This window comes from Apis cerana, linkage group LG9 (genome assembly GCF_029169275.1).
Source record: "Apis cerana isolate GH-2021 linkage group LG9, AcerK_1.0, whole genome shotgun sequence".
In the NCBI taxonomy this organism is placed as follows: domain Eukaryota; kingdom Metazoa; phylum Arthropoda; class Insecta; order Hymenoptera; family Apidae; genus Apis; species Apis cerana.
In genome coordinates, this window is record NC_083860.1 from 4,379,358 (window position 1) to 4,906,402 (window position 527,045).

At 34.3% G+C, this 527,045-nt stretch overlaps 1 protein-coding gene and 5 long non-coding RNA genes across 17 annotated transcripts in view; 3 read left to right on the plus strand and 3 right to left on the minus strand.

Annotated features, from left to right (window-relative positions):
• The window catches only part of LOC133666648 (uncharacterized), a 19,422-nt gene extending 300 nt beyond the window's left edge, over positions 1-19,122 (minus strand). The window contains exons 1-3 of the long non-coding RNA XR_009831060.1: positions 18,941-19,122; positions 18,791-18,880; positions 1-844 (exon numbers count right to left, since the gene is read on the minus strand). The exon at positions 1-844 is cut by the window's left edge and continues 300 nt beyond it. This is a non-coding gene — a long non-coding RNA (uncharacterized LOC133666648). The remainder of the gene's footprint in view (positions 845-18,790; positions 18,881-18,940) is intronic.
• A 95,695-nt stretch (positions 19,123-114,817) lies between these two features.
• On the plus strand, positions 114,818-134,621 carry LOC114577931 (uncharacterized). The gene is made up of 3 exons (XR_009831064.1): positions 114,818-115,102; positions 131,567-133,745; positions 133,802-134,621. It is a non-coding gene; the product is annotated as an uncharacterized LOC114577931 (long non-coding RNA).
• A 6,686-nt stretch (positions 134,622-141,307) lies between these two features.
• On the plus strand, positions 141,308-152,990 carry LOC133666653 (uncharacterized). 2 transcript variants are annotated; one of them, XR_009831066.1, is made up of 3 exons: positions 141,468-141,774; positions 141,860-145,540; positions 150,973-152,990. It is a non-coding gene; the product is annotated as an uncharacterized LOC133666653 (long non-coding RNA). The 2 variants fall into 2 exon arrangements; XR_009831065.1 differs by having other exon boundaries at positions 141,308-145,540.
• A 16,973-nt stretch (positions 152,991-169,963) lies between these two features.
• Positions 169,964-463,265, plus strand: LOC108000915 (neurotrimin-like). 10 transcript variants are annotated; one of them, XM_062079082.1, is made up of 11 exons: positions 169,964-170,128; positions 350,447-350,539; positions 370,025-370,128; positions 375,084-375,291; positions 376,680-376,835; positions 390,925-391,053; positions 393,866-394,003; positions 394,914-395,084; positions 395,925-395,996; positions 396,451-396,519; positions 461,897-463,265. In XM_062079082.1, exons 1-11 carry the CDS (start codon positions 170,050-170,052, stop codon positions 462,007-462,009), a joined length of 1,332 nt encoding a protein of 443 aa, XP_061935066.1. In that variant the 5' UTR covers positions 169,964-170,049; the 3' UTR covers positions 462,010-463,265. The 10 variants fall into 10 exon arrangements, with proteins under 10 accessions (XP_061935066.1, XP_061935068.1, XP_028524018.2 ...); XM_062079084.1 differs by having other exon boundaries at positions 169,965-170,128; positions 394,935-395,084; XM_028668217.2 differs by lacking the exon at positions 461,897-463,265 and adding an exon at positions 404,773-409,387 and having other exon boundaries at positions 169,965-170,128.
• Positions 463,266-481,163: 17,898 nt separating this feature from the next.
• LOC108000910 (uncharacterized) lies at positions 481,164-485,006 on the minus strand. 2 transcript variants are annotated; one of them, XR_001766615.3, is made up of 3 exons: positions 483,160-485,006; positions 482,876-483,064; positions 481,164-482,792 (listed from the first exon to the last, which is right to left on the minus strand). It is a non-coding gene; the product is annotated as an uncharacterized LOC108000910 (long non-coding RNA). The 2 variants fall into 2 exon arrangements; XR_003698416.2 differs by having other exon boundaries at positions 483,144-485,006.
• Positions 485,007-512,889: 27,883 nt separating this feature from the next.
• LOC133666651 (uncharacterized) lies at positions 512,890-517,925 on the minus strand. The gene is made up of 2 exons (XR_009831062.1): positions 517,184-517,925; positions 512,890-516,927 (listed from the first exon to the last, which is right to left on the minus strand). It is a non-coding gene; the product is annotated as an uncharacterized LOC133666651 (long non-coding RNA).
• Between the last annotated feature and the right edge of the window lie 9,120 nt (positions 517,926-527,045).

A 527,045-nucleotide genomic window follows, 5' to 3' on the forward strand; every position in this document is an offset into this window, starting at 1 on the left:
TTTTTTTTTTTTTGGTCTGTACTACGTTAATTGATTTTCATAGAAATTTGTTTCCGTTATTCTTCTATTTTTCGTTTAATTCTTTGATGCGCAATTCTCTTGCAATCTCCGCAAAATATAGAGTACTCGAACGTACACTGTGTAAAAGAATATTTATAAAATAAAAAAATGATGTTGTTTCAATCAAAGCTAAATAATACATCGAAACTCCATTCGGATTAATCTTTCTCGTATATATAATATACATAATCTCGATTACTTACATTATTATCAAACCCATAATAATCTTCCTTATCACAAATGATGCGTATCGAATAAAATAAAATTTTATTTTTTACCTATTCCTTTGGACCAAGTATTTTAACCAGATCACAAATTCCTCTCATTCTTCATCCCAGCACGTCTCAACATCGACACATTTTCCTTTTCACCACGGTCCACATAACAACCAACGAAATAACGTTATTAAGAGCCGTTTTTCCACAGGATCGGACACGCCGTTTCAGATGGTCGGCAGCCCAGCCTCCACTCCATTCATCGGAGAATTATGATATTGGTTTGGTCGCTCGATTCCGGGACCAAAGCGTTTTCCATTACATTTACCTGCGCCAGAAACTTGGTCGGTTGCGCGCCTCCCGTTAGCGCATTACCTATCTCCTGGTGCGAGAGTAAACGGCCATGGTCGAGCGAGAAATCAAGAAAGCATTAAACTATTAGCTGGCAATTGGTGTGGGCGCTTTCGCTTGTGAACCGTTCCAAACCATTTCGAGGATCGACCTTTCGAATGCGATGTTTAATATCCAAAGCTCGAAACGAAGATTTCCAGTTGTCTACGAAAATAGATCTGCAAAACAGAGAAATCAAAAGTTAGTAAAAATCGGTTGGAGGGAGGTAGTGATGGATGTGAGTAGATTCGAACGTTCGCTTGTACGTATGTCTTGAAAAAAGAAGCGATACTTTTCGAGTAAATTTGAATCTTCTATGAGTACTTCCTGAAACGAAGGAGATATTTTAAAAGTAGAATGAAACATTGGATAGATTTGAAAATTTGATAAGTATCTTATCTCTCTTCAGTTCTCTTCAGTTCTCCAGAAACATTGCATCTTCTCTTCTAGTTCTGAACGAAATTGTGAATTAAATATTAATTTTAGAAATTAAAAAATTCTTCTTATTGTCTATGATATTGTGAAAACATATTTATTTTTCCACAATTCTCCACATGATCATTATAAGAGGTTTGATTTATTCTGGTATATCTCGCTATTAATATTCGAACCTTGCTATTCTTTCCTCTCTTTCACTTATTAAATTTAATAAGAGATTGATCTTGGCAAATTTTCTTTTCTTCAAAGGGAAATCCCTTTGGAAATCCCTTTCCTCGCGATTGCGAGCAACCTCGATTCTGTTCTACGCTTGTTATGGATCCAGTCACGAACTACTCTCGCCCTGTTTGCTGGGGAATGCGCGGCCCTTCGTGCACGCGTCGCGATAAAGACGCCAGGAATCTCATGAATTACGAGTATCGTGGTGACAACTGTATCGGTATTATTGTCCATCGAATGACGCGATGCTTAAATCTTCGCGCGTGAATAAGCGTTGGGTGCAGGTGTTTGGTATTCGAGTTGAGTCACGTGGAGAAACCAATCGATAGAATTTCTTCTTCGGATCGAGGAATGCCGGAGGAATAATGTCCTCGTGCTCTTCAAGGGGTGATCTCTGTTTTTCATATCGATCTGTGCATTTGTGAAATATATGTAAATGCGCGAGAAAAATATATTTGAGAATTGGATTGTTTGATTTATTGTTCGTTGTGCGAAATAAATACATTTGTTTTTATTTTTCCATCGATGATCTGGTTATTGTTTGATTGAATAAATATTAAAATTAATTGAATAAATATTAAATATTAAATATTAATATTGGTGTTTAGGATAAGTTTGATACTTTTTTTTTTTTTTTTTAGAATATCTTTCTATCTTTATGCAGAACACATTATTTCTGAGGAGAATACATTTCAATTTGGAAAATTAAAATAATGGAAAGTCTGTTTTGTGACAAAAAGATATTCTTTCAAATGATATAGCTATAAAATATAATTTCATATTCTTATATTTTTATAAGTATAATAATATTGAACATTTGAATTTATATCTTTTAGGTAATAATAATGTGCTGGAATTTTATTGTATTTGCAATAAAATTTTTTATCACTTATATTCTTTTATGATAATACGTATATTATAAACGTAGAAATGATTACATAAAAAATATTTGCTGTATAAAAATAAGAAAAGTAGTTAGACAGTGCAATAGACATAAAATTGCATTATAACAAGTTACGTACTACATCATAAAGATTTCGTTAAAAATCTTCAAACGTTTTTTTTTCCAAAGATTTTCCTCTGATGTAAAAATGAATTCTAACTTATATATCTCTTGAAATGATCATTTTCTGTGCCTGCTCGAAATATAATGCCAGATACCTTCCTCTTTTTAAATTAAAATGAATTGAAATATATTATAACATCTCTCGTGTTTCGTTATATAAAATGTTTCATATTCATTAACGTACAATTTATGTTTTTCACCTGATATATTTTTAATACTGTCATTTTAAATGATAAATCGTTGTCAAAAATTCGAGTATCGTATTCGATAAATTATTACATCCTGATACTTATTTATATGTACAAATAACCAATGTAAAATGGTAATATTATTATGGACAATTTATTTCACCTCATTCTCTGTATTGTATTTTCTATTCTGATCTTCTGTGCGGTAACGCAGATGTTTTTGGCATAATAATTTTACAATATCTTTTTCATAAATTTTCGCTTAAATTTCCCGTGAATTGTATTCCGGTTATTTATACGAGCATTGTGATATTTTATATACATTCTTCCATCATCTCTCAATTTCTTTTTTTTTTTTTTAAATTTCTATATTTTAATTTCAGCGCGAAATGATAAATTTGCCAATAAAAATATAATTTTGGTATAAAAATAACGTATCGATTATCTTCACTGAAAATTTTTAGAATTTTACGATGACTTTATGAAATTAAGGTAAATTGAGGTACGTAATATGTGTGGAAAATATACTGGGATAATAAGATTTAGAAACGAGATTATGCATTAAAATTAACTTTAAAATTGTTCAAATACCGTCGTGAAATGAGATTGATTCAAAGTGTTAGAATTAAAAGTCGGAAAAGTGTTTCGAATAATTGTTTTATAATGTCAAATAATTTAAAATATATCTCCAACTTGATATTACGAATTATTTTTATATAATTTTGGTAATTATGTAAATCCTAGATGATTTGATAAACTCGATCGAAATAATATTTATGAGATATTTACGTGATCTCACGTTTAATATAAACATTTTTCCACGGAAAATTATTCCGTGAAATTCGCAAAATCACCAAGCTTCGGAATTTTTTGAAAAATCACTGTTTATCATAATCGTCCATCGATACACGGTTAGTGTTCTTGCTTTATCTCGACTGGGGGTGAAGTACATACATCAAAAATGTATACACGCGTTTGATGTAATGCACATAGCGGCTGTTTGAATATTCATGTTGCACGGTATGGAAATTGATGATCGTAAAATAGATAATATGCTTCTAGGCTTCGTTCCAATCCGATAGTTTAAATTGCATTCACGTCGGTGTGCACATTTTAAATTTGATAATTTTATCGCTCGTTCAATAATCCGTGATATTTATCCGGGACGCAAATATATTTCGCGTCACGTGTGAATTTTAACGTGTTAAAAATCTATAAAAAAAATTTGGCCACGTCCAGTTGGAAAAGTATTCGTTCCATCGAGATTTCATTGTCAATCAAATATTTGAAATCAATTGGTGTTTAAAGCCCGATGATAAACGTTAAATAAAATGTAAACACATATCGGACGATGTTATAGATAATAATGTATTTGCTTTATATGTTTCAAGATTTATGCAAATATGTGGTTTTTAACGTGTACGATCTTTGATCAAATATGATTTAAAATATTTATGTTCATTTGTCGGATATTGTAAAAAATCGTATGTTTAAAGTGAAATTCACGTATTCCATATTAATGTTGTATATAAAAATTATTATTATCAGCTTTTAGCATTAATTTTATTAGGTTGATAAATTTTATTATTTTTTTTTTCGCAAACAATATATTTTTTTTCACGAAATGAAATATTTCTCTATGAGATTTATCTGAATTGTCAAAAATAAAGTAATTAAAAAATATTAAATCAATATTCGTGTGTATTGTTTCCAATAATTTTCAATTACCCGTTAAAAATATTTGGACCGTTAAAAATATTTTTCTCGTAATTTTTAATTGTTGAAAAATAATAAATAAGTATCGTTTCATCAAAAGTAAGGATTTTATAAATTAATATTATCTCGCGCTTCTCGTCAAAATCGGTGCAACATTAATTTCTGAAGAGTTTTTAATTTTTCATGAAAGTAAAGTAACGAGCGAGGGAAACATCGAAAGTAAAACCTGAACTTTTAAACTTTTGTTATATATAGCTTAATCACCCTTTGTTTACGTTAGTCCTTCTCTCCGGAAACCCTCGAAACAAAGTCTTAAAAGATGAAGTTGGGAGCTCAACAAATTTGGTGATACCTTCGCGAAGAAGTTCGTCGGGGCTCTAATTATTTGAACTCGTTTCCTGAGATACTCGAGATACGTAGATAAATTAGATAACCATAGATGAGAATCACGTGACTCGTGAAATCTTCCTTTCTTTTTTTTTTTTCTAATTTTTTTAAATTACACAAATATATATCATGAGAAAAATATATAACCTGTAATGTAACGATCTCGTTTAAATACGTTTCACCTGGTTCACCTGCGTTAGAAAAAACTCATTAAAATCGAAGGGATATATGCTAACGTGATTCTTTTTTCTTCTTTCTTTTTCCTTTCCTTCTGTCTGATAATAATCCTACAATCAACATGCAGCCGTAGGTGAATTGAAACGTGAAGCTGCTTTGATTTCAAAGACCTCGTTTCATTTTTAACTTTTATCAAATCGTTCGATCTCTAATCAAATATATCCGGAAAAAAAGAAATCAAGAAACGATATTTCAAATAGTGGTTATAGCGAGGAAATTTATTCCGTTCTATTTCTTTTCTCTTCGGGAAATTATTTTCGAATAAATGATTAAAGGGACGTTTTAAGAATATCCCATCCATTGATATTTATTTATAAGAAATATCGAAAATATTAAGAAGATTAAATAAACAGGCTGAATAGAAAACATCTTTGTTCAATTTCGAATATTTAACAACTTTGTCTTCCTTCTAAGAAATCCTTAAGGATCTTTATCATTAAAATTATTAATTTCTATTCATCGTCTATGTTGAAAATTGCTACGTATAAAATAAATCGAAACGCTGCACAAAGTTTTACAAAAAAAAGAAAATGGGAATAAATCTTGGAATGATAGAACGAAAAAAGGAACATCCTGTATCCGCACTTGATACTTCTCTACGTAGTTTTGTCGTCGTTAGGTGTTCGTCGCAGGCTTTATCCCGGAGGAAAGAAAAGGACGAAGTAGTACGTGGGCGGGGAGGCGATACGAGATACTCAAGATCTCGGCGGAGGTGCTGATGTCGGTGCGCTCAGATTTATCGTTTTCCTGAATCATGGCGACGTGGCTGTCGGAGGCAGTCTAATTGATTTTTCTGTCCTCTGCTCCCGCGCCGTTCAGAATTTTATAGCCTGGCGTGAAGCTTTTCGTTCGGCACGCCTCCCAGGAATACTCTGTAACCCTTCTGGGACCATCCTCCTCGTTGCCAAAGAAATTCAACCAACCGGGTGCCGATTTCTACCGGATGAAATATCGAACGTTACAGAAATGGATCGTTACTTGTGAAACGCCTTTTATCTCTACCAGACGAAGAACCTTTGTTGCCGATAAAAAGTAAAAATTAAGCATACTTTCGTGGGAAGAAAGATAAAAATGATTCTTGGATAGATCATTGATGTTGCAAATACGTTTTCGAAATGATACGTATGTTTTTTTTTTTTATTTGGAAGTGTGTATATTTTATGTGAAATCCTATATCCTAGTAATGAAGTGTATTCTTTTTATTATAGAAAAAATTTTTTGAGATTTGTTCAGCAGAGTTTTATATATATATATAATATAAGATTTAATGAATATTTGAGTATTAAAATCTGATTTACGATATTAAAGTTGAATCATAATTTTATTATGGGATAATTTGTGAAAATATTGCACTATTTTATTTTGGCTTTTCTGATATTCAAGAGGATACCATATGGACTCGTCATCACTGATCTGTTCTTTATCAGTGTTAGCCATGTGATCCTTGTTGGTAATAACGTGACAGTTCCATGAATCATGGCTTTCGTCTCATGAATCGTTTCAAGAGGATTGTAGTAAGTACCTCTTTATTTAGACGTGTAATGATTGATCACAGATGATCGTAAGTTACGTTCTATGTTATTTCTGAATAATCATTTATCCTTTTTTAGAAAATATATTTCCACGATTTTCAAGTTTCCACTATTAAAGCAAACTAAATTAAATTATATAATCAAATACAAATTACAACTTGATTCCAACGGAGAAGGATATGAAACGTAAAAATTTAAAATTTTAAATATCAAATCAGCCAAAATTCTTTGACTTATCAATCGTATAATTTTCGATCAAGTTGCACATTTAGTCCGTTCTTATATTAAACCTGGCATCGGTAATTGGATAGTCAGAAATCCAGCGGAACGTCATTCGTTTCAAAATCGAATCCTTTTGAAAACACCTCACGCGTAATAAACAGCACGAGCCAGTAATTCTTTTATGCATATGTCGCCACACCGGTTATCCCCGACACACGCGCCTCGGCACACACACGTAAATTCGCTTGCGCGGCTGCGCGTTGGCTCCCCGACACCAATCCCAGGAATCGTCGGTGTACGATACACCACAACTCGCATGCAAATTGAACGCGGCCTTCTGCAAATGTCGTGGTACTCTTGGACCGTTCGTTACACACGAGCGGAACGGCGTCGATTCGACGCGCTCTTTTTAGAAAACGCCATTGAAAATAATGGGGTAGGCAGACCGAACGAGCCGAAATGACGCAGCGTCAACGTTGTGCCCGATGCCGGGGGCCGGTAACCGGAAACGGCAGCGTCGAAAACAACACAGACCGGTTCCGTTCGAATACGGTGAATGGCTCGGTGCACGTCACAGTCCTTTCGACAAAGGAGAAACTTGTCTTCGATTGTTGCTACCGAGGCGACAAATTGATATTTCAATCGGGGAATTTATTCTGGAGGAATTTCTGATTGCTGTTTTCGAAAGGAGCGAGAGGAATGGAAAATTTACCTTTGGATTTATTCTTTTTATATTCACGTTTGAACTTCTTTATTTGTGGCAATTTTTTGAAGAAATTTTGACAGTTTAATATTGGTGTAATGAATAAATAAATATTCTCGCTTTCTTTTTTTTATTTTGTCTTGGTTTTTTTTTAATTACAATAGAATTAAAAATTGATCAACTGATCGGATGATAGTCGATTCATTTGTATCGAATTTCATTATATTTAATTCCTTTCAGTTATATGTAATATTCCTTTGTATTATATAATAATTTAATTTAATTGAAACATCTACAATTCATTATTGATCAATGATTTATGTTTGTTTTTGGAAATAGCTTGATATTGATCATGATAAAATGTTGCTCAGGCCGCAAAGCGTTAACCTCGGTTTGATGAAGTGGAAAATGAATACCGCACATCAACGATGACTGGAAATATTCCCATCAATTTCGATCGAACATTTGATACGAGGTAGTACCGTAATTGAGCTATAATTCAGTATAATTCATCATAATTTAGTATATAATTGCTTTAAAGAAGAGACGTATTATTTTGTATGATTGCTTTAATCTGCATCAATCTTTGAATTGTATGAATAACAAAATCTAATCTATTGTGGCCAAATTATGTTTCTTTTCGTTAAATATTTCCCTTTACATTTTATCAAAATTCGAATTTTAATTTTTTTTTCTTTCTAATTAAAATTTCGTTGATAATAAATACTTATATAATAACAAAGTATTTTTAGCATCGATAAAGTTTAGTCCTTTCATCTTCTCGATTAAAATCAATTTCCACGAATTCTGTATTACGTAGTTGTAGCATTCTGAAACCTAATAATTTGGACTTAAACTTCAAACTAATACCGCAGACGAAGGATTAACAAGTTCCTGTTTCAAATGCTGCTACAAGATGTTAAGTAGTTACAGAATTAAAATCGTTTTATCCCTATTCAAAGTAATACACTGAATGATACGAGGAAATAAAAAATAATCTCTAAACAATATCTCAAAATCTCTAAATAATATTATATCTAACTAGTCTTTCAATCTTACGATCACGTAAACTTTCGACTCGAATCTCTGCAATCTACAGATTTATCGCCCTCGTTTTTCCCAAGGAATTTTCAGTAAATAGAAAATTCGTGTACACGAAAGAGAAATCGGTATACATACATACGTAAAAAAGTACAGTATCAAAATCTTTTTGGAGTACAAATTTAATTCTCAATTGTAATTGTAGATCAGTATTACGACATATTTCTCTTCATATTTTTTCCTGCAAGATCGTTCCATTTCCAACAGCTTCGAGATGTGACGCTAATTGTCATTTTTTTCCCCTTCACTATCGCGAAATTTACACTCCACCATAAAAAAAAGGGATGAAAATTCGATCCGCGTCACGCCACTTATGCGACACAAATCCATCAGTCAAGCGTTAAATTCAAATTTACCGCTCCTTAAAAATTCATCAATTTACACTCACACACGCTCATCAACCTTAGAAAAAATTTAATTTCACTTAATACAATTTACAAAATGCTTACTCGGCCAGACAATCCCTTCCATTAACCTAAAATTTTCCTTGAAATTCAATCTACGCTCGGAATAAAGGGTTGCCTACATTTTTCATGCGTCATGCACCGTTCGATTAATTAGTACCATGAAAGAGCACCTTTTTTCCCCCTTCCTCTCTCTCTCTCTCTCTCTCTTTTTCTCTCCACTCAATGACTGGCCGTTCGACTTATTTTTCGTTAAGCTAATGTGACTCATGAAATCCCTGGAATTAGCGTATATAAGCTGGGACACGTATAGCCATCGTGCGCCTCCGCCCGATGAGGCCAGGAGATATACATACGTGCATCAGCTTTTGACGCGCATCGGTGTAAGCAGCAACCCTGATGGGTAATCGATTTTCATTAATGGACGTCGCTCGCGTAACACAGAATTTCAGCGGACACAGTCTCGACCTCGGCCTCGGTCCAAGGGAAAGAGACAGGGAAGTTCTGTCGCAGCGCGTGTCCTCGTTCAAGTCGATGGTGCATCATCGTATATAGGGTGGTCGCTTAACCTCATTTTTATTTTTTTCTTCTTTTTTTTTTTTTTTTAATCCTTGGAACATCGACGGAAAAAATATTATTCTTGGTTAATATATACTGTTCGGAATATTTGTTCGTTTCTCCAGATATATTGGAATTTTTGAAAGCTATATTTTTTTTTTACTTTTCGAAGGAAATTGGAAAGTGTGTAGAGATCTAGAAGTTTATTTGTATGGAGAAGGGGGTTGGATTATTTTGATTGAAGAGTAAGTAAGTTTGTATGATGATCGTGTGATTCTAGAGAAATAATTATTGGGTGCTAGAGATTAAGAGCTAAAAGTGGTATGTGCTGAGAAATACTTGTTGGTTTGAGATTACTTCCACTACATTAAATATTTTCGAAGGAGCAGGGTGAAAATAGGGACGGTAGAATTCAGCAGGAGATTGTCCTCCGTGGAAAAATAGTTTGAAAGTGCAGAATAAATATTTTCTTTGGTAACTTTACCTTCAAGGAAATCAAGTTTGAAAATTTGCCAGGTACACATACTCTTAATGAAGATACGGCTCGTGGAAAGATGTTGTAAAATGCTACTGCATTTACGTAATGTGTATTTCAAAATAGAAAGGAACTTAAGTGTAATTCAATAATTAAGAGGGAAGATATAATGCAAAATACAGTGAACATTGCACTAAATATGAAAATGCCTTCTTTTTATAATTTCCTTCCGTGTTCGTTTTTTCCATTCATCATTGATAATTCTTTGTATTCAATAATCATTATATGATTTTTTCGTAACCAATTACAAGAAAATTAGAAATTTAATAATTGAATACCTTGAATCAACCCTTTGCAGCCATGTTATGAAGAACTTAAGAGGATCCTCTTAGTTTACATCCTCTAACGAAAATTTAATTAAAACGAAAGCTTTTGAAAAACTGGAAAAAGTATACTAAACACTAAATATACAACTAAACGTTCTTGCAATTTTTACAACGATTTCCACAATTTAGACATCAAATTCGACACGTGAATTTTTAGAGAGAAGTAACTGCACCCTGTTGGCACGTTACCATTGGTACCGTTGATATCGAGCACGTCAAAACTTCGTTTAACACTGCGGTAATTGAAAAACATTGTAAAAATGCATTGATAACTGGAGTTTGCCGTGAAACACCAACGACTTTTCGACTTTATCGATTTTTTGCCACGTCCATTTAATTTGTTATGGCCATAACTGCGGTGAACCCGTTAACATCGTGTATAACGAATTCAGTTGCAATATCGATTGTCCGACAAGCTATCTGAAATCATTCCTATCCAAATAGTTATTTTATATTTATGAAAGGTTTTACAATACCAAATTATTACTCGATCGTGTTTTTCTTGTCGTTGAAGCGTTATACGGATTTAGTTCTTTTATAAGAAAGAAACTTCTGTAATTACGTATTATTATTTTTTTTGTTAATGTATTATTATATCCCTAGAGAATTATTTGCCATTAAAATTTCCAAAAAGATTGCAATAAGTATGAAATCTTCTCTGAATCTATTTGACTTTACAAAATTAAATTTAACTCCTAACTACTGTAATGAATTTGAGATAAAGGCACATTATTCTTTGGTGGAAGTTTTACGATAAAGAGTACAAAAATGTGGAATTATATAAGTTATAATAGTTATAAATTTCAATCTTGTCAAAGAATATTTATTTACTAATGTGATATAATATTCCATATTAATAAAAAGTTTACCAATCAATTTTTAAACCTTAAATCTCAAATTTTTCATATTAACATTTACAATTTACATTACATTTGAATTCCCCGTATATAAATATAACATCAACTGAACATATTCCTCGTTTTGTACTCTTTCGTTAATCATCGGATCCGATTGTTAAAACGAAAAAAAAAAACTCGGATAAAAATGGACTTATCCTGTTTTCCACGAGGTATCCAAGTTACAGACACGTTTCCACGTCTGTCGTCCCATTGAGTCTCGGCGCGGAATCGATTCCCGAACGTTTTCGCCGCGATAAGCAAAATTATTCCAGCTCATGAAATTTTTCCTCGTTCGGATCCTGTCGCGATAATCCTTAAAGCGGAACTCGCGTTTGTCAGCCGGCAGATTTTGTTTGGCGGAGCGTGGGGGAGGCACGATGAAATTGCGGTTCCCGCCTAATCAGATTTTCGGAAAGGCGCGGATCCCCGCAGTCCAACCAATTATTCTCGACGTTTATAAAGTCGGGCAAGATCCAATTACGCGGCTTACGATGCCCACGCCTTCAAGAAATCTTAAAGCAGATGTACCTGGCCAACGAATAGTACGTTAAATTTACTTCGGCAATTTTTCGATGTTCCCGCGAATTCGACGCGAATTAAAATTTTGCGAATCTTGCAAATAATGCAGGAAAATGGGATGTAAAGGTGATGGCGATTGGTTTCAATTTCGAAAAGAAATGGAAGTGACGAGCGCGTAAATTAAAATGTATAGATAAATTATAGGTTTCGTATATAATTTTTATTCGTTGATTTTTTTTCTTTAATTAAAAAGGTGCTACGTCGAGGAATTTTGAAATAAATTTTAACATATTTTCTTTTTTCTATATATATGACTTTACTACAAAATAAAAATATGATGAGTTTATGAATAATTCGCAGGAGAGTTTCAAATAATTTATCGCGCGATTCGAGCAACGATGGATTATTAAACAAACATTATTAATAGAGAGCATATGTAGAGTAACAGGAAGATGTTGAACGAAGAGGTCTGTTGTTTTTCCGCATTGAAAAATCGAATATGTAAATCAGATAAACAGAACGAGCAGCAAATATAACGTAAATATAATATAGCGGTCCGATATTCGAAGCGATAGATATCAAGTTTGGACGAAAAATCAAAATAAAAGGAAAAAGTTGAAGGGAATCTAGGACTATCTTTTTCGCGAAATAGGTTAATCTTCTATATCAGCACTTTCTACCCTATTAATTTTTTTCCATAAATAAAACATTCGTTCTAAAAAAAAAATCTTACCAACGTTGAATTGCCTCATTGTCCAGAAACGTGTGTCCAATTTTTAATTTAGAATGCAATCGCATCGTAGAAACGTCGCTCTATCTCCCTGTGTGTCTATGCACGTTCCTCTCTTTCCCCGGTCTTTTTGCAACTCTCCTCTTTTTTTCTATCCTGGCCGTGTGCATGTAGCGAAAAGTGAAATGCCGCCATTTCAGAGAACGATACCTCTTTACGGTAGCCAGAACATTTGGGTCGCTTGGTTGGCTAGGCTTGATTTTCCTTCTTTTCCTTTTTTCCCTTCCTCCTCCCCTCCCCCCCCTTTTTTGGCTCAGCTTTTATGATCCATCGAAAAAAAACAGCACGCATATCTACGATGTCAACGAGGAATGCGCGTGTCGAGATTTCCAATTTCCCTTGATTCGTTAAATACGGATAATCCGGATACACGAATCGCTTTGAATTGAGGTCTAATTTATGTACGAAGAAATTTCTTCCGTGTTGCGCAAAATTTTATAGAATCTTTTCCACGATTCGAGAGATTGATATTTTAAAGAATTAATAAATTTTATTTGTGTACTTAATTCTAATTATTTTGCGCACAATGATATATGTGTGTATTTATTTTAAATTAAAGTAATTCAATAAAAAATATGATTTTTATTTACGCTTCAAATTCTTCGAATTTGTTAGATTCTTAAATAGATGTCCTTCCGATCGTGTCTTGTGCAATCACGATAATGAGAGATCGAGTCTGAATGAAAATTTCATCCACTTGATTGACTATCCAATTTAGATTTAACCGATCAAATGCATCAAGCAACCTATATACGAAGCTTAATTAATCTAACACAGTAATTATTTAAACTGGAGCTTAAACTAAAACCATCGCATTTCCGAGACTGAACTGAGATCTAATAGAGATTAAACGAGATTTAGATCTCTCTTATTCTTTATCCACGCTGATAGTATTTAATGATACGATTTCTTTCAAATTGAAATATTTTCGAAGGAAAATTCTGTTCGATCCTTAGCCTAATTTTATTTACTATTTACTATTAAAGCAAAATAATAATTCTACATACACGGAAAAAACTTACTGCAAAATATTCAATTGTTCGAGAATCTAAATTTCTGCGTTATACAAAATAAAAAAATGTATTCTTACGTATTATACCTTTGTAATAGCATACTTTATCTATCCCGAATGAAACAGATTAAAATACTCCAATAGTCAATATCTTAATAAAAACGGGATCTCGATAACTTCTTCCATATTCCACAAATCGATGAATTTTATTCCCATAAAATACTTTTTAAATACTGCCACGAAACTTCAATTTTTCGAAATTGCAAAGATATTTCAACGATCGTAACCGGACTCCTTTCGTGTATACAACACGAGCCATCAAGGATTGTTTTCCATTCTGACGCCGATTAGTTTGCAAGTTGGCGAATAACCAGTGCGTGTGCCAACAGGGATGCGCGGAAATATTTCGACGAGAAGTAATTTTTGAACGGTGGAAAAAGTTCGATTCGAGGGGGAAGAATTTCCGTTTGTTGCAGAATAGGAAGTTTGACCGATGGCTCACCGAATGGAAAATCGCGAGTCGATATTATGCCCGGGGAAGTCGTGATGCTTGGTGAACTATTTATGCAGCCGAATGTTCGAATATCGGCCGAGCAACGGTATTAGTGGACGCATAATACGTCCATGGATTCTCATTTCCCCCGTAGATGAGAGTTACACAAGTTCGAGACTGCCTTTCATTGTTACTGGCAAAATGCCGAGCGCAAATAATGACTGAACATCAGCGGGGTTGCGTTTCACTCGACACTTCGTTCCTTTAATATCATCATCGTTATTATTATTACGAGGGGAAACGACATCCTCCCGAGATACTTCCGTAATGTACGTTTCATCGTTCTTTTAAGAAACTCTCTCTTTCTCTCGTTGTAAAAATTGTTTAGATTTAATTCTAGAAATTCCTGTTTGTTTGAAAATCTTGGAAGAATCTTTCTTTCGTACATCATAAAACTCTCTTAATCTATTTCTTGCTGTAATAATCTAAATCTTTGCTGTAATTGTACTTAATTCAGGCTCAATGTATAGAGAGCCTAAAAAAGTGACGCCGACACCGTTTGACCCGACTTATCGAAAGGTCTAACAAAATTAGATCTATCTCCGTTCAATTAACGACATGTAACTCCACAATTTATCGATTCCAACAAATTTCCATTGGCAAATTAGCGAGAGTATTTCGTGATGTCTAGTCGAATTCTACGCATAATATCTTCCATATCTTCCTGGAAGATATCTCGGACGTGCAAGCAGAATAATTATCCTCGTGAAATTCTCAAAGCCCGGTGGTTTCGCTACGTCGAGTTCACTAATTATCCATATAACTGTTTTCGCATTAAGGTCGTAGATGTAGCGATTATAAAATTTTCACGGCGAACGCGATGACCGTGATCCTTTGAAAAATTATCGGACAAAGTAATTGTCGTGGCAGCATAGTCGAAAATAAGAGAGAGAGAGAGAGGGGAGGAGGAGGATAATAGGTTGGCGTGGAATGGGCCACGATGTCGCCTTATATTATAAACGATTCACAATTATTCCCTTTCTCGTCGTTGTCGGGAGAAACATCCGAACAATTTCTCGTTTGGACCTTTGCACGGCAAGCAGGGTCGACACTGCGAGTAACCAAGTCGGTTGGTATTTCTGCTCGAGATGATGCTGTCGGGGAAGGTCGTTAGACATTAACCCGGAACAATTATTTTATCGTGTTGGCTGGGTGCTTCATGCACTTTGATAAGTTGCTTAACGAGACGACGAATTAAAGTTCGTCTTTGTCCTTTGGCGCTTTTCGCTTCGGAAGCCACGGAGATGAGGAGAGCAATAAACGTGGCTTAAATGCGATGGAGTAACCTTTTGGAAGGAATGCTGTCGAAGAAGTGATAGCGAGACTGTTGTATTTTAAAGTGTACGTTTAATGATATTGAAAAAAGTATAACTGGATTTGGATCGCGTCGTATTTCTTAGCTACGATGAAATAATTTCACTTCTGATGATTGAATATCGATTGACTGCTGATCATTGAATGATTATTGACTGATTATTATACCGACAAGTGACTGAATCACTCGGATTGATCACACGTTAACCATTCATTGACCAATAACTAATCGCTCACTGACCATTGAAGCTTGTAAACATCGAGCAATCACTTGTACAGAAAGCAATACTGAAATAAAAATCATAGATATTAATACAAATATCGTCTATATAAAAAATTATTTGAATTGAATTAAAATACATCAATATTTTAATATTTATAATACACAAATAGATTATTTCAATTCGCTGTTAATAAAATATTGCATTCATAATCTTACAAATCTATTGCAAAATAATACACACGTATATAATCTACGATATTTTCTTTTTGTATTATATTCAGCTTGTTCTCGATGTCATTTCGAAGAAATAAACAGAGAAGTACATAACATAACAGAAGCTGTCATTCGACGGTTTCGTATCCGTGGTAAACGAGTACTCGCGAGTAGAAGTTTCGCGGACAAGAAGTGTACGCCGACTTCCTGCGCGAATCGGAAGTTACCACAACCGACTGCATTCCGTAGTTCTTTTTCTTAACGTAGACGCCGAGTTTCGACCGGCAGTGAATCGCCTGAGTATGTTTTGCGCGGCTTTGCGTTTTCGAACTACTTTAGATTTGGCAGACTCGACTATAGCGAGCAACTTTGAAGACCGCGAAACTTAGGAACAAAAGGTATTGCAAAATTTTTCGGTCCCGGAGCTTTTATACGGAAGAACCGTTACACTTCCTTTGTACAATCTCCAAGTATCCTTCGTTTCCAACTATTATGTGTTCTCGTATACTTTTTACTCGTGTGTTTGTTTATTTTATTCGTCAAAACAAAGTGATTCGCCAAATAACTTTGGTAGTGATTTTATTGAATTTTTGCAACCCATCTGAAAAATATTTTCCTCGGTCTATATATGTAGCTGATGAAAAAAAAAAGTTTATATTGTAATTGAAGTTAAGAGTTAACGATGGGTTTATTTTTGTCGATTTTGTGAAAAATTGTGAAAATCATTTATCGAACAATTTAATGAAATATAATTGTTAATAATATATATATTTTTTTATTTTAATTGTTTATGAAGATTTTGCTTGAATCGCGGAAAATACGGAAATTAACAATCAATTAAAAATTATCTCTTTATGGATCATTAATCTATCATTAAAAAATACGAAAGTAAAATTTTGATAAATATTTAACTCGAAATAGCTAATAAATTAGATACTGGTTAAATAAAATAATCCATCATTAGATATCACAATATAACAAAAACAATTTTACATCCTTTAACATAAAAGATGCTGCATCTGACGTTTATTTGCAAAAATAAACTTTGTCTTGAAAATCATATCTATGAGTTATATTCAACGATACTTGATAAAAATTCATGGTTAAATACTTGCATACAAAGTAATTTGAAAAATGAAAATTACACACACCTTCTGTTACAATCAAAGGAAAATTAATTCATTTAATTAAGCAATAATGAAACATCAAGAGCAGAAAGACAAGCGCTTTTAGAATCCATTGTACGCATTTGAAAACGATTTAGCATTACTTGACCAGTCAAAGTCACTTGTCGATAACGAAACATTGAAAGTAACCTCCTTTTATAATCTCGTTACATATTTCAACTGTATTCAGTTACATTTGAGACAAAGAGAGTGCCGCCCGCAGGTTTGCGCTTTCTGCCTTTAAAACAAACAATAGAGTAGATCAAACGTGCTGTGTAAACACAAGAGATAGAGTGACAGCGTTATAGCGGGAATTTATCCTTCAATGGCCTTGAGCTATCAGTTGATTTTACAGAAACTAAAGTTACTTGATAGTATATCAGCTCTGTCAGTTTGTTTTGCATTACAATGATCACGCATGAAATGAAAGTTTAGAAAATAGGAGATAAAAATTTTTATTTTTGATGGCTGATTTTAGACAAGGGTATTTGCACTTTATCTATGAAAATGAATTCTCTAATATTTTTAAATCAATATGAATATGGAATTCTATTCTTGAATACTTTGATTGATAACGTTGAAATCTTTTTTAAATTTTAGAAAGTTGAGAAAAATGAATAAAGAAGTTAACATATTCAAGTTAAATAATTATTAATTATCTACTGCAATATTACAATAAATATTTTATTTCTTCGTTAAAATTCGATTAATGAAAAATTTATTATTCTCTTAAATAATAAATACGAATTTTAAAGCTAATTTGTAAATTTTTATTAACTCGAATTATTCTTTCCTATTATTCCAGAAATTCTAAAACATCTATGTACAATTTTTCTTCGTTCAATTTCCAATTTGTCTTTCTTCGCGTTGAGTTGTAATAAATAAGCAAAAGAGTAAATGATACGTATCAGATATTAACGATGACTGTTCAAGAAAGAAATGATTAAGGAGTAATCCTCGCGTGAAACGTCGTATACTAAGAATTAATGATAGAAACTCGGTCAAATCGACCACGATTGGGAGATTCGGAAATTACGAGTCGGATAGCAATCGTTAACAATAGCGTGGATAATTGGATTAAGCGAAATATAATCACGGGAAACAAATATTCGAACACGAACGGGAAATGGTAGATGGAAGGACGTTACAATACCATTTCAGCAACGTGTAAAGGATTGTTACTGCAGAAAGGGGACAAGTAGCTGGATAGAACGCACGCTAAGCAAGATAGAAGGGAAGTTTGAAGTTCTCCATCCTCTCAGAGCTTGAGGAGAAACGACATGACTGGAACTGTACGGTATGTTCCGCAAACCCTATGGTGAATTTGTCTACTCAAGTCAGTTGAATTGAATGCAATCCGTTGTTTCTGTTATTCTTGTTCATGAGATAGAGTGCTAGAATTAATGATTATTCATAAGTAACTTGTGATTCCTTTCCATAGATCGATTCGATTTTATGAGTAACTTTAGCTCCGATTATAATTAATTATATATGAAAAACACACTAATTAAACAAGTTTGATGGTAATATATAAAAAGTAACAAAACAATGACGAAAATACTATTGAATTGAAGTGATGCATTACCTGATACAGTAATTTTTCGCATTAAAATACTCCGAAAAAGCTAGGCATCTCCGATTGGTTAAAATATCGCAAACTCGATAAAGAATCAACATGGCGTTCGTGCTATGACGTAGCAATGAAATATATTTTCCAACGAATTTTCGCAAATTTTCGCAAATTTTCACGACTAACTAATATTCTATATAAAAAATATTTAAGATTCAATAGAAATATACAAACCTACGTTCAATTATTACGATGCAGACAATCAAACTCCAAATTTCGATACGCGAACAGTCGCTATGTCGAAACTATGGAATCGAGGAACCACTGAAAAGAAAAGATCGAGAAACCACTGAATTTTGATGAAATATATAATTAATTACGTACGAAGAACACACTAATTAAAGAAGTTTGACTCCAATATATAATATCTAGCGTAATAATGTTAAAAATGCTACTGAATTGAAGAGACGCACTACCACCTGTCACAGAAATTTTTCACACTAAAATGGCGGCTACCTACTAGAAAAATACTAGAAAACTAGGCATCTCGGATTGGTTAAAATATCGCGAATTCGATAAATAATCAACATGGCGTTCGTGCTATGACGTAGCATTCAAATGTACCTTCGAACGAATTTTCGCAAATTTTCATGACTAACCAGTATTCTACATAAAAAATATTTAAGATTCGATAGAAATATACAAACCGGAATTGAATTATTACGATACAAATAAACTCCAAATTTCGAAATACGAAACACGCAGTCGCGATGTCGAAAGTATGGAATCAAGGAAAAGAAAGGAAAAGATCGAGAAACCATTGAATTTTGATGAAACATATAATTAATTACGTACGAAGAACACACTAATTAAAGAAATTTGACTCCAATATATAATATCTAGCGTAATAATGTTAAAAATGCTACTGAATTGAAGAGACGCACTACCACCTGTCACAGAAATTTTTCGCACTAAAATGGCGACTACCTACTAGAAACATACTAGAAAACTAGGCATCTCCGATTGGTTAAAATATCGCGAATTCGATAAATAATCAACATGGCGTTCGTGCTATGACGTAGCATTCAAATGTACCTTCGAACGAATTTTCGCGAATTTTCATGACTAACCAGTATTCTACATAAAAAATATTTAAGATTCGATAGAAATATACAAATCTACGTTCAATTATTACGATGCCGACAATCAAACTCCAAATTTCGAAACACGAGCAGTCGCGATGTCGAAAGTATGGAATCAAGGAAATGAAAGGAAAAAATCGAGAAACCACTGAATTTTGATGAAATATATAATTAATTACGTACGGAGAACACATTAATTAAAGAAGTTTGACTCCAATATATAATATTTAGCGTAATAATGTCAAAAATGCTACTGAATTGAAGAGACGCACTACCACCTGTCACAGAAATTTTTCGCACTAAAATGGCGGCTACCTACTAGAAAAATACCAGGAAACTAGGCATCTCTGATTGGTTAAAATATCGCGAATTCGATAAATAATCAACATGGCGTTCGTGCTATGACGTAGCATTCAAATGTACCTTCGAACGAATTTTCGCGAATTTTCATGACTAACCAGTATTCTACATAAAAAATATTTAAGATTCGATAGAAATATACAAATCTACGTTCAATTATTACGATGCCGACAATCAAACTCCAAATTTCGAAACACGAGCAGTCGCGATGTCGAAAGTATGGAATCAAGGAAAAGAAAGGAAAAGATCGAGAAACCACTGAATTTTGATGAAATATATAATTAATTACGTACGAAGAACACACTAATTAAAGAAATTTGACTCCAATATATAATATTTAGCGTAATAATGTCAAAAATGCTACTGAATTGAAGAGACGCACTACCACCTGTCACAGAAATTTTTCGCACTAAAATGGCGGCTACCTACTAGAAAAATATTAGAAAACTAGGCATCTCCGATTGGTTGAAATATTGCAAACTCGATAAATAATCAACATGGCGTTCGTGCTATGACGTAGCATTCAAATGTACCTTCGAACGAATTTTCGCGAATTTTCATGACTAACCAGTATTCTACATAAAAAATATTTAAGATTCGATAGAAATATACAAATCTACGTTCAATTATTACGATGCCGACAATCAAACTCCAAATTTCGAAACACGAGCAGTCGCGATGTCGAAAGTATGGAATCAAGGAAATGAAAGGAAAAAATCGAGAAACCACTGAATTTTGATGAAATATATAATTAATTACGTACGGAGAACACATTAATTAAAGATGTTTGACTCCAATATATAATATTTAGCGTAATAATGTCAAAAATGCTACTGAATTGAAGAGACGCACTAGCACCTGTCACAGAAATTTTTCGCACTAAAATGGCGGCTACCTACTAGAAAAATACCAGGAAACTAGGCATCTCTGATTGGTTAAAATATCGCGAATTCGATAAATAATCAACATGGCGTTCGTGCTATGACGTAGCATTCAAATGTACCTTCGAGCGAATTTTCGCGAATTTTCATGACTAACCAGTATTCTACATAAAAAATATTTAAGATTCGATAGAAATATACAAATCTACGTTCAATTATTACGATGCCGACAATCAAACTCCAAATTTCGAAACACGAGCAGTCGCGATGTCGAAAGTATGGAATCAAGGAAATGAAAGGAAAAAATCGAGAAACCACTGAATTTTGATGAAATATATAATTAATTACGTACGGAGAACACATTAATTAAAGATGTTTGACTCCAATATATAATATTTAGCGTAATAATGTCGAAAATGCTACTGAATTGAAGAGACGCACTAGCACCTGTCACAGAAATTTTTCGCACTAAAATGGCGGCTACCTACTAGAAAAATACCAGGAAACTAGGCATCTCTGATTGGTTAAAATATCGCGAATTCGATAAATAATCAACATGACGTCATGCTATGACGTAGCAGTGAAATATACTTTCGAATAAATTTTCGCAAAATTTTTACAACTGATCAGTATTCTACATGAAAATACGTTTAAGATTCGATGGGATTATACAAATCTAATTTAAATTATTTTGATGTAAGCCCCGAAACTGAAATTTTCGAAATATACAATACGAGCATTCGTGATGTGGAAAGTATGGAATCAAGAAAAAAGTAAAAAAAAAAGTCGAGGAATTCTGATGTAATATATAATTATAACTCTAACTTTCTACTTGTTGTTAAATATATATTCATTTATTTTACATAATCATGGATAAGTTAGATATAATTCGAAATCAATCCAATTCTATTTTAAAAATTGGCATTTTGCATATATGTACCATAAAATTATTAATTATTTACTGAAAATAATTGCAGAAAATTATAATTGCAGAAAATTATAATAAACAATATTTTTAGTATTTTAAAAGATTAATTCTTATTATTTATTCTTATATTTCGTTACTTTTTACAACTTTTTTATAACATTCTGACTTGAAATACAAAGTAAATTTACTAAAAAAAAACATAAAAAAATTTTTTTCCTATCATTATTATATTATGATATTTCCTTAAGTTTTTAATACATAATGAGAAGAAAATTATGATAATAAAATTATAAATTTCTTAATACTATGATAATAAAGTATGCTTAATTATATTAAAACAGTTTAATGCATAAATAAATGAAAACGTTTAAAATTTCAATTTTTCGCGCGATTATTGAAACTGCGATATTTTGATCAATCGAAGACGTTAGCTTTCTATACGTAACGTCATGCGAAATCTACTATAAGAGGTGGTAGTGCATAACCTCAATTCAGCAATATTTTTTTCATTATTTTGCTGTATATTATATATTACAATCAAACTTTTTTAATTAGTGTGTTTTCTATATAATTAATTATATATTTCATTAGGATTCAGTGATTTCTCGATCTTTTTTCTTCTTGATTCTATATTTTCGGCGATTGCTCGTATTTCGTATTTCGAAAATTTGAGTTTCGTGGCGTGCATCATAATAACTCAACTTAGATTTATGTATTTCGAATCTTAAATGTATTTTTATGTAGAATACTGAAAGTGTGAAAATTTTGTGAAAATTCGTTTGAAAGTATATTTTACTGTTACATCATAGCACGAAATATTAAATATAACGCTATGTTGATTATTTGTCTTTAGTGTAATATTTCAACCAATCAAAAACTCTCATCTCTCATCACATAGTCTTTATTATTATATAGTAACGAAAAGTTACTGTGACACGTTGTATATTGTGTAACCTCAATTCAGTAGCATTTTTATCATATTTCGTATTATATATTACAGTTAAACTTCTTTAATTAGTGTTTTTCGTAATTAATTATATATTTCATCAAAATTCAGTTGTTTCTCGATCTTTTCCTTCTTTTCTCTGATTCTATATTTTCGGCATCACGAGTGCTCGTATTTTGTGTTTCAAAAATTTCAGTTTCGTGTTTTACATCGTAATATTTCAATTTAGATTTGTATATTTCTATCGAATCATAAATGCATTTTCGTGTAGAATACAGGTTATTCATGAAAATTTCTCGAAAATTCGTTCGAAGGTATATTTCATTGCTATATTAGCATGAACGCTATGTTGACTATTTGTAGTGTAATAACTCAACCAATCAGACTCTTACGTTTGGATACGTAGCCTTCATTATTATACTATAGTACGAAAAGTTACTGTAACACGTAGTATTGCGTAACCTCAATTCAGTAATATTTTTATCATTATTATAATACATATTATATATTACAGTTAAACTTTTTTAATTAGTTTTTTTTGTACGTGATAAATTATATACTTTATCAAAATTCAGTGGTTTCTCAATCTTTTCCTTTTATTTCCTTGATTCCAAACTTTCGACATCGCGACTGCTCGTGTTTCGAAATTTTGAGTTTGATTGTTTGCATCATAATAATTCAACGTAGGATATTTCCATCGATTCTTAAATGTATTTTCATATAGATTACAGATTATTCATAAAAATTTTGCGAAAATTCGTTGGAAAATATATTTCATTGCTACGTCATAGCACGAACGCCATGTTGATTATTTATCGAGTTTGCAATATTTTAACCAATCGGAGATGTCTAGTTTCCTGGTATTTTTCTAGTAGGTAGCCGCCATTTTAGTGCGAAAAATTTCTGTGACAGGTGGTAGTGCGTCTCTTCAATTCAGTAGCATTTTTGACATTATTACGCTAAATATTATATATTGGAGTCAAACTTCTTTAATTAGTGTGTTCTTCGTACGTAATTAATTATATGTTTCATCAAAATTCAATGGTTTCTCGATCTTTTCCTTTCTTTTCCTTGATTCCATACTTTCGACATCGCGACTGCGTATTTCGTGTTTCGAAATTTGGAGTTTATCTGTATCGTAATAATTCAATTCCGGTTTGTATATTTCTATCGAATCTTAAATATTTTTTATGTAGAATACTGGTTAGTCATGAAAATTCGCGAAAATTCGTTCGAAGGTACATTTGAATGCTACGTCATAGCACGAACGCCATGTTGATTATTTATCGAATTCGCGATATTTTAACCAATCGGAGATGCCTAGTTTTCTAGTATGTTTCTAGTAGGTAGCCGCCATTTTAGTGCGAAAAATTTCTGTGACAGGTGGTAGTGCGTCTCTTCAATTCAGTAGCATTTTTGACATTATTACGATAAATATTATATATTGGAGTCAAATTCCTTTAATTAGTGTGTTCTTCGTACGTAATTAATTATATATTTCATCAAAATTCAGTGGTTTCTCGATCTTTTCCTTTCTTTTCCTTGATTCCATACTTTCGACATCGCGACTGCGTATTTCGTGTTTCGTAATTTGGAGTTTATCTGTATCGTAATAATTCAATTCAGGTTTGTATATTTCTATCGAATCTTAAATATTTTTTATGTAGAATACTGGTTAGTCATGAAAATTCGCGAAAATTCGTTCGAAGGTACATTTGAATGCTACGTCATAGCACGAACGCCATGTTGATTATTTATCGAATTCGCGATATTTTAACCAATCAGAGATGCCTAGTTTTCTAGTATTTTTCTAGTAGGTAGCCGCCATTTTAGTGTGAAAAATTTCTGTGACAGGTGGTAGTGCGTCTCTTCAATTCAGTAGCATTTTTGACATTATTACGCTAAATATTATATATTGGAGTCAAATTTCTTTAATTAGTGTGTTCTTCGTACGTAATTAATTATATATTTCATCAAAATTCAGTGGTTTCTCGATCTTTTCCTTTCTTTTCCTTGATTCCATACTTTCGACATCGCGACTGCTCGTGTTTCGAAATTTGGAGTTTGATTGTCGGCATCGTAATAATTGAACGTAGATTTGTATATTTCTATCGAATCTTAAATATTTTTTATGTAGAATACTGGTTAGTCATGAAAATTCGCGAAAATTCGTTCGAAGGTACATTTGAATGCTACGTCATAGCACGAACGCCATGTTGATTATTTATCGAATTCGCGATATTTTAACCAATCGGAGATGCTTAGTTTTCTAGTATGTTTCTAGTAGGTAGTCGCCATTTTAGTGCGAAAAATTTCTGTGACAGGTGGTAGTGCGTCTCTTCAATTCAGTAGCATTTTTAATATTATTACGCTAGATATTATATATTGGAGTCAAACTTCTTTAATTAGTGTGTTCTTCGTACGTAATTAATTATATATTTCATCAAAATTCAGTGGTTTCTCGATCTTTTCCTTTCTTTTCCTTGATTCCATACTTTCGACATCGCGACTGCTCGTGTTTCGAAATTTGGAGTTTGATTGTCGGCATCGTAATAATTGAACGTAGATTTGTATATTTCTATCGAATCTTAAATATTTTTTATGTAGAATACTGGTTAGTCATGAAAATTCGCGAAAATTCGTTCGAAGGTACATTTGAATGCTACGTCATAGCACGAACGCCATGTTGATTATTTATCGAATTCGCGATATTTTAACCAATCGGAGATGCCTAGTTTTCTAGTATGTTTCTAGTAGGTAGTCGCCATTTTAGTGCGAAAAATTTCTGTGACAGGTGGTAGTGCGTCTCTTCAATTCAGTAGCATTTTTCACATTATTACGCTAGATATTATATATTGGAGTCAAACTTCTTTAATTAGTGTGTTCTTCGTACGTAATTAATTATATATTTCATCAAAATTCAGTGATTTCTCGATCTTTTCCTTTCTTTTCCTTGATTCCATACTTTCGACATCGCGACTGCGTATTTCGTGTTTCGTAATTTGGAGTTTACTGTATCGTAATAATTCAATTCAGGTTTGTATATTTCTATCGAATCTTAAATATTTTTTATGTAGAATACTGGTTAGTCATGAAAATTCGCGAAAATTCGTTCGAAGGTACATTTGAATGCTACGTCATAGCACGAACGCCATGTTGATTATTTATCGAATTCGCGATATTTTAACCAATCGGAGATGCCTAGTTTTCTAGTATGTTTCTAGTAGGTAGTCGCCATTTTAGTGCGAAAAATTTCTGTGACAGGTGGTAGTGCATCTCTTCAAGTCAGTAGCATTTTTAACATTATTACGCTAGATATTATATATTGGAGTCAAACTTCTTTAATTAGTGTGTTCTTCGTACGTATATTTCATCAAAATTCAGTGGTTTCTCGATCTTTTCCTTTCTTTTCCTTGATTCCATACTTTCGACATCGCGACTGCGTATTTCGTGTTTCGCAATTTGGAGTTTATCTGTATCGTAATAATTCAATTCAGGTTTGTATATTTCTATCGAATCTTAAATATTTTTTATGTAGAATACTGGTTAGTCATGAAAATTCGCGAAAATTCGTTCGAAGGTACATTTGAATGCTACGTCATAGCACGAACGCCATGTTGATTATTTATCGAATTCGCGATATTTTAACCAATCGGAGATGCCTAGTTTTCTAGTATGTTTCTAGTAGGTAGTCGCCATTTTAGTGCGAAAAATTTCTGTGACAGGTGGTAGTGCATCTCTTCAAGTCAGTAGCATTTTTAACATTATTACGCTAGATATTATATATTGGAGTCAAACTTCTTTAATTAGTGTGTTCTTCGTACGTATATTTCATCAAAATTCAGTGGTTTCTCGATCTTTTCCTTTCTTTTCCTTGATTCCATACTTTCGACATCGCGACTGCGTATTTCGTGTTTCGCAATTTGGAGTTTATCTGTATCGTAATAATTCAATTCAGGTTTGTATATTTCTATCGAATCTTAAATATTTTTTATATAGAATACTGGTTAGTCATGAAAATTTGCGAAAATTCGTTGGAAGATACATTTGAATCTACAATTTGATACTTTTTTTTAGTACTTTAATATTTATATTTATTATAATATAATGTATATATATATTATTATATAAATTTAATTAAAAAATATAATTTTGATGGAAATAAAAATGTAATTTACATTTATATTGTTTAATTAAAATAAATTAAAATTAATATAAATTTAGAACATTATTTTTAAATCAAAATTTATATTTTAGTTAAATTTATAATATAAATTTTATTTTAGAAATAATATGATAAAGATAAATTATAATTTAATTGAAATTACGATCTGTCTCTTACGAAAGTTCAATACGAAATGATTTCTCGCCGCGATTTGTGTTTGTATATATATATATGGATAAGGTCGCAGTCGTCGCGTCGTGTCGTATCGTATCGTGTCGCGTCGCATCGTGTCGTGTCGTGTCGCGTCGCGTCGCGTCGCGTCGCGTCGCGTCGTATGTTTTTATGTTACGTCATTTTTTAAAAAAAAAACTTCACTAAAAATTCACTAAAAAAAAAAATATTCTTTGGTAATGTAGAAAGTATATTAATAAATAATGAAAAAATATTATAGAGGAAATTTTTATACAGTAAACTAATTAATCTTAAATATTTATTAATATTTAATTCTGAAATATTTTTCTATTCATTATTAAACATATGCTATATTTCTTTTCATATCATTGAGAATCAATTCATTCAAAATTAATATTATATATATATAAGTATTGAAAATTGTTACGGATTCTTAGAAATTGATCTCAAGGGAATTATTTGTGCGAAATACTGTTATTTTGCACTGATATAAATTCAAACACATATAGATCAACAAAATTTACAAAACGATCGATTCTATCGCGAGCAAATTCGAACAAACAAATAAAATAAGCTTTGCAGGCTAGTTGTTGGACAACTAACAAAATTAATCGGATCAAATTCGATTCTGAAAATTATTACGGTAATATTTATAACTAACATTTGATATATGAGTACATAATCAGGCAATCATATGTAATTTAAAGTGTTAAGTTTGGTCGCAGCTTATATATCGTCGTCTTGTATTGTGGCTTTCTAGATTGTAACACGTCGTCTGTAATATGGCATATACATAAATTCGACCGTACTTGAACCCTTCGGCTGCAAGTGTTACGAGTAGCCCGTGCTATTTGCCCATGAACACACGTGTCGTAAGTTCTCCCGTGTCTTAAGTGGACCAAGTCGACCCATTATCTCAGTTTATGTCGCCGTCTTTTATGGTTCAATATAGAAACTCCCTGTAGGATATAATCGAAACCATAGTGGACTTGCTAATTGTACGCATGGAACTCAATAATCTCAAGCAACGATTATATATATATTTCTTCGAGATCATTTAATTTACAAGTCCTCTTCCTTATGATAAGATTATTGATTATTACGAAGCTAAAAAACAAGAAAATAGTTAAGAGATGATCAATTTTTTCATTTAATCATTCAGTATTCTGGCAGTCGATTTTTGATCTAAGATTTCATTCATTTTATTATGATAAAATGAATATCTTTAAGATTCTTCTTGAAATCTAAAAGAAATTGGAAATTAGGATGAAAAATTAGAGGGATGTGATAAATAGAGTTGAATTTCAACTTGCGAGCATTAAAAATTAATAAAAATTTATTGATAACGAGTAAATTGAAAAAAAAATAAATCTAATAATTTTAGTGCATGAATATAGATTTTCTCGTTTTTAAATTATATGTGAATATATATTTTCATCAATCATTTATTAGATATCGCGTTATAGGATGAAGTTTATGAATTAGATTTTTGATATTAGATTTCTAAAATTAAATTTATTTTAGATTTAATTAATTTCCAATTATAAGAAAATTAATTTACAATATCTCTTCCATTATTATGTGTTCATTTATTACGAAATAAATATATAGATATTAATTAATTTGAGTTACATATTCTTGTAACAGAATATTAAAGTATAAAGTTCTATTTGTCCATTATTTCATGGTTTTTCTTGAAAAATCTGCATTTCAATCTAATTGTAAGTGCATAGATACGATATAATCTTGTATTATTGGGTCGAGTAAAATTTGGAGTGACGTTGGAACATGTATCTGTTAAACAAATTATTTTATTCCACTTATACTGAAACTGTGCCACGACTAATTGAGAAGTTGGCGATGCGGACAATCGAATTTTTCAGCTAACGATTGCTTTGTTGGTCGTTTTCGACTGAATATGACGGAACATTTTGTTATGACGTGGAGATTTTATAATTTTACGAAGAGCTTTCGAACCATAATTGAGGATATTAAAAAGTATCAGCATAAAAATATTTATTTAAAATATCGTTATAACAAACAGACTATTTAAGGAAACATCGAATAATTTTACAATCAAAGAGTTTCTCCTGATTATTAAAATTAATTTTCATTTGTTATTGAATTTTTTCTCACATATTTTTAAATATAAAAATTAAAAACTTTTTGCCCGGAAAAAATTTAGTATTAATTAGTATTAATAAATTAGATATATATTGAAAAAAATATTTAAATAACAAAAATAAGTAAGTCTTATTAAATATTATTATATGATTTAAATTGAAAACATCGTAAATTGATATCGAAGACTAATTAATACAAATTTCAATTAATTTCTTTCCTTTTAAAGAGAGAAAGAAAAAGGAAAGAATAAAATTCTGAATATTACGTTTATAAAAGAACTCATCAACGAAATATGAAAGAGTTAATTTTTTACCTTTGAACGCTCGTTCCCCCTTCCAAGTATCCTTAATTCCACCGTTTTTGCAAAACATTTTCAAATTAGAATTTTGCACTCATCGTTAAAATTCATAACATGTACGGCCCAAGGGTAGAGAAACTGTTCGTACTACAAGTGCAACAACTTGTTAATTTTCATTTATCTTTCGACTGCGTTCCCCGTTGCTAATGAATGTTCCATGTCTGAACGGTAAGAATAAATTGGAACCATATGAAATTGGCACGGTCATACATTCCACAAAGGCAAAAGCTCGCGCCTCGGCTATAAACAAATCAATGGCTGACGGTTATGTTGCATTACACGATGCCGGAATTGCCACCTCGAACGTTTCTGTGTTTACCGGTTACACGCGTCCTAATTATTTACACACCTGTGATTCACCGCGATATATTTTGTAATAAAACGCCAACACACCCTCCAATATATTTTCAGAAATAATGCGAGCATGGAATCTGCTTTGGGGGACCCATTGTATCGTTCGAGAAATCGATATCGATATTCCCCACGTTTCCTTTTTTCTCTCTCTCTTTTGCTTCATCCTTCTCTTGTACTTCATTTCGTACGTTACCCGAGGACATGTGCACGGTAAATTTTTTTATGAATTACTCGATTTGCGCTCAAGTGGCTATTGGTATCCGATACGAGCTGCAGAACCCATTAAGACTTGAATCGAGCGTTAAGCACAGTTCATCGATTACGGTTGCTCGAATTGGATCGTAATGGGTTTGTCTTTTCACTTTCGATAAAGTTTTACAGATTTACGACGGAAGATAAATTGTATTCCGCGATTAAAGATTGCTTTATGATAATATTAGTTAATTTAATTTATAGTATCTTAGATTTTCATTATATTTGATCGGTATATTATACGAAGGAAATTTAGTATCGAGGAAAAATTTATTAATTTTTTTTTATTTAGTCATTTCTTTTTACATTTGTTAAGTACACATGTTTGTTGTATATGAATTTAAATTTATGGGACCGATATTAATTTTGTTTAATCAACACAAATTCGTAGAAATTATTTTATGGCCAATCGTTATGTAATTTGGGAATGAATATGGCTGTTGGCTCCAAGAAATTAGCTACGCTTAATTAATTCGAGTACTTCTGGACAAGCTCCAATTTCTTATAAGACAAAAACATCTAGATTTATAATTTGACTTTACAACCGTCTCCTAATTTTCTTTTGTTATCGAGGACAAATCTAAGAGACTTCCAATTTACAACTATGTAACACGTTTGTCACGATGAAATATTTGTACTGTTATCGAGCAATTTCGTGTCTTATCATTAGTCAACGAGTCGTGGAAGAAAAATTCTCGTATTAATTTCTAAATTTTCAATTCAACACAACGTCTTATTATTATTATTTTTTTATCTCTACTCTCCACTATAACAACAAGAAATTATCTGATTGAACTTGAACGATATCTTGGTTAATGGAGTATGGACAGGACAGTGACAGGACTTGTTTTGATGATCGCCTCTCGTCACGCTGGCTGCACTTGAAGCTGCAAACGATGCATCAGCAATGGCCATAATTCATTGGCTCCAGCAGGTGCATCCTCGTTTCCTGGCCTCTTCTCACCACGCATACACAGATCTCGCGACGTGGATCAACGCCGATATTCGCGGCGAGCTGAAAACTAATCGCGATCGAAGGTAACGGATGAGGATCCCTCGATATGCTGAATCATCCGGGATGACGTAGAAAGCTATCGGGCATATTATACATAGACCTCTTTCAACATCGAAGCTCGGATGACCGATGATATTCCTCTGAATTTTGATAACGCTTTGAAGATTTATTTTTCTGCATTCAGTTAAATAGGGGAGAGGGGGGCAGTGAGGGGGGATCCATTTTGATTAGGATGGAAATTATAATGAACGAGGATTACATTTGTGTAATTGTAATCGATTTTTCAACGAGTTTGAGGAATTCATAGGAATTCTATTTGGAATGAAAGTGTAGATTAATTAAAGAAATATATATTTTATTACAACGATATTCGCAGGAATGATATATAAGAGGATTTTTTATGAATTGACGCGTTATCGATACAATTAAATTGAAATTAATAATAAAAGAAATAATTATTCCATTCAAATAATATGATCGGTGATATATAAATCTTTATATTTCATTCGCAAATTGAATCCATTGAAATAACGTGAAAATACATTTTACAAAGTTTAAAATGACATTTTAAATCAGTTGAAATTTACTCGTATAATTATATATTTCATTGGAAAGGTTTCAATATGATATAAATCAATATTAATTTGTGAATTACTATAAAATTTACTATAAAATTTACAGATATTAAATCAATACTAAAAATTTCACGATTGATTTTTGAAATTATATGAATATAAAAAATCAATTATAAATTCATATTCTATTAGAATTTCTATTTTCAAATTTCTATTTCTATTTCTCAAACATTTTCCACTCGCTATAACGATTTAACGCCAAGAGGCAAATTAAATTGAGAAGACGAGGGGAGGATTAATGTAAATCGAAAATCGAATATTCCTATGTTAGCCGCATTACAGGTAAGAGGATGTGGGTTACAGTATTCAGTTCGTTACATTCGACCTCTTCCCATCGGCTAGAAGAACTATCGAACACGAAGGACTATGTATACGAATTCCTCGCTTCTTAGAGATTTACTTTGTCTCTTCCTCTGCTAGTTCCAAGGCCGTTCATCTTGTTCAGTGGTCGTTCTTTCAGCGGAACCACCCCTCGAACCCGCCCTTCCCGTCGAGAGCGTTCTTTAAACTTTCCTCTGCCTCTGCTAGCATTCACTTCGCATCGATTTCGACGTTCACGCCTCGATGCGTCTTCCTCGCCCAGGGATGTTACCTATCGTTCTGCCCTCGTATCCAACGTCTACGCGGTCGCGCCTCCAAAATGCCACCGTTCCAGGCCGTATCCCCCTTTCCACGGGAAAACTTGAAAAATGGCTCTGCTTACCGCGAAACTTTTCGACTACCATCGAATATGTTCTCGTATAAAGGTTACGTTCTTCGTGACAGCCAATAAGTGTATATTCCGGAGTGATATGTGACTTGGATTTTGAGGCAATTAATTGTGCAGTTGATGAATTCAAAATCCAAATATTTATATCGTTTTCAAAAAATTGTAGAATTGATATAATTGTGGTAAAGTTTGCTCTGTAAATGGTCTATCATAGATTGAATTTAGAATATAAATATTGAAATTTATCTTGGAAAAAATTGTACTAATTCGAAGAATTAGTTAGAATTTTATTCATATATTTTATTTATCAAAACCGCAAATTAATATATGTAGTTATTTTAATAATTTAATTCGATTCTGTTCTAATTTCTGTTTTCTCTTTCACGTAACCAGATTATAACGATTATATTTCGAACGGAATTGTTTCCAAGATTTAACAATTTCGCGGAGAATTGCGAAATTATGAGCACGGTTAAAAGTAAAGCTCGTGCAGTTTCTTCCTCCAACACGCAAGGGAGCCATATTGAAGAAATGTAGGATTCCGGTGAACGGAATAGCACGTCGTATCCTCTATCGCCAATACTTATAACTCCCTATACTTATAACTGTTAAATCTGTTCCTTCCTAATCTTTTTTCATTCTTTCAAAAATTACTTGAAATAGCGAACAACACAAATCCGTGTAAATTCTTCCTCAAACTTTCCATTTTCTTCTTCATCGCACAATTCCACGAATACGAATGTACCTGAGGTTTGCTTACTTTTTATCGCAGAAACATTCCATCCAACACTTATTCACGGAGCTTATAACAATTCTTACGAGTAGCCATTATCACGGTATTCGCTATTGTAAATCGCACGACGCGCGATTTATCGTCCGCAGAACAATCGGTTTTTAACCCAGGGCAACCTAGCAGATATTTCAACGAGATAATTGAAACAATTTATAAGTAGTAGCGGGCTCTCGATTAATTCTCTCGTTTGTCAGAAACGCGGTAATCGTTGTGGAGGGGAAGCGTTTCGTTAAATCGGCAGAACGATCATTTCTCGAGCTGGGTTGGGACGATAATAAGCCCTCCATTGTGCCGATCAATCGGTGGAGTCGCGGCCTCGTAAATCTCGTGCTCGCGTTATCACAGTTTCACGATGTGGAGGAACGCGTGGGCGTTTACGGCAGGGACGTCGTCATTTTTTTGCTCCACTGGATTTCTTTATGTGGCAGCATCGTAGCTCGGCTTCCAGGGGAATTACCGTGAACGGGAATAAAACGTAGGAAACTCGAGGCTTCATTTTTTCCCCTCCCCCTTCGTCTTTTTCAGTCTTCTTCCTTTATCCTTTAACAACGTTCCACGTAGGTTTTCTACTTGTAAAGATAAAGTGTTTACGATTGTTTCTTACTGGTCTTTCTCTTCGAGAAAGAAACTTGGTTGGTGTAGAGATTTTGATGGCATGAGGGTGATGAATGATCGCGTTGATCTTTGATTGATATTAATATTAATGGTTCGTTGTTTTGGAAGATATTTTATACGGGGAAGAATATTAATTTTGTACGAATACGTGTAAGATAGATCTTTGTGGCAGAATAGAATTTTAAATAAATTTAGAACGTATATGAAAATGTTAAAGATTTGCATTCACAATTTACTTCATTCAACGATTTAGCAATAATAAATTTTTATTATCTTCTATCTCGTGCACTTACGTTACAATGTATCGTATATGTGTTTGAAGTTTGATGATAATGCAAATTGATTGCACAAGTTTTACCGTTATACATTCGGTGTACAAACTATCGTGTACGAAGATTATGTACCTACGCATTCGAGCGCGTTCTATGCTCTCAAAGTTTTATCGAAATCAAGATTCTCTGAACTAGCTCGAAAGATACTTTTACCTGACTTCCTGCTTTGGAACAGTATCACTTTGAAACGATATTACGTTATGCATTTTCACGCGGAATTTGTACCGATCTATTAAATTTATTTTTTAATATTCTCGAAAATTTGCCACACGTTTCTATTTTTTCTTCTCAAATTTTGCGAACGATATGTAAAGTTCACAAACTTCTTTAAATTCTTTCAATTTCAGAGTAAAGAATTGCAATAACTTTTTAGGTTGGTGCATGTGTATAAAATGTTCGATGTCATCATATGTAGCTTTCACAATTTCTTTAAGAACTCTATGAATTAAAAATTATTATATATAGAATTGAGTAGAAGTTGATTTTTTTCCAATATTTCCTACAATATTTTAAATATATAATAATATTAATAAATCTCATCAAATACAAAAGCAGTATGCACCAATCTAAACGCAATTATTCAAATTAAAATTCGATCCAAATACCTTCACTTCGTTATATCTTCTCGTTTATTTGTTACATTGTCACGAATTTAACTATTTACAAGCTCTCGTTACGATCCATATCCAATGCTTAATGGCGATTCGTTTCATTTGCGATCCATCGCCTTCGCAATCTCCGCATAAGCGATGGGGGACATTTCCGCGCGATACGTTTTATACGCACTGACTTTCCATCTGGCTTAACCGCTCGCAAACGCTTCATCGTAGAGCGTGCAATAAAGAACGGTTATAGTACTGGCACGTAACGCTTCTCTGTAACGATTCCAGCGGTTTGCTTGTCATCCGGCGTCTGCTTCGGCGGAAGCGGAACTGCGTTGAATGATGAGCGCGCGTTACAGGGCGATCGTTGCGCCGCAACGGAAGATCCATAAAGCTGGCGGATATCGTTGTTCATCCCTGGAAATTGGAATCATTGTTTCGAGCAATGCGGTTTATTTATGGGATATAAATGATTCTAATTTTATGGAGGGTTGTTGGATGGTAGATGATGTTTCTTAAGTTTGTAGTTGGGTAATTTATACGTTTAATTTTTCTGGGTTAGAAAATACATTATTCGAAGTTTATGCATTTAAATTTAAATTATTAATGTATGTAGGATGATAATTATTTTTATTATTTATATCCTTTGTCATCAAGGGATATGCACGTTTCGCCAAAGATTCTTTTTAATAAATGTTTAATGAAACATCTTAAAAAACATTTACAAACTTTATATAATATTCATTCCTTATTTCCGTTTATGAATTATGCTGTCGCAGTTTGTCCGGAAAAAAACCAGAAACATTCCGTTCTTAACAAGTTTTAGAGAAGGGGAGAACGTTATGTTGCATTATTTTTATTCCATTAAAAATTTAAATAAAAATATTTTCAAAAATTGAAAAATTATATTTTTATATTTATATATTTATAAGTCGAATAATGGAAATTCCACGTTTTCAAAAAAACAAAATTAATATAGTTTTTATTCAAACGTATATCTAATTATTTCCACCATGTTTAGATCCATAGTCAACAATTTTATTCAATCAACCCATCGGTTTAACTTTTACAGTTTATAACTTTTCTTTAACACCGATCGGTTTAAAATTCAACATTCTCCAAAGTGTTATAAACGAACTACTTTCACCTACGGAGCGTTCTAAATTAATTTCCACCTTCCCCCTCGTTTAAAATTCCTCAGGCTGTTTAAGAAAAAATTCTCTACCTCGTTCTCTTCCTTGTTCATCGAATTACGATTAAAATCAACGGCCTTAATCGTTTTTTTTTCCGGCTTACTTGGCCATCCTCTCGGATCGAGAGGTTTCTTCTCCACCCTTTCTTGCATAAATCCTACCCTGGGAAGGATCTAAATTACCCCGCGTGCACGGTAATTACCGCAGGATTCGGAACCGACGCTGTGCTCACGTTGGTACACGGGTATAGTATAGGGGCTAATAACCGATCCTGTCCTTTTCCCCCCACTGAAATTCCCGCTTGTTGGATCGTCTCCGATTTCTCACCCCCTTGCGGTCGCCTCTCTTTCTCTCTCTCTCTTCTCCCACTCGCCCAAATCCCTCTTTCTCCCTTCCTCCGGCTGACTGAACGTGGTCAGGATCGTGATGACCCGCGGTTTCGAAGCTAACCGATGGCGATAACTCTAGGAAAAGGCCACGATAGATTTTCTCCCCGGTCCTCACCCGTGTCGTCATTATTCCCGCACCTCGTCGTGGTCAATATGCTCGCGTTACGGGCCAACTTCGACCCCCTCCCCTTTCTCCCCCTCGACCTCCGCCTCCCTCCGGATAATCCTCGAAACTTTTATCGGATTCCCCGACATCGAGACACACGGACAACGAGAAAGTGTTTTTCGGTGTAAGGGGACGACTTGGAAGAACGATTGGAGATGTAGGATCGGTCTATCGTGGATAGTAGTCGTGGAATCAATTGGGGAAATTCAATACGTACGATTGGCTTGGATGTGGAATGTGAAAAATTAACGTAAAGTTTTATTTTGTAATTTATTATTGATTGGTGTAGCATTGTAAATTTGAAGTGAAAGAAATTTTGAAAAAGTTAGAAAATTAGAAAGTTGAATTAAAAAGTGAGACACATTGAATTTTTTTTGCAACAAATATAGGGAAATTATGTAGAATTATATATAAATAAAATTCTTATAATTTTTGTTTCAATATTTTACTTTTTGTTTAAAATTAATGTTTGGTTTATTTATATTATATATTATATAAAATTTTAATAAAAATATATAATGTTTCTAAATAAATTATGAATAAAATTAATAATATCAGATATCTATTAATAAACAATTAACTTAGGAGAATTAAAATGTAATAAAATTTCTTTTAAGAATTAGTTTCAAATCAATAATAAATTCTCAATTTATTCGATTCTATTTATATAAAATAATTTCCCCAATTCTATCAATACTCGTACTAAAAATTCATAAGATTCGAATCTGGCTTAAAATTCGTTTGCCTGAATATCTTCTTCTTTTCTTTTTTTCGAAATACAAAAGGATTCGAATCCAATCTTTTAATGTTTGAATCTATTTGGTTGCATCACCAATTCCACCAATCCTTTCAGTCTCACCCATAAAAGTCATCTATTTTCCTGTTTACGAAAATCTCTCCGCCGTTATCCTTTTATTAATCCCCGTGACTGAAAGATCGGTCACGATCCAACTTCGATCCGGCCATTGAAATTCGATCACGCGATGTATTCTTCACCACGGCGGGATTGGAAACACGACGCGATTGTTTGAGTTAAGGTCGATCCCTTGAGGATGGATTATAAGCGCACGGGGAACAATGTTCATAGTTGTAGCACACCTTTGTCAACTAATTTATGCGCCAAGCTATATGGCGCGACTTTCTTTCCGTGTTACTCCCGGTTCTCATTTGCTTTTTGAACTTGTTCCTTCCTTAATATCGTGGATAAGTATTCGTCGCGTTGTTAGACTTGTTGCGTGTTTTCCTAGAAATTTATCACTATGGTAGTGAGATGGAATATGCTTGTTGTCTTTGTGTGGAAAATTATTTGAATGAATGAACTTTTGCAAGCTGAAATGTTCAGAATGTAATAATATTGATTCATGATAAAAGTTGTCGATTGTAATTAAGCGATAGTTTAATTTTAATCGAGTGGAAGAAAAATTATATTGACGTTTTTCGTATATCATTATTATTTCTTTTCAAATATGTAAATATTTATGTTTTAATAAAAATGTGTATCGATGGTTCGTTACAGAGTGATAAAAATTAATAATTGCAAGTAGATTTTGTCTGTATATATCACGATAAAGCGTTAACAAAGAATACAGGTTCCATTAAGGAAGAACCTAAAACGAGCATGAACTTTCAAAGAAAAAGAGACTTTGAGTAAATTTTTTTCCTGCCGCAGCACTTACTCCTTTAACAATATTTCCACGGCTTTGAAAGAGAACAGAGATATCTAAGTGCATCCTTTTAACCTGCACATTTTATCCTGCGCGTCATGTAAAAAGATACGTCGCCATTGTTGACGAGAACTCATTCCAAACTTTTAATACCGATCAATCGAAATTTTATTAGAAAGAAAGAAAAAAAAATTCGTAAGTTTATATGATTTTTCAAATCGACAAATATCAGCATAATTTCCATTTCGTGATGCCGATCGATCAATGATTTAAAATTATAAAAATATCATTGTTAAATAAGATTTCTTTTCTCTATCTTCGAAAATTAGAAATTCACGAATCTACGCTGGGCTTTTAAAGTTTAAAAATTCGAAAAATTATTAATCTCAGAACGCAGAATCAGATATTTTTCCTTCGTTCGACATCGAGATAACATTTTAATTTTCCGATTTCTCGCATCCAGCATCACCGTGACTAATCCGATATTAATGGATGCGAGGATTCTGAACGTCAAAGGGCAAATGAACGCAGGAAAGAGATATGTCAGAGGATCTATGTAGGCATCAGGGCGAAAGGCGAATATAGAACTTGGCTTTCTGATTGCAGACAGCCCTGTGTATTAGACTCTTTCCACTTCTGTCTCAGATTCACTGGCAAAGCGTTATTCCGAGAGGAAATAGCTTCGTCTGTTCCCTTTCTTGCACTCAATTCATTCGACTCTCTTCTCCCTTCTTTGTCCTTCCTCCTTTGTTTGTTCCTTCCTCTTCTTCCATCGTCTTAGCTGTCCTTCTTTGAATATCCTCCAAGATACAATAGGCCGTTATAATTAATACGAACAATGAGCCGTGAGAGATTCGCCTGTAAATAATTTAGCTACGTTCGAGTCTTCTTCCAATATCGACCGTATCGAGAGAGAATGTAAGCTGTTAATAAGATAAAGTATTTACGTAGCTACCGTAGAACGAAACGAGGAACTGTTCATTTTTCGGTTTAACACTTCGAGCAGGCTGTTTTCGATGTTGACGAGCTAACAATGATTTTGGATAATATTCCTTTTACACGAAGTACTTACACGATCGTGTATTAAAAGTTAATTCCACGAAATCTCCCTTTGAGAGCGCTCTCTAATGCTAATGAATGCATTAATGTAATATGCTCAATAAGCTTTACACAGTTACGTGCAATTGTCTAAATATTAGATCAGTTATAGATCAAGTAACCATGAATTTTTAATATATGAATTTTGATATTTATCATTTTATAATAATCTGACAGTAAGTGTATACGAGCATTCATGTTCATATTTTTTTTATAAATATTCGATAGTTTGTAAAATGAATTTATAGTCACTTTTTTCATTACTTTAACCCTCAAGAAAATCGAAAGTGTTAGAAATATACGTACAATATTACTTGTCTCATCTTTTCATTCCTTATTATATCCTTATATATGTTGTTCAAACTTTGTTTAAAATTTTTTATACAATAATAATTCCAATATCTTTTCAGATGAAAGAAAAATAGCAAATTGTGGAACGATTAAAAAGTCAAACATCGAAATATCTGTCAACAATAATATCAAACTTATCAAAAGTTTGATTCAGCAAAAGTCATAACATTCGCGATTCGCAAAAAGGGTGCAGAATTCTGGAATAGAATTATATTAAATCCGGTTTATCGCGCGCGTTTTCAGACCTCTTCCCCCCTTTCCTCTCAATTTAAAATTGATCAGACTTTCTCTCTCTTTCTCTCCTTTGAAACTCCCCCCTCGTTGTCTCGTTTTCGTTTCATCCGCCGCAAGAATAGCGGTGATGGAAACCTGCCGAGAAGGCAGCGCGATTACTTATTCCGTCGCATTTCTGTTGATTCTCCGCAGAATCGTGCCGGTATTCGGCAAAAGCAAGGGCAAAACAAATTGTATGGAAAGATGTAACAGTCCTTAATGGACTCTAAGGAAGAAGGGGGAGGGTGAAATTGCGCGAGGGACGGTGGTGACTTTAAAGTGAAACGTTTCTTTGGAAATGTTTCGGTTGGGTAACGTTCCTGCTTTTCTGGATCGGCTGTTTTGCAAAATATTATTTAAGACGATGGCAGGTGGATGAAATAAAGCTTGCTGTGGATGATGGGGAGAGGGGGTGGGATTGCAGGTGGCAAATACACACCGTGAATCGGCTATAGAATCTTTGCTACAACCTCCAACCGCGCCACCCCTTTCAATCCCTCGATTTCCTTTCCGCCAGGCAGGGATTCTCTATCCAACCGCTAACTTCATTTAAGTTTTGATCCTTTTACAGGCTGCTCCACGCTAACTTTCCATATCGAGCATTGGGGAGAATACTTGGAGATCTTGAAAGGATCCTTCTTCTAGGAAGGGCGTGGCTGATGCTTTCTAGTATGATGGGATATTATAGGGATAGGGGGTTGCAGGGGGTTGAGAGGCGTGGAGTGACAAGGTCGATAAATTATTAGGGGTAGTGTAGTTTGATATATAGATTGAAAGTTGTATATTTTCTGAATTTGAAATTTGTTTGAAGTTTGGGATAATTGTGTACGTTGAAATGGTAGATTTTTGAGAAAATTAACTTGAAAAGTTGATATAATGTATAATTTATCAGTGGTACGTAAATCGGATATGCGTAATAACTGGCGTAGAGATGTTGAACAATAGAAATTTCATTTCGAACTTCTTTCATTTTTTTTAATTGAAAAGAATATACACCATGGATTTGATTAATATTTTTATTTTAAATTAAAATATATTATTAGATTAAAAGTTATTAAATTTTGAAAAGAGAAATTGTACAATGTAGATTACAGATTACGTATAAGTTATTTTTATTAACGTAATAGGTAATCTATCTAATTATCTTAAAAATTCATATATATTGAGAGAGAATGGCCCAATGAGATTCGTAATAAAAATATTAAAACTTCATTGCAGATGTCACGAATAATCAGAATATTCATGTGATTACTTTACGTGGAATTTAAACTTGGAAAACGTGTCGCAAAGTTGCCGAAATTATAACTCTAGTACTCGGAGAAGGTTATGTAAATGGTAGGATGGTTCATAGTTGGTTCTCTGGAATTCAAGCATGATAACTTTTCATTAGAAACTGAACCAAAAGAAAGACAATGTCGACAATGAAATGTTTTTAAGAAATATTTCTTTCGATGCAAATTTAATTACTGGGATCATTATTGAAAATAAAATTCATGATTTTGAAATGTGAATTTTATAAACGAATTTATAAACATTATTATTAATTATTCCTTTAAGACTAATTTAATTTCACATTAGATAATCAATATATATGATTTCGAAATCAAATTTGATCAAGTATATCTCCTTTCATTCTTCTCTCCTTGTCAGTAAATAAATAATAAACAAATGTGTCAACCTCCTGGAATCATTTGTTAAGCAGCCATTCGAATAAGTTACTTCTCACTTCTCACGAGCACAGGTTTTCAATACGATCGTTTCTAAAGTTGAACGATATTCGTGAAAGCGACTGCACACGGCGGGTACTGTGGAAATGCAAACAGCTTGAATACCGTTTTCCTTAGAAGTTTTCATTGCAAATATTTCCTACGTTCGATATCTAGATTGACGTACTTCAATTGTGTTTGCTTCGGATTCTGGCTACTTATTTATATTTTTACATAAGAAGCGGATAATCGAGAAGAAAATAAGAAGAGTAATGTGTCTTGAATTTTTTTCTATATCATAAATCAATGCTAAATTATTTAAATCTTAAATTTCATTTCTTGCTTCTTCCTTTCTTCTTTTTAATGTCCACTTATCATTTTCTACAATTAATTTATATTAAGCTTCGATATAAATATCCTATTTCTTTAGGAATAATAGTTCATATCATCTTTGTATCTTTTTTTTAATACTCTATTTCTTTGAATTGTCACTTTAAAAAGTCTTGTAAAATACTTTTCTGTTTCCTTCAAATTTAAGAAATAATTTAATTACGAGAAAAATTCATTTTCATTGAAACCGATTCAAAAACGTATATTACGTCTATTAAAGCACACGTATTTCGTATTTCGTAAATGATAAAAAGCACAAAATCGAGCAAGAAGAAAGTGTAAAGAGGAGGGAAGAAAAAGAAAGAAAACGCTGCATCTCGTCTCGACTAACCGGAATAAGCTATATTTGGAACAATTGGTTGTTCGATAGCCTGTTACCTCCTTTTCTTTTTTTCTTTTTCTTCTTTTCTCCCCAGAAGAAACGTCGCGTCGTTCGTTCGCATCTATCGTCTGGGGTATACAAATTTCCCTAGCACTCACTTCTGAAATTCGCCAGCAGCGGTGCCCAAGTAACGTAATACAGAATCGCGGAAGTATCGGATTCTCTTTTCCCCAGGAGAGTTTAAGTTACAAATATTCTCTGTGTTCCGGTTTCCTCACTGTCTTTTTACCGTTTCGCGTTTGAATCGAAGTAAATCGTCTCTGGTGCGCGAACAAAAGCGAAAACCGGCGCCTCCTGGATGGAAACGACGTTGTTTCGCCGGATGGATCGATAGGATTGAAACGCCTGTCGAAAGTCGACAAATTTTGTCCAAAAACGAAAAAAGACGAAAAAGGTGGAGAAAAAAATGAGGAAGAAAAAGAAAGCCGTGTAACACGATTGTCTATATTCGCCGATTATACTTTTGCTCCATATTTGGCTCGCGTGCATAAAGCATTTTGTAAACAAGGCGGCCAATACGGCGGGCCACTGTAGCCACTGTACATGAAAAAACAAGTTGCGTTTCATTGTTGGCGAAATAGTCGAAGGCTTTGAAATATGCGATGCACGTAGCGTCGTTCGTTTATCCAACGTGTGCCGAGTGTCCCTCTCTCCCCATCCCTTCCTCCCCCTCTTGTATCGATTTTCTTCGACGAATAGTCCTGTTTGCGGAAAATACCGATGGGATCAACCCCGACGCCCACGAGTATCAACCTGTAGGGTGCGCGTACGTGAAGAATTGACGCCGGAGTTTTGCACGCTTTCGATTTGCTTTGATAGCCACGGCGCGTGATGATTTGCAAAGTGATTCAAAATTTGAGAAAGAGAAGAGACATTTTTTTAAATCGGTAAATATAAGATCTTTTGTCGGTACTATTTTCGAATGAGGAGCATCGTTTCTTTAGTGAAATAATATGATGAAAAAATAGTCAGGTATATATTAGTTTTTGAAATTTATTTATTTATTTTTTTTTGGAAACGAAGCTAAAAGAAAATATTACTTTACATCTCGATAGAATTAAATCAGTTTGGGGCTATTTAAAATCTCTCGTATCATGCTTGTATTACGAAGTGCAACTCATCTTGTTGTGTGTCGAGGATATTGATAGATATAATAATTGAAAATGCAAAAGCAGAATTGAACGGATATACGATTATGAATTGTGAATTGTGTGATAAACGATATTTACATGTACATATTAGTGGTGATAGATAAATAAAATTTTACGTACACGTCGACGTAGTTATTCGCAAGAGTTATTTCGTGCATTATTTCGATATAAAATTGATATTTTCAGAGAATTTGAAGTATGAAAAATTTTTTGTCCATTCGTTGAATTGTTTTAAAGTTCTTCCTGCAAATTCCGTGAAAAATTAATTTAGAAGAAAAGAAAAAAAGAGTAAAAGAGTACTGTTTAGGAAAAATAGATTTTCGTTGTCTCTGGATTTCTTTTCGGACTTTGTCCGAATGTTCTATTTATTTTCTGAGAGAACGTTCTCAAAGTTCTCGGTTTCCTTTTTAAACTTCGTTCTAGCTCAGTTTCCATAAATTGAGAAAAAAACTTGTTACGAATGAGAGCTGGTTGTTTGAAGAATAAGTCGAAAATGTAAGATACGCATCTTTCTTGACGTGAAGTCTTTTTTTAGGAAATAGAGTATAAAAATCTTGAAAATTTCAAAAACAAGCGTGAAGTTTGCACAAAACATTGCTTCGTTGTAATTCCTCTTTTAAAAAGAAACTGTGCAAGTTTTGCATATTTCTATATTTTTTTCATGTTTTATATAAAACATGTAAATATATTCGAAAGTAATGAAAATAATTCACACCTATAAAAATAAATAAAAATATTTAATTTATTAATTTACATACAACGAATAAATACGAATTTATATTAAAAATTGGTTATTTGCGAAGTTGAAATTTGTTTTCGACAATTATTTGATTTAGAGAAATGGGGAGAAGTTAAAATATAGTTGCAGCAAACTAATAGACATTCATAATAAATATACATATAATTTTCACAGAAGCACAATATTTTCTAGCAAAAGAACATAGAATGATTCCTTTGATTTCATCGTTTTAATAACTGTATAAGCAATTGAATTTTAATTACAGAATCTTTATATCGTTATTTATCGTATGAAACTATAATCATTATCACAAAAAAGTTGAAAGAAATGAACAAGTATTTTAAAACTTTGCTTTATTGGACGAAACGAGGAAAGTTTCGCGACAATAACAGTAGAAAAATACTTTCATCAAGTTTAAAACCATCTGTGTAAAACACATTGATGTTCCTCAGCGATAAAAATGATAATATTCGAGCATAGTTTTCATTTCAAGTTTAAGTACTAGTAACGAAATATCTGTCTAATTAAAATTTTTATTTTTAAATATTATTAAGTATTTTTGATACTTTAAACTTGAATAGAAAAAGCTCAAATTTAAAATTTTGATATATAATTTTTATTACAAAACAATTGGTTATGTATTTTTATAATTTCAATTCCATCTACATTGAGAAGAAGATAGACAAAAACTACAGAAATCCGTGTCGCAGGGATAGTTCAAAGTGTTTTCATAGTTGGAATAGTTCAATTACTGAATGCTTCAACGAAATATATTTAAACTTGCTGCATTAATTCCCTGTCTCTCATATTCAATGATTTCTAAAGCGAATGAATATTTATATAAATTTAGTGTTCCATTTTGATTTTTCTTTGCAATAAGTAGGAAACTTAGAAAAAGAAATATATCATACGATATATTTAATAAAACAAAAGATTTCTTTTTAATTTTCTAATTTTTCGCAAATGAATTTTAATCGATTAATAAATCTAGAGTATTGATTTTCTTTTGTACGGTATCAAAAAGTAACATTGTATAAAAATAAGAAAAAAAATAGATTCGGGTAGGATGCGATCGATTCTTCTCTCTTCCTACAAAATTTCCATAATTAAATTTGTAGGCAAATGCTGTGTCAACAATAATTTATACAGCAGGTTCAAAATGCAGAATCCTTCTTCTGATAACTACCATGAATTAATGATACGAACACTCTGCAGGGACTAGCTAATGAAATCAAAAGATAGAACATGATCCCATGATCCTGCTCAATCTAAAATTTACAGAAATATATTTAATAATATTATAGGTAGTGTTTATTAAATTATTATACGTGAAATTAATCGTTATCCTTATTTTATACGAATATAAAATTAATTGAAATTAATTTAACGCGATTTATTTTAAAATGGTAGACGATAAAATTAAAATGAACAAATAAATAAATAAAAATTCGAGAACTCTTCTTGAATTGATTTAAAAATTAAATTAAAATGAAAATTCCTTGTTTTTTACGTTATATTCGAACGGAAATTTCATTTGGAAAATTTATATCGATTGTAAATCTAATTTCGTCGTTCGAAAATATTATTCTCTATTATTATTCTCTATTTCAAAGATAAACAAAAATTACTTCTTCAAAGAATAAAAACACATATTAAAACCAACAACATTTACAATCATCTCGCCAGATTTATATCGATAAAAGCGTATTTATTTTTATAAAATAAATTTTATTCTACACGTCATGGTCTAATACCTCAACGTTAAATTCAAATAAAAGACATGCCTCCACCAGAATAACAATTTTTCCTTCAAAAATGCAGCTTCGAATTCTCGTTCGAAACGTGAAATTCGATTCATATCTCGTACTTCTTTCAAAATTCTATGTTCGTTTCCTTTCATCAACCGCCGATCTTTTCGGCCGATTCGAAGGGATCGCACGAGATGCGTGACTTCCTTTCGCCCTCACGAAACGCACACCTGCCATTAATCAACGATATATCAGATTGCGGTTTCAAAGATGATAACAATTTGAGAAAGAAAAGAAAAAAAAAAATATAACCCTTGAGCGAGAAACACAAATATCGAATCGATACATCCCCGATTGCGCGCGCATACGATATAGCCTTTCTCATTTACGCGTACGCACACGCACTTCCGCCTTTATTGCGCTTAAATATCGATAAATACTCGAATATATCACGTTCCTCTGTTTACGCTTCGAAAGGACAACGAGAGTTACATCCATCCTTCGAAGTCGATGAGGATCACCCGGACTACTGTATCCATGATACGTTTCTTGTTGTTAACAACAAACTCGGTCGCGATCGATATATGTGTCCATTATGCTCGCCCATTACGTCGAAGAATGTCAAACTGTCGATTATCCGAATTAATTGGGATTCGTTCGAATGCATGATTGTTTCGGGATAATTGGTCAGGAGGAATTGAATTTGCGAATTTGTGTTATAAGAATAAATAAATAAAGGTTAATTTTTTAGAAAATATTTTTTGATTAAATGAATCATCGATTGTATATCTTTAAATATTTGTATACAGTATAGTAGATAATAGGAACGTATTTTCGAACATGCAACATTGTTTCGAACAGTTTATGAAAATAAGATTGGCGTTAATACATTATGAAAACGAAGAAAAAATATATCCATTCGAGAAATTTCAAAACGTAACTCTCCATCGTCGAAAACAAACTAGATATATTACAAACATCGTATATTAATATTGTACAATCCCATAAAATATTTTGTTATTTCCATCATTGTTATTCCTCCTTTCACCCAATTAACGAGCTGATATTTCATCCTTCTAGACAACTAACACGAGGGATTAAATCACCTCTCCCGTCAAACCCTCTCCACACGACCCCAACCTTTTTAACGAAGAAATACATACCGTGGCTAAATTCTAAAGTCACCGGCCGCCGCAACTTTCAACATGGATTACCATTAACACCCCCATTGTTCCACTTTATAAAACTCGTAGACGACTCTTTCAAACCGGTACAAAACAAGTATTCCATTTCCCATTCCCGCAATTTACCTCGATTCAATTTACCCCGCAATTTTTCATACAATAAACAGTAGGAGTGGGGGGTTTAACGGGACGCACAATGACGTTGCGCCGCGGTCCGATTGTGAGACGTTCTCCATCTTCGTGACCGTTCGCCCTGTTAATTTCGCGCCGCGATTAACAGGGCTCGCGTGTTTTTCGCGCCTCAAATAAATAAACTAATACGTAATTCACCGGTGTAGCGGCGAGTGAATTATATTCTGAAAATAACACCGTGCTAACGATACCAACGAAAACCGCGCGGAATGGCCACAAAGGATTGTAATTTTAATTACAACCGTGGGCTCTTTTCGCGTTGGATGTATGTAACGTGGAGGGACGTGACACAAAGCGGGCTCGCGCTGTCATCAGGCCGTCTATCGAATGTGCAGCGACGCGCGAGAGCCCTGTCGGCTCTGGCTTTTTGAAATGCAAATTTTACGCCTATGCCCGGATATTTGCCCGTGTTTCGCGATAAACGCGCGTTGCCCGGCGCGTGCGCATCCTTTTAATGGATATGACTGGGCGCGGGAAACCACCTCGTACCCATTTTCTGCACGCTATCGGTTTCAACGTAAATCTTTGATTTTTTTCCTTTTTTTTTTTTTTTGGAAAATATTTAGAGGGCTGCGCCGCGAAAAGCTAGCGATGGAATCATAGTGCTCGACGTGGATTTGCGTGGTTCGAGTCAAATTTGACGATGAGTTACTTTACGGGAATTTATTTTATAGGGTTTGAATATTATATATAACAATTTCAAATTGAAAGACAATTACTTTAATATTTTTTTTCACTTCTGAACTCGCAAATATCTCAAATTTAGATTCTACTTAAAATATTATTTTCTTTTCGTGTTTAAAATATTTATTATTCAATAAAACCTTTTTTGATTATATTTTATACGTATTTTTATAATATGAAATGTAATAATATCTGCATTTAAATATATAAATACGTTTCGAATATTAAGGATTCGAATCTGATTCGTCAATATATATATTTGTTTGTACTCGCGATGCATTTGATCCCATCACTATCGAAAACCAATATCTATTTATTATATTACCGATTTAGTTTGACTGATCAAATATATGAGGCTTGTTGACTTACCGTGTTTTCAAGAAGCGATTCGTTAAACTCTCGGAATCACCATTAGGGAAAGAATGTCGAAGATAATTCGACGTTCGACGATTAATCGAACGACTTGTCACTGAGAAACAAAGATGAATGATTAATGAAGTATGTAAGCGAAAAAGTTGTAAAGAAAAGTTTTAAGGATCGCCTAAAAATTTAGATACGTGGTGTTAAGTAGAGCGTGATGGTGGTGCGGACGAAATTATAGAGTATTAAAAAAGAGTATTAAAAAGGTTCGTTCGAGGTGAATATATAAAAATAAAAATATCGTTTTCATTGTTGATTGCGTGATTAGTACCTTTTTAATGAAATGCTTTCACGTGAAATTGCTTTTTGTGGAATTTTGTGCGCTTCTATTTGTAATTTGAGAGGATATATATATTTTATTACTTTTTTTATTTTTCAGGAATCATCAAACGTGAATCAAATTGAATAAAATATTTACAGACGTCAAATATTTAATTAATACATAAATAATATTTACAATTATACGTATAACGTGTCAAAAACGTGTAATTTTGTAAAAAAAAAAATTGCTTACGATATCATTGATCGTTTCAATATATATAATGTCGATAACGAATTGTTGTTAAAACTGTAGGAACTATATTTGATTCAAACATTTTTCGTTTCCATTTTGCTTTATTTGTTCTTTATTTTACTTAAAACTTTTTTGCCAATCGGATTTTCCGTTCTTAAATTTCTAAATAGAATTATCTCTTCGTATCTCTTTGTCGATTCTTTCTCGGAAGAGATCTACAAGTTCAAATATTAACTTTTTTCTTCGTTATTAAGAAGAAGTGGATATGGATGATTTAAATTTGAACCGCACCTGCGAGTAAGAAATCTTTTTATCAATTACAGAGTATTCGTAAGATTTAAACCGATCAATGAGAATATTTCCAAATGTTACCACAAGTAGGGGAACTTTCGAGAAGTTTGATTTACTCGATTACAAAGCAAGAGGGATCTTTCTTTCCGATTTAAAATCTTGGGGATTTTCAATAAAGTAAACTTGTATTTTATAGATTTGATTTAACTTCTGTTGAAAAAAATGAAAATGAATATTTCTTTTCGAGAGATAATCTTCTTTTCTTCATCTCTTCTTTTTATTTGCTTTTGGTATTAAATAGTTAATAGTTGTAGAACTTCATATTACGTCTTAGAACTTCGTATCATACTTAACTACTTATCACACTTTATACTACGTCACAAAACTTCATATTATCGTACTTATTTTATTTATATTCAATATTATTCAAATTTTCTTACGTTAAAGTTTAAAATTCTTAAATAAAATTTGTTCTTCCTTCTAAATCTCAATTACATTAAATTTTTTCACGTATTTGATACACGATCGTTCCCTAATTTAATTTAATTATCATTTAATTGATTGTTAGAAATTCATTCTCTAGTTAGAAACTAGTCTAATAGAAATTTACTGGAGTGAATTTCAAACGATTTAGAACCCAAATTTCAGGCGATATCAGCTTACGAAAAGCTTTGAATCCCCTTAAATATACTTTAGTTGATTCGTGATTAGAAATTGAGTGAGTTTAATAGGTAACTATTGATAGAAGATGGGTAACTGATTAAAAACTAGCTGAAAACTTCTTTTGAAGCGAACGGGCATCAAAAGAGGGGATGAGTGGTTATTGATTAGAGACCGATTTTCTAAAAGTTATGAGTACTTTAGGGATGTATTCATTCGACGAAGACTAACGACCGTTTGAAATCTTTCGAAAAATTTTATTATTCGTTCGATAAGAAAAGCGAATAAGCTGATATGGCCATTGAAAATTAATTTTTAATTGTGGAATTCTTGCTTGAAACTAGACTGTGATAACTAATTGATAGAAACATCGTGAAAATTGAGTATTTCGAATATTGAAAATTGTTGGTTTCGAGCAGAAAATTGAACTATTGGATTTTAGAAAGGAATCAATTTTCGAATAAATTTTTGTATAATAATTTTTATTCCAAAAAATGGAATAGTGATCTAGATACAATTGAATCGATGTTATAAATATTTCATAACTATTGAATAAAACAAACGATATTATACAGATAAATTGTATCAATTACGAGCCATTATTCTATTTAAAATTGTAACATTTCTAAATTGCCGATTTTTAAGTTATTATGCAAAAGCTCCGATCAAAAAATCTGACGAAGCAAAATAGCTCTATCAATTTCAAAAAAAAAAAAGAAAGAATTAACTTCAAAAACGTCGAAATTGCGTATCACAAATATAATATAATTAACTTCAATATTATTACTATCAGACGTAACATCACGATACATAAACGTATACAAATAAACATTTGTTGTCATCCAACCATTCCCGTTAAACCGATCGAATAAATAAATTATATACTCTCGTTTAACCATTGATTGGGACACGTGAAAATCAATACAACAAAAATATCAAAGTGCGCACAATGTGTATCTTCCTTCGTTTCAAACGTGTCCAAAACATCGTCGATGTCAAAGAGAAACTAAAACCGGACGTGAAAGTTCGAAGGTTTTATATATATATATATCGGGCAAATCCGTTTGTCACGCGTCACAATATATATATATCCCACGTTATCGTTAATTCGTTCAAAGGTGTATAGTGTATTCAATTATAAAGAACGTCGATTCGCAATCGGCGCAAAACCGTTAAGAGTCGGCGGGAGAAGTCGCACAGATTGTTTGGACGTATCGTATATCTCTGAATATAAATCCCTGATTTCCACCGGGGAAAGAAAAACAAGGCAAAAGGGGGCGGAGGGCGGGGGGGGGGAGGAGGGAGAGAGGAGTACAGAGCCAGGACAGCTGGAAAGTTTTCCAATTAAAGTACTCGCTATCCGGTAGGACGATCGGCAGGCTCTCTACAAGGACCGTGTGCTCGGTCTCATTAACGCTTTTCCAAAGTGGATACAGTGGACCGAGCGAAAATGGCGAAAAAAGGAAACGGGAGAGAGGGAGGGAGAGAACAGGGGCGACAAAGAGGAAGGAATCGAATCGGGTTTCACCATTTTTCTTGGCCGCAGCTATAAACTCTCAGCTGGGATGACAACAAGTCCGAACGTTCCCCCTTCCGCCTTCGAGATGGTTGGTAAACGTTTCGATTCCTATCGACGATCGGTTTGTATCGCGAGATCATTGGTGGCTGGGGGAGGAGGAGGGAGGAGGAGAAGAAGGGAGGAGGTGGATAGGATCGGCCAACGGCCTACGGGCAATTTTATTCGAAATCGTCCGAGTGTTAAACTATGCCCGATTGAAAATCGATATTTCATTCTGGCCGGGCTCTCTACCGTTCTACGGGCCGGGAAGATCGACAGATTTTTCTATGGAGTGGGTCAGGCCAGCGAAAAAATTTCTACCAACGTGTACAGTTTCGTCTATCATTTCGGGGAGGGATTATGTTCGATCCGCGCGGGTCGAGAGGTCGGCGCGTCTCGCGGACACGTGAACGGTTTGGTTAGTTTTTCCGGCCAAGGAAAATGGCCCGTGTCGTTCGGGGTAATCGATGGTGATGCATGGAATGCGATTCGACACGCTCCATAATCGTGTGCCTCGTCAAACTTGGAGCGTCGTTTATTAAAAGCGACGCGGAAAATGGGAGGAGAGGGGGAGGGTGGTGGTGGTGGCTCGTTCGGGCCAACTGGCGAGTAAACGAAACTTTCATCGAGGTTGAATGGGCGAACGGGGTGAAAAGAGAAACGAGTTTAAGTGATTTCAGTGATTTTACAAGTCGATGAGTTTGATCACCGATTGATCTTTCATTAAGGAAAGTGGATGGTGTTTCTGCGATATTTGATATTTATTTGAAATCGATGGAAGTGGAGTAGTTTTTTTTTCTCTTGCATTATTACTGATTACTTTTGAGATTTTACTTTTTATTATTTATTTTTTAGATCGAATTATTGTTTTTTTTTCATTATACGAAGCAAATTGTTCAAATACGATACGGAAAAAATGTAAAGGGTTATACGTGAAATAGGTAGTGTCAGTTGATAAATTTTTATAAGGGAGTGGGGGGGGGGATATATAAGTTTCTAAGATAATTTACATAGATATTTTGAGAGGCGAATTCTTTTCGATGCATAGGAAATGGGGCATATTTCTTCTTATGCTCTTCGATATATATGTACGTCTCTTGAAAACATAAGGAGATTTATTGTATCATATATCGGCTATTCTTTGCCGATTTTATAATATGTGTTTGCTTGAAAATATTTAAAAAAAGTACAAAGGTATATTAATTATTTGGAATTTATTTCATCTAGATAGTTTTTCCAATTGATAAATTATTTTAAATTGTAAGATTCCTAATTCTTGTAGATAAATCTTATAGAATGATTAAACTAGTCAGATATTAAAAAATTTGCATAGATTTGTCTAAGGAATTCTTTGGTTAAACTAAACTGGTTAATTATCATTTAGATCTAATTCAATTTTAAACAGCTTTGGATATTTTCTAGATAGTTGAAAGGTTAAAAGTTGAGGTAAAAAATTTTTTCTGCACAAACATATGCTTTCTTCGAAATCAATTATTCTTATCCATATTAACAGCTTACGTATAATACAATATAATGTTCGAGGAAACGACATTTCGCGCACATCTATCCAATTCTTACAAAGTCGTGTTCATTATAAACGTATTCATTACAAACAATATAATTGTATCTCGCATTAGCTTTACTACTCGAAAACGTTGTGTATAGGGCGCGTGTTTCGAGTAAACTTGAAACAATTGTGCACAACATATCAAATGAAACGTAACATTACATATGGAAACGTATTCAGCTAATATTTACAGTCCATGTGGAATCAAGCGTAACAGGTATTCGAATTTTCCATGCTTTGTTTGATGACAAAACTACCCCGTTCGGTTGTCGACGTTACATTTTAACTTCGTAATGATCCTGCTTCCGTGTAAGAGTGTGCATTAAAAAGGCTTTCACGATGAGCAATAAAACATGATAGTAAATGATCTAATAGCAGGTTATCCGATTCGGTATTATACACTTGGTTGTTGATAGATTTACAACTCGTTTCTTCGAATTTCTTTGCATTTTGAATCTGCAACGTTTGCTCACAGCGATCGATTTTATCTCAAAAGAAGAAAAAAAAGAAATTTATCTTGAATCACGGTCAGCGATTTCTGGAACAAATTTTTATCAGAAGAAATCGTCACGTATTTACGAAATTTAAATAAAATTTCATTAAAGAATTTCGCAATTTTGTCGACAATTTTTTTTACAATAAATACAAGACGCGAGAATTAAATAAAGATGACGAAAGAAAATTTTCGCGAAAATTTATTCATAGACTTTAATATACATATATCTACGTCGTGTGTTATCACTTCCCTCGCAAGTATTATGAAACAATCGACTAGCAACTACGTCAGCGGAATCTCGACATTATCCGAAATAAAATCACGATTACATCTTCATACGGTTTCCTCACGGTTACCGTGCATTTACAACTTCTCGCAGTTTCAATTCGCCAGGAATATCGTGGAAAAAGCACGGATCTTTCACAGCGAATTCCGCCGTTTTTCCATCCCCGTATCGGGCAAAAGAAACGGTTGGCCGTACGCCAGACTCGGCGTTTTTGAAGAACTCCAACCGTATATGTTAATTTAATAGGTGAGATGCGATTACGCTTGATACGTATTTTGCGTGGCCGCGGAACAGAGACGAGCGTTTGAAAGTAAAATATTTCGTTCCACGGGAGAAAGATAGCGGATTTCCATTTACCTGGCCAGAATCGTTCAAAAAGAATCCGATTTCAAAATCTTGGGGAAAAAATTCACTTTTTCGATACGCCTGGAAGAAAAATCGAATACGAATAAATATAATACCGACGATAGAATATTATTTGTTGATTGAAAAATTAAACCCTGTTGTCGTTGTGTATCAATCTCGAACAAAAAAAAAAAAGAAATTGAAATTTTTCCAACATTTTCTGGACCACTGTGGGTCCAATTTTTCCATCATGAATATCGCGGCGCCATAAATCGAGCAGAATTTCAACTGTAATTACGAATCTTCTACTCGTGCACTCCATCGTAAGATATTAACAACGCTGCCAGTCGTAATTTTTATTCGGACGTATTTCCCGCCGGATGTATTATTGTCTGGCGCTCCTGTGCCAGGAAAATAGTAGCGGGCCAGGAGAGGAATTTACGTGGTTTAGCCGGTTTGTCCAGGCTGGCCGGTAATTTTCTTAATTTCGAGGTTAATGCAGCCACCTTATAACGTGTCATCCCTCTACGAATAATATTTCAACCTGGTTTTTCGAGCCTTGTCCCTCGACATTGCCTCGTGCAATCAATTACCTTCGTTACAGGCCCCCATTCTCGTTGAGGAGTCAAGATTCTGTGAACAACACAGTAAATTGTTGTATCTAATGTACGAGAAAGTGTTCGAAAGGTGTTATTTTGAGATATTTTGTTATTTTCATTTGATTTTTCTCTTTCGTTTTATGATTAATTCTTGGTGGTTTCTTTTGTTCGTTTTAGTCGAATGAATCGTTGGCAAATTTAAATTAATCATGAAAATTCGTCGAGTATTCAAAAAATTTTCTCATGTGTGTATTTGGATTTGAAAATTATTTTAAATGGAACTTAAGTTCGGAATTAATCTGGTTAGACAATATTCATATAAAATCATCACTATATAAATTAAGAACGAGGAATGGGATTATAATTATTATCGTGTCGATATTACAGATATATCTATTAAAATATTTGCGCCAATATCGCATTTATTTATTTAAAAACGATATATCAATGTTAAACGACGCAGAACTTGGAAGACTTAATTAATGTCAAATTATTCAACGCGAAACAGGACCGGTGTCTTGAAACTCGTTGTGGTCATATGATCGATAGGCCTTTCTACCTACGGGCACGTCAGTACGAGGTTGGTTGATGAGATTCCAGCAGCCATCGCGGCCGTATCAGTGTCGAACCGCAACGTGACACGATGACTGGCAAAGAGGTGCGAGTAATTAGCTCCCTGCAAGCTATCTAATCCACTGCATGACTAATTAATTGTCAGAAGCTCTGTAATTTTCCCCAGTTTGCCATCCGTGTTTTTAAGCAGTTTCCTCTTAATCGTGTTCATCTTGCTACTTGCGTGCAACTTCTCTCGTTTATCTTGCTATCAATATCATGCTTCGATATACCTCTAAGAAGTTAATTCTCGGCTTAATGTTTCGGCGGTTAGCAAACTTTGGTGTAATTTTTTGGTGTAATAATAAAGTAATCGCGGAACAGAATAGTTCTTTGATTATATAATTGTTGGAAATAGTGGAATTTTTTGTACGTAATCACAGTTCTTCGTTTGCATGGAAAGAAATGCGGATCAGATATTAATTTTTTAACAACGTATAGAGAAGAAAATAGGAAATTTTAAATAAGCTATAGTTTATAATATATATATATATATCAAAGATATTTCATCGAGTATTTTAATAATCTATTCGATCTTTTGTATCGTGCACGTTCTGGCAAGGCCAGCAAATCAGATAATGCAAATCAAGCGAATCAGATGAACGAAATGAATCATGTTACGTGGATTGAGCATTTCAAGCCTAGGTTGGACACATCTGATATGTCAAGTGCATTAGATGCATCACGTGATCGGGTACAAGAGATACATAAGGTACAACAGGTACGTGAAGGATATTAGGCTACAATAGATGCATCTGCCTCTGAAATTCATCGGATATGTTGACTTAAAATCAACTCTTAAGTGATATAAATTGGCCAAGCGTATTCCTTCAATTTCTTTCCCCTTTTTTTTCAATATCGTGTCATTTTGTTTCGTATAACATTTTGTAATTTCTCTACTATATAAATATTTCTTTGTTAGTCATCGATTTACTCTTTACTAATTTTCTTTTTAATTTTCGAATAGAATAACAAATATTCTTACAGAAAATAGTTGTAAAAATATTTAACATATTCCGTATCCCATTAAATTTTATAAATTGACGTAACGTAATTTATAACTTCAAACAATCAACAACAAACAAGTAACATAACTTGTACTCGTAATTTACGTGAACAAGTTTCGAGAAGATAATTCAAAAACTTTTGAATATGTCTGCCCTATATATGGAGAAGAGACTTCTAAACTGCATATATGTTCTGAAAGATGCATTAAAATCTCTACAACTGCAATTCCTCCCTCCGTTTTATAATATATATATTTGTATATATTAACGCGTTCCATTTATTTATAACAAGTTGATAAAATATAGCGAAACAAATGATTCATAAATTTATCCACGAAATATATACAACGTTACACTACCACTACGGCACGCGTGTAATATTTGTTCAGCAGATAGTTTCAATAGAATTATTCTTCTCTGCGCTGGGTCAGAGTAATCCCCAAAGGGACTGCGATGCAGCAGATTACGTCGATGGAAAAGAATTCTATTCAGCACGAGTAAAACAATTCATCAAAATACTGGGGAACAATAGATTGCGAATCGGAAAAAAAAAGGAGGAGGGAGGGATCGCAAAATAAAGGCGACACGCTGGTGGCAGGTGAAAAAAGGGATTTTATTAACGCGCTGGGAAACAATTAGAATGGCTTCTCTTTTCCATTCTATTTAAAATTGGAAATAATGGTTTTTAACGTTTAGCTAAGATTCGGTATCGTTGTGTCGATAATTATGATTCGTTGAACGTTTCAACAATGGAAACACTCGACGATATTTCGTTTATTATGCACGGTTTTCGATGTTTTTTCGTTTTTACGGAAAGATTTCGAAAAGCTTGCTCAATTAACGAAACGAAAATAAAATGTGAGACGTGTCATTCAATTGTTACTTTAACAATGATTAAATTTCAAATGAATTCTGTTCATTGAGATTTATTTTCTCTTTCGTGGAATTTTCTTAATTACTCGTAATGAAAGTAACACGAAAAAATTCTTGAATCGGGTCATTAAAATAGATTAACAATAGAAATAAAAGGGAGAATTGAAAATATGAATTTCTAAGTTCAGTTTAATTGATTTGACTTTTGTTTCCTTTAAGCAAAACAATTAAATATATGCATAATAAAATAGAAAATCTTTATTAAAAGATTAGGAGGAATTGCATTAAAATATGCAAGTTAATAATATCTCGCTAATAAATATAAATAAATACTATAAATTCAATTTATATCTGGATATAACTTGATGATAAGTGAAAAATTTGCATAAATAAATCATATTTTATATTCTCAACGAAGAATACATATTATATATCTTATATATGAATCTTTAAACGAGTGTCTGAATATCTTAAAAACTATTGACAATTATGCAAATTCACAAGCGTTTCATTAAAATAATTTTCTTAAAATCCTCAAAATCACTCGCGTATCGATACCTATAATCATCCTTAGAACTCCCTAGTGATAAAAATTTACATTCAACGTAGACTGTACTTAAAAAAAAAAAAAAACAAGAATCTCGCGCCTTTGTTTGCCGCGTTCGAAATAGAAAATTTAATTTATCATAAAACGATAGACAGTGTCCGCGAGCCGTGTCCTCACGAACACCCATAAAAAAAAAAGGGAAGTCTTATCAATGGAATCGAACGGATGGCCGAAAACGAGAATCACAACGCGGCGAGCGTGTATCGAATCTATACACCATCCGGTACGATCGAGGGGGGAGGGAGGGAGAAATACCAGAGTTAGGGAGAGCCGTGCGCGCGTTCTACATCGGCTACGTGCTTGGAACGTCTCATGAGCCCGATCGGTCGGCTCGATTACCGTTGCATCCGAAGGAGGAGCGCCAAGGTGGTCCTTAAATTGCGCCGATGAAAACGGCAAATCGTCGGTATGATCGGTCGGGAGACAAACGAGCCACCCCATTTTCGTGTCCCCGATCCTGGCCACTGTGTCCTCCCTCTGGGGACGCGTCACACAAAAAAGCACGGACACGTAATCGACGGCCGGAATGTTGACGGATCAAGCGCAGAAGAAATCCTTAATATCCCATTCATAGAGAGGCAAGCGAAGTTGACCCAGGGATGGTGGCGGTGGATCGACACGGATCATCTCAATGCGTCCCCAGACAAACGTGGACGAGGCGGGCAGGGGAGGGTATCGGGTTCATCGGTGGAATTCAACGTCGACAGGCCGTACATCCGATGTAGGCGGAAAGCAGTCGACGTGCTCGAACGGGGGCAGAGGCACGCCGTCGCACTCCTATTCATGTTTATGGAAACTGGTCCATTTGCCGAGATCGCTGCTGGAAACTATCTGGCATAAGGCTTGAAACGTCCAGCCTCCGTGGTTCTACCACGGCTGTCGCGACTCGAGAACCAGCGTGACATCTCGTTTGGGGGAGGGAAAGAAGCTTACGAAGGTTGAATGGTGCTTGGCCGGATCTGTGCATTTGTTAGCTCATCCCTGGGGGATAATATCGTTCCTTTTTTTACTTGGGGAATATCTCGTTCGAGCGTGGCTTGATTTCCGCGTGGATCACTCGTTCAATGCGTCTTTTATCCGATGTTGCTGTTTGTCCGCGTGGTTGGAAGATGGTTGTCGATGGTTCGAGGGATGATAGGGAACACCTATTACGAGCGTTCTACTTCGAAATGACGCGATGGAAAAATATATGTTGTTCTGTTTAAATTTGAAAAAAAATTATAGATAGAAAGCAAGTGCTTTGATTTATTGTTAATTTGAAGTATTTAAATATATTGTAAATATGGACAGATGATTGGAACCAAGATAATATGAGGGATGTATAATTACAATAATAAGAGTAGATGTATTGTTCACAATTTTTCTATAAATTCATATATTTTTAACATTATTAATTTTGTTTTATAAATCAATACAATTTTTCACCATTTAAACCGAACTATTTAATTCGCAAATTACATTTGTCGAGTTGTTGAATGCGATACATAAGAGAATCAAGGTTAAATGAGCTCGAAGGTAGCAGCTACATCGAGATCATCGACGTAAATTATCCAAATGTTAGTTCGGTCTAAGAATCGATCGGTAGTAGGTATCGGAACCGCGATTACAAAGCTATGTAGCCTCTTCCGAGTGGAAGTTGGGGCAGTGTGAGGCAACATTGCGGTCATAGGTTGTCTACTGGCTCTCTCGACGGTCTAATTAACACGACTAATTGACAAAGTCCCCTTAGATCTATCGTCTTCTCGACCATGTGGCCATAATTAGAAGAACATTTCGACATTAAATCGATATCGTGCCATCGAGTTTTATGCACTCTTGAACGCATGCTTTGCCATTGTGCTTTAATTAAGGGCTGAAAGAAGGATATGCAACGTGGAATTTCGATGAAAAATATTTCACTACGATGTGATTCTTCTGGTAAAAATATTTAGGTCATTCGTTTTATTATATCTTACTGCTTTTTAAATTATCTTCTATATCGAATATACTTATTTCAGAGATAATGAATAGAAAGAAAAATTAATGTTAGATATTTTGTTTCAATATGTGAATGAAAAACTTTTATCAAAATGAATTACGAATGGACGTATTATTCTCTAGTTGGACTTCGAAGTGAGATTAATTATACTTGTAAATTCAAATTTCCAAAATGAATTTATATGAGTATATCATCAAACAATTTCTTCGATGATATCGGTTTTTATGTTGATTGTTTCCTCATAAATTTTAATCTTAATTTGATATTATTACGTACGATCGTACAAAGAAATTGGCAGTATTGAGAGAAAATTTGTTTGTATTTCGTTACATATTTCTTATTTCGCAAAGTTAATTATCTACGTTGCAAAGTTAATTATCTTTTCTATCTTTTATAAGATACTTTTACTACCATCTATATTACTCGAAATAACTTTATTTGATTCTGAGTACTTTTTCTACAGCAATCGTAGTAATTGCTTTTGAACAAAAAAATTCGAAATTATATTAAATTACAAAGAAGAAGAATTTTTAAAGATTTATAAATGATAATCATTCAACTTAAAAATCAGGTAGAGCAGAATCATAGTTTATGTAATTTTTATTAGTCACGATAGATTAAATTTATACGCAACTTATAAAGTATTCCGAACTTCGAAGTTGCAAAGATTCCGAATAATTCCATTGTAATATTTGGATTTACATATTAATGAAAATTTCTAATTATATAGAATTCTATTATATAGAATTCGAATATTCTTCGATTAATTAAATGCAAATCGAAATTTTAAAAATTTTATGTCATGAAACTTTAAATAAAAAAATTTAGAATTAATCTTTTTTTTAGATATTTACGTAGAATTTAATGAAATTTTATTTAATGGAATTTTTTAAAGACAAATTTTATTTATAAATTTTATATCTCGTGTAGAAATTTTGCATAGAATATAGTACTTCTAGATTCGTTTTAATTTACAAAGTATTCGACATATTCTATTAATATTCTCGTGTCTTTAAATCAGTAGTTCTCAACTTTCGCTGCTTCAAAATCCAAAATCTATAATCCACTTCTCAATATCCTAAAATTTTCTACAAATTTTAATGAGAATCTCATTATTTTTGTTATTACAATTTTAGCTATTTTTGAATGTTCTGAAAATTTATTTTATGATAAAAAAAAGTTTTTTTGATGAGAAGGTTAAGAACCATTATTCCATCTTCAGTTTTTGTGCAGGTTGCGTATGCGAACTGCGGTCAACATTTCTGGTGTAATTTCAGTACAAGAGGAGAAGAGAAGAGTTCTGTTTTTCATAACTTCGTGCGTTGTTGGCGACGCTTCTATTATCGCGCCCCCTAACAAAGCTGTAGGAAAAGAAATTTAATCACGCTGGTTTAGGCGGATTCACTCAAAAAGAATAAGCTCATGTATTTGTCTTATCTGCTTATTATATAATTGTATAAAAGGAAAATGAAAAATGATATTCGTAAAAATTGTACTAAATTTACTTAATACGGTTTTTAATACACTAAGAAAGTATAGTGAAAAGTAGTTTTGAAAAAATACGTTTAATCTTTAATTATTTTAATACGTGTTATCCTTCTACGTGTAATGTTTAATTATATTAATGAATTTGATAAAAGATCGTTTCGTATAATTAAAAGATATCACAATCTTTTAAATACGTGCGTGACAGATATTTTGAAATATACGTATTTAAATAGAGTTTTTTAAACGAAAAATAAACCATTTATTTTTATTCAGATACAATTCTTTGCAAAATTAATTACTAATGATTGAACTTATTTTTAGAAATAGTAGAATTTAATAGTTTTTATATTCTCGAGGCCATAGAATTATTACATCTTATATTTTTTATCTACGTTTCACACCTCCTCCCTCTTCCTTACGACCCTTATTGCATTTTTACTTACACGTCAATCAATCGCTAATCATTACGACTTACTCGCACGCTCCTTCATTTCCGCTCATAGTTTATGCAGAATTACGCTATATTTTCACGATTTTTATCGCGTACATCATAATAATTCTCACCTTTCACGCGAACTTCATTTTACGCGACTGTATAGTGAAAATTGCGCGTAATAACGTCTTAATCAATGATTCTTGACATTAACGTATATGCTTCTCATAATCTGCAGCAAAAATTTCACATATATAAAACACGTCCCATATTCCACCATCAAATTATTACTAAAAATTTCTCATTTCTTTATCTCGATGTATTTTCACATTTTTCTTACGTTTATTTAAAACGCTCGCTGCTTATCCGCGACGCGATTCAATTGTATTCAATTGTTCTTCTGACAACGAAGATTTTTTTAATAATCCGTATCATACGAATCGTCGTAAAAGGGAGAAAGAAATAAGAATCGTCGCATATTTGTGGTGGTTCAAGGGGAATTTGGATTCGCGCCACGCCAGCCTGAAAGAATAAAGCTGTTCGCCTCTGATACGTACACGAGAATCCATTGTAGGAGTGAACGCTATTGACAAAATGAATGATGGTTATATGGCGCCAAACATCCCGTCGCCCCTTACTAACGCTATAAATCGTCTCACGCTGAACTACCGACTATTTTCAACCCCTTGCCACGCGAATATGTTCCGCACTCCCTCCTCCCTTTCCCTTATCGCGTTATCTTCCACTCCGTTTAGATACCGATCCCACTGATCTTGCGATTTTCGAGTCTTCAACCGATTTTCGAGACGAGGAAGGGGTTGATACTTGGAGGAATAATTCTTTTCGTACCTGTTACCCTTTGTTTCCTTCTTTGACGGCCATTGCATTTTATAGGGCAATTTATAGGATTCGATTATCGGCATTGATCTCTTTTCAATTCGGTTTTTCAAAAAGGTAGTACGTGTAGAAAAATTTTAGTCGAACTTTCATTCGTTTTTTACGTTCAATTTGATAGATGTATACGTGAATGATTGATGAAAGTTTTTTTTGAGGGAATAATGAATTTTATTTAATTTAATTGAATACAAAAATCAATCATTTTGACTGGTTTGATAGTTTTTAGTGTTAAATTGATTTTTATACGTGAAATTTGATGTTTAAAAATTTTCCTGGCAATGCATATCGTATTTAGAATGAGTAAATATGTAAAAGAAATTGAAAGAAATATATAAATAAGAGAAGAATATGAAGGAAGATATGAAAAACTGTAAAAGAGTCTTATTAAAAAAAAAATCTACAAATAAAAATTTATTAATATTTTTAAAACTATTGAATATATTTATATTTATATTATATATCGTGTCGTAGAAAATTTTTCACATCTCGCATCGTTGTTAATTTATTATTCGAAATTCCTGCAGGGAGGAATGCATTTAATAAATGCTTTAATAAATCCTACTTTTCCACAGAATTAAAATCTTAAATCTCTCTTCTATAATTCTTGAATTTAAATAATTTTGTGATAATTTATAATAACTTGGCCTAAGGATGTTATAAATAAATCTGAACATAAACAATACACGGAATAACGAAACAAGCATACGTTCATTCATTTTATCGCTCTTATTCATTTATTACGATTAAATAGCTCGAAATAACTACAACAATAATAACATTTCGCTCGCTAGTAAGACTTTCTCACGCCACGTCGCTCCAAGTTTATATCAAAGTCGAGACTTTGTTTGAAAACAAAGTCGCGGCAACAGATTTCCCCTTAGTTCCGCGTTATATTAACAGTTGTACAGACGGCAAAAGTACATGCTCGTGGACGCCTCGAACGCGTTTCACTCTTGAATTAATCATTACCGCGGTATCGTGCGCGAAATGTGCATCCATCTTGCACGCAAATTACCTTAATTGAATGTAAACAATACTCTCCATCCCGCGCGGCTCGCGGAGAAAAAGCAACGTGGCCGAAACTTGGCTATTTCGAGATTGGAAGCGTCGAGCTCGCCGATTTCCGCCCGCCGCGCAAGACATCCGGGGGAAATTGATCGAAAACGTTCCAAGTGGTATGTACTCGGCCAACCATACACTCGATAAAACGGTAAACTCCGCCGATTGTTTAATTTGCACACCCTGTCGGCTCGAAACGAGATTATTGAAATTATCGAAACGACCGTGCAACACTTGGTGTTAACTTTCGTGTGTGTGTGGGGAGGGAAACGGATCGATACACAGCGAAGAGGCATAGCAAATACTAATCCCTAAGGAATTGCCAAGCGTATCTATCGTCTGTTGCCGATGTTTGCCTCGTGGTAATCCTATACGTACGTAATATTTATTTATATCCCGTGCATATGTTGGAAAGTAACCACACCTCTATATATACGTCGCGTTAACGTATTTTTACCAGGAAACACTCCTCCATTAATATTTCTTTCTCTTGGTGTTTCTCCACGATTCTCTTCCTCCCCCTCTAATTTTTCTCGCCGATGATCCAAACATCTCTGCTCTCGGCCAAAGCGGTGTTTTAATACCGAAAGAAATCTGCCGCGTCCCTATCCATCTGCGCGCCAGATTTTTCTTTTTTTATTCCCTCGTGGATGCGACGAGTACAGCGATAAAGCTACATTTTCTGGCGTATAATGCGCTTTCGAGTCGCGCAGGTGTGAAACGCGCATAATGACTCGACAACGACGGTGTACTTATAGGTGGACGACGAATGGGGGGTGAAAGAGGATATATATATATTTATGTTTTTGGAACGCGCGGTGTGTATCATTTCTTTCCTCTTCTTTTTCTGCAATAATATCGGTTTTTTGTTACTCGCAAGATATATGGTGAATACGGCCGCGTGAAAGGTGGGTCGCGAAAAAGTTTGAGCGAAGGTTTTTCTTCCTCTTTTTCTCCTTACTCTTTATTTCGTTTTCTTTTCGAATTGTTGTTCAAGTTTGAGTAAAAAATTTTTGTTCCTTTTTGGTTTATCGCTTCCTTCTCGATTTATTTTATTTGTTTTCTTTTTTTTTTCTTTTTCTTTTCAAGCAATTGCATATTTGGAGTCTCGATATTCAATGTGATCATCGCGACGAATTGAGAAATAATATGTAATTATCGAGTATTAATATTTGTACAACTCTATGTGGGAATCTCGTTTTTCCAAACCGTGGTAAAATTCTAACAATAAAACTGAAAACAAAAGCTGAAGTAGAAATTTTATGAATAAATTTTTTAAACGAATATGTTACACAAATAGCGCGTTTTATTCAATCGTTGTATATGCAATGCCGCTGCATTAAATGTTTTCGTTTATTCTATATCGTTTCGTGTACCGCGATATAAAATATTGTTAACGCTTGTTTTATTATTTCGCTAGATTATTGTATTCCGTTTTTTAATGGAACGTTGTTGTGTTATAACTTCGATCGGAGATACATTGGAAAATACGTTGAAAAGCAATTATTTTTTCAATTATTCCTGCAATTTTTAAATAATTATTATGAAATATAGCTAAAAATTTTATTTATCGTTTGAAAGCAGTATCGGCGTATAATATGGTAAGGTATACCCTTAAATTATACGATACTTGATGCGGAAGACGATTCGTAGAACTATCGATGTTTCCGGTTCGAGCGATCGAAACTGGGACAAAGAGTTTCAAAGTTCAGAAATTCTCACTGTACAGGAACCAATAGAAAAGCAAGCGAGTAATCAGAAGTTTATATAAGTTTTGTCGAATATTTGAGAATGGAAAACAAATTAATATTTGAAATTCTCTGAGAAATTCTCTTTAAACTGAAATTGAAATTTCAAAATTTCTCTTATATATTTCTCCCGATTCTTTAAGAAACGGAATATAATCGAAGTAGATTTCATATTTTCTGTCCTCTTCTTTCTTCTTTTCAAATCATATCAATACTTTCATTCGAACACAAAAATTGTTAACGAAGATTTCATAATTTTACCATTTCTAAATTTACTTTTCGTACTTTTTGGTTAATTTTATTTCCTTCCATAGCGATCTTAAAACGAGATTAATACACACAGTGTGCAATAAGTCTGCAAATATTTATAACACGTAAATTATTTCATTTTTCCGTTAAAGCGAGGAAAAAAGTATAATGCATATATGTAATGGCACTCTCATCACTCTGTATCTTCCCATCGAAGGATGAAATACATTCGGATATTGGATAGGGGGGAAAAAAACGATCAGAGTTATCGAATATCGTGTACCATCGAAGGATGAAACGAATTGAAAAAGCTTTGCTGAATACGCGCTGACGCGTCTTAAAAGTATCACGATATATCAACATCAAGGATGCCAAAAACTTTGAATACACCAGCCACTCCGCAAGACGCGGGTAGAGCAGAAGTTTTCCTCACTTTCCGCCACCTATCCGCGCAAGAATTATTCTCTCCATTTTTCCTCAGAGAACCGCGACGATAACGAAATAAATAAGCTAATTTTATCGTAACAACGGGGCCATTACTTTGGAAATATTGCGGCAGGAAGCGGAGAGAAATGGCATTTAACGAAAACACTTTATTCTTTTTTTCGAAATGTTCAAACTCTTTAACATTGATCAACCGGCGCGAAAGCGATAAATCTTTATGTTAAGTACTCGTTGAAGTACGAATAAAAGTTTGATTATTATTAATTTAAGAAAAATTGTTGGGTTGGATCGAGAATAATTCGATGGCTGGTCGTAATACGACTCGTTGGATCTTGTTTTATTTGTCGATTATTATTGACCGTGAATGAAGAGAGAAAAAATTTTTACACGAATATTAAGATCTGATGATTTTTTTATCTTATCGAAGAAGTTAGCGAAAATTGTGAATCTGACAAAACTAATCAGTCATTTATTCAAAATTGCATCGAATCATATTTATCTTGATTAAACAACAAGTTCCAAAGAATAATTTTATCTAAAAGAGCAAAATTTAATAACGCGTCGACCATTAAATTTCCATTTCTTCGCTTATGTTAATTACACGACGCTATCAGACTATGCTTAAAAATAACCTTCATTCAAGCCTTTCGCGGTAATCGACGATGCATATCTCCCCTCCACGTTGCATTGTGTCAAAAGCTTATCTATCCGACTCTTCTCTCGCGCCTGCATCGCGGCAAAAATTAAAAAAAGAGACAGGCTTTTCGCCTCTGAAAATTGTAAAGGAAGAAAGAAAGAGGAAAGAAATGGAAGAAAAGAATGAAACAAGAAAGAAAAATGTACTGCATCCATCTAGAACGCGTAGAAATAAATTTGATTGCCCGATTCGGCCGGTTGAACCGGAATTCTATCTTCGAAATCCCGATCAAACGGCCTCGTGCCAACTCGACCGTGCCCCTCCTTTAAAAAAAGATCAGAGTCTAAGTGTTTACCTCGTAGCGCGTACGATAATATGCGAAAGATTCGTCGGGGGAAAAAAGGGTTAAAAGAAAAGCGTTGAAAGATTTTGACGTGGGCCCCTGTCAAAGCGCCAAGCTTTCTCGTGCACTGGTTCGAGGAACAACTTTCCACCTTCTTCGAGCCGTCCTCGAATCGAAAGTCCTCCCTGTATTCGATTCTTTCGAGACAATGGTTCGGTAATCTCGGAGAGGTCTCTTTCGCCGCTTGCGAAACACGACCGTTCTCGAGAGTTTCTTCGTCAAAGGAGTCCAAGGTCCGCCTTGCTCGCGCGTATTAATCGCGCCTTTGGTGCTTTTATGCTCGTTAAGTTAGCGGAGCAGTCGTCACGGAGCTGTTAAACCAACGACATCCACATCCACGAAACACCGGTTTCTCCCTTGTGCCCGGGTAAGACGATCGAGGCGAAACCAGATTCCGCGCCCGAGTTTCCTCCATCCTCGAGCCTACACATCGTTGGGCAAAGTTTATGCAGAGTGTAAAGCTTCAACCGAGACGCGGTTCTCCGTTGAATTACATTTCGCTGAGAGAGAACAACTCGATGCCGAGAGTGGAGAGTTGCGCAGTCGAGGGTGTGCAACGAGGGAAAAAGGGAACTATCGTTGTTTTCTCGATGCTCGTTTGGGGAAGCGTATTCCTCGTTTGGGAATGATAACTAATTTAACGCCGGTATTGGCGTTCGTTTGCCCGCGCAAACCGTGAATACGTTTGAGGGTAAACTCTCTCCAGAGTTGCGTTCGAAGAGTAGTAAAATTTTTGGGGGTTCCTCTGGAGAGGGATATTATCGAAAGTTAACTTCTCTGGAGAGGGTGAAGGAACTATCGTTGTTTTCGATGTTCATTCGGGGGATGTCTCGTTTGGGAAATGATAACTAATTTAATTAGCATCGGTGTTTATTCGAGGAACGAATGCATTTAGAGAGAGTGAAATTATCGAGTGTAGAAAAAATTTTTTTCAAAGTTTTACCCAAAGGGGTGTAAAACTCTCGGAGTCAGCTTTAGAGGGGTAAAATTTTGGGGAGGGATTTCTCATGAGGGGAGTGAAACTATCGAGGGCTCTTGCTCTGGGGACTAAAATTTTTGAAGGTTTCTCCAGGGAATGAAACTCTATCGAGAGTTACTCCTCTCCCGTTTTAAACGCGCTGATTATTATTTCTGTACCCATTGAAAATACGAAGAAAAATAATACGATCGAAATAATATATATGTAAAATAGAAATATACGAAAGTTTGATTTCGTGGATGAAACACAATGGAATATTTGAATATATTACGTACGTGAACAGTGTGTTTGAATAATAATTCATTGAAATGCAGCTTAAAGTTTAAAACATTCGTTTCATCGACTTCTGATCGATTACGAATTTGTTTCCAATGTGCTCGTAAATCATGGAGTAATTTTTCGTACATATTTTCCCATAGAAAGTAATTCCTAGGAAGAGTGAAAATATAAAAAGGTATTTTATAAAATTACAAAAAAGGGGAAAAGAGGATCTCAGATTTCAATATTAAAATTTTTATGAAAAATAATATTTAAAAAATTTATATTTTACTAAGAGCTTTCTTCTCCTCAACTTACACAATTTTTACAGTAAAAAGAAAACTCTTCAAAAAATATACAGGAATAATAATAATAATATTTTCTATACACTTAATCTAAACACACTCTATTTCGGCACATATCGCGTTTAAAAATATCATTTACATACAAATAGCTTCAAATTGAATACCGCATCGCTTTGAGTTGTTCTTTCGTGTTGAATGCGCATGGATTATCATTAAAAATAGAAAAATCTCCGTAATAAAATAAACCTGCATTCCATATAATTAGAGGAGAATAAAGTAAAATCATTGAGAATGCAATGCAATCAAACTTTCCACCCCGATGCCGGCGATTCAGCTAAGCCTCTGACGAATAGAGGCAGATCTCTGTTTCTGTATTACTCTCTTGAAGTACTGTTCGCCAGTCAGCCTCGTTCGAGCGTGAAACACGTCGCATCTGTAATTTCCGTGCAGGAACTCTGAACCTTCTCCTCACAATGTCCCCTTCTCGCGTTCGTTCCTTCCATCTGCTCGTCCTATTCTCCTGTTAACTCTCTCACGATTCCACGTTTCGCTTGAAACATACGTTTCCCAAAATCGATAACGAATAGCCAGAAACATCTTTTCTTTCGATTTTTCTTTTATTCGAGTCAATGCCTTGATCGTGATAAATCCGAGTTTTGTACAGTAAATAGAATTATTAGAAATATCACGTTCAACTCGATGAATGGAAATATTTTCTGAAAAATTAATCGAAATTAATTCTTGTCGATTCATTTGTAAAATAATATCCTGTGATAGTAAATTCGTTATTTTCTTTTTATAATTAAATTATACATAATTATACGGACGTAATTAAAAAAAGATTTAAAAAAAAAAAACAAGATATGCAAGGAACGAATTCTAAAAATTTTTATTTGGATATAATATTCTTGGTATATACGTGTGTGAATCTTTTTTTTTTCAAGTTACTCTGAAAAACAGAGTCAGCATACCTTTGTAAAAGGGTATGTAACAACGATTTTCTTTTTTTTTTTATTTGGTGGCAGACATAGTTAACTGGAAATTTATTATGCAATTTTAAAACAATTTGGCCCGGGTGCGTGAATAGCGACTCGTTTACTATAATTGCGTGCTCTCAAACGAACAATAAATTCAAAGTGACGGGAGGTGGGTGGGCGGCCGATGTTTTTTAAACCTGCACCCGTTTAAAATGTAATTTGAAAGGGATTTGCGCGGAACGATCGTTCGAAACGCAGCTAATAATTCTTCGGATTTGTTGTTCTCGTGGATAGCTACAAAATTTTAGGATTTCAACTACTACATGCCAAATGTACGGGGTATTCAAATATTTGCCCCGATTATTTGGAAATAGTATTTTAATCGGTATTTAGTAGTGTGAACCTCGTACGTATCACCATTCTCTCACGATATTCCACATTTGTGCTGGTCTCAACGTATAAAGCGTTATGTAAGTACCTGAAGAGTAAATTTTTGAATTGAAGAAAAGGAAAGGAAAAGTATTATCCTTCGCTTAAAGAAAAATAACAAAATAGTAAAATGTTCCTTTTTATTTTCGATTGATCTTTCAACGGTATAATATTATTATTAAAAGGAAATGATGTTAAAATTTATAGTTAGGAAAGTTAGGAAGGGGATGAAAGTATAGTTCTTTTGGTTTCGAATTTGTTTGAACGATATTAGTAGCAGGATTAAATTTTCGACAACTTTTATCTATTCAATATCGAATGAAAACCAAGTTAAAAATGGAATTGAATAAAAGTTCCAGTGAGTTTTGATTTGCTCTGAGATTTACTGATTATTTAAAATCGCGCACAAAATTGAATCTACCATAGAGAGGAAAGTCACGTTTGTAACGCACGTAAACTCGCTCCATTATTACTGTTCGTAACAATAAAAAATGTTGGTATCTTAGATAAAGGGTAACAGACCTCGTGCTCTTTTCTACGTGGATTTTCCACGTATTTAATACTTAAGACTGTCTTAAGACCAATTTATGACATCGTACACGTGCAGCATTGCGCCACTTTCATTTCAATTTATATGATATTTCCACGCCTCACCCGCGAATATTTTAACGCGCGATTTTAAAGTAATCGGATCGGGACGGATTGTAATTCACGATTCTCGTGAAACAATGAAGGATGAAAATTTACAAATTCGTTGAAATATTACGGGGATAAAAATTTGCGAACGGAATGCGAAATGAACGATATTCGTAAACAGGCGAACGAATCGAAAGAGGGAAAATTTTGTAAATTTAGTGAGATGAAAGTAAACGTATTAAAGGGGAAACATTTGCAAATTTGATAAAACGAAAGTAAACAACGGAATTTTCGTCAAATTTAACTCGTGGTCGGACAAATGTTCCATTCGATTTCCTCAAATTAATGCGCCCTAGATCAAGTGTACGTATTGTACACGAAAACCACGCATCCGTAACTTTGTTTCCGATCTACGTGTACCGTTTGGACTTCCTCGAAGCTACGATGAAGACGTCAAACGAAACGATGTGGTTTCACTACAATTGGAATTCCTAGGATCGTCTACCGCCCCATCTAACGCACCATCCACGCAAAAGAATCGTTGAATCGATGTACAGGAAAGGATACAACTCTTTTTCTTCTTTCCAAACTTTTATTCGAGTAAATTTTCTAATCTGTGATGCATCGTGATTTTATTATTTAATTATTTGAACATCTCGTAAATATATATATATTGCGAAAATAATTTATCGAAAGTTTTGAGAGAAAAGGATTACATAAGATCTATGACTATATATTATAATCGATGTTGAAAATGTCACGGATATCTTTGTTGGGCTGGATTGATTTTCTCTAGCAGATTTTTCCATATAAAAGTATCCGCAGAGGTAAAATCCTTTAGCAATTTTTAACACTGCACGAGATGTTTCAAATTCCTTAATAGAGCATATCGATCAATGTCTGTAAGGAATATATTAATGGAATATTTGAACACCTTCGATAAAATGTATACTTTATTAAAAAATTCGTATTATATTCTAAAATATTCCCGTGTATCTTTTTTTCATATAATAAAATATATTTTCGTAATAAAACAAGAACGAAAAAAAATAGTATTTCAACTTCAATAATGAAATACAATTTTTTAAAATTGTCAAAATTGGGAAAAATTATCAAATATTTAAAAATAATAAAAATTATATCAATTTTTCTGTCTACTTTGCTTCACTGATCAAACAAAATTTTTTAAAAAAATATATAAAATAATCATTAAATCGAATACATTCCTCGCTACTAATCGTTCATAATAAATGATGAATTATATTAATATATATTTAATTCGTCCTTATTCTTTTCATCTTTTTCGTTCTCTTTCGCTTCAATTAGCGCAACTTCGAATTCGTAATCTTCTTTAAAGATTCATGAAACGGTGGTTTAATCGATATCGATAACACCACAATCCTCCATATGTGATGTATCCGATAACTTGCTCCTCACAACTTTGCTTCCAACTATTGTAAAGTCCTAAAGCTTGACCAACATATCGATGTGGATACACTCTCTCTTTTACCTTACTGTTACCTCTATATGAGCTGTTTTATGGTATTAAATCGTCTTATGATAAGGATTCTTCCGAGGAAAAATTTAAAAAATTCCATCGAATCTTTGTGGATGAAAGAAAAAAAAATAGTTTTCGTTGAAATGTATATTGAATGAATATTAAAAATTTAATAAATACGTGGGATATCGATAGATTAAAATTATAATTACGATTACAGGATTAATTAAATTAATTAAAAAAATTGCGAGTGATCGATCGATGAAATTAATAAATCGATTAAAAAAAAAAAGAAAACGTAATTGATTTAATTAGTTGAATATATGGAAATGTGGCTACTTTAATCGTCAATCGCGATCAACGATTAAATCCTACTTCGCAAATCACGATTAAATAAATCCTATTCTAAATCTGCTTTAATGCAATTAACGATAAAATATCTACCTCAATAGTTAATTGCAATTGAAAATTCAATTGTAATCGTTAATTATACATTGTTTAATTAATAGGTGTATTTAATGCAAAAAGGAATATATGGGTACAAATCTTTGATTTAGACGAGCGATTTCGTGCAAAATGAATTATTTTACAACTTTTGAGCGTAGAAATTTGCACATTTGAATAATACATTGAATTAAGAAAGCTCACAATTAATAAAAGAGGGAAGTATAATAAATATATAGTAGAAATATAAATTAAAAACTATGTGCGACATAATTGAATGTGTTAGAGATATAAATTAAAATTTGAGAGGGTATGTTTATACGTGTATAAAGTATGAGTCGTACGTGAGAGCGCACGAGTGTTTTAGTTAGCCCACTTGCCATGCGTCCAGTGTTTGTAGAATTAAAAATAGAGAGTTCGTGAAGAATAAAGAGAAGGAGCGTGTAATGTGTAACATAATCTGAGTCATTAGCGAAATGTAGAAAAACTTATTAATTTATAATTTGGTACATTAAATATTTGGTACATTAAACATAATTTGGTACAAAAATTTCAATTGTATTAAATCAAGCAATAGAAACATTTGTTTTCTCAATTTTTTTTATACAAATCGTCTCTCAATTATATTGTATAATTTCAATATTAATATCTAATTATAATCAATTATTAAGTTAACATTTCTCTTCGTCATTCTGTATGTCAGATTTCTTTGTACACTGAGTCAATAAAAGTTGAAGTCGATGAAGTTTGAAATCAACTGATTCGAATTTATTAACGTTCAAGCAAAAAATTAGTTTTTAGAGATTTATTTGAGTAAACAGTAGCTTCATAGATCGCAAAAATCTGTAAATCATGTTTAACAATGTATAATCGTTAACTTATATGAGATATATCTGTTGGAAGAAAGAAACTGACAAAGAAAAAATGTGGATTAGCAGAATATTCATATACTTTGCGAAGAAACTAATAATAGAAAATGATCTAGGAAATCAGTGCATTCAAAAAGTAGGAATTTATTTTTATAGAATAAATGCTAGTAAAAAAATAAGAAAAATACAAAAAGATCCTTCTAAAAATAAAGTTTACTTTCAAAAATCTTCAAAAGACTAATTATAAATGTAAAAATTAATAACAAATAATTTGAACGCTCGATAAAATATTTATATAAAACGATTATATAAAAAAATAAAATATTTTTAAAAATTCTTCGTGACGTCCATGCGGTTGATAAATGAATGTTTACAACAAAAGAAAAAAGAATCTTCAACGATCTAAGTTCATACACTTCATCAAAGTGTGTGGCTTATTTTCTAGCTTTTTTATTTTATTAATTGAAGAAGCGCTGAAAATACTTGAGTTAAGAACCCACGAACTTTTTCCAAGATACCTCGAGCATTGAAACCTTCAAACTCTTGAACAATTCTTTCCCTAGTCTTCGAGGGGGTCTTTAATATTTTCTCAAATAAATGATATCTCTCGTTGTTATTCACGTACAACTTTCATATAACCTATTATTATCTTAATATCGAATATTTCTTTCGAACTTTGTACGAATTGAATTTTTATTTCGAAAAGGATAAATTATGAAATTTATTTCCTTCGATCTTAAACAAATTTACTCACTCAAAAGAGATCACAAGATCTCAGCTCTGATAAAAAATTTTCTACGCGCAACTAATAGTTTCTTCGTCATTTAATATCTCCACGCAGTTACATGATCGTGTCTCTCTATTTAAAGAATCGATTCAATACAAGAAATCTCTGTTTAAATCTAATTTCTCGATGTTCACATCGATAATTTACCGTAATGAAATCATATTACGTAGATCGTATATTATATGATGTATTACCATGGAAGATTGCCATCAGGATGCAGCGAGATGTAAAACAGTAATTTACGCCGATCAAATCAGAATGATCGATCGATGTTCCATCGTGTCATATTGGGGCATATAATTAACAGGGAGAACATAAGAGCAACGAGAATCCATTGACATTCCACTTGTTCAAATTCTGGCCTACGTAATTCGCGTATCTTGATTTCGATGTGAAATTGTCGTTATTATTGTCATGAAATTATACATATATATATATGTATATATCCATACGTATAAATACGCATATGGACAAATATGAATTATAAACGTGATGGTTTAACGATAGATGAAATTCGTTTCATTTTTATTTCGATGATAAGTAATTATTTACTTTTTATGAGAAGAAGAATTGTAATAATAATCGAATGATATAGATGCATAATTTAATTTTAATAATGCAAGTAAAAATTGTTAATACCAGAATATATATACACTAGTTTCTTATCCAATTAAGTATCAGAAATAAATCTAAAGTGTACATAAAAATTAAATTCGAAATTGTTAAAAATCAACTCGTTCCATTCTTAGCTACGCGTAAGAAAGAACAACAAATCCTCTTCGCCTCACTAAACATCTAACAGAGGGGGATGGAAGAAAGTACCAATCCATCCATTTTACCAAGCATGGCTTACACACACGAGTTTCCGCATCGTTGAACGGGGGTATTAAAAGTCAGGCGACCGCGAACAGGGTGCTGCATCTGTCTGCCGTGCACCGCAAACAGGTAATCGACGTTGAATCCATGGCGGTCGATTGAAACACCCCCCCTCTCTCTCTCTTTTTCCTTCTCTCTTCGCCCTCTCTTTTTCACTTTCGCCTATTGACCTCGTATTAAGCGAATTGCCGTATTTAGAGAATAGAGCGCGAAAGAAGCGAGGATTGAAAAGGAGAATATTTTGTCCGGTTGAACATCAGCCTCGATAAGCGCGCTTCCGCGTGGAAACTCGGCGGAACGAGAAGGGGCGAAGGTTGTTCTCATTGAGAATGACCACAAAACCAACGATACACGTCGTTCCAGCTCCGTGGCTGTTTCCACGGTGTGCAAGTTTGCAGCTTTGTTTCGTTTCGATTTTCGCTCCGTCGTTGCTGATTGCCCGATGCGTTTGAAAGTGAAGTCTTGAAGTCACTTCTCTCTCCCCTCGATCGATATAGTAATTCTGATTTTCGTGAGTATAGGATGAATATTGTACAAGTGTTTTTATTGTGTGTGTGTGTGTGTGTGATAGGTGATTCGAATAGGTATTGGAAAGTATTGTTGAATGATGGGGGGATGGAAACGACTCGATGATTTATTTTAGATTAAAGGGAGAGTATTGATTTGAAGCGAATGAAATTATTTAATAGGTTCAATCAGGGAGATTTTTTTCAAAGTAAATGGTTTAAATTGATCGTAAATATCGAATCGTGCGATCCTTTAAAACTTTTCATTTGGAAATATTTCAATGTGTAGCTTTCGTATACAGCATACCTAGAATATTTTAATATATAAAATAGTTTCGTGCACACTATTGTTCAAAATATTCTAGGAATTTTTACTATTTACTACTAATATTTGCTACTCTTCGTATACGTGTAGCATTTCAAACTTGGTGAAATAAAGAATTTTTTTTCTCTTAATTTTGAACTTCTCTTTCCTATTGTCAGATATTCGTACAGGTATTCACAGGTGTACATATTTAATTACCATATGAAAAATTCGACGATTTATGATGGTAATATCATAAATTTTCACCAATTTACATTTAATTTTTGAGCGCAATCTTTATTCCACATTATTTTTCCACATTACATCCACGATATTTATTTAAAAAAGTATCGAGTCAGCAAAAATCGAATATTTTTACAAGATTCACGAGAATCTCGTTCAAATAAATACATTTCGTTCGAATTCGAGAATCGAATCCAATCGCGAGGGCACAATGCTCATAACGAAAACAATATTCCCGAATAATCTTTCAATCAGAAGATGAAAGAATCGGCGCAAGCGTAAACCAGTTATACCAATTTGATTAAAAAAAAAAAAAAAAAGAGAAAACTTCGATTGGTGAGCGAACGCGTGATGCATGAAATAAAACGTTGCTGACCTCGAAAGTGGGGGAAAATAGGAAAAATGTCATGACCTCGACTATGAAACTAACGACACACGTTCCTCGAATCGAGGCTTTGATACGAATGGATTAATTCGTCCTCTACCGTTTCTCTACGTTCGACAGGATTGATTTTAAATCTGATATGGAATCGAGAATCAATAGAATCTAATTTAAAGTAACGTGAATCGAGTTATTCGATGGGTTTGTATTATACTTATGTCGTGCTGGGGATACGTCATGGGCATTGTGCACGATTACCGGACCGGATTAAAAAAGATTCGATATTTGGATCGGTGGTCATTGGTGGAATATGGTCGTTGATGTACCGATACGATACCCACCCCCGTGTCTTCTCCTCCGATGAGAAAGTGCGAGCCACGGCTTCTTGACCGCCCAGTTTTCTTGGCAAGCGTGTGCATCGTCCTCGATCGTTGGTCTGGAGTATTCTTGTGACTTATTCGGAATATCGCCAAGTGGATTGCGAACGATGTAGATTTATTCCGGGAAATGAGAAGAGAATCTTCTTTCCAAGCTTTTATAGCGGTTTATCCATCCTTTTCTTTTTCTTTTCTTTTTTTCTTTCGACGTTGATAACGTTGCGTCTTATCTATTGGTACTTTAAAAATATTCTGTTAAATTATTTTATATAAATATCGTAATATTAATCCTCTTAGAGGAGGAGATACTTTCGTATGCGAGCCGCTTGTGCAAATTGATTAATTCTGATAAACTTCTTCGATTCTTTAAATATAAAATAAATATTATAATACAAGGTGCATTAGATTTAATTAAATATTTGAAATTTTTCGTCTGTTTGGTTTAATTATCTTCTAGGATGTAGAGAAAAATAGACGAGTTCAATTTAACTTGTTAAACACAATCAACTTATCTAACGCGATACATCTCTATATTTTCTCGCGAATCCTCAACGAAATCTTTCCTTCCCCTAACAATCCCCTAACGTTATTAAGAAAACAAGATCTCAAGAACAAGATTCTTAAAAAAAAAAAAAACTTATAACCTGTAAAAAAATTCCATTCGAACGTTCTTTTCAAAATCAAGGAACAAAAGCGTTTCACAGGCGTGGATGGCACACCGGTTGATAAAAAAGAAAGAAAGAAAGAAAAAAAAGGGGGAGGAGAGTGCATCCGCACTGGCTATGAATATTTTCCAATGGCGTAAAAACGAACGTATCCGTGCGCTGAATCATCGATGCGAATAAACGGGTCATCATCATCGGCGTTTCCCCTCCTCCCGATCGATAGGATTAACCCCTTACGAGTCGAACTTTATTCCGCGTGTAATCAAGCTTGATTAACGATTACCGGCGATTAGTTCACATTAGTTGATTAACTCTTGTAGAGCATGGACGACTAAACGTGTACCCAGAACGTATCAGATGTATACAATTGTAAGCATCGCCGATTATCCGCACGCGTTTAGCAATTTCTCCCTGGATACATCTAAATCTTCGTGAGAATCGGCTATGAAACTATGCGTATATCTGTTAAATCATCGCGATGATGTATCGGTGATCACTTTCATCGGATCGCAATGGGGTCGTGTGATCATGATGATTTATTCGACGAAAGGATCAACTATTTGTTGAAAATCTTCGTCGTTTCTTTTGGTTTGATTTCTTGCATCATATTTTTGGCTTTTTTCTTTTTTAAATTGTATTTAATACGTATTTCTTATTTTTAAAATTGAAGTGTTTTTATATTTTGCTTAATTTTAAAATGAGATTAAAAAGGAAAGAAATTTTCTTTTTCTACTTCTGTATGAAAATTTTGATCAGATCGTGTGATGATCAATATTTCAACTACTAAGTTTGTCGATATCGTGGAAAATTAGTTTTGTAAATTTGATCTTAATATGGATGAGTTTTAATGTTGAATCGACTAATCGATGTTTTGAATATTTGAGTCAATTAAAGTAACGAATTAAAGTAAAGAAAAATGAAAATTTAAAAATTAGTTTTTATAATGGGTGGAAAAATTTTAATTAAATTAAATGGAATATGTATTTAAATACGTATATAGCAAAAATGTAATAATTGTAAGAATGAATGTTTGGATTAAAAAGAGAGATTTTAATTCATTTACACAAGTTATGAATAAGAAAAAAAGAAAATTGATTAATCGCTCTTTACCACCCTTAACATCCTTCACCCATTATTACGTTCAAAATTTTTCAATTATTCTTTTATTACTCACTGCAATATCATCAAAGAATCATAAAACTTCCACAAAACTCGTCTTTCTTTGAATACAATTTGAATACAAAACTCAAGATATTCCTCAGAAAATCTAATCCTTATAAACTTCGTAAACAAAGATTCAACCAGTGGGAATGCAAAAAAAAAAAATAAACTACCTCGCACGTGCGAATCGTGCAAGAGCTCGCGCGATGCGAGGAACGATTGAATTTTCTTCTGGTGATAGCTCATTGACCAGAAACTGTTAAGCTAATTCCAGAATACCGGAAGCGGGGTGTGATGATGGTGGAGCGAGAGGGATACAGGGCGAGAAAGCAGGAGGGCGAAGATATGAACGAGCCTCGGGCGTGAACTCGCAGGGAAAGCTTAGTGCCCGTGCAACGAAGTTAGAATCTGATACGAGGCGATCTAATTTCGCGATAGGATGGAAGTTCCGGCAATCATTATCGTGTTATACCGCGAATGTTGGATTGTGTATGGTCGGATCCTCTTCAGCCGCCTTCGCACCCGATCATCCCCTCTTTTGTGCGCGTGCGCGCGTACACGCGGGCGAGAATCGAAGGATCCGAGCGACAACTCAATTTGCACGCGTGCACAACGATAATAGTTTTAGTTGGCAACGGCTCGCGACGTTGTTAATGGGTTAAATGGGGAAAGCGTATCGATTGAAAGTTGAAAGTTGACGTGACGTTGGGCGGGAAAGGAGGACGAAGAGTTGGAGGTTGAAGGCCGTTTAGGTGTTGTGTATCGGTTGCCGATGGAACCGATTACAACAGGCGATCGAAGTTGGACTCGATGGGAGCAAGTTGCGTTTCGAGAGTGTAGAGGACAATGCTGTCGAAGAGATAACGAGCATTTGGGAAATGAAGGCTGGTGTAAGCGTGATTGATCTAGATGAAAGAAATGAAAAGGAAGGATATTTTTTTGGAAGAAGAAGCTGCTTCGAAGACCGAGGATATATTTAAATTTTTTTATTTAATGCAAGGAACGAATAATTATGATTAATTTTAGAGATTTTATACGGTAATAAAATATTGTTATCAAGTAAGGAGGATGCGAGGTGACTTATTGAATAACTTGAACTCTAAAATTTTCTTATTTTTGACAATTTGCATGTATGCCTTTTAATCATGATGGATTATCTGGTTTCTGTAACGTTCTAACAATTTAGTGTATTTACCTAAATGTAGATAAACGTAAATTGTGCTGACATCACGTAAAGTGATATTAACAATAAGTCGCTGCCTGCGGGGGGTGATCATTGGATACAATGCAATTGTTTGTGGTACTCAAAGGATGGAACGTAAAAGCAGCTTTGTCTCGTGAATTCGTAGTTTAAAGCAAACAGATCAGAACAACTGGTTTAGCGCAAAACACAAATATACATTATAAGCCTAACACAGTGCGGGAATCATAGAAATCGTATAATTAGATTCGACAATTAAATTCGATCAATAATTTTGCTATTTTTGCTATCTTTTACGAAGAGAAGCGAGGAAAATATGGAAAGATTACGAATGCCATTCTGTAAGAAAAATACTTGTATGAAATTATATATTGAGTAGAAATTGAAAAGAATTCAGATATGAAATATTTAATTGAACGTAAAATCATTTTTTGCTTTTTGATTGAAATTTTATTCAACATCTTCTTATTACTTCACTTTAGAGTCCCTTTCAAAGAAAATCATCATTGCTGACCGCATTTAAGAACTTTTAAATGAATAAAAGAGAAAAAGAATACGATTTGCTTTCTGCATTGTGCAGTGTTTGTCAGAACTTTGATCAGATGGAGTGAAAAGACAAATAATAATCACAAATATACATACATTCCGATTTTAAAAATACAATACAAAATTATTTAAAAATAAAAATTCTTATACAATTTCTTTTGCACAATAGTTTTTAACCATCGATAATTGATGATCATCAATTTTATACTTCAACAACGAAAAAATCCTTATCATATCGAACAAATCAAATCTCGAGAAGAAAAACTGATTGTTTAGAGTCCAAATGGAGGTAAGATCGTAGATAAAAGCGAGGGAGGAGGGTTAATTTTCACAAGGAACGAGAAAGTTTCGCGACCGTTTCAGAGTCTCCTCTCGTTTCCATATCCGAGAGTGAAATTCGAGAGAGGATAGTGTAACTCAATTTATCTTGCTTCGTTTCTGACGACGAACAAAAATTCTTCAATAATAGAGGCCAAATATCGAAATATTCGATCGATCATGGAAAAGCAATAACTAATTTCTCTCCTTCCTTCTCTTTTCTTTTTTTTCACTCTTCCTTTCTCTCTCTCTCTCTTCCCCTCGATATTCCTACATCCCCAGGAAGTCCATTAGTCCCTCGAATCGTCGTCGCATGTAATTCAATTTCATCTTTTCGTCTTTTCGTGGCGAGGCACGAAAAATATCGGCCAAGGATCCATCCATGGAAAGGAAAAACGGAAAGTTTTGGGGAAGAGGAACGAAATCACGCGAGAGAGCGACCCATCTTCCTCGCCCTTGATACGTTTCACGCTCCTTTCTATTCAATCTTCCCAATTAATTCACTTGAAGGGGGGGGGGGCAGTTAGAAGAATGCCTGCCTGTCGTTGGAAAATGGAGAACTCAATTATTCGACCAAAATTCTTGCACCCGCGAAACTCTTCTTCCTTCTGACTTTTCTCGTCACGAATGTACGCTGGTACCGCACGTGGTGGTGGCATAGTAAACCGCGAGTTTCCCTTCGTTAGTCAAACGTTAATAGCCGCAAAAACCATTACTTGCTCTTCTTGGCCGGCCATTGAATGGGGCCGTAATGCACAGTCGTATCTAATGCGAAAGCCTTCGTGGATGGTGGTGGAGTTTGAACAAGGAGAAGGAGGAAGTGGAAGGAAAGGGAAGGAGGAGAGACGTTTGGAGAAGGGACGGAGCTTTCCTCGGTTCATTGATTCGAGCCTCTCCGGACCAACTTTGTCCCCTTTCTCTAATGGTTAAACGGATAAATACGTGGGCGAAAATTGGAAATCGTCGAACTTCGAAACGGGGGGAACAGGGCGAGGGGGCCGAGCGGAGCGGCGACGAGCCGTTGATTTACGTGGAACTCGGAAGAAAGAGGAATTACGTGGCGATTCAAAAGAGGGGAGGGAGGGGGTGGAAGAAGGTATATTACAAGCTCAAGAAGCGAATCAACCGTGTGTGTGTGCGCGCGCGCTGTGAAAGGGGGGGAGGAGGGAGAGGTTGATGCTCGAGCTCACGTAGAGGCAATCGGTGTACCGTGCTGAAACAGCTATTTTCACGTGGGTACGCTTGATTGGATGAACCATAGTGACATCGAAACGTTTGGACGTCGTCCACTTGGCAACAATGAAGGATCATAACAATTTTACTTCGCGATTAAAAAGGGTATCTCTTTCTCTCCCTCTCGCCCATCTCTCTGCCTCCTTCTTCATCAGGAGGGGGAGAGGATGAGGGAGGAAAGAATGGTGTCATCGATCTTTGCTCTAGCGGAGGCGGAGGCCGATGGGTGGGCAAAGGTGAGGTACATCGCCGATCAAAAGTTTTCGTACAGCGATACTCCGTTTCCTTGGGAGAAATGGAGCATGGAACATTTGTTCGTTCTAAATAAGGGGATGGAAAGAGGATCGTGCATACTTTGGGAAGATCATTATGATTCAGTTATATTTGAATGGGGATATTGAAATAGCGTTATCAAGTTTATTTGACAGGAAATATTATTATATACTGATTTCTTTTTTTTTTTTTTTTTAGGAATATACGATATTTAATTTTGCAAATCAACTTATCGATTAAAATATTCTCAGAAGAAATATGTACGTTAAAATTTTCTGGACGTTACGGGATGTATCATCGTTATTGATAAATAATTTTAATTTTTAATCACCGAATAAATACACGGTTAATTAAGTGAAATCTGGCAGATTATTCGTTCGTCAATTAATCCATTGATAAGTTCACGTTTCCATTACCGAATTAATAATCGAATGATTACAGCTGATTATCCACATAATCGATAATCTATAGGTCAAAGTCAAAGTTAATACGCGTAAATGCTATTATCCCGTTACACGCGAGTTATAATTTCACAGAAAGAAGAAGAAATTATAAATACCACTAATTACCAAACTTTCGTCAATTGTCGATCTAACTGATCGTTTCCCCAATTCTCCAAATTATGTTGAACAATCGCGCAGCATGAAACCACGAAACAAAACTTAAAAACAAGACGTAAAATTTAATTACGCGTTCCAATCCATCAAAGGCGAGGCAACGATATTTCACGCATAAAATTCCCGACATTTTTCATTTCGCCTCGCCATTTCGTATCTCCATCCCCGTCCAGCAGGTAGCCAATAAAAAGAAAACGAAAAAAAAAAGAAAGAGAAAGAGAGAGATCGCAAGACGACCAGTTAATTCGACCGCGCGCAGCTGGCAGCCAACGTTCCACATAAATATCCGTTCGCGCGAAATTTCATATAACCGCTGAGATATTGTTTTAAAGATGGACACGGGGGTGTCCCGTGATCCATCATTTCTTGGAAAAATGCCTGGCCGCAATGGATACGATATCGCGCATCGGTTATCTCTCAGACAATTTGCCAATTCGACGCGTCGTCGCCGCGAAGCGTTAGTCTTCGCTCGCTCGCAAATCTTCACGGCCCGTTCCGTCTTCTCCTTCTCTTTTCCTTCTCTTTTCTCCCTATCCCTACTCCCCCTCCTCCTCGACTCCCCCGCTGCTGCTGACCCGTGCGGTTTCTCGCCTTAAAGATTTATTCCCTTTATAAATGAAATCCGATGTCCCATGCTCCGCGGCCTCTCCTCGGTGATTCATGTCGTATCGCCTCGTGCGAGTGGCCGTGCGCACTCTCATGGTGTGTGTACTGTTTTCGAGTGCTGTGGAATATAATAGCCGCGAGGAGTTGAATAGCCGCTTCGAGCCAAGGCCGCTCGAAGTTGGACGGAAATCGTGGAGGAACTATATCGACACTCGTATCGGCCCTCCCCGTTAACGAATAGAGAAATTTAATGTTCTGTGTAGGAGAGGAAGCAGAGGCTCGGTGATCTACGACCTGCGGCCGTCGTGGTTACGATATGCTACTGTATTAATAGAACCGTGGGGTTTGATATACGCGCTGTAAGTTTGGCTTTATAAGGGTAAGTTTTTCATTTAAGAAAAAAATGTGTGATAATTTTTAATGTTGATTATTCTTTTTGTCGAAAAATGTTTGCCAAGATTTGTTATAACTTTTTTTTTCAAGGTTTAATTATATAGCTAAGGGATTATATAGCTAATTGGAAATAGATATGCAAATTGGAAAGAGGCTAATCTGTAATTATCAACTTTCGGTATAGTTAAAGTTTCTTATAATTTTAATAAAAAGGATGATCTGTGATATGTATAGTTATATCTTGGAATTAAGTTCTTTTTACATTTGTATAATAATAATAAAATAAAAATCGGTGTCCATTCGACACGATAATATTACTATGACATTATTATAACATAGGCAGGACACGAGTCAGTCACTTGTCGATGAATATGTTAATCACCAGCTGCGAAATGCATAAATTTATTATCCACGGCCTGTACCGTCAGCGTGTCGCCATGGCAATTCCGGACATATTGCGTTGTTACAAAGTGTGACACCTTGTACCAGTGAGTGAGCTCATCAAGGGTGTGAACAACATGTTAGTTTGGTAAGCGATAGGCGTCACTCATTGATGTTGTAGTATCGTACAGTTAACGCCAAATGTCGATATCTGTCAATCGTTCATCGGTTACGCACACCTATCCACTGTAAACCACTTCGTATGACATGTAATTTCTTCCGTCGATCCGAATGATACCACCATTTTCCTTTACATAGTTACGAGTGTACGTAGTGGTTTCCATATATCAACGTGAATCACTAATTTCATCAAATAATAACTGCTTGATCTTCTTACAATGATTTTTTTATTGATGTTCAAAAATATTATGAATTATTAGATTGTTAGATATATATATATATTATTTTTTAATTTATTTTTCCTTCTTTTCTATATTTTTCTTTTTTTCTTATAAATAATTTAATTGGTTATAGTGAGATTTATTTCATAGTGATGAGAACTAATGGCGAGAATACATTTTTAAAAAAAGTTTTACTCTCATTTGCATCCCTAATGTACGAGTTTATTTGAGAGTGAAAGTTATACCATACCCTCGAGAGTTGCATTGAAGAGTGTTTTTTATTTTTTTTTGTAAGTTTTTCGGTTAAAATTACCGTTGAATAGTCATTTTCAACGTGGTGAATCTGTGAAAAAAAGAGCAAGCAACTCTCCAAACTTTTATTCTCAAATGTATTCGCAGTATTATTTGAATGAATTATTATATAACATTATTGAAAATTTGCATTTTTAACGCGGTCTTCGTTCACTTCCGTTAGCGAATTAATCACAATTTAATTTATCATGGGCTCGTTATTGCAATTACAATTCAATATTTTCTTTTATTTCCTATACTTCGTAAAATCTGTTATACAGTTTTATTGTTTGAATTCATTTTAATAAGATCGAATTTGTATCTCTCTGAGCAAAATGGAAATTGAGTAAGTGTTAGTTAGATTAAGTTTAAGATATATAAATGGCATGATAAAATGTGGATTCAACTTGGTCAAGTAGTTTACATCGGGGTTAGATCTGGATCAACTCTGCTACCTTAGTCTAAAGGGTTACATCTTTGGTTAAGACTAGATTAAACTTGGATTACGTTAAGTTCATTTTCTCTTTAAATAAATTAAATTGTACTCGGATTAAAATTTAAATTAATAAATATTAATTGCTACTATTTGTTGCTAAGGATATTCAATAATTATTGCAATTGTATGTTAATTATTACATGTAAAGAATTGTTTAAGATTTATAGATTCAAATTTATCGCAAACGTTAAATAATTTCTTTGCAAATTATTTTGAAAGAAAAACTAATCGAGATAATACATACAGTATATTTTCATTTTATGTGCAATTTAACTTCACTATTTCATGTAGAAATATCCAATGACATTTCATCACAAAAACAGAGGAAACTGAAAGCTGAAATAGAAGATTTCAAAGCTTTTTTCATAAATTGTCTCTTTGCAAGCTTTCAAACTTTCTTTTTAAGCTTTTTTCCCCTCTTTCTATCAAGCTTCGAGATTAATTCTAAAAGTTTATAAAAGTGCGTATGTTGTAAAAATCCCTGTACAAATTCCTTTTTGAATATTTAATTCCACTCTATATTTTGCGTTTTTCGAATATTTTCGAAACATATATTTTTTAACTATATTTTTGAGTTGAAATGGTTAAAATATAGACAATCACGTTTTAAAAAAATATCCTAGTGTAGATTTGTTACGTTTATTTTACGTTTAAATTTATTACGTTTTTATTATAAATCATATTTACCGTTACAATAAACGTCGTCCTTATAAATCACTATTTAAATATCCATTAATCTTCAATATAAACAAATAATTTTCTTATAGGATAGATTTGAAACAACAAAATGTCAGAATAAAAAAAATTGTTTTAAATAAGCCAAAACATTTATATCATAAAGTTATCAAACAAGAGGAATATATTACAAAATGATAAATTCATATTGTTCTACAAATTTTATAGTTAAAATATTTTATAAAAGGAATGTGAAATATGAACGTGATAGAAAATGACTGAATATTAGTAGATTTATATGTTACATTAAAAATTCCAAAAAGTTTAAATTCCTACTGTACAAACAAGTCAATTCGTTGTTAATTAAATTCTCGCTACATAGAAATAATTTCTTATTTTAAAACAAAATAAAATATAATATATATGTATAATTATTGTGCATATTACAACAACTATATTCGAAAGCAATCTTTCTTCCACTTTTTCGATAATTTCCATCCAGAACTTGGCAACGACGAAATTAACGTTGTTTAAACGGCGATAATCCAGCTGGACATCTGACACGCGATCCAAATATATTCCATTTCCCCCTTCGACTCGGCGAAAAAAGTTTTATGACTAATATGCGATAATGTGCCATCCAATACATATATATTTCCCCCCCAAGTCTGATAGAATTGGAGACCCGTCAATACCAGCCGCCGCAGATGCCGAGTCGCCTTCATCCACCCTTCCATCCTCCCAACCTCCCTCGCAGCCAACTTTCTTCCCTCTTCCCCAGAGCCGACCAAAACTTTCCTCCTTAGTTAAAGTATCAATATTTTTCGATGACGCGACTCACCCCTTATACCTGAGATGTTATTTTACCGAACGTTATCGATTTTCTTCATTTGTTGTGTGCCGCAATCCCCCTTGTCGCGCGCCCAATAAATCTGCGTGAAAATGGATACGGTTGTCGCGGTTTCGAAAATAAAAATATCGAGGCGAGAAGTAAACAAAAATATCTGTAACTGGGTCTGGTGGGAAGGCTAACTTTCTATCACGTGCTCGGTATAATCGGTCCATTTTTCGCTCGAGAAACGTCCCCCCGGTGGCGCGACACTTACACAATCGTCAATTTGAGCAAGGGGGATAAAAAGTGCGTATCGTATAGCGGTAATAGGTGGACGTATTTTTGAGTAACGCGCTTCCAGATTTATTTATTTCTTCTTTTTTTTGTCGCGATGAAGTTTCGAGTCGAGTTTCTCCTCGTTGAATATTCGTGGAAATGGAATATTTTTGGGTGTAGGGATGATTATAATGGCTTAAGGAAATAAACTGGAGTGGAGTGGTGTTACGGATGAGTAATGTTGGAGTGGAATAAAGTAGAAAAATTTTCTAGCTAGAAATTGGAAAATTGAATTCAACAGTTTTCATTTAAGCATTTCTTTTCTTTTTCCTTTTTTTTTATAATTTCGGTTTTGAATCATTATCTTATAATTTTTTTAAAGATAGAATAATATTTTTCTTGAAAAGTTAACGAGCTTTTAGAGGATAAAACGAAGAGAAACGATTTTTAAACGGTTTCTGAATTTAACATACATATGCATAGATATAAATGCAGTTATGCAACTTGTGAAAGTGTATTATGCGAACTAGTTGCAATGTGTCTCCAATGTTGGAAATCGTGGGAAATACTGTTTTGAAGTTAGAATATTCATGTGAATTTGTAACGCTAGTTAATAATAATAAAAAAAAGAAGATATATTAAATTACTCAAATTGATTAGAGAAATGAAATAAAAGGATTTTAATTTTTATCATAAAGAAGATATAAAAAAAAAAAATAACAAAAGATTCTCGATTTTGAAAAATAGCAAATCTCACACATCATAATTCAAACATACTGTTCTTAATGTTTCAGGATAACGTTGATTTCAAAAACTTTAAAAAAAAAATCACCTATCTCTTGTGAAACATATCTTTATAAAAAAAAAAAATAAATAAATAATCTTGGAGAAGTAATCAATTCATTTCAAATAAAGATTTTATTATAAGATGATTTTCAAGGATTTGAGTAAAAAATTTTGAAGATGATAAATAATCAATTGATGATGATCAATTGAAAAATTATTACAACAGAAAACCTTGAACATTTTTTCGTTATATCTTCCATTCATCTTCGAAAACAAACTCCAAACAAAATACCAGAACAATTTTATTCAAAATCGTCTCTCAAAACATTTTCGCCTCTTCAAAAATCCATCACGTTTTCGTTTTCCTTGAACGAGCTTATGGGTCAAGAGTTTTGTACCAGAAATTCTCGGGACGGATTCGACGAATTTACAGCTCGATACGACAAAACAAGAGCAGGAAGGAGTTCGTTGGCCGCGCGGATGTACGTTGGAAGTAAACCAATTAATCGGCGGGAACTTCCGTGGAAAATCAGGAAACTTAACTCTCTCCTGCGTTTGTTCCGCCGAATCGCGAAGAGAGACCCTCCCTCGACGGTGGAAACAAAAATACCTTTGGCCTGAGTGAGGGGGAGGGAGAGAAATAAAGAAGAAGAAGAAGAAGGGTGGGCGGTGTGGATGGATCGAAGACAAGGGGTGGAGGAAGGACGACGATTGCCGTCGACATCCGGGCGTCGTTTGGGGGGCGACGACGTCGGAAGACGGCGGGAGTCGTAGCAGTGGACGACGATTCGAGTGGTGCAAACGAATTACGGCCGGGCAAAAACAACAAATCCGGTAATCTTGTTTCAGAGTCACCGGTGGAACTGTCGTAAGGAGAGCAAACGTTCCTACTACTTCTAATTAATTTCTGTTTGCCTGGTCTGGAAAGGATAGAGAGGCGTCAGAGGGCGCGGGCCGCGTCGGACCCTTTCACGTTTGGGGGGGGATCGTTGAATTGACGCGACCTTTGTTCTACGTTTTTACGGACCTTCCTCTTAATGCTCTGATGCGAATTATACGGATAGCCTCATAAGATTCGTGGCACGCTGCCGTATGCATTTACGATTTTCTTTGGGAGACGGTCAGCTCTTTTTTTTTGGATGAGGGGATTCGACGAGTAAGGGGGTAGGTGAGAAATTTTTGGAAAGTTGATATTTGTGTTGATTTAGATGCGTTATTGATCAAATTTTTTTGGAAAACTGTTGATTAGAGAAGAGATTAGTCCATGGATCATATTTTTAAATAATGATATTAATTTTATTTTATCGTATTAAAATTATATGTGAGTTATATGAATCTCAGAATCGAAAAAAAAATTAGTATAAAGGGGTTGAAGAAATATAAATTTAGAAGCATTAGAATTTAATCGATAATTAATTAAGAGTATCGAATTTAGAATTTAACAAATTTTTAAAATTTATCGAATCGATGATTAACGCGCTATATTAAAAGACACATTGAAAGGATTAAACGTGTGACCGGTATTAAAATATATAATTTATTTCACCCATTTTATATTAACTAGAAACGGGGTGCTGTGCTTTATTGATAATTTGATATCAAATTTTCCGATGTCAGCGGAGAAATTTTATTGCGAAATAGAGGAGCAGGAAGAAAGAAAATAACATCGCGTTTTTTTCCCCTCCCCGAAATATTTTACCGTATAATCGATGAAAAATTACGGAATCCAGTCATTGAATCAGTTAACCTTATTCAAAGCGTTGAAAATGTCACATCAATGGAGACTGTTTCACGCGAATACGCTTTTATGAATATGACATTTGATTTTTTCACATCCGATCATGCACCATCATCGATGCAAAATGTGTCGCGACCAATTATTATTGATATTTTTATTCGCCGTTTAAAATATCGCTCTATCACATTTATACAATTATGTACATATATATATATGGTATGAACTTCGGCTTGTGTTTTAAACAGGAGAAAATTTTAACCGAAGTTTTAATGTTGTTCAATGAATATTGCTTTGATATATTCTGAAACATATTGATAAATTAGATAAACGCATAATTTTGTATTCCTTTACTCTTCGATGGCTTCTAAATGGGAATTTCATTTGAAAATAATCAATATATTATAAAATGATGTTTCATATTCGAGCATTATTCATTTTAATTGACGTCAGAAACATTTTATATAATAATATAAAATTTTCACTTACATAAGAGTTATTTCTCTTTTTTTCTATAATTTATTTTTACATTTTTATATAATTATTATATTAAAGTTTACGATAATTTGTACTAATTTTTGTTTTAAATTACATTATATTCGATATATGATTATTCGATTATAAAAGTAGAAAACAATTGTCAAAAGAAACATCAATTCAAAGGTGCTCCTTTTTTTTTTTTTTTGCGAGTTATTCTACATTTGCAATGTGTACTTGCACAAACCTGGCAATTTCGGTCTGTTCTTTATGGAACAACTATCGATCAATCCAACAGAGCTCTTCATGTGTCGTTTGTGTTTGATAAAACGATTTAGAATTGTTCGATTCAAGCGTTTTACGTTGCAAATTTGAAAAACTGTCTATGAAAAAGAATGCATCGAATAATAACCGTGTGTTCTCTCTAATATATTTAGATTTTTTGAAAAATAAATTGTAGGTAAGAATGATCACTATATCGTTATTCATAATTGAAATAAATTATTCAATAAGATTGTTAAATTTCATTTATCATGTTAAATATATAATCAATCCTTTTCTATACTTTGAATAATAAATAATTTTAACTGAATTTTTCTTCCATTAAATTTCCATTTAATTTTTTTTTCCCATAAAAAAAATTTAAATCTTCACGGAAAAGATTATTTTGTAGAATATCTTAATTATATTTTAATCATATTATTATCTGTATCTAGCAAACTGATATAATTTTCAATTATTTTAAGGAGAAACAAAAAAAGCTTTTACTGAGAATAGAAAAAATGTGTGCTCCACAATTTTCGTTTTTCCTTTAGTTTTTAAAACACGTGAAATTTGTAGCTTTCTATAGTGATATAGTATGTCATTTTTGTCATAGTTTTAAAATTTTAATTTTATGCTTACGTCCCGTCCATTGAAATACGAAACTTGAACATGTGATACTTTTCAATGTTAGAAGAAATAAATGAAATAAAAATTAAATCTTAAAATATTTCAACAATGTATTAAAATGTATAATAAAATATAAAATAACATAATATTATAAACAAGAAATATTTTGAAAATTTCTTTTTATCAAAAGTAATACTATTTTTTTAAAATTTTCCAAATTCATATCATTTATTATAGAACTCTATCGAAAATATTCCAAAATCGATCTCGCAAAATATAGTTCACAGGGAATTGCATTTCGATATTTAATATTTTACAAAGAGAAAGATTATTAATTATACAAAGAAGAATGATATAAAGGATATATATTTCGAATATATCTATAAATTAGTGCGCGTTAATACATTCTACGAATTTTAATTTTTTCACTTTCGCATAAAATTTATTTCATTTACGAATTCTTGTCAAGAGAATATATTTCTTTCGAGAGAAATAAATATATTTATTAAATATAGCTGTCATTGATGATAAAATATAATTTGAAATAATTGTCAAATAACCAATGCCGTGTAAAATGAGCTCTCTTATTACATATTTCTATAATATGTAGAATAAAAAAATGATAATTTAAAATTTTTTTGAAAACATATATTCAAAAATTATTATGCTTTATTCGACCCAGTTAGTAATCAAATTCATCAACTTTTTTCGAAAATTCCTAATTTAAACAGTTTACTTTCTCAACAATGAAACGGTTGAATTTGATCAAATCGATTTTCTTCTTTCGAGATCATTTTTAAATATCATTTCAAAACAAAATTGATCAATTTCGAAGCGCGTACATCCTTTGGCTGTCAAAATTCTTCTTGTTCGTCTTCAAATCCTCTTTTCTCTCTCTTTTTTTTTTTTCTTTTTGAACCGTGTCAATTTGTCGTATTACTTGCGACGTGCTTGATCCCATCGCTACAAGTCGCAGTCAGGATTTATCGGATGTCCCGCGTAACATATGAATGGCAAACTGCTCGTTGTATCATAGGGCTTCCCCGATAGAACGCTGTCAACAAAATGGAGGATGCAATTCGCGGTTGGGTATCTTTAATTTGTCGAGCACAACGTGACGCAACAACACGTGTACACGCTCGCAATCCCTACGTTATTGTACAAACGAAAACGGCCGATCCACCAGCTTGAATATTTACAGCAATGCAAAAACATTTTCGGCTTTTCACCGAGCTTTCCCTGCATGAACCGCCCCGTGTACATGGAAAACCATCCATCCAATCCTTCAATTTTTTCCCCATTTCTGATTCATCCGTTGGTAGAATGGAAATTCATTCTTACCAATTTTTCAGTCTCCATCCAGTTGCGCGATGTTAATTTTGAGAAAGATGAAAAAGAAAGTGTGCTACTCTTTTCACAGAATTTCATATCGCCACGTATCGCAACGTTAATCGATTAATTAAATCTAAATTCGGCCGAGTAACAAGTTTTTGATTTTTGATCGAAGAATCAAGACGGAGAGCGTTTCAAAAGCATTTTTTCTATTCTCAAAATGTTTATAGAAGAAATCCTGAGAATAAAAGTTAGTTTTAATTCCAATAATTATTTTTCACTCTCAAAATTAATTAAGAACTTTTAAAAAGATTGTTTGATAATTGTAGATTGGACAGGTGAATGGAAAAAATAAGAAATCAAGCCACTTCGTTACGCGTGTTGTTTGCATTATTTCTAATTACACATGCGGAATTAACCCCCCTCCTCCCCCGACAAAGATGTAAGCGAAGTAGTACGTGTTCGCAATTAAGCACAACTGTTGATCGTTTGATTTCCCGCTCGTAGGAAGTCAACACTCCTGTTCCGCGCTCGCAGATTGTCGTCGTTGAATTTTCAAAGGCAATTTACACAGCCGCTGGAAATCTCCAGGATTCACGAGCAAATTTGTGGAAGGATATTACGCGCCACCCGATAAGAAAGTTCAATAGGAACGATGAAACCTCGTGGAACGTTGTTAACCTTCGTTGTTTTTTCACCGCGTCGCCGCCGGAGAGTAGTTGGAAGATACTTTATGGAATTTTAAACGAACTCGATAGAAGTTGGATTCGAAAATGGAATGCTACACTGCCATTACAATGCGAGACATTGAAAACGTTGATCAATTCTGAGTTGAATTTTAAATTTCTCGCGTCGATTAGCAAAAATTGCCTCTGTTTCTACAAAATGAATATTTTTCTCAAGTTTCAATTTTGCTAAATTTCACACAGTTGAATTTTTTTTCGTCAAAATTAAGTAATTTCCATTCTTTAAATCTGATATTCAAGATATTTCCAATCCCCTAAACGTTGTTTTCAATCAAAATCGACGATTTAAAAATTAATCAAATGAACATTAAAAAAAAAAAAATTTCTCGGTAAAAAGATGTTGCTCGAAATTTGCTCTTCGATAAAATTAAATTATAATAATTCTCGCAATATCATCTAATAAATCACAACACAGCAGTATCTATTATTATTATTATCCATGAAAATTCCCATTCCAAACAATTAATAATTTCAAAGTTACAAGTTGTTTCGTAATAAATCCCGGTTGTAATAATTTAATATTCATCCCCGTAAAATCACGGAAACCAAGATGATGCATTAAATATTTTCGACATGTTTCGTTCGAGGAGAACAAAAGAAAGAAGAAAAAAGGTGGAGATGAGACCGTCGTTCCGTATTATAATCAATGGAATTGTCTGCTCTTTTTTTATCACTCCCCATCTTTATGGAGCACTCGCGTTTAGCCGCGTCCCGAATATCATATTTACAAGCATAATGAGACTGTGGTAGGAATGAGATACAACCTCTCGTTTAACTGCCTCTCCACGGATAAGGTTGGAAATACCGTTCGTTCCCATTTTCGATACGCGGCGCATCGGCAACGACGTCAAAAACTTGTAACTTGTCCTGGTAATGAGTTTCGATCCTGACAGGAGGAGGAGGAGGAGGAAGAGGAGGGGATAATATCCTATTTATAATCGTTTGCCGAAAACAAATTAGCATGCCGTGATCGGTTAATCATGCCTTAGACAATTAATAATCGATATTCACAAAGTGACAAAGCGGTGTCGCGTCAGCCGGTGCAGGGTGCACTGATGCGTTGACCAGAAATCATGTTGCACGACGATGTACTAGACGTTTGATGAATAATTAGCAATGGATGCGAGTAAATAAAGTGGAGAGGCAATTAGTGGTTTTATAACAGATCGTGCACTGCGATATTTAACGAATTATTTCGTTGTTTCGTTTTATTTTACTTTTCTTTGATTGGATTAATTTTTAGTAAGGATTTTAGTAAGCATTGAGAAGGTTGATGATACATTTTAATCGAGATTTTACTTTTAATCCACGAGTAATGAACAACAAGCCATTGGCAAGTCGCGAGCCACGTGTTATTGATGAGATGAATGTCATTTCTAGAGCACAGGCTCATCATCGAAGCTGCTTATCGTATAATATTCTTGTAATTAATTATTTACTTAAAAATTTTCTATCTCAAAGGAATGATTTCATATTTTCCAAAGAAGATGTATATTCTAATTTTTGGAAATATGTAAATATCTTTATTAACTTTACTCATTGTTCTCTTAAATTGTAAACGTATAACGCGCTCGAAACGTTGTCTTTAATTTAAATATGAATAAATATACAGGGGTACAATTATTAGAATCTCACTCGATGGAAATATCACGCGAAATAACGAAAATTAATTTAAAACGAAAGAAATGAAAAAGAAGAAGAAGAAAAAAAATGGGGAATATCATTCATGTTATCGTAATATTCATCTCGGTTATCTTTCCCTTTTAACACAGTTATAAAGAAAATTAACAGAGTAATATTCTTCATAATACATGGGAGAGAAATGGCGTTAATGAGTTACTTGCTCTTCTTCCGTTGTCATGGGCAAGCGACTTCGTTTCCTTGGTGGCCCGTGGAGCCATTTTTTTTAAACGCATAAGCACATTAAACGGTGTACTCTCTCTGAACGATTAAAATCTTCCTTCGCTTTGAAACTTGAAACTGAGCTACGGGGACGGAGAGATGAAAGTACGTGTTTCTTTTTTCACTCCGCTTCCGTTTTAATTGAAGATGTGAAATCGTTTTTAAAGAGCTGTCACGTACACGCGCGATCCGAGTCCTGCGTGTGCTTAATTAAACACAACGTAAAATGTAATCCGGTCAAAAGTAATTTACGAAAAAAAGGAATTAACAATATTTTATTATGTGATCAGACGTTAAAAAGGAGAGAGGACAAAATTTCCGGAAAATTTTAATACAATTGTTAAAAATCTTCCTGTTGTCCGGCAATTCTTCGACTCAAAGATTTGATATTCATCTCAAGTCAAAATTCCCAAGTATTTTGGACATTCTTGAACAACTTTTAGTTAACTAATTGCAGAAAAAATATCGACAATATTGAAATGCCATACGCATTCCATTTCAATCGAGTCTCAAAACTTTATTTGAAATATTTATAAATAAACAACACCGGGCCAAAGCATCGAAACTGCAATATCCTCGACACCCCAAACTGTTTTTCATTTTCTTCCTGTGTGCTTTGGACGGAGCCGGGTGAGCGAGCGCAAATTGCGATTTCCGTTTCTTGCGACGAGGGGACCGCCTCCCTCCTTCCCTCCCTCCGGGAAGCGGGGGCGTGGATTTTTTACCGATGGAACCGATACACGTGGATCGATAACGAAATCACGGGCGTCATAAGGGGGAGCAAGAGAGGGCGAGTTACGAAGGTTTATTGCCGTTTAATAGCCGGGCAATTAATTTACACTCGATGGTCGTTAGCCACGTCCTAGGAGGAATATTAACTTCAGACACTCTTGATACATGCACGTCCCGCCAGACATGATGAAAGACGCGCAATCTGCCGCCACATTAATGCTACTGTCAGATGGCCAGGTGCTGCTTGACCCGTGTAAATCGATCTCGGACTAAATTGCATCGTTAGCCACTCCATCGCGCAACTGCGTTTCGCAGAACGGATCATTTCGCTCGATTTATCCCCGTGATATTATAGTTTACCCGTTGTCATGTTGCTACGCGCGGTTATAACGATGCAGGGAATGGAACTCGGTGGGCGTTGCCCCCTCCTTTCTTTCCCCCCCTTTTTTTCGCGAAATACAGCGGTAAACGGTTAACCGCCACGCGGACAATAGAGGTTTATCGATTTAACGGTGAAATTTATCGTGTTGATGATTGCGTTGATAGTGCGAATGTTTTTCGTTTTTTTTAATCGGGTTGGTAACGCGACAAGGTTTGTTTCTATTGCGCATTCGAATGGAATTATTGGAGGAAGATTGAAATTGTCTTCTTGCGCCAGTAGATGAGATCGCACGTGTTAATAAATTCTGTTGTACGATGGTCGTTAAGGAAATATATCTGTATAAATGTTTCGAAGGATTAACAATTCGCTGTACATTTGTTTTCAGAATGAAAGAGCAAAAGATCTCGAACGGTAATCGTGTCGTACAACTTTTGCAAGGTTGAAACGTTTTAAAGTAAAACGAGACGAGATTGTTCGGCCGATAGTTTGGTCGAATAGTTTGCATGTTTTGAATCGAGGATTGCGCGTCAAAGAAAAAAGGAAAAGTAAAGAAAATAGATCGGGCAGCGGGAAATTAGTAGCCATTCAAGCCGAGTTGGCACGTCATCCTCTTCGAGCCAATTGAAACGAATTATCGCGTGAACTTCCAATTGGAAATTCAAACCGGTGCTCAAGCAGGTTTTAACTTCCGTGTACTGTTCGTAGATTTCCTATCACGTAAGCCGGGACGTAATTGAAAGGTTAAATGTCTGCAAAAAAAAAAAAAAAGAAAGAAAGAAAAATGGAGATCTCTATCTCTTTGTGCTTTGTCTTGTCGATTATAAAGTTGTGCAGATGCTCTCGAGATTCTTGAAGCTCCTCGAGATCGGATTATGGATGATTTCTTTTTTTTTTTTTTGCTTTGATTCTTTCTTCTCCTGCGATTTCTCTTTGTATTTCAAATTCTTTTTATCAATCTTCCGAATTTATCTTACATCTCGATTCATCATATAAAGATTGATTTTGTTAAGATTTGTGACAAGATTCGCGAAAAGATAAAGACAAAAATATCATTAATATAAAAATTATTAATTGTCATTTATGTTTCCAACATTTCTCATCTTTTCAACATTTCTTCAATAATCATTAAAAAGCAAGTGAATAATTCAATTCAAATTCAATTTCGAGTTCGTTCGATTCACTCTTCTTTGCGAGAAAAAAAAAAAAATAACGAAAATACGAATCGAAATTGCAATGAATGTAAAATAACAATGTATCCTTTCTGGAAAATTTTTATATATGATTATGTTCTTGACCTGCAGATCGTTCAAAATTGTTCATACATAGGAAAAAGAATTTCTCCAACTCGAGACTGTCATTGCTCTCTCACAATACACTTCTCCACGTTATTTTGTTGTAAAATATTCTCGATATCGGGGGGAGGGGTGGGGATGGCTCACCTCTTCACGGTTACTCGCAACTCGCTCAAATATTATTTCGAAACATCTACGTTGAATGTGAGTAGATTGAATCACGGTGACTTTCTTCCTGCATTTTTCTGCGTTTTACTACGACGTTTTGCTTCTCGAATATCCGAGCTTCTTTTTGAATGGCACTGACGAGAGTTTCCGATTGCTGTTTCCTCAATTAAATCGATCCTGTTCTTGGTCTTATTCAGAATTTTTCTTTTTATTTTTTCTTTTCTTTCGAGAAGTTATTTCGAGAATAGATCAAATATAGAATTCGAAAGTTTTGGTAGATTTGGCACAATATATATAGATGATACCATGATTAAATATAATTTTTCTTATAACTTTTGTTTAAAGAATCGATTCAGTTGATTTCTGTAAACTGAAGATTAATTTCCAATTATTATTTTGATGAATATGACTAGAGAAATGAATTAAAATTTCTTTTAAATATTGCGATGGATAATTTATCCTCTCTCTTTTTGTACATTCTGTGCGTTCTGTATATTTAATCTTCTTGAATGTATTTCGCAGTCTATGATGCGGTTGGATATTGGATAAATGTAAAGATTATGAATTTTGTTTGATATTTCAAGCGCATGTGCATGTTGTGTACAGATTAAAAAAAATAATGTATCTATACGTGTAATATTGTGACAAATTAAAATACGTTGAACAAAAATAATAAATTCAAATAAATACATTTGGCTCTCTCTTGGTGCAATAGATGCATACTATGGAAAAAGAAACGTGGAAAAATGGACCATGTAAAATAGAAAGCAAACACAGTTACTGTACGGTACATTGAGGAAAAAAAAATAGATTTAAAATGCTCGTACAGGATACGCGTGATTTTCGCGACACTTCCTGCGAATTAATTAATATGTAAAATGTTTGTGCAACCGTATTAAAGTAAGTAAAGCGTATAAAAAAATAAATAAATAAATAAAACGCGTTTGAATAAAAATTCCATTTTTTCATAGAAATTTCTTTCTCTAACGTGTAATTTATATTTATTGTCCGGATTTTTCTTTTTTATCTCACGAAACATGGTAACAAAAATAAGGAAATCTGTTGGAGAGCATATATATTCAGATTACGAATTACATCCAGTTTCCAAGAAATTTCTTTTACAAGTGCTTCTAGGAAAAGAATTATGAAAACAATTGAATTTAAATGCATAACTATACTTAAAAAAACTTTCCTTTTTTTCACTTTTTCTCCATCCTTCTGCGAGGTCCAATAAAAAGTTAAAATCATATTTCAATGACCTACATGCAAAGAGGTTTAGAGCGAGTGTAAAAGACTTCTAGAAAGTATTTGGAACGTTATTCCAAGCAGAAAATGTCACATGAACATAGATCTTGTCCTCACTACTTAGATAGTTGCTTAAAGTTTTAATGCCCTTATTTAAAGATCAGGAATTTCTTTCGTTACCTGTATTCGAGCTTAAATGAAAGCTTAAACTCGTTGCACACGATGGAATTTCACTACTTTTTTCTACTTCTTCCACTTAAATATTATATTGTCGCAAAAAATTATAATTATAATTATTCGATATTTATCACAAACCCAAGATAAAAATCCTTTGTTAAATGTTAATACGATGTTCAAATTCGATCACTCTCGAACACTTATGGTATAAGAGTTACACTTTTGATGATTCTCTCCAATGAATAAAAATTTCCACTTAACGCCCAACTCTTAAATCTTCTTTCATGTCTTATTTACCTCTTCTTCTTTTCACACATACACACACGTATTAAAACTCAAAATTTTGCAATTGTTTCCTCCACGATCACTCGCGACTATCGGCCAATCTTCCGGGTAAAATATACCTTCCAACGGATACGGTGGTGGCCGGTTATTTATTTTTCGAGTAACAGTAATTTTTCAAACGCGTAGCAAGCCCGTCGGATAAACGCGCCAGCCTGTTTTTGACGCGGAAAGAAAAATACGACGTCGGCCTCGGACGTTTCTCGAGATCCACTCCAAGGAAACGGCGATAAGGATCTCGCAATTGATTTTTCTTCATCGGCGGAGAGGAGAGGATCCCGCTGTTTCGCCGTTTGCACCCCCATCGAGGATGATGGGCTCGGTTTCGAGGGTGGCGGATATCGGCCAATTCGGTGGCGGAGCCATCTCCCGTTAGAATCTTGTTAGCAAATCGGCTTGAGTGTCGTTAGTCGGCCAGATATCTGAATCTATAATGATTAGATACGAAGCGAGCTCGAGCAAGTGGGTTCGCGAGTTTCTCCTCCGCCGTGCATTGATTCGGTGAATCCGATGTTCGAGTTTTATTACAATGCTCCCCTTGGATCGTGGAAGTTAGTCGGTAATTGGATGATAGATAACAATGTGTTTGTTCTTTTCGAGGAAGATTGTGAAGAGGTTTGGCGAGAGTTAATGAGGGTTTGATAATTGAGAGCGAATTTACCGTGGAATTTATATTCCGGTAACTAGGTTATTATCATGCTTATATTTATATTTGTGCGTACATTATATATATATATATATTTCAGTACTCAATGAGAATGCATAAGAGCATCGCATTAAAATATTAAATTGGAAACTTAATATTTAAAAGTTCATTTATCTCGTTATTATATATATTTTGAATAATTTTTTAATGATGTACTTATGCTGTGTTTCTCAATCATTGAGAATCGTTCATATTTCTCAAGCAAGAAGGAGTATTTCACGTAAGTTACAATCGATTAAATAATATAGGCACATTATTGTCAGATATATAATAATAGAATGATTGTGGAGACAATCACGCTTTCATTTATTTAATATTTTAATCTCAATCCATCTTAATCGATAATGCAATAGTTATCCACGCTGATCCTCACTCTGTCACGAAGAATGCGATTCGTCTTCGTCGGATCAGAAGCGTAATCCGCGTGACGAGGCTCGATATTATATTATGAGCCAAAGGAAACTAGATGAACAGAGATATATATATATCTTCACGAGCGGATCGAGAAAGATCGATAAATCGGCCGGTCGCGCTTGAAACTTCCAAATTGGGCGAACTTGAATTTTACGATTTTATAGGAAACGCGTATGTCGAGATATCGAGCGTAACGTTTCCTCGATTTTCCTTTGTACTTCGTTTGAGAAATAGATTCGCCTGGCGAACGACGCAATTATCGGGATTGTTTAAAAGGGGCGCCATTTCACTCAGTGCCAAATTGCTGGCGTTATAAAACATGGAAATTCGAAGATCGCATAAGTTTTCCGCTCCAACTTGTACTGTAATCGGTTCGAAAGTATTGAGAGGGTTCGTGGAAATTTCAAATTTATTCACTGGCCCGGAAATTGTAGGAATTTTAGATTGTAATACTTAATTTATTTACATTTAAGTAATATCGATTATTAAGTAAGATCGGTGGATGTATTGTTGTGTAATAATTTTATTTCAAGATTGAAAAATCGATCGTTTCTTTCTTAATTTAATCGATTAGTATGAGAAAATGACTCGAGAATTAATTTAGCTCCACTTAAAAATCATCGAATAAATAAACTCTTTGCAATAAACTCTTTCAATAAATGAATTTAATTTCAACCATGTACGCAACGCGATATTCTAAATTAATCAAAAATCGGAGGTTGCGAAACAAATGGAGGAAAAAATTCGAAAGACGATACGATCTCTCTCAAAAAAAAGGAAACCTATATAGAAGAAGAATAAAAAGACAGGCAGAGCAATCGTAAAGAGATATTAATTAAACTGGAAAAAAGAAGAAAGAGAGAAATTGCCTCAATTAAAACCATGTTTAAACAAAAATCTTTGAAATCGAAAGGAATAAACTCGCGGAAGAGAAGTTGTAAGTCCGATATTGGTTAAAAGAGAGAAGGAATAATATGGAACGCAGTGGGGAAAAATCCATTTCGATGGAAGATATCGGTTGAAGGAATTATTAAAATGGACAGGCTATAGGATATAGGAAAAGGTTCGACTTGTATATCTTAAGGAAAGGATGAGCGCAGATACGTGGCGATATATCTTGAAGATTACGTGAATACATTGGCGGCGACATGGACGACAAGTAGACATATTGAAATATGTCAAACCTGCTGGATCGAAACGCACATTGTACAAAGTAAATTTTCAATAATGTCGGTTTAAGGAAGCTTCACTTAGCTTTCGCCACTTTCGATGAAAGGTAGGGTCAGTCTGGCAGACATTTAGTTAGATTATAGGGATGGAGTTCGTCTCGATAACTTATATATTTTTTTAGATAAATTGTTTTGTTATATTGATCGTGCAAAGATCATGCAAAATTGATTAAATGTTCAAAGGAAGTAGAAGATTTATATTAGCGATTATTTTGCAAAATACTTACGACGAAGAATCTTGCTGGCGGCCATCAGAGATCTCGGTGTGCTATTCTAAAGTTAATGAGAAAGTTTTTAAATGTTATGGATGTTTTTACGAAAACGATTCATGGAGAGAAATGGAACTTAAATAGAAATTATTTCTTCGTTTCTCTTTAAGAGCAATTTAAATCTCTATAAAGATTTACTAAGACTACTTTATGGTAAAAGTACAATTCCAAGAAAAATTGCAAATTATAAATATATTATATTCTTAATTCTCCACAAGCAATCATCGAGGGAAGAAAAGTTCCATTGTTAAATTTCTTCCAAAGAAACTTTCATTTTTATTCCAGAAAGTTTTAAACGTTTCATTTAATGATCATTTATTTACTAGTTTATTTAATATTTTATGTTACAACAATTGTTTTTAATGTATACTTTCTTCTTCGTATGCATACTAATTTTAACTAATTTAAATTTTTCTACAAACAACGAATAATATTAATATATCGAATTTTCCCTGCTCTATCGTTAATTCGATGCCTATTATCCATTGTTGAATTGTTAATACGATTTTGAGAGACTTCTCTAGCGCTGTGTACGGTTTCAAGATAAATACCGTTTGAAATAACACGTAAGCTATCGATTTCATAAAATAACATTAGTCGGAAAGCTTTGTATATTTTTCTCCTAGAATATAATGAAAAGAAGTTTAAAGAGAAGAATCTTTCTTCGAAATATTTTTGCGGCCAATATTTTCATTGTAAATTCATCATGTAGGAAAATTCAGTGCAAGAAAAAACATTTTATTTAGAAACGCCTTATAAATAAATTTATGTTGTTTATTCCTTCAAGTTGATTTTTGAAAAAAGATATTAATCGCAGAATATAGCTTTAACAGGAAAATAGATATATTTATTTATTAAAATTTAGAATGAAAATATTTCGTTCATAAATGGCAAAGGATTAAAATATAAATATACAATTTTATATTTACAAGTAAAAAAAAAATCAACCGTTTAAACGTTCTCAGATAACGTTTCACCACACATCCTCTTTAATTTCTAATTCTCTCGTAATCGCCAACTACCAAAATAATTAATCATATCAAAGTTCGTTCGATTATCATACGAAACAGCTATTAAATTCATTGCTCTTTTAGCAACTTCCTCTTCTCTTCTCGTTAGATTAATAGCGTTATTACTTTCGAATTAATCCCGCGCGAATAATGCCCGGCAACGATTAAAACTTTAAAAGCAATTGTGCATCCTTTTTCTTTATTTGGAAAATTGAATTTATCAAATTCTGACACGCAATTTAACCCGGTTAAATTGATTTATCATCGAGCACTGTGAAATACCGATACCCACCCGATTTTATGATGCTTTAGCCGGTGATTTTGCTTACATCGAGCTCAGATTGACGGTTGAAAAATAATGGAAAAGTTTTTACCTATCTTCGTTTAAAAAAATAAACGTTTCGTAAATGGTCGAGATTATTTTTCGCGAAATTGCCATGGATACGGAAGGAAATATTTACCAGGGAGAGAGAACGATGCGCATCGATGGACTCGAAAAGGGGATGAAAGAAAAGAGGGGGGAAAAAAGTTTCATTTACACGAAAAAAAAAAAAAGAAGAAAAAAAAGAAAAATACGATGAATGGCAAGTTGGAAAAATTACTTTCGATTCGAATTATAACGTTTGGTACGTTTATGGTGATAACAGATGGACCCTTCTCTCCCCTCCTTTATATTTTTTCAACCTTTACATTTAAAGTTCTTCCAGTAAAGCGAAATTTGCATAAAAAAGAGATCGTGTCTCCGGTTTTAAAGGGGGCTCTGTGTTATTTTACACTTTACGCGGCACTGTTTTACTCATTTCAAAATTTGCATTCGCCGACTTTATTCTCACCTCGGCTATGAACGATAAATATAAACGTTAATGCGGCAAGATGAAAGTGGATATTGTCTTTCGTTGACCGAGTTTCTCTCGTTCCCCTGTTTTAAATGTAAAATCGTTCTAGTTTTCTGAAACGGTGCAACGGTTAATCGAGAGAATTTTGAAAAATAAAATGTTTTCGTTTCATTATATCAAATAATCGTTCTTCTCTATCTATATTAAACTTAACATCACTTCAACCATCCCCACTTTTCATTGGAATAATGTCAATTAAAATTCCTGAACGATGTCCTCGAAATCAAAAAAATTCTAGCAAAATATGTTTGCAAAAAAATTTTCCAAAAGCATGGAGAGCAAATATTATCGAACGCCAATTTAAATAAACACCACTATAACCCGCCATTTCTCGAATTGAAAATCGAGACCCACGAAATTAAACATTTTCTCCACTCCACAATTATCATTCCAAGCATATCCGATTCGTTCCTCTTCCCGAAAATCGGTTCCCCTGGTATAATTGGCCCAAGTTTGCCGGGCAACATCGGACAATCCGAATTTAAGCTTGCCTGATCCCTGTAATAAACTTACGCTCGCATTCGTCACCGTGGCGCTGGAGCCGTGGCGAAGGGTTAGAGTATTACCATAAGGGCGGCGCGAGGTATTTGTCTACGATGTGTAAACTGTGGATCGCGGTATGTGCTCGATGATCAACCACCCTTCTGAAAGTCTAATAGGTCTTTGTCGTTGCAGGTAGCTGGTTGCCAATGGCGACCGGATAGACACGAAGTTCCTTCATCCTCTGCCTACTCGAATTCAGTCTAGCTGTAGCGCATAGGAATGTTAGCGTGTCTCTGGTTTACCCTAGAATTCCCTTCCTCTCCACTGACAATGGGATGCGCTCGTATTATTCACCGGCCATCATCGAATCGAGGATCTTCTTTCTTCTCGTTGTTGAGTCAAAAAGTTTCCAAATAGTTTGTTCGATAGATTTTCGATCAAGCAGTTTAGGTATATCGCTATGATAGATATTTGAATTTTTCTCGTGTCTTTGATTTTAATGAGTATCGAGTTTTATTTTTATTTAGTGTAAAATTTTGTACGAATTCTTTTTACCAGGACAGTAATTAAAATCGTGTAAATTTAAAGTATTCGTTGAGCAATTGAAAAAAAAATGCAATTTTTCGAATAAGAATTATATATTTTTCATTTATGGCTTGATAATATTCCACTATATGGAGAGTGGAATCATTATATATCTTTTATAATTACGTACTTGGAAATTAAAATACATTCAATGTAAAAAAAGTAAACACGCTGATGCTTCTGAGGGATACGATATCGAAATTGATAATCAAGGGAAAAGAATTCTTTATTCTTCTTCTTCTTTTGCAGATATTCGTGATATTCGCATCTATATTAAATTTTTTTTAATTTTTATAAATTGAAATTGCTCTGATCTCGTTCCTGGAATTACGTATGTTACTTAAAGGCAAAAGTCTGTTTATCACAACCATTAATAACATTCTGTGCTGTTCTCCTCAATTCCGAGAAGTTCCATTGTGTTCAAGAATTAATGTTTGATAGTAGGTCACTGATTGTTCGGATGAAAAGTGATTGCGAATTCAAAAAGAGACTTCCAAGAAATTGAGATGCTTCCTTCTTCCAAGATTGAGATGCTTTTAGAGATCGTGCCTTTTTGGTAAGACATGTCAGTTTAATCTCTTTCCTTTATGAAAAGAATTTGTAAGAAAGTTTTCTTGTATGAAACTTTAATATCTACTAATTATTATTAGAATATAAAATATATACTTCTTTTTATGCAGTTAAATCCATAAAATTATTTCTAAATTCTTTCTAGGGAAAGATATACATGTGTAAGGCTCTTCTTCATATAAATATTTGAAGGAAAATTATCATGTTATCATATCGGAAAGAATATAAAATTTTAATTATTAAACATGTGTTGTAATTTAATAAGTTACGATTGTAATAAGAAAATGAGTTACACGTTTCTATACAGAGTAGATTAATGTTCGCAATATGTTTTCAACGTTTTACTTACGAATTGCAATAAATGCTCACAATTACGTTTGTTCAAACGGCAAATTGCCAAAATTTTCATTTTGCACTGGCAAATATCGAAACATATCGGCCACACGTGTTATCCCGTGTAAGCATTGCATTATTTCTTTTTCGTGTGGCGTATAATTAACCTACTCAGTCGCTGCATTCATTGATAAATGAAAGCCATTTCTGTTTGCAAAACTAGCATTATTCAAAGTGCGCATTGTACCAGACGCTTGCCAAACTTCGAAGCAAATTCACATTTTACATATTATGCGTTCTATTTAAAATACGTTGTGCGTGTATCTTTTTTTTTTTTCCTTTTCTTTTCGAAAACGCAACGCATAAATTAAGCTCAACGAGTGTACGCATATTAACCGTGCTTTAGACTCGTCGAATTGCTTTACGATAAAAATGAAAATTCGTGTATATTTATATGTTATTTATATTTCGTTGGAATATTCAGGAATATTCGATGTTTTAAAAATTTTTATTCAGAATCGATCGTTGTTGAAGAGGCGAAGATAATGAATTTTATATTTCGATTGCGTAAAAACGAATGATGTAAAATATATAAAGTTATTTAGGTAAAAAATCGAGCAATATATTGTATTTTTTATTCTTCAGTTTTAATATATCCACAAAATCATTGCAATAATGATAAAAACAAGATAGATCCGATTATGATATTAATTTGAGCTTATTCGAGTAATATTATATTATAGAAATTGCATATTGTAATATAATATCGAAATATTTCTATATTTTTCTCGTGATTAATAATTTATTTGCATGTTTGATTAACAATTGGCAAAAGTAATCGTATCAAGTTTACATGTTATATTTAAACAGGCAAAAATTAATACATTCAAAAGTATACAAAATACGACTTGCTACTTTCTTCCATTCAGAAACAATTCAACCTCGTGAAGCAAACAAATTATCTCAAACGATCTCAAATCACGCAGGAAAGAAAAGCTATAATTAATTTACAATCACAGAGAAACAAAAATCCAAAAATAATCCTTTAGAAATCTTCAGAGAATAATTCAAAGCGAAAACTAACAATCACATTCTCTCTATATCCGCAACCGTTCCACCTTTTTATCTAAAGAACCGATTGATTATCAAAGCTCTCCAGGAATTGGAGAATTGAAACAAGCAGAGACAGAGAGAGAAAGAGAAAGAGAGACACAAAGATCGGTTCTTGGATGAATGACAAAAAAGATCATTCATCCGACGAAAGAAAGCAACGCGAGTGGAAATCTCCGATTGCTAATGAGAAGATTCCACAGTTTTTCCACGGTTAACACGAGCATTTAGGATCGGTTAACCTTAGACACTTTAGGGCAGGATCTTGTCGTTGGATCTTCTTTAGAAAACGAAGATGGAAGAATTTTGCATTGAAATTCAAATAAAGTGCCGGCACAACGATATTCAAGCTCGTTGCACTGCCTTCACCAACGATTTACCGCGAATCTGTCCTGTACTCGTGTATTAACTGCGCGAAACATAAAGAGAGGGAAGAGGGTTGAATAGGGAACAAATGGGTAGACGGTGGTTGCTCGTTGAATACGGTTGAATCGTCGAATATCCTTAGCCCCTTGACTGATCACGCGACCAAAGAAATAAAGACTTTCGTTAAAACATTTCAATGGCAATTACATCCTTGTGATTATTAAGCCGAAGCATTCAGTGCGATGAATCTGGCTGAACGAATCAAATTAAATGTGGAATCGTAAATCTATGTTGAGATTGAGCGCGAAAGATTGATTTTATCAGAAAATCAGAATGTTATTAATAAGGTGCATGAGCGGTTCATTATGTTTTAGTGTATTGAAATATTTTATTAGAAATTTAAGGAGTTTCTATAATTTTATTTTTTTATTTATTTATTTTCAATCGCTCGATTTGTAACGTGATTACTTTCAAGAAAATTAAACGAAGAATTTCTATGAAAGCATTTACTGTGTTTCAAATTTATTCGACCAATTGATTTCACTTTGAAGTACGTTTTTCACTGCAAGAAGTATTCATGAAGAAACTTTCGCGTTTAGATTCGAGTCTGGTTAAAATTTAAAAGAACCGTTTCGTTTCTTCGAGTTGTTAGATTAGCCAAAAGTATTCCCTTTTCGATTTTTAATCTAATTTACTACGAATTTCTTAATCATTTGCTTTAAAGATAATCTTTATATGTATTCAAGTACAATAATTATTATTTACCACGAATCATTTTCAGATTGAGTCCTTATCTATTACACTTGACAGAATTTAATACACAATATTACAAAACGAACAACAATAATAAAATTTATCCTCCATCTCTCGATGATAAATCAATACAAATAAATAAACGAATGCAAGAAACTTGAAAAAAATATCTAATTTATCACTATTGTATCACTTTCAAAAAGCGATTTATCGAATCCAACTAAATACTCTCAAATCTGAAAATATTCTGAAAATGTTGGAGGCCTTCTTTTCCCGTCCCTAGTGTTCCCTAGTACAAACGGGACGAGTTGCCGGATATAATGCTAACAACCGATGAAACGGACCATTACCAGACCGCGATCGACTTTTTTTCTCCCTTTGCCGAAAGAAAAGCGCATCCTGTGCACAGGTATTCCGCCACAACTTCGATCATACTCCACCGGAACGGTTGTGTGTCGACTCTCGAAAGGGAGGTGGTCCGGGGGTAGTAGTGGTAAAGTGGGACGTGACGTGCAACCAATAACTCGTCATGCGACCGTTCATAAAATGTAAATTGCACTCCGTTTCTACGCCCGGTCGAGTGATATTTACAATGGCGACAGAGACGCTTTTAAAGCTGGCCGTTGTTCGTGTTCGCTGGATTCTATATCCCCCATTTCTGTATCTCCCCGTGTTTGCTACGCCCCTTTCACGTGTATTGTTTACTGTTGCTCCAGCCACATTTCCTTGTGTAAATGAGTAACGATACCGCGTAACTGTCTCGTAATTGATCCTTTTTCAAAGAATTTTCTTTTTTTCAAACAGCGTTGAAGTTGGGATTAGAATTTTATATGGGCATTTTATAGGTATTCGGTCAAGTAGATGGATATGTAAATTTGAATTAATTATAAGGAAATAACTTTACGTTTTGAATGAAAAGAGATATATTATTTGTTTGAGAAATTTTTTTCAAGTTTAAATCGTTATAATATATATATATATCTTCGAACGTAACTACGAAAGATTAAAATTCGGGGGATTAAAAGTTTTTAGGTCACTCTTATGGAGACATTAATGACGTAAGGTACTTAAAAACTTTGAGAAGCGAATCGAAGATCTTCTTCGCTGTGAAAGCTCGAATTCTCGGGGAAAGAAATGTAGGAATTTCGATTTTTATATAAACGTGGTTATGTATTTAAAATTTTATCTGATAAATTAAGTTATGAAAATAAAGAAGTTCGAATTGCGTATAATTTTATGCATTAATTAGATTCGAGATGAATTACAGATATCCGTATTTTGAAGATATCGAAACATGCCCATAAATTTGAAAACTTTTTTTAACACCGTGATGTACTCCGACTCCACATCTTTTAAAATTTTTCCACAGGCCATTTGTCTAGTTTACAGGCACCATTAATCAATATTTTCAAAGCCTTCAAACTGAATGCATCATTTTTAAGTCAGTTTATAATCGTAAATTTGATCTTATGGTACGATCAAAAGAGCTAAGATAATAAAATGAACCAAAAATTCGTATCTATCAAACAGATATTTAATCTCAAAGTATTTCCATGTATTATTACTTTGAAAAATAATTTTCAAAACGCGAATAATAGGTCAATTCAATAGGTTTTAATCAAGAAGGGAATGACGAAGAAATAAAATTATATTAGAACGGAATACATATAAATATCTCGAAATATCGAAATTAAATATTTCAATAATTAATATTTTTTCCCAATTCTTTTAGCAATTCACGAACGACGAATTTTTCCAGAAAGAACTTGCGTACGGTCGAAAATTTTTCGCCAGATTTGACTGGCTGAAACTTTACCATTTATCCAATAATCTCTAATTTGGGTCTATTCTACAGAAGAATAAACCCAATATTTTTCCCTCGACAACGGGGGAACGTTTCCACATCCACAATTGGCAATTTGCAATTAGCAATTTCCTTTGCGACGGATGAAACTTTCGAGTGAAATTTTTATTTCGTACTCGGTTTGTTTATTACAAACGCTTATCGAGCAGACACGCGTTTGACCCTGTTGCAGTCTCCTCGAGCATGAAGAGAGGCAGAAAGAATCATGGCGCTCTCGCGATATACCTATCTGTACGTAACATTGCTCCCTGCTCTCTTTTTACGACCGCTTTTAACGTCGTCTGCCGCTGATTGTACCAGAAAATGACGAGAACGTTTAGACTACAATTATACCCCTTTATTTCTCAAGCTTGTATCTTGCACACGTGCAAGATACTTCCCGTCCAAAGAGTTATTCTCGATTTTTACCCGCGGATATTTTACACAGCAAGTGATTCGAGAGCGAAATTGTTTTTCAAAATGTTTGCCTCAATGTCCCCGCCCCCGTGGCGCACAAAGGCCTTTAGAAATATTGGCCGCGATATTTTATCGCGATCTCTCGTGCTTAAACGGAAAGTTCTTCTCCCGAAGAGTTATTCAAATGGCATGGCGAAGTTTGGAAGTTGTAGGTATTTCTTGTAAAGCGCTTGTAAATTACTGCGCTGCCGAGTATTTTACAGGAAATGCAAGAAATTGAAGAACGAGAATCTTCTTTTTAGAAAAGGGGGGAGGGGGATGCAAATGTTCCTATTTGAATAATCGTTTATCAGGCTTCGAAGCTTTTACGTCAATTTTTCTCAATTCAACGTTTAGTAATTTTTACTTGTTTTAATAATTCTCAGGTAATTGGACGATGGAAATTTCATTGATGAGATTTTTTTTTCAACGACGAGTAATAACAGCCTCGATCTCTGTGTTCCGCGTTTCATTATAGTTATACGTTTTATATAACCTACCCTTTTTTCATTTTTTTCGAATTCATCTCAAAGACAACGTTTTTAAAGACAACGTTCCGAATGAAGAAATTCCCCCTTAATGCGCCAAGCATTGATAAAAGAATTATCGTATCTGGACACGATTCAATTATGAAATCCATGGATTCGTTATGGATTTTTGTTATGTGATTAAAAAATGAAAAATTATTGCAACAAAAAGAAGTCTACACAACGATTAAAAGTATCGCAATATTTTTCTTTATATATATATATACATTTCTCAACTCTTGAAGAAATTAAACTAATTACTCATCGATAAAAATATTTCTCTCTATTCTGTTTTCAACGAATCGAATAATAAACAATTGTTCGCGTGGAGTGGATGCATTAAACATTGCAAATATTGACTACACGATCAGTTTTGCTCCATCGGGTTTCTCAACGCTTCCTCCCTGCTCAAATAATAGGGGTCGTTTTTGAAACGGATAGATATGAAATAACACGGGCATCGATCACTGTCAAAATAAAAGAAGAGGTTCTTATATAGCCGGTAAGAATGGCGGAACAACGTTTAATATAACTTCGACTTTCTTATCGAATTCCTTTCCCTGGAATGTGTGTACTGGAAACGGTGTAAATTTATTTTGAATAGTTTTATCGTCGTTCGATATGGCCGCGTAATAGATTAGACTGTGGCCCGAAATTGACTTTCAAATCGGCTTCTTCCCATCGAGAGGCGCATAATTCAATCAAAACATGAATTTTGATCGATACGAATTCATTAAAATCCCTCCTTTCTTCCCGGTACTTTGCGTACATCGTGTAGAATCACGCGATGGAGATCTATGCGATATTTATTTAAAGGTGCGTTTTATTGCTGTTCAGCTTTGGTATATATATATATAAATATTAGTGGAGAGAGGGAGGGAGAATATTTAAATTCGAAAGGAAACTTTTAAATAAATAATTTGCAAACTCATACGTTCATGAATAAATGATGGAAATTTTCATATTTGGCAAGTACAAGCTATTTTTTACTCGTATCGAAATATATTGAGCTTCTGTCTGTGCGTTAGAGGGAAAATTTTGAAATTGTGGGAAACCAGAGTCGCGAGAAAGAAGAAAGTAGAGAAATATCGTATAAAGTTGCAAACTCTTAAAAGCTATCATCGAACGAAGTTATATGAAAATGGCAAATTTTCTTTCGGATGAAATTCGAAATTCACGATAATCCTTTAAACTAATAAAATAAAAAAATATTAAGTTCTTAATATCTTTTAGAAGCGGATAATAATATTTATTTTCTTTATTTTAATCCGAACAACTTTTCGAAGAAACAAAACGGGATAGATTTAGAATTCTCTAAACACAACTTCTCGAAATTTCCCACATTTTTCTTGTCAATTAATGTTCAAATTTAATTACCACGCTTTCGTCAAAAATTATTCAGCCTCCACAATTTAACTTAACATTACGTTACACGATCGCGTTTTCTGCTTTGCTCGTCGTCTCATTTCCCCGCAAATATCCCAATACTTCTCACTCATCGGTTTAAATTTAACCGCGATAACCTATCAAAAATTGTTTCGCGTCTGCAACTTCTCACATTCAATAATTAACAGGCATTTGACCACGGACCCGTGTAAAATTATCGTGGAAATCACGATGTAGAGTTCATTGGCCCCTCGACACACACACATATACACACACACACAGAGAAGTTTGAACATGAAATCGTGAAATTCGTCTGGCTCCCGCGAGACCCACGGGGATATTCGTCCGTTTCTTCGACGCATCGCCAAGCGATACTCCCGTATAATATCTCCCCGATAGCCGATGATTCCGCTTCAGACGAAAATTAATGCAATGTATCACGGTGAAACCGAGTGGAACGTTGAAAAGTGCAAAAAGGAAGATGGGACGAGAGGAATCATCCGATCGTTCGCCGATTAAACTGAAAAACTCGTTGAATAAGTTTCGCGTTATATACGGGAGGAAATGGTAGCGGGGATATATGATGGATATGCAGATTGTGTCGAGCAGAATATATAGAAAGAAGATGCGTACAAATACGCAGAAAACGTGTCAGAATAGACAGACTTCAAATTTTTATTAATTTTCTCGTATTTCTTATTTCGAGAAGAAGGATAAGTCGAGGATAATTCTACAGAAACTTGTGTAAATTTTATTCGTTTAAAATTCAATAGTGTATATCTTGAAAATCTTGACGAATAATTATTTTGTTTCGTTGGAATTTATGTTTGGAATATTTATTTAATTGGAGATATTCGTTTCTATTGTTTAATTTCAGTCGTTCAAATATGTATTTAATAATCTAGAGATGAGACTATGACAATGAAATATCATTATTATAATATCGAAAACATCCTATTATTCTTCCTGATAATTAATCGCAAGTTCAATAGGATATTATAACATCGCGTTTAATTGCTTTTAATCGGAACGTTTCCTGGACAACGTTTGAATTTTATTTTAATACGTACGATTTAATAACGAGTGGAAAAATATTATAAATATTGAAAGTGTTTCGATCAGAATTTTAACATATTTAGCATTAGGTAAAGTGTTTTAATCATCAATGTATTTATAACATTTGTTCAAGAACAAGATACATCTACAGGATATGATTTATCGTGCAAAAAGTAAATTAAAAATTATAGAATTACAATTACATTGTTCGTATCCTGCAATCTTTATTTTTCAACTCTTCACTTTAGATCTCTTCACTTTTGCATTTAATTTATCGATGGAAAGGATTCGATACATAACATATTTACATATAAGAATTTAGACACGGAATAATTACGCAATTAAATTTTTCTCAATATCGGATAAAAAAGTTTTTGTTAATTATAAAATATAACGTACAAATTACATACAAAACTCGATACTGTTCCACTTTACCACGTTGAAAATCGAAGAAATCTATAATATAAATCCTCGATAAATTTCACAGATTCACAATTCTTCTCATTCTCGGAAAATTAACAACTCGCTCTTGTCGTCACGATTTTTCTCACGAAGAGAATGCAGAAGAACGTGACCGTCGAATCGAAGGGAGACAAATACTCTGATCCCGTTGACGACCAATTTCATCCCTCTTCTTTATCCACCGATCTCATCCGCCGATTTCTGCGCCAATAATAACTTCTCTCCAACTTTTAATAAACCTATTCCACACAGCCCAGTGTAAATACAAACTCGACTCGAGCGATTAGCGATCATTTTCCAGCTCGGCCCGATCGATACAAACTCGTGGAACGATATCCAATTTAATAACTCGCGGCGTCGTGATGTGTATATGTGTGTACGCGTGTGTGTATGTGTGTGTACGACGGCTTTTATACCGCTCTGCAAAGTAATCGTTCGACAGTTTGCCGTGAGAAAGGTATTGTTCCAATTACGCGTATATCGATTATACACCAAGACAATTTCCACGACGGGGGAGGGGAGCGCGTAGCTTTGCGCGCGATAATTACGAGTGTTCGTTCGCTGTGAAATATGTTTAACTGGCCTGGTGGTGGGTGAGATACAAGGGGTGAAATAATTCCTCTCTCGAACACGCGGGATCGCCGTCATTCCAAATCTCTTGTTCCCGTGCCTCGTCACGACGACGACGATATGATTTCTCAGTCAAATGACCCACATTTGCGCAAAGAGGGAGAACGCGTATATACAGGGTGTTCGAAGAAAACTGGTGAGTGTTCAAGATTCAAAGAGGTACGATTGGAGGAGCAAGTTAGCAGATCGAATATCGTGTAATCATTTCTACGTGTTCGTATTTCGTTCCCAAGCATGATCGAAAAATCTTGCCCCCATAAAAACGTTACATTTTCTTTTTTTTTTTTACGTGTAGTATAAATTTCTTCAAATCCATTCTCGCAACTTTTTCTTTGTGATCAATATACATATCTATATAGAATATAGAAATTTCGAAGCTTTTGCAACCAATCCCCCCAAAAAATAAATAATATAAACGGTCCAAGTGTACGAGTCCTTCCTCTTTCCTCTTCTCTTCCGAACATCCCGTACACTTACGGCAGAGATATGGTGGCAAATGGTCGTCGTGATTGCCGGCGTCGATAGGATATCCTTGAGCACGGGAATGAAATTAATGGCGCGCGAATGATACGGACACGCGAGGCACCCGGCGAAATTTCACGATAGTGTTATGCGACGAGAACCCTTCGGAGCACGTCCTCCACGCTTCCGGTATATTCCTGGCATCACATACCGACCGTTTCGTCGCACCTCGATGTCAGCTACGCAGCTACGGATACCGTGTATCTGGTTACGTTGTATCGCGTGCATATATTCGTCGTGGAGAATTATTCGAACGATATAGGGGGTACCATGCCAGATTTCCCGCGCAATTGCGCTCGCCCATTTTTCTTCTCTGTTTATGGGCGGCGGATGATGGAGTTTTGGTGAAATTGTTTGGTTAATTGTATCGGTTTTAGATGGAATAATTACATCGCGTGGTTGGGATGGAAATTATGGAGAGAAATTGTATAGCAATAATTGTTGTGTTAATAAAGATGTGTTGTTTGAGTTGTTGGACACATTCGCGCGTCATCATTGGAGACTGATAAAAGTTAATTAGAGGAGATCGAGGTGTCTCTGTATTTTCAAGTTGAACGATTTCATCGGACTTGATCAATAAATAATCCTTCAATTGGGAGTGTAAATATAAACTCGTATAAACTTTCTTATCGTCACAATAATCTTTCGAAAATCGTCAGAGTTTTCTTGGCTCTTTTGTTAGTTTATGGAGAGGGGATGAGCCTCGACACAAGAAGGGTCCATATTCATGAAGGAAACACGGCCAAATAAGCATCCAACGGATGGAAATTTTCGAGTAATTTCTGCATCAACGATGTTATTTTATCGCCTCTTTTCCGTTAAATTAAAGTCGTAGTTAACGACAAAATACTCGAAATTATTGTGTAATGGAATTAATTATTGTTCTACAGAGGATATTAATTAAAAATTGTTACTCTAAATTGTGCTCTGAATTGTTTTGCCAACGGTTATTAAGAATTCATTAATTACTCGAAATTGCTCGATGAATGCAGTCGTGGTTATGCTTTTCTAATTTAAATATAAACTCGAGCCTTGGGCGGAACAGTTTCTTTGAATTAGATTTCATTCGAAGAAAATTAATATAGTACGTCGATTGATGAAATAAAAGAGAAATTTAATAGAAAATTAAAATCGAATTTTTATTTGGAATTCGTGAATTTTTCCAATTTTTTTTTCCAACCAACTTTAAAATTCTCCCTCTCTGAGAGAAATAACGTTTGCTCGAGGACACGAAGATTTATCAATCAAATCAAGGTAAATTTATTTTCTTTCATTTTATTGTTCGTCATTGCGACAAAGTGAAAGTTGCATTCTTTATTGGATTCTTTCACGTTCGATCGATTAAATACGAGATACAACTATTACAGTACTCTGTGTAATCTGATTGCTTTTAAATATTCCTCGTATACCGCACGATTGATCGTCTTCGTAGCAATTTTATAATGCAATTTCTTATCATTGAAAATAACAATTTCACGAGAAAAACGAGTTTTTACATTGAATTATACAGTAAAGGGATTATAAGTCGTTTTTTCTTTCTTTCAGTTATACTCACGTGCAATATTCTTTTTTAAACAATTATAACATCAATCCTTATTTCTTATTTAATGTATATACCTTTTATAATTTAATACTTTTAAGATAAAATTTCATATTGTTCTTGTCCACGAGACATACCCTCTTATAAATTATTTAGAAAATGTATTTTTGTTAAACAATCTTGATAACTTGATTGTACAATTTTTCTATTAAAATCTATTTTCTTTCAAAATTAGATTACTTTTAATTATGAATACTATATATTTCATAATATCCTCGTTTATAAATTTATCGTTCAATCATGATCTTTCTTTAACCATTACCTCATGACTCAGTTTTTTCTTTTTTTTTTTCCTTTTTTGGTTAAAGAATTGGATAACGTTTAATTGAAATGTCAAAATCCTCTTTCCTCGAAAGATGAATCCCCCGTAACGAGTGTCTTTTTTGTCCTCGAGCAACTAATCGGGCTAACAGGCTCGTTCTGCGTTTGATAGATGTAATTACGGAACTTCCGAGTGTCGCGAACATTGTTTCCATCTTACTTCTGACATTTATCGCGTGGCTGTCGTGATGACTTTATCGAAGATTAAAAACTATTCGTCGTGTTTCGATTACAGGATTAATTTCGATTTACAAATATCACGTGAAGCGATTGAATAATCAACAGAAACTGTCACGAGTATACGATACTTGTTTAATTTATATTAAACTAAAGATTGAATTTCTCTTTTCATTTTCATTGAAAAAAGAAATTAATACAAAATTAAAACAATCCTTTCTTTAATTCCACCCAGATTGGTTGCAAAATACTACGAAACGATTGTCCAACAATATCAATTTTGTGGCGATAAAACCAAACACGGTACATTCATTAGAACACCAAAATATCCCATCCAATCAAACGATGATCCAATTTTTCTCCACCATCCCCGTGCAATTGCCGTACACGCTCTCTAAAGAGAAGCTGACAAAGAGGAACGCCTCTCACGTGGCCAAGGAAAAAAAAAAAAAAAGAAAGAAACTAGAGAATCGCCACAGTTTCTTACCTGATTGCATTCGCTCGACTATGAGTTCTTGTCGCTGGTGGGACGCAATCGTAGGCGAATATATATATATATATATATGCTTCACCCTCACAATCCCCATTTCCAAGGTTGAAACACGATATTCCGTATCAACGACGGGACCATTCACAAGATTGGCAAGTACGTTGTCGCATCGGCCGACACGAGGAGAAAGCTGAATGGTCGGGTGTGGGCTAGTGTAGTGGTGGTGGAGCATGCTCGAGGGGTTATTGCGCAAAAATGGTCCGCCCCTGTCTTCGAACGACGCGTATCCGTCTAGTATTTTACGAGGAAATCGTGAGCACCTTTTATATCGGTTTACTTAGAGCCACGCTTGTTTTCGTTCCCACTTGCTCTTCCTCTCTCTCTTTCTCTCTCTCCCTTTTATGATTCGAACGCGATAGCTTTGATAATAAGTCGGATTTTCAAGCATGGGGATTTTGTTTTAGTTTAGAAATGGTTGGAGAGGTTGTTTCGTAGTTATTGGATAAGATTCGAGTGATATGTACAGATGTTTCGATTATTTTGTTTGGTATTATGAGAATTTTAAATTTGTGCGTTTTAATTTTAAAACATACATGGGTGAGGATGAGAGTAATTTTATTCAATTATCGTTTAATGTCGTTGTTTTAGATTTGAATGAAATATCGAATGATTGCTTGAATTTTATAGAATTTTTTAAAGGGAGAAGATTCGTCAGTTTTAGAATTTCAAGTGTTTATCTTATTCTCTTTGAATTTTAAATATTTAATTGCTCATTAATTTTTACTTTTCAAAGCAAATCGTTCTGGTTACTTTTCAACTTGTTATTTCTACTTCGTTATAAGAATTTCTTTCGTTTCAATTTCCTTCTCATTTCAACTCTTTTTTATAAACTATTATTGCGTAATCTTATTATTCCGTATACGCATAATGAGATTTCATTTATAAAACAACGAAGCTGAATCCAAGTGCAAATAGGTATTTCAAACAACTTGTTACATGTTTTAACCCCTTCCCAATATATACGAAACAACGTGTATCTACTTTACTTTCTGGGAAACGAGCAACAGGGCGGAGAAAACATAAAGGAAGAAACCGGGAACAAACCAGCCAAGTAGCTGTAATCGTGCACGAAAATTCTAAAATTCTCTTCTTTGTTGAAATCATCCAATTCAACGAGGAATACACACGCAAAATTAACTTGTCCCTTAACGAGTGAATTATATCAAGAATTGGATACCTTTAAAGTCGGGGGATTCTTGTAGATTGTACAGAAGAAAAGTGGAATGGAATTACCAAAAATTTCGGATGGATATCACTGAAAGACTGTTTATTTCATAATTCAATAATCGATTTCTATTAAATACACTGATTTATCTCAATGTTTTCCTCAGCTTCTAATTTTCTTCGCAAAGGATAGCTGCATACGTAGACGCAATTAGATTAGAGACACAATAGGAGATTCCTATAATGCAAGCTTTGCATTACCAGGTGGGAATGTGTTAATTAATTTTCGGATGGCCAATCCTGTAACTCATTTGTGAACTATGCCACAATGTATTTCGATGGTCTTCCTGGCAAATTCTAACAGTTAACAAAATGTACGATAAAAGAATTAAAATATTTGAAAGAAGAAAGGAAATTAAAAAATACACTTAATTAATCTACAATGAATCCAATCATTTGAAGATCAATTTTTGTCGAAATAATTAACGTTTGGCAATAATTGATTATCGATCTACATTCATTATCTTTTTCAAATTATTAAAAAGTGATATTAATCAAGATGTTCAATATTTTATCTTAAAAAATTAATAACAAGTGCAGAACGATTCACGGAATGAGAATCATTTTACCTAATTCTAAGGTAATTTAACTTAGAAATTCCTCGACTAGATTTCACACTCCCGTACAAACACCACCTATCATTACACCCTGCTCCATCTCTAGATTCTCATCCACCCTTTCCTATTCCTCGTCCTTTGTCGCCGCCCTCCACTTCATCTCGATTCCTCCTCTCGACTCGAAAAGCCAAAAGTCTCTCTCCTGCCTTCATCCGTTTCCTTACACCGGCCGACATTTTATTACCAGCCCCATTACTTCACGAACGAAGCTTATCCACCTTTGGACGATTCGCACGATTTCATCCCCGGATCCGCCCACGCCATTGTGTTTTACTGCTTGTTTACGGCCGAGTATGTAATTATTACGCGTGTTCCTGCGATGTCTTACTTCGCCACGATGGTCATTGCGGCATTTGTTCAATCAAGATTGCGGTCTACTAACCCTTGCATATGGATTGAATATGAACGGGTGAGTGTACGAACGTGGGTGCACGTGTTTGTGTGTGACAGGTGGGACCAGGTTGTCTGGAATAATGTCATTGCTCTCAGGAGACATATGTGGGTGTTCTATGACGCGTATAGTGGTTTACATAGTGTGTAAAGGGTGTGTAGAAGTAGATTATGGTATTTTGGTTTGGTAAATACGAGGATTCACGAGTGATAGTGTTGATATGATAAATTCTCTGATGAGTACGTATTTTTGCTATTTTTTAATTTCTCGTCCACTTTATTTCTCCCCATTTTAAATTGTAGTTATTTTTCTTTTTAATCTCCGAGTATTAGGATTCAATGAATTTTTCTTTGGATTAAGATAATAAGAAGTTAAATCCTTTTGTAAATTTCCCTATTGTAAATCTCAATTTTTCTAAAGATTTGAAAAAAATAAGAGAAAATAAGAGAAATGATGTAAGCGTGTTGGATAATTTACTGTGCATGTATGATTTTATTATAATAAGGATGTGGTGATAACCTTTGAAAGATCAAGACGAGCTTCATGCATTTCGAATGGAAGGATAACAATAGCAGTTCCGGTAAAGGGAACCCTTGAATAAGACGGTACTTGTATTACATGAAAGATTCACATAACAAGGACAAAAATTGTGGCGATCCTCGTATAACACGTTGGGTCAATTGTGCGATTTCTATACATACAGTTTCCTCCTTTCACAATTCTTGAGGATATTATCATTGGCAAGTTGCACATGATGTAAGAAGTAAAATGTGGAAGTTATAATAAAAGGATAAATAAATAAATAAATAAAAATGGGAAAGGAAATAGGCAAAGCTTTTAATACGATCTAACATTTATCAGAAGAAAATTTTATGTTACGTGACAGTTATAATATGAATCCTTATTGTTTCGAGGAAAAATATTGTAAATTCATATAAATGAAAATTGATTTATTAATCTTTTAAATATTATCACACGTGTACGTTTGACTTTGCTACGATTTAATTTGTAATTAAAAAAAAAGAGAACGTGAAAATGATTCTCTCTTGAAATATGAAGAAATAATAATTTCTACTCTTTCCTACCTTTAACAAATTCAAAGTCTACAAAGAAGAATAAAAAGAATACGTAATTACCTGGCAACTGCTTTTCAAATAACCTCTTTTCAACTTTATACTTTAAACTTCATTTCTTCTTGAATACGCTTCTCAAAAGCAGATGTTTTAATCTAATCGTAACCGAGGTAAAATTAAAATATTTATTCCATACACACAATTACAACAATATAAAATTTAAGTTAATTAACCTAACCTAAATTCTTCTTAAACGAATATAAAAAAAAAGATATAAATACAAAAATTAACTCGTGATCCGTTCTCTCCAAAAAAAAAAAAAAAGATAGTTTCCAACGATACAAAAGAATCAAAACCCAACCTATCCCAAACTAACCATCGATCATTCAAAATTTCCTCATCAATACCGTCAATCCTAAAGCCAATAAAATTCGATCAATCTGACATCGACAACTCCGGAGACATCCCCGCGTGTAGTAGAAACAAATCAATGTAAAATTACACCACCAACACCCCCAACAATTTATAGCTGGAAATCGGCCGCCGATCCAATGTTTATGATACGAATAAATCTCGGCTTACGATCATTTCGTTTCCCCGAAAATTCTTCCCCGCCAATTCCCCGAGTTATTTCACGCCGATTCGCGTCGAAAGTGAAATAGGGACAGATTTGGTGGAGGAGGGGGGGGATTGGTGAGTGACGCGTTTCGAAGGGCGGTGATAAGGATGGTGAGTCGAAATCGAGCGAGGAAAAAGCTCTTCCGAGGTGCAAATTCCGACTAACTCCTGCTTTCCAGAGAGAGGGAGGGGAAAGCTCTCTTTGATGCGATGGTGGCATTGCGATTCGTGGCTATTTACGATAAAATATCGGGGGATGCGAAGCCGCGGATGCGAAGCGGCAAATGAGTGGCGGGCATTCGATTGAAAGCTTCGCATGGAGGGGGAGGAGGAGGGTTTCGAACTCGGTCGTGCTTTAAGACGGGATCTGTGAAGCGTGGATTCGACCGATTCGACCATCTCCAATTACTAGGTATAGAGGAAGCCACGGTGGTGGGTAACACGGTGCTTCATTGATGCGAGGCTTTTATTTGCACGTAAATTGTGAAGTTTCTTTGATCGGGGTAACTGGTTGGAGAGTATGAAACGTTCCGGTGATTTCGAATTTAGGAATGTGAAAGCTGGAACGAAAGTTGGAGGTTAGATTTCAGGTTTGATGATGCGTGACGTGAAATAATGGTACATATATATATCACGGATTAATCATTAATCGTTCTAAATTAAAATTCGTAATGCAAATCGTGGCGATGGCGATGAATTTTAATATCACAATATATAACTCACATTTGTATGCTCCGTTTAGCAATAATATTTATTAACTTCCAATAAAGTGATATCTTTTTTACAAATCATATAACAAAAGTAAACGAATACGCGTAGAGAAATTTCTTCGTCTCCGACATTAGGGGCGAATATCGAACAGATGTAAAAACGCGTGTGCACGTTAGTTTCTCAAAATGGACGGAAAAATGAAATTTCATATGAAACTTGGTTACATATTCCGAGTATATGTATCTCGGGGGTGGGGAAAAAAGGCCAACAAAAATTTCATTTGCATATTACAACCACCTAACCATACAGCGAATAATTTAATAGTAATTCGAGGCCGTCTAGTTTAGTGACCCTGGCTTGTACGCGAATTGTCGGAGTCGAGGGCGAAATAGCCGGCGATATGGTGGAGAAGGCAGGAATAATTCGGCGATTTGGGTGATCGCGCAAAAAGCGTCGGAACCGGCGAATACGAATAATGCGGGGGCGTCGACATTACAGTCGATATGAGATTGTTGAGCGTGAGCCAAGAATGGTAATTCTACGGAGGGGTTGGGCTAAGGAAAAGATTATTTCACCCCGCGAACGATTAGGATAATAATACATCGTGGCGAGCCCCTCTCGTCCAATTTCTCCAATTGTCCTCGACAAATAAATTTTAATCGGCCGATATCGTAATTTTCTTCGTTCGATTATCGAGGAGAAGCGCGTGTGAAGATTTCTTTTTCTTCGTTTCCATTGCATTCCTTCGATTTAACTTGTCGTTGGAAAGTTTTCTTATATCTTTCTCTTCTCGACTCTCAGATTCTTTTATCCTCGAGCAATCGAGTAATCTTGTAATAATTTTATAACTTTGGTATAATTAAAATTTAACTTAACCTTTCTAATTTTTTTGTGTATCTTATTAACGTCATCGATTGAAATTAAATAGCTTGTAATTTCTATGGTTAATAAGTGATAATTTATGTTAATCATGAATAAATAAAGCGAGTAATTCTTCGTTCAAATGATACAATTTGACGGTATAAATTTTGGAATGGAAAAATTTCGTTCTTTGTAAATTGATCTTGTACGATATATATTTACTTAGAAATATCAAGCAATGCTCGCACGTGTTAAATTGAACGTGACTTCTTGCACATGGTGGCGTGCAATCTTGCCGCCCGTTTCTCTGTCCATCCTTCATCCGAAATCCTGGAAAAGTGAGAAGCACGTTTTCCCACGTTAGATCTTGACAGGCTCAGTTTTTTAAGCTCTACGAGTCGTTCGGCTATTCCTCCTCGGAAGGCAGCTCTGCATAAAGCATCGAGAAACAGTTGGAAGGTGAAGGAGGGAAGACAAGCGAAAGTCTTAAAGCCTCGCACTATATACGGTTGGCCTTTTCAAATGACACGGCTTAAGCTACTCTTTTCCCCTGACAAAAAGAAATATTGCGATTATGCCTTTTCTTTTCTGTCTCTATCGTTCTTTCTTCTGAAAAGAAAATTATTAAATATTTTTCTCCGTTATTGTAGATTTATTTTACTCGGTACGGATTACGCAGAAATTAATAAATTTCAAAATCGAATAGAATCTAAAAAAAAAAAACGTCTATCTTGGAACAATCGAAGAATTAAGTAAAGATCGTACGAAGAAGAGGAGGAAGAAAAAAATGCATTGATGAAAAAAAGATTGAATTTTTCTTCTTTCTCAATTTGATTCATGTTTGTTTCTATATTGATCCACATCGGTTGGATGTGTTCCACCTACGAGAGAATCGTAAAAGAAAGTGAGGATCGGTGGTGAAGAAAGAATGTATCGAGCATGAAATGCCTGGAAGAATTCGTTGAAAGGCACAAATGGAAACCTCAACCTGATACGGTGAAAGGTAACGACATTCTGGCGAGATGTACCTCGACAATGTGCCTCGATACAATCTATAACGTGTATATACGTTCGATAACAGCGATAAAAGTCGAGCAACGGCTCAGGAAGACGGTATATGGCAGGTATTCTAACCTCAAATCGTTTGAGTGTAGCTAAACGTGTCACGGCGATAACGTAAAAAACAAGATTGATATTCTCGTTTAAAGAGAAGCTTATAAATGTACTCATTGCACTTATTTTACAAATTGTATTCTCTTGCGTTTTATTTCTGGAATGGAATAACTTGGAAGGGTTTCAAGAGAATATTCTTCCAAGAATTTTAGATTCATTACATTTATTGTATTATACGAAAAGAAAATATTAACTCTTTCGCGCTCAATTCGAGTATTCTCGTAAAAATATCGCAGGAAAGTAGAAAATAGAATAATCTTCTATTTTTTCTCCGTTGTTTCTACCGACAATAAATACAAGAGATTTAATTTTACCTAAGTTCTTCGTTGTGAAATTTCTCAAATTTTGAGAAATATATGAAAGAATAAATCGTTTCTAATGCGAACAAAATATTTCTCGAAATAGTGAATTTCTTTTTTTTTAACTTAAAATAAAAATACTTCGTCGAATTGCAAAAATTCCGATTTAAATTGGAATCGTACGTAACTCTAATACTTTTATTCTAATCTGCGTAAAAAAATATTTGCAAGGACGTGGAATATGGGGCGCGACTAGAAAGATTAGGTGTGATCAGTGAAATTAAAAAAAAAAAATCATTGTTCCATGTTCTTGTATCCGTGCGCAAACGTGGCTTCAAATAAACCACGTTTACAAGAACAATTCAACGACGTTTTGAAAAATATTTTTCAATACCGGCAGAAATTCCAATTTTCCCAAAAAAAAGTTCTCCACGCGCTATCCATCTTTTGTTACGAATATTTTCCAATTTCTAAAGCCTGCTTTTTTTTTTTTTAATCAAAACGGGACAGAGATAGTTAAACGAGAATACCTCTACGCTTTTTCCTCATAAATTCGAAATTAACGTCGAACGATGTTCGATACGACACGACACGCCGTCCAGAAAATCGAGGAAAATTAACGGGTAGTTACCAATTAGTCTCTTTAGAAGAGAGGCTCCATTAATATCAGCGTGTAAGGTTAAGCCGCAAAACCACGATCAGCGACCCACGATTATATCCGTCGTGGATGGTGCTCAAACAGATCTGGACAAAAGTTTCCACATTACAGAGTTTCGAGCACGTTTCACGATGTATAATTACAACATAATTATCCTTTTTATCGAGTTAAAAGAAACGAGCACAATGAAGATTCGAAACAAGAAGAACGTTTCGTTATTCCATCATATACAGCCAGCTTAGAAATTTTTCTTTACTCGTCGAATATCTGTATGATTTTCGACGATTAAAATAATACTTTCGAAAGTTTAATGAAAATAAGCAAGATGTTTCTTTATTTCGAATAATTTTTTTTAAAAATATTTTTCGAATTTATTTCGCGACTACGATCTCTCGTAATTTTGCATGACTTTTTCGCCGCTGCTCGATTCCGATAACTGGTTACCAGTATATCTTGCTACAGCGCAGAATATAGTGCACGGCCGTAAAAATCTGAAAACTGTCCTGGTAAAATGTTTGCGCAAGCATTATACCTCGTATCCATAGATACCTTTCCGTTCTATAGCATTGAACATTTAAATCTGTCTGGGTATAATAAAGTCTCTATTCTTCAGGAGGAATCGTGAATCCTCGGTTATGGAACAGGAAATCGCAAGTGCTAATTATAATTAATACATCGTTGGATAAATCATTGGATAAGAATGGTCGACAAAGAAGGAAAATATGGCCGATTGAACGAGGTTGGACGGAAAAGGAATAAGAACAAAAAATAAAATGTAAATTTTCTATTCTTTAGATATTTAAATTAGATGGTTGACCGATCAGAGCACCTTGTTGAATGCAAATCTAATGATCTGTGACATTCACCTGATTTTGGATTCAAGAATTCATAGGAATAATTATTTTTCAAAAAAATATTTTGTAGACATCGATATAAGGTTATTTCGCCTTTGTTGTGCATCAAGTTTCGAAATTTAAAACGATTTCTACAAGGCGGCTCAATCGAATTAGTCGCAGATTGAAATTGACGTGTTCATTAACAAGGGATACAAAAGAGAAGGCAAATCGTTTCTTTCAAAACGTTTGGAAGCATTGAAAGAATTAAGTTGTCGACGACAAGTGTTTCTGTTTTATTCTCATCGACAGAAAGTATCAACGATATTACAATTAACAATCTCCCTCAAAAACTCAGATTAATCTCGCGTAAGATTCTAAATATAATAAAATCTCTATACTTGCTTATCATATAACTGTTATAAATTTGATTAATTTTCCAATGGAAGATTATTCTTTATTACAAAATTCCATAAATTGACGAAACAAAATTAAAAATCTACTTTCAAACTTCAAATTCAACAGGTACATCCGGTCGTTAATTTTCACACGCAACAATCCAATAATTCCTTTCGAAAAATATAAAAAATACGGGAAAAGTGGCAGTATAATGGTGCATTAAAATCAATTCCCGTGTTTTTATTCAACACCGACAACCTTTCCCTCAAAGGGGTTTAAGGTATACGAAATCGATTTCTCGACGGCACTCGTCGGGGAACCGCGTTGAATATACATGTTCGACGGCACCCGATCGACCTCATCCGCATTCTAATCAGCTCTTACTTCACACGGCCAGAAACAGCTTGCTGAACTTTAACTCGTTATCCTGGTCGACCGCGCAAATGCCGTGGCTGGTTTGGCAGCGTCGACCATTTCATCCGAACTCGATCGAGAATGCTTTTGTGATGCTGCCGAGAGAGAGAGAGAGAGAAGAAAAGAAAGAAAAGAAAGGAAAGATATAAAGGGAGAAATATCTATATACCGATATCCATTTTAATTCTGAGGCATTTGCATAAACAAAGAGAGAGAGGCTCTTAGAAGAGAAGGAATTTCGAGAATAAAGAAGCGACGTTTGTCGATTCGTTCATCGTTATTGCTCCAAGTGCGCCGTTTCGAATCGATGGATCGTGATATTTAGAGAGATCGAGATTGTTGGAGAGACGTTATTGGAATTGTTCTTTGTGGAGAGAAGGAGAAAGATTAAAAAAAAAGATAGTTTACTTTTCGATCGATAATTGTTGCATTCCCATTTCATAAATATATCCTTTTAATCTTATAGATATTGATTGCAATTAGAGAATTGGATTTCATAATAGATGATCATAAAAGAGGAGAAAAAGAAAAACTAACCCGTCCAACTGTAAAATCGAATTCTAAACGATCGATCCTCGCGTTTTCTTACCAACAAAACGTCCCAATCACGCAAGACACACCCGGCTACCATCTGAATACACGCGTTCATCGTGATCATCGATAATATCGTCAAACTTTGTCAGTTCGACTGACAGTTAGAGTAACTACGTTACGCGACGTAATAGACTCCGGTCGCTAATTCGACGGACTTTGATGAGTCTCTATGAAATTAGGAGGGGCTTTGAAAGCTAAGAGTAATTCCGCCCGGTTGCCCACCTCCCTCCCTCTCCCCTCTCACGCTGCTGATGGAGGACTCGGCCGTTTCTCCCTTGGATTTCTGAAACTATCCAAAATCAACTGCTGCGACTGCGATCGCAAGAGGGTTGCTGGCGCGCGCCCTCCTCCTCCCCTTCTCCTCCTCCTCCCCTCTCCCTCCCCCCATAGTGGCGAAAGGACAACGCGTCGTTAACGCGGCCACGGTTTGTTCAGTTGAAACGCGTGGTTAAAACGCGCTGGCTATCCAAACACCGTAAATGGCCAAGCAAGTAAATGGGGAAGCAGGCTACTGGTGTCGCGATATCACCGTTATGACACCGTTGTTATAATCGTCACACCGGATGATAACCGGCGTCCGGTGGTTTAATTCAAATTGGGTTCAATTTTTCATGTCATCGAGATGGATGGTGTTATCGTGGAAATTGTTGGCCACGTTTGTTACGAGAATAATCCCCAGTTCATATTTCTGCCCGCTAATCATTGTCATTGTGAGTTTAATTTGCTCGTGCATCTTCGAATCGGGGTTGTATAAGTTGTTCGAGTTTGAGGTTTTTTGAAGTTTCGAATCGTTTGTCGTTATTATTGTTTCATAATTTTTACTCTTTTTTTACAAGTTTTCATAGTTTTCGGATCGTTGGGTTATTTATTTATTTTTTTTTTGGTTTTGTAGCTCGGATTTTCAATCTGTGGTCGCAGTTAGTTTTTTAAAAATAAAATTTTTGGGATTGTTAGATTTATTTATTTCGATATAGGATATTGGAATATTCTAGAATTCTTGATTTGTATTCGAAAAGGCTGCTCGATTAATTTTCTGAAATTAGAATAATTTGTTGCGGATCAATCGCGATTCTCGAGTAGTATTGATTTTTTTTTTTAGCTTTCCAACATCGTTGATTATGTGATTTTTAATTGCTACGTGTCCGCGTACATTCCTGTGAATCTGTACATGGTGTATTGTAAAGTAAACCGGTGAACTTCATCAGATACAAACAAACGTGTGTTACAAGCAAACACGAAATAGTGTCGGTGAAACGATGAAACGCGTAACAGGTATAAATCTACGTTTCTGTTTTCCAACAATTTAAAACAAGATGGATGGAAATAAATAAACAATGCCTCTCGTATTAATTTTTGCAATGTATTATTACGGTTCATTAAACTTGTGTAGTTTCTCTTGCTCCTTTTTCCACAGAATCTAAAATTTCATATTCGTTTTCATATTAATTTTTCCTTGCAATTTTTTCTTTTTTAAACAAGTTTCTCCCCTTCTTGCTCTTTGCTCATTTAGATTAAAACATATTACGTCGTCTATAACAAATCCAAAATTTAAATATATTTCAATGATGACAAGGCAGTTGAAATATAAATAAAATTCTATCGTTCACAATCGTTGATAACTATTCCGTTCAAAATTTTTTAACATACTTTCCTGTTATTTTGCTTGATCGAATTAAATTTAAATCGTAATTTCTGCAATCAAATTTAACGAACAATCGAATTGAACGATGACATTTCGCATGCACACCTAACATTTCCATATAAATAATCGGTGACAGCCGTTCGATCCCCCACTCAGAATCCTCATGCAGATCCCATAATTATTATTCCTCGCTGGTTTCTTTGGCCACTTACCAAGGAACAACTGCTAATTAATGCAACAACTTTGTAACACCTTGTCATCGTCACCGACAAACTTGTTCACGAGGTTTAATCTCGCCTCTTGAATATCTTTCCAGCTTCTCCTCATCGCGCCGATTATAAATCGAACCGAATTTCTCGCCGTGAAAATAGATCTCTCTCTCTTTCTCTCTGGCAAAGACCTCGCATGCAGTTGATCCCTTTGAGGAAGAATGATCATCGTGGAGAGTGGCTGGTCTCGAGTCGCCTTATATCGCGGCAATTACGCGTCTCATAAAAGTCCATTTCTGTTCTCGCCCCGGCGAGGAAACAGCGAGGAAAGTCACGCGCGCAATCGAGGTGGAAATGGGGCAAAGGAGATGTCACTGATTGCGAAACGGCACGGGAAGGGGATAATAAGAACAAGAAAAGATCGTGTGACCTGATTTAAAGCGAAATTTGCGTCTTAAACTTGCGCTTATTACGTTCTTCAAGTGTACACTTTTATTCGTAAATATTGGATCATCCCCCGGGTTTCTGAGGATTTTATTAAAATGATACGATTTTCGTTTCTTTTCTTAATTCAGTTAATTTAGTTTTTGTTAAGTTGAATGATACACAGTTAATATTTTGGAGGAATTTCGTTTCGTCCAATTTCTCGATTCGTTGTGATTTAAGTGATCGAAATTGTAATAATCTTTAATGCTTGGAAAGTAGAGGGGAAGAAATGAAGAATTCCTATTTTTATAATAATAATTTTTGGTATATTTTTTTAAATTTTAATTTTTTGCTCACATATTTCACGCCAATTAATTTGTCGATTTATTTTCTTATAATTTAACGGCTAAGTTTTGGGAAATGAAGGAAGACTGATTGCGAAACTTCACGTTCATCCCTGAAAGACAGAAAGATACGAATAAAAATGATATTAACAAATCGAAAAGTTAAAATTAAAACGCAAATCTAATTAATATTTTTCGAACGAACATTACCTTTCACGTGTACAATCATTTCTAATTCTTCCTAAAATATAATAACATAAATAAGTTTCCTAAATCCTGCTATTTTTCCGAAAAATCTTTCGTTATCGAGGCTATTGTTGCACTTTGTACGCACCCACACCTTCGAAACTGGAATACTACGATTCCACAAATCCATGTTTATGTATTTTCATTCGATTCCAAAAAAAAAAAAAAAAAGAAATCCAATTAAAGAAAGAGAGAGAGATTGTTCCATGGCGAGGACACGTACTAATACATATATACACGAGTTTAATGGAACTTTAAACGAAAGAATCGAATTGCATAAATAACGAAACATCGCGTTTCGAAGCAATTAGAAACGTAATTCGCATTTTTGGATATATTTTTGAAAATGTTAGTTTGCCAAATCACTAAGCCTTTGTTCACTAAGCATGACCAACGTATACAGAGCGTTTCCCAAGTAGAATAATCTCTAAAGGGTTAATAATTATATTCAAAAGTTTCAAACGAAATTTAAATGATTCGAAAAGCAGTATAATTTGAAACGAATACGCGCGAAGTCAAATTAATTTGATTCATTATTTTTTACAGTAAAAATCTGTCTTTCATCAAGAAACGAATTATATCAAATACGTAGTTCTTCGAAACTATTTAAAGTGAATTAAATAGTCCCAAATCTTTTTCTCATAGTTGAATTTCATTTCGTTATTTTAAATAAAATATCTTGTACAATTTGTTCGCAGGAGATGTAATAATGTATTCAAGAGAGATGTAAGGTATCGGTGTCTTCCTCTTCCTCCTTCGACTTCCGTCTACCCTTTTCTGGCCGAAAAATAACTGTGTCGTTGGCTTCGGATCGGGGCAGAGAGAAAGGGTGGCCATTTGGGAGCATGGAGGGAAGGAGAAATGAAACTACGTGGCAGGGAATTCGTACTTTTGGGAAGCCGCAAGCAAAAGGACTGGTGGGAATATCGGGAGAAAGGAATAGAAATGGGAATTTAGTTCAATCGAAAGGATTCTTATTAATAGTGGGTCCTCCACCCAGAGAAGGGTGAATTGCCACCAAAATGGAAAATTGCTGGCAAGTGGAACGCCGAGCACGCGTTTAATTCCACGCGTTCAATCGGTAAAACATAAATATATTTATTATATATTTTGAATTTCCCGCCCCTAATGGGATACGTGATAGAAATTTTTGAACATTTATAAAATTTGGATCTTTTATATACTTACTCCTATTACTGTTGGAAATTTTCGAACACATTTTAATCACAGTATTTCAGTTATTCCGTACGAAATTACCTCTTCTTTGTAAAATATTAAATTGTAGCCTCTGTTAATTTTAAGGAAACAGATTTCAGATTTATTTCTATAAATTTTTCTAATATCTATTGCAATGATTTTGAATATTATCAATTTTACATGACGAAATTTCCTAAGAGATGTGTCTGTTCCACGTATGGTGATAATGTTTATATTTCCCTATATAGTTTATTCAGAGTACGCAATACGTTCGACCTGATAATTTCATTTCATTTTGCCAGTACGCCAGAATCATGTTCGCCCAGTGTCACACGATTGAACGAAAAGCTCGCCAACTGCTAATATAAGTTGGGTGTAATTATTCTCTCTGTGGATGGAGATTGAAAGGACCGTCAAAATGAAATTTCACATCTATCATACCTATGTAAACAACGTGTGTATAGTGAATTCCGCTTTCGCGACATATTTGCGCGCAATATAATTATACCGCTACATTGCCCGACTGTTAGTGATTAATTACTAGTTACCAACTCGTTATATTTAATTGTTCGTTTATTATTCACTGTTCTTAAACCGTTTAAATTTTCGTATATACATATACATATATATATAAAATATATATATATATATTATATACGGTATAACTTTCGTTTATTAATTTAAATCCATTTGCATCGCGGCCCTCCGCTATTAAACAACCCGTGGCTCGATAAAATTCTCATCGTACCGTCGAGACCTTCTGTCCATACACGAGCCTTCATGAAAATTTGCCCTTCTCTCTGGAGAAACCATCTCTCTTTCTCGAAAAAAAAAAATCTGCAAAATATGATAACAATATTCAAAAATAATGCAGCCACACAGACAGGCGCGTACACATACACGCGTCCGTGCAACATATATCATAAAAAGTAGAAAAAAAAAAAAAAGAGTCCATCGTGAGCGCGGAAATAAATGCTGGCCAGTTTGTTTTTTCCCATGGAACGTGCCAATATGAAAAAAAGAGGGGGGCAGAGAGATGGCCGGTGGCAGGAATACTTAACTGCATCCGTTGAATATTCGCAGACACACACGGAGGGTTACCCGAATGCTCGCATACCCGTCGCATTCGATATAGAATGCCGTGTAATATATGTGCCCGTGCACACACACACACACGTGCATACATATCCGGAGCTGTTCGGAAAAGGGACAGCGCACGGCTGTTTAAATTACTAAACTTTAAACTTTCACTCACGTATGCAAACTAATGCAAACTGGAGGCTTGTGGAAGGAACTGCAAACAGCTCACTCGGGAGTCCCTACTACCATCCACGCTCCCAGTCTCTCGACACCCTCTCCCCAGCCTCCCCAACCGGTGTGGTCCACCTTCTCTCCACCTTCACCCCCTTGCTTCGCCGCCCAGCCCTCCTAAAAAGCCTCTCCAACCCTCTCCTGTGCGTCTCTCCCCCCTCCCCCTTCCGGCTGAGCCTCCGTTATCTATATATCGGGTGTCCTAATTTTCCTCCGTGTCGGGATCGAGCTTTCAACCCTTTCCTTGCGCTCCGCTCCCAACAGAGTTCTCGCGAGCGTTCTCGCTTAAGCCAAATGAAGAGCCGGGTAAAGCACGTCATTAAGAACGCGGAGTGGTATTCATTTCTACGGCAGGCTTTAAGGCGGCAGGTGAGACATATTCCTCGTTCCTTTGTCGTGCGTAAACAATCTGCTTGACTTTCCAGCTGGCGGTCGTTACGAACGTCATTAAACGGGGGGAGGAGGAGGGGGCAACGGAGGAAAGGTCAACGATTCGCCCCGTGTCCTCGGCGTTCAACGTTAGAACGAGAATTCCGCGATGGAGATGGAAACGGCGTGCGCTCGGGGGACGATGATGGTGGAAGGATGCGAGCCACGATTTCGGCCACGATGCGAGCGGAATTTGGTGTGTTAACGAAGGTTGTTCGCGGTGTAGTTTGATTAAAACGTGTGTGTGTGTGTGTGTTTTTTTTTTCGGTTGAAACGCGTTACGAATTCAGTACGTGGAGGTTGTCGGGTAATTCGTATAGAGATGTTCCCTGAGAATTTTATGATGTTTGTCATGAGGTATATTGGATGGCGCGTCTTTTGATTATAGATTGATTTTTGCGTTAATTCTTCATGATTCGAGTAGCTTTCGTGGTAGATTGCTCGTGGATCGATGATAGAATTTGGTGGAATCTTTTTGTAGAAAAGGAATTTGAAGCAATTCCACCGAGTTTGGGTTTAAAATTTTATTACATATATATTTTGATACATATATATATATAGGTATTATTTGTATTTATTTGATAGAATTTTTTCTACTGATACTATAATTCTTATATACTCTGTTCCCAAAAGAAATCTTCGCATTAATTCTTTTTAAATATCGATTAGTGTTTCTAACGTATCCTACCATTTTGAATATATTGAAAACGATATCGTGATTGAAGCGATAAAAATACAAAACTATATCCCAAACCCTTATTGTAATGCTGCTTACGGACGTGAAAACGTAATAAAGACTTTTTACGTACATATAAATATAGATACAAATATTCACAAACATATGATAAAAGGCACAGATAGGTATCTTTACTTTTTCAGGCATCTTAAATACGAAATACTTCTACGCCGATCTTTACGAACTTGGAATAAAAAGAAAAGAAGAAGAAGAAAAATAGAAGGAAAGAAAAAAATACCCCTCTTTCTTAAATCCAAAACAACTCGACAACAGTTCAATCCGAGTTCAAAGATTCAAAGGATTCGCACAATCACCGGGAAAATCTTTCGAGCGATAAAACAGGAAACGAGAAAGCGCTTGACGAGACTTCATTGCTTAAAACACAATCGAGCATCTTCTCGCGAATTCCACGCCGACTTAACGAACGTGAACGTCGAGGTCTCAATGCGCCGTGTCACCTTTCAACCTCGTTCCTCTCCCTGCATTAAGAAAACTTGGCTCTCCAAGGCAATTTGCTTCTTTCCCGTTCTGTTTCCACTTTCACCCGTGTCTTCTAATCGTCTCGACAACCATCACTGATCATTGCCGCGTTTCTCGATCCATCCAACCCCAATTCACTCCCCTCACTTCCATTCTTTCACCAGATGAACCAGAGATCAACGAGGGCCAAAAATTCACCGCCCTGGCTCGATCGAGACGAGATGCGATCCTCGATCTCTCTGCCGATTCTTATCCTCCTCAACGAATAATAACCGTGTCCATGATCCGAGTTTATGATGGTGATCTTCTTGTACAATCGATCAACAGCGTGGAGAGAGAGGGTATGCAAAATAGATATGCAACGCGGTGTACACGCGGTTGGCAATCTGCGGTGGCGACGATAAGTCAGCGAAATTATCGAGATTGTCTTTCGAAGTTGCTGCGCGGCTGGTTGCTTTGCCGGATAATTTACTGGAGACCGTAAGTAATAATCGATGCCAACCCTACTACTAGACGCTAATAAGGACGTACATACGTATATATGTACATATATATATATATATGCGTACACATCTATGCATAATACACAATACAGGCCCTGTTGCGTAATAGATGCCAGTTGTAATTCATTCTCGAAAGCATAAACGTCCTTATCTGCTATTACCGGCGAGATTTATCCGGGGCTGTTTTGAAAATTAAACGAAACTGCGGGCCTTCGTTTAGCCGGAGCTTAGCAGTTTCTCTCGATATCTGAGCGCTCGTGGTAATCGAGAAACAGGGATCGCGAGTTTTGGTATTTCGAAGGATTTTAATAATGTCGAGTCGAATAATTTATTCGAAAAATTTGTTTGTTGGTAGTGCGGTAAATCTTTGGCTTCCAAGTGGAGAGGGGAGAGTGATTCCGAGCGGAGTTGCTCGGTTAGGGTAAAGTAATTGGTTTTATTAAGTGGTGTTTCAGATTGGTATTTTGTTAATTAATAACACTGGAGGATTGAAAGGTATTCTTGTGTTAATTTGGAATGATGAAATACTACTTGAAATACATCTAAAATTTTGTTTAATTTGTTATTTGGGTTTTTAATGTTATAGAAAGGAATTTTAATGGATTGGAAATTTTGTTATTCATATTGATTATCCAAAGATAATATATTAATTTATATTAAACTGTATTAACAATGATATATTTAATTTCTTGTTTTAGAAAATAATTCGTTTAATCATTATTTGTTTTCAGTAAAAAAATTATTGAAATCAAAAGTTGAATATCAACTCAAAATTTTAAAGATTGATACAAGAATTAACGATAGATTTTCAGCCATTAATTTAATTGTACTTATCGTTAGCACATAACGAATCATAAAAGGGAGGGAGAGAGAGAGTGGCTCTGGTACAACGCGAAATGAAAAGTTTTTTCGGTCGATGGAACACAGTTTGTCAGATAAAAAGTACGAATGCGGAAACGTGTAGTCCAAAAGCACGAGCAGAACTTTTTTGAACGGAAAACAACAGCCGTTTCGTAACAGGACCCAATATCGACATCATAGACGCGCATTGTAGAAACAGAGAGGGAGAGAGGCCGTATTTTTCTGAAACTACGCGTTGCTGCTATAAAGTGATCTTTATTGTCAGCTAAAAAAAAAAGAAGAAAAAAAGAAGGAAACGACAGAGAACTTTTAATTTAATACAAAACCGTTCCATTGGTCTTACATCTGTTTCTAATGTTGTCTCCTTTGTTTTAATTAATTGAATTTATGTGGTTTGTATAGTTATATGGGAGTGTCCTTTGTTTATTTTTTTCTCAATTTTCCTAGAAATTTCTTATATACAAAAATAAAATTGGATGAAGCAATATTTTGAAATGGAAGGAGGAAACAACAGAAACGATAATTGGAGTAGCTAGAAAAGAAATCGTTTTTATTAGAAAAATTCAGGGAAAATGTAGGAAAAATAATGATATTGTAAAATTTGAAATTTTAAAATTAAATACGTAATTGATTTTATAAATCCTTAATTCCATTTTTTAAGAATTATTCGTTTTTTTAACAATTTAATAGTAGTAAAATTTTAATATTATTTATATGCAAGAAAATTACATTTGACATAAGTCAAAAGACAGAAGATATTAATCATCATTAATACAAATTAAAAATGGGATACAATAAATATTGCTTTATTCCAACTTATTCAACTTCATCAGACTTACCTTAATTAAACTTAAACTCAATTTTAAAAGAAAGATTGATAAATCTATGCATAAAATTATTAGCTTGCAAATTCGTAATTATTTAAAATATATAGATATATTTGTTTCCAAGCTGTCTAAATATTGGAAAGGCTGTTATTAAACAAACGTTCAAACACCCAACGTCGTTTCTCACAAACGAACAGAAGGACACGATGATACAAATTTGATATTCCAGAATTAATCATTTACCTTAGACGTTAGCTGCCATTCGAGAGAAGGAACGAAAATAGCGTAGAAATTAATTTCAGGCCAAGGTATGCGAGTTGATCCTCGTTTCGAATAGAAGCCACGTACCTCGCGATTCCCGTGGCACGCGACATGGATAGATTAATGGCATCAACATTAATAATAAGGCCGTAAACTATTCATATGCATTACCGCCTCCGTTTCATTTCGTTCGCCATCATTTTAATTATGTTAATGAATCTTGCACCCTCCGAATACCCAGTTTGGCTTACCCATTGCCACCGATGTAAGATTTTTTAATATTCTGTCAGACGATTTACAGTGAATTTTCACTTAAAATTGGAGGGAGGAATTCATTCTGTTTCTAATTCAATGCTGAAATATTTATTCAAAATGTTTAGTGAAAAGCAATTTTATTTAAACATCTGCAAAGGAGGAGATAAATGAGGTATTAAAAAAGATTATTGACCATTACAAATATTATCATTTGTAATCAATTCTAATATCAATTGTGGAATGTGTTAATTATGTAGTTCAATAATAGTATCTTTAGATTTATACTTTTGATTGTATACTTTAATTATGACAATTTTGAAGGGAAAAGTATTAAAATTTTATACTTAATAAGATTTTTTGTATGAAATATGTTTGATATATTTTTATTGATTCATTAATGTTCTCTGTTTCTTTTGATTATCATATCTCGTATCGTTGTTGAATAAATATCTAATATTAAAATAATTAATAATATACGTTTATAATAGTAATGTAATACGTTTATAATTTATACATCCATTGGTATGGAAGTGCAGCAATTTTCAAAAGTTAAGAACGTTATTAAGATAGATTTTATAGTGAAGAAGTTCATAAACAGGAATTCCCTGAACGATCCTACGTTTTGTTTTCCTACATACGTGTATTCCAGTGAGAATTATGACTAATAACCAGAACTAATTCCTGATAAGTACAGATTTTCGAGATGATTCACATTTCGATCGCTATATAATATAATATAAAAATTCAAGCATGCTCTTCGCAAAATAATTCAACATAAAACAAATTCATTTTTGTATTTAAATCTAAGTAAATGCACAATAATTATAGACAATCTATTAATATGATCATATTAATTTAAAAGTGGTATAGAAATTTCAACATATACACTTTTCAAAAAAGAATTATATACCGAATAAATTGATAATTTATCGATCAAAATACGAAAATTAAATTGGAAAATTGTTTTAAAAATTGCAATACCACTCGATATTAAGAAGTGAAACGAAGATTCGAAGAAAAAGTGTAATGTTTCGAGTTGAAAATTTTCCATCCCCTTCACGACAACGGTGCATAATTTTACATTTCACTTTTACCAGATCCTATTCAGAATTTTAAACTACACGCTATGCATCTTCGGTCAGGTGCTCCCTAAATCTCGGTTTTTGCCAAGGATGAGGTAAGTGAAAAATACCAGGCTAAACGGGCCACCCTGTTTCCAAAGAGTGAAGGGAACGTGCACACGGTGCAGGTTTAAAGTACCGGCCAAAATCTCGTTGGATAACACCTTCATAAATCACTTGACTAAGGTAAATCAAGTGATCCTTATAGATCGGCATCTTACATGCGAACTAGGTTAATCGATGGAAACGAATCATGGACAGTCTGCATGTCTTTTCCTTTTTTTTCTCACTCTTTCTCTCTCTTTCAATGAATCAACTTGCTGATTCATTTCCTGTAATTATCATATCACTATTCCTTTTAAAGTGGATTGAACTAGTATTAGTATAGTTAATAATGTAATATTCACTTATTAACAGGTATTTTAAATAAACATTAAGATTACATTGGATATTATAGATGCACGTGTAATCTTCTATTTAGAATTTAGAGGTAAAATTAAATTGTGATACAAATATATGTATATTTGTTACACAGAATGTTAACGTTAAATTGTTATTTGAAATAATAACAAAATAATTACTATTATAAAAATGTATGCAGAATGTTTTCTTATATGGTGATTTAAATTTAAAATTTGTTTTAATATATTTAAAGTTAAAGTTACTCCATGTTATTCAATAATATTTTCGAGTGAAATGCTTAGTAAAGGGAAAAAATAAATTCAATAGAAATCTAACTTCTCACGAGTTATTAAAATTATCGTATCCCAATCTTTCTTTACATTGAAATTAAAAATCTTTGTTTAAAAAATACGTGTTCACTAACTAATTTTGAGAGAAAAAAACTTTGTTCTTCTAAATTATCGTATTCTGCGCGAAAAACACGTTATAAAAAAGACAAATTATGTAAAAATTATCTGAAACGACTATTGTAAATGGTGTTTTCCTTCTAATTGACAATCTATGAGTGCAAAAACTCGGTATTAAGAACTAAGAAATGAGAACTGTCTTTCTTCAACTGCCCCTTTCATTACAAATCAATTTTACTCATACAAAATTATTATTATTTTTTAATTATTTCATCTCTTATTTTCCCTTGCACAATATTAGAGTAAATTCGTTACAAATTCACTTAATTCTTCTCATTTAAAATAACATACACGACCGATATTTAACGAATATCAATATTACAAGAATCTCTCTTATTTTAAGAACAAACCGAATATCTCTTTTATTCTTTCACTTAAATTTAAAAATAAAAGATTATTATTTATTATCGTCGATTAATAAATAAATTAATATATATTAATGTATCAATGTGTATTTCGTCATTCTCGAGGAAAACCACATAAGAAAACTTTCCACTATCATTGTTTCCCTCTTTAGCTTCATCCTTCCCCCCCATTCCACCTACCTCTCGCCAATATTTTGTGCAACTTTTCCTTTTCTAACCTGCCGGAACAAGTTGCCGATTATTTCCTCACGAGGGAGTAAAGTCACGTAACGTAACCGATGAACCGAACTATTATCAATTTGAAGTTAAACGGAAACGAGGTGCAACGGCGGGGAATGCTCACGGCTGGCAATGAAAGTGGTTGAATTAAATGGCGGGCGTGAGGGGGTTGAATGGCACGAATTAAGATCGGTTACCGTGGAATATTTTCGAGGATGGCTCTCTCTCTCTCTCTCTCTTTCTATCTCTTTTCCGAATGAATTATTCATGACCTCAATGGCTGATTAATTGCACCCTTAAGCTCGAGGATTATCAAGATAAATGACGTCTGTAAAAAACACTTGTGGTATTAACGAATTCGACGAGATATCCCCCTTGCGAGGAGTGTGACAGTTTTCATTTTGTTTCAGGGGAAATTATTTACTCGATTATTGAGATTGAAAGGGTAAGTGGGAAGGGGAGGTGGTGATCGTATGGTCGATAACGGGATATAATATATAGCGTATGTATATTCGTGGAGTGATAGGGCTCTTGACGAGGCGAAATTTAATTAAATTGATTGAAATTGAATAAGAATTTGGAAAACGGGATTTTCGGTGTGTGATTAAATTGACACCCGCTCGTTCCGTTGTCTTTATTATAATTTAATTCCCTGCCTCTTTGTATCGAAATGTGCGAGACAAAAATAAGGAAAGATTTTAAAAATACGTTTTAAAATACTATTTAATTTAATTTATTCTTGATTGTTAATTTTAGTTTTTTTTTTACGCGTATTATATGGAAAGTTTCAGGCATGTTACGTCAATATTCAAAAAATATTCAGATTATATGTCAGATATTTAACAAATGATTCTAAAATATTCCATGTCTTCAGGTCTTGTAAAAGTAAGAAGGAATTCAATGTATTTCTTAATGATGAACGATCCTACAGAAGATTCCAGAAAAAAGTATAGAAAAAAATATATACATACATATTATATTATTCCTGGACAAACTGATAAACTCAACACCAAATTATCGTACTCAGAAAACAAAACATATTAACGTCACAAAATAACGTCATAAAATATTAATTTTCTTAGATAACTCTATAACCTTTTTTCCTTACAATGTAATATTTATTAATTATATTCGATTAGAAAAAATTATCTATACGCGTATATATACGTAGTCTTCCGATGATTCGTGTTCCGTGGTATTCAATTAGCAAGCAGTTTTTGCAGACAGTAATCAAATCGCAATTAAAACAGCGCTCCGAGCGAGAACTGCAACGCCAGAATTCAGGACGATTAAATGCTTACGAGCAGTATCTCACGGTGATTAACTTTTGATCCGCATCGAGTGTTGATTACAGCGCAGTGAGCATTGGTACAAAACGTTCATAAACGGGATAGAGCTCAATTATCGACAGCTTACCATCGGATTTCTACGTAGAATCGATATTTGTTTACGTTTGATACTTACATCATACGGTAACAAATGTTATTTCAGAGAAAGGGAAAATTGGCCAACTTGTCGAAACAATATTCTGGATTTTCCAAATGTGAATGGTTTCAGATAACAGAGCGGGAATATCTCGTGATGAAATAATCGAGTAACGCAATATCGTAGTAATGCAAAATAAATTCGGATCATTTCGATTGATATTCTTCAGCGCATGTACAATGACTCACATGTTTATTCTGAATTAGAAAAAGTAATAGAAGAGTCATCCAATGTAACGATTAAATTAGATAATATTCGTATTTGTAAATATGAGATAGATATATAAGAGATATATTGGTATTTGAACTGATATTTGTGAATTTATTGATTTATTTTCCTTCTTCATTCTTAAAAATTATTATTAATTTTATGTATATTTTACACATAAAAAATACTTGTTTCATTTTTATAAGTTTTTTTCAAACCTGAAAAAAATTCAAGGCTAATATTAAATTACCTGGCAAATTATACGAAACCAAAGATAGATCGATTCTGCTATTATTAAATATAAAATACAATGATCATTATCAATGAGTAATACAAGGCTAAATATGATACAAGAAAATTATTGTGGCAAAAAAAAAACTTATTCGAATTGCCAATATTATCCGATTACAATTCACATTTTTATCACGAAAAAGATAAATAAGTAATTAGTAATGTTGTATAATTCCAATATATTTCAGAATTCACTATCATTTTAAACAAGCTTTCTTTCATCGAGATTTAATCATTTATATATTTTCCCCCTGATTTCCTATTTTCGTCGTCTTAATTGGTTTTCATAAAAGCATTTCATAATTGCATTTTGTTCATGTGTAATATATATTTCATAGCATGGTCCACGGTTATGAGAATATATTCAGAAAAAGATTGTGCCGTTATTTCAGAATAATCCGATTGTTTTTCCCTTAATTTCAGGTGGCACGGTACGAGCCGATTAAATAGAACGATTTGATACATGTCAAATACGATAAAAAAAATATACATATACATATATATATATATTATTCCAGATCCGTTTAATTTTCTGGACCAAGCTAGTCGTCAACGTCCACCCCTATTTCTATTTAACTTTTATAGCCACTTAACCGCGAAAACCTATAAGCGACGGAGTAATTTTCCATTTGTTTCGGACAACCAATTGATGAGTCCCAGATTCTTCTTTGTGGTCCATTCTTTTATCTCGTACACTGGCCAGAAATTCATCGTATCGCATTGATTGCGGAAAAAAACTTTGTGACGAGACCATGATCTGTTTAAAGAGACGAATCGTTTTCCTCTCGTCTCACATTTGAAATCAGTTATATAGTGACTGTTTATATAATTAAATTAAATTATCTTTATTGCAATTGTTCAATAAAATCTATTCAGAATAAAATCTATTCCACTTTAGATAATTAAAAATAAATAATTGAAGATAAAAATGAATATCGTAAAATGGATATAAGCAATTTCGAAATTTAAAATTGATTAAATGTTAACATATTCAAAACATATCAAAAATCTTTCGAAATATTATTTACATCGATGCAGAAATTATATTGCATAATTTATTGAGTGAATACATTAAACTTGTTTGAATATATAATTATTTTCGTGCGTATTTTTAAGATTTTTTTAGAATCGAATATTTTATGCAACATTATCTACGTCATCTCATCAAGGTTACAGGACAACGAACCATAGTCAGTATATTTGTATAGTGATGCAATAAATCTTTCATTGAACGATGTTAAACGATATTTAAAATCATTCAATAATTTTATTTCGTACAATGGGCATCGATTTCACTCGATTCGATTGCGAAAAGTCAATTTATCATAATATCACACGTGTGTGATACACATAGCAGATTTACAATTCCGTGAAAAATTATTTGGTTCACGTTTGACATGACATTGATCACTTGTTGTTACATCATCAATTTTAGTTTCACCTATACAATACCCTACACGTGAACGTATTGTTCATTATACCTAATGATTTCTCGAAATCGCGAGCTGCGTTCTGATTCAGTGAATCGATCAGAATTTCACGATGCAATTATGGCATTGATTGCAATTTTGCAGAAAAGATAGGAAATATATTTTCTCTGTGTAACGTGAGACACAGTCCTTGGAAATCCCCAACAGCCAACACGTATTCTTGACGTCAGAGTCTGTCACGTCTTGACACGTCATCTCGAGATTTTCAAGGGGAATATAATTATATAGAGATCAAACTGGTTATCAAGATGTTTAAGAAACTTTTTATTAACTTCAAATTCGTGGCCGATTATAACTTTAACGTGGCTTTTAAAAATTCGTAAACAATTGTTGAAATAATATTTCTTTTTTTTTTTTTTTTTGATAAGCATATTTTTCGGTCACGTTAACGTGTTTTATACTAATTTTTCGATAATACATTTTTTGCATATTATCACTTGGTAACAAACGTAAATATTGAACGATGTAATAAAATTTATGATAAGCGTATCTATTTATGAGGAAATTATTTAAATTTCCTTTTATAATTTCCAAATAGATTATTATAAGAATTTAATAAGTGACGCTAAAAATAGATAATTTAATAAAAACTTTCCTTTAATGCTTCTAATTGAATTAATACGAAATTGATTGATCAACTGCGGATCAAAAAAGCTAATCTTATTTCTATTTTTAGAAACCATATATAAATTGGCTTCGATAGAATCGACCAGTATGTGCTTATCATCCCTTTATAAATACAATAACGTTTAATCGAACCATTCGATCCATTTCATCCCTCCAATTCTTTCAAACTTCCTATCAACCTTCTATCTTTATCCATCCTTCACCTTAAATCGCCAACACGCTAATGATCCGAAACTTTTCCCCATCGCCAAGATATCTGGCATTAAAGTTCGAAAGTTGATAATCACTTCCTATCTATCGGCTGAGAAACCAAACCGAACTAACCAAAGAAATACACACACACGCGAGAATATCGACACACCCATAGCGAAAATCCAAGGAAGATCCAAGAAAAAAATATTAACATCGACCAGATCTCTCCATACACTAAAATCCCCACTAAAATCTAAAATCAAAACCCCGTCCAGATATCCCTTTCGACTTCTCAACTCTCCCATTCCCCTTAATCGCATAAATTCTCAACAACAGGGTTGTCAGAGATTCTATTTATCGACGAGAGAGCCACCCTGGCATAAATACGTTCTTTTATTTCCCCGAGGAGAAGGTTGGGGGAGGAATATCCCGGAAACCTCCATTCGGAAACGTAGTCCTCTCACGATCGGACCCGGCTTGGTGATCACCGTCTGCCTCGGATTAATCCCTTCCCCCCTGTCACTCCCCCTCGTCCAACGGAAGCTGATGACATGCCTACGGCCAGACGATGCCTCTCCATCCTCTCCATAACGCTCCTCCTCCTCTTCCTCCTCCTCCTCCTTCTCCTCCTTTGCCTGCCACGATCCTTAAACGTTGGCCGCCGTAGATTAACTTTTGATACGCGACCCGCGAGCGCCTAGTCTCCGTCTAGCTGAGCCTCGATTCGCACGAAGCTGGGGGGGCCACGTTCCTTCCTCGCCGTCGATCTCCTTGCGCCCCGTCGATTATCAAATTTCTATTAGCGAAGGGGAGAATTATTCGTTGGGGGGCTGTGCAACTTGGCAACTTGGCAAAAGGCAATTCTGACAGCTGCAGGTAGCTGGATAGAACAAAAGATTGGGCACCGGTGCGCGAGCAGAGGAGGAGGGAGAATAAACGAGGAGACGTGAGTGCCGAGTAATCGTTAATCTTGTTGCCGTGGAGCAAAGGGAGAGAGTGAGAGAGCTGGGTGTAGATTTAATTTGAATTATGTAAAAAGTGTATCTTTCGAAATGGGAAATGGGTCTGGCTGTGAAGGCTGGATTTTACGATTGATTATTTGATGGTGTAAATCGATATTGAATAATTGAATGATGGAGGGGTTATTCGTTGGGAGTCTTGGGTTTGAAGGGGGTGTGAATTTTGAATGCAGGATTTTTGTAATGAATGTAGGTTTGTAGGTTTCTTTGATTCTTGCATACGAAATGAGCTTATCTTCTCTGTAAATGTCGAACTCGAGATGATTATATTTCCCGGGAAAATTGTTGTTTGCTGAATAATTAAAAGATGAATGAGAATGTAAATGATGGGGAAAGTATAATATACAGAATCACGTGATCAAAACTAACGCGACCAATCGTGATCAAAAATCAAATAAAACATTCATTGAACAATCCATAAATTGTGCGACACAGTATAACATTTGTAATTTTCATTATTGTATAATACATGTTCAAATAACTTCACGGAAAATCAGAATTCTTGGTCATACATATTATTAGAAGCGAAATTAACAAAAACTTTTAAATTATTTCAACGAGAGAACGTATTATTTCTTTCATTACTTACTTTTTAAAAGTTAAACGTTTATTTTTTCAATAGAGAAGAATTTTTTATGTAAGACGATGCATAAACAATCGGAATTACAAATCATTTAATTCGTTATTCATTATTCATCAATGTTGAATTCTTTTTTTTTTTTTTTTGTAAATAACCTAGGAAGAATCCAAGAAAAATTTCCACCAACTAAATCTTAATCAAAATTGAGATGACTCGTTCGCTTTGATTAATCGGTGTCATTAATTGAAATTCGAATGACGATTTTCTTCGACGTCTCACGTTGATCGATGAAACGTTGCGGAACCGGTTCAGATTACATTCGACGGAGAATACACGGATTGATGTGGTAACAAGTGCGATAAATTATTCGTGGTTTGCGTGAATTTTAGATCGGATTACTTTCTGTTGTAACCCCATCGAGTTTTAATTTCTTGATTTCTCCGGCTAATTTATGAGTATCCTGGTGGCCATTGGAAATTTATGCGATCTCGCGTGGCGATACAATGAGAGGCGAGTGACACGTGAAAGAAGATAATTAATGCTCGTGTTTCTTTCTCGTATTCGTCGTTATTTTCCCATTTTCGAACGAAATGGATCGAGATCCTTTAACAAACAATTACGTCGAACAGAATTTAATTAACAGAATTTGATTCTGTTTAAATACCAATCGTTATTTTGTGATAGTTTTTTCTTATCTTTGAAGAAGAGTTTGGAAATATCTATAAAATTTTCCTCTTTGAAATATTGATAATCTTTTGGTAAATATTAACTTGAAGCGTAGATATGTAAAGTAATTATAATCGAAATTGGATTTTAAACAAAAAAGGCTTCTCTTCAATATTGACGAATTATAATGATACAAAACTCGTTAAAAAAGAGATCGTTAAACATATATATATTAATGCGAAAATGTCTCTAATTTCAAACAATTTACAAAACCAAATTATTAAATTTCAAACAATGAATAATATTTTTACCTTTTGCAAAAGGACCGCCAAAACCATCTGCTCGCTTTTGACAAAATTAACATTGAAATAGGAAGATTATTTTTAAATTACAAATAACTTGTTTATTTTCGTAACAATTGAATTATAATTAATTAACCATGTATACGATACCTACAAAATTACAATTAAACATTAAAACATTAATTTTACCACAATAATACACCTAATTCAAGCATATATAGTATTCTTCAAATAATTTCATTTTAAACCTCTCATTTCCCCTTTTGTTTTTTTTTTTTTTTAATACCAGTTCTAACCCGTACGATTTAAAATTTAACGAAATTTAATCAAAGTTATTTCATCGAGCTCACAAAAGTCCGCGAGTTTCAAAAATTACGATAGGCGTATATTTAAACAACGAGAAATTCGCGAGGGGGGGGATGAATTGTTACGGGTTTTGCGCGCTGTTTTGTGGAGGAGATTTTTCGTCGCGGTGAGAAAGGGCGCGGAGAATGATCGTCCTCCCGTGCGAATTCCCGCCTTCGTGCAGCCTTCGTTACAATTAATTGCTATCTACACGCGATAAATCGCTGGGGTAGAGGGAAAACCGGCGCAATGATAATGTGAAAGCACGGGAGGATTCTAGTTTCTTCTTTGGGGAGGGGAGGCGTCGGTCATTGTATCGTCCAGGAAAGTTGAAAACTCTTTAAAATTATTGCCACCTGCCCTAACACCTGAGCGAGGATACACCAGATACACGCCTCCGTCTCTCGAATTTCAGATTTTTAAGGGAGATATCCGTGTCCTATCCTTTGTTGAAAGTTTTGCGAAGTGGTAGTTTGTGCTCGTACTTCGTTTCGATAACGTCACGTAATGCAGCGAAGTTATTTTTTTTTTTTTTTGTTTTCTTGTTGCAGTTTTGGAAAAGATCGTGTTGGAGATACAAGGAGATTTTGAAAAAGTAGTTGGACATTAGTTAAATGAGATAATTTAAAAAATTGGAAACATAGGATTAATAATAGCTATTAGAGCAAATTTTTTCAAAAAGAATTCATATTAATTGATGTTCGAGGGTTTTATTATAAAATTTAATTGGATATTTTCTCAAAAGGATTACTCATCTCGAAAGAAAAATTTCAAATTATATACGCTTATTTTATTCACTTTATCATTCTATAAAAATTAAGATAAATAATGAAATATCAATATTTAAAAATCCAAAACTCTATTACACTATTTTCAGATTAATTCATACACATAAAGTACCCATTAAATCACATACATACATACACAAAAAAAGAATTTAGCACGAGATCGTGTAAATGTTTCTTAACTCTTGAATGTTTCTTCATGTAAACGAACAAACTTCTCCTACGCGTTAAATTTGCGCAAAGAGAGAGACAGAGAGTGAAAGAGAGAGAGAGAGAGAGAGTGAAAGAGAGAGAGAGAGAGAGAGAGAGAGAGGGAGAGAGAGAGGCGGTGAAAAGACGGGCTGAGATTACACAGTTTTGGAAAAGCGTGGGTGAATAAGGAGATCGTATTTGTTTCTTTGTTATCACGATTCGCGAAATTTTCTTCTTGGCCGGTGGCTGGATTATTCGTCCCGCGGAAAGTTTGAATTTAATTTCCCATCTGGAACAATGGCCCTGCGCCGCGTAATGGCGTTCGAGATTCGTGTGCTCGATTCTGTCGCGCCACACGATTCGAGGCTTTGTATTCTCCCCTGACTCGTATCCGCGATAAAAATGATATTGTCCTCGTGCTTTCGTCGGTGACCAGAGTTTCGGAAAAAAAAAAAAAAAAGAAAAAAAAGGGAAAAGAAAAAAAAATTCACCATAGAATTCGAATTCAACGAGAAACTGCACCTTCGTAAATTTTTATAGCGAATCGTAAAAGCAAGAACTTTGAGGCGACCTTTATTGCAACACTATAACGGAGATTAAATCTTTCGTTGCACGACTGTACGCATACAGTTTGTGCTGCGAAAGTTGAACAGAACTCGAAAATATCCTTGAATCATAATATTCGTTCGTTTAATGCGGTAATGAGAATTTGCTTGTAAAGCCGTAATGCGTATAGTGGATTCGAATATGGCGGATCTAGGGAGATGCATCGTACCAACTGTGAGGTCATAAATAACTCGTTTAAAAATTATGCGAAGACAGGAAAAGACAATTTCGTGTCGTTTTCGATCAAAATATATTGTCAAAAAGAGTATTAAACGTTGGAAAAGATGAATTTCAATCTGGCGAGCTAGTAATTTGATAAATGTAAATTCGAATTAATCCTAGAAAATCGTTTCGTAAATGGATACGTTTCGCGTGGATTTTGCGCGCAATTGCTTCCCGTTTAAAAAATAATTAAAAATTGATCCGCAATGCGTTATGAATCTATTTTAATTATGGTGAACGTATCGTTGCGTATCGTGGCCGTGTTTTCGGCTTCTAAATAGTAGTACGCAGCCATTGTTGGCGCAATTTATGATCATGGTTTTCATTTTAGTCGGAATTAAATTTTCAATCGACTTCCCCGGTTTCGACTGATAAATTATTGAATTATAAAGTAAGCGTTTTATCAGGCTTGCAGTGTTACCGTATAAACGATATACATACGTATATTTAATATCCTTTCTCGTTGATGTTGAGTAAAATAAATTGCATGGAATATTCATGTTTGGATAATACTCAGATGAAGTTAATGCTTATGATTAAATTTCCATGATAAATTTCCAAGAATAATGCTTTTTCTTGAATGATTTTTATGATTTCGAAATTTGTATTTCATAATTAAAGGATTCAGTAAAAAAGTAATTCCAATTTTTCATTTTCTTTAATAAAGTGATCAACTCGTGAAGTTATGTTATATTTTACGGTTGAAATTGGATCTGCGAGCGTTTCAATCTCTCATTTTTACAAAATTAATGTTACTTTAACGATTGCGAGAAAAACGTATCATTAGCTCAACATTCATTGTATTTCTGTGTTTAACATTTATTAATTTCTGAATCATCGTGAAAATTGCATAAATTATCATAACATGAATACGAAATCATATGATGCAAAACACTCGCTTAAACAAATGTAAATGTGATGTATCAGCAATATTATATTTTTTTTTTATTTTTCATTGTCTAATGGTTATCGATCATGGTTAACAGGTGATGTTACTGTGTCATCGATATTTCAAACTCAAAAAAACAATTGCCCAATTGATCGCATTTGATTTCAATGGATTGGATGAAAGAGGTTAAACAAGAAATAATTTAAAGCTATAAACGATATTTTGATTTCTTGAAAAAGTTATATAAAATATATAAAATAATATAAATTAAATAAATATAAAATAATTATATCCTTTTGAAACAACTTGTTACAACAAGATAGAAATGCAATAACATTTTCGATTGTTCGTTTTGCGAGATACACTGGCCCTATAATCCTTTGAATTTTCAATCATACTTTGCTCATCAGTGATGTTTGAGAGAAATTCTATACAAAGGATAAAAATCTTTTAAATAGAAATTTAAAATATACAGAAATTAAATAAACGTTTCAAAGAAAGCTTTTTAAATTTCAATTTGAAATCTATTGTAGACTTTAAAAATTAAACCATTTGTTTCTTACATGATAATTTCATTAACGTATTAGTTATAATTGATCCACCAAACATGCTCTCTCTTTCATTTTTCGCATAATGATAGAACCATAAATCGTCCCAATCTAAAATATTATTTTATATCCAATTTCAATCCTACTGATCCAATAATGAAAAATGTTGATAAATATTAATGTAATGACAAGAGAAATCCAATCATTAATTTTATTTCTTTCAGAATCCACGGAATAGTGAACAATTTACTAAGCAAGAATGCGACTTGTGCTACTTATGATCGCAAGCTTTAATTTTCTTTGGATTTTGTCCGTCCATACCTATCCAACAAATGGTATGAACGTGATCTTGAATAAAGATTTCTTATACTTTCCCGACCAAGCAGAATATGTAAAGCTCGCCACCAAATGTCCTGAGAATATGATCCTATGGCCAGGAACTCGTCGATGTTACAGAGAGGGTGAACAAGGTCCCTGCAATATCGATAAAGTTTTAACCTTTGATCGGAAACTATGGAGACCTGTTTGTTCATATGAAGCAATACCGGAATAAGTAGCAAGATTGATCGTAAAATAAACTATTACAGATAACTGTTGTTACCAACTGGACAGAATTCTTCAAAAGATGGCAGCAGATAGCCGGAAGTCTTCCATGAGATATTTTGAAAGATATCTTAATTTAAGGATATAAACTCTTTATTATAATTTTATATTATAAAATGCAAATAATTTTTAAGGATTGTTAGTTTTTATTTTATTATTAGAAAATTGTTCTGTGATATGCCGAATTAAATCAATATATCATTAAGTGTACGTAAAATGTTTCTTGAATTTAAGAAATTTAATAATTTTTTACTGTATGATAATTAAATTAAATTAGATCATTTAGAAAATTAGATATTTATTTATGAAATTCTGGCTTTACTTAATTTCAATTTGTTAAAGCCAGAACGTATCAGCTCAAACCTAAGCTTTGATTATCGAGTTACGAGTGCTGGAAGAACTACTCAAATCTTAAAATTTGGGAAAATATGAATCTTCTGATTGAGACTGACTAAGAGAATAGATCTTAAAATGAATGAAATTTGAATTTTAAATGAAATGATCATTTTAAACTAGAGATATTGTTTAACTTTAAATTTACATAATGATATTATAATTATCGTTAATTTCCAAATATTTATATAACACTATGCCATATACTTTAAATAGTTTTTATAATGCATATAACATTCATGTTGGAATATTATTAATTGTTAATCAGTTTGATTAGTTTTTATGATATAATTGAATTAAATTAAATTAAATTTTTGACTAGAACGATAAAAAAAGAAAATATACTATAGTTTAATATATTTTACATTATAATTTTAAATTATAATAAATAAAATTGCAAATATCACATATGTAAATTATGATTAGTATTAATTGCAATTGCATAATTTATATATCTGATACAATTAATGAAACATTAGTATACTTAGATTATATAATTAATTATAAAGTAAAAGAGCATATTATTTTTACAAATTTTTTGCTATTTATTTTTTCTAAAACTATATTCTGAAGAAGAGGAAAAAAAAAATTAAAAAAAAACTAACAAAACTAAACAACCAGATAAAATTACAATCGATTATTTTTCAGGCAAAAGAATTAAATGATATAGAGAGATATATTGGATAACAAACAATAGTAATTTTTTTTTTATTTTTTTTCTAATCAATTTTTATTTAATCCATCAAAGTACATCAAAAGCACGTTTCGGATAGGTACAAAAGTGACGAATCGATCAAACTTTTAATGAGAAAATTTTAGAATTGATATTCTTCCTTTTTTTTCAGTTTTCTATAAAATTGTGTTTAAATTGAGAGTTATTAAAAGTTAATTCTTTTATATAATTGACATAAATAGTTAATGGAATCCATATGAACAAATTTGAAATCCTTATATCTTGGCAATGATCGAAATATTAATAATTATTTCCTCTATTTTCTAAATATTTTAATGACATATAACATATTTCTTTATATATTAATTAAATATGTGAATACATTTTTGCTGTATAAAAATCCATGGTCTAATCATGATGATATCATTTTATTAAATATTTTTTTAAAAATACACCACTACTGTATAATATAAATTTAGTTATTATTTTTATAATTAAGTACATTTTTGTAATTATAATTATGGAAAAATTTTACACGTGTGAATAATTTTTCGAATAAAAAGATATTCATTATTTCAATTGTTTTTTCTAGATGTTCCTCTAGATGTTCTAGATGTTTAAAACGTGCCACTTGCGATTAACATTAAAAGGAGAAAATTATCACAACATCGATGTACTCGTAAATGTGAATATCTTATTAATGTCAATCCTTTTCGATGAATTTATATTAAAACGTTTCACGGTGGTCTCGTTATTTTATATCGAAATATTTTATATCAAATATATGTCGAAAATGTAATTTTCATTTTTTCACTTTATTTTTTATCATTGAAAAAATAAATGCAATCAAGCATAAAATATATAATTGATCGATAGACAGTTATCAAAATTATACCAAATTATAATTATCTTCAATATTTTTTTTCAGATATTTTAAAAATTTTATTTTTAACGATCATACCTGTCCCCCATCCCTCAAATCAAGTATTATCTTATTGGAATTTGATGCTTTACAATTTCTTTCCCTCTTGTTTCATTATCGGACTACGCGTCCCGAATAACGAGATGTCTACGATTAACCTTATTTTAAGAATGATTGCTACCGGATAATAGGCTCGATAATCTCATCGGGCTTTCGATCTTGAGTGTGGTGCGCGTACAAACAAGATACAATCGAGTTTACTCTGCACGATCCCCTGGCGCATTTCTATCTAGAGACACCAATACCCCTGGTGTGATATAGTCTGATCGAAATGTACTTTCTTCCCTGCTACGATTAATTGTTTGCTTATTTTGTCCTTCGATCGAAAAATTAAGGGTAATAAATCAACGAATCGTTGTATGGAATCGCATTAATGGTATATATCGCATAACAGTTAATACCAAATGTTTCTTTATTTTTTTATTTCGTGTATTCATTTTATTCAATTCGATATAGATAGTATATTTTTTTTTCTGTGTAACGAATTGAATTTTGAAACAGTGCGTTTGTTTAAATTTTCACTGTTTAATGAAATATTTTGTACGTAAATAATTTACGAAAATAAATTGTTTGGGATTACTTACAAATATAATTTAAAAAATTGAAGGAAAATTTCTATTTTTACCGAAAAATTAATTGTTGATTCGTTTTTAAGAAGGAAGGATAGGAAATTTAATATTATTTTTAGTAATTCAATTTAATTGCAATCTTTCTCTTCTAATTATTTTCCCATCGTTATGGTTTTAGAAAGTAAATGTGACGCATACGAGCTGTCAGTCAACGTGTGCACCTCATATTAAACCACCAGAATTCATGTAAAGGGTTAAGCTGCCACAATATCAGGTTTTATGAAAGAAAATCTTGAAACGAAAGTGTTTTATATTGAATTATTTTAAACTATTTATTAATTAAATTATTGTATTTTTTTCGTACTAAATTATAGATGTATCCATTTAAATTTTTATCGTTTGAATGAAAGTATCTTCTTATTTACATCGTTTTATTAGACCATATATTCATGCGTTTCATATTTTCACATATCAAAGGATATATTCGCCTCCACAAAATTATTAATTCGAGAGGCTACTATATTAAGGTATTAAAGCCAGAATTCTCTGTTATTTGAGCAACTACGGTTGGTACTCTATTTTATTGAAATTGACGTATTTACCGTTATTAAAATGAAGTAAATACTGCTTATTCAAATTATCGCATCACTTGTCATCAAATTTTCTCATTTTATAATTTACATTTTAAATATATATTTTCAATTATTTTACAAATTGCATTTAAACTATTTAAATATAAATTTATCCATTACTTAATTACACGAAGTTGTTGTTGAACTTTACCGCTTTAGATTAGAATACTTTTAAATATTACTGAAACTGAACTGAAATTTTTTTTTCACTCAAACGTATTATTTCTCACTTTTATTATCATCCTGTACTAAGAAAGATTTTTGAGACAAATTCTAGATAGAAGAAGCTTCCCCTCGAGATCCGTATAATTCACGTATCGTGTGCACTCTTTAAATCACGCACTCCTCTCCACGTCATTCGGCCTGGTGAATTCTCGACCAAGAGCTTACAATCGGACTTTTCGCTTCGGGGACGTGGCGCTTTTTTCCGCCGCGGCGAGATTTAAATCTTTGGATTAAAAGGGAACGGCAAGAAATGTATGGAGATGTTCCTTCTGGCACGAGCTACGATCTCTATACCTGCTTATCCATTTGACTCGGTTTGCAGGCGGTCCATGATGGAATTTGTTTTCCGGAGGGAGCTAAATCGTGTGCAGATTCCGCCGGCCTGTGTTACGACCTGAAACAAATGTAAGCCATTGGATTACCGAAAAGCGGCGGTCGGACGAGCCACGAGGTGTTGGCTCGTGTTGAACCAGCCACTCCTTACCCGTTAACTCCTTCTCCTACACGGATGTACACTTGTCTGAATGATTCCAGAAGAATTTCGCCACCACGTTTTCAAAGTAATAACGTTGGCAAGCAGAATTAGTTTTTTCAATAAATTATTTTCGAAACTTACTTCTGTATTTTTTTGTAAACAGCTTAGATACGACGACTCAATTCGATGAAATCGTGTGTTTTTTACAGCTTGTGTAATAATTACACCGATTTATATATTATATTATCGACGTGAAAGATGAAAAATACATTTCGTATCCGAGGAACTGATTGAACGAAATTAATATAATTTCAAACCTAGACAATTAGCACGTATAATCACGCATTCGAATCGTTTATTAAGCCGTAAAAGTCGGGGCGAATCTCCGCTCCGTACAAGGATTTATGCGGGGGAGGAAAGAAGTAGGGCGCTCACAATGCGATCGTTTGTCACGGAGTGCTGTCGTCGGGGCGGTTTTTATATCCTCGCATTGGCGACGACAACACGCGGCTCAACTCGTGGGAGGGGAGACAGAGTTAACGACGGAAACTTAGTCGATTCCTTGCGCGAAACCTGTGCAGTCTACGAGACATCCCCCGTTTGACTAATACGATACAGGGATTCTAAGATTTATGGGATGTCTGGTCGACGGATCATCCGATCGAGCGACCATCTGGATTGGAAAATGGATTTCGCAGAGGGTAACATCTCTTCTCTTCTTATTTTTTTTATATTTTCAGTATTAAATTCAATAAATACTTGACGTTATATCATGCTATTTTCGATACTTTATTTTTATGTCGCAAATATTTTATCCTAACATTTCTTCTAATTCCTTCCAACCAAATCAAACGATATCCCAAATTCCTCAAACGTTTGAACATGTCACTTTTTTTACTTGGAATTCGTAGAAGGAAGGCGCGAGAGGTATCATACCCGTTACATTTTCATCTTCTTTCAATCCGTATCGGCCGTCACACGTTTCTCAACATTATAAGCACCGGTGGCAGAGACAGTTGGGCACACGGGCGAGTTAGGGCAGGCTGGCGCGCGAGGAGAGCGCCTACAAAACGGTTGTCCGTGTCAAGTACTTATGCGCTTCTTTTTTGCTAAATACATTTCAATATCCGACGAGGGTGCGAGCAGTCCTTTCGAACGCTTTGTACCACCTTCAACAGCGACAAAGACACACGTACATATATATATACATACATATATATGTATATATATATATACACGCGAGACGCGGGGGTGGATGAAGGAAAAGTGGGCGGAAAGGGGTAAAAAGGGCGACAGGAGCTGCAATATTCTTGGCTCGCATTGTACGTGTCCCATAAGTTGGCAGCCGAGCTCCCTCTCAGCGACAGCTTGACAGAACATACGCTCCTTCCCGCTCGAGAACGTTCCGTCCTCCTTCCTTTCTAACCCCAACTTTCACCTCTTCCTCCTCTCCTCTCCCTCCACGCGAGCTTCCTTTCGTCGAGCCTTCCTTTCGTGCTCGAAAATAAAAGTTTATAAGGTGCCGCCTGCACGTGTGTATGCGTCTGTGCGTGTATATGAGAACCGTATACAAGCTCACACATATACATATATGGAAAACGCGCGGAAAACTCGATATATATATATATATATGTCTTCGAAAACGGGAAAACTCGGTTGGGTTGACAAGGAATGATCGTGGAGGGGAGAAGGCGGGGGTGCAGGGAATTGGGTGGATCAGGTTTGCGCAGAATGTGTGAGAGGGCTAGCTGAGAGGGGAACGAGAAGAGGAGGAGACCACGTGCAGAAATAACGTTCGTGTTTTTGATTTGAGGCACGTAACCGAACCACATTGAAATCAGATAGGGGCGCGAGAGAGGACGCTAAACTGGCTCCGGGGGTGGCTACGGCGAGCTTGCTACGAAGGGAATACCTAAACCGGTGGAAGGGGAGAGGCGTTAGACGGCCAGACACCGAGCTGTGCGCGGAGGTGTGGGTGGAAAAGAAGGTGAACGGAAGACAGGCATGGAAGAGGGTGGGGGTGGGTTAGACGGTTCTCACAACGGGTGAAACGTGCCACTTTCCACGGATTTTTCGAATAAATCGGCGGCGTGTGGAGTGCGCGCAGAGTCCTCCGCTATAACCGGGACTCTCACCGCTTTGGCTCTCCCCCTCTCTCCTCCTCCCTCTCCTTTGGATTCGTGTTCCGTAATCCGGATGGGCCTGGTTCTCGGGCGGCGCGGAAAGCGTGGTGGAATAGAGTTTGGAGCGGTGAGAATCGCGTATCCCGTGAATCAAACTGTTCCTTCCACAGATTATTTTGTATTCGTTGTATTCGAGTCTTTTTTCTCTTCCTCTTCTTCTTTTTCTTGGTTGGGAGGGGAAGGAAGGTTTCGAGGGATTGGTACTTCGACGATAACGTTTCAGTTCCGCTTAACCCGACGAGGAAAGATTCTTCCCTTCTCCTCGCTGAATATCCACTCACTCAGGAAGAAATTGCTTCTCGCAATTTTCGCGCGTTTACGGGATCTTTTTAAATGGTAATAAAAATTGTTCGCGAATTCCTCGAAGCTCTGCTCGGAATTGGTGGATTCTGTGTTCGATGCTCGACCGAGCGAGTTATCCTATACGTATTTTTCTCCTTTTTTTTTCTAATACCAGTAATTTTTAAAAATCGTCCGTAAATTTCGTAATAATTTTTTACAGAGGATGATTTTAAAAATTGATCTTTATATATGCCTTAAACATTTTTTAATATCTTCAAAAAGTCACAATTCCGCGTTCAACAACAAAGTTATAAAGACTGTACTATAAAAGCCGCAAAGATAGATAAAGAATCTCCAGCTAGCGAAATTCGCGCAGGGAACAATACCTTGCCTTTTTTCCGTTTCTCTCTTCAACACCTTCTCCCCCATGTTCAATTCCGCCTCTTTTCTTCCACCGAGTACACCGCCCCCCCTCTCGCACCTTCGAACGCGCTTTGCGCCATATTTCAAACGTCATATTAGCAAGGACCATGCGTCTTCCACGGGTAAAATGTCTATGCTAGCGGCAGGCTTGCCGCCACTACATCACATGGCTGGCCTCCCCCTCGGCGTATCGTGTCACCTTGCCAGCTCGCCACCAATTACACATTAATGCGACGTCGCGTTATCCGGAGACGATGTGCGAAACGGAAAGGGGTAGGAGATAGGAGGGAGATCTCCAGAGACGATCTCCTCCCTCCTACGATCTATATTAGTCAATTAACCTACTTTCGCCGGCGTCGAAACGATTCGATCAGGGTGCAAAGATAACACAACGTTTCCTATGATTCCACCCTCATCTCCGATCCGTGCAACCATCGGACGCCACGAGTTTCATTAGAAACGATATCTTGGCCCGTGGAAAATCTGTACGTGTCGCGTCGGTGAACCGTTGGATCGGTAAATTCTTTCCAATGTATTTTGCACGAGGGGAGGATATATATCAACCCTTTCTGGATTGGATGCGAGAGATAGGCGTTTGCTATTTTTTTTTCTTTTTAAGAAAAATGTATTTTTGTTTATTTAGGAAATGTACGTTTTTGTGGTGTTTTTGAAACGAAGAATGACTGGTATCGTGATATATATCGTGATATTGGAAACTTGAATAATCTCTGGATCTTAATAGCATCGATTTTAGATAGTTAATATAGAATGAAGCTTAAATCGTGATTCGTAATTCATAAGGGAAAGGGATTGCTCTTCTTTTCCCTCCTCGATACACGAAGCAAATGCTGCGATTTACGTTTTACAATTTTTCTTGCAAAAGTAAAGCAATAGGAAGATAAAGGAATGAAGATGAAGACGGATAAACAGCAAAGCGACAAGAAACTTCCTTTCTTACGTAGTGAATTTGCAGTTGGTTGAACGGTTTGAAAAATATCGCTTTGTCCCGGAATAGAAATATCGTTCTTCGCGGAATGATATAACAAAACGTCGCCAGAATCAAAATTAACTATGAAAGTTTTGTTTCATTTACTAAATCTTGCTTTGTGACAAATTCAAGATAAGTCGATATAATTCTTTCCTGTCGACTCGGCATAATACAGAAGGAATAAAAGTCTTTTGCAGACATTTTTGAAAACAGGATTTTAAAAATCGATCGGTAAATTATTTCGTTCCAACGATAATACATTTTTGATTCTAACAAATTATACGACAAATGAACAACATATCTATTTACTAATCTACCGACAATACGTTTTTATCATCAATTTATAAACTTTTTTAAAGTCATCTTTTAGAAAAACAGAAACCGATGACGTGGAAAAATCTGATATCCTGCAATGAAAGGAGAGAGAAGAACAGGAGGGCCATTTTATGCTGCGCCCATTCTACTGAACTCAGTAGAAATAGGCTTTAGACGACGGATGGAGGTTAAACGTATTACGTGTATTTGTAGAAAAGTTAGGTCACTGCTTCCAAGAATTATTTCCCAATATGAATTCTCCCTTCTGACGGCTATAGAAACTACCCTTCTTCCTCATACTTGTCACACAAAATATCATCATAATCACTACTCTAGCCATTGTAAGTAAAAAAAAAAATCTTCGAAAAATCACGACATAATTTTCTTTCCCCGATTGTTCCACTTCTCAAATCAATCGCGGCTGAAACTTTCAATAAACTCTTCATACATCAACGTGCTCGAGTCGTTGCGGTCTATTCAGTGTCCATGATCGAGGAGGTAATTAACGTCAATCCACGTAACACCTCTTCCCTTCCCCCAAATGGGTTAATCGAAACGATCCCTTCGAGGCAAGGGCTTCTCGCTTTCCAACCTCACACCCCCTGCGAAAACCCACTTTATCCGCGTTCACCTTTGATCGCGGGGAAGAGAAAGAATATCGCCTCCACGCTCATGTCCCTCCCTCTCCCCAGGCCTCTTGTCGGCCCTGTCATTACGGGGCATTAATATTATCGCGCGTGTAAACGTGGTACATATGTGTACTCGGCCGTGTACGTGTCAGTTACGTGTGTACCACGCACGTCACGAGCATCCAGGTGGAAACGGGAGGACGGGTGGGTGTCCGCGGGTGCAAGGGGAGGAGGAGGGTGTATAGGGGAAAACTCTTCTCGCAGTAAATATTGTAACATCTGGCGCGACTCATACGAGTTCCGAGTCACGCCTCCAGCCTCCTTCTACATTTCACACGTTTCACTTCTTAGATACTTCGTTGAAATACTGTCGAGGATCCACTGGGCTGCTGCCGCTTCTTGGTGTGCACGGTCGATGGGCTCCGGAAAAGAAAAGGGAGGGGGTGGGGGTGCTTGTGTTTGTTCCGGTAGCTTCTTGGATTTGCACGAACGACCCTTTCCTCTCCACTCCTCTCCTCTCCTCCCTTTCCTCCGCCCCCTCCTCCTTCGCTAATCTCTACACGTGTGTCTGTGATCTTGGGATCACGTACGTGTGCGGACGATGCACGTTCCTTGCACCCGAGTTGCACAGCCGGAGGGATGTTTGGGGTTTCAGAAAGACGGATCGTTATGTTAGTTTCGGATTACGGTATAAGATAAAATGGGCTTTCTCATTCTCCTCACGAGGAGGAGGAGGAGGGAGAGAAAGAAAGAAAGAGCGAGGAGGCACGATCTGTCTTCTGGTGTAATTTTTAATGCCCTCGATCAATTTATCGGGGATAGTGGGATACGATCTTTTTTTTTTATTTTTCTTTCTCTCTTCCTTTCTTTTTTGGGGGGAGGAGGTGAAACAATTTATTCCACGCGCGCTGAGTTATCGATTCGATCGCGAGGCGCTCGAACGCACGTGAACGCCTATTTTCATCGGCGCCAATTATTGGTTTGCCCAAAAATTCTTAACGGTTTCCGCCGGTGTAACCTCGATTGGCGGATTGTACGCGTTTTTTTTTCTTCTTTTTTTTTTTCTTTGGTCACGATTTGTGCGAAACGTGCTTTATGAGGGAATTGCGATTGATTCGACGATAAAGGAAAACTATTATCGGTGGACAGAAATGTGTGTCGGGTGCAGCAAGTATTTTCAATATTTTTCACATATGTTATTAATTTGCACAATTTTTATGCAAAATAAGAATGAGTAAAGGAAACGAATTTTCTTTCAGGAGGACGTATTCCTTTTACGTGGATCAAGTGTTCGAATCTTTTCATCAATTTAATAAATAAGAATCGCACATTGTTATAATCAAGCTCGTATGATAATTTTGTGTTATTTTGGGACGAGGCGAGCAACAAATTTCGAACGAGAAAATACATCTCGATACGTGGAATATTTTTCTATTTGACACCCGGCAGAGGTGAGATGCTGATAGCATGACCAAAGGCAAAGGGTAATTTACGTTTGCGTATTATTTCGGCATCGACGCTTCGAACGAATGAAATCTAGCCTCTCACCTCTCGGCGTCACGTCCAACCGTATCGAATGTTTGAATTTAATCTATCAATGAACGTATCCTTAAAACCAAGTTAAATAGAGACAATTGGATACACGAAATGGTATGTATGAGCAAAACTAGCTAAGCAAATTAAGAGATGCACAGTTTTACCGTAATAATCGTTGATTCTATGATCGAATTTAACAGAATGTAATTTTTATTCGTGTAATTTGTACTAAATGAAAAATTTCGAAATCGATAAATTATTGTAAACTTACTTGTATGAATAAATCAGAAGTTTTAAAAAATTGATTGGAAAACAAATTTCAATAATAATTTTCGTAAAATTTCTTCTTCCAATTTTTGCAAGAAATGTTTGTTCAAATTGTTATGCAGGAAACTATATAAATAACTGTATTAGTAGAAATTTTTCCAGATACAACAATTAAATATACAAAGTGGTCTGCATGCATATGTAAGTCTCTACATATTCATCTCAACAGCTTCGTCAAACGCTACATAGTGCGCCAAACAGCCGTTACCGCCACAGAAACTCCAACTTTCTGTCCAAAGGATCGACGTTTTTTCAGTTGTGGATTACGCGTTGAAAAAAAAAAAAAGAAAAAAAAATTACAGAGATTTAGCGAGAAAAAATTCGTCGACGAGTTGGATCGTCAAATTGATAGAATCAGCCGTCCACGAGTGATTTTTTCATGCTGATGGATCGATTCTTTTTCATCCCTGCAAAATATGAACGATTAAAAAAGTGGAATGTTCTGTACACATCTGTCCTGTCTCTATTTATGAATCCTGTCGTCTGCTCCTTTTGGTCAATAGGCAGAAAGCTCGAGACCGATATCGACGCGTCATTCATTGCAGACATTTTTTTTTCTTCGATGCATAAAATGACAATACTTGATTCTATCAATATCAAAATCGAAGAAAAACTATCCAGAATATGAGCATATTCAATAGAAATTTTACATCACAAGTTTTACAATCAATCGATCCTTTATTTCTCTATTGACAATTGTTCAAATATAAATCCTAGTAGACGTAGTCATGATGATATGTTAATTCTATACTTCCAAGAATAAACCTTCATTTATTGGAATAACACATATCACGATTTCAGGGTGAACGAGTCTCTATTTCCCAATCCTTAATAATAATATCACATTAAAAATTGAAATTAGAAGCTCGTCGCTCGAAAATTTATTTTATTTTGAGTTGCTATCTGCACAATTCCAGGAAATGAACAAACTACCAAGTATTAGCCCACCAACCATCGAATGGCGACAATTCTGAATCGTTCATCCGTTCGTTTTCAGGTTCCTGTTTACAATGAGTAGTGGCGGGATCGCGTGAAAGTTCGTGACAACGCTTTTTTTCCCTCGCTCACGTTCCGTTGACAAAGCTTCACGCGTGAAATTTATATTTACCCCGTGTTGACCGAATACCCGATGTTTCGCGCGAAGGGGCACGCGCTGTTTGCGTAAACGCAATTGAAATCTGCAGATGCGAACCACCTGCTCGAGAAACGAGAAAGATGATTATAAATCTGCCTCCTTGTTTGTTTTCGAACGTGTAAACAGAGGCGATGAAACGCTCGATAGACACGCGTGCCTTTACACTCGTTTATTATTATTCCAGATCCAACGCGAGTTTGCCTGTTAGATAGAAATTTTCCGAGCTGGATAATATCGTATCGGGGATAAATAATCGCGGGAAACTAATGCATTCCTTCGAAATTTTATTAACCGATGATGTATTCGTTGGTTATCTTTCAAGATTCAAGATTCGATTCGATTTTAAATTCCTACGGAGCTCGAGTTTTGAGGATATATTGACTCAGCCTTTACGCGCATTAAGACACGTTTATCTTGGATAGTTTCGATTTAATTAATTTGTACGACGTGTAAAGTTGTTGAATTAGTTATTGAAATAAGAAAATCATAATTAAAATTGATTGAGCCAATGGATAAGGTAAGGAGCAAGCGGAGAAAAGTAGATTAAGACGGTCGTGGTCAGTGAAATATGACAGCCGAGGTCAGACAGAATAGTGCGAGCGTAGTTTAAGTGGAATGAGATAGTTGTTGGGCAAATAGAATAGTAATGGATAATAGGATAGTGGCATATATATTCCGGAAGTTAGACAAATAGATTAAAACAGCAATGATCGGTTAAATAGATTAAAACAGTCGTGGTGAGAAAAGTTACGGATACGTTAGTTATAATTGATAGAGGTAGTTGTAAGTGGACAAGAAATATAAAACAACTGCAGATATATCATTGAAATACATTATTAGATCATAATATATCGATAGAATTTTAATAAAGAGAATTTACTTTTGCTAAAAGAATGTTCTTTCTTCTGTTGGGTATTATAAAGGCGTATGAAAATTGAATTTTAATTAATTTTTCTGATTGCATTGGCGTTTAAATACTTTTGTAATAGTCGGAAATGCACATCGTAACGAAAACATTGTATTTAATTTGGTGGAGGTATAATGTTCAAATTGCAACGCATACACATTTTCAATTGTTAACTTTTGTCCTGTAATATTTGATTTTCATTCAATCTATATCTCTCGATATTAAATCATCCCACACGCCTGATTCGCTCACGTATCACAATTACTCGTCCCATTTGAATAAAACGCTTTTAACAGCTGTTTTAATCGTGCTCAGGCCAACTTGCAAAACGTTCGAACTCCATCGATTGTAATCTTTCCGTGTAATTAGCCGACTATATCTCGCTCTCTACGAATGAAATATTTCGATTTCGGCCGAGAAATTCGGAATTTCCCCGCTAATACTAATTTTAAGTACGTCCCATCTACCGAGAACTCTTAATGGACACGCATAAATCAGGGAAGACGTTCCCATTCCTCTGAAGAATATGCAGGATCGGGATTTCTCTCTTTAATTTCAATCGTTCCACGGAATTATGCGATCTGCCAACGTCCACGAAATTTCAGCGAGGAAGATTAAACGCCTCGGATAAAGATTCTAATTTCGATAATTCATTAACCACTTGTTTCGTTATCCTCTCGATCTTCTCTTGTTTTCAAGAACCTTATTTCGATAATTTTAATAATCTATTCTTCCAAGATACTTCATTTCAACGCACGTAGAATCATAATATTCCATGATTTAATAATCAAACAAGAAGACTCTTCGTCCATTCCAATGATCTTAAATTATATCATCATGCTAAAAATATAAATTTTTCTTTAAAAAGAAAATTTTATCACGTTTGAACGAATCGTTGATTTATTAATTCCAAAATATAATTCGAAATTTCTTTAATCCACGGATTATTCGCGTATAATATATTTGCTCGCATAAGTATAAGTTCGTCCAAATACAAATACGTTACCCTTCGTTCGATTCGAATCGATTGATATCGGCTAAATATTGCCACAGCAAACACACAGCGTGCCTTTCCGTTAATTATACAGACTCGTATAATATACAATATATATATATATATATAGGAAACCACCTTTTAGAATCCTGTAACCGTTTCCGGAACGGTTCACCCCGCGACTAAATGGCTCGATGCCTTCCAAAGAAGAAGAGAGGGGCCACTACACGGCCACGAGTGCACTCGAGTGAGGGTTCGGTTGTTGAGGGGGGAGGACAGGACACCCGACGGGGGATGGAAACATGGGTGGCGGTAAATTGAAGAAAGATGGAACTCCTAACGAACGAGGCACGAGGCAAGGCGCATGAAGTGCGGCTTGGCTGCTCACTTGTACGCGCAATCAAGGGAGAAGTTTGAGGTGAACTGCATTCGGGATATGTGCGTACAAATGAAGGCCAGAAATTCGAGGGATAATTTCAGGTGTCTAGGTAGCTCTGCAACAGGATCGTAGTAGGTCCAACTGACGACGTTTATCGTTTGCCAGTCGAATAAACGGTCAGTGAATATATTAGTTTGGAATATATTAGTCGATGGAATATATATATCAGGTGAGAAGATGATCGCTTTGTTTCGAGGTAATCGATTAAAAGTATTATTGATCAGAAGAAAGTTAGTTTATTAAAGGATTTTTTGAAATGGTTAATTTTAATTGGATATTCGAGCTCTTGTTATATCCTACGATTAGAAACTTTGAAACGAAAGGATTATCTTCTTGCTCCTCGTTTCCTTTATCAACTTCGATTGTTGTTGGAAATTGTGTAATTCCTAGCCTAAATCTAAATCAGAGGAATTCGAGACGTAAGATCTAAGTTGTACCTCTTCCGGGATTATGTCCACGTGCCGGTTGTTCATTAAAGAATTATAAAGACCATTTCCTAGTTGCTCCATGGCCGCGATCCAACCGGGCACGCCCCATATGGGATTTATTAGAATTAGAAATCTGATTCTCCACGTGTGACTGCACCTTGTATATTAACATTAACGGGGCAGAAGCTACGAGGGCCATTTGTACGCGGGCCAGTGAATTACGTAGAACGTGAGAGGCTTCCCCACGCGAATTATTAGTCTCATTATTACCTAGTTTCGCCGGGACAACATCTTCAATCGGCCGATTCTTTTACAAAAAAAAAAAAAAAAAAGAACGAAATTACACGGTTGGTGTCACTTAACGATAAAACGTATTGAAAAAAAGGATTATGAGAGAGGATTGGTATTTTATTGTTAAATACGAGGTGGCAGGATAATATTGGATGAAGTTGGAAAAATATATTGGAAAGATTTATTTAAAAAATCATGTATTTGTTAGTTAATTGGTCCTGTGATAACTGTTTCAATATTTGCACGATATATATAATTATGCTCATTAAATAATCGATATATACACGATAATGGATCAAGATTCGAACTCGTGTATCGATGTTCAGTGTAATTTATTCCTTTCTTCGTTTTTTTTTTTGAAGAAAAGAAATATTTATTCGAAATGACACGACCTGTTTTCAGAAAATATTCAACCGTGAATATCGTACGTGTACTCGATAATTAAGATCGATGGTTGCTGCATAGAACATAAATGATGTTTGCAATGCATCTGTAAATATAATCTAAATCTCAAAACGTGTATTTTCACATTTCTATCGGAACGCGTGCTTGTAAATTATCATCGTATTATCATGTTTACAGATTTACGTTACATTATGCAACTCATTTTGCGTAAAATTGGATGAAACAACCGGATTTCGGAGGAAAAGTGCTTTTATCATTATAATGCAATATGACTGTGCGCGAAACAACGAATTTGAACATGTTGAATTTTTTTTCGCATATTTTTTTTTTTTAACGTTAACGGAATAATTTGAAACGAAATATTAAAATTAAAAATGATTAAATTTTCTGGCCAAATCGATATGAAATTTTAAATTCTTTTTTCTTGTTGATTTCCATCACTTTAAAATAACAAGTTTTAGTTTCACTATATTTTTAAATCCGTGATATATTATTTCCGATGATTTCCTATTTATATATATATATTTTTTTTTATAAATGTACAAAAATTCAATAGATTCGATGCTTCATTCGTATATCATAAAATATCGATTTCTTGCTTATATAATACCCATTTTTCAATATACCCTTATATGTGCCGGCCGAATATACATTTTACATTATTCCGATATAATAATAATTTTGAGGAGCATAAATATTAAATAAATATCAGACAAATTGCAATATTTTTAAAAAATTTTAAAATCAACAATATTTGAATATATTTTAATATTGTATATTCTTTCAGCAATATTCTTCCCTTGTTAAATCATTATCCAAATATGAGAGCTCGTAAATTAAACATACATGGATTTAATACCGTACATATACAACTTAATAAATCCAATTCAGGATAGTCAGAAAAATTCTTTTTGGGCGAAGAAAGAAAAAATAAAAAATAAAACGAAACAGCATAATTAGTTAAAACTAGTTTATTTATTGTTTCATTTAGCCACGATATTAGTCATGATCTCGCTAATTCACTGTATTCCCATTCTTTCCACACAGTGAATTTTACTTCACCAATTACACAACTTTCTCCCATTCTTCCCGCGCAAAGAATTATTCTGACAACAAGCCTGGCCCAACTTTAAATCTACTCCCATGTATAAACGTGGCCACGTATGTAGAAACGTGACTCGTGAAATTTTTCCTCCGAGAATTTCACATGAAATCTTACGAAATCTCATCCACCAATTACGAGTTAACGACTGAATTTGCCAATTTTCTCGCACCCCGACAATCCTGATCCAGTCAAGCAAACCTCTTCACTCAAATCCACTTCGTCAAGAAAATGAAACACCAATCTACAAGATTGATAATTGAAATAAAGGTTACGAGATCGACGAGAAGACGAAGTTCACGATTAATTTGATAGATAATACTGTCTTTGCAGATTTCGATAAGGGAGAGGACTTGTGTCGTGGTTGAACAGGCTCGAACACCAAGTCGAACAATTCTGTCATTCCCTTTCGTGATGGGACCCACGAAAGTCCTTGCCATCGACCATTGTGGAGAGAGAGAGAGAGAGAGAGAGAGAGAGAGAGAGAGAGAGGGGATACGAAATTCACAAGGGAATTATCGGTACTTGATTGCGCTTAATCCACAAAGTTTTCTCGTTTGACTCGCCTCGATCTAAGACCCACGTCACCGGTTTTCACCGGTGCACGATTTTCCTTGTCGGGATCTTCCTAAACGAAAAATAAGGCCGAAAAAGGAGAAAAATCCATATGAAAAAGCGAAAGGCTGGCGAACCTCTTGCTAACGATGCTCGTTTGGTGGAATGTGTTTGCACACTTGTTACACCGAGTCTTCTCCCTCGTTTCCTCCACGTCCCCTTCGCGTCCCGCCCCTTATTTTCCTCCACCTCCCGATTTATTTTTATGATTTCTCGAATGATTTTCTTAACTGTGTTTTCTTAACGCGAGAAATATACTTCAACGATGAATTTTGATAGGGTATTTTAACAGGGGATGTGTAGTAATATCGAGAAAAGGGTGTTTCTTTGTGTAATTAAGAGAATTGAAAATATAATTTTTGGATATCAAATTAAAAAGTATATAATATTTCATTCGAAAATTTTGAACATATTTCGAGGTGGATTTTTTTGAAAAAGATGTCAGAGAGCAAGATTAATTATAATTTTATATTGTCCGATATATCTCGAGTGAAATATTGTTCCCTAATTATGTTATTTTCATTTGTCATCATGTTACAAAATATTTATATTTAGTCTCGAATATCAGCTTGTTAGCGCTATTTCGAAATATCAAGATTCTCTGTGTACAGGTATTATAATAATCCCAATTGTCTGAACAGCCTACCAAATTAATTCCATTCTGTTTCACGATTTTAGTGCATTTCGTGACGTCTATTTCTGGGGTTTGCCTCCCTCTCTCTGTTTCCACCCTCCTCCTTCTATCCTCTCAATTCATAACGCACGTATACGGCTCAAACTAATTTCAGAGAAGCAATGCTTCTTGCGACATAATTCCTACAGTTTAAATCCTTCGAGCGATATTTATAGGATAGAATGCACGTCGTACAAAATTTAAAGCAATCTTCGTTATTATTATTGTTATTATAGTTTCAGGAATTTCTCAATCGTTCAAAAGAATAGACACATATATATATATTTATTTTCGAATTAATTGAATTTGAAAGAAAGAAATTTATTCTCTAATATCTTATAAAAATATAATATAATAATTTTCTTACTTGTGTTATTAATTTATTAATAACGATATTACCATTCTATACTTAAACAAAATATAATTTTCATTCTGATTGATTAATTAACATCAAATTTGAACTCGTATCGCGTAGCTCAATTATCACGAGAAATTTCTTAAAAATTTAACAAACTAATATCAAAAATTTCATCGAATCTTTTCAACTCTCATATACTATATTATCCAAGAAAAAAAAACCTTACGAATTACCATACTATACGTTTCCATTTTAAAGAAACTACCTCCTTCTCGATAATCTACGTAAAAGGAAAATCTTAAAAGGGAAAGAATTACGAGGATTAACCGCACTGCTAACACCCAGACCCCATACATCGATTATAAAAATCCTCGAGATTCCTTCTGCATAAAATTCCCTTGAATCGCTCTTAAAGCCGATCTTACTACTCTTTCTTTTTTCTTCTTCTTTTTTTTTTTTACAATCCGTTCTACAAATATCCGAAATCTTCTTTACACGATGGCAAAGAAAGGAGGCGGCCTTAACACAGCCAAGAGTGTCCCTCGTAAGTAGTAAAGACACGAAAGAGACAGGCACGTGGAAGCCAGGACGCATGCGTGTCGTGTTGCTCCTGCAGGACTTCGCACGACAAGTCAGTCTGCATCTGGACTCCGGCTCGCGTACATTTTCCGGCTGTGCATGTGAGTGACTGTAAACCAACGAAATCCTGGTGGACGACTATGAGGGTAATCACGCTGAATCAGCTGATCTTGTGGAGCTCGTTGATCGTCATCGTTGGAGCCGTTCATCGATCAGAAGGTGAGCGATCGAGGCGTTCGAAGAAGCCTCGAAAAATAAATTTCGAATAAGAATATTCGTCCAACCTCGTGTTTTGGATATAATAAGAAGATACATCGTTTGCATCCTTAGAGATATGGTGAATGAGGTGAAACGAACGTGGCAATCTTCCGATGTTTCTTTCTGGTATTTCGAGACGGTTGAAGACGTTACATAATTCTGTGACGACGCGTGCTATTCGTTATGATTCGTGAATCACTTGTTCGGATGTGTAACGGGAAAAACGGATGCAAGAATTGTGGAGAAGCGGATTAAGGAACGAAGGATACTTTTGTTGTGCGCCATTCATTATGATTATGTAAATCCCCGGCTCGGCGTGCCGCTTTGAAAATCTTGGCGTGGAAAAGGATATTACAATTAATTTTCTTCCCGCGTTGATGGCCTCCTCCACACTCGGCTATCTTGATTCATTTTGTTGGAGAGATGTAACAATGCGTGAACAATGACGGTTTATTCCCCTTTGAATTTTGGTCGGAATTTGAACTTGGCACGATTGGACGCAAATATGAATCGTAGAAATATTATTTTATCTTAACGTAATATTTAATATCGATTTTATTTTATTTTTCTTTTTTATAAAATTGAAGGAAGGAAAAAATGTTTTCGAAATTTTGTTTCTTCCAATCGAAATAGAATTTGTGATTCCATTTTTTTTTCTTTTCGATAGATAACGATAAAGTGATTTTTTTTTAATTCCGTAATAATTTATTCCATTTTATAAATTATGAGATTCTTTTATGAAAATTTTCTTTCATCAAAATTATACTTTAAAGTGAAGAATTATTTAATGCATATTGAAAAGCGGAAAAGTTCTTTCTGAATCTTTCACGTGGCCATTTGAAACTCCGAGTCAAAGTAAACTTTGACGTTCTGAGGAACTTTTTGCAAAGAACTTTCCACGAGGATAGAACGAGGAGTCGTTCTAAATAACAACAAATATACTAGGCTGCTTGTACATATGGGAAATTATCTATGATGTTTGAAGAAACACTTAATTTCATTTAATATATAGAAATTTTATTTACATTGGAAGATATTTAAAGTATATATGAAAATGATGTAAACATTCAATGTGATATAAATTCAGAGAATGAAATATAAATATGAAGTTATTAAATGAAGATAGGAGAGTAAGTTTATTATGATTATATAAGAAGTATCTGAAGGTTAGATCAATTGATTTATAGCCAAGACTATATTTTTTGATATACAAAATTCTTTCCTTCTCTACTGTATTATACTGTATACAATTAAGACTCAATAATCATTCGACTCAATAATTAATCCGACAGTTTGATTTAATGGATTATCTTCATTTATTCTAGCAATGATACATAAATAGTCGAATAAACATTACTGAAAATAATATCCAAAATCATTTTAGTATTAAAATTATATTATAATATCTATAAATTTATACTCCTAAAATTATACTACTATATGAACAATAATACAATCGAAATTAATTATAATAGATGCCATTAATTAAAATTGGGAACATATATCTAACATGATTAGCTAACATTGGAATATATTTGCATAAAATTTTTAACGGATACAAAATTATGATAATAAAGTGTATTTGTATTGCCATTACGAATATATTCAATCAAATAAAAAATCCTTGATATTTTATATATTTTATTCAAACAACTAGAACAATGAGTTTAATAGCAACTTTTGGAACAGTTATATCGAAGAGGAATAAAGATGTGAAATTTTGTAGCAAGATGGGAATGTAAAGAGGGGAAAACACTCACGAGAAGTCAGTCTATAACTTTGTGCCACAGTGGAAGTAGAACTTTCTGCGCCGTTGAACGGAATGGATTTCCTAAAATTGCTATGAATGACGAATAGAATAATACCAAGAATTACAAGCTTGCAAACATTCGTATTAAAAATTTCTCATTCTGATATCGAAATTAAGAATTCATTAATTTATGATAAAATTAGAGATATTGGTTTATTAATATCTACTTAATATTCCTAAGATATGTATTTATTGAATCAATATTGAAAGCTAATGATTTTGTCAACGTAACTTAAAATTTTTACAAATTTAATTTAAACAATAAATATATATATATATCAATTATGTGATTATTGATCTGAGAAAAGAAATAAGGGATGTTGCCATTTCTAACAAATACAGAAAAATTACATCCATAATAGATATGGATGGTTAATGCTACATTGTTCTTCGAAATTGGTCGTGATTTCTCTCCGGAGTAGCAACCCTCTGGAGAGTCAATGATTTGTGGTACACAAAGCATTGATTGACCGTAGTAACAGTGTTGTCAAAATGATCGAGAATTCGAAACATAATTCTTTATATATGCAGCAATGCGTGTTATATATTATTTGCACAAGCATATTGACAAATAAAAGGTAAAATTTAATTACTTGTACATTTGATGTTTCGATCAATTTATTCTGGACTGGAAGTTTCTTAATTAAAAAAAATATCTATTGAACGAGTAATAGCTATTCAAACAATTTGTAATTAAAATTTCTTTATACATGTAAGAATAATGTGAAAAGTTTGAAATATTCTGTTCACGTAATGTACAATGTATTGGCTTTTGAATCTTAGATATAAAAATTTAAATGGAATGCGTGGCATTGTGATATAATTAACATAAAAAATAGATACGAATAAAATTTATCTAATTAAACAATATTGTTTCGAATAATGAATATTAAAATATGAAGGCAAAGATGACATACCACAACATTTTAAAATATTTAAAGCTTTAGAGAAATGGAGATAAAATGGTGTGAATCTCTAAAAAGAGCGTGATAAAATGTACGAAAGAATGTAAAAAAAAAAAAATGCATAATTTAGTGGCTAAAATATTCATAATTCATAAATCTTTAATTAAAATTCATGTAAATGTATCATCCATTTTTATTGGGATTCATTTTCATTCCTTTTTTCGTAATATTAAAATTACATTCAATTTTTTTATAAAATATTGATTCACATAACGTTGTCAATAATCAATCCAATTACAAATATATATTTTTAAAAGATTCTCTCGTTAAAACTATTGCACGTGTAATTAATTCTTTCTTTAAAAAAGTAATATTAATATTACTTTCTACTCTTCCCTCTTACTTAACTGAGTTTAGAACAAATTCATCTTTTCAACTGAATAATCCTTTTTCAACATCTCAAACAAAAACTCGAACGAATGATTCGATGATTATCGATCCCTTTCGAAAGATGATCAACTCTATCGAAAATTGAATCAAGATCCAAAAAAAGAGAGAAAAAATCCCGACGCAACGATTTCGAAAACTATATATTTCCAACGGCGCGTTCACAGCCATAACAGTTTGCATCGAAACGATGAACAATTATACGAACGCCCGCACTTTTTGGAAAACATCATTGTCCAGGATCGTGGATTATTATTTAGGTCACGTTTCGTTCGTTCGTTCGTTCGTTCGTAATGTTTTCAACAAACCCCCTCTTCCATCCCAACCCCTTTATCGGGGACGGGTTACAGGTTTCAAAGGAGCGTGAAAAAACAAAGTGCAATTTGTACGAGGATCGTTGGTCCCGTACATTGAAATTCATCGGTCCGAATTCCCCCCCAAACTTTTAAATTAAAAGCCCCCCTCTCCCGCTTAAAAATTTCTCCTAATCCCTGTTTAAATACAACGTAGCCAAGAGATTTGCATAAATTAACGTCCGCGTCCTCTGCACCATCCTTTTCCCAACTTTTCGATCAACGTTTGCCGTTAATCGATCGCGAAAAAGTTTCGAGAGTGAATCGTTGATGTTCTTCCACGTTGTCCTCGCGCTATTGAGGGGGGGAGAAGGCTGTATCGCTGCTCCTTTTGAAATATGTGGTTCATAGGGACAGCAGACTCGAAAAATACGCTTTTTTGAGTTATCACCGGGAGAAAATTGAGACATGGGAGTAGCAATGCGGTATTTTTTTCATGCGGTGCAATATGAATTATTGATATGACTTTTCTGTGTTCAATTGCGGGGTATAATGACGTTTAGAAAAGCGTGAGAATTTGCGTATGAATAATATATGAATAAGTACAAAAAAAAATAAGAATTATGGTAGAAAATATAAAATATAAGGATGTAAATGGAGGGAAGATTAAAAAAAGAAATTTGAAATGAAAGTAAATGGTAGGAGTTATATTGTTTTGTGGCTTTCGAATATATTTTTAAATGATAAAATATCGAAGGGAAAAAAATATTACTTTGAAAATATCAGTTGAAGAATTTCTGCTATTTTGGAACTTATATAATTTTCTTGGGAGAATAGCAAGTCTATGTAAAATTCTATTTTATCGATCTTTATCTTTTCCAATTGATAAATTTAATTATCCAAGTGATGGGCTATAAATAGTAGCTTTTTGAAAATTTAAAAAACAACAATTTGTGAAATATGGAACAGCGTATAAAATATTTAAAATTCTCTCAATTGCAGTTATTATTTAAAACTTGTGACTATCAAATTCATCAAACGATTCTCTCAATTAACAAAAAATAATGATTGAAACGAGGAGAATGAAAAATAAATATATTTTACGTGTCATTGAATTTATATGCATCTTTTGAAAAGCTAATTTTTTTTTCAAAACAAAAGTGCAATGAATACAGGCAATTCGATCCGGATAAATAAAGATGCAAATTTCCGGAAAGAAAGTAAAAGATACGCGATTAAGATAATTTCATCGTTGAACGCATGTCCCATGATTAATTAATATTCCGCTTTTATCAATGATCGAATGAAACTGAAAGGGAAGAAAGAATGACTTAAATGAACGTCGCGAGCATAAAGCAGCGGAAGGATGTAATTAAAATTGGAACTCATAGTGACATAACGTGCGGAATTCTTTTCTTCGAAGGAAAAATTCGTTTCTTCGCGATCAATTAAACATCCTTTATAAATATACGTTGATTCATTCATTTGTCACTTTCATGACGTATAAAATAATTGATATTCTTATTCTAGATTGTACAGAGGATGATATATTTATCTATGATATATTGTTCACGTATCAAATTGTATTTTATATAATAATAGCGTAAATGTTTAATTGATATCGTTTGCAATTAATTTAAATTAAAAAGAGAAATTTGTTAAGTAAAATTTTCAGGATATATTGCATTTATAATAAAAAATAAACGATGATATTTTAATAATTGAAAAATAATAAATTTGAATTAGAAGAATGTAAAATAACAATTCATATCTATTAATTGTCTTCTAGTTTTTATTAATTTTTAGAATAGACATAGTGGATATTCTAGTTTATTAAATGAACAAATGATCTTAAAAATATCTTATACAAAAAATTGCATCATTATTTCGCGAATTATTTTGAAAATTCGATAGCATTACATTCGTAATTAAGCTGCCAAATATTCAGAAATAGGTCATATCAAAATAAACCATCCAATGCAGTGCAATATCGATAATGCTACACTATAAATAGAAAGTTATAGAACTTCGAAAAAATACGGATGATCTAAAACTCTTACAAATAATCTAAAATTTCTTTCCTTCCCCACGAGTATTAAAGTATATATACATCAATAAACAGGAAAAACATTTAGATAAAACAAATTTCTAAATAAATAAATTTCACGTCTTATCCTTGTATAAAACGTTTCGTGTATCCAGAGATTTATGAACAGTAGTATAACCGTACGATTGGGCCGTACGATTGGAAAATATGTTCCTTCAAAACGAAAAATAAATTATCTTTACTGTCTTAACGTTAGAATTGTCAATAAAACTTCATATGAACGTTACACAAGAAAACTACTAAAAGTGCTATTACGAAATAATTAAATATATGTAATTCAGAATAAAAATTAATGTTAAACTTTAGGCAAAGTTCAAACAGGCCAAAATCCATAGATAGATAGTTAATATAACTATAAGTTTGGTAATTCTAATGTTAAGTTAATTATAATTACTTCATTTCGCGAGAAGTCCTCCGATCTTCTAATTTATCACTCTGCGAACATATTATCCAACGTTTTCGTCTCCATGGCGCACTTAAACCCTTCGTAAAATCAACTAAAATAAATCAAAACAATCGTGGCAATAATTTCTTACTTTACACAGGGAAACTCGAATCCCTTAATTCTGCAAATATCTTCTTCAATTTCTCATTCCCGCCAAGTTTTCATCCCCAGCATCTTTCTCTCTTGGCCAAAGGTTTCGTGAAATCGGGATTAAAAGAAAGCCAACCTAATTTCACAACCTAATTCCCGGGGACACGACAATGCGAAAAGACTTTGAAACGGGGGAGAAACAATAAAACACGAGGGCGGCGAGAGAAGGCCAGTCAACGCCAGTTTGAAACTTCATGTCACGGCCAGACCCGCTAATTATTCGCGAGCACGCGAATGAGAGAAATTCCTTTCTCTTTCACCATGGATTCTAGATGTATACAAACGAGGATCCAGGTATGCGGGGGGTGTTATACAACGTACAGGCCAATTTCCATTGTAACACGCCCTTCTGTTATGCAAATAGAGACGCGTGTCGAGAAGCTTGGGGCTTCTTGCACGATGTTCGGTATCCGAGTTTTTCTGAACTGAATCGAAAAAGATGGGCAATGTTGGACGTTGACAGACCTCGTCTTGATCCACGTTTCCAATGTAGTCCATTTCAACCCTTTCTTCTGTGATTTGATCCGTCGTTGATAATCGTTGTTGCTTGGATCTGTCTTTTGGATATTTTTTTATTCGAAAGGATAAAGGATAGATTCATTAAAAATTTATTTTTTTCAGATTTTGAAAATTGTGATTGAAATCTGAGCGGAAAAGTTTCAGTGTTATGCTCGTGTTTTAAGAGTTATTATAAAATATTTATTCATATTCGTTTCGTTATTTTTTATCTCAAATGTGGATCCTATACGTGATAAAAGTTACGTTTTTTTTAAAAGATACTCGAAAATCTATCAAATATACAGGACCACTTTCCACTTTACGCACAGAGTTTAAAAATTGATACTTAAATGTTACGAAAATAGTCGTGGAGAAAAAAAAACGCTATTTATTGGTAGACGTCGTGCAATTTAATCGAAGACAACGTCAACATTTCGACTGTTGAGTTAATGGACAAAGAGAGAAAGAGAGAGGAAAATGGAATGGAATGCATACGAAAATATTGGTCCATTTCGTTCGATTGATGGACCGACTGTGTAGAGAACGGTACAAATAGAATTGGTATAAAAATTTCCTTGGTGAAATTTGGTTAGCAAGGTGGTTGGTCATCCTTGTGTGTATCGAAACGAGTAAAATTCAATTATCCTTAGAATTTGCCCTGCAAATTTCTATCTATCGAGCTTCATGATTCATAGTGTTCGCAAATATTTGCCCGATATAACTGTTACATTCCCCGGTGTGACTGCATTTTTGTCGAAATTCTGCTTTAATTGTTTGCATGCGGCCAATACGCCGTCGAATTCCAGATCCTAGAGCATCCGAACAAATAAATCTTGAAGAGAACATTAAATGGACAGCGCTATTCAAACATATACGTGTGCGATATTTTTGATTCAAATATAAATAAGTATCTTCTATAAAGAGAAAAATATAATGCTTGCTAATAATAAAAGTGAAAAAAATAATGAAACGAAGATAGAATAATTTCGAGAAATTAATTTCTCCGTATCTTCGTTTATTAATTATAAATTAATGGAATTTTATAAAATCGATTTACAAATCGATCGGCATATAATATTCGTCAATTTACGGATTTATTAATTTTTATCTATAAACATTTTAATTCGAAGTGAATTCTTATAAAAAAAAAAAATTGAACATTCAATATACGTATATATATTCGTGCAGTATTTAAATAATATTATACAAAAGCATTCGATCGATTACGATTGCACGGAATTCGAGCTTATCCCAATTGAAAAACAATTTACTGCAACTATTCCGGGGCTTTGATGTCGTGTCAGATACAAGACTCGATGGTTCGATAAAAATTTCATCGATTCGTTGATCCGTTTAAATGCGATGAACGCGACCGCATCGGTGCGCTGCTATTTTCGAAGCCGCTTAGAGATATAAAATACGGATCGAGCGAAATTCCCTAGAATTTGATTCATTCTCGTTAAGATATCGGATGATATCCCCATCGCTTTCGTGTTTGATTTATAATAAAAAGATATAGATTCGTTAGCTTTAATTTTATGTTATTATTGGAATCGCGGTATGAATAACAATTTAAAAATTTCTTCGAAAATAGAGAAGAATTGGAAAGATTTGCTCGTGAATCGTCAATCCCTGGGGAGGTATTTTCTACGATTTATTATTTATTTAATATATCGTTCTTCTCTTTTCTTTCCTTTTTTTCTGTGAAGTCAAATATCGATAATAACGTGCAACAATGATAAAGTTTAAGTTTAATCGTGGAATGTAGCATACAGAAATGAGATTTTTTTCATAGTAAAAACTTCAATTCGTTATAAAATATAAAACTAATAAATAATTTTTTCGTATTTTATGTTCAATATTTTACTCTTTGAATATTTTTTAATTTTTTAATATAAAATTCTTGCGTAACAAATTTTTAATGATTAAAATTAATCCAATGATAAAGAATTAAAAGAATTTCTGATTCTAGATATATCGAATTGGTAAATTTCCTTCGAAAAACCTTCCCACGATCCTACGTGCAAGGATATACTATTCGTTCGTCCAAACCTTTTTCCAAATCGTTGCAACTATCTTCGAAACCATGTCGAGATGTGCAACATATGCGCAAGAAATATATTTTTATTTTCTCGAAAAAAAAAAGATATCCATAACTTTCCAGAGACGGAAACTTTCGAAGGAAGAAACCGCATTGGATTTTTCTTTTTCATTCGTCGTCAAGATCAACAGGCGACGAAAAGAAAAACGAACACAACGATGCCAACTTTCTTAATAGACACGTAACCACGGTACCTTCAACGAAAATCATTATCAAGGTATACATCGAGGCTGAAGGTCTGACGCAATCGAACGATCGTTAAAGTTAAATTGGTTCGCTAATTAATTTCCACGTGGACGCTCCCCCTCGTTTCTTCTCGCGGCTACAGACTATCTCGCCTTGTTTTTAACATCAGCTGTTAATCGCTGTTTTATAACTGCAATGAAGTGTTTATTGCGCGGGACATCGATCTCGGCCGGAAGTCGATTCGAATGTCACGAGGGGCTGTACGAGTCGTTGTTCCGTTCCTTTTTTTATCACCTTGTAGAGTTTAAGGCCAGACGTTTTCACGTGGAAATTAATTTCTGTTTTCATTGCGATGCTTGATAACGTGGCAATAGCGATTAAACGAGGAAAATTTCCCGTTTTATGTTATCGTCGACGATGTTTCTTCGAGGGTGGTTCCTTTGTGGATAAAAGTCATTGATGGGTCTTTATATTTTTTTTCGTTCTTTAATCTGTCTCGTTTTATAATATCGTGTAATGGAGCAATTCTTTATGACGATTCATCAATTTGTTTTTGGTGGAAAAAGAAAAAAAATTCAATGTTCAATGACCGCATCAACGCGATCAGAATACAAAAAGGGGAAATTGCATCAAAGAATCTATTCAACACACCACAATCAGCTACCGAAAAGTGTAAAAAACGTCAGTTGCAAGCATTGTTTTACGCGTTCCAGAATATCGACATAGTTACACGTACGTGTTTCACGTCGAGTCCATTGAAACTTCACCAGAGGAGAGGTATTATTAGAATTTTTGTTGGTATTAAATAAACCGAGAATGAGATATTAACAAATTAATTCACATCTCAAAACACTTTTGAATGCCGTCGATGCAATCTATTATACGAATAAAAATTAATATAGAAATTGTACAAAGATATTTTAGGCTATATTTGTTATTATTATTATTAATTTTTGCAAAATCGACAGCATTAACAGAATCCAGAATGATCAATGGCCATGTTTTATTTTTTTAAGCGTTAAACGTGCTGTAGAAATCATAAATACAGGAGCAATGCATGATAATCTAAGAAAATTATGTATGCACATAATTATCGAGATATTAATTTCATTATAATGGACATCGACTCTATGTCAGACATATATATATGTATATATATTAAATATAAAGTGCAGAATAATCAAATGGGAATATTTACACCATCGCTCAATTTAATTACCCAATTTAACTAAATTTAATTGACATAAATAAATTGATATCAGTTAACAAAATTTATTGCAATGTAGCAAAGGTTACGATATTTAAATACATTCAATATTTGGGAATTTCGATTATTGAATTACGATTACGTGGAACGAATAATGTATTATTATTGTAATTATGCATGGAGTAACCTTATTCCGATTTGCTTTTTATAAATAAATAATTCACTTATATCGCTACTCAATATTTATTCACTTCGATTTAATTACCCAGAAATAATTCAGAATGATAATTTTATTTTGATCGTTTACATGAATAACAGATTTTCTTTTTCTTTTTAATTCGTAAAACTGAATCTAAATTTCGTAAACGTAAACATGCGTTTCTCTTTATTTTACCAGAGTTTATTTAAATTTTCTTCGCGATTCTTATTCAGAGAGGAGATCTTAAGAATTCTAATTAAGAAGAGAGTTTCGTGGTCCAACTAACTCTGACTTTTTTTTACTTAGTTGCTCTGATTCCTTGAAAAATTTCAAAACGACTTTATTAGTTATTCCTGGATCACAGGAATGTTACTTTTATTTGATGATAAAGTCGAAAAAAAAAAAAGAAAGAACTTGTATTAGATGATTAACGTAATTACATTTTATATTTGAATCAACAAATTTGTAGAAGGGTGTGATTTTAAGACAAACTAAATGTAATTATTAGTTTCTTTTGTATATAAGACAACATTATTTCCAATCTATATTCTTTACATTGATCACAGCATGTTAAATCAAATGACTCCTAAAGAAACAAATGAAAGCAGAAAGTATACTTACTTTCATATTTATTTTTCATTTTCAAGCAAATAATTTCCTAAGTAATATCTCGTATCTAAATCAAAAAATTTTTTACAATATTAATTCATTTGTAGAAATAAGATTCTGAACAAAGAAACACTTAATAACTTTAATTAACTATTAAATATACCTATTATTATCATAAATTAAAGTCAACAGTATCATTTATAATATTGGCTCGTAATGAAATTGTAAAAAATTAAGTAACTATTAGATATTTTATATGATATCTTATTAACACTAAATAATGTTTGCAATTAAAATTCATCAAATAGTGTCACGTATCATAGTGATAACAATTCCAAACTTGAATATAATTAAAAATAATAAAAATTACAATGGCACGATAAATTATCACACTTCAGCTTATCCAAGATTTCCCCTTCCATAAAAGGCAAACAGAATATCCCTCGAAAAGACAAGACAGATTATCTGTTCGTAGCAATTGAGGAATCACGCATAATAACTCACACACGACGGGACGTAGACACGAAGATCTGAAAGGGCGGGCCATCCGTTGCACCGGAACCGGATGCTCTTTGGTTAGTTTCTCGCTTTTGCCATCTATAGTACCGGCCTATTGTTCTCTGAACGAAAGGCGACACGCAAACAGTACAAATCCTGGGTGAGCTCCAACAGTGGAAGAATGTCTTAAACTTCGACAATCAACGGAAAGAACAGTCGAGTAAAAATATCGTTCTCACTTGGGAATAAAGAAGTGGTAGCAAGTGGAAAAGTATAGATTTTAAATATAGAACGAACCTTTCATTTTTAATCGTATTCAGATCGTGGAAAACTTGTGGAAAATTAAATTTTTATGAATATGATTGATGAAAAAAGAAATGAAATTTAAATGGAACAATAATTTATTTAATAATTTCGAATATTAATCATATTTTAAATATTTTGTATTTTTAATTATTATAATTCTTATTGATATAAATTGAGGGAAAAATTAAAATTGAAATTTCACTAAAATTTAATCGGTTCAATCTAGATTCAACATTCGTCAACTTGATCCCGATTAAGGTATCTATCTAATGTTTTACTCCTCCGATTTAGGCATTTAAGTCGAACGTGATACAATGGGCCATTTCTAACCTAATGATCTAATCCTGCAGACAATTCGTAATTTAGATTTAATGACTGTACCGTGGCTCAATCCTCTTGACAACCTAATGTGCCTAATACGAATTTAGCGCTATATCATGTCCAACTAAATCTGGTACAGACTCAGCACCTTAGCATAAACTCAACAGGAGTTTAACACCTTAACCTCGACATGATTCTGGTATAATGTGCATCCTGCGTCTATCCTTACCTGTCTGTCATAGGTTTAACACCTCAACTAGTATAATGTATTCCAACACCTCAAACTCAAACATGACGTGGCTCAACACTCTCACTTCTAACTTACAACTTTGAATATTAGTATTAGTGACCATATCTGTTCAACACAAATTAACATTGTTATTCGACGAAAGACAAATGCACAAATGAAGCAAAAATTCATTATTGTGATAACGAAATCACTGTTCAAGAATCTTCAATATTATTTAAACACCATTTTTATCTATTTTATGAATATAAATTTTATTTTCCCAAGTATCAAGTTTCTTTTATCTAATTGTTAAATTCCATTTTCATTGCTACATTTTAACTACGTACAATCAATATTCAAAATTTAGATAAGAGTACAACACTATATAAAAGAAATTCCTTTCATTTCAATTTAATTAATCGCTTATAAACATACCTCTCGAACAATTATCTCAAAATCAAATGATAAATCCATCAAAACTATCCATCCTTTGCAATCGCAGGCAAACGAGTCAACAACAATCTCGAATAATTCCAAACTAATAATAGTCCCTCTTCCTTGTATCCGCCAATAGACAGATCAATCAATCACTCACGATTCAATCGATCCGGGCCAGACCTCGCCTCAATTAAATACAACTCCGGTACCGTTCTCTCCATTTATCAACAAAACTAAATATCCAACCGCGAGAACGAGAGAGGCCGCAAAAACCACTGTTAACTCTCTTTCTCCCCTCACCGGTTGCTTCCTCTTTCAATAAAACCATCGTGCCCAGGGTGTCTTCATTCCCGCCTCCGTTTAATCTCCAAGCAGCTCCAACCACGGGTACAAAATCTGATAACACACAGCTCAACCGAATCCTGGAAAGGGATCTTTATATAAAGCTCGTTACGCGGATGTGTGTATGCGTGTCTCGAGGACGAATATACGTACGCGTATAAGCGTGTGGATGCGTTGGTGGTGGTAAAAAAAGAAAGAAAGAGACGTCACGTCCCTTTCGGCGACGGGTAAGAAGGCGGCAGTGAAATTTAAAGTGCGCAACCTTCTTCTTCCAGTGGTGGAAACTCGGGAAAAGCGCCTCCCTCCAAGTCTCTTCTCGACGTGGTTTCTCGAGGGTTCTTCGTTCCACCGCCTTCCTTCGTTCCTCCACGCCACGTTCCTCTTCCTCGTCTTCGTTATAGTCGTCGTCGTTATGGTGGCGAAGGCATAAGGCTGTAGTAACGTGACGTGTGTGACTGCTGTTTCACGATGAGAAGCGTTCAAAGTTTCCCCTCCCTCCTACGTGACACGTGACGTAGCTATGCAACCGCAACGCGCGTATTCATTATGACTTTGGGGAGGCAGGAGCCGCAACACCCACCCAGAGTGGGTGGAAATTATGCCCGCGTGTGTCTCTCCTTATGCCCCAATACCTTCGCTTGCTTGCTCTCTGCTCGCATAGTTACGTGACACGTTGAAGACGAATAACTGTTACGACGATAATCAGCCACCAGTGAATTATCGGGGAATTAACGGGGAGGGAGAGGGATCTTCAACGTTGGATTTTCCTTCGAATTCGAAAGGGGGGATTTGTTCGAGTTTACAAGTTTTTCGGAGGAGTAATTTTGACCTTTGCGGTTGTGGGATAGGGGGGTGGCGGGGGTGGGTGGGTTTGATCGATGACTGGCGGTGGGTTCGAGTTTCTGGGGAACTCTGTTTGAGGAGAGTGATGAATAGTGATGGAATTGGATTACCTTTGTTTCGGACCGTGTTGTTGTGGATTGTTTGTTGTAATGTTTTTTTGAGAGTTTTTTTTTAAAGGAAGTGACAAACAGCGGTAGATTTGGATTGTTTTCGTTGCTGGAAATTGTCCGTTGTTATACTTTTCGAGGGATTTTTTTTAATAAAGAACTTCCTTCTTCGAATTCCTCGTGAAATGTATCGGAGGATCGATTGATCGGAGGAAATTGAAATACTTTTTAAGAAGAAACGAATTTCCATTTCAGTTTTATATATCTCAAAATAACCATTTATTCATTATATGTGTGATGGTCAAGGTAATCTCTGATTATTTTAAAAATAGAAATTCCTTTATTTAAAAAAAGATACAGAATTTTTCAGAGATTAAGGAAATCTTCGAAGCGAAGATGCGAAACGTGTTTGAGAATATACGAGAAAATGGATGAAAAAATTCAAAATTTCCCCAGTATTTGCTTAGTTATCGTCGTATCAGGAAATAGCATACTCTCGGTTCGCCACGTTCGCCATACCTTCCCTCTAACTATCGCTTTTCGAGTTTGCCACAATACCTTTCGGAATTCACCAGTTATCCACGTTGTAGGATCTCATAACGTACATGTTCCTGCTCGCTCTACCATACGCGTAACATTCCCCTCTGCCAATGTAAATTCAGTTTTGCCACGGTTGGAGCAGCTTGTCATAGCTTACTACAACCTTGTACAACCATAACAAATAACACCGCTGTATTAAATCTTGACAACGGTGTTGTCAGTATACGAGCCATATGTGCGTTGTTTTAACAACGTTTCCCTTTCCAATCTACCGATCGCTTTGTCCCGACTCGTTTCGCTTCTATTTCTCTACGTGTGAATCTATCGACGATGTATCTGTGAAAATGAAACACGACGAGTAAATAAAATTTCCCTCTGAAATTGATCTCTGTGATAATCGAATGTTATAAAGAAGTTTGATCACTCTTCGAATAAAATATCTAATTACTGGTATTATATCGAGAAGTGAAAGAATTCTGAATGATTTATTCTATCTTCATCAATCTGAATTATTCAGACAAGCAATAAATAATTATTAACGAGAAACTATATTTACATAATTTCTTTATATAAACTATAAGCATTAAGGTTAAATACAAAAGTACCTTCCAAACCTTTCGATCGCTCCATCCCAACTCGATTCACTCGATCGTTGCTCTTTTCATTAACCAAATCTACAAATCTATCCGTCCGGGTTCAGAGAACTCGGCTGTTTCATGCATTTCCCCTCTTTCCCCCCTCTATTTTTACGCCCAATTGTCTTTTTCACTCTTGAATCGTTTTCTCTTCATCTTCACGGACGTAGCCCCCTCCCTCCTCTTCCCTCTGACGGTGCTGAACGTTAATCACCCAGCAAGAAGATCGATCAGCGATTAATGAGAAACGTCGACGGGTTGGAGGTGGAAATTTACACGGTTCGCGGTGGTGAAAAACCGGTTCTTCCCCTCCTCTCACCTGCTTCCGCTATCTTCTTATTCTTCCTCCTCTTCTTCTCCCTCTCCCCCTCCACGTCTACTTCAATTGATCGATCCAGAATCCTTGCCACCTTTTGAATCTATCACCGGTTGGTAATGGGGCGTTAGAAGTCGGTGTATAGAGGAGGATTAGCGCGAAACCCGACTGGTTTCTCTGTAATTCACATTAATCTTTGGGGCTGTTGCCGATCGAGTCGTTTAATAATGCAGCCGGCAGGATTATCGTGTCATCGAAATTGCATTCTGAGAAGAGATGTGTTCGAATCGACGACCGAGCTTGAACGAGAATTCGGATAAATGTAGTTCGTTTATTTTAAAGTAATGATGCGTTGGTTAAATTTTACGATAATTCTTCTTTGAGTTGAACGAATTAAGTGAATTATTGGTAAATTTTTAACAGAATGTTTCATTTGTCCGAACACTTGTTAAAATTATTATTTGGATGTTATATTCAAAATAATTTCACCGATTCCTGGATTGTTCTTAAGGTAATCTTATTTTTTTAACGAATAGGTCAAAAATATTTTTTATAGATTATAGATTGCAAAAAAAATCCTTAGAAAATTGAATTGGAATCTTTGGACTCGTGAAATTTCCCAATGAATGAGAAAGATAATTAAGTTAAGGAGTAAAGCTTAAATTTTCTAGAAATTTATGGGAGGAAGGCTAATAATCGTGTAATAATCGCATCGTCGAAGTTATGAAACGCATTGTCATTCCAAACTCACTATTAACTGTATCACTGAAATTGTCCGATGAACTGTTATTTGTACACGATCAAATGAGCAGCCTGTATCAACTTTGCTGGAAAACATATGCCATTGATCGTTATCGTTTGCATCAAAAGCCAGTAAACCAATCGATTTGTAGGAACTAAGTTCCAATAATAAAATTTATCGCAATTAGGATATGATTTAACGCCAATAAACGAAGTTATATTCGATTGTGAGATAATCCTATATATCTGTCAATTCATATAGCTTTCCAACCCATCATAAACTAACTAATATAGCCATACGTTTGAGTTAGTTTCGAAACTGATCGTGTTTAAAAAAAAATTTTTTTATCGGCAAGAAATACTCAAAAATTAAAGATCAATTGCTATTAATTTACATTTTGATATTTGTTTATAAAGAAAGGTAATAAATCCGATGAAATATTCATTAAACTTTTTAATTAAAAACTATTCCGATGTACTTTAATAAATTTTCTTTCAAACTTCTTTCCTGCTTGATAAGTGTCGTACACAAGTTTTTACACAAGCGATCTTATACAAGTTTACAAAATTTTAATTTAAACATACTTCTTCCGCAACCACGAATAATTTTCCACGGTTGTTTCTTCGATTACGAATTGTGATTATTTCCTTTTTTTTCTTTATCAAACAGTTCATTTCCAAAGTTTGCTAGAAATTTATTCATTATTAACTGGGATTCTTTCGTTCCTTCGATGAAATTTTCGCATAAATCAAATCAAAATCAAGTGGTATCGTAACAAATTGTTTTGTATACAAAATTCAGAATAAAGTATAATGTTAAAGAATTAATACAAATAAAAACGCACATTATATTCAATTGACAGATTATTTGGATTAAAAATTTGAAAAAGAAGAACATATTTTATCATCCATTTGAATGGTCAATTGCTCGTTCAATCGATTTTGGGATCATCTACAAAACGACATTATATTTGAGAAATTTCAAGCATTTTAATCTTGCTCGTTTTATCCGACGAGGCGATTCGTGATCCACGATTAAAGGCGAACGATCTTGAAGAGAAACTTAGCAAAGGTATCTCCCTTCTTCAGCAAAACCGGGAATTCTCTCCAATCGGATCGATCCGGAATTCGCGCCGCTATCGAGATGATTTCGCCGCACGATTCTCTTGTCTTAAATGGCTTCCTGAATGGGAGACAAAAGCATGCATTTCCTAAGATTCGTGCTGAATGACGTGCCAAAGACGTTCATAGACATCTGACGCGTTTATTATAATCCTTAATAGATGATTAAGATTAACGATTCCGAAACAACTTGTAACTCCTTTGAATCACTCCTTTGATCGATTAATGCAGAATTATTCGATGATTCTGAAATTGAACAAATTTCTTTAACAAAATAGATAGATTTCTTCGATATCTATATCGATAAAACTTGCCAATTTAAGAAATTTTCTTTCGAAATCTGTACATTGTCATTAAAAAGAGGAGGAAAGTAAAACAATACGCATCTCGCATCACACCCAAACTCGAAAAGGAATCGATCCACCATCCTGGAAGCAACGACAAACTTGGCAAACAACTCCTTCTCCCTTCGTCCATCGTTACAAATATTTCACTGATCCGAGAGTTTGATATCCGCTGTCCAGGAATCTAAGACACGCGTATTCACATTCTCCACCTGTCTCGATGTACATATACCCCTTCTCTCTCTCGAGCACAAGCGTATAAATCTATTACCGCACGACGACATTCGAGGGGGTGGGGTGATCACAGGAGGAACAAGGAGAGGGATGGTGGTGGATGCAAGAGAAACCGATTTGGAACGGGGCAAAGCGGGACCGAAAGAGATAGGAAGGGAGGGAATTCATAGGGGGAAGGAGCGGAAGGAGCACACGGTACACACAGAGAGTCGGGTCTCGGTTTTCCATGTTGGCTGTTGTTCAAATGGTCTATCCGACGATAAAAAGCGATGCACGTCTTCCCCTGGAAATCCTCTACTTCCGCGAGATTCAAACGCGCACAAGCCCGAACGTGTGGGCGGGGAGGGGTGGCGGAGTGAATAGAAAGCTCGACGACCCATCGTCGAAGCTTTTCGCTCTCTCTCTCTCTGTTTGTCTGTCCCGCACACACGCGCACCTCTTCCGTATCCATTCGACGAACGAATGCCGCGTCCTCGCCCGCGTTTCTCTTTCTTTTCCTCGAGCTCGAATCCTCGAGCGCGGCTATCTCTCGATCCGTCTCACCCTCCCCCAAAAACCGCCCTCCTTATCTTCGCGTCCGATGCACCTAGAAGAAATGTGTTTGTATTTGGATTCCGGCCAGATAATCTGCGGCAATAAATTTCTGTGTGTACAGTGCTATGTGATTGGTTTTATCTCTCTTCCAACCAGTATATATGTATATGTATATATATATCTGTGTGGTATATACAGTATCGTATACCATGGCATGGCGCTGTAACCCTTTATTTCCACCCGATCCCGGTGCCGATAGATAGAGGCGACACAGAGTGGACACGGTGGCACGTGGCCGTGTTCTGTGCGGTTCTGCCCAGGAACGAGAACGACTCGAGCCACCTAGCCGAGAAATCAACCCCTTAATTCGTTTACCGCGTGAGAATCCACCGGATCTCCTCTTCCATCCGTGCCACGGGGGTATGTCTGGAATCGTAAACGTGCAATCTCTCTCGCGCTTTCTCCACGGTTGAACTCTCAACGATTTGTCCCGCGCTTTGGATAGAATGGAACGATATCCTGGCCCTGTTTCTTCTTTTCTTTTTGGAGACGGATATTTGTCGAGCGATTTATATATTGACTTATATATAATAACTTCATCTTGAAGATACAGTGATAAAATTTACAAGTATCTTTGAAAAAAGGAAAGAATCTAATTAAGCATTTTATTTTAATATTTTACTTTTATAGAAATAATATTTTTCTACGTAGGTTACATCATCACGTTGCAAATCAAAGTCAGAAAGCCACACTTCTTAAGAATTTATTCATCCTCGCTCGAAAGCAATCTGTCGTTCCATCATCTCACTCCAATCACGCCACCACCTCTCTTTACTCGAATCTCTCGCGAAGAAGCTGAAAAGCGACCGGAAGACAGACTGATAGTTCCGTTTAATAAATATGTAAATGAGCGGTAAGAATAAAAAAGGCGATACTGTATTTTGTCAATAATAAATTAGAAGAGGTTCTACCTTTCATTTCATTAACTCGAAATTGCACTAGTCTCTGGGCCTCTTTAGAAATGACTGGCGCGTACACAGAATAATTGAACAGGGAACAGCTTTTCGGATCAATCTATAGTCTTTTTAAAATATCCTTTAATACATTTGTGGATTGCATATAAACAGTGATTGTGAAATATCTGCTCGATTTTGTAAAAAAAATAAATCGATAGAATAGCAAAAAAATCCACGAAAATCGAGTCAAAAATAGCAACTTTCAACAGGAATTCGCAAAATCGTGAAAAATTGTTTGGAAAAAAAAAATTCCAAATTCTTTCCGATAAAGGACATCGGAACGGCGACTGTTATTATACCATAGGGGGTTATCGATTCCGTGCCAGCGACGGGACAACCGGAAACCGGTACAATGATCTCTCGGTGAGGCGGGCATAGTTCGAGTTCTTCCTGTTTGCAGATGGGTTGCGGGGAAATCGCATTATTTAAGAGCTGCACAATATATATATATAAACACGCAACACTGTTCACTTGGATTATTCGCATTCTCGCGGCGTGGTCCAGGCTGCTTATCGTCTAGCACGGCCCGGCCTAGCCAAGGGACCACATTGAGGTAAACGCGAAGGCGGATTTACCGAGGCATGCTGTGATCGTTAAGCCCTTTTCGGCGGAAGCTGCTTATGCAGCTTCTCTAAAGGTACCGAGCTAATATTTCTTTAGACTCCCTCCCTCCAAAGACGTTCATTTTTAACGTACACTCGAGCTCGATAGAGGGGAGGCTTAACGAGAGTTTACATGTTGGCACGCGTATAAACGCGAGACGAAACAGGAGGGGTGGTTTCAGTGTTAGGGGTTTAATGGGTTTTATTTGAAGTTATAGAGATGAAGGGATAAATGATGTAACGAATTTGAATGGAATCTAAATGTATTATTTTTATTCTTTTTGTTTCTTATTTTCTTCCTTTTTTTTCTTTGATTGATTTTTAAAATTATAAAGTGGATAAGAAGAGTAAGAAGAGTTGGAATTTTTTTTATAAAAATTATTAATTTAGCAGAGTGTATTAATTGGAAGGCAGAGATTCGCATTCGTGGAATATTTTTAATTTGTGTAAAGAAAAAAAATGTAAAACGTCCCCTTGATAATTTAACGTGTGGTACGATTCGAAGGTTTAATATTTCCACGTGAATTTCAAGTAATACAAAAGATATAACTGTAGCAAAATTGTAGTAAAACATGTCTGATACTGTCCAACTGGAAACCGAGAAAAGAAACAGGTAGAAACAAGTGAGACGAGACCGTACCTATTCAGACACGTATATAACAATGCAGTGGGAATTATTTCTTCTGAATTTTTAATAAGAAAATTTTACGAAATATATATTTATATGTGTCATGAAAAATTTTTCGTATTAAAAAATACATTTCATTTATATTTTTTATAGATATTATAAATTAAAGTTCATTCATTTCAATCAGTAGACCTTCATTTAAATTGAAAATACGCAACAACGTATAAAAATCGGAAAGAATCAGAATCTCTCCTACGATGCAAAAATAATTTTTAACCAATTTGCACGACTTTCGTTCATTCTGAACTAAAAATAAAAAAAAAGGAAACATTCGTCATTCACCTAGCATAAAATCTAGCAAAAAAAAAAAAGAACTGACAAATTACCAACAATAAACGAACCAAGGATAAAACCTTTCTCTAACCTAATCAAACAACTTCTTCCATCAGCGTAAAAGCAACAAACGCGATGAAGCCGAGCGACAATCGGACGGATCGTCGAGACACTCGGTAAATTTTCCAACTTTCCGAGTACTTTTTTTTTCTTTTTTCGAATTTCCACGTTAAGCAGGCTCCCTCCCATCAAACAACCCCTCCCTCCTCAAGAACGTCCCTTCCTCCCTTGGACATTCCTCCCTCCCTTTCCCTCGAAGAAGCGCAAGCGTCTGCAGAATGCAATGGCCTTTACATACTATGGGAAACGCGTAAGCAACAACACTTACCGTGGATATATCTGGATGAAACTCGAAGCGTTTTAGGCAAAGTGTATTCAAAGTGGCCCGGGTGAAGAAGTTCCTCCCAATTCCTATCTTGTTCGTTCTTACGCCGCGATCTGTAGGCGCCGGCGGATGTTGGTATAACCGGAAACGTTCGCTCGTCGAACCGGGGGGTTACACGATGGAGCCGGGGAAAATTGATGCCTCGAATCGACCCGATGTCAGGATCCAAAGGAAATCGTCTCTCCCTCTCTTTCTCTCCTGCTTTCTTCCGCTCGAGTTGCAACGTCTCGATGCATACAGCGATTTCTTGCGCGATTATTCTTGTTTCCCTCTTGACTTATTTTTATCTTGTTCTTAATACCAAGATAAATCGCGATTATGTACAACGTGGATATACATCAGAGATATCGGATTATTTGGAAATTGATCGTTTTCTTTGGTGCTTTCGTTTAATTTTTGTTTTGAAAAAATTATAATTATGATTTACGTTAGTCTTCCTAGAGGAAGGAAATTGATACGTGAAATCAATTGGCATCGCAGATACGATCGAGTTTCGATGTTATCTAATGAAAGATGATGCTTCGCATATGTTATATACGTAAAAGAATATTTCCTTGGGAAGACAATTATGAATGAAATGACTAGAATTATAGAGGTAATTCCGTTTTATGGCCCACTCCTCGCGTAAATATACAAAATGACGGTGTCGCGATAGCAGACACTTTGAGTTGTTGGCCACCATCCAGTCTCGAGTCGAAATTACATCTTGGATCTGAAAAAACGGAAAATAGACGGAACAGACACGCGCCACCAACTTCTCTATTAAATGGATTTCTAACGTGGAGCATGGTAACATAATGCCAACTTTACTCCCCTCGATTTTACATTCTCTTGGAAGATGTTTAACGTACATTCATCATAATTATTACGAGACGCGATATCACAAACGAAGCGAAATTGCGTCCTCCTTGGATTTACTCTTGCTTCTCTTTGTATGAACAATGATTTAACCGTTGGCTGCGCGTTATTAAATGTATTATCCACGCGTAATATCCATAATTTATTTCGTTTCGAAAATATCATGGTGGTATATCGTAAATATTCCTTTATCATTGTACATAAGCTGGGAAGAAAGTCAAGTGGATTAATATCACTACTCTATTCAGATTGTAAATACTATTATTTAAAACTGATTTATATAGAATATTAATCGATTGTTGAGTAACATTTATTATCGCAAGAATGCGTGATCTAATTTCATTGAAAACATATGATGAAATATGAATACACTATAAATAAAGTATTAAACCCCGAACGTATCACTGATCCTCGTATTCAATTAAAAAAAAAGAAATAAATATTAAAAATTTACGGAACAGAAAGATTAAACAAAGATATCGTTATGACACGGATGGCCATAAAACACGAGTGGTGGAAACACACGAACGAGCCGTGTTTCTTAAATCCTTGGGTCGAAAAGGAAAAATGCTCGAGATCTATGAATCCCCTCCTCTTCCATTATTATTTTACCGTTCGACAGCCACCATCGACGTACACACGTACGCGGTACGTGAGGGAGCAAACCCTTTTACGTTCCCTACTCCGCGCTTTTACTCGATTCAAGCTTTCCCCATCTCGCGCTTGGACAACCGCGCCAATAATGGCCAAGGACAAATCATTTTCGCCCCACAGCCATTATCGCCCACGTCTGGATGGAGCGTCGACATTCCCGATATCATCGTCTTCGACGGGGACTTCCGGTCGTCGGCAAAGAGGCTTTACCTCCTGATTGAACAAGCTCTAAATCGAGCCTGGCCCTCTCCCCACGTCGGTCGAAACGAATTTCTGCAATGGGTTCGAGAGCGTGGCGGCTTCAATTTCGTACCGTATTATACATATATATATATATATATATATATTCGCTTGTGTTGCCAGATTACTCGTTTCCAGAGCAAGATATAAGTCAAGGGGAATTACGTGTACACGTTGCTCGCGGGGCAATCGAGACAAATATAAGGAACGTCGAGATTAGAGGAAACGTATGGGCCGGTGGTCTCGCGAGCTAGTTTCGCCCTCCCCCCGATAGCGAAATAAATTTTTCTGGCCGCGAGTTAACGCGGTATGGGTAATAAGCTTCTTTTCATCCTTCTCGCGGTGTCCACGTGTAATATTTCGTGCGAGTCGGTAGTTAGTCGCTTTCGATTCCAGATTACGTTTCCGTGATGCGATATCGATGCTGAAAATGGAGTGGAAGTGTTTATCTTTCCTTTGCGAATTTTTATCCGTCGATTATTTTGCTGCGTTTGAAGTTGCTCGAAGCGTTTTACACGTGTAAAATTTATTTCGCGCGTATATACGACGCATTTTTCTGCGTCTTATAGCGTTTGAAATTGTTTGAAACAGTTTATTACGTAAATGTATGATTCATGCATATTTTGCGAATTTTTAATATCCTACGTTCGAAAATATACGATCGTTTCTATTTATGCGTGTACGTACGTATGTGTATGAATTATGATGTTTGAAGCGAATTATTGCGTGTGCGATTCTTTTGTATTTCGTGAATTATTATTGGAATTGTTTAATGATATCGTTTAACGTTAAGACGAGAAGGAAAGGAGAATTTTTATTATTAGACAATTTAGGGAATAATAATTTAAATAACAAACTAATGTTTCCAAGATGCATTGTGCACGAAAGCGAATAGTAATCTTGCTGTACCTTTTACCGCAGAACGTACGATGTACATTTCTTAAAGTAGAAATCGCAGCAAACATATTAAATTTCGCTCTCGGAAGGGAGTACAATTTCATTGCGACTTTTGCATTCTCTCCTCTGTACATTCTTTATCAAAATCCGAGAATAAAATTTAAACCACCGCCAACCTCGTTCCCCATTGAAGTCACATGTAACGCAATAATACCCTTATTGCAATTTTCGCGTCGATATTAGATCGAAACAGTCGATAGCGTGGCTCAGATTTATATGGACGATAAATCCTCGTTTATGGCACGAATAAACGTCGTATCACGATTGAATAAGATACCGAAATGCAAAAATAAAAATCGATATTGTTACGTGCGATTTATCGCTATTCAAAAATGAAGCGGATCGTATAATTTTCTTTTATTCAAAAACATTAGAAATAATAAACGTAAAGCATAAATACACGACCCGTAAAGATGAATAACAAGGGTAACAAATTTTCGACTGTAATTTGATGATGAAATAACCTTATAAAATGTAACGCGGTTTACATTTCACCGAATGCACCAGTGTTTCATATTCACCGATGTTTTCCTCTCAATTTGACGCATTCAAATTTCACGTGTTCAAGTATTCAAGTGTTGATATTCAGATATTTACATGTCTTTCGAAAATATATATTAAATATTAAATTTCGAAAATATTCTTCCCCAATTAAAATAAAATATACATTTCGTGGTTAGTTTGTCAGTCGTTGCAAGATAATTTATTACGAGATTGTTAGCAATTGATCACTCGAGGCAGTCGTTTTCTTTGCTTCGAAAATTATGCAGATCCTCCAGATCGTTCTCTTGGTGGTTCAAGGAGGACAAATCCTTAATCGATTACCACCCTTACTTAGGATGGTTGGCCAAGAACGCGGATTGAAATAGATATCCAATCAGCATTAAGTAGACTACCAACTAGCTTTATTTAGAATACGTATAAAACTTCGAACGAATCAATTTTACATTAAAACGTACAACCATTACAAACGTATTCTTCTTTTTCTTCTATTTCGCTGCTTACTTTGACCTTATTCACACCGGTTCTAAATCCCAGTAAAAACTGCAAACACCAACAATTCAATAACCAAAAATATCAAGAGACCCTCTGCCTCGATATATTCTTCATACTGAAAAATTTCTTCAACCACCTCGTCAATAGGATCTCAGGATGAAATTACACGGTCGACTTAGGAGACTCCTCGGGAAAGGTCACGGGATGCACGAGGTGTTAAGGGGGAAGTGGGGATGGAGAGGAGGTGGTAAGGAAAAGGTGAAGTGGCTGACGGCGGGGGATGGACGAGCAAAGGGGTACGCGCGCTCGATTAATCTCGCAATCTGGATGGAGTGGCTATGATAGACTCCCATGAATAACTCATGAGCAGCGGGGTACCTGCTTCCCATAGGGACATTCGCGTATAATTCAGCCACTTCATTTGTCCTCATTACTATGCCCGATCGTTACATAGAGCACGATTTACGGGGCCTCGCCCCCCCCAATCTTCTTCTATCTTCTCGAGAGATGCACAAGATGCTTGCATACATGTACACAGGCGCGTGTACACCCTTGAAAAGACAACTGGTACTGCCAGACTGCCGGGAGAGCAGCAGTTGTGTGCGGCAACTAATGAGGTAGCGATCATCGGGAAGGGTTTTGTAAGAACGGATTAGAAGTAGTAATCGGATCAGGCGGAAATCAGCTTAAAGCTCTTGGCGATGTATACGCCGTGATCGGGTAATGATAGCAGATTAGCGGAAGTGCTAGCTAGAGGCTGGTTTGGAACGAAGATTTTTGTCAAATTTGCGGAAATAACTCAGTGCTTCACATTGAAATAGAGAGCTACGTATTTACGTTCCTTTTACATTGAAGAATAAAAAGAATATATATATATCTTTGCAGATTCTTTTTTTCTTTAATTTTAATACATCTTTACGAATACATCTTGGAAACATCGATATATGTTCACGATCGACGATATTATTCCGATTTGCTGGCGAACGGTTAAAAAAAAAAAAAAAGGGAGAAACGGATGACAGATGAAGAGGTTTGGCGAGTGGCAAATGAGAACGTATCGGCCTCCAGGGTGGTATAAAGAAATTTTGCAGGGCTATCCCTGCATGGAAAAACGAGGGGAGGGGGAGGGGGAGAGGAAGAGAATCGATGGGTTGCCGATAAATGGGTATCAAGCCGGGGAAATACGCATGGGAGATAATCCTGAAAATGAATTTTCTCGGCCGGCCGGATAACATCGGCGAAGACATTGTACGGTTTGTCGCTGGGAATGGGAACGCGGGAGCTCTCGTTTCCAACCAGAAAGGGGGGAGGGGGGTAAAGGGGGAAGGGGAGAGGGTGAACAACTTCAGGAAATTACCACTTCGTAGCTACTTTCTCATTAAACGCAATGAGATTTTAAACTTCATAATTTCTTTACAGCGGTATGAACTTTTTTACCTTGTTTGCGATCTACCGTTGCTTCTCGATATACAGAGAGAGAGAGAGAGAGAGAGAGTGGCGCCGCAATAAATGGCATAAACGAAGGGAAAATGATTTTTCCAGGGGAAATAAATCGGAAAACCGTTCCCCCGACATTCCGTTTGATTAAACGTAAAATGTATTTTTATCTTAACTTGTAACGCTCGGTTCTCTTCGGTTTTTAATTCGATACCGATTCAACACCATGTGGAAGTGACGAGTTTCGAATTTTTTTAATTCGATAATTATTAAAAGATAATAATAATAAGCGATAAATCATAAGTGTTGTTAAAGAATATTAGAAGAAATTATACGTTTTACGTCCAAAAATTCCCTAATCTCCTCGGGGATACAATCTTCTCCTATATTCAATTGTCACAATTTTCGAAAATCGTCGTTTCCATTTAATCAGTTTTCTTACACCTACCGCTGGACGTGGTTTTTGCACGCGCAAAAGCGCAATATTACCGCCAATGCGGTTCTCGCTCGACAAAGTATTGAATATGTAGCAGCGAGCAACATGGTTGCGGTTCGACGTAATTTGCGCGTCGTGTCCGCAAACGTAGCTTCAAAGAGTTCAGATATTACGGGGTAAATTACCATGTAAAACCTGTCCGGGCCAAGGAGCTGCGTAACTGTAGCAATTACACCAAGACGGTATAGATAAACGGGATAGAAATTCCCTTGTTAATCGGTGAAGATACAGAGATGAAAGTTTTTCTCCCCTCTGTTATAATTTTTTGGAACGAACTCGATGAGATCGGAGAGAGAAATTCTATGGAACCGTAACGTTGACTTTTATCCACGGCTTGGTTCACGGTTTATCGAACGGACGTGTTCGATTCAATCGACTGTTTCTATCGATTAACCGTTTCATTTGGAAGCGCGCACACTGTACAACAGATGCAAGAGATATTACTTTGAGTTTTTTTTTTTTTTTTTTTTTTAAAAAAAAAATTGAAACGAAATCGCAGCAGCGCATTTTCTTTTTCTCTCTTTTTCCCCATTTTTCCCCCCTTTTTTTCGATTCTTTTTTTTGTCTTCTTTTTTTTTTCGATTCTACCAGTTTCTCTCTTTACTTTTTGCCGTTATCGAAGGCATCACAGATCTATTTGCGGTGCTTGCAGCGAAATACAATGTACAGCTTCGCTCTTCAGAGACAAAATGGATTTCGCCTATAGTGGAAACGATAGGAATCAATATTGTTCTTCTTCTTTTTTTTTTTTTTTTTTAGAATGATGATGCATCGATATCCAAATATTTCCAGATAGTTTAGTTCGATGTTGATATTCCCCGCGTTTTGGGTACAGATCTATGCCGGGCTGTTAATACCATCGGCTGCTGGCGGCTGACAGGGATAAATTACTATAGAACTGTAGAAAAATATGAATCCATCGATGCCCCTCCCTATAACTATTTTTCTATCGACGTTTAAACGGACGCGACGTAAAAATCTTCAACTAAATCGAAATTAATTGGATCGAGTTATTTATAAATTTGCGGTGATAAATTCATACAACATTTTTATAATTTGGTACGAAGCACGATAGCGTGTAATTTTAGTTATGAATTAACGTAACGTTCAAATAAAGAAGGAATGATGGTCTCTCGATCTGAAAGAAACCGCGATCATTTATAGAAAGTTGTAGTGGAAAATGTATAATAAAAGTAAACGCAAAAAATTTATAAAAACTATTAAATTTTAGTCTCTCATTAAAATATCAAAATAACAAACTGTATAATTATGCACGAGTGAAATCTTGACTTTTCATGTAATGAATACCAAAATAAATTAAAAATTTTATCATCAAAATCCATTCAGGAACTAGAGGAAGTTATGCCATTGAAGTCACTTTTTGATTTATCCCGATATCTCAATCCGTTGCCGAGATATAAGGATTCAAAATATCCATAGCGATTGACGTAGAGCAGAAATAGTGAATGGTGGCGCCATCTAGTGACCGATATATTTTTTCTCAGCGTAGTACGCATTTCCAGGAATCGCGTCTGTCGCTTGTCTGGAATTTGGTGTAGGTCAGTTAGGCGAGGTGCGAGCGAGAGATCCGAATAAGCGACAAGGATGGAGATAGTAAGCGATTAAAAATTACCCTTTTCTTTACACGACGATATCTCGGGAACGGGAAGTCGTATCGAAAAAAATCAAAAAGCATTTCAAAGGGCAAGGTTCTGCGCTTCTAACGATCTCTGATTCATTAACCGGAAGTCGTTGCTTTCGGAGTTATAGCGGTTCAAAGTTTTCCTAATTTTAATAGGGTTTAAACCCGTTTAAAATGAATGGTTAGAAATCACCTCTTTCTTTACACGATGATATCTTGGGAACCGGAAGTCGTATCGGGATAAATGAAAGGGCATTTTAAAGAGTAAGATTCCACGATTCTAACGATCTTTCGTTCATTGATTGAAAATGACTATTTTCGGAGATATAACAGTTTAAAATCTTCCTACTTTTTAATCGAATAATAAGTCAGGAAGACCGATTTTTAAGTTTGGATAATTCATTTTTTAAACTTTTAAACCTTGTATATCGTAACATGTATAATCAATTAATAAAATTACAATAATTTTCTACGTTAGAAAGGCAAGATCAATTACATTTTTGATGCTGAAGGTGTTAGATTCGAAGGTGTACAGAACGAATATAATTACGACACAAGATATACAAGATATACAAAATATACAAAAACGATTCAGCAGATAAAACTCAATGTATAATGCCAAATATTACAATTTACCTTACATTTACATAAACTCAATCGAATCATTACCTAACAATCGACGTATAAATATATTTATACATGTTACAGCAATTTTATTTCGAGATATATATATTCGTGTAATGTCATTGAACTTATATACTATAATAATACGTCGAAGAATGACTAATACGAATAACATCCAAGGAACTTTCGTCGCTGATTTTTGGGCATTTATTATTAGAGCTTAAAGCGTCGACAATGCCACCAGGTATTACGGAAAATTCCTTCTGAGCATCGATGATCGATTACTTTGCGAACATGCAAACGAAGCGGAGAAATTGTCCTGAAAAGAGGAGAAGAAAAGGAAGAAGAAGGAAGAAGGAAGAAAAGAGTATGCGTGTATGAGATGGGATATGCAAATGGTGTCACCTATGTGGCTGTAATACCGTAAGTTTTTGCTAAAATAAATTGAAATGATCAATTATTTGAACTTGAATAAATGGATAGAACTGGAAAAGATTTCCTTTTTATATCATACTTCCTTTTTTCATTTATACTTTAAGAAACGCATTGCTGTCGAAACATGACAATGACAATAATAATTGAATTCCTGCATGAAAAAGAATTTCGTTCGATCTTCATTGATTTTAATTTGACGAATTAATATCAGACAAACATTCAGAGGAAAGAAATTTTGTTTTCTTTTATTATTATTGTTATCATTTTTCTCTCCTTATGTGTTATCAACGTTTATTTATTTCCTCGATTAAATTTCTAATAATATTATCAAAAATGTTAATTTATAGAAAAGGATGACTTTAAATTTTTAAGTACAATAATATATATATATGGAAATATATTTTCACACTTGAATAATTATCCTATTAAATTGATTAAAAGCAAGTGTTTACAGTTTGCTCGTTTCAAGTTTACTTGCTTTCAATGGTTAATTCCATTAACGATTTTACTTTTAAATTAATCAACTCAATAATTTCAACGTTTTAAAAGTTACAACCGGTGGTTATTTTAAATTTTCAGCGAAGCACTTCAAACAAACAGATGCGCGCGAAATGTTTCCTATTGAAATATATTTGAATATTTTTACGAATTACTTGTAGAACACAAGTTTGTTGCAATTTGCTTGTAAAACACTAATGGCGAAGCGCTCGAGCGTATTTTTCGTAAAAATGTACTTATAGTTTTTCGATACGTTTTAATGTTTTTTTTTTTTTGAGCATCATTAGCATTAAACTCGTTCTACAATTATCTACAATCGCTAGTGAACAATTATTATTAAAATTCTTTTGGAACTCGTAATAAAATTCCTATTACAAGGAATAATGTTGAAATATTCGGTAAATAGAAAAATAAATCTTTAAATGAAATTCATTGGACGTTTCAAAGTAAAACGAGTCGCAAACAATTGCATAAATAACATTCAACTCAATTTTTCATAATCTGTAATCCCTGTGAGACGAGAGATGGACGATTCGAATCGAGATAAACTTCCTGTGCTTCGAGCAAATAGAAAGATGGAACGAAATTTGAGGGGAAAAGTGCAAATATGTTCGAAGAACATGCTTCAAATTGTAATTAAATTAATTAATCAATCATCCTTATTATTAGTTGATTAGTGGCCGATAAATATTTAATTAGCTGTCGATCATCCTGTCGTGGCCGCCTCGATTTAAACTTCGAAACTAACATCGAGGATTGGTCGAGTGTACTAATGAATAATGTATATTTAATCCATGGAAAATTAAATTTTGTATGCCGATGCACGCGTTTAGCCGTGAATCATTTCGAATTCATATTCTCTAATATACAAAAGATTTCAAATTTGAAAGGAAATTTTTAATTAATTACATATATAATTTTACAAATTATCATAACAAATAGGAATATCTTTCTATTTGTATTTTAAGAAAGCTAATAATTATTTCTTCCCTCATCTATTTATCCTAGATACGTATAAATGAAAAATAAATATTGATCGATCGAAAAATTTCGAACGAAACGGGAAAAACTTTAATCCATCGAGTAAAAATTAAAAATATATATCGGAATATCCTTCTTCTCTTTTGAAAAGAAAGAGACAGAAAAAAATTAATAACATAAAATATGGACGAGAATTTAAAATTTTCACAACTCGTGAATATATCACGATCAACTGCACACACTTTTAAAGTATTTCCAGCGTGGAAATAACTTACACGTTCGAATAATACGGGGCACACGGGGTATAAACGATAGGATAACGGCGGGCTAACGCCATTAGCGATCACTCCACACCGCAACAGCTTGCAACAGATGATCCTGGCCGCTCTTCTAGATTAGCAAACAAGGGGGTTGCAGCGCTGCCACTTATCTCTGTGTAAGTGCACCATCTATTCGTCCGTCAGTCCACCGTGACTCGGTCGATTTTCGCTCCCCTGGAGCTAAATTAAACGGTGGGCCGAGCGAGGAGGGGAACGAGGGAAGAGAGGAAACCGTTCGTTTCTTCCGTGGCTAGTTAAAAAAGGAACGTTTTCTTTCCGTCGCCTTTCCCTCTCTTCTTCGCCCTTTTACGGCCACCCCCAGATTTCAAGCCTCGAGGTCCTTCGAGGGAACAACAGCAGGCATCGCGAAACGATGTTTTTACCCGTGGAAGTGTCACAGTCGAGGCTCATGCCCTTTGATAAAACGCCACTTTTAACTGGCTGCTTTTATTTCCCTTGGTTTTCCGACTCTTTGCTCTCACTCTCCTTTCGTGGAATTTTGATGGAACCCGAGAAGATTTACGAGAAGCTTTTTTTCACCTCGGCATCGGATTCTGCGGAAGTTTCTGCAGAAGTTTTTAAGAAATCTCGAAAATGTTTTTTCTTTTTCTTTTCGTTTTTTCCTTTTTGAAAACGCGTCCTACAACACGCGCGGCTTTATTACCACGTTTTTACAGTTTATACAAGGCTCTGAAAGCCTTGGATCGGGTTTGATGCATTGGTTTCATTTTGGGATTGGATTGACGTGAATGATAAACGAGAGAGAATGGAGAATGGTTCTACCGGGGACAAAGAGAAAGATGGATGTAAGGATGTTATATTGTGGAAATATTTTCAACGAGAGAAAAATTTCATCGGGTAAAAATGAAATTTTTAATCGAAGATACGATATATTCGGATCTTACAATTTTCATTGTAAGAATTAATTAATAATAATAAACACGCGCAAGTTTAAATTCGTTCATCGGAATAATTGTCCAGAAATTCGTTCCCTCGATGCTTTCTATTTAACATTTCGTTCAAAAAAATTCCTTCCCCGATAATTTCCTTCCCGTATCAAATTACCATTAAGAGTTTCCCCATTTTATTTATTATTATACCCACGCGACATCAAAACAAATCGAATGGATTAAATTCAATGACGGTGTCTCCCGTGGCTCGAATGCTCGAGCAATCGTTCCCACAACACCTCCTGGAACGATCCACGATTTAATAATAATAATAACAATAAAAATAGAAGAAAGAATTCAGCGCGGCATCCCGATAATTGGATTCTATGTACGCGACGATATAATGAGGTTACATTGATAAAGCTGCCGCGAGCTAGCAAAAGGCGGAGAAGTGAGGAAGGAGAAGGAGACTCGTCATAGCAGAGAGATGCGAGAGGGAGCGAGAAAAGAGAGACGAGACCGCACACAAGGCGGAAGGGGTTATCGAGAGTGGCGCGGTGATCCAATCATCCCAAGACGCTGTCATGAAATTGCCTCTGAGCTCTATTCTATCCGCGTGGCACGGCCAATTGCCCGCCCCTCCAGAACTCTCGAAGAAACTTTGCTGCATTTCGGATTAAGTCGGCCGGGCTTAAACCTCCCTCTCTCTCTCTCTCTCTGGATCTAGGTATCTCTCTTTCTCTCTTAAGAATCGTAGAACGTAACAGTCCTCGAGGAGAGCGAGTCCGCGATTGAACTGAAAAGAATCGTCCGCCTCGATCGAATCGGCGGCCATTAAACAGCGAAACTTGTATCGTCGCCCACCAAGAAAAAACCTTAACCCCGCATAAGAATTCTTGCGGAGCCTTGGATATTCGAAACTTGTCGTCGAAATGCTCCTCGATAAATTACCCTTCGAACGAATGTCTGCTTCCGTTTAACGCGCGATGAATCTTGAGATTTATTATCACGGGAGGAGGGAATCCGTTCTCTATTCCTCTGACAAGTTGGCGAAAATCAAAAAAAAAAAATACACGTCCTATAAATCTTTCAATTTTTATACACGCGTGATTGCAAACAGGAAAGATAAACACGAATATTGATCAAATCAATTTTACAACTTTTATATCGATCCGTCCCATCAACTATAACACGCGTCCATTCTTCCCCCGTTCGAATAAAATCGATCGCTGTACGAGTAAGCTGAAAATAAACCGCTAATAGATCATCCGAGTTATTAATTTTCAACCAACCACGCTTCGTCCGTCGCACCCTCGCCTTCCCGACGTGATTTTCCGCGCGGAAAGGGCGCGGGATATTTCCTCCGGTCGTCATTTTTTCCGGCTGATCGAATTTCTCGTTGGCCCGCAGCTCGTTGCGGAATAACGAAAACGTTATCAATTACGGGGGAGAATCGAGGAGCTGTTCTCATAGAAAATGCTTCGCGATCGAAAAAAAAGAGAGGGAAAAAACGAAGGAAAAGAGATGGATCGACTCTGATCAGAGACCAAAAAAAAATGGGGGTTGTTCGGACAATGGACGATCGAAATTAACTGCGAGAGTGCAGATCGAGTGATAATTCAGTTTCGAGGAGTTCGCACCTGGCGACCAGCCTTTTCCACCTTCGATTCGCGAGCGATGACAATGATTATGCTGTCATGCTGTCTCGAAATTTGTGGCTGCACGCGTTATGGAATGACTGTGGCTGGTTTTCATGATGCGAGTGTGGGGACGATTGCGTGTTATAACGTTACTCTCTGATGGATTTGTTGCTGATTAGATTTTTATTATTTACGAATATATAGTGAGTGATTAAAGTTATGAATTAAAGTATGGAATAATAATTCGTAAATAGAATTTTCATTTTTTAATTAAAATTATACGATATGAGCAATAATCCGTTCATTGAAATTTGAAACAATAACAAGATTATTAATAATTTCTTTCTTTCTTCGTGTTTTCCAATGATGCTTGTAATAATTATTCGATTCTGTTGACAAGTTTATACTTCACCTCCGCGATGATTCGGAGGTGAAAGTGACGAGAGCAAAGTGTTATACTTAGAAGAATGGAATGGGGGAAAAATACGCGTGCAGGGGTTAAAATGGTTGAACACTTACACGAGAATGTGTTTATGCATCGAGGAGAGAGGTATACTTGAGTAGTACTTAAGGTGAATAGAGCGCGTTGAGAGTGGAATTTTAGAGAGAGTAACGTGTACAGATAAAACGAACATTCTGGAAATATGTATAGAGAGATGATGAAGTATGTTTGAGAGTCGTTTAATTGAATGTGCAAAGAAAGAAAATGAAGTTAAAAATGAATACCAAGTTTCTATTGAAATTACAATTATAATATTTCACAGACACAGGATAGTATTACTACTTGAAAGTAGTTTAAGAAATATTCCTTTATCAACGATTAAAGAACATTTAAAGTTCAAATTATTTTAATTTTACAATTTATGGGAAAGATATTACAACTCTGTTAAAAGAGTATCAATCTATCATCTCTATTTTAAAATATTGTATTAAAATTGTATAACAATATATATTTAATACACCTACTGTATCGTTTCATAATTCTTTATATTTTTATATTTTCCTTTCAAAAGTCACAAAAATTATAGCCCTATATTTCTTATCATCAACGTTTACAAGCCCTAGATCTTAACGTCGATTACCAAGAAAAAAAATACTTCCAACACTCGTCCAGCAAGCTGACCGATTCAGTTATCACACGAACGTAAACACCGAGACAAATTATAAATAAGGCGAATACGATGAACGGCGAAAGAAATCAAGTCGGTGAATATTATTTACACGATATTCCGTTTTCGTGACTGATTGCAGACACCTTTCTACTCGGTTCGCATCGCGTGTATCTTTATGGCAGCTGTGAAAAACGATCGTAAACGGTGAAACATACGATTGCACGGAATAAACGCAATGAACAGTTAATGGCCGATACGACGATCTCTTTTCCATCGAATTTATTTCGAGTTTTCCTTTTTTTTTTTTAATCTTTGGTCGTTCTGCTTGGTTACGTTTCCGTGTAAACATTTCGATATTAAGTTCACGATACGAGATACACGGGACTTTTATAGTTAGCATAAAACGTGGAAACAATTTATTGGTCATTGTAGAGTGACACGTTCTCTGTGGTAATTCTGGAAACATTAATTGCCAGATATCGATAACGAGCATTGGATTTATCGTATTTACTCCGTTTTTCTGATATGGTTAAATATATATGATTAATGTTACATATTAAAGGATTTTTAATAGTGATTTTTAAAAAAATGATACGTAAAATAATTTTTTTTCAAGCGTGATTGAATTAAATGAACGAAATAATTAGTAACGTAGCAGTAAAATTATACTTTTTCAAGTTGGACATTTTTTTGTTTAATATTTTGATGTTTAGTTCTTTATGCGAGTTTGTGTAAGAATTTAAAGTTGCTATTATTTATTTTAAATTATTTTTTATTCGAGTAAAAATATCATTTACAAGAGAAAGGTTTTATGTAACAAAAAATTATGTAGTTCGCAGAAACAATGAACAATAGAAATTGAATATTTTTGCAAAATTATAATGTTTCATTCGTTCTTCAAAACTTTCATATAAAAAAAAATTTAAAAAAAAAAAATTTGACCAACTGCAAAAATATAATGTATTTCCTATTCGTCATTCTTATTCGTTCACAATTTTCAATTCAAAATTTGTTCTAAATGAATCCTTTATCATAAATTAAATATTTCGTATTCTAATAGAAAATTCACGAAATATCTCATTCATAGCATTAAATATGACATTGTAAAACCGAAATATCTTATTTTCAGCAACGAAATGGTTAAATTTAAAAATTTTTAGAATTATTGAAACGAAATAGGAAAAATTCTCTGCTAGAAAATATTACGCTTTTGAAATACAGTGGAAAGGAATTTCCAAATCTCTTTTGTCACGTTCATGCCCAAGAGAAAACTCTTCCCGATGTAAAACGTTCCAAAGATATTCACACCATTTCCGAATATTAGATTCACACTTTATTCGATGTTTTTCTCAATTTTCCATCACATTACATTACATTTTCGAATTCTACAGCTTGTTGATTTACCCACCAGACATTTAATATATCTATATAAATATTAGATAATAATCTGCCTGAAAAAATATATATATATATGTTCAAAAATTAGTAATCTATAAATTTATTGTTACGTTTAAATTTTTTACAAAGCTTTTTCACGTATAATTGCAAATTTTATTAAAAATTATATTAATCGTAACAATTACGTTACGTTATATTAATACAATTGATAGAAGTTTGCGTTGAACATTATAACGAGAATTGAACTAATTCGTTATTCAATTTACCAAGTTGGTAAAATTCATAAATTATTCTTCTTCTATTTAAATATTTCAACTTGCAATTGTTACGATATCAAGAGACCTATTTGAGACATAATTGTGGTCTTCTAGGGATGTAAAACTTGTACTTGCCACTTCATATTCCCGAGGGTATCGTGTTACACAGCATTTAAGCATAACTCAAGCACCTCGTTGAATTCTTTCTACCGTGTATAGCATTTTGGAATTGCTGGAATTAAATGTTATTCGTGCGAGTGAATGTTGTGTTGACAATCCACGCATGACACATTGAGTTAATTTTGTATGATTAATGTACGAAATTCGCACGCGATAAATGAACAACCCACCCCTCGTCAAATTTGTTATTAACCAACCCATTTGTAAAATCCTTTGGATATCAAAATTCTATTAAATTTTAAACAATAAGAAGCGAGAATAAAATTATAATAAAACGCTTTGTACGCTATCCTTTCTTTCCTTTTAATTTGTAAATCGTTCAATAACAAATTTTAAACATATCTAAAGAGAAATGAGAAGAACGCAGGATTGTGGAGTGATGTAAAAATTGAATTGTCATTGAAAATTGATATTCTCAAAAATAATGCATGGAGTCATGGAAAGCAGTGCCAACTTTATCAAGGTCCAACTAAATTTCGGCTATAAATTATCAACTTGAACGTAATAGAAGATCTTTACAAGCTCTGTGAGAATTCGCTTGAAACTTTTTCAATTTCTTTACTTGTGCATTAAGTGCAACTGGTTGTTGTAAACGTTATCATCGGGTTTATAAGCCTTAGTTGTGTAGGCTTATCAATTCGTGACGGTTCGTGACAAAACTATTTCACGGAAGTTCTGTCTGTCTCGTTAAGAAACAATTCTTAACAATTCAATAGTTGATTGTTCGAATATAATTATTTAAGAATGTGCCTTATAAAATGATTCATAGTGAATATATATTTCTCTTTTTTAAAATCGTAACATTTTATAAAAATAAAATTCAATACAAAATTGTGCAATGTGTTATTCATAAAAATGGGGAATATTTTGAAATTGAATTTTAACATCTATATTTTATCAAATGCCATTTCATTTTTATTGTTATTACATTTATAGTGAAAGTATTTTTATTGAAAAACAAAAAAAACATATATATCTTTTAAATCAAGAAAAATGCCCCACGTGTAAAATCATGAATAATATAAAATCGTATAAAAATAGATGAACTTCAGAATGAAATTTATATTTTTGTTTTATCAAACCCAGGCATCCAGCTTACATTTTTAACGAAAGAATTTCATTACAAACTTACTTAATTTCATGCAAAAAAAATTTACACCGATCGATTTCTAAATCGATGCGACTCAAAACTACGATAAACTACGATTAAAAAATAATCGAAATATTCACGAAATATAGAAATATTCACGAAACAAAATATTCATATTTTTCAGGTAACGCACAGATGTTCATTTGGGATGATACAAGTTGGTTTGTTGCCTCTCGCCAAACAGGGTAAGAGAGCACAAAGTGCCGATCCTCGATCAACCCGCACGCCCATTTACCATCGATAATATAACCGAAGAAACCGAATGGAAACCGATTAAACGATTACCGATATATCACGCCTCTCATCGCACACGGTACGATATATCAGCCGTTCAAACAAGCGCTTGGAACACGGTTGGGAAAAAAGGCGGAAATAGATTTTCATTGCTCGCCACGGTGGACGTGCCGTGCATCGTTGAATCCTCCAGCGAAATAATTAACTTAACTAAACGCCATTATCCAAGTACAATGCTAAATAGTATAATTGACTTAAGTGAGAGGAGGGTGGAGGAGGGTAGCCAGACGATGGAGGGACGTGGACGATGGTATATATATACGGAGGGGGGGAGAACGAGCCAAAAGCTTGGGGGAGGGGAGGATGGGTACTGAGTGTTACTTTTTCACTTTACTTTCATAACTGAAACCGTTGAATATTAATGCCCACGGCCACGACGGTACTTGGGAGCTTCTTAGCGCGAGAAGCGGCCGCCTCTGTGAAATGGAAATGAGAAAATTATAAAAGTAACTAGATAAATTGTGAATAAAGACCATTATTGATACGCGATAGCTAGCCCCGGGCCTTGAGGTGGTTGGCCGGTGATATTAAACGGTTGATTTATAGCAAGGGTGGATCCCACCCTCGAAAAATATCGACGCACGCGTGAATCGTTCGGTTGCGCGGATAGGTTTAGATTCAATTTTAGATTGCTCTATGAAAATCATAATCTGGCTGTTCCATTTCTCGCCTCGTGAAAGATAAGCGAGAAACGAAGGAACTTTGGGATCGGTGACAACGATTCGATTAACGGGATGCTAATTTTAATTTGCACGATGGTTGATTGATATCCGGTTGATTAACGAGTTCGCGGCAGAGGATAATTGGTGTTAAACGCCTTTCGTTATGAACGGTGGGGAGATGCTGGAGGAGGAATTTCACGTTTTTTTTTGTCTCGTTATCGGAAGGGAGGAAATGAAGGTAATGTTAAAAATATGTAATCGTAATTGTAAAGGTATAAAGTAAGTTAAAACGCGGAAGAATAATTTATTTATAAGAAATAAGTAGTTGCAGTTTAAGAATTCAATTTTGTTCAAAAGTAGGTCCCTTTATTTTACTATCGATATTTTTTTTATTTGGGATTAGTTTTCTTATTACGATAAAGGTGGTATGAAATTGGTGTGTTGTATGTGTTTTACAGTTTGTGTTTTTTAATCGTAGAAGAATTTCATTATTTCAGTTCCATGAAAAATAATATTTTTTTGCTGGAAAGTATTACCGGTTACGTATTATTAACGTGAAATCCAATTCGAGTCACTTGTACGTATAATTATTTTGCAAACCATTTTTCTTTAATTAACGTTCCGTGGGAGAAGTGGTATTTATCACAAAATTTTAATTCACTTTTTTTTCGAGACCAATTTCAAAATCCTATTTTGTGGTAGAAACATTAATTTAGGATAAATACCGTATATTGTTTAAACGAAATGTTCATTTAAATTCGATCGTTTATGTGTTTGTAAAATCTTGTTAAAGAATTAATCAAAATAAAATTGCGAAATTAAAAAAACTAGAAACGATATATTTTCTAAAATATCGCACATTATTCATATTAACTTAATAAAATTATTACAACATATATTTATAATACGTTCAATTGCTGATCTCGAAAAGTTTTTTTCAAATATTGTCAAGTAATTACATCGTTTAAATCAAAGTTACTCCAACTACTTCAACAATTAAGCTCTCCCCTAAAATATTCCGAACCAGTCTTCAAGACTAATATATTCAGGAAAAATAACAGTGGTAGGTTAAATCAGGATCTTGAACAACGTTAATCCTCAAACAAACGTGCTACTGTTTGCTTTGTCCAGAAAAGAACAATCACTACCCATTTTCCTCTTACAGAATCCAACACTTGAGCAAATACATTCGATCTTGATGCATCGATCCTAAGCTGAAAACTTAACCCAACTTTCCTCCCTTCCTTTATCACATCCAAGGTATATCAAGTTTCACGAAACAACTTACTTAACTTATACCGCAAGGCTCGATAACTTTCAACGTCGTCCATTCTCTTCCCAGAAATAATCACTTTCATAGAGAATCCTTTATCCTTTTTCATTTATTGATCAACAACATCTCGTATCTTACTTACATCACGTTGAACAACTTTCAACATCCACCAACCAACTTTATTAAAACAATGCATCCAACTCGTGCATCCTCAACATTTATCATTTTGCTTCCAAGATCACTTTTATCTCCACGAGGAAAATTCTTTTTTCAAAATCTTCGACTTGCTTCAAAATCTTCATCTGCAGAAACAATTTTTCCTAATCTCTTCTCGAAGTCATCGGACTCGATAGATGGAAGAAGGATGATGCGAAAGAGATTACGAAATGCTAGGTCGAAACTGAAAGAAGGGGCGCGAAGCCGTGGACGTCGGTCGTCTCGTTTGCACGCCAAGTTTTCAAAAAAGCGGACTAAGAAAGCGTCGTTTCATTGGTCGAATAAAGACCGTGGCACAAGCCGTCGCTATTACCAGGTCGAGGAACGATGCGGTTCCGCCTTAATGTGCGGCCTGGATTTATCTGGTAGTAATCAATCGTGCGGCTGGGAAACGAGCGGATTACAAGGGCGCAATATTTATCACGTCAAACGGTTCATTTGCATGATTTATGCCTCGTCGAACGGCGGAAATGTCGGATTATTTATGCGGAATTCGTGGCCGCATACCTCTTTCCGCGCCGCATAATGATCCTGAATACCGCGACGATGGAATTCCCTCGTTAGATCCACTTCGAGACGTTCGAGAACTTTTTCGAGGGATTTTTTATGAATTGGATTAAAATTTCATCGAGGAAAATTGTCTCGCGGGGTGCATTGTTGATGTATTGGATTTGATAATAATAGTTATGTACTTTTACGTTGAAATTTCAAATTTCCTTATTCATAATTCAATATTTTTAATGTTGCGTCAAATTAGTATTTTTTGAAGGCGAAAATTTGATAAATTTAAAGTTTGTTTCTCAAGAATGTCGAATTATTAATTGGATCATTCTTTACCGATCAAGTTTTACAGTTTTTTTAATTATAAATTATTATTGGAAAATTTAGAAATTGAAACGTTTGATTCAAAGTTTCGTTTCTTTTTTGACAAAATTGATCTTGCACCGTGTTGAAAATTCTTTTTTTTGAATTGTTCTTAAACTTGTTCAAACAGCATATAGAAGCTTCTTCTTCTAACATTAAGTTTTCTGAATGTTACATGCGTTTATACAAACATGGCACGTAGATGTACGATGCAAAGATGTAGCAAGATGCTGCAGCATAAAAAGTCAACTTAGAATCTGGTACTTCTTATCAGAAATTTAACACATCGTCACATCGTTAGAAAAAAATAAAAAAGAAATTCAAATCTTCTATCTTTGGATAAAATATTTAATTTTTTTGTTTATGGTGGATGAATAGAAAAAGTTAATAAAATATTAATAATAACAATCTTTTTTTAAATAAATTTTTTTTAATAAAGAAAAAGTTGATACGTAAATATATCATAAATAAAATTAATTTCTCGTAATAAAACTCGTAATAAATATTCATCTGTAACAAAAAATATTCATACAAAACATAAAATATTTTTCTAATCCTGCAAAATTTTAAAGAAAAATATTCGTTTCTACATTGCTCTTGAAAACCATGATATTTCACTTTGTAACACGGTCCATAAAAAGAAACAAAATTGACTAAAAATAGAGTTAAAATATTGATTATACCGAATAAAGGTACTTTTTTCCCATTCGCCGGTATTTTAATTCGGGTCACATTCCTCTCTGGGAATTCCAAATTTGAATCAAAACTCTTTCAATCCGAATCGAATTTAAAGGAGTCGAAGAATGATTAAAGCCGTATATCCCATCTTTTGATACATTTATATTCGTCCAATGGTTGAAACCTCGTACTGATTCCGTAACGCTAATTACATCAAAGATAATTCAACAGGGGAGATTAAAATAGAGCACCGTGGATATATGATAATGATCCGATGAACGATTACGCTAATAATTACACTCGCATAAATCGAAAAGTAAATTGGAAACGCGTACTGATTTTGCGTGGGGGAGTTAATTCCGCCAGAATAATCGGAGATTAATTATGATGTCACGTATGTGTATCATTTGCAACAGATTTCGCGCGCATTAAGTTCGTAATTTACCGATATATTAACCGGTATTCCCAATCTGTTAATTTAACCGGGACGAGGGCGTAATTAAATCGAGTATTCTTCATTTTTTCGAAGATCGAAGATGAGTGAAAAATAGAGATAACCAAGGACCGAAGTAATTGCACAGAGGACATCTAAGTTAGGAGATTGAGTTTAGGCAATGCCGCTTCATAGACAAAGATGTTCGACTTGAACGACTTCAGAATTTGATAACGACCGTACAGAACTTCATGGAGATCTCTAATGTATGCATTTATTGAATATTCCTATCGAAATTGAATCACCTAGGGTAAAAGAGAAATACGAAATTAGTTATAAAAATGATTTTGTAATTCATATGTTCAATAAACTAATATTATTGATACAATTTTGTATTTCATACAATTCATATTTAAAAAATTTGCGAAAATTGTTTTGACAGTAATAAATAACTCGTAATGCAAGAAATGCCATGAAAAATTATTTCAATAGGCTCGTGAAAAAAGCGTGAAAATTTTATCATCAAAATCCATTCAGGAACTAGAGGAAGTTATGCCATTGAAGTCACTTTTTGATTTATCCCGATATCTCAATCCGTTGCCGAGATATAAGGATTCAAAGTATTCATAGCGATTGACGTAGAGCAGAAATAGTGAATGGTGGCGCCATCTAGTGACCGATATATTTTTTCTCAGCGTAGTACGCATTTCCAGGAATCGCGTCTGTCGCTTGTCTGGAATTTGGTGTAGGTCAGTTAGGCGAGGTGCGAGCGAGAGATCCGAATAAGCGACAAGGATGGAGATAGTAAGCGATTAAAAATTACCCTTTTCTTTACACGACGATATCTCGGGAACGGGAAGTCGTATCGGAAAAAATCAAAAAGCATTTCAAAGGGCAAGGTTCTGCGCTTCTAACGATCTCTGATTCATTAACCGGAAGTCGTTGCTTTCGGAGTTATAGCGGTTCAAAGTTTTCCTAATTTTAATAGGGTTTAAACCCGTTTAAAATGAATGGTTAGAAATCACCTCTTTCTTTACATGACGATATCTCGGGAACCGGAAGTCGTATCGGGATAAATGAAAGGGCGTTTTAAAGGATAAGATTCCAAGATTCTAACGGTCTCTCGTTCATTGATCGGAAGTGATTATTTCCGAAGATATAGAGGTTTAAATTTTGTCTAAATTTTGATCGAGTTTTATTCTTTATTTTATTATGTGATCTTTTAAACTAATGATACGTGAACATGAGATCTCATGTAAAGTATAGTTCCGCATAACGAAGCGGAACGTATTTTATCGCTTCAAATGTCCAACTTATTTGACGTCGCCACTCGAGATTGTGAAACAGCTATAGCATTAATCTGTAATACAATGTGGTTGAAATCCGAATCTAGTTACGACCACTGTGTAGTGCGTGCTGCATATAACACTGTCTAGAAATTAGTAATAGAACCACGCAGATACTATGTTTCAGGTGTGACGCGTAAAATTAGCCGAGTAGCCCGCTAGCTTTAGGAGATTTTTCATTCTTACCTCGAATATAAATCCCCTTTCAACTAAACCCCTTGCCTCGGAGGTTCCTCCATATTCTTTTTTTTTTTTTTTTTGCTATTTTTTTGGACAATTTATACCATTGAATTTATGACATACATACGTCTACCTGCCTCCCACGCAACATTAAATCTTAACTGCTATTTTTGAAAATTTATTTGAGAAACTTTACTCTAAATTGAAACATCAAGATCCATTGAATTGTCCGAAAAAGATATATTTCTGCATTTTTATGGATAAAAATATATCTTTCGATTGATAATTTGATTGGGAAGTAATATTGATAGTCAGTTAAATAATATATTGAGAAAGCAGAAGAATAGAAGAGCATAAAAGATGAAATGTTTTTATAATAAAAATATTTAACGAATATACATAAATATTTTAATCAATCCGTTATAAAATAATATTTAAAAAAATCTACAAATATCTCAATTTTATGATGCATATTTTATCCAATATTTCCTCATACATTTACGGATTAAATATGCGACGAGAATAAATATCGCGTTTAATGTAAAAAATAAAATATATCAATAAAACAATCTATAAAATATCCCGGATTTAAAACCTGTAATCAATCTTCATACCTCAAAATCTCTCAGAAACGTACAATTCTTCGATAAAAAAAAAATTACATCTCCCTTACTTCCTTCCACAAGATTCACGTTCATTCACGTCCATGTATATCTTCCTTCTATATATAATAAAATTGAAGGAACGCCTCTGTTTTTTTTACGAAACAGAGAAGAAATCGAAGCCTGCACCAGCATGATCGATGCAACTCGACAGCGATCGTCCATCAACGAACCCTCATTAACCACCTCCCCGATAATAAGCTACGAAGCCACGATCGCTTATCTCAGATTTAGTGTGTCCTTTGGCCCCGGTACAGAGGCTTATCGAGGAACCATCGAGCCTTTTTCTCCGTCGAATTCCCTCTTTGAACAGTCTTTTCTCCATCCTCCTCCCCTATCGTGAAATCGTGGAATCTCGATCGTCTTCTCCCGCCCTCCTTTTTCTACGACCGCCCCCGAAACGGGGGCTGCAACCATTCGCCCAGAGACAGAGATAACAAGGAGCTGAGAGGGCCAAAACATCCTCCTCCGCGGCCTTCTTGGCGCTTCGTTATAACGTCGTAACGACACGTTTCGTGAAGATTCCTCGTAGACCGCGGCACCGTTTCCTTCCTTCCTTCTCTCACCCTTCTCTCCCCTTATCGCACCCCCGTGTTCTGAATTCCGCGCGACAATTCCGCTCCTCCGTGCCGTTAAGTAATTTGCTTTGGTGATTGATGCATCCATCGGTGGAACATTGGGCTGCTTCCTTTCTCGTATATTGGGAGAGGCGATAGAGTTTGCAGAACATATGGAAATATTCTTTTCACAAATTTATTAATTTTAGAAAAAATCATTGCGATCGTCAAGGATAAATTTGAGAAATAAATTGTAGATTTAATTATTGCTTGATGAACTACGACGATTACTATATGAATTTTTTCATCGTATTAGTATTTAAAAGAGGTAATTATAAATATTCTTTCTATCAGAATATATTATATTAACATACGTCAAAATTAATTAAAGAAAAAATACCTTAGAAACTCTCTTCCATCGTCATTTCCACCGAAATTTCTCCTAGTATCCATCTCCCGCGTAGCATGCATCTCTCATATTGTTAAGCACTCCACGCAGTCATCCTTGGGAATAATTCACGGAGATTGGGTTAATCTGTGTGCCTAAGTGATGAGGCGGGTACACGTCGGTGTCGAAACCTGATTTCAGAAAGAGAGATGATAACCGCCGCTGGTGGGTGTACACACTCGAGTTGGAACACACTGGATTCGTTAAGCAAGGGATACGTGACCACCCGTGCACCACCTTTTGGCGAAAAAAGGGGAGAGAGGAAGAGCAGAGCGTGGAAAGCAGGATGCCACAAAATGCCACAAAAGCGCGTAAAATATTATACGGCCCGGGTGGCACTGATTGGACAGGTCCGATGGCGCGGGCAGAGAGGCACTGTAACGCGAAATACGTGCGTGGATCAAAGAATGCGAGTACTTCGTATACGTACAAGCGGACGCAGTGTGCTTAAACGCGGTTATGTCTCTCGTTATAAACATGTACGTGTGTGTACATATTCGGGGTGGGCGAGGAGGAAAGGATATATCGACGTCCAATTATAATCCACTCTCGTGACACGGGATTCGGTTACTCTGACGAGCAGACATCCGTGACGCGGCCGGCTTTGCTCGCCCACTCGTTTCCCCGCGCAATGACATAACGATGAATAATACATATTATACGGACGCGCGATAACGCACGTCGTATTTGGGATTTCGAGGAAGGTGGGGAAATGGACGCGTTTGCTACGTTTCGTTTCTTTGGATTTTGTGGATTTTTTTTTTGAGGAGGAGGAGGATTTGTAAGATGGATTGATAGATATTTGTTTGTCTTCTTTGGATTTTGTTTATTTTTTTTTTGATAATGGGTACGATTTGGATATTTGAAGGAGATGTTCAATTTTCTTTTTCGTTTCTTGCGAGAAATTTTTATTATTATTATTGTTGTTGTTGTCATTGAAGCTTCTTGATTGATTACGGGTAGGCCAAGTGATCGGTTTCTGTCGCATGCGTGCACAAGAGACGCGATAGATAATATTGTATTAAAGTAGCCCCATCATGTTTGTCAATTTAATACTGCTGTGCCGTGTATGATGACTTGATCGATGAGCGCACGATACGTTGAGTTGTATTACTTTACGTAATAACATTGCAAGATATGTATAAGGGATCCATTCTTCGATGGAAATAATATCCAATTGAGATAAAAAAAATCGTATATAATTATTGTTAAAATTCATACATATTCTAATACTTGAAAAAAAAGAAAGGAATGGAAAAAATGAAAAAAGTATATGAAAAAAATTCTGCGAAAAGTCGACAGAAATTGAAAACATCGGTCAATTTTTAAACAAAAGAAACGCGTTACCCGACGATGGATTTCACTCCATTTTATTTTCATTTCAGATGTAATTTTAAAAAAAGTTTCCGCCATCCGAAGTCGCACGAAAATTGCGAAATAGCAACAAGCGGAGGGGGGCAACGTTGTTCGATAAAATAATATAAAACGCGGCCATGTTGAGTGCAACGGGCACAGTTGGCGCGTTTTTAATGCATCCAACCCCTCCCTTGTTGCATCGCGATGTACCGTTCAATTCGTATTAATGGGCAAGATAATGCGTTTAAAGATGGCCAAAACGTTCCACGTAGGGCGATAAATTTCAACTGCAATCGCGCACGATGTAAATGGACCCGATGCCGGTGGGCGGAAGTCGATGGAACTGTTCCTTAATCGCTCCTGAGGAAGTTGCGATTTAAAAGATCGAAGTAAGTTGCAATCGTGAAGATGAGACGCGAATACGTAAACAGTGAAGCTCATTGTTATAAAGAGAGAGTGAGTGAGATAGAAAGGGAGAGAGAGGGAGGGAGGGAGAGAGATAGAGAAAGGGTAGTTCCTTCAAATTCTGCTCGAAGACCGTTTATTTCGGTTACGTCCGTTGCATTATTCAGAAAATAAAAAAGGAGGAAGTGGTGAATCGAAGTCCGCCATTTGCGAGGCGGATTAAAAAAATGAGGGAAATGTTCTTGGGTTAATATTGATTAATTGGACGAAGGAAAGGAGGGATTTTTAAATGTTCTATTTACTCAATGATGAATATGGGGAATAATTGCGGAGGTAGTGCATTCCTTCGTGAGTTCTATTTTACTGCAATTGGATTTTTTATCATCTATTTTTATGACTTCTTGCAAACGAATATTGATTTTATACGCATGGATATAAAATTAATGTTTCTGCTTTATATAATATTATTTAATCTTCTGGTTCTTTCTTTCGAGCAATGAATTCGGTAAATAAAAAATTCAAAGTTCAGATAATATCATTAAAAATTAAAACACGGGAACAGCATTTTCTTGAATGCTTTTAACCTTTTTGGATATCGTTTTGGAATGACAAAGTCTCTACTTTCTTTGCAAAAATAAATATTTTTCTTTCTAAATCGACGTGATCTTTGCAGTCAGAGTTCAAAAGACAAACAAGTAAGAATAGAACGAACAAGAATAACGCATCCGCGATCCTGTTTCTACAAAAAAGAAAAAAAAAAGAAGAAGAAAAAACCACTCTTTACTCCCTTCTCTGGTAAAGGAAAATTCTATTAGGCGAAGGGCACAGAATTCCGTGCTTTTAATTTTTCATACCGTAACTGGTACTTTAGATTGAAGTATCTTATCGCTTTTTAGCGTGCTAATGGTGTTAATATTTATATTTTAAAATGTTCCATCGTTTATTTTTCATTAAAGTTTCACTCTTTCTTTGAATTAATTTTTCATTTTAAAGAAAAGAGACCGTAAGAGAAGATTTACAGAAAGATTTGGCTGTACTGGATTTGTTATATAATTCAGACGAAACTATTGTATTTGATACATAACCCAGAAAACAATCGCGAATACAATGGCAGTCGATAAAACACACAATACATACATATTCAACATTGCGTTTTTTTTCATGTTTTATCTGAATAAAAACTCCTCCACTTTTTTTTTTTAATGCATATTGAATATTGAAAATAAAGGTATCGTTGACTTTGAAAGGCAGTCATGTATCAATTTCAAAAATTCATATCCGTATAACAATAAGTATTAGTTCTTTTGTATATTTTTTCAACACACTTTAATCGTTAAAAATAAAGACTTTCAAAGATCCAAGGATATCGATCCTTATTTAAAATACACTAAAAAATTTAAATCTCCAATCAAAATTTTAAAATACTTTTCTACACAATAAACTAACGAATGATAATAAAATAATAAATTCTTATCATATCAAACATCGAAAGATTTCTATATTTATTACTCATGCCCTATTACCCATACACTTCTTCACCCCTTTTATCGAATTCAGCATCTGCCAATCGTGGTTAACGGTATTTACAGTAAATCTGCACCAAGATAAAGGAAGGGGTGACTTCGTTTTATCCGCATCTCTTCGTTCTTTTCGTTTCGTTCCTAGTGGTAACATCCGATTGTTGTATTATTCCTGTGTCGCTTACCGACGTGCTCACCCTTCTCGTTCCCTACCCTTTGCGAGGTAAGAAGCGGAGGGTTGCGTGGATTAGCGACAGTGTGTATGCGGGCCCAATCTCGGTGGAAATTCAAGACGAGAGATTCCGGGTCGGCTTTGCCATAGTTGGAAATTACATTGGTGTAATCAGGCTTACCCTTCGATACGATCTTGAAATGTATGCTGTGTTCCTTTGATTAATGCGATACACAAATATAATAAAAATATCCTGCGTATTAATATTCGGGATAATGATAAATCAAATATATACATTCTAGAATAAAGTTAATACAATTTTTCCGAATAAAAATAACATTCAATCATTTCAATTCCATTGAAAATCTGTACCAAATACTTAATTCAAAGCAATCGAATGAAACATTAAACAAAAAATAATAACAAACTAAAGAACCCGTACAAAATAAAGAATCCTCTCTCTTCTTCCTCCCCTTATTGTCAGCCATGTTTACAGCCAAGTTGGCGTTTCAAGAGCGCGAACAGGCCGGCACCGGTGTTGGCTCGACGTAAAATGCGAAATAGGCTGGCCCCAGGCGGTACGGTGACGTGAATCGCGTGACTCCGCTCGGTTCGCTGCGCTCGCTCGCGAGAAAACCAGGCGGACGGATCCCTCCGCGCGCGCAGGGAGGACGAGCGCTCACTCGAGGACTTTCTTCGAGTTTACTTTTTTTTTCCTTCCTTCCTTTCTTTCTTTTCCATGAAAAACTATCCCTCGCTGCCCCTTGTAGTCTCTGGATATTTATACCGTCAGCGCCTACCGGCGAGCGTTATTGAGACAACGCACGCAATTCCGCTGGGACGAACAGGTTGGGAACGCTAACAAGGTACCCGCCAGTTGTATCGATACGGAGGGATGCTCATTTGTCGCGGTGCCTACACGAACTGTGTCGCTAATTCCACGTGAATCTCCGAAGACAGGCTTTTCTTCAATTCGAAGATGAAGGGAGTCGATAGGGAGCGTCGAATCGCTCAAACCGAGCTTTTCTCTTGTCGATTTAGATGGTATTGTTGTTTTTATATATTGTTATATATTTTGTCATAATTTAGAGAAGATAGAATGTGTCGCAATATCTTCTTGTGAAATTGGAGAAGTAATTGTGTTTCTTTATGCTTTATGAAACTATGTGAATATATTTTTGGATTTTAAGGATGGATTTTGGATAACACGAAATGACTTATATTATATATAACTTAAATTGATATATTTTATTGGAAAAAGAATTATTTCACAAATAGAAATTCAAATTGAAATAATAAGTAACTTGAATTAATTATTTGGATTAATAAATAAGATAATTTGAATTCTTATTCGTATTACATGAATAATTGAATACAGCATAACATAATGTTATTTTTTTGAAATAGATGGAAATAAGATAAAAATTAACCCGTTAAACTTAGGAATATTCGTATAATTTCCTCAATATGTTCGTATTCGTTATTCATATCTATGAATATATAAGAGTTTAAGATTCGGAGGCTTTGAGAGTTGAAAGTCTATTCCGCTTCTCAATAGCGATTGACGTATCATAAACTTACAAGGGAACGTCAAACTGAAACTTAAGACAATGTTCCTTCATGGTATACTTACTCGTGCCCTGTAGCGAGCTTGTAAAGGGTATATGTAAAATTCAGACGATGTCTCAGAGTTTCTCGTTAACGTTTTCATCCTTTCGATATATCCAATGGAGAAGACTATTGTAGACACGAAAATTTGAATGTTTCTCTTATCAATTAATTTACAGATAAAATTATTTTTATGTCCTTTATAATGCTATTAACCGTTTGCAAAATTTTTATTGATATCTATCTTTGAAAAGATATTAAACATTCTTGAATTTACTTTTTATGGTCTACAAGTGAAGAAACTATATTTTATTCTCCATCTATATATTTCTATCTAATTACATCAAATAAAATATAATACAATTAAAATCTTGAATTCAACAGAACCATTTGAAGCATAAAATCCAACAAGAAAGATCACGATAAACAAAATGATTATCAAAAATTAAGCTACAATTTTACACTATCCACATTTGAAATCTTAGAAAAAGTCCATTTTTCCTTAACAATTTTTGAAAAAAAGAAAATTGAAAAAGTCATTCTACAACGAAACAATAAATCCTCGCGCAAAGTTTATTTTAACGAAAGCCTCTTCTCTTTTCAACAAACTGCCTCCTTTTGATCGCAGATCCCTCTGTTTCGAAATTTTTCTCAGTACAAGCGAGGTGATTAATGGACTCGCGCCGATGAGGAACATTTTTAAAAATGTAAGGTCGAATTAGCGACGTCTTGGCAATAGCCAAGGAAATTCCTTTTTGCAGGAAGTCGACGTTCCGTGCGCGACGAAAAGCAAGGCGTGGTACCGATTGCGTTTCCTTTTTTCTGCAATTAAACTCCCCTTGTTTCCATTCCCTGCTGGGGCCCATTAAGGTGTGGTACGACTTAAGCACACACTTACATTCCATTCTCCTCTCCTCCCTCTCTCTCTTTCTCTCCGTTCCGCCTTGCTTCCTCCATCCATCCACCATTCTTTTCCATCCCTCTTTTTGGTATTCTTTTCTCGTCGAAGGAAACATCGATCTGCATTTATTAAGATGTGATTTGCATTGAAAGCATAGATCCTTATGGAGCTGTCGGAACATCGAACTCTTTCTCCTTTTCTCCTCCTCTTCTTTCTCGCTTCTATCCATCTCCCCCGCTTTTATAATTCTTGAATGTTGTTGGATGTAAGTTGCGTTTCCGGCAAACGAGTTGAAATAGTTTTGTGTAACGCGGATGAATTGTACGGTTTTCAAATTGAAACGGGGAAACTTGGCGAGAAGAGAATTGATGCGATGTATCTAGGTCGGCCTGATATCTTTCTCCCTTTTCCATTTTTTTCTTTATTATTTTTTTTTATTTTTTTGTTTTTTTATTTTTGTAATTCGATTCAAACCGAGAGACTTTGCATTGTTGATTATGCATTGTGGGATATTGAAATGAAATTGACGATGTTCCAAGAATTATTATATCGTTAAAATGTAAATTTAAATCGTAAGATACATTAAATAAGAAGTTCGATAATATTTTAAACGTTTAGTGATTAGAAATTCGATGTGGCTCGAATATGTTAGAGCTGAATAATTAAAATATAAAAATACATAAATATATATCATAAAATAATAAAACGAAATTATATATCTATTATTTTTAATACATCAATACATTAAGAAAATACTTTATTTAAATAAATTTATAAAATATATATATACAGAGAATCTTCGTTTACATTTTGTGAAAATTTTAACTTGCTAATTAACAATTACAATTTTATTTAATTTCGACACTCTTTGAAATTGCGTTTTTCAAATTTTTTTTCTAATGTCCCGTCAAAAAATGATCGAACATTACAAAGCACGACGAATTGAAACGAGGGGAAATCGAAACACAAGAGAGCTGACACTTGGGGGCATCGTAAACGGCATTTTAATATTCTACAAACTGAGTGAATATCGATGAGATTCTCGACAGGGTCTTACAATATTCAGGTTAAGGGGATTCGATCTTGTAGGCAAGATCTTAAAGTCGTTCCAAAGAAATACAATCGTTTAAGCGTAAGATGAATCCTTGTCCAGGAAAATCGAAAAGATCCTTGGATCAGGATAACTCGTCAAGGCATTCTAGTCTTTTTTGACAATTCCGGATGATTGAATACGATGATTCGATCATGTGCACGGTATCATTGATTATAATAATATAATCCATGCTATTTCCATTGAAAATAACGAATATTAAATAAAAACTGGCTTTGATCCAGTTCTTATTATTACTGTATTTATAAAGAGAAAAGAGTTCTTTATAATTCAAAAAATTGTAAGGAAAAAAAAGAACATTTACTCTGTTCACAAGCGATTTCAGAATAGCATTAAGGCGAGTAATTAACTGCACAAAAGTTGGAATTCTTCTTGTCACAGACTTCACGGCATATAAAGTGAAACGTACGAACAAAAATGTAATTTAATGTTTGTCAAAGTTCATTCCTATCGCGACAATTTTCTAAAAAAGAAAATTTAATAATTATTAAGTTAGAAATATAATTGAAAATTAAATTTTTAATAATTAAGTTATTAAACTGGAGATTACAAGTTTATTTTTTGACAATTTTTCTTTAATTAAATAGATCTCTTGAAATGTATATCACAAAAAAAAAACTTCTACTCTTTTCTATTTTTTCATACACACAAAAATAGTATTATTAAAAAGTTTCGATAACGTTTAAACAATAATATTATGGACTCGTTTCCTTCCTAATTTCTCAGTCGACTTTCACGCGTCTTGTAGAATAATTCTAAACTGCTTTCCATATCTCGAATACAAACACGATCAACTTCAAAGTACAGACGAGACGCAGACAAGGCGTTTAATTTACTTAATCTCCGTTCCATTTGATCTCCGCCTATGTTTTATTTACGATTCTACTTAAGAAGCAGTTCTGTTCATTCGTACATCAACTATACTGACATTTTCATTGCGGTTTTCCTGTCATCAAATGAGAATACCGGAGAAAAATTATTATTACCCAAACTTGAATCTGAATTATTCTACCATCCAAATTTAAATTTGAATAAATCTGATTGAATTCAGACTGAAACTTAAAATTGAACTCATTAACTCTAAATTATTCTAACTATCCGTATACTGGAATTGGAATTTAAAAAATAGCTCTAAAAGGACGAAGAAGAAAAGAACAAGAAGGAGAATTAACAAAAAGAAGAAAATCGAGAGATTAATTCCACGAAGAAACTTGACACCGAACCGAGACCGCAAATAACACTGGAAGCCAATAAAGCATCAACCTATATATATATATATATATCTCCCTCCATCCGAAAACATTTCACGAAGTCCGTCTAATAATTTTTGGTCTCCTGTCTTCCCGAACGTGTTTTCCCGACGAGATGACTCTGTCTCACGACGAACCGACCACGCGATAATGACGTGCTCCTTAACAAAGGAGGATGGTTCTCTTTTCTCGCGCCTCTGGCCGCCCGAAAAGGAGGAGAGAAAGAGGAAGAGGGAAAGAGAGAGATAGGGAGGATCCAACAGATCGATTGTCAGACCGCAGGCTGTTAGAAGTTTAACTAGGGCGTGTATAAACTCTGCTCACGCAGTCGTCAAGCCGCGCACCGAGACCCGCCACAATGAATAAAAGATGCCACTGTTAAAGGCAATCCAACAGCTCTTCCCGAAGCTGGCCATCTATCCTCGACCTCCCCCCCCTCCCTCGATACCCTCGAGGGACGGCCCTTCATACTCGAGAAATACCGGACCCCCCCCTTCGATTCCTTCGATCCTACCTCCCTGCCTGGTCCACTGAAAATCGCATGCCACGAGGAGCAATTCTCGGCAACAATTCCAACTTTTCTAAACGAGTTACATCCTCCTTTAATGAGGAAACGAACTTTTTTAATGAGAACCGCCTTTTTCGCCGTCTTCCACTTCCTCTTGTCCGGCCCCTTTCCACTTTTATCGAGAACCAAGGGGGAAGGGGCATTCTTTTGAGGGGGCGAGGAACAAAGGAGAAAGGAATTTCGTTCGATGATTCCAATTAGCGTTAAACCACCCTGACAGCTATCTTTTATCGATTTCGTTGCCATTCGACGACCGCGCGATCGGTTGAACGTAAGGGTTCTGTCTGTTCTTGGAAGATGACGATGATCTGCCGGGGGGATAAATGAATCGATCGAAGTGAACGTGCGAAAGGTTTATTTAGAATTGAAAAGGAAATGTGCAGAGAGTTTGATATGTTGAATATTAGTTAAATTAATTTTGAAATCTTTTTAGATATTAGAATATAATATAAATTTGAAATTGGTAATTTTCTGAAATTATTTCAATACAGTATTATTATTTCATAGTTTAAATACACGTGTATATGATCAGTATACGATCAATTACCATATATATATTATTGCATATTTGTACGAGAAGTTCACTTCAAATTGGTAATTGACTTTAACGGAAATTCAATCGCGTTTTCGATAAGGATATATATTTGGAATTAAACTCTCCTCTCAACGATACTTGTGATTATACATAAACATTTATTTATTCGTATCGTATCGGCTAACACAAAGAAGGAAAAAATGATTTAAAAATAAAATTACGTACGCACGTACGTAAGTGATACGTGTTGAAATTCTCTCTGCGAATTTTGAAGAGTAATTTGAACAGAATCATCGCCAGTGCGCTATTTGTTCCGTTGGATTTACACTATCGACGTAATCAAAATTTCCTGAAAACGGTGCGATCCGTTCAAATTATCGAGTCGTAACAAATTTCACGAGTAAACATTTTACCGATGCGTTAAAACAATGCGTCCACTGTAATACTCCGATTGCTATTATCAAGAGCGGAATAGATGTATATCGAAACTTTTTTACTCGTATCACGTTTTCTCGTGCCGCAATTTGTTTACCGCCCGATAAAAAAAACTTTTGTTCACGCGCGTTCCACTCCGCAAGAAAATGAATATTGAATATTGAATTGTTTGGAAAACTCGATATCGAAATCCAGGAAAAATTGGAAAGTAATACTAATCTTTGGAATGGAATTAGAATTCGATCGTATCTTTCTCCAGATATTCTCTCTCATTGATTTTTCAAACAATGAATATCCTCGAGTAATTTGAATTTAAAAATTTGGGATCGTTTGGAAAATTCGATATCGAAGTTTAGAAAAAAAAGAAAATAAGAGGAAAGAATTAAATATTTATTTTTTTGAATAATAAATTTCTGTCAAGTAATTTTCAAATACTTGCTTTTGTCGTACAGAAGATTTCGATTTTTCGACTAGTGTGACATTTTCTCGATCGAGTGCAGCTGAAAATTCGGCAACGATCGTAAAGATTTCCGTGTTTCAGGTGACTCTTGCGATTCGCGGAGTGAATTATAGGCTCGTTAATCTTAATAAATTGCTCGTAGCAATTGGGGAAACGAGAATTGAGTAATTGGGCCACAGGCATCGATCATTTTCAGTCAATTTCATCGAAAAACGAAGAAAACGTTTCTATTCATGAGCGGGGATATAGCAACTAGGTCATGCGCTGAAATTTTCTAAGCTAGAATCTCCGCCATGTAAAATCTGCTTAACCTTTAATCCCATTTTCTCGTAATGTCTGAAGGAATGATTAAATAATTGCTCGTCCTTTATCGTAATATACATTTATTAATCCACCGCTCGTTCTAATAATTCTCCCAATAAAGAAAAAAAAGAAGACGAAACAAGAGAATCGAAGAATAAATATTCGAAAAGTGAAAATAAATTTCTCTTCCCAAGATCGAAAAAAAAAAAAAATTCCCACGAAACCTCGCCTAATTTAAATAGCAAAAAAAAAAAAGAAACATTACCTCGAACGATAAAGTCGAGGCAGCTGCATCCAAGACAAATCGGCGATCGATCGAAGGATACGCATTCCGCCGCATTACAACGAGGAGGGAATCGAAGAGTTAATAGCGTCGGTAAATTATTCCAATCACTCGATAGATCCCATAGTAGTCGGTTGAACGATCGCGCGGCAATCGGGCCGGCATTAATAACCCGATTGATTTGTCTATCGGGAAGAAAAGCCCTGAATCAACGTCTCCGCGCTTTTTATCTTCCTCGTGCCGGTATCCTCCCCTCTCGTGAAAAACGTGAAGGAACGACGGAGGGGGGGACGGTGGAGCGGAGAACGACGCGCGGAAGGTGGAAAATGGCGATGGTATAGATCGATTTGGTCAGGGGAAGGGTCAAACCAATAAAATCAAACGCGGCTAATTCGTTTAATGGCCGTGACCCAAAGCTGGCTATTTATTTAGAGGGATGTATATATATATATATATATCGAACGATCCTCGAGATACCCAAGAGCTTGGCCTCGGGCTGGCTAACTGATGATCCGCAGTCACGTTCACGCAAACACGATTGCCGCGCCGATTTAATCTACTCAGATCCTCGAAGGAATCTTTTATGCTTGCTCCGCTCGGTTCCCCTCCGACGAGCGATGACCGAATTGCCTCGAATTCTTGCCACGGGACGAGAAAAGAGAGGAAGGAAAGAGAAGATTCGATTTGCGAATCACGGTGAGCAATCCCTCTCCTCCCTCCCTCACCCTTAAAAAAAGTATCTCGGGAATTATGCGGAATCGAATGTGGAAAGCGTAACCGCCCGATTCCGAGCAATCGAGTCTGGGTTGACACGGCAAGTAATAGCACACGATTGTGCGTGTCTCCGTTTGATCGTGCTTCATAAATCTTGGTGACGTGTCGCGAGGAGGGGGAGTAGTATGGTCAAGTTAAACGGGGACACCCCGTGCCATCCTTGCCTCGGGATTGATGACCGGGGCGGAGGAGTGAGATGTTTGTTTCGGGGGGAGTAAATATTATGATTAGAGGAGAAATCTTTTCCAGGGATCGTATTTCTTCCCGACGTTTCGAGCACGTCGAAATGTTTTCTCTCTTTTAATGGGGGGAAGGGAGGGAAGGATACATATTTTTGGCACTGTTCGAACGAATATGATGTTCCTTTGGTGGAATTCGATAAGGTTGATCTTTGTAATTATTTTTTATAGTAATATCGATATGTTATTTAATTATAAATCATTTTTTCTTCACTTATAATTTTTGTAGTTAGTGCAATATGAATTGTAGAATTTAGTTTCTCGGAAAAAGTAAATAATAATTTATGCAAATCTGAGTTAAGTTCATCATTTCGAAACAAGGTGCATAACATTTGAAATTTAAAATAATACATCCCTCCCCTACGGATATTTCTTTCTCGTTTCTCAACGATGAAAAATACGATGCACGAAACGCGAAAACGAAAAAGTTTGGAAAATTAAGCATTTGCACGTGCACGAGTATAGTTCAGCTTTCCAGATTATTTGCATCAACCGAGTTTAAAAAACGGCGCAGCCCGAACACTTCGTATATGCCCTCGTCATATAATGGTTGCACGCTTGAATTTTGTTTCGCATTTCGTCATTCTATTTAAATGCTCGAAAGAATGTGTATATATATAAAGAAGAAAAGAAAGAAACGGAAAGTGTTCGCTCGAAGAATTATTTTTATATTTGTTCCTCGATTTTCATTCAATCTATCTTATTCTCCTTTGTCGATACTTCCAGAAGTGTCTTTAAATATATAATAACAATTCTAAAAATACTCCAAATAACTTCCCTCAAATTCAGAATTTTATTTCCTCCATATCTTATCATTTCTATTAATCCAAGAGCGATTGAATTTAAATTCTTCCTTCCCAAGTATTATGAACTACTTCACGAACTCGTATATTTCCTACGCTTTGCTCCATCAATTCCAAAGTTGCCTGGCAATAATGGGTGCAAGTTAAGAAAAAATTTCTCAGCCTGTCCGCTCGACGAGGCCCCCCTTCCAACCTTGTGGAAGCGCATTATCGTCAAGGGTTCAACCAGTGTAAACTCCTGGGGTTGCACGTGCAAATTGAGCACGACTTGTTTAACATGGTCATAGGACCTGGTCGGGGTCGTGCTCGGATAAGTCGTGCCCCTTGTTGCACCCTGCGTGTATATACGTACGTACACATCTCCTCCAACAAGTCCCGTACAAGTCACGTCTGCGGAAATACAATCGTTGATTTAATCTTGTGGATTTGGCTAGGTGTCTTGTGTATCCAAGGCACCAAAGATCGCGCCTCTTGCTCTTCCACGGATCATTTGTCGACTTGTATATCTACCTGCGCAAAATATATTAATTTTATCTCCGACGAATCGATAAATTATTTTCGATATTAGATATATCATTGCGTTGATTAATTCAATATGTTAAATATATGTTAAATACGTCAATTACATTGTATAAATTTTGTTCCTCAACTGATTTTTGACGATTGTCTATGTAATTATAGAATAATTTCGAGAAAAATAAAGCTGTTAACTTTATCAAGATTCTGAAACCGAGAACAATCGTGGGAAACGAAGAACAGAGACAAGTCTGTTAATCAACTTGATACAACGTTGATCACGTTCACATTTAACGGTTGAAACGCCAAAATTGTTTCCGCTCAAGTATCAAAAGACAATACGGTATCGCCGCGTACAGCCCGGCATAAACGATGATCGTGTTTAGAAATAAAGCAGTTGCTCTGTTCCGCTTCTCTCCGCTTCATTTTGTGGTCGAGCGATTCAATCGTTCAGAACAGAAAGGATATTCGATTCTTCCAGATCGTCTGGCATCACAGCAATTGTCATTAAATTATTCTGCGCCTTTACTTTGGTGAAATATCCGGTATCGATGTTGTCGTGCTTCGTTTTCCGAACCACGGCAAAAAGAGATATTATTCTCAATGCTTTCTCTCTCTCTCACTTTCTCTCTCTTTCTCTCTTCTCGTTGTTTGCGGGAACAACCGCTACGAGCGCTCGTGATCATCGAGAGTTGACTAGGCGTAAACTAACGGGGGTTGTTCGTGCAAATTGAGCACGTTTAACCTGCTGAGAACGCAATACCCACTACAGAAACGTTCTTTCTTCCATTTATTACTGCTACTTTGGTTTTGAATAAATCTCGAGCAGTTCTCAGTATTTTCACGATCATAAGTTTCCCTCTTGAAATATTTCAAGAGAGGGGGTTTTTTTCTTTAATGGTGGTTTCGCGATGAAAGTTTCTTTCGCGCGAGAAAGAGTGATTTCGGTAAGCAGCCGTCGAGTTGGACAAAAATTCGCGCCGTTGTGTTTGCAAAGTAATTATATTGGAAGTTGGGAATGTATTCGGTGAAAGGTATTTTAAATATTGCAAATGTAATGGAAATCCTTCATGTTTGAAACTTCGCGAGCCGAGAATTGACCTTTCTCAAGAGGAATGTTTAAGATAGCTTCTCAATTCGAGAGATTAAAGCTCGAGCTTTATGAATTATGGATATCGAATGAATGTTTTATTTGCCATCGTCTTGCTCGACCTGGTCACGTTTGTATAGGAAATATAATATTTCAATCATTGAAGATTAATTGTGAAATATAGACGTAGCAGGCGTAAAAAGATTAAACATCATAGAATGTAAATTTGAATAAAAGTATCAATCGATCAAATATAATCCATAATCGAATATTCAAAAAGTATCCAAAAATCTGAATTACACTTTCTTTCGAAATTTTAGTTTAACAACAACACCTGTATCGAAGATCCTCTTTTCGTCCTCCCGTGGATAGCTCAGATTTCCTTGGTGAAACTGTACAAAGTAACTTGGAACATTCCGCGGCCAACCGATGCCTGATGAGTTTCCAATTTATCTCGTGATCCATTCGACAGGTTTTTGGCGACACGGATCACCGTGAACAGAAACTCCATTAAGAGACGCTCGTCTGTCCCAGAATCTAATGTATTTTAATGGAATTCTTGGTCCGGTCGTTTCTCTTACGCCACGCTTGCCCCCCTCCGTTTGCTGAGGGGATGAGCATTAGCGGAAAAGTTAGCCAAAGTACCGCGACCCGGGGTGCAGCTGTGGCCGGTTCGCACGCGGTTTTTCCTTCGAACCAGCGGGTTAACGCTTTTACTTAGCTTAACGTTCGTTAAGGGAACAGCTGCCGCTCGCCACCGCTGGAAAACGTCGTCGATGTTTTCTTTTTCGCGTACCCGCTTCTCTCATTTGGAGGGGATCTTCCTCTTTCTTCCCTTCCATAAATATAACTCCGTTGCTGCGATCCGTCGCTTTAATCCGGCACGAATAAGAGCGTGATGGAAATGTTACGGACATTTGCCGAGATTTTGCAAAATGTGGCAAAAAACTGTTAATGATAATTATTGTCCTTTTATCGTCTGTTGAATTTTGGAAAATTTGAAGCTTGAAAACTTTAAAAGCTTTTTAAAGGGAAGGATTTAAGGAGACGTAAAGCGTGATAATGTTTTGATTTTAGTTTTTAAATAACGATAAAAGATAACGACAATCCTCGTAAAATGGAGATTTAGTGAAAGAAGTATTCGGATTCATTCCTTTTTTTTTTTAAAAGCTTTTTAATTTTGCTGATAGAGGTATATACAAGGAAAAAGAATTTTAATATTATAAAACAGTCGAATTTCTCTGAAACTTGTTGAATATTAATTATTTATTTCAACACGTATTTTTCCCTTTAAACCTGATAAAATATTAACACCGATCGTTTCTATCCGCAATATCTCTACCAGTTAATAAATTCGATGAATTAGCAAGTTAAAATTTTTACGTTATAGACTGACTAATGTACAAATTAAAATTAAAATTAAGATATATCATTGCATAGTTCTTTAATTCTCTGAAAACACGACATAATTTATAAATAAATCAATTTGCAAAAATGAATTCTCAAATAAAAAAAAATTGCGAACGAAATTTAAAACAATTCCTCGATGGAATAAGCCCTCCGCTTAAATCCATGTCGGTTCGTTTCGTAACAGTTGAAAACCTTTTCCAGATTAACCCTATACGTTACACCGCCGAGCCGACGGTTGTCCGGATTTCCACGTCCGACCTGTCTCTCGGGCCTGCATTATTTAACCGACTCCCTCTCTAATTAACGAATCCGCGGTTGTTTAATTTCACCGACGCGTCATAAACGCGCGCCATGTTTAGCGCGTGCACGCGCCACTAACCGCCGAGCATTCCGATAAATTTTGACCGCGATTAACTTCCATGTTATCAACTATTGTTCCGCGCAAATTGATTTTGATATTTAGCCTGGATATCGTCTTTACACGGGAGTATCGAGTCATCGAACCGAGGCCTGTCATTGCTCGTTCATCATTCGACGAAGAGAAGATATTTCGTCAATTTTTTTTTAAATAACGGAGAAAGTAGTAGAAGTTTTTATGAATTTTAGGAAAATATGATGTTTGTTATGTATAAATGGATGGTGATTTTGCTAATTTTAAATATTTTAGTAGAAAGGTAATACGAAGGTAACGTGATTTTGAAGATAGGATGTTATAAAGTTGGATGTTTTGGAAAATTTTGTTAATATTCACTCTGTTCAATTAGTTTCGAAAATATGTATAATGTTTATTATACATAAGGTACGATATAATTTTACTTTTATAAAAAAAAATGAGACGAATTCATGTGAATTTTGGAGAGCACACATTTAGCTGGTTTTGGAATTTAAAATCCTTGAAGGAAAAATGTAATTGCAGTTACTTCTTTCGCGCTTGCGACCTAACCCCGGATTTAACTCAGGCGTGAAGCCCTAATTGGGATCTGAATTTAAACAGATTGGAAAGAAATTGGTGAGATAAATTTTGCAAGTTTGTATAGTAGCTTTGAGAAAGGATTTTAAGCAAATTTGGAAAGCGAATATTTTCAAGTTATAATTTTTAAGTATATATTTTACATTGTATCTTCGAAAGAATTGATATCTTTTATTTTATTAATATCGAACCTGAGTATTCTTTCTCTTTTTTTTATATATGTTAAAATTTAATCAATTTAACAAATATTTCTTTTTTTATAATAAATATTCCTATAATAATAACAACATAAAAAAATATTAAAAAATAAAAGGAAGATATAATACAATTTAAATAATTATAAAATACTGAAAATTTTGTAAAACAGTTATTAATTAAGACATTTATCTAATAAATAAATACTAGTACATAAGTAGATAATCATTAAGCAAGTAAGTTTGAGACAGATAGCTGTCATTAATTACCTGACGATGGTCCATGATATTGACCTGGAGGTTAATTACTCTTAAGGTTGATTAACTGCTCTTCTATTGACTAATGCTGAAAGCCTAATTGCGCCTCAAGTGTTTGACATTTAGATGATTATTGACAGGTGATAACTAATCTTGAAGTCGACTGATTACTAAATTTGAGAATTGATCGATTCACTCACAATGCAACTTTATTTTCTTAAATAAAATAAAAAGAAATAAAAATGATTTTCATCAATACGACGAAACAAATAAAACTTTGCTATCTGCAATATTTACATGGAACATTCTTCAAACATTTAATTAATTTCTATTTTGATTAAGAAACTTTCGAATTTCTGACACAGTTATTTGTATTGAAGAGAAAAGAGAATATTCTAAATGTTCAAGTCCTTATAAGTTATGATCTACTAAAATAATATCAATTATAGGAAAGGTATTTTCATTTGTCAATTAAAAAATAATTATGTTCTATTTATTTTCTAATAAATATTTTAAATTATTTCATAAAAAAGTTTTGGAAATTTTTTGGAAATTGATAATAAAATACCAAATAATTGCAAGAAATAAGAAATATTGATAATGAACAATAGTAATTTATCATTTTCATTTAATATATTTAAATTTTTAAAATTTTTAAATAATTAGAAATAAATACAATGTTCTTGAATTATTCTAAAATCAGAAATTATGTACAATTTGTAAAACATATATTTTATGAGAGAAGAGTCAATATTAATATCATTAATAGTAATGGAGACTTGTACTTATTCGTGGAATAAATAACAATAGCTATTGTTCATTTGTTATATTATTCGTACATTTAAAGGTTATATTATTATTAAAACAAATATGACTAAATTTACATTAAAAAGACGAATTAATACTCATTACAAACTCAAAAATAGATACATTATACATAAAACTATATATATATAAATTTTTAAAATTAAATATTTATAATTTATAATTTACATACTAGTAATTAAAAATAATAACAGAAATAAAAATAAGAATTTAAATTTTAATTAAAATATCTTAAATTAATTTAATACAACACAAAATATAAATGTATAATAATTATTTACTTTTCGATATAAATTTCTTTTTTCTTCATTTGTATTCTTTTTAAAAAATGCGCCATTACAATCGAAACTGCTCGCGATAGACAACTCGAGTATATCGATAATCAGCGCCACCACTCATGGCGTCACGTCGATGAGAACTTCGCAAATTTAGTGCGCAATTTGAAACTGTGACCTGTAGACGAAATTGGTGTTTATAACAATAGTGAAACGTAGTGAAACGAGGAGCATTAACGGTTATAAGCGATTCAAATTACACCAGATATATAGATGGGCACCTACTACAATCAGTGTGCATCATGTACAATTACATGTGACTCCGGCGTGTGCAACCACCGATTAATTTATCGTTCCATTATGAAATATTAACCTTCCAATCGGTTACTTTATTGGAGTTTATCGCGTCGACAGGGCTTCGTAACTTTACACCTCGAGAGTAATAATAGTGCATTATAATTTGGTGAAAGAGAGAGAAGGATTGTAAACAGGACATTTCAAAGATATTTCGAGCAAGTATGCATGAATAAATGAATTGAATGCATGGGTGAGTGGATTGAAATATTAATTCTTTTATTTCTATAATGGCTGATCTCATATTGGCTGTCAGATTATGAGGTTATGTTCAAATTGTCATTACATTTATTGTACATCTATTGTACTTACCTATTGTTTCTATCTTGTAAGATAGAAATGGTATGAAAATAACATTTTTGTTTTAAACAATATATTTAAAAAGTTAGAAGTCTATTTCTTTTAATCGATAACATTGGAAAATTATCAATTATGTATAGCTTATAAATGTACATGGTACTATTAACCTTCTATATTTATGTATCTTTTTTACTTATTTTTCTTTCATAAATAGATTGTATTAAATGAAACATCAATATTTATGAATGGGTTAGTGTAATAAAAGAGAATAACATGATAAATTTAATTATTATTTCTTCAGATGTTCGGAATCATAATAAAGTTTTGAAAGAGATATCATTAATTTGACGAATACATTGAAAACTAAATTAACAATTATAATATTAAATAAAAGATACAAATAGTTTATTACTATTCCTTGAATAAGTATTTGTTCAAATATATATAATATATCTTAAAATATTTTGTGAAATACTGGTATTATTCTAATTTCTTTCTTACTTATTATCAGAAATTTCACTTTTGATTTATGAAAATATTAAGTTACGTTGTATCATGCTTAATATGAAAATGATTTGAAATGGATATAAATGTACTAAAATGTTATTACAAAATAATACATCATAGATAGATTTTGTATCTTCAGGAAATTTATAATGTCTCTTTCAATTTCTTTCCTTTAGGAATTTTATAATATCTCCTTTAATTCCTTTTCATGCTATCTGTTCTCTCCAATTTTAATTCCATTTAATATTTAAATCACATATTGATGCACATTTTCTCTACACATTGTTTACACTCCTACATCTTTATTATTATATATTTCTTTTTAATTTCTTTGGATATTAATTCGTTAATTCTTATTTCGTCATTCTTCCAATCATATCTATCCAACCTACTCATCGATCCTAAAATTCAAGACACGTGAAAATCTGATACATAAGCAAAAGGATACACCGTACATACGCAAACAAAATGATATTTTTTTCACAGATCGATATCTCGGCCGGCAGCTATCCCGACTAAGCGAATATTTAAGAATTCATTATTCCTTCTTGCCAGAGGTTTACGTGAAAGCTAAGGCTCGTCGGGGATCGAAAATCTCGAATAAGACGAGCCATGCATTATAGATACCCATTCAGAGCACCGGTAGGTAGTTCGTAACCACGTTGGCACCGGAAGAGCCTAGTTTGGTGTACCCTTAGACAGACGGTCGAAAAAGGAGAGAAAGAGATCAAATCTATCTTCCACAAATAGAAGTGATACGGAAAATCGGTAAAATGGGAGAAAAAAAGAGAAATTAGACTTTCATGAGTAAAAGTGACGAATCGAGAAAAGAAGAAACAAAGGGTAGAATGAAACAGTAGAAAGAGATAAGAATGTGACAGAGAATCAGTTAGAGGAAAGGTGAGATTAGATCACTACTTTCTACAAATGAAAGTAGATACTGAGAATCGAGAAAATTGAAAGAATGGGGAATGAAGAGTCGGAAAACAGGTGAAAAAGACGCACAAGTAATTGAATGATCGAAAAATGAAAAAGGAAAAGAAGAGAATGGGAACAGGATGGAAAAAGGGCAGAAAAGGACGAAAAGGGAAACAAAGAGGAGAAATACCTACGGTGGTATGGACGGTGAGAAAAGATGGTGTGGCATGGCAAAAAGAGAGCGGAAACGTTGGGTGGGGATAGGGTAGAGGTTCAAATGATTTAGCCCCGCCGTGGGGTTAGATCCGCAATTTCGTTTGAAACATTCATGAGAAATATCCCTCGTCTAGTACCGCAGCTGCAGCGTTTAAAGAATTGCGCCACGCGGTCGCGACCGTTTACTTATCTGGATGGCTTCCTCCTCGGGGCTTCCACTCACTCTTGAAGAAACCAGGGAAGAATGTTTCGCCCGCATAACCGGATCTTTCTCCGCGGCCAGGCCTTACGAACTGAAAAAAGAAAAAAAAAGAAAGAAACTGAAAAAAGAAAGAGAAAAAACGCTCCCGGCACTCTGTGGATGCTGGCGATCTCGCGGAAGGAAACAAAAATAAAACAAGCCTTGCCGGATTTCACGGTCTTCTCACGGCCCAGAGAAATTCCACGCGCGACTTCTCCTTTCAGCAATTCCTCTCTCTGTGTATTTCCTTCTCTACTTTCTATTCCATCTTCATTCGCCTTCGTTCTTAGTCTCTCGACGAGCTTTAACGAGATTATGGGTCAACGTCAATTTCTTAATCGAGTGACACGATCTTTGATCGTTTAATATTATTTACCTTTTTTTTTTTTGTAGTGCGCAAGTAGATTATCATTGATACACTTTGTGCATAAATTTATAAGGCGATATATCTTTATTGGTTAGATTAATAAAAGTTTTAATGAAAGATGATTTTTGTTTCAAAGACTTTCGTTTATCTCTTCATTATTTTCTATGTTTTTCTAGAACTTCATATATGAATAAAATTGACGTTCTCGACAAAATATTTATATAAATTGGGGTAAAATATATATCTTTTTTGATAGATTAAAAATCAAATTGACATTCTTTTTTCCAGCTGCAAAATAAGATATCATCCTGCGACTCTGCGTCAGCCATCGCTGACAATTCACGAGCCATATCGTTTATCGGATTTGAATAATCGGCGAACTGTTCGTTGCCAGTCCTCTGTTAGCATGCAGACGGTCAAACTGATTATTCCATTCCGTATGCCGGTCGAATAATGCTAATACCTCCGGTGTACCTGTATGTAATTGTTACCAAATATTTGCCCCGGAATATTGGAACTTCCTGCCGGTTTAATGGGGGAACGATCGTTACAGTTTCCTTGACGAAACTTTAAGGTTGCGCACCAGGACGGAAATTGCGTCTCGCTCGTTCTTCTCGATCGAAAATGGGCTTATTAGCGTGAAGTGTTCCCCAAGTATTTTCGTCCTTAGGATTGGTAATTGGTTTCATAAATATAGAGGAAACTTTTCCACCCTCCTCGTTTCTTCCTCAGCCTATTTTGAGGATATTCGTAGGATAGTAGAGTAGTTAGTAACATAAATATCGAATAGTAGAGGAGTTTGTCTTGATTCTCCTTTTTTTAATTTTATTTTTAAATGTTTTTTTGTGAAAAATCATTGAATTGGAAGAATGTATAAAAAGTATCATGCAATAGTTTTCAATCTTCTAAGAACTTCTTTTATTCTTCGCTGAGAAAACTTGATAAAGGCAAAATTGAATTTTTAAATATAAATATATATTGTTCCAAAGTAATAAGTTTTCGTTATTGGAACTTTGAAAAAGTTTGATATTATTCCAATATTTAACGTAAATTCACTGAAAATAATTAATTTTTTTAACATTTTGAAAAATTTTATTGAAATAACACGTTTTAATTTTATGATTCGAATATTTTTTACGTATTTTAAATGATTGTGCGAGGTAAACGAATGTATTTGGCTCTTCTCTTAATGAACCTCAGGAGAAAAGATTGCTTCGATCCGGCTTAGGTGATTGAGATGACCAAGACCGGAAGACTCCAAGGTTCCAGCCATTTTTCTTATCAAATTACCTTTAAACCCTTCCTTTATCCCGAGAAATTATTCTTTTTTCGATGAGTTTACTTGTTGCCTATATATATATATATATTCTAACGAAAGGAACCGATTTATCGCAGGCAAGACTTCTATTTAAAACGGAGGAGGTACATAATAGCATTTAAGGGGAAATGAATTCTTAAGGGGAAAGAAAAGTCTCGTAATGTCGTTCGATCTTCCACTGTAAACTTTCTTCAAATTTAAGTAAGAAGATAAACTTATTCGATCTAAAATCTATTTGCATTTCCCTCGTGTTATTACACTATTCGCGACATACAAAATTATAAATTAAAATATTTCTCTTCGTTTCTTAAATTCATAGTAATTTTTATTCGTGTCTCTTCTCTTCTTTTACAAATTATAATAATGATTTCATTATTCGCAAAATCTATCCAACCACATCTACCTATTGCAATCTCATTCGAATTGTTTCTCGTCTCGATCCTTCCGAAAATCGACGATACTATCGACAATACTATCCATTTCGAAAATCTCGATTCCCTGATAAACAACGAGCGGAGGGATTTCGATCTTGGAAATCGGTTGGTGTCGATTTCACGGTCGGCACGTGGTTGAACCCGGCCGAAATTGGGCGAGGCGGAACTTCCGGAATTTTCGATGACTTGGAATGAGGTGGGCGGCCGAGCGGAAACGAAAGATATTCGTCTATTCGGTGGCGGAAGAAGGAGACCGTTGTCGACATCGGCGACGACAGGATCCATCGAATTCCGCTGAATAACGATAGCGCGCGTGTAACGGGAAAAGGACCTTAACATCGCCAGTCGTTGGCGTGCTGGCCTCGTCCATACCGTCCTCTATTCAATTATCGGTCGTTCAGCACTCTTCGCTCGTGCGCGCTCGTACAACCCTCGTGCTACTTGGAAAACGCTCGAATCCTCTCGTCTCGCCTCGAACGAAAACGACGTCGTTATTTTTTCCAAGCTCTGCGAACCGTAAACAGTAAGCTCGTTTTTCTATTCCAGATTTCGATTGGTTTTCCTAATAATTTGTTTTGCCACCTTGAATTGCTCGAGATTGATAGAGTGATAATATCAGATGAAATATCGTTCTGTTTGATTTATCTATTATTATATGAGAAGTTAAGGCAATCTAAGTTTCATTTTTTGCTTTACAAACTTTTCCTCTCCATTTCAACGAAAACACTTCAATTTTATGATATAGATTTATATATATAAAAAAAAAGAGATTCGTAATTGAAGAATCTATTTTATGCTCAATCAAATATTAATTCAAAATACAAAGGGTGTTTGCCGTAGTTATCTCGCGCACGTCACAAATTAACCCAAAGTCCCATCAGAGTAATGAATAAATTATTCAAACATGCATTCGATCCTTTCCATGGCAAGTATTTCGCCGTTTCCTTCTCTCGTGAAACGTTATTCCTCAAGAAATTCTCCTTTGCACAAAGATCCCTCCCCCTCTCCCCCTCATCGTGCGACAATTGAATTTCTTCGAGCTCGAATTACATGACGCTCGTCACATCGAAGAACAATCCTTTCGGAACAGGTTTCCATTCCACAAATTCTGTCGCGCCAATACGAAAAAATCCTACGATGTTTTCCGCGACGAGACCATTCTCGAGAATCCTTCCCTGTCTACGTGGCTCCTCCAGTGGCCAGGATCGCCTCCATATACAACAGCGAGCCGACGAGCGCAATAAAACGAGGGAGGAAGGGTGTTAAACTTTATTGCGGAAGGGGGGTTGGCTCGTTGTTCGCATCTCTCTCGAAAAAGACTGTTATAACTTTATCGTAACGGGATGCGATCGAATTCTTTTTCGAGCCGAGACGCGATTTATTCGCGAGACGCGCGTAGAAAGAAAAATTGTCGCCTCTACGATAAACGTAAGAATCTTGTGGGAGGATCGTCTAATTTGGGCAACGTTGATTGAATATAGCGAGGTGCTGCAGCTAATAATCGAGAAGCTGTGCATTAGTGTGTCGGATGCGAATAATTGAATCGGTAAGTGCTTTCAGTTAGTCATTGTTACACCGGAAAAATTGGAAAAGCTTTGGAAACTTGTGTAATCGTTGTCGTTCGAAACTGATGGGCTTTTTTCCTCTCTCTCTTGTGCGTAGCTTTTTTTTTTTTTATTGGGAATAATAGGTAGTATCGATCGATGTGTTGAGAGATACGTGATTTCGCTGCAAAAAATGGGATTTAAAATCTCGTGAAAAATTATTTTAACAATGAAAATTATTGTGCATGTATATCGTTATAGATATACCGACAATTTAATCTAGCTGAGGATTTTTTTTTATAAACTTGTCAAGTTTATAAAAACTTGAATTTTCCTTCTGAATTTTAGTGCAAAAATGTATAATTTTTAGTATATTTAATTTTTGTTAGAAATTTTTTGGATTTGATGATGAAATCAAGTTAATCAGGTCACGTATTTAAATCTTAAACAGCGTATATTTTATATTGGATATCAATTGTTTTGTAGAGTAATAATTGGTCAAAGATATGTGTTATAGAAATTTACAATATGTAATTTAAATGTTCTCATTTTCATGTTCTCTTCCAGTTCCATTCCACTTATTTTATCGTAATGATGAGTATTTTTGATTTTTGCAAATAATTAAAATAAAAAGAAAAAGAAAGTACGCTCTTCCTATTGAATTCGATCTCATTGAATTAAAAATTATACAATAGGATGTTATTTTCTCTGCTTTAGCTTTTGTCTCATCTGATAAAACGTATGTTTGTAATTTTTTTTTTCCTTTTTACGTCCGAATGAAGCAGTATTATTGCAGTAACGTTGTTACATGAATAGAGATTGGAAATGGAACGCGAATAAAGGAGAGAAATATTGTGAGAAAAGTAATTCTGATATAAAAACGTTTCTTGTAATATTGTATCCTTTGAAAGTTTTATAACACCAAAAGCCAATGATATTCGTTCCAGGGAATATGTTAAAAAACAATTCTGTCCGATCGATATTACAAATTGTAAAATTGTAAATTATAAAATTGTTGCATAATAATGAAACAAATCGACTTTTGTTTTTCATAATCGGGATACACATTGTTTTCCAAGTGTGAATAACAATAAAATTTTTAAATTATATGTAAATTATTTTACACAATTTTTAAAAATTGAATTGTATCGTAATATAATTTTAACCTCATTTGCATGATAAGATACAATTCCACAAATGCGGAAATCTAATCAAAATATATTATTACACAATTTGCCTTATGTCGAGAGCTCTAATTGAATCTAAAATAATTTCATTTAAGAGAAACAGCATTTCCTTTTTATATGTCCGTCATCTATTATCATATCCTCTTATCTCTTTGTTGAAACTTTTAAAACTTCCTAAGCATTTTCTTATTTTTTTCAAAATATTTAAAGTTTGTGCAAACTTGAAAAAATCTTATACAAATTTTACAGAAATTCACAGACACTTTATTTTAATTTATTTATTATTTACAAGGGAAAAAGAAAATGACGAAACTTCAGTTTTCACGAGAAAGAGACCACTGTGAGAATAGCAAAAGGAGTTCAATCACGTCATTTGAAAGCATTGAAACAATTTTTATTTGTTTTATCATTTTCATAAAAAAAATCCTCGTGAGCATAAAACTTAATTACAAGATCCAAAACTATCGACTTGCTTCATGACCATTAACTAATTGCATTTTGCTAATTACTCGCAAATCCTTCCGTTTCCGCCTTCGCAACTCTGTATACGCCGAATACACGATCGTAAATACCTCCACTTTCGAAGTGCCTTCGGCTCTCCTCGTCTTTTCCATCCTCTTCGCCATCCCTTCCTTTGGCTATTTCTGTCTTCACTTGTCAGGAACACAAATAAAGACTTTGGAATGGTTAACTGGCGAGGAAACGAGATAGTAAGAACGAGTACGCAAGAACGATCATCGCCATTTCTCCGCGGATCTTCCACTGAAGCTTTAATGATTTGTAACTTTTATTAGGGAAACTCTTCTTATCGGGTTTTCTCGTAAAAACAGAGACGAGATTTTATTTTGAAAAGGTTTGAAATTTGATAGACAGTCGCGAGGCCTTTCGACATCTTGAAAATGAAACGATTCTTTGAATTGAGTTTAAACTATGTAACAAGTAGTACAATTTGTTAAAAAGGAAAATTTTATGCAAGCTTGTATATTTTATCTAAATACAGTGAAATATCTTTTGAGGAAATTTTATGAAATTCTATATATTTGTAAAGGATATATTATGTGATATTAATAATTTTTTTGTGATTGACAAATTTGGATACTGGTTAGAATACAAAGAAAAAATTTCACGTTAATGTATCTTAATATTTATGAACTATAATTATGGAAGAAGTTAATTAGATAAAAACATCTGTGATTAATGTTATTAATATTTGATATACAATAATGCTTGCTAGGATTACGAATAAATTAATATCGTAAAATCATTTTCAACCAAACAATTTTAAAAATGATATATGGATTATATGGGATAAAATTAATATTTTAATCGAATAATTATATTCGTTTATAAATAGGGAATATCGGAATAAACGAAGATAAATGATCGTATTAGCAAAAAGTTTATAATTGCTTTGTCGATTAATATCGTCCATTTATGTAATGTACGATATGACTACATTGTAATTTTATAATGCTGCCTTCATTAACGTCCATTAAACAACGGATGCAAAATGGTGAATGCTGCAAAATTATTAAATAACGTATAAAGTCGGAAATTAGATTTCCTTTTGAATATATATCGCGTTATCTCTTTAAAAAAACAATCTTTTAAACATTCATTCATACTTCACGTATTATTTCTGAACGTGAAAAAATATGAACACATTCAATTTCATAGCTCCTCTTTGATATTCTTCCAACAAGTATCAACAAATTTTTACTTTCCAATCAAGATTTCCAATCAAAATCCTCGTATTTCAATTACGCACCATCACACGATAAAAGATCAGCAAATCATCCTTAAAAAAAAAAAAAAAAAAAAAAAAAACGAATAAAGAAAAAAACCCATAATTGTTATTACCCCATTCTTCCCTCTGTTTCTTCCGAAACAAATCCGAAACGAATCTCTTCCTCCCCTTTCTTCATCCCCATCATCGAGCAACTTGATGGACGTGGGAACGTGACCTTTCGCGGTGTGGTTTTAGCTCGATTCGAAATAAAATGCATTGGGAATTACGTATATCCCCGTGTGTTCGTCCAAGTGAAATATTTCCTATCGTTCCACGAGATTCGCTGCGTTCTCGCGCGCGTGTTACCTCGTGGGAGCGAAAGTTTCGCTAAAACGTTCCCTCTGATAAATCTTGTTTACAGATGGGCAGGCTCAGGTGATGCGTGCACTTGGACTCGTCAAAACTTAAAGTACGAGCCGGGATAGAACTTTCGAAATACACGGGAGACCGTTGCGGTACGTGGTTGCCTCCGAGGCCCTCCCCCCTTCCTCAATAATTGTCAAAAACTGGCGCGAGGGATGCGTTGGGAATAGTAACACCTGTATATCGGTAGGCTGTCGCCGAATTTCTCTGTGGAAATTGTTCCCAACATTATTCGAATATAAGGTTTCGTTGGATCGTTAACGAGATGCGGGAGGGTTAATTCATCGTTTGATTGATGTGTTACGCCGGTTGGTTGGAAGGGTTAACTTTATTATTGATGCCTCGATGTCTCCGGCTGTGGGGGGCGACGTCCTCGACTTGATTTCCTCTTCGCCGGGTCAAACTGTTGGGCTCGAGTTTTGACAAGTGCGATGCGTCGTGAAAGCGGCGAGGAAAGAAAGGATATTCGTTGAAATTTCTTGAAGGAGGGGATGAATCAGAGATGGAAGAAATTTATTTTTGTGTATAAGTTTATATCCGTTGATATATATTAATAAATTAAAATTCGTTGGAAAATCAGAATCATTTTTATAAGTTTAATTTTTTATTTATAGATTAATAGGTAATCAAGACAGAATCCGCTCGTCAATTAGGGATTATTATTTGTCCAAACGAGTAATTAGATTTAACGTTTGCATATTATTATCGAAGCTCTCAAGAAATTTCAAGAAACGAGGGTTGAAATTACTTTCCGTAGAACGCGAATGTAATTTCATCATGTAATAGCCGTGAAAAGACACAGTGAATAATTTTAGTAGTCACCAGGGTATTCTGCTCTTCTGAGCATTTCCACGACGAGAGGAACGAACGAGTGGCCACTCATAACTTGAACGTAAACGACCTCGTTGTTGAAAATATCGATTCTACTTACGACCTGTACCCGTCTATTCCCACGATGACATTTTTTTCCTGAAAAAAAAAAAAAAAAAAGAAAGAAAAGGAAAGGAAAAATAGTTGAAAAGATTCATCGCTACGCGTATCATCCATTTTCGTTTCAATTCGTGTTACGATTAACTTCGTTTTTCGCAAAATGGTCTGCTTCAGACAAATTATAGCTCTTTTGATTTTCGAAAAAAAATGTCTCTATATAAATTTTAGAGAATTTTATTCACTTCGTGTGAAATGTTTGCTCTAAAGATAAAAATAATATTCGTGTAATTAAATTACTAATTAAAATATCGTTCATTAAATCAAAGTTAAAACAAAAGAAAAGACGAATTAAGATATAACTTTTATAAAAAAATATATATAACGATAAATCATTTGACAATTATCTTCACGAAGGAGAGGTTAAGAAATAAATTTTTAATTATAGAAACGATTTATCAATAATAATTTGCATAAGGGAAGATTGGAACTTGCTAATAACACGAAATGCATTTGCAATATTGAGGAAACATATCGTCAAAGATATTATTGATGAATGCAGATCGTAGAAATTTCAAATTGAAACACTTGATTTCTGGAAAGCTTATAACAAAGTAAAACAAATTAGAGGAATGATATGTATTGAAAATCGATCCTCCTAGATTTGCTCAAGTTAAAAAAGAAGCAATCAAGTTAAAAAAGAAGAAGTTTTATTAATTTCTTTTTATCCCCGAATAGCGAACGGAAATAGCTTTGATCATCGAATTTGTTTCGTGTTAAACATTTTCCTCTCTTCTTTAAAAGTAGATACGTGTTATACGCGAATACTTTAAATTTCATGATCGTGAAAAGAAACATAGGAAAGCGATAAGATACTGGCAAAAATTGAAATATTTTGGAATAAATATCGTAAAGAAGTTTGTAAGCTGAGAAAAAATTATGAAAGATATGAGATAGAACTTATTTCCGTCTCTTTTAAAGGACTCTAAAAATTTTCATTTTCCTTATTTGAATTCGAAAAAGAAATTTTAATTCGTTAGAATTAACAATGATAAACAATTAGCAGAAGTTAGGAAAAATTAGAATCAAATGAATTGGTTATTTCGTGGTTCCTAAAAATGACGAGCAGATTCATTACTGCGAATACATGGATTCTCTCTTTGAAATAATTGCTTGATATACAAATTGCTATTTTTTGTTTCGCGTTTCTCTTTCTACGTAAAAAAAAAAAAAAAGAAAAAAAAATCAGATTCATGTTTGTACTTCGGTAAATATTTTATATTCTTTTTCGCTTCCCGGATAATAACGGTGCATTATTGCGAAATTTCCGCCATGCCAACGATGATTTATGTGCTTTTAGAAGTAATTCTCTTCTGAAGTTATATCAATAACATAATTCGGCGCGATATTGCAACCAATTTTTTATATTTCGTGACAGGTGACCGCGTGTCACAGAGATTTATTTTTCTTTTTCTTCTAACATCACAATAAGTATCATTCTTACGAATTCTCTAAATATTTGAATAAACCCACGAACATCCATCAACCATAATAATTTCCGCGTTATTTAACACCAATCCGATAAAAAACACGTTTGCTTTCGAACAATATATTTTCAACATCGTTCCCAAGCTTTCCAAAGTTCAGCGCAATATTTATAATATATATGTCCATAAATCAATTTCCACGCATTTCACTCTCACTCGACCTTCCATACATCATATTCGATATATTTTCATCCGTATTCAAAAATACGTGTATTCCTTCGAGACTTAAGATCCCCTTAAAATTGCACGCACGCGCCCTTTATTCTCACAATAAGCCGGAAACTTATATCTAACACAGTGAAAATCTTGTCCCTTAAGCCTTGTATTCCAAACCCAACAAACTTCGCGACAATATCGCCCCACCCCCATACAACTTCGCCTTGAAAACTGTCTTCGCCTTCGCCTATCCATTAAGATGTTTCTTTTTGTCTTTTGTGAAATTTCGTTAGGGGACGTTTCGTGTCACGAACTTTGTGTAATGAACGGTCGAGAAGTGGAGAATCGAGAAAAATAAGGGGTGGAAAAGTTGGAGGGTGGAAGGAGGAGAGGAGAGGAGAACGATGGGCCGCATCGAGAATGTCCATCTCTCAATTTGCATTTTCAGCGTTTCGCCTGGCAAATAACGAGTTCATTACGCCCCTCATCAGATATAAATGACATATTTGATTTTCGTCGTCGCCGTCGGCATCGTTTATAAGGCGAGCGTCGCCTTCCACCGTTCCATCCCCTTAATGAGAGGCTCGAGAAGAGAAGGATCGAGGATCCTTTTGTGATCCGTGATCTATCCGTAAATCGAGAGACATCTTGTGCATTAACCACCTGCGAACGTTAATCCTATCCACGACTCAGCCGGATCTCAACCGTTCGAGAGATAATTTTCATCAGTTCCACCCCAAGATTTCGACCCGTTTGACGACTTAGACGTCACGTGAATTGGAACGTATCGCGGTGACGGGGCGTATGATTGTAATTCACTTGTGGAGCGATGGATTATATTCGATTATTTCTTGGCAAGTTCTTGATTGTTTTTGGATAAATAGATTGTGACGGACTTTTTTATTTTTTTTCATGGAATTCATATGGATAATTATTTATTTGAAATTTTGTCGTTGGTTGTGTGGAAGGAAATGGATTTGATTTTTCTTCTTTTTTTTTTTTAATTGAAATTTTAGAGCTTAAATTGGATATAGATTTCTCTATTTTTTATTTATCGTAGTATACGAAGAAACTGTGATTCATCGTAGCGAAAGATTTAATTTTCTTTTTTTGGAAGTGTTTTGAATATTTGTGTGTTTATTGATTAATTTTGTAATTTTATTAAATAATCTGGGTCTGTTTTCACGATATATTCTTCCATTTTTTATTAATTTATTATTGCAAATATTTTGAATATATGCATTAAGAAATTTGCGATTCACTTCAGTGGAAAATTATATATTTAATTATTTCGTAAATTTTTGAATATTTCAATGTTTGTTAATTTAAAATATGACTGGTAATTCTGCTAATAACGATGAATTTAACGAAGATTGGCATAAGATGTGATTATTTTAAATTATTAGAAAATTTCAATTTTTCATTTATATCAAACGCAATATTCTATTTCTAATATCTAAAACGATGAAATTAGTACAAAGATATTAAAAATGTACGAACGGATGCGTTTTAATACGAACATTTTCACCCTCTAGAGTATTTTAGAGGAAAAAAAGAATACTTTTTTCCCAGTAGCCTACATATTACGCGCTTATCGTATAAAGGCGATGCACGCTGCAAGCGTTAGCCCCCTTTTCAACTAAGTTCGTACTCGAGTTGGTGAAAAAAACCGTAGAGAGAGAGAGAGAGAAAGGTTCATCGACCTGTGAACGTTTGAATAACTTCGATACGTACATACCGTGGCAGACAATAAAAACCGAATACGTCGAAAACTGAACGGGCAAACAAGGAAATAAATATTCAACTGCATTTTGCATGAAATTACAAAGGGGCCGTTTCGTGTATCGCGCAGCAAACCGCCGTACAACAGGAAATATGACGCGATAAATATTTACGGGGTTGTCTTTAAAAAATTTACGAGTCATTTTCACCTCTAACGAAATATTCTTTTTATCGTTTTCAACCCCTTTTCCTTCTTCTTCTTCTTCTTTCTTTCTTTCTTTCCTCTTTTTATTTCTCAAATTCACAGAGTAAATTGATCGATGTGGATTTATGCGCGTAATTTTTTAAGAATACACGTTCAGCCGATTCCGTTCTCCGGAATATATCCTATTCGTGCTCCTTTGGATCGAGTGTTCTCATCGGGGGCCTCTCTTGATTTTTACTTTATTTCTCTCTCTCTCTCTCTCTTTCTCTCTGTCTCTTTCCACACCCTCGCCCTTTTTCTTTCCGAGCTGCTCATTTTCGTTCTCACCCAGTTGGTCGACAGGACGTGCTTTCATCGTTCTACCACTGTTGAAAGAAGAGTAATGACTCAGCGAGATTCTCAACGATCTAAAAGATTTTCGTTCGGATTGGCATCATGAAAATTCGTTCCATCGCTAATGACGAGCACTTCACCGATTGCTATTATCTTCCATCCGTGTATGCGTACGTACGTGACGCATTATTACTAGCCTCTTTCTCTTCTTCTATTTTTTCAAATAATATGTTTCAACTAGTGAGAATTATGAGGTCGGGGGGAGGGAAGGAATTCCCTTGGCGAGAATTGAATTTTCGAAACGAGATATAAATGTAATGAATCCTGGAGATGCTATATTTCACTTATAAGCGTATTCTTTGAAAGTTTTGGAACACTTTTTCATAAAATAGGTCTAGAGAGAGAGAGAGAAAGAAAAAGAGAATTCAAATTGAAAAGAATGAATATTGAGAGGATTAAGGGAAAATTTTGCGTATAAAATTGATGAAATTTTATCTTAAATTCTTATAAATTAATTATATCAATGTAGTATATCAATGTACTATATAATAATTTAATGTAAAAATGACAGAAAATTCGAGCCAGTGAATAGTAATGGAAAATAACTTTTAAGGATTAAGGATTTTTTAATCATATAACTAGATATTTGAAAGTATCTATGATGATGAATTTTTTCAAAATTTTTCTCATAAATGTATAGAAGGTGTATTTGATGAAAGGAAATTATGATTATTAACAAATATTTATTAATTATCACGTTAATATTCTTCCTGTTTCAAACATGTAAATATTTTTATAACTAGACTTTGGATATTTCATATCTTTTTGCATTCTCTTTATACAACGTCTTTTAAATGTTACATAATCTATTTAATCCACAAATTTCCACGAACTTTCTCTCTCAATCATCAGAAGAGATATCAAGCTCGATATTAACGAGCAAAATTCAATTCACCTTGTACAAAAAATATTCCCATTTACCATCATTCAAAAAACCCACCCGTCGACAATAAGAATCGTAAAACACTCCCCCAAAAAAAGGGGGGTGAGAAAGGGGAAAATTGTTAACTGGAACGTAATGGAGTGAACAAAGAAGGTCGGAATAAGGAGTAATTCCACTACTTTCTCCCCGTTACGCGTGGCAAAGCGCAACGTTAGCATCGGCGAAACAATGGAGTGGCTTTTCGAAATAACCGTTCCGCCGTGGAAAATGGGATAGAGTGAAATTCTCCCGGCGATTTTTCACCGCTTAACGTCACACTCATGCGAGCTCGTGCATTAATCCGGGCCCATCCCCCTTCAGGAGATGGTGATAGTTAACCGGAAGTGACCACGAGTGACATCGTGGATCCTGTTATGATCCTTTCTCTCTCTCTCTCTATCTATCTATCTTTCTGTCTCTCTGTCTCTCTTTACCTGTTTTCAACTCGGAGGTCAGCCTTGATCCGAGCTGACGAAATGGAATACGTGATGAGCGTTCCGTTCGCTTGCGTCGTCTCTCTCTCGCTCTCTCCGAGCTGACCAAACCGGTCGATTATTGGAAATCGATGGTATTGCGAGAATGACGGGCAAAGTGAGTGTACAATGTAGAAAAAAGTCGAAATCGTTCGAAAGAGTTGGAGAAGGGGAAGGGAGAAATCGGTTGACGGAGAAGTCGAGGGGGAGGGAAGTGTATCAAAAGTCTTGGAGATGGAAAGTTGAAGAAGGTTAGTCGATTCGTTGGAAGAAGAGACTTCTGTGAGCGCGCGTGTGTATGTGTATGTGTGTGGAAATACGAGGAATTGTACGGACGGGTTTGACAGAAGTCATAAAATCGAGTAAATGAATTTTAAGATGGGATATGCTAGTGAAACGAAAGGTTACATGTATTCTACTTCGAGAAATTATTCGATTTTCAGAATTTTAAAGAATCACAATTATTTTCGTATCTATAGATATTTGAATCTTTCTTAAAAAATTATAATTTCACGTGCCTCGTTTCTCAACTTAATTGTAAAATTACAAATAATTTTTATCTACATATCAGTATAATTCTATATTTAATCATATAATTGCTCGTAATTAATCTAGGATTTTGCAATTGTTTTACAAAAAAAGCGAGAAAAATATACGTAATTTCGTTTCATTAAAAGATCTAAGATAGATTAATCAAGATATCTAAAATAATAGAAAATTCATCAGAATTATCAAGGAAAAACGATTGATTTTCCAAATTTCTACGTGGCCAACAATTCTGAGACACCCAATAGAGAGGGTTCCCACTTTGGTTAAACCTCGATTGAGGATAAAGCGAAAAAGGGGTGGGAGGAGAGAGGAAGAGGGAGGTTTGAACGTGGATGGTTGCCGGGCTCGACGTCAGCCGATATACATCTTCGAGATCCGATAAGACAGGATAGATATGTTTCACGGCATCTTACCTCTTTACCCGCATTAAATCGAATGCCAGGGTATTCTCATGCATGCCAATTCCAACCCTTGGCCTGCCACGTAACCCCGCCACCTCCGCTTTTCTATCTCGACTCCGGCCGTGATTTATGCGTTAACGTAAATATTGTTGCCGGCGAGATTCGAGTGGCCGTGTGAAACTGCTGTACACGATCAGCGCAGACGCTGTTCCCACCTGTTTGCCAATGCTACCGAACGTTTATCTCGGCCAAAGAACATTTCTCTGGAAGGGAGTGGCTCTTCACGCTTCCGATCGAATCGATTTGTATCGGGAATTAGGTATTTTTTTTTTTTTTTATGGATTTGGCGAGGGAGTAATATTCGAGAAAATTATCATATTCGCGTATGATATGTAAATTAAGGCAACAAACAATGGGTAACGAATTTTGAATGCCTGGTATAAATTATTTAGGTAGATAGATATTATATTATATATATCACTTATTCGATATTTTTAATGTGTTATCCTAGTTCACAATTTTTAAATATTTGAATGAATTCCGAATGAATTTTTAAGTATTCGTATTTTAAACTATTGTGGTTGCTAGCTACATTGGCTGGAATAGGGTTTACGTAGCATTGGTATGTGGATAATTTGTGCTATGCATTCTATGAAATTTCTTCGTTTCAAACTTGTTTCTCTCAATTCTGAATTAGTACGAGATAGTTCAAATGAAATGTGGACACAAATTACTTTTTGAGAAACGAATATATAACTATTTTCTTTAATTTTTATATGTAGGAAGATTAGTCTTCTAATAATAAATCTTTTATTATTAGGAATGAAGAATTGATCTAATTTGTTAATTTTGATCGAAGATTGAAAATTATTGTGTTAGAATGCATGACACAGAATTTAATCGAGATTTATTCGCGAAGAATGTATCCATTTCGAATATTTTGGAAATAAATTGTACGACCTTGATATAAATTTCCTGCTATTGAAACGAGCTTTCTGTTATACCTGTGAATAGTCATCTTCTATAAAGCTATTCAGTCAGTAGAGAATTCTCATTGAATGAACTTATGCATTGTGCATTGATAGTGACTGAGCAAGTAGATCAGCAAATCTGCATCAGCTTTTGTCTTAAATTGCGAATTTTGGCAAAGTGTTACGTCATTCGTATTCTTCTCTATAAAATTCAAATGTAACTCTTTTGAAATTTGCCTAAAGTTGTCACTGAAAAAAAAAACGAACTGATTTGAACATTAATTCCAAAATTAAGAATAATTAGTAAAAATTTTATTAAAATTCCTTCTAATTTACATATCATTATTGGATGCTACATGGAACTTTTGTTGATAGTTTTAAATTAAGATTGACTGATTTAATTTATTTAATTCGTTCGTATATATGTATAGCTAAATATATGTTCAGACATTTAATATTTTTTAACATGGTATATTCCTTGTATATTCCTGAAATTGTATACTGCTAGAAGTGTGACACTTGTGGTTGTTACATTGGCTGCTTCTTGTGGAAATTCAGTGTCCACTCTCTTTCATTAATAGGAACATTTCGAATTTTTAGCTAGTTTTGGCTTGGTTATCTCGTCTCCATAATTCAAATTATATATACACATGCATATTACGTAGAAATACTGAAAGTCTTTATACGTAATCCTCGAATTATATAATCCATGAATTTAATCTTCTGCAAACATTTAAATGTTTTAAATAAAAGTTCCAACTTGTAAACAAAATTTATAATTTATATGAAGAATTGTTTTTTTTTAATAATATTTATATTATTTCACTTTAATTTCTAATGATAGATACACATTTACTTTTCTTCTTTGTAATTAGAATCTTTCCTTTTTGTTAAAATACGATAAGAAATAATATTTATGCAAATATGTAATTTTATAGGAGATGTACAATTTCTTATTTCCTTTTATTAATTATACATTCTTTTTAATGATCTTAATTTTCAAAGTTATTATTTATTAATTTAAACGTTAATTAATTATTTTTACAGGAATAATTTTATCTCATTAATGCTTTCCTCGAATGAAGTTGTAGCTAGAGCTAATTTCCTTAGTCGTTCAATTTGTTGCTGCTAATCTATTATTTTCTTAAATCGTTTAATTACAAAAACTCTTCGTCCAATCGATTATTATTTCATAGGATTGACATTTCGATCAAACATAGCTTTTTATATTAAACATTTTATATAACAAAATTGAAATTTCAATGAAGAATGTTTAATAAATTGACGAAAACATAGAATTTTTTAAAAATAATATAATACTATATCAACTCATTTGTTTCCTACGTGATCATTTTATACGAATATTCTCATGAATAATATTATTAAACTATTTTCTAATTTTACACAATCGATATCCATTATTTAAATAAACATTTAAAATTTAAAAACGTGCATACATACTTCCAACTTTCTGTCTTTCAATTTCTGACGATATCCACTATCAGAGAAATTCTTTTCCAAGACACCTCTTCCTCCTCCTCCTCCTCCTCCTCCTCCTCCTCCAAAGGTATTCGAAGCGACTGTAACAATCGTTGGCGAAGAGCGCAGAGAGTGCAGAAAGGGGTGGAAGAGGAATCAATCGAGTCTCGAGCTCTGCAGGCACAGGCAGAGGCGTCCGGGTAATGGTTTTCTCATTCGAGGAATTTAAGTCACGTAGAAAAAGTATTTGAACGGTGTGAATTAGCATTCCGTAGGGTGTCCGGCCTGGGCGGGCGTTTCGACAGCCGGAGACAATAGAAAAATCAGTCGGTGCAAATCGATTGGCAAATAATGTCCGTGGTGCTTTTACATCAGGAATTAACCGAGGAGGTGGACGCTAGAGGCCGCCAGTCCTCTCGAGAATTCCCTTCCACGTGTTAAAACTCATCCCTTTATTATTATTCTCACTTTCCTTCTTTTCCACTCTTTCCTTTCCTCTCTTTCTCACTCTCTCTCTCTCTCTTCCTCTTTCTTTCAAACGTATGCACGAAGTCGATTTCGAGGCAATCGTAATCTGCTCCTCCTCGGCTATTCGAGAGCAGCCATCAGTCGTTCACCGGATCTTCAAATCGGCGATAAACTCGAAGAAATTAACCGGGCCATCAAATTGTACTTTGTAGAGAAGTTCTCATTGGCTTCGGGACTTTAAATGTCCAACCTCGCGAATTACGAGCCTCACGGGTCTTTAACTTCCAAGTAATTCGTAAATTTCTATCGCTTCACCCTCTATCCAAACGGCGAACTTCATTGCGCATGGGCCCATCGTCGGCCTCGTTTTTCTTCCTTTTCCTCTTTTTCTTCTTCTTCTTCTTCCTTTTTTTTGGGGGGTGTTAGCTTAATTTATATTATGGCACGCAGTTTTAATCTATAACGAATGCCGGCTATAAGCGGCGTCGACTTAGATGTGGTAATGGATTTCAAGCGACGATTTATGGTACGATCGGTGGTTAATTGCTACCATTTGCACAGGATTAATCGTTCCACCGGTAAACATTTATAGTTTCGATTTAAATTTACAGATTCCATGGCGCGAATTGCTTTCTTCTTTTCTTTTTTTTTCGTGCATGGCGAGAGATCGAAAATCCTTCTATGCTAATGGAATATTGCTTCGAGGGGATGAAATTAATTCTCTTCTTTCAACTCTTAAAGTAATATTCTTGTTAAAAAATAAACTAACACGTATAACGTTAATACAATCAATTAAAATCACAATTATTAAGATTATCCATTTTTAAGATATTTACGAATATTTTTGTTTCTCATTGTACAAGAAAATTTGATGTTAAAGATTATCGGATTAAAAATTCGAAGAGATTTATGAGACGATTAATTTTTATGGAATCGATCATATTTGTTCACAACACCATAAAATTTACACGTTCAACATTTCAAAGACTTTTAAAAGATGGATGGGGATGAAGAGTGCAAAAGTATCGATAAATTTAAACGTAGCGAAGTTTATAGTTTGTAAATCCTTGCATAGCTGAAGGCTGTTTAAAAATTTACCATAATGAGGCTTAATCACGCAGCATGTCGTAAACTTGTTGAGAGTCGTATACCAGGGAATAATGCATCAAGGGGGGTCCCACTGCATGCTAACAGCCTTCTTACTTAACAACCAGTTTACCAAGCACGTTCTGAAAACATCTTCCTGATGTTGCGAAATTGTTTAGCTTGTTTTTCTACATACGTAGATATTAAAGAAGATATGTGTAATAATCCTTTTGCCTTATATACCAACGTGACGATAAATAGAAATATTGTGTAACGATTAAATTTTATTGTGCAATTAAATATTACTGAAACGAAGGAACGAGTTGTGAATTAATTGTAAAAATTTTGGAAATGTGAAATATGATTTCATTACGATGTTATATTCAATAATCGTTACAATTGTTAATCGAGATGGAAACTAAGCAATTGCAATTTGAAAATCTCAATGACAAGCCCTGTTATTATTACGTTACATAAGTGCACATACACGTGCTGTAATCAATCTATGCGCAGATTAGAATGATAGATAATAGCTTTGAACATCTATGATCCATTATTGTTCATATTCGCCCGTCCTATCCAAATTCATTCGCATTGTCAACATTTACATATGCCGGTATTGTATTTATCTTTTGTTCTGCAAATAATGTCGTAAATCTTTGTGCCTGATTCAATGGCGTCACGAGGAAATTAGGTTATCACCCATTCAAGAATAATAATACACACCGATAATATAAGTAATAATTTTTGTATTCGTAACTTTGATTTATTATTTCTAATTTATCAATTTTGTGATTTTATGAATGAAGAAAATTAATTTTAGAAATATAGATTACTGGATCAGAAATACTTCATACCGATATAAATTTTCGATATCTAATAATTAATTTTATTATCGACTGTAAAAATTGATCCAGATTAGTAAGAGTTAAAATAAATTCAGTGTTTTTAGATCTCTATTCTTCTTTATTTTAGATTTTCAAATATTCTGAAATTGAATGATAGATAAATCATTGTAGAATTTTTATCCGCATATTATATAATTCATAAAAGTTGAATTTTCTTTAAGATATAATTGAATTAATATATTTTTGCACGAAGAAATGTCGGAATATACAGTTTCTGGATATATTCTTAGCAATCGTGTAAAATCGAACCTTGGCTCGTGCATTTACTGCATAGTATTTGATGTTTCAAATCGATTCGTTGATTACTATACCGCTTTGTATATCTCTGTGTGTTTGAAACTACAATTGGCTTTAAGCCAACCAAGAATCCCGATGTGTGTGTTGTACAGACATGTATCCGGCGATTGTTTGTGTTTCTTTTAAATTTCGGATGAAAGTAGCCCTGTTTGACGACCACACGAATACTTTATGCTTAACAAGATGAATGAAAAAAGTTACAAAAGTAGATATTCATCCTGTAAAAAAAAAAAAAAACTACGATGAACCTCTTTTTATACGTATAAAATGCAATGTTCGTATGAAGAGCCATTGAAACTTCTTGTATAAATTGTATGCTCACTTGACGAGTCTCAAAGTTTCTACTTTTCCATAGAAAATGAAAAGTTGGGGCAACGAAGTTTTTTTTTTCTACACGATGAATTTAGTTTTAAATTAAGTAGCTTAAACTTTTAGTTTCATTATAAATTAAATTTTCATTTTGTATGTAAAGAAAGATGATAAATGTAATATAAATTAACTTATGGGATAGATTGTTAAGATATTGCTATACCATATTGATATTTTACGTTGAAAATCTTTGAAGGAAAATATTATTTTCAAAGTATAACGTGAGAAATATAACTGTAATACGATAACTGTGCGACAGTTGAGAAAAGATACACCACAGTTGGATAATTGATGGAGAATGGAACAATGTACCGTAGTAAGTCGAATGGGTAAGCTCGATTTACTCGAAATAGAAGTTCGCATTTACGCTTAATATAAATATCCGACATAACATTCTTTACATTGTAAAAGATAAATTCCTCGCGCTCGAGAAATTCCGAGAGTAAAGCTTTTTCTGTTTGCATTTAATTTCTTGAGCAATTCATTTGACTGCATAACTTCCAATTCGATAACTTGTGCCGGTTTATTTAAAAAATCATCGTGGTATTCATGAAATAGAGAATATTGAATGACGAAAATGTGCTTTCAAAAGAAATATAAGGAATTCATTTCTTGATATAAAAATAATCTTAAAATCGATGGAAAAATATATTTTTTTTTGTACGTGTATAAAATATTTTAAGAGATGTTAACGATAAGATTCGTGCATTAAAACTTCAGATAATGATAATAAAGGGTACATCACATATTGCACAAAATTAAAAATAATTTCACGTTATCTAAAAATTTAAACACGATCTTTCTAGTATTTACACATACGTCAAAGTATTTCCATCCAGTGTAAGATTCAAGAAAAGCAAGTTAAAAATTTCAATCTTCTATACAGGATTACAGGAACTTAGGTTTCATCTGAAAAAAATTCGATTTTTAATAGCAACGAAAAGTCCAGGTGAATTAGCGCCGAAATTTTATTTTTCGTTCATTGATGGGGCGTCTTTAACACGGGCCATCAATTATCGCCACCAGCCTTGCGCCCTATCCACGAGGTGTAACCATACAATTATCGAGGGATTTGTCGAACGTTTAACGCGCGGACATCCCGTAATCCGCGCCCCAACGGCGTAAAAAATTAACCGGCGGTAATTCGCATTTATTTTACACGCTGCCGAACGAAATCGAAGCCCCGAAATCGTGCATCGTCAAGTCTCACTGTGCATTCGAAAATAAAACAGTGGAACGGATGGGGCGCGATCGGGCGAATTTTCGATACCGCTTTTATCTCTTCAATCGCCGCCATTGTCGGCCGTTTGTTTCACAGGTTTTTTCCTCCCTCTCTGTTTACGTCCTCTCTTTGTTTCCTCGTCGTTTACAATTTGTATTTATACCATTATCACATTTATTGTTTAATTTATATTTATATTAATTCATTATTAAGAAGGCGCAAACTGGCTTTTGCTCCTTTGTAATCTAACAGATATTAATCTGGTATTAATTATCGTGGGATAGGTAAAGGTGATGATGATTTGATTTTGAAATGGATTGGAATGGAATGGTTTTGTGTAACGCTGGGACGCTTTATTGAGTGGCATTGGTATGCGGTCTATGTTTGCGCGGGATTGATATGAATATAAAATTTACTCGCTGATGAATATCCTACGTATATGGATCCAGCAATATGCTATCTGTTTTTGAGGTTATGTATAGCTTGCGTATGTGAAATTCCTGTAAACGATTCTCTGGATTTATTATTCGCTTCTTTAAACGTGTATATTTTGTTAACGTTAACGAACTTTGCGTATTGATCAGTGGATTTTAAAATCAACTTCCACGATAATTTTAAGGTTATGTTTACATACTTCGTTCCGTGACCAATATAATATTTCTATCGCAACGACATCTAGGAATGAAAAATTCTTGAAGATTTCTTACGATCGAAATTTTCAAATCTTTAAGAATTAAAAATAAAGAAAGAAACATTCGCATTAAAACCCGCTTCACATTTCCAAACGTAAAAAATTCCACCCTCCACGGAGACTTCACGACCGTAATCTTATTCACGCACAACGTCATCAAAAATTCAAGCATCGGGAGAGAGCCACGGGCAAATAACGAGCAATGAAAATTGAAGGAGATTAAAAGAAAGCCTCTGACAGGGGTGGGAGCAGGAAGAACGTGAAAATTCGTCTGCTGATTTCCGCAACGTCCCGGGGGATTATCGCCATTGCCGTGGCTAGGATGGTGCCTGCGGTGATTACGTCGAATGGATATGGGAAGGAACGAGTCCAATCTCAGCATCGCGCTTCGATGGGCAATATCAGTGGCTTATCATCCATCCCCCCTCATGTGCGCGCGCGCGCGTGAACGTTCCATAATATAAATTCGCATACTCGTTTGACGAGACGACGGATAAAACAAGCCGAGACACGGTTCTCTTGTGAAAGGGAGGAATTAATTATTCGCGATTTGGGTTGAAATATTTCTCTTGGTGAATTTCTTCTCTTTGGTTATAGTATTAGGATATTTTTTTTTTTTATCAAAGATTGGAATGGAAAAATGCGAAGAATCTTTTCACTCGATCGTTTTAAGTTCTCTGATTTCGATGATATTTGCAAGATGAGAGAGAGGATTTTTAGATTTTGACTCGATAAATGTATTTTATAAAATTTTTCTTTTTGGAAGTAATTTTTGCATTTTAAATTATAATCTTTCAAATAAATTACAAATTCTTCTCTTTCGTTTCGTCATTTTGGCGATGAAAGAATATCGAAGAATACCTCAAGTATTCATCTATCTCGAAAAATAGATACCGAAATTCTATTTCAGATAGAGATATTCTTGGAAAAATAACAGCTCTGTAATCTTTTCGACACCATGTAACAAATGAATGGTGGATAACAAGGAAATAACGTTTTTTTCGTTAAAATTTTAATTACAACCTTGCCTCTCAAAGGATCGTAATAACTCGTCTTTTTCGCGAAATTTTATTTTCCATTCCCAAGCCGCCATATTTTTTTTCTTCTCTCCTTCTTTCTCTCCCCCTCGCTCGTTTCTTTTATTCATCGCGATGGAAACCGATGAAACGTCGTTTCTCTTTCTGATTTCGTCCCAGCGAACAAACAAGCTCGTTTTTTTGTCTTTGGTCACGATAAGCTCTGACGAACGTGCTGAAACATTTTAAACGATTTCATGGGAACCGTACGAACGTCGCTTTACTACTCTCATTCCGTTTTCTCTCCGAGTGAAATAGACCTTCCACGGATTTTTTCTTCTTTTTTCTTCTTCTCTCTCTCTCTCTCTTTCTTCCTTTTTTTTCAGTTTTAAGGATCAAACATTTTCTTCGACAAGTACGCGTATTCCGATTGTAAGTCGATGCGAATTTATAAGTTGATCCTCCCAGACAAATGGTCGTAAATAAGAGCGCCAGATCTTCAGCTACCGCCTCGTTTTCCCCTCCGCGTCTATTCCTCCTTTATATCGAAACTTTGCCAACTTTCAATCGTGCAGCTTAGTCAAAGGCGATAGTCGTCGCTACCTTTTCGGTTTTTATTCAGAACTTGTTAGTTATTACATCAGAAACTGTTCAAAGAACAAGAGACTGTGATACTTGGAATCTGTTATCTGATATCTCAAAATTTATTCGGATCTCTTCTGTTGTATCTTTTATTTTTGACTCAATCTTATTTTTCTATAGTTTAGAAAAGATTTATTGAGAGAGAAGTATTTATTTTTTTAAGTTCTTTTTTTTTGTTTCTTTCGTTTTAATTAAACATTTTTTTTTATATAGAAGAAAAATGCTTCTTTGTTGTATCGATGTATCTTCATGCGAAGCATGTAATTAAATTATTTATAGAAAAATTCTTATTTTCTTGCTCCTCTATTTCTAAAGTTTCTTATTCGTGAGATTATAATCTTTGGATGTTATAGCAACGTCTCTCTTTTACATTTAACTTGAAAAATTGAACTTTGTGCTTTTGACTTGTTCGAAGAAATTTTTCTTTCATAATGGTCTTCCAGCTTCGCTCAATGGATTTGTTATTCAGTTTGTCTTAAAGTATTTTCTTGCAGCTTCTTCTGAATAATGCACTGACATTCTCGTTGGGATACGATCAATAAGTTTTGAATAAGGCATGCATTCTTCAATAAAGTATTTATATTTTAAATTATGTGAAAGACAAATTATAAATTGAATATGATTCAAACTAAATGCAATATTATATTGTACTGCACTAGTGTTTCTTTATTCTTTGTTGTTTATTAAAGTAAGAATCGTAGTTGATTCTACGTTTGATCTGTCATATTATTTATCATACGAATCATACAGTATAACGTAGTAATAGTACTATTACTTCTATCCAAATAAACAGTGTACTTTCTATAATACATTTATCAATTATTTATGAATAAATTTTTATTAAATTACGAATTAAATCACGAATATTCTTTTTTTTCTCGAATTAAATATGTAAATTTATACATTCATGGATAAATACAAGATTATTCTAAAATGTATTAAAATTATTATTCATTCTTCTTTATTTTGAGTGATGGTTCGTTAATAATTGAGTTATACTACTGCACCTCTCGCGCACGTTTCGTTTTTCTTGGAATCACTTAGAGTCATTTTAACTCTCGCTGAATGTTGGTGAATGTTAAGTGTTTGGTAATGTGCTTCTTGAGACGTTTCATAGAATTACATGACATCACACACGAATGTGAACGTGAAACGTGTAGTAGTCGAATACTCGAGGAGGAATTCCAAATTGCTTAATTTAACGACCTAAGTTTGTATCACCCTATATAACGTTGAATCGTTATTGAGTTAAGGCTTTCATTCCATTTTAGAATCAGCATTAAAGACAAGCGTAACTGTGCTCTTAGTCTTTTCTATTTGCATGATTTTCCTCTTCCGGATACATTCAAATTCGATTAAGAATATTCGATTGTTAAATAATGTTTATTTTATTTGACGAAATTTCCATATTTTTAATTTTATGATGATGATGATCGGATTTTATTTTTTTTATGAATTCATATTATTTTTTCGTGTAAATATAGATATTTTATAAATTTTTATACGTACGAGTCGTAAATTTTTATAATTTTAAATTCCAATAGATAAATATCCACTATTCGTAACATTAATCTTCAAAATATATGCATGTTTTAACTTTGATTTAGTTACAATTTTTCTATAACATATTTATTACAAATTTAAATTTTATTGAACCGTAAATTTATAGTTAATTAACGATAAAAAATATGAGAGAAATACGTTCATCGAATTTTATTTTTTTCTTTCAAATTTCAAAATAATTGAAAATCTTTAATCAAGTATTTTATTTATCGCAAATTATATTTACTGTAAGAATTTCATAACGATCAACGATTCATTTTCTTTCTGTCCATCAATTATATTCTATCTAAAATTAAAATTTGAACAGACTCCGTTCAGAATTAATTTCTTTGTATTCTTCACATGTATTTTATTCATCGTTTCGAAATTAAATAAATTTCGTTTAAAAATTTTAAGTATTCCACACTTTTCCTAATTATATTAAAAAAAAATTTGTCGCTTCAATTTAATTAAACGAGAACTGTGTCTTTGAAATAATGATTCCGATTCGTATCATATTTTAATTCCGATCGTTTCGATTTACATTTCATTTTATAAATTCCAGAAATGTTTCTTCTTTAATTCTATGAAGCGAAATCACTTCGCATACGTTAATCACGACGGAAGATAATGACGAGCGGAAAGTAAATCGCTTAAAATGGTGTCTAGATGTTATGAACGAACGATACATCGATGGATTTCGCATCGACTTGTCGAGATGCCCGCCACGTACAGTTCTTTCCTATCCTATGCCGATACGAAAAGCTCATGGATTCCGAGAGTTCGCTTCATAAGGTTCAACGAAGACATTTGCGTTCCGCTTCGTTGCCCTCTTCCCGCTTCAATCGACGAGCAGAAAGAGTCGAAGAAGATCTGGATGCTTATAACCTCGAACCTCGGGGATGCGCGCATCAAAAAGCGGCTCTATCTCTCTATCCGTTGTCTGCATAAAGAGAAAACACAGATGATCGCGTTGAATTCGTTTTGTCAAGTAGTTGTTGTCTGGGATATCGATGCTTTTGAGAAAATACAGCGAGACGATCTCGAATGTTTGCAGATTCTGTGTACAAAAAATGAGTCGAGAAAGAGAGAGGAAGGAATAAAATATTTTTTTTTAGGATCTCTTTTTTTGGCTAAATTAAATTTTTCGAATATATTTTTAATTGGATAATTGGATGGTTTCGTTTCTTAATTAATAATTATAAAAATTATTGAATCTTACGCTGGTAAATTTTTAAAATCTAGGAGATATTAGAGATTGGGAATTAAATTTCTTGAAGACTTCGATACGTTAAATGAGGTTATGTTTAATATTCAATGATCTCGTTATCACTGCTCCAAATTTTTCCATGAAGATCATTTTTAAAAATAATAAATAGTATGATCAAGTTTCTTAAGTCTCGTTCATTAGGAAATTCTCCTGCAAAAAATTTGTTTATTTTTATCATGTCGTCTTTTAATTAGAACCGTCAGTAATTTTATCTTCCGTCTTTCGTTACCTTAATAAATATTTCAATCTGGTGACAAAATCTGTGTATTCTTTATTCCAATTTGTCTTTTTATGCGTGTATAAACTTTTAACATTGTTATTTAAATCTAAATCAGTATACAATTTCAATTCTACTCATACGCTACGCGATGAATATTGAAATAATATGAAAACAATAAATTAAAGTAATTTTAAGACAAAGTACACGCAACAATTAAAATATACATTGAGGCAATTGTATTCTTTTTCATTCAAATTTAAAATTTATGTAGAATAAAATGAAACATAATGCGACATACTGTACATTTTTCACGTTAATGAATACTATATGCATTAAATTCTTAAGTTTTATCTTCGTGTACACGGAGAAACTCGGTTTGCGGAAGGATAAAGCTCATTAAACTGCACAAAGCTTTGCTCTCTCATTTCTTTTGCATCCATGTAAATAAGATACAATTTGTCCTCATCCCGTGCAGTTCGATATTTTCAACAATGCTCAAATCCACGTTTTGAATTTACTCGGTCGAATAATTCCTTTTGTAAGAAGAAGGGGCGAATCCTTTACTCAATAACTCCTATAAGTAATATCAATTTCTAAAATTGTAAAATTATTATTATTGAACGTATTTATCTTTAGGATATCGAAGAATCTTATTATTTGTTTCACGTTGTTCGAGTTTATATTTATTTTTCTTCCAGATAGGAATATTGATTTCTTTTATAGCAAAACTTAAATATTTAATCAATTATTTTAATAGAAATCTTCCAAATGGATCTCATTTTCTATAATTATACTATTCCCATCATTGATTAATAGAACGGACCAAAATTAATTACTTATTATAATTAGTAATTACACATTAGTAATTACACATTATGGTCAGCATCTAAATTAAATTAATTATATGTCTTCTTATATACTCCATAATTGAAACATGAGTTATAACAGAATCAAATGGAATCATTCGTTATATTTTTCAACTCTCAATTCCATTTAACAGAAAAAATACTAATTTAAAAGTGTACTAATTGAAGCATAATTATATGAACCACTAATTACTCCTACTATATCCAACAATTCAAACCAATTGGAATTATTTCAACTTTCTTATATTCTGAATTTTCTTTTATTAAATTCTACAAAATTCTGAAATATTTTACATTTCTTTAAGAACATTTATCATAGATAATTTTCATTCGGTTAAGACAATTGAAAAACCTTAGAAGGACTCTTCTCTCTTTCGAAAATCATTCCATCAGAAATCCCTTCTCCATTCCGCTCATTTATTACCTTCAATCATCGATCCTCTTCGAATCCTCGAACGACCCTAAATCTCCATTTTTTTAAATACGCGCGTGGTTCTCTTGCTCGTTTTCCTCGTTGATCGAGGATTGTTCGTTGTTAACCAGTGAGTTCTCGCCATTTTCTGCAATCTTGTCCCCGCTCAGAAAGTTCTCTCGTCCTCTATCCTATCCTCCGTTGACGGAGGGGGAGGGAAAGGTTTTAAAGGATTCGAAATAGGATTACGCTCATCGATCATCACGCGCACCTGTATCTGCCTTAAGCGGCAATATTGGAAGCGGATTTTAACGTCGGTTTTAACGGTACGTATCGCGTAATATTATCCCGGTATTAATAATACCGATAAATCAACCGTCGTGAGAATAACGTTCGACTTCGGGCAACGATATTCCGTTGGTAATTCGACAGGATCGAATGCGCGCAGTGGCACTCTTGGGATACGGCGTATACGGTGTATAGGTGCATCCACACTGTTGTAAATGCTATATTTATATAGAACAATAACGTACACGTGGAAGCCCGTTGTGTAATTAAGCTTGTTACGAATGCATATATTTCTGGAATTGCGAGGATAGAGTATTTAGAATATCGTATATTTCTAACGTGGTTGACCTGTGCGTTGCTTCGATTTGCATACGTTGAGTGTCACACGAGAGTATTGGTTTGCGATTGTTTCTGGAAAAAATAAAAATGGTCTTTAATTTGGGAAATTTGGACGATTTTAAAGTTTAATGGGAAAAATTTGTTTGATGCGTGCGTCATTTAAATTTCATAAGGGAGGGCTTGAACTTTTATCATTTTCTTCGCAACGTGGTGGTTAGAAGAAGGTAAGCGTAAATTAGCCCACGTAAATCTTGGCGATGTTTCAGCTTTGTAAATTTGAAAGAGAAAATATATCTGAAAGTTGAAATATTCCAATATATCTTATAAAAATGAAGAAATAGGATAGATGGGAGAATTTTGTGAGAAAAGAGACACAAGATAAAAAGTGAATTACGTTGAAAATTTTTTATATAATTGTATCCTTGATCTTAGATCTTGAAAATTCTCTCTCAACTAATTCGAAAACTAAAACTCATTTACTCCAGACAACTTTTTATAATATAATTTCCACGATACGTTAATCTTTGTTATCTCTTTTCGCGTTATTACCCGCAAATCATCACACCTTCGTTATTATTATATCTCTTTTTACATCATTACACGGAAAATCGTCTTTCAACCGAATAATGAACGTCCCCTTCCCCCTCTGTCTAAAAGCAGCCTGTATTGGCATTTACCAGTGTCTGATGCGAAATGCTCTTCGAGAATATGACATCGGGATGAAAAGAGACGAAATTACGAGAGGGAAGGTGCGCTATAATGATGTACTTGCAGGATACGCTCGACAAGGAGATTTAGAGCTGTGGTAACACTTGCACGATGGTCGTCGCTTCTGCAAGAACGCAATCTGTCCCCACGATAGTTTCTCCACAGATTACAGGACGAATATCTGGAGGAGTTGTCATAGTTAGGGTGCACATAGAGGGGTATCGACAGTTGGGAAAACCAGTTAATTACTACTTAAATGTACTTAAACTTGCCCAGGAGTTCGGTTTCAACCACCACCTACGAGAAACTGTTTTCCTCGTTGAATTGTAACTCGATAGACGTGTTACGACCATGTTATTTCCATCGTCGCGCGAAGTTCATGAATTGATTAATTTGGAACGTGGCTAATTGTTTAGTCGTTTGTCGAATTATCGGGTTATTTATTTCTCGAAGGTATCGATTTTTGTTCTGATTTTTCATCAACAATCTTCAGAGGCATCTGTTGAACATCCATTATCTATAAATATCTTAATATATGAACATTCTATTGTATTTCTACTTGCACAGAATAAAGGAAGCTTTCACTTCATGAACAAAACCCTTCCACAGGCGTAGAAGAATCTGTTGTGATATCGTATAAAGTAGATTTCGCATATAGATGTGGAAAGCGTAACGATAGCGCTGGGACGTCGTAGAGTGATTTCAATTCGAGAAAAACTGAAACAAAGAGGATATTGTTAACAATATTTTAACATAGTGTTAGGAATAGTTCATCTAAGAAAAAAATATCTGTATGATAAATATAGCATCAAGGGAAATCTTTGATTCGACGAATAAATATTTTGTTTATTTCGCCAGAATTATAATTTTTAACACGAATTTTTCTTCCATTTCAATTCTCTTTTCCATTTATAACGAGAAAATACGTTTCACGTTGCGCTAATATATGTACGTACATTGCATTAATCTAGAGTTAATAGCTCGAAACAGCGAAAGAACATAATAAAAGCAATGAAAAAGTACATTGATCGAAGCGTTTAATTGCAATCAGAGCCGGTCACGTTACGACTACAACTGCACACCGAGGCACGAAATTATTCACCATGGAATTCGAATAAACGGTTGACGAATACGCATGACTATTTTCCATTGTGATTCCGGTAATTGTTCGGCAGTTCCATTGAACACATTTAACTTTTCAAGACATTATTATGGCCAAAATGGTCATACCGATAAAGCACGTGGAGCCGTCACAATTTTTCTCTAACTTCTCGTTCGAATATTTTTTACCATATTTCTCTTTTTCTTTCATTTCAACAGCTTAATTCCGCGCATAGTTTGACAATAGTTCTAAGGGAGTAATTGTTATAAATTAAAAACGGCATAGTCTTTAATAGTATTTTGAAAATAGATTGGAGGAAATGTCGAAGAAAAATATTCGATGAGAAAATTTTACGTTCTTTCTGCATAGAAACGTTACGTTTGATGTATCTTTTCCTTATTCGAATGCAACATTCATCGGAAATTATAAATTGGCGAGTACTTTAAAATATCCCTTAAAATGTTCCAGATTATTTGATATTCTCCCCTCACATTTCCCTAATTTATACTCTACGTTCATCGTGAATAAGTTAATTAATTAATATTCGCATTTTCAATGAAGCTACATATACACAAGTGGAAAAACGAAAACGAAGTTATCAATTCCTTTATCGATAAATAAAAATTCAACAAAATATACAAGAACTTTAAAACTTTATACATTTCTTCAATTCTATAGAGCAACGGTTCTATTCGAAAAATTCGAACAGAATAATTATAACACAAACCCCTCCTCCCCCGTTCAATTCGATCCCTCTATCACGCTTTCATCTTTTACCTTTCCTCTTCCGAAAGATATCCCACCGAGATCCATTCTCAGACAACTCCTAGGAATCTACTTACCAGACTTCCGACGTCTGTTTAGATCGAGCCACCCCTCGCAGGGGGTGTACGATTTACATATTCCCAGTCGAATCCCCCCTCACCACCACGTTTTCTTCCCTTATATTCGAATAGATACACCATTAGCTCCCTGTTCTCACCACGTACGAGATCCGTAACTACCCGTACAAACCCGTTTCCGGCTCGCTTTGTGTCAACCGAGCCGAAGCGTCGATATCGCGGGCCTCGTCGTCAAGTTTCTGGGCAAATTGCAGTCTCTTACCTAAATCATGGGCCGAAACAATGGCTAATTCCACGCTTTCAACCCCGCTTCCGAATCTATCGGCCCACTTAGCCGCATTGCGGATCTTCCATTTAGGGTTAGGCTGGTTACGTGTTCGCGGGAGCTTCATTCACGCGCCATATATATATATATATACACACACTGCAAAATCCTTGATTTATCTTTCTACGCAACTGTAATCCTGGGAGGCGCAGCAAACCGCCCAACGCAACGAGGCTTCCTTATCTTTCGCCCACTGTTCCTGGCTTATTTCCCTGGCTTTAAATCAAAAGTATTGGCCCTGCCTGGACACCCTTCCCCCCATTGATCGGGACACCTCTTTGGGTATTATGGACCCTTTAATGGCCGTAATGGCACGAGGGAGCACGAGGGTTATTTTTTATTTGAGTGAAGGGGGAGGGTGTGACGTTGGATTGTTAGATTGAAATTTTTTATTAAATTGGAAAAATTGTCGAGGTCTTATTAATTTGGTTGTTTTAGATTCTCGGTTGAAATTTTGATGGAAAATGGATCGTTTGGGTCTTGTACATATTTTATTTCGCGTATGTAATATTCGATACGATAATCTTTTCATTTACATGAATCATTTATCTCTGAGATTCGTAGTTAGAATATGTAAAATATGTAATCTAATTGACGGATGTCAAGGAAGAATTTAGATTACATTTTAAGGGATGTAAATTAAAGAGATTGAAATAGATTGTAAATATCGTAATGTTTAAATATAGAAAATAATGTTTGGAAAGTGAACGGAGCATGGAGTTTAACTGACAAGACAAAGATGATGAACGTAACTTTTCCTTGGGAGCTCATTTTTCTTCGGAATTATCAGAGGCTAAGAATTCAAAGAGGCATAAAGTAACTTCGCCGTTTTCATATTCAACGTTTAATACCCTGTTCTCCAAGCAGCGAGTTATTTAAAATATAAAGGATCGCAATTTCCTCGAAACGATTTCCACGTTAACTGTTGTCCGATCCTTAATTATTCCCGTTCTTTCATATTTTGCGGAATCTGTAGCTAGTTGTTTGTGATAAACGAGTTTCATGATTGACTTTTAGCTTTCTGGATGGAAGGAAAATATAATGAAGGGAGATTTGATTGGGGTTAATTCAATAAATTTAGAAATCGATAATATTAAAAATGAAATAAGATCCAATAATAATTTGATAATTATAAGAGAAGAAAAATAAATAACGATGTTCATTTATTTTGTCAAAACCTCATATTTCTAATCATTTTTGTTCTTTTCTCTGATGAGCAAAATTTTCACAATAGAAGCATTTAATTTATCAATATATAAAAATAAACGAATATACAAATCAAAGTATCATCCTGTAAAATGCGATTACATGTGATCGATACAATTCTTGGAAATGTATTTGATCTCTATACAGAGCTTGGATAATTTTTCTTTCCTTTTCCTTTATTTTTAATACGTAGAACAGTGATTAGCAATGCAAACAACTTTGAGCAAAATATTTTCCCTCGAAACTGTTTTAATAAGAAATATAAATAAGGAGGTTTAGGTTTTTTAGAATGGTTATGAGCGGCGTATAAAATTACAATTTACTTACTCGATTGATTGATTGAATCCATTGTGGCACGATGACGTAAGAAGTATCTATGTACTAGAATTTCTCGATACTGCTATATTATCATCCATTGTGCGAGCTCTTAGCATTTTTATTATAAAGATATTGTATAGAATTCATTCATCTTTCTGATACATTCAAGTCATACAATTTCTATAATGCAGTTTTCTTACTTAAAAATTGTATCCATCATTCGTTTTTTGAAAGTAATTTAATCAAAATAAAATTTAAAAATAGGAAGAATGCTCGTTGAAATTCAAGATTTTGTTTAAAAATTTTTCGATGATTGTATTTATACATTAATTATAATAAATAATATACACATTTTTTCATTGATCAAAAAACTGTTTTCAAAAAAACAAAGATGGTTTTCCAAAATAATAACTCATTAGACCTTATATTACACAGACCACATCACAACCACAAAATAGTGTTTGCCTCATGAATTAATATGGAATCCCATAACAGTACTTACACGGACCACTAACTGAAATCAATTTCGACGATCATCGTGATGTCAGCCGCAAAATTATCATTGCTCGATGATACACTATTTAAAGTCCACTATTTAAAGATGGCTCGTCCAACTCAAAAATTTCTATTCTTATGTCATTTTTATTTTCCTCGATATAATAATAAACAGCAATCTTTCCTCCTAGAAAATTTTGTTATCAAAATTAATACAGTTTTCACGTAAATCCATTAAAAAATAGTGTTAACATACCAAAATATGTTAAATTTCAACACTGCTCGACTATTCTCGACAGTTGATAAAAAGCTAGTCGAATAACAGCGGGTTGTGCGTTGCACGATCTGGGAGAAAGATGAAAAAAACATAAAAAAAGGGAAAAAAGTAAGAAAGAAAGAAAGAAAAGAAAGAAACGTCCAAAACCGCGGTGCGGAACGTAATTTGCTTTGGTTACGTAAATTTCAGGCCGCCGTTTAAATCGTTCCCACGACGGACAGAAGTTTTTCTCTAATATATTCAGTCAAATCGGTTGAAATCCGCCTAACATTAAGTGTGGAGTGGAGAAAGGGTGGAAAAAGAGTACAGATTTTCTACGTATCGCCGACTCTATCCTCTTTTCTTCCAATGGAAACTCCATTAGTCACGATATGAAACAATTTCTGAAATTTCGACAGACTGGTGGCATAGGAAATTGATAACGAATGTATTGAAATTTCGAAAGAATTTAGCGATGTGTGAATCAGGGGGAGATTAAAATTTTTGTGTTATAATCGTTGTGTTAATGTAACTGATGGAGATCGTCAAGAATAATAGATTTTAAATTGGAATGCAATTCATTAATTGTTGGCTTAGGAATTGTACACAGCGTTATATCTTTCTCGATCTTCTTCTTTCACAGATTTTGTTAAATGTTTCATTTGATAAAACATCATCATCCTTAAACCTCTGAATCAAAATTTTCCCTCATAACGATCAATAAAATAACTTAGCAATAAATTTAACAGATGTTTCGTTTCAAGAATTTTACGAAACCCCGTTTCGTTTGAACCACCAAGACCAACTTCGATTTTCCATTACGATTGTGAAAAATAACAAATTTTAAAAGCGACGGTGTACAAATTCCAGTTAAAATTTGAGGGAGACACAGACGAATCAACAATTTAACAGAGAGAGAGAGAAAGAAAAAAAGAACGAAAAGAAATTCCAATTTCACAGTTAGTTATCATTCACGCGCGCCTCGTTTCAATTTCCAACCCTCCTCCCTTTGCGGGAATCATTCGCGGGAATAACCGATCCGACTATTTGGCAACGATGGTTAGATTTAATGTCGCGAATATATAGAAACGAAATTATGGAGTGGAGCGCGGACCTCTCCTCCTCCTCCTCCTCCTCCCTTCTCGGATAACGAACAACGGCGGCATCGTGGGTGGAATTGAAAATCGCGATAGACACCGTACCGTCTATATATCCATACGCACGTGCATACGTACGCCCGATCCAACTCGTCACCGCGAATTTTTTGCACCCGTGTGTGCAAGTGGGCCATTACGGTGTCGCGTAAATGAAGCTGCACGGGCGGCGGATTAACTTTTATTTTGCGTGAAATAAACGGGGGCGGAAGAGGGGTGGGCCGAGGGCGGAAACACGGGTAAAAGTTTCGAAGTTCGCTCTCTCTATCTATCTATCTCCATGTGCACGCGATCGATGAATTTTTCAACTGGCAACAGTCGTACGAGTTTAGTATATGGCCGTGCGCGCTCATGGGGCATTAACTTCAAAAGGGTCATTTGCGCGAGCTAAACAAGCACTAAAAAAACTCGAGGCTCGTTCAACACCGCGTTCAACCGGTCGTCCCGGAAAACGCGTGGAATTTTCACGGTGAAACTTTTCCCGCGTGGGCCTCTACCGTCTTTCTCCACCCGCGTCATTGCTCTTTCTCTCTCTGTTGTATACGTATATATAGGCATACGTACGTGTATATAAATATATATATATGCGTAGGCACATTGGTCGTGGGTACGGATGCAGATGTGCGTTCCGCATTTTGTCGTCCAGCCGCGAAATCGTTTCGCTTTAATACCCCATTCAAAATTCGAGGCTGTCGGTTCCCTGGAAAGTACGTCGCTTTAGATGGGACGCGGAACATAATATATGCGGACAAATGCGACGAGATCTAATGTTTCCCCCCTCCCTTCTTATTTGAACCCGAAACAAATGGTAATGCGAAACTGGAATGATGGAAACTTTTAATGGGAATACCGTGGTCGATCGATGCTTCCTCTTGATTCATATATTACGCGTATTACGGATTTCTTTTTCTTATCCTCGTTGGAAACGGTTATGGAAATTTCGTTGCTGTTACTTCTTATATCATGCGGATGATATTTTGTGCTATTCCTTCAATATGAAGATACGAATATGAATATTTCTTTTTTTCCAAGCATCTAGAGTCAATATTCCTCTTAACGTAATCAATAATAATTCATCAATGATACAGGAGAGAATTTAAGATGAAAATCAATATCTAACACAATCGATAACCCTTTCCAATAAAAACCGAAACCAGGAGCCATCAGCGGGAGGGGGAAAGAACGAAAAGAAGTGCGGCCAAACGAGACAACAGTGGCCGCGTGAGATGACGGCACAATGAGAACGTTGGGTCTTCGAGTGGCATAGTTAATAAGGAAAAATCATGTGCATAGTGAACGGGCCAGGTGTCGACGACGTCGCGGCATTACTCGAGAACTAATTGCCCTCGTATTATCTCCATCCCCTACCGGTTCAGCCTCGTAATCAACCAGCCGCAAGACCTGTCTATCACAGTCCTCCAGGTGGCAGTGTTGTAATTTGCAAGCCGATATCGCAACAACACCGTGTTTACCGTTACATCTGTCAGGCTAATGGACCCAGATTAAGGCTTAGCCCCCGTTATCGTTACCCCCGAAGCGTATCAATGTCTTTCTAACCACCGTTGTCGCGGTTACCCTCCCCTTGTCCACCTGAAATCCTGACTGACCTGTTAATTGTAAGCCCGCGAGCCAACACCGATAATAGTGCTGTTTCTACCGACGTTCCTGTTAATACGTTCCTTGCTACTGTATCAGCCACCTAACACTCTCTCTCTCTCTGCTGATTTTCAGTTTGGCAAGGAACTGCACTGGCTTTCTGAATAATGGGGGTGGGACGAGTGGCGACAGGACGGATCGAACGAGGGTATTTTGATATTTGGAAACGTGATCGCACTATGTGTATTCGCGTCCGTTTTTAATTAAGCGTGGAAATGTCTTTATTATTTTCTTTTCTTTTTTCTTTTGGAAGGTTAAATAGGAAAGATTGGATATATATTTAAGAATTGGGAGACGGAATTCTGTTGTGCGTCTTTTTATTAGTCATATTTTATTAGTCATTGGAAGCTTTTTAATATGTATCAATTATTGACGGATGTTGGTTATTACAATTAATGTTATCTTTGCTCGAGTCAAATTCTTAACTCATAAAATATCCACACGTCAATTGCCCGAAGCGAAATCAAAGTTTGCTACGTGAAGGTAATATACAGGTATGTGGTGTACTTCTTCGGATCCAAAGAATCCAACAACAATATTTTATTTGTCGAGAAAAAAGAAGGACAAAACAATTCCGACAATTTAAGCGTCACAAAGTTATTGGTTTACTGGATATTCTCCGGGGATAGAAATGTATACAGGCTAGTTCTACGAAGTATAAAGTAAATTTATCGAGCTGTTTTTTTTTTGTATTGCCTCATTTATTACACTAATTTAAATATACGAAAAAATATTAAACATTTTTATTATTTCTTCGAAAGAAAATTCTAATTAATCTTTCATTTTTCGATTACATTCTTGAGAAAAATAATACGGCATTACATGCACATATCTCTGCATTGTTTAAAATAATTGTAAATGATATATATTAATGATATGTTAATGGTATATTTCAATTATTCCCTCGTTAATTTAAATTTATCATAATTTCGCGAATCAACAAAGCTCGAGGAATATTCGTATATATTATTTGAAATTCGACAAAAACAATACACTCCCGTATTCGATATTTCTTCAAAGAAGTTCAAAACAAGTACTTACAACAAAATCGATACAACCATTATTCGATCCTTGATCAAAATATTTGCTCTGTCGAAATAAAAAAAATATTTGGAAAGTATCAAGGACCCGACTATACCCGATAAAATTAATTCTGTGACGTAAACCCCCATAACGAACCATTTTCGTCGCGAACGAAAACGTTTTACTCGTCTGGCAAAGATGGAAAATATCGGGTTATCATCGACGCACCATCGATCCATACAGGCGTCGTAAAAGTGATATCACCTTCAGCCTTATTACGTCTGTTATCCTTGGAAGGGATGAGAGGCAAGGGATGGTGGTCGCCTCGATTCCTCGATCGTTTCTACGTGTGCATCGAGAAATTCCCATTCTATCTTCTTTCCTCGTGTTTTCCTCGATTTTGTCTCGCGATACGTGCATGAGTAGCTGACAATGTTGGATCTTATCTTGATGCAGTGGGAAATTGATAATGTCACAGCAGATTTTTGTAAAATATTGGCATTGTGCCGTGCTTAAATTCAGAAGAGCCACTCTTTTTCAATCAATCATACAAAAATCTTCAACGTGCAGTAATCTTGATTCTTGGAATTCTCTGGAGATCGAGCTGCGTGAAAAAAGTTAAATGTGGAATTATCGATTGGATGAAGATAAATTCTTACTGTCAGGATATTGATTAGATATATTTAGAAATACTTTCTAACAGTACAATTTTATCCGAACGTAATTCGTTAAAAATATTATTTTTTGAAATATAAGTTTTGCAAAACAATCAGCCCCAGAAACAATCTGTTATCGAGTGGAATAATTAAAATTCATTAAAATTTCATAATACGAACTTCATAGCGATAAAATGGAATAATCGTGACACAAGTTACGCCAGCCAGCCTCGAAATTTTCATTAATTAGGATAATCTAATATCCGGCAAGCGTTTGTATTAATTATTCGAAATTTGAATTAGGAACTATTCGTATCAATTTTCGAGGAAATTACGATTCAATCGCGAGTTCAAACGCGGTTATTGGATGAGTATAACGTTGAACGATAAATATTGCTATATTAACTTAAACGTAAATAGACAGTTCCAATTAAATTCGTATCCGGGCAAATTTTATTATTCGCGTGAAATATTTATCGTTAACAATTCCCAATTACTTTGCATGTGAAATAATTAAAATCTATCTCGCGACAGGATAAAGAAGACAGAAAGTTAGATTTGCGCCCTGTGCGTCTCGAGTGTGGAATATTCGAATATTTCTACAAATATATATATATATATTTCTCGCGTGTGTGCTGAGAGCAATTTGCGATAACACCGTTTTAATACCCCGGAGGCGCAATCTGTGAACTCAAACAACCGCGGTTACGTCTAATCGATGGAAGACGAGTACGGACATGCTATCTGTTTACAGTCAAACAAAACTTAAATTCCTGGCCACGATTTCCGGGATATCGTTTATAAGGGCTTAATAAGTGCTCGAGCCATCTAATTATGCACGGGTACCCACGAAAATGGATTCGTCTAGCCTGGTTAAAAGAGAACTAAAAGGGAACGTATAAACAGGGGAAAGTTCTCTTTGCCAGATTTATACGAAGGGGATTACGAGAATGAAACTTTTTTTAATTTCAAAGAGATTGCAGAAGAGTCGAAGAATCAAATGCGGATAAATCGTGGGTCGATCGAGAAATGTATTGCGAATTTAAATATCGAAGAAATTTGAAAAATTTAAAAAACGAGGCGATTTATACTCCGTTCCAATGTTTAATGTTTATAATTTTTTTGAAGGGGGAAAATTCGATCGAATGCTTCTTCGATGTAAATAAATTTACAAGAGAGAAAGAAGAGATAGAAGAACTGGAGATGCATAGATTCGATTGCTTTTCATAATTCTTCCAAAATCGGTCTAATTTAACTCTGATAAAGAATTGATAATCATAAAGTTGGACAATATCAAAGAAATTTTATTTGCATCTTCCATTATGAAATTTTCTTTTCGAACGTGGACGGGTTTGCAAAAGCAACATACGGCGTGGAATAATCACGTTTACAACGAGAACTGCCGGGCGACAACAACGTAGCCCGGTTACGTTGTGTTTGCACTGAATGTTTGGCGTTTGATTAAAAGTGTCGTCGATAAATCTCAATTATCGCGGTGGCTCGGAGCGCGAACACCAACGTCCGGCGAATTTCTGATTAAATTGTCGTGGGAAATATGCGAAATTAGCATTAAATGCACTACACCCCCGTAATTGGTATGAAAACCAAAAATATACGATCGGCCACGCCGTGCGAGCATTAATGAAGTCTGCGAATTATTGCGTTTTGTCACGTTCCGTTCAATTGTCATTGCGATAAAACGAAATATATTTATTTATCATCGCTTCATTAACCACGGTCACGTATACGTAAGTTGAATGGGAGAGCACGCGATACGATCGTTGCGCTTTTAGGACGAGTCACGATGTAATACGGCAAATTGCATAGGAATTTGTTATATCTGGAAATCACTTTATTCTACGTTATTCTCTTTTGTGCTTGGAAGACGTTGATACGTACAAATGGTATTTTTAAATAGGTTTTCGAATAAAGAGCTTTACGCGAATAATATGAATTTGATTGACACGAGGAATATGCATAGTGATTATGATTAATCGTAGAAAGTGTTTTAATAAAATAAATTTAAATGTGAATTTATGCGTAATAACAATTCGTCACATTCGTGGGATTTCGTGGGACAGAATAGTTACTTATCTTGTGAAAATTTAATTTAAAATTTAATTTATCAAAATGTATTATTTTATCGTAAAATTGCACGTTCGTTATTTCGAAGAATTATTTATCCTGAAAAATCTGTCAAAGTCCTTTTTTTTTTTATCTATTTTTTATTTACCAGAACGCTCTTTAGATTTCCCGTTATATTTTGTTATACAATTGACATTCAGCTTTAAATATTACGTAGTAAACGTAAACGTAATCTTCTTAACGTAATTTCATGTTCTTTTTCGTGTTGTTGTTTCCCTCTCAATAAACTATGAATGTACGAAAATTAAATAATTCTTGAATGAAAAGACTGATAGTAAATCTGGAATAAATAATTTGAACAAAAGACAAAGTAAAAAAAATATATATTCGTCTGCGAAAAATAACGCGTTACTGAAAATTTGAGAGTAAATTACTACATATTTTGTTGCTTACTTAACAACTTGGATATCTAGGAAGCTTTTAAAGTCTTAAAATTCCTCAGAGCGTCGAAGATCTTGCACATCTTTAAGACGACGTAAAGTTTGAGATATTCCAAGTTTAAGATTCTTACTCTATTAAGTAAGATAATTTTCTTCCTCTCCTCCTTTATATATATATATCTGATAAATTGTCTCACCACGTGTGAGATGTGCAAAGTTCATAATTTCGAATTGCGAAATATTTTATTTTAATGAATTTTAAAAAATAGGCATTTATCAAACAATATTATTTATATTTCGAATTTTTTTTTAAATACCAATGCGGTGATCTGTCGAAAAAAAGTTTTTGCGAAGGGGTTGTCAATTCTCAGCGAGATCAATTACCATCAAAAATATCGGGAAAATATTTTTACGTCATAGTCAATCAGACTCATTGTAACTCTATTTTTGAAACAATATTATTCTTCCAGCTCCTGAGCGTGACGTGACACGAATATGCTACCACTGTACGAGAATTAAAATACATTATTAATATTTACATCTGCGTATAGTTGTAAATCCATTATTCAACAGTATTCTCCCGTCAATCTACTATATCTCGCGTAATAAGATTTCATTATTCGAGATCATATCGATAACATCAATTTCTCCTCTCCTTTTCATCCCTTTGTTCGCATACCATTTGCACAACGCAAAATTAAAGCATCAACCATTGTCGAAAAGAACTAAACGTTCTAGAAATTTTAAAAAATTTTTTAAAAATTCTCCCGTGCCGATTCGACTCTTCCCCTAGCTCTCTCCTCCCGGACGACATCGCACAGTATCGCCTATTATTCCTTTCCATACCACGATATTTTCACGAAAGCGACGCTGCAATATAAAACACGGATAAAAAAAGGATAGGATTAGCCGAGGCACTCGACGCGAGTATATACGCGTATCCTCGTTATTCGGACGACTGCGTCACAATGGCCGCAAGGCGATTATAAACTAAAGCAATTAATTATAAGTGGTCTCGCAGTATAACGACTTCATGCTGGAAATTCCGGCCTCGAACGGTGGAGAATACCGCGAATATTTGGTTTCCCATGAAACGCTTCAAGAACGGCCGCGCCTTCGTCTTCCGGTATGCGGTGAAACTGCAGTTCCCTCCCTTTTCCAACCCACCCCGCGCGTTCTTTCCATCCTCCCTTCGGTCCTCCCATCTCTCTCACTCTCTTTCCCTTCCTTTTCCTTTTTAGATCTCCATTTATCAATTACAACAAGCCGAGAGAGGGCGGCGGCGGGAATAAACCGGTGAAAAATCCTATTATCGCGGAATCCTCCGCCTCTGCATTTATTTTGTTTCCATTTAACTTGCCGTGATGTCTTACCGCGAGCCTCCAATCAGGTGTATCTGGAATATCGATGTCTGTAGCCTGGAAACGGTGAGCTCTCGGTTTGCAATCTTTCTCAATTAGCCTGGAAAAAAGTAATAAGTTAAAAGTTGTAATTGTAGTCTAAACTTTATTATACACAGCGTTTGTTTGATTAGTCGAGGCTCCAAAGTTGTTTAAATCGAATGACGATCTGGATAGATTTTAAGTTTGGCTTAAACAGGAAGTTGAAGAAGTTGATGCGCTGGAAAGGAAAAGAATGTTATTAGAAGACAAGAAGGATAAAAAGGATATTTGGTGATAGATTATTTTGAAAGAGTCGAATTGAAATGTCGAATTTGGTCGGTTCTACAAACTTTCCACCAACTTTTTTGAACGAAATAAACGACCGATTTTTACCAGAGAGTAAAATTCTCGTCTGCGAAAATCAACTCCGTGAAAAAAAACGTTTAAATATTTAACGTCGAGATCCATCAACTGCCAGCAGAATAAACCTATCAAGAAAAACACTGTCCTCCTCCGGTTCCGCAGAATTTTACATAAATAATGAGAAAAGTAGTGAAGCACTTTGCGCGACACTTGTCTCGCAGAGAAGTCCGCAATTTCTAAGGTGACAGTTCCACTCCATCGAACAGAGTTATCGAGTCGAAAGTAACTCTATCCCTTCGTAATCGAGCTATTATCCTCGAACATCCGATTAAGAAAACCGAACGCACGTTTATCTCTCTCTCTCTCTTTTTCTCTTCTCTGGAAAAATTATGTTTTGTCGTTATTAAGTTTTCAGAGGGGAGGATTGGATTCCTCCTCTATCCCTTCTATAAACGAATTTCCTCTCGACAATGGCCTCTTTATAAATCTTGGTATACTATTGCGAGATTGACGACGATAGGGATGTTCGTAAGGAAAGGAAATGGAGATGGTCTCTGGTGAAACGTTGGATAACCGAGATTCCATTCAAACCTTTGATTCGCTTGTTCCTTCGATTATCTTATCTTCGATGTACATTGAATTTTAACCAGATTTTTGGATGGCTTAAAATTCGAATAACACAGCGAATATTTGCTGCGAAGATACATTTATTATCGATTTTGTAATTTATTATAATATCATTTTGCTATTAATTAATGCCATTTTTATTCGTGAGAATTATTAGAATAACAAAAGTGTGTACATTTCACTCACAATCCCAACGAAGAAGAGAGAAGCGTTTCGAAGAATCAAAAATTACCCTTCCCTGCATTAGCGATACTCGCAAACAGAAAAATCGCATAAACGATTTTTACGTTCCTTTATCATCCGTATCATCCAATCTTAGTACCTCCGCATTGGTCCTTATTGAATTTCAGAGTTCAGATATTGGCTTCCTTTCCAACCATATATAGATAGAACAAATGTAACCTCCTCCTTACAAAATATACAGTTTCGTCGTAGAAAAATCGAAACTCGTTCATACTATATGTACCTTCGAATAACAGAATGGGCTAGTATGCCTGTTACAATCGTCCGAATATTTCCAAGAGAAGAAATAACTCATAAAATTCGCGAAACTTTTTATCGAACATCCCCTCCTTTCTTCCCAATCAATTTCAAGAACTTGTTCTATTTTATAGAAACGATTCAATTAAAATGATACGAATCTAAACAATAAGAAAATAAGATTAATATTTAAAGAAGGAAAGCAAAGTAATAATGAGAAAAGCGTTCCTGTTGTCGAAGAACGAAATAAACCCGCTACTTGAAACTTGGTTGAAGACGCAGAGTGTGTATTAATTAACGTAATCTGCATCGAAAATGATTATCTTCAATATGGTCAAGACTTGTCTCGTTCAAGAACTCTGTATGCATCGATGTTTACCTCGTTTCCAACTTGGGAAGCTAGTCAACTTAAAGGCGGTTCCCCTCGGTCTCTTTGAGTATTCCACGTTCTAACCTGATTTCATAGAGGATGGTAGCGAGTTTAACGCGAGCTGGCCTTCTGATATCGGAGTATAACTTTAATGAGGTGACAAAGATGATGTGTCCCTCCCTCTAAGACGTCAATTATGGCTGTTGTTCGACGCTCCTGCAATTAAACATGTAAGATCAGCAAGTAATAGGATCGAAATTCGTCGAAACGAAGTTAAGAAGTTTGGAATTTATTTATATGGAACAGCTGGAAAATGGTTAATACGCGATTTTTCTTTTGAAATATCTCTTTTAACCGCAGCAATCGATGGAATTTATATAAAAATAATCTCGAGCAAAAATAATAAAATTCATATGACCTCTCATTACTTTTCTATATCTAGTTTATTAAATTAGAAACATCAAGTGAAGATACATCATCACAAAATAGATTCTTCGCTCCGTTAGATTTATAATTTAAACAATTCCAAATTTATTTTGATTGTCAGCTCGGATTAATGGATATTCTTTAATATCCATTAATTGTCTCTAAATAAAATATGCATCGTTCCGATCAATTTCCACGATTTTATATCACGGTTCTAAAAACAGTTTCCATCTCGAGTTTTCAAAATTTTACAACAACTTTTAGATTGTCGTATCAGCAAGATATGGCGCCACGGATCCGTTGTTTCCGTTTATTTTATTGTTTCTCGCCAAACTACGTAGATTTCTTTTACGTTGGAGATTTCCAAGAGAACTGGATAAAAGGAAAATGAACCCTTCGACCACACCCATCTTCATATAGCGAGACGTTTTGGACCCTTCGTCCAGAAATCAGGTCTGGAAATCATGATAATCTTGTTCCTCTCTCTCTCTCTTTTTTTTTCTTTTTTCGTGGAAAGACTTGTACACTGGTCGAAACAACTTTCAGAAGTTTGTATCTTGAAAGAGAAAGAAAAGAATCAAACGTGAGACGTGATTTTGCGGGATCGTCTGTGTTAAGAGTTCGCAACCGATTTGACAGATCGAATCTGTCGTTTTGATAAATTTTGTTAAATTTTATTTTCGAAGTTCAATTTTTCATACTCAACATTTTCTTATGGCATAAAATTTTCTTTTTTAATCAAATTCAAATTATTAAAATATTAGATTGTGGAATATATTTTATCGATAAATAAATAGCTAGATTAATCAACTTATAAATAATTCATGGAGAAAGCAAGGAAACTCTGAGTTATTAGGAGAAATTAATTTTAAATGCAAAAGATCAACCAACATCGATTCAATTATGGATTATCCTCCATTATTTATCGTTACGATAGGAAAAGAAAGAATAAGAATAATTTTCGATCCTCTGTCTGCGTTTGATTTCGAGTGAAGATTACTCCTCCGTGAAAAGAAATATTGCTACGAGAGATTACACGTTTAATTACGATTAATGCGACGGCGAAAATTCGCAAACGCGATGATAATATATTCACAATGTTGACGAAGCGGCCGCAATTGCATAGAATCAAATGATCGCGCTCGTCCACCGTAGATATGGACCGCTTATGAATACGTAATGAGTGTTTATGTGTTTGTGCCAGCCTTAGAATTAACGAAACACTTTACCCAATGAAATTTTTCGATTGAATCGATATTGACTTGATTTTTTTCTCGATCGAGTAATGATAAATAAAAGAAACGATGAATATAATTGTGCGAATAAACGTATTAAAAGAAAAATTTTACATTGTACGAATGAAAAGAATGTTTTACACTTTAAAAGATAGAAGAAAAAAGAGAGAGAGAGAGAGAGAAAAAATAATGGTAACATTTCCTTCTTGGACGTGTTAGTGGACTCATAAGGCTATCTAGTCTTAGACATTGAGATATTGGACTTGTGGTCAGGGGATATATTGTGTTTTCTGTGTGGATTTTTCTGATGCTAGTTCAGAAGAATTTTCCTTTATCGCTCTATTCAAAGAAGATAGATAGATTTCTTTAATCTCGTTTAGGAAAGATAGAAGTAATTTCCCTCAAATCGTAGAAATTGTCTCCTTTTATACAGGAAATTTCTTGATGTTTATTCAAAAATAATAGTAATCTTTTATTTTACACAAAAATAAAGAAAGCAGAAGATTCATAAATTTCATTCAAAGAAGATAGAAACTCTTTAATCTTCCATCAGAATAGAAGTAAAAGTATCGTAATTTTTTGCAAAGAGGGATAAAAATTTCTCTTAAAGAATATACCTAAAGCCTTTAATTTTCCACCAGAAAAAGATAGATAGAAATATCGTAACTTATTCTCAAAGAAGAGTATAAGAATTTCGAGATAATAGAATAATTCCTCATCAAAAGATAGAAATATATTTTCATATAGAAAACTTTACTCGATCTATCTATCTTCAAAAAAATAAAAAAATAATAATCTCCTAATTTCCCAAAACTTCCAACTCTATTAAAAAAAAAACCAACCTCTCAGAATACGTAAACAACTCGAATTCAAATCTTATCTCACCTCAAATCAAATCTTGCAACTTCTCGTTCCCTTCGCACCCTTCACACTTATGAAACGCCCTTTTAACGTCCATAAACGTCCATGAACGTAAGTAGAACGAAAGCAGGGAGGAGCAGAGGTTCGTTTGAAGTCGTTTCTAACTTCCCCTTAGTGAATCGCGAAGAACTGATGCTCCTGAGAGATCCAAGCCGTTACGAGGGAAATCAGGCGTGACGTGTGCACTCCGCCCGCAAATCTGCTGGTTGATTCATTCGGGGCACGAGTTCCGGAAGCGTCAGCTTGGAAAAGCAATTATTTCCCTTTAAGCTCCGTCGCATCGCCTCGACATTGGGTTGTGTAAGTCGTGGTCGCCTGGCTTTCCTCTGGACACGCTCAAGCGTTGTTTATTCCATCCTCGTGGCCTGGTCTCAGAAACGGCGTCTCCCCTTGCAGCAGATCTCTCGAATCATCGTGGTTCAGACATGATGTTTCGAATGAAATTGACCTCTGGTTGATGAAACGGTTCGAATAATGCGTAGTTTCCAGTAGATGGAAAACAGAATTTGTCGTTTTGGTTGTATCTTGAAGTATTATGCTCTTTCTGGGGAAAAATATTCATTCGTTAGTACGATTTTGGAAATGATTTTGGAGAGTTGGGTTTTAGAAGTTCTTACCATTATTAACGATGAAAAATCTTCTTGGCGCCATCTAGCAATGGTTTTCTTTTTCTCTTCCCAAAGGGAATAAGAGAAAATATTTTAATGTCATGTAATAACGATGGCAAGATTAACAGAAGGTGCAATAAAACTGTAACGAAGATTATCCGATAAAGGAAAAAGTCATTTTCATAATTGTTTTCCAAAATACTTTGAAAGTGACAATAATGATATATAACAATAATTTTATTGTCGTGTATGCATTTGCCCCTTTTGTCATCATTATTCGCTATAATAATCGACTCTAATGAAGGCCACAAGCGACGTGATTAGGAATTTTGGGTCGATCTGCATGCCCAATTATTCTTGATTCGGGGAAATTATGCGGGGTCGAAAGTTTACCTTAACAATTTGAATCACTTTAACAAATTGAATAATTCTAAACGTGTGGTACGTTAAAAGAGTGGTACGAGAAATAATTAATTTTCAAAAAAAATTGAAATCGATAAAACTGAAACTAATTTATCTCTTCAAGGGATGAAAATTCACTAAATACAAATTAATATATTACCCGTTTAAAATTAAAGTAATATATTACCTTCCAAATAAATCGATTGCATTTATAAATATTCAGGGGAGGAGCATGGGTCAATTTATCATTCAGCTTGCCGATATTTTAATAATTTATTAAAACGCGTATCGTCGTATCGCATACATTTTAATCCGAAAAATTAAAATCGACGGAAATCGTATCTAAAAATCGATTAAATTCTTCTAATCTTCGGTTCATAAATTAAAATTAATCCGCAATACATCCTCGTGACACCTCAAACCACGGTTCACAATTACACGGTTTACTATTTCTTCATAATATATCATAGATGCGTAATTACGTGAATAAATTACGAGAAATATTTAATAGAAATATTTATGCATCACGCATAACCGAGCGAGACGAATTCGTTTCCTCGACGTACGTCGAGCCTCCACGCGGGGGCAAATTTATTCTGTACAACGATCGTATTACGTTGTACTCCAATTTTCGATCGGGCTACTATAAACAGGTTTCGATTGAATTCGAAACGTTTACCGGGCCGGACATCTTCGGTCATTGAAACGTGTAATTGGTTTTGTATGCTGCGCCGCTATACGAAACGTTGGAACGGAACCCACACACCCCTCCCCGTTACCGGTTTGTGATTAACATATGCAATGCGTTGAAACTCGTTTAAACATCGTGGATTACACAGTATTTTAATCATCCGTAGGTAATTTGCGTGCAATATCAAAATGCTAATTCAATTCTCGGTACATGATCCCGGAATTCTTGAAAATGCAATTTTCTATAGGAGGGTGAATGGCCCATATTTATTCGAAGGTTATTAAATTGATCAAAGCGAAAAATAATGATACGATTGAACAACCATTTGGAAAAGGTTAATGGGAAATTTTGTTTTGTTCTGGAAAAGGGTCAACCGGTTGAACGGGAAAAATTCATCCTTTATTGATTGATTTTGTTCAAATGTAACAAATTTTTTTCATCTTGATTTATTTTGTATTGTAATTGTAGTTTTACGGTTTTATTGTTGATTATAACACTGTTTTTTTTTTGAGAAAAGTAGTTCGATTCGAGAAAATTTAGAATGATACATTGTATTCGAAGCTTCCAAGTCCAAACTTTTAAATTCTTTCCAATTTTAATTTATCCCAATTATATCTCTGACGTGTACCTTCCTCGACAAAAATCAATTTATCTCTGCGACAATGATCAAACAAGCGTTCAAGAATGCAATTCTCTTTCGAAAAAAGATTAATCATCAGCTAAAATATTTTTAATTATCGCGAGAAACAATCACGTCATTTCGTGATGCTACTTATTCCAAATTTAAGCATCACTTCTATTACCATTCGCAATAACTTTCTCGCGCGCGAACTCGGCGGCACTCCAGTTAGCAAACTATTTTCCAGAAACTGATTGAATGGAATATTTTCGAAATTTTCCACTGGTCATCACGCGACGCGCATCAAACTCTTCATTATAAACTCCAAACGAACGAGAATTTCTCGAGTGCTAGAGAACGCCACATGTTGAGAATTCATTCCTCCTTCCAACCTTTTCCTACAATCGTAGTTTCCACTAGTCTCGTCGCTCGTTACGTCCACATTTCGCGATCCAATCGAATATGTTTAACACATATTTTCGTGCAGCTTCCAATTTGAAGAAGAACATTGGTGAGACGATCAAGAAACTCTTTTGCAGAAGATATTGATCGCTTGCTGCAACAATGATATTTATGGAGTTCAAATATTTCTATATATAAAAATATTAAAATTGCTCAATATTTAAAAGCTTACGTAAAAAATATGAATATTGAGTTTCATTTATGTCTCAGCCAACATTTTGCTTCTTTGATTTATGATTAGGTAGATTAATAACAGTTGCATTTTCAAATATACACAATCATCTTTATAGAATCATCAGTGTGAATAATATAAATGATCCAAAATCCATTTCACCAATTTTAATATCGATACTGTCAGAAATCTCTCACGTCTGCTCGCACGTCATTTCAAGTCCTAAACAATTTCTGCCATTACACGATGTGTAACGAGCAATTCATGATCAATGGAATTTCTTACGAGCCAAGTTTTACGACGCGATCAAAACCATCGACGCCCTAACAACTCGCCATAGTCGTCCCGCGTTACGCAGCGTCCCCATAACGTCACAGTCGTAACACCCTCGTGACGCCGGTTAAAACCGCCGGAACCGGGTACACGCTCGAGGCAGGCCAACGACGCTTTCGACGTGTCGCATGCGAGAAGTTGAACAACGCCACGGTTCGTACTAACGAAGTTGCCAAGTTTTCTCGTTTGTGCCGCTCTTTAACGTCTCGCTGGGCCATGTTAGGGCGTGTAAAACGCGGCAAACAACGAGGGCAAGGAACGATGAAGCTTGGTACTGGTTGGAACCGTGACTGGCGATCCCCTTGCTGGAAATGACAACCCAGTTTCTGTTTCATCGCTGTGTTTATATTTGTAATAACTACAGAGAGTATGCGTGGAGTACAATCGTTTGGATATTTTCACACGTAGAGAGATTTGGCCCACTTTCAATATTTCGTTGTTATTGTTTAGTGAACAACTATCTCTAACTCTATTACCGGATATGAGGTTTATTAATTAAGTATTATTGCTTGCTCCCTTTTCTCTTCTGTTCTTTGCAAGAGAATTTTTCTTGCTGAGATAACGTACGTTTTCTCGAAATTCGTTCGGGGAGGGGAGCTAACCTAACTCTCCGCTCGGCCATTTGCATCCACTGCTCGAGATCATTTTTCCCACAGAGGGGAATTTCAGTCCGCTAACTATTTTTCCTGCAAAGAGAAATTTTCTGGAATCAGATATATATATGTATATGTGTAATCCAATATAACTTAACTTTTGTTCGCATTTGCATCTCCGATTCGCCAATCACCGATTGTATTACTTTCCTTCACTTTTCCCACCGGTGGAAATTTTAATCCTAATCCTTTCGTTATTTCTCTCTCGCTCTTTCTACGAGGGAATCATTCTCGCCGATGTACGTTCCTTCGAAATTCTTCCAAGTAAAATTTAGGAATCGGCACGAATAAAGGGGCCATAGGATTCCATTTTCCACGATTTGACTTATTCGTTAAGACCGACCGGGACCGAGCTTTCGGTAGCCACTTAGTGAAAATCGAATTACGCGCCTTTCACCTTGCACCTCACCGCCAGGAAATGAGCTTCCAGCTTCTTGGGGGATGAACGTTTTCTCCAAGTTTCGACGTTTCCTCGATCGTTCTTGCTCTTATTTTTTCGCGGCATCGAGGGGCAAAGAGAAAACTTGGAGAATTTTCTTGAACGATGATTATTGTATTTCGATTTGACAAGGTTGGTGGATTCGTTTATTTCGTTTATTTTGAAATTATTCCTTGTATTTTTATGGATTTTATTCTTATACTCGACGATTAATATTGAAAAATTTATTGCAATTATTCGGGAGACGAGCAACGAAGAATTACGTAAAAATGATTTCAATTTGTGTATTTTTTTTTAGTGAGAAAAGTGGATAAAGAAATATTCAAATATTTTGGAAGAGCTTAATAAATTCTCTAAATCAAGTTAAATTAATGAAAAATGTGGATTCTCGAATATCTTAATTAGCGAATCTTGAAAATTTGTCGTCTCTTGTTTTATCCTCAATATTTATTCATAAAGTTGTAATCGTAGAAGAATAAATTTCAAGAGTTTTTATTTAAATCGATTTCGAAACAATCCAATTTAATATCGAAACAAATTCTTTGAGCCATTTTCCGCTACACTTACGTGTACACTCGTTGTATACTCGGCAAAGACTAATCAAAAGCAATCGCGCAACGCAGACAAAGTTAAATATTTAATGTTTCCAAACCACTTTGTGCTACATATTTCAAAACTACAAAACCTCGTACGAGTGCGGAGGTTATTTAATTATTTCAACGCTTTATCTCTTCCACTTCTTTCGTGCCAATTAAATAATATTGTTTCCATAATATTGAACGTAATAATCATTTTCAATTCTCGCTTCCAATTGTCACTGTTTATTCTAACAATTAGTTGATTATAATATTTTCGATTCAAACATATACAAACGATAAACGATATTTTCTATATTTTATAAATTGTTTTTTAAAATTAAATCTTCAATTTGTTCTTCCATTGTGCTAAATAAAAATTACTAATAATTTTATAAGAAAGGAGACGAAGCACATATGAGATTCTACTTGGCAAAAGAAATGATAAAAAATTTCTTAAACCTATTTAACTTTATAACTCGCGTAAATAATCTTCTATATTTGCAAAAGAATTTGTCTCGCTCAATTTATTTTTCTGCTAATTTCATGTACGTATAATTATTTCAATATTAGCGGAGCAAAATCATTAAGAGACGATATTTCTGTAATAAAATTTTGAATTTTTGAAAAAAAACATTATAAAATATCTTCTTGGTGAACCTCATTTTAACCAATATCCGGTGTTAAAAGTCAATTAACCATGGCACGTTGGTGAAACATAAAAATTCTTCAGTTTCCCGCGCGGAAAGTTACACTTTTCGTTCAGCTAGTCCGGAAGTTAGCTAGCCTTTCTGTACTTTCATTACCGCTAAGATTAATCTACAGTTGAACTTTGTTCATTAATGCGAGATCATAAAAGTTTGACCGATTTTCATCTTGCAGCGACCAACGGATCAAAGAGTGCTTTAATTTCATTCTACACTTTTCGTTGATACATGCAAAAAAAAAAAAAAAATAAAGAAAACTCGAGGCATAACTCGAGAGCGAGAGCATTTTATTTTGCATGATTTATTTTATGGATCATTCACATAGAAACCGAAATCGTGCGTGTACCTTATGAAACTATATTTTGGATTCAATGAATCTTTTATTTGTTGATGAAAAATCAATGTGATAGCTATTATCACGTCGAAAATGGAAAGAGTGTTGTATAAAAGAAATCGATAGAAATTGATCAACGTTTCGAAAATTCGCGTTTAAATTGCACGCTAGGGATTGTAGAATTTATAGAGGAAGGAATTTCCCTTCGATATTGATTTATGTTAGTTAATTCGACGAAGTGAAGATTGCACGTGTATACGTAGAATTATAATTATCATTAATAAGAATTATTGGAAATTTTAAAACGTTAGATTTAATCATCCATTACGATTTCACAATCTTTTGAAAAAATCTTATAAATATTCACGTTGAAACGTTTGCGGTAAAAATATCCTTTGGGTTATGTTTTTTTTTTTTTTTTGAAAAAAAGAAATTCGAAAAAGTATATATTTATTAAAATTATATAAAAATATAAATTTCTCTGATTCTTATTTGAAAGTAAATGTTCAAATAAATATTCATTCTTTTAAAATAATTCTTTTAAAAAATATATAGCGATATTTATTAATTTATCTTCGAACATTTCTGATTCTCTTATTTATATACGATTGAAATTTAAATTCAGATACGATGTTAGTATTCACTTTGAATTGTTCACTCAATTTTTTTGATGTTAATTAGGTTGATACGAGAATGTGAAACATCATTTTTTTTATAATTATTTATTTATTTTATCCTTTAGCGTATACAATTAATCTTTGAAGTAATGGTGTCCTAAAATATATGAGATATCGACTCAGTACCGATACAATTGGTCTACAAGAGATACGCAAATTACATTGTCTAATATGGTAATAAATTATCTCCCTAGTGTATACTTAGATGCACAGAATACGTGTTACAACATCGATATTTTATGTAAATGTACAATAAAATGATTTCCTATTAGCCATTGGTATCCTATATTTCTTCGAAATAGGAAATAATTGCATAAATAAGATATTTGTATAAGATACAAAACGACAATGAAAAATATTGCTTTTCGATTTATTACCTAACAATTAAAAAAATTTATAAAAATATTCTGAATGCAAAAAAATATAAGGAATGTATTCCTATAATTCAATTAAATTCTATTAAAATTAGGATAACTTTGAACCACTGTAATTTGGAAAATAATAACTTCCGGTCAACGAGTAACGATTATAAGAAGCGTGGAATCTCACTCTTTAAAACACTTTTTTATTTATCTCGATACGACTTCCTGTTCCCGAGATATCATCGTGTAAAGCAAACATAATTTTTGATCATTTGCTTTAAATATCATATTCCTATTGAAATTAGGAGAAATTCAAATCCTTGTAACTCCGAAGATAATGATTTCTTATCAATGAATGAACGATCATTAGAAGCGCGGAATCTTCCTCTTTAAAACGCTTTTTCGTTTATTTCGATACGACTTCCAGTTTCCGAGATATCGTCCTGTAAAGAAAAGAATAATTTTTAATCGTTTACTAACGTTATCCTTATCCCTTATTCGGATCTCTCGCTCGCACCTTGTCTCACTGACCTATCCCAAATCCTAGACAGACGCGATTCCTGGAAAAACGTAGTACTCACTTTCAAGAAAAATAGATCACTAGATGGCGCCACCATTCATATTCTCTATTGTCTTAAGTGCTATGAACACTTCAAGTTCTTATATCTCGGCAACGGATTGAGATATCGGGATGAATAAAAAAAGAATCACAATGGTATAATTTACTGCATTTCTTGAGCGGATTTTGATGAGAAAATTTTTGGTATATTTTCACGATTTTGACGTGAAAAATTGAATTTTCATTTGTTTATTTAATTTTTTAAATGATTACAATAGTTGATTGCTGTGATTTAAAGTTTCCTCGCATCAAGTTGTTTTTTTTAGCAATGCGGTTAACCAGGTATGTCCGAGATTGAGATTTCTTTGAAAAAAACTTTTCATTCGCGAGAAGTTTTATTCTATTAAAACTTTTATTAGTTTGCCGAGGGAAAATTTGATACGGATGTTGAACAATTTATAATTTTGATCTATTTTTAGCTGTTATGAGTATAACGAGAAGTTGTAAATAGTAAAACATAAGTTGTGGATAAAGAAAGATATAAAAGTATAAAACGTATATTGAAAAAAGAAATACAATGTGATTTCTTTTTTATTTCATTCTTTGTCGATGCGTAATTTTTATTATATTAATGATATCATTCGAGATTAGTATTAACTGAAAGCAAACACCGTTTTTCAAATATTTTTAATCAGAGCAATTTTAATTCCACATTGAATTCCATTTTTTTTTTATTAATTTTACATATTTTATCCTCTGAAAATTTTTTGGTTAAATTCTATATAAAGGGAGATTGTTATTTTTATACCGGATTCCTGCAGGTAAAATTGTCACGTTATTATTATTGCGTGTTAAAAGCTTTAATGAAATTACAAAATAAATTGTTTCAGATAAATTTTGAATATTTATTGATAGATTATAATAAACATTTTGTTGTTAAAAATCAAAATTTACTTCGCGGTTTCTTCTTGAAATTTGCAATATCATTTGAAAAAATAAAACAATTAGAACGATGGCCACACGATAGAATTCATCAAGATTTTATTTGATCAGCGTTGAAAGCTAATTCTCTTAGAAAACGTATTTAATGCGCGAGTTTTCTCATTGACTGCGGAATGTTTAATGTATGATGCCTTTCTATCTGAAATTCTGAGGAAGCACGCTGAATTTAGATCCACCGATAGATCTTAAAATGTCTGCACCTAAGATAAGAGTTTTCTCGACGAGGACCACTTTTTTTTCCCTCCCCTCCTCCTTTATTCTTCAATGCGAAATGTTATCTCGCGTGCTTTTATTACAGCATTCTCTCCACGTAAACCTCAAAGCTCAAAGAATTTCCTGGCAATCATGCTTGAAAGATGCATTAATATCCTTTAAATTTTTAACTGTTGCATAAAACAAAATGAAATAAACGAATTCCGGCAAATTTTCTCACATCGATCCTTTATCTTAGAATATTTATAGAAGAAAAATTGATAAATTATACGAATATTAATTATTTCTTGGCTACATGTGATTTATTTCTGTTCCATTAAAAAAATTTGATAAATCTATTTTTTCTATATACGTTTTCTGCAATCATAATGTTATTTTCTATTGTCGCAAACGTTCAGAAAATTATTCGCCATAACTAATTAATATCAACATTATTTACAACAATTACCTGTATAAAACGATAAATTGCTTTTCGCATATTAAACGTACGTGAAAAGCGGAAATATAGTTGGATTACACAACATAACGCCTCATTTATACAATTAACAATTTCTACTTTTACATTTCACTTTTGAAGTTTTTGCTTTCCATATGTATTAAAATGAGCTGGGCTCCTGTGAAAATTAAATTCCAATTAAAACGAAAAGTGGCAATTTGATGCAATTGTGTTTAATGTTCTCAAAATTCGTATCATAATACCTGTACTTTCAAAATACGTAACTACTTTTTCCTTTTTTTTATTTTTCTGAAGTTTATCTTATAACTACAATAATATTTTCACACATGATTTTACGTATCTCATACCAATTCTCGAAGATTTCGATTATAAATTCTTATCATCCTTAATACTGGGATAAAATTATAACTATATTTATATATACACATTTTTTAAAAAATGACTTATCATTTCCTATCGATCCAAATTCCAAATAGATGAAGGATGAGCGCGTGACAGAAACTACCCCGACTTGAATTCGCCGATCGCTGGATGGGTGGGAAACGCAGGAAAAGGGGTTAAGCACGGAGGCAGGCGGGGAAAAGCCGGTGGATGAGTTGGAAAACACGTCTCGCATCCGGTGCCGTCACCTTGAAACCATCTCTTACCGGTTTACGAGGCCGCCCCCGCGAAACTTTCGCTACACTCGTACTCAAAGTCATTCTTCGAAATAGCGCGATGCAGAGAGGTGTAATGTCTGTTACACGAATACGAGGAGGTTTATGACCTGCACTACTTCGCATCCCGAAAGACGTGAAACGTTTAAAGTCTTCCTGAAAAACCTTTTTCGGATGACTTTCGACCCCGTCCTTTCCATTTTAACGAAGATCGAACAAATTTTTTTAGTAAATTTATAGAATACAACTTTCATGCGCCAACTTTAGTAAACGTACGTACAATTAGTAATTGGTATTTTAGATTTATTGATTTATTGATTATCAAAATTGAGTTGCGTCATGGGTGCACGGATGGTTATTTGGAAACATCGTGTGTCGTCGACGATAGTTTGGAACTAATAGCTAATGGATGTAACAATAGCCGATGCTTATTTAGGTAACGAATAACAATAATTGTTATGTAAATGGAATGGAAGCGAAGTAGAGTCAGTTTTGGTTGAAATTGGAGCAAAGACCCAGATTGGATTAGAAAGATTACGAATTTGATTTTCTAACATTTAACGAATTTCTTTTTTTTTAATTCAGATGAACAACAATGCACATCAATTATAAGAAGCGATTCGAAATTGGATCTTTGTAATTTTTAAATATTTTTCTTATTACGATTTGACAAAGGGAATCGATGATTGATAAGATATCGATTGACTGATGGATAGTCTGTTAAAAAAAAGGAATCCTGTGCAGGTTTTCCCGATCTGAATCACGAATCTAATCTAACCATCTGACAGGGAAAAATAGATAATCCTTCTGGTCGATCGACCGAGGAAGTGATTCCGTGATATTTTTATTCGGGTATAAGTTGGAAGACTTGATCGAAATCGTGAGATCCCGATTCCTTTGAACGTGGATAAAATTAATTAAACGAAATTAAGATCAGAACGAAAATATTAATGGCGTATTCGTTGCCGAGGAGGTAACTTAATCTCAATTTAACCCGATATACGATAAATTCTCGCGTAATACTCATTTTCATACCTTATCATACCTTATAAAGGTACTCTATTTCGTTGTGTTGAACTAAAACCAGAGAAGTTAACGAAATTACCATTGAATATACATACTCGCAAAAGTACAAAAAACAATGTCCCGAAACTGTTCAAAATCATTTGATACTTAATAATAACTTAATGATAATTAATTAACCACAGAATCTGGGGTGAAGCTGTCGTAAAACACGATAGTCATAAACTTTAAATCTAAAAACTTCTGTTTGTTAGAAATTTCAGTTTAATCCCTCGTACGTAATACTTCCAATACGTTGCTCCACCAAAATAATTAATATCACTAATATTGGTATCGCGATCAAGTGCGCGAAAGTATTGGATGGGAATTGCATCGCATCGCCCGATTGCATATCAACTTCCATTTCCAAATATTTATCTCCTCGTTCGCAAATCTTCACTCCAACACTTGCAATCACCGTCGAATCACTCCGCCCCGTCCCAAAATAATTAATTTCCTCCCCTCGGAACGGTGCGCGGTCGAAAACGATCAAAACCGCATCGATCACGCGAAACCAGATCCGCACCACTATATAGCCGTGCTCGCCGTCCAAAGTGAACGTCGGCGGGATCGTGTGTCCGTGAGGAGACAGGTTGGAGCGCCGGCGTCTATCAATCCTAAGGGGAACTTTCGCGGTTGGATTCCTTGGGGCAGTGGTGGAACCCGTGTCTACGTGTGTTTCTCGCTATCCTGGGAAGCGTGTCTTTCGTACGAGGAAGGCGGGTCCAAGGGTTCGCGATGGCGGAGGGCACGTGAGCCCCGACGGGCGCATGCGAACCAACCCTAAAGCTTACGGCAATCGAGAAAGGATCCCTCTCTCTCTCGCTCGCTCGCTCGCTCAGCGCCATCCACTCTCTCTCGCTCCCTCGTTCGAGCCTCGCCGCTGCCTCGACCCGTTCTAGCCCCCTCGCGTGCCAGTCTGCACCGAGATTCCGGCGCGAATCGTCCTTTATTCGTCGCGGCGTCACGCCAACTCCTAGATGGATGTTGCTGAACCGCGTTCTCGTGTCAGCGATTTGCATCGTCGCGCGATTCCTCGCGGTCTGTCCAGCCTTCGTGGAAGGTCAGTGATGAAACCTCGTTCGAAACGTGTCAATTGTAAAAGGGGGAAAAGGAGAAAGAAAGAAAAAGGAAAGGGAAATCATTGCACAGGACTTTTTGTACAACTGATTCCGTTCGAGTGGCACGTGTAATTCGGTAGAGTATATGTGTGCGTGTTTGTGTGTGTGGGTGTGCGTGGAACGCGGTCGTTGGTGTGCCTAGGAATCTACGTATTTTTCGTAAACGTGGTTTGAAATATGTGATCGAGTTTCTTTTTTTTTTGAAGTTTCATCGTGTTCTGTGACACGTAGAGATTCGTTAGATCGGAGCTGGGTATACTGCGATCGCGTTCTTCTCGTGTGTCGTGAATGTGGATTTTTCTTCGTTCTCATCGATTTCGGTATTAATGAAAATCGTCGAGACTCGAGGATTTGCTAAGCAAAGGATATGGTTTCGACTTAGTTTGGACTCGGTGCGTTGGATTCGCGACACATCGGGGCCTTGACGCGACGCAGAAACAGGGGAAACAGTGTTTCAGGGGGTGGAGATGGATTTCACGGTGTTGTTGTTTATCTGTGTTTTTTCACCAACGACGCGTGCAATGACAACATGCGTTTGAACGCATATTTAACGCGGACCGACAGAGACGATCTTTGATGGCTACAGCTATTTCCACGCGGTAAATTAGGATAATTTGTTTCCGCGCTTCACACTCGTCTGTTTTTATTTGTATCCCCACAAACCTGTACAGCCAGTGAGATGTAATAATTACGCGAGCTTTTCAATTTGCCTGAAAACATCTCTCAACGTTCGCTGCGGAATAAATCCTGCAGTTCTCGTTTGATCATTGCTTCGTTTAATCTCGGAATGAGAATAATTCTATGGGAGAAACGTTCGACGAATGTCTTCGAAAAAATGGAAACAATTTCTTTAAAGAAAATTAACTCGAGTGAGCTAAAAGAGCATTTTTGATTCCTTAACAAGTTGATAATTTGAAATTCTTCTTAAAGAAGTTATCAATTGTGAAAAGGCACGGAGAAAATAATTAATTCAAAATGTAATAATTTTATCATTTCTACAACGATTGAAATATTCGAAGAAAAATTTTGCTGTCAAAATTGATCTCTAATCCTTTTTAATTCTTTTCTTAAATTTTATTTTTTAATGACATTTAAAGAGATTATTTTTTGAGAACCACCTGTATGATTTGGACCATTAATATTTTTTAAAATATATATAGATAAAATTGCCTTTTATGCATCGAAGATATATTCTTATGCCTGAAGAGAAGCAGGCTGTATAAATTATATATGTTATTTTATTAAATTTGTAAAAGATACTCGATACGTTTCTCCTACATCTTAATCATTGATCGACATTTTTTTTTTAATATTCTTCCCAGATCTTTCATTTTGAGCGATGTGAATTTTTAAATATTCTCATAATTTGAAATTCAAATCAATTCGATTTCTCCAATGAAAATAAACATTTTTATTCAAGAATTTCGAGATTGATATATAAAATATTGTCAAAAATGCAATTATGAAACGAAAAATGAAATTGAAGTTAACACATACACGAGTCTTCGTAAACGTAATATATTCCTTTCGTTCGATCTATAGACAAACATTATACATTCACATCATTATGCGTTAAATTCCTGTCTCTTCGTTATTGCTGGGATCATTTGGATATTATTTTACCTTCATTAAAAAAAGAAAAGTCGACATTAAACCAGAATACACGACGTATACGTAGCAGTTATTTTCATTTCGTTTGATTTATCGTAGAATCATTAAACCTGTAAATGATCCGGGAAATATCGTCTTCTCGTTAAGAACATGTTAGTTCGCGTTCGATATTATATAGCAATACGATCCCTTGGCAAACTTCGTGGCTATACCCAAGGCATGCAGACTGTTACACACCGGATATCTCACTCGTGGTGAGAAGGGATATCTCTGAAAGGGTGGTGGCTCCACGAGACTTTCCTCTCGTCGACGCGCGATTATCCCTCGATATCACGCTGCATTATTTATCCGCCCCCATAAAACCGTCGAATTTTCGGGAAGGCGAGAAACCCTCTCGGAGGAAGGCAAGGAAACTTTTGTCCGTTATCCACCGGGTTCCGCCCTCCGACAATAAGAAATGGAACGGAGGAGGCGACTGGCTGCGAAGCTTCCACCTTTTTCAACGTCCCTTTTTTTTCTCTTTTTTCCTCCCTCAACCCATGCTCCCCTACTTTATTCGAGCAACTTCCCCGCAAGAACCGGAAATCTGTTCGCGCCGGTTGCCAAAAAATCGCTGGCATCGTAACGACGCTCATTTAATTTCGGGCCAACAAATGCTACTGAATGTATCTTCCATGCCAATGTTCTTTTCTAGCTTATTGTTCGAGTTTCAATGCGTGCAAGGACGATGCATTTTTCTTTCCTTGTGGAACGATTAAGTCAATCGATAAATCGATGCGAGTTGAATCGAAAGGGGATGAAAGAGTTAGAGCGTTGATATTCGATGATTATTTGAATCTAATTTTTTCTTTTGTATATATTTCTGAAGTTTCGATCATGGATGTATGTGCGGGATTTAGACAAAATGCCTGTTCCGGACTAATGACCGATACATGCATCCAATATAAAAAGGTATTGAGTATTTCATTATATTTTACGTAACCATATTGGTCAATAATTGAATACAGGATCGTAATACTACATTTAAATGGAAAGAAATTAATACGAACGAATTAATAATTATTAGAACACGATACAAATCGTATAAAGAAAGATTACAAGATTACTTTTAAAAATATAACACCTCGTATAAATACTTAACTCACTCGCCAACTTTATTAAGGGCGTGAATACTACCCTCGTGTATTTTTTAACGGCCAAAGAATCCAATTCTATTCCTCCAATCTTCTATCGATCTCTCTAAAGCTTCGCCCTCGCGTAAAAGGGGGGAAAAAAACCCTATCAACTCACGAAAAATTCCGCCAATTACATCTCATCCCGAAACCCGTGCATAAACTAGCGATTCGAACTAAGACCCTCGTCGAATTAATGCGAATACTTTCCCCTCAACCCCCGGCAGATTCTCGCCGATAAACCACCTTTTAGCGAGCGCGCCCAGCGTTATATCGCCGCCATAAATTCCCTACACTTCTTCCACCGTGTGCCATCTTCTTTGGTAATAAGCTATCGTATAAAGTGTGTCCCATACCTATCTTCGTCCCTGCTCTCACCTCGAGTAAACAGGCGCTCGATACTTTCCTCCCCCGAGGAGGTTGCTGGGTGGAGGAGGAGGAGGAGAGGAGGAGGAGCTACGGGAGAGCGGGTTGTGTTCCACCGATAACCGACAAATTTTTTACTGTGGGCGCTCGAAGAGAAAATCCGAGAGGGAGGCCACGCAACGATTTTTAAAGCGAGGCTCCCCGAATTCCGCCCCGTAAATCTGTGCAGGGGAGGCCGAGGACTTCACGGTTGTATAGATAGGATAGATAAGGGGATAGACAGTATGGATAGGGGATCCCTTTTGGCCTGTTCACGCGCGTGTATGCGCCATTATAGAGATTCCGACAAACGATTCTTTCTCATTTCTCATCGTGGCTCGAGCGTGGATCTTTTTCTCGATTAAGCATTTGTTCGAATGGAAGTTTTTTTTTTTTCAGTCGATTGTAGTGTTGGGATTGTAGATCGAAGATCGATTATCGGATTTTCGAGTTTTGTGGTGAGGTTAGGTCTGAAACATTTTTAATCTTTTCTCTAAAGTGTAATTTAAATAATTTTTTAAGTATGTTTTATACTAACCTTTTTGCTTATTGATGAATCCATGAATTTTCGTATAGAATCTTGCAAAACTTTGGATAAGTTGCTTTTAATTGTTGGATAAAAATAACGTTGATCTATATTGTGATATATTTTATCTCTTCCGCCATAAATAATAAAATCGTTTAAAATGAAGATTGCAGGGGTGAGAAACAGCCAGGTGTAAAGATTGGCATAGATAGTGTGTATTGCAGTAGTTTTCAAATCGGTTATCTTATCACAAATGGAATAATAAGATTTTCAATCTTATATACTTAATATAATATTTTAAATGTGAAATATCCAAACATCCAAGTTTAAATAATTAAAATATTACGATAAAAGTATCATAAAAATGATAGGAGTACGTTTAAGTACATTTCAATATAAACATAATTAACATTTTTTTTTAATAAATTTTTAAAATAATTGTTCTCACTGCATTGTATCCACTCAATTTCATTCTTCGATAAAATCATTCACAACGAAGTTGTATTCATTTCCCACATAAAAATTCCACGTATATCGCAGCAAATGCAGATTTTCCAAATTGCAGCCACGATTTTATTTTATGCGTGAATTTGAATTGCTTGGAAATTATCACTAACTTCGAATGCATACGCTTTTCGAAACACGTATTTACATACGTGTCCTATATACCTATCCTACGTGGGAAGGTTTTTAAATATAGAAAAAATTTACAAAGTTCCTTTCGTTACATTCCTCTTAATTTTCAACTACAATTCTATCTGAATTCATTTAAACTTTTATTAGCAAAAGAAAAAAAATCGAATCTATTATCATTCGATCTTTCAGAAACTAAATAATCATCCCCTACGAAATTTGATTCCTATGAATAATCATTGACTTCCATTCGCGCGATACTTCAACTTGATCAAGTTGCAAGTTGATAAACTTCACTTCTTTATCACGATTCAACAATATATAAATATTGGCAATGGAAAATCCATCGATACTCGTGCCTTCGTTTTGCAATGCACATTAGTTTCACTTTGTCGGGAAATTAGGCTACTGTGATTGAGTGATCTGAATCGATGCACAGCATTGTTCGCAGAATTCCATTGTAAGCATGGTGCGCAGACCGGTCATTAATATACAACACGCCACAAGGCGACATTCAACCCCTAAAATCAGGCGAACGATCTCTTGCTAGCAGGATATTGATTGATCCGTTGAAATAACTCTTCGTTGCCGGCCACAATAATGCTGACTTAACAATCCGTATACCGATCCGAGATTTATGATTCGCTCGTTCTTGACGAATTTTCGCCACAGAAATTATGTCCCCTCTTCGCGGATATCGTTCTCCATTAATTTCATTTCAATCTCTGATTCGATTTGTTTGCCATTTTTATTAGATTTCGGATCGAATGTCGTGTACAATGTGTCCTTAGAACTGATTTCTTTTCAATGCGACGAAATTGGATAAGTTAAAGTGATTTTGTGAAAAAAAATAAAATGAAATGTAAAGATGAAGTAATTTATCCCTAAAATTAAGATCTTGTACGAAAGGTATTTTTATAACTATAATTAAAGTCCCGGTAAATTTTACGTGTACTTTGATGATTTATTTTAATTGCTTTTGAATTAAATTGGAAAAGATTTTTTTCGTTTGGCTATACTTCTTACGATTCTCGTGGAAAAATTCGAAAAGGAAATAAAAAATTAATCAGTAATAACGTAAGAAACAACCAGTTAATTCCCTATAGATTATTATGAAACTTTTTATTTAGACTTTTATACGACGGAGTAATTACCCCATAGTTCCAATTAGTACATTAAATATCATTCACGGAGTTATGAGATATATAAACGTTAAAATTACCAGCGCGTTATACCAGAATTAATTTTATTTTTAGGCGAACGAAGATGAATTTAATAGCCGGTATTATATATAATAAAATAGATGCACGCCGAAAGTACATTTTCGAAAATTGTTAATTGAGATACATACGTTCACGCTTATTATCACGAATGTGGATTATTATGGCCGATTATCACCGTGGTTTAATTAAAATTTACAATTACGATCCATTTTCTCGTTCTAAACACACGTTCACTGTGTATAGCGTGTATATATAGCTTCCAATGTCTGGTAATTGTTATGAACGCGGATAATAAATTTGTTTGTTATCGATAATAAAATGGGGAAAGAGAGAGAGAGAGAGAGAAGCGATGAAAGGAATTCTCATGTCCGTTGTTTTATCAAACTTGTTGACAGATGTTTTCGAATAATTACAGATAAAGGTAAAGGCAATCTTCTGCAAAAATTTACCCCTTCATCGCGAAAGTTTCGTATCATTTTTGAATCAATTATGTATGTATTGTGCCGTGTTTAATTCAGCTTGTTGCTCGTTATATATGGTTAATTTAATGGATCAGCGTATGTCGTATGGTATTAAAGCCTTTTTTCTTTTTTTCTTTTTTTTTTTTTTTTTTAGCAATTTCATTTCTCGTTATTTTGCAGATCAAAGCGTGCACTTGCGTGAACGTATCAATATTTCTTTGACACGTTTCAATTTTCGTGACACGGTCACTTTTCGCCTCATACAAAACGTAGAGTTAATCAGATTCTAGGTGCGACGTGATGGATTGTAATTAGCATATCATTAAATTACTATTATATCGAAGATCTGCTACACAATTGATATACAGATTCGAAAATTTATGAACGATAGTGTAATATTTAATAGTTGAATCGATGATTGATGGCAGAGAGTTTAATGTATCAATCATTGATTTAACTACTGAATAATGATGTATGTATATTACATTACTATTTATAAATTTTTAAATATAATATATATATATAATACTTCATCTGTTTTATATTGCATTGTAAATTCTTTGATGTGTATTTTTCATAATATATTTTGTTATAAACAAAATATATACGTATAATATACAAAAGTTACATAAAAATTTAGAAATTTATTCAAAAATTGGTTATCTATATTTGTCAGTCCTTCAAGAACAATCTAGTAAGAGAGATTAGAACACGAATATCGCTCTAGATTATTATTAAGACGATGATTTCTGAAGTTGTGCCATACGTATCACAAGTACATGACTTCTGTAATCTTGAAACTTCCGAGTTTTTGAACTTTGAAATTCTGGAACTTGCCAGGATTTTCAACAAACTTTGACCAGGAAAATTTCAAAACTTTGCGAAGCCGATGTAAAAATCACGTGGTTAAAAATTATCTGTAAAACGAAATCGTGCGGGGAACAAGGAAAATAATAATTTAATTTAACTTGACAAAGAATAAAATTAGAAATATCGATATTGATTTTATAAAAATCTAGATTCGATATTGACTTAAGATTTAATAATAATAATGATAATAATAACTGACGAGAATGAATAAATCGAAAGGGAAATTTCAGGAAAATAAAAATTATACCAGCTAATTTTGAATCAATATTTTTGGAAATATGCTTTCTCAATTCACTTGAAAATAATTTTAAATTATTAATTCACCACGAGTCCAATTTTAAGTTTCAACAAATACTCGCAACTATCCATAGATCAATATTTTATTAATTATTCCTTGTATACTTTCTAAAAGATATACATACATTTTTCTAAAAGAAACAGAAATGCTTACCTAATTAATAACAAATTACCTTTTTCACATCGCAATTCTCCCCTCCTTATCCCAAATACTTGCAAATGCATTCCCTCGATATTTCTTTATTACAGCTTACATATCCTTAAACGTCTGTAGATAGTAAAAAGTGAATACGTTTTCTTCACGAGAGAGTGCTTTTTAATTCTCGCTCCCGTTACGGTAAATAAAAAGAAGCGGAGGAAAAGTAGGCTCGTTCGATCGCCCATCTAAAAGGATCGATATCGAATATGAAACGGAACGTCGAGACGTACGTGCGTGTCAAAGATAAGTCCCTGGCAAAGAGTTGAACGTTTTCAACGATAAATCATACGATCGACATTTACCATTCCATATCACGGATATATGTATGTATTTTTTTTTAGCTCGATTCGTGAAATAGACTACACATCAAACGTTTAAATGTTTACTGGGCAAATATAAAAGGGAAGGAGAAAAAGGTGTGTGCCGAACAGACTGAAGTCAGAGTAATTTTACCCCTCACGGTTTGATTGACTCCGTTTCAATCTTTGTTTTCTTGCATTTCCAAATTTAGCTTTGCGGATTGGTTTCTGGAAATCGATATTCAAGAGTTATATGTGGAATTATATAATGCATTTCTCTGTTGTTGAAGAGTAATAATAAGTTTGTCAGAGATTACTTTTTCCTTCGTCTTATGCAAGATCTCTTCGTGCATCGATGGTTATATAAAAGAATCGATATGGAATATCATCATATAGAGAAATATTTGAAATTATAGTTAAAATCTGTTGTTACAATTGTCGTGAATAATAATTGTTATTATTTTAAATATATATATATTTATATATTATTGCACTATTAGATTTAAAAATTTCATCTTTTTATTGAATTATATTGGATCTATTAAATTTGGATCTATTAAATCTTTAATTTTATTTTTCCTCCTTCCTCTGATAAATCTTCTTTTTATAATTACGTTTCCAATTAGATAATATATTACTTATTTCATCCTGATATCAAGATGGGAATTTCAGAATTAAATTTGAACGGCTATTGAATTTTAAATATTTAATTAAATCCAATTTATCGTAATCGACTTCAAGACGATAGTTCTCAACAAGAAGGTGCCACGATTAAATTACTAATGAAATTCATTATCGTTCAAAATTTGTAATAAATCATGATAACGATTTTTATTTTCAAGGTCCCAATTCAACCAATTTATATCATTTATTCCTTACATAATCCAATTCTATTATCAGTTCTTCAAATACCAATATCATGCATATCATGCATAGATTTTTCAAAATTTTATTGCACCGTTAAATTCTTTCATAAACGTAAACCTCCTTCGAATCCAGGCAGTGACATCCATTGCACGGCACACATATATGCATGCATACACATTTGACTCGACTAAATTAGAGATTGTAGAACACAGCGCAAATTTCATTTAAGCGGGATAGCAACGAAATTTTCGTCTATATCGCGAGCAGCACGAAACCATTCAACGAGGAGGCTTTCATTTTCACCCTCCTACCCTGTTTCGTGTTTATCTAATTGTACACAGCTACCTCAGCGACTTCTGAGTTGCGTTAAACTTCTTCTGCTGGTAGTTGGCGTGCGTAACGACCAAAAGCTGTCTGGAAACGTTCGTGTCGTGTAAGCAACGAACGCGAATTCTCTTCCCTGAGTTATGGCGTCCATCGTGTCTTTTAAACTGCAAAACGATCGAAATGTCAAGGAACGAATGTACATTAACTTGTGTATGTTTGATCCAGAAATTCTTTTCATTATTTCGCTCACGAGTTATTCTTAATTTGTTTATATTTGTTAAAATTAAATTAGAACAGAAAGATAACAGCATTAGATCAAATATCATTTTTGTATTGAGATTGAAATTATTTTCAAAAAAAGAAAAAGATATCCATGCAAGGATTATTCTTATTTTTGAAGCTGATCTCAGTAATATTCTTTTCTACACTCGATAATTTATTCATTCATAGTAAACTTGTAATTTCACAGTTTCTAACTTTCAGTTTCAATTTGACTATCAAACTTCGTTCATAATGATAATATCACAAATACTCATCGTAAATTCATCGCTCTAATTTCCTTAACCTTCACAATAGATGTACAAAAAATTTTCAACTAATCCTCCTCTCTCGTTCCAATCCTCCAAACTCGTCCTAAAAAAAAAAAAAACTTGAAAGAATCTAGAAAAGAAAAGGAAAAAAGGGGAGAGGAAAATCAAATTCGAGAGAACCAATTACACGAAACACTCAGGTACACACTCCTCTCTCTCTCTCTCTCTGCACGAGCAAGGGTGCATTAGCATAATCGGGGGGACGGGAAACGAGCATTATTACGCGAATACTCCTCTTTATTTCGGGTTGTACCGTGGACAAATGCGACTAACGTATCGAACTTCCGTCCCGGCTAATTTATGGCGTTGGGATTAGGGGAGTAGAATGGTGGGAGGGGCGGAAAATGGCAATTCTGCAGTGCGGGTGTAACTACCCTTGCCGCCGCTACCCTTCTTCGTCGACCGAATCCTGGCCGAAACGGGTTCCGAGACGCTTAAGAGGCGAACGCCTCTCCTCTGACCACGGTGAAATATCACCGTTAAGAGAAAGAAACGACGCCTCTGTCCCCCCCACGGGGCTTGGCAAAAACAGGGGCAATAAAACTCGGCCCGATGTCCCTATGCTACAGGGGGATACGTTCGAACGATTACCTTCTCCACCATGCATGACTCCAAGTCTCGAGAGTGGGAGAGGAAGCACTCCTTCCTTCGTTTAAATGCTTTATTCTCAACGTGGATCGGTGTGCGTTGCTTAGGGAGGGGGTATTTGAAGTAATGACGAGTTCTCGAAGCCGATTCTTTGCAAAGTTTATAGGGGGAGGGTTGGGATAGGTTAAAGACGGAGAAAACGTTCTTGTTGGTCGAGGACGTGTATATATGTAGTCTGTTAAGAAATATTCGAGAAAACGGTGTCCCAGTTTTTCGAATGTTTTAAAAACTTGTTCGCCCGTTTCGTAGAAATCGAGAAATTTAGATTATATTGTTGGAATGCGAAGTTGGCGGAAGGAGGAGAATTGAAATTAAGGATGAGCCGCGGTGAGGAATGCGATATTGATATATGTTCTACGATAAGTTCTTCTTGTTTAAAGGTATATACTCGAAAGTATATATCGAGAAATTTTGTTCAGAATTATTTCAGAGTTTCAAGCAAGGTTATCTGCAATTTCTTTGCCAATTCAACTTCGAAAGAATAATTATTTCGAATTCCTTGAATTTTGTCATAAGAAAAGAAAGATGCAAAAAATTGTAATGTAATTTTTAACAGTACTAAAATTCTAGCAGAAAAAGGGAAAATATTATTTTTTCACGCATGATGTTTCAATTGCTGATATTTTTCACCCGTCTCGTTCGTTATTTATAAATTTGGAAAAGTTCGCGTGTTCCATATTCCGTTGTAAAAATTTCACGTCTGAAAAAAAAAAGAAAAGTAGAATTAAATAATGAAAAATTTCAAAGAGCGGAGACCACGCGCGCTCCACATCGAGGATAATTGTTAAGTCAGAATAAAAACACCACAATTACGGACAAAAGGAGAATCATTTGGCGTAGATCGTACCGTATGATATTACATCGCGATATACACGAACCTTTCGCCATTTTCAACTATTGTATTTCATCTACATTGTAATACCGACTTATTTCTACGCACACACACCATCACACAGCGGTGGTTATATATGGTTTGATGATTATGCGGTCGAAATTATTTATTCTCACGATCAGTGTTATTCGCGTGCCATTGCATCACCTCTCCATTGTAATAGTGTACATAGAATACATAGCAATGTAGGATAGTACGGTATAATTTAGCTGTATATATTGAACATGTTTCTCGCGCTTTGTTAACCTCCATTCGCGGCATGGACTCCTGTTTCTTCACATTTTTTTCACTTGTTATATATTATCGAACGAACGAAAAAGTTTTCGATGTTGATGGCCTGATAATAAATATTTCTTTTATATTCAACTTAATACAAATGTAGTACGCATTTATTTCGCGATATTATCGTGGTAATTATTATTACGATCTTCTTACCGAATTTATTTCTTAATAATTTTAATAATTATTATTTCGTTTAAAATTCATAAATATATAAATTTATTCTGAAATTTATTTGTATAAAAACACGAGGAAGTATCGATCGAATTATTAGAGAAATTTGATACCAACTAGAAATTCTGTTCCAGTTGTTAAATTAAAATCGTTGGTTGAATCAACATCTTAATGATCGATAAAATAAGGTAACGTAATATATTTTCTCATCGCTTAAGCAAGACAGGCCAATTATTTATTAATTCTGGGAAAAACGAGATTTCTTGTACCGATTTCAATTAACTCTTTCGACCTATGAAAGCCTATACCCGTCAAGCAAAATGCATTCTCTTGATTTATGAACATTTCAGATATTCATATGCATCGAACAAAATTCCATTGTTATAGTTTATGTATGCTTATGTGTATTCAACGCGGTCTATAATGATTTCCTTTCAGTAAAAATATGAGATTGCACTTTGAAAGCGTATTTTCGCGTTATTTTTGTTCGAGATTTTTATAACGGGACCAGAAGTGTATGGAGCTCGTGAATATGCTTCATTGATTCGACCTGTTAACGAGTTAACTCGTCATCCGGCTTGTCTATAGTTCGAATCTGATTAATTGTTCGACCGGTGACTCACTGGTTTTTAATACGTCACTACCTGCCATTAAATAATATATACGCGTTCATTCAAAAGTTTCATGACATTTATTTACTCGAAAATTATAAAAAAGAAAAAATTGGATAAGCGATAATCATTATTAATCGATATATCGTAAAATCAAAATATAAATGATATTTGATATTTTGAACGATAAAGAATGAAAACAACAGGGAAATATAAGGTGTGGAAATTTAATATTTTTACTATGAAATGCATGCAATATTAAAATTCGCGATCACGTATTTTGATTTTTTCGAAAAAACATAGCTTGTTAAAAACGAGAAAGTTTTATTATTTTTTTTTCCTCGATGCATTGTACCGACTAAAATTCAAAATCATTAATGATGCGTTAAAAAAAGAATCAAAAAATTTCTTTCATCTTAAAAAATTCTGTTTTTCAAAAATCCAAAATCGAATCGAGCAAAATTATTATCGATATCGTTTCAAATTAATTTTCACACGTAAAATTATCTTTAGCACCAGTATTGTACACGTCTTTGTGTTAGTAATATGCATCCTTGTGTTAAAAATTCTTTAAATTCTCTAATAAATATATGAATAATTTCTGATAGAAAGAGACTAAAACTATGATATTTCGAAGAAAACTTTCTAAATTTCCGTCTTACTTAAACATCCTTAAACAATATTGTTTAAAATTTCGACGAGGTTGTTAACCATGAAGGTGTTAACCGTATTACGCTATAGAGTTTCAGAGTTTTCCACAAACTGGCGATCTAACGTTATCGGGAAGATTCCCTTCGTGCCCCTTTAGAGCAATTTTCCAAGGCAAACTTGATACAAACTTTCAAACGAGTATACTATCGCCACATTACAACAATTTTTAATTTTTCCTCAAAGGTAAAGCTAAACTGAACGATAAAATGAACCAATTCTTTTTTCGTCCATATGTAAGAAGTAATTAAAATATAATCTCGATTGTAGTCACGATTTTTAATATTGAAATTGTGAGAATTTTCCTTTTTTTATGCAAATCAAAAGTGTGACATTCAATATTTTATTTAATCGAATTTAAAAAATAAAATTACGGTCCATTTAATAACTTAAAAATTTGAGATCAATGATATATTTTGCACTTCCTTTCTTGCTAAACCCACTGTTAAAACACATTCGACTTTTAAACAACTATTGATTCCAAAAATTAAAATTAAATATTTATCTCTTTATCAAAAAGATTCTCCCTTCTTCTCCCTTAAATAAATTAAAATTTCGTCCCGCAAAAAAATCGCTCCTACATTTAATCGTAATTCGTAAATTGGATGATCTATTATTGGGAGCAGTGGAGAAAATTTCGATCGCCGCGTGAGTTACTCGAGGGGCGATCGTTGACCCAATGGACGAAGCGACCCAGCTGCATGATAACCGATTAAAGAACGCCGCTACTCGCGTTCACTGTACGAGTCAAGGAGATTTCTTCGATTGCAGCGGGGGACGATAATTGGAGATTGGCTCGCGACCCAGCCATCCTCCACGATCGTTTGATGTGGCGGTGATGGCCCCAGGGCGCTTTCGTTTCTTCTGTTAGCCGATCCGTAGACAATGGCGGTGGGGAATTGATTTCACAATCGGTTTGGCCGCCCGATTTATCGTTCATTGAACGACCATTTTTAAACGAGACGAGTGCTAAGGAATAAATGTAATGTTGTAGGTAAGGAATGGATCGAGTGCGATTCTGAATGCAAAATTTGAGAAAAATATAAAAGGGCAACAAAGTATTTGAAGAATGAAAGAAATCTTTATCTAAGTAACTTTATTTACAATTAATATGTTCAATGGGATATTAAAAGGGATCCTTCGATAATGGATATTGATTTTCTAAAGGTATGGGGAAAAAAAAGAAAATGAAAAAGAAGATTCCAGAGAAGAATTTGTTCAATATTTCTTTTCTTCTTTGAGTAATTAATTAGTATTAGAAGATTGATATAAATTTTCATTATCTATGATATTAAACGTGCGAGAGTGAAATAATTAGATTCTAATTGAATGAAATTCACTTGAAGCAAGAGAAAGTACAATACTAAAGATTTAACTAACAAACCGCAATCGGTTTTAACAACTTTCACAGCTTTAACCGACTTGAACAACTTGTACGGATTGAAACATAACCTCCAATAGACTTGCACGTATACCAAGAACTGACTAAAACAAACTTCAACTGACCACTGTGCTTTTCAATCTTATTGCATTGTTCACTCATTGTATATTTATTCGACGTTATTGAGAAATTCATTCTCTTCGCTCGAATATTTGCAGATTTAATTGAGAATATATTCAAGTGATCGCAAAATTAACAATAACATCTTGCTATTTTCCGATTTAGCCTGCAGTTTATCATCTAGAATCACGCCTTGCACTTTCTTCTTACTTTTATCCAAACATCCTATATAACTCGAAAAATATGATTGAGAGTAAGTGACTCCATCAGGATGAGTCATAGTGCAAAGGGTGAGAATGACTAAGAGGGATGATTCGATGAAGGATGAGACTACCAAAACCTTCGCACATCCTTCTTTCATTCACCATTTCAAATACTTGATCTAAATAATAATTCTCTTTCATATATCTGATTAAATATTCATCAACCTCTATATCCCATACTCAAACACTCCTCGCTCGTTCTTGCTCCCATAATATAACTATCCAAGCAAATTTCATTTTCATCCCTCCATCCATATAAAAAAATATACGATCATTTCAATTAAATTTCCTCAATAATATCCTGTCCACCATAATTATCCAATTCCAAAATAAATAAAAATACCTTCGTCCCCTCGAATTCTTCATCCGTAACAGCAAAAGTGTACCAAGAACTTGACTAACTTTCTTTAATAATTTACCCAATAATGTCGACGAACGCCGTCAAAAAACCGGAAAACAGTAGTACGGCTCAACGTTAAAAACGGCGCAGAATCTCGCCCCTGGAAATCTCACCCACCACTGGCCTAATTCCCCTCGAAAACAACGGACATCCCTACGCAAACAACGGAACATTAACCGCGCCGTGGATTTCCATCGCAAACCGGTTCGAGGGGGAGGAGGGGGAGTAATCCGCAAAACGTTGACCGGCTAATTGCGCAAAGAACGATGCGATCCAAGATACGTGGGCACGCGTAGCCGAAAGGCAAAATCCACGACACGACAATGCAACGAGCCCTGTCGTCGTTCCGCCCTCTCTAAAACATCGCCACCGCACATATAACCCTGTTATATCCGTCGCGGTGTGCCGAGAATCGGGGCCGGAAGGGGATGAGGGGGATGGTTCCCGGTGCCAGATTGCGCTAATTAATGCTAATTGCCCGAACTAATAAATAACTGCATGAATAAACATATTCGTTGCCCGGTGGTGGGGCTTGGAAGTTCGCTTGGAAGGGTGGAGATTTCGGGAGAATGGAGAGGGGAGGGGGGTTGTTAAAGCACTGTGCACACCACGATATAGTTGCGAGATAGTTAAGTAATTAATTGTTGTTTTGCCCATACGATATTTGTTACTTGGCAATTTTGGTGATTGTTGACGGGTTTAAATAATTAATTGTTAGGAGGGGATCAGATATTTGTAAATATTTTCTCTTGAACTTTACTCAAACTTGATCAAACGTAGATATTTGTTAATATTCGTGAATATTTACCGATTAGATCGAATACACGTATTGTCCGGTTTTAATATCGAGCCACGCGTACACGATAAATTTTTGCTAAAATAAATAATTCTTTTTCTTTTCTTCACTTCAAATATTGTTTTTCGAATCTAGGAAGGCTAGTGACACACGTAAATCAATATATCTGTCTCGAAATACGAATCAATATCACTGTCAACATCGCAACGATGCAACGATGCGACTGCTGTTGTGCATCTTGATACATTTCTACACGCGATGCAACTTCTGTCCATGAAAATTTCGTTTGTGCAGGATACTTAATATAGAAAAGGTCGAGGAGGCCCGGACAGAGATAGAGAGAGAGAGGGGAGAGGGGAAAATGGGGAACTGGCAACGAAACGTATGCGCCGTCAGGCGTGGAGGTGCAAGCACGCTACACAGTATACGCTGAAATATTCATCGATCTCGGTTGCGGCAATTACGGTCCGCAAAACGAAGCCGTTCTCGTGTGTATCCCTGGCCACGCTGGAAATTTATCTGTACGAATGAACGCGCCATCCCTGCTCTGCGGCCATCGTTCGACCTCGTTCCCGCGAGTACCGGGCTGAAAAAAGAGCCGCGGAAGGTGTGCACACTCTCGTCCTCCTCTGTTTGTCTATGGAAAACAGGGGAATTCTCGAGGACGAAAGAATATTGCGGTGCCTCGTGCATTTGACAGCAAGTTTGGTGAGAGAGTGAGCGGTTAGCAGAGTGGGAGATGATGAAATAATGATGATAGTTATTGACATGGAAAATTGTCTGGGATGGAGTTTATTTAAGATGGGGAAATTAGAAGGTGGAAACATGATTTAAAATTTATGGTTACTGTAATTTTAAATTGGACGAGATTATATATAGCATAGTCGGGGGTACTTTGTATATACGGGATGTATTATTTTAATTGGTTATTACTGAATTATGGATTTTCGTGCAAATTATATATTTTTTATATTGCGCATGCTTCGAATATTTATACGTAAATGATATAAATACTGATGTTTAAAATGAACTCGTTAAATCTCGTTTGATTAATCAACATAATTAAACCCGCATCGCTTCATTAAATAAAAATTCAATTTGCTGTTGATTAAAGGACTATCAAATTAATTTAGAATCTTTAATGCATCACTGGTATTCTATATATATATATACCATATTATAAACTATATTATTCCATTGATGAATATATTTATTCCATAATTTATCCTGAAATTCGAATAAACCTTATAAAAATTAGGAAAATTTTGAACCGCTATATCTTCGATGATAATAACTTCCGGTCAACGAGTAACGATTATAAGAACCGTGGAATCTTACCCTTTAAAACGCTTTTTTATTTATCCCGATAGGACTTCCTGTTCCCGAGATATCATCGTGTAAAGTAAATATAATTTTTGATCATTTACTTTAAATCCCATATTCCTATTGAAATTAGGAGAAATTCAAATCCTTGTAACTCCGAAGATAATGATTTCTTATCAATGAATGAACGATCATTAGAAGCGCGGAATCTTCCTCTTTAAAATGCTTTTTCGTTTATTTCGATACGACCTCCACTTTCCGAGATATCGTCCTGTAAAGAAAAGAATAATTTTTAATCGTTTACTAACGCTATCCTTATCCCTTATTCGGATCTCTCGCTCGCACCTTGTCTCGCTGACCTATCCCAAATCCCAGACGTGTGACAGACGCGATTCCTGGAAAAACATAGTACGCAGAAAAATAAGTTACTAGATGGCGCCACGATTCATAATCTTTATTGTCTTGAGTACTGTGAACACTTTAGGTTCTTATATCTCTGCAATGGATTGAGATATCGGGATAAATCAAAAAGCAACTTCAACGGGATGGTTTTCTCTTTTTTCCAAGTGGATTTTGATGAGAAAATTTTTAGTTTCTTTACAAGAAGATACTTGAAGTTTGCAAATATTTTATGCGATCAATGGAAAGTTTTATTTTGTATTTTTAAATGGTTATTCTTTCTTTCTTTTTTTTTTTTTTTTGTTAAAAAATAATATTTCGTTAAAATATTTATTGCATGAATTTTGATACGTATATCCAAGTTTCATTGCAATTTAAACTAATAAACGATACATGGCAATAAATACAAATATCATTGGTATAGAATAATGTTATTTTCCAAATAGCGCACAAGCACGTTCCGTTGACCGAAAATTGAAATTTCACGCGATAAAATATCGGGATAAAAATTCCTATCCTCTGGGCGTTGACTTCTCGTACCAGGAGAGAGAAAAAAAAGCGTAAATGTTTATTCGATACTTGACTCGCGCGGATGGAAATGGGAAAACGCGTTACATCGAAACGAATGCAATCTCCGATGACGTATCTCAGATAAGTAATTTACCACCATAAGCGATTCTCGTCTACGTTTCGATTCTATATTTATCGCGAATACAGGGGGACGAATTTAAAATTCAAATACGGGAAATCAACGTGAGTTATGGCGTTCCACTTCCATTTTTCACTTACGCGCGAGTTAATCACGATGAAAAGACAAACGACATGTTCGATAGAGGAGTGAAATATCTTTTAAACATGTTAATTCAAACTTTAAATTTTATCGCTTCATCTTTCATCGAAAAATAAAAATATACATATATGAATATTCTTTATGATTATTTGTAATTTTAAAGAAATATTTTTTAAAATCATATTTTTATTTTTTAAATACTTTCGTTTATTCGTCTGAAACTTTGAATCTAAAGTTTGAATTCCAATTCTTTTCAAAAGTTTCATTTAATTTGATCTATTATTTATTTGAAAAAATCAAGAGAAGGAGGAACGAATATGACAAAATATTTTTAAGTATCATGACCAATTATTTGGAAATGAAATAAATTCGTGGATGAATAATTCTTCTTTTTCGCTGTAAATCCTATACGTATATTGTTAGAAGTTACAAAAATTAACAAATAGACAAATATATAACGAAAACGGAATCATTAGAAACGATGAAGAGTGAAAATGTTGTAAAAAAATTAATTAATCATAAACAGTAGAAATAAAATTTGTCGTTTTATTGACGATTTATTTCGTTCCACTATCGTGATATTATTCTAATTTTTCATCCGAAATTTAGTATACCTCCTGTTATTTTCATAATTATTCCAAGAACGTTCTGTGCACAGCTTATACCTTGCACAAATGCATTGCTTTTAATACGAGCACTAGGTAACATGCTCTTCTGTGTTTCACTGTATTCAACTAAATTACAGAATTATCTTATTATACAAGTATAACAAGAAATAAGAAATTAAAACTAATAATAAAATAAAAATATAAAAACAAATAGAAAATACTATCAACTAAAACTTATTTTTTTATCCAAGAAGTTGGTAAATAGAGTTGAAGAATTTATTAATATAAAAAAATTTTAAATCATTATGCGAAAATTTAGATCATTCAGATCGATACTTTATATTCTTTCTGAACAGTCTGGTTTTTGAAGCGAATAAATATTGCAACAATTATTCGACTGGAAATTCGTTTGAGCGAAACTTACGCTTCGTGGTGCAAATTCATGTAATGTTTCAATGAAAACTTGAGGAAGTTGGAGAACCATAACGTAACTATAGACGAGTAGTATCAATTGAAAGGAACAGTCACGTAAATTCGATATGGAGATCCATGTGTTAATTCCAGAGAAGTTTAATGGGGAATAAGTTGAATAACAGAAATTGAACAACAACAATGATTAAATATCACGTAGAGATAGAGATAGAGATCTCGTGTGTATATATTTCACGTGTGATTGCCGAGTTTATAAATCGCCCTGCTTATATTTGGTCGGTGGTTTTTATGTGTCACGTTTCTGGCCCGAGAGGGGATCGACTGCTATCCCTTGGGACAGGGTAGCAGGGTTGTAAATCGCTCGGATCTACGCCCTTCCAGTATCGTGTCGAGAAATCTGGCCATCTCGAATTATATTTAAATGAACGAGCTACTCTCTGGAAACGAAGTTTATACACCAGTGAAATTCTTTTGTCAATATTTAATTATTTAAGAAATTATAAATATTCTTACGTTATTAATTAATTTAAGCTTCTCGCATTGCACGAGTTGATATTATTATTTTTCTATATTTAACTTGCTAGATATCTTTGAAATGATAAGAAAAGTAATAATGATTCATTTCTTTCTCTTTTTCTTTTCGGTTTTCTTTTTTTTTTTTTTTAATTTTTGTATTACATGTACATTTTATGCATGTACACTATTTCTTTTATACGTGAAAATAGTCTAGATAATCGTGTACATGTTATCATAAATAAGTGGCAATAGTGTACCACGGTTCATTGAAACAGGTGGTCCAATTACGTGCATTTAATCTCGGGATTCAAACACGCGGTCGGTTTTTTCTAACGTTGCGCCAGAATTCCACTTTCTTTCATTTCAATATTATACGGTCTCTCGTTTTCCTTCCTGGAAAAATTGCAACGATTAATGTAAACGCTCTCTCTGAATTAAGATTTCGTCACGCAACAAAAAAGAAAAAAAATACTATTATGCACGCAATAGGCGAGATAATTGACCCTTCGTATGCTGTGATATACTTTCTGTATATCGGGGTGAAACACCCTCTAGTCGAAATATCGCGTAAATATTGATTGTGCAATGCGAAACACGTAATTTCACTTGCACAACAATCGCGGTATTACCACTAAGTATAATATAATATTTAAAAAAACTTTCTAAATTGAATTTTTAAACTTCGAAAATTTAAGTCCAAATTTTTAATTTTCAATCATCAACAATACCTCGAAATCTTTTTAATTATACAAATATTAATTGAAAACAACTATCTATAATACTTTTCGATACAAGAAACATTACCTCACCCTGCATTGACTTTAAAAAAGAAACGATAACTTTCCAATTCTCAATAAAAGCTTCGCCTCAAAATACTCGAATATAATATTTTATTTCGCGAAACTGATGATGAAACCCGGAGTGTCGACTATCACCTAGGTACCAGTCATTTCGAAATCCCCCGAAACAAATACAAATACAAAGTGAAACGTTCCAAAGAGAGATTTGAAATCTCTCGTTGCAGTTGGTGCATATATGCGTGTTAGCATGGAATTCCATGTATTCTAATGTAATGGTCCTCCGTACGAGTGGACGAGTGTTTGTAACGGCATTTACGGAAAAGGGGATGCAGCCCCTCTTTCTCTCGCCTCGACCGAGTTGCGAGCTAACCCCTCTGGGAATAATTCCCTGCATAAGTCGGTGGCCCATATATGAAAAAAGTTAGAGCCAATTATGGTCGAAATATTTCATAAAAGCGCGTTGAAATCACTATCTGCCTCGCAATAGCTTTGAAAGTACAATAGCGGTAGTAATTAGAGAGTCCTCCTCGTTGTGCGTAAGTGATTACCATGTAATAATTTCTGTAAAATTTGCTCCGTTATCACGCGTACGATCTCGTTTCGTTTATTTCCCTAATTAGTACGATACCGGTTGTTTGATTCCTCGATTTATCTCGTATATCTTTCCTCTTCTTCCAATTATTAAATTCACACTTTAGAATTTCGTTGGATCCACTTGTCGAGATTATTTTATTTACGATTGTACTATTGCAATGTTTTTTACGAATATGATCGTTGAAAAAACGGATCAAATATTCTGTAAAAACCATTACTGTACAAGAAATTTAACATATAAAGCAAGGGAAAAATTTTTATTCCAAATTATTTTCCAATATGGAACGAAATATCAAAATAAATTACTCGCGTTGTACGAGAGAATATCAATTCGATCCTTCAGGTTCCATCCTTCCCCGAAACAAATTCAACCCCGGGCCAAATACTTAAAAAATATCTTTCGTTACAACCAACGTGCCCGACAGACAACCCATCCCGAAATGTTTTCCACGTTTCACTCGATATATCAAATTCACGACCACGATTCAATTCAACGAACGAAATCCCGACGAATCCGCCAGACCACGTAGGGACTACCACCCCTAAACGAAGCTACGTTTCAACATAAGGGTTGAAAAACCCGCGAAACGGATGATCTCACCCCATTATTTATATCACGACGCTTCACCCCCCTCTCCCCAATGTTTTCAAGAAACGTTAACCCCTCGCTCGTTTCTCAACCCCTTCATTTCTCCCCTCCTCAATCTCCTCACATTCGAAACATCTCGGTAATTCGGCCGGCATTGGCCGGGCCTTCAGTTTTTAGATACGCGCCGTCTCGCGGAAAACGGTTTTATTCAGAGACTGTGGTGTTCACTTAACAATTTACCCGATCTTTAGAAAGGCGATGCAACACCGTGAATGGGATTTCGGGCATCCGCACACGGCACGTCGGATGAAAAGTGCGGGAAATCAAGGAAATAAAGTGCTTGTCGGCACACACACACACACGCACACACGTTTTCCCTCCATACGTAGATATGGAGCGCTAGAAGAAAAAAAATGAAAAATAAAAAAATAAAAAAGCTTTCGAGACATAAATGCGCGCCGTTAGCCCGCCGGGATTCAGCCGCGGATTCTATGCTATCCGGTTGTACGAGAAAGAGAGAAAGAGGTATATATATGCATGGAATGAATGCCGTTGTCGTTATTCTCCCCGAGGAATTTTTGTTTCACGGATCAGAGTGTTTCACGACAAGGCACGTTACACCTATCGAAGATATTTTTTCGTTGGAGAGGAACACAATGAAGAGAGTTTTACATCTCTTCGAATGGATTTGATATCTTCGTCGTTTAATGGCTGATGGAATATCGGCTATTTTTACGATTATTGGTATGGATCGTGCGAGAAAGGATGGAAAGAAGGTTATTTAGTCAGCTTGGTTTTCGAATTTTATTTTTTAGAAGAAATTTATATGCTTTTTAATGAAGCATGGATGCGATTATTCCTCGTAAAAGAGTCACTAAATTTATTTTAATCTTCCATTGTTAACTTTTAGAAATTAATCTTATCTGTTGAAGAATTATTTTAACAAATAAATTATGGTATTTAAGAGATGGAAGAGAAAGTTCGATTGAAGGATTTGTAAAAATTGATAACAATATAATTTTACCTAAGTTCTTCTTTCCTTTCCTTTCGAATTTTATCATCTCACGTTCTCCGACAGATCGATAAATCTTCTTACCAATCGAGGGCAAAAGAGGGAAGAGAGAGCCTTTTAGTTTGATCGCGGGCTGCAGTCTGATAAAGATCACTCCGGCCAATTAAGACGAGTCTGTCGAAGTAAACAGAGACTACCAGATTTAGCGATACTGCAGGGATTTGTCTCTTTAAATCAGCCCCCCGTGACGTGAGTTTGGAGGAATACATCCCATGCACCAACTTAAAGAGATAAAGTGGTTGTGCCCGACATCCAGGAGAAACAGCAGGTTTCAGATTCGATATAGCGAAATAGGAACACCGAACCATTTGTACCAAAGACTACAATCTACTTACGTATATTGCACGCCAAAGGTATTGGCAATCGTTTGTAACTCTTAACTGTCCGAGCTGAAATCTCCTGAATTCTTCTTCGGTTTTACGGTGCTTGCTTATCTTAGAAAATCGATCTTTGAAGTGAAGATGTAATAGGATGTTTCACTGTCCCTTTGTTAATTTTGCTTATAGGATCGTTTGTTCATCGCTTTTGTATTTTAATTTCTTTTTTTTTTTTTTTTTGATGATTTGTACATGCAGAAGATCGTACAATTTGCTTTGGATTAATAGTCGTATCCAATATATCTTGCCAATTTTATCGTTAATTCGAAATAAATGCTATAAATTTTAATTTTTTATTTAATTTTTTCCCCTTTTTTTTAGATGAAAGATTTCTTTTTCAACTTTTTCAAATCTTTTTGGAAAATATTGATTTCAAGCTTTTGTGCAGTAGCGCGTGTACAGTTTGATATTGATAGAAAGAAAATCTGTACATTTTTTAAAATCATTTTTGACACAATTTTTTTTGGTTCATATTATTGATCTCAATTAATACACGCACGATTATTTTCTCTCCAAAATGCAATTTCAAGGGACAGTCTTTCACTATGAATTGTTTTTTATACTCGAAATCGATGAAACTTTATTTAAGCGGTAACATGTGTTCGTGACCTGAATACATTTTTGGTTTCTTTTTACGAAGATTGTGAATGCAAAAAAGTGGACAAATAACGAATAGTAGTGAAAAGCTTTGATTATTTGACCACCTCCATATCACTTTTTATTTCATTTTAACTAACTTTTATAACCATATTCTTTTTGATATATCATACATGAACAAAAGTGTGTGAATTACTATTTCACAGATCGACTATATCGCGTAGAAATAGGATTTTTCGAAAAAGAAGAAATAATAAAACAAAATAAAATAAAATAGAAATAACTCTCCATCTCTTGAATTTATCTTATTTCACATCTGCCAACAATTTTATCTTTCTTAAAAAATTTCACAAAATTCTTCCCTTGTGTACTATTACTATATTTTACACGCCGAATACACAATCTCACTAATCTATTTCATTCGTAAATATTTCTTGATACAAAAGCACTTTCTCAACAAGAAAAAATTCATTCTCCTTCAAGAAAATGATTCAAATTTCAAAACGAATTCCATTTCAAAGAAGCCGTTAAAAGACGACCGAATATTCGCGGAGAAAGCAAGAGGAAAACGCGAGCATTCCAACGATGCCACACCTTTGATCAGCGGTGAAACGTAACAGCACGAAAGAACGATTCAATTACGCCTGTCCTCCGTAAACTATTTCCACCCACACGCTAGAACACAGCGCTGGTATACCGAGGGGGAGTAACGTTTGAATCCACTATCGCGATGAGCGTGTACACCGGCAACCTGTAACGCTCCCTCGAGGTGTTCCAGAGAGGCGACGAGCTCTCAGCTCTCGGGGATTCGACTTAGAAGGGTAAACCGAGCGCGACGAATATACACGCGACACCCTCGCCTTCAACCGACGCTCCGCTTCGTGATTCTTCGTCTACCACGACTTTGCATCTCCACGGCACACCGACGAACCGTCGTCGTCGACCAAGAAACAAGGATTATCCTACTCGAGTTGGCTCACTCGGAGAGAAAAAGAGTGATCGAGAGATCAAACGGATGATAGAAGAAGAGATGATTCTAAAATAGAGGCGAGGGTAGTAGTGATCAACGTAATACCGCTTTTTCTTAACTGTCTTCCAGCAATCTCGTGAATCCAAATATTTATTTTAAGATTATTCTTTTTTATTTAGTGTTACGAAAGCACCTATAGGATTATCAGCGAACAAAAATTTGTATAATCGAATACTAGGTATTTAATGCACGTATTACGATATTTATATACGATGCTTCTTCTTGAGAAATTTGAAATTATATATCATGTAAGAAATCTAACTTTAGTCTTATGAGTTATGTTACGATTAATTGTAACATATCGAAAGAATGAATATATTCTATCAATTATTTATAACAATTAAACTGTGAATACGTAAAAATATCGTCCGTTCCTTCTCACAATCGATACACGATCTGGAAAAGCACTAAGATCCGTAGTGCGCAATATCGACGTTCGTTGGAAAGGTGTGATGGAATAAAGGAATTAAATTAATTAATTAAATTAATTAGGTGGAAAGAGCATTAATCCAGAATAGGTAAGAGGCAGAGTTGGTATGAGAAAGGGTCGAATTGGGTTGGTGAGAAAGAGGGATGGACGGAATGGGCGAGGGGATGGAATGGAAGGAGGAGGGAGGCAGGGGGAAGGATAATGCAGCCGCGATAAAACTAAGCCAGCTAACACCAAGGATAAAAAGGCACGAGGGTTGGACGGTTGGCAATGTCACCAAATTGCTCGAATATTTTGCACCCCTCTTCTGGAGGATAAAGCGGGGACCATCGTTGACCACCACCGTCCCCTGATAAACTTTCGGTTTAAGGAATGCGATCTCCGTTTTATTCGACTTATGCTCCTTGGAAAACGGTCGATGGATTTCGTCTCGTAACGCCTTTCCAAGCAAAAGGGAGCCGTGTCTCGCGTTTTACGACCGGCTGTTAAATCCGAGCGACACCACTGACTTCCTCTCTGTATATTATTCTGCCATTTTTTAGGGAAGGGAAAATGTTAAAACGAGTCGGTCTTTTCACTTTCGTTGCATTATTCGTGGGGTGCAAATGTTTCGTTCGCAATTATTAGTTATTCTATGCTTTCGTTTCCATAAGAGTAGAAAGATATTTGATCGGAATTGCACGTTTACAAAAATTGTGAATAATTTTGATCTCTAAAAAAAAAAAGAAAAAAATATCGAATAATCGATAAAAATTGTTCGACAAAAACTATTTCCTCCGATCGTCAAGAAAAAATAACGCGTGCCTCCATCTTTGATTAAAACATTCTATAAACCGGCGTATTTCCTTCCTCCGTTTTCGACACCTGGTGTTTGCCACGTTTGCACGACACTCCAGAGATTCGTCGAAATTAAAACGGCGCGCGGGGGATCGAGTCGTTCCGGGTAAACGGTACCTATCCTCGATCAGCGAAAAGTAGTCGCGAAACGGCGCGTTTCGTGAGGCGGAATGGCACGTTCGAGGATCGAAACCGATCGCCAGAAATTGGCCACCAGTCCTCCTTGCCCGAGTACACCGCCAAATTATCCACACTCTCCACCTCCTAAAGGGCAAACACCTTTATCCGTGTCTCACGTCCAGGTGTGCACTCCTGATTGGCCCAAGGAGCAGCTACCTCACCTCTGTATCCCGCTCAAAAGCTGTTTCCATCGCTGTTTCGCTTGCCAACCTCTCTTCCTCCTCCCTCCCCTCCCTCTCCTCCCCAGTCGCTTGTAATTAGTCCGCCGCTGATGTACTTGTGGGGGAGGGGGTCGACCGGATGTATACACTCAGGATGTTATAAAGTCGTTGTCGGTGGCACGGGTTAAAGGTTAATTACACGCCGCCGCGTGTAACACGCCTCGGGCCACCGTTAAACTTTGGACACCATTGATTTGTGGCGTTGCCTTCCTATGAGAAATATACCTTGCATGTACAGAGAGAGAGAGAGAGAGAGTTACAATGTATAGGAATCGACCAAGTCCCGTGGAGATCGTATCGGTGATCCAGGAAATTCCTTGTTCGCCACGATAATCCAACGAAACTCGAAAACGGATTTGTCCTTACGAGCCGCGGGGTTCAGGCGCAAACTTCGCTACGCGTTCGCCACGAAACACTTGCCACACTCGGGTATCTTGGGAGGGAGTTTATCCCGTGGAGGTGGGGCCGACACAATGCCCGTGAAACGATCACACACGCGGGAGGGGACGAGAGAGCGAGGTACACCCGCAACTCGGCCCCGTTAACTCGTTAAAGGTATCGCGAAAAGCGACTTTCGCGCGACGATCGTCGATGGTGCTTGCCGAAATATTTGATCAAAGTTCGGCGGCCCCCTGGCGCAAGTATGCCACGGAGAAATTGCTTCCGGAGTGTTTGAACGTCGAGGTTAAACTGATCCCTGCTCGCTTCGAATAATTAGAACCGTACACGTCCTCGCTCGCGGCGCTAAATATTTTGGAAACGTTCTCGCCGGAATTAGACGCGAGTCCCCTTTGCGTTTGTTTATTGTGATTCGAAGATTCGTGGAAAAGCGTTGCTTCTCTCTCGATATTTTGTATTCGTTCGTTATTCCGATTATTCCCATTGATTGATCCGTTTTCAAAGGATTTTATCGATTTTACTGTATTGTTATTGTTATTATTGTTATTATTATTTCGTTTTTGCGAAGATAAGTCGTTTGTCGAGAGATATTTTAGGATTAAATGTAGATACGTTTCACGCTTTGTCATTAATCGAGTGGTATGCGCTTTTGATATATTTTTTATGGACAAAGAAAATGAAAGCGGAATATTTAGAAGGAAAGCTCTTTTATTTTTATTACTGTATATTTTTATTAATAATAAAGTGAATTTTCTTTATTATTAAATGATCGATTGATAATTTTTATATCTCGAAATCAAAATTTGATCGAATTCTCTATAATTTGTTAAACATTTAAAAAGAAGTATTTGATTTAAAATATCAAAAACAACAAAGAAAATAATATTTTCGCAGCAATGTTTAAAAAAAAAAAGAACGGAGAGATATTTATGATCGAACAAGAAAGAGAGAGAGAAAGAAAAAAGTGATCTCTAAATTTTGTTATTTTCATTCTTCCCCTCCCCTTCCTCTATCCCGATGCAAATGCGTGTACGGTTCGTTAGAGATCAAAATCTCCTTTCCGCGAGGCAAATTTCATTAAAACGAATACAAAAGCTCGAGTCGCATAAGAATCACAAATATATATCGAAATGGTTCCTTTTAAACGAATAGGATTATAAAGCAGGGATCCGACAAACGGAGCATTCCGTATACCCAGAAATTAGCTTATCATTTAATTACGCGGCTTTCAACGGCGGTCCTCCTTATGCAGATGTGCCGAAGAAAAGGCAAATGGAAATGTTGTCTTTGAAAAAAATCTCGCGTCACATCCCAAGGAAAATTCTTTATCCGTCAGTCACCAAGCCGAAAACCGTATTTGCCCTCTCTCCAACCAACGTTTGGCAAGCTCCAAACTTCGTTTCTCGTTGCTGCATCCACTCATATTTATCGAACTGTATCTTTCCATCTTCCCCCATCCTCCCTTTTTTCTCTTCTCCTTTTTTGTTTTATCCGCACACCTCTTTTATCGATATATTTCCACGCAAAGATAAAATACGTGCGAAGGGATATACTCGTTTCGCAGTCTATATTTCGCGTTTCTTTCTGTTCCATCAGTTGAGAACAGCCGCTGGTGGCGAAGTTTCACTAGTGTCGCCATTCCTGCGAGAGAAAGAATTCGAATGCATAAGTACGTTCCCGTGAAACGTGCTCCATTTGCAGCTCCTATTTCTTAACCTGTTCTCTCGCCATCTTTGTCCAAAGTTTTACGGTATGTGTTCAAATTGTATTTCTTTTTTTATTTTGTTTTCGTTTAAATTGTACGCTTGTGAAGTTGTTCGTTTTGTGAATTACATATTTTGATGTATAAATAAATAAATCCTAATATCTCGATCATTAATTGGTACGAATTCGAATTACGACTCAATTTATTATCATCTACTCCAAAAAAGGAAAGGAATAAAAATTGAATAGAAAAAAATAGACGATTAAAAGAATTAAGAGGATTAAAAATTTGTGTGTCAAGAACGAGGATGATCGACTCTTCCTCCTCTTTCACAAAAAAAAAAAGCAAAAAGAACAGAAATATCTCATAGCAATATCAAAGAATCCAACGCAATTGTCTCATGAAAAGGAATTTCAATGCATAAGTACGATCACGGAAAACGTGCTCCAACTGCAGTCTCCTTGTCCCCTTTCTGTTCACCAGTCTTCGAAAATCGCGGCTATAACCAGCTTTTTCCAATTTCCTGTATAAGGAGTACCTTTTCCTCCCTTTTCTACGACCAGCTTTTCCCACCACCGCTCCCTCCACCCTCGCCTTTGTGCGAAGAAAAGACTGGGAGGAGAGCAGACGCGAGAAGTTTTAATCAACGAAACTGGCGTTACCTAATGTCGTAAAAAAAGCGGGGCCGCGGTTTTAGCTACTGCGATTTCATTGCGCCAAATTCGTTAAAGAAAATTTATTCATTCGGAAACGACAGCTCCGATCGATAGTCGGTTAAATGAAATTTTGATCGATGCTCCAAGGTTTTACGTGTGTAAAAGCTTATTATACATTTCTTCGATTCGATATTCGATTAACGGGCAATTATTAATTATGTAATACACAGCCGACTTTGATGGGACGTATGGAGAATTCAAGGATGTCGAATATTTGAGCTATTTAGAAATTGAATCAGCCGAAATCTGATCCCGTATTATTGTGAATTCTTAATTTCAAGAGCGAGGTGCATGTGATTACTTTAATAAAATTGATAGCAGAATAGAAACGATTTGTATATTTTTAATATCTACGAGAATAATCTTACTTAATCTTTAATCTTTAATCTTAGAGTAGTCTAAGATAAAAAAAAGGGAATTGATAAATTTTAATAAAGAATCATTTGACTAACATTTCTCGCAAGCGTCTTCTTCTACAAACGGTAATTTTCACTTCAAAGAGGAAACGTTGTATCACGCGAGATTTTTCGAAAAGACGATATCTATTGATCGCGCTAATCAAAGAATTTGCGTACAAAGGAAGTGTCGAGGGCGAATAGAATCGAAATTAGCAGAGCACAAATAACAACGAGACGACTTAATTAAAGAACAAAGGCGGATTATTTCTCGATAAACTAACTTTCGATACAAGAAAGAAAATTCTCGAAATCCTCTCTCTGTAAATGGATTTAGCTGCAACGTTTAAAATATCCTCGCGATCGTTTTCGCAAAAGGACGTGGAGGACAGGTCATCCGGAGCAGAGGTCTAACGACAGAGTGACCGCATCCTGGAACAAAAGCAAGCCGAGAAGTAGTAGATTTGTGTGTATATATATACTGGAGGGGTGGTTGTTAGGACAAGGGAGAAATGTACGGGCGGACAAGGGGAGACAGGGCGAAAGGCCAGGGCGAGGGGATAGAAAACAAGTGGGTGCGCGATAGTGCAATCTTCCGGTGGTGTCGCGTTTTCCGGCTGGCCGATTCCGCGCTGAGCTCGGCTCTCTTCTCTTCCACCGATCCTCAATTCCCTCATCCTACGTTTTCTACCCTGTGTTTCTCCTCCGCTCGCAGGGAATGGCCGATCCTCCTTGTAGCGATGGGACCAAGTGTGCAGCAAGCAAGTTCGAGCAGGAATGGAATGAGATCGCTCGAATATCGATGGCGGGAGTGGAAACTGGAATATCTATAAACGAAATAAATTATTCGATGTGGATAATGAAATGTAAATTTATATAAAATTTTATAACATCTCCTTTCGAATTTTTATAATAATTAATTTACTACCTTATTAACCATCTTCGAAAACTATCCGCGAAATTTTCATTCTTAATTAACTTATTGAATAAATGAATTATGAACATTGAACTTGATCCCATCGCTAGTTACCACCACCATCTGCCTGACTCCTGAAGCTCGAAAGCGCACCAAGCATCCTGGGAAAGCCTCGTCAGCGGGTGTGTGCCGCCTTTAACGGATCCACACCGCAAACGTGGCCGATCCTCTCGTATTGGGCATCCTATACCCTCTGTCTACGTCGTCCTCTCGCCGCTTTTGCGCGGCCATCCGTTTCTTTCGTGGTCTGAACACGAATCAGGGTTATTGTGCACCCTGCGAGCAATACGACTCACACACACGTACACTCAAAGAGCGAAGGATACACAACTCGCGGCAATTCGATCCCGCCTTGACGAATGTGCTTCTTCCTTCGTGGTTTCAGCAACCGCTCACGCGCCCGCCGAAACAATGGATGCCCTGATGCTGCGACAGCGAACCTCGCTGACAACGCTCAACGATCTTGCCCGAGCCTTTGTCATGGAAGGAAGAAGGAGGCCACCGTTAATGTTGAAACGTTGACGAATCTATAGGGGAGCTTTGTGGGAGCTAAATTTGGGCAAGGAGGATTTTGATTTCCTTCGGATTTCCTTGGATTCAGGATCGATGAATTTTCCTCCGATCTGTTCGTTTAGAAGTTATTTCGAAATATGTGGATCTCTGAGTCGTGGAAGAAACTTAAATTTTTCAATATTTAGGGATCAGAGAATTTAGATATTCAGTCTCGTCTTGATTCATTTGACGATGAATGAAAAATCTCATCTTTATCAATTTCATATTAAAACTGTATGTTACACGCGTTTATAAAATCATTTTTAATGAAGAAACGTTATATTAGATTAAATTTATCTATTTCAATTGATCACAACGATTCAGGTCAGATCCAGAACCAATTTTCTCTATTATTATTAATATAATGATCAAGTTATCCTTTATAGACAAGCACTTGGTTAAAAGAGAACGAGAACAGAGGAAAAAGCGCGGTGATGATTTTTTCTGCTCACGAGCGTTGGTTACCAGATTCGAGAGGGGTTGTGAAGCGGTCGAAAACGAGCAGTCCGACAAGCGTGAAAAGCGAGAGCCGTACACATTCGAGGGTTGGTCGTTTTGACGAGCATCGTCGCGAGAACATTCGTACGCTCCACCGCCGCGTCGAGCATCCCCACCCCCCGACGTTACATTGCAAATGCACATTATCTGCATAATAATCCGCAGCACGTTTCACGCCGTCGTGAAAGCGGCAACGTTACCCAGGATGGTTGACGAAACACGGGGGAGGGGGAGGCCTGATTATCAGTTGCGTTAAATTGTGGCAAATTGGAATCAAAGTTTGGGATCTAATCGAATCCAAACCTGCCATTGTTGTTATCAGTTTGCACGCCCCTCTATTTGACGATGTACCCATGAATTTGAGATTGGAATGGCGTCGTGTCGTGTTATGAAACTTTTCTGACTCGTTCGCATCTGATATTTTGAAAATTGTCGATGATATTGAAAATGTTCAAAATACGTGTGCGATTTAATGTGTGATACGTTTTATAAATTGATGCATTTAATACTTTTCGAATTGTCGATAGTATTGAAAAATGTTTTACATAAAAGGTAAATGGTTTGATGAAAATGTAACATTCCGTGAGTAATATTTTTTTTTTCTTTTTTCACAGATCAATGTGGAGGTCGTATAGTTTTTTCGTGGATTGGATGGATGAAACTTGTTATTTCCCATAAATTTTCAGAGCAAAAAATAATTGTTTTAGAAATATTTTAATATCCTGCAATATTTAAATGATAAAGTGAAATATTAAATATCGCTTTTATTAATGGAATATCAATATTTTATGAAAATATGTAAAATTTCCTTTGTTAATAATAATTATGTAATAAATTGTGATGAAAAAAAAATAACGGACGTTTTTAACGGATTTTCAAATTAATTTTCTAAAAGAAGAAAAGCATTTTGAGAATTTAAATTTTATCTCACTTACCCATTTTTTTCATTATAAAAATAATCTAATAAAATATATAATAAATGGAATATTAAATATAAAGCGAACGGATTAAAAGAATTTATCAATTTTATCAATTAAGAACCTTCTATTTTGAATTCATTGTTCCATGAGATTTGATATTAATTTAATAAAAATTTCTCTCTTTGATCTTTTATCAGAAAATACTTTTTTCTTTTTTTTTTTTTTTAATCTTTGATACTTCGTATTATAGTCTTTAATATCCTATCAATAACATTATATAATCTTCTTTTGATGGAGACCAGGCTTTGCCGTTGTTGTTAACGAGGTTCCTGAAAAACCAATACTTTTTTTTCGATCATATTGTTATGTCCTAGCCATTTGTTGACACCAGACAACGTTTGAAAAATGGTTCTATTTTTTCACGAGAGAACAAAGGAGCACAAATGGAGACACTGTCAATCAAGTTCTTTTCATATAACTCATACGCCGACAAAATATCAAACTTTTCTCTTGTACGTACATCTCGCCTTTGATCATTTCGCACTTGAAAAATCTCTGTAATCACAATTAATTCATACTTATTACCATCTCATTCCCAATTTAACGTTTATTAAATCGTTAAAATATAACTTTAAAATTCAATTCTTTTCATTTATAAATTACACTTTTCATCAATCCTTCCCCTCCGCATCACTCACGATACAACGAAAAAAAAACTACGAAAAATAAATCTTGGAGCACGAGTCAAGTTCACTCACCTCGCGATAATATCTTCACAATCATCTGAAACATCTCTATCGAAATTCTAAAATAATAAAAAAGAAACCAATCTCGATATAATATACTAACCAATTAATCAAGATGCTTTTCCACCGTATTTCAACTCGTATACAATCAAACTTGATGTGCCAACAGGTCCTCGTTTTCACGGACAGTTTATACGATACATGTATGCACACACAGACGAGCCCCGTGTCGAACACCAAGATCAATATCCGGATGATATCGGTGTCGTATCGATACGAAATTGCTAGCAAGGACCGCGTTAGCGAATTCGGATTTCACGTTACAATAAATTGATAACGAAACTGGTGTGGGATTGAATCCGCGGCTGGTTGGGCAAATGCGATTACGGGCGTAAGCAAACTGAGGAATTTGTGCAGAGAAGAATATAATTGGCTCATCTCGATAGTCTACGTCTACGTCTCGTTGCACGAGAATTTCCTTTAAATCGCCGAATAATTGCGCCGGCGATTTGAGTCACGCAATTTGAACGAATCGTCGTGTCACTATCTCGTTTGAACCGTGGATGATAAGAAGGGTGATGGTGTTTAAGAGAGATTGTGTGTTTGTGAGATTGATTGAATGGAAGATTGTGATAGATTTCTTCTTTTTTGAGAAAGGAGGATGAGAAGGAAGAAGGGGGAGTGAAATGAATATCCGAGAACTGTATTTTTGCGAATATTTTTCTCGCATTCTTATTTTCATTTGCATTTGAATGTAAAATTGCGGTAAGGGAAAAAGATGAAGAGATTAATTGTCTCTTTGAGATTGATCGTAGAATCGAAAATGAATGTTCTTTTCACGTTAAAAAATATTTAGAGATGTGAAACGAGTATCTATGAATTTTGTTTTTACGATACAACGTTATTTTTTTTTCTTTTTCGTTTCATTTTCATTTGAATTTGCATTTAAATTGTTCAATAAATAGCGGGTTTCCCCCTTCCCCCTCATTCTTTATTTTAGAAGTGGTGAAGTAGAAATAATTATTTTTTTTAAAGTCTGTGATCTTACGGTATATCGTATATTCGTATAAATATGAGAATTCTTTTGATCCTCGAACGTACGATACTTTTCAATCGAATTCCAAAAAAATTATCAATTCTTGTTATCAATTACTGTGCACATCTTGTACTTCTTTAATATCGTATTTTTAAAAACATCGCGCATCGAAATTGATAAAGAAATAAAAGTACACGCTGTTATCTCACGCGAGAAAATTCTTCGAAATCAAATCGACTCGAGCCAACGAGATCAATCGTTTCGTCATACGTGAAATCGTTATCGTGAAAATAGAAGGAGCGATCGATATGCGTTTGTAGACAGAATTCGATATTTTCCAGCCTGTTGAAGAGACGAGAGAACAATTCGTCGGGTCCTTTAAAGCGTGCAAACGTTCGCCGCACTCACCCTTATTATTATTCCGCTCGACTATCTTGTAAAGCATCCCGGCCTCGTCTTATTCCGCTTATTTATTCCTCTAAACTGATAACGGACTAGCGCTAATCCGAACGCACTTCTCGAAATTGCCTTTCCTCCCCTCCCTTTCCAATCCGCGAGCAATGATTTTGATTAAGCATCCGGCCTCCACCTGCCCCACCCCCATCCGCCATACTCGAGGGCATTAAATCAACCCGCGCCGTGGAGAAAAAGGAGGAAAGGAAAAGGAACAAAGCCCGGAGGACTTCTGACTGTCCTCGTGGAGAAGTTTTGTTGGGCCGGGGAGAATAATGACGGGGTTCTTCGGCGCGAGAAAGAAAGTTAGGGACGAGCCTGGTGGCGGAGATAACACGATGGAATTCCAACCGTGTATTTCTTCCCGATGGGGATGGATATTTCGCGTGTAAACAGAATGATATCGGTTCATTAGATCGAGGCGTTTCGCCATGAAATGAGGGTGATTTGTTATTAACGCGATCTCGAAAATAAAGAAACAGGGGTTGATTTACTGATATCTCGAAAATAGAGAATTTACGAAGTGTCTTGTTAAAATGAGAAATGAATTTGTAAGAAACTTTGTAGAAATATAAATATTTTTTATAGAAAAGTTATATTATATTATTTATTATTAATTTCTTATTGATTTGCTTGCTAGTGAATTTTTAGTTTCTTCTTCTATAAATTTCGAGGTTATTTTTAAAATAAAGTATGTAATTTGATAATTTAAAAATTATTTGATTTATTAAAAGTAAAAATCGAAGAAGAAATTGTATCTTTGGAAATGTTTAAGAAAAATTTAAAGTTTTTCCTGGATACTTTTTAAAACGAGGTTAAAACCTGTGCAAGCTTATAAATCAATATAGTATGATAAATTTTCAACACATTACTTGGAAAAAATGAGATATCTGGATCGAAGAATATCATATAATATATTTACCTAATAAATTTCATTTATTGTATAATTAGCAAATTGTAAATATTCTTAAATATGTTTAAGAAAAATCAATAAATTATTGATATTGGATTATTTCATATTAAAGTAATCATAATATAGAAATCAATTTTATTTTGTAAAAGGAATATCACTAAAATTATTCAGATAAAAATAACGCTCTCAACGCTTTAAAAATGTCGATTTCAACTGAAGATGTTTGGCAGAGAGAATATAATGATGTACTTGAAACACGTTGTACGTTCAAGTAGCAAATAATATGATATTCGTAAAATTATCATAAATGCATTTTTTTACTTATCACTGTACAGTTAAAATCTTCTTTAAAAGAAAAGTAGAATATCTCCCCAAAAAAAGTACAAAAAAAAATTAAGAAATTTAAGAAAATTTAAAAAAATTAAGACTGTGAATTTACAAATAAGAATAGAACTAGAGAAAATCTTATCTCTACATAAGAATATTTATATTTTTGATACATGAATATTTTTAATAATATAAATAAATAGAAACGAAACTTTTTACGTACGGTTAAATTAGCTGAACTAAAAAACCAAACATTTCCTTATTCGTACACTCACCTACTATAAATGCAGTAATCCCATCCTGTTTCTTGCATCTCCTCTACAACAAAAATTACGCCCTGTCCTCACAAATTACCCCAATTATCCGCAATTGGTTAGTTTGCACAGCGTCCCACCCAACCAACCAAGTCTAACCCCTTAACCAACTGGCATCCCCAAGCAATGGCATAATGAAATGCATTTGATGCCCTCGTCTTCTCACTTTCGAGGCAGGAGACCGTCGAAACTGGCATATAGAAAGGTCCTTTGTGATACCGCGACCCAACCCGAGGGCCGAGGTCCGTGTTTGCCAGGGGAAAAAGAAGAAAAGAGCATACGCGTCCCTTCTTTTTCCACCGTCCAACCCTCTTATCCCCTTTTTCTGTTTCCGCCCCAACCCGTTTCTCTCGTTTGCCCGCAAGAGGTAGAAACAAGAAAGGCAGTCGGCGGAAATATTTCGACGAATCCCCGGACGCATACGAGACCTTCTTTTCGCGAGAATTCCACTACCAGAGACGTGTACTTTTGTGCAGAGAAGGCGTACGTGGAACAGAGAAACGTAGGAAACGCTTGTACTTGGAAGCCACGGGGCCGACACAGGTCAGAACACGGAGCGCTCGTGTCGGGGGCTACATCCACGGAATAATACACGCGACATATGAGCACCGCTCTTACACGACTCTCCTGACGCTCGCTAACTCACGAACAACCTACCGCTTGCTTCTCTGAGACTCATCGATGTGTTCTTCGCCGTGTTACCGTTCACAGCCCGATGAAATGACGGCATCGGTTGTTCGAATGGTTTTTCATGCCTGTGGTTCGAAAGTTGTTTACTCACTTCGAATTGCTGCGTGTTGTGGAACGAAATTCATTCCAATTTTGATTATACTTCTTTTCTAGTGGATATTCGAACGCTGGTTATGATTAATAAAGTACTTTGTTTTTCTGGTATATCGATTTTCTTTGATATCTCCCGGTTATTAGAGTGATGGTGTGGTGGTATTTGGAAGATTCGTTCGGAATTTTAGTAGTGATACGGCATACAGTTGTAGGTAAAAATTCTTTTATTTTATTCTTTTTTATTTCATTTAAGTTATACGTTTGTAAATTTCATCGTGTTTGTTACGTTTTGTGAATCACAGTCTGTTTCTGACAATCATAAATTTGATGGATATGAATAATCCAAAATGAATCAAATTTTGTATCAATACGAATCATTTTATTTATTAAGAAATTTGATCTGTTCTTCTGGCCATTAGAAATTTTATTGTAATTATTGTAGAATTTTATGGTATTGAGATGCTAAAATATTTTTGCGATCAAAATGTGTGCGTGACAGAGGGAAGATTGCGAATCGCGAGTATAGTATGCATAATGAAGGGACAGATGAGCAACAATGTTGGAGAGGATGATTTGCTTCGTAACTACAGAGTAGTACTACTAAGTAGTGCTTGCTACAAGAGGATTCCCGAATTGCTAACTCTCGCCTGCGGCATTGAAACATCATCGGGCTCGAAGTAATGTCTTGTAATTTGAGGATTTCGACTTGCACTTTCGTAACACGACCAGGCTTTAATTTCTTAATGCATCTCCTGGTGTGGTTGAACGTTCATTTGAAACGAAAGAAAATCTCGGGGCCGCGCAATCGCGATAATTAATTGAAAAATGTGCATTAACAAGTAGAATCTTGCTCTTGGAAAAATTACGCTTGAAAAATTTTCTTTCTAACCATAATTAGGAAAGAAATAAAACCAAGTTGAAAGCAAAAGTTTCGAGTTTCTATTTTGAATTTCCAATAAAATAATAATAATAATAATAAAAGAAGTAGGAAAGATTATCAGGACTATTAACTTTGCCAAATTTTCTGCTATTTTTTTTTTACAGATTGTACTTTCATAACAATCATAATATCTCATAATTATTTATACAATTGATTACGCGAAATTCTATAATAGTTTCACGCTTATTAATAATTTATGAATTAATTATTCATTACATATGATTGAAAATTAAAGTAAATTAATATTTTAGTAATAATGTCTGATTGTATTAATTCCACGATGAAATTCGTAAATTTTTGAAGCTATTTTAACGATTGACAGTGAAAGTTTAAAATTTTATCGCAATGTCTTGGGATATTTCGAAGCAGAAAAATTCATAAAATTTAATTTTTGCAACAAAGAATATTTCACGTTATTTCGTAATAATCGTAGTAACTTGTGCCTTCATATAGATTTTGCTACACATATATTATACATTGAATACGAAATACATTGTATTTCAAATGTAAGTTACAGAAGGGTGATACTCCGCTACTGTTCGTATATTACATCAGAAGCTGCCACACGAGCTCAACGGAAACTCGGGAGCGTTTGCATACTGAAAAGTTTTTGTAATATCGCAAATGGATCGCGATGTCGAAAAGGTTAAAAATGTACTACTGATTTAGAAGTATGGAAAATGTTATATTAAAGTATGAGCAACTTGTCCGAACTTTCGATATAACGCATGTCATTCAAAAAATGTATTTCTAATGAAATATCCCGTGATTTCATAAGTTTCTCCCCAACTTTCTCAATACTTAATTTTCATTAGGCTCATAACATAATCTTAAGATTTATTCTTCAAAAACTACGATTTAATCTTTGTCAATTCTTCGATCTTGGTCAGAGTTCACGAGTTCTTCTTTTACAATTCCTAACTTTTAAAACTCTTAATATTCTTATGGATCAATTAATTCGTAGATTTGTCTGAACTTGTGATATTTCAAAATCAATAAAAAATTTTCACAAATCTATTAAGCAAAATTTTAATATTAAATAGAATATTAAAACAGATTTACGTACAACTCGTATTAATATTCAATTATTAAGTTTGGATATATTTGTTCAAATTCGATATTCCATTATAGATTCCATTATTCGACACAAATTAATATAATAATGATCCTCTTCAAATACACAACGTTAAATACACGGCAGAAACTAATATCACTTGTCAGAAACATTTCTCTCTTTAAATATATAAAAATTGAAAATCGTGATTTATAAATAACTTTCCAGAAAACAGAGATCTTTCTTGGTGACCTCCTTGGGGAATCCATGTTTATATATAAAACCATTATTCTAACCTTTAACCTTTAGACGATTGCAAAACCACTATGATGGCTTCAGCTTTAAGAACTTTATATATATATATACACCTAACTATTGACCTTCTATGACTTTAATCTTCTTACCTTTTGAACACTTACACAATGAAAATATTAAAATATCTTCCCACAGTTTTATCCTTTCCTCTCACGCCTTACTCACATTTCGAACAAGGAAAATACGAAACCATTTCTCAGACACTTTTCCTCTTCACGCTTCCCTCTCGACCACAACCAAATTTGAACCTAACTTCACCGTACACCTCATTACAAGTTTTCCTATCGCATAACACCACCAGTCGAGGCGCACAAAGAGGCCAAAAGTGGCAACCCAAACCTGTCATCCGGAACTTGCGTGGAACAATTGGCGTCAGTAACGCGATAACCTTGTTCCGCAAGAGGGGGGGCCCATGTTCTCTCCATTCCGCCAGGGTTGGAATCGGCTTGTGTGTATCGGTGCAGGCAGATCGAGCGGGGAAAAATTTGAAATTGGTCGTTAAGCCGGCACCGCAAATGCATTTAAGCGTCGGCCGCTGTTCAAGAACCCGTTCGAGCACCGTGTCAATATAAATGTAAATGTCATTGGGAGGCGCGCGAGCGCATACATTGACGGTCTCTGGAGGACGATTGCTCGCGGAGAATATTGCAGATGGCCGTGTGGGACGTCCGCCGCAATTGAATTGCCCTTCGGATTGGAATCGTATAGAAATGTGCACGGCCGGCGCACTTTGTTTCGCGTATCGATCGTTTCGCTCTGCGTTCGTACGGCCCAGGTATCCGCGGCCGCGTCAAAGAGCGCTTTTCATCCGGACCGGTTACCATTTTGTCGCACGTTTCACAGCCTCGCGATAACTCGATCCGCGCTAATTCGATCCGATGTACATTACATGATCGAGCGAATAAATCAAAAAAAAAAAAAAGAAAGGAAGGAAGAAAGAAAGAAAGAAAAAGAGGGGGACGTGCGATTTTTCGCAATTTGACTACCTTTTGATTTTCAATTTTCAGGCTTTGATTATATTTCGATATTGTTGATTGTGTCGTTCCGTGCACGAAATATATCCGTGTTGCGATACCGTTTTATTATATTGTACCATTGTCAGAGGATTGGATATAAAAATTTTGTATCAATTGTAAGAATGGTTTGATTTCATGCAACGATGCTTTAATCTGAATTCTCGATCGAACATTTTGCTTAGCTAGAGTTTCCTGAAATACATTGTATTATTAGTTTAGAATTGGTTGAAATTTTGAAAATATAAATATCTGTTTATTTAAATTTTTAAATTATACTTGATTAATTTTTCTTAATGTTGAGAATTAAATTTAATCTTGTAATCACTTCACACAACCATATGGAACGTAATATGGAAGTAATCGCAAAAATTAAGAGACAGATTTAATTTTTGAAAAGTGACTAACGAGGACAGAGGCAGAGGCTGAAATCCCGTTTCTTTAACCAGTCGAGTTTCAAATTATACAAACTCGACTCGAGGTAAACAGTCCTCTGCTTTTGTGCGAGATGGCCACTCGTTTTCGAAATAAATGGCTCCTCTTCATAAACAGCTCCCAGGATCCGGCAATTTGAAGCAGTACCTCTTAAAAAGAACTGCGCTCCCACTTCCGGTCCTGGTAAGGAGCATCGTTAGAGTTTCAACAGTGGCATAACAAGAGAATCTTAATTAACGACAAATGTTTTACCTCTACGTTCGCCTTCCCTCGTCACAACTTACAATTACACTAAACAGTTTTCCAATTGTAAATTAGCTTATCGATCATTGGATAATTACTTGAAAAATTGATTAAGAATAAACTAGTCAGTGGCATAAATGAAATGCTACAAATGTTCGAAGACTCCTCTGTTCTAAGAGCCTTATATAAATTTATAAGAAATAGTTTTTTTAATGAAAAAAATTGTATTGCAATTGACTCAACAATTTGATTATACCTAACGAAGCACATTACACGACAATAAGAGGATTTCATATTTAATTTTGAACATTCTACGAACAATCAAACTATCGTCGCAGCAACAAATAGAATTGTTTCGAAATTTGTTTCAATCCCATGATAATTCCAAAAATAATTAAAAACGGTTCTGTCTGTCTTCTCGTCGACTAAGTAGTTTTAATAAACGTAGGGGGATAACTCCGTGACTTATTATCCTTGTTACAACCTCATAAAGTTCCCGATCCAACTTTTAAAAATCCTACCTTTTCCTTCCGTTCCTCCATCCGTTTCCTCTCATTTTTCCCAGCCCCTTTTTCCGCCAGCTACGCACGGAAATCGCGTAGAAGAACCGGAAGGAGAGAAAATCCCCGCGATTTTTAATCTTTTCGACCACGGTACACGCGATTCCATTAAATGTTGCCGCGATCGATGTTTCCACCCGGCCGGTTTTCCGCCACGTTCTATCAGTAATTAAAAGGGTGAGAACAGGATGGAATGGAAAATACGACGTTGGCCGCGAGCCGGCCCCGGTGTGAAATATGAAAGCTGCTTGAGCCGAGGCTTTTTCCAGCCGCTTATCTGGGGAGCTTTACGCGCGTTATTCGATTTTCGCGTGTGTGCATTGTTCCTGGTGTGGCGGCGGAAACAAAGCGTTATCTTTAAGCCGAAACAATGTTCCTCTCTCAATCCGCGCATGAAACAACTGGCTGCAGCCATCTGCTCGAATCGGTATCATCGATCACGTGTGTGATGTATGCCCCGATATCGACATCGAATCCCTTTTTAACACAGACGAATGACTGCCGCTCGATGGAACCGTGGAGATTTTTTTTTCCTCTCCTTTTTTTCCTTTTTTTTTTTTTTTTCCATTCCAGAGACCGAGATCTCGCCGCACGACTGTGGCGTTTGCTCGGTCAGCGAGCAGGGGAATCGAGCGCTCGATTTACATCGGGCTTACTATCGATTCGACACCACCTCGACCGCCTTTTGCCATTCGACTCCTGCCTCCGCCCGACCGAAACGCACTGACTTGAGAAAGTTATCAGCCTTCGACCTTCCGTATTCGAGTATCCTTCCTCGAGACCTCGATTGAATAAGCTCGGTGAACGAGAGGAGATTTTGTTTCAATGTTAATTTTTGATATAATGGTATCACGTGGTCGACGATTTCTTTAAACATTCGTGAGTTATGTCGTCCGGAGATTTTTTTTTCGTTAGAATTAGGTATTATTTTGATAAATCCTTCGCGTGAGCTCGATGAGATTGAATTAAGATCGAATTTTCGTTATTGTCTCAAGTATTAAGTGACATTTTATTCTTAAAAATTTTTCATTCTTTTTGATGGTATGGGAATAGATAATAAATCGTAAGCACTTTGGTACTTTGTAAAGGAAAATAAAAAGATTTGTAAAATCTTTATCGTGAATCTTCGTGGTTCTTTTAAATCTGATAATTCAGAAAAATTGTTTTAAAGTACGAACAAAAAGTTGATATATAACTTTTAAAGAGCAATATTTTAAACTTCTAATAACTTTCTCAAATAAATTGCGGAAATCTTCGTTCATTCAAAATCTCGCTTCGTCCCTCAAATTTTTCTTTTATACTCCGTAAATATCTTCATTCGAATATCTTGCATAAACTAACACACCATAAATTATCGACACGTCGCCAACATCTCCTCTCCCTACTCGAAACCTCGTGTCTCTTTTTTAAGAAACAAAAGGAGCCGCCCTCCTCCTCCGAAACGCGATTTAACCCGCCCGGTTCCGCATTATCCACGTATACAACCCCTTTCCACACCCTCCCTCCCAGTTAAGAGCACACGAAGAGACACAAGTAACGGCAACAGGAGCCTTTACCCGGTGTGCACGTGTACAAAACCTCGATACAAGGGTGCTAAACTCACCGCAAGGGGGGTGTCTCTTCGTTCTAAAGTTGGAAACTTATACGAGCACCAGGCTGTGAGAGGCACACTCGCTGGAAGAGGGTGGAGCAGAGCGAGAGAGAAGGAGAACTGCCTCACTTTGATCCATATTTTATTTAGTCCGCGGGGTAAAAAAAAGGGGGATGCCGAAAGAGGGAACTTGGTCGCTTGGACGGTAGAGGGTTAGTGGCACAGGGAATGGCCGACAGAGGGGCAGCTTAGGGCGAGGTATAACCGTTCTCGCACTTTTACGACGGCCACGGTTAATTTGCTGTGCAATTGCCACGTCCTCGCCCACCCTGCTATCCAATTTTTGTTGTTCACGCCTCGAGATTTCGCCCTTTTTATTCCTTTCGCTACCTTTCGTACGTGCAGCACGTGGCATGTGAAAGTATTTTTAACTACACTCTGTTGGAAAAAGGAATTTACATCTGATATCGGAAATTCGAACTTTAATGAAACTTTTTGTCACGTGGATTCCGCAAAGCGGAATAGGCGAGGGGATTAATTGTTTCGTTAATGAAAAATCCATTCCAAGAGAATGAATGAAATTTTCTAGCATAATCAATAAATATTCGGCCAATATTTTTGACTTTAATTTTACAATATTCGTAAAAAATTGGAGTCGAATAACGCGTGACAGATCGTACGAACAGTAATTTAATTTGTATTTCTATAGAAACATTCTATGCAGTTTTCTTTTTAAATATCATCAAATATCAATAAAATTATACATGCATTTTCGATAATAATTTTAATTTAAAAAACGACACGCATCTTTGACACGTTCCTGTGTAAAATTTGAAACGTTTGACTCGTTTGCTTCCTGGTTGCAGATATTTATTCCACGCACATATCGTATCCTCGGTTGATCCGGCAATTTTCCTCGTTCTTGCTCTCGTTACCTACAGAATTCGCTCAGTTTGCTCCAACTGAGAAGAGTCGGGTATAAAGAGAGAAAGATTAACACGGTTGAGCGTAAAATTAAATTTATGCTCCTGCAAGTTTCCCTGTAATATCCTTGGTCCCCGGTGGCCCGTGTATCCGCGCATTTGCGCGACTTTGAGTTATCAAAATAAGTCGAGGATGTAGACGAGGTAAACGGTAATTCTCCCTTTATTTCTCTCTCCCTCTTTCCCTCTTTTTTCCTCCTCTTCCTTCGTAATAATTTTTTTTTTTTTTAGAGTTTTGTTTCGAGAAAACAGGGATGGAATTTCATAATTAGATACTTAATTATTGTTCAAGTTGAGCTTCGGTAATTTGTCTACCGTAATGTGGAAGTATTTAGGTATATACCTGGTAGATTGCTTTAGTGGAGTAATAAATTTTACTCTGTCTCGCTGTATATAAGGGTTTGGATGCGTGGATACGACTTTACATGTAGCACCAGAATTTTTCGCAGGATATTTCATTTTTTTTCTTTTTTTCTTTTTGGCCTTTATCCCGTCCAAACTAAAACGAATTACAAATTGTATTAGCACGATAATAATAAATTTGATAATATGGTATAATAATGAAATAAGGTAGGGAAAATTAACAAAAAGAAAAATCACATTCTGTTGAGATGTATAATGTATAAATGGTTGTTTTTATAAATTGTAAAAATAATCTCGTAAATTTTATTTGTAAAACATTCCCACGGTTTATTACGTTTCTCTATTTCATTATTTTTGTGACCAATTCTTTTCTATCCTTTTTTTTATCAAATATTTTTCCTTCCTAATCTTTAATCGCAGCATAATCTCGTTTTTCCACACTCGAAATTTATTTCACCTCCATTTACATTTTTAATAATACTTTCAAACCACGTTCTCGATATTTTTTCAAGAAAAAAAAAATATCATCGAGCTACGATTTAAACGATTGTCGAACAATTCCTTAAACGATTACACCGTTACATTATCGGGGAACTGAATACTTTTTGTCATTATGTTAAAATTAACACGTAAATTCTCGTTGCTTTCGAATACGATTTCATCTAATAAATCACGAGCAGCATTGCATCTAGCTATAACTATTAAATCTAATTACCGCGAACTTCCTCCTTTCGTTAGTTAGCTACTCGACAATTTTACCTTGCCATTTGTGAGTGGAAATTTTGCAAGAATTACTACCGCGCAAATAGCGGTGGAATCCCTCGCGGATCTCGACAATCGGAGCGGAGAACAAAAGGTTCTCTAAATAAACGCGGCTTGCAAAAGGAAAAGAACTTGGGCTTGTTGGAAAAGCGGGTTTGGACGATCGCACAATGTTCCACGGCATTTCATCTCTCAACGATAGATAAAAATCGATTCGCTGATACTCCTTTCATCTTCTTTCCGTCTTTCGACTTATCGTTAGGTGACTCGACGATTTTCGATAATAAAGACGTCGTTCTCTGTGACAATGTATGAGTCTCCGAGGATTTTTATAGATTCTATTCATCATTTCTTTTCTTTTCTTTTCTTTTCTCTTAATTTTTTTTTAAAAAAAATTTGAGAACGTGAATTTCGCAATTTTTTTTCGTGTCGAAGCAAAGAATTATATTATATTTCGAAAGATTTTTTTTTGATCTGATGCTTTCATTCGAATTTACGTATACTTTTTGAAAAGATGTATGGATATTGTATATAATTTTAGAAATAATTCATTTTAATTTTTGTTTTCGAGTTGCGATGAATATTTGTGAAAGAAAAGTATTTTTTTTTTTTTTAAGTATATAATTATTACTTTCGTAATAAATCAGGATAAATATTTACATCAAGAACGTGGAATCAATCAATTTTCTGTACCGGAAATAAGACCATTTTATAAGCACATATTTCAAACGTTGATCCATACATTCGGCGCATACGATTTCTGCACTTAAATCCCATTTTTCGCATCGATTTTTCCGATATTTACCACAGGATAATGTTAGAGTTTTATATTTTCATATTTATGACAGATAGTGACCAATGGATAATACTATCTATACAGCACAGCATGGAAGATAATTTTCTCAAATGGGTATCGGTTTTCGATAGATTCGAGAGATTTGCTTCGAATACGGATGATGATGAGATATCGAACTCCTTTGAAAGTAACGATTTGATAATGGCTCCGAGAAATATCTCTTTTTCTGATAGAATCGGAAAATTGATGGACTTATGTCCATGCAAATATTTAACTATATCGACTCGAAAGTAACGACTGTTTAACTTGCAGCTAAATATTTGTATATAACAGGATTGGATGAAATTTTCTCGTTCAAGCAGTCTAATCTAATCTATTACCTTAAATCTTAAATTTTCTTCACCTTATTTGACACTCAATTACTTATCATTCGATTTCAATACAAAAGATAATTCTACGATGAAATTTTTATTATTAAATTTTCCTTACCAAATTTACATATCATGTTTTTCCTCATATTTTTTTCAATTCTCTTTAAGATTACTTACTCCAAATCAAAGGAAAAACAAACATATTGTTACTCGAAATTTCAAATAAAATTTACATGCTATATATTCAAAATAATAATACATTTTATTTAACATCGAATCGAGAACTTGGAATATTAACCATTTAATGAAAAACACGTTTCACATTTTCTTTTGCGATTACTTGCCTTTCTCCACAGTAGGGCAGCACACTTGGAGCCAGACAGAATTTCCCTTTTCGTTTTTAATTCCCCTTGAATTTTTATCCAGGGATGCCAAGCCATCCTTGAATTAGTTAAAGAGCCTATCGGAAAAGTGGCGACAGACCGGAACGAAGCGACTCCGGGTTAAAATACTCCTCTGAGTTGTGTGTATAAAGCTGTATTAGACGTCGAATAACCAAGTTGCACGGAGACTGCTTCGATCCTACGGGAATTTATGTATGGTCGAGCTATTCAACGGGACAAAGTGAATAAACAATGCGGGGAAATTATCTTCGAGCGATTCTGATTACGTTGATTAATATTAGGAACGCGGAGCCAATTACGGTAATCGTGTTGAACTCCATGCTCTCTCTCTCTCATTCTGTCATGGACGAGGAAATTCAGCATTTCACTCTTTTGTTATTTTGTTTTAAGAATTTTTTTTTTTTGCTTTGAATTATTGTTTCTTAAGGTATTAATGATTGAAAAAGTTTATGTAAAATCATTCGTGGTTGGAGATTGATTTCCTTTGTACAATAAAAGAATATTTAAATTAAATTAGAATCTCTTCTATACGTGATAATACGTTATGCAGCACAGAATTATTATGATATTCGATATCGAAATTGGCGAACGTGAGAAATATACTTACAATTTTTACGAAAACTTTATTATACAATCGGAGTTGATTGTTAATTTAGCTTCATCGTGGTGAGATTAAAGACGGTATAATAATAATTTTAATCGTTAACAAGGAATTACAATTAAAAAAAAGCGGATGAGGGGGAAAAAAATAAAATAAAAAGAATATCCTTTCTAATAAGGAGAATTGTACCGTGATTAAATTTAATTTCCTTTCCTTCTGTGAAATTAAACGTGGCGATTGCGCTAATGAGACGATGCTTTATTAAAAATATTTAAATTTTCCATCCTGTGAAAATTTAAACAATCTCGTTAGTGGAAAAGTCGTATGTTAAAGAGGTTAAAAGTAATGAAGAAGAAATGGGGAATTTACGTAAGGATGTTACGCGGATATAAATTCATGAAAGCAATTTTGTATAAGGACAGTTGAAAATTGGGCGCATGAACTACTTTTCCTCTCATTTATTAACCAGAAAGGGATCGATCGAGCTGCAATTTTTACGAGTCGTTTTTCACGTGGAACATATTGTCATCTGTCCATGTCCGACGCAGAAAAGGGGGGGGAAACTTAGGAGGTCGGCTCCATTGATAGCGAGGCCATTGAAAAATTAAAATGGTTTTAGAAACGTGTCTTTTTCAAACATGTCAGTGTAATACGAGCATAATTCAACGAATATTTTTCTCCGACATTTTACATTCCTCTGAGTTTAACGATCTGAAAATTTTGCATTAGTGAATAATACTTGCATACTACGATGAAGTTAAGCTCATTCAACTGGAATTTGTTTTGATGTTGCAAGATTTGTAAATTTGAAATTTCTTCTCTTCAATTTTCAAACAAGAAGGAAAGGAAAATATACATTTAAATGTAATTATAAATTTAATTTCAATTTATGAAATTGAAAAAAAAAAGGAAGAAAATAATATGTAGAACGTACAAAATAAAGCAAGCAACTTGATTGAAACTTCGTATACAGATTCAATTTTGTTAATAATTATATTTGAATAAATAACCGTAGTTTATCATTATAACAATTTGTCGAAATAATTTTTCTCTTATTGATAATAACGAAATGGTTATTAAATAACATCGCGAGCGATATAAATTACGTCTTGAAAAAAAAAAAGAAAGAAAGAAATAATAGCTTCACGGCATGGTATTTTTTAATTGAATATTTCGTCTCTTTTCTTTTTCATATCTTTCTTTAATATTTTCACATACTGTATCGAAACTGCTAAAATTCGTAGAAGAAAAATGTTATAGGAATTTAACGAGATACGTCAATTTTTCAAGTGTGTCATCGTTCTTCTTTTCACTATTTTTTTTTCCTTTCTCCCCCTTTCATTTTCTTTCTCGAAATATCCCTTTTTCATCGTTCCATACCGTTGATAAATAGATTTAGCCAGATTCATCTCTCGATACGAATTCGCGAGGTAAAGACAAATCGATTTTGGTCCCACGTGACTCATGGTTTTACAATAAATATAGACCACGATCGTCGTCATGACAGTTGCCCTCATGTCGTTACATTTCTTTTTTAATAAAGTCGATACAGCTTTAAGAGATCCGAGTCGAAAAATAAATTTTTTTTCTTCGTATCTTTCTTTGTTCTTGTTTGGAGGAAAGATATGGCAGTATTTTTAATGGATAAATTAGAAGAATGACAATCTGAAATGGTTTAAAATCGATATAATTATAATTAAGAAACACCAATTAACACTGAGTTAAGAAAGAAAGAATCATTTTGATATTTGTATTAAAATAAATAAGCGTCAAAGATCGATTAATTAATTAGTAACTTTTAAAAATTCTTTGACCGTTTAATTTGTTCAACAGGTTGGAAATCACTGTTCTAGAATATTTAATTTATTTATAAATGTAGCAAGAAAGTGATAAAAAGTGGAAAGCAGAGGTTTAATCTATCCTTTCAGTTTAACAAATTTTCGCTAATACCACTTGGCTCGCAAAAAGTTTAAACGACAGATTACAAAGACCGGAATTACGATAAAAGTGTGTCAAACTTGTTAAAGATCAAGAGTTAGAAAGTTTAAAATTCGCGCGTCGAAGAAAATACCTCTTCCACACGTGTTAAGTTCACCATTTGCAATATTCTTGAGAAACTACGTTTGTGGATCGTGACACACGGGAATATTATCCCTATTTCTTGCTGGTTTCCTTCATTTCCCGAATATTTCGCGCAAACTTGCGCGGAACAGCATGCAAATGAGCAACGTAAGATGATTAAAACCTGTTTCGATGCGCAAAATTTACTCCAAACTTCGTTCAACGCGTGGTAAATTTTTAACACGTTATCACTTCTTGAATTTCACGTCTTCTATTCTCGAGAATCGCAATATTGCTATAAAAATCTCTCACGCTAAATATATCTGTAACAAGATATCAATATTATTAATGATTACAATAAATTACAATACAATTGCAAATTTTATCATCTGATAATAATTGATCACCAGATAATACTCAAAATTTCTTTAAACCCACCTGGGATAATCATGCACCAACCAGACATTTGATTCCAGAAATAAAAACAATAATCCTACGTTCTCAAATTTAATACGCTTAAATCAACCATAGAATACCAATCTTCGAACGAAAAATATAAATAAAAAAAAAAAAATTGAAACTCATCTTCCCTACACGTGTGCGCGTAGTGAAATAAACACCGAACGTGTCCAAACAATGTACGGTCAAGCCCCGAACGGGGCGAACGAAAACATCCCCTAATTCTCAGAAATAACAAGAATCTGCCGCCGTGTGCACGTTGGAAAATCCGCCCGCGTTTCGTTTATCAAAATAACCGCGCACCGTCGTTTTCTTTGCATCAGCATCGAAATGAAGGGCCTCGTGTGGACGGGGTAAAAATAAGAACGAGGATAAGGTCGGTGTGTGGGGACTGACACTTCGCTCTAAACACCGGCCAATAAGCCGTAAAGTAAATTTCACGGTGGTGGATAGATTGGGAGGGGAGGGTAAGCCAGCCAACCCTGCGCATAATGTACATACATATCCGGATCCGATGAAAAGCTAGAAGCTGTTTCCCGATTGCGTACAACATCGGTCACAGCCCAGATTGCTCCATTAATCGTTGCCTAGCCAGCCGTGATATTATCGTTTCGTGATGAGACCGCGTCCTAAATAAACGCCGATATATTATGGGGTTTGAAGACAGTGGTGTATTCTAGAAAATCTTGGCGAGGAAGGAAGACGAGTTAATATTCGAGTCGATTCGAATTCGTAATAGTTGAAGTCTAAGAAACAATTTTTTTTCATTTACGCCGAGAGAGAACTTTACGTTCGAAGGGGAATGAATTAAAATTTCACCAAAATATCATTTGTCTCCATCGATATGCCGATCAGTCCATTTCCTTCGTCGTGATAAGATTAAAATAAATACTTTTAGAGAATTTCGGCGGTGGATCATCTTATCACATGGAGAGAGAGAGAGAGAGAGAGAGAGAGAGAGAGAGAGAGAGAGAGAGAGAGAGAGAGATACATATATACACATCGTACTCGAATTCCAACAATGAAAGCTTTTCTTAAGAGTATGGCGGCGTTCTCTCGCCGTCACGACTCGACGCTGTGACCAATAGAATTCAGTTACGCGAAGTTGGGGCGTAGCTGAGAAATTTGAAAGCGGGTTAGCACAAAGGCGGCTTCAAAAATACGGGTAGAACCGGGGCGTGCTTACACCGTGGTGAACGAGAAACGTCATTGTTTCGTTCCCCGGTTTTCTGTGGTTCCTCCAATTTCTCTCCCTCTCCCTCTCGATTTCAACGAAAGCTTTGACGAGTTGGCTGACTCTGACGCCCAGAGAGAATACCGATTCCTCGAGTTCGTTAAGTTATCATCGAGGAGGGGAGGAGGAAGACGTTTTCGTTGATTATTTACGAGTGGAGAGAAAAAGGTGGTAGGGGACGGCCGCGCGGCCAACAGCACAGGAAACTTGGGTTAACTTCCGATCCCTATGGCGGAAGTCCGCAAATTGAATTTTTGGTGTCTCGCCGCACCGAGCGCGGGGAGGTAAAATCACTCGAAGACTTCGCCCGTGCAGAATTCGAGATTATTCGCGACAGATAGCTGTTCCTCGATGAGTATTTGATCCGAAGGAGGTGGTAATTCGAGCCTTGTATGAATAGTTCGCGAGATGCGAGATTTGCCTGATCAATTATCTAAATTGTCTGCTCTGATAAACGAGTCGAATTTCGCTCGAATATGTTTTAACGGCTGTCGATTTTTAACGAAAACTCTCTTATCATATCCTTCGTTGATTCCATGATAATATTCCTCAAGTTATTGTATTTTCTCCCTTAAAATTCCACGCGTAAAGGTTTTGAAATTTTGTTTGAAACGCAATATGGCTGCAAGGATACGTTCCAATGAAATAATTGCTTGTCAAATATTTCATTTAATTTCCTCAGCAGTATAATTGATGTATGCAAATTTTTTCCCCCTAGCTTTTTATTACAGGGAAAAAAGTGTCCATCGATTCTTTAATTTTGATCAGAAATATTACGATCTTCTTAAAGTCAAATATCAAAAGGGCATTTCAGCCAGGGGAAATGGAGTAAGCTTTTAAAAGCGGCACGTTCGAAAACGTTCCACCCAATGCAAACAATTGTTTTCAACTTCCATTGAAATGTCCCTCGTTCCTCGTCATGTTTGCTAAATCCGTGTTCGCGGCTAATCCGAACAGGGCTCAGTCCGAAAAAACATAGGTAGCTAGTACGTCATGGAGCCATTGTGTGGAATTTGCAACCCAACTTTGCAAATCGTACACACGAGTATCGATATACACAGGCTCGACAGGTGAAACGTATTGACAACGTATCAACTTCCGCTCGGAAATGTAATGGCGTTGCACCAACATTTGAAGAGACGAATTTGAGGAAACACTTTCTTCTTCTCTTTTTTTCTTTGAATTTTTAAAATTCAAAAAATAAATAATCACGTATCTCTTGTCAATCGTAAAGAAATTCATTCTTAAACGGATTTATACATTAAATTTTTTAAGATGCACAAGTTATAATTTTATTTATCGTATCACAAATCGAGTCATCAATTGTTTAATTATCAAGGGGATCGATCACAATTTACAATAATTAAAAAAAAAAGTCGTCGAGGTGGGTGAAAGTAATACACATTTCTCCCTCGTTAATTCCCTAAGATTATAGATCGTCGGGACAAAGATAAACGATAATGCCGGACAGTAAAGTTTGCTAATTGCCGACACCTGAATGCAAGCGATTATGGAGAAAGTTTTTCCATCGGGGACTTATATAATCTTGTCCTTATTGATTTAAATACACCTTCGTAAAATAGGGATTGCTCTTAAAAGCCCGACTTTCCACGGGGCCAATATGAACTTTATCTTCTCAAATTTCGAGGGAAGGAAACTTCCCTTCTTCAAAGTTTACATTACGGTGCTCACCCCCGTACCCTTTGTTTCCCGAGCTTTCATTTTTACTTATTAGCAATTCGCGTTTCCCCGGTGAAATTATCGACGCTCCTCGCAATCCCTGGTTATTTTTAAATAACTTACAATATCCATCTTCCATCTCGATTTCGAATACTGAAATTTCGTGAACTGTGAAATTTCTGGATATCCTTCCTTTTTTTTTTTATCCATTCGTATACAAAAAAATTTTCTAATCCTATCTCACAAAAAGACGCGGTGAGACTTGTCAGATGATTCTATTTTTTTTTTAATTTGGATTAAAAATTATATTGACATATCGTTTGTTGATAATTGGAATTTATTGCCGCATAAAAATGTACTGCTTCATATTATTAAATATTATTGAAAATCAAAAGCGACGATAATTTATTAGAGCTTTATATACCGCAACATACATGCAAATATTAACTTTACCCTCTTATTAAGGAATATTATTTAAAACGTTACATATTCGTGAGAAAATGTCACGCGATCTGATTAATGTAATACTTTAATAAACCGTGTTCGCGTGTACCGTGGTTAATAAAGATATTGGAATATAAGATATCCCAGAATACGTGTATATAGATGAGGTTTTGAACAAGTTCAATTGCATGTTGCATCCATGGAAAAAAATGGCACCGCAAGAAGTTAGTTGTTACCGCACCATGCAATATTCCTATTTGCCACTTTTTCCCTAGTTTCGCGGAGAAAGACTGTTCAAGTTACGAGAATTGCAGCGTGCACTTGTCCTCACGGAATATCGTTAAAGTTTCGACCATAGGTTGTCGCGATTTCGCAACTTTAAATTATCATTTTAACGCCTGAAATATCCGGCGAAAGGAAGAACCGAGAAACTACTTCTTGCTTTGATTTTAATAACTTTTTCGGGGATGGATGTTACGTAAAAATGGTACAATGATCACTGCGCAAAGTTTAATTAAAATTCGAGATCTGTGTCGGGTATTGTAATTGGTTATGAATTATAATTCGTAATAGAGAATTATATTTTTCGAGAGGGGGGCGAGAGGATCGAACGATTTATGAGAATGGAAGATGAAATTATTATAAACGATAAAATAATTTAATTAAAATTCGGGATCGTTTATTATTAGGAATTATAATTGGTTATGGATTGCAACCTGTAATGGATGATTATATATAGTTAGCTAAATGTAGAGTTGGAAAATTAATTGGTGTAGCCATTAGGTCAGTTTCTTTCGTCGTTATCTAGATTCAATTTTCAGTTTCACGTGAAAATTAATTCAGCAAATACGGTCGATAAAAAATTTCGTTACGTATGTTTTGCATATATGTGCAAATTGATTTAATTGGATTTAGATCATTAGATCAATTTTTTCCTTCTTATTTCTATATCTCTCTTAATCAAATGTCAAACTTAATATTTATTAATTGCAAAATAATCAAAAGTTGGAAATGAGAGACTTTTCAAAACTTTCTAACAAAATTGTAGACTTTCTAACTTCTAATTTCTAATTAAACTTATCATTATTTATAACAATATCGCACACACGAATATAAGCTCGTCTGATTATCACTGCTTATTTCCCCTGAACGACGGCCCGAAATGAAATGGTCGTCGAGATATTCGGGAAAAAGTGGTTTCATCGAAAATATCGGTCTGCTTCATTAGGGACCCTTTATCGAGATAAGGATTCATTTAAATTGTCGGTGGAATTTCGGCTTGGAAATCTTGGGCTCGGATCAAGAAAAACGACAAAAAGCTTAGAGCCATCGGAAGCATCCCTTTATCTTCGAGAGCACCTAATTTACCGTTATGATTAATCGTGGCCCGATCTTTAATGTTCCCGTTCCCATTGTGCCTTTTTCAGGACGGCAATCGAGGAATCTGGAGATATTGGGGCAAATATCGGGTCACCATCACGGAACGCAGTATGCATCGATGTCGGAAAATTACAAGAACAGTGAGTATTAAGCTTTATATTATACTTCTTGTCGTTTCTTAGAAATGATTGAAACTAGAAAATATTTATTTGAATGCTCAGTTTTTCTTTTTTTTTAATTAAAAAGTAAGGAAGAATAAATTTATTTGTTTAAATTGCAAAATTAATCAATCGTATGTACTTGTATTATTATTATTCTTTGATTTAAATAAATTGTTCGATATGAATGAAAATTTATTTCACTTTTTTTGAAGTAAGAAATGTAATTCAGATGGGAGGATGGTAATTAACGATTAAAAATTGTGTACGCGCGATTTAATTAAATTTTAATTTTGAACGAACGAAACGATTTTTTAGAATTAATTTCATAAAAGTAATGAAATTATTCGAATATTTTTATATAATAAATAAATATTGAAGTATATTACAATATAAAATATAATATAAATGCTAAAGATATATCCCGTTTTTAGAGATTAGTTAGATTGATTAGAAAATGATGTAAAAAGAACATTCTAAACCATTCAATAAGATTTATCTATGGTTCAACCAAGTCTTTAGCATTATTCTGGTATAAAGAGGATTAAGATATAACGATGAAACAATAATACATACATGTATACAATTTCGTAAAGCCTCTTGCTAAAAACTTCTGACCATAATATCTGGCCCGAATAATAGCTAATTAAAACGTTTTGTAATATTTCTAATGAAATGACACGTTTAATACCACCATACAGAACACAAAATTAACGAAATGAATACTTGTTACACCAACTTATGAAAATTCCACAAATTTTAATAATTCTTAGAAACAAAATTACTTCTTTACAATTCAATTCTTAAAACTCACCCAATCAATCCCTTCTTCCCTTCGAAAGAAATCATCGCCCCGATTTCCGATTCCAATGATTTCCAATTTTCATTCGTTTGAAATTCCCGCGAAAAGGGGGAAGTAAACCGCACAACCAATTGATCAATGAACAAACACGCACAGTTTTCTATACAGAAACGGAGCTGGTGGTGGTCATTCAGCATTGACCATAATCCAGCCTGAAATCAGTATCCGAGAACAGCGAAATCTCGAGGGATTAGCGTGATAGAGATCACTTCCTTCTCTACTTCTCTCTTTCTTCCTCTCTCCCTTCCTGCTGAATGTTGAAAATCAGGTGAACGTGTATACGATAACATTTATCGTCGTTGCTGTTGTTGTTGTTTTCGTTAAAAGCCGAAATAAAATAGGGAACGAGCGTGTTTTCGCATTGCGTTAACGACTGTACTACACGAGCCAGGTCAAATGGACCGTTTCACCTGGCATTTCGTTGTGATTGTGAAATAACAACTCTCCCCCGTTATGGTCCCTGTCTATCACTATTTGGCCTCTCGATTTCGAATTACCGAGATGTTTCGAGAAGTTCTCGTTGTTTCAGGACGGCTATTTGCGGTTAAACAATTGATTGGTAAAAGATACTGTCGAGAGGTGTTGGTGGAGTCGGTGGTTTTACCGATATTCCAAGATTCGAATGTAAACGAATCGAAGTGCAGATGTTGGAATTTGATCGTCCCTGTTGGGATATGGTTTCGGGCATGGTCTTGCGAGAATTAAAGGAAATTTAAGATGATCCTGAAATTACATTGGTATTTTGGATTGGTTCTTCGTTTCTGAGATTAACCAATTTATATTCTAAGCTTTTCTTTACTTATTTATATTTTAATCATTTATAAACTGTGCTTTCACAACGATAATATTAATTTGTTGCTTTTTATTAATTATCCGTTGCTTTTAATCGAACTTTTTATCAAACTCTGTATTTGTAAATTAAATAATTCCGATATTTACTAAATCTTTGATTAGAAATTTTGTATTCAATTGCATCATCGATACAATTTTTTATGTTTTCATAATGGAAAAGGTTCAAATCCTTTTAGAATAAACTCTGTTTTCAAACGTTTAGTAAATTCGTTAGGCAATTATTCGTTAATTTATTCGATTATATAAAAGCACACTGAAGTGTCTTTTTCTTTATTTCGATTTCATTCGATTCACACAGCGTAGCCTCTCTTTTATCCGAGCAAAATGGAAAATAATCTTAACACATGGATTCGCGTAAATGTTTTTGCATTGTGCAAAAGAATTGTGGAAATTGCACGAAATCCCGATATCCTGTAATATAGGGGAGAATTTACCACGATTAAATCGAGGCCTATAATTTGCATAGCCGCGTAAAAATTTTAATTTATGCCTTGGATTCGTTCTCTGTTTCATCTGTTTCACAAGCTTTTATAGAATAATCGATCCTCCCATCGATTGCATACGAGATATTGGCAATTTTAGTTATTGTATAACAGTATACTGAAATATAAAAGTAGAGTGAGAATAAAATTGAATAAAATTTAAAAATTAATATATATGTAATTATATACGAAATTCTCAAGTGTATTTAAAAAATGTTTAAATGAAAAGACAAATTACTTAGTGGATTCAATTTATAATCCACTATTTCATATTTCCTTTACTTTAAACTTGAAGGTATAATATAATCAGTAGAAAACATAACGATATTCCAAACTTAAAAATTAAAAGGAATGGTTCAGGAAAATAAACGAACGAAAAGGGAAATTCAAATTACGTCGAATTATTCGCGTGCAACGTGATATAAAAAGAAATTTCAATGAAGATTAAAATTGCTTAAATAAACACAAAAAAAGGAAAAATAGAATCCATGATTCTACTTCTCCAATCGTAGCATAGAATTTATTTAAAGTATCTATTGCAATCTCTTTGAGTCGGGCTGTTATCGAATCGCGAGGGTGCACGGCCGTATCAAAATTCCAGGCATATCACGATATATCCGATAAAGTATGAAAGGCAACGTTCATTTCAATATCCCGTCGTAAACATCGTCGTGGCAGTCGACGATCGATAATCGTGGAAAAATCGGACGAAATGCACTCTGTACAATCCTCGATGCCGAAGAAAAAGTGTATCATCCGTGACATGGAAGCCAAACGAAATTCCTCTTACCCTCTTTCACTTGTCCTTCACGATATCAACGGTATTGTTATCTTTTTTTTCAGACATTCGCAATTAACTACACGATCTTTTGTTCTGCGAAATTTCTGAAACACAATGGTGTTTCTTTTATGTATCTCGGGCACAATGATCTTCTTCGTTTCTCAATTTAATGATTCATGAAATCTGTCGACTCATTTTTAATTTGTACTGCTATAAAAATATTAATATAAACGACATTTGTTGGTTTCTCAATCATTTAATTCGATTAGTTATAATATTTTAAATTATTGTATGATATATCTTTTCATTTTCAAAATTATTATTACATCTATCATCACGAAAATCGATACGAATTTCAATAAAATTCGTAATTATTCTATGATAAATATCATTGTCATTGTATCTCAAAATTTTCCATTATAAATCAAGTTTAAAAAAAGAAAAATGATAGATTTTTATCTCTGGGAACAAGTGTAAAGATCCAATAATCAGGGAATTGCGATTTATGAAGCGAGCAACGCGGTAAATCACGATATAAAAAGTCCTCCTCCGTGAATGAATCACGACTGTCGAACTTCAAAAAAGTTTTTCATTACGATTTACCTCCCAGCCAATCCCCCCCTTCCATATCTCTCCTATACACCCATACACTCCCTCTCCAATTTTTCAAATACCATTCAAAACGTTTCAAAATGTCCCGAGGCGGGCTGTAATCGGTTACAAATTCGAAAGAAAGAGTCGCAAGTTTGGAACAAGCAGCGCCGTCAATCATAGCTCCCTTCCAGAAGGCGGGCTCGTTTTTCTTCGATACCTTCTTCCCTCTTTTTTCCCCCTCGAAGAGAAGTTACGCTCCATTATTCCGTCCGTGCATTTCCTTCGTCCCTCAGGCTCGTTCGTGGCGAAGGAGGAACATCCTTCTTCCCCTCCCGTTTCTTTCTATTTTTCCACCGTTTTCCACCGCCGACTAATCAACGCGGCAACCAGAAATCCCACGATATGACCAATTTCGCTGCCCAATAGCGTGGCGAGCTTCATATATTCAACGTTAAGCCGACATTTTCCACCCTCCTTCGCTCCTCTGATAATGGAATCCGCCTTGAATTCCATGGATACCATTGCCACGAGTCTAGTTACCTCGAACCTTTCACGATTGCCGACTATCTGCCCGTAATGATTTTATTACGGATTGTGGAACTGGTTTTTGAACGATTCAATATTAAATTGTTACGTGGATTTCTCGAAATACAGTTTTTTTTTTTTTTTTTTTTTTTGATATATATAATCGTTGTATATAATCAAAAGAGATTTAATTACTTTTATGAAGCAGAAGTATATAATATAATACATATTCTTTTAATGAAGATATATCTGTAATTGATTTAAAATTTAAAATTATGGGAATTGAAAGATTTCCTGGTGGGAAAATTGGGGGGTCTTCATATCTTTCGCCAAGGAATTTCTTCTTCTTTAATAATCATCACGTAATTCAGAATATTCCATTGAATCGAATAATCACACCTGTAATTTCCGAAATTTATTTAAAAATATTTTTGTTTTATTACTTGTAACATATATTATTTACTTTGAAATCTTTATTTATATTATTATTGTGCATATTGCCATATTAATCTTGTTGTAACGAGAAAGCTTAGTGAAATTTCATGTCTTTGTTATATTGTAAATGTTTTAAAAAATAATTAATATTATTTGTGTGTATAATGGTTGAATCGCAAAAACATAAGTTCGATTACAGCACATATTTTATGCGATGTATTGATCGAACGCGTAACCCAGATTCCGGACGAGAAAGCGGAAACTTTCCTGGGATTGAATTTTCGAAAAAAAATTTTAATTAATCCACGTCAACGACGGAACTCAATTGTACGTTTGCAAGACTTTTAATTAGTACCGTGAAAGTACTGAATAATACAATTTTTGCGGCTCGTTTCCATTCTAATCAAGCGAATTATCTTTATTTTCCCAATAGATTATCATGATTAATATATGAATCGAATATCGCGCGATGTTTGATTTTGCACAGTCATACGATAACAATGTGAAACTGTGAAAAAGTAAATGAAAAAGTATAATGGAATTCGCTTTTGTTTTAAAAATTAATTCATAATATTCAGATTACATTTCACTATTATTTTTTAATATGAAATAAAGATTGAAAATCACAATTGATAAATTATATTCCACGTCATTTACAAAAGAATAATATTTTTCAAGTTCAATACGCTTTTATTAATCCCATAAATATCTTTTTGGTTAATTTCTTAATTAAATAGATCCTCTATTTTATATTATATATTCATTGGAAGAAGTTTTTAATATAAAATTTTTTTTCAAGTCCAGGATATAGAAGAAATAAATTCGAAGATCTGAAAAATATATTTAAATCAGTATTTTGAAAAATCACACAGTACATTAATCTGAACAGTATAAGAATAACAGACTGTTCTCATTACAATTTCTTGTTCATTGATCGAGCTTCAAATTATGATGAGGCAACAAGGGGAAAATATTTTCACGGCAACATGACTCTCGAAAAAAATTCTAATTAACCCTTGTCAACATCACAGACTGATTATACATGTATCTGTTAATTAATAGTCACCAGTGTTGCAAGGGATGAATAATGTAATACTTATGACCTGTTAGCGTGTTAATCAGCTGGCCGTCTGACGGATGTGGTACCAACCGATATGGAAACGTTACATGCTTAGATAAGCTTGGAAGTTGACATTATTTGATGAGTTATTCTACGCTCGTAACAAGACCAACGTAACATCGGAATCGCGTATATCTGGAATTGAGGTTTGAAGTTCAAGTCATGTAGAACTGTTATTTTAGAATCGAGTTGATTAATTATACAATTTCATGTCAAGCTAAATGATCGTTTTATTCCACTATGATATCCTCGAATAGTTTGTCGTAGTTTAAAAAGAATTTGAGTATGTTTGATCGAGTATTTAGCAAAGAAACGAGAGTCAATTACAAAAGATTTTATTTTTGGAAATATTAAAAAAATATTTCAGACGTTTCTATGATAAATAGATGCAACACATTATAAATTAAATTTGAATAGGATGAATATTAATATCAATTGAAAAATTAATGCGAAGATAAATATCTCTTCTTTTTTAAGAAAAAAGAAATATTTGAACTTAATTTTCCATTAAACCTGATTTACGTTCATAAACCGTGATAAAGCGTTTTATTATTATTGTTAACAAGCTGTGGAGAGAACTCGGTAAATCTTTCTCTTATTCGCATATAGGCCGATGTATTTTCAGCGGCCTTAGAAAACATTGCGAGGCTAGAAGTGTGTGTACCTGAAAAGCGGCTGCTTTTGTTCCAACAAAAGCATTTCAAGTACTTTCACGCCACTTCTAGCAACAGAATGAGCAAAACGTTTGACCATGTGCTGCTTGTCGCACAATAAAAACAAGCATTTCCACAACAGAATTATGATACGTAATTATCACATCTTCCACTTAATAATAATTACACTTTTTCTAAATAAAATATTTTCATCCGATTAAGATTTCAATTCGAATTCTAAGAATAGTTATATAATAATAAAAATATTTATTATATTTATTATTACATTTCATGGTGAAATCTATTTCAATCTGATTCTATCACTAACCATGAAACATTTAATCTTAATCTTTTCCTTTCTTCTTTCAAAATAAAAAATTTAAATCTGTTAAAGTTCAAATTTACTCGCGATACACTTAAACCCATCACTAGCTATAATAAAATTATTACATTCTCGTTCTTATTATTACTACTCGAAATATCGTGCGATCAGAAAATGAAAAAAGTGCGTGATAAGGAGATAAGGGACAGAACTAACCCTAGAGACCATTGCTTGAATCTTCAGCCAAACGCGATCGCGGTAAGTCGCGTTTCGGAGACGAAGTGGCTGAGCGTCGCTATGAATATGAATGAACCGTCGAGGTGATATTCCAAAGCGCGAAATAAAATAATTTCCACCTTTGCAACCCTACTTTGCTGTTTCACGTTTTCCCAAAGCACGTGGGATTACGAAGGCACGTAGGAATAGTGATGGAGGTGTTTGGGGAACGAAGAAGAGATGAATTCGATGTTAAAATGACGTTTCTCTGAATTTTTGTGGAATTATCATTTATAGATTTGAGATATTAAAATTGAGATTTTAAAATAAATTTAATTTATTTTTTTAATGTCAAATATATCACGTTACTATGCGGTGTTTAAGATTCACTTTGTATAAACATGTTGCTGAAATTTATTTGATGAACTGCAATGTATTTTATATTTTATTTTAAAAAATATCGATAGTAGAGTATTGCAGTTAATAATAATCTAAATAAATAAATAAAATATGAAAATTCTGTATAATAATCTCGATGAAATTTTCTACAAAAATAATTGTAATCATAATAGATTAAAAATTTTGAATCTAGGAATTTAGAGTGATTCAATAATTTTTATTCCATTATTTTATTAAAGATATAATTTTATACATACATGAGTTGTATGATGATATTTTATATATGGAAAATTTTTAAAAAATTTTAAATTATTAAACATCTTGCATATCCTGATACTATTTACATTTAACTTAAACTAATTACAGTAAACATCTCGCAACTTTGAAACGTGGTATTACCGAAGTTCTTAGATATCCTTCGCATTTAGTATCTACTGCTCCCCGAAAATTGTTCCGATCAGCCTAAATTGAATTTGATCCGGGTTAGATTAGTTAGACAAGATTGGTAAGTTACGTCAGTTTGACATGGGTTGGGCCGGTTAGATAACTTTTGATCACTTATACCAATGCAGTATATTACATGGTTTAAAATTAGCTAGATTAATCATGTGACTTAATATTTCAAAATTTGATTTTGTATTTTATAACTTTAATTTCATTCGTCTTTTTTCTTTGACACATTGAATGAACGGATTGTTTGATTCTTTCGCACGTTGTTATAGTTACTGGGAAATTTTTTTCCGTGTTTTAACATTTGAAATGTATTTTCAAAGTCACTTTTTGAAGTAAATCAGCTGATTTTCAATTAATAACGAAGAAGCAATAACCATTTCCGCAATTCTTATTTTTTAAAAATCAATTCTTTTGCAACAAATTCCACTGTTCATTCTATCAACATAAATCCTTAACAAAACCTTTAACAATTTTTCTTAGAGATGATACACACTTCTAAGAACTATCGTTCGAAAATTATTTAAAACTAACAAAGTGCCTCCACTCGAACTGATTCCCCGATTTTATTACTTCAATTCTTAATACCACCCATTATTTATTCGTAGGTTAGAAGAATATGCGGCGCGTTGAAAATGGCCGTGTTGAATTCGTGGGAATGACAGTTGGTAGGGAACCATTGAATAGTTAAGTACTAAGTGTTAGTAAACGTTAAGTACAGAGCAGTGTATCGGGGAATACGTAGTACGTATCGGGTTCTACGTTTCCAAACCCCTCCCCCCTCCTCCCCCTCCTCACAATCTCGTCTGGATATCACATTTAAATGGCACTTATTTACCCGATGGCTAAAGTGACAAGTCCTGTTACTGCTGCGGTGAAGAACACGCCGTTCTCGTTTCCTTTGGACCCTCTCTAAAGCTTCGCTTCCTGCCGCTATTATCCTCCTGTTCACTCTTCCCGATGGGTTTCCGTTTTCCTATAGCTGTTCCACTTGCAAATCGCGGTCGGACCAGGGAAATTGAATTAGATTTAACGCTCATAATTGTCCACCGATGGCCGTCCCTCTTTAGTTAATAGTTTCTATCTTATAAGACGGTCGCCAGATTGATGGGGAATAATGAAAGAGTGACGAATGGTGATGAATAGAGGATTACGAATCCTTTGAGAATGGTATTTTAATTTGTACATCAATTTGGTAATATTGTTCAGTTCAAAATAATATTAGAAACTTCTTTATTAAATATATTTAATTAATTATGCAACATTATCATTTTGCATATATGTCATCCGTATCTTATTAATTTTTACTCAAATTGGTGAAATATCACGAGTTCTAGGACAAATTAAAATCTTTTAATCGTGTTTTAATTCTCGTATAATCATCCATAGTATTTAAATATGTTATGCATAGATAATGAATTTTAAAAACACTTGTCAATTTTTAACAAATTGATCAATTTTGTTCTTCACGTTGGAAATTTTCTCTTGAAAATATGAAAAGCTGTTCATCCCTCGAAGTATTTCCTCTTAAATCCCTCTAAATAAAGTTATATCTCCGGTATAAGATGGTTCCTTAATCTGACGTCAGTTCGTTGCAACTATTGTTCTTCGTTTTCGCCTTCGCGATACATATCACAAGCTACGAGACAAATGAACCGGAAGTTCATTAAAATCAACGGCGATAAGCGGCCCATGCTAATTGCATATTGATAATTCCCCGGCAAGGGCTTTAAGGATCTTTGCATAAATCTCCAACGACCAAGTCCCAGACTGTTCCTGCCCGCGTCGCCGTATTTCAGGATCAAATTCGACGGAGATAAAATATATTCGCAGCGCGGCAGGGGGTGGCGATAAATCAGGCAATAAATGAAAGCCCAACGAAGCGAGGGAGGCCAGATAAAAAGAAAATAGGGTAGGGAGAAGAAAGTGGTGGAAGGAGGTCGGTCCTCATTATTTCTAAAAGCGTTCCATAGCCAGTCGCTCACCGATAGGAGGGATGTTTTGCGGTGGTATATCAACCCCTCTGCCCCTTTAAACCGCCGACAATGAATGCTTGACAACTGCGAATCGTCGCCGGGGGCGTGTATTTTAAAAATTAAATTTCCATTATTATCGAACAATTATGATCTTCATCCTTTTGGATTAGATCACGGAATTAGATTTCCTTTAAAAGATCGTTTTCTGGATGAGCGAATTTTTATAAGGAGAAAAGTAATAATCATTTTTTTTTAGTTTTAATGTTATTTATAGTTATTCCATATAACAAGAAACTTGGGAATTTTATCTGTATCTGGTTCTTTTGGTTGATCTTCTGTTATTATTCTATTTAAAACTATTGAATAATCTTTCTGGAAGTCTTAAAGTGTGAGATTCCATTACAATTGAGATTATCCTTTCATTGTTAAAAGAAAGGTTTATTTTAGAAATTTTTAAGAATTTCTTTGACCATTTCCTGATATTCTACAATATTTTAAAATTTATTTCTCCATGTATAGATATCACTTATAAATTAATCAATTAAAAAAAAGCAAGTAGCAAATTACTTGAATATTATAAAAGAAAAAAAGTCACAAAATTCCGTTCCATTCAATTCAACTACATGATGCACCAAGATTTCGTCGATATCTTCACAATCACGATAATCTTTACATAATCACACGGGGTTTAAAAGCAAGATCCTATAAACGATCGATACGCGATTAACGCAAAGTTGCTGGACTCTAACTTTCAACTAACCTGTATCAAGTTGAAGCTTCTTCTCAAGCCTCGAGACATAATCTTTTCGACAAGCTCGAGAGCTTATCCGGGGACACAAGTAAGAGGAAAGCTCATGACTTTCATAAGTCTTTGTACGTCTTCCCCGTGTGGAAAGGCAGCCACGCATACGACGTCGCAACTTGTTAAAATTCCATCCCGATTTCGGGTCCAGAAAGAGGGGAACCGGAAAGAAACCGTTGCCAGCCGGCCGGATAATCTCACGGCACGGATTATTGGGCACGTTCCGCGGCAACTTCCTTTCCGTTTGCCTCGGATAAACCAATAAACTCTAACTTCATTTAAGAGTAAAACCTTACGAGAGCTCTGTTCGACTTGCACGCTGATTTTTGCTCGTTCGAAAATCAACTTCACCGTCTCAACGAGCCGATTAAAAGTTTCCCGTGCAAACAACTTTTGTATCCATATCGCAGGCGATGTTCACGTTCGATTGGGCAACAATTATTATCAAGATTGTGCCTTTCTTAGATCGTTATATTATACTTGTCCACATTTATTGCACAATGCATTTTCGAGCTGCATTATTAATGTTTGCCGAAGGAACGAAGGGTTTTGATTTCGAACGAGGGATTGAAAGAGGTAACGAGAAGGGTGTGGAGAAACTCGATTGGATAAAACGAGTCGAATGTTCAATGGAAATAATTGATCTTTGAAAGTTTTGATTGATCAGTTTTATTGGGTTTCGCTTAATTTCTTGCTTTGTGATATGAATTGTTGGAGTTATTTGAAGAGCTCGATGAAAGTCTCTATTTGCGTCGACGTTCAATTTTAACGTCGGAGATATGTTTATTGTAATGGAAGGTGATTGATATTTCGTCGCTTCTTTCTTTCTTTTTTTAAATTATTTTTGATTAAAATTGAAAGTTGCAAATATTCAAGCATACTTTTCCATACTATTGGTAATTCTTTAAAAGTTGTGTCCATATTTTAAATTTCTGGAATGGAAATTTGTGAACTATATAAAGATATACAAAAATACAAAGTTTCTTGTGAAAAACATTTACACATTGAATTCGTTCATTCCTTTTTTCCCATATCTTGATCAATAAACGTTATTCACATCCACCAGAAACATCTCACACTCGACTTTTAAAAGTTCACGTGTGCCTGTTTAATACAATCAATTTGACGTAAAAACCGCGAGCTCGTTTTTGCCAGGATAGGAATCGAGGAGGAGAACGATGTCGGCTGTAAAGTTGGCCATTCCCGATTCAAGAATATTCTTCGTGGTTTCGTTTGAATATCGTACAGAGGTCTTAACTATTTTTCGAACGTTTCTTCTCGACCCTGGCTTTCGTTCCGGATCAAATTCCTCGAACGATATTCCCTGGAAAACGGAGCGCAGAACAATCGGGGACGTTATCTCGCGGAAAATCTTGCCTCGTCGAAGTAGCGCCAGATGAGAATGGTTGATTCGACCGGTAACCCTCCTCCCCGTCGGCTCGAAGAGAACAGTTTCAAGAACAGCGAGTCCGATTCGTCTGCACGGTCTGCAGTTCATTGCGGCGCATGAATAAAATCGCGAAGGGATCCTCTGCAATTTTGCAATAAAATTTTACAGGTTTCTCCAGAACTTTTTTCGTAACGATCGATCGGCGAGAGTTGAAATTTCGTTATCTGTCTGAGCTTTCTTTCGCTGGGAAGGAACTTGGCGTGGATTAAAATGTTTAATCGATGTTTTGTTTGTTGTATTGTCTTGTATCCGAGATGTTTGTATTTGTATAGCAACTTTCTTTTGTGTTGAATGTAGATTAGGTTAGGTAACCTCTGTCGGAGTTAGGTTACGCCTTATCTGGCTACACTAAACCGGGAAGAAATTGAGGTTATGTTGCTCCTGACGTTAACACAACGACGCCATCTTGTTTAGTTATATAATTGCCATGAGTTGCAAATAGATGTAAATCAAAATGGAACAATGTTATCTCTGTTATTTTACGTTCTTGCTCTTTATCTATGTTTTATCGTCTTGTGCATATATGCTAGATTTACGTAACCCAGTTCGAAGCTGACAATTATAGGTTATGTAATGCAAAATTATATAAAATTATCTGAATTTTGAATTGAATTCTATACTGATCGATAAATAAAATATAAGATAAAATAACGAAATTTTTTAAGATTTTACGGATGAATAAAATAAAATAAATCTGTTTAACAAGCCAATAAAGTGCTTCAATCGCCTTAAAGCGATAATAAAATTTCAGCAAAGCAAAGTTTCAGGAAAGAGGAAAGAAATTGGTAAGGAAGAAATTCTTGCACGCAAGCGTCGACGAAAAAGTGACGAAGGAAAGCTTTGCCAATTAGGGAACCTTGTTTTCTTTCCCTTTTTTTTTTGCTCTTTCTCTCTCTCTTTCTCTCTCCATTCCACGAAATATTCTGACTAACGACCACAGTGTCTAATAGACACTGATGCTGACAAGAAAAATAGGAAGGAACACTCGAATCCATCGAGCATTGGATCACCTTTTAAGTAGGGAAAACTTTTTCGAAATACAGGTGTGGTTTTAAGAGATGGCCAGGATTGATGAGAAGAGTTGAGAAAACATTCTAGAGAATGGATAGTCTTGAGGCGTAGTTTGTAGTTTTCAGAGGAACGGGATCTTTAATTTTCTTTAACGACAAAGCGAATGTTCAAAGTGTCTTTAAACCCCCTGTAAACGAAGTCGAATTCAATATATATCTCGGATAAAATGAAAAGATATCTTTGAGACGCTGTGTAATTGGTAATAAATATAAAGAAGTGGTTGTAATTTTCTTTTGTAATTCAAAGGAATGCTTGGTTTCATGAAATGATTTACAACTATTAAACATCTATTACGAGTAAAATTTTATTTATACTTTATGGATATATCATGAAACGTTCAATCCTTTAATATCGTACACGTCAAAAAAAACGATATCACGAAAAGAATATCGCTAATATTTTTATATAAAAATTTATTTCTCTTCCCCTTTTTCATTTATAATTTGATCCTACAATTACACGTGTACGTGTTATTAATATACATTTTCTATCTAGAAAAATTTCCTTTGAAGAAGGGAGAGGAAAAATGAATTTCACTGTAATCCGAAGATGAACTATTCAATTAACTGGAAATATTACTTGTGAGCTTTCAATATACGTCCATAACTTAATTGTCAGAATTGTCACGTTATCGATTCTTAATATTATTTGTCTCTCAACAATATTGTTATACCGTGATTGAAAGAATTTATAACACGAAATAATATTATAATTCGAATCTAAAGAAAAAAAGAATAAGTAAGGAAAAAGATAAAAATTAAAGAATTGGGAAACGAGAGAATTGGGAAACTGGGAATCGTAGATAGAAAACTAGCAAGGAAATAGAAGTATTTGTTCTGAACCTTCAAGTATTCGAGATTCCAACCAGCGCAATCAGAGATCGTAACAATGACGTATTATGTCCCGCATTCCTCATTATTCTCTCTCGAAAACGAGAAAGGGAATCTCTTGTACCTTTTACGGTATCCAGAATCACGGAGTAAAAGCATATCGAGACGAATGCATCCACGAATCGATACCATCCTCGTTGCCTCGTGTCTCGAAAATGAACAATTTATATCTGCATACATACATGTAAAAATTATTCCAAATTGAAATCGTTTATAAAATTCTGAAAATGATTGTAGTGCTTTTTGTATTAATCTTGAACGAGTGTTATCGATATCATCAGGTATGATAAATATTCATGATTGTGCAATTTACACTGCATTATTTCTGAGGATGACAAATACGGGAGGGAGAAATATTCGATTAAATAATTCATTTCGTTTCCGCCATTTCGCTTAGTATTAATTAATATTTTTTAAAATTGTCACGATTTTATGTAATATAATATGTCTAAATGTTAAATTATCGTATTTTTAAATTTTTTCTTTAAGATAATTTTTTCTTTTTCAATAACGAAATAAATGGAAGAATACATCCTTCTTCCACGACGTTTAAAATATTTTAATATATTTGGTATAAGAACGGATGTACACGTAATAATCGTAGAAAAAGATATATATATATATAATTTTCAAACATATAATTTCCAATGATATTCAGTCATATCAGAATTTCGGAGTTCCATCATGAATTATGAATTTCGAGTGACTTGAATAACGTTCTTCTACTTCTACCAGCGTAGTAATATAGAAGTTGAAATATGCACGGTGCCCGAAACGAATTAATCATTACGCTATTTTAAAACATTAATATTTCCTATCTTTATCCTGCATTTTCGAATACATCAATCAATGCTCTTCGCATTTATTTATCTCAAATATTTTAAACACACACGAGTATTCGTACAGAATATATTTTCCAAAATATAACGTGAACCAATTGTTTCTACAAACAATTAAGGAAGATAAACAAAATTTTGAGATCCCGAATAATCCGCCCCTTCTTTTTTTTTTTAAATCTTCCATTTCACGAGAGAATCAAATTTCAACGAAAGCGTAATTATCAATCGCATCGTTATATCGTCGAGTTATACCGTTTACTTTATTCCGCGACGCGACGCAACCCTCCCCCCATTCATCGAACGAGCATTGTCGCCGCGAAATATAACGTGTACACAGATTTACCTTAATCAAGGCCTGTTAATCAACTTGATAACAACTTCCAGGAAACGTGTTTACGAATTCTGGCCGCCACCGCAGCCAATCCCCGGGCGTACGATCATTACCGCATTGTGCGTCGATGAAAGATGCCGCTGCAGCCCCCGTTAATTACCCATCCTTTTTGGCACGTAACAGGGATAACCGGAGAAGGGGAGGGGTGTAAAAGTGAAGTCTTGATGGAGTTTCGGTGCCAGAAATATCACCGATTCATAAGTGGCTACGTTTTAATTAATCCGCCGACTATTCGAATGTATTCATCCACGAATATATCCGCACGTTTGTCGCAAATTTTCATTCTCTCTCTCTCTTCCTTCCTTTCAACGTAACAACGTAATTCCTTTCGCGTCATACTCCTTCTTGACGGGGTTTCAGCGTGAAATCGACTTCATCCGAGATATTATTAAAAACGATGCTCATTCAAGATTTTCATTACGAGATCGTTTAAAAGCGATCGAGCGGCCATTCACGATATTTTGCTTATTCGCTTCGTTTCGCCGTTACATTGAATTCTGCACGACGGAAAAAATGGAAGAATCGTCGTGAAATGGAGCACGGATCTTTATTGTCGCATGATTATTTAAATTCGAGCAACGGATCGGAAAAGTCGTTGTTATTAGTGCTCGCGAGACGGGATCCACGTTTTTATAATTGCACTGTCTGCAACAATTTTGAAAAAATACAGTGTAACGGCGCAAAGCGTGGGAGAGGCTCGCGACAGTTGTCTTAATTAACTCGTTACGGAAGAACAGTAACGTGATATTACCACAATTCTGTGATTCTCTTCCTCTTTGCATAATGCCAGCGCTAGTGTATGTAACGTAATATTTTAACCTTATTGTTCAGCCCTTGTGGGTGAAGGCACAAAGGGATTATTAAACGGAGCACCGTAACCTTCGCGATTGCAACCTGGCAATTAAGCGGAGAAAAATTCGCGGGAAGGAAATATTTTATTTTAATAATTTTAATATAATTTTAATCATTTTCGAACGACACGCTTTTGCTGTAAATTTATCGTGTATTGCTAGTAATTTTAATTACACGCTTCGAAATATTACGTTTCGGCTTCTCGATACCATGGGATACAAATGTTAATAGTCCGAACTGAGCTCGGATTTTCCATAAACCTTTGTGTCATTTCGATTTAATGTAATGTGGTGGTGACTAAATGTATGATTAAATTGGAACACCCCCTTGTAGTCTGTTTTCGTTGCAAATACACTATTTCTCATATTGGTAGATGAATATTATCGGAATAATTGCATAATTTCGATTTTCGATATATCCTCTGCCGTTCCTTCAACGTCTCTATGGATTAAAAATACATGCTGCTCTGATGTTGAGGCTAATAGCAGAGAGGCAAAGGTGTAATTTAGGTTACGAGTCACAAGATCATAAATCTTGTACGTAATAAATGTATTACCAATGGTAATTAAAACGTTGAGAAATGGAAATGTTAATTCTCTATTTCGCCTCTATAATTTCGCCAAAATTGATGTACACCATCTTGCACAATTCCCTTGATAGTCATTAATCCAACTCAAATAGGTCATCTTGTACTAAGTAGTTTGCTACCATAAACTATAGTTAATAACCAATCGATAGAGTTAATCGTGTCAGTAATAATTAAGATGGAGGTGTAAACATCATCTTCTATAATATTCAGTGGTCCCAGTATCTGAAATTTGCATATATTAGATATATTCTTTAATTTCAACGGAGGAATATCAAACAAACAATTGTATAACAAAAGAAACGAAATTAATTATTCTAAAAATATTCTTATTTAATTTCACGTATGTTAACTATTATTAAAAAATTGAAAACTCATCAAAAAGTGTATAATCTCGCAGAGAACGTCCCCTTTGAGAACGTACAATCACAAAAGAAATAGAATTTTCATTTTTCCTTTCATTTTCCACTTTCGCATTTCCCTAAGCGGGCAAACACGCACACTTATCCTGGTTGAAAAATGATTTTCAATATTGGCGCGGAATACATAGGCGAAATTACAAATGAACTTGTTCATCTCTCCTGATTGAAAGAACTTTTCTGTGTATCAATGTCCTATGTGCGTGAAAGCGTATGCATCGGCCGAAAGGAGATCTACGAAACAGGAGGTGGCCACGTTGATGAATTGAAAATATCGATTCCAAGTCTCAATGGTACGCGTATTGTGCCAGTTAGAATAGAAAACCTGTTGATTTTATGAAGAATGCTTTCGAAAGAATAGCAAATTCGATGGTGCTTCGTTTTCGTCAATTCGGAATATTTTGTTATTGAGAAAAAAACGTTGAATCGAAATGCTATAATAGGATTGTACGTTTTATGTTTAGAATCCAATCATTTCTGCTTAATTGATTATTCAGTAATTTTAAACTCAGTTCTTTTAAACAGTTCTTTTTTTCAAACATTTTCAACTTTAATAAGATATAATAAAGAAAGAAATAAATTTATTTACTTGTTGAATAAGAAAATTGAATATTAGAATCTATTCAACAAAATAAAACAATAAACAGAAAACTATATAACGTAATACATACAAATTTTAGTATTAATCAAAGCAAATTAAAATAAAACTTCCAATCTTCAATATATATCACGAGATTTTAAAATAATTTCTTGATCTCGTTGCGAAACTGATGAATCGATTCTACGATATCGATCTTCTCACCAAAGTCTCGAGGAACAGAATCATCCCTCGTTGAAACGACAATTCTATTTATACCTCATCAGTGAGGGCGTTATAGAGGGAGATAATAACACCGCAATTTGTACAAACATATGCCCGACATGAATTACACGAATTATTCCCCTTCCTTTTCTTCTTCCTTTCTTTTTCTTTTTATTTCCGGTGTACTCGCGTTGCAGGTGTCATAATTAACGTGGCGTACCGCAGTCATAATAAAGTATGACAGATGTAATTAACGTCCCTCGTTTCACGTCCGTTTGAAAAGAGCTGAAAGTAACTCGTTCTTATCCACAACCACCCTATCCTCCCCTCCTATCCGCTCTCCATTCTCACCCTCGCTCTCGTTTCGTCGTGTCTACCACGATTTCTCGTTCTCCATTGGGTTCTCTTTGCGGCCATAAATAATTCAGGTGCTCGAGACGTCGTAAAGACATTAACGAAGGTAAAAGCTTTTAAGGGCGGCCCTGCGTTCAATCCTGAACTCGTTATGCCCCTCTCACGATAATAACTCGGAATCTCGGCCGGTTTCATTGTCCAACGATACGCGGTATTTATGCACGATATTTCACCCGATGAGGAGGCCATGATTCATTCGAAATTTGACGCGGTTTGAACGAAACGATTTGTTTTGATACGCGCTCGGAAAAATGTTATCTCGGTTTTGAGAGATTTTGTTTTTTAAACAGATCAACTACGTGAATATTCAGCATTGCGAGATAATTTGATACGTAAGGGTGAAGAGATATGGAATTTTTTTATTTTGGAAAAAAAGAAGTAATTGAAAAATTGTCGAGTACGTACGGTAGTATGGATGAAATTGGTTAATTTTTGAACAGATGTGGATGAATGCTCGAACAGAGTGTATATATATTTTAAAATAAATCAGGAAGAAAATAGTAGAATTTTTTAAGCTTTATTTTCATGGAAATTGAATTTGAAACTTGTTAAGTACACATGAATTTCAATCATCCTAATATATATTACACGAGGTGGTTTCGAATATAAAAATAAATCGTAAAACAAATAAAACAATAATATTTTTTCATTGTAGATTATTTTTTTCGAGAAAATCATGTTTAAAAATTTGTCAAGTACACGAGAATTTAACAATTAAATTATTTTGTTACTAGGTACGAATGGATATTCAAAAATAAGCTAAAAATATAAAATAAAATGTTTTCATTTAAAAACTTGTTTTGAAGATTGGAAAATTCATCGAGTACACGCATACAATTCTCGATATACAATTCTCGATATACAATTCTCGACTAAACTTATTTTTCGAAAAAAAAACGAACATTTAAAAAAATATTAAACATTTTTAAAAATTATTACATCACTAAATAATCGATTTCTCACGAAATAGAAATGTTTTTGTGTAAAATAAAATTTTATATTTGTAGAGAAAATGTAATTAATGCATAATATATTATACGTGAAGTGATGAAATTATTAAACGTGAAGGATATATTTATGTATGGGAGTAAATGAACGAGAAAAAATGAAAAAAAAAAAATAAAAAAAAATTAAATGTTAAAATATAAAAGTGAAAGTGAATTAAAAAGGGGATCCATTCGAAATTTTTTCTTTGCTGAGTAATTATTAAATATTTTTATCTCTTGAAAAAATTAATTTTTCTACAAACATGTAAGAAACAAATTTTTTAAATTTATTTTCCAGACTCAGACTTGCCCAGGTTCGCTGAGGAAATCCAGAACGTGACCGTGAGCAAAGGTCGAGATGCTTTGTTAGCCTGTATAGTGGACAATCTACGAAACTTCAAAGTAAGAAAGAAAGATTATTTAATCTCTCATGTACGATAATTTATTACGATAGTTTCGATGCTCCATATTTTATATATTTTCACAATTTTGAAGAAATTAATAGAGAACGTTGTGTAATGTAACACAAACTTGAATATTTTTGCCTTGAATCGAGAATATTTAATTTGAAGTTGTAATTAATGGAATCGTCTAATGTTTTTAAGAAAATGAGACAATTATAGCGTTAACCTGTTCGGTACGTTTTAAGTATTACGTTTAGAGAGCTCTTTTCAGCCATTTTCAGTTTCGAAATTACAGTGCTCCATTTTCACAATAGAAAATTACGCTGAAAGAACGTGACTTGTAAAAACAAGAATAAAATAGTTTCATTATAGTTGTTTCGTTTGTATAACGCGTAGCTTGGGAAGCAATAATTTTCGTTTTATGCGAGCATTTTTTAGATAAAACTGAGCAGAAAGGTGAACAGAAATGTGCGATTTTTATGTATATTACGTGAAATAAGATAAAACTTTTCCACGATAAGATTAATTCTCTCGGATTCACGATGCTTTAAACCAGATGAAAATTCGGTGTTTTAACACTTACTTCAAACTTAATCTCCAAGCAGAGATAAAAAAAAGTTAGAAAATATAAATATATGCTCGTCAATATTTGCGAACCTAACCGTATCCAACGTTTTCCCTCCATCATTTGGACCTCAGAAGAACGGGACCACAATCCTGAAAATAAATAGCAAATTAATAAAGAAACAAGGATACAATTTTTGTCAAAGATAAAGATCAATTAGATCTCACGTTCGCGCCACCAGATTAATTAAACTTTCCACCAGAGAGATAGCCTTGGTCCAGCATCCTCGTTACACACCCTGTTATCTTGACAAACATCACCCCAAGTATCCAGTCAAACGATCCTCTATCCACGTACAAATAACCGTCTCGAGGAAGTTCGTTATTAGGCAAAGCTTTTTTACGCTCCGCTTGAGAATTTCGCACGCGAAGGCAAGCGAGCGGAGCGGAGCGGAGTGGAGAAGCGGAGCGAGTAATTCTAGCCGTGACTCGCAACAACGTCAACTTCAGCCGGCTGCCTCGTTCGTTACGCCAATGGAAATACATCACGGCTAGTGTCACGTTGAATTATTAAAGTAATATGGTAACGACGCCGGTTCACACGATCCCTCTCGGCCGATCCGGGCATAGTCTGCAACCGTAAAGAAGCATCGTGCCTCGTGCTAGCAACGGCCGCCAACGGGGGTTGATATTCCCCAGACAGGGCTAGCAGGGAACAGGAAACACGCTCCTGCGGAAAAATTATCGCTGGCCCGCTTCTTAACGCGGCTGGAATATCGTAATTTTCCACGTGGTGTCTGGTGGATTAATAATTTTCCGTGAAACGTAACGCGTGATACGTTCTTCAATTTTCAATTATTTTTAAATTTTAATTAGGGGAAGTTTGACAATTTGACATGGATAATTGGAATTTTTCGTTGTCGACATATTAGAGACTTTGTTGAGAAACTTGGTTTTACAAATATCCAGACTTCAATCCAGTGAATGATATAATTTTTACAAATTGTGTAAATACTAAATGTCTTATTCGAATATTTTTTTATTTTAAATAATTTGAGAAAAAATATTCTGAACAAATTACTATGTTCAATATTTTCAGAATTTTTCTTTAATATATACTTTTTTATACATAGAAATTCAAGATTATTTCAAGATCATAATACATAAACGTAATATCAAAACGTACTGAATGAAAATCCAATATTTAGAAAAATTAAGATGATCTTGAATTTAATTTCTTTTAAATACTCAATTTGATCAACTATTTTTTTCTGAAAAAATTATACGAATCACTATCATTTTATATAAATTAAGACATATTGCTTCTACGTTACATACCTTCTTCTGAAATAAAATTTCAAGTTTCGACGACATTTTATCCAATTTGATGTTAAAACGGATATAACTTCTATTTTCTTAACTCCACACGTATCTCAGCCACCGAGAAGCTATTCTTGCCGTCTTCATCATCTATTTATATTATTTTACTCGCAGGTTTCTCATTCCATTTTCCCCAAACTTTCCATCCTCTCACAGTGCAATCTGTGTGCCTGGTGTATGTATGCAGGTCAATGTACATACTTATGTATACGACCAAAGTGAAGGCATTATGAGATGAAAGTGGGAAAGTGTCGAATAGTGCAGTAAATGTTCATCCCCAAATAACCTTAAATGCTCAAAAGTTGTAGCATCTACTTTCGTAATTACCCACCAGTTATTAATTATGAAGGATGTTCAAGTTTAAATCGGCAGTGTGTTGTCCAATAGATGTGACATTAAATTATGCTCAATTCTAACGTTCTTTGTTACAGTCTATCTCGTGTTAAATTATTTTCTTATCATCTCTTATTTTTTTAATCAAACGATCACTATAAAATACTGTTATTACGAATCCATCGATATCAAATTTATTTATTGGCAAACAATGAATAGAAAATTCATTCTCGATTTATTATTAGAATTATTATTAGATCAATAAAGAATATTCGATCGAATCAAGTATTTTCTTCAAACTTTTTCGAAATATTTCTCTTAAACAATCCATTGAATTGATAAACGTAGCAAAATATCTCCATGCGTGTTTCATTTACATACTTTAATCGAAAACCGTATAACTCTTCGTGCATGTTAACAAATATCCAATATCGCAATATGAAGCTCCCATAGAGTTTCATCGTATTTTCATCTATCCTCAAGAGATCTCGGTCACATTGGAGGCTTAGCGACGAACGAAAGAAAATGGGGTAGATTCTAAGCCTTCTTATACTTACCCTTCTATTCCCCTTCTATTCTGTGAAAGTTTCGAAGATCCACGGAGGATACGGAATACAAGGCAGCCGGTATATTGGATTAAGCGGGCGATAAGAACGAAACGATGTTGTATAGGGTGTCCAAAGCTCCGCAAAGGGAAACATCACGGATCGTATAGATGGTAGAATGTACGCATGAACGATTCTATAGACGGAATTACGCTTTGGAAAAAACTTGATCTCTCTCAACTTCTTTCATCAATTTTCGAGCTTCGAAAGATCGATGAATAATTGTGTAAAGAGATTAATTGGCGGAATTAATACGGGCAATTCGATTTTTATATTCGATGACCCAAAATTATTAAAATTCATTCCCTTATGCCCGATAACGTATTTTTAATAATAAAATCCCGAACTTTGTGCAGATTGAAATGATGCCAAAAATAAAAGAAAATACAGATATTGATGTAAAATTTGATATCGTAGAATTTCATAAAATAAAGATATTTTGTAGAATATTTTTATAGATACTTTTATGAAGGTAAAAAATGATAAAACAATTAAGCTCTATTAAACCTCGATTTTCTTGGTAATACTGTAACCTACAAAATATTGCGTTAAAGAAAATACCAACATGTCGACGTCGAACGTAATAAGAAACTTCGTTAATCATTTTCTTGGTTTTCTATAATCTCCTTTCTGTTTTTAAAATCAATTTTCTTTTCGATGTGTACGAGGCAAAATTTGTTTACAACGAAGCGCAACAATTATGTATAAAAACTAAAGCAAAGATTCTTAAAGATTTGCTTTTAAAAATAGCAAATAATTGCAATTTGTGATAAAGAGAATTTAAGCAAATCTTGATATTCTTTACCCCTAAATTTGAAATAATCATTATCCCAATTGGCATTATGTTGTTTATGTAATCCGTATGATATTCCTCATACTAATCTCGCGTAACAAATCTCCGTGTTGCTATTCCACGAACACTCACCGATTATGCTAAGCCTTTCCTCTGCATTTCCACGAACCGTGTTTGATTATTAGCGGCAAAGCTTCTTACAGAACGTGCACGACATGCGACAACGTCAAATCAACGAAGCTAATAAATTATTGATCCGAGGTATTAAAAATCTTTTAATGGGATATGTGAATAATTTTTGAAACTAGATTAAAATTCATACTTTCCATTTCTCGATATATCGTATCGAAAATCGTATTACATTCTTACCAATGTAACTTGTAGAGTGTATATAGAAGTTTATATTTCCAATATTTTTCATCTTTTAGAGGAAACTACTTTTAATTACGTTCCTTCTAAGTCGTGTTATTAAATAAGAATAGTCTTTGAAACTTCTTTATACTTGAAGTGCCTTCCATCTTCTTTGAACAATAATTAAAATACATTGAGGAACTGTTGCGTAGAGATTGTTAAAAATTTAATAGAGTCAAGAAAAATGACTGAAAATGACGTTTAAATATCTCTGGCAAGAAAATTTTTTAATAACCTAAGTAATGAAGCTGATATTCAAGTGACGAAGATAAATGGTTTTCCCTATAAAGTATGTATAACTTTCCACGAGTTTACTCCCATTACGAGTTTCCATTTTCTTCGCAATATTTTCCTGGTGAAATGTTAAATGTTAAATATTATATAAACTCGTTGAAACAATAGTTATATTAAATTCTTAATTAAATTTCTCTTCTAATCCGTTTCCTTAACATAATACTTCTATCAATTTTTAATTTAGAACTCAACCCAAACAATTTTAATATAACTTATTTATACGTAAAGTTTAAATTTCTTAGGATATTTATTTTATATTCTCCATAAATATTACAATATCAAATGATCATTAATATTGATTTCACATTTTATACGTTGAAATTTATACAAATTAAAATTTTTAATTTATCACTTTAATATCAATTTTGATATTAATTTTATAAGTATTAACACTACAATACTAATTATAGATAACACATTAAATATGTAATATTTAATAAAAGAATATTTTAATAATTTTATATATTATCTTTATTTATCATAATAATAAAGAATTTTCCATTGATAATTTACCTATACCAATAGTTTATCTTGTGCAAACTTCGTATATATATTCATATATGTTTGTTCTAGGTGGCATGGGTGCGCGTCGATACGCAGACTATCTTATCCATCCACCATAATGTCATCACGCAAAATCCACGGATCTCGTTGTCGTATAACGATCACCGTACATGGTATCTTCACATAAAAAAAGTTGAAGAAGTGGATCGTGGATGGTACATGTGTCAGGTGAACACAGACCCGATGAGAAGTCGACAGGGTTATTTGCAGGTTGTAGGTAAGCACGTTTGTATGTGAAATATCGTTAAAAAGAATTCTATTTCAAAATGGATATACAAAAATAAATAACGAAGCTTAAGATCTATGGCTAGAAGAACAGAAATTTTCTTCTTTTTAATATGGTAAATTTTCAAGAAAGAACGGAATAAACGGATTTTGAATAATATTCATTATGTAAGAACGTTAGGTTATGTTATATTAAAGAACGTATTATTTGTGAAAAAAAAAATGATATATGGAAGTAATTAAAAATTTGTCAGAAACGTAACGTTTAAACACCGTAAAAGCAATTAAGGGGACCGGCATTAGTCAGCTCGATTCAGTTAGTCTTTGAAGCAATTAGGTTTCCAGTTAGTTGTTAAACTGGGTTAGGAGTCATCAGGCTTCCGATATTCAATCAACAAGCAAAGTACTTAAGCTTCCACAAGATTAGCGAGAAACTAGCCTCAAGTTAAAAGATATTAGGAATACTATTTTTTTGTATTATCATAAAAAAATGAATTTGGAAAGAAAGTTATCCAAGTTTCGAAAATTGACTTTGGTACATTCAGTACTTGCATACGTTTAATTTTCGAAATTAAAATAAATTTTTTAATTACATTCCTTTTTAATTAAAATAAAAATACAATTTAGAAATATCAATGAAATGATTTTTTTTCAAAAATAATATAGTTTTATGGAACGTTCACTACTTATCATTTATATTAAAAAAATATCGAAATAAAAATTTAATTATTAATTACAATAAGTATAGTAGGTTTTATGAAATGAAATTCCAAAATTATTCTAATAATTTTCAATATATTCAAAAATAAAAATTACCAGAAATATTTTGTATCGAAAAATATAATTTTGTATATTTTAATTATTTGACGTTTCGAATATTATTTGATTATTAATATAATCCAATTATTTAAATTTAATAGCGATTAATAATAAATACCAATAACGACGATGAATAATAATATAATTCGTATTTCTCTTATCTGGATTAAATAGATTAAATATCGAAACTCAACAAGAATGATATCGATTTCGGTTATTGTTATCAATTTTGGTTTATTCTAGAAGCGATATGTATATATAATTAACAGCAAAATTTAGATTTTGCTCGCTCCATTAGATAAATTCTCTCTGCACAAAGTTTATCATTAACATTACAGATATAGACGAAGATTTTATCACTTGGTAACATTATTTATTAGAATTTCCTAAATCAGCTACAAAAAGAAATAAACAACTTCAAATTGAAAAGTAAACTTATTAAATTACCATTGATCTTGTTAATTAGAAATAAAGTTTGTGGAAAAAAGACTATTCATGAAAGAATATGAAAGATTATGAAAGATTATTCATTCGATTTCGCATGTTCCTTTTTGTTCGCAGTGCCACCTTCCATTATCACGAAGGAAACCAGCACAGACATGGTTGTCCGCGAAGGTTCAAACGTGACATTGACATGTAAAGCTTCAGGATATCCGGAACCTTACGTCATGTGGCGAAGAGAGGATGGGAAAAACATAAACTACAATGGAGAGAGCGGTGAGTTTTGATTATTAATTTTTTTTCCCCTTTTATGAAATTATAATTTTGAAAAGTGAAACTATTTTAATTATAAGAATAAAAATAAATTTATAGATTCTTCAATCATTATATTGTTATCCTTAAAAGTTACGAATTATTATTTTGCAAGATTTACAAGAGGTTCTAAAATTTCATTCAATGTGGAATTCTTCCTCCCTCTCAATTTTCGGAACAATTAATAGCGATGTTATACTCGAATCATTATGGTAGCGAAAGATAAACGATTAATTATACCTGTAAAAAGTGTGGGTGTGAAAATGTTATTATTACGTACATCAGATAACGGATTTTGCTAATGAATCGATTGACATTTTCATTAATTACGTTGGACATAATGATTCAGTCACGGAGAATTGTTAATTTCACGCCAGGGATTCATAATTTTCGCGATAAAATGAGATCTAAATTTGATTCACACGATGTATTCAGTAAATTAATGGCAAATAATTTAATACATTACTAAATTGGTTTCGAATTGATGAGGTGCCAATATCACATTTTCCTTTCGCCTATGAAATATTAGTTACGAGAATCGTTAATACGTTTTCATGCAAGATTTAAGATTAATTTATATAATATTAATTTATAATTAACATTAAGATTAATGTTTCGATATAACGTTTTAATATAACCGTCTATTAATAATATTATCGTTTGAGCAAAAAAATTTCATTGTTTAAAAAAAAATACCAGAAAATGTATTTTTAAATATATTATACAGAATCGTATCGAATCTTACGATATTTGACATTCTTCTAGTCGAATCAGTTACGTACGATTCAATTTTCTATTAATTTTATCCATCAATTGTATTTATAACAAAAACGAAATAAAATAAAACGAATAAAAATAAAAAGTTAATCAAAATATTCTATTACACATGATTTCAATGATTAATTATAACAAAACTGACTGCTGGCTGGCAATCAAAACATAATTATTCATGGATACAGTGTATATCTGGCTCGTATAGCGAAACTCTCGTGTGAAATGTATTCAAGAGTTGAATCGTCGTTTCCGAATAGTTCTCAATTCGACAATCGATAGTCGAATGGATACAGGTAGCGGAGCTTCGCACACGATATCGCTTTTTCGTATGCAATGCAAAAAAAAAAAAAAAAAAGCAAACGACTAAAACGATTCTTCTTTATTGTGTCGAAACTTGTACGAAGTTTATATTCACTTTACTCGTATTCAATTCTGACATTCATATACCGACACGCACGTCAGAACGTATAAAATATTCCCCTCGAAACTGAGAAATGATATTATCAGACACAAATGCAAACTTTATATCTTAAATTTATGTCCCTATGTAATAATGTGTTAAGAATTAATTTTAGTTTTATTTCATGTTTGAAGGAAAAATGTAATTTAAAAATTATTTAATGTTATAGTTGTTATAATACTTTTTAATAAAATACGAAAAAAGAAAAATTCATATAGGGAAAATAAAAAATTTTCTTTGACATTTCTATTAAGCTGAATGTTTTTTTTTTTTTTTTTTTAATTTTAACTGAATTTGATGAAAAATACTTTCGTGAAAATGTTTTTAATTCTCGATATTGTTGAGAATCTAGTATATTTAAAATTTATTTTTATAAAATATATTTGACAATAGACAGTTTAGCATTTATTTTAATTTTATATAATGTAGGTTACAACAACGAATTGTTATATTTTGAAAATAATCAGTGGTAAAATTTGAAATGATGAAAATCTATTCCTCTGTTTTGTTGTTTTCATTTGAGATGAAAATATTGATTTTAAAAAACAACATATTCTTATGTTATGAAATATTATTGGAAATTTATTCATATTTGATTATTCATTAACAAAATAACGACGATGCGCAAACCATAATTCATTTCATGGAAAATTATGCACATATTTACATATAATAACAATAACAATTCCTAAATATTTCTATAAATAAATAAATATCAATTTATGAAATTATTTTCAATAGAAATATTTATAAAATTTGTGAAATTATTTTTAAAGGATTTTTAATTACTAAATGCTTTCAATAAAAAAATTATTAAAAAATTTAATCGTTATTACACATTATTAACAACGAATGGAAAATTATTTTAATGATTAATCAAATATACAGCATCGATAAAATTTATCGATAAACAATTAGAACATAAAACGTTATCGAATATTAAAAAAGCAGGGTATTCGTAACAGTTGATTAATTCATAATCTTCAAATTTAATAATTCAATCCGTAATATCTCGTTTTTGTTATCTGATGCGAATAATTATCTGTAAATTATTATCTCGTTAGAAATACAAGATTATATTCGAAGAACATATTCGATGTATCACTTGCTTTTGAAGTTCGAGTTAGGAAACGTTGCTTCGTACACCGGCAATTGAAATTTGTGCTGTGTCGGGAAAACAGGCTGTTGCAGAATTCCCTTAGCTAAATTGGTTTCAGAAATTGCGATTTCCAGAGCAGCTATTAATATAACAATAGTAATGAAACCATTCTTTGATGAGTTCGATGAAGTTAAAAATTCAAAGGGTTAACAAAGGTCGTTTTCGACCACAATCGATATCACAAGCGAAACTTTCATTTCACAAGTGTCGCAAAATTTCGCCAAATTGAATAGAATTCGATCGATCGGTATTGCCTTGCGAAACGAGTGTTCTTCTCGAATTACCGGAAGTCCTCCGGTTCAAAAAGTCAACGCCGGCTATAGCAAGCCGACACTCCTGTCGATAAGTCGAAAGCTCGAGGCGCGGCATTCCTTCCCGGCCTTAATCAATAAAATCCAACGAATCGATACCCCTCAACGTGACGCAACGGAAGTTTACCAAGGTATTCTTCAGGCCAGAAGGAGGAGAACGTTTGATCGTTGAGCATCGTAAATAATCGATTTGCCCCGGTTGTCGTGGCGCGCTTCTCTAAAAATATCACTTCCGCTCTGAGAACACGGCTGTCCTGGCGCAGAGGTCGTCTCGATCGATGCTAATTACTTTCTTAATTACTAATTATGAAGGGTGTGATAGGCACGACACTTTCATTCTCTCTCCCTTCCTCCATGTATTTCTTGCCTCTTTTCTTTCTGCAATACCGTCTCGCTTGCAATATATAGAAAAAGAGAGAGAGAAAGAGAGAGAGAGAGAGCAATGGATAAAGATGTACAGGATAGAGGGACGTCAGACAATCTGTCCGTTCCAAAGGATTTTCTCAATATCGGATAAAGGCCGGATTTAATTTCTGCTCTAATTTAAATTTTCATTGCCCTCGAGGCATACTCGGCTTCAGACGCTCAGACGAGGCTTTCGAAGCTTACGCCTCGCCCTAACTCCACCGTATAAACTGTCACTGATAAATATGTATGCCTCGAATCGTTCCCAGGCCCTGGGATAAAAATCCACCGTTGCATTATATGATCTGGCCTGTTCAACCGGCCATTAGCGGGGTCGTGGAGATTAATGTAATTCGAAGGGAACTATTGTTGCGAAATTCTGTTTAACTTTTTTGCCGTGGGAACTCGTAGAAATAGAGTTTCGTAGGAGGGGATGAAATATAGGATTAAATCTTTTTCATGCCTTTTTGATAATGAGATTTTTCCACAATGGTATATTTAAATTGAATTGGAATCTGAATTTGATCGAAAAATTCGGTAAGTAGAAATGATTATTTTTAATAATTTATTTTAAGGAGTTTTCCAATTTTTCGTGATATTTAATTTATTCGTATATATTTTAGAGGGCAATTTAAATTTCTTTTGTAGGGGAATAATGAAAACAAATTCAACCAATAATTCTCAACACTCTGAAGAATTGATTAAAATAAGGAAACATTGACGATCGAAACGCTTTAAATTTATTCTTCACAATTATTCTGTAATTTCAGCATGGCGATAATTATAAGGATTCAAAATTCGTAACAAATTCAATGCTTTTTCAACACTTGCAGAAATAAATTTCATCCACTTTTATTCAACCTCCGTCGAATTATCGATACTCAGCTCTCAATCAACGTCGATTTCCGTGTTTCCACGTGAATCTACGCATAATTACGGCAACTAGTTCCTTCATTATGAACGCGACCAGCCATTCCATAAAAGCGCACCGATCGAAACGCGTGAAACCCGGTCCACTATTCATGAAAACGCCAATCAATTTGCAATGCGGCGGTGAACCATCAACGGCTTATGAGGAGACGATATCGTTCCACGATCGAAGGCTATCTTCAGCCACCATCTGCCGCCATATCGTGTCATTCGATAGGCGTAATTGGACAAAATATCACGATTGCAAACACGTGCTCAAACTGTCTACTTGGTAATGCGTCGTCCTTTGGGACTCGACAATTTCTCCAACAACTGACTTCTCGTTAGTTTCACGACTTTGCTCCAAGAAAAATGTGATTTTAACAATATATATATCATTGTTCACAGTTGAATGAACTGAGACGATGAAATGTTTGGATAGTTTTTGTGCTCGATAAAAGTATAGAATATTTTATAAATACAAAATGAATTTATCGTGAACAATGGTGTACTGCTTATCATTTGAAATTGTATGTTTATATTATATTATATTAAAGATAGTCGAAATTCCTATTCAATACAATTTCAACTTGATAATTATTCGGTAAGATGGGAATTTAATGGTTTAATTTAATGAATTATGCGGTAATACTTGATCCGCTTTTAATTTCAGATTTCCTTTTTGAAGAGTATTATGATTAATGAATAATATATGCATTATATATTGTGTGTAACAAAAGATTATAAATCAGATATAATTTTTATTAAAATACCTATTCTAAATTTCCACTTCGTGGACTCCAATCTGTAAAAAATGTAAAGACAAGTTATTTCTAAGAAAATTTTCGATACTTCTTTATTTTTCAATATTATAATAACAATATTCTCGTGTTGAAAAATTTAACAAATATTTGTATCAACCGATTTACTTCCGTGTACAGAAATTTATAAGAATTACGGCAATGCGTAATCCGATTATATCGAGAAAAGAATTCGACCAAGCCATCACATCCACTTCGAGGCAAAGATTAGGAGCAATTTATAGCGTTGGAATGTTGTATGTGTGCACATACCAATGCTCCTTCCCTAGCTTTTCGTACATAGAAGCGAAAAAGAATGTTGAAGAGAAATGAAAAAGAAAATCGAATTTTATAAAACGCACGAGCCATTGCTACTTTCAAAGAATGGGATCGAGACACTTGTGTATGGCCAAGGAAAGGAAGATTTAGCTCCCTCCTACGATTGTCCGAGAAGCTGATAAGAGAGTAAGTAAAGAAAAAACAAAGAGAAATATCTCGAATTGGGAGAGGAATGTTGGAAAAAGGGATAACGAATCGTTGGTACTCGTATTCAGGAAACGAACGACGGTTCGAGAGATGTTTACTTGAACTTTGTCAGAAATTAATTGCAGAGATGGGTTGCGCAAAGAGTAGTTCGGTGAATATTTAACAACGTACAAAATTCCACGTACAGATTTATTTTTCGAGTTTTGGAAAATTAAAAAATGTGTTAATCGAACGAGTGAAATTGGAAAGAAGAAGTATATCGAATGGGGGAAAAATATTAAAAGATTCTGAGATATTATACTTTGATTTATAGTTTTTTTGAATTTTGTTTGAAAAATTAATTAGTGTATCGTAATAATCGAATTGAAAATTAATTTATTTTATTAATCTTCTGTTTAAGATTTAATTCTTCGACTTCTTTTAATACCGAGAAGGTTACGTTATAAATGATATAGCAATTAAAAATTACATGATTAAATTTTTATACGTCTTAACAAGTAATTTATTTTGCAAAAAACTGTTTTTGCACAAAAATTTTATAATGAATAATTGAAGAAGGAAAGTCTTCGTAGCAAAAATAACTATTAAAACAACCATCTTTTTTATCTTCCAGGTTTACAAAAATATGTAGACATAACAAATGATGAATATTAATTAATTTATAAATATTTTTTCTTAATCTCTTAAAACAAAATCCAATATTGTATCGTTATTATACAATTAGAAGAAGAGATGAATATTTGTTACAATTTAAATACAGACAATATCTCATTCCAAATGAAAATTTCCATCTCCATAGAGAAACTGTATGTTCATCGAATTTCACAACATTTTGAAGAAATTGAAATCCTTATATCAGTAACGTGATCCAATAAACAGGATCGTTTATGGCGGCAAAACAACGTTCCTCGCAATAACAATTTGCCTAACGCGGGGAAAATTATTTCTCCTCGTTCGAGAGGAGTGTTATGAAAACGGATATCGAAGAAATGGAAGTGTACGATGCGTAAAGGTTAGAAAACAGTGGTAATCAATGCCGGCATAATGCTGGTTGAACGTGTCTACATCATTGTCTACGATCTCCTTCGAGCGTTCTTTTTCCATCCCAAGTTTTACAGGAAATTGTAGAGAACGTGGCAAAAATCGTGACACGAACGAAAAGATAAAGATATTTCGTATAAAACTCGTTTGACGATGCAAGAGGATGCTCAGAAATCTTATTTACTGGAAATATTATTTCTTATAAGTATTATCTCTTCTTAAATATTCCTCAGGTATCCAATATTTAATTTCTTCTTTGTAGAAAAAAATTAAAAAAAAAAATTCCCTCGTTTCGTAATAATTTCCGATGGTAATACTTTAGAAGAAAATATATAATCGATACATTACGTTAAATTTATTTTTCCACCTAAGAAAATTAATTTCTTTTTTCTCTTTTTAAATCTTAAAAAATCTAAAACTATTTTCCCTTTAATGCGAATGGAATGAGAATCTCCTTTCAAAAATAGTATACAACAATTTCACATTTTTATATTTTATATTTACGCAACATTTCTATAAATATAAAATAAAATGTAAAAAAAATTCCTATTCCACATATTATTTCCATCAATGCTACAATTTTTGCTGTAGCCGGTATATATCGGGATCAAAGTAACACGAGACGACCGGAAAATCGGGATCTAAGAACGAATTCTTGTTCCGGAAAAGAAAATAAAAGAGGGGAAGGGGGAAAGAGAGAGAGAGAGAGAGTCGCGTGGTGGATATCGATATAGGCGGTACAGAAAATCGAATCTACGTTGTACTCGTTTTACGCGCAAGCCTGGCATCAAACGATGAGGAAAACTGGCGGCCAAACTGTACCGACGTCGATCCTTGTAGACGAGCTTATCTTGTTGCCGTTTGAGGGTTCCTTTGTACTTTCAAAGACCAAGTCGTTGCTACAGCCGTGCAACTTCGTGAACAATATTGTCTAGCAAATTTTGCGTCTCAACCCCTGAAGGAATAGATTCCAATTGGCTCTCCGCGAGTTTCCTCTACTTTTCCTTCATCAAAATCGTGCATCCCCTAATTCGCGTGGGAAAATGAAAGAATGAAAGAGGATATTGAAGAAATTAAATCCCTTTAAGAATCTCTTATTTATACGATTGAAAAAGGTACGTGTTACTTTTCTTTTTTCTTTTTTTTTTTTTAAGTGCAAGATTTCTTAGCGTGGAAAGATTTTTAATATCGAAGGATTGAACTCGATTGAGGAGGGAGTCGCGATTTTTATTTTGAAGGAAGCAATATTATATATTTATATATAAAGTTATTTATACGAGATATAATCGACACGTTCATTTAGTAAGTTCATTTAATTTTCATCGGTAGTTATGATTTTTCGTTCGGTTAATAGGATTTTACGTTCATATAAATAATACTAATTTTCTCGTAAATATATAATAATGTTTTAAATCTGATGAATTTGGAAACGAATTTGGAAGCGCAACATTTGCATAAGTCTCATTTATTTAGTTGTTTAATCGATGCGATATGTATATTTTCATTGCTATAAAATATTATAATAATAATAAAGATAAAATTCATATCAACTTGTTTAAATTTTAGTGCAATTTCGTTGAAATATGAAAGAGGAATTTTATTCGTCACGAAAAAAAATTGTTTATGCTTGATAAAGTAAACATTAATAAACTATAGTGTCCATCGGTAAAAATTTACATCTCCTTTGTGCATTGAAGAAAAATGCAATTCTCGGTTCCCTCAGAACAATCGCGTACGTAATTTTTCATTGTTGAAGAGTGGGAAAGGATATTCTCTTCTCTGGTCCAGAGAAGAATTGTTTGGAAGTCTGTCTTTATTTATTAATGGTAAGAAGAAGCTAACCTTAAAAAATGAGCTTTCGTAGTCGCATAAAGAGAGTGAAACTAGGAAATTGTACAATATTCAGGGTCCCAAAGGTACTGTTGCTTAGCTTTGTCTTTTGTTGATAAATAACTACCAGACTTGGTTGGAGTAAAAGAATTCGAAAAATGGAGTATTCTATAAAATATTAATTAAAATTCGCCTTTCGATGATTTATGAAAATTTCTTTTCCCAAAAGATCCAAAAACATCTTAATATTCCTTTAATAAAATATATATAACAATAAATTATCTCGAATAATTTTGAATAATAAAAATTAAAATGTCCAAACGAGATGTAAATTTAAAACGAATTTATGCTCTCTTTTTCTATCATTTCAAGATCAACTGCAACTATATATAATATACAAATAATTTTAAAAATGAAAATTCTAACTCTTTTCACAATTTTTAAATATTAATACGCTTATCATATCTTACGATCCAACCATTACACCAAAATTATGATACTAAAGAATCTTCAATCTTCAATCTCTTCGAGACTATTCAAACCTAATTACGAGGAACATAATTGGAACATCATTGGAACATAAATGTCGCGACAACATTCTCCGTAAAAGATAACCATAATCTCTATTTAAAATTGTTCGAACTGTTACAAAACAGTGGGAGCAATTCGTCTATAGGGCGAACATACAGCAGAGGCATTAGCTGAGACGATCGTGGCTCGAGGATTTAGTCGGAGGATGAATGTGGCCGGGTTATCTGGTGGTAATAACGCGAAAAAGGCTACTTAAGGGTGGAAACGAGGGAAAAGAAAAGAGAGGGATGGGATGAAATATCAACGTCCAGGCCACCGCTTATGGGGCGGAATACATCACGTACTAATTCCCAAATAGGGTAGCTCACTTCGTCTTCGGGGAAAGCTGTCTGCTTATTCTTAAAGACGTTAAGGAGCACGCGGCAAATGTTATGCAAAGTGGCGGCGAGCATCGACGTTGAACGGCCGCTAATTTATTCCGCGGTTCTTTTTGCGTCTCCTCTTATCTGCCCTCGTTTAACATTCAAACGAGCTGATGAGCTTCGAAAGACACTGCGTTATCCTGCAATACTCGCGTTATTATCTTATGAAAATTTCACTCCTTGCCCGAGTAAATTGGGATTCGGCGCTATTTTGAAGCGAATGCGCGCTGCTAGTTTCGCTGATATTTGGAATGATTTATTTTCTGGAAATAAGATTCGCGAACAATTGGGAGAGCGATTAATACAATGATATATTAATCGTTAATTGAATCGGTAATTGAAGGAAGATTGAAATTTACTTTTCACAGATTTGATTTTCAAAAAATCATTATTAATTAAAAGTGACTTACTGAAAAGAGACGTACAATCTTGTTATAAATTCTTATAGTTTAATTGACTTATATCACAGTAACAATAAAATCTCTAATTTTAATTCATGACATTTAAATAGAAATTTTTAAAGATTCTTAAAGATAGTCCGTCACTATTTAGCATTGGAACAATTTATGAGAAAATAGGGAAATAGAAGAATTATCCTAAAAAACCTAATCACATAGAGAAAAAAATAAATATTTTTTTTCTAATATGAAAGATGTCACAATCTAATAGAAAAAATATAATGTAAAATTCAAAATATTCTTAAAAAAAGCACAGCACATCCAATCCAAAATATCCAAGAATTACAAACATTAAAAGATCTATTACCCTACTTATAAAAAACTTTTACGATCAAAATTTTTAATTTAAAATTGAGAAATGTCTCGAATCATTTCACTCTCACTGAACATCATTAAAAAATAATTGAGCACAATCTCCATTAAACCTGTACTATGCGACAGATTTATCCCCCAAAATGAAATTTCGTCGAACAATAGGATATCGTGGTTTCCCATTAAAATGGAAACTTTTAAAAGTTCCTGTTAAACAGATGAAGCAGGATAGTTGTGGGATTCTGCGAAACTATTTGATTAAAACTTTGGAAAGTGAGAGACATCTCTCCGCTGAAGCATTGTTTATGGAAAACAATGGATAGATTTGGCGTCTGGTCTGGCAATCAGATTCACACCATCTTCTTGCACCATCCCCGTTTCCACACCGCGAACAGATTTCCTTCCTTTCATCGGCCTTCACAGGCCCCCATATTTTTGCTCCCGAATGATAAGAGTTTCGAGTCACGCGAGATAAGCCCGTACAATCGAGGACGCAGTTTCACCGCCACGGCGCGTTCTCTTTTGTCGGCGATTAGGGTGTATTGTGGCGTTGTTGCGGGGGAAGTGTTGTTAATAAGTTTTATCTATTTGATAAGAAAATAATAGGAGGGAAACGGTAATAACGAGACTTTATTACCTGTCGCGATTACTGGTCAAATCAAATTTAGATGGAATTAGTGCAGTAATTATGAAAAAAAAGTTTGAAATTATTATGCGTAACTCGTAATATGTTGATTTTGATCAATTGAAAAAAAAGTGTGTTAGTAAAAAGGAGTTTGCTTATTTTATTTGCAGTTTGATTATTATAGGTTTGTTTGTTCGATTTGTCTGATTCGTTTTATGATTGACTTATTTTACTTATCTGACCATTGGACTGTTCTATAACTTTAATTACGATTGTACATTTCATTTGTTTAATTTATTTACTTATCTGTTCGACTTGTTACTTGCTCGAGCCTAGCTCGAGCCAATAGTGATTCATCTATTCCATTATCTAGCTATTTTTGGTCATCGATGTATCTGATCCTTGACCTGAACCTTGATGGAATTGAATTTCCCTTTTCCATCTACAACGATCAATAGAAAATGTATAAATAGTTTACGATTCTAACTCGATGAGACAATATCACACAATCGCGAGGAGGGGAATAATAAAGGAAGTTGAGAAAAACAAAAAAAAAAAGAAAGAAAAAGAAAACGATTGTTGAGAGGAAAAAAAGCTATATCTCTGGGGGAATAACGTAAAATGTAATGAAACGCAGCCTGTTCGCGTAAATATGCAAGCATAACGTTCAAAGGAACGTAAAAGCGGACGACGATTGCAGACGCGTTCCAATAAGAGGGTGATAATAAAACGGTGTACCTGCAGATCGCTATTTTTATACGCGAAATTATCGTGCACGTTCCCAGAATTCTTGGCGAAACAGAGGGCAAGGGGGATTGTAAATAGGTTCCGCAGGTCGTTTTAAACTGGTCGTGAGTAAATGTTGGGGAGCGATGGAAAACCAATTGAACGTTTTTCACGGGTAAAAGGTAAAAGCGCATTGTATCAGGGGGAAAGAATTGTTGCTACAATTGGCGAAGAACAGTAACGCGAAGGTAATGGGATGGTATAAGAACGTGGAATTCCTCGAATCGAATAATGCCTTTCAATGTATCACGATCATTGCATCACGGCTCATGCATCTTCAGATAAATTGTTTGCTCTCCCGCCTTTCATTTTAATCCTTTCAAGGGATAATTTGCTTTGTCCTTGTTATTTAACGCGTGATCGCGTTTACAAGTGTCCGTGGTATAGTGTAATTTTCTAATTTTCTTTAAAATAGAAAATATATACAGCGCGCTTTTATCGTGAAAAATTTTAAACTAGACTATGGGTGGCTTTTATGGAAAACTTAGTACACACATAAATTAGTTAAGGATTAAACGAACATTGTAAACCACGTTAAATTTAACAAATAAGTTAATCAACGCTGTTAAAGCTAAAGTGAAGCTTTGGTAAATGTAATGGAGTGTCCCGCAATTCCCTATAATTACATCATACAGTATAACAGTATCTCTCCGATTCTATATTTCGATATTGAATTGCTTGAATACACGTATGTGTTATTAATCAAAATTAGGTATTATCTAATAATAATATGTTCAATTTCACTTAACTGTATTATCAGTGAAGCAGATGTGCATGATAATTCTACATACATTACGCCCCATATTCGTAAAATTATCTGGTTACTTTTACGAAAAAAAATTGCTTTTTAACACGATAGAAGCATCCATCGATCTAATTATTTACATAATGTGGAAACAAAAAATGATCCAATTAATGAAATTGTATCCAAAGGTAGATCGTTATCAGTTCCATTGGAATTTTATTGTCTTGGCGAACTTTTCGTTTCGATATTTATTAGAGTGGAGTGAAACCGGAAACGGGACTATTTACGTACGTCGTGCGCGGGATCTCGTTTCGGCTCACGTGCATAATTCGTTGGAACGGATGACCGAGCACAGCCGCAAAATACGGTAAAAGTTACAGGAAAATGTGGAACGCGGAAGTTTTGCAGGTTTGTGCGACTGGCCGGAATGATAAATCGTTTAACGTAATTTAATTATATGCCCGGTGTATAGCGAAAGCGGTGAATACAGGATGGAATAAATAATTACTTTCTATGACAGATATTAATGAGCCGTGGCTATAGATGCATTAGAGAATCAAACTTCGAATCTTGAATGGACGATATTCATATCGTTATACGAGCAATACTCGTAAAAAGTTGAGTGGTTCGAGTGGTTTGAAATGGAATTTCGTTGTAACGAATGGTAATGAGTCTAAAAAAAAAAGAAAAAAAAATTAAAAAAACGTTTTAGAATAGTGGGGAATATTTTTAAAAGACTAAAGATAGTGAAAAAAATTATCGGATAATATTGAATTTTTTTACGTTAAAAATGAAATATTCTTACAATATTTCGTGCATTTAATTTTTAATGGTATATATTTTAAAAACATCGTATATCCTAATGAGAAACTTTCCTCGACATCAAGCTGAATTAAAAATATTTTACGTTTAAAAAGAGCAAGAGCGTTCCAAGTTCATCTTAAGTAGATGGAGGTTTCGCGATGCCTTCTGCACTTATAAATTCGGTACTGTCAAAGTAGGTCGTCTCCTCTGAACTTTTAGCCGAACTTTCAACCTGGAAACTTCGATTTCTCCACAAATAGTGTTACGTCCAAATTTTCACCGATTCGACTTCACCGAAGAAACTTATCCATCCAGAATTGCACGATTTAATAAAAAATTAATTCTAAAAAAAAATAGCACGTATTCCTAAAATTCTATCGAATGAAGAAAAAATTAATTTATAATAAATACTCAAACCGTATAAATTTTCTATATTCTATATTTCGTCCATATAATAAATATTTAATAAATATCTTTTGTTTGGAAAAACATGATTTTTTTTATAGAAAATAATGAATATCATTATTTATTATACAGTTTCTATTATAAATTGATTGAAATGTTACGTATTATCGAAATTATTCGAGCGACGTATATCGACTTTTAAAGTCGATAGAATAATTATGAGCTGTGGTGTATATTAATAGCTCGAAAGTGACAGAAACATTGAGGCCGCGATTTTAAAAGTTGCTTATTGGGTCGTGATATATTTGAGAGATACAGCAATTTAAAATTTCGTACTCATCTACCAATTTTTCTAAAAAAAGCAAGCATACGTGAGAAACATTTATTTTTATTAAAACTGGAATGGAAATTACGATTAAACGAATTATAAATATTTCTCGTACGAAAGAAAAATACACTGCAAAAAATAAAAAGTATTTAATTATTTATAAATGTATAATTTATATGTACTTCTCTTTGTTAAAAATTAATTTTTAATTAAAAAAAAAATTTAGAAAAATATCATCGATATCACTTAATATAAAATTATAAATCCAAATACCACGAGTATCGATACGTTAATAATTTCTTTTCAAGCATTTTCTCTTTTGCGATAAATAGATACTTAAATATTGACACAAGGATTAATGAAAATCAATTGAATCATATTTTCCCTTTTAAAACATGAATTAATTGTATGCGACTTATACACTCGAAACTCTAATGAAATATCGTTCTGTTTGTGTTATAGTGAATGTCGTGGATGGCGAGGTGTTGCACATCGTGAAGATAAGTCGATTGCACATGGGAGCATACTTGTGCATCGCTTCGAACGACGTTCCACCGCGAGTTAGCCAACGAATATCTCTTCGCGTGCAATGTGAGTATACTGAAATATTCCCTCATATATTCCTCAAATAGTGGAGGAGCGGCGTGTGTGTTTATTGGACTGCTTTATATGCATGTTAATCCTAAACTGCCCCGTTAAATTTTGTGAACGTGTTATATTAACTTCAACCATGCGTAAACGCTTCCCTTTTCGAACGGAAGGTTTTCAAAAACTGCGTTCGTGGAAAAATATTTGAAGTTGCTTGAATATTTATATCGTCTATCGCTCTCGTCTCCCGCGAATATATTTTTGAATAGAAAATTTTCGTGTTAAATTATTTCTCATTTTTAATACGTAATATCGTTTTTTATTATCGTGTAAAATTTTCTCCCATCGTTCAATTGAAAAGAGAGAATGAAATTTATATTGGAATTTTTTTCAATGAAACAATTTGTATCTCGTTAGCATACATTATAATGATTTTTATTTTGAAATAAATTCATTTTGAATAAAACTATACTTCTTTCCCGATAGGATGTAATAATAATAGCAACGTATCGTTGATTTTTGTCAATAACAAACAAAATTGGAAATCTTGTCTCTGAGAATCATCACCTAAAAATGTTTGAACATTTAGTTGATATATAACATATAATATTCTATTTAAGAAACGATGAAACAAACTATAATATAGATGTATGCATAAAAATTGCAGAACAATTATTTCACCCATATAAATTATTTATTTATCCAAAACGTCACTCACATTCGTATCAAAGTGACAAATTTCAGAATAGATAATTCTCAAAATTGGAAAAGAAAAACTCAATTACAGCAATGATGATATCTTTGATGAACAAATAAATAATTTTGGACGAATGATAACGTAGAGCACGATATCTCGATAAAGAGTAATTGTTCTATCCTACGCGATGCATTAGGTTGGTTTTCAACGTCTCATTTAGCCAACGATTTACGGCCGACCACTTGACCCAGATATGCTCCATGTACCTAGATCCGTTCATCCCCCTCACGGCCGTCACGTTCATCCAGTTTTGGGGTGCGAAACGCGTTTCCGCCCTGTCTTTTCCGACACATTAGCCTCCGTTCTAACGCATGGATGGACACGAGCGTTTAATAATCGGCCGATGAAACGTGAATTACCGTCTTCAAATGGAAATTTTTCATCGAGAGTCACGTATTACTCACGTTTAAGTATTTTCCGTTGTCATTTTTTTACTTTATGCCAAGGAATAATTGGATTTGAGATTTTAATTTTAATCATTTCATACAAGAAATATTTAATATTATATTTTCGCATATACTTGTCTCGTATACTTTCAAAAATTTCGATATATTATTAACATATTATGATTGATAGAACAGATCTTCTAAAAGGTTTCTACAATCATTCGTAACATCCTATCATATCATTTAACTTATTTAATAGTGAAAACTTACAGTTTTGAACGTATCCAATCAATATCATCGATGAGTAATATTTTTTTTTCCAAATTTTTCGAGTCAAATAGATAACCATTCGAAACTCCTTCCCAATATCGCGATCGGTTAATGGTTGTCCCAATATCAATTCGATAATTCAACAAAAACGTCAGGGGAAGAATATCGAGTGGACGAAGGACGCCGTCTAACAAGAGTGATATCGTCCCGAATATACATGGTGGTAGTAAATTGTGATTTACGTTGGTTCGTAAAAGAACGAAACTATGACACGATATTGAGGCCATGGAATATATTTCTATATTGATCTGGAAGAAGCAAACATCGTATAATAACCGAAAATTCGAGAGGAATGTTTTGAATGGAGGAATTTCACGTTTCACGGAGTCATGTTTAAGTTTGTTGAGTGTATGAAAACTTTATATGGAATGTTAGAAAAGATTATGTTAGAAAAATGAAGAAAATTAAATATATAAAAATGGATGATTGATTTATTTCATTCGTTCGACTATGATTAACTTATATTATTTACCTGTCTATTATTAATTCATTTGGATCATGGATTGACTGATCCACTTCTTTTTTCTTTTTGATCATCATTATTTAAGTATATCTCGTGCTTAGTTATATACTTAAATGTGGCATACTGGCCTACTTTTATTTGTCTCTGGTTGATTGACATATTTCACTTATTTGAGTAGACCTATCTAGTTTCACTTGATTGATCATGATCGATCTATCCCATTTGTCTATTAGTGATGTATTCTACTTCTCTAACTGTTGCTATCAGTTCATTCTATTTGTCTAAATTAACACGCAATTAATTTATTATTTTTATAATAGATTTGAAAAAATTTTGAAAAGCTGATTTTATTATAATTATATTTTATTTTATTATTTTTTAAATATTTTGTACGATTATTTCTTATTACAATTTATGGAATTGAATTATTAGCTTCTTAATTATATTCGTGAAATATAACTATTTGCTTAATCAATGTTGATGTGACAAACATATCAAAAAGTTTTAACGAAATTCGTTATAAGTTAGTGGATTTTCTAGGATTTACAGAATTGCAAACAGAGAGTTCTGATGCACTAGATTACGCAGTTCGAATAGTTCTAAATTTGGGGAGTACAAAGCGTGGAAAGTTTCGTCGCTAAAGTTCAAAGCTCACCTAATCCCAAAAATTGATCCAAGCTATTTCAAATATCCGCCTTCTCGATTACGTAATTTCCTTATTATCTGGATAAGTAATATGTATTTTTATTCGTTTTATCAATAAAATTTTGAACAATATTTTACGAAAAGAATATAAACAGGATATTTGAGATTATCTGAAATTAAATTAATAATAAAAGAGGAATTAAATATATCACGTTACTATTTTTATTGTTGCAGTTCCTCCTATGCTTTCGATACCAAATCAATTAGAAGCGGCATATATTGGGCAAGATGTCACGTTGGAATGTCACACAGAAGCTTATCCTACCTCGATTAATTATTGGACGACCGAACGTGGCGATATGATCGTCTCTGGTAATTTTAACTGTGATACAATTACATTTATACATATGATAATGCTTATTCGCTACACGAAAAGAACAAAATCTTCTGTATACAATTCTCGAGGAGAACGAGAATTCTCTGTAAGAATTTTGAAATTTTTATTTGAATTTGAATTAATATAGAAAAATATTTTGAATTATTCTAATAAAATCGATTGTAATTTTCTTTATATTTTTTTAAAAATCATTGCTAAAAATTATTTTAAATAAAATAAATTTATAAAATATTTACCAACATGTGTAAATTTATTGCTAATTTCGTTTTGCATTTATGAATTATATCTTATTGATTATCTTCTTAAAAAGTACTTGAAATTTTATTCTTTGCGCATAGTCCCCTTTTATGTTTTGAAGTTTTATAAAAAAAAGTTATGTCGATACCATAAATGTATTCTCAGGAATTCTTTACAAAATATAGTTGAGAAAATACTTCGCTATGTATTTTTAAAAAAACTTTATCTCTGTGATATAATACTTTATTATATTATATATTTTTTATTTGGTATTCAACTTTATATCCTTCAACAAATAAAAAAAATAATTAATATCATTTTATTTAATTTCATAATAGAATAAAAAATTAAAAATTTAACTTTCTTCAATATTTAAATTCTCAAATAAAATTCGCGATTAAAAATAAAATTATACAATATAATACAAGAAATTGCAGTCTCGTCTAGTTATTCAAACAACTGCGTACGCGTTCATTTTGTTTGTTTAGCGATAAATTTCGCAATACACATGTTTCGAATACACGTATCAAACACGAGAAGTATGAAATATTCACGCAAGCACTGCTTCGTTCGATATGCTTTGGCGTTTATTCTTCCATGCATAAACTTTTTCAAACTAGAAAGAAGAACGTGGTTTTATTTGCCTAGGCAATTACCATTCTATTGCAGGCGATAAATATGAGGCGGTGTCCACCGACAACGGGTACAACAAGTACATGATGCTGAAGATTAGAAATGTCGGCCCGAGGGACTTTGGCTCGTACAAATGCGTGGCACAAAATTCTCTCGGTGGAACTGACGGGGACATTAAATTAGATGGTGAGTAATTTCACGTATAATTTTCTCGTACATTTTTTTTTGTGAAATTTGGATTATGTATTTTAAATATTAGAGAAGAGAGGAAGATAGATAGATGTGTATTAAATTATGAAAATGTGACGAGTTTGAAAAGTAAATTAAAAAATTATTAATTTGAGTTATATGTTTCGATTAGATTTTCAATTAATTTTAATATAATTAGATGCAACGTCACTGCCAAATTTTTATTCGATTGTATTGTATATTTTGGATCCGTTTTCGTATTATATGTTATTTGAAAAATTAAGTAATTTTTTCTTGGGGTATATACGATTTTGTATTGAAAAAAATGAATAGATTTTCAATAGATTTTACGGAAAAAACTCTTATCGTTACCACTCGATGGCTATCGATCGTTTGACGAGGTCAAGCGTCCTTATCTTTTCGACGTGGCTCGTAATTGGCGATTAAATTTACGAAGGATATATTTATCCCGAGAGAGTATACTTTTCCACCTCCTTGGACGAATAAATTGGCTGAAATTAAAAGTTTAACGAGATACGTCGTAATGTCGATTTTTACGATATGAATATATGGAAGGGAATTTCACTCTTAAATCTTTTCATTTTTGCGATATATTTGTAAATATCCTATATACGAATCTTGTATATTATCAAGAAATTACAAATCTGCTTAAAATCTTTAATTCTCTGAAACGAATAATAAAGTCAAAAAGAAAATGGAAAAAATGTATTATATCTGTGTATTTTACAAAAAAAAAAAAAAGTAATGATTTAAACGTAAAATCTAGTGAATATTTATACTCACTAAAATATTCAAACTTCATCTTTTCCTTCACAGAGATTCCAGCACCATCTACGACATCCACGACACCGCCACCCTATCACGTGACTACATCGATGAAGAAGAACGGTAACTAACCTCAAATTTATCGGGTATTCAGCCTATTTGCACTATTTTTTATCCCAAATCAAAATCACCACACTAAAAAATACATGAATATACCAAAGTGGAAAAAGAAAAGCATTCATCTTATTCAAAATTCTTCTGAAGAAAGAACGAGAGAAAATATTAAAAAAAAAAGAAAAAAATTAAAAATTAGACAGAAGTATATCCTAAGAAAAAAATTTAAAAAAAAGAGAAGAGAGCGAAAAATTAGGCAGAATTAGTCGAGCGTTTAATTTTCATTTTTTATAAAACATCGCACACACACAGATCTTTGCACAGATACCTCATCCGTCCACCCTCCTTGCTATTTTTTCCCTTCATCCCCTGAAGCAAGGACATCTATTCCCGTGTCTCTCTCCATCTCACGATTCATCATAAAACACACCATGTAAAACCGCCTTTGTGTAATGCATTTTAGGTAGAAACGGTAACAAGAAATTACGACAACGACCTATCGACTACGAGGTCGAGGAATGGCGAAATCCAGGTCAGTAAATATCTATTTTAACGCGGGCCGCATACCTCAGGCATTTCCCACGACGATACACCCTGGTGGCTGCCTGTTGTACCGCTTCGTTCGAGTAATTAGCGTAATTAAAACCTCGTCAACGGTGCACATTCGAGGTGGAGAGATTCTCCGGTGAATCCACTAAATTGCCAATGTTCGGTGATCCCCCTTTATCCGTGAACGAATTACTTCACGTTACTTGGTTCCCTTTAACTGGCCGGAATGGATTTCAGAATTACACTTTCGACGACAGTGATTTTACCGATCGCTCCTCTGGTTTCTGCATCGATTTCTTCGCTTTTATTTTTGACGTTTTTTTTTCATCTTTTCTTTTTCCTTTTTATTTTTTTCTTTTTCTTTTTTTGTAATTTGACTGGACGTGCGTACAATGTCGATTTCGAGATTCTAAAGCAATTTTAAATCGAAACGATCGAATTTGAACAGTGATAGATCAAAAATATGAACGATTGTTTCAGTTTTATTTAGGGGGAGAGAAACTTTTACAGTTTCTATTCCCTATTCTTTATTTTTCCTTCTATTTTTTCTTCTTTTTTTTCTCTTAATTTGGACTGGATGTGTGCATGAAAATATGTGTAATTGTGGGAACTATTTTAAAATTGTATAATTTGCGGGGAATATAATTTATGATGAAAGACTCAATTATTGTTATTTTTAGGTTTAATTTTCTTGCATTTATTTATCTAATAATTTAGATTCTTCTTATTTGTGGAATTTGTATTTATATTTATAAATTTAAAGGAAAAGTGAATGAAAGAAATTTAAATAACATAACAAGATATTTTGATTAAAATTAATAAGAAATAAAAATGATATTGAAGAGAGAAAAATTTAATTATTGTCCACGAAACTTTTATAAGTATATATAGTGAAGTTAAAATACGATGAAATGGAATGGAAATTTTCATCTGACAGTTTACTGGACGAAGAACGGAATAGAGAGTTGTATAGACATTGTTGATATTAGTTTGCTCGATTCTGAGTTGCTGAATTTGTAATCCGATTGTCACTGCAAAATTGATTTTCACGAAGTTACTAATTAGTTTCTATCCGTCAAATGTCGAAATTTTCTTGCACATCGAACTTAAATGTTCATATATCTATCCGTGAAGTTCAAATTGAACTGGAAGTATTTTTCAGACGCGCCAGCTCGAGAGAAACTTCAGATCCAAAGATATCAACAATAGTTGGCACTAGTATGAACTTCTTTTTCACCGCTCAATAAGTGCTTTCACTTTAGTTCAAGAGTCTTATATCAAGAATCCCTACTTTAGCTGGTTTATTGATCGAGAGAAATCGTCAAAAAATAACGAAACTTTTAACTTTTATTTAAAAAGATTGGGAATTACAATTATTAACTTTCAATATTTCGTTTTTTCCAAACTGGAAGTTATATCAGAATCTATCTGGATTAAAAAATTAGAATTTGTAGAAAAATTTATGAAATTATTTTAAAAAATTCATGAGCTCGATAAATTGATTTAAATATAAATTTAATAATATAAAAGAAATCTTTCAATTTTCATTTTTTTTTCTTTTTAATTTACATACGATATTACATGCATATTATATATTATTTTATTAAATTCGTTGATTTAATTTTCACTTAAATTGCATAAAGATACGAATTCAATAATTATTGTCCAACAGATTTTTAATTATTTTAGAAAAGAAGACGGAAAAAGGAATTCCTCTTGAAATAGGGGCTGGTTATTTAAGTCGGAAAACGAATTTTCTCTACCGTTTTATTTTCTTATAGCTACCAGTCTGATTCGAGGCGGTGCCGTTTAAAGTATCGCGTAGCTTATGAATATTAAACGTCGTAATATCTTATGAATACGCATGAGAAGAGCAATCCAGCGAGTTTAACTACCGTTAAATTTCGAATATCGATTAAAAGTCTAAATATTCCACAAGGAAATAATGCATTAATGTAGAATTACGTATGCACTAAATATGTACATTAACTATGATTAAGGAAGAAATAAATTTCTTTGATTCGTTTGAATAATTTTTTTCAAATAATTATATCACGTAATATTAATCCATGACTGATGACCACACGTTTCATTTCTAGTTCTTCGTCATTAATTGAAACGACATAAAAATATTAAGAATTAGCTAATTAAACAATCACGGTATTTCAAAATAGTACGGCGAGAAAAAAAGTAATCAAACTTTCTGTAATTTTAATTTCAAATTAAACCATTAATAAATAATGTGTTAAAGCATAAGTCACTCTTTTAAAATCGATTCTCTTCAAACTCTTAAATTTATCAGAATATTCTCATAAAACATGCGGCATCAAAAATCGAAGATAATCCCTTATAGATAAATATAATAAAAACAATCGAAAAGCAGCGAAAAATGCAACAAAATTTAAAATGTCTGTGCATATTGACGAGAATACTTGCACTGAACGCATGCAAAAAAATATGAAAAAATCTTTCTCATTTCTTGGAAGAATTTAATAAGAAAATTCTTGCCTCTATCTCGTTTCCTGTCATCACATCCACTTTCTTCCCTCTCCTACTAAAATCAAGCACCAACCAATATTTGAAAATACGAACAATTAATAAAACCGCGTATAAAATAAAACGAAGATAAAACGATATCAACGCTGCATGCCGATAAATTTGCAGCAAATGGCACGGACGTCAAACTTCTCGAATTCAATTTCAATGACTTTGTTGAAAGATTCCTCGGGAGTCGGCCTCACCCTTTTCTCAAAGTTTACTTTCAATTAATGAAAAACGAGTTTCGTTTGACCCGCGGCCATCGACCAACCGTCGAAACCGTGGAAACGTGCCACCAGAATTCCACCCGTTTCTTTCCAACCCCTTCCTCCCCTCTCTCTCGCCGCCATATCCGGACTCCTTTGTTTGCCTCTTTCTCGCCTTCATTTGTTAAATCGATCGACACCCGCACATGCACCAAAGTCGAGACCAGTGGCTGCCGGATGAATTGATTCTTATATACCGTGCGAACTTTTATGATCTGTATTCGTCGAGACCTCGATCGACACGGCACCCCAATTCACCCCTCGATTCCAGAGAAGCTTATCCTAATGTCTGACGTGACGGAGGAAAGTTTGGACGAGCGTGTATCGATTCGATTTTCGTTCGATTGGAAGGTAATTTGAAAGGGGGCAGGAATGTGATTTATTTTGTTTTAGGGATAAGATAACGGATTCGAATAAATAGCAATTGATTTATGATTCTTCAAATTAAAAATTCGTCTATCGTTATTGTTAAGTTATATCTGCTGCATGTTAGATTGAGTAATAAGTTTGTACATTTTCCTTGGGTTTATGAAAGTTGTGCGACAATTGTAATTGTGAAAAATTGAAGAATTGATTTTTTAAATTACGTTCCCTGAAAGGAAATAAAAATATTTTATGAGAAAAGTCATTCTATAAATTTTAAAAAATTAAAAATATACGTGTCTATTTGATTGAAAAATATTGAAGATAATTAAATTGATAAATATAATAATATTAATAATATCGATTAAAAAGAAATACAAAAATTTATTATTTAACTTCATAATATTATATGATAATATTTGATCTTCTTAATAATATTATCAATAGTTGCTCTTTGAATGAATACTGATATTTTTCTTTCGTTAAATAAACGAACTAAATTATTTAAATTAATAATAATAATTTTGTTCAAGTTGTTTCTATGGTTGGAATGTTTAATAACTTTCTATATTTATTCGTCAGTGAACTCTAATATTAGATGAACCAGCAGAAAAGTTATACTTAGAGATTTCAGAATATTTGATCGCGTTTATATCAATTAAATTAAAATCAAATTTGTTAGATATATAATTTCAATCCTTAATGGACATAAAATACATCATTATTTCAATTTTATATTGAATTTTATATTTTTAAATTAAACATATTATCCAAACAATCGTTGTTTCTTTTTCTAAAACTAAATATCTTTATCCCTTTTCTTTGCTTCTCTTCAACAAAAATCATATATATCTTTTTACAATACTAATTTCTTCTTCTCTCGAATATGTTCAATTATTATTAAACATAATCAAAATCAATCTAATCTCGAAATTTTAAAAATTACTTCATTCTCATTAATTCATTTCCAATAAACGTAGGGCCATAGCAAAACCACAAAAATTTGGAAAGAATAAAAATCGTGCGCGAACTCGTCGACCAATAATTACAAGTTTCCAAACAATTATTCCCAATCTGGTTTCATTCCAGATATAAAGTTTGTTTAATTGGCGGTCGCGTGATAGAGGCGATTGGCGCGATTCTGTCACGGAATCGGGGGCAAGCGAAAGAAACGATGGAAACAGGGGCGGCGTAGAACCGGTAAAGACGTTGTTAAAGTGTTGGAAAACGGTTCGTCTGTCGCTGTCCATGCGGAAAGTCACGTAGCGTGGATTTTACTCGTAGGTGGGAATAACTTTTTCCCGGGCGGACGTGCGATTTCGACGTCCTTTCTGGGGAACGAGCCAAAGCGGACGCGGGCGAACTGAACTCCTGAGGAATGCTGTGAATTCGCCACGACTGTTCTTCCTTCGTTTTTGAAATACAAAAAAAAAAAAACTTGCTAGTTTCGCACCGTCTTGCGTTTTTCTACGTGTCTTTTATTTCCTTCCCAATAACAAAATTCTCGTTAAATAACGATTACCTGAATTCTTGTTATCAAGAAATTTCTTCAATTTTGTGAAAAAGGGATTGATTGAAAAATATGAGATGATGCAACATAAAGCGCATTCACAGAATTTTGAACTTTGAATATTTCGTTTAAACACTCGAAGATTGTGTGATAATATATTACTAAAGAAGAAGCAATTCGAAATCAATTTTCTAAACGACAATTACAAAAGCAGCGATAAAAATTCCATAAAACAAATTTTGTATTATTCCTTAGAAAGCAAGGTATCGGACGATGAACGAAAGGAACGAGAGATTAAACCGTTTCGATGTCCGTTTCACGCAGAGATGTTCGACAGATATACGTTCCTGCCTACATATCAAACAGCTCGCTTTCCATTCGCGCGATACCTGTATGCAGATCGAAGTTGGTGTCGGGTTAACAGGGGTAAACGTACATATGTATCGACTTCTTCCCCGGTTGATATTCATGTATTCATAGCCAGCAACATTACCGGATTTGTATTAGCGCCACAGGTGGCGGCGTTGATCCAACATAGATCGGTCTGTAAAACTTAGAACAACCGGCCAATCCAATCGAGTGGCGAAATTGAACGGGGAGAGAGGAAGATTCGTGCGCCGCTGAAAAGAATCGAACTCGCCGTTCGTAAATTACGTATTTATTGCGACGAGTATCCGCCAGATACGATACCCCGGGGAATAATTTAATAAATTGTTTTCCCCTGCCATATCGCGATCCATCAAATTTCACGAAATCTCGTAATCTCCAACGCCATATGCCGCCATCTTCGTTGACCGATTCACCTCAGTTGACCGATTCATCTGTCTCTAACGTTTCTCATCTGGATACGAATGTTTAAAAGATATTTCTGCAGGAAATTCTTGATTGAACGAATATTTTGATACGTTTTGTTCGATGAGTTTCACGTTATACGATCAAAATTAGATATTAATTGTAGGTTATTTATTCTTTGGGAAATCACGAATAATTATTCTGGTGGAAGTTCAGTATTTTCTAGAGTTTTTTTGTTTTTTTATTTTTTAATAAGTTATTGTGTCGTAGATTTATTTTTATTATATGGATTAGTTTGTACGTATCTTTAAAATTCTAAATTGGTTAATAAATTGAAAAGTTAAATTTATTTTATAGATATTAATGAATAAGTTTATTAGTAAGCATGAATTAATTTAGGTCAGTCTTTCAAATTATTTTTAGAATATTATATCCAGCTTCGAAGGAGTATAAATATCTTCACAATTCGTGGCACATTAATTTTATCAATTATTCCATCTTTCCTTTCAGACCGTTTCCTTCAAAGATATTAAATACTGTATATATAATTAGAAATTGTCTGATCGATCGTTTCTTTTAAAGATATCGTTGAGTCAGTCGGATTTAACAGGCTCCGGATGATATCTAATGGAGTATAAATTTATTTAGTCTTCCGCTGGCGAGCCTTTTATCTCATTAAAAAGGGATTTGCGCAGACCAAATATCCTAGAGATTCCGAGAATTTGGTCGAATTTAATTCCGAGACGCGGAAGAGCTTCGAGTTTCCGCCCTCCATTCGTATTATCCGTAACTCCTTGTATTTATCTTCTCTATCCCAACCATTCTCATACTCGCTCATATATTTTTGTTGTCGTTGAAAGATCGACCATTTTATGGGACGATGTATATCTAAAACATCATTCATTTCGAATGTTAGATATACAATTCTAAAAGGTGTTTTTAATTTTTAATTTTTTAATTGGAGGATATCGACAAATTTTTTTCAATTCCGTGAAAAGTAACCATAATTTTTAGCCCTTTTTTCACACCATTATACTATTAATTTAATGATTTTTGGATTTTTCTTTCTCTTTCAATAATTCGAAAATCTGGCCAGGAAATTTCTATAAAAATAAAATAAAACTTTTCAAAACTGTTCAATCGTGAGCTCTTTAAATCGCTCGTATTATCAGTGGTTAAACACAAGCATTGAACTCGAAAACAGTTTTGCGAACTGGAAATTTGCCTCTGGTTAAAAATAACACAAGGATATTTACTTTTACAACAGAGAATCTGTAAACAATGGCTCACGGCAATTCCTTCTATTTCAAATTGAAACAAAATTTTTGCTCGTCCATGGTCCATTTTAATAAAATCCAGTAATACTTATAAAATGAAAACGATTTCTTATTTATTTATTTCTTTCCTAGATTCTGTATAACATTTCTAAATTCTCTATTATTAAACTCTACACAATCAAATTCCTTATATTCTTTATCCTTTAAAAAAGAGATACTAAAATCTAAATTTCTTCAATATTACGTACCACGATCTAATTTTTTTAAATTCTATATCAAAACCAACTAAGAATCCCTAAATTCTATATTACAACTCAATTTCCTTCGATTAAACATCGCGTCGAGCTGTTTTCACAAAATTCAATATTTCCTTCTCGAGCAATTTACACCCTCTTCATCTTTATCACTAAGTTCACTAAATTCCCATCTTTATTCCCTCGTTTTTATCTAGAACATCCACTCTCGTGGTACAGAAAAGAATTTCCAATCCCTTTGTACACGATGAAAGTAAGATGAAAAGTAGCCTTTCTTGTTTTCCCCTTTTACGGGCACACGACACGTTCCCTTTTCCTCCTATTTCGTAAGATGGCGACGTTACGCGGGGATCGTTCCCACGGCGGCCATTGAAATTCGGACTTAACGGCGGTACGAATTGGTTTCGCGCATTCATTCCCTATGAAACTCGAATCACCGTCGCATTGTCCGGTCGAAATCCTTTCAGAAACGCTATCAGCATTGTTCGCACGATCACCATCCAAACCTTCGATTATCCGGCCTGTGCATTATAATCGAACGCTCCATTATTCGAGCAACATGTACCTCGGCCGTACTCGGTCTTTGTTGTACACTTATTTCCACGTGTTCGCCACGTCATATCCCCTCCCTCGTTCTTATCGTCAAGGGATTCCAAAGTTAATTCCGGGGTAGGAGCGGTTTAATGCAATACGAGAAAGTAACAATAACAATGCGGCGATTACGCGGAACGAGTGAATTTGTCGCGTTTTGGACGGTGGTGGGTTAAAATTCGGTCACAATGGGGAAACACCCGACGTTTGTAAATTAGTGTTGCGAACGATTGTCTTCGAATACGTCATTGTGAATAGGTTATATCGGGAACAATGTTTCAATGTACGTATTTGTCGAACACGTTTCATAGAGAATATTGTTGGAGAGTAAGTTTAGTCGATTTCTCGATTAACTTATCATCATTGCGTGGAAAGAGATTCGAATGCATTCTTTAGATGTTTAAGCGAATGGAATTATCATTAATTCTTCGATTAATCCATTCATGAATTATCCTTAGCTCTTTCGTTGTTGCAAAAACTGTGAAAAGATTAATATCTAAAGAATCGTTTAAAATTTATAATCTTTCTGATTCTGTAATTATTAAGATTAGAAAAATAATGTAAATAAAAAAAAGAAAGAAAGAGAGAGAGACAATCTCACACATACTGGACAATTCGTGCACAAGTAGATGTGTTTGCTTGCAGATTATGACAGAAATTACAATCCGCCATCAATGAGGCCGCCAGGCGAGCTTCCGGTCGACGCTTTAAGTCCGGGTGTCTCCCATCGGGCTCAGCTCGTCCTTCATCTTTTGGTGAGTCTGCTGTCACTGCTTCTTCCAGCCATCAGAAGGTGATTCTCACGTCGCGGGAACGGGGCTTCCAGTTCTAGTGTTTATTGGACGGTGACCAGACCGGAGGCGGCTGCTACCAGTTTCCGGTACGCCGGCTCCGGCTGGATGATGGACGAGTGCGACGAAACAAGGCGCGCTTGAAATTATTTTCATACTAAACGTAGACGTATACAGAGAGCAAAGAAGATATATATATATATATAATATATATAAATATAAATAAATATATATATATATAAATATAAATATATAAATACAAAAAAAAATATAATATGTTGTGTAAGTATACTTACAGTGAGTATGAAGGAAATTCTTAGGCTTTTATTGAATGACGATGATTTTGTGGCGCGCGACATCTTTGCATATTCGAGAAAAGACTTCATCCTCTCTCGCGATGCGTGAATCGAGGTTTAGAAGAAAATAAGGGGGGAGGGGGGAATGGAAGAAAGAAACTTTTCGTATCGACTAGACGAATTTTTCTGATTGCGAACGAGAGGGATTTATCGGCCAATGTTTTTCAGCCGGTTTCATCCGCGACACGTCGATATTCCGAGAAAAAGATTCAAGGGTTGTGTCGTCTCATATTAACGCGTTACCGCTTTAAATGTTCCGCCAAAAACGAGTTTTATAATCAAACGTGTGTCGCGCGAATTTTTCTCCAGGCGACTGAGAATCATTGGCCCTGAAAAAAAAAAAAGAGTAGTTTCGTTAGTTTCGTAAGAATGCGCAAGTTGTCCGAAGTCAAACGAGAATCGAGAGCGTTTCGAATTTCTTCGTTTAACCTACCGTGTAAATACCATTGATTTTGATAAATCTTTGAGATTTTGTCCAGCGTTCCAGGTATCTTCTTTCCGACGTGAATTACTCACGGTCTCATTTCATTATCGCTGTATCGTTCGCGTTGCTTAACGAACAAAAAAAAAAAAGAAAAGAAAAAAAAAGGAAGGAAAGAAAAATCACCCTTTTGTATAACACACTCCCTTCGCGAGAACGTTGATTCGTTTAATTACCATAAAGGAACAATTAAATTGTCCTGGTAATAAATCCCAAAAACCGACGAGATGACAGAGTACGTAAATTCATTCGGCGAGATAAGAAGATAAAAAAGTATTATTTTCAGACGACTTTACGTACTCTTCATCTGAAAAAAACCGATCTCATTGCTCGTTAAACGAACAACCAACACACCTCTTGCACTCTGATTGAATTAATGTTATTGGAAATTGAGAATTTTAAAAATAATCAATATTAGATTTGATTGGACGAATTTAATGATAAGATGAACCTTTTCATAAATTAATTTTGAATAGCAATTTCAAATATTTCAAAAGTTTTCCAATTGATATCCAATAATTATCCAATTTCATATATTGTCGTCCTCGTTCTTAATCTTACACCTTCTATTACCTTTGAAAAAACATTTAAGATTCATAAAATTCAATATTAACAGTTACACGATTGCTCTGCAATGAAATTTTTATACTATGACAAGTTTTTGATCTTTGAATCAATGATATATTACTTAAATATATTACTTAATTAGAAGAAAAAAAAAATGGGGTAAGAATGGAGTTAAGAACCGCTTCGACGACATAATCTACGTAATTTATATTTCGTCAATTGACCAATGATATTAATTTTTAAATTATTGTGCAAGAGGATCAACATTCCTCATCGTCCGCGTTACACGACTACGCGATGGATATTAGTTGTACTCTAGTCGAGCGAACAAGGCACAACTGTATTTCGATACATGTAATAATATATACGTACGCATGAAAGAATAAATGAAAGCATAATTATAACATTATACACATGAACATATACTACATATATATATCGAATCGTAGTTGTGTTGGGATACAAAAGCGCTCTAAAGTTTCATGATGATTAGCTATTCGATTGGCGAAACCGTGCATGCACTTGATGCGAAAATGCTAGTCATATATATACGTAACCAATAAAATATGGCGGACGCGTTCCAGAATGCGATTACAGTACTCTCTCTAAATAAAGCTCCTCTAAATTAAACTTCTTTCTCGTCCCAACATTTTTCCACGACACCATTTTCTCTGAAGAGTTCATAAAAACGAATGACTTTTGCCGCGAGATTCGTCATAATTTCATGACTCGATCTTTTCTTCATGTAATTATTCTGTAACGAAATTACAGATATAACATAACGTTTCATCGAAGAAAGTATAAATTTAATCAAAGAAAGAGAAAAAAAAGAAAGAAATTAAAAAAGTTTTTAAAAGATTTCTACCCTTTTGAAAAAAAAAACGAATTTATATTTTTTTAATATAAATTTTCCAACTAAAAAACAACTCTTTAAATAGAACCGCGGATGGAAAGTAGAAATTTAAAAAGCAAGTTACCGCTTTGAAAGTTTGTGCAAATTTTACTCGAGCTATACTCGCAGGATATTGGTGGAGATATTATATTTCCTGGAAAAATATTTCTCTTCGGTATCACGATCAGTTTAACACACTTAGTGTGGACGTACCCATTATAGAGATTCCCTACCTAAGGAACATTTTGCGATACATATATCAAACGCGAGTGACGTATTCAAATCAATGGCTCGTACGAAACGTTAACCAATTGATTTAAATCCATCGCTTAAATCGATGTATGCATTGCAATTTTTTATTTCTACGATATAAAACGTGTACAGCTGCGTCATGAGTCTTTTTCTAAAAAAAAAACGTAGAAGATAAAATATAGGAAAAATAAATCAAGTAAATATTTTATACCTTTACTCGAGTAAAGATGTTTATCATCGGTATGTACAACGATTTTAAACTTGATGCATTTTTCGCCACTTAACAACTGTTTTTTGCATTTATAAAAATTAATAATAATAATAACAATAATAATTGATATAATAACGGCGCTTTTCGATTTTTGGTACCGCATTTAGCGTGTCGATTTAGAGGGAGTATTGTACAAAAAAAAAAAAAACGAGCGTTTTGCGTGTCACCGCTTGTATTTCTGAAGCGGGGAAACGCCGGTATAGTGATGATGTTGCGTAGCCCCGAATCATCGATCGGACGGTGTCTTCGTACAAAGAGAGCTTCGTCGTTTCAGTTTTAATTATGCATCAGATACATCAGTGGGAGATCTGTCCTCCTATTACGGCTACATAAATATATGTCGATGACAATATTTTTAGCTTTAACGAGACTTAAAGTAGATTTAACGATCTGTAGAGCGAATAATGCAAGAGGAAATTCAATTGAACCGTGAATGCAATTTTTGGATAGAATCCATGACCCATTTTTCTTTTGTGGATGTGTTACTTCATTCTACATCAACTTCTTGTAATCTACTTGATTCGCATAGTTTCGTGTAAATACTAGAGAAATAGGAAGCTTTCGAAAATATTTTGTAACTATATCTATTTGTAAACGGAAGTTTCCCCAAGTCTATTTCGAGTTTCGTTCGAGTCTATCGTGAAGGTGGTAGAAAAGGTTAGTTTATGCTGCACTCGAGAAGTATCGAATCATCCATCTTTATTGGAAAATTTATAAACGGTTTTTCCTTTTCTAGAAATTTTTTTATTTTTGAAAACAATCCTTCGATCACTAGAAAAAAATATATCGGTAATAAATAATGATGGATTAAACGCATTTTTCTCCTATGGTCAAAAAATCCATCCTATTTATTTAAATTGCCAATATCTGATAATTTCCAATTACAAATGATTAAAAATTCATTTAGAATTATTTTCAGAAGAATAAAATTTAAACACTTTTAAAAAAACTAATTCAGAATTGATAGAAAAAAAAGACGAAAATGTTCAACTTTGCTATAACATTTTCAATCGATTCAATAATTTTAGAATATTTCTCTATAATCTCCACAAAAGATAGGTGATTCGAAGCTTTTTCGACGAACTGTATGTTTAAAAAAAAAAATCAACGAGGCATTCAATTTTAGAATCACGTAATTCGGAATTCGATCGTTACACGAATGATAAGGAAACGCGTCTTCGCCGATTGATTGTTCTGTAAATATTGTAGATACGTTATGCTGTGATCAATACGAATCGTCGTCTGTTAATCGCTGTGATGATTCGAGGCTGCGATTGTTAAAGCAAAGTGCAAAGAAAAATGGCGAGTGTTGTGAATAAGCGTAATATTATAAGCGACCGTACGAAACGTTATGGCGATGATCGTGTGGAAACATCGTTTAGTAGAAGATGAAAAATGACAAGAAAAAGAAAAAAAGAAAAAAAACGAATCGAGGCTACAGCGATCATAGATATGTCGTATTGAATTATTATTATATTAACGTTATTAATGTATCGTGCCCGATAGTTTCACTATGTCGTACACAATTTTTATTGGATTTGCGGCGATCGAACATCGAAAATAATCCGTGGAACCGAAGAATCAGGCGTAGATAGTGAAATTGTCGGTCTGAATATCTTAATAAATCGAATACATGACTGCCATTATAAATCATTGTTCATTTATTCATTGATTTACATTAAACGTTTTCAACTCGTTCATCATTCTTGCGTGTTTCTTTTGTTACTTTAAATATCTACGATGAAATAACTTGATCAACATCTTGATTTTGATAATAGAAGAAAATATTCTAGAGGATGATTAATCTTTTGTTCTTTGAGTAGTCTTTGAGTAGTATTTAATTAAGTGATCAAGTTATTTTGATTGACTATTGTACATATTTTCATTTAATAGAATATCGAAAGATTTATAGTAAACTATAGTATAAAGTGAAGAGCACGGAGGAATAGGAGGTAAGTGTTAATAATTCCCGTACTTAATGCATGTATGATATGTACAAAACATGGGATAGAGTTGAGATGTAAATCAACGATTGATTTCATTTTTCATTCCCATACTTTTATTACTGAAATAAACTATTTACCATTTATATATGATAATTATAATTAATAATTGTCTTTGATTTCTTTATTAATATCATTAATAAAATCAATGATCAATTTCCATGAAGATGATTCAATTAATAATGAGATATTCTTATGTACAAATTAATTTCACGTGTCAATGATTGAATACGTAAATACAATTAAAATTTTATAACTTCGAAAATATCGATAATATTGAAGTTAAACTAAGTACAATATACCAAAAACTTAACACCACATAAATTAGAATAAAATAGAATTGAATTAAAAAAGAAGAATTGAAAAAAGAATTATCTATTCTCGCACAAAAACAAAGTTCGAATCAAAATTTAAATTAAAAGTGATGCATTAAAAATAAAAACTATCGATTAATCAATCGAACAAGTAAATGATTAAATTACGAAACTCGTACAAATGGAATACAAATTTCTATAAAATCTGCTTTTTTGCCAGTGCTTTTACTGACCTGCAATGATACACTATCACTGACAACTTACAATTCTTTTCGCCGTCAGTAGAGCAAACGGTACTGGGCGCAATAACAGTGGAGGAGCGAGAGAAAGATAGAGATGGATGGAGAGAGATATATAGAGTGAGAGAGAGAGAGAGAGAGAGAGGAAGAGGGAAAGTGGTAATGGTCTGCATCGAATCAGCCCTCGGAAATTCACCGTCCCGTAATAACGTAATAATCTTTCGAAACTCCGTGACGTGTTGTAATGTCCCTTGAAATATTGGATACGCGCGAGTAATTTCCATCTGTAATGAAACCGATATGCAAATGAGATAACAAGTTCGATTGTCTACATTTCAACCCACAACGTGTCCAGCTAATATCCAAGCTCGCAGAACGTCTCTAATAACGCGTGTCGTTGCTTTCCACAATAATGAGAATGATAAGGTGCATTTAGAGGATGGTCAGAACGAACGTGATGATTGCTTTATGGTAAAATCTTTATTGGTAATTATATCTATGCGAATCATCCTGATTATTGTTGGAGAATAATTGAGAATTGATTAAATCTTCTTGTAAAATTGATTAAGATACGAATATTATATTGTATGTATTATAAAAATACAATTTGTTTTTTTCTACATTTCTATCTATGTGCATATTGAAATTAAATAATAATATCTAATATTAGTATCTTTTATAATGTAAGGAGAAATTTATTGTTTTTATTTAAGAAGAAGATATTGAGTTTGAAGATTTTTCTTGTTATTTAAATTTTCTATTCTAGTCCATATGGCCTGTATCTTTAAATTAAGCTCTTTGTTCTGCATTTTTGTACTTCGAAATGAAAGGTATAGTAGTATACCTTTATATATTACAGTATATCGAAGTATAGCGTACGAATTTACAGAAAAATTTGTTCATGTATTAATTTCTTGTTTCAACATATAATCGTACGTACCATGTATTTCATATACACGAATTGCCACATTGGTAAAATACAGTGGAAAAAAATTTCACATTTCAACGATTCTTGTTACGATTTCCTGAAATTTCTTTTCCTGCCATTATGTTTGTTTTCTCTTTTTTCTTTTTTAACGTTTTTCATAATAGACGTACAACGAACATTTTGTTCACTTTTTCATTTTTTTTATCAACTTTCTTATTTAGCTTTAGCTACATTTTCTCTTTCTTTGCTTTCTTTTTCATTGTTTTGAATCTAATTAACCTTTGAGATAGATACTACTTGTGTAAGAATAATTATCTATAACAACAAACAACGGCTCAAAAAAATCGACCAAAACGTAATTTGCTTGTATACAACACCGCCATTTGATTGAGAAAGCAATCGTCTATAAAGAGTATAATTACGATTAAAAAACGATTAAAAGATCAAACGATCATCGAACATAATTTCACACGTGTCAACAATTCCAACTCTTTATTAACGAGGAATACATTCGAGGAAAATTTGACCAAGCTATCGAGCTTCATTCATCATCAACGTCACTGTCATTATCGTTTCACAAGTTAAAATTAAAAACAATCTCCCCCTCCCCTATTATGAACTGACCGCAACACCAATTCAAATTTATCAAAACGACAAAAAGCTTGCGCGAAACAAAAGCAAAAGAATAAACCGGAAGCGTCTATCTGGCTTGTCCGCGGGACAAATTTATTATCCGCGCCACCGACGATGCAAAAAGTCAATTACATCCTCGATTAATCGATCGAACGCTCCGATAACCTCGTGCAAGATAAACGTTCATAAACGCAACCCCTTGGAAAGGGATGAGAATTCTCTCCTTCCTTCCTTCCTTCCTTCCTTCCTTCCTCCCTTCGTCCCTCCCCTTAGTCACATCCTTTCATTGCTTTTTTTTCGCAAAACGCCACTTCAACAATACCCTCAATCGATTTCTCTCGCGTTCTCGCGAGAAAGAGAAAGAGAGAAAGAGAGGAGACAAATGTCTCACGGTTCCTTGCTCGTGAACTTTTTTCCAACGAAGACACGGAAAAGGTTACAGCAACATCGACGCTTTTCACAGCTCCTCCCCCTTTTTCACCCCTTGTTCTCCCCGCTGTTTTTCCACACGCCATTTCCTTTTGTCGCGGCGATTTCCGCGACCGACCTCGCGTTTTCTTCCCCAGATTTCTGTAAATCGCCGGATAACTTGTCGCCGCGAGCTGTTCGATTACGCGCGAAACCACGGTTGCGCTTTTTTTTGCAGAGAAGTGGATGGAGAAATGGATGGTTGTTGTTTTAAAATTTTTCGCAGCCACGAGAGATCGTTGCCGCGAATGCTGGCGTTGGAAACGGTTTGAGTAATTATTAAATTCGAATTTGATTAAGGTTTCTTCGAGATATTCTTCTTCTTTCTCTCCTCTTTAAAATATCTCTATGAAGAATTTAAGATCGATGATTTTAATCTCTAAGCTTCGAATTACGTATTCAGTAAGTGAAACGAAGATTAGAAGAAAGATCTGTACGTACAATTGTAAGATGAGCAAAGATGGGAGCATGGAAATAAATAAATAAAGGAATTTATCACTGGGATATTAACATTATTTATGCCCGTTCAATCTGTACGCGCGTATATTAGCCACATAAATAACAAACAATGGGGCGTAGCTGTTCTATTCGTTAAAATGACACTTATGCATATTCATCCTGTTCGAAATTATTATTCGCGGTTTCATTTGCTTCTATCATTGTTATGCGATAACAACGATCGTATGTGTAAACATGGTGAAATTATACTCCATATATACCGGAATTATTTATGCACTACAACATTAAACTATAGAGCTTAATTCTCGTGCCGAAATTTTATTTATTTATTTTTAAGCCGAACAATTTATTCTTTTAATAAATAAAGATATATATGGCTGCAAACGATGTGTTCGATTATCCGTAATTACCGTGGCAATTATTATATATATATATTGTAACAATTCTTAATTATCATTTGTTACATTTTGTATTAAAACTATTTATCTATAATATCAATATTTTATAATAAGAATTTAATTGTCTGTATTCTTTAAGCACAACTGTCTTCCTGGTTTTCTCTTAATTTGAAGTCAATAAACCAACAACATTGTGAATTTAGCACATTACGTATAATTTTCTTCTCTTCGTTACTTTCTTAACATGAATTACATAAGAAGATTACGTATTATAATATCAATATTCGCTTGTAAGTTTGCTTAGAAACAAGAACCAACCACCAACCTACAAATCACGGCATGTTACTTCAAGTTCCAAACAATAGATATTAAAGAATTTTATAAACAAGGAAACACGTTAAACAGACATACCAAAAATTTCGAACAAACACATTGGTCCACAGTTCCAAAATGATTCAGAAATTATGCACGCCACGACTCGATCGAACCATCGATCGATTTTCCCAGACACCATTGCCCGCCGTTCCGAACAAAAGTGGTCGTTTGCGAATAGTTCCCATTTTTTCCCTCTATTTTCCCTTTTTTCTCCTTTTTTTCCCCCATTATTCCATCCATGTAGCGATCGCAACGCCACACGCGACAAGCCGCATAAAGCGGAACGCTTCGACCGCGGCCGCGAATTTTGGCAAACAGGCACTCCGTGCGTTTCATTTCGCGGTTATTTACGGCCCCCCGATTTTGCAAATCCGGCATTTGTTCGGCCGTGTATCCCGTAAACTGGCGATTGTCGCCCCCAGCGTGTAGTACACGGCGTAAACGGCGCGCGTGCACGCTTCCTCGGAACCAGAAAATCGTTGTCGCCTGCTGGAAGGGTGAGCAAGAACACGGTGGTGGAGTCGGTTAGATGGGTGGGAGCAAGTGGTACGGATTTCGAAGGAGCCAATCCATCACACGGGAGGGGGAAGGGGTGGGATTCTATTCAGTTTTTCACAACTATCGGAAACATACGATCCGCGGGAATCGAGGGATGATTCATGAATAGGATGACAACCGTGTCTGACAGGGAACGACCGTTCACCACTTGTGTGGCCGAAATTGTTTTCGTTGTACTGTCCCGGTTCAACCGATTTATATCTATCGATATTCATCGACGTGTGCAACATTTGTAGTATTTTTTTTTTTTTTTTTTTTTTTATACATCGAATCGAATTCCAGGAATTTGAGGTAAGATTTAATTTTTTTCCTTTTTTGTTCGTTAAGAAACGAATGTTTTATATTAACGTTGTGATAAAATTGTTATTTTTAAGAATTATATTTTGAAAAATTCCCAAGAAATATTAAAAGCTAAACGAGAAACAGATGTATTAAATTTATATTGATTATAAAAATCTAGGAAATTTATGAAAAGAGTTTTTAAAAAATGTTTACGGATTGATAATAACTCTTTTTCAAGAAATTTCAATTCCAGATTCCAAAATCGATTTCTCCAACGGTATTTCCAATCAATGCCAGTAGATAGATCGTATTGTGTCAGGAATAAGAAAGTTAATATACCGTAGCAGCGTCAAATTGCCTGCAGGAGAACCAACAGTTAGGAAATACCAGTTACTATTGTTGGAATTAGCAATAAATGTTTAAGGCCAGGATCAGGTCGACGATGGCGACTGTGTGTATCGACTGGCACGAAACTACGTCTAACGTAGCCCGCTCGTATCGACACTTCTCGAGTTACTAATTATGGGACATTACTGACTTCCGAAAGTTAGTAGTTCTCCATTCGATCGTTCCTTTGTACCCATTATCGGTCGTACCTGACATTCTGAAAACCAAAATTGATGCTCTATCTGATTTAATAACGTCGAAATTGACTTAGAACTTGGTATCTTTGGTTTCGTGGCAACCAGTTACACAGCGGCCTTGGCGCCACGCTGCCGGAAGTCTTTGAGAAACGTTAGTTGATAGTTTAAGGGGACTTGTGTGAGAAATTGAAGTGATATTACATTCTGAATCGACACACGAAGATACACGGAGAATTTATTTTCAATAGAAATGCGGTATTTTTATTCTTCTTTCTTTTTCTGTAATTTCGTACTCTCTCTTAAGATGCTTGGTAGTCCCAATAATTTATACGATACGAATAAGATCAGGAAAATTCCATAGCTCAAACTGAAACGAAAACAATGAATCAGATACACGTGTATACGATAAATTTTTAAATTCAATTTTCTCGAAAACGAAATTTTCTTATTCCTGTTATTTTTATCTTATTTCGAATCACGAAATTCCTCTGATCCCCATAAATCGTGATATAACTTTGTGTCTTCATATATAGTTAAAATATTAAAATATTGAAAAAAAAGTTAAAAAAAAGAAACAATCGTACCTCACATTTTTAACTATTCATTTCGTTATGCAAATAACTCGAAGCATATATTTCGAAAATATCCATATCCTCGTGAACAATCGTAAATTCAAATTTCTCTTGAAAGAACCAAAATACACAAAACGCGCGAATAGAAACGTGTTATCCTTTCGAACGTAGCCTTAGCGCAACGCATACATATTTTACGTTGTTTGATGATCCGAAAACATCCAATTTCCTGCGAAACGGAAACGATAGAAGGAAAAAAAGAAAATAAAAAATAAAAAATAAAAGAAAGAAAGATGTACGCACGATACACGACGATAGAGGGATATCTGTCAATATGTTATGTTTGTCAATCGATCGCGACGCTTCGTGCACAATACAAACAACGAAAAAGAGATAAAAATCACCCTCTCCCGATTTTTGCGATCGGTGTACGTGCCTATTCTTCGACCGCTTTCTTTTCGATTGGTTATTCGGGGAAGGAAAAAAAAAAAAATAATACGACGGACGGGGAAATGTCTTATGGTTTTCGGATCAATTCACGTCCTCCCGACGAGGGAACGTAATCTCGAAAGTGTCTCTTCTGGTCCTGTGGGAAAGACTTCACTTCACATCTCGTACGTGGGTGTACACAGCTGTGCGAGCATCTTAACGCGCTTTCTTCATTCCCTTCCCCAACGTTTCTCCATGTTGGTCACTGTATATTGCTCGTGTCACCGTGTTCGAAACTTGTGAAATTAGACGAGAATCTTGCAGCTATGGTATTTAGAAATCTTGTTAAATGATTGATTGATTGATTTCAACTAGTCGAATCTACGTATCGAGAGAATATTGTTGAAAGGACATTAATTTTATTGAGAATTTATCGTTGTTTGAAATAGATAAGAGATTGTATGTCACTGAAGCAGAAAACTATTTAATTAACGCATAACAAATATTATTATTCGTGAGAATAGTATGATAAGATTAAAATTTAGATTGAAAGATAGTAAGAAATGGTTAAGTGATAGGAATGGGAATAGGGAGAGCATCTGGTTAGAATACGGTTCGAATGGTTTTATATACGTGGTCAAGGAAAGAAGTACAAATTCAAAGTTGGCAAAGTGCAATAAGATTCTACTACAATGTCCCATTGCAGTCTAAAATTGTCCTAGTTCGAACGTATCTCCTTTTCCAAGTCCAAATGCATTTCGTACAAAGTTACATGGCCTGTTAACGCTAACAAGACTGGAGGAAGAACACTGGAGAGACTTGTTCAAAATTGAATCGTTCAAAATTTTTCTTATGTATTTGATTCGAGTCTATTAGAAATTTTTGTCAATATTATCGATAAATTATTATAATTATAAAATAAGTATTATAAAATTATAATATTTCAATGAAGTTTTTTATTTATTTTTCCTCAACTTATTCAAATTTATCTTTTAACAAAAAATTTATAAATCTTCAGAATCATTTCACCTTATTTTGAAAGCTTGGATCTCCAATTCAGTTTCTGAAAGTAATTTTTCTCTGAACGAACGTATGCCAATCTATATAAAATTCTAAAAATATTGACACAGTTTCTCGATCTTCTCTATCTCTGTAAAAACTCACTTCACGCCCATGATATAACTTCTAATCTTTATGTTTGGTAAAGTTTAGATGTAAAAAGTGTGGCTACGATCCTTCAAATATTTCGAAAGTTCTTTCGATCTTGAAACAAAGTTTCGAAAATTTTTGATGCGCATCCCATTTTGTATTCTTTTGTACGGAACAAGCGTGTCAGCAAAAGGGGAAAGGAGTTCATATTTCACTGGTAGATTCGACGCACGTTAAATTGCACATCTTGGGTGCGAATGAAGGATCAAAAATTTGTCTCCCCTAAAAGCAATTTTTCCAAGTCAAAGTGGGTAGATGATGAAAGCCGGTGCAAAAGCTAACTTTGAAACCTAGAATCTATTGCATAAAACACGCTGTGTAGTGTGATGAGCTTTAAAAAGTGGTAGTTTTACAATCCAAGTTTACGAAACACGGTCAAATTTCGAATTGTTTGGGGCATTTTATCGAATTTTTCCTTTTATTTTATAAGTAGATATAACAAATGTAATTTAATGCATAAACATTCATATATTTATATGATTTAAATAACAAGTCATATAATATATAAATTTTACAATAATATTATATAATTTATAATGTAAACATATTATAAAACAAATGTAAATGAAATGTTGGTTTTTGAGAATTATTTGATCATAATAAATATACAAATTATTATGATCATTTATATTAAAGAAACTTCTTGATAATTTCCCCCTTCATTTTACAAAAATAATTGGAATGTATTTATTATATTTTCAATCGATTTTCCATTAAATATATCTTTTTTTATTATAAAATTTTGTATTAATTTTTAAGAATATTAAGTAACTTCAACATATTTAACTGTTACCATCGAATTCGATTAAGCACAATCAATTACAAAAATTTAACTTCAAATTGTTTCTTCTTCATTGACGAGGGAATTGATACACTGCAATTCTTATTTAAACTCTCCAATTGTTTCTTATCTTCTTATTTCTTTTCTCAATTAATCCACAATCCCGGTTATTCACAATTAATTCGAGAAACACTCAAAGAGCATCACATTCTCCCTCCAAAAAGGAGAAAGCACCAACGAAACCATAACGAGGATCAATTATTATACCAAAGAATTATCCAACAGACGTGCATTTCCATGTAAAATTCCATTCATACTTTTTCCACACATTCTCTGCCGCCCGGGAAAAGAAGTAATCCACAACGTCAGACTTTATTAAGCCATTAATCTCTTTTTACAGTCTCCACTCCCCCCGTTCTTCAATCCTCTCCCGTGCAGAGAAACGCACACGAGCCGAGGACTCGCATGACTCAGCCCAACTTTCACAAATATAATGGTCGAACGTTACGAATGATAATATAATACAACTCGCGTTGCATGTAACGCGATTCAAATTCCGGCATGCAAAACGGGTGGAATAATCGAAAGCGGGGGAGGTGAGAAAAACGAGGAAATCGGGGGAGAGGAGAAGGAAGAAGAAATAGACAGAGTTATTCCCTGAAATATGAAGCGCGGCCGAGCAGCTGACGTTACCAGAGACCATGTCGCATTATTTTCGTAGGCAGCGATGCGCAAGTGGATTCTCTGTAGTCAGCAATATCCACGATCCTTTTTTTCTTTTTCCCTCCCTTTCTTGTTTCTTTTTATTATTGTTTCTTTCTTTCTCTTTCTTCTTCTCTCTCTCTCTCTCTCTCTGTTTTGCTCCGTCGGTAGGCCCATCCGTTAGAAACGAGAGGTGGCCTCTCATACGTCAAAAAATCCTATTATACCGCGCTGATCCTCTGTCGACGAAATGGAAGAGATCGGCGGACGAGTCTGGTCTAGTTTCGTTCGCTCCTCTCCTCGACGTCGCTCATCGTCTGGAATTGAATCGTTTTGATGGGCTCTCGGTTGAAGAAGGAAGTTGTATGGCGAACTCGTGCCAGTTTCTTCTCACTTCCTCTTGCGTTTTATTTCCTCTTTCTCCCTCCCGTTCCCTTCTTTTTGCTTCTCCTCTCGTTCTTTTTGGGACGATCGGAGGGATGGAGGTCGACAAATTGTCTTCGGCGAACGATTTCGCGCTTGAAATGGCGTTATTAACGTGAATAAGTAACGATCTAAAGCGTAGCACGAGAAGCTCGTGGATTCGCTCGTTTTTGGATGGATTTCAAATATTTATATATAGCGAATATGGTATATGGGGGTGTGCTCGGTGATTTAATTCGAATCGCAGTTGGCTTTGATTTCGTCGTATCCGCGAACGTTTTAGCTTGGTTCGAACTGTATGCACGTAGATTTATGAAATTTTGAGGCTCGTGGGGAATGATAATCTCGTTTGAAGACGATTTTGGATGTTTCCAATTTGATAACTCGTTGCGGAAACAATTTATGCTTTTGATATTGGGAATCGAGTCCAAAAAATACTCGATTTATTTCTGTAATAAATATTCGTTACACGAAATATTTATTATTTATTTTACTATAATTAAAATAAAGAAAAAATTTCAGAATTTCTCTCAAAACAATTTCTTCTCAATAACAATTTTTCAAAAAAATCAATCCCCCGGTATGTAAAATACGAAGCAACGAGAGAGGCCACAAAAAACTAAATCCGATTCTTATTAATCGAAGCTCGATCGATATCTTGTAGCTTGTATTAGAATAACACTGTTGCATTATTCATGCATCTCTGGCCGAAGTATATATTGTAATAAAAAAAAAGAAGAAGAAGAAAATAAAGAAAATCGTGTATAGTTTCATTTCTTTTCCTTCTGCAGGATCTTTATCGCTCCTGGCCGCCATCATAAATAAATTATACCCGCACAGGGGTTCGCGCTCGTTTCCTTCTTCGATTTCGTCGAGGGATTAAACTCCCTCCGACCTTATTCTTCCTATCGATGATTGTACGCTTGACGATAAATCCTTGTATCTTAATTAATCCATCGAAAGAAATTGTTATTTCGATGTAGAATCTTCTATATTAAGGATATTATTTGGAGAAAGTTGTAACAAAAATATGTGAAGAATACATTTATATGTAAATGTTCGTAAATATATGTATCCTTATTATTAAAATTTATTTATAAAATATGAATTAAATGATATATTCATTGTCGAGATTCGTTTAAAATTTCTATGAATTTTTATTTAAATAATGAAAATAATGCAGATGCATTTTTCTAAATTTTTTCACATAAAACACATTTGTATTTAATGAGATACTTGAGAACGATTTGGACTAAACGAGACCGATCGACTAGAGCTAATCGCATAGTTTGAAACAAGCCATTAAATCCTATTTGAGAGATCAAGATTGCTAATCATTAACGAGTAACTTAGTAAGTGGATCAAGATGAGGTTTGCCAAGCAAACTGATAACATTTTCTTATCGGCCAATTATATTTGAAAATATTCTATCTTTAAATCTTCTCTCGTGTGTAAAATATATTTATTAATGTTCCATGGATGTATCGATATTTTACTCGATTATTCATTAGCATTATTAAGAATGAGGATTTTTAAAAATTAAATCAATCTGGAAATAATATTCATTGTTATTTGAACTTTTCCTATATTTGATATTAATTTCCAAGCTTCACTGATATTTAATCCAAATTCATGAAACTTGTTGTAAGTACTCATTAAAGAATAATTAAATGATTACCATATTTGATATTGCGATACGCGACATCATTGCGCACGTTATTGATTCATCGGATAATTTACTCAGTTAATTATTTTTTATTCGTGATTACACTAATGAATTTCTGATTGAATTAATACAATAATCGTGGCTGTAAAATAAGCATTCCGATTGCACGTATACGTTATATAACAATTATCCGATTCGTTATTTAAGCAGCATACTCAGGATTATTATTCTAATGAGAATAATGAACACGTGTTGTTAATGTAGAATTTTAATACGGATTCTCGTTAATTATTACGCAATTCACATATATTTGCATATGTTTAATACTCTCGGATAACAACGTGACAAAGATATCGTAAACTTAAATTTTCCAATAAATTTTGTCTCTGATTTCCAAAATCCGAACAATCTGTATTTTATCAAATCCATATTCTCTTAAATATATACTCCGACGAAACATTAAACGTAAGACGACATATTTAATAATATTCTTTTCTAATATTCGTGTACAAACAATTCTCGAGTAATAAAACGCATTTTTTCCTTCTTAGTAACGAAAACATGGCACAACCCTTTCCCGACGCAACCACCGAGAAAATTACACGCTTGCACACCCGTCACGACAGCAACAAGTGCAAAATGAATCGCGACCAATCGCGGGTGACTAACTGACCCAATTGTCAGCCCCCTACAGCCACCTTCCTTCCCTCTTGGAAAGAGATTTAATCCCCAGAGGTGAATCCGCCTTCACGAAGGAGGTGTAAATCAACACTTCACGAATATTCCTCCCCTCCACAGTGTTCGAGTGAGTTTCCGGAACACCTTCGCGATCGAGAACGTAAAAAAAAGATCTTGGAAAGTTTATCGGCGCGGCGCGGTCCGGCCGAGCCAGATGTCGCGAACATCCATGTTTCCGCCGATTCTTCGACAGTTCCACTCTGGCAATTGCATATTAAATGCATCCCGTATTCCCTCCACCCTTATATTCCTCCGCTTGCTTCTCTCTCTCCCTCTCTCATCCCCATTTCGACTACCTAGTATCCGTTAGGATATCGCGATGAAATACGGCCAGCCCATAAGAGAGAACCGCCAGCGCGAAAATACTATCGCTTTCCAATAGTACGTTAGCCGAATGGAGAGCAGGAATATTCGAGGCTGTTCTCGGGCACGACACGGAAGAAACGGCTCGGCCGAGAAGATCGGGGAGGGGGAGGTGGGGTGGAAAATAAGCGAAGAAACGGGAAATATCGTCCGCTTTTGCGGCGCTCTCCCGGCCATATGGTGACCTGCGTATATCATATTAGAAGCCAATTTTTAACTCGGTGGGGGTACATTTCACGCCAAACTGCCGGTTATAACCGGTCCGCAGCTAAAAATCCAATGAATTGATAGGGAGAAGGTGGTTGTTGGTAGGGGAGGGGGTGGTAAGAGGCGTTCGAATGGTCGTTCGAGGGAGGGGGAGGCGAAAAAAAACTGGCGGCCGACTTTTCTTCGGCTTCTCTGACCGAAGGGGGAAACGACCGCAATATCTTAGGGTGGAAAGTACACACGGACTCCTCTGGTGGTGGCAAAGAGCCCGTTGCCTCGAATAAATCTCTCTCGCTAACCTCCACCCTCCGCCTTGTCCACTTCTACCACCTCGCTTCGTGATTTTTTTCTTTTCTTTTCCTTTTTCCTCGGATCCGTTCCCCCGTCCCTTTTCATTACTAGTATTATAAATATTGTCTTTGAACGCGACATTCCTTTAAAAAAAGGAATCCCGCCTCGATCACGATTGCTCGAGCTTGGCATTGTCTTAACTCTGTGTTTTCCAATCCTTTTTTTTTCACCTTGCACTCAAAATTAATCAAACTTTAGGGCAGATTTTAATTGAAAACGAGATGAGAGGGTTTTTCTTAAAATTTTTATAGAGTTGAACGCACTTGAGGTAACATTGGTTCAAAATTATTCTTCTTATCAAGCATCTTTTTACTTGATTAATCACGAGCATAAAACATCGATCGACGAACAAAAGGATAAAAAAACGGTCGAAATGAAGTTGCAAAAAAATACTTTGTCACTGTAGGATGGAATTTTAATCGAGTTCACACGTCATTTGGGGAAATTAAAGAGTTCGAAATTCGTTCTACGGGGCAGCTCGAGGTTGAAACTGGAACTATCCTCCTCCCCACGATTCTCTCACGTAAGCTCGTGTACAAATGCGTGTAAGAAACAGGGTTGATTCCTCGAGATTTCTTGCGTTGTTATTCGCTCGAAGAAATATAATTACAAATTATAGCGCAACACTTTGAATTAATATTGTCTAAGTTGAAAACACTCCCCTGTCTGCTATTATCTCGTATCTTCGGTCTCTGTTCGTTAATTACGAACACTGGAATGAATTTTGGAGCTAAAGTAAACGTGGGATATTCGAAGATCGCGCGCCAAAGTAGGATAGAATTATTCGATGATTGAATTCCCTGCTTCAAGATACCGATATTCACATAAGAAACATATTCTGTACGAGATATTCGAAATATGGATGAATTTCATTATAAAAATTATACGATTATAAAATTATACTATCTAAAGATCAAATAATCCATTTTATTGTTAAAAGTATTTTAAAAACCTTGTTTTTCTAAATATCGATTATTCTTGAATTGTTTGAGAATTTCCAATTCTTGAAATCCTCTCAAAGTGCATTATTGTTGATACCTAACGACATCGGAAATAAACAAGCAATGAAAAAAGACTGTATATTTTTTCGAGACGCGTTGTCTAATACAATTTACCAACGAATTTGTAGGATTTGCAAAGAATACTGACAAATTCAATATAAAAGCCACGCGGGACAAACAAGATCCTGTACGGGAACACGACTTGATCAGCCAATCCTCCAAACCAATATTGGCGTCGGGTTTGTAACCCTATTCCTCCGACAGAGAAATTCGTCCAATCATAGGTTTCGACACGCGGTCAACTGTATGGACGTTGGCCTTATCCGTGTCGTTGAAACTGTACCTAATTTTTCTAGACAAGTTGACACGACAGATACAGTTATTCCATGTTCACTGTAAAATGTAACGACGAAAAATTATGGTTAGTGATATTTCTATACGAATTTATATTGTAATCTGTTACGACATACTGAATGACAATGGATTTTAAAATTATTAGAAAATATTTGGAAATATTTATTTGTAAATTTTCTATTTTTTTTTGGAAATTGTTTCAATAATTTAAATTGTTTTTTTTTAAGTATCGTGTAATAATAAAGTATTTTTCATTCATGAATGGAAAATTTTAATTGATTACGTCTTTTTAGGGATAACATAACGTGTAATTATCGAAAGCATTAAATCATATTTTTAATCTTTCGATACGTATCTCTGAAGTATTGAGAAATAGAACAGTTGGCCATCATCCAGAACATATTTTCAAATTTACTTATCTAAAATATTCTATGGTGCTCTATTTTCCAATTGTAAAGTAATAATAATTTTCAAAATATATATACGATTATTATAAAAATTATTACTAATTCTAAATTGAAGGAAAAATTCTAATTAATTACGAGAAGTTATCTATATCATCAATTATTTGTGATGCTTATAATGAAAATATTTAATAGTCTACGTCTATTTTTATTTATAATAAAAAAAATTCCAATCATAGTTATTAAGAATATGAATAATTTCTTATTAAAAATAATAATAAAATTTTCATTCATCCGGAAAAATGAATTTCTGAAATTTTAATAACATCAAAGAAAATGAAAATATTTCGTGTATTCCTAAAATTGTACGAGTTATAACTGTGAAGAACATATGAAAAGTATTTCTCTTATTCTTTTGCTTATTCTTATTCCGTAATAGAATATATAAAAGAAAAAAAAAAGTAATACAAAGGTAATAATACATCTACCTGAAAATCCAATTTCACAGTTCAGCGCTGCTCGTAGTGTTGCTATCCTTCCAGCTTAATTCTCACGGTGTTTAGTTCCCACTATAAATTCGTCAAGTCAATTAAGCGTTAAAATTCTTGTATTCCTTATCTTAAAAAAAAAAAGGAACGGATATTATCAAATTATATCCTATTCTTATAATGAAACTCGCCTCTGATATCTTTAATATCTCAATTTTAACATTCTATTTTAATATTTATGCAAATATAATAATGATTGGACGATGTCAAGAATTTAATTATAAAGAATAATGATTCAATTTCAAAGAAAAATTTTAAATATAAATACTTTATAAACCAAAAATCAAGTTATTCTGTATCTCAATTGTACAGAAAAAGATAATATCTACAATTTTTCCTGCAAAATACTATATTTAATTAATTTATATTAAAATTTTGTTAAAATTTGCTACGTGTTAAATTAAATTCTTTTACAAAACATCATATTTTGCTATATTATATTATTTAGAATGAAAGCAACGTTTAAAATGTTAAGAATTATTTTTTTTTAAACTTTCCATTTTCTTTTATAATCATAACAATAACATTTTGTTTCACACTTTCAACAAAGTTTGCGTGAACCAATCGATCTCGCGTCACATCACCGTTATGTTATTTCACAGTCTGGAATTCCAGTTACCTACTTACCTAGAGGCGCGCAAAGAGTAACGAAATGACGATGGATCGATAGCTCGACAACCGAGTATCCACCACCTACCCCTTTCTTCGTCGGCTTTACGTAATTCTCGAGGCATTGTTCACGGGACTCGGCTTCATAAGAAGTTAATAACACTTCATTTGCTTGTGAACCCCATCGCGCGAGAAAAATTGTTCGCATCACGGGATAAACTCTCGTAAATCAACCGTGTCGTTGTGGTTGTTGCAAATTTTTTGCTTTTTATTTGACTTCTTTTTATGCGTTAATAAAAATTTTTTACGTTCGTTGTAGAATATTCCTCCACCTGTGATTATTCCATCGTTGAAATATAAATATACTTGAGAAAGAGAGAGAGAGAGTAAAATCCTTGAGAGAATTTATTTTTCGTTAGTGGATGATGCATTCAGAGTAATTATCTGAGAGTGATTGCTACTCTCGACTAGTGTCTATTAAAGAAAAATAATTTTCGAGAGCAACTCTCGAGAATTTCACTCTTATATTCACTTCCTTAATGAGTACTGCTGAGAATAGAAGTTGCTGTCGAATAGTCATTCTCGATGCAAAAGTGTCCATTTAGGAAAGATATTCTTGAGAGAAACTTTCCAGGATTTTATTGTCATTCTTAGTCTGACATTACGCTTTACTTTTGAAATTAAGTAGTGAATTAAGTCATGTTATATTGCAGCATTGTCTTATAATTTCTTTACATGAAAAAAATATAGGATATTTTCTGTAAACAGCTTATTTGAAAATTTATTAAATTGAAATAAACTTCCACTTAACGTTGTTTTTCTCGTGAAAAATTTATATTTACTTTTTCAAATGTTCTTATATTTTTCAACATCTTTTAAATTTCCTGTTTTTAATAATCATTTTCACTTTTTAAACTTTAATTCAAACTTTTTAAAATTATCCTTTATAATAAAACGTTTTATTTATTATAATTGCAAAATAGTTGCTTTTACATTTTTATAAAGTTTTAAAATTTATAAATAAGTTATAAATGCATTGCGAATGTTTATGCATTTAAAACGTGTCAAAATATGTAAATGTAATTTATGAAATATGAAAATGTAATACGAACATATGCAAATAAAAAGTACATCAATATATGTAAATAATATGACGTGTAAATATGTAAAAATGTTATAAATATGCTGTGATAATTTTATCTTTCTATTTTTTCATTATTTAAACATTTACTTTTTTTATTATTTAAATTATTATTTTATCGATTGTGATTTAAAATTCAATAAATTATAAAATTTCAACGATAAAATTTTTCTATACCAAATATAATTAATCGATAATCGTTGTCAATCGATCGATGTCTATTTAATTATGCAAAAGGATCCTGCTATTAAAATTTCAATATTTGTAAAAATTCATCAGTTTACCTACCATTAACATATTTTTTTAATAAAAAAAAATTCCAAACAAAAGTTTTAAATATAACACCGTGTAAAATTTTCATTATAATTTCTCTTATATTTTTCTTTTTCTTTTTTAATACTTCAAACTACAAAAGATACCAATAGATCTTCCATTACACGTGGCCGATGAAAATGCCAAAAAACAGTGTGAATGTAAAAGAAAATATAAATAAATATTATTCGACGTGACGTCGCGCGTTGCGACGCTCGTTAATCTTCACTAGATGCGTCTCTCTAATGATGAGAATCCTCTGTTATCTCGTTGGCCACCCCCCATGAGCGCACTCGGTCTCAAATTAACCATAATGAAATAACGATCTCACGTTCCCAACGTCGAGAGGATGCTGACAAAACGGTCTCGAAGCTCTGTTATCTTAGACAAAAGGGCCACCGAGGTTGCAGCGATATTACAAGGAAGTGGCAAAATATATCTTAAAAAATTCGTAAAAGTTGTGCAACTAAAGCAATTGTTGCTAAATGAACTGATAATTCCTCCGTATTAAACGAATTTTTTTCGTTTGGTGAAAAACTTGGAACAAGATATATCTGAATAAAAATCCTCCAAATTCATATAGAATTTTCTTTTCGTGTGCAGAAATTTTTTAATTGATGAATTTTAAAGAAAAAAAAAATAATACACATGACAAAGCGTTTTTAATACAAAACGTGGCAAACGTAATAAATTTCAATAAAAAAAATTTGCATGCTATTAATATAGATTACGTGTAATTTCAAAGTTAAGTTCAAAGTAATACACAACATGTTTTCAACAAAATCCTTTGGTTTGAATCCTATTTGTAGTTGATTATCATTTCAATAAAAATCTCTTCATAAAAGATTTTCCTTTAAATATTTCATCCACGATATCCCAAACGGTCTTTCGTCAAGGATAAATCCAAAGAGTTCAATCTTCAATATTTTATAATTTTCCTTTTACTCGTACAATTTTAAATTATACTTCACAATCAGGAAATTAATATTGTATAGTTTTACTTCCATGCTCTCTTCGAAAAATAATGTTCACAATTCATGATAGATGAATTTTTCCTTTCTAAATAATTCTTCCACCATTTCCAATTACGTATGCATAAACAGGAAGAAGTAAACAGGAGATTCCTCGAGAAATCCGCATTTTTGCCAATCTCACGTTTGATCCGCTTACGTTACCAGTCGAGCTAGGAATTACGAGTACTATTTGAGACCTGGCTCACTCAGGAAATTCGTGGAACGCGTGGCATAATTGCTAATTGCTGCTCGTCAAAGTACCGATGTGCTTCAAAGATCGCAATCGATCATCGGGGAACAAATCCTTTGGAGAAAAGTGTGTTCGTCCAGATAGGCCGTTGATTGCAATTACAAAGAGCGAAAGCGTTGGCGCGAAAGCAATGGCGCATCAAGCTGCATAACCGCGTGAACGTAAATTCCGTGAGAAGGTGAGGGCCCGCAGGATTCCCTCTTCGTAAACTCGGATTTACCGTTAAAATCTCGCCAACCCGTGTATCCACTTGTTAGTGACTGCGCTCTCGATAAGCCAGCGAGAATCGGATAAATCGATAGCGAGTTAATGGTCAACGTGTCAATTTTGATGTAGACAACGTTTGTGAAACTCAAAACAGTATTCCTTCTGATCTGATGTTTTTGCGCGATTCAAGATATAATGATTGTTGTTGAAATGTATAGTTTTTTTTTCTTTTTTCTTTTTAAGAATGAAAATCAAAATCGACTATTTCTATTATATATATATTTTATAATATCGATTGTGCATTTTTGTAATTGTAAAAAATATATGTCCATAAATATTTTGTCGAAAATTGTTCTATTCCATCAGGCCATTTCATATGGAAATCAACGTCGAAAATCACTCAGTGAAAATAACATTTACAAACAACATCGTTTTGTACACGTGTATGTGTGTGTGTGTAAGTGTGTGCGTGCGTGCTTTCTTTTTTGGTCCACTTCACGTAGAACAAAGCTCGCGATACGCTTGGAATTAGAATTACGAGGTTCATTTTTGCGCAGTAATTCAGGTTTTTTCTGCTTTGCGAAACACAAATCAGCGGGTCACGGTTTCTTGATTCCTTGCATTCGCATTCATTAAAACATGGCGTCTCGCAGCAGCGCGTTCATGTAATTTTAAATGCTTCAGTGTGTCGTAAATACTGTATTGTTACGTCGTCTACGAATATTTATCGCTATAAAGGAAAAATTAGAGGGAACAAAGCAACGTGTCATTGTTATTTCTGTATCATTTTCTGAAAAACGTTTCTCTAATTTTTCTAATTTTTTACATTATCATTTCGAGATTTTTGTTTTAAGTATTGTATGATACTTTTCGAAAAAAAACGAACGTGCGTTAAATATATGGACAAATGTAAATTTATAAAATAAATATGACTGATGTTGATATAGTTGCTTGTATGATATGTATCATATTTTTATATACCATGCATATGTAAATGCTCGTTCTTTTTTTTTTTAAATCATATCGAGAATTTATATAGCATTGTTTATTCTTTGCTGCTGTTTATTTGTCGATTTATTGGTTGCTCAGCTTCAAAAATAGAAATGAATTTCATTGTGGTTTTATACTTCATATCTTCTTAACATTATGCTAGTCAAACAATTTCTTGTTTATAATAAGATATTCTTTTTTCTTTAAATTTTTTGTTAATTAAGTTTATCTATTTGTCAATAAATACTTAATTAATTCGTGATCGTAAAGATTCTTGTTTTAAAAATATTAATACATGTAATTTTTTTATATCCTTGTTTTAAAAGTCATCAGCTACTATTAAGTCATTGCAAAAAATTATCATTTCATTGCTCGCAATTTTATTCGAATTCGAGGATAATTTTTTAGATTTTTCGTCCATATTATGCGAAGCTCGATGAACCAATTATGTCTGTGTATCGTTGTAAATAATGTTACACTGCTTACTGAACTAAATAGATAAGGATCTATTTGGGTTCAGGGTGCCTTGTGATATGCTTCGCTTGAAGACTTCATTTGATAACATTGTTTCGCAGTTTGAATTATTTGGAAAGTTAGGAAGCGTTGTCGTGCACGTATGAAAGGTTAATTAATTGATATTAGTTGAAATACACTCTTTATGAGTTAGATTAAAACATTAAAGCGTGACAGTCTTAATGCAAATTACAAGATATATTAATTGACTCATATTACCAAGAAAGTGGTCGATATATTAAAATTTTTCAAATTTTTCTCGATGCTAGTTATAAATTATTTGCAACAGTTTCGTTATACAAAAATAATGAATTACAAATTCAAATTGAATTAATTGAATTAATTTCTTTTTCTCTTTGAAATCGAGAACTTTGGTTACTGTAGTTTCTGTAACTTCTTCATCCGGTTTGAAAGTTCTGTCTTAAATTTCAAGCTGCATTAAACATTGACTTTTGACGTAATAAAACCTGATAAAGTAACCAAGAAATATACCAATTTTGATCCGAAACTTTCACGGTACAAAGTTTCAAACTACTTTCTCTGAATACTGTGTAGATATGTGTATATGTATCGAATACTTTTCAACAACAAGTAAAAAAAAAGATAATGCGCAACAATTAAATTAATCTCTTCTATTACATATAAATTTCATTCATTACAATTCCAAATAGGGATTTTCATAAAAAGTATAGCCCAATGGAAATTCGCAAAAACTTTCAACACGAGGGATTTTCACTAATGAACTCAAACTCATCCCTAAAAATCTTTCTATTGCCTTCAAAATTTAATGCACAGTACTCCAATTTCCACCTACGTATTCACGATCCCCATTTTTTGACTATAACATTAAATTTCTACAAATTTCATAATACCAATGGTAATCGTCATACATTTCAATCCAATTTAAACTTCTATAGAAATCTTCGGAATCCTCTAAGATTGAATCACGGTATTTTTCACCCTCTCTCTTTCTCTCTCTATTTCTCTCACATAAGCAAATTCCATTCCATTAAAAATTTCGAAAACACAAATTGGAAGTGGATTAGGTTACAATTTGCGCGTCGTTTCGACTATCTCCCATCCATTCCGATCTTTGTTTCGCAACAGCTGCATTTCTCCGCTATTTTTCTAAATTTTACGGGATTCGGGACGAGGTTAGAGTGCGCCGCAGTTTCACTTCCTGCGTTCTCTACTTTTTTTTTCCCCCTCTTTCTCTCCCCTTCCTCTCCCCTTCTCTCCTCGTGAAATTTAATGCTACGCTTGGACGCTTCTGTAGCCGCTATTGCTGAACGCGCTATTTCAAGTTATGATTACGTGCACGCCGCAATTTCCACCTATCCAGCTTTCCTCTGCATGAATTTCGATATACGTGCCGTAGGTTTCCCGTTTAATTCCGTGTACACGGATTTTCCCCCGAATTATTTGGCGTGGTGGAAAAAAAAAGAGAGAAAGAGGAACGGGGGAGGAAAACTAATTGTTACTTCCCGTATCGTTTGTTTATTTTTCAAAACACGAAAACACCTGTCCACCAACGGAACGCGGAATTTTTGTAATGTAAATTTTATTTCACCGTCGTTCCTGCATTGATTAAAACGGTCACGATGTGTAACGATAGGCTTGGGAATTTTTACGTAGCTATGTGTTTACGAGGATATAATAATCCAATCGTGCCTCGCATAAAATCCTCGCAAATTTTTCCCAATTCGTGAAGATCGCTGCGGTTGGGATAATATTTTCGATCGATGTCTTTTGTCAATGTATTTTATTTCGCATATATATTACTTTCCTTTACGATCTTACATCTTTTTGATCGTGCAAATTATTTTTTAATTATTTCCTCCTATACGTAAACTTATATATTTAATATTCTCCAAGATATTCACTTCTTGTATTCACTTCTTGTAAAAATTTAGATCGTGCTACTTGAACATGACAGAGAGATTAATAATACATTTATTTAATTTATATCCCTATTCACGAAATTCTTCTCCAATCACCGATCTATCACCAAACGACTCACTCCGAATAACCTCTCTCTCTCTATATATATATCCTCAAAAACCCCTACTCAACTAACACCAGATTAAATCGCCGCAGAAACACAGCCACTCCATTACCAATCTCCTCCCGAACGCCTCCGCCTCGACAAGATCGCAGAGAACAATCGCGCCAATCGCGACTTCCTCTCCTCTCTCATAATCCGCTATCGCGTAGAACCGAGTTAGCCCACTCGTCCTATCTTCTCTAATATCATCGCAACCGATCTCTCTCGAGGGATACTATCGAGGGAGAGGATATTTCCACCCCTTCCCACCCTCCAGTTTCGGGGCGTTCGCGAGAAAAACGGGCCTCGATAAAAGCGCCTCGCGCTTTCCTCGCCCCGATAACGGCCTCCTCGTCCTCGAATCGTGTTTACGAGAAAAAGAAAAGAAAAGAAAAAAATAAAAAAACTTCCACCGTTTGTCGTTGACAGACAAAGATCGAAGAGATACGTTGATAAGAGAGAGAGAGAGAGAGGAAGGGATCAGAGGTGCGCCAACGTTCTGAAAGAGAAGGTGGAGAGACGAGATGGAGAATGCGGGGATGCGCGCAGGGGTGAGAAAAGTATTGGTCGGGATTTAAAGGAACTCTCCGAGCGGAGAGGGTAACTTCTTTGTCGGATGCAATGCGAAAAGAATGAGCGGGCAAGCCACGGCGCATCGAGATCGAAAGTCGTGAGGTGAGAGGGTGGAGGGGGAGCATTGAAGCGGTCCGACGATTCGAAAGCCACCTGCCCCCGGACTTTCCAACTATCCGTTAAGGTCCGTGCCGGGCTGGATCAGGAAACCACCAGCCAATTTCTTTGAGTGCCCCTACCCGGGCTGGTCATCGTCCCCTGTGTCCCCATTGTGCTCCTATTGTGATCGGATATCAGCGTTATTTTTGCCTGAATTGCAGAACGGACGCCGATGGAGTTAGCCCGCGAGCGTGGCTCCTCGGATTCCGTCCTGGCGGGATAGAGGATCGAAGGAAATAACGGGAATAGAAAAATCTATATGCGCTGGGAGGTTCGATACCGGCTCGTATTCGATTATATTGAGATGTGATTGAAATGGAGGAATCCAGAGTATTATTGTCGCTTGCAAATGCGTTTAGGACGCTTGCTCGAGGTTGATCTCGAGAATTTTGTTCTCGAGATTGAAGATATTGGATATGGAAATGTTGCATTGAAGCTACGTCGTGTCAAGGATTGGAAATTTATTGTGTTTCAGTAATTAAATTTCTTCGTATATTATACATGCAATTTATTGGGCATTGAAGAAGATGATTTGTAGAAAGTTGAACGTTAATGTAAAATAAATGGATCGAATGAACGTTAGAGAGTCTCAGTTAAGGAGAGTATTGTTTTAAAAATAACTCTTTTATTATAAAATTAATTATAAAATACTTTTTCGCGAAAAATTACCATTTACTATCAATCTCAATTCAAATCACTAATCCACTAACAAATAGTTCACAGCGAATCGATGATTTGTTTAAGAGGATCGTGTGAATAAAACACGGGGATTGGGGGAGAAACAGCGCGCAACTTTTACAGGCGTACAAAGCGAGCAAAGCGGGCCAAATTGGCTTCGGCGAAAAGTTTGAGAAGCACAAGAAAATTTTCTAAAGCGTCAAGATGCTCAACGGGGCAGGGGAAGAGTGGAAGGTCTTATATATATATGTAAGAAACGAGTCTGAAAGACCGTGGCACGAAAAGGAAGACGCGAATCTCGTTTGGGCAAGGAAACATAAAAATGTCTCCAGAAACGAAGGAAATATTATTCCTGAAACTTTGGTAACGTGACGTAAGATAGAGTGGACAGATAGAGAAGGAATCACCGATGATCAAAATTTAAAGACAAAGGATGAAAAACGAGCGATTTATCGAACGCGCGAGGAAAATTGTATAATTGAATTGTGCAATTTTGTGATGCGAGAATAATGTAAAGGATGAGAATTTAAATTACAAAATACTACCAGGAAATACTTCCTCGTGGTTAATCAGTGACGCAGTAATTCGACTTACAATTGGATCTCTCCTTTTGGATTAAACGACCACTCTCGTCCCGCTGCTGAATTTTCATTTAGCTAAATTGAATGGATAAGAATTTTTAAATCGAGTTAAACGTTTCCAAAAAGAGATTAAACCTTTTTCTCTATGTGACACGTACTTGCTTCACTTTAAAATCTTTGGATATTATTTTATTAATTTGAAATCTTCATCAAGATCAATATCCTCGATATGCATATCTTTTTATGATTTAAAATTCACTCATCAAATCGCTAAAAAATATAATCCTACGTTCCGTATCATTCTGCTCGAATACTTTTCCCTAAACTTTTTCAGAAACGTCGTAAATATCACATACCCAATTTTCAATCAACTTCACAATCAATTTAGATCTTAGAGATATAAAGACGAATCAGCGGCCGAGCATCCTCCATCTTGCCACACGGCTTGATCTCACGGATCTCAAAAGTTTGGCGAATCGTCTGGAGAGTCCGAAAATGTCCAACAGAGAGAGAGAGAGAGAGAGAGAGAGAGAGAAAGAGTAGTTGGATAAGAATTACCAATCGATCTACGCCGTGGCAACTCCCTCAGGTACTTCCGAGGCGGTGGTAGTGGCAGCAGGCCCTTTCTTCGTTTTTCTTGGGATGGTAGCCGGGCGGTGGGTAGCATTAGCGTTAAGAGCAATAGAACAACGTGGCTACAGAGCGTGGCTTAAAGCAACCACCCCCTCCGAGCCGTGCTACGCCACTGGCAATGGTAAGAGCGACAAAAGCGGGGAGAGTTGATTAATGGAAGGAGTAAAGTCGTCACCGAACAACTCTGCCTGCCGAGCCAGCCGATCCTTCTCCTCCCCATCCCCATCCTGTCACCTTCCTCAACCCTTCCGTCTTTGTTTCCGTCTTCTCTTTCCTTCCAACTTATATCGTCGCCATACGCCTCCCCCCTCTCCCACCATTTCTCCGCGTAACTCTTTATCTAACTACGAAAATACCAAGATCGACGAGGAAATCACGCCACGCCACGGTTGACTTTTATTGTCAGGACGATAATCTTTGAGGCACGAAACACCCCTCGAAGAATTCTTAGTAACACCCTTATTCCTTCTCTTTTCTAGAACCAGTACTTTGTTCCAATACTTTTCGAGTAACGATCTGGGTCTGAGGAATAAATGAAAAAGGGATAAATAAATATTGGTGCGAGAAAATTTAAAAAAAGGAGAGAAAAATACTTACGCGCGAACGATGACGATCCAACGAAATTGTTATCGAACTAATCTCTAAATCAAGGCGATCGAAGAGGGATGAGCAACGAGACGAGAAGACAATGGGAGGAATCGTCGCGTGCAAGTTTCTCCTTTATCGGGGGCAGAATATCTAATCGCGAGAGAAAGAGACATGGGTGTCGAGATCTGAGGAGGACTTTGGAACGTCAGCCGTTGTCGAGGAACGTGCCTCCGAATTCCAGCTACACATCGAACTCGTGAGCTCGACATTTGCCTCCCTTCTATCTCTTGCATCGGGTACATTAACACGCCGGATTTCGGGAAAAGTTTGCCGGAGATGCGATTTCGTTTCACTTTCCGCTCTCTGGAGAAGCGGTACAAGAATGGGTGAGGGATGACTGGTCGCGTGATCGCGGTTCTACTATCAGCACCGTCACCGTTAACACCCTCTGCAGCCAGCCGCTACGTAGGGCTTGCTGAAACAGACACGCTCGGCCCAATCAATTCAACGTCAAAGTTACCCCTTTAGGAAACTGCACGCTCTGGGTTCTGCGTTAGCCAGTCACGCCATGACGAGCTGATTTGCCTCGAAATTTATTTTCAACGCGTCGTGTAAATGCCACGAGCCGACGCGCGTACATGATTGGTGAGTTGTTGATAGAACTAGATGCACGGTAACGTCGTTTTTTTGTTTTGGATTAGCTAATGGAGAAAATTCCGTGTCTTGTCTTTGGAATTGTTAATCGTTTTCAAATATCGAACAGTTTCGAAGATACTTTTGATGCAGCTGTGGTAATTCCTTAAGCTTGGAACGTTTCAATCCATGATAATTGAAATGTAATTTATCCTTAGAAATCTTATCAATTTAACTTTAGAATTCCTAAACTTATTTAATAATTTCTTGGCATGGATGGTGATGCTTTGGTTCGGAAAGTTTGCATAAAGATTGAAACGAAACAATAAAAAACTATTCAGCGATCTATTCGTTCATTAAATCATTGAAATTTTTCTCGACGTGTGATGATGATAAGTAGTAAAGAAACCACAAGAATCCTCGAATAATATCTTTGTTCATTCGTGATAATAAAAATATTCAAAAGAAATAAAATGGAAAGCATTTTACGAGATGTTCCAAAACATATTAAGAAAAGCGGTTCATTGGTGGATTTTATGCAGATTTCACGTGGATAAAACGAATAAATATCATGGTTTCTTTCGTAATACGAGATTCCACGCTTCAACTTCGAATATACTCTTACGCAAGTTGGAAGCAAGGAGAGAAAGATGACGTTTCTTCTGAAAATAAATAGTGGGAACGGTATAACGATACCCGAGACCTCGCAGTATTTTTTCAAGCTTAAACCCGTGCAAGCCTTGCTTCTTGGCGAATGGAAAATATCACGTTTGAATTAATATTGTCTACGATGGGATATGTTTACGCTCGTTGGTAACCAAGCTGGCGTAAATCATACGACATATCTGATGTAAGCTAAGCTAAACCTCCTTGATCCAAGACTTACGTATCTAGTTTACACCTAGCACAAGCAAATTTACCTCACGACGCGATGTACCTAATCTACGCGATTCAAACCCACTCGGCTAAATGTAGATTTAACTTATCTACTCTGCATCTAGCTTTGGTCCAAGTTGGCTTGTCAAGACCTAATCGTCATAACATGGATCCAACGTTAACTTTGGATATCCGAGCCAGCCAATTTATCAGTCTATCAATTCTCAGTCGAGATATAAGAAGATTAATTATCGAGCTTCTGAAAAATGTATCATGCATTTTTTTTATAACGAATCTTTCATAACGAATTGTTTAGATTCTTACAGTATGCTTTGAATATCTCTCTACATCACGTTACTTCTATATCTTGGTATTTTATTAGATTATTTATAAAAAAGATTTTCGACAGATTATGTATCTTTCACTTTATATATATATATAAGTTCTTTTTTATAAATAATTTTCAATGTACATTTCATTCCAATTTCTTAGCTCGTAAGATTTTCTGTTTCTCGTAATTTTAATATATATACTCTTCTGAACAAAGTAATGCGATCGATGAAAATCGATAATTTTAATAATATTTTGTACATTTTTACGCGTTCCTTCTCATCAAATTTTCAATCGTTCAATGGTCCCAAAATAAAACGAAATCTCATTGAGAAAGAAATCTACTTACAATCTAGATAATAATCATCTAATAATCATTCCCGCGTCGTACCAATAAACTCGTCCGTTTCAGTTTTTAATCATCATGATCGAACCTCGTTTCGCTTCGATTCCGGGGGGACGAAATATCGAGAAATTATTATTTTCGCGTATCGAGAAACTTCTCGATTATCCCCCGTCGAAACTTCAAGTCCCGGTCTCGTAATTCTTAAACGTAGCCGGGGCCACTGACCGGATAAATCAATAGAGCGCGATATTTATCGTATCCCCGATATTTCGTGACCCCCTTTATCCCGAACGGGTCAAGAACGATAAATATTTATAGATAACGCGTCTCTAAATATTCACAAAGATCGTCGCGATCTTTACAACAACGACGATTATTATATTCAAGATCCATCGCCTCGTTCATCTAAACACAAACACTACTCGCCACCACCATTGAAAAGTTGATTCTTTTTTCTTCTTTTTTTCTTTTTCTTTTTTTCTTTAACGATACTCGATCGACGAGAGGTTACTCGAAAGAGTCGTCTCATTAATTCGGTACGTACTTGTACACTATCCGGAGAGACAGAGTGGAAAATATTGGAAGAGGAGGGAACGGGAAAAGGGAGTAAGTAATCGAGTGACTCGATATAATTTTAATGAGTTCCTCGATGACACGAAAACTGATGCAAGAGAGAGAAAGAGAGAGAGTCACGATCGAATATCGTCTACGACGAGACGAAGTAACGAACGAACGGTGAAAACGACGGAGGCGTCGGACGCTTTCGTTTCGAGAATAGTTTGACTTAAAAGTGCGACTGGAAAAACCCAGGGGATAATACTTCCGGAAGTTCCTCTCCGCCTCTTAGGCTCGTTCCCCGACAGCTCTACGATTTTTCCGTCCAGTCATGAATAGCAACGAGTGGAAAAACAGGAAAGTTAAAGCCGCGGCCAACTTTCCCTCGGCTGCGAGTTTCTTCTAAGCTGTTGCTTTCCGGTTTTTTTCTCCCCCCGGTGCGAAACGAGATATCGAGAGCTTGGGTCGCATCAATCGTTGTTTATAATTAATCGACGAACGAGAAACTCCGATAATATTGGATGAAAACTGTGCTACACTTGGCGGAATGGGTGATTCACTTGGAAAGGAGTCGATATGCTAGTAATTTCTTCAAAGGAACATCTCTTTTTTCTAGAACTAATGCTGGATAATAAGAATTAATGGGATCTTTAAGTATTATTTTTCTTTTTAATCGATTTGAATTAACAGTGTGTTACTTGAGCCAATGCTAACCTGCTATACAGTCTCGAAGATTTTGACAAATTTAACATTTTCTATATCTTTCTTAATTAAATATCTTAATAATCGGGGGAAAACAATGATATCTCACAAATATATAATACACGAAAGAGGATGAATTTAGAGAGAAAACTACTTCTAGATCGTTGTATTTATAATTCAACGAAATTCACCCATCTCTAACGGATCTCCAGAATTATAACAAAGATTTCGATACCATCAGCTTTGCATCCTTGCCGCATCTCCTTCCTTTACACAAATAATAAAACCGATACAACGAGAGGGAATTGGTGGACGCGATACAACGCGAACAATCAGTTATAATTAAAACAATTTTCAATATCCACTGTCCACGCTCACACGCGCATATATAATAAACAAAACCCTTCTTCCGCGGCTCGAGAACTGTTAAGCGGCGGGCAAAATCCCATTACCTCGTTGCAGCGATCAACGTTGGCCGCGACGTGACAAGGAGGGGATGCGTTTTCGGCGCATCCGTGCCTCGTCACGCGGAGATTAATCTGTTTCATCGTCCCCGTTAATAATTGTTGCGGAACCGAGGCATTTTTATTGGACGGAGGACAAGTGTTACGATCGGTAATCGGCTTGATTGCATCGTCATTTAAAAAACGCGACGTTTACTGCGTTCCCTCGGTTCGCCTACACCCTCGTGGGGGCGAGAGTGGAGAAAGGGTTAACACGAGGGCGATGTCAACCGGTAATGTGTCAACGAGCGAGGTTGGTCGACGTTTTTTGGCCAGCCCAAAAAGTACGCTCGACAAAACTGCCCTGTCGCGAATCGAATCGCGCGAATCCTATGTGCCAGTAACCAGTCGACAGCCTCGACTTTTTAAAACATGCCACCAGGATGAAATTCCCTCCAATTTAAATAGTTGCCGGGCCAGACACCGACACCGACACGCGTTCACGCGACCAAAAAGCCCCACCCAGCCCCCGCTCGTTCGATTTAACCCTGCGCGATTTTAAATCAACTTGATTTAAGCTTTCCCTCCAACGCTACCCTCGACCCTCTCCTCCACTCCACTTTCCGCCATTCTTCTAATTCCGCCGATCATTTGGATCCTGCCTCTCACTTGCTTTGACCGAATTCGCCATTCGTTATCTTCGTCGCTTTTCGTCGCGTTTCCGCTTCCGTCGCGCGCATTCTTTTCGTTACTGTTGTCAGATGTTCTCTCTTTTTCCTTTTTTCGTTTCTCTCTTCCGACTTCCATTGTTTCGTCCGATGTTTCTCGATCCGGGTCGATCGACCGGCAAAAACACGTCGAAATCGATCTAACAGCGGTACTTATTGTGCAGCCCCAGATTGATTGGGGGTTACGTGTGTCCGCGTAGAGTGCGACGGGAGAACATTTAGGCTAATCGGTTTATTGGACGTCCGAGCCTTTTAGAAGTGTTCAAATTGTACAAACAAGGTGATCGTGAAAGGGTGGAAAGAGTAAGCTGGACGAGTGTGTATCGATCGCACCCGGTGGATTTTGCGTCGCCACTTGCGATTTCTCAAATTGGTTTCTCGGTGCATGACTGCGTGATGGTGTTATTAGAGAGAAATTGTGCGTTCGCCGATTGTCAAATTGTTCCGTTGTCTATTGTGGAGGGTATGAGGTTATTTTCCTCATTGAATGAATTGTACGATGGAAATTGTTTCACGCGTGATTTGAACGATATTAAAATTAGAATATCTACGAAATGTTGGAATTTTTTGTTCGACACGATAATTATTGATAATAAAAATCGAAGAGCTTTGGTCGTTTTTATTTCTGTAAAATTCCATAATTTGTAATAATTCGATCGATTTATTAATTATTATCATTATGCGAGAAAGTAAAATTAAATTTTATGCCGGATAAGGATACTTGAAATATTATTAATTAAATCAAAAATATGAAACCCTTCCTTTTTACATACAAATATTAACTTTAAATTGATGTTAATTAAAAGAGCGAGCACGAAAGAAATTTCAAATAAAGAAGATCGATTCCAACATCCAATCGTTCATTTTATGATAAAATTATTAATTTCTCGGGTGCATTGAATGCCTTCCTATCGAAGGCAAGGGATAAAAAGCTTCTGCCAAAGATATTAAATTGTTCCCTTCTCTTCGATAATTGATCAAATTTTTATCAAATGTGAGTAGAACCGACTGTCCATAAATCACAAAAATTGAAACATTTATAAAAAAAAAAGATATTTAAAACGAGCAAAACAGCGCACAAAGACTATTCAATCGATTCAAGAATAATTCATCTATACTCTCCCTATTTCACCAACGAAATTCCAACGCTTAAAATTTTCACGGAAAGAAAGGAAAAACCCGAGAGAAAAAGATCCTGATGAAAAGCGGCGCAACGCGGTTGATGCAGCGATTCAAGACGCCCTTAACCTCCCGCGAACGTGTGCCGGATGCAGGAAGAGATTCCTCGAGCAGGCCGGCCAACGTATCACCTGTTCAGCGCAACGTCTTCAACCACAATGTAGCGGCAATTTAACTTCGTACATAACCGTGCGAGTCGCGTGCGTGTTGCATACGAATGGGCTTGCACGAGCAGGAAACGCATTGCTCGAACGCAACTCCACGAGCAACGCGGTTACAAAGTGACGGGGGATACGCGTGGAAAATGAATAGCGCCGTTTGGAAAGGGATCACGACCCTTAAAATCCATAGAGGAACAACGACGAAGCGTGTCAGTCAGAGATCGGGAAACGGCGCGAGCGTACTACGTCCATCCCTCGCCCGATGCACATCCATGTCTCCTGTAAACCCTCGGTTCCCTTTCATCCATCGTGGCCGCCTCTCTCTATCTCTCTCCCGCCGTTCCTCGTGCAATGCAATTTCAAATTAATTATGCATCGAACTACACCGGCCGTAGGCAGCCGTCGAGTAATATTCCGCCAGTTCACGCCTTCGTGGCCGAAAGAGGCAGCTAATAAACCGGCATCAATTAGCCGACACGCTATACCCCGTACACGATATCTGTGGTATCCTGAATTAGGCCTGCCCTCGGCGTACACGTGTATTACACACGTGTGTGCCCACGGATCGTTGGAACACAGAGGAGATCTCCCTTGTGTCGCCATCGGGGTCGAATCTCAATTTTGACGCATTTTGCCGAATCAACGCCGATAGATTGACAGGCGAACGTTCCCTGCCGATCGCTAATACGGGATATGAACTATCCCGTATCAAAGTAGAGGCGGGACCCGGACAATGTTTCCTCGTTCGCTGTCTCTCTCTCTCTCTCTCTTCGTTACATCGGTAATTAATTAATTCAATTTTATCCTTTGTACGAATTCACCTCTGCTTTGGCTCCATCGTGTCATTTTGGGCTTATTTACGAGCTGGCCCGATTGGAAGGCGATACAGTGGAAAATAGTTGCCCTCGATAATCGATTCGCGCGTCGAATGATATTCTTATCAAATCACGACGAGCGTATGCTGGATTTTTATTGAGCTGTGTGCCAATACTCTTTTCGTTTATAATTTGTAGTATACCTTTTTTTTTCTTTTTGAGAAAGAATGTCGAATTGTTCTTAAAGAATTTAATATATAAGATCATTTTTCTTTTCGAGATTCATTTTTAAAAGAATGGATCCGTCTTCAACGACGAAAGATTTCAAGCGTTTAACTTTTGGAACGAGTTTTCGGACCGAAAGATTCTACAGCAACGCGTCACGAACTCGGGAACAGATAAAAAAAAATATCGCGAATCAATCCTCCGTGAAATTTCTACGAAATCGAAGGGAATCAGCCTGAGATCCCAGGCGAGTCGAAGGCAAGACAGGTATCTGTCTGTATAAATTTATTAATGAAATATATCGTCGTATCCAATAGTTGGTAACACGTGTGCTACAAATTTTGACATCTGATAGTGCACGAGTGAGGGCACGTGTTCCAACGAAAAAAAAAAAAATAATAAAAAAATAAAAGACAAGGGCACATTCTGGGTGGGAAACGGTGTAACTAATGGAGAACGCTTCGCACGTGCTATGACGGCTACAATTTATCAGAACTTGTTTGGAGTTATTTTACGAGTTAGGTGGCATGAAACGCTCCTTCCTCGAGGGTACGTGTATAGTCGGAGAATTGATCCCCCGTTATACCGCTTGATTTCGCTCTAAATGTATTTCACGCTTGAGTCTTACATGTTTTACGATTATTACCCCTTTATTTCTCGTCGCGACTCGTATCTATTTATTCTTTGATTTATTCGCCGAATTATTGCCTATACAACCGCGTTTACGTTGGACGACTAGAGACATCGATTTTCGAACGGAGTGGGACGAGTGTAAATTTGAAACGTTGCCAATAATAGAGCGAGAATGCTATGCGATAATTTTACTTGGAGCAGCCATCTAATACGAGCCACTGTGTCTTCTGTTAAGTCTCCGCTATTATTTTCGATTTTTAGAAATATATCTTCCGATTTGTATTATCTTTGAAGTATTTTACGTTCTTGTCGGTATCGTTCGTTTTGTTACTGTGTGGATATGTGCTTGTTACTGTGTGGATAAAATAATTTCCGAATTGTACTAAATTTGAATTGCATATGTGGAAAGATGAACTTAATTTCGTTATATGCGCAGAAATTGTTGGTACAATGGCGATGGTCTCGTATTGGACGTAATTAAAACATGAACGAGAAAATTTGCAAACAAAGGCGAATCTTAATATGATTAATATGATAAGCAAAAATATGTGAAATGAACGCCTGATTTTTCTTTTTTAGACATCCTTATGTCTGTACAATATATATATATATTTTTTTTAATTTAATTCTATCTGTATAAATTTCTCACGATCCTTTTTTGTTCAAAATATTTCATAAATATTCCAAAATACTAGAAAGAAGAGAGCAGAAAATTCCAATCGTTTATCAAAGCTACATATTATCTTCTTAATTTATAAGCTATAGTTATCACGATCTTCGTTACAGAAAATTAATAAAAATAATTAATACTAATATTTTCTATAAATATCCTACTATTTAGAAATAAAATTATTCGTCTGAATTCTCGTATCACTTTGCACAAGTACCACACAGAGTCTCAACAATCTAAAGTCAAACAGATCAGATTCAAACCAAAAAAAAAAAAGAAAAAAGAAAGGATGTCTAATTCCAAAAATCGTTTCCACAGATTTCGAGTATAAACGAAGCTGTTATTGCATTCGTTCAGTTTCTTGAATGAAATCAAATCACCGCACGTACAATACGTGATCTTGCGAGATTATTGTACGCTCACGAAGTGCAAAGCCCTCTCCCTCTTCGTGTTCAACCACTCTGATTCTTCCCTATCCCTTTTCGAATACTCAGCTATCTTATTTCGATTTTCATTACCTTTGAGGGCGTAACCCCACCAACGGGAGATATATGACGTGCTCCTCGCTAATCCTTCACGCGAAGTAGCGTGGAGAAGGATCGTTTATCTGGGAATGCAGCTAATCCATCGGGCGGCCAAACGAAAAATAAAATATGTTTCGTGAAAGCATGATGAATCTGGGAAAATGTTTATCTTAATACATCATCCTTCCCCAAAGTCGCCTATTTCTCAGATCTGCCGTTTAGAACGGTCGTTAACTTTCGAAATTGCTTCCCCACTTCTTGACAATCTTGATACACATCCCCATTGTCTTCTCTTTTTTTTTTTTTAAACGAACGTGAATTTGCAACATCTCTCTCTCTCTCTCTCTCTCTCTCTCTCTCTCTCTCAGGATTATTTTGGACGTATCCTGGAACAGAATCATACGTAATGTTAGGACGTTTGATTGGAAATTTATATCGTACCGCGAATAACAGGATGCTTTGCTATTTTCAAAAAAAAATATATATATATTTTTTATTTTTTTTTGAAAGATTTTTGAGATTTTAGAACATAATGGAATTATTCAATTATTTATATCAATAGAAAAAGCAATTCGATTTTTAATTCTACAATGATGATCTAATTGTTCAAAAAAAAGAGAATGAAAAATTATATATTATCCGAAAAATTCGTTTAAAACGCGATGGTATAATAATTTCAAAAAATATATCGTTCAATTTGATATTTAACTACATACTTTTTGGAACCAACTAAATATTAATTATATACTTATCGATCAATTAAAAACGATGCATTAAGAAACGCATCTTTCCACATGATCCTTTCATTTTCATGTTTAACAATGAACTCGCATTTCTTCAACGGTTATGATCATCATCGACTTATAGATCATTCGACTTATAGATCTCCAGTTTCAGAATTGACTCATGAGCTATCTTCGCATGGTGTACGTCAATAGGTACGGACAATTCCTCGTGAAAAGCATCGAATCATCGAACAATCGGTCATATCAAACGGTAATTTCGAATCCACGGCGAAGTTGTTGGTTTATGCGGCCATAAACCTTGCTGCGGCTCCTCATTGTCCACCCAGACTGGTGGCGACTGCCACGGAGACAATGTATCCTGAGGATCGCCTTGCGCCCCGAGGTCGCTGCTATGTGATCCTGTCGACACAGGGAGGATTAACGGCGCCAGCAACCCATGTGAACGGATCTACTCGAACGTGTGAGAGTTGGAACACGTGGTAGGCCGGCGCACTACCACGGTTCGTGATGAAGTTCCTCGAGTAGAGAGGTGGTAATGGAAATGGTGATCTCATAAGCGTCGACCATGATTTTAAAGTGAATAATCGCCCGAGAACTTTTAATATTCCCTTTAAAAGATACACCTTTAGGAGGGCGAGGAATTTATGCTCGCGATTTTCATCGGATTTCAATGGATTCGTTCAAAATAAAGTATCTATCTTATCTATAATTCGTTTAAAGAAAAAATAAAAATGCAATGCAAATAAATCATTCTCTCTGATACTTCGTAATAATCTTCTGTTGAATGCACAAACAAAATTTCACAAAAATTAATAAACAATGTTCGTCAAACAATAATGATTACCTTTCGATTATCTTTTATAGTGATAAAATCAAGACAAGAATTACTGTGTCTTATTCGCGTCAATTATATCGATCAAGCAATTCCTACAACCATTTCGCGAAAGCCAAACACGTATAGAATCACATGGATCGAAACATGGACAAAGAAACTCGTCGAACCGAATGATCGAAATACGAATAGTTGGAGAGAAATGGCATGGAATGCAGAAGGAGTGACCACTAAAGAGATGAATATGAAGAAGGATGGAGAGAGAGAGATGGATATCTATCTAGTTGTAGCGGAGAACTGAGCCGCGTGGGACAAAGGTGCTGTTCACCCGTGTCCTCGTGTCCAGGCGCGTGCACAGAAACTCTATCCATCCCAGTCCCTCGTCGGTGGCCACCCTTCTCGTCCCCGCCCTTTACTCTGCTCGCAACCTCTCTCCACCACACCTCGCTACCTCCATCTCGGTTCTCATCCTCGCAGAAACCCCTCTCTCTCTCGTTCAACGGACCACTTCAATTTGCATTACGTCCGACCGCGCATAGCCGAAGGATCAATTAAATTTCTATTAAGCCGAGCAGCCTTTTCCAAGGCTGCCAAGGCTTACCACCAACGCACGCGCCATTTATCGAACGGATTATCCGCATTGTCTCGAGTGGCCCCGTGGCCTCGAATTATTTATTTGCCGGCCGCGAATCCCCGAAATTGTTTTTCCTTCCTCGTAACTAATCACGGAAAAACGTGTAAACAACAAGATTCCAGCATTGATTCCAGAATTGTTTATCGATGAAAGAAAACTATTTTCGAAAACGGGATTCGAATTCGAAAAGAATATTTTTCAGATAGAATTGAACGAATTAGAATAGATTCGAAACTGTGCTAGAAAATCCTTTATCCTTCGTTCATTTAAGATCAATCGTCTTGATTAATTTCGAAAATAACTATCCTGATTTTACTATTTTAATTAATTAATTCTTCTACGTGTGATTATTATTTTTAAATAGATTTTTAGAAATTGACAAATAGACACTCGTTGGGAGATTCGAAATCAATCCAACAGAATCTTGTTTCAAAATTATTTTTATCTCTCGTTCATATATATATATATATATGTTCGATACGAATACTGTGAGATCAATCTTTCTGCACGAGATTTATAAGTTAACGTATATTTAACTTGATCTCATCATTAGTCGTGAAATAGGACAGGAAGAGGATCTCGAACGATGAGGGGCCAGGAGGGATGCGAGAAGAGATTAAGTGGGTTACGATGTTTCCCTCCCTCGTTTTCTTTATGGATTAATCGAGAGAGGTGTGGGTTTTGAAACGCGTTTTTGTTTTTAACTTTGAAATGTGGGATTTCGAAAGGGGGGTATCGAAAAATATCCAGTTTGAAATTTTTAGCCGATGTGTATGGCGCTTTGTTTGTAGGGGGATGGATATAAGTGGGGTGGATAGCATAGACGCGAAATAAATTGAAATGATAGATTAGTTTCTTGTCGTATGAAACTTCGTTTTTCGGAAAAATAATCTCGAATGTCGATCAAATTGATTGACCGAGTAATATCTCGATACTCGGTATAATTGTTTCTTTTATATTTTAAAATATAATTATATGTTATATTCGCTCGAAACATATTTTTCGCGTGATAAAAGTAAATTGAAAAATTTCGAATGATCGATAAGTTACGATCCTTTATAAAAATAAATTATTATTCGTTCTGCTGCTCTTTACGCCAGATTTGTAACGAAGAATAATTTCAAAGAATTAATTCGTAAAAAATTAGCTGAATTATTAAAATATCAATTGGAACGATTGTTTCATTAAAAAATTATTAGGAATTTTTTAAATCCATCTAATTATAATAGATCATAATCAAAGATGAATTATAAAATTGAAGATTGCGAAAAAAAATTCGCTTAACTTTTATTTCGCGTTTCAAATTATTCAATATTCCTGTCCTAGAATTTATATTATTTGAATACTGTAATTTAATTATATGCACATTGTTGAAGTAAACAAACATGACGTTCATAAGATAAGTTAGTATTATATTTCCTATGCACGAAAGTTCTAAAGCACTTAGAAACGACCAACAAACTATTTTGTATTAAAACACGGTCAGACATGCTAAATTTAAACTTCAGTTTTAATGTATATACAACTACTTATCTTGTTACGTGTTGTTTATTATCTTGAATAATGCATTAGATATAAATATTTTCGCGTGAGAAGCTTTAAACACTTGCTAAATTCAAATTAATGATATTAAATCTTCTTAATAAATAAATACAAAAATTTATATTATTAATACAATGTTTGTTGAAACATTAATATCTTTTAATATCATCTATAAATGTTTAAATACACCTTCGTATTATTTTTCTTTTTGAAATCGTTTGTAATTCTTCAAGCCATCAAAATCAAAATTTCAATTTCTTCGAGAAAAATGATTTTCTTTTTTCGTATTCATAGCGCTTTAGCATCGCGCATTCGTCATACCCGAAATATTAGAATAGCAGATAGGAGCAGCAATAACAAAACGAAATTGAGTGACGTTCGAATCTGGATAATATGAAACCTGCCACGAAACAATAAAGCACAAAGCGAAATTGATACGTTGAACGATATTTGTGCGATATTTCTGCGTTGAATCTGAACGTTTGAAATTTGAAATCATTTTGTAAAATTCGTTTGTTTCGTCGAAATCGTTTTACAATAATATTTCGTTTTGTTCCGTTTTGAAAAATATTTTATTAAAAAAAATTGTAATTCCACTTGCGTTAAATAACAATGTAAACTCGAAAATAATTATCGCCATTATTGCGCAATTGAAGCTACGTTAAAAATGCATTATATCGATCGTTAAAACAGATATTTTGCTCTTTTCTATAATAAACGCTATGATTAAATTAAATTCGATTAAATTGAAAGTTAAATGACATTATTCGAATTTTGTTAACACGATATTAATAAAAGATAATATTTTGATATAATATTTTTAAATTGATAAATTAATTTAAATATGGAAATATAATTTTGTATTTTCTATTTTATACGAACAATTTTATATATCGTCATTTAATATATCTACAATAAATAGATAAATATCATATCAATATCGTTTAAAACAAAAAATCCCGATAAATTGAATAATTATAAAAATCCAATATCAATTTAATACCCAAACTTCATACTACTCTATACACATCGATTATATTATTTATATCCCTCATAATACAACACATCACGAACAAATGAACGATTACCAAACTCATCGCAAGCATTCGCTTGAAAATCCATCGCGCGAAATTAATTGATCATCTACCAAAAAGAATTAAAAAGAGAGAGAGAGAGAGAGAGAGGGGGGGGCTATAGAAAAACAAAATCCCTTTCAAAGCGTATAAATTGCATATTCAAAAGAGATCAATCAATATACCCGAATATAAAAAAATCTCGGCAGAAGAGAGAAAAAAAAAAAAGAAAATCAACGAAATACCAAGTAGTTTTGCGAATCGAGTTTTTTGAATCGAGAATAAATTTTAATTTCCAACTTGTATCGCGCGCACACGTGCACATACACATGCCTCGCACGATATCAGACACTTGGAGGCATTTCGGTTAAGCGAATTCTCGTTTATGGAATATTATTCGATATTAATCTCCTGGGGAACTTTATATAACGCGTAAGAAGCGCAATCTGCGCCTGGTCGCATTTGCTAAATCAACTGCGGATTAAGATCATAAATCAAAGAGATTTCGAGCGGAATCGAGACTGAGACAAAGAGAAAATTGTAATGGGAACAAAAAAAAAAAAAGGATATTTGGGAACAGACGATGAGGATTCGAAAAAAGAAGACTTCGACATTTTGAATATTACGATTCTTATAAATGATTCAATGTATGTGCTCCCCCATCTGTCAGATGATTTTTTTCTCTCCACGATTTCGATTGATTTTATTATCCGGATCAACCGGATGTCCAAGAGAATCGGAATCGAGTTTTTCGCCACGCACGAACAGGGTATAAGTTCTTTTTTCTCATAGAAGCTTACTTTCGATACTCCTCGCTTTGCCGTCGCTTCGTAAATATATCGGTTTTCCCCTGTGACACCATATGGTTAAGATTTCTATCTTTTCTTTTTTTTTTTCTTTTTTTTTTTCATTCGAATATCGATAGGAATAAATATAATATACGATCAGACAGAAGAGAATACTATTTAATAAAATTATCGTTGCGATTCTTTGTTAATCCTACGAAACGTGATATGAATTCTTTCGTTGAATCGACATTGTGTAACTTAAAACGAATGATAGATAAAAGTATAATTAATAAAGATTGATTAATTGCTAATTCCGTCCGTGTTAAAAATTCTGAAATGATTCTAAATTTTAATAAGAATCGCGATATTATTGTAAATTATATTTGATATTTCTAACTCGCTAACATTAATAAATTATATCGTGAAATTATATTATGAATATCATAATTGATGTATAAAAACGTTGAATAATGCGTAGACAGCAGAACATTAATAATTTTAAGTAATGGATGTTGATCTTTCGGAGACGGATCGCTTTTTAACTGTCCACATTGATGAACGCGTTAATTTTAATATTTCGATTTATAACTCGCTCGATAATTATTCATCAAGTTTCTTATCATTTACCTACTACTTTTATTAATCGCACGATTAATATTTATATTTGTCATGTTCAATTCTTCATATTCACTACTTATCCACGTTGAAAAAAATCACATAGACAGAACTATATGCAAGTAAAAATTTTGGCTCGTAAATATTTTGATCGCAAATCGACTGTAAACAGATTGCCAATTACCTCACAATCCTGACAAACAATCCTATCTCCCTCGCAATCTCGACACGTCTCACCTTCCCCAATTCAAGATAATTATCTAAACTCTCCAAGGAACTCTCCTCGTCTCATACCTTCTCTTCTTTCCTTCCTCTCAATCCCGAGCCATGAAAGGTTAGCGAGCACCACCGATCCCGACACTGTTTCTCGCCAACCTCGTCCGTCACCAGGGAGAAGAGTGAATGGATACCGTGTATTTCCGCAACAGCATCCTTTACCGGCGGAGGCCGCAATTCGATCACGATAATCAGGGATTACCCACCGACCTGGGGGCCAACGGGTCGTGGAGAGCTTACCACCTCGTTCCCTTGAAACGCGGAAACGTAAAAACCTTCGTCACCCGTCTAGCCCTATGACGGATCAGCCCTGGCGAATAACCTTTTTGCCAACCTCCCTTTTACCCCTCCCTGTGTTTCACAAGCGTAGCCTCTTCACAGACGGCAAGACACCGTCTGAGGTGGCCATATGGCGTTACCGATAAAAACCGATATACCGTGTCGTTGCCAAGGATTCATACTAAGTCTCCCGTGGAAGAAAAAAAAAGAAGAAGACACTTTGATCGAGGAAGATACCGTTTTTTGATTGACGGTCGTGTGATATGGATGTAATAGTTTTTTTTTTTGGAAATAAGATTTGTCGGGCGAATAAAATTTTATTTAAAATTGGGACAAAAATAGGTGTAGGCTACTTTTCGATAGCGTTATTTGGGGATATTAATTGAGAGTCGGTTTCATTTCTTTTTGAAATAAATAATATGAGTGAGTTTAATAGTTATTAGAAGTTATTTGAAAATATTGATTCGTTTGAAATAATAGCAATTTTTAATTACGTGTAATTCCACTTGAAAGTTATATTCTTTTAATTCCGACTTCTATTTATTTATTGCTCAATTGCGATAAAAGGAAATCCTTCGATGCATCAGGTTAAGTGTTATCGTTAAGTGTTATTGATGGATTGAAATTATTCCTCTTCTAATCCTTCTCGATGAAAAAACTAACATTTTGATTTCATCAAAGAAATCGCAAAATAATAAAAAGAGACAAAAAACAAAGGAAGCATATTTTTATGAGAAAATTCAGTGAACTTGCAAAATAATTATTTCCTTATCATTATTATGTTTTGAATTTTTGTCTGGCGTAGAAACATATATTTTCCAATGGCCAACAAATTAATAATAATTGTTACCATTATTTTAACACATACATTATAAATGTAATTATGCCCTATATTATATCGCATGAAATTTTATTACCGGTATAAATTAATATTAAAAAATATTGCTCCATTAGCAAGTTCGATAAAGGAAAAATTATTGTTGAAACTTGTTAATGAATATAAATGGAAGCTTTCGTGTATATATCTTCTTATTAAAGTGGAAGTATTATTACATCGTAGCATTTTTCCTTTGAAAAATGGTGCAAGACTAATTACCGATCGTTTTGCGTTCCTGCACGAAAGTTTGCGTGGCTACGATTTCGTATCTGCAACTTTTCTTTTGAAATTGTATCGATTGGATAGATACGTTTCGGAATTCGACAAATGGAGTGCAAGAAATACGACGATTCTTTGCCTTAAAAAAAATTCAACAATTATAAACTCATCGTAATCCTGAATTTTCAACTTGAAATAAAATTACATCTGTTTAAACATCTCTCTAATAACAATCTCTAATAACACGAGATTGATATCGTATCATTCTATTCGAAAATCTTAATTTCATCGCTCATTGATTCAAAAATTTCTATTTCAGAGACTAAATTAAATACAATTAACGTCAATAAATACTGACGAGGTCGTTACAAAATTAATCGACGAGCAACGGGATCAAGCGCGCCAATTGATGCAATTAATTCGAGCCGATAAAAAGAGTAAAAGGAAAAAAAGAGAGAGAGGGAGAGAAAGAGGAAAAAATACTCGTCGATTTATATTTCACTCTTCCGGATTGTCCATGCATTTTCTATAAAAAGTTTTGCTCCTGACGGTATGACCGCCGCGGATGCAATTCGTTCTGCGCTCGTGCGCTCGTTCCACCATATTTACAGGACTTCTGTCTCTGATTGGCTGACGCGCGTGATTTATCGGCGGTGTGAAAAACGAATATCTATCTATCTATCTACCTACAAACCCCTATAGGTCTTTTTCCCTCCATTCAAAAATAACAGTCGTTCCAGCTTGGAACTATGTCAATTCGTGGATCACCGTCAAGCGTGAATCGCTTTAGGAAATTAACTTCTGTCTGTTCACGCCGCCGCGCGCGCGAAATTCGATTACGATCGATGTGAAATACGATAACTACTCCCTTTCCCTGTAATCAACTTCGTCCGGATGTATTGCGCGTGATTAGCAACTCGTTCCAATGAAAAATAGGGGATCGAGCATTCGATCTCGTGGATGGGTAATCGGTGGAAAATACGTTTCTTGTTTTCCCGGTATCGCGACGAAACATCTCAATTATCCTAATTCAACCGATAAAATCAAACAAGGATCTCGTATTCTCCAATTTCAAGCAAAAATTCCGCGCTCCTCCTCCCGATATAATTTACGAGAACACAGTAAATTACCAGCAGGAACAGCTTTCAATTTCCATCGATCAAGGAGCTACCTTATTCGTTTCCCTCGGCTCGTTCAGGTACGTAACACCAGATCGTTGGTCGCCGAGCCCCCTTCCGACCTGAATCTTTCAGCGGGCAAATGCGTGGAACCGTCGTCGCGGAGGCGATTACAATTCAAACACCTTCCCGTCTCAATCTCGGCAGGCGACGCGGTCGATAAACTGGCGTGACAAATGAAACGCGAAGGCATTACTGCCTACCCTGCTGCGCACCACCGAAAACAACCCTCCGAATCCCTTTTCCCCAACAACCATCCCCTAAACTCAGACACGCACAACTCGTGCAGAGTTAAAAATGCGCGACGTGACTGCTGACGCCTTCGATTGCCGCTCGAGTCACCCTCCCGTAATCGATCTTTGATTCCAAAAATCTTTCCTCGCCTCTCTTTCTCCTTTTATCTCTAACTCCATCTCTCCCTCTCTCTGCTACCAGCCATCGCCCCTCGATAGATAAAACTTCATCCAACGTTAGGTTGGTATCCCTCGCACCACCATTTATACACGATTTTTCCCGTAATCGCGAACATCCATTTACGAACGGCAGCTCCTTCAATTTCTCGTTACCCTCCTCTCGCCGAACTCACTCACTGCCAGGTCTCACTGCCGCCTCCCGCCACCTCTCCCCGCCCACCCAACGCCCTTTTGCTATTGATTTACGACGGCTATTTGCAAGATCACGCCGGCCGCGTTAAAACTTTCTACAACTGCACACCATGCCACGCCTTGTGTCGTATTCCTCGGGAGAGGAGAGGTGATTACGTCGAGTCATCGTGAACTTTCGTACCCGTGGAATTGGACGGTGCCCAGAACTGGGTGCTCTCCCCTTCTTCTCTCGTAGAATGGAGCTTATTGCGGTGTAATTTCTTTTTTCCTTCTTTTTATTCCTTCTTTCTTTTCGGATACTTTGGGAATACCTAATGGAATATGAGCTCCTGAAATGGTTTCCTTCTTTCTTCTCTTGTCGCTTGTTTCCTTCGATTTGTTAGCTTGTCATTGTTTCTGTTCCGAGGAATGATGTATCGCGAGGCTTTGAGCTAATCGTTCGTGATTAACATTGGTACGCTCTTTTGAAGCAGGATCTTGTAATTGATAAATTAACCCCTTCGAGATGGATTCTTCAATACGATGTTATAATACCGCGTGAAATATTGGAAGTAGAAATTAATTAAAAAAACATTAATCGCAAAATAATTAATCGATTATTATTCGTCGTTACTTTTCTATTGCTTTCCAGATGAAATTACTCTCGACCCAATAATTTCTTCCTCTCTCTCTTCTCTCGCTTTCTTGGGAATAGAGAATTCGGTGTTCAAAGCCCGTTTGTCTCACGGGGAGAATTTATTCGGTGGCCCGAGAAAAAAGTTTCGGCTTTTTTTAACCACTCGGCCGGGACGCGAGCGACCCCGTGTCGTCGAAAACGATTTTCGATCGTCGGTCGAATACACAAGCGATTGCCACGCAGCTCGAGCAAGGAAACCGAATGCCAGCCACGATCTGAAACGCGTCCGTTCTTCGTCGGGATACTAAATCGACGCCGCGGGACGAGAATCGTTCCACGTCGAGATTTGTTTATTCGTCAAATTGTATCTCTGATTAAACCGTGTATCCTTGATTAAACCAGCTCCCTGGAAAATGCTCCTATCGATATAAAATTCAACGGTGAACGATTGATATTTATATCAATAATTATTGGATTGAATATCGTACATTCAAAAATTATTTTCAACCATACGTTTAAGTATCCATCGGTCACAGAGTGGCGAAACACAGAAAAAACACACTGGATCAATTTCCAAACCATAAAAGACCAGTATCGAGAATTGATCGTTTTTTAACGGTTTGGTCGAGCGGTTGAACGAGTAACACTGTTTGACATGTAGATAGAAAAATTGTTTCGCGTCGGTCCATTGACCGATCGTTTCAAACCCAAGTGTTGACTTTCTCCGAAGCGAGCGATTGGATGAGAAGAGTTTGTCGGAGAACACTCTCGAATTAGCGGTGCGTTCATATGCGTGTTCCTTTAAGCAACAGGCGTTTTAACCGGCTGTCAAGTGGGAATCCATTCACGAGTCGACAGTGCTGAATCAAGTGTGCACTCGAGCCACGGCTGCAGGCTAGCTTTTGGTACACCGGTGACGTAAATGGCCGTGCCGGCTCAACACCGGCTTCAAAACCCCGCCTCGTTCGCCTCTCGTGATTTCGTTCCGAAAGGCTTTCCAGCTCTGCATGCTCTTCGATCCGCCCGTTTCAACGTCATTCAACGTATCGATGCGTCTTCCACATTAATGGATGTACATTTTGCATTTTCATTTCCATCAATTATCGGCATTTCAATTATTTTAGAACCGCGATACGATATCGCGCGTATTAAACGAAACCCCCCCGATTATGTTCCGAGGTTTTATGTTAACGAGGTGTGCACACAGGGTGGTGAGAAAATGTGGTTTTGAATTTTGAAGAAAGATAAGATAGATGAAGGGAGATGCGTGAGTATGTGTGTGGATTGGAAAATGAATATTTTCGAATGTATAAGTTGCGAAGGTGTTAATTGTTCCTTTTTCACACACGTTTATATAGAATCAAATCTGAGCATGCTTGAAACGATGCACGATTTATTTTAAACAGCAACACTTCATAATGTGTTGACGATTTTGATAGAAACAATGCTGTTGGATGTTTTAAATACATTTTATAATTTTAGAAGGAATCAGAATAATTTTATAATTCGTCGTATCTAACTTTCGATACGAATCCTTTTTTTTTTTCTTACTACCTTATATAATGATCCCCGAGATTTTCTTCTTTTTCCTCGTCTTTTTATCACGCCTTGTCGCAAGCGGAATTACTTGATAATGCACCGACTACGACGAGGAAATATCGAGGATGCTGCGATTGTTATTCAATAATTATCGCATCAGTGTCGACGAAAAATGTTATCCGGTGGAACGTTGTTGTTATTATTAGTTTCCGATACTTCGATACGCAAACTCGCTTCCTGCTACGCGAGACCAACCGAAAAACATATAATTGCGAAATGGATAATCGTTACCGAATATGTCCGAGTAATGGGCCAAAGTATTTTCGAAACTGCTTTTGAGAGAGCGGAGCTGAAAATATTGATACTATATTCATTCTGCTATAAAATGCAAAAGAATTGTGAAATAATAAAATTTGGTAATTATTCGCCAAATATTCGCGGTATGGAAAAATTTCATTGTATAATATCTGTGAAATTTTTCAACAAATAATAGATTATTATAAATTTTTGAAATATTAAACTTGTTTTATATATTTTAATCAGTTTTTTTGATATTTGAAATCATTTCAAGCTCGTGAATATAAAATAAAAGAATATCTGTATTTTTTTGATGAAAAATTAAACCATTAGTTTTAAAAAGAAGAATTCGAAAAAATTTTTTCTCTCCACAGAAATACTTTCTTGTAAAAATCATTGAAATTATTATTCTAAATGTATTTTTCATATTATTGAAAGATAAATCTTAGATCTTTTTAATTTAAAATTATAAAAGAACAAAAAATTTTATCTAAACTTGATCTTGTTCAGAATCTAAGATTCTGTTCTGGACATGGAAAGCCAAAAAAAAAGAAGAAGAAGAAGAAGAAGAAAAAGGAAAAGAAGTAATAAGGAAGAAGTTAAACGACGTAACGAGATTTATCTTTTTCCAACTTTTTCTCTTCTTTAACCAGTATAATCACGCAAAGCGACGAGCTCGTTTTTCAAGTATCTTATACTAATACTTTCACACGCGAAACGGAGAGAAGAACCAATTTACTAGGTAAAACGTATGCAGTTCCATTAAAAAGATGAGTGCAATTGCACTTTGTAGATATATACCGTCATGCTAACGAAAAAGTGCGGTCATAGAAAGATAAACCTTGTTATTCCATTTTACTTTATCCTCTGCCGCTCTTTTTTTTTTCTTTTTTCTTTTTTCTTTTTTTTGACTTCGACCAGACGAGTGGTACGTACGACTCATTCCAATTTCATGACTCACCCCATACATGTTTCAATAAGCGTATAGATCTTTTATGAAATTAAAGAAATTGATTCTATTTTTTTTTTTTCAAATTTTTCAAATTCGTTCTGTTTTACATAATAATACTTGTTTTCATATCATTTTTTCCCTTTCACGTTTGCCACGAAATTGATATTTGACGAAAAAGAATAAATTTACAATAATAAAGTGACATTTATAATACATATTAAGGGAAAAGTACGTATATTTTAAAAATTGAAGAATATTAACTTTCTTTTCTTGAAGTACATCTATTTTTATATCTCTTTGCAAGTATTTCATTGTTAAAATGTATAAATATTTGTATAAACGTACTTAATTTATTTTAAACAAATTTCTCGTTTCTTTCTATCTTCCTCTATTCATAAATAATTTACCCTCAAGAAATTTTGAATATTGTGAAATAACGTTGATTTATCTTGCTTTCAAAAAAAAATCCCTATTATAATTTCCTCTTCAAAAATCACAATTGCTCGTTTATAATGAATCGCGTGAAATAAATTTACAACGGATTTCCACTTGCGACCATTTCCAACGCTTAATATCTCAACATCACATTTATCAGCGAACTTTTCAATCCTTAAAGAGACGACACAACGCGTCCGCGTGAAGAATTACACGTAGAGATCGCGTGTTGGATCGAAACGGTGTTTAACGACGATGGTTTCGCAGATTTCTTCGCAAATTGCGGAAATGTCAAAAGACAGATGCAATTTAGGACGCATTCACGCGTTTTATTTAAAACGAGATCTGTCCTACACACGTTTATCTCGGTTTCGCAGGAACGCCTGTTGCTCCCCAAGAATCACGTTCGTCCGTGTAATTTTTTAACACCGTAACACGGATCCGCCGGAAGCCGAGGATCGTTCCGCTATGAAATTCTTTTCACGTTTACGCCGCCGTTCTCAGAGCCGCTTTTTCTCCTTCACCGATCTTCGACAGCTGGCAACAGCTGTTGTGAAAGACATTCCTAAAAGAAATACGAAGTTATATAGAGAAGAAACGTTGCTCCATTCCTTTTATCTTCTTGCGGATTGTCCGACGATCCACTGCTGTATTAATTTTCCATCCCGACAGTTATTTATTGTTTGGCGACTGCGTTATCAAACGATTCAATCTTCGTATCATCACATCTCATTTATTTTTGTATATTTTAATCGTATTATTATTCTTAGATTGTTCGTCATATACAAATTTTATCTGTTTTTTGTTATATTTCTGTATTGTAAATAATTTAAATTATTATTAGTTATGAATTTGCGTATATTACGATGTTTTATCTATTCCTTTAAATATCATAATATATTTTGTGAATATTTCATATCTTCGTTGCATCATGTGCATTCTGTAAATTCATTTCAATTTTTCATCAATGTAGAATTTTCTATATTTCCATTTTATTTATTTTACATTTATTTTGATATTGATTATTATTGTATGTCGATCTATATGAAAATAATTTTTTCTCGTTATTAATGATTTATTTGAATAACTTAATGATACTTTAAACATTTAGAAATCTTTTTCAATAAAAAAACTCGATACTTGAAATTTCATAAGCTTTATATATATTGTGAATTCTGATACGTGTACTCGTGATATCGGTGATCATTGCACATGTCCTTAATTTTCAGAAACCAAATCCGTGAAATCCTTTGATCCGTCAGTGATCACCTACATTCATGTGGGCACACGATTGGCTATTGGCAAAAGAGCCCCAAGTGTTTAGAATTCGTACTTTTGACCACTATCGACTATAAAGGATGCAATGGTATTAATTCCTCGCCAAATATGGCATCTGGTATTCATCCACAATCACAACTAATGGAATTTCTGCCATGTTCATTTTCATATTTTATTTCCTCAAACAATTTGCAATATTAAATTCACATTATCGTTCTCAGCTATTAATTTAATCTCGCTAGAGATTCCATTTTTCAAGTATATAAAATTATAATACCTCTATATATACATTTATGATTCTCCTGATATATTAAATGAAATTGAATTATATTCTAAAATATGCAATCTACGCCCTAATTAATTTTTAAAATTCTAAAATTTTATCAATTCCATAGAATATTCAAAAAACGATCTATACCACCCAAATAATTTCTCCAAAAGAATTAATCTCTAAAACGATCCAACAAAACCAGATATTCGGATCATTTCATCTTATCGATTCATCTCTCTTCTACGTGCTATCTATCTTTATCTATAGTAATGTAAATCAATCATCGCAACCGATCCGGACGCGACGATCTTCGTACGAACGACCGTCTTTCGAGGAATCCTTCTTCTGCGTCAGTGAGAGCCGATAAACTAGTCGGTAATAAAGAAGCATTATAACGCCTCGCATAAACATGAATCAACCGAATTGACCGAAGCGCACGCTCGCTCGATTCTCGCCGCCTCACCGGAAAGTATTACATCTCATAAACTGAGAGAACACTGTGTATGCAGGCTTACGGCCCCGCCGAGGAGACGGCTAGGCAAGCAGACCGGAGATTTAGTGAGATCTTAGGGTAAAGTGTGGATATTGAGGGTATATCACTCACGGGCTGCGGTTACGACACCCCTCGTTGCCTCCCCCTGTTGCCGACCCCCACCCCCAAGGCTACTTCGACCCGGCCTCCTCTTGAGAAACATCAGCCAGGTACACACCTGCAGCAGAGCATCGGCAGGGGAGATTCTGGTCGTCGCCGGGCCAAATAGGGACAGGGTTGGCCGGACCATTTGCTTGTGTCCGTGCCATTAGTAACGGAGGGTGCAGCAACATCTTCGCCGGTAATGCAAATCGGAAATCCGCCCACTCAATTACACCGATGCGGTCCTAATCATGCGTGCGTCGAGGCACATGCTGCAATCAATGTCCCTTACGGCTCCTAATTCGGCGAATGATGAGAATTAGATGGAACTGCCGGGACCATTTCCAGCGAGGGATGTTCAATATGGCCAATGCGCGGATTCGGACGATTCTTTATTTCGAATATTTCGGGCAGGGGGATGGAGGATTGATCGGAGATTGATTTGTCGGGGAATTGGTATTCTTTGTATCGTTAAACGGATAATTTATTGGGTTTTTCGTTTTTGTTTGGAAACTTTTTAACGGATCATTATGAACAGGAGATTGGTGAAATTGAAAATAAACGTCGTGTTGTACGTCGTGGTAAAAAAACGGTGGAAATTGGAAAAATAAATATTGCATTTTACGATGAAAATGTTAATAAATGACTCGTAGCAATTTTCGTTTGCCGAAATTTTATAATAATGCGATTGCAGAATATTATTACATGTATAAAATATTCTGGATCGAATATTGGAAATCATTCTTTTTAAATTTTGATTACAAACGTAAAAAATGAAACGATGAATTTTTGACTTTACTATTTCTATAAATTCAATAACGAAATGCGAATTGGGGAAGATCAATTTATTTTGGTTATAAATGAGTTTGAAGCCTGGAATATTAAAAATAGAAATTGGATTATAATTATTAATTAATTTCCGATGGATATCCCTATTATATTTAATAATTTAACGTTTTTGAAAATGAAATTTTAATTAATAATTTCATGATCAAGATATCGTTTTACACGGAATTCCAGAATTCGTATAATTTAATAATTTATAAGAATCATGATCTATTTCTGAAATATCTGTAATTTTCGAATTCTTTCTTTATTTCATAAATATTTAGGATCAAAAGAATTTAATCTTTAAGAATTTATTAGCCGTTCCTATTTTTCGAAAAAAAAAAAATAAAAAATTTAAAATATAATTCTAGAAATGAAATTATGCATAAATGATAAAAGAAGTTGAAGTTTTTATTATTCTGACGAATTCATTTACGAAGAATGACCGATATTTAAAATCGTAATAACCGTGGACAGATGAAAATCTTAATTAATATGAAATACAAAATAATGAACTGGAAATTTATCCAATACAGATAATGTTTTATTAAACAGGAATATTTTCTGCAATCGCATAAATGTTAATCTAAATATATGCGTAAAAACAAATTGAAAAGTTGAAGAATATAACAGGCATAAAATGTTTTACAGTTAATACCGTTAATGTAAATGCGTGTATCGAAAATATATGTACAGAGGTATCGGATACATCAATTCGAGAATTTAATTGAAATTTCGTGTCACTCTAACAATTTACACAGCGATGTATGAATGAAAATTTAAATATATGATTTTAACTCGGCCACATTAGCATAATCTTTTGTATAAATGTAATAATATATATTTAATGAATAAATTTTATGGTTTCGTTAGTAATTTGGACATTTCCAAAAGTGAAACTATTAAATTTAAAAGTTAAAAAATTATAGATGAATCGTTATTAATATTTTCTACGACGTTTATTAAAAATATTTGTAAGATAAAACTATTATCGCGGAATTACATTTATAATAGACGATCATTTCTCATCTTTTTGCTTAAACTGAACCGAAACGACAATACCCCCTTTCGTCTCATCCAACTTTCGTTGCGGTCGATTTTTTAATCGAAAATTCCATCAGTTCTACATCGCTGCAGAAAAATTTCCATTTTTTTTTCAAAATTTCTTCCCGCATTGACTGCAAACAAATAAATTTACCTCTAACCTCAATTTCCACCACCGAAATAACCATCGAACAAACTCGTTGCTTTTCGATGCACAATCAGTACCGTTGCAATTTTCGATTCTTCACGTTTCAACAAACATTTAATCAACTGTTTAACCCATTCAATCCACATTCCTTTTTTTTCACAAATATTTAAATCATACTCGCGTCCCCAATTTTCTCATCCCTTTATAAAAATCCCCGGACGTTTATCCAATTCATCGTGTCGTCTTACGTATATTCCTTCAAATAACAAAGTAATCGTCAAACAAACGATATCCCTAACAACAAATTCCAATATATACGCTCAATTTGAATTTTTCTTCTTCTATTTTTCCAGATATTTCCAACTCATGCTCAACCGCCCAACGATTAACGACAACGAATCGAGGTAGTCGATTATACATGTACAGAACTCCAAAGACGAATATATCACAAGATCAGAGGGACTGAAAGGAGAGGCCCACTATCTACGCTCGCCATTCGGAAACGCAGCTATAACGTCTAAGCAATAATTACCAGGAAAATCAAGACGGATACGCTTGCCAGGTATATCTACCGGTATCCCAGTGGGCCCGTCTTAATTATGGTAAGGCGAGCCGGACGGTAACGAATGCACGGGCGAGATCCAGCAAGCGTTTATAGCCAAAGGTGGCGGTGGAACGCTGTGCAAACTGCACACGAGGGGTACCCACTAATAGGAATTAGCACCAGTAGCACAATACTCTCTCTGGCGCGATATAGGCTAGGATCAATCAAATCTCCAATACCGTGGCGAGCTTCTCGATGACTACGTTTACAAGGGAGACCGCGAGCTCATCAATCCGAGCCTGCACCGAACCGAGTCGATATTGGTTTCCTCGCTTGCATTGTTATCGTGCATCCATCCAACCAACGTGCCACGACGACGACGACGACGTCTACGACAGAAGGGCGAGGATGGAGGACGTGTCGGCGGCAAAGGTCTTGCGCGACGGAAGGAGCGGACACCGGAAGAGGGGACACGTTGAAAGAGAATCTACGGAAAGATATTGAAGCTTGGTATCGCGATGCGGGGAAATATACTGAAAGTCTTATCAACCTTGTCCATCTCGAATGGTCCCGTTACTTCTGGTAGAACGGAGGGACATTTATTTGAACGAAACTTTTGCTCGTGATCTTCTTGCCCATCGATTTGATTTATCTGTGATGTGAATTTTTTTATTTTCTTCTTCCTTTTTTTTTTTTTTTGGTTTTAGAAATTATGGAAATTCGATTGGGAGATTAATTTCTTTCGTTAAGTGATTTGATTGGGGTGAAGTATTTTTGGAAAGTATTTATGTTATTCGACTTTTTAGTAGATTCGTTAATGAGTTGAAGTAAATATTCGTCTTAAATTTACGTTATTATAATAACTCATGTGATGTATTATGCTTCTCGTTAATGTTTGAAGCGTAATCAAATTTTATAGACGAGCGATTATTACCTTATGAAACTTAATTAATGCAACAATTTTAGCAATTGTTTGATCAGTATCATTATCATATTGTTATCGTTATTATTAATTTATTATTACTTATTGTTATTTATTGTTAATTAAATTTGGCCTCTATAGAGATATATTGTACCATCCGTGTAAACGAATCACTGTTGTATGTTAAATTTTAACTAAAATCATCACACTTTATGAATGTTCAACAGATGTTTAAACAAATATATAATGAATAACGATAGTTTATCTGTTCTAAAATAAATTCCTGGACCTCTTAAAATACCTAGCAATGTAACCAATGATAATTATTAATTATATCAAATGTTACGCGAATTTAATTAATAAATTCTAGAATGGAAGTGTTGATAGATCCAAAAAATGATTCTGACAATGCGCTCTTTCTAATCTCCTTCGGATGAATAGCCACCTCCGTTAGAAAAGTCGGCTAATTGAAGCAGCTTGATTAATTAACGCGTAATTAATGAATGGGTGAATCTAATAAGAAGGTTGCGGTGTAATCATCTGGAAATTTATCATGCGCAAAAATAAGCAAACTTTCGACCACGAATAGAGGGGGGGCAGGAAAAATTTCTACAGAGATTTTCATTTTTTCTTTTATGTTGACCTCCTTAATTTTTCTTTTTCCCTCTCCTTTTTTCCTTTCTGTTTTTTCCTTTTGTTTATTCCTCTCGCCAGTGCGAACATGGAAAATTGTTTTACACTCGTGAACGCGCACCAGACGCTTTATTTGCTCTCGTTCGAATATTTAAGAACGCAATAGCCGCTTATTCCCGGCTTATTCGCTTTCCCTCCTTAACAAACTCATCAATGCGAAATAAATTCTAAATGTTCTAAATTCGTTGTTTCTTTATTTTCCTTTGTACATAAATGTTTTATTAAACCATTTATTATTTAAGCTCGTATCGTATCGCGGTGATATTTAGAAATACAAAGTAAATAATTAATTTTAATTCGTGCATTTAGGAATACATAACAAAATTATCCCGTTGATTAAAGGTAATATTGTTACCGATTAATTTTCTACCCGATATTGGATTCGCAGGGGAAAAAATTCTTGCATTAAATATTACCTCGTAACAATTATAATCCGGAGACGGATGTCGCGTCAAAAATTCGACAATTCGGGGGCTGGTAATGGCGCGGGATCACGACTTCAATTTTGTCACGCGTGACGGAGCGGCTGCCCGTCACGGTCAGACTTTCAAAGCTGACTCACAAACTTCGTCCATTTTTCAACCGGCTCCGGAATCGTATTCCCATTGTCCCGGACAATTTCGTGGACAATCTCGTATTCGACTCGTGACGCTGCAACATTAATAGAACCGCTGTGCTAACAGCGGTCCGCCCTGGCGGCGTTCAACTCGTGCCCGGTAGAAAGTCAGCCGGGATACGGATTTTCGAGGGCCTTGGCCCGGTGTCGAGTGCGTTTATCTTGTTGAACCTACTCGTCGAAAGCTTTGCCAGGACAAATTAGCCGGGGGCTAGACTTTCGAGATTTCCGAAACTCCGTAGCGAGACACATGGGCCCATCCGTTTCCTCCTCTTAGAAAGAAAAACGGCCAAGTTCCCCGTAACAGAACTTGTACGCATGTTCTTACGCGCGAGCTTTCGTTCAACAAGGAATCGTTGCGAGAAGAGAATTACATTGTAAGAGGCTGAGATAAATTAAGTAAACGAAATTCCCCCTTTTTCATGCACTTTGAGCATTCTATTTGCATATTCTTCCATCATCAAAATCCTGTTTCCATGTTGGTAAAGTCTCTTAGACCTATAGTCTACGCAACCTATTTTTATTATTTATTCTTCCTCTTTGAAATACGCTATTCCAAACAAGCACAGTTCGATATTTTATCTCGAACAGTAGTAGGAAACTAGTGCAACTTAAATTATAACGCAACGTCCATCCGATTTCGAATCATGCGCAACAGATCTCCTTCTTTCTCTATTTTCCTTCCTCTCGATGGAATGAACATTCCCATTAGCCGCTCATCTCCGTGCAAAAGTCTGTATATATCTAGTAGAAATTCGAGTAAGTCTGTTTCAATTTCGGTCGTAAATTTAACGCGCGGATCGTCTATATTATCGGGTTCGTGTGCGCCGTTTCTTGGAACCACCGTCCCAAGAAACGCCCATAGTTTCCAGACTTGACAGCGTGATGGTAGTACTTGGCACGGTCTTTTACATGGCCGATCCACAGACTCGTGTCGCGGCTCATGTACACGAGCAAGGCGTATATATCATTCGGTGTTCGTTTGGCGTGTAAGAGGATTTTCGTGTACCCGCTTGGCGGAAAGCGGAGCGTGTAAACTTTTTCGTCCCTTCCCGTCTCAACGACGTTTTTTCCTTGCGTGCACCGAAAGTGCACAGGAATCTCGAGTTCGATTCGATACGATTTTCGCGCGGAATTTGACCCCGTATCGGCGACCTTTAATCCTGATTAAATCGTGGAGGTAAAAGCTAAATTCGGATATAAATTCCACGTTAGCCTTTGCCAAATACGAACTCGTATTACCTTTGACCCCTCTTCCCAATTTCGTGGTCAACCTTTCTCTCCGTTCGATCTTTGCGCGACGATCGGGTTTATCGATCGACGATTTTTCGTATGAAACGTTAGAATAAAAATCGTGTCGATTGTTTCTTGGACAAAGTGGAAAATTGGATTGAGATTTTTATCATTGTGGACACTGCGAATTGAAACGAATGAAATTGGTTAAAGGAGCTGATAACGGAAGAAAAAAGAATTTGTAGTTGAATTTGTCGTTAAAAGGGGTAAGAAGGCTCTCGATCAATCGCGTAATTTAATTTTTGAAAGAGGGATTTATTGTATTTGTTAGTAGTTTGATTAATTCCCTTGATGGTTTATCGTTTTGAAGTGAAAGTTGAAATAAATATAAGGGTATTGAAATGTGAAAGTTGGAAATCCTCAAGTTTAAGTAGTAAAAAGGATAAAAACTTCTTGATCAACACAGAACTTAAATCCAATTTTCTTCCGAGTAAAATTTAATTCGAATAAAGTTCACCAAAAATGTAACCGGGTGGCGATAAATTAAAGTTAAGAAGAAAGATCGATTTCGAAGAAAGTTATCGTTCAAGAAACGAAAGGAACAAAATTCTCCTTACCGATATCAGCCATGTTGTTCCAATTGAAAATAACGAAATGAATATTCCGTGAAATTGTGTACAAACAAGCTTTATAGATTCGCGCCGATCGAGAGATACATTTTTGTAAAATAATATGGAAATTCGTTTCACGATTAGAGAGTTTTGAAAATGTATTTTTATTCTGGATATTTTCAATATTGCATATGTTCTGCATATTCCACTTAAATACCGTATAAACGAGTCCATTCTATATTTCATACATATTTAATACATTTATTTCGTAAAATCTCCACTGTTCCGTGTATATTATATTTATCCTCGATAAATATTTGCTCGTTTCGGATAATCGTTCGACAATTATGCACGCATGAAACACCGATCGGTACAGTGAGAAGTAATGAATTGTTCGCGGTATTGAAGCGCTGGAATCCATGGGCGAAATGTTTACAATTTCTTTTCAACTTGTTGCTAACGGTGTTTAAAAAAAAAGAAAAATTGAACACAGTGAGTAATAAATTAATAACTTTCAACTTTGTTCTTCCTCTTTTTTTATTAATATCATTATTATCGGTTATTTATTATCTGAAATTTTCAAAATTTTAATCACAATATTGTCCAATCCAATTCTTTCAACTTCTTATACACGACTATGATTAAAATACTTTCGTATCGTGATTCATCGAGAACGATCATTGATCCAATGATTCGTCACAGTTATTCTCTTCTGTTCCAATATCTATAGTAGTGGATTAACTTCTGCCGCGTGAAAATGTATAATATTGCAGAAATTGGGGTACAAAGTACTTTTTCGATTAAAGTCTACTTCAAAGTCAAGAAGTTTCTTAAAGAAGACCGGGGAAGATTTAACGAGAGACTGAAAAAGAACCTTGGAAGACTTAAACGAATTTTCAAAACTTTATTGCATTATATTTTAAGGGAATTATGTTACATGCTTCCTTATGGCAATAATGTGCGAAAATTAAAACAAATTTAAACGACAACGGTTTATTAATAGTTTAACTAGAATATGCCACTTGTTTGATCATAACCGTCCTATTCTACTTTTTATCTGGCCATTTATACATTTACTCATCTGACCATGATTTATCCAATCATAGATATTTCATCTACTTCGATAATCAATGTCCGATCATAATTTATATATACTATTTATCTGTATGATGATTCTGTTATTTTACTTGTCTGATCACAACTAGCGTATTTCATTTATCCGGAGATGATTGGCTTAACTGACTTATGTGTAAAAAAAATATTTATAATTAAAATTATTTTCAAATATTTAATAATTAAAGATACGAAATTATTCTTGATTAATAAATTAAGACACGGTTCATTTCCTAACAAAGAGATTTCCATCAATCTCTTCCGATATCAAATAATTATATCTTTCCGACAACAACGAAATACAAACGTTCCTCTATTTTCGGCAAATTTCAAAGCTGTTTCATCAAGCATTAACGAATTTAGCCGTGATACTCGAAATTACGATCTATCCACCCTTATAAGAGACCTGCTAATGAAACGAAGGTTCGCGGGGCGTGCAGAACGATCATAAATAATAAACTAGGGAATATAATAGCGCGATCGTCGGAATTCCTCGAGCATTAGAGTTTCGAAAGCGCCTTTGGCCCTAAATCGATCGAACTTTTTCCAGGTCGGTGCATATTTCAGATGGCACCGATGCCAGCAGATAGGATACACGTAATGGCCGGGCATGTACATGACGGATTGCAATGCTCGTGCATTTCGGTGAGATAGCGTTCATTAAAGAAATATATAGCCAGTACTCGCGCATAGATAAACATACACTCGTATTAAAGCTTGTGAATAATTATTCGAATGATCAACAAAGTCAAAAATTATATATATCTCGTATATTATTGTTTTACGTGCTCAATATTCTGTAAAATATCTGACATTAATTTCAACGCACGATTGCGTATCAATATTTGCGTCTCGGTAATAGACTGTAATAGAAATTTTATTTTCGAAATCAAAATTTAATGATCATTATTATCTAAAATCTATAAACTATCATTATTACATGATATAATTCAGTTGTCAATATTTTATCAATCGTCAAGTAATCTCTAAATAACTTGTTCATCCGTAAAATATAAATTTTCCAAAAATCCATTACATCCCAACCTGCGCTAGGTTAAAATTAAAATTCCTCGAATAATTATAGGCACTGGTATGTTCGTACGGAAATGGTGACTCTTATATAGAAATTAAAAAAAAAAAAGAAAAGAAAAGAAAAAAAGAAGAGGAGAAAGAAAAGAAGTGAAAAAAAAGAGGAGAGGAAGATAAAAAAAAAGGAACGAAGAGGAAAGAATCGCATACCCCTCCCCACTGTTAGCACAGTGGTGCATACCTATTTGCGACAGTTGGTCCGCTGCCAAGATTGCTGATTCCCCGCGGCTATCGTAGTACCACTGTTCCACCTTTTTCGGCCGAATACGTAAATCTATTGTGTCGCCAACGACGGGGCGCATATACGCGAGCCAAATACTCCACCGTGTTCCGTGGACGGCCTACGTCCTCCCAGAATCTCTCTATCTGGCTAGCCTCTACCTGAAATATTTCAATTTTCCAAAAATTTCCACCCTCGTTCGCCCGACGAGCCAATCCAACCCCTATACGCCGTTATTTCGGCCAAATGAACGCAGGATGGCTAACGAATTGTTTTCCACGTTCGAAAAGGAGAAAATGGATTCGAAGACAGAACGTGGGGAAATCGTTGGTATCTTTAAATGAAAGACGCGCCTGTCCCGTGAATTTTGTACAGACAGAGTGGATCCTATTGATGATTTTCGAAATAATAAATAAGTCGATTAGGAAATGAAAGCGAGTTACATGTCGAAGAATCGAATCGCTGGTATGTTTGTTAAATGATTTAAAAGGTAACGTTTAGTTTTCACAAGAGTTTAAAATTTCAAGATATTTTTGCAAAATGTATTTCTATACATTTATAAAAATGAATAAATTCCAAAATTTCTAAGATTTTTTCTCCAATTAAAAATATTTACTTTTTTTAAAATTCACAAATTATTCTTTCCAAAATTAAACCGTCAATAATGGAACAAATTTATTCTTTATCATTTATAAAAATAACGATAAATATTTATCAAAAATTTCCAATTTTTCTTTATAGCTTTCCAGATATCTTCTTTCCTCGGCAGGACTTTCGAATCGTGTTTTGTTCGAAGTAGATCGTAAACCGTGAATTATTATTATTATGCTTATTATTATTATTATCGTCTTCCTTTCTTTTGGTCCAGACGAGACGAAAGAAAGTTCGAAAGGTCGACGTTTGCATTCATTTGCATCCGTGACCGAAATTTATTGAGTTCAGGGAACTGGAACACGTGCAAAGCAGTTCCAGCTTGCCAGTTCCGGATCCTCGTTTCTAAACTGCGCTACTACGCGAGCCTGTTCGCGAAAAATTGTGCATTTTGAGGGAATACATTTAAACCCAACTTCCATCCACAAAATAATTAACGGGAAAACTTTTGACTTTCGAATTTGATGAAACCTCGTTAAAAATTGGGAACAGTGTTCACAATTGAATTACATTTCGGATGGAATGGAAAAATAGATGAGAAAAATCATTTGAAACATTTATATTATTTTATAACAAATGATGTATAAATTATAGAATAAATTTGTTCCATTCATTGGTTTCAATCGATTTAGATTTTTGTTTGAATAAATCTTGATCTTGGAATTGGAATACCATATTGATATACATATTTTACGAAGCGTCCTTCCATTATAAATTCTTTACATAATTAATCATCATAAATTATATTCATATATTCATATGAATATACATTACAATACGCGATTAGAATATATAATTACCGATAATAACCAGCGATTGATCATTCGACAGGATGAAATATAAATGCAAAAATGAAATCAAAAATAAACGTCTAAATTATCCATTATCTTTGATCCAACTCCATTATTCCTCTAATAAAATGTTCATAAAAATTTCATCGTCACGATTAAACATCTCTTCAAACTTCGTTAACAATTTACAAATCGTCAAAACAATTTACTAAAACCACTTAATTGAAATTCGACCGACAAAAGAATAAATCCAAAATTAAAACAAACTCCAAATCCTATATATTTTTAACACGCAACCAATTTCAATCCCTCGAGAAGTCGTTACGTTCCAAATTTAGAACGTCGACTAATCAAGACTTCGTCCTTGTAATATCGATCGCGATGGCCAAGGGATCGAGGTGGTAAAATCCACAAGAAGATTTCCTCCCCGCGTCGTTCTTTGCACGTATTGGCCGTGAACCGTTCGACTTACAATGCCAATGAAAATGGCCCCAAGTTGCGAAGCCGCAAAGACGGTTCGACGCGAGGGTGGGCCGAAAACCACTCGATGGAAGGTCATTCCGAGGATCTCGAGAATGTGCGTCCCCTTCTTTCCTCGTTTCCTCTCTTTTCTTCCCCTCACAGAGGCCAAGGAGGACGAATAGCTTAGATAAATGCACGGTCTAAGAGGGGCACGAGAGAAAAGGAAGCACACGATCGAAACGTAAAGCGTTACGGTCGAGGGTCGATTATCCGAGGCAAAAGGGCAGAACGTGGCTCTGAAAATTGCCGTCACGCATAATCGATCTGGGTGAAGGCAGATATTGAACGGACGGAGGATGGAGGATGAGGCTCTTCCTGCTACTGGATTTAATTCGTTAATAGGGATTGAAAATAAAAGGAAAATGGATTCGATAACAATTCATTTTTGTAAAAATGGAAGAAATACTTTTCGAGATATTTTTCGATCGGGGAGTAGTTCGTTACGAGTGGAATTTCGAAGTGACGTTATTATTTTACGAATTTTGAGGAAAATTTATTATTGTTTTCTATTATTAGACAATTTTCCTTTTGTATCGATCTTTAAATTACGTATCATCCAATTTATTGTTTATTCAAGTAGAGATGATGCTTTGTATAAAAATATTGTATCTTTTATCACTCCACTGTCAACTTCATACTTTGCACATCTCGCTTTACGCGCTATATACCTTATATTTCACATGTTTCACCTATCATGCTTTATATTCTGTATCTCAAATTTTATACTTTCTGTATCACGTTTCTTATTCATCTTTTCTGTAAATTGCAATTTATTCAATAAAAAAAGGTGATTTTGCGAAATTATTTCATAGAATTAATTTATTTTACAAACTTAATTAATTAAAACCAATTAATGAATTTGGAGAATTTTACTTTTTTTCTTTAATTTGTAACTTGACAATTGATATTATATTTTGAATTTTATCCAATTTTTAGTAACTTCATTTTGATTTCGATTTAATATTGAATAGAATTAATGCATAATCTTATTTTTTTGTAAAATCAAATATTATATAGCATAGATCTCTCTCGTGCCTCATATGTGCATAAAATTATAATTAAATTCGATATTTAATTAAATTTCGTGCTAAGCTAAAACTCGATAATGCATTATGTTTAATCATTATTATTACCACATTTGATATCTGAAAGTGAAGCAGCTTAAATATTGTCCCATTCTAGATACTATTTCCACGTTTTACATTATCAGGGTCTTCGCATTATCAGTCTATTTTCACGTTAATAAATTACGATATATTACAGCATCGAATTTCACTCGTATCATATTTCCAATACACTCGTTTATTTATACGTTTCGAAATGTCGTTAAGAATTAATAATCAACATCCTCGATATTTGATAAAGATCAAAATATTTATCGAGTCATATTTTTATTGAAAGATCATTCGAGTTGATTTCGTCTCCTGATTTTTTCAAAAAGAAATTCTATTAATATTTACTTATTTATTTCTTCTCTTTTATTTATTTATCGTTTTCGATTCTTCGTTTCGCGATTTACAATCGTACAACATTTCAGATTGAATTCCTATTCACAATTTATTCCCGTTTGTTATTGTCGTAAATTGTCATCCTCTCTAAAACAAAAATTAAAATATATAAGGATTATCTTAGATCTCAAATATTATTATTCACCAATATTAAACCAATTGATATCCGTCAAAATTTTTGACAATACCAATTTATATACCCGTAAAAAAAAAATAAAACTAATTAAAATAAAAACCGAAAAGTTGAGGATAAATTTTACCCAAATTCCCAAAGACGATTATTCGCATTGATCGAACAAAGCAGTCTACACCGGCAAAGCGACCACTAGCAAAGAAATCGAGGGAAATTGCTTCTTTTTCCGGTTGTCACTCAGCTTTCACCCAATAAGTGTCCAGCGAGCAGTACGAAACCGAGGACTCGGCCAAACTAGATCGAAGTTGATTCCGGTGCAGACGAGACCGGACTAAACGAACGACAACGAGATTGAATCGGGTAGGTGGAGCTGTTTAACACGACTCAGTTGCCGCACCTGTACGCAGAACGCCCCCTAACGAAGTAAATATGAGGGAATCGGATAGATCTCTTGGAATAGAATATCCGGGCGGTGTAAGATGCAACCCACGTAGCAACATGGGGCCAAAAAAGAAACAAGGGATGGAGAGGTTTCGAGTTTCGCCCGGGCTTTTACAATATCCATGGCGAATCCCCTTGTATTCACCTTTCCTCGCGTTAACCCTTCCCCCTCGATTCGTTTTGCTCGTTGCTCTCGCCTCTTCTCTCCATCCCTGCTTACGCCTCTCGTGTTTTGTGCGGAGCTTTCAAATGCTCGTGTGCTCGTTCGGAATGCGTGAAATCAGAGAGAAGATTCGAGACTTGAATACCCCGATAAAGAGGATATTTGCAAGATTCCGGTGTAAAAGTTTTTCGTATCGGAATTATCCTGGAATTTCTTTCTTAGGTTAAAGTATTTTTTTTATAAATAATAATAATTATATTTTGGAATTTGTGGAAAGATCGATATTAAATTTTCCACATACGTCTTGGAATGTCTGGAAATTCTGAAAGAAATAATATTAAATATTAAGATATATCACGTTTTTAAAAATATCCATGATAATATTAATAAAGATCAAACCGAAAGTCGTTGAAAAATTATGTAGATCTCAATCGATATCTCCTCGAATTATTTTATTCCTTTTGGATAGTATATGTATATCTGCGTACACGAATTTTTATCCAATTTGTAAAAAGAAACACGATACTTTTAATGATCTGCAATCCATTTTTGGAAAACAAAAGTGAAGAAATCGACTATGCTAACGTGTTCAAGACTTTTTTCTGCTATGAAATCATCGAGATGGGGATAAATCAGGGGAGAGCGTACTTTGTGGCGGAATGTTCGACCACTTTAATCACGGAAAGTGCTGATCGAAGGCCTCGGGACCAATTTCCAGTGTATCCTCTTGGATGGAGCTTAGCGATCAAACTTGAACGATAAATTGTTGTCCTTGATGCCTACGATTCAAAGGAGAATGCTTTCTTTTAAGGATAAAGCTATGCACGAGTCACGACCAAACGAATTTCTCTCTTATCCCTCCCCACTATTACAAAAGAGGATGAAGGAACTGTTGGATCGATATAACTACGAGATTATAATCTAACGTCTCGTAATAGAAAATAATACGAATAAAACGAAAGCAGTCTCGTTATATTAAAAAGATTGAAAAAAAATTAAAAAGATTTTTAAGAGGATAATCTTCTGATTATTAAAATTATGGAATTATCATAATTTATAATAATTTAAAGATAATACGTTACACGATAATGATTATGTTTTTTTTTTCTTTTCCCTTTTATGGAAAAACGCGTATCATCTTGGTAGAAAGAAATTGCTTAAAGGAAAATCGATAGGATAAACGTAATCTTCTTTAAAAAATTTAGACTTTACGTTAGTTTCGTGTAATCTTTTTAGAAGTAATCCTCGTGTTCCTTTTGCCGCACAGGACACAGCTTAAGGATGTAAATTCCTCTTTTCAACGATAGACGCTCGGCTGCAGTGGTTGCAAGATTGAAAAATCACTGCTTTCACCGTGTTTCCATCGTCAATCCTTGAATTTCCCGTCCTTTAACGCCCAACCTTCGCGAAAGACATCCACAGATGTAAAAACTACGCGAGATCCACATTTATTTCGCTTATTTTTGCATGCAAAGAAACGCCGCTAACCAGATTTCTTTTAAATATTTTCTTACAATGTTTAATGCAATTTTTAATCTTTATTATTTAAAATTTCATCTATTTATAAAGATTGTGGCTTATCCTTGTGATACTCATTATTCTCTCACACTACTTGATCACGACTATTGTATTTTACTCGCACGATTTACTTGTTCCATTCATCTTGTTATATTCTACTTCATCTGGCCATCTCATTCTATCTCATCCTACTTATTTAACTTTGAACCAAAAGTTTCGTAATAGATAATAATTCTTAAATATTCTGATAATTTTTCAATAATTTTATCTCTACACTATGTCATATTCATAATTTAATATTTTAATTATGAACTTAAGATTGTATTCACTATATTGTTTGAATATTAATTACGCTTGAACAATTAATTCTACTTAATTCTATTTAAAAAAGTAGAAAAATGAATGGATAACGAAGATACCAACAAGATTCAATTCAAAATATGCGATGAATAAAACATTAGAGATTATCGGTATATAGAAATTAACTGTAAACGGACCGTGTTTAGGGCACACGCCTGGGAAAGGTAATCGATTCCAGGCACACGAATTACTGCCGCGAAGTTTACGCAACTGCCTCGTTAATTTGGCAATGTCAGTACCACTTGAACTCTGAATTATTCCAGATTCCATAGACTGATTCTATTTATCACGCGTTTCCGCGTTTGTGCATCCAGCAATCGCGAGTCTTCACATCGTGACATTTAATAAAATAGCGGAATGATTTAAGTAATGAATTAAAATGGAAATGTTTCATCGCGATCAATATGAGTACAATACGAGTTACAAATTGTCAGTCCTTATCTAAAACCGAATCGAATTATCTATAACAAGATCCATTATTAAACAATTACCGTTTCAAAAATATTTTTCCTACGAAATTTCCTCCTTCGTATCCGATTCAATGATTCGTGATTTAAGCGATGAACTATTCACAAAACCACCTAAACATTAAATTCCAATAAAATATTTCAGGGGAGACAACGTGATAAACTTAAAATTTCCACCAACGACGCACCGTGGCTAAACGTACGAAACGACACGTGCGACCTGTCTCGAGCACTTCAACCTCCCCCTCCCCTCCAACAAAGAAAGGAAGTTACATCCACGATTATTCTTATCCCGTTTTCGTCGCGGTTGCAATTCCAACAGCGGGTCGCGCACGCATTCGCACACGTTATCTCGTTCCAGGAAAACTCCCCCCTCGTTGAAAATCCGCCGTACATACATACGTGGCACGTAACGATGCAGGAAAGTTACGTCTGCACGCGGTCTTCCGTTTCCGAACCGCACGAAATATAGCCGAGCGACTCGCGGTCCAACCGAGCGGAATTTCCAAGAGGTAACTGCAACACGAGCACGATTGCGATCGTAATCGGTGCCTACTGATGGCCTCTGTCCGTCGCAATTCTCGCAGGCTCTCGAAAGGGCAAAGAGTAATTCGCTTGGTGGATTGTTCGACTGGAGAACCGTTTGAGGGTGAAAGAATTGGACCGGAAACGGAGGGGATGGAGGGGGTGCTTTTGATTATCGATAAAAGAGCATTTTTGGAGGTGCAGATGGATTGATTGGAAATTTGTGGAACGACTGTGGTTCGATTATGATTCGAGCGTTCGATTTTTCACGGAGAGATTTGTGGATAGATGTGAAAGAATTAAATTATTGGACGGTGTATAAGAAATGTGAGTCTAATTTCACAACGGATCCTCTTTAAATATCCTATTTCTCCGTGAAAGAATGGAATAAGTAAAGGCAAAGTGAAGATTCGTTAAGTGGATTTTGATATTTCGAGCATACGAAGAATCTTCGGTAATTTAGAAAGTCTTCAAAATGTTCGAGATGTTCAAAAGCTTGCGAGACATTGTAACGATGGTTTGTGAAACTCTTGCAAGTTTCGAAACTTTCTAGAGCCGTGAACGCCTTCGAGAACTTTTACAATCTGATACCAAAAGTACCAGATGTTTAAAAATATAAGCAGTTTGAATTTAATGTACTATTAAAAAATCTTGTACAAATCTTAGAATAATTTTTCGAGTGCTACAAAAAACTTCCAACTATTAAATATCTTCAAAGCGAATGGGAAACAAAGAGTTTAAACGCGTTAAAAGCTTTTGTAAAAAAGCATTTTGATAAATTCCAAGGCTTAATTTAAAATATCTTCAAATTTTAAGAACGATCGGATGAAATTTCTTTTATCAAAGCAAAAATGTATTTCTAAAATAAATTAAAATGATTCAGGCGTAAAAAATTTATGATAAACCGAAATATTCCTAGTTTTCATCATATACATTTCAATTTTCCGATTCGAGACATATTGAACTGAATCATGCTCTACCCTTGTCTCCCCTCCTTTCCCATCTTTCAACCAGCTCTTTCATTCCGGCACCGTACATTTCCAAAGAATACCAGTTTTCCAATGCGTGCGTCGTCTGGTATGATACGGTATGCTCGTTCCATAGTTCGAGATCTCATCAGGAAGATCCAGAAGGAAGATTCGGAATTAAGGAGGACGAAGGAAACGGAAGAAATTTTAAGCTCGACTGCGTGGAAGCACCGACGGTTCTATTATTTGAGAGCTGCTTAACTCGCGAAAAGTAATTATGACATTTTCACCGGTGAAATTAAAACTTGATCGATTAATTATCCCCTTCCCTGTCGTTATAATCGCGACGACATTTGGCTTCCAATTTTAATATTAGCTTCTCACGAAATTCGAAATGAAATACTTTTAGATTTAAACAACGATGGAATGGTAGTTATAAAAAATTTAAAAACTTCAGCATTGCAATCATAAATGTAAATTTTAAACTCTTAAAGATTACACTTCTATTTCTTATCTATTCTTATCTTCTACCTACTCTATTACGTCTATTACTCGATATAAAATATCTTTAATATTCCTGCTTTTATTCTCAATTTTTACAAAAAATACTAATAATACATATTTCGATAAAACTATAATATGTAATAGTCTTATCAAAGATTCACTAAAAAGAAAGGAAAAGAAAAGAAGAAGAAGAAGAAAAGGAAACATTTCCGTGATCTTATAAGATTCAACCGAAGCTTAGACGCGTTCGCAGCAATTATATCGTCTTCAAGATTGAAGGAGTATTGCTGTTAGCAGCAACAGCATCGTCGTGGCGACAATTTACCGCGACGTCGCGCACGACAAATTAATTCCCGCGTTGCTAACCGCCTAACACCTTGTAAACTTCGGGATGATTAACTACCTTAACTGTGCCGGGACAATAGTTAGGACAGATAAGGCTGATTCGCGACCTACTCTAAAGTCTATCCAGATCGCAAAATTTCAGTCTGATCCAAGGAATTCTCTAATCGAATCGCAAAGACACGTCACGTCCTTACACGTGATAGACAGATAGCAATTTTTAACTATCCTGCAGTATGCATGATAGTTGTCAAAGGAAATCATGATAAATTCGGTTTGAACTAGTCGAGGATTGTTCAATAGGTAGAATAAAAAAAGCTCTTGCTTGAGAAATGTGATAATTGAAGTAGGAAATAGGCGAAAGAATATTTAAATATTATCCTAATTATAGTAAATATAGAAAGTTGATAAATGAAATTCTATACGATTTATAAGGATCACTCTCAATATCAGTTATTCTAAAATGAGAACTTCATAAGTAGGTCGAATTAGGAATCGAAATTTTTAATATTATAAAGAAATTGATTAAACTGATTGATCTTGAGAGATTAATCACCACGTTTGATAATTTCGAAATAATTATAAATTCATTCGTGACGTTGAATAATACATCGTAATTGAATTTGAAATAAAACAGTGCTTCACTAATAATCCTATCTTGCATCTTTGTTCCAGCCTATTTATTTATGTATTTAATTATGTAATTATTTCGCATAATCTCATTGATGTTTCACGAATCGTTGCACTATGCTTCGTATAATTATTAAAGATGTGCAAAGATACGAAATTAATATGCAAAATACAATATGTAAAATATCCAAAATGAAATTTCTATTATAATACATTAAATTAATTATCAATTATAATTATTAAAACTAATTATTAATTTTAAAATGTTCCATCCAGAGTAAAATTTCAATTCTAATTCCAGTACAATTGTTTCTTTATATTCGTATCGTATAATTTTCATCGTTCATACAAAAATCGAATACGAATGGCTAATCCAAACTACAGCTTGTGTGTACAAAACGAATCGCGTTGAAATCGTCAACGTATACAAAATATACAAACGACGAATCCTGAAATATGATATATTTAATTTTTCACGTTGGCATCTCTGTGGCCTAGCATTTGATGCTCGCAATTTTATTAATTGATTATCATCCCATTATCTAACATAGTGATTCATACGATAAATAATAATAATAACGATAGCAATAAATAAAATCTATTTGGAAATAAGAATGGAAATTAAATTGTAAGTTTTCGAATAACTCAATCCTCGAACAATTCATCAGATGAAGAAATACAAAAGCAAACGTTTCGCATAATCGTACAATTACATCATCCATGAAACACCCGAAGATCTATTTTTCCACATCGAAATATCATATTTCACGGGAATTTCACATGGGAAAATCTTCGAAATGGAAAATCGGAGCGTCGATGCGAAAAAAATGACTCTGATATCTGATAAACTCGCATAGCAATAATTGCAGCGGATCGATCGTCGATACGAATCCTCGAATCAATTCTACGTGCATGACGGTCAACGATCGTGGAATCACGATCCTAATGCAGTTTTTCAACGCGGCCAAACTTCGGGAAGTATAACGTCCCGAATCGGTCGGCCTATCACGGCCGGATATTGCACGCGATTCAGCCGTTGGCCCCGAAAGGGTTTCGAATAGAGAAGCGGTTCTCGATTTGGACGAGATTAAAGCGATTTACCGAATCAGAACGAGCTAGAGTTCTATGAGAAGGGAGGAAGCGCGGATTTTCCGTGGAAATCTGCAGAGGGCCGCATTATTTTGTGACCGGCTGGTTCGCCCGCCCATTGTGCGGCATTATACGGATAAAAGCTCTGCCCGTGTAGGTATAACGGAGGGATTTATTACGAATCGATAACTCCGGCCCTTGTCACTACTCTCCGATGAAATGTTTGCCCGACGCCCAAAAATAAATTCCCTCTTACACGATGCGTGAAAACTTGCACGGCACTGTCGATACTCTGCCCCATCGGATGTTCACTTCTCCCCCCTCTCCTCCCCCCTCCCCCGAGTTTTTCGTTCCTTTCGCTACCTTTTGTTTCGTTGCCCCGTTCTTTTTTTTTTTATTTTTTTTATTTTTTTCATTTTTTAATCGTTCTTTAGGAGAGGCGAAAAATGCGAGATATTTTTTTTTAACGAATATTCATAGGAAAAGTGGGTGAACGAGTATGATCGCTTTAGAAAAATTTGACGCATAATTGTAATTTCGAATAAATTTCTACGACGAAGCGTATAGGATTTTAAAAGAAAAAAGAACCTCGTAAAATACTTTATAATTGTAAACTGAAGTGTATAAATTGAAAATGGCACACTCTCGTCGATTTGATTATTGTCTGGCCTGCATGATATATAAATTGAATTCTATAAACTGGATATATTGCCACTAGACGAGATAAATATGTCATTATTTACCTTATTGTCGATAAATTGTTTAGGAAATTGTGTTATAATTTCTGTTAATAGAAATTCCGCAACAGATTTATATTTACCTGGTATCGAGAATGAATAACAATTTTTCATACGAAAAATTATTTGATTTGAGAGAAGACAGTTAATAAAATATTTAAAATTTTTTTATAAATTGTTATATAGAGAGATATCGATATCGATATATTTTTATTATTAATTTCTTTTTTTAATAGAGCTATATATTTTTCTCATTGCCAATTCATTTCAAGTCGTATTCAATAACGCGTATGAAAAGTACGTTCGAATAAAAGTTTATCTTTATGGATATCGTTGGCAAATGTCAAAATTAATTTCGAATTTAAAAATATTTTTATTTGATATCAATAAAATTTTCAATATAGAAGTATAATATGGATTTTTTTTTAAATCTCCTCTATCGAATTAAATAATTTTTCATATAAAAAAAAAACTTTGTCGTATTTTTAATAGTTGGAGAAACGAACACGAACGAGGATATTTTTACACGTCAGATTTATCATAATGAATCGACCGAAAAATTTTTTGTTGAGAAAATTTTATCGAAACTCTGTTTCCATTCAGAAATTGAACATTTTAAGAATTCTGCGATCTGAAAAAGCATATTCAGAACGCAATGCTCGAATATAAGGTGGGCCATCGATACCGGATGCATTTTATATTCTGAGAGAAAGGAACTTTCAGTAGAGCGCCGAACTTGAACGTAAATAATCCAATGCGCGTATTATTTCGCCCAGACTGTGCCTTGAGGTTGGACATACTGCTTTGAATAACTCACTTCAGTCACAAAATTACTAGAGGTAAATTTCTAATAAAATGGTGCCATTCTTTTCATCGTCGTTTCCAACATGCGCGAATCTGGAAATATTGCCTTCCATAGTGTTCACGTGCAGATGAAAGAATATATGAAAGACATATATCTTGATGAAGAAATGTTTTAATACTTGAATAATTTTTTAAATAAGTTGAATTCCGTGTATATTAAAAATAAATAAATAAATAAATATAATTGATAATACGAGTGACTTTCTAAATTTTTTACAGAATATAATACGTAGAAGAATATATTACGTATTTTTATCTCAAAATGTTTAAAAATGTTATCGCTTTACGAATAAATTATCTTACAATTTTTTCGAATCAAAAGAATTTTATATTAATATATTATAATTAATCATTATTCATTTTTAATAATACTCTTCTCCCTTAATTAATTGAAATATTCAATATTTTAATATTAAAATTTCTTACCGGAGCACCCTCTTAGTCCACTAACCCACTATTCTATTATGGTAATTCAATTTAAATTTATTCTTCCGTGAAAACAGGACTTCTTTTGTTATTACTTTGATACACTGTCAACCATATTAGGAAACACTTAAACTTTAACCCTGCGAAAGGCATAGTTATGAACAGGTCTGCTTTTTAAGACACCGTAAGCTTAGCGCGAACGTTAATGTACCCTGTTTAACGTTACCCCCATTACAGTCTTAATGAACACTTTTCTTCTCCTTATCTTGGCCGCCCTGTCTCCTTGTTTGTCTCTCTTTTTCTCCCTCTTCCCTGCATCCAAGGATTCTTAAACCGGCCAAGATATCGATGCATTTCGTGCAGTTACAGTACGCTCTCCATTAGCATTTTGTTCTCCCGGGCAATAGATACTGGAAATTCCATGTTCCCCCTTGTAACGAGATCGTCTCGTTACTGATATAACAAGCAATTTCTTCCACTGTTTAAGGCAGCTGATTTTTTTACTTTCAATTAATTAAAATAACGAGACATGTATTTCGAAATGGAACTTGGAAGGCATTCGTATCTATATATATATCTTACAACTAACTGGTTTGCGCTTTAAAACAATGTTACTAGCCCCGTGATTATAAAAAGATATTAAATTTGATATATTTTTATACTCAAATTTCTATCGAAATTTCTATCTATTTTTCTATTATATTCTTCATAATTCTTCATAATACGATAGATAAAAATTTGTAATATTTTGAAATGATAATTTATAAATTCTTTATAAATTATAGCCCAGTCAAACTTTTTTCTCATTTCTCAAGTCGTAGATACAATAAGCAATCACTAAATTCAAAAGACCCGTGCGTTCAGAATTAAACTGTCCAACTCGATGACGGATATAATAGAAGACTTGAGAATTTCGCTTAAGCGAAAAGTTTCGAAGTGATCAGGAAAGAATCGTCGGGAAATCTCAAGAGTATCTACAGCCGTCGGGCAACTTGTAGGATTCCGTGTCATGGATACGGACATTCGTTGAAATCTTGGCCCCAGCTCTGCGCAGTGAGCCGCGAATTGCCATGATAAATTCATAGGCAATTCTTATGCGGGTTGGAAAAAGGAATTTTCTAGGTGGTCATTCTTTCTTTCTTTCTTTTTTTTTTTTTTACTTGTCCCTGTAAAATTTCTATGACGTTCGGAGAACAGGAAGTTCGAGACGGGCGATGAACATGAAACAAGATCGATAATTTGATGGTTTCTTTCGTGGAAATAAAATAAAATTGATTGGAATGAAATATCCCGATTATTCCAATATAAAGCTAATTAAAACTTACGTGAAACGGAAGTTTCGTTATTCGATTTTTTCGTTAAATTTTAGTTAAGTTAATCATTGAAATATTTCTCCTGTCGATACAGTTTGTAACAAGTTTTAAAACGTTTCACAAAATTCTTCTTGAATCTTTCAAATGTCCTCCTAGTCTTGTATCTTCTTTATATAAAAAGAAAAACCAATAGGTCTCCAATAAAAAAGAATTGATGAAAAAAAAGGTATCAATTTCCTTGACGTTGGTGTATTATCTGAAAAATAAAATAGAAATAATTATATTTTCATATTTAATATACAGGAATATCGAATCAAATCTCGATCATAATGACATTACTTTCAATGTTGGTAGCATGAGTCCACCACGAAACTCGACGAGAGACAGGCCTGATCCCCGTGTAAATTAATCACTCTTAGCGAGGACGCATTTATCATGTTTCTTGAAAAATCTCAATCCCTTCGGACGTCTTAACTGTTACGGCGAAACTACTTTCTGATTTCTACGATACGAGGGCCTCAGTCGTCTCTAAACAAAGAGACGGAAGATGAAATGGAAACGGAGGACAGGTAGGAAGCATTTTGTGTGTAACGGATGAAAAACTGACGAGGACGAGCGGTTACCGAAAGCCTGGAGGTTTTCAAGTGGACGGTGCACCTCTCCTCTGGGAACGGTGATACAATCCGAGCTTTGCTGACAGTTTTCTCGCCTGAACCTCCACGAAAGTATCTCCTCCAGTGTCTTCTTCCTCCTCTCCTCTTCACCGCCCCTTGTTTTCCCCGATCCAGCTAGCGATGGCCTCAAGATGCTTCGAATCGTGTCCGATGTGTGTCCAAACTTTGAAAGTATAATAGAACGTGTGCTACGTGGAGTAGATGCATCACATGGTGCAACAGAGATTTTGATGAGGCTGCATGCTTGCGAGCAGCAGTTCGAAAAACTGGATATTGGAAACACTTGGTTTTCGAGAAAATATTAGATTTGAAGTTAAAGGGAATTAACGAAATTATATTCGATATTAAACAATATTGATAGATAATATAATTTGTTTTTCTTTTTCTTTTATCTGCATTCCTTTTATTTCCAGGGCCATCGAAAGACCAGTAAGAAGGCTTTTACGCGAACAATCGAATATAAGTGTAGAATGGATTCGAAAGAAGGAGAGAGCAAAAGGAATCACATTTCAGCAGACTCATTGGCAAATGGATTTATCTAACACCGTATTCAATATATCTAGACATCCGATATCCCGGCACGGAATCCATTTACCACGAAACAATCTCATCGCTCTAATGTTTTCAGCGATTCCAACCGCAATTTAAAATATCGAAAAAAATCGATATCGTTTTAATTAGACTCGGCCTTTCTTACCTCGATACGTTCATTTTATCGGAACACGTTACCGATTCCAAAGTTGGAGTTATTTCGCTTATTTAACACTGTTACACGATCCAATTTCTAAGAATTAAACTGGTTAAACTTTCCGCATCCCCGAAAACATATTAACCACCCCAAACTTCATTTTGAGATTACCAAAACCACCATAAACTTTCGACCACTTCATTCCTTTCAATCTTTCCAAATTGATTAAGAGCACGTTCAGCGAGATTTCGAGCAACTCGAATCCTCCTTCGTACGAGTTGCTCGCAGACGTGCGACAAAGAGATTCCGGGCATCGCTAGTAGTAGCTCCGGGTATGGTTGGTCGCCGAATCGTTTTCTGTCCTCCTCCATAACCATCCAACTGTCTGCGCTCCCCCGCTCTTCTCTTTTTTCTCGGATACACCGATTCCACGCGGCGGTACCTCTTGCCGCACGGGAATCCCCCCTGACACGCAGAATGGATGACTCGAGAATTTCATCTCCTAGCCTTTTCCTCTTCTTAGCTACCTTCTCTCGTTTCTCTTCGCCCCTTTCCTTTTTCTTTTCTTCTTCTTTGTCTTCCTTTCTTTTTTCTTCTCCTTCTCTCTCTCTCTCTCTCTCGTGGAACTCGGGGAGCGACAAACCGCTTCAAAATCGACGCGTTTCTTCCGGAGGTTTTGTTCTCTGTTAATGGGGATATCGGGTAAGCCACGCGTGATAGAATTCGGATCCCAACGTTTCCAAAGGCATTGTCATCAAAGTTAGATGAGAAACTGATACCGAGCTGTTTCATCGTCGGTATAAGCTCCTCGTTCGACCTTGATGAAGGGAGCCACCCACACACACCCTCGCCTAAACGTTTATGTTCGACAGCGTGAGTGGAGATTTATGTGATTATGCGAAGAATAGGATGAATATTTTCGAGATATCGAATTATTCGGTTTTTGCATCTGATCGAATTGCAAATTTCCTTTATTAATATTTCGATCGATAGTATTTTATAGAATATCGGTATATTGTCCCTATATCGATTCATACTCAAATATAGAAATAACTTCAATTATGGATAATAAAGAGCAGCAACTATCTCAAATATTGCTATTCCCAAATATCGAAGAACTCAAATATTGGAGAATTCAATATATTAGATAATTATTGTCCTAACAATTAATTATGAAAATCTAATATAAATATGTATAAATTTCATCTCATTAATTTTTCTTTTCTCTACAAAACTTTTCTCCATTCTAAAATCTAACTAAATAATTGGATCTCATCATCGTGTTGTGACGGATAAACAAAAGAATAATAAGCAACCTACGCAAAATGGCGGAAAATTTCGTCGTATCTGTATTATCTTGAATTTTTGCGGAAAGTACTTTTTTGTCCCGGTTGCCCGAAATGCCAGCTTGCGACGATGTTTCTTGCCAGCTCTGGCAGCTAATAAATATTTATAAATCAGCGACGAAACGTATTCGTGCGAATGATAGATCCGCGCGGGCATTTATGCGGGAAAGAATGAATCTCCGGACCAATGTCACTGGAAATGAAATCCATTTATTTCCGATATCGGGCCGAAACAGGGGAGAATAAAATGACCGAGCTCGAAGGATGTGCTGATTCGTGTTTGCGCGAAGATGTGTCGAAAATCATCCTGATCATGAATATCGCGTACGATGAGGAATAAAAATGGACTTTTCCTTGTTTGCATCGCCAAAATAATTGCATTAACGTGAACTTTGTAAAAATATCGCGCATATAATGCGTATATAATTTTTTGAAGACTTTAATGTGATCGAAAATATCAGAAACATTCATTCTTTCGTTTAAAAAGAATTTCAATCTAAGAAAAATTATACAAAAGAATATTAGTACAACGTCTTCCCGAAATAATTGTCCAACCGTACAAATATTGCTTAACTTTCAAAATTAATCTTTAACGATGATCATTTCGACCTTCGAAGTCACTACCTGTCCGACATACGACCGACCCATACTACTTTCCCGACAAACGACAAATTTTTATTTTCGCAACAGCGATCGCACAGCGATTATGCATAAAACGAGATGCCCGTTTAACTCAGACTGCGCAATCATAACGACCACGCGGGAATTTATTGCACGATCATCACGGCTTTATCGAGCTTTTACGTTTCCCGTTCGCGCGTGGTTGAAACCGATATGACAGTGTAAGATTACGGGGGGACTCCCAGCTTGAAGCATTGCCAATTTCGAACGATACAAATGGCAGCTGCACCGATACGCCGAAACGTTCGAGCGCGCGCCCCGGATTTTGTAAATGTCCCGCGGTATTCCGTTGAATAAAGAGGATACGCCGCGTCGTTTCACCGCGAAAAGTCTACGCACGTTGAATAAATATGTATGCATGCAGCAGTTGGGTGCATGGGAAGATGAAAGGAAGAAAAGAAACCGCTTACCCTGCCCCGTCCCTTTCTTTTAAGGGAACGTGATTCTTCTTTTCGCGACGTTTACGGATAAACGAATTGCGAAAAACGGGATGTAATGTAGTCGAGAATTTTCGCGTTAGATAGATATAGATGGTTTATATATCAGTCAATTTTTATATTATGGTTAAATAAATAATAATAACTCTTCGTATTTGTTACGTGTCTCGAAATACTTGGATAAACTCTTCGAAGTTCTTTTTTTGAGATTGGAATTATCGGAATATTTTCTTTTAGTACTAATTATTTCTAATTTATATATACTCATATATTTCAATTATTTAATGTATTTATTACTTTCGTAAAATTAACTTAATAGATAAAAATAATTACTCTCGAGTACCTTATTTTCTAAACTATGAAAACAAGAAAATTGTTAAATACAATGATAATTGAAATTGAATAAAAAAAAAAAATTTCCTAACTTCGGCAATTACTAATTCAAATTTTTATTGGCATTCAAAAGTATATTATAATTTTTAATTAAGCAAAGGTAGAAAATTGAAGAATAATGCATAAAAGATTTCCGAGACATTTCTTTATACTTTATCCTAATAAATATAAAAAATTGTATCTTTCGTAAGAAGAACGTAGCAAAGCGAAATTCGCTAATTTTGTCGAAGCGTAATTCGTGGCGCAATAAATCCAGTAACATCAACGATGATTAAACAAAACATGGTTGCGCGTGTAAGCGGGAGCTTAGATAAGCTTTAGGTTAAGTTCGTGCGCCAGTATTCGTGCGCTAGAGATTTGTGTAAATTTACCGTCTCCTAGTACTCGCACATTCTCCTTGATAGTTAGTGATTTGCATTACATTATGTGTCTGCACATAATCGAAACGTTATACGCATATGTATGTAAGTACCGAAATGGAATTCATTTACCGCCAGTGAAGTTACCCAGTTTATTTTCCGATTAAATTTTAACCTAAATTTATGCAAAGAGTGGATATTATATTACACTTCGTATTATATCTCGGTCACATTTTAATCAATTCAAAAGCTCTGTTCATTCTCTGAGAAAATTGTAAATAGATAAAAGTAAAAAGCAAGAGAGAGAGAGAGAGAGAGAGAGAGGAAGAGGGAAAGAATAAAAACGAATACAGAATGTAGAACCTAGACACAAGAACTTAATTAATAATAAAATAAAAAAGGAAAAAGAAGTCGATAATATAAAGAAGAAAGTGTTTCTCAAAAATTTTAAAACATCCAATATATTTATTCAAAACTTGAAAAAAATCTAATCCCACTTTTCATCTTATAATTTCCCAAAAATCTTATCAATAACGATCTTATACGACAATAGATACTTCCATATTAATTTTGCAAAAATCGATCGATTCGAATTCATCAGTCAGGCTTTAGCCAATTTACGTCAAATTTTGTTATAAATAAACAAAAAAAAATAGAACAATATCATCCGCCAAATCCAATATTCCACAGCTATCGCCACCACCGTTCGAACTTTCTTCTCCAAAATGGATCCCCACACGATCGGAAAGTTCTCGAGCACGGGAGGTTAATTCAGAAAATAATTCCAAGTGTCGCGTGTGCACTCTAATGTTTAATTCAACCGTCGATCTTTACTTTATGAGAACGAACCGGGCTTAGCATCGCATCGCCGCTCGAAAAACTTTCCGCGAAGTTGAACCGCCTTTTTCCTCGACGCGGTTATCCACGAAGTATTAACACGGATCGTAAAGTCGAACGTGCTCGCCCAACGATATAAACGCGATACGTATCCTGCAGAAAGCACGGGCTAAGAGAAACGTGTGGAGGAAGGAAGCAAGAAAGGAAGGAAGAAAGGAAAGGAGAAAATCGAAAAGAGAGGAAAGAAAGAGCAGAGGAGAGGAGCAGAACGGTCGAGAGGAACGAAGGAATCACAATGCGGGTGCATCCGTTCGAAGACTTAATAAACCGATTTAATTAAAGCTGCAGCAATTCGCGAGCGGTAGAGGCGAGCAATTAGTGGCAGGAACAGAGGAAGAGGCGAGACTGCTTTGGTGAGTCCTTCCGTAAATACCCGCAATATTGATTCCCAATTCCTTAGCCTGATGTCCATAATCCGTGACTATTACACGCGCAGACGAGGCGTAATACGTTTGCCGATCACAGGGATCCTTGGCTGGATATTAACGGGCAAATGTAACTCTCTGAGTTAGTTGGTAAGTGAAAAAGTAAATTAAAGTAGTCGTTTTTGTAAGTTATTGTTGCTCGTCGGTACTTTCCATGTGTTTTATTTCCCTTTCTTCTTTTTAATAATATAGGGAGAAAAAGAATGGTTCGATTTATGTAGAATGATAGTTGTTTGAATATGATTTTATTAATTGCATTTATATCAAAAAATGTAAAAATGATTTTAATATTTCAGTCTCGTTTAATTTAATCTAATCTCATCTAATTTAAGCGAGTCTTTGATTGTTAAGATGAATTAAATCATTCTTCAAATATAGTTTATGGATGTTAAAAAATATTTCAAAAAATTTCAACAACTTCGTGGCAGTCCATTTGGAACGATAACGTAGATATTCGATAAAAATGGAAAATTGGTAATCGCGTGATAAAAGTTCGGTGGAAAAAATATTGGGAGGAATGTAAAATATTCATACAGGTAATACAATAACAATTTAATACAACTTTATGGTAGATATTTAATAAAAACTAATACTTTTCAATTATAAGATCAATCTATTTGTCATGAATTCACGCAACGTTCAAAATTAATCTCGAATTTATGTCCATCAAACAATTTCCGAATTAAAAATCCAATATAATACTTTCATATATTTTTTTTATTTTTTTTTTTAAGCTATAAAAAATGGTTACACGTTTCAAAGAAGATAAATTTTATCGTTACTTTATAACAATTACATAATTATAATGAACCAAATGTTGCCTTTGAATTATCAAAATTTTTAATTAAAAATTACGGATCCAAGTATACGTATTTGAAAACCAGACATTATTTTTAATAGTGCAAAATTTATCTTATTTTTAAAATTATATTATACTCCATTCACACTCGATCCGAAAAATTCTCAAACACGATCATATTTCACGATCATATTATAAATCTTACGAGCATCAAGTTCGAACGTATCGTTGAAATAAATTCATACCGAACCTACGACCTTCCAAATTGAATTTTAAAACTTGCAGACTCGACACGCTCGCGTCATAAATTCGGACGAGCGTAAAATCTACACGCTTTGACTTTTCAACGTGACCACTCGGATGGACAATCTACGCGGTTTTGTACAATATGATTAGATGCTAACAGGTTTCAAATCGATTCGAGCAAAAAGTGATAATACCAACCGTGACTGAATAAACGCTCCCTGTAAATGCATGCCATATTGATTCTTAATCCTTTGATTCGATAAACGTAATCCTATGTATTACGCGAATGGCCAGAATACCACTACGAATCTACACTTTCCTAATCATATTGCGCGTATCAGAGTAATAATCGTGCGAAGCGGGGATGAAAATTCATTTCGGAACGTCCATCGTGTCGCAAGCCTATCGATGTACTTTCGCACTCGAGTGTTTTCGAATAAAGTTCCAAAGATGACGGGACGATGATTTCATGCGCTTCATCTCGTGGCATCGTTGATTTTAAAATCCGTGTTACGAATTTATTGATTGCAAACGAGTCACGATTTTCACGCCGCGTAATAGTTTTGATCCCCGTTATTTGTTTCGAAATATTTATCGTGAATTTTTATCGACGAGTTTTCATCGACGAATATATGGGAACAATAATGCGATTAATTATTTTTATCGAAAAATAATTCCAAAGAATTTTTAGAACGATGAAATTATTTATTAAAAAAATAAATTCGCGCGCACTTTGAGGATTGGTTGTTATCGATTCCGAACATTTGCGATTTTGATAAAATTGTGTTCCTCTGAATCGTTTTCAAGTGGGATATAAAGCGAAGAAATTTTTTTTTAATCGAATTGCAGTTGTAATGTCGTAGAAAACATACGAGAATGTTCTATTTATTTCTGGCCAATATTTGTCACGTTCTATAAATAAAGACAAAAACATCTGGGAACAGCTGTATATTTCTGTTTTTTTAATTTTACGAGGTAAATTTGTACACGCTCTTTCTTTTCTACGAATATTGAATTTTAACGACTTGTTTGCACAAGATATCCCGTTTTGTAATCTAAAATATATTTCCTGCTTACAAAAATTCAAATAAACGTACAAATAACAAATTTTATCATTTGACGAGAAACTCAATGGAAACATTTTAATATTAAACGTAAAGGTTACGGAAATATTGCTGCATGTTCCCTTTTTTGAACGAAATGGAAATATTTTCATTCGTTATTTGTAAAAAAAACTGCTCCTTACATACATAAAAAATATTTTTTCCTATCACTCAAAATAAAAGAAACATTTTTTAACGAGAAATTTATTATGGATTGGGAATTACTTTCTATTTTTATTTTTTACAACTTTTTCTAATTTCCATATGTTAATTTAACTAGTTTAATTGAACTTTGAAGATACTGAGACGATAGAGAAGAGCAGGTCAAAGCAATTTATAATGGCGTAACTTTCCACGATGGATGATTCCTTGATGACAACATTTTGCCACACGTTCCAATTTGGGAAACCGATCTCGAATGTTTTTAAATTTATCACGACATAGACTAATTAGATATAAAAAAAAAATCTCCAAATATTATTTACTCGACAATTCAAAGAAACTCGGATAGATTAAAATTTAAATGAAACAAATTCGAATTATTATTTACGAAAATACCTTTTAATCGTAAATCTTTTCGTAATAGCCAAATAACGTAGATTAACGTAAGCTTTCGCAGATTAAAATGATTAAATAAATAGATGAAACTATAGGGAATTTAGATTAGCGATCAATATTTGAACAGATACTGGAAATTTGAGCGAATGAATGTTTGATGGAATATCTATTCTTAACTCGATTCGATCGAAAATTGATGAATAATATCAAAGGACTCATTGTTTAAGTGTATCAATTCATGGCTCGACTTTGTTCGCCGAAATATTAAATTAAATCAATCATGTGAATCGAGAATCAATATGCAACGACACACCAAAATCTTCTCCAACGAAATATTTAATTTGTCGCTATCTTTTTCCGATGGTAATCGCGTCAAACTTAAAAAAAAAGTGTCGATAAAATTTCAATAGCAACGAAAAAATTCAAACTTCTCATTTCAAAGAAAGAAAAAGAGACGCGAATATCCAATACAACTTCCTTCTCACACATATACGTACAAAAATTCCCTTTGGTTCATATCTGGCACGCAACGTAATCGGTCGGTGTCATCGCCGGCTACACACGGATACATACACATATATGCAGATTTCGCGAGGGAAACCAACTCCCGTGCCAGAGATTAGCGTGCAAAGTGCTCGAAACTCGTATAACATTACTGGTGGATGAGACGTGAGGGGTCCTCCCTCCCCACGTCCGACTGTGCGCGCCAACGGTGTCGGCGTCGAAGGTTGTCGGGTGTCGAAAGAGAACCGAGACTAAACAAACTTTCCGTTGTCTGCTACAAGAATGATAATGCGGATGCCGTTCGGCACGTTTTGGATTAGGTTTCGAGAACGATGCCGCGCTACGAGGGACAAGGAAGAAGCGAGGGGGCGCGAGAGGAGGCGAGGTTTCTCGAGTCGATGAGACCAAAGCTTCGGTATCTGTGTGTGGGTAATATAGTATATAGGCTGGAGTAAAAGAGAGCGAAAATGAGAGACAAAGGGAAGAGGGATGTACGCGAGACGAGAGGAGGAAGGATTGAGAGGAGACGAGTTGATATTAGGTATTTAATAGACAGCTCTAGGGAGTTGCTCGTCCGTGCGAGAACTGAACCGTAATGTTAGCACGCGGCGGGAGGGATTTCTCATAAGCTGACCTCGCCTTCGCGGAGAATATAGCGGAGGGGAAAGGATGAAGTGTGCGAAGGAGGGACTTGTTCGCCGACAGTGAAGCCGATCTTGGCCGGTTAAGTTGTCGGATGATGGCCGTGCCTCGATATAGGCGAGTTAAATCCTGGTGGTAACGTTACCTTGGCCTTTTGTGGTCGACCCGGCGGAAAAAGAAAGGGGGGATAACTCGAATCTAAGTTTTCTCACGGCTAAACCCCATGGATTACGCGACGCTTTAACTTGGATGGGATACCCTCGTTTCTCAGGTGTCGTTCCCCGAGTGTCGCCATATTGGACACTTTCACGATGTCTCGGCGCGTATTGTACCTGGGCCTCGTCGCTCTTATTAGAAAGAAATTTGATATATCGTCCCGCTGTTATTCGTCCTGGTGATACACTGCAATCTGGTGGTTAGTGATTTTGGTCGACGGAAATGAAAAACAAGAAGGGTTGCGATGTAAAATAACGACTACGATAATGGATTAGAACAATTTTACGTCAATTTTTTTCAAGGATAAATCGTTAGATTCATTCGTCAATGCGTAGATCTTTATTTAAATTCCGCTTCTTCGATCGTGTTCAAAAAATTTTGATTTTGCATGGACAACCGAGAAAGTTTTCTTACGAGAAAACAAATCAATGTCTTGATTTTATTTGGAAATTAGCGCTTTGTTGGATTTTGTAAAGGAAATTTTCAAGCGAAGGAAAAATGATCAAGACTTAACAACTAGGAATATCGTATTTGAATAAAGTTTTGCGCTTGTTCAAAATATTAGCTCAGCGGAGGATGGGTACATTACAATGGTAATGAGAGATTTAACACTTGAGGATTCTTCTGTCTTAACTACAGGTTGTGTAAAGTTCCAAAAGCTTTCGTAAGAAGGGGAGAATAGGGAAAGTGTCGAGATTGTTTAGGTTGAAATACGTTTGTTTAAGCGGTTGAGAAGATGAAAGTAAACGTGTGCTATCAAATATACGGTAGAAATCCTTAGGAAAACATAATTACAGATTGATACAAATCTGCTCATTAAGAAGAAATCCGGGGAAGAAAGAGAATATCGATTAAATAAAATTAAATTGTCGAAATAAAATTTTGAAGAAAAATATATTCCGTATACCTTAATTACTTACTTAATATGATAAAATTTTAACAATTTAACATTGTATTTTTCTATGTTCAATATGTTCGAAATAATATTTAAAAATCGCTTGAAATTTTGAAATTTTTTTTCGCGATAATAATAATAGAAATTTCACCATGTTGTATATATATATATAATCACAATTAAAAAAATATATCAAACATATGACAATTAAATATTAAAAATTCGGAGATCTCGAATTATCACGACATTTCGTTCGGGGTCAACAATAAAGCGATATTAAAGATTCACGGGGATGCAGAGAAGAAATATCGACCTCGCGGGTACAGAGTTTTCATAAATTTCGACGCAATAGACTTCTTAAAAATTTGTAGATGAATAAGAAAAATCGAGTGGCGGGATGAGTATCTTTCTCTTAAGATAGAAACGTCGTGCTACTTTTACTATTCCTCTTTAATGAAAATTTATATTCTCCTTAGGTTTGTGAGGCTAGGTGTTATCCTCCTTCTCCATTTCTCATTCTCTCTCTCTCTCTGTCTCTTTCTCTTTCTCTCGACACTCGAGATTTTTCTCGGAGATCTCAATTCTCCATGGTTCGTTTCGAGATTCTTCCACTCTTTTTCCACCCCCCCGTCCCAACGAGTCTATCTTCCCTGCGTCTACCACGTTTCCATTCCCGCCACCGTGCACTAACAATATGCCAAATGCATATTCAATTTTGAAAATCCACTGTGTTCCCGCCGAAAGAAAACTTTTATAAGCGAATCGGATCCCCCCCACATAAATTTCAAAGCGAAGAGTAGAGTTACGCTGCTTGGATTCGAGTTTCCATTTCCCGAGGATCTCGTCTCGATTCTGCCCAGTTTCTTGACCTTTGTATTACTACGGTTTCTTAAAAACGCGAAGATGATGAAAGTACAAAGCTCCGTTCCATCGTATTCACGTTACTGCCATTTGCATTCAAGAAACATGTATCGTTCGATGATCGAATTGTGCTTCGTTGAAGCAACGTTACGTTAGCGAAATTTGTAACATACTTCAAAATATTCGGTAGCTAGAACTGTAACCGATCTAGAAAATCGACTCTTTCTCCATTTCGTTACCGATACTCGAGTGTGATCGGACGATATTTCGAATATCCTACCTGATCTTTTCCCAAAAAATACCCAATTATTTCAAAGCATCATTATCTCGTTTCGCTGTCATAAACGAACGAAAAATACCTATACACTCGAGACAGCGAATAGAATGTCACGAGCAGAGGAAACGTTGGTCCCGGTTGGTTTGACGGGGCCGGTATCCTCCATTCCCAGCCACGTTCCACGTTACCTACAAAAATGTCCAAAGATATCCGCTTCGCTGTTCCTCTCGACAAATCCTATTAAATCCGCCCACCACGGTCCACGGGGACGATGGCAACGGAGCGCGACGCTAAGCGCGGGTAAGTTCGACAAAATAGCGCCGACTCGAATTCAACTAGGCGCCGTGCCGCGGCTCCGTTAATGGAACGATTGTCTCGAAAAATATTCATTCGAATTGACGACGGGCTTGCCCACGGCGAAATGGAATATAATTAGAACGGAGAGAGAGAGAGAGAGATTGCTTTAGTTGAAAGAAGAAACAAGAAGGGTATTGTGCGTGTGCACGCACGTAAGTATTGAATGCAGAATTTCGATAGAGAGATGTGATTAAAAACGAGTGGAGTGTTATTTGATCGAGAAATTTCACTTTTTGGGATTCGAATCTTTCGCGAAAAATTTTTCTTCTAGGTGAAACTTTTACGGATGTTGGAACGTGAATTCTTGTTGTTCGAATTATGCTTTTTCAAAATAAATTCGCGGAAGTAATTGGTTGGTATTTTCGATGAGTGTGGTTAATTGAAAATAATTATAATACGTACATTATCCGAGCATGAAAAATAATATAAATTATAATATAAATATTATGTAATATTTATTTAACTTAATATTTTAATTATTCAATTTTTATTACGCGAGATGCAACAAGAATTGCGCCGTATAAATTATTCTTGTCGATATAATTGTTCGTGATGTTTATTAAAATTAAAACAAATATTAGTTATATTCATTTACCTGATTATTTATTAACTAATCATTATAAAAAAAACCATTGTAAAAAAATATGCAAAATAGAATTTCAGAAAATAGATAAAGTGCTCCGTTCACGCGATGAAATTTCCATCTCATTAATTTTCACACTTCTTCGAACAAATAACCCTCGCTTTCATATAGTCAAACCTTTTTTTAAAATTCCTAATAATCCTGTTTAATATAACGACAAAATAAATCATTAATGACAACACGGCCGATAAAGGAATAATTAGAAAAATTCCGTTTCGCGATCGTTAAAGCGTATTTGCTTATTTATTCTTGACGTTAAAATTATCTTTGATATATTATTAACGTCGATATCGATATTATCATCAATATTAAACGCATAACATCGGTCTCGTGATTATCTTATAATCCGATCAGTTCGTGATTATTTCGGCCTAAATAAAACCATATAGGAAAACGAGCATCAGCTAGATTATTGACTCGAAAGACAATGAATTGAAAACATCTACGCGCTCATCACTATTAGCAAAAAGGTTAAAAAAAAGTTGTCCAATTAAAAGTTGGATATTAAGAAGACTGCGACTGTCTAATCAAAGAAGAAGATTCTTTCTTTCTTGTTTAATTAACAAGACTCGAAAGAAGGAAAATAAAGATATCAATTCATATAAGATAAGACTTTTCGAAGTATGATAAAAATTTCATTTTCACACCATTCCTTTCACCTATATTTCCAAACTGAATAAAAATATAAATAAATATATGAAAATAATTCCTTATATCTCTTCCTACACGATATACAGAATATAAAAAATATAAAAAATTAATATCAATACGACCACGATAAATGACACGACTCAAAAACAATATCGATGACGAACAACAAAATTCCGTTTCAACAAAGATCGAATAAAATAATATTGTCCGTAACAAACTACTAAAAATTAAAAATCATAAAAAATAATAATAAAACCGAAATAAATCAAATAACGATTCGACCAAAATATTTTCTCTTCTCGTTCAATTCATCTTTATAAAACCGCGTAATAAGTATCAATAGAGGAACGTACTTCGCATTGATGATATTTAAACAGAAACAAAAACAACCGCGCCCAACGAGCTGGATGATCGAGAATAATTTGGAATCGGTCTACCAGTTTTCCCCCGATATAAATTACCCCTGCCCGATTGAACAGTCGCCTCTTTACGAAGGGACGTTACGAAATCATCCACAACCAAGTCCTCGAGTTTTCTCCGTTGATCCGCAATGATGTCGGGATGCCGGTGCATCGAAGTTGCGATCATTCATAAAACATGAGTCTCCCCATCAGCCGGGTAGTCCATAAATTTTCAAGCAGGAACCGCCGCTACGCCTTCATTTTCCTCGCCGAGAAACATTCGATACTCCCCCTCCCTCCCTTTGTTGATCGATAAAAAATAATTACGACCATCCAGCACACTTGATTTCCGTCCGAGGGTAAATAAGAGAGCAGTCTACCGGCTCGACATTAAGGATCATTCATCTTTTCTCCGTCAAAGGAGAGAGAGTGCATGGTAAACGAATCTCTTTTCTCTTCATTATATGCCCCGCTCTCTTACTTTACGAGCTTACTGCCCAATCGCCCCGACAATTAAACATAGCCGGCTTTGATCTTTCGTAATATCGCGAAGCTCGAGAACGATTCGATGTCAACAGCGTGCGAGGAGAAATAAAAATCCGCCAATAGTTTCGAAACGAGTTTTGCGGAATGATCGACGCGGAATTTGTTCCGCGATTTGTTTAAGATTGATTATTTCATCGAATCCCTTTAGTTGCCGCGCGAGATGTTATTGTGGAGGTAATAATTAATTTTGTTAGGTAATAAAATTTCCATTATTCTTCCAACAGGGGATTTGTTGCTAATATATTTATTGCAATAGGGAATTCGAAACGTTGCTATATAATCGTATCTCGTTATCATCGATTTGGATACATTATTAAATAATCTGTTGTGATTTAAATACATCTCGGAAAAAGGGGAAATGAAACAAAGAAGAATAAAATTAGAGAGAGAAGTTCTAATTTCTATCTTTATAAGATTTCGATTATATGGTTAAATATTTGCGAGGAAAGAACGAAAAGATCAAGTTGTTAATACACAAAATGATCCTTAAATAGAAGTACAATAAAATTTTAAATTTAACCACAGAATCTCAAAGCACCGTCATTCTTTCACAATTTCCTTTATACAGTAAGATTACCGTACTACACGTGGACATGTGAGAAATACGGGATTTAAATTTCACCATGCGGGTACAGCTCACTTCCACAAGAACATACATGTTACAAAGTCGCTTTAAAAAAGTATGACAAATTCCTTTCAACGGAAAATTCTAAAATATTTAGTCAAGACAGAATTTTATAAACGAAATGAGCAAATATTAAAATCAAATCCGTTTCTATTACCACTAATTGAGCCTAGAATAATTGATCTAATTAATTACAAATGTATACAATTTTATAATTAAAATTAAAATATTTATCAAAGCACTTTTTAATATGCTTAATCTCTCTGAAGAAATTTCAAACCATCTAAAATTATAAGAAGATCGATAATCCAACCCTCTCTATATCAACAAATTTCACAAAACCCTTCTCATCGCCAAATCTTACTAACAATAACCCAACAATCAATCTTTTCATAACATCATCCCTATACACATCTATAATTATCTCTCAATAATAAAATATGAACCCTTCATCAACCTCGAGATTAAGATTAATCCTCAAGATACACCAATAACAAGTTCCTCCAAGATAGAGCAAAATCGTTTATCAAAATCTACGATATTAAAATCAGATCGCACGTTTAACTATTAACGAAATCTCTTATCGACGAGAGGGAGAGTCTGACGATATTCTCTTCCTCGTTCTCGAGGACCTATGTTTTTTCTCCCTGAGAGAAGATAGGAATTAGAGAACGTATCGAATGGAAAAAGAGCGACAACAAGGATCAACGAGCAAAATAAGGTGGAAGAGGAGAGACTTGAGAAGAGGGTGAGAAAGGGTGGTGAGTACAAGAGTCGTGCAAATACGAAAGGGAAACGGATTTCTGTGGTAGACTGCTTGGGGCAAGGAGATCCTTGATGTACGAGACGTTTGTTTCGCGAGTCAAGCAACGACAGTTGAACCGGAAGAAAAGAAAAAGCAAAAGATCGAGCCGGCACTTTGCGTTTCGCGCGCGATAAATCCGGCTTGCTTCTGGCAAAGAATAAGGAATCGAGCTTTGATGCTCTATCGAGACCGAAGGGTTCGAGGGAAAATACGTTTAATTTTATCCTGGTTGATATTTCTAAGCTAAGCTCGGGGATTAAAAAGTTTAAGCATCTCGATGTTCACACGAGAAAAATTAAGGAAAAATAACCAATTTTAACTCCAAATTTCGAACTTTCACTCCACTTTCTCCTCAATATTATTTTTCTTTTATCTCGCAAAAGTTATCGAGCCCAATTTTTAAATAAAAATCGATACTCGCGGAATCGAGGAGACGCATTCTCTGGGACGTGGCGAGCGCACGAACAGAAATTTTCTCACGGACGAACGGCGAGGCGCGAGTCGTCCACGTTACAAATATAGCGTCGTCGAGGACCGGAGAGAAAGAATTATTAAGCGACGTGTGAAAATATTCAACGGCAACTGCTTACGGTGAAATGGAAATCGCGCGGATTTCTCAAAGTGAAAAGCGGGCGCTGCTTGGCCTAGGCCACTAATATACAAACCCGGGTCTGCGGCGAATAATGGGGCAGAAGCGTGGTTTCAACGGGCATCGAGGGCTACTAGAATGGGTGGAAGATAAATAATCCAGGATTGAAATAAAGCCGTGGTTGCGATCTGACCGAAAAAAGGTGAAGGGCCAAAGGGAGGTGGAGGATGTAATAAGGTGCATCGTGCGAGCAGAATAAAAAGATCATCAATTATCGCGCCAACTCGCGCGAAAGGGGAGGGGAGGCCTGTTTCAGCCCACGAAACTCGTGAGCCATCCTGCGCGGAATATTATTCAGAGCATTAGGCGTGCTCTCGACCGCGAAGAATTTCCATAAAACCGCTATCTGCCATCTAAGACACCGTGCCCCGTCTCCACGCCTTTCTATTACCATCTTTTCCCCTTTGTCCACGCAACTTTCTCTCTACCAGATCCGAAGCTTCTACTTTTCTCACCCCCATATTTCACTCGCGTTTCTCTTTGCTCCGTCCCTCTTTATTCGTCATCACCCGACGAGGTAAAGGATTGGACGCGTGCGTGATCATCTACGAACACATCGTTTATGCTTTCGCCTTAAAGGAATTCGTAACGCCATCTGCGCTTGGTTTCTGCTACGTTTGCTTCTCAACAACTTACGCGTGGACGTGTTTGCTGGCGATGCACTCCAAAGATCACGTGCATATGTGGCTTTTTATGGATGAACCACAGACTTTCGAGGCTCGTGGTTAAAAGTGTTTCATCACGGGGATGTTTTTCTTCAATTACGAGATCTCGTCTCTACTTTGAAATTTGGATATTTAATTGTCTCGATTTAATGGGAATGAAATTAATTTGGCATTTCCGATCGAAGGAAGGAAAGAGAATAGAAGAAGAAGAATAACGAATGTGTTTGGAAATTGGAATTTTGATAGATACAATTATAGAAATAAGTTTGAGTGAAGACCCGTTTCATCCTTTAAATATCGTAATATGACTACTCTGTTAAGAAGAACATAGGAGAATCGATGCTGAATACAAAATAATTTTAAATATCGTTTCAAATTTAAGCTAAATGAGCTTTAAAAATTACTTAGTGAAATACAGAAGAGAAACAGATATACGAAGAATAAATGGCAAACCTTTATGTTCACAGTATGTTTCATCATGTTCTCTTTAAAAGAAAAGAAATTTAAGAATCCTTCTCCTTTGCTCGCTCTTTTGTGAACACTGAAAAAGCATCTTAATTTATTCCTAAATTATTTCATTTAATGAATTATTTGAACTTGATTTTATCCTCTTGAAATGTTGACATTTTCTCTTTGCTCATATAAAAGGAAAGTAGAACGTCCAATTATAATAGAATCAAGATATTATAAATTACGAGAATATAATCCTATTCAATTGCATCATTGTCCTCTCTAATTATTACATTTCCATTATCACTTCCTTTTTGAAGAAACCAATTGAAAAATTTGCAAGTAAATTGAATCAAAGAATAACAAATTATGTACGCGCTGATTCAGAAACTATAATTAAATGTAACGTAATAAATCTAGAAAAATTACAAATTTAATTCAACTACGAAAAATTGATATCCTATTGATATTTTAAAATTTAATAACTAATTCGAGCACTCACAACTTCACACCCGATTCAAACTACCATTTAATTACCTACAATCCAAATGAGAAATTAAACAATAAAATTATTCGTATCGGTTCTATGAACGATCCCTATACAATTTTAACCGATACAAAAATCCAAACATTTACAAATCCCAACTACATAGGGATCATCACTGTGATTACATTTGACAACAACAAATACTCTACCAGAAAATTAGAATTAATCTAATACAATTGTCAGCTTTGTCAGCTTTGCAGCTATTTTCACGAAAATCTGTCGATAATCGGCTATGTGACCCGTTTACGCGGCCACGCGTCTGTTCGATGACAATGTGTCCCCATGTTCGGTGTGGAACGGTTTGCAGCACTGACAGCCTGTTATCCATAAGCATGTTGGCCTAACAGGCGAAGTAATTTCGTTTCGCACGGTTCGTATCGGCCCGCGACTAGACCGCTAATGCCGTCACTGGGCTGTTATATTTTTAAGCAGCTCGGATCTAAACCTGTTAAGCCGAGACCTCCCGCAATCGCTGCCCGATATTCAGTTGCCCGCGTCGAAAGAGGATAAAGGTAACGCGATGCGATCATTCCGTGATTTAAACGCGGATAATTGCGATTGTGGGAGTTGTAGTAGCAACGTGACGATTTTCTCTTTTTCTTTGCAATTTGAATTTGAAAACTTTTACATAGGAAATTCCAGAATATCGACGTTTAATTTTGAAAACGTTTCGTTTGATTTCGATTCGGATAAATTAGTATTGAGAAGAGGAGAAAAGATAAACGAAATGATCCAAGGAAAAATCAATATATTCCTCCTCCTTTATCTTTCTTTTCTTTTCTTAAAAAATAAGATTAAACACAATCGAATCGAAACTTTTTCAATCAACACGAGATCCGAAATTTTCGAATAATTAATCCAATCGATATCACGATATTGTACTTAAATTTCTCAACTTCGATTCGCTCCGTATTCATATCAATTCACACGTGGATCACCATCTTGCACAATTTATCACGAATCCTTACATCCATAGAATGCCTCGCGAATTTCGTTTCAGGCCGACCCTGTTCAAACGATCCCCGAAAATTCAATGGCTCCCCCCCTCATTCCTTCGATATTCGCTTTGGAAGAACATTACATCACCATCTTGGATGGAACAAAGAAGAAGAAAGGAAATGCAAATTTCGGGATCGAACACCTAAACTGACTCGCGTTTGCCAATATGTTGGTACGGTGGAAGGCAGAACGTGGGGTTGGACAATTTATCCCTGGGGGTGTCCCGAACAAGAGTTGCGATTTCGAAAGAAGGAGATCGAAGGCCTCTCTCCACGCTACCTGGCCCGATGTTTCCGCAAACGAGGCGAAAAAGGATATGCCACGACCCATTGGCTGATATACTATGCAATGTTATTCCGGCCAAGGGTCGGGCGAAACATTCAAATATGTATTTTAACGTGTCGACCGAATAATCCGTTTACTTTACGAATTCCGCGCGGGGCAAGGTCCCCCTCCCTCCCTAACGCGTGCGCTCATCCACGATCGCTAAAATTGAATTGTAAATCCGAGCACGGTGAGCTGTAGACTGGGTGAATTGCTTGTCGACACTTATCACTGTATTTCCTTTTGTTAAGAATTTTGCGTAATAGAGAAGAGTTGTGAATTTGCTCCGTTCGTTTCGTGTTGCATTGGCAAATATATGAATTAATTTTTTTCCGAAAAAGAAGATACGATTCTGATTTTATTTTTATATCTAATAGGTTTATGGATAGCCTATTTTGAAATCGATGCGTTCGAATAGTAATAATCTCTGTGTGGACGAATTAAAAAATATTAATGAAGAAGTACAACAATTTTATTTGCAAATTGGAAAGAATTAAAAAATACGAAGAAATTATTTTTTGAGGAACTCGAAAACACCATGATGTTACCCGATATAAAAATTAGAATATACTAAAACGACATTTGTGCAATAATCAATTGTTTAACATCTTGACGTTCAAAAGCTACTGCTATCTACTCACTTTCTAAATTTTTCAACTATTTTCAACAATAAATTTAAAGTTAATCTGAAAAGCACTAACTTTAATCAAAATAAAAAAAAAAAAAAAAAGAAAAAAAAAATATTTGCGGAACAAATCAAACTCAGATTGGACAGCGGAAAAACACAATCGGTGCACAAATATAACGAAAATTTTTCATCGATTCAAAGGTTAATTGAATTTCATAGTTCGAGGAAGAAAAACGAACACTGTACGAAATAATCGCATTAAAGATATTTGTTCGAAAAATAATTAAAATAAAAAAAAAAAAAAAAAGAAAAAAAAATCCGTCGTCGGATCGTCTCGATGTTCCTCCACTTTAATTACATCGTCTAAATATCAATTTAGCCCGGGGCGCATCACGCAGCGGAATAACCATAGAAACAGATAGCAAAGACCGTCAGTGTAAAATTAAATTAGCGAGCCTTCGGCAAAATGTGGGTTCGAGGTAAGAATAACAATTCGTAAAAGGCTTTTCGTCGGTGCACTTTATATCGGCCTGTATGAACCACGTGTACTTGTAGCTATATGGATCCTGGTTTCGGAACTCTCTCTTTCTCTCTCTCGTATATCAGCTTTGCGATAATACGATCAAAGGATAACCTCGCGAAACATGTTGGTTCAAGAGACACCTATTTTGAAAAGAGCGCGGTATTAAAATCAAGATTACCTCTCTTCTTTATATTCTCTTCTATTCTATTTCCATCCTTTTCTTTAGCTTGATTCGGTTAGCCATTTCCTTTGAGGATAATCGTTTCGAAGAATAAATTAATTCAGAGATGCGGTATTAAGATCAGTCGAGAAATTCACGAACAATCGAGAACAATCGTCTCTCTGCGTTAAATATTATATTTACAAGTAACGGGAACTTGAAAAATGGGACACGATATTGTTGCGAGAATAATTTTTCCGATGAAGTAGTTGAAAAATACTAATTGTAATATTTCTCGAAATGTTTGCAATTATTATTTTTTAAAATTCGGATAGAAGTTAGATTAAAAACGCGCGAAGAATTATGAAAAATCCACGGAATATTTTACTATCATTAATCCCAAATTCAAAGAGAAAATTAATACGACTACTTCCATTAATCTCGCGATTTTCCAATATAACCTAGTTTCGTTCGTTAGCTGTTCAACTAAGAATAGAAATTTCAAATTCTTATATATAACATCGATTTACTAACCGTCTAAACAACAATATTAAACGATATAAAAATAATGTTACAACATTATTATTCGTCAATTCTTCGAAAAAAAATTCGAGAATTTTCTATTTTACTAATTATTTAATTTTCACATTTGATTTCTTATTTTATATTTTCTTTGCCGCGATCATTTATCCTTATCTAACCAATTCTATCAATTATACCGCCTAAAATCGATTCAACGTGGCTAATACACATGGAACACGTATACGTTTCAACATCTCATCGGTGGATTCACGTGGCGAAAACAAACAAGCCGATAGTTGAACGTCAATAGCCATGATCCGCTTCATTTCCTTGAGGAAATAATCGGCGAGAACAAGCGGTGGGTTTAATTGAGATTCAAAGATGGCCACGTATTTACTATCGCGCGCTTTAACGTTCCAAGGATCGTTTGTTTACGAGGCTTCTATGAGTGAAGGCCAACAGGCTTTGTTATCACAGCTACTTTCGTTCCATAACCGTCCAAAGGGATTCGCGGCGATGATGTACGAGCTAGCTTATGGAAGAAAGCCCTTTTTTCCCCTTGTTACTTGAAAGTGCTCCGCCAACTTCCATAATAATTCTTTCCCAAATATCATTATTGTAACAGGTCGGCCTGTTCCGGATGTCGATCTTCAGAATTTCACGAGCGTCAAAAATGAAATGAAATATGCAACGAAAGAAAACGAAGCGAATAGAAATACTCGTTGCATGCAATAATTCGAACGACAAAAGTTTGTTTGGCCACTTTCTATTCATTGCACAGAGATAATCAACTATTTGAAAAGCTTGTTTTTTTTTTTTTAATTCTTTACTACTTACATTCTTACTAAATAACGATTAATTTTTTCATGTCTTCAAGATGATTCTAACGAAATTGAACAAATTGTAACGAATAAATTCAATATTCCAATAAATGAGAAACTGTGAAATGATTTTCGTATAATTATTAAAAAAGTAATTTAGAAAGAACATTCTTTTTAAATATAAATTGATGAATACCTAAATATACATTGTAAATATTGTAAAGAAATTATCAGAATACTAGAGATAAAATTCGTATATACTGAAATTTTGAAATCCTAAAACTAATAACAATTGAGTACTGACAATTATAGCAATTCTAAATTATTATGAAGTTAAACGAATGCAGTTGAAAAGTTCTGTCATTTATGTATTCATTCGATAAAAAGTACTGAAACGAAGTGATACAGAATTAATTATTTCTCGAGTTTCATTTGTTTCATTGTGACATCTAACAAACACTGTCTACATCTACTGAACATGGTTCCAAAGGTACAGAAATAATTTAGCCAAACAATTTCTATGAATATCTTCATATGGTAAATTTTTTTTATGTTTTGCCTAATCTTAAATAATCAGCAAATAAATTTAAATTACGGAAGAACATATTTAAGCAATGACTAGTTAAAAAGTTGAACAATAATGCAATATATTTTTCTTGCTCTAATTCCTAAGATACTTTATACTATAGATATTCATATTACTATTCCATGTCACTCGCATCCTTACCAACAGAACAGAATCTCAATGTGGCGGCATCAAGCAGAAGATGCAGACATTAATGTCAAACTTCTATGTCGGTATGACAGTTCAATATTAAATAAGATGATAAATTTAACACACTATTTACCTAATCTACTTACTTAGTCTCATATCGTATTTTATATCCTGAACTACCGATTACAAAAAACAGAAACTTTGTTACTAGGCCAACAAAGAAACAAAATTCATTTTATTATCAAGAAAAAAAAATATGTACATAAACTATAAAGAGATCCTCAATTATTAAGATTTCAAAAATCTGACGAATCACTTTGAAAAACGTAAGCAAATAACGAATACCAAAGCATACGAAATAAATAAGAAACAAATCTAACAGATTTCTAATCTGCCTTTCAATAAAATACAATTCCACTACGAGATATCCAGATCTAAATATTATCAGTGATCTACCTATCAAATATATAAACATATGAATATACAATACTCATGAATTTTGCTTATAACTAGAATATTTCGCAAAACATTCAATCACTGATCGTTTTGCAAAACAAATAACAAAAATCCTAAAAGAAAAAGCCTGCGTAATTAAGATAAACCTAAAGGTAAAAATTAAATTCTACAATAATCTAATTGTACATAATTCTATACAAGAGACACACATCGCATACAACAAATATATCAACATTTTATACATTCATTGTCATGAAAGTATAAAATATTAATAATTATAAATTTGCATAAAAAAAAAGCAACACTACTTTCCCCATCAACGCTACTATTACCACACAACGACATTACTATTATTATAACAATAATATATACATATTATTATGTAACATGTATATATTACATTACAATAGTAGTATACATGCAATCGCAAATATATTTTACTCGAAGCAACACTTCCATACGTTATCTCATATTTTAAAAAATTCATCCATCCATAAATTTAATTAAATTTATCCTAAATGCAATTTGATTGATATTATTTTTAAGAAATACCAACTCAGAATAATTTCGTCAAATTCCATTCTAATGTTCTAAATGCTCGTCTAACGCTGATGCTAAGCCTAAAAGTTCGGAGAGCCTATCCACAGAAAAATTTCAATCAAACAACGAGAAGTAAATGAAATACGAATATGCTTTCAATAGTTATCCACTGAAACAAATTAGAAACGAGTAAGATTAGATAAAGTAAAAATTATACGAAATATACTTACTTTTGAACCGATGATAATTTCAAAAACCATATTTCCTGAATACATAGTCCGGTAATGAGAATTAATCTATACCTGAAACCAACTTATTTGGAAAATTAGTATAGCGATTAAAAAGAAAAAAAGAAAAAAAGAAAAAAAAAATTAAAATAGTACGATATAGAATAGCATAACAAGATAAGTATTATAATGAACATTCACGATTATTTTACTAAGAAATTTAAATTCGAAAAATCTTCAACAGTAAAAAAAATTAATGTTGTAGTAACATTTTCTGCAAACGTAGAATGTAACAAGGGATGCTGAAAGAGAAAATTTAGTAGCCAGAAGGGCCACTAATACAAAAATATCTTCCACTCGATGTAAACCCGAATAGCAAACCGATACAGTGGAATATTCATTTCATATCGCAACACTATTAAACTAATATTCTTTTTCACAAAAAAGAAAATTAAATCGATCACGAAGAGTGCTTTGTTATATTTACGATACTATTATATTACGATATTATTGATTAATAAAAAAAATAAATAAATAAAAAAAGAGTAGAAAAATTCTCGAAAATAATCAAATATATACGCGACACTACTATTATATGCACTCAAATTTAAATAATGCAATACCGATAGAAAAAATCCAGTGCAGTCTCCTTAATGACTGCCGTTGTACAATCACTCTTGCTGGCTTTTTCAGCCATTACAAGTGATTCAGGAACAGGAACATCAATACTTCCACATTATTGATGGAAGAAATTTGGGCATTTAATATTCGCAACGCTACTTGAACAAACACGATTGTTTATCAACGCAACGCTATTTCTTTCGTATGACTAGAAAAATATTATTCATAAAAAAAATAAAAAAATTTAACTGTAATTGATGTAAATTTTAATATTACTTTATAAGAAATTATAAGAATTTCTAAGAAATTCGCGATATCTTAAAACGCAACACTAAAGCAAACGCGATTATTATTTATTCGCAACTCTAACGCAAACCGTAATTTATTTATCGCAACACTAATTCAAAAATCGCGATTGCCCATTTGTCCATGATGATTGTACGTTGGGCCGGAATGCACATCGGCCAAATAAATACAACTACTACACACAACAAAACTACTATTACTACTACTACTACTACTACTACTACTACTACTACTACTACTGGACTCTAAAACGAGCATAGTGACAAAGTAGTAACAATGACTTCCCATTCTTTGGACCTAAACAAGATCCAAAAAATGAGAAACCATTCGTTGCAGCCCTCTTCGTGACAGTTTGTCGGGCCTCTTCGGTCTTCCTCCTTCGGGCGCAATGCCCGCTGAAACTTAAATCTAGGCTCGAGATTCACTAATCGTAGATAAAAAAAAAAAGAAAAAAAAAAGTCTAAATCGCGGAAACTGAATGCACATGGACGACTAACGATCGCAGCGACCATTGTCCGTACATGTGCAGAATCTCGAGCGCAACGTTCGTTTCGAAACCAAATCGCGACCGCGACCGCGGAATTCGAAAAATCGAAAGCAAAGCCAGAAACGAGTGATCATTTGATGATCACTCGTCTCAGCCTTACACTCGATCTCTCAAATTTAATTTCCTGAAACAGGTTGTCACGCGAAAACGCGCCTACCCGACCAGAGACTGTGACAACCTGCCCGGCCCTACCTACTTATAATTAACATTCGCACCAGAAAGTATGCTACCTATCCTACCTAGCCCTATATTTAAAAAAATGGCAAAACAGGCACACCAACACATTCATTCCACGATTCTCACGCATAATGCTCGGGCGCAAAAGCCTACACTAGGGAAAGCGTCCCGGGACACCTCCGACACCCGAGCTTGGCACACTACTTTCACACTCTAACTTTACGTACCTTTTCCTGAAATCGACTGACGATGGCTAGCGACCATTGCGTAAATCGCGATAAAAATATTTTAATTGTACTTGTAATTCTATTTATGATTGAAAGAACACGTGTAAGTTAAAAAAAAGATGATATTACTGGATTAGGTAATAAAAAATTTGATAAACAATATAATTATAATTTGCGATTAATTTCATAGATATATATGATATAATTTCGTAAAAGATGTAACAATAAATGCGATAGTTTGAATTATTATGAAAATTAGTAATAGTGAATGAAATAATAATCGTAACCGACGCAATTCCACAGCCTAACCACACACACATAATGTGGAAAATACGTCGTGCACGATCACCAACTCATCGTCAGTCGCTGAAAAATTTGTATAAACTTATCAACTAGTCGTCATACCCATCGCCTTTCTCTCACCCAAGTAGCATCTGAGCACGTGAGCGAGATCCTGGCAATGGATACGGAAAGGGTTAAACCTGAAAATCCTGAGCTAAAAAGAGTTTATTAGAATATCTAACGGATTAATATTCTGTAGTTCAAGATCTGACTTTGATAAATTTACTTTACAAATTTAACTTTACAAATTAATTTTATTTATAAATATTTATTAAATGATTAACTACTGATAATATTTTAGAATATATCGAATATGCAAAATATGCAAATGATGAATGAGAAATTTATTTATGAAAATTAGTAATAAATATATATATCGTAATTAATAATAAAAAACGATTAAATTTAAATTGAAACATATATATAATGAAATATCCTCAGGCGATCTCTTTATCAAAGCATTTACGAAAATACAAAAACTAGCATTCAATACGTTTTGCTCTGATTCAGAAATCTACCTGTCGCGAAGTACCTTCTTGCACGTGAAATTTCATTTTTTTACGAAAAGAATAAAATATTTTTATATATTACAATATTTCGAAACAAAGTTTGTAACAAAAAACCAAATATATATGTTATATTATCCCGAAATCGAGGATAAAATTAATTATTGTTTATTGTAACGAAAACAAAGGATGTTTGACTTGTCTCTCAATCGAACTAATTATTTATTCCAATAACTAGATATGTTATATTAATATTAATTATAACGTTATTTAATACAGAATTAATCATCAATGTTATCTTAAAAACGCGACGTGCAAGAAGATCTATCCTGATCTAATAAATAAAATACAAGACAAAGAAATGTTACTACTCACGGGTATAATAAATACCCATGGTCACTATGCTCGTGCAAAAATCTACGTATACAACCAATCACCCGTGTCGATCTGGACCTTTCGTCCTACGACATGATTGAGTGATCGGAGGAACATAAATGCATGCGACTCACCAATGATGCGAAGAATGGCACAGCAGGATGATGTCGAGTAGTCATCGAGTGTCAGGAAGTGGAAACTGTAACGAAACATGGAACACCACATTGAAATACAATGCTGATTGTTTGAAAAAGATGAAACAAATAAAAAATATATAAAAATAATTACCTCTTCGCGTGATGGATGATCGCCTTATTCTCTTGAGCACTGACTCTATCTTATACCGAAAACGAATATTATTCAAAAAAAGAAAATAAAAACAAATAAATAAAAAACTACTAACGCGTTCGTTTAATTAACAATCGGCGAACAAGCACTGACTCTAATTTCGCGATTATCATAAATAAATTTAATTACAACTATTGTGTTTTAAAATATTAAAAACTATTACGAAGCAAACACTGAATCTACCAACCGCATTGCGCGCGGTCATAAAAATTCTCTGGAAATAAAGTTGTATCAATAATGGAAGGTCTATAGAAAAAGAAGTAAATTGATCTCTTTAGATTTGCCTTCTTTTTCTTCTCCAAACATTTGTTTCAGAAAATATTACCCTTTTTTTTTACCCTTTAAAACTAAATTATTAATTTTTCACGAATAAAAAAATTTCATATATGTATAAAAAAATTGAACATATATTTTTAAATTATTGTACAAACAAATATTGATGAATTTGTCGTGAATGTTCATTATAAAAGTATAAATATACCTTGAAATAATATTGTATAAATCACATAAATATGATCGAATAAAAATAGAATAAATACATACTGTACAAGAGCGAAAAATCAAACTTCTCTTTGAAAAAGTACGATTGACGTCCATATTGCAATTCTTCCCCTCTTTGAAGTTGGACTATTAATCTGAAAATAACTTGTATAAAAGAAAATAATAATTTTCAAATTAACAATTACAAAATGTTTAAAATGAAAAACCGACCGAAAATAAAACAATGATCAATCATAAATTCCATCTTAGAAAATCGTAACGAGTTAAATGAAATTGTAATCGACTGAAACTGTGTCAAGTAAATCATGCCAAAGAAAAGCGAAGAAATTACTACCGAAAAATTGCCAATTATAATAATGAATCCATATTGATTGAATAATAATCGATTGAACAATAAATATATAATTATAGAAGAAAATATGCACCTATTACACAACAAGTAGATCGCACATTATGAAAAAAAATTTCTAATCACCACGAATATCGATACACAATAACGCGTCGCGTCGCTATTTCGATTATCGAATCATGAAATAGGGAAGGGGACGTTCGGCGAATCGAAAAATGTCGAAACGTGTCCAAACATCGGGCGTCACATGGACATGCTAACTCTCAATTTCTTGGAAGAGCTATATTATGAAAAAATGTCAGCCTCGGGCATAACAACAAACAAAAAGGAAAGAAAAATACGTAAATATTGCAATGTGACGCATTTAGAAATGTTATTTAGAAACGCAATACACATCGCTATTGTGATTTACATGTAAAATAATGACAAAATAAAATTGATTTTCTACGTTCACTTCATGGATTAAAATATGGATTAAAAGATTATAGAAATCTATTCTAAAATCTTTGTTAGAAGAAACAAAATATCAAAATTACCACCTAGAAATTTATCGTAACATGTATGTATTATAAATCATTTTTCGAAGTTATCTCGACAATCAAACCTCGACAATTTTAACGAACGAATATCAAAGCTACAAAACAAACGTATGAAAAAATATATTAAGATGAAGCAACAAGTGAATATCGGCTGAACGAAGCAGAAACTACCGATAGCACGAATAACCTCAACAATGGAACCAATGGAATACACGATCGACGAAAAAGACACAAAACACTAATTAATTTCTTCGTTACAATAATAAATTGATTAGAAAATAAACAAAACATAATAATTTTTAAATTTGAGAAGAAAATACGAAGAGAATTACTTACTGCGTAGAATTAGCGAGAGCGGTTGCGATCATACGTCCTATCATGATGATTTTCCACAGGAGACTGACGCCACCTGCTACAACTCAAATTGGCGTTTTCTGATTGGCTGATTGTTTTAAGCCAATTCGATAATCGAAATCGCGCGAAAAATTAAAATATTTCACATTATATTTTTACTATTCTAATTAAAAATAGATAAATATATTAATTTATTTATATATTACTAATTTTTATTTATATTTTACTAATTTTCTTAATATTTTTAATATTTATTATTCTATATATCTGACTTCTATATTTATGATTGTTTTATTAATTCAATTATGTATTGATTTATTTATCGATTATCGATTATCGATTTAGCGATTATTTATTTGTCTAGTTATGTATATATACGCTTATTCATTTATTATCATCTACAATCTAAGCTTTTTTCGCTTTAAATTGTAGAATTTATTTTGATACGGAATACACTTACAATGAACTTAATTAATTAATATAATTTATTAATTATTCTATTAATACCTACAGTCCAGTCTATCCAATTAATTAAAATAATCAAAAGAAATTATGCAGAGTTTAGACTGGACTGCAGGTGTGCGTAGTTCTTGGCTTGCCATCGTTTTCTGAAGCAGTATATATATTTCAAAAATTTTCTAATAAAATACTGTAATGTAATTGTTGTATAATTTTGAAAAAAACAATTTTTAGAAAACGATGCCAATTACCAGGTCTCACCCAACGAGGAGGTGACTACGCATCGAGACCCACCTAAAACTAAAAAGAAAATATTACAATTAATGAATTTAAAATTAATAATTAATAATTAAGTTAGAAAAACATAAAACATAACTAGACAAATAAATGAAAAATAAATTTATGACAAAAGGATATAAAACATATAAAAAATAAGTCTTATAAAAATAATTTAAAATATAAATTATATATTTATATACATATAAATTACAAGGATCTTTACATCGATTTTTACAAAAGTTTTTTACATTTTTCGCAATTCTTCTCGCAATTAATCTCACGTTATCCAACGATGAGGCTTAAATCTAACTTAATCTAGATCTTAATACTAAATCTTAAATCTAACGATTTATATGTCCTACTGGCATCATCCATATCAAAGATACGCTCCTATTTAAAACGAAATAAAAAAAAAAAACGAATTGTTAGATATTCAATCGAAATAAAAATGCCTTCAATCATTGCAAAAAAGAAGGAAAAAAAGAACAGAAAAACAAGCGCAAGAAGAAATGTAAAAATCCAGGAAAGAAAAATGAAAGAAAAATTAAGAAGAAATTAAAAAATTTAAATCATAGACTTTATCACAACTTATGTTAACGGATTTACGAGAATCACCAGACAGATATTTACTGATCTAGCAGAAGAACGATTTACGTTTTGACGACACAAGAACGAACAAAAAATAAATCCACGACCATCAGAGCCGATTTACAAGAACGACATTCGACCACAAGACCTTATTCTTATCGAATGCCAAAAAATCATAAAAGCCTAACTCTAAAAAGAAGAAGAAATCGAAAGAAGAAGAAATCGAAAAAAGAAGAAATCGAAAGAAGAAGAAATCGAAAGAAGAAGAAATCGAAAAAAGAATAAGAACAATTTGATTTCATTCGAGAAAAAAAGAAACAAAGATATTGAAAATATTTTAATTTATCCTATGTTAGAAGCGTACCTTCATATGGAATATGCTCACAATAAATACATAAATTAAATATCTATCTTATGTTATATTTAAAATTAAAATTTAAATCTAACTTTAAGCTAAAACATATATATCTCGTCATGTCCCATGAGTTTGAAAAGTGAAATAAATCTAAAAAAAATCTGAAATATATATTAAAAAAAACAATTAAATGAAACATAAATGAATTCTGAAAATCTGAAATCTGAAAAAAAGTAAAAATTGAATTATGATATTTCACACAGAAATTTCGAATATTTATATAACTAGTTTAAAAATAAACAATTAAAAAATAAAAAATACTAGTTATATAGACAAAATTAATTAAATTTTAACATAGAAAAAAATTTAATTTTAATTTTGACAACGAATAATTATTGTAATTCAAACAAATGCACTGAATTTATATTAATATATCATAGTAAAAATATTAAATAAATTAATATTTTTACTATAATCATAACGATTTTAAATAATATTACAAAAATTAAAAAAATTCATACGAATAAATTTTTTAGCAATATTTTTATAAACAAATGCTTCAATATTTAGGGACGCTGAAAAAAATAGCCAAAAGAGGCTATAAGGTAATTTCGTGATCCCAAAAAGGGACCACACTTTTGCAGTTCTTGTAACTGCATTTTGTGATTCAGAAATAGGACCATTTCCACATTTTATTAGTGGAAGAATTATGGGCATTTCATATACGCAACGCTATTTTCAAAAACGCGAAATTTTTTTAACGCAACACTACTTTTAAAAACACGATTATTTTTTAACGCAACGCTACTTTCAAAAACGCGATCACTTTTTAACGCAACACTACTTTCAAAAACGCGATCATTTTTTAAAATGCAAAAAACGCTACTAACTCTAAAAATAAATTTAATATAAACAATATTAGTAAGAATACAAATAAATTGGAAATTAATATACTATACTATAATTAAAACTCGAAACAAAAAAAACATACAAATTTTTAATATTAATTATAAAAAAAATTACATTTAATTTATATCAAGATTATTAAAAAAAATCGCGATTATATCTTTTAAAACGCAACACTAAAGCAAACGCGATTATTATTTATTCGCAACTCTAATGCAAACCGTAATTTATTTATCGCAACTCTAATGCAAACCGTAATTTATTTATCGCAACACTAATTCAAAAATCGCGATTGCCCATTTGTCCATGATGATTGTACGTTGGGCCGGAATGCACATCGGCCAAATAAATACAACTACTACACACAACACAACAACTACTACTACTACTACTACTACTACTACTGGACTCTAAAACGAGCATAGTGACAAAGTAGTAACAATGACTTCCCATTCTTTGGACCTAAACAAGATCCAAAAAATGAGAAACCATTCGTTGCAGCCCTCTTCGTGACAGTTTGTCGGGCCTCTTCGGTCTTCCTCCTTCGGGCGCAATGCCCGCTGAAACTTAAATCTAGGCTCGAGATTCACTAATCGTAGATAAAAAAAAAAAGAAAAAAAAAAGTCTAAATCGCGGAAACTGAATGCACATGGACGACTAACGATCGCAGCGACCATTGTCCGTACATGTGCAGAATCTCGAGCGCAACGTTCGTTTCGAAACCAAATCGCGACCGCGACCGCGGAATTCGAAAAATCGAAAGCAAAGCCAGAAACGAGTGATCATTTGATGATCACTCGTCTCAGCCTTACACTCGATCTCTCAAATTTAATTTCCTGAAACAGGTTGTCACGCGAAAACGCGCCTACCCGACCAGAGACTGTGACAACCTGCCCGGCCCTACCTACTTATAATTAACATTCGCACCAGAAAGTATGCTACCTATCCTACCTAGCCCTATATTTAAAAAAATGGCAAGACAGGCACACCAACACATTCATTCCACGATTCTCACGCATAATGCTCGGGCGCAAAAGCCTACACTAGGGAAAGCGTCCCGGGACACCTCCGACACCCGAGCTTGGCACACTACTTTCACACTCTAACTTTACGTACCTTTTCCTGAAATCGACTGACGATGGCTAGCGACCATTGCGTAAATCGCGATAAAAATATTTTAATTGTACTTGTAATTCTATTTATGATTGAAAGAACACGTGTAAGTTAAAAAAAAGATGATATTACTGGATTAGGTAATAAAAAATTTGATAAACAATATAATTATAATTTGCGATTAATTTCATAGATATATATGATATAATTTCGTAAAAGATGTAATAGTAAATGCGATAGTTTGAATTATTATGAAAATTAGTAATAGTGAATGAAATAATAATCGTAACCGACGCAATTCCACAGCCTAACCACACACACATAATGTGGAAAATACGTCGTGCACGATCACCAACTCATCGTCAGTCGCTGAAAAATTTGTATAAACTTATCAACTAGTCGTCATACCCATCGCCTTTCTCTCACCCAAGTAGCATCTGAGCACGTGAGCGAGATCCTGGCAATGGATACGGAAAGGGTTAAACCTGAAAATCCTGAGCTAAAAAAGATACATTAGTATATTTTGCATCTAACGGGCTAATATTCTTTAATTTATTTAAATTATTTCAAACTTTATTTTTCTAATTTAATGAAATATTAATTTTAATATTTATACTAGGTAATTTTTGATTTTTAACTTTAATATTACTAGGCAAAATTTGAAAAAGAAATTTATTAATAAAAATAACCTCAGACGATTTCTTCATCAAAACATATTTAAGATGAAAGCAATATTCAAAACGTGTTGCTTTGATTCCAAAATCTATCTGTCGCGAATTGTCTTTTTGCACATATAATTTAATATATTTTCGTAAACAAGAGAAAATAAAATAAATAATAATTATATTTTAAAATTGAAAATTTTGAAATATACTAAATTTTGAAATTAAAAATTTTAAAAATTTATTATTACATGAATGAAATGAAAAATAAAAACATTTTTGTTTTTAATATTATTGTTTTTAATATTCAAAAACGCGATGTGCAAGAAGACCTAGCCTAAACTGATAAATAAAACACACAAAATGTTACTACTCACGAGTAATAAAATAAAATACCCGTGGTCACTATGCTCGTGCAAAAATCTACGTATACAACTAGTCACTCGTGTCGATTCGGACCTTTCGTCCTACGACATGATTGAGTGGACCAGAGGAATTAAAAAGCATGCGACTCACCATTAGATGCGAAGAATTTCTATGGCACATTGGGAAGTCATCATCGTGTAGAAGGATGTGGCACATCTAATAAAAAACGAAATATAATTTAAAATATAATTGAGATAATTTAAAAAAATTAAAATTAAAAAAAAAAAGAAATTCTATTAGATTAATGTAATAGTAATAAAAATTGAAATGTTAATGAATCTTAATAATAAAAATTAAATAATTAAATAAAAAATTAATTAAATAAAAATTAAAAATTAAAAATTAAAAATGATTCTATATTGCAATAAAGAATAAAAAATTTTTATTTTATTAAATAAAATAATATATTTACCTCTTCGCGTGATGGATGACCGCCTTATTTTCTTGAAAGAAGCACTGACTCTAATTTCGCGTTATCCGTTAAAGGATTTAAGAAAACTATTACGAAGCAAACACTGATTCTAATTTCGCGTTATCCATTAAAGGATTTAAAAAAACTTTTACGAAACAAAGCACTGATTCTACTGACCGCATTGCGCGCGATCACAAAAGTAACACTGTATCATTAGAGGGGCGAATTAAAAAAAGAAGTAAAATATTTCTTTGATATTTTTCCTTCTTTTTTTTTATGAAGCATTTGTTTAAGAAAATATTGCTATATAAAATATTATTTGTTATAATTATATCTAATATTTTAAAATATTTATTAATTTTATAAATTTAAACTATTAATTTAGAAAAGTTACATTATTGTAAAAGTTATAATTGTTCGTTGTCAAAATTTAGATTATTAATTTTTTTAAGATATATTGCGAATTATAAATATTCGAAATTATTTGTAAAATAATCAAAATACTATAATTAAATTAAAAAAAATCTGAAACATACAAAAAGAAATTAATGTAGTTCTTAGCTTGCCATCAGTTTCCAAAAACTAATATAAAATCTTTATAATATAAAACAACTAATATAATATTTCAAATATAATTTTAATAATATAATCTTTCTAATATATTTATAATCAAATAATATAAAAAGGAAACCGATGCCAATTACCAGGTCTCACCAACTAGGAGGTGACTACGTCGAGACCCAGATATTATTAAAATTTATTTATTTATAAAATTAAATATATTATTATAAAATTAAGAAATAAATATAAGAAAAATAAATAAATAAATAAATAAAAGAATGTGCGAATAGATAAATAAATAACTGAAAGAGTAAATGAAAAAATAAATTGAAAAATAAATATTTAAAAAAAAATAATATGTAAATGAATAAATAATTAAAGCAACAAATAAAAAATAAATTAAAAAATAAAATGAAAAAATAATATATTATATATAATAGCAATATTATAAATATTAATTTAAAATAAATTTTATAATATTAAAAATTATTTGTTATGTTAACAAATTTAATTAAAATGTTATAATATCGATCTACTCCTCAATTAAGTTCGATAAGAAATGATCGTCCCGTCGCGACCTGTCTTGTATTTATACGACGCGAAAATTTACGGAAATATACGTACTTTACCGATCGTTTCAAAATCGAGTTTTCGAATGTACCGATTAATAATTTCTTAATTATTAGATTATTATTGTTAATTTATGCATATAACAATTTATTATAACTTATTACAATACTAAATGTAATAATTAATATATATATATGTCATTTTTCGAAATTATCCCGACGATCAAATGATAATTTTTATAAATAAAAGTTAAATTCGTAAAAGAAATTTATAAAAAAAATTTATTAAGAAGGAACAAGTGAATTCGAATTCGAATCTCGATTCAACGAAGCACGAAATGGCGGCAATCTTCACGAAAACGATTAACGGAAAAAACACGAAAAAACTCGAAATATTAATTAATTTCAACATTATTAGTAATAAATAAATTAATAACTAAACGAAAATAATAGTAATTTATAAATTTTATAACGAAATATGAACAAAATCACTTATTGCGCAGTAGAATTATCGAAATCAACGACGATCGCATATACGTGCTATAAATCATTTTTCGAAATAATCCCGATGATCAAACGACAATTTTTATAAATGAAAATTAAATTCTTAAAAGAAATTTATAAAAAAAAACCTATATTAAGATGAACGAACAAGTGAATTCGAATTGACGAACCACGAAATGCCGGCAATCTTGATGAAAACGATTAACGGAAAAAACACGAAAAAACTCGAAATATTAATTAATTTCAACATTGTTAGTAATAAATAAACTAATAACTAAACGAAAATAATAGTAATTTATAAATTTTATAACGAAATATGAACAAAATCACTTATTGCGCAGTAGAATTATCGAAATCAACGACGATCGCATATACGTGCTATAAATCATTTTTCGAAATAATCCCGATGATCAAATGACAATTTTTATAAATGAAAATTAAATTCTTAAAAGAAATTTATAAAAAAAAACCTATATTAAGATGAACGAACAAGTGAATTCGAATTGACGAACCACGAAATGCCGGCAATCTTGATGAAAACGATTAACGGAAAAAACACGAAAAAACTCGAAATATTAATTAATTTCAACATTATTAGTAATAAATAAATTAATAACTAAACGAAAATAATAGTAATTTATAAATTTTATAGCGAAATATGAACAAAATCACTTATTGCGCAGTAGAATTATCGAAGCCAACGACGATCACATATACGTGTTATAAATTATATCTCGAAATTATTCCGAGGATCAAACGACAATTTTTATAAATAAAAGTTAAATTCGTAAAAGAAATTTATAAAAAAAAACCTATATTAGGATGAACGAACAAGTGAATTCGAATCGACGAAGCACGAAATGGCGGTGACCTTGACGAAAACGATTAACGGAAAAAACACGAAAAAACACGAAAAAACTCGAAATATTAATTAATTTCAACATTGTTAGTAATAAATAAATTAATAATTAAACGAAAATAATAGTAATTTATAAATTTTATACCGAAATATGAACAAAATCACTTATTGCGCAGTAGAATTATCGAAGCCAATGACGATCACATATACGTGTTATAAATCATTTTTCGAAATTATCCCGATGATCAAACGATAATTTTTATAAATAAAAATTAAATTTGTAAAAGAAATTTACAAAAAAATCTATATTAAGATGAAGCAACAAGTGAATTCGAATCTCGATTCAACGGAACACGAAATGGCGGTGATCTCGACGAAAACGATTAACGGAAAAAACACGAAAAAACTCGAAATATTAATTAATTTCAACATTATTAGTAATAAATAATTAATAATTAAACGAAAATAATAGTAATTTATAAATTTTATAATAAAATATGAAAAAAATCACTTACTGCGCAGTAGAATCCTCGAAGCCAGCGACGATCACACATCCACTCACTATGACTTTCCGCACTAGACTGACATTCACGCGCCAAAATTCTATTAGATGCCCTCTGATTGGCTGACATTGTAAGCTATTTCGATAATCGAAATCGATAATCGAGGAAAATTATGTATTGCATAATATATTTTACTTATTTAAATTAACAATTAAAAATAGATTATTAATTTAATTTAATATTAATAAATTTTAATTTATTAACTATACATTTTACTTTTATATTTATATATTTTCTTATTAATTCATTTATTTATTGATTTATTTATCGATTTTCGATTTATCGATTATCGATATATTTATCTATAATTATTTATTTATGCATTTTTTACACAAAATTATTTATTTATTTTATTTTTATATATTTATTTATATATTTGTCTAATAAATTTTTCATAAATAAATTTTTTGTCCATTTATTCCTATCCATTTAAATATATATATATATATTTACTTATTTTATTTATTTTTTTATCTCATTTATTCACATATTTTTCCATTTATTTAATTATTTAAACATTAATTCATTTATTCACTTATTTATTTTTAAACTTTTTTGTATTATTCTCTATTATATTTATATCAAATTATATATTCACATATATCATATACTTATATATTTATTATTTATTATATGTATGAAACAATTTATTTATTTATTTACTTCTTCATTTGTTTAATTATTTATATATTTTTATAATAAACTAACTTCTAATTAAAAATATTTATAGACTTCTTATTTTGTTTATTTACATATAAATTTACATTACTTATTCAATTATTTATTCATCCATTTGTCTAATGATTTATATTCCACATATTTCTGTTTTGTCCATTTATACATGCAATAAATAATTTATTAATTTCTTTATTTATTTAGTTATTTATTTCTTATTACATATCTATATATTTCATTTCTTTATACATTCCTAGGTTTAGTAATTTATATGTAGACATATTACTATATTACTATTGACATATTAATTATAAAAATATTATGCAAAATCTTATACTTATATTTATTTATAAATTTATATATATTAATATAATAAATAACAAAACAAATTAATTAATTAATATAAACAAATAATTTGATGCATATGTAAATTAATTAAACAAAAATATGTAAAAATAAATGAATACACACATGAATGAAAAAAAAAAGAAATCTATCAGTAAATAAACAAATAAAAATATAATTAAATAATAATGTAAATAATGTAAATTGATGCATAAACAAAAAAATAAAACAAAGAAAACTCACCAAATATGAATGAAAATACATACAAATAAATAAACAAAGAAAAAACTTAATAAATAATTTGATGCATGATGATAAAGTGAGAAATGTGTAAAAATAAATTATTGGTCAAATAAGAGAATAAATAATCAAATAAACAAAGAAATAAAGAAATAATTTGATAAACTAATAAATGAATCAAATAAAAATATGAATTTGTTTTAATTTTTTTCTTTATGCATCAATTTACATTATTTACATTATTACTTAGTTATAGTAATTTTATTTGATTATTTGATGCATGCATACATGATTAAGTAAGAAATGTGTAAAAATAAACTATTGGTCAAATAAAAGAATAAATAATCAAGTAAACAAAGAAATAAATAAATAATTTGATATATCCACATATTAATTAAATAAAAATATGGATTTGTTTTAATTTTTTTCTTTATGCATCAGTTTAATTAATTGTTTACATTATTAAGTAAAAAATGTGTAAAAATAAACTATTGGTCAAATAAATAAAGAATAAATAATCAAGTAAACAAAGAAATAAAGAAATAATTTGATACATCCACAAATTAATTAAATAAAAATATGAATTTGTTTTAATTTTTTTCTTTATGCATCAATTTACATTGTTTACATTATTATTTAGTTATAGTAATTTTATTTGATTATTTGATACATGCATAAATGATTAAGTAAGAAATGTGTAAAAATAAACTATTGGTCAAATAAAAGAATAAATAATCAAATAAACAAAGAAATAAATAAATAATTTGATACATTCACAAATTAATTAAATAAAAATATGAATTTGTTTTAATTTTTTTCTTTTTGCATCAATTTACATTGTTTACATTATTAAGTAAAAAATGTAAAAAATAAATTATTGGTCAAATAAAAGAGTAAATAATAAAATACACAAAAAAATAAAGAAATAATTTGATACCTCCATAAATTAATTAAATAAAAATATAAATTTGTTTTAATTTTTTTTTTTAAGAATCAATTTACATTGTTTACATTATTACTTAGTTATAGTAATTTTATTTGATTATTTGATGCATGCATACATGATTAAGTAAGAAATGTGTAAAAATAAACTATTGGTCAAATAAAAGAATAAATAATCAAGTAAACAAAGAAATAAATAAATAATTTGATATATCCACATATTAATTAAATAAAAATATGGATTTGTTGTAATTTTTTTCTTTATGCATCAGTTTAATTAATTGTTTACATTGTTAAGTAAAAAATGTGTAAAAATAAACTATTGGTCAAATAAATAAAGAATAAATAATCAAGTAAACAAAGAAATAAAGAAATAATTTGATACATCCACAAATTAATTAAATAAAAATATGGATTTGTTGTAATTTTTTTCTTTATGCATCAGTTTAATTAATTGTTTACATTGTTAAGTAAAAAATGTGTAAAAATAAACTATTGGTCAAATAAAAGAATAAATAATCAAGTAAACAAAGAAATAAATAAATAATTTGATACATCCACAAATTAATTAAATAAAAATATGAATTTGTTTTAATTTTTTTCTTTATGCATCAATTTACATTGTTTACATTATTATTTAGTTATAGTAATTTTATTTGATTATTTGATACATGCATAAATGATTAAGTAAGAAATGTGTAAAAATAAATTATTGGCCAAATAAAAGAATATATAATCAAATAAACAAAAAAATAATGAAATAATTTCATACATCCACAAATTATTTAAATAAAGATATGAATTTGTTTTAATTTTTTTCTTTTTGCATCAATTTACATTGTTTACATTATTAAGTAAAAAATGTAAAAAATAAATTATTGGTCAAATAAAAGAGTAAATAATAAAATACACAAAAAAATAAAGAAATAATTTGATACCTCCATAAATTAATTAAATAAAAATATGAATTTGTTTTAATTTTTTTCTTTATGCATCAATTTACATTGTTTACATTATTAAGTAAAAAATGTAAAAAATAAATTATTGGTCAAATAAAAGAGTAAATAATAAAATACACAAAAAAATAAAGAAATAATTTGATACCTCCATAAATTAATTAAATAAAAATATGAATTTGTTTTAATTTTTTTTTAAGAATCAATTTACATTGTTTACATTATTACTTAGTTATAGTAATTTTATTTGATTATTTGATGCATGCATACATGATTAAGTAAGAAATGTGTAAAAATAAACTATTGGTCAAATAAAAGAATAAATAATCAAGTAAACAAAGAAATAAATAAATAATTTGATATATCCACATATTAATTAAATAAAAATATGGATTTGTTGTAATTTTTTTCTTTATGCATCAGTTTAATTAATTGTTTACATTATTAAGTAAAAAATGTGTAAAAATAAACTATTGGTCAAATAAATAAAGAATAAATAATCAAGTAAACAAAGAAATAAAGAAATAATTTGATACATCCACAAATTAATTAAATAAAAATATGGATTTGTTGTAATTTTTTTCTTTATGCATCAGTTTAATTAATTGTTTACATTGTTAAGTAAAAAATGTGTAAAAATAAACTATTGGTCAAATAAAAGAATAAATAATCAAGTAAACAGAGAAATAAATAAATAATTTGATACATCCACAAATTAATTAAATAAAAATATGAATTTGTTTTAATTTTTTTCTTTATGCATCAATTTACATTGTTTACATTATTATTTAGTTATAGTAATTTTATTTGATTATTTGATACATGCATAAATGATTAAGTAAGAAATGTGTAAAAATAAATTATTGGCCAAATAAAAGAATATATAATCAAATAAACAAAAAAATAATGAAATAATTTGATACATCCACAAATTAATTAAATAAAAATATGAATTTGTTTTAATTTTTTTCTTTATGCATCAATTTACATTGTTTACATTATTAAGTAAAAAATGTAAAAAATAAATTATTGGTCAAATAAAAGAGTAAATAATAAAATACACAAAAAAATAAAGAAATAATTTGATACATCCACAAATTAATTAAATAAAAATATGAATTTGTTGTAATTTTTTTTTTTTAAGAATCAGTTTACATTGTTTACATTATTACTTAGTTATAGTAATTTTATTTGATTATTTGATGCATGCATACATGATTAAGTAAGAAATGTGTAAAAATAAACTATTGGTCAAATAAAAGAATAAATAATCAAATAAACAAGGAAATAAAGAAATAATTTGATATATCCACAAATTAATTAAATAAAAATATGAATTTGTTTTAATTTTTTTCTTTATGCATCAGTTTAATTAATTGTTTACATTGTTAAGTAAAAAATGTGTAAAAATAAACTATTGGTCAAATAAAAGAATAAATAATAAAATACACAAAAAAATAAAGAAATAATTTGATACCTCCATCAATTAATTAAATAAAAATATGGATTTGTTGTAATTTTTTTCTTTATGCATCAGTTTAATTAATTGTTTACATTATTAAGTAAAAAATGTGTAAAAATAAACTATTGGTCAAGTAAAAGAATAAATAATCAAATAAACAAGGAAATAAAGAAATAATTTGATATATCCACAAATTAATTAAATAAAAATGTATAGAAATAAATGAATACATAAGTAAAAGAAAAAAGAATTTATTTATAAATTTATATATATTAATATTATAATAAGTAACTAAATAAATTAACGTATAAATAAATAATTTGATGCATATATAAATTAATTGAACAAAATTTTTAAAAATAAATGAATACACATATGAATGAAAAAAAACGAAATGCATCAGTAAATAATCAAATAAAAATATCATCATTAAATAATTGTGTAAATAGTGTAAATTGATGCATAAAGAAAAAAATAAGACAAGGAAATCTCACGAAATATAATTGAACTTGTGTGTAAAAAAATAAACAAGAAAAAAAATAAAACAAAGGAAATTCACGAAATATAATTGAACATATTTGTAAAGAAATAAACAAACGAAAAAATAAATGAATAATTTTGATGCATATATATACATATAGGTATGATTAAAACAGAAATGTGAAAAAATAAATTACAGGTAAAATAAAAGAATAAATAATTAAAGAAACAAAGAAATAAAAAAATAATTTGAAACATCCATAAATTAATTAAACAAGAATGTGTAAAAATAAATGAATATATAGGTGAAAGAAAAAAATGAAATGGATCAATAAATAATCAAATAATATATAAAAAAGTACCATTAAATAATTTACATTAAATAATAATGTAAATAATGTAAATAATGTAAATTGATGCATTGAAAATAATAAAACAAAGAAAACTCAACAAATAGAAAATGTATATAAATAAATAATAAAATAAACAAATAAATAAACAATGAAAAAAATTAATAAAAAATTTGATGCATGCATAGATGATTAAATGTGTAAAAAAAATTTAAAATAAATAGAATAAATATTAAAATAAAATTAAAAATTAAAAATTTAAAAAAAATACATATCTTTATTTAAATAATTTGTGGATGTATGAAATTATTTCATTATTTTTTTGTTTATTTGATTATATATTCTTTTATTTGGCCAATAATTTATTTTTACACATTTCTTACTTAATCATTTATGCATGTATCAAATAATCAAATAAAATTACTATAACTAAATAATAATGTAAACAATGTAAATTGATGCATAAAGAAAAAAATTAAAACAAATTCATATTTTTATTTAATTAATTTGTGGATGTATCAAATTATTTCTTTATTTCTTTGTTTACTTGATTATATATTCTTTTATTTGACCAATAGTTTATTTTTACACATTTTTTATTTAATAATGTAAACAATTAATTAAACTGATGCATAAAGAAAAAAATTAAAACAAATTCATATTTTTATTTAATTAATTTGTGGATGTATCAAATTATTTCTTTATTTCTTTGTTTACTTGATTATTTATTCTTTATTTATTTGACCAATAGTTTATTTTTACACATTTTTTACTTAACAATGTAAACAATTAATTAAACTGATGCATAAAGAAAAAAATTACAACAAATCCATATTTTTATTTAATTAATATGTGGATATATCAAATTATTTATTTATTTCTTTGTTTACTTGATTATTTATTCTTTTATTTGACCAATAGTTTATTTTTACACATTTCTTACTTAATCATGTATGCATGCATCAAATAATCAAATAAAATTACTATAACTAAGTAATAATGTAAACAATGTAAATTGATTCTTAAGAAAAAAATTAAAACAAATTCATATTTTTATTTAATTAATTTATGGAGGTATCAAATTATTTCTTTATTTTTTTGTGTATTTTATTATTTACTCTTTTATTTGACCAATAATTTATTTTTTACATTTTTTACTTAATAATGTAAACAATGTAAATTGATGCAAAAAGAAAAATTTAAAACAAATTCATATTTTTATTTAATTAATTTGTGAATGTATCAAATTATTTATTTATTTCTTTGTTTACTTGATTATTTATTCTTTTATTTGACCAATAGTTTATTTTTACACATTTCTTACTTAATCATTTATGCATGTATCAAATAATCAAA

What these genes read in the sequence shown, in the direction of transcription:
- LOC108000915 (XM_028668217.2), top strand. Translation starts at nt 170,050, where the DNA reads ATGAGGGTAATCACGCTGAATCAGCTGATCTTGTGGAGCTCGTTGATC. An exon ending in AGCCGTTCATCGATCAGAAG is followed by an intron (nt 170,129 to 350,446) that starts GTGAGCGATCGA and finishes TGCCTTTTTCAG; the next exon opens with GACGGCAATCGAGGAATCTG. An exon ending in CGAGGAATGGCGAAATCCAG is followed by an intron (nt 396,520 to 404,772) that starts GTCAGTAAATAT and finishes GTTTGCTTGCAG; the next exon opens with ATTATGACAGAAATTACAAT.